Genomic DNA, 558,040 nt, shown 5'->3' with positions numbered 1-558,040 from the left:
TAGGTTTTCTGAGGACAGCTCCGCACTGTGTCTGAAGGAGTCTGTGTGTACTCTTTTATAAATAGTGGACTGGAAGACTGCTTGTCCTCACATGAAGTCAAATGTTGACTATAGACAACCTAATTTCTGTTTTTGTCTTTTACCAGCCATGACAGGCCATGAAGAAAGGCACTTATATTTGGTAGTTGGTAGTGGGGGGGGTCCTCCCCTTTTCTGAGGAGAAGGGGAGGAGTAGGAAGAAGAAGGGGGAAAGTGAAACTTGGAGGAGAGGAGGGAGGGGGCTGTGATATGGATGTAAACAAAATAATTAATGAGAAAAAATGAAAAAAACTCTTAGTCAAGAATTTCCAGCCTGAGAGCAGACCTAACATTCCAGTGTAGCCAGGTCAGTCTCCTGGCCTAGAGAGAAATGTGAGCTCCCCTTAAACCATGCTAATGAAATAGGTAGAATAATTAATTCTTTATGCTTGGGCTTAGCTCTGGCTTACTGAGCCAACTATTACTAATCATCTATTCCCTCACTATTTCAGTTTCTTACTGAAACTACTGGATGCTAAGAGCTTCTCTCTACTCCTATGGACTTTCACACTTTATCCTGAAGTAGGATATATCCTGACCTGTTCATTCAATCTTATTCGTGAACAGCAAGGCTGTTTCTCTGGCTGTGCTTTTGTGTACACACACACACACACACAAAGTAATGGGGTACTTTGTTTTTAGCCTGGGGTGTGTGTGGCTGCCCATTGAGGCTTTGCCCAGTGCTCTCTGGGGTACAAAGCTATCTCCCCATATCCACAGGCTACCTTCTTCTGTGAGTTACTCTCTCAAGTCTTTTTGTTTCATGGTTCTTCTGGGCTGGGTCAGGATAGGAGCATGGACGGTGACCCTGAATGTCTCATAGTTACTGAGCTTGAGCTATCAGGGATGCCAGGTGGGAGCGGCCATGGAGACCTCCTCGTGGATACTGCACTCAAAGGTGGGTCAGCACTGAGTTAGCAGACCTGTGGGCATTTCTGCAGGAGCTTCACTTAGAGAGACTGAGGGCCCTGAGGTCAACCAACAGACTTGGGGGCAACCGTGGGACCAGTCTATTCAGCTCAATGTAACGAGTTAGGGGTGCTTGTGGGATAAAGCAAACGGGGGGTGGCCAGGTTTCCTGTCGCCTAGTTTGTGTCCTGAGCCTTCCTCCCTGTAAATCATATCAGCACAGAGCTGGCCAGTGCTCTCATGGCCAACATTACCGGCAAAGGCAGAGGTCCTTCACATCCCTTCTCGCTCAACTTGATGCACATTAAATGGCAGCATACTATTCACTATTCACCTTTCTCCAGAGCTTGCTGTTCCAGACAACTCTTCCTTCTAGTCTAGGAGGGGGAGTGGTCTGGTATCAGAATGCGTTCCTGAGAGTTTAGAGCCCTCTCTCATTTTCCCACTAGACTTCCGACTCCCTTTAGCCTCACTGGTAGTCAGCCTAGTATAAAAGTCCCTCCCATACCTCTGTCTTCCTGAGCCTGCCTTGGGGAGTGCCCTGGCTCCTCACCAAGCCTGTCCCCTCGGAAGTGGGGAACAAAGGAGGGACAAGCCTGGCCATGGGTGCCCGGTGTTAGGAGAAGAAGGGATGGGCCTGGGAATGATGTGGATTGGGGAATTGAGGAGCTAAATGTAGGACCTAAGATGCCACATGCCTCAGGCCGATGCTGCTGTGGGTGCCAGTCATCCTGGCACAGGGCCACATGCGGAGACCCCAGATGCTCTCTTTCCCCTCTAGAAGCACCTCACCTGTGCTCTCTGCTGCCTGGCAGCTGTCTGTGCAGCCCTTACGCTTGGGCTAAGAGAGCGGCTTTGTTCTGCCCATGGGCGTGGCATTGTCCCAGAGGAGAGCTTTGCCTCATGAAAGGATTTTCACTTTCAGAAATGAATTGGTCTTTGCAGCCTGTTGGGTGTGAGGGGAGAGGCCGTGGAGCGAGCCAGGTGTCAGCTGTACAGGGTGGGGGTGGGGAAATGTCCTGCTGGAAGTGCTGGGGCAGAGTTGGAAGCATGGAGTTGGAAGTCCGGTGTGTGGTGGGTTAGGAGTTCGGAAACTGTATGCCTGTACTTGGGTCTCGTGTGTGTGTGTGTGTGTGTGTGTGTGTGTGTGTGTGTGTACAGGACCAGGAGAAATGGTCACACTGTCTTCCCAGATCAGGGGGGAGAGGAGGGTGTGACACCAGCCTGTGCGTGTGAACTAGGAACAGAGAAAGCAGCCAGTAACAGGCCAGCCCAATTGTGGGGCTTTATTCTTATTGCCATTTCGTGTAGCTGTACCAGTCATCCTCTTCTGTTAGCAGGCACCCGGAGATTCCACTGCCCTCTACCTTTATTGAAACAAACCAAGACAGAAATTGGTGGAGGAGGTAGTTTTATTTTCCGGGCTTGGGAAAATAGAGTAGAGACTATAGGCAGCGCTGAAAAGTTTTGCCTATTTTTGAAGATAGTGTAGTCTCAGGGGTTCCTAGGGGGAAGTGGGTAGAAAATTCCTTTACCTGAAAAAAGTTCTTTGTTTGATTTCCCTTGAAGGGCTGAAACTTGTTCTGACTCTTTCAAGTTTTTCACTCTCCAGAGATGTCTTGCAGTCCTATTAACATGCTAATTGGAAAGGAAAGATATTCCTCAGGAAATTAGGACATCAAGTGTGAAGGATTAGTTTGCAGATGAATAACCAACCCTGATAGGTGATTGGAAGGGGGCAGTGTTTACTTTGCATATCTAAGCTCAGCTAAGGGAAGCTATTGCTTTCTGATAATGCATTTCTCCTTTATAAATTTATTTTTGTTTTTCTCTATAGTTTTTAATCTGTTCTGTTAGAGTAGTTGAAAAAAAAAAGGAAAAGAAAAGACATGACTGCTCTTCTGTATGGTGGAGGAGAAAGTTTGTTAGAGATATGTGGGAGAGCATAGCCAGAGGCATGTGCCCCAGACACATCTGGGAGAGTCCAGAGTGGTCGTGACCGTGAGCCACCTGAAGAGAAGGGGGAGGGGAATGAGAGGTGAGGGAGCAGAACGAGGTGCAGCAGCCAAGACGGCGAAAGTACAAAAAGGGATGGGTAACCAAAATGTCTGGATCATATAGGGAAGAGTCTCTAGGGGAAGGGCAGCCCAGCCTCTGGGTATGCCAATCATACCTGGTAACAGGTAGGGACTAAGGGATGCTGGGAGGACCTGACAGGTAAGCTTTGATATGCTAAATAGGCACCTCAGCTGTTTGTCCCAGGTTTGAAACTTAACAAGCATAGGTATACCTGAGCCCCTGTACATACATGTGGCCTGTTTCTCTAAATAGAAGCTTCACCCCAGGCAGACAAAAGCAGAGACATTTTGTTTGTTTGTTTGTTTCTTTCTTCCTTCCAGAAGGGTTTCTCTGTGTTGAATGGACTCTCTTGGATTAGGGTTAGGGTTAGACTGGCCTCAAACTCAGAGATCCACTTGCCTCTGCCTCCGAACTGATGGGATTAAAGGTATGTGCCACCACCACCTGGCTGCAGGGTGGCTTTTTTTTGTGCACAGGTTCTGGACTGTCCACAGTCTCTATTCAGCCAGAACTCAGCTGCCCAGGAAGAGGCTGGGTCCCTTGCATTTCTGACACTGTGCAAATGGACCAAGCCTTGTGAGCTCAGGGCTAGGGGAGCTGAGCTAATTGGATAGGAGCTTCTGCTGGTCCCTGGTGTTATAATAATGAGTATCCACATAACATATCTGCTCTAAGGAGATTTATTTGGGGGAAGGAGGTGGGGAGAGGCGTTAGAATTTGAGTGAGTCTTAAGGGCAAAGAGAGAGGGAAACAGACAGACAGACAGACAGACAGAGACGGAGACACAGAGAGAGGCAGAGAGAAAGACAGAAAGACTGAGAGAAACCGAGACAGAGAGACAAGAGACAGTTTGCTGGGGTGGCAGGTGTGCCCTTATATCCCACGCACCTGGTGCAGGTCATGACATACGACCTTGCCAGGCTCCTGAAAACCCCTGAGGGCAGGCCAGTTGAATTGCCTGCACACCAACACTTGGGTCCTGGGCTGTTCATCAATTCATAGGAATAAAGCTGTAAACAGTTGATGGCTGGATGGAGTATGGAGACAGATAGGAACAGATTTATTTGGCACTGTCTGTTAAGAATTTCCTATGCATAGAGATTAAGAGCTCTTGGGGAACTCTGGGAGGAGAGGCTTCCTGTTGGGGCTTCAGGCCACAAGTTCTATGGGGCAGGAGTCTTTGAAGGATCCTTTCTTAGGGATTGAGAGGGTCAGGGAGACCAGAAGCTGGGGTGACATCAGTCCTGAGTCAGGAGACTGTGGACAGCTTCAAGTACAACAAGGAGGAGGCAAGGGTCTCAGGCCCCCTGGGTGGGTGGACCCTGAGTCTCTCTCTGGTCTCCAGTTCCCCTCAATCAAAGCTAGGGAGTGAAGCTGTTGATTGTCTGCTCCCCACCCCACCCCCGCGTGTGCTTGTGTAGGGGGCCCTGCTCTGGGAGCCTGGCTGTTAAGTTTCCAGTGTGACTTAGCGCTAACTGCAAGGAGTGTATTGTTCCCCTCCCCCCCACCTCAGCGTGTATCCGCCCTGCTAGGATTGTTTAATGCAATTAACCTAAATGCTTACAGTCATCCCACCCTCTCGCCTAAAGAGGCTCAGAGAGGAGAGAGGGGAGGGATGAGCACGGCAAATGAAGGGGGCAACCTTCCAGCCGGGGTATCACCTTCCCACCCCGGCCCAGAGCCAAGATAGATGCCAGGGAACGGTCGCCACCTTGGGTCAGAGGCTGGTGGCTCTTCTCATCTTTGCCTAGCCCCTATTTTCCACGGCTTCACCTTTTTGCTGAGGGGTGGTCACTGCACTCAGCCTTCGGGAATGCCCCTGGAGATCTTTATGCACACTCAAGGCTAGTCAGCATAGCTGGTGCAGAGTCAGGTAGAGAGCTGTATCCTATTTCCAGCTGGGGCAGCTGTGGACAGTGCTGGCAAGGTGGTCAAAGAATGACTCCGTGTCTTCAAGCTTCTGGCCTCACTTAGAGCGTGCGTGTGGGCATCCAGGTGAGTACTGTTAGAAATAAATTCAGAGCCTCAAAGAAAGAGATTACTGCTTCAAAGTGCCTGGACAGAGCAGAAATTTATTCTTGATCAAAAGGGTGTGCTTGGAGGACTGGACACACTAAGACAGGAAGTGTGCACCTGGTTTTTATTCTAACCCAGGGGGTGACTGTCATCTACCTCCCCCCGTTAAGGGCCTGGGCTAGGACCACACAGTCTTAATTGATTGGCTCTTCTTCAAGAATTGGCACATTGGAAGCTAAGGTAGGGAAAGGGGTCACTAAGGGGAAGAGTCATTGCTCCTGGCCATCAAAGCCACAGGGGGGCTTTGTGTAAAAAAAGGTTTTTAGTGTGTGTGTGTGTATGTGTGTGTGTGTGGGGGGGTGGTTGAAAGATTTGCATAAAAATCTTACAAGGTGGACGATATAAGATTTGAATTCTTTGTCCTAAACACAAGTTTAGTTTGATAGAAAAGGCTCATGTTTAACATTTCTTACAAATTTCTCCTCTTATTTTTAAACATTTTTTTTTTCAAAATCATTGAGATTTTGGCTCTCTTTTTCTGTCCTATCCTGGAGTAAGAAACTGAAATAGTGAGGGAATAGCTGATTAGTAATAGTTGGCTCAGTAAGCCAGAGCTAAGCCCAAGTATAAAGAATTAATTATTCTACCTATTTCATTAGCATGATTTAAGGGGAGCTCACCTTTCTCTCTTGGCCAAGAGACTGACCTGGCTACACTGGAATGTTAGGTCTGCACCTAGGCCAGAAATTCTATTCTCTTGATCAAGAAGTTTTGTTTTTTTTTTTAAATCTTTTTTCATTAATTAATTAATTTATTTGTTTTACATCCTGATCACAGCCTCCCCTCCCCCTCCAGTTCTTACCCTCTCCCCCTCTTTCCTCTTTCCTTCTCCTCAGAAAAGGGGAGCCCCCCCCCACTACCAACCTGCCCCAACACATCAAGTCGAATCAGGACTAAGCACATCCTCTTCCATGGAGGCCAGACAAGGCAGCCCAGCTAGGGAAAAGTAATCCAAAGGCAAGAAACTTTGTCCATGTTAGAGACAGTCCCCTGCTCCAACTGAAGACCATAAGAAGACCAAGCTGCCCATCAGCTACATATGTATAGGGGGCCTAGGTCCAGTCCATGCATGCTCTTTGGTTGGTGCTTCAGTCTCTGTGAGCTCCCATGGGCCTAGGTTAGTTGACTCTGTTGGTCATCTTATGGAGTTCTTGTCCTTCCCTGGTCTCTTTATCTTCCTTGCCCAACTCTTCCATAAGATTCCCTGAGCTCTGCCTAATGTTTGGCTGTGGGTCTCAGCATCTGTTTCAGTCTGCTGCTGGGTAGAGCCTCTCAGAGGACAGTTATGCTAGGCTCCTGTCTGCAAGCATAGCAGAGAACCATTAATAGTGTCATGGGTTGGTTCTCTCCCATGGGGTGGGTCTCAAGTAGGTCCAGTCATTGGTTGGCCATTCCCTCAATCTCTGTTTCATCTTTATCCCTACACATTTTGTAGGCAGGATAAGTATTACGTTGAAGATTTTGTGGGTGGGTTGGTGTCCCCTCCTCCACTGGAAATTCTGACTGGCTATAGGATGTGGCCCCTTCCACTCTCCATATCCCCTGCTGCTAGGAGTCTCAACTAGTCACCCTCATATCCTCCCAGGAACCTACCCCATCTTAGGTCTCCAACAGAGGAATCTCTAATGGCCTAGAAACACTTAAAGAAATGTTGAGTGTTCATAGTCATCAGGGAAATGCAAGTCAAAGCAACTCTGAGATTCCATCTTACCTGTCAGAATGGCTAAGAGCAAAAACTCAGGCAAGGATGTGGAACAAGGAAAACTCTCTTTGCTGGTGGGAGTGCAAATTTGTACAACCACTTTGGAAATCAATCTGATGCTTTCTACCTCAAGACTCAGCTATAACACCCCTGGGCATATACCCAGAAGAGGCTCCATCTACCACAAGGACATTTGCTCAACTATGCTCGTAGCAGCTTTATTTGTAACAAAGAAACTGGAAACAACCCAGATGTCCCTCACCCGAAGAACAGATAAAGAAAATATGGTACATTTACACGATGGAATACTACTCAGCTATCAAAAACAAGGGAGTCATGAAATTTGCAGGTAAATGGATAATGCTAGAAAATATCATCCTAAAAGAGGTAACCCAGAAAGACACACATGGTATGTACTCACTTATAAGTAGATATTATCCATATAGTGCAGGATAACCATACTATAATCCACAGACCCAAAGAAGCTAAGTAACAAGGAGGGCCCAAGGGAGGGTGTTTGAATCTCACTCAGAAGGGGAAATAGAATAGACATCAGAAGTGGGTGGAAAGGGAAATGGGTGGAAGAGTGGGTAGGAAGGGGAACGATGGTGGGGGTCAGGTGTGGGGACAGTGGGGATGGGAGGTGAGAGGGCAGGGTGAGAGAAGGGAAACAGATGGGGGGGCATCTCTAAGTTTTTTTTTTTTTTTTTCTTAATAGGCTTTCATTGCTACTTTAACAGTCTGAAGCACGTAGAACCAACCGTCAGGAAACCAGGCTTCTCTTCCTCAGCCAGCTGATCATAGGTCACACCCCATGAGGATGTCGGTGCACTCTTGGCAGCAGACGGCATAGTAATGGGAGTAGATACCATGGGCATTTGCACAAGATCTTTATGTAACTTTCTTGTGCCTTTAGAGCTGCTCAGACATGATTGTAGGCTTACTTTTTTTTTTTTTTAACCAAACCTGCTTTATTTAGGGTTCTTAAACACCTTTACCACCCTTTCAACTACCCACCTTAAGTAGGTGATTAGTAGGGAAAAGGTCTGTAGACCTCTTTTGTGTACTTCCTGCTGATTAGGGTTGACGGGTCTTTAGGGGATTACCAAACTTAGTCCTCAGGATGCCAGCAGTCTAGTCCAAAGGCCAACACCAAACAGCAATATGAAGTCAGTGAAAGCCGCAAGACTCTGTTGGATTGCCCCAAGAAGTTCTCTGGACGTTTCTCTCTGCAAAGTCAAGTGTCAAAGCACAAAGGTCAGCACAGCTGTGTTGATCCAAAAAGTGATGTCTCACTGTATGTATGCCTCATAATCTTCTTTCCTCAGTTCTCAGTTCTCAGCTGGCCAAAGTCATGCCTCTTGCATGAGAGAGCTCACAGCAAAACATCACGTGCCCTCTCACAAGCCAACCTCCAACAAAACATCACATGCCCAGTTTGCAGCAAAACATCACATGACAAAATTGAGTCTTCAAGGAAACCAGAAACTTCCACTTCAATGATCATATATATGCCACTTCTATTTGATAATAAATCGATGCTGTCTACATCCTACTTTATGACTTGGTGGGTCCGATCCCACCCAGCTCATGATGGGCAGTTCAGGTGGCATGATAACTTGATGACCCATTGTCAAACATTCACTTTCCACTAAAGGCCTAATAACAGGCCAAGAGCCGGCTTTCAAAGGAAGAACAGGTGTCTGCAGATGGTGGTAGAGCCTTGTTCCAAAGGTCTCTTCTGTGATTCACCTAGAGGAGCCTGCCAAAGGCTCTAAACAGCATCCCTATCTGCCACTGACACCTTAAATACCACTGGATCACATGGTCCAAGTGGTAGAGCAGCCTACACAGTAGCCTGGACCTGTTGAAGAGCCTTCTTCTGTTCCATGCCCTACACAAAGCTAGCAGCTTTCTGAGTCACTTGGTATATGGTGTCAGAGTAACACTCCCAAGTGAGGAATGTGCTGTCCTCAGAATCCAAATAGGTCCACTAAATGTTGTGCTTCTTTCTTGATGGTAGGAGGGACCAGGTGCAATGATTTATCTTTCACCATTGAAGGACTATCTCTGCATGCCCCACACCACTGGATTCCTAAGAATTTCACTGAGGTAGGAAACACTTGAATTGTATTTATTTTCCTTCCTCTGATGCACATTTATGTTATCAGTGAGTCCAAAGTGGTTGCTACCTCCTGCTCATTTGGCCCAATCAGTATAACGTCATCCATATAGTGCACCAGTGTGATATTTTGTGGAATAGACTGATGATCAAGATCTCTTCTAAGTTATGACACTGGGCTGGAGGAGTTAATATATTCTTGAGGTAAAACTATAAACATATACTGATGGCCTTGCCAACTGAAAGCAAATCACTTCTAGAGGTTCTGATGGACAGGTACTAAGATAAAGGCATTTGCAAGATCAATAGCTGAAAGACATGTACCCAGAGATGTGTTAATCTTCCCAAGCAAGGACACCACATCTGGTACAGCAGCTGCCATTGGAGTCACTACCTGACCGAGTTTTCAACTGTCAACTGTCAACTGTCCTTCTCCATGGTCCATCTGTCTTCTGCACCGGCCAGATAGGGAAGTTAAAGGGAGACGTGGTGGGAATCACCCCTGCATCTTGCAAGTCCTTGATGGTAGCATGAATTTCTGCAAATCCTCCGGGGATGTGATACGGTTTTTGATGAACTGTTTTCCTGGGCAGAGACAGCTCTAAAGGCTTCCATTTAGTCTTTCCAAACACAATAGCTCTCACTCCACAGGTCAGGGAAGCAATATGAGAATTCTGCCAACTGGGACTGCCCCTAGGACTGAGGAACTAACTACAGGATGAGCTTGGGGACCCACAGAATGTCCCGTGTGTTGTTACACTTCAGCCAAAACTCCATCAATCACCTGGCCTCCACAACACTTTAACTGGAGGTCCACGACGTTTCTTGGGATCTCCTGGAATCAGTGTCAGTTCAGAACCAGTATCCAATAGACCCCAGAAAGTCTGATTGTTCCCTTTCCCCCAGTGTATAGTTACCCTTGTAAGAGGCTCTAAGTCCCTCTGAGAGAAGGACTGGAGAAAGGCTAATAGTATTTATTGGCATTTTAGGTATTTTATTAAGGTCCTTCCTCAGGAGAACCTGGCTGTCATTTCATTCAAAGGGTTCTGGGTCTGCAAACTGCCTCAAGTCTGGAAACTGGTTCATGGGCCAAGATCCTATTTTGCTACAATCCAATGGAGCCTCTCATGTGTTAGAGAATTTTTTTCTGCCTACACATATATCAAACAAAAAATGCAGTAAGCTTCCTATCTATTTCATGCCCAGAAACACCATCATTGGGTTAGCCAGACCTTAGGGCTGGAGCCACTGCTGCTCAGCTGGATGAATTAATTGCAGTGGCTTCAGGCGTGCCCCAAGGTAACAGGGGCCAGGTGGCAGTACTGAATCACGAGAGGCAAGGTAATCACAATGGGCAGCACAGACACAGCAATGTCCGTAATGGCCTGACCCATAACGGTCAGCACAGGCAAAGTGAATTTTATGGTGGCGTGCCTCGTATGGACCTTTGGTACTGGCAATCTCTCAGGGAGTGGAGGTGTGAGTTTATCTTCTGAGGCCCGTGGAGAGACAAATTCCTCAAGTGAGATAACCCCTGAGAATCTGAGGGTCAAAGTTCTCAGCTTTAATAGCATCCTTCCACACATCCCTACCCCACGTTACAGGATCCCATTCTTTACCAATTAATCTCTTACTTTAATCTCTGACGCCCTCTGAGGCTGGGACTTGACTTTTTCCTGTAATTCAGCCAACCTTACAATGAGTGCTTCAGTTTGATATTCTGCAGCTTGAGCTCTGTGGCTGCTGGAGAGAAGAGTCTCTTCCAGGACACACTTAGAAACCTTTAGACTGTATGTGTGCACATGGAGCTGTTCAGTTTTTATTGCTAACTTTATTGTTGTCCTCCACCATATTCTGAGATGTTAGAAGTTTGTATATTTATCACAAAGCTCATTGTTTTCCTTTGTCAGTTTGTCCAGAGATACTAGGGTCAACCAACCAGCACCATCATTTCCCTTATTTTTCCACAAATTGTCAAAAGTTTTATATGCAGAGTCACCACTGTCTCTCACCATTGGTGAATCAGGATAATTAAATGCATTGTCTCCTTAAGTTTGTAAAATAGTTCACATCATGGGCTTTCAGTACTCTCTGAGCTCCCAGGAGAAGCTTCAGTAACTGTAGGTGTTGGCAAATTAAAAAGCCTGTTCCATATTCTTAAGAAATTCACCCTTATACTTCTGTTGCTCTAGAACCACTCTGGTACCAAAATCTGGATTAGTCAGAGTTTTCTAAACAAAACAAAACAAAACAAAACAAAAAACAAAAACAAACTTACAGAATAAATGAAAATATATGCAGTTCATTAGAATTATATATAATATATTACCTATTATATAATATACAGGAATAATAACATATTCATATATATGTGAATCATTAGGATGTCTCACAGGCTGTGGTCCAGCTAGTTTAACAATGCCTATCTACCAATGAAAAGTCCAGGAATCCAGTAGTTGTTCAGTCCACAGAGCTGGATGTCTCAGGTGATCTTCAGTATGTGCTGAAATCCCAAGGCCAGCGAAGGAATGGACTTGCTAGTGAGAACAAAAGCAAGAAGGTAAAGAAAGAGCGAGCTTCCTTCTTCCATGTCCCTTATATAGACTGCCATCAGACAGTGTGGTCCAGATTAAAGGTGTATCTTTCCCCCTCGAAAGATCTGGGTTACTGGGCAATGGTGGCGTATGCCTTTAATCCTAGCACTCAGAAGGCAGAGGCGTGATCTCTGAATTTGAGGCCAGCATGGTCTACTACATAGCGAGTTCCAGAACAGTCAGAGCTATACAGAAAATAAAAGAAAGAAAAAACTTGCCATTTACATTTTAGTTAATTCTAGATGTAATCAAGTTGACAAACAAGAATAGCCATCACACCACTCATCTGTTCATCCACACTTCCATCCATCCATCCAAATATCTATCTATCTATCTATCTATCTATCTATCTATCTATCTATCTATCTATCATCTCTCTCTCATCATATCCACCACCTGCTCATCACACCTTCCTACCATTTACCATCTATCCATCTACTCATTGGTGTTTATTTCATGCCTTTAAATTAAATTCAACATGAAACTACACCAAAGCATTCATTTCAAAAATTAATTATTAAAATTAAATTTTATGTGTTTGAGTATCTTGCTATAACATGTATGTGTGCTACAAGCATGCTTGATGTCTGTAGAAGTCAGAAGAGGGTGCCAGATCTATTGGAATTGGAGTTAATGGCCTGCCGTAAGCTGCCATTTGGCTGCTGAGAACTGAATCTTGAGGTCTTCTGCAAGAGGCAAGTGCACCCCCCGCCCCGGCATTATAAGGGGCAAGTGTTCTTAACTACTGAGCCACTGTTCCAGATTTAATTTTAATGTTTTGATTATGTGTATATATGTGTTTGTGTATAGATTTGTGCACATGAGTGCAGTGTCCATTAAGGCCAAAAAAAAAAAAAAAAAAAAAAAGACATTGGATCCTCTGGAATTGTAATTCAGGCAGTTCTGAGCCACTTAACATGGGTGCTGGGAACTGAACACTGGTCCTCTGCAAAAACAGTCCTAGCCCTGAAATGCTGGGCCACCTTTCCATCCCTAATCAATTTTTAAAAATTAAATAAAAATTCTTTGAAATTTTTATATTATGTATTTCCCCCCTTTCCCAACTCCTCCCAGATCCACTTCCCCTTTCACCCAACTTCCTGTCCTCATTTATTTTTTTTAAACCCATTGGGCCTAATTTGTTCTAATCATAAACTCTTGGGTGTGTGACTATCCACAGTCTACCTAACAGGAGCTACACCCTTAAAGAAAATGGACTCTCCCTCTCCTAGCAGCTATCAGTTGCTCATAGCTCCTCAGGAAGAGACCGACATTTGTCAGGTAGAAGGTAATCTCACCTCCCCTTCTATGTGTTGGGATTTTGTCTGGCTGGAGCTTATGCAGGTCTTGTGCATGCTGTCACAATTCCTGTGCATTCATATATACAACTACCCTGTAGTATTCATAAAGTACTGAGTTATTGTAGTCATCAACCAACCACCTCTGGGTCTTATAGTCTTCCCCGTTTTCTGAAATGGTCCCCAAGCCTTCGGAGGAAGGGGGCACAATATAGCCCATTTAGGGCTGAGCATTCCATGTTAATCTCTTCACCTTGACCAGTGAGGGTCTCTGTGTTAATTTCCATCTATGACAAAAAGAAGCTTCTCGGATGAGGTTTTGAGAGATGCAGTAATCTATTGGTATAACAATAAGCCATTATAAATAGGGAACACATTACAGATTGCATGTTTTCCTTGTGTTGTGTAACAGCTTCTTCGGAGATCGAAACATTCCATCCTTCTAGAAGCTTCTTAAACAGGAAGTTAAACAACTCAAAGTAGCTTCAGGAAGTCCCTGAAACTGACCAGATTTACTAGGCTTCTTGCTGCCAGAGTAAGCAATAAAAGCTGAGTGGAGAGCCCAACACAGTATGGCACAGTGTTGCACACCTGTGATCCCAGCGCTAGAGGAGGGCAGAGGCAGGTGGATCTCTGAGTTCGAGGCCAGCCTGGTCTACAAAGTGAGTATAGGACAGCCGAAGCTACACGGAGAAACTCTGTCTCAAAAAACCAAAAACCGAAAACCCAAACCCAAACCAAACCAAAACAAAACGAAAAAAGCTGAAAGGAAAGGAAGCCAAGCTGCAAAGAAGAGTCTCAGACGAGACAAGCTGCAAAGAAGACTCTGATACCGTTAGACAGCTGCTGGAAGAAGCAGATCCCACCCAGGTACCGGGAAAGGACACTCCCAACCAGTTGAGCTGCCTGCAGCTGCATTGTGTTGCATGTTCCCGGATGGAGCATGTGAGCTGTCACCTGTACCGGGGTGGGCTTTGGTGATGCAGTTGTCTTTGAATCATTTCTGCTCCTATAAGTAACTACAATAAAATTCACTGGTTCACCAAATTGGTCTTTGGTGGTAACTGTACTTTGGTCTGACATGGGTTCCATATTTGGGGTGAGTAGATGTGTGCGTTGTGATTTCTAGGAAAAGTTTCGTCATACAACACATTGGTATCTTCTCCGTATCACTCCAGTTTTAATCACATTCAGCATGATGTGATCTTATCAGAATATACAAAAACAAATGCCAAATTCCCAAACCCTTGACTTTAGTTCCTTGCTTGAATGTTTCCTATCCTCTTTGTTAGAAATTCAGTGGACCAGATGACAGGAGGGAGGTGCATGCCAACGAGGGGGCTTGGCTACAGCCAACAAACGGGGCACGGACAGTACGGATGTGGTATGCAGAAGGGCTTGACCCTCATCATTCTGAAATCATGGTCAGGAGCCTTATTAAACTTTCAGATGTTCTTATTGGGCGTTTGGCAGAAGGTGACCTGCTCAGAAGAACAGAGAAACAGTTCAATAGAGGCCTATGTGGAGACAAGTAAAAGCATCTATGCCTACTGTAGACAGGCCTAGGGTCATAGACCTGGGCAGGAGGAGTCCTAACAGCAGAGATGAGTACTACTGGAGACCAGTTGAACTTAGCAGTATATATAGGGGCTATATCTGTGGGATAAGGTGACCTGATGTTTATCTGATGCTGCAGTTAGCACCTGGTTTATCTCGATGACGAACTTCCTTCTAAGATTCTCATTTTGGCAACATGCTGGGTGCCTGTGCTATGTGACTCTGCTCCCAATGCTGCCTAAAAGGCCAGAAGCTGCCCTATGTGTCTAGGTCAAAGTGCAAACTACCTTCCAAGTCCCAAACCCAGCAAGCTGAGTGAGGTCAGACCAGCATACAGAAATCCTGGTTCACCTTTCTAGCCTAGTTCCAATTTTCCTGAAGTGAGGCCATTTTTCCCTGTTTATAACACAACAGCATTGCATTTTCCTGGTTGGTTTTCTTGGCCTCAGTTGAAATCTTGGAAGTAGAGAAAGTATGTTTGTTCCATCACCTTTCTTAATGGGATACGTCCTATAAAATCTATTAAAGTCTTAATGAAATCTTTGCTTGGAGCAGCTCCTGAATGAACTTAGAATCAGAATTTAAATTAAAATGTTGTTTTCCAGCCTGGAAACTCTGCCTAGGAATAAATTAAAGGGTAACTTGCTTCTCATTCCCACCTTTCTTAGGCTCTATGAGCACCGTGCCTGGAGACCCTCCAACATGGTGTTGGTGTGTTTGCCTTGAATCGTGGCTGGGTCTAGGACCTGGGCAGATGAGGAGTCATGGCTGCCTCCTGACTCCTGACACTGTCCCTACCCAGGACACTACAAAAGGTGCTTGGCAGAAGGGAGAAAGATGTCCTTGTGCTTATAAAGTTAGTTTTATGGGAATCAGAAAATACTGCAAGAGGAAAAAGGAAGACGAGATGGATGTGGGTAGAGGACCGTCAGTTGGTTGTAGTGAAGTGACACTGAACTGAGAATAGGAAGAAAAGTGGAGGCAATGGGGGAGAGGCTTGGCTTGGGAAAAGCCGAGCTTCCTCTTATTTTCTAGTCAGTTGAGCCCTGTCCTTGGGGCTTCACATATAACAGTTATCTATGGTTAAAAGCAGACTGAAGGGGGTGCTGGAGAGATGGCTCAGTGGTTGAGTACTGTCTGTCCTTCCAAAGGACCCAGGTTCAATTCCCAGCACTCACATGGCAGTTAACAACTGTCTGTAACTCCAGTTTTAAGGGATCTGACACCCTCACACCAATGCACATAAAGTGGAATTAAGTAAGTTATTAAAAAAACACACACACACATACACACACAAAACAACAGACTGAAGGAGCTGGGTTTAGTGATGCACGTTTGTAATTCTAGTTATTTGAGAAATGGAGGCAGAAAAACTGAAAGTACAGAGTGAACTTAAAGTGAGTGAAGAACTTGGTGAGACTGTCTCAGAATAAGAAATAAAAAGAAGGTTGGAGGTGGAACTCAGTTGTAGAGGACTTACCTAGCATGCATAAGACTCCAGGTTCAAACAAAACCCAACAACAACAACAAACCCAAACAAACAAAACAAAACAAAAAAACCTAGCCTGGCCAGCCCGGCCCTTCTCCCCCTTTTCCTCTGCCTTGCTTAAAACCATTAACTTGCTTTCTTAAAGCTAGCCACCAAGGTCTATTCCTTTATTTGGCTACTTCCTCCTGCTGAGGCTGACTACAAAGGTCCAGCCATCAAAGTATTGAAGTCCAGCAATCAAAAGACCCCTTTGGCTCATGTAATTAACACGCCCAATTAAAATTAAACACTTCACCCTAACACAGGGTTTCCCCTTATACCGTTGCAAACTGCTATTTTTCTGTGTGTCATGTCTGTCTCCTCTCTATCTAGAGGCAATCCTTTGTCCCCCAGGACAAATACCCCTCCTCCCTTTCCCTTGCTCCCTTCCCCTTTTCCCTCATCCTCTATCTCCTGTCTTTGTTTCTTTTTCCCTGCCTTCTGTCCCTCTGGGGCAAATAAATCTCCTTTGTGCTGAGAATTTGGTTTCAGGCATCCTGAGCTGATACTTTTCCTTTTAATCCCCAAGTCCACAAAACAAAAACATAAAAGGCATAAAGACTTGTGCCGTTTGAGTTTGTACTCTCTACTTGGTTAATGACTTTTTTTTTTTATCATAGCAATTGAAAAGTAAAAATAAACACAAGCTATGGCAATGTGGTGACCATTTCAAGCTCTGAAACTTTTGGGTTGAATACCCAGTATTAGGAGACAGAATATGCTTAGGATGACAAAAAATGGGGCCACTTTAGGTTTGAGCAGTTGAATTACAAAATTGAATCCATGACAGTGAGACTGTAGGATTGCTTTAGAATTGCAGATGTGTCCAGCTTAAAGCCCACAGGCCATATGCAATTGAGGATTGCTATATATGTGACTCAACATAAAACTTTAAACTTACTTAAAACATTATGTAATTTTTTGGTGATTTTCCTTTATAACTTGTGTGTTTTCAAGGGTGAATTGTGCAGATGACAATATTGTATTGTAATGCAAACGTTTGGATGTGTGTCTTCTAAAATGACCACACTGTCACAGATGGGCTTTTATACAGGTGGCTGGTGTCTTAGTTAGGGTTTCTACCGCTGTGAAGAGACACCATGACCATGACAACTCTTATAAAGAAAAACATGTAGTTGGGTCTTACTTACAGTTTCAGAGGGTTAGTCTAGTATCCTCATGGCAGGAAGCATGTGGCATTCAGGTAGACGTGGTGCTGGAGAAGGAACTGAGAGTTCTACATCTGGATCAACAGGCAGCAGGAAGAGAAAGTTATACTAGGTCTGGCTTGAGCACCTTGGACCTCAAAGTCCACCCTGCAGTGACATACTTCCTCCAACAAGGCTACACCTCTTAATAGTTCAATTCCCTATGAGCCTCTGGGAGCCATTTTCTCTCAAACCACCTCAGTTGGGAAGGATGTTTGGAAAAACGTTCAAAACCATGATTTGGAAGAACAGTGGTTACAAAAATGAATGAATGCAAGGGCTGGGGAGGGGCTCAGCAGTTAAGAGCGCTTGCTGCTTTTGCAGAGGACCCAGGTTTGATTCCTAGCACCCACATGGTGGCTAATAATTGCCTGTAACCCCAGTTTCAGAGTTCTGATGCCCTTCAACGGCTGCTGCTTGCACAGGGTGAACTCACAAAAATAAGTTTAAAAAAACTTTAAAAAAAACAAATTACTAGAATATGTGTGTATTCATGTTTAAAAAGTGGACCTCAGTGTCCATCAGGAAAGCAGAAGTGTGGTTTAATCGTGACATTCTAGAGCTCTATTAGGGTTTGTAGGAGTGGGATGGTGGCTCCTGGCTCCAGCTCCTGAGTAAAACAACACAGTCTGACCTGGGGCCAAGTGGGTCCAGAGGAGTCAAAGGAGCATTTCTGTGAATCCTCAGCCCAGGAGGGAACAGGCATCTGGCAACACCAGAGGCACACCTGTTTGGGTAAGGCATCAGAAGCCATATGTGATCCAAGAGCATCCAGAGCCTCAGTCCAGGCTTCAAGGCTTTGTTACTGGGTCAGGGCAGGGCTGGTGATCTAAAGACAAGGGACACAGAAAAAGATACTGAATCATGTATCAGAGATGTTTCTTAAGCAACTTCAGAGACTGCACAGTCATAGAAAATCATTTCCTCTGGCTCAACCAGTTCACAATAAACACAGCTAAACTTTTATTTATGGAACAGCTGCTAATTGCACTGCAAACATTTTTCATCAAGCAATTGCTGTTTACTAGTTTGCCAATCAGCTCATTATCCAGCTACCTCTCCCTTTCCTGCTTCCCTGCTGTTTTGATTCCCCTGCAGCTGTCCTCCAGGCTTAGCCCAGGATGCCCTGCTGGGCTCTCCTGACCATGGCTGTCTTCTGGCTCTCAAGCCTTACAGCCCCGGATTTCCTTGCCTCTGGACCTAAGCTTTTCTTTAATTGCTTTTCATTGTAGGTCTTTATAAGCATGGCCACTGTGCCTCAAGATCTGAATTAGAGGTATGTGTCAATCCAGATCAAAAGTGTGTGTCATACCACCTCAAGATCCAAATCAAAAGCCTGTGTCTTCCAGTCTCAAGATATGGATCAGCTGTCTTCCATTTCAAGATTATAGTTCGTTCCAGATATAGCCAAGTTGGAAACCGAGAATAGCCATCACAATCCACCCCTTGTCAACTTGACACCAATAGTTTCTTCTTATGTCCAAGTGAAAACAATAGCCAGGTCATAATAATACCTACCATAATGTAACTATCCCTTGTACCACCGCAACTTGTAAATTTAGGACAGATGGCAGTGTTGCTTGGGGAACATCCTTTTCACAATATGGAACCTTAGCTGGCTGGGATCTTGTCCTAAGGTCACCATTTCCTTAATTCCATTTAATATCTTTAATCTGTTTATCTCCTTGAACACACACAGGATTTACCTCCACTCCAGTTCTTGGTGCCCTTTTAATGCTTGAACCATACATTCTGTATTTTTCCTTTCTCAGCTATCTATGTTTGATTAAAATACTCTTCATGGGGCCTAGAGAGATATCTCAGAGGTTAAGAACACTGGCTGCTCTTCCAGAGGTCTTGAGTTCAACTCCCAGCAACCACATGGTGGCTCACAACCATAAATAATGAGATCTGGTGCCTTCTTCTGGCATGCAGGTGTACATGCAGACAGAACATTATATACATAATAAATAAATAAATAAATCTTAAAAAAAAAACACTCTTCATAAGAGTGAACCACAGGACAGAGTCTATACTGGGCTGTTTTGAGATTTTCTTTGCCAATTAAATTAATCGAAATCTCTTCACCTTAGCCCGAGGTAGACTCTTCAGACATGGGCAAAAAGCAGCCATATTCTTCACCAAAATATCACAAGAACAATCTCTAGGCAACATACTAAAATTCTCCTCTGAAACCTCTTGAGCCAGGTCTCCACATCGCCACAGTTCAAATCTCCCTCAGCGCCGCTGTCTTCCATACTTCTACTAGGACGGCCCATTCAGCCCTACTTAAAGCTTTCCACTACTTTCCTAATCCGAAGTCCCAAATCCACATTTCTCCAAACAAAAGCATGACAGGGTTTATCATAGCAATAGCCCAGCCCTGGTAGGAACTTCTGTATTAGTTTGGGTTAGTTTGGGTTTTATTGCTATGAAGAGACACCATGACCAAAGCAACTGTTATTTGTTTGTTTGTTTGTTTGTTTGAGACAGGGTTTCTCTGTGTAACAGAGCTCTGGCTGTCCTGAATGCACTTTGTAACCCAGGCTGCCCTTGAACTCACCGAGATCCTCTCTCATGCCTCTGCTTCCTGGGTGCTGGGATTAAAGGTGTGTACCACCTGCCTAGCTCAAAGGCAACTCTTTTTTTTTTTCTTTTAATAATTTATTTAACTTTATTCTTTTTGTGCATTGGTGTGAAGGTGTCAGAATTCGTGGAAATGGAGTTACAGACAGTTGTGAGCTGCCATGTGGCTGCTGGGAATTGAACCCGGGTCCTGTGGAAGAGCAGACAGTGCTCTGAACCACTGAGCCATGTCCCCAGCCCCTCAAAGGCAACTCTTATGAAGAAAAACATTGAATTGGGGCTGGCTTACAGTTTCAGAGGTTTAGTTCATTATCATCATGGTGGGAAGCATGGCAGCATCCAGGCAGACATGGCGCTGAAGAAGGAGCTGAAAGTTCTACAGCTTGATCCACAGGTAGCAAGGAGGAGACTGTGTCTCATCTTGAGCATTTAAGACTTCAAAGCCCCACCTCTACAGTGACACACCTCCTCCAACAAGGCCACACCTCCTAATAGTGCCACTCCCTATGGCCAAGCATTCCAACACATGACTCTATGAGGGCTGTACCTATTCAAACCACCACAGGTTCTATTGTGCAGTTTAGGGAGAGCACCCAAAGACAGGGTCCTGGGACTAGGAGAGTTGGGAGGGATCAAGGATGTGTTCCAGCTTCCACCTGGGGCTTGGACTTAGACCAACTCAGAGAAAGAAGCTAGGGGTGGGTGTTGGCTATAAGTCCTCGTGAGAGCACCAGCTACAAGTTTGGAATGCTGAATACTGCATAGCCTAAACCTTGGTTCTGTGGCCTCCAGGCACCCTAGCTAATCCTGGCATATAGTACTGTGACAATCTGTTCTTCTGACCATGCCTGAGGAAGTATGATCAGATTCATCCTCTGCTGCCCACCCTCAGGCCCTGAGCCAGCTCTTGCACTGCACCATCTCCAGCATGAAGGTGAGACATGGCCCTTGCAGGGCTGGAGACCCTGGTCTCTCCATGAGTACCCCTTAGGTTGTTCCATAGGAAAGGTTCCTGGTAGTTTCTCACATAGGTGCTAGGGCAGCTACACAGCTGATTTTGTAGAGAAGCTCTTTGTGAGGGACTTTGTCTTCTGGACAGCCCTTCTTCACGCCCCTAGACTCTTAAAGATCTGTTTTCTGAGTCTCTTTGGGAACACGTCTAACAAATGACGTCTCCTTCATTTATGAGAATCTCAGTGGTCCTTTGAACATTCTTCCTTCTGGTATAGTCCACAGTTGTCTGAGGTCATGAGAGAAGCACTAGAGGAGTTTCTGTTTAGCCATTTATTTGATCCCATGATGGACAGATGATTTCTTAGTGCAGTGATGAAAGACCATGACCAAAAAGCAACTTGGGAATGAAAGAGTTTATTTGGCTTACATATTCAGAGTCACAGTCCATTGAGGGAAGCCAAGACAGGAACTCAAACCAGGCAGGAACCTGGAGAATGGAGCTAGTGCGGAGGCCATGAAGACTGCTGCTCACTGGCTGGCTCCTTGTGGCTTGATCACCCTGCTTTCTTTTTTCCATTTTTTTTATTCTTTTCTCATAAAATACATCTTGAATGAAGTTTCCTCTTCCTCCACTTCTCCCAGTTCCCCTTAACTTTTCCTCTTCCCCAGATCCACTTCTCTTACATTTCCCTTCAGAAAAGAGCAGGCCTCCCAGAGATATCAGCTGAACACAGCAAAACAAGTTACTATAAGACTAAGCACAAACTCTCGTATCACGGCTGTGGGAGGCAGCCCAATAAGAGGAAAAGGATCCTAAGAGCAGGGGAAAGAACCAGAGACATCTCCCCTCCCACTGTTAGGAGTCCCACCAAACCGCCAAGCCATCAGCCATAACGTACATGCAGTGGACCTAGCACAGATCCATGCAAGCTTCACGATTGCTGCTTCAATCTCTGTGAGCCCCCACGAACCTTTCTTAGTTGACTCTGTGGGCCGTCTTTTCCTGGTGTCCTCAATCCCTCTGCTTCCTACAATTCTTCTTCCCCCTCTGTTGTGGGGTTTCCTGAGCTCTGAGGGGAGGGACCCAGTGGAAAGCTCCAGTCTGGGCTCTTTCTCCTCCTAATGTTTGGCTATGGGTCTCTGCATCTGCTCCCATCAACTGCCAGAGGCAGCCCCTCTGACGATGACTCCATTCTGCTTTCTTATACATCCCAGGACCACCAGACCAGGGATGGCATCATTCACAATGGACTTGTCCCCTCTCCATTAATCACCAATTAAGATAATGCACTCCAGATCTGCCTACAGCCCTGTCTCATGGAGAGATTTTCTCAATTGAGGTTCCCTCCTCTTGGATGGCTCTGGCTTGTGTCAGGTTGACATATAACTAGATAACACAGATGGTGATACGGTGACTTACACAATTCTAACTATGAACAGGGTCATCAGAAGAGCTAGAAAGAGCTTGCCAAGGGGAAGCTTAATAGACCAACACTGTGAGGAGATGGTTAGAAGGATTGGGGGGGGGGGAAGGTGTCCTGGATGTGGTGGAGGTCAGGGAGAAAAGGGACAAATCTAGGGCCTTTTTGTTCTGAAGTAAGTTGGCCTGATTGGAGGATGAACTAGTCCCCACTGTGGGATGGCTGCACAGAAGCCTGAGTATCAGTGGGAGCATCTGGGATGTGGTGGCTTTGCAGGGAGTCTTAAAGGGATCTATGCTCTTATCCCTGCCAAACAGCATGAATCAGTCTCAGGGTTACCCCACTGATTTGGTGCTAGGGAAAACAGTGAGTGATCTCCTGACATAGGGGTACTTACATGGTTTAGTTCAAAGCAGTTTAAAACACCCCTATCAAGAGAGGTCACATCCAAGATCTGGGTAATGCCTCATGCTGGGGACAGTTAATCAAGCCTTATTCCTGGCCTTCTTGGGGCTGGAGGCCTCCTGGTCAGCCTCATTGGGGACCTCTTCATTCTCCTAGCTTTATGCTGGCTCTGATAAGGGCTTCTGCACACCTGTGCCAGCACAGTTGCTTTATGTGCAGAAGAAAGGTAGAAAGCCATCACACAGAGGCAGGAGTTTGGATCATTATTTGCAAAACAGCATCAGAACCTGGAGCTGCGAGACAGTATGAAGCACAAAGGGCACCCATCCAAGGATGGCCTGAAAAGGCTCTTGAAGGAAGGGTGCTTGAATTGAGATAACAAAGTAAGGGTTGTGGCTCAGGCCATCATATGCAAAGGCCCGTGGGAGCAAATGCTCCCCAGCACCCTAGTCTAGGGGCAGGATTTGTCTACTTTTGTTTGTTTGTTTTTGTTTTTTTAAGACAGGACTTCTCTGTGTAGCTCTGGCTGTCCTGGAACTCACTCTGTAGACCAGGCTGGCCTCTAACTCAGAGATCCACCTGCCTAGTGCTGGGATTAAAGGCGTGCACCAGAACCTTCTAGCTTAGGATTTGCCTGCTTTAAGGAAGCCCTCATGGCAGGAGGAAAGGAATTTACAGTATTATGATAGTTCCAGGCTTGAGAAGAAGGTGATCAGCAGGTTTGGTGGGGTCCACTGTGGTTGCTGATGGGTAGGTGTGTTCTCAGTTACAAGCCCTTTGGTCAGGGCTTGCCTAAGAGGCTCAGCCTGTTTATCCACAGGTGAAGGGATGATGTATACACTGTAATATATATATATATATCATACATTTGCACACATTCCCATCAACAACCCTGTCTCTGCAGGTGAGAATGGGTTGGGGTTAGTCTGGTGACTCCTGTCTTTCTCTCCATCTGTGGGTTCCTGCTGTGAAGCTGTGAAACCAAGCGGACAAGGACATATTCTCTGGAGGCAGAAGTCCTGGGGTCCAATTATGATTCTTCTCTGGCCTCAGCTACTGGTCATTGGCTTGGGTTTAGCTCCAGTTTGTAGGAGAAATGAGGAGATAGCAATACCCTGCGTATATGGCGAGGGGTAGCTGCTGCGTGGTGATTTCTGGTCTCCTTTTCGTTGGTGTAATAAAACACTCTGACCAAAAGCAACTTAGGAAAGGATTTGTTTGTTTTATACTTCGAAGTCACATTCCACCACTGAAGGAAGTCAAGCAGGAGCTTGACACAGAGACCATGGAGGGAGGAAAGCTTCGTGCTGACTCACTTGCAGGCTTGTGCCTAGCTAGGTTTCCTTTGGAGTCCTGACAACATTCCCAAATGATGCCACCTACAGTGTGCTAGAACTGCCAACATCAGTTACAACCAAGACCATCTCTCAAAGACGTGCCCACCTGATAAAGACAATTACTCAATTGAGGCCTTTATCAGGCGAATCTAGACTGTGCCAAGTTGACAGTTAATGCTAACTAGGACAATGTCCACGTGGTACTATTCCTACAAGACCTGGTATGGTAGAGCTATTCCCAATTTTCTGAGAAAGCACCAGATTGATTTGCAAAGTGGTTGTACAAGTTTGCACTCCCACCAGCAGTAGAGGAGGGTCCCCTTTCTCCACATCCTGACCAGCACGTGTTGTCACTTAAGTTTTTGCTCTTAGCCATTCTGATGGGTGAAAGATGGAATCTCAGGGTCGTTTACATTTGCATTTCTCTGATGACGAATGACACTGAGAATTTCTTTAAGTGTTTTTCAGCCATTCGAGATTCCTCCACTGAGAATTATCTGTTTAGCTCTGTACCCCAATTTTAATTTGATTATTTGGTTTGTTGGTGTTTAATTTCTTGAGTTATTTATATATTTTGGATATTAGCTCTTTGTCAGATATAGGGTTGGTGAAAATCTTTTCCTCATGTGTAGGCTGCCATTTTGTTCTGTTGTCAGTGTCCTTTGCCTTACAGAAGCTTTTCAGTTTCTTGAGGTCCCATTTATTAATTGTTAATCTTAGAGCCTAAGCTGTTGGAGTTCTGTTTAGGAAGTTGTCTCCTGTGCTAATGAGTTCAAGGCTAAACTTTCTCTTCTAAAAGATTTAATATTTCTGGTTTTATGCTTAGATCTTTGATCCACTTGGATGTGAGTTTTGTGCAGGGTGATAAATATGGATGTATTTGTATTTTTCTTTTTGGGAGCTTTGAAGGTCTTTAACAGAACTATTTATTAATTTTTTTCTTTTAAGATTTAAAAAAAATTTCATTTTGCTTACTTTACATCTCAATGGTGCCCCCTCCCTCCACTGTTTCCAAGCTCCCATTTCCTCCTTCCCCCTTCCCTTCTCTTTTTCCCCCCAGAAAAAGGAAGCTCCCCTGCATCAACCTTCCCCAGCAAATCAAGTCACATCAGGACTGAGCATATCTTCATCCCCTGAGGCCAGGCCAGGCAGCCCTGCTGGGGGAAGTGATCCAAAACCAGGCAATAGAGTACATGGCAGAAACAGCCCCCACCCCCACTCACCAGGCACCCCATATAAACCTCAAACCACCCGGTGGCCACATGTGTGCAAGGGGCCTAGATTTATTTGTATTTTTCTACATGTGGACATCCAGTTAGACCATTTGATGATGATGCATTCTATTTTTTGCATGATTTTGGTTTCTTTGTAAAAAAAAATCAAGTGTCTGTAGGTATGTGGGTTTATTTCTTAGGTTCAATTCTCTTGCTCAACGAGTCTGTTTCTATGCTGGTACCATGCCAGTTTTATTACTATTGCTCTGTAGTACAGCTTAAATTCAGGGATGGAAATACCTCCAGAAGTTCTTTTCTTGTATAGGATTGTTTTAGCTATTCTGTTTTTGTTTGTTTGTTTGTTTGTTTCCATATGAAATTGAGAATTGTTCTTTCAAGATCCGTGAAGAATTGTGTTGGTATTTTCATGAGAATTGCATTGAATCTATAGATTGCTTTTGGTGAGATGGTCATTTTTACTATGTTAATTCTACTGACCATTAGCATGGGAGACCTTTCCAGCTTCTAATACCTTCTTCAAGTTCTTTTTTTTTTTCAGAGGTGAAGTTCTTGTCATACAGGTCTTTCACTTGCTTGGTTAGAGTTACACCAAGATACTTTATATTATTTGTGGCTATTGTGAAGATGTAGTTTCCTTAATTTCTTTCTCAGCCCATATTGTGTTTGTTTACAGGAGGGCTACTGATTTTTTTGAGTTAATTTTGTATCCTGACACTTTGCTGAAGGTGTTTATCAGTTGTAGGAGTTCTCTGGTAGAATTTGGGGGGTCACTTATGTATATTATCATATCATCTACAAATAGGGATACTTTAACTTCTTCCTTTCCAATGTGTATCCCCTTGATCTTCTTTAGTTGTCTTATTGCTCTAGCTAGAACTTTAAGTACTATATTGAAGAGATATGAAGAGAGTGGGCAACCTTGTCTTGTCCCTGATTTTAGTGGAATTGCTTTGAGTTTCTCTCCATTTAATTTGATGATGGTTATCAGCTTGCTGTATATTGCCTTTATTTTGCTTAGGCATGAGCCTTGTACTCCTGATCTCTCCAAGGCTTTTACCATGAAGAGGTGTTGGATTTTGTCAAAGGCTTTTTCTGCAGCTAATAAGATGATCATGTGTTTTTGTTTTTTTTTTTTTTCTTTCAGTTTGTTTATATTGTGGATTACATTGATGGATTTTCGTATGTTAAACCATCCCTGCATCCTTGGGATGAAGCCTACTTGATCATGGTGGATGATGTATTTGAAGTGTACTTGGATTTGCGAGTATTCAAGAAGACCAACAGAGCTAACTAACCTGGGCCCGGGAAAGCGTGAGGAGATGGAAACACCTACCAAGGACCATGCCCCTACTGGACCTAGGCCCCTTTCACTTATGTACCTGATGGGAAGCTTGGTCTTCATGTGGGTCTCCTAGTAAGGGGAGTGGGGGCTGTTTCTAACAAGGACTCTGTTGCTTGCTTTTTGATCACTTCCCCCTGGTGGGCTGCTTTGCCAGGCCACTGAGGGAGAGGATGTGCTCAGTCCTGATGTGACTTGATGTGCTGGGGTAAGTTGGTGGGGAAGGGGCTTCCCTTTTCTGAGGGGAAGGGGAGACAGAATAGAGAGAAGAGGGAGGGAGAGAGGGACTGGGAGGAGAGGAGGAAGGGAGCTACAATTGGGATATATAGTGAATGAATGAATTAATGTATAAATAAATACCTGGTATGTATGTGGGATTTGGGAATGGGATGGAGACACTCAGTGGTGTGTGAGTGTGTGTGTGTGTGTGTGTTAGACTTTTTTTTTTTTTTACTATGACAAAATAACAGTTAAAAACAACTTAAAAGAGGAAAGGTTTATTTTGGATCGTGGTTTTATATGTTTCAGCTCATAGCTGGCTGGTTCCAGTTCTCGTGGGCCTGGCATTGAGCTCAGTTTTCATGATGGAGAGCATATGTTGAACAAAGCGGCTCACGTTATGGTAGATAGGAAGGGGCCAGGGACATGGCATGCTTTTACAGGCATGCCTACAACTAGGCACCACATAGTTCCACCACAATCCCATAATCTCTTCAGATTTTGAATTTATCAATAAATTAATTTTGCTGATGAAGGCAGAACCCTCAAGATCCCACTTCCCCCAAAGCCAGGGTATTAAGGACCCAGCTTTCGGTGTACGAGACCTGAGGGGGCACATGTGAGCCCAACAGCATGTGTCATGGGTCATTCTCTGAGGCTGGCAGTGTTGGGCTCAGGCTCATGTAGGTTTTGAGCTCACCATCCATTGCTGTCCTTCCTTCTTATAACTAGGGATCTGGAAGAGGAACCAAGACCCTGCATATACCAGTAGATGGACAAGGCAGGACACTACAGAATCTGTTGATGGGAAACGCCCAGTAGGTCTTTACACCAGGGAAGGCTGATGCAGTTGGTAGAGAACCTCTAGACCCAGACTGTGTAAAAGCCTCTGTGGGCTACCTCTGAGGGGGCTGTGCAGAGACAGGCAGTGGGTGAAGGTCAGGAGACTATCACCCGGCTATCCTAATATTCATCAACAGACCATGGTGTCTACTGTGGTTTTATTAACCTGGCAGCTGTCTAATGGGTATCCAGCTGTACACAGCTTAAATGTCAAGTGAGCTTTGTGAAGCAGATTTACCACTCCCGTTTCATGGATCAGAAAGACCCTGATTTTAGTATTCAGATCCTGGGTGAAACCTCCCAGTGCCCCTCACAGCCAGCTAGAGACCTTCTTTCAGCAACTCCTCCCAGTCTGTTCTTCCGGGGCTGGGGTGGCCTTGCTTGGTCAACTTTCCCTCTAGACTCAAAGAGGCCCAGTGTGTTGGGGGTGTGAGTGGTGGGTAGACATTATTCAGGGCTCTGGGTGTATGAGTGGTATGGTCAGGTAGTGAGGGTCATGCAGGATCCTTGGCTTGAGGCTCCTAATGAACCACATTCCAACATGGCTCCTTCAGGTAGCTTCCGGCATATCTAATGTATGCACTCATTAAGCTCAGCTTCCTGAAGCAAGCTCAGGGCTCTGGTGTGTGTGTGTGTGTGTGTGTGTGTGTGTGTGTGTGTGTGTGTATCTATTTCCTCTGGGTTGGACATTACCATCTTGAACCAGAGCAGTTGAGACCACCCACAGGAGACCCTCATAAGAATCATAAACCATAACCCTAACCCTTACCCTAGAACAACCCTAACCCTAGCACAAACCCTAACTTTAACACACAACCCTAACACAATCCTAACCCTAACCCTAGTACAACCTTAACCCCAACCCTAACTTTAAAACACATCCCTAACAGTAACCCTAGCCATAACCCTAACCCTAACACGACCTTAACACTAACCCAAACCCTAGCACAACTATAACCCTAAACCTAATCCTAAATGATGTAGCTGCCCTGTAAGGTGCATGAGGATTTCCTGGTCCTGCCTTTGTGTCACTCTGTAAACTATAGAGTTTATTGTAAGCAATCCCCATAAACTCATCGATTCCCCGGGCTGGACTTGTCTGGAGTCATTTCTTTGGTCTGTTAGTAACCCCTGTTTGGGGTGAATAAATGTTTCTTTGTTTCCCCAGGAAAACAAATGACATGTCTATATGTATATGTGCGTGATATGTGTGTTTACCATGTATGTGCATGTACATATACCACATATGTGTTGATATGGTGTATATACACATGCACATATTTATGTATCTATATGTATGCAAGTATATATATGTCTATCTATGTATGAGCATGTAGTATGCATGTGTGGTGATTTGAATAATAATGACCCCCATCCACAGGACTTGTGCTCTCTGCCCCTTCACCCCTCACCCCCTGAGGCATTCAGGAGAGAGTCAGTGAGCTGGCCCTGCCCTTTGCCAGCTGCAGCACTTGAAGAGTGGGCCTTGCCCCTCTCCTGGGCAGCACAGGAGAGCTGACGCTGGTGGAGGGGGCATGGGTGAGCTGGCTCAAGGACATGAGAGCCGGAGAGCTGACCGTGCCTCCTGCCTTTGGCAGCATCGGGTGGCCTAGCTGGAGCAGTGCAGTGCTGGAGAGCTCTGCCTGGTGATGTGGACAAGGATGAGCCGGTGGGCTGACCAGCTCGGCTACCACCCAGGCCCAGATTCAAGGCTTTGAGTTGACCCGTCCTAAAATCTACACCAAAGCTGATCCAAAGCTGCAGGAGCTCCGAGACACGGGGCAACAACAGGAGAGCTGGGAGGAGTCCCAGGGAGGATCCAGGATTGATGGTGTCAGAGACCTCGAACCACTTGCAGTGAGCACTCACAAGTGAAGATGTGTGGACAGAGCAGGATGCTGTGGGGCACACTGGGACACACTACAGCTTCCGCAGTGAGATGTTTTCCGTGCTTTGTTTTGTTTATTTATTTTTTTGGTTTGTGAGGTTTTGTTTTGGCGGGGGGTGGAGGGAGGGAGATGAGTGGGACTGGAGTGCACGGTGTGAGACTCACAAAGAATCAGTAAAAAGTTAGGGGTAAACAAGAACGACCCCCATATACTCATATATTTCAATGCTTAGTCACCAGGGAGTGGCCTCAAAGGCTCTATGTAGCTGAGGATGAACTTGAACTTCTGATCCTTCGGCTTCTGCATCTCTCGTTCTTGGATTGCTAGTGTGCACCACCGTACCCAGTTTTATGGGATACCCAGCTGAGAACCAAATCCAAGAGTTTGTGCTTCTGAGGCCAGTACTTTACCAACTGAGCTACACCCTAGCCTATCCCTTGCCCTGGCCAGCTTGATTGCCCTTGTATCTTAGCCTGTGACTGTCAAGATCTTAGACTTCAGGGGTTCTTCAGGTACTCCTCTGCTCTATGCGTTCATTTGTCCTGACTTCTGTGGGGCTCACTCTTTGCTAACAAGCACACTTAGCTAGCCCAGCTTGCCATGGCAACCACCCACAGCTTGCTTGCTCTCTGTCCGGCTGCCTGGCTGCTTTATCTCTGAGGCCATCTGTTCTGGCAACACAATTCCAAAGCCACTTAAACAGAGCCTGGAGCAGGGCAGCTCTAAGCTCACATGAGTGTGCGTGCATGAGCACATGCCCAGAGAGGCAGTGTGACCCCCGAAGAGTGGAAGGAAGGTAATGTCAGTGGGGATCCCTGCAGCTGCTCACTTTTCTTGCTGCTCTTGAGCAGATTTCCGATAAGTCCTTATGGATGTGTGTGTCAGGCTGCATGTCTGTCTGCTTCAAAACGTCACCCCTCTTTCTCCATCTTTATAGTTTTCCCTGTCCGTGAGGATCCGTGAGTCCACTTAGTTTTGACCTTTGTCCCCAGGTCTTTTTCTGCCCTTCCTTCCTTGGTTCATGTCATCTGTTTATTCATCACCCTTGCAGCCATGGCTGTGAATTTGGTTCTTGTCTCTGTTCATCTCTCATCTTTCCAGCAATGTCAGTTGCTCTTTGCTGTTTATTCTCTTCATGTCCTGGTAAGGCAGACCTTAAGGCACTGCTTTTGGGACAAGGAGTAGGGGGCTGTCTCTTATGCTCCGTAGTCTGATTTTGAGCATATCTGTCTCTTTCTCCCAGCCTCCGTGTGGTTAGTCATGGGGACTTAAGAGCACTGTGTTTGCCTTCCTTGGGTCTGCTCATACCCAGGGTCAAGTCTTCTTAGCACACACCTAGCCTCCTTGCTCTGAGCCTAAATGGACAGTCCACTGCCCCGTCCCCTGCCCTCTCTCTGGGTTTAGTTAATATCCCTCTCTTCCCCTGTGGGTAAGCACAGTATCCTAGGCCAGCACGCTCCCTCTCAGCCACTTGGGTGTCTGAAACCAGCTGACATGGATACCTTGTTGAGCTCCTTCTACCTGCATGTCACTCTGAGTTACATTACACCCTACTCTAGCTTGGCACATGGGATGGAGGCAGGAAGGAATTCTCCCTCTGGAACGGATTCCAATCCTTCCTGATGTTTGATTGAAATAGTTCATGCTACAGGGAAATGCTTCCTCCCTTACTGTGGCATCAAGTATGGCTTCTCTGTCCTCCCTTCCGGCAGTGCTTCCTATTGGTTAGCCTTGGGCCTGGGCTGCTATAAAATCTGCTGTTGGCTGTTTGTAGGCCTAAGACCCTGAATTTGGGTTCCTTGAAAGCTTGAGGCCTACTGACTGGGATCTCCACTAAGTGGCCTCTGCACTGCAGACCAATATGCTCAGAGCCCTGGCTGGGAGCCCCTCAGTTGAGCTTCCTTGCCTCTGTCAGTCCTGCAGGATAGCTTTCCCCAGGCTCTCTATCCTGCCTGCCTCAGAGCAGCAGGCTAGCTGACTTGTGGATGGAGTCCTGGCTCTGGAAGTCTGAGACTTTAGGCAGATCAAGCTGAGACTTAGGCATGGCAGACGTCTTGGCTCCTATGCCATGGCTATGTAGAGGATCTGGGAGTCCTTAGGTTCTGGATCATGATGACGAGCCCAGGCAACAGGGCAGAGGGACTATGGAGTTTACGCTAGGGATACCTAATTAGAGACCCTTAGAACACTTTTAGAGCTTAGGATGGTCCAGCAAAGACAGTGTGTGGTCCTGCATGCTGGTCAGACCCAGCTATTTATTATAGGTGATGGCACAGACCTCCCTTTTGGTCAGCTGCAGGTCCTACCTATGGTTGAGAGCCCAGGGAAGGCCAGTGTTGCAGCTGGCCAGAATCCAGAGTAAAGTTGGGTTCTGGCTGCTGTCAACAGCCAGAGCTGTGTTTTAAACATAGGGCTGTGACCTGGACAAACCAGCACTCCTAAACTCTGTCCGGCGTACATGCTGTCTAGTGGGATCTGACATGATGTTGGCAAGTAACTCTTGCCTTCAGCAGCCAGCTGCAGTTGATCAAGAACCCCCTAAGACACTCAACTTTCAGAGTTAGGGCTGATTTGTCTTGCCAGTTCAAAACTCGACCCAGTTTTCAGCCTGGGGTCTATGAAAGGAGGCAGCACTCCAGAAGCATCTCCTCAATGTCTATAACTTCGGGGTGGGTGTTCCAGTCAGGTGGAACAAATGGGGCTCAGTAACTCAGGCATGGGGGATCATGGTGCAGGAGGGGCTGCTGGGTTAGGGAATCTTGAAGGTGGGAAGGGGGAAAGGGGACAGTGGCTATTTGCAATGGAACAGTTTTGGCCCTGTATTGTTCCTGGGCCTTCCTTTGATTCATAAGCAAACTGAACCACAGAGACATTGATAACCTGTTCGAGGTCACTTTATCTAAGAAGATATACAACCATAGTTAGGGACAGGCAAAATAAGGAGGTCTGACTGCCCACCACGGTACCTGTCCCCACTTTCTCCTCTCACAGTTTCACTTCTGCTCCAGTTCCCTCTGACCAACAGCTGCTCCTGTTTCTTATTGCCTCCCCATTTTACTTTCTCTGTCCATTCCCTGTTCCCCATACCCTTAACTCCACTTCCCCTTTTTTCCACTTCTTATTGCTCCCCCATTTTACCTAACCTCTCAATTTTCTGTCTTCTCCCTTGCCCTACTCTCCTGTATCCCAGTTTTTCACCTGCCCCTGCTGTTTCCAACCCTCGTGTTTTCTCTTGCCTAACATAGCCATTACCTCAATTTTCTTCCTTTTCTCTCTACTCACTTCGTCCCCATTTCTTCCTTGATTCTGATTTCCTCCCTACCCTTTCTTTCTCCACGCTCTCTATCCTCCCCTGCCCCCACCTCTCCTCTTCTCTTTCATGGCACTTCAACAAGCTTCAGCACTTCTCGCTTACTCTGTGTTCTGAGCGACACAGCTTTAAACCTCTGTGACCAACGGGCATCGAGACATCCATAGAAAGCCATAGATTTCTGTCCTGTTCAGCCCATGGTACTACTCAAAAACCCTAGGATCCCATGTGGCCCCCCTTTTTAATTTTCGTGCTCTAGACACCCTGGCAGCCTGGCTCTTCCCCTAAAGCATCTGCCAACTTGTGTGAGATCATTACTTCTTGCCTCCCTGGACCGCTCCTGATTGTCCACGGCCTGCTCGTTTCCCCTCACTTTGAGGTCCCAGGGTGTGAGGGGCAGGCTCAGCGTTCACATGCCTTTTCCAGAGCTCTGAACAGCCCCCCTGCCTCTGTTATTATAGATACTGCCCCTAAATGGAAGTGACCAGATTGGTCTTAGCCATAAGCAGGATAGAAGAACTTAGGGCTATCACCCTGGTGTCTACCTGGATAGTTGCTTCCTCAGTATGGGGGAGCCTAGAGAGTACCTGTTGTGTCCAAGTTGATTATTCCAAAGGGCCTCAGTGATCTGTCCTGTACATAGGACTCATCCCTGAAAGGGTCTGTTTCTCCTCCTGCTTGCAGTTTTGTTACTACCAGGCTGCAGGGTTGATATAGTCTGACGGCTAATTCTAGCCACATCTTCTCCTTCACTGTTGGTCTATAGCATGGGGAGGGGCTATTTTTGCCTCTCTTACTCCCCTTCTCTGGCCGTGCAGGCGGGGCCCATTGTCTGGGCCTGAGGCCCATTGTGTGTGGAAGGGCGCCTCATTGGCAGGCAGCCGGCATCAATTTGTGATTATGTGTTCTCTGTCTTGATTGGCTGGTTGTGGTCTGTGCTCCCAGTGTCCTGGGACACAGAAGTTTGTGCAGCAACTTTTCCCAGCATGAAGTGACTTGTATCCAGGCTCCAGAGAAGAGGTTCATCCATCTGGCCAGGATGACACTGTGCGGGAGCTTCCTGGGTGCGTACCATCCCGTCCCTTGCACCCCTTCCCAGGCTGTTCATAGTTCTGCCAGGAGACCCTGCCAGTGCTCGGCGCTCTTTTCTGGGCAGCTGAGAAAGTGATAGACATGCACTCCTCTTGAATGCCAGCCAGGGACCCTGGGGACCTCCTGAGTCCTTCTCCGCAAAAGCGCCTACAGCACAGAACCCTGCCAAAGTCACACAGCTTACCTGTGGTCGGAAATGGGTGTACGGTGGGTAGTGGGCCTTCTTGTATCTTAGTTTCTCTTTCGGTCTGCTGGCTGGCCAAATGAGGGAGAGATATTAGCAGCCCCTGACCCAGGAGGCTGGGAAAGGAGTGGTGAACTGTGACTTTTCATGTCTTTGTGCGAGTGGGGGGACATCTATCTTGGTCTTCTTGTGCCCTCTCCTTCTGCTAGGTACATTCTAATCACATGTTGCCGAAGTGAGTGTGCATGTGTGTGTGAGAGTTTCATAAACCGGTTGCCAAATGTTTGAGAGTGTGAGACAAGCACACAAAGTCAGCTTGGAGTGTGGGTAAAGTGGCTCCTGGTTTTGTTTGCTCCATCTGCCAGGGCCTGCCTGGGGCAGCGCCCCCCAGCCCTCAGCTGCTCTATACAATATTAATGCTGACCATCTCGGCTGCGCACACAACGCCCTAATTGTCGCCGGCAGCATTAAGGCAGGCGCCCATCTGCGGGAAGCTTTCAGAAGGAAACAAGAAAACCTCACCCCCAGCTGGTCACTGGAGAAGGTGGTGCCAATTATAGATGCAGAAAGTTTAGAACAAAATTACTTGAAAGAGTTTTTATGAAGCAAATGAACTGACACTTGGAATGCCTGTGTGTGTGGATTTGCACAAGTAATTACACCTTATTTGAAATGATCCTACCAGTTAAGCAACAATTAAGTCTGCTCTCCCAGCGCACACAAAGCACTTTCCGAGTGAGCCGGCAGCAGTCACAGCTTAGCTTTTCAAATCTCTCCTTTTCCTCCCATGAGAAGTCTGTGGACCCACCAGCCCAACAGAAGTTGTTTACCTGTGGGTCTTCCCAAAACCTGCCTTCAGATTTTTGTGAAATAAAGGATCAGTGTGCTATTGGAAAAACAAAATGTTTTATGATTCTTAAAAATGCTGACAAAATTTTATCTCACGTAAGGCAAAAAAAAAAAAAAAAAGTTTTAGATGATACCTTGCCGTTGTCACAAGCCGGAGCCGTTTGAGATGGAAGTACACTTTTGGAATCGGAGTGCTGGCAACTGCGAACCTAGCGCTTGCTGAGGGCTTTGGAGCGTGGAGAACAAAGGCCAGCTCCGTGGGTTGGGGGAGGGGAGCGCTGTCCAGGGTGCTGATCAGCCTGCGGCGGTCCTCCGCTCTCGCTCAGCTCCTTTCAGGGTGGAAGGGAGGTGATCAAACCCAGGACTTGGCTGGAGAAATTCTCCACTCTGCTTCTTTTCTGGGACTCCTCGCTTTGCTCTCCCAACACTGTCAAAGATCTTGAACCTTTACTCCTCAAACCAACTTGAAAACCCTCTACGTCTTTAAGTTACCAGTTGGGCTGCCGGTCCTGGACTTTGCCTGGCTGCTGATTTGCCGTTTCCTTGCATATTCAAAGTGCAGCCCCAGGCAGCGTCTGGAGCATATTCTAGTCCACTGAGTTAAAACTCTTGAAGCCTATGGCTGCTCAAAGGGATAGGAGATGCTGACAAACTGAGGTTTGTGCAAAAACACTTTCCATTCCCTCAGAAAATAATGATGCCCCTCGAGGACTTTTTGCTGCACATACTGGCTTCTCCCTTTGTCTTCTCTGTTTTGTGTTATTTCTTAAGTTTGATTATCATGAATCTGAATAAAATGGGCTTCCTGGAGTCTTCAATCCTGCTGGCTAGTAAGGTTAATTCAGCACAGGCTCTCCCTTCCATCCCACCTTCTCCTTGGAACAATGGCACACAGGGCCATCCTGAGCCTGCATTCTGCCGATAAGACTTTAATAGAATTTCTGAATGCCAAAGGTTCGGGATATAAAATATCCAGCTCTGACAGCTTGTTCAGAGGAGATAGAGGTGGATTTTCAGGAGTGCTCTCAGCTGAATGTGTCCTTTTATGCTAATGGATACGAGTTCGCAAAAGAATAGGAAAATGGTGGGCAATCACTGTAGGAGTCTCAAATGTTCTCCCTGGGCTAATTAATATTTCATCTTGTTTGACCACTGCAGGCTTGCATCTGTTTCATTTTTGCTTGATCTAAACAAATGCCCTGTACGCATTTTATTTTACTTGTGTGTGTAAGAAATAGCATGCTTACTTGCTTGTTGGAGCGAAGAGTCTCCATTTATGTATACACATAGAGAGAACTGTGTGTTAGAAATAATTGTTCATGAAAGAGAGGCTTCTGCTAACATTCCCTAAGGTCCTTCACAAGCTGCTCTCCTTGAATAAGCTAACATACTTGCTCTATCTTACTCATATTTCTGGTGGCCCAAGCGCATTGTGATTCTCCACAACTTGCCAGGAAAAAATAATATATATATGTATTTATTAAAACCTGAAATAACCTTTGAGCTGTGCATGTTCTGTTTTCTAGCTGTGGCAGTGTTGTCTGCTCAGCATCTTATTCAGTTTTCGTTTTTTTTTTTTTTGTGTGTGTGTGTGTGTGTGTGTGTGTGTGTGTGTTTCTCAGTGAAGTTTCCAATTCTGATTTGTCAGTGTGAAGAAGAGTTTTGGGGGAACAAACAAGAGTACCCTGGGTTTCTCTTGAGCTTGTTCCCGTGTGAAGCGCTGTGAGTGTGAGAAAAACACGAGACTTGGCGGATTAGGAAGTCGACAGGCAGATTGCATTCCTAGGATGTGTGTTCCAGAGACTTCTCTTCTTGGTGTTTTGGGATAGCTCCTTGCAGACAGCAAATTTATGTTTTTAGGGTTAGGATAACAGTGTTTAAGGGTTTCTTAGTATGTTTTGGCAGACCTTTAGTACTAAAACATTAAAATAAAAATGGAAAGTGCAACAACAGAAAAAAATCTTTTCTGCTCTGCTCCTTTTGTGTATACTTTACTGCTTTAATCTTTGGTCTTAAGTATCATTCATGAAAAAAAATTCCACCTAAATTTCTGGTACTTCCATATGCAGATGAGCCCATAAAACACTCTTAGTTTATTTGAGAAATAAATTCTGCAATCTATTCTTTATGATGGGAGGTTGTATTCCTAACCACCAATAAATACTGTAAAGCACTTTCGCCAGAGCCATGCTAACCCAGGGCATCTGTCATTCCGGTCGCTGCTATTAGGAATTATTGGACTGAACCACTGGCAGAGAACGAAGAGGGGAGTGAGCATGGTTGGCATAATGCTTCTTGCTCTTTTGTGTGTTATACATTTGAGAAAACCCAACCATGCTCTATATTGATTGTAGATCTATTTAGGCAGACATGGACACATCCTATTGGTGAGGCTGAAAACAGTAAACAGGAAATCTACTGGTCTGGATCACCTCTCACCTTCAATTTGGCAGATCCATCTTTCTGATGTTATACTGTAAATTTATTTCACCTCAGAGAGTAAACAGATATATTGGAGCCCCAAGGGTTCATGGGTAGCGTATTTACAAAGGAGCCTCCTCCGCCAGCCCGTGCCACCGCTGCTAATGAGAGCGGTCATTAAGTAAATGAGACATCGCCTTTAGCTGGCTTAGGAGTTCGCACACTGAGGGGAGAAGATATTTAATTGAAACCCACACACAGGCTTCCCCACACGTGACTGCAGTGAGGGAGGCAGCTGCCTTCCCCTCCCCCGTTCTCCCCCCATACCCCCCCATGTAAATTTCATGATTGCTTTCCGTGATGTCATTTTGAAAGAGGACAGACAATAGCTGTGGGGAAAGGTAAGTCAATGTTATGTTCTTTTGCTGACAAAGGCAGATACCCAGGGCTTAGCTTTTCCCCTTGGACAGAGAGGGGAGGGCTAGAGCAGAGAGGATTTCTAAGAAGGCTCTCTGTGCAGAAAAAGCAGGTTGGGGGGGATGTCTTTTTAAACTGTTCTGAAGGACAAGGCTTTCTTCTCCTGTCTGCCTGGGCTCTGTGTTCCTCCTCTTTCTCTGCCCTTCCTGCATTTCTGAGATTCTCATGGGCATGTTGTGTGTTAGACAGAAAAGGCATTAGGGGAGGAGGATACTGTGGATCAAGACAAGAAACTTTATCTGTATTTCTGGAAAAGGAACACAGATATGCCTGGGCCATGGGACTCAGAAGCTCTGTGTCCAGGAAGGATGCTGACCCCATAAGCAGATCTATCTGAAGCAGGGACTTGGAGCTCGGCTGTTTCTTGTGGGATACATACCCCAGGTACCCAGCAGAGATGATCCTGGGAACATTTTGTCTTCCTGTCACAAACTTCCAAACTTCAGGAGCAATGCTCTGGTGTTGCTGTGTGCATGTGTCTACGAGATCCATGGGTAGCATTTGGTGTGGCCGTTCTTCTCCGTTCCTCCTTGTGTACATCTGTGGGGTGTGTGGTTGTTTGTGGTGCCAGTGTAACTGGATTTTTATTTTGCAAACCGGGAAGTTTGAGCTTTGAACACAGTGATGCCGTTGCACACCAAAGTGTGCTCTGGAGGACTTGGCTTTGTTCATGAGTTTTATATTCTTTGTGAACCAGGAAAATAAACAAGTGTAGGGAAGTTTTTGTGTCAGTGCTGTGCTCCTTTGAAACACGGAGGCTTTCTTGTCTCAGTATCTCCTTTGAATCAATGGGCATCATTGGCTGGTAGAGTTGGTTGTTTAATTTCTGAAATAAAGCTTCTGAGAAGTAGCTTGAGGATAAACATGTGTTTGGTCTTGAGGCATCAGACTGTGTAGCTGTAATAAAATGATGATGATGATGATGATGATAATAATAATAATAAAATAATAATAAAAATGACTTTGACAGTTTAAATTGTCCTTTTGGGAGAGGAAGAGGATTAATTTCATCTCAATGGCCTAAAAAAGAATCTTAGTACTGAAGATATCTCTGAGGCCACGTGAAAAAAACAGGAAGGTGTTGAGGCAAACTTGGGAGGGGTGCATCTAATTGGCACTATAGGGATGTGCTAGTTTCTCTGAGGTGATAACAGTGTGGGGTGTTGGGCCCTTACCTGGCAAACTGTGTGGGGCTCCCTTCAGCCCCAGGCTCTTTGCCGCTAGGACTCTTTCCCTTTGGTCTTTGTCTGTGATTATGACCTCAGTCCATATGGCTATGTTAACTAACAAGAAACAAAGGAGGGGAAAGCAAAATTACAGTCTTATGTACACTGGGATGCTGCTTTCACCTGAGACCTGGCCCTACCCCTTCCTAAGTTGTGTTCCTTGTACAGAAGAGGATAGTTGAGTCAGCTTACTTTCAGAAAGAAGCAGCTTCATGGAATCTTTTGTAGGAAAGATACCTGATTTCTAGATACTTTGGTGGTGTTGGACTTCAAGAAATTTGTTGATCCAGAGGGCTAAGCAATATTAACATTCAAGAGTTCAAGGATCTGTAAGCTTTTTCACTCTGAACCAACCTGCTTTTCCATGCCCTTTGGAGTATAGAGCCCAGATACAGTCCTGGGAGTTCCTCCAGCTTCTGTCTGAAGAACAGCTGAGGGTGTTGCCTGCGGGCCTCTAGGTAATCCCTTGATGTATAGATTCTGCATTATTGTCTTAAACTCTCAGGGGTTGCATGATGAAAGCCTGCCCTGAGAAGACCTTCCTCACTTTTGCAACTGCAAAGTTGTTCCGTGCTGGTATTGTAGACGCTTCTGTTTGAATACTTGTGAGTGTTCAGAGATGTTAGGAAGGATTGGCAGGTTGTGCTGGCATGAAGGTGCAGGCTTGATTGCTGTGAGCCACTGACTTACACCATGCTGGTCACAGGGTTGACCTGGTGTTGCCTGGATCTCTCAATGCCTTTATTTGGTCCTCCTTTGGTCCACCTCTGGCGTGGCCAGGCCCAGCAGTAGCTGGACTGTTTGGAATGCTGGTTTCCATGGCCCAGCCCTGGGTGAACACAATAGGTAAGGAGCCTGAAGACTGACAAAGTGCCTGCCAGGAGCCTATTAAGTCTCCAGTAGCTGCTCACTGGAAACAAGCACATTGTTAGGGATTGAGCCCTTTCTTGATAAACTCATGTGAAAAGGCACTTCTGCTTTGGAAAAATAGATTCCTCAAGGATAGAGCAATCCTACTGACTGGGCTGGAGGCAAAGGTGGGTCCAGGAGCAGTCAAAACACCTTGGTCAGCACTGGACCTGGAGCAGCATGAGATAGGGAATTGAGATGTGGCAGATGAGGCTGCTTTTGGTGGTCCTGGCTCATGGTTACTCTGAGCACTGGTATATTACTCAGGTATCTTGTGCTCTGCCATCCTTACTCTAGAAAACCAGTACTGTTTGTTGGCTTTTCTCCGTGGATTCCTGAGCAGATTTTTTTTTTCTTCTTCTTTGTAGCACTGAAAGCCTTCTTGTCTTAGGATTGCATTTCTGTTTTTCCTGTGAACTTATTCATGAGTAATCAAAAGTTCATTGGGTTACAGATGTAATTTTAACTGGAATTTTGTGGTCTGAGCTTATAGGAAAAAAATTTGGGGTGGACAGTATTAGAAAGTTTTTGAGGGGAAGATTGAGTTCAGTGGAAGAGCACTTGCCTAGCAAGCACCATGTCCTGGGTTTTGTGCCCAGCTCAGGGGCGAAGGGAAGCTAGGCGAGTGAAGGGCTCAGGGTGTGGCTCAATTGTCAGAATGCTTTCCTAGCTTGTATCAAGGCCTGGGTTTGATCCTCAGTACTGCATACAAAGGGTGGCATGCACTGTAATCCCAGCACTTGGGAACTAGAGACAGAAAGATCAGAAGTTCATGATCATCCTTGACTATATAGTAAATGTGAGTATGGGGCAGATGAAACTCCATTTCAGAAAAGAAAAATGCTGACTGTCTCTGAAAGGAAGAGAGTAGCTGCTGTTGCTGTGTCCCTGGCCTCTCTGCTTTCTGAAGACTCCACAGACTCTCCACTGCTTAGCTGAGAAAGTTCTAGAGTTCCAGATAGAAGGTGCTGTCACAGTAATTTCAGGTTCTTGCATATTCTGTGTTCTCCATAGGTGCCAAATTTCCCCAAATGACACTTAAAAACAAAAACAAAAACAAAACTGTGTGAGAGTCATTTTCACTTGAATTAAAATGTTTGATCTCGGGTTTCTGCCAAGCTAGAGTTCTTAGAACAGTGAAGTTTTAACTCGCCCCTCCTCTTGGTTAATGCCTTTAGGAGTGAGTGTGCTTTTCTTGTAAGAAGACCAGCTTCATTTATTGCTTAATCCTTTTTTCCATTTCAAAAAATTCAATGCTATTTTACTAAGAAGTAATGACTAGCTCAGAAAACGTTTCATCTTTTTATTATTATCTTTGAATGTTGCTTTCTGTGTGTGTGTGTTTTGCTTAGACCACATGCCTGTCTAATACGTAGAGGCCATAAGAGGGCATCAGATCATCTAGACCTGACGTCACAGACAGGTGTGAGCTGCCGTGTGGGTGCTGGGAACTAAACCCTGGTTTTCTTTAAGAGCAGCCAGTGCTCTCAGCTGCTGAGCAATCTCTCCAGCTCCTCAGTTTTGGCTTTCTGAGACATGGTCTCTCTCTGTAGCACTATCTGTCCTGGAAATTGCTATGCAGACCAGGCTAGCCTTGAACTCACCTAGATCTGCCTGCCTCTGTCTCCTACATGCTGGGATTAAAAGCATGCATCACCATGCCTGGCTCTGTAGACATTTTAATCTGCTCAGCCAGAACATCTGTTTGGCTCTGGATTAGGCCCACCTTTAGAAAGAAGAGAGTTTGTCAGATACAGCATTGGGCTTTTATGGCACCCCTGATCTTCTGAGAGCCTCTACCCAGTAGCTTGCCTCATCTTCAGGAATGTGGTTTTGTGTACAGCCAATGATGAGCTGAGTTTGGGTTGGTATAGATGTATCCACAGAGAATTGGGTCCACATGGGGCTGTGGCCTGGAGAGTGCAGGCAGACAGGTTTTTGGGGGGCTAGTGTGAATACACAGAGGCTGCCTAGGGTCACACTGAGCAAGATGGCTGGCTGGGCAAGGTGGGAATTGTGTCATATGATCCAGGCGAGGGGAGGAGAAGGAAGAGGTGAGGGAGGAGGAGGACTGGGGGAACTAAGTGGTCTGAGTTGTTGGCAGGTGGCCAATGTGCCTAGCTTCAACCTGGTGATATTTGGTACTATGTAGAGTGAGTATGAACCCAAGTTGGCATTGATCAAGAGTTAGAATTAGCTTTTCCTATGGAACTCCTGAAGTTTTTGGGAGCTGTGAGTTAAGGCAGGGGACTATGTTTTGGAGACCTGGTAGGCCCATGGCTCACCTCTCGTACTGGGCACCCTTCTAGCTGTCAGTCAGTCACTCAAGAACAAGATTTCTGGAAGGTATGACATGTTTTTGTTTTCTCCAAAGCTTCCTGTTGGCATCTGTAATGAGCACTGTGTATCCAGTTTGGAAAATTAGTGCCCACTTGCCCTAGCGTTAAGCCTGAAAATCTGCAGTGGGCTGTGGCTGAGTAGAGCGATGTCACTTTAGAGCATGGTGGTGAGGTTGTAGGCAGGATGCAGCTGCCTAGGCCTGTACCTCTTTAGCCAAATTTGAATTTGAGCAGGGCTCTTAGGATTAGAGGAACTGGGATGAGAGGAGGAAAATGGAACTGTTTTCAAAAAACTGTCACCTCTTAGATCTTCAATGCAGGAGAAAGAAGAGAGAGGCTGATTCTTTCTGAGCTAGACCGCTTGACCAGGACAGTGTCTGGTGTTTGTGGGTAAGAATTCCAGTCTAGATACAGCTACCTATTTGATCTTAGAGCTAGGCTGTCTGAGTAATTCCCAGAGTAGCATGTGTAGTTCTAAACTCAACATGCCTCCTCTGTCCTGAAGAGAAGAGCAGGGCTTATGTCCGGCCTCAGAGTTCACATAGCGAGTCATTTTGTGCTTGGTCTGGAAACGTGTTTCTAATCGTAACTCAGTGAGGTCAGAGGTTAGCCTTTGAGATCTACCACCTGCTTTCCTAACCTAGCCAGCTCTTCAGGGGTAGCTGCAGGAGCAGGACAGTCATTTCCCCTGCGGTTGTCCACAGCCTATGGCCTGGCCTGATAAAGGTGTCAGGAATGAGGAGCCCTACAGTGTCCCCGGACAGATTGATCTTGCCTGTTTCTTCCTCTGTTTCTTTGGCCCGTTTCCTGCTGCTGTCCTAAGTGGCTTTTGGGAGCCACTTCTTTATCAAATCTCCACCTTTACTGATCTGGGTGGGTTTTGCACAGTGATTGTTGTGGCTCCTAGAGCATCTTGAGTTCTCTCCTGCCCAGTGCAGGTCACGGCTGAGTGGAGAGCTCTACTGGGGACTGAGTGGGTCAAAGAGGTGTCTAGGCACTTCGTCGGGGCTGAGACCTGGCCATATGGCAGTGCCACTGTCACAGACAGTGTTATACTGCTGGGTAGGAGCAGGATAACAGTGTCTATCGGGGACACTGCTGCCCGGGTTGGACATCCTTCTTCTCTGCTGGCAGCCTCTAATGACAGTCCTGAAGAGCCAGTCCTGTGATTTGGCTTGAAAAGTCATTATTACTGAGGAGCAGTTTAGCTGTTGTTTTTGCAGCACTGGTAAGGTTAAAAGAAATAATGATAATAATATAAGAAAGACTCAGCCATAGTAACTGCCTGCAACATGCTATTTGCATTTTTAAGGAAACATTTCTTTGAGACAGCCTGGGTGAAAGGTCACTATTTGCATATAAATGAAAAAGAAAGTGTGTGATGTTGGAAGTTACATCTGTATTATTTTCTCAGCAGTGAGCTGCTGTTGGAGAGATTAGGGGACATGGCTTGCATTTGGCTTTTATTGAATAGAGAAAGTACTAGCGAGGCTGATTTAGAGGCAAAATAATGAGAGAAATGTGCAAAGCTATAGAATTTCCGACTCCCCTGACCCCACCTCCCTTCTCTTCTCTCATTTTCACCTAAACTCAGCAAAAGCAGGTCTGTCTGCTCCGCTCAGCAAGTATTCTACTCTTTGGAGTCCAGCCTTATTTAAAAAAAAAAAAAAAAAAAAAAAAAAAAGACAGGAAAGAAAAAGAGCAGAACGTGTCCCTGGCCCTGTTTGTTTCCTGCTAAAAGCTATTTTGTCCCTGGACCGTCCACTCCTATTCACCAAGGCTAGGGCCAGAAACATCTAAGGTTGGAAGGCTTGGGGAGGAAAGGGTTGCAGTTTGGGAGCCACAAGGACTGCAGAAGGGACAGCAAGGAGGCAAGGGTTCCAAAGAGTTCTGTGTGGGTGGAGGCAGCCATGCAACCCCAGGAAACCTTAGGTTTCTATCTTCCTCTTACACATTCAGGCTGCCAGACTCTCTGGTCTCGGGGTGATTTCTGGCTTTTTTTGTAGACTAGACGCAGAGTTCCAAGCAGCAATTCAAAAAAGACCAGAGGAGTTGGGCCTGTGCAGAAGTTCTGTGATTTGGAGGTCAATGTGTTGGGAGGCAAAGAGGGGCCTCCAACAGAGGGCACGCCCTTAAGAGGCTGGGCCTGAGACTCCCCTCCTGTCCTGCTTCAGTCTTACTTTTTTACAGAGAACTCTACTGATCACCGATAACTTAAATCATTTTTTCTTCTCCATGCTATTTAAATTTTTGTTTGTTTTTGAACCGATTTCAAACCCACAGAAGTGTTTCAAGTATAGAACAAAACCATTTCTTCTGAACCTCTTGAGAGTATGATGCTAGGGTCGCTGGCAGCCAGATCTTGAGGAGAAGATTCTTCTTGCCTCGGCTGGCTTTGTTTTCAGACCCTTGAGGGGTGTGCTGGATCCTGGTGTCTTACCTTGGTCAGTTTGAAATAGGAGTAACTTCCATGATATGTCTTTCATGATGGTGAGCCGTTTGAAGACACCTGGAAGAAAACCCTTCAATCTACATTTGTTTGACTTTGCCTGTGATTGAACTTAGGTTAGGTACATAGGAACACTGAAGCGAAATTCCTCTCTTTGCCTGACCCCAGTGTTCCTGTTCCTTGCTAACCTTACACTCATTCAGATGGGCCATTCCCCTGTGTCCCCAATGTCACTCTTTTCTTTCTGCAGTTAATTAGTATTTAGGAAGAAGCATTTAGATACTGTGGAGGCATCTTCTTCCCTTAGACTCTCAGTTTGTTAATTTTTATTGTTTTGTTTTTAAAGATTTATTTATTTATTCATTCATTCATTCATATGGTTGTTTTATCTGCATGTACATCTCCATCAGATCCTCTGGGACTACAGTTATGGACAGTTTTGAACCACTACTGTGTGAGGGCTGGGAATTGAACTCGACCTCTGGAAGAGCAGCCAGTGCTCTTAACCACTAATCCACCTCTTCAGCCATTTCTCCAGATCCCTCAGTTTGTTAATTTTTAAGGACATTTGTATTGTCTCCTGATCTAGTATTTTGACCAATGAATCATCAGCCTTACTTTGATATGCAGATCATTCCTTACTGGCCAGTGCTTGTTCCTTACCTCCCCACTATTTTCTTTGTTCTTTCTTCTTGCTCTATGCCCAGAGTATCGTGCTGGAGAATAGTGGCTAGCCTGTGGCCCCAGCGCTGGGTTCATTTTAGTAGCCCATGGTAAAATGTCAGGGTTAGGTTGTTATCCCAAAGGTCTTGTCTTCCTAGGACCCCAGAAGATAGTCCCCCCAAAGTCTACAGTGAGCAGTGGCTGGCTTTGTAGGCTTTACGTTAATTATACTTTTGTTTGGTTCTTCCTTCTTGCCTTTCTCGGCTTTGCCTTAAACCCAGAGAGTAGCAAGGAAAGAAAGATGAAGGAGTGAGTTAAAAGGTGGGAGGTTTTCAGCCTCTAGAGCCGCACAGCCTTGCTCCGCAGAACAATTACCTCGGCAACCGCAGGCTGCTGCTGTATCATCAGGCACGATTGTCCAACCTCCCGCTTAGATGCAGATTAACTACTGATGTACTCTGACACTGCTCTGGCATAAGTAGAAGAGCATCTGTAACTATCTGGGTCATGGGACGTCCTGCCTTGCAGAAGCAGCTGTCTCCATTGGCTCCTGTTGACTGCACGGAGCTACAGCCGTCCTTGGGCAAGGAACAGGATGGAGAGCCTTCACTTGCTTACCGTGACCCGTCCCACAGCACTTCTAATGGGATTATCTTTCCCCTGCATTCTTAGTCCAGCATTCCCTGGGTTATCATGGAGTAAGCTGAATCTGGACATAAGCACCCAGGTCGAGAATAGAAAAACCAAAGGTGGCATGCTGGGACTTTTTCACTGTACAACAGCCCCCGGAGGCAGCCCACAAATTGTTGGCATACCTTCAAGATCAGGAACTCACACACCTATGGGAGGAAGTTTCTCTTTTCTGGGCAGTTCCTATTGTCACAATGTTATTTTTAAAAAAATATTTATTCTTATTTTACATATATGCTTATATGTGTGTGCCTCATGTGTATGCCTGGTGCCTGCAGAGACCAAAAGATGATTTTGGATCCCCTTGGAAGAGGAGTTAAGGATAACTATGAGCTGCCATGTGGGCATTGAGAATGCAACCTAGGTCCTTTGCAAGAGATCAAGTGATCTTAACCACAGAACTATTGCTCCAGAACCCAGACTGTTACTTTTATTATTAGGTTTTTGGTGGGTTTTTTTTTGTTTTGGTTTGTTTTGGTTTGGTTTGGTTTTTTTGTTTTGTTTTGGTTTGTTTTTTAAGACAGGGTTTCTCCCTGTGTAGCCTTGGCTGTCTTGTACTCACTATGTAAATTAGGCTGGCCCCGAAATCATAGAGGTTCACTTGCTTGTGCCTGTAATGCTGGGATTACGGGCATGTGCCACCATGCCTGGCTCAGAAGATAATTTTTTGATGTAAACACCCACTTGATAATTCTCTTGAAGCAAATCTAGCATCTTCTCCCTAGGCAGCCTCATACTGAAAATTGAATCCTTACCCTGTTTTTTAGTTCACTTTGTAAGGTGCTGGCAGAGTTCTTTTTATCTCTTTTATTCTCAGGGCTCTGGGGCACATAAGGCCCTGTAAAGAGTGTCTTCATCTCTGGACCAGGTAGACAGCCAGTGTGTTTATGAGCCTCTCTCCTGCTGTGGGTCCTGCTGGGATTGTACATGTGTGTGCGAGTCCTGCATGGAGCACTTGTATACACCATTGCCTTTTTTAAAAAGTAGATTTATTGAAATATGTGTGTGTGTATGTATGTATGTATGTATGTATGTATTTTAAGGCAGGGTTTACCTGTGTAGCTCTGGCTGTCCTGTAACTCACTTTGTAGACAAGGCTAGGTTTCAAGTCAGAGATCTGCCTCCCTCTGCCTCCTGAGTACTGGGATTAAAGGCGTACACCACCACTGCCTGGCTTAGAATATAATTTTTATGTAACTTCAGTTCACTTATTAGACCTATTCAAGTGAGTAATATTAGCATATTTGTAGAGTTGTGCATCCATCACCACAGTATAATTTTAGAACACTTTTTATCCCAAAGAGAAACCCTTTACCATGAGCAGTCATTTCCATTTGCCCCTGTCCTCTTAGTCCCAGGCAACCATGGGCCTAAATTTTCTGAATCTATGGACTTGCCTATTCTAGACTTACAGTTTTTTGTATGTGGCTTCTTTTATTGATCATGTTTTGGAGATTTGTCTACATGTAGAATACTTGAGCCTACCATTCTTTTTTACTGACAAATGCCATGTGATTGCACTTTTCAGTATTTATTTCTCCTGGGTAGATACTGTCTTAGTCACTGTTCTATGGCTGTGAAGAAACCATGACCAAGGCAACTCTTACAAAAGAAAACATTTTTAATTGGGGGTTTGCTCACAGTCGTAGAAGTTAAGCCCAACATTATTTTGGCAAGGAGCATGAGGATATGCAGGCAGGCACTAGTACAGTAGCTGAGAGTTGCATCCTGCTCTGTGGGCAGAGAGGGAAAGCCTAGATCTGGCATGGGCTTTGGAAACCACCCCCAGTAACAATTTTCCTTCATCGAGGCTATACGTCTTAACCCTTCTAACCCTTTCAAATGGTGCCACTCCCTGGTAAATGTATGAGCCTGTAATACCCATTCTTACTCAAACCACCACAGATATCTAGGAATAGAATTGTTGTGTTAGGTAGTCACTGTATGTTACATCTTGAGAATTGGGGTTAGAGAGATGGCTCAGTGATTTAGAGCACTTTTTTGCTCTTGCAAAGGACCTGGGTTAGGTTTCCAGAACCCATGTGGTAACTCAAGCTTTAGGGGATCTGATGCCCTCTTCTGAACTCTGAACTCTGTGAGCACCAGGTGCGCAGATGCCACACAGACACACAAGTGAGCAAAGCGCCCATAGACATAAAATAAAAAACAAACCTTAAGACAAAACAAAACAAAAACACTTTGAGAAGTCCAAGAATGTTTTTCAAAGTGGCTGCCGTTTTACATTTCTATCAACAGTAATGAAGATCCCAGTTTCTACAGATTGGAACTCATGCTTGCCTGGTTTGAATTTGTTTAAACCAAGTGAGAGATTGAATGATATCCTCACAGTTGATTTGCATTTAACTCATGACTAGATGTTGAGGTCTTTTTATATGTATATTATCCATTTATATATTGTCTTTGGAGAAATGGCTTTTCAAGTTCCTTGATTTTTAAAGTGGTTCATTTGTCTTATTAAAGAGTTATAAGAGTTTTTTTTTTTTTTTTCAACAAAAACCTTTTATGGAATATGTGATTTGCAAGCATCTAAGGAGAATTTTATTGATGGTGTTATTTGAAGACAACTATTTCAAACTCTGATGAAAACTGTCTTGGTTAGGGTTTTTATTGTGATAAAAACACTATGACCAAAAGCAGCCTGGGAAGGAAAGGGGTTGTTTATCTTACAGCTTTCAGGTTACATCCCATCACCAAGAGAAGTCAGGGCAGAAACCCAAAGCATGAACCTGGAGGAAGGAACGGAAGCAAAGGCCATGAAAGAGTGCTGCTTACTGGCTTGCTCTCCATTGCTTGCTCAAGCTGCTCTCATTGTGGCATCATCCACAATGAGCCGGGCCCTTCTACATGAAACACTAATTAAGAAAATACTCTATAGGCTTGCCTACAGGCCAACATTTTTAGTTAGTTTGTTTGTTTTTGTTTTTGAGATAGAGCTTCTTTGTGTAGTCCTGACTGTCCTGGAACTCTCACTGTAAACCAAGATGTCCTTGAACTCAGAGATCTGCCTGCCTCTGGCTCCCAAGTGCTGGACTTGATGGTACGCTGACACTACCTGGCCCCTACAGGCCAGTCTTACGGAGGCACCTTCTCAATTGCAGTTCCCTCCTCTCAGATAACTCTACCTTGTGTCACCTTGACAAAAAACTGACCAGTACAAGGTCCAAGTCAATTTAAAAAAAACACGTGTATATTTTTATTTTATATGTACAGGTTTTGTTTTTGTTCCTGTTTTTGTTTTTTGTCTGCATGTGCTCTTGCAGCTGGTACATGCAATGCTTACAGAAGCCAGAAGAGGACACTGTCTGGAACTGAAATTACAGCTGGTTGTTAGCTGCCCTGTAGATGCTGGCAATGGAACCCAGGTGCTTTGCAAGAACAGCAAGTGATCTTGACCACTGAGTCATCTCTCCAGACCTATACCATTTTTTTGTTGTTTTGAGAGCTGGTTTTTCTATGTAGCCCAGAAAGGCCTTGAACTTGTTATCTTCCTGCCTCAGACTTCACACTGTTGGGATATAAGCATGTGCCACCACGCATGGTTTTGGTTTATGGCTAGTACTTTTGGTGTTGTATACAATAAATAAACTACTGCCTAATCCAAAGTCAAAAGGGTTTTCTTTTAGAGTTTCTAAAAATTTTAGTTTTGTAGATAGATCTGTGATATAGCGTGAGTTGCTTTTTTTTTTTTTTTTTTTCATTGTGTGAGGTCTATCTTCATTCTATTCTTTTGGATGCCAGTGGTTTTAGCACATTTGTTAAAAATATTATTCTTCCCACTAAATCATTCAAGGGCATTGTTGAATAAAATGGCACTGATAAAAATACAAAGTTTACTTTTGTATCTTTGTGTCTATCTCATTTAATTATCTACATGTCTTTTGTGGGGGGATACTATATTATCTTGGTAACTCTAGTCTTATGGTAATTTTTGAAACAGGAAAGTGTGAGTTCTTCATCTTTGTTCTGCAAAAATCTGTCTGTTTTTCCTGAATTGCATGTGAATTTCGTATTCTTTTTGTCAATTTTTACAAACAAACTATCAAAACCGAACATGCATAAAATACATCTGGAGAGATCATAAGCCATCCCAGCGACATCTAGAAAACTCTGGAGATCCAGAGGGGGGAGGGAATAGAAGAGGACTTCTGAAATCTGCCTGGGAGACCAGGAGAGGCTGGATGGGCATGAACACCGCATGTCCTTGGGGGTACCAGGGTGTGACAGGGAGAGGAGTGAGGTCCAGACCAACTGTGCTTTACAGAGTCTCCTGCTCCCGCCTGACAAGAGTGGAAAAAATGTTCAAAGCTTTAGAGGAACGGGTGGCACTGATATTCCTGGGATCTCTGAGCCAACAACCAGATGGACTGATGTACACAGCTGGGGGTCAAGTCCTCCAATAGGGGATGGAAGGGTCAAAGGGGCCTCCTTAGAGAAAGGGTTTCCTTAGTAGGTTCCTCCAGAGAATCAGTTGTGGTCCCTAGAGGCACAAGCTCCCCAGGTGGCTTGGCTTGAGCCAAGGTGATCCAGGAAAAATCAAACGGAAGTCTTGGGAAAAAAATCCATGGAAGTCTTATTTTTTATTAGGTTGTACAGTGGGGCACCAGGGTCCTGGACCTGAGACAGGTTCCAAGAGGTCAGATTTTATACTCTTCCTGAGAATGATGCTCCCAGGCCAGGGTCTATAAGACCACGGAGCAGAAAGATGTGGGTCCCATCATCTGAGGACAGCTGAGCTGTGTTTGTGTTCTGGCCTCCCAGCTTTTGTTGGAGGTCTGAGTCTTGTAACGGATGATTGCTTTCCCTGTGGCTCGGGCTGAGAAGACCCTGGTTACTTTGCTGAGTTTATTTCATTTTAGTTTTTGTTCCCCAGAGTCCTGAAACTGTGGATCAGGGACCTCTGTGGGACAAACACGGAGGAAGGTTCAAGGTCTTCAAGAGAGATTACAAAGAACACTCTACCCTGGCCACACGGTGCTGTTTCTGAACAGCATGTTCTCTGATACACAGAGGAATAGAATTCACATGAGCTCATCAGAGACCTGAGAATCCCCAAAATAGTCTCGCTTCATCAGAACCTCTTCCTCACTCAACTAACTCTTGATGGTGAAGATGGTGATGCGAAAGCATCGACACTGCTCTCAAGGATCACCATGGGCCCTTTCAAACGTTTCTCAACCTCCGAGTACTAATCCTCACTGTGTACAAAGGGGTTAAGTGTTAGAGATCAAGGAGACCTTAGGGTCAGGTCAGCGTGAACTATGGGCTACTTGCTGACACCACTGTGAATCTATGGAAATCATTACTGCTGGCCTCCACACTCCTGGGTAGGGCTCTCCTTGGATTGGTTGGTCCTACACGCTGCTGGGCTTAGTGTGTGGCTATGAGTTTTGTAGTGTCTAGACGGCAGTCCATAGGGCAGGACCTGACCATATTTAGGGCCTAGTGTAGAGTAAAGGAACCACAGCAGAACCTCACACTGCTGACTCCTTATGGCAACTCTTATTGTGGGAAGGAACTTCCCAGACAAAGGAAGTATAATTGTGTCATGTGGTTTCAGGATCTTTCATACAAAGTTCTGACATTGGCGTTAGCACTTTGCTGAACTGTGTGCTCTGTTTCTAGGGGATGTGAGGAAAGGCCTGTGTTTTGCTCTTATTCTGAAATGCTCATTTGCTTTGTTACTGCTGATAGACAAGAGCCACCTGTTAGGGAGTAGATGATTTTAAGCTCTTGGAGCTTTGCTATGCAGATGTGGTGTCTCAGGCTGAGTTAAAACAGTAGTCCTTGGGCTAAATGTGGTGGAGAATCACGAAGGACTGATTTCTAAGTTCTAAGAATGGCAAGGTTGTAGAAGTGTAGTGCACTGCTTATCTCTCCCCTCACAGAGCACTGGAGGTCCTTTTTCAGATAATTTGCAGGTCATGCCAAGAAACAGAAGAGACCTACAGGAGAAGCCTCAGGGCAGGCAGCTCCTGGAACATCTTTCACAATATAAAATCTAAATACTTCCCTGTAGTTGTCAGTGAGCCATGTCCCGTTTGTGTACGTCAGTATGTCACTACAGCAAATGCTTCTGATTGAGCCTCATGAACCAGCCAGTGACCAAGCTTCTATAGCATCTTTCCTGGGACAGATGTTCAGGATCAGAACCCTGAGGTTGGTCTGGTTGTCTCCTTAATGATGCAGCGGAGACCCGCATGATAACCCTCACATGCCAGTTCCCATAAAGAGTACCTAATGGCTGCCACAATTCTTGACTGTTCATTTATTAAACCTTCCAAGTGTGTATTCTTCCCAATGGTGTAAGGCTGCCTAGTCTCTTCTTCTGCAAAGGTTCCATTCTTGGACGCCTTATGTTGTTGGTGGCAGCTGCCTAGTGGTGTCCTAGTGGCCAAGTGCTAGGTTACAGTGCCTGCTACAAGGTTCAAGGATATATACACCTGCACTAAATCGTACCTGATACCCGCTCGGCGATGATGACCACTAATTTCCCTCCTTAAAGATGGGACCCAGAGGCCTTGAATTATGAGAAATGTCTTGAAACACACTCCTTTATGGTCAAATGAAGCCTGTCCTCAGCATTTTCATATAGGGAACCCACAGTTCAAAGAGAGGGAAGCGTGGTATATGTACATTTAGGATGTGCTAAGTCTTATAGACTCATTGTTCCCTTGAAGACTTTTTGTATGTTTGGCAGCTACATCTAATTCCTTCTTTATCTTGGCTCATGAAGAGACTCTGAGCCCTTTAAGAGGATGGAGATATTTTCAAGGAACAAGAAAACACTCTGGTAATGATATAGGGTTACTGGGGCCAGGAGTGGTAGAATTCTGGATGAAAACAGCTTTGGGGATGCACCTCACTAAAAATATGGGGTAATGGTGGGAAAGATAATGTTTATGATAACATGCCTTTAGCTAAATCTAAACACATTTCCAAGGAGAAGAAAGCAGAATGTAGAAATATTCATTTCCTGTTTTTATTGTTGGTTACTAATGACCTTCCTTTGAAACTCTGCAGCATAGAAAGCTGGTTGCCATGGAGACAGGGAATGACGTGCAGGGAATAGGTACACAATGAATTTCTTTGTCATGTCCAGCTGATGTATTCAGCCTCTGCTTAGATGTGTGAATTTATGCGAATTATGAGAATTAAATATTAACTGTAGGCATTGCCTTGGAGAGATGTCTACCAGGAGGAGAAAAGACAGTGAAAACAAGCAATGAGTGCTCGAGGGATGCAGGGCTCCTTGTGAGAGGCAGTGTTACAAGAGCTGATCAGGCCCCCTGGATGGACTTTCTCAGTCAGTGGGCTCTTGAGAAGTTGAATGACATAATACACATTTTAAAAAGCAAATGAGTTTGAGTTGCACTTTTTTGTTTTTGTGTTTTGTTTTGTTTTGTTTTGTTTTGTGACAGCCCTGGCTGTCCTGGACTCTCTTTATAGACCAGGCTGGCCTTTAATTCACAGAGATCTTTTTGTCTCTGCCTCCCAAGTGCAGGGATTAAAGGCATGTGTGCCTGTCGTAAATTGTACATTTATTTGGGATAATAAAAGATGCAGTTATGACTGAGCAATTATTCATTAATTGGTCATTTAATTTTCAAAATTCCTTAATGCCAGCTTTTTTCTTTCTTTTTTTTTTTGCCAGCTTTGATTTTTCAAGGTGGATCTTATATGATATACACTATTGCCCTTAGTTGGAATAGCCATGCTGATGGATGTCTATACCTTGTGACACATGTGCAAAGTAGCCATCAGAAATGAGACCATGGTCTAGAACCTCTGCTTCCAAAGAGTAACAGTTTCTTTTCTTTCCTTTTCTTTTCTTTTCTTTTCTTTTCTTTTCTTTTCTTTTCTTTTCTTTTCTTTTCTTTTCTTTTCTTTTCTCTTCTCTTCTCTTCTCTTCTCTTCTCTTCCTTCCTTCCTTCCTTCCTTCCTTCCTTCCTTTCTTTCTTTCTTTCTTTCTTTCTTTCTTCCTTTCTTTCTTCTTGGAACAACCATGAACAGTGAATTTGTTTGTCTTTCTTATAGATACCAGAGATTGTATAAATGCTGCATTTAAAAGTGTCCTGCAATTTTCTCTTAGTCTTCTTGGGTCTGCCTGGGTGATATTTGTCAGAGTTTCCTTTTCTGAACTTCTATTTTTTTAAACCCTCAGAAAATGAGTTCCGGGGCAAACTTCTAACCCAGAGGTGGACACAGGAAGACAAGATCAGCAGCTGCAGAACCGAGAGACATTTCCTGTATAGATACAACAAGGTAAGAGCTGGACCATGGGTTCTTCAGAGTCCAGATGGGGACCAGGGTCATCTTTCAATAGGCTCCCCAGCTTGTGTGTTCACACTTGGGCTCAGTTATGTATGCTGTCACCTGTTCTTCATTTATCAAAATTTATCAAAATTCCAGGCCCCCTGGATGGACTTTCTCAGTCAGTGGGCTCTTGAGAAGTTGAATGACATAATACACATTTTAAAAAGCAAATGAGTTGCACTTTTTTGTTTTTGTGTTTTGTTTTGTTTTGTTTTGTTTTGTTTTGTGACAGCCCTGGCTGTCCTGGACTCTCTTTATAGACCAGGCTGGCCTTTAATTCACAGAGATCTTTTTGTCTCTGCCTCCCAAGTGCAGGGATTAAAGGCATTTATCCTGTCTGACCTGGGTGGGCATAGTCTCCAGGGTCTGACAGTTAATTCTGATGCAGGAATCCATGTGGTGTGCTGATCTTTTATTTTTAAGCTTCATAAGTGTGTAAGATGATGCACCTTCCTCATGTCTGCCCAGAAAGTGTGATAGAGGAGACACAGGGTCCTTGCTTCCCAGGGATACTCCTGCTCTTGGGCATAGTGCCTATGACCCTGGTTTTGGCCACCAACCTTCTAATCCTACAACTACTGACTTTTTCTGCCTGAGACCAGCTCTCCAGAGCAGGTGACGTTAGAGCTGGGAGCCAAGGCCTCAGAGAGAAGCATGGTGCATCCATACCTAGAGGTCAGATGCTAACCTCTTTTAAAAATATTTTAGGCTTTCTTATTTAATGTTTATGAATGTTTTGCCTGTATGTATGTTTATGTGCCGTGTGTATGCCTGGTACTTGCAGAGAGGTCAGAAGAGGGTATTGGATCTTCTGGAACTGGAGTTACAGGTGTTTATAAGCCATAAAGTGAATGCTAGAAACTGAACCTAGGTCCTCTGCAAGAACAAGTGCTGTTAATCACTGAGCCATCATCTTGCTAAGCACTTTCACTCATTTTGGCTCTGTTATCAGTGTGCTGAAGACTATCAGCACAATGTCCTAAATATTATGGTTAAATATTATTTATCTCCATCACTGAATTTTTGACCTCTCTCTCCACCCTATCCAAGCCCAGAGAATTCCTCAAGAGACACAAGATGTCAGATCATGCAGCCATGAAAGTGGCCTGACCTACGTTGTGAGCAAAGTAGTTGGCTGTGGTTGCCTGGTGCCCTGTCAGAGTGGGACAGGAGGACTCTGGTTTCCCCAAAGCCCAGGCACAATATACTCAGAGGGTTCAAGCTACATGTGACTGTTCAGAATCCAGGTGCTGCTAATGAGCTTGGGCTGATACTTGGTCCCTCTTAGCAGCCCTAAAGGCTTCATAACTGTATCAACTGTAAGCCAATTTCCTTTACTTTGGACAGATCTCTGTGAGTTTAAGACCAGCCAAGTGAAACTACATAGTGAGTTCCAAGAAAGTCATTACATGGTAGGACTCAAAAAGAAAGAAAGAAACAAATAAGAGGAGGAACATGCTAGAAGAGGATGGAGACCGTGATGAGCTGATGGGCTAGCATTGAGGGTGGCGCAGGTGATATCTTCAGACAGAGGAGACTAAGAGAAGAAGCATGGGCTAGTGACCTAAGATGGCACATGAGGAAGATGAGGAACCAGCTTGGAGGACTGTGGAGTGGCCCACATAGTAAGACCAGTAGTGTGCTCACCTTCCGAATTTAGCACAGTTCAGGTAGTTGAATAGCTCAGGACCATGTAGGGCTGTCAGAGAAGGCCTGGGTTGGCATGCTAGGGGATACCATGTGTTGGAGTGTTAGGCACAGATAGTGATCCTTGAACCCCTTCGTGACCTGAAAGAATAAAACCTTTAGTCCCAAAGCACACACTACTTAGTGTACAACTAGTTATGAAACAAGGGTCTCTGGTAAGGACAATTAATTGAAACGAAACACCTTCAGAGAGAGTCACCTCTCTCTCTCTCTTCTAGCTGTCTGACTTGACATTGTTGGGTTATTACTCCGGAGTGATACAAACTCCATTTATAACTAGGTACACTTATAATCCTAGCCCTTGGAAGGATGAAGTAGGAGGACCAATAGTTCAAGTCCAGCTTGGCCTATATGGCAAAGCTGTCTCTCAAGGACAAAACAAAGAAAGAAATTCCTTTTATGAAGTTTGAGGCAGATATGGCTTCTTTACCAGGTAGCCTAATTGTGGTTATAATTTTTTATTTGGGGGTTGGAGTGAGCCAAGATCTCATGTTTAGAACTGTCAAAAAAAAAAAAAACAAAACCCTCTACCTGAGGCATTTATTGAATAATGCCCCATGGGTGGTGACATTTCTATACCACAGGAGGTGGCTGGTCTGCCTACTTGTAAGCAGATTGCATAATTGGTGGAAGGACCGTGTGGGTAATGTCAGATACACAGTGGGATATCCCCCAAAGGGGAACAGAACTGTCACTGCAAGGAACCAGGAAGTACTATGATGACTCCCAGTGGGATGCAGGGGCATGGCCACATGATTTAGTCACAGAGATTCAGATAATAGAAATGTAGAATGTATACTGGGCTTCTAAGGAAATTTTTGCATTTTTCTGCGGCTATGAGCTGACCTGGAGGCTTAGAACTCATACACAAAAGGGAGGGCAACCTTAATGTTGATCAGCAAATGGGATTGGGACTCTGAGGGTCCCCTATTGTAGTTTTTTATGAAGGAGAAAGTAAGTCCGGTGCTTGAAGGTTGCTCATGAATTCTAAGTGGAGTGCCCCCTTCCCCAAACCAGTGGTGGGCACGGACTTAGGGCCTGCACAGGTTAATACTACAGTCAGAACACAAGACGTATCCCTTTCGGCTGCCACAAGGAAAGCGAAAAACAAGGCAAACCCTTGTATTTCATTTTACTCTCAATGGAGTGAATAAGATTCTGCCACATGAAACAGGGCACAGCCAGTTTTTGCTACCCTTTTACGCCATACTCCAGCCCCTTTCTCTGGGCAGGGAAGAAGCAAACAGACATCCTCCCCGAGGCCTCCAGAGGAAGTGTGTTATACACAAACCTTAGTCTTCTATTAGGACACTGTAACTCACATGATCCCATGGATCTGAAATTATTCCTGAATCCATTCTGCTTTTTCAGCTTTTCTGGTTATTAGAGCGTATTTTTCCCTGAGATAGGGTCTCACTTGGCGGCCTGGAACTTGCTATGTAGACCAGACTAGCTTTGAACTCAGAGACTTGTCCGCTCCTGCCTCTCTTTAATCCTGCTGAGATTAAGGGTGTGTGTCACTACTCCTTGCTCTAGTACGTTGTAAGTAGAATAAAACATCAAAGCATCTCCTCCAGTGCAAGGCTAGAATTAATGGCCCATGTGTCAAGAGGCTCAGAATCTCCAACCAAGGCTGGGCAGTTGTCTGCTCAGCAACCTCCGACCAATACCTCCTCCACCAGCACCAGCTTCTAAGATAGTTTTGACTGCCCCACACACTCACTCTTTCCTCCGTCTGCTCTTTTTGCATGATATGTCCCGAGCAGCTCTCTGCAGGAGGCAGCGAATGACCTCACATTTGTGAAGGCAGGAGCTCTCCTCAGCACGAGAGAGGGACCTTTCAGGAAATGAGCTGGTTAAGAACAGAGAGATGTGGTCAGGGGGGATGGCAGGGGTCTGACCATTGAGTTTGAGTTGGCTATCTAAAGATGCTCTTGGCTTCTGGGGATAACTCAGCCCAATCCTGAGGTGCCTTGCATGGACATTCTCATGTATTCCCCCTGTCAGCTCACTGTTCCCAGCCTCCCTCAGGTTCTCAGGCTCTCAGGGCTCAGCGGTTTCTTTATCTTTGTGTGCACTCCTGAACAATTTCACTGCTTTTCTAGATGATGTGCAAACCTCCTAAGGTCGTCTGCATCTGGGGTCAAGTTTCATCACAGATTCTGCCCTCGGATAGTCCTTGGCCATCAATGCAGAAAGGCAAGATGTGGGTAGGAAATACTCCATCCTGGGGAGTGTGGGCAATTGGCTTCAGATGTCAAAACAATCGTCAACAAAAACTAAGTGGCTTAAGGAATTACTGGACCTCTAGAAAACTAAACTCATGATTATATTTCCTCTTTCCTCCCTTCTTCTTTTCTGAGATAAGACTCATTCTGTAACTCTGGATGGCCTGGAAATTGCTACATTGACCAGGCTGGCCTTGGACGCACAGAGCTCTGCCTGCTTCTCTCTCCCCAGGGCTGGGATCAAAGGTGTGTGCCACCATGCCTGCCCTCATGGTTTCTTCTTAAAGACCAGCTATTTGTTGTTCTGGCTGTGTTGAGTTCTGAGTTTATTCCTCAGACAACCAAAATAGAGAGAGGACTAGTCTGCAGGTTTGGAGGGTGCTTTTCATATTTTGGTACCTGACTTTGCTCAAGTTCAACCACAGGTAGCTCAGTTTGGCAATTGAGTATGAAAAGGGGCTAGTCACTATGTTTAAAAAGAGCCTGCATGCCTGGCCTTGATTTTACTAAAGCAACACAGAACAGTTCAAAGCAAAAAAACACCCTCCAGTGAGACTGTTTTTAAGAATAGTACTAAGGAATCAAGTTTGGCGCCTGGATGGAGACACAGTTCTCTCGGGCTAATGTAATAGCTATGGTTGAACACAAAGTGTTTGCATTTGGAAATTATTTCCTCCAATTCTCCTATACAAGGTAAAACTGATAAAATGTCAAAACTAAAGGTGTGCTGTATTGGCCATAGGAAATTGATGTTAGAGAAACAGAGCAAATGTTACTCTTGGGAAAGATCCTTGACCTCAGAGTGGAGCAAGATTATCTGTCTCAACAAATGGACCCTTTCACCCTCAAGGCAAGAGGCCGTTGAGTTATGTGTGCATTGGCAAAAACAGGTCCTGTTTGTGCTTGGAAGAAGTAAAAGGTTTAAAAATAATGATAAATCAAGGTAAAATTGAGAAGCACTTCACTGCCTTTGCATCAGTGAGTTGCCCCAAAGGCAGGGACCATCCCTGTATGGAGCAGGCAGGAAGTCTTGTGATCTGCCAGACAAATTAGTTGATGAGCCTGGCAGTGCTTGGCACAGTGCTTCCCTGAGCACGGTGGCCTAATGGCTATACCACCTCTCGGGAAGAGGTTTGTAGATACTCTGCAGTGTTTTGCACAGGAAAGCATGCAAATTGCTTAAATATTTTGCCAGATGCCTCTACAGCAGCTCCCACTGCCAGTGTCAAAAGCTCGAGAAAAATCACCCCTTGGCACTGAGCTCACAAGTCATCCAGATCCTATAAACATATTCTCATCATATTAAAAAAAACACTGTCTTCTTTACCACAACTTCGGGAATTTCACTCTTACATCAAAGCTGTGTTCGCTGAAGAGAACTTCTTGTACGTTGAATATTGGATACAAGTAAATTGCGCAGAGAAGGTGCTCAGGACAATGAATGCCACAGCTGTTAGCTTCATCAATGGGAGCTCACAGTTTGCAAGCAATGCCCATTACACATCCCTGTAACCCTCTCTATTCTCTGCCCTTTGAATAATTTATCCGCAGGAAATCCAAATTGCCAAGGCATACTTTAATCTAGCAGAATGCCTGCCAATTTCCTTGGGAAAATTGACACAAAAAGCTATAGATTACATTTCAGCTGAACACAGGCATGGGGCAATCAAATGCATTGTGTGCCCGGCCTCAGAAGCGTTGTGCGACCGACATTTGAAGACTCATAGATGTAATGACGTCCCTTTGACACCTGCTCCTCTCTTTACTTTAAATGTGAGCCATTGGTCCACGGGGAGCCTCTGCTTTAAAAATAGAAATTACAGCAATTGTCTCTGTTCTATGGGAAGGCTATAATAAACACGCGGCTTATAGCATTCTGCTCCACAGCCTGGAGCCGACAGGTTGCATACATTACCCTGTTTTTTTGATTTTTCTTCTTTAACAAATTACATAAATCACTGTACGCTTCATTGCTTCATGGGGAAAGTTCAGTTGTGAATTTCATCTGCCATTCGAGGAATTAATTCTGTTTTCTTTCTTTCCAGTTGATAAGGTAGAGGTTTGTCTCTTGCCTTTCTCTTCCTTTTGCAATGTGGCCCATTCTCTTGCTTTCTCTTTTGCCAAACCACTCACACGGAGCCTTGTTGTCCTGGAGGCATCCATGGTTTGGATTTGCCTCCTATCTTTCCTGCCTGTGGAAACAGGTGGTGAAGTCTGGCCCGGCCGCTCTTCTGCTTGGGTGCACACTTGCCTCTCCTAGCCCTGCTGCCCGGGAGAGGACCGTTTCCTACATCACAGAGTTTGCCAGTATTCGATCGGTTCCTTCAGATTTGCCATGGTTACACAAGATATGGATTCACCTGGGGACCTTCATCCTCAGGCATGCCCTACCTGTGGCTGTCACCTTTATCGTGCCTCTTCCCTGGTTTTCTCAAAAGACCATGTTGTGGGCAGCAGCCATACGGAGGCATCTCTGGGCGATTGAGGATTCTAATGGACTCGGCAGTTCTTTGTAGGCCAGAGGACATGGGGGCCAGTGTTGCTCGGGCTTCCAGTTTCTACCCATATGACACTAGTATATGAGGAACATTAAAACCCGTGTCGAGCAGAAAGGAAATGTCCATGGGAGCCAGGCCCTGGACTATGTAAAGCTGATCCAGCAACTTTTGTTGTTTGTTTGGTTGGTTGGTTTGTTTTTTTGAGACAGGGTTTTGCTGTGTAGACTCGGCTGTTCCAGACTCACTTTGTAGACCAGGCTGGGCTCAGACTCACAGAGATCCACCTGTCTCAGCCTCCCTGAGTGTTGGGATCACCGACATGTGACACTGAGTCTGGCTGCTGACTCAGTTCCGTCTCCAGCAGCTGAACCTGTGGTTAACAGCATGACCTGTACTTCGGCGCCTGACTGGTCAAATAAACAGTGGGTGTTATTCTTTGTGCCAGGAGCCCCCTGTATTATTGAACACCTATGTGCATGAGTCTGTGGCCTTCGTGAGCAGATAGGAACCTGGAGCAGTGTGGGTGGAACACTGTGAGTCACTGGGAGGAATGGGTGGGATAGCATTAAGTCTGGTGGTCTCTGCCCAGCGGATCCTCCAGCACTCTCCCCAGGCTGGTTTCTTCGGTCTCATTCTTGTCATTCACAGATAATCTTCTTGCCATCAACAAAACTGAAGTCAAAAGATGACCAGCTGTCCCTGATGGTTTCAGGCATCACAGGTGCTTGCCTTGGGTGCTTCTTAACACTGTGATTGTTTTTCCTTGCAGATGAGCTTAGAAAGTGATGACAAGAGAGCCCGCACACGATCCAAGACCCTCCGAGGTGAGTGCCAGCTCAGCCTGGCCTGGTCTCCATTCTTGGCAGCTGCCCTCTCTGAAACTGTTGATATCATGTAATGCTCAGCTTCCTGGTAGCCTTTGGTTCATACTAGGCACCTGGGACTTTAAGGACTCTTCAGAGCAGTATTTAAGGGTTTCCTGAAGTCCTTTTCAGCTTACCTAGATGTGCCTCAGGCAGAAATGTGAGAACAAGTACAATTTCACAGAGTGGGGAGAACAGAGTTTAGTCAGGAGGCTGCTTACTTTCGAAAGGAACGGTCCCTGGTCTTTGGCCACCCCTGGCCTTTGGCCGGTGGCCCCTTTCTTCCCAGAGATCACTGTTGGTGCTGCTGAGTATTTGAAGGCTGTTGGGTGGAGTTGAAAATGAGTAGAGAGGCGAGGGGCTAGGCCCTGTTCACTCTATTAAGACCGAGTCTTCCTTGCTTGGCCATTCCCACCCCCTACCCCAACTCTCTCGCTTGGAGCTTCCTGTTGGGCTTCACAGAGTACCTGATAGTTTTGAATATGTAAGAGCTGTCTATTCTGGTTGGACTCCTGCATGTCTTGTAGCTAGTGCCCATCATTGTGACCAGCCATGTTTCTGTTGGTCCTGGTCTTTGTCCAACTTGATATAATAGGTAATATTTCCTGCCAAAAGCTGTCATCTACCTCAATTACAGAGATAATACCCTGAGCCTCAGAGTGGAGAGACTAGCAGGACTTCCCTGAAAATGTGGGGTGTGTGTGTGTGTGTGTGTGTGTGTGTGTGTAGGAGTTCTAGTACAAGCACTTTGTTGAGGGGGCAGCTCTCTCTACTGACCTCAGGGAAAGTCTTTGTAGGTTAGCAAAGGGTGGGCATCTTGTCCTTGGAAAGATCTTAGCTGTTTTATTAGCTTTATACTTTTGGGGAAACATTCTTCTGAACGTCTAAGTCCTATGTGTGTGTTTCTGTTTCTCTCTTTATCTTACCCAGGACCCTCAGAGACCACAGGTACAGACCTCAGGTAAGAAAGTCTTCCTGCCTGCATGAGCACTGCTCACCCTCTTCTTGACTGTTACCTTGGAGTTGTTATAAACTTTTCCACAAACTCTGGTTTTCTCTGGAGAAACAGATTTTCTCTGCGCTGCATTTCACTGTCTACATCCAACTATACTCTTCCCCCGCTCCAGACCGTCCCCACCACAGGTGACCCTAACACTGTTCCCCACTAAAATCTCGACTGTCACCACGGTCCTCAAAACCACAACAAGATTGCATTTGGGGATTTTTGCAGACAGTGCCCTTCACTTATGTAGTGAAACGCTACCTATTTGCTGTCCACGGTGCCATGTGGGGATGGTCTATAGCACGCATGGCTCACGCTGGCTGACTGCACACAGGCTGGAGTGGAGCGTTTTTATTTGTTGAGACGGAGTCTCATTGTGTTGTCCTGGATGGCCTGGAGCTTGCTCTATAGAACACAATGGCCCCAAACTCACAGAGATCTGCCTGACTCTGCTCCCCAAATGCTGTTAGTAAGCGTGTGTGACACCATCTCTGCATAAGCTCTCATGTATGTCTCACTGGCACATGTTCTTTTTCTTCTCCAAGGGCCTGTTTCCCAGGACAGCATTGCTGTGCTTTGATAAGCAGACAAGACCTCTGTTTGGGTGGGGCTCATATTGTGGGGTGCCAGAATGGACTGTAACTCACAAAGGGCTTGCTGTTATGCTTTGGGAGAAGAATATTGTGTGTGTGCAATCATGATATTAGGTAAACTCATTTGAATGCAGCTCTGTGTGTGGGACTCTTCATGGATGATGGATTTATGCCCCCTTGGCTCAGAATTACTCAGCCTGCAGTACGCTCAGCCCTGGGCTACCCCATAGCTTAGGCAGAGCTCTTAAAATAACATTTGTTTTCTGGAAGGCTGAAGGATGGTTGTTATAAGATTATCTGAGGAGCTTGTACTGGAACAAGAAAGATACAGTGAGGCCAAGACTCTATAAATTTTCCTGTGTCCTGAATTTAACACTAGCCCCTGGGAGAAGAAATAGATTTAATGGTTTTCCTTCATCATCCTTGGAGAAACTGACATATATTCCAGTTTGTATTTTGGTGGAGTTCAACATCAATTACAGGACCTCGGAGAGTTTCTGCTGAAGCAGGAGCTGGGGGAGGACTGGGATCAGTATCTTAGAGACACATCAGTGGGCTGGTTAGGGTTGCCCTAAATGTACCTTGCAGCTCACCTTTCTTCATCTGGGGTCTTCCTCTTTGAGCCATAGGCAGCTCCTGTCCAGAGGACAGATGATTAAGAGATTCCTATCACCTACCGTTGGGGAAGGAAGTCAACCCCTTTAGAACATGGTACTCCAGCCTGGGATATGGACTCTCCCCCAAATCGGGGTCCTAGCTTGAGTTTGAACCCTTCAGAGCTAAATCCAAAATGCCTATTGAGAAGTGGCCAATGGCAAGCCCTTGGCACTTTAGCTGCTCCATCTCCTTGTGTCTCTGATCCTGGCTTCAGTTACATGGGATCCAAGACCAGACTGAGGTATTCAAGGACTCTGCTTCTGGGCGCTTATGAGCATACACAAACATCTATGTCTGCCTATGAACTCCTATAACTGTCTAAAAGCACATGTCGACACCCAGGACTTCATGAGCACACACGGCAACAAGTTAGAGGAAGAACCACTTTGGCCTTGGCTTTTCTCCTACTGCATAGAGGAGACTCAGGAAGCCTGAAGTCCTTGTCAGTCACTCACTTACGCCCAACCCTGGGAAGGCATTAGCAGGGGATAGTGCACATGAATCCTCAGTGTACTCTACGTACTCATATGTGCTCAAACTTGTAGAGATCTACCTGTCTCTGCCTCCTGAGTGCTGGGACTACAGGCATATCCAGCTTCTCACATGTTCTTTTGCTTAAAAAAACTTAAAAAGATGTAATATATATAATATGTATGTAATATATTATATGTATGTAATATATTACATCTTTTTAAATATATATATATATATATATGCACTCTAGCTGCATGTACACCTGCATGCCAGAAAAAGGCATTAGATCCCAGTATAGACTGGCCGTGAGCTACCATGTGGTTGCCGGGAACTGCACTCAGGACCTCTGGAAGAGCAGACGGTGCCCTTAACCACTGAGCCGTCTCTTCAACCCCTCACATGTTCTTATAAGCCGGTCTTCATGCTAGCGTGTACTCCTGGTGCTCTTGTGTGCTCACAGGTTAGCCTGGGAGGCTCCAGACCAACGTCTGCTCCAGTTACAGTATCTGGAGGCCCCGGCTGGATCTCGGGTCACTCTCCTTGATGTTTCCTGTTTCTGGGTCTAAGGAGTTTCCAGTTTCTAACCAGATGGCCTTGCTAGTTTCATGTACTTGGGCTCGGAGCTAGTGGTGCAGACTTGCCTGGCTGGGGACGTTTTCCGCACTTTTCTGAGTGGGGTAGCAGAGTTCCTTGGAACAAGTGACACGGGAACAGTGCCAGTGCCCCACAGGCCTTCATAGCAGCTGCTGCCTAATTGGCTGATTAACTAAATGATTAATTGACTAACTGGGACCTCAGCTTCAAAACCCAGCAACAAGGAACTGTTTATGAAAAGTCTCAAAGCTAGTTCTTGAGAGAGTGAAAGTGAATGTGAGTCTGGATTTTACGAAAGTCTGGCCAGGAGTAGAAATAATTTCCCATTTGGAAAAGAAATTTGATAAAATAGTTTTCCACTGTTTCCTCCTAGAAACTACCAAGGAGTATCTGGGCAGAGGTGGGGTGGCCCTTCTGTAGGTCTCAAGAGCCACTCCCTAACCTGCCTCTCTTTGAAGACTTTGAGGAGATGTGCTATATTTTAGGAGAGACAATACTGAGTCTACATCGAAACTCTGATCCATAATGCCAACTCTGTTAGGAATGGGTTCTTTGACTCTACTTTTTGGTCAGGTTTGGTTCCCCTACAATGGGCTGAGTTCTGACACGGCCTCACAGGTCCTCTTGCTGGTCTATGGTACTATGAATTAGGACAGCCTCTTGCACCCACAGAACTCCAAGCTGTAACAGACCCTCACCTCTCATAGCTCCTATAGCTAGCTGTTCTAGCCTGAGTATTCCTATGCAGGGGGGCTCTTGGCTGGGCTGTGTGGTCAGTGTTAGTGCTCATGTTTGAAAGTTTTCACTGGTTTGGTAATGTTAATGGCTAAAGGTGAGGGACTTTTGAGGGTCTCACACTCACCCCATGTACTTACCAGCCTGGAATGAGGCAGGGGCTGACCTCCTCAATGCATCCAACCGTTTTTACCAGGCAGGATGGGCATCCCTTGGTGCATTGCCCCCGCTGGCTTCCTTTCCTGTGCGGAAGTGGAGGCCTACACCAGGCTGTGGGTACTAAAGCAGGGTCTCTCCTACAAGCTGTGGTTCCTGCTTGGGCTACACAGATCCCTTCCTGATTGCAGCCCAAATCCTAATTCATAGAAAGGGGGGACAGACCATAGCCCTGGATGCTGGGGCATCACAGCACTGATGGTGAACATGGAGAAGTTCAATCTCTGTGCTCTGGACCTGGGTCAGACAAGCCATGAGCACCCTTTGGAGAGGGCACTGGCATCCCAAGCCCCCTGAAAGCCCAAGGGAAGGTGGTGGAATGCCTGCTGTAAGCCCATCCAGTAGATTAATCTTGTGTGGACAGATCTTCAGTTAATCACATGCATAAAGTTGTAACTGGTTAGTCCTTTTGTTTAAACGGGCTGAGTTATTTCACTGGTTTTTAGCAAACTGACAGTGTTTATCTTAAGATGAGCCATTTGGAGATCCTCTTTTGCTCTTCAGGGTGAGACCCAGGTTCTGATGCCCAAGGTAACCTCTTCCTGCTTTTCCCTCCAGCTGTCCTACCCCAGGATGTACTGGTTCAGGACATGTCCGGGGCAAGTACTCCAGACATAGAAGGTAAGAGGCCTGCCAATACCATCAAAGGCTCCCAGGAAGAAGGTTTGGGGCTCTCTTCCCAGATATGGATTCTTTTGTGGATTAAAAACTTTCTGTTTTGCCTGTGATTGCTGAGGCCAGGCTGACCTAACCCTTCTAAGCTCTAATGCCGTACCACTGGTCTGCGCTCCTGTAGTGCCTTCATGAAGGTGAGCCTGGCCAGGAGCGTGCCATGAGGGCTGGTAGATTACCTGTCTTTAGCATCTTTGCTTTTCCAGAGGGACTATTTTTGGTCTTAGATATAGCTGTATGGCAGAGTTTAAAGCAGGCCTGGTGCATATAGGAGAGACAGTGTAAGCTACAGCTGTCAGCGTAGTCATTTCCTGTGGTCAGCTAAGTTTCCCAGGGGTGGGTATAGGTGTGGAGATCTGAAGGTGGAGAAGGAAAGGGCCAGTATGGGAGGAAACAGGCTGAGATAAGCTTGGCGTACATGTGGGATGGTGGTTTGGTCTGAGGAATGGCTCAGAGAGTAGCAGTCTAGGATACTGGGGCCTGAGTTCTCATTCCATGGACTTGGACCACTATAATGCCATTTAGAACACAATCAGGAACTTTTAGACGTGTGTAATTAGATGTAAAAAATTTAAACGCATTAGCATTTGAGGCTTCCATCTGAGAACGGCTATAGAAGGAGGGACTCTTTAGCATGGCCTCCCGGGTGTCTCAGGGAGCTGGCCTGGCTCTTGGCATCATCCGTCCTCCATTTCAGCTTACAGAGTTGCCCTCTGGCCAAGAAGAGAAAACTGGAGGATGCTGAGGCTGAGCACCTGGTATCCAAGAGGAAGTCACACCCTCTGAGGCTGGCTCTGGATGAGGGCTACCGCATGGACAGTGATGGCAGTGAGGATGCCGAGGTGAAGGACGCCTCTGTTTCTGATGAATCAGAAGGAACTCTGGAGGAGGCTGAGGCTGAGATGTCAGGACAGGAGGAGATTCATCACCCCCAGACAGCTGAAGGTACTATGTTGCTCTTTCTCTTTTGAATAAAGGCTGCTTAGTGTGGCCCTGGAGAATTGCAGCCTGTGAGGGGGGTTGGGGGGAGCCCGGCTCAGTGCAGAAAGCTGCCTTGAGAACAAGGAATGTCTTGTCCTGACATGTGCAGCTTCCTGGAAAAGGGGCCTGCCTAGGATGGGGGCACCGGGTGAGGCATTGTAGTGTGTGTGAACACTGTGTGCAGGGGAGAGATGGGAAGGTGGATCAGTGCAGGGATCTTGCACTTTCAAAAGTTTGATTCTGAGGCATGTCTCCATGTGTGTGAGAAATAGACAGCTGATGTGCCTCTGCCTGTGAGAGGCTCTTAGACAGAGCCCGTCCTGCCTGTCCCCTGAGAGTTGACTGGGCTGGCTCTGCTCTGTTCTCAGACACCAAGGGTGGGTACTGAAGAAATACCCCACTTTAGGATGAATCAGGCCTCTGAAGGTGGGCTGCTCATAGAAGCCAAGAGAGGAAAGAAGGCAGGCAGCTGAGAGTCCAGTGGCTTCCTAACCTTCTGGCATCAGCTGACTTTGAACAGTGGAGATAGTTTTACCATATATTTGGAGCAGTCTACCCTGAGCCCTCACTGGTTTCCTTCTTGGGGCTCAAGTGAGCACATGGCCCATGGAATAAAGTGAGTTTGTATTCCATGTAGAAAAGACCCCCACTCCCCTGCTTCTTGGGCTACTATATGGCAGGGCTGGCTCCTACCATTGCTAAGAACACTTGGTTTGTGAGTTCCACGGGGCCAGCATACAATGAAAAGATCTGTTACTATGTTGAAAAGACTTAACTTCATGTCCTTTCAAAATACAAGAAGTTTTCAATTATGAAATGACTTTTCATCTGATTTTTTTCTTTAAGTTCCATTATATGAAATGCAGCTCTATCTGATTTGAGAAAATAAATGATGGAAGAGGAACATGAATTGAAAAATATCAAAAGTAATCAAGCAAAATTGATTCTCCATGGTTTTTGGATCCAAGCAGAAGGCTGACAGGATAGTTTATATTTCATTTCCCTGTTTTCTGGGCTACAGTGTTGAGGGTGGGCAGATGGGGCTTCGCGGAGGGATGGCTACTGTTGGGCAGAGACCTGGAAACATTCCCCCCATACTCTCTTCTAGCCCCCATGATGTTTTTCCTTCAATGCAGGAAAAGGCCTCATCAAACCCCATTTTGGATCCAACCCCACAATCAGCCCTTCTGGCTTCTCTAAGGGCAGCTACAACAGCTACCAGGGGATCATTGCAACGTCCCTCCTAAATCTGGGCCAAATTGCTGAAGAGACCCTTGTGCGGGAGGACTCAGTCTCAGTAGCTAAGCTGGGCTCTGCTGTCGTTCATCAGCTTCAAGATGAGGCTGCAATGAGGGCCACCAGTGATGAGGGTGAAAAGGACCTCTTTATACAGCCAGAGGACGTGGAGGAGGTCATTGAAGTCACCAGTGAACGTTCCCAGGAGCTATGCCCTACGTCTCTGGAAGATATGGTTAGTGAAGAGTCAAGTAAGCAGAAAGGTGTCCTAGGTGGTGAGGAGGAGGAGGGAGAAGATGATGATGAGGAAGAAGAAGAAGAGGAGGAAGAAGAGGAGGAGGGAGAGGAGGAAGAGGAAGAGGAGGATGAGGAAGAAGAGGAGGAGGAGGAGGAAGAAGAGGAAGAGGAGGAGGAAGAAGCAGCTCCAAATGTGCTCTTTGGGGAAGACACTTCTCGTACCTCTGCCCAGAAGGCTTCCCCTGAGTTCCGAGGCCCAGATCTATCCAGTCCCAAGCCTGAGTACTCAGTTATTGTGGAGGTTCGTTCTGATGATGACAAGGATGAGGATTCACACTCGCAGAAGTCAGCAGTCACAGATGAATCAGAGATGTATGACATGATGACCCGTGGGAACCTGGGCCTTCTGGAGCAGGCCATTGCCCTGAAGGCTGAGCAGGTGCAAGCTGTCTGTGAGCCTGGCTGCCCACCTGCTGAGCAGGGCCATGTGGGCCCAGGAGAGCCAGGGAAGGTGGCAAAGTCTCTGGACGTGGTGAGGAAGAGCTGCTACAGCAAAGGTAGGCTAAAGTAGCTTGCTCTGATCATCCACCCTGTTATCCCATTACCATGGACATCACCCTTACTAAGGGTACAGATGGAGGCTGGGGAGAAGCATGAATTCCAGGATGAGGCTGCAATAAGGGCCACCAGTGATGAGGGTGAAAAGGACCTCCATACAGCCAGAGGATGTGGAGGAGGTCATTGAAATCACCAGTGAACGTTCCCAGGAGCTGTAGCTTATAACCCTTATAGGATGGGGTGGGAGGAAAATTGAAAAGCATCCAAGGACAAATAACCTCAGAACTTGGGTCAAGTATTGAGGATGTGGACTCATACTGTTTCATGTAGGGTGATCAGAAGAGACACTTGTTGCTGAGATGTGTGAGAATGGGCTAGGCAGGAGAAAGAAAGAAAGATAACCCAACTAGTGTGTTACTTAGTCATAATCCTGTTGTGGATGTAAACATGGTTTTGTTTTGATCCCTGTTGGGGATGTGGGACTGATTCAGACTGTCCACATCAGCAAACTATTTGCCTGGTGCAGGCTCTGAGAGGGGTGCTTTGCCAGCTACAGAAAGTTCTGAGGACTATGAGAGGGAGTAAATGCCAGGGCCCAGCAAAAAGAAGGGGGCTCTGAGAAAGAAGGCTGCTGTTGCTTTCCCCCTGCAGCTCCTGATTGTTGTTGGATGAAAAGTTGGAGATATCCTGAAACAGGGACTGGACTTGCACTAAGGAACCAGATGACCCTAACCGCAGGAAGTAGCTAAAGGGAACTCCGTCCCCTCTCCCCACTCACCTCCTTTCCTCCCTGGTTATTGGAGTGTTGGAAGGGATTGGGTGTAGAAAGGAGGAAGAAACTAAACTAAAACACTGAGAAACTGAAGTAAAATAGGGTTTAAAAAGTAACGCTTAACAAGCAGCGCTCCACGTGGGGCCAGTTTTTCAAACGTTTCTTTACTTAGGGATTCCTTAAAGCTTATAGGTCCCTTCCAACCCCCCAACTTTAGGAAGGGGAAAAAGAAGGTGGAAAGGGAAAGGGGACGTATCCCTCTTTACTTCTTCCTGTTGGGTAGGGTCGTAGGATTTTTGGGGGGCAATGCAAATATCCGTTGTCAGGAAATGAAGGAGCCTAGCAAGCACAGCAAGCACCCCTCCTCCGGCTCCTCTAAGCCGCAGCCCCTTCTTCCTCTGGGCTATCATAGTTATACCCCCCTCAAAGTCCTCAGAATTCATCCAATTCCAGCTGGCCAAGAGCCCCTCTCAGAGCCCTCCCAAGGCAAATAGCCTGCTGCTATGAACAATCTGAATCAGTTCCATATTCCACACCCGGGATTAAAACAAACCATGTTCACACCCACGACATAATCCTGCCACCCTGGCCTAAATCTGTGACAGGGATTGTCTAGTGACAGAACCTGACGTTTGAGAACTTGAGCCTGCGAGAGCTGTTTTTGAGGCTGTAGTCAATCATCCTCAGGACTTTCTCTACTTCAAGCTGACTTGAGTCATCCCTTGTTCCTCTGGTGGTCACAGCCTGTTGCTAGCTTTACATTCTACTTGGATTTGTCGCTAAAGTCTGGATTTAGGGGCAGAATCACCTAGCTTCACTGAGTAGCTGATGTCTAGGAGAGGGTGGTCAGACTGGACGAGTGTAAGGGATTTGATCTGGATTGAGCAAATGGTATAGCCATAGTCATGGGCACCAAATTTATAGGGCAAGATGGCCGTGCGCTGCTGCAATCTGCTCACCTCAATTGTCTCCTTGGCTCAGAGCAGGTGCATACACCTTCTTCCCAGGAGAACCAATCTCAAAATGCCAGAAGGCCAGACCTTGGATAGGCCAGGTTTGAGTTTCCCTAAGTTTCCCTGGGCCTGATACCTCTACTCTAAGACCGGGGAGCTGTCCTAACTTCAGTCTCCTCTTCCCCTGTCCCAGGCAAAACTTGATTCTCTGGATCAAGCTCTGGGCCCTTCCACAACCTGCTTCCAGAAAGGGTTATCTGATATGAGAGAGAGAGAGAGAGAGAGAGAGAGAGAGAGAGAGAGAGAAAGAGGCAGAGACAGTGAGACAGAGTAAGACAGTGAGAAAAAGACAGAGAGACAGAGAGCAGGGGTGGGGTAACTTAGACATTGGAGTCAGGAACCAAGAAGGTAGGAACCATATATGTGGGAAGTACACTTGGGTCATGGAAAGACAGACTACAGTAAGAAAATTACAGGAGTGAGAACTCAGCAGGAATTTGGTGTATACACAAGGACACACTTTTTGAGAGTACTCATGCCTATGAGGTAAGATCAGGGGACAGATTGACTGGGAACATGTTTCCTGAGTGAAGTAGACTTGGAGGGTGGTTCTTGAGGGCGAGTCAGACTAGGATAACCGTTTTTGTTTTGTTTTTTGTTTTGTTTTGTTTTTATTTTTTTAAGACAGGGTTTCTCTGTGTAGCCTTGGCTGTCCTGGACTTGATTTATAGACCAGGCTGGTGTTGAACTCACAGCAACCCACCTGCCTCTGCCTCCCAGAGTGCTGGTATTACAGGCTTGTGCCACTTAGGATAACCATTTGAGGGGTCAGAATCGAGACAGTATTTCCAAGCTTAGGCCTTGAGGCCAATGGTACCAAGGTGCGTAGGTTAAAGGTGAGACAGATTTAGAATAGGTATGGGAGCTTGAGTTTGTCAGACTTTGGGTCCCTAGAAAAGATAAGGTTTTGGTAAGGCACTTGATATGCCTAGGTATTTGAAGAACTTTCACATTTGGATAACCATTAGGGGTTAGGTGCAATTCAGGGTTAGATGTCCAGGGCACTAGACAGAGCCTTTAGATTATGGGAACATATTGACATATGGAAGGACAGACAGCAGGACCCTTGGGGCCCAGGCAGGTATTGGGCACAAGGTTGAGTTCCTTAGGATATCACCATTTGCCTGGCTTGGTAGAAATCTGACTTCCTACACACTTGAACTTGGAGAGACTGAGCAGGCCTTTTTTTTTTTTCTTTCCAATGGATTTCTGGCTCTAGCATGGTCTATCAAAAATACGTTTCTCTGAGACATTATGAAGCTACCCTAGTTCCTTCTGATCTCCACACTTAGTAGCCAACACAGGCCTGTAGAGGTGAGGTTGGCAACTGACATTTGGAGTTTAAATTCCTGCTCAGAAATTTATTAGTGCTCCAGCTTCCTCACTTTGTCAAGTCTCAAGGATACCTTTTCTCAGGGATGTTGACACATACTTCACACAAAGGCTTGCACAGTGCCTGCACTCCAGCTACTGTCTGTCCTGCTGTATAGGGTGGAGGGACATTCCATGGGCTTTGGAGCAGCTTTTCTAGAGCTGCCTCACTGCCAGCCTCTGTCTTTTTTGGATCAGTAAAAGTGGAGACAGGAACTGTTCCTACCTCCCCCTTCCCAGTCTCCTGGCTTTGCATAATATGTCCTATGTGTTTTAGATCCTTCTAGGGTGGAGAAGCGTGAAATCAAGTGTCCGACACCTGGCTGTGATGGCACTGGCCATGTTACTGGCTTGTACCCTCATCACCGCAGCCTGTCTGGCTGTCCCCACAAGGATAGAATCCCTCCAGAGAGTGAGTAGCTCCATGCAGGGTTAGCCCAAAGACTGAAGTTCAAAGTTCTGTGGTGTAAGGCAGGAGACAGTTTGCCCAAGTGTCCACCTATAGATACCAGCCTGAGTCAGAAGACTAAGCAAATACAGACTGTGGGAGGGGATGTCTGTATTCACTGAGATGGGCAGGTGGAGGTCTTTGCACAGCTGCCTCTCTGTTCGAAAGCTTAGGATGTGGATGTCTGTCCTTACTCTTAGGCCAGAAGCAGAAATTATGAAAATTAAGTTTAGAGATGTGACCTAGAAATAAAGAAGAGTCTAGTTTCGTCTCTGGGAGGCAGGGTCCAAGTGGGAAGGACATACTGAGTTTCATTAGGCTCAGAGTGCCATGGCACTCTGCTTATACAGCTGCAGCCTTTATACAGGACTCCTGCACCTTCCTTGGGCTGTTCTCCATTATAGTCTTATCTGTTCTCATCATTTGTTCTCCCTGGTTCTCTTACAGTCTTGGCCATGCATGAAAATGTGCTGAAGTGCCCCACTCCTGGCTGCACGGGTCAAGGCCATGTGAACAGCAACCGCAATACCCACAGAAGGTAGTAAATTGAGCTGGGACATGGTAGGAAACGAGGACTGGGCCTGTAGTATGTGTCCCTGCCTGGGCCTTGAGCCCCTATCCAGGCTGGCTTCTGAACAGACATATAGCTCCCTGCTCTGTCAGGTGACAGCTGAGGGAGTGGCCATTCTCTGGTGTTGCTGCAAGAGCCATGCAAACTGAAAGGGGAATCATATGCAAAGACTGATACACCAGCGGTGAATGTGGGGACTTCGTGTCTCGTCCATTTTCAGAAAACCTGTGCATACAAGCGCTTTGTTTGTTTGCTTTCATTTTTTTTTTTGAGACAGGTTTCTCTGTATAGCCCTGGCTGTCCTGGAACTTGCTCTGTAGATCAGGCTGGCCTAGAACTCACAGAGATCCACCTGTCTCTGACTCCTGAGCACTGGATTAAAGGCGTGTGTTGCATGTCCAGCCTTGTATGCTAGCTCTTGCTCACAGGTGGAAGGAAAATCTTGGATATGAACAGGCATGCCTGAAGTTACTCTGCTGAGGAGGGTGCTTAGATCAGGTGGACATGGGATTCCAATATACTGTACAGATTTATTTGTTGGCTCATCTTCTTATCCAAAAGAAGATTGTATCCCACCAAGCATGTTTCAGGCTTGACAGGGTCTGTCTGGGCCTTAGTAGCCATGTGCTTAGTTGGGAGGAATACGGAGGCTTTAGAGGCTATTTTGGAGGAAAGGGGCTGGGTTCCCTAGAGATGCTGGCCCAGGAGCTGGTAGCTGAGCTCAGGACAGTAGACCCTGAAGGGCCAGTGTGCTTCAGGGGAAGTTCCAAGTTGGGGACTGAACGTAGCCTTTGGTTTCTCTGAGTCAGAACACGATGTAGACATGATTCTAGAATCCAGCCCAGGCACTGCAAAGGGGAGAGGAGGGAAAAGAGAAAGAAGAGGGCTGAGTTTGGCACCTTTCCATGTAGAATAATCCTTTGCTCACAGTTTGCAGAATTTTAGGATATATTTCATTTTCTATGAATTATTCCAAATAGAAACAGCCTGAGAAGTTTGTCCTCTGTGGGTTCAGGACAGAGCTGGAAGGACAATCTGCCTGTAGAAATGATGGGTGTGTCCCTGGGCCTGAGATTTAAAGCACCCAGAGCTCTTGTATCTGAATGATGTTGCTCCCAGTACCACACATTTGGCAACCTAGGGCAGACACGTCTTGGAGGAAAAGTCTCAGACGTCTTTCCTTTCCTTCCTCTAGTTTGTCTGGATGTCCCATTGCTGCTGCTGAAAAATTAGCCAAATCTCATGAGAAGCAGCAACTGCAGACAGGAGATCCTCCCAAAAATAACTCCAATTCAGATCGGATCCTCAGGTAGGTGAGATGAGCTAGAAAGCTGAAGGAACTACCTTCTAAATGTCCCACAGGGACTTCAGCGTTAGGGCTATGTGGTAGGCAAATGCCTCCAGGCACAAAGGCCATGCCTCTCACATGCAAACAGCCGCACATCCTTAGTGACAGATTGTTCTGCCTTTCTTTTTCCTAAGACATCCGATAAGGTCAGTGAAATTATTCAGGGTTAGTGCCTGGAGACAGCAGACTCCACCAGTTGAGAGCTTAACTCTACAGCGAGCACCCAGTTGTCTTACGTCTCCCCACCTCAGGGGGGATCCTATCCTATGGCAGAGGAAAGGAGAGCACGGGACCTGTTTCCCTGGCTGTGCATGTAAGCGTGTACATGCCTGCACACCCTTCTCATATGTACACCCACATGAGTGAGTTTACAAATGCGTTGCAATGCATGTGTGTGCATGCTATCATTGAGGGACCTTCTGACACAGCAACCAGAACAAATCTGCCTAGTGCCTCTCCATACGGGTAACCTTGGAAAGTGAGTGTTACAAACAAGGCCAGAAGCTTGGCGTCATGTCCAAGACACCCTTCCTGGATGGCCTGTCTTTAAAGATTTGTTTGAAGTCAACTATAATCCCGTGCTGGGGATGGAGGTTCCTTTGAGTCACTGCCTGAGAGTACACTGTCAGCTTTGGTCTTCTCTCGGAGGAGACACAGCTTTCCACTTCCCTGAGAGTATAGAACTCACAACTTCTCGACTCCTGTTCCATGTTTTTCTTCTCACATGCAATGTGGGAGACAGGACCATGTACTCAGCAAAGCCAGTCCCTGGCTGACATGGCACTCTTGCCTCCTTCCAGGACCCCTGACCACCGTCTTCCTTCTTGGCTGCTTTTCTTGGAAGTGCCACACCCCTGGTCATTCCCTGGCTTACTCCAAAGGGACCCTCAATACGCATGTTATCACAAAGCACAGCTTAGGGCTATAGGGACTTATTTTCTGCTCTGTGGAGTGTTTGTGTCCTGTTCGTGGGCACCTTGGACCTTGTGGGTCTCAGGTAGCATAGTTGTCCATCTTATTTGTTCTTCCTTCCAGCTTCTTGTGTGTTGCTAGCTCATCTTTTCACCAACGAGTGACACCAACGTAGAGGTCAAGTTAAGTTTCTCCTTGCTGGTATCAGATAGTCTTGCTCTTGCAACCTCACCAGAGTTGCTGAGCCATTGCCCAGCCTAGACTTTGTTCTACCATAGGGCCCATCCCACCACTGCTGTTATGTGATCTTCACAGAACCTTAAGAGTGGTCTCACAATGCCAGCCTGCTGGTGCTCTCCTCGGGCCACTTTCAAGTTTTTTGAGGCAAGCAGTTCTCAGAGGCCCTCACCATCATTTCCAAGTACCACCTATCACTGAAGTCACTGCTTATTCCAGACAGGAGCAAGGAGAGCTGGGGCATTTCCTGGAGTGCTCTCCCCTTTCCCATTTCCCCTCCACCTCTTAGCTTCCTGTCTGGAAACTCGCTGGTTGTGCAGTTGAGCTCTTGGAACTTGCTCTCTTACGTTTTGGAGGAAGGTCAAGCTTGCTGCTCTGGCATACATCTAGCCTGAGAACACACTATTATTTCTTTCAGGTTCTATTGTTTCCTTCTTACAGACAATTATTTGTACCGCTTATAGGCCTATCCCAGGGGCCCTTAATCCTGGGAGGTAGAATTCTGACCAAACATTAGGGACAGGGTTTTGGGTGTATGTGTACCTCCCTGGGTTTTCCTTATCACCTGGATGCATGAGATCTTTGCTTGGGCCATTGGAGGGTCGGGGAGAGGTAGCATGGGGTCTTTGGGTCCCAACCTCACAGGCTCTTCATCTCTGTCTCATACCCCAGGCCCATGTGCTTTGTGAAGCAGCTTGAGGTTCCTCCTTATGGGAGCTACCGACCTAGTGTGGCTCCCGCCACGCCCCGGGCCAACTTGGCCAAGGAGCTGGAGAAGTTCTCCAAAGTCACCTTTGACTACGCAAGTTTTGATGCTCAGGTTTTTGGCAAACGTATGCTTGCTCCAAAGATTCAGACCAGCGAAACCTCACCCAAAGCCTTCCAATGTAAGTTGGGGAGAACTGTTCAGTGCAGCTTCTCCTTGCACGTTGCTCCTGAGAGGGACAGTGGGAGAGGGATCCTCTTGGTAGCTAAGGAGGGACAAGGTGTGGGCCCGAGTTCTCACCCCACTTCAGCTGCCCCAGTAGGCCAGTCGTGAAGAAAACCATGGGTCTGTTTGGGGTGTATAGGTCCAGAGGCTTAAGAATCACTTCCCTGATGTGATACGCCCTGGGATGTCCACTTCTAGCATCACCTTTAAGGAGGGTCCAACAGGACAGAGTGGTGCCGTGGCAGGAAGCTTCTCGGTTTCCTGAATGTGGACCATCTTACTGGAAATTGCATTTTCTGGGACATTAGCAGCACATTTTAAGGGCTGTTATACTGACAAAAGTAATTCCTGGAAATGTTCTAGAATAATCATCCCCGCCCCCACCCCTCTTTGCCACTTACTGCACTTCTTTGCGGTTAGCCTTGGAAATACATGCAAGATGGAAAAGTCCCTAGCGCACTGGAGGGATCCAGAGCTCTCCCAGTTCATCTTGTCAGCGCCACAGATGGCAAGGACAAGTTTCCAACTTGTTAGGATTACAGTTCTTAGGGTCAGTAGCCCCTGGGATGAGTCTTTTTGGAAGTCCCGCAGACTCTGCTGGCCATTCTCAAATGTCTCCAAGCACACACACCTGCTTAGAAAGCTATGATGGCATTGCTGGGAAGGGGCTCAAAATGAATTTTGTGCTTTTCTGGGTCTTTCTGGAAATACCAGCGGTTTCTTCACAATATCACTTCTGAGAGGGATTTTTAAAGCTACAGCATAATCATTAGAAAAAAAATAGCATTATACCTTCGTTTATGGCATCCTATTTATAGTCGTGTTGCTTTATTTAGGAAGCCATAATTTTTGGGAACATAGAGTCAGCAAAAGCACAGCATATCTTTCGAAATGATGGGACAAATTTTTCTGTGTGTGTGTGTGTGTGTGTGTGTGTGTGTGTGTGTAGTGTTCCAAATATATATCCTATTTACAGAATTATTTAGCCTCTAAGTACTTGTTGATGGACAAGGTTTTTGTTGTTGTTGTTGTTGTTTGGTTTCATTTTATTTTTCTGTTGTTTGTGTGTTTGAAATTACCAAGTCTATTAGTGTATATTTCTAGAGTTTTCTTATTTCTGTCCAGATTTTGAACAGGTCAGAAATAAGCTGCCTCTTCATACTGAAGATAAGAGCAGGAGGAGGCGTGTATGATGACGCGGGAGTGCTGTGCCCTGACCCCTAGCTCTGTCCCCATTTGTCTGCTGCCTCTATCTAAGTCTACATTAGTCTGGGTCATTCCCTTTTAGCATCCAATTTTAACCAAAGCCACCTCCTCCGGGTGCAGCACCACCTCCCAGTGGTTTTTGTAACAGTGCTTTGTCTTCTTCGGCAGGCTTCGACTACTCTCACGATGCCGAGGCTGCGCACATGGCTGCCACAGCCATCCTGAACCTATCCACTCGATGCTGGGAGATGCCAGAGAACCTCAGCACAAAGCCACAGGGCCTCCCCAGCAAGGTGAACACACGCTCCTTTGGGGAGAGGAGAACGAGTAGAGTCTATACCAAGAAACTTGCAGTGAGGCCGTGGCTGGTGCCAAGAGCAACTGGGAACTGATTGGTGTTTATCTAAAAATATTTATGTTCTATTTATGTGCATCATGAGTGTGCAGGCGCTCAGAGCCAGAAGGCATCGGATACTCAGGAGCTGGAGATATAGGCTGTAGTGAGATGCTTCTTGATGTAGGTGCTGGGAACTGAACTTGAACCTGGTCTTCTGCAAGAGTAATGCACACTTTTAACCACTGGGACATCTCTCTAGCCTTTAGCTACTTTTTTTTTTTTTTTTTTTTTGCATTTTGACCCTCTAGTAAAGGCTCAGATAACCCAAAAGTGTAGAAAAGTGTAGATGAGGGATGACGAAAACAGTTGGTGTGCTGAGCAACACAAGGTTAAGTTCATATCCTGTTCCCATATGTTCCCCTGGAAGTTAGTAATGACTGACATGTCTTGGAGTCACAGATCTGTTCTCCCTAAAGCTTGCAGTGGCCTGAAGGGCCTGGCTTCCTAATCTGTAGAGGAGAGAGGGCTGTAGGGCTTCTTCATATGAGGTCAGGATGCAACACTGATTCTTTTCTTTCAGCAGGTCATTGTTTCCTTCTAGGAGAGTCAGTGTTCTGACCAGAAGATACGCTCAGGAAGGGGCTGGGTTTGCTAACCCACATTCCTTTTTATTTTATTATTATTATTATTATTATTATTTTGTTTTTCTCTGTGTAGCTTTGGATGTCCTGGATTTGCTTTGTAGACCAGGCTGGCCTCGAACTCACAGCAGTCTGCCTGCCTCTGCCTCTCAGAGTGCTGGGATTACAGGTGACTGCCACCACACCTGGCTTCTAACCCATATTCTTAACCTTCCCATTTGCAGGCTGTGGACATTGAGGTTGATGAAAATGGCACTCTGGACTTGAGTATGCATAAGCATCGCAAGCGGGAAAACACTTTTCCCAGCAGCAGCAGCTGCAGTAGCAGCCCCGGTGTCAAGTCTCCTGACGTCTCTCAGCGCCAGAGCAGTACCAGTGCCCCCAGCAGCTCCATGACCTCGCCCCAGTCCAGCCAGGCCTCCCGCCAGGATGAGTGGGACCGTCCCCTAGACTATACCAAACCTAGTCGGCTTCGAGAGGAAGAGCCTGAGGAGGTGGGTGCCAGGCCCTATGTTTAGCCTGAGTGTGTAGGCTCTCGGCTGCTTTCAGGGCTGCTGTGAACACTGTTTCCTTCTTAGATATCTTTCCCTTAAGAAGTCCATGTAGAGCCTTCAAGGCCTGTCTCATAAAATTCTTCATCTTCGGGGTATCTGAAACTCAGGTCACAGCCTCCAGCAAAGGTTTGTCCTGAGTTATCACACCCAGCCTTGTTCCATAGAGAGGGTGGGTCTTCTCACCTCAGCAGAATTTCGTGGCCAGCAACAATGTAGACTTTCCAAAAAGGAGAGGGATGTTTCCTATCTCCCGGGGATGATTTAGGAAAAAGCTTGTTTTCCTGCTTCAGCAAGGCCTTTCATCAATAGCTCCCCGGCTGCTTTGCTCCCCTCCCCCACCATATTTCATCAAACACAGTTGCTGTCCAGACAGTGGTTTGCTGCCTGGTTTCTTAGACCAGGGCAGTGAGGAACTCTTGGCACGGGCCTTGGGTATGGAAGTCTTTGGTGGACAATGGCCTGAGTCCCCAAGACAACGACTGATGGGGGAGAGGGGCGATAACTTGATGTGAGAGTCTGAGATGGAACATTCCCTTTCTTCTTATGCTGTATACCTAAGTGTAAAATGTGTGAATGTATCCAATCTACTTGGATGCTTCCTAAGAAACAGAGTCTGGACAGCCAGCATGAGACCAACAGTCTCCATCTTCTGGCAGGAATGTCTGGAGGGACCTGGGCTGTATACCTCTACACGGGGGGTGAGGTAGGCCAGCTCCACCCAAATTTACTTGCCTGTAAGTTATCCCCCCCCCTTCAAACCCTCACTCCATCCTTGGGTAAGACTCGGGATTACCCAGTTGTTAGAGGGATAGACTGGGCTCGTGGTCTAGGTAACATGGCATAGCTACCCCCTTGGGTCTCATTAGAGGAGTCCTGGGGGTAAGCCCATACAATAGGGAAGTGCATAGAGAACCACATCTCTCTGAATCTGTGGAAGCTGATTCCTTCTTGAACTAGGCAGGAGTGCTAGTAGAGGCAGGGGTGCCCTCTGTGAGGTGTCTTCACTGTTTTCTCTTGTTTTTGGGCCATGAGTTGGTGGATGTCTGGGACCCTTCCTTGCCTTTTCCTTAGCCCCAGTTCAGCTCTGGTCTTTTTATTCCATTCCCGCAGCATATCCTCTTACGACATCATTGTCTCTCGTGAGCGAGCTGCCATTTGTAGTGGGCTCTCCCAGAGGCCTCAAGGTCCTCCTGCCGAGGCCTGCCCTTATGTTCTTCATCTTCATGTAGACTTGGCCAATTGTCCCCCAAACCCTTCCTCTCCTCACCCTTCTTAGTCCTATTTCATCCCCCAGTGCTCTTAGATCTGGCCTTTCCCATCCCCCTCTCTCTCTGCCCTAGATTCCTTGCTCAGATCCTTCCATCAGTCCTGCCCAGCGGCTCACAAATTTTGACAGCAACCGTCATGATATCACGGGTGCTCTGAACACCTTTTGTCCAGGGCCTCTGCTTCCTGGCTTCACTGACCCTGAAGAATTCCATTAAGTGTGTCCTTCTGAGGACCTTTATCCAGTTGTTTAGGCAAACAAATCACTGTCCTAGAGCCTTGTTTAGTGACAAGAATCATAATAGCTTCTGCAGGCTTCCTAGAGCTTCTGAGTGGGCTGCAGCTTCACAGACTTTCTCTTACTTAAGGGCTGCATCTTTTCAGATGCGGTGTCTGAATAAGCCTGTTGAAACCCATAACAATTTGGTCCATTTCTGGAATGTAAAAGTGGCGTAACTTGTCTTGCCAGAAGCTGTTAGTCTAAAGCTGTAGGACTTCAATGGAAGAGCTGTTGCTCCCCGTGTCACACCCCTGAGGCAATGGGTACTAAGAAAATACCCCAAGGCCCAGGGTTCAGTTGGTGGTGTTTGTCGAGTGTCTGATCTGATCAAAGCATCCCGCCATGGACCAGGGGGTCTCAAGCTTATGTGTTATTCAGCTCAGCTTTGAGATACCTCAGCAACCTGCTGATCGTTGAGCCCTAAAGAATACTGTTCATTCCGTGGTAATTTGGTGAAGGTGAGCCAAGGATGAGTGTGCTGGCTTTCAGAGTGGTCTTCTGTCTTGGTGTAGCCAGGCCTTTCTCCCTCTTTCATAAAGTAAAACATCTTACTACTGACAGGTTCCCCCTTTGTTCCCCACTAGGCTGGACATCTGGCTTCCTTGCCAGTTGTTAAAACATTCCCTGGTATTTTTTTTTTCCTTCAGTCAGAGCCAGCAGCACACTCTTTTGCTTCCTCTGAAGCAGATGATCAGGAAGTGTCAGAAGAGAATTTTGAGGAGCGGAAGTACCCAGGAGAAGTCACCCTGACTAACTTTAAGCTGAAGTTTCTCTCCAAGGATATAAAGAAGGAGCTTCTCACGTAAGTAATGTCTTGGAAGGCTGGCCTCCCATGGATCTTGAGAAAGCAAGCCTGGTCCCAGAATTTAGCAACTACCTAGATCCAGGTAGTTCAGAGTGATGAGCTTTCTTTCAGCTCTGGGCACCAGCATGATCCTCTGAAAGCAATTAAGAACCAGGAAATTCCTCTGGTCCAGCCCACAATCCAGAACAGGACAGGGCAAGATGAGTATTGTAGTCATGGGCAGAGAGGTTCATAAACACCAGCTCTCAGCTATGGCAGCTGCCGGACCTCAGGGTGGAGCAGGCAGGGCCTTTCATCAACACCCACGGCCACATGTTCTCTAAAAGACTGTGAAGGGCTTTATGTAGCACCTTTTCCGCTGTTGATCTAATCCTCACCCATGCTCAGAGCTAATTTCATGGAGAATCTATGGATACTCCTTTCTTTATCCTGTATCCCACCAGTTTCTTCCTACCTGGGGACCAGGCCTTCCCAGGGTGGCTGGGTCTATGTTCTCATTCTCTGAGAAGGGAGGGGTACCCCATCTGTGTGTTCAGGAGCACACGTGTGTACGCCTAGCATGCACACTCAGTACTCATGCTTCAGAGGCATTCTCACTTCCTTTTCCTTCTTGAGTTAAGTTATATAGGAGAAATTTCCAGTCCCAGGGGTGAGAGCTGAGATCTGAGGATGGACACCTGCCCTTAGTTGTCTCGTTCTAGGGGAAGGCCTGCAGATGCGCATGGATCTCTGTTCTGATGCTCTTTTTCCTTTGTCCAGCTGTCCCACCCCCGGCTGTGACGGCAGTGGCCATATCACCGGGAACTATGCCTCTCATCGCAGGTTCGTGCCCTGCTCCTTTGCTCTGGCTTCAGTGCTGTGTGTGTGTGTGTGTGTGTGTGTGTGTGTGTGTGTGTATGAGAGGGTGGTTTCCTCATTTCCTCTGCTCCCTTCTATGGCTCATCCCATATCCCATCTCTTCTCTTTCAGCCTCTCTGGTTGCCCTCTTGCTGACAAGAGCCTCAGAAACCTCATGGCTGCCCACTCTGCTGACCTCAAGTATGTTTGCGCTCACTGACTGCCTATCTCTTAGGCAGCAACCTGGCTTTGCTCTCTCCTTTATGAGGCTCCTACCAAGTCAGCCTTCTCTCAGCTCCCACCCCAGGCTGGCTCTGCTTTCCTGGAGTGGGGAAGAGGAGCAGCGCTTGAAAGGGCTGACTCTGCTTGGCCAGGCTGTCCTTGCACCTGTGACTCCAGCTATGCGCAATCTGACCTCTGAGCCCCAGCCATCTCTTTGTTGGATCAGAGCTCCTGGATTGCTCCAGCTCTTTCCCAGCCACTCCCAAGGATTCTGACAGGGCTGCCGGGCCTGCTTTTCCTACTACCACTCTAGATACTGAGAAAAGCCGGAACTTGGCTGTGGCTTAGTGGCTACAGGCTACGGGGCTCTTGTCAAATGATCTATCTCTAACAATACCAGAGAATGTTCCTTGCTCCTCCTGCCTCCCATGTGCCTTGGCTGTTCTGTTTTCCCTGTTGTCTTTCCAGCCCTACTCAATGCTCTTGCCTTCTTTTTCCTGGCTCTCCCCCTGCTTCTGTGCCTCTCTGCCTTAACACATGGGCAGAGCAGGCTCTGTGGGCACCCCCAACTGTCAGTTTGCCTGACATTCCACAGAAGTGAGGAGCAAGCACCCAGAGGTTTCCAGGCATCTGTTTTCTTGGAGCTGAAGCTGGGGCCTCCATTGTCTCTGGCTTTCATCTTCTCAGTTGACCTGTGACATTATAACCTCCACAACCCTGAGCTGTGGTTACCTTGTTCAGGTGATCAGAGCTGAGACCTTGGAAGAAAGAGACACTATCATGTTGTTCAGGTCCTCACAGCAGGTCCAGGGCCCTCCCTTTCACAGCCCTTTGTGATAGCAGCTCTGAATCCAAGCCAAGACTCCATGGATCTGTTTTGGGACCAGACAAGTGCTGGGCACTTAGTGCCTTTTGGACAAGGAGCTGGAGTTCTGACAGCAGAAGGGACTTGAGCTGATTTATGCCAGGACAGAAATCCATGGGTTTTGTGGCTACTCTGTGTTCCCCTCTAACCAGCTCTATTCCTTCTGGCAGTGAATATCAGGTTCATACCTTGTACGCTCATATAATCACTCACTAACACTGTAGTCTCGCCCTGAAACTCAAAGTTGGAGAACTCAGTAGTATAGCCTCAGGTAACTGCCCCCTCACAACACCCCCCCCCTTTTTTTAATCAACTTTCTTGTATTCTCTCCTACCCTCACACCTATTTTTATGTCTAGTTCTGCTTCCTTTTCCAACTGTGATTAGGGTTCATAGGTTTCCAACTCAGAACCTAAAGAACTCTCTATTTCAGGATACAACTATGTAATTCTGTGGGCCAACAGACATTCGGGGCCAATTTGTCTGACCCAGTCAGGAGACAGCCTCTGGGAGGGTCTGCACTCTAAGCCAGTGAAAACAAAACAAACACAAACACAAACAAACAAACAACTGTAACACAAAACTTCTACAGACAGAGCAGAGGAAACTCTCCCTCTATGGCTGCATGTCTCAGAGTCCCTACTGCTCCCAAAGCTCTGCTTGTTCCAGGGCTCTTTCTGGGGCCATCACCTCATTGCTCCAGACTCCAGTGTGGTCTTGGGGGAAGGTGACCACGACTTCTTTTCCACATTTCCTGATACCCCAGTTGCTCCTGGGATTCTTGTTCTGTCTAGGTAGGCATCAGACCAGCCAAAGTAGTGCAAATGGAGTTCCTTTTGTGGCTTTCCTATGAATGGCGAAAAGCAGGCATGCTCCAGCATGTTCTCTGCTTTGAAGCAAGTTCCAGGGGCATTTACTCTCCTTCTGTGTATGATCAGGACTGCCTTAAGCTGTTCAGTTCACCATGGTGTGAGAGTCGTGGTGGTGTGAGTACATACTGCTCTGTACAGTGGAGGCATGCTAAGCCATATAAAGGGTGAGCAGCAGCTGGAGAGGTGGCTCAGAGTTTAAGAGCACTGGCTGCTCCTCCAAAGGTCCTGAGTTCAATTCCCAGTCAACCACATGGTGGCTCACAACCACCCAAGATGAGTTCTGGTGCCCTCTTCTGGCGAGCAGGTACACATGCAGGCAAAACACTGTATACATTAATAAATAAATCTTTTAAAAAGGGTGGACAGGACTTCTGCGGCACAGCGTGAGGTACAAAAGGAGATCTGAATTCTTCCTAAGGCAGGGCACTTAGAATCAGATGAAATCCAGGATGGAGACAGCTCTAATTCTTGTGGCTGCCGCCATAAGGAGTATATTGAAGGTACTATGTGGATACTGTCCTCTTTGAGTGTTCCTTTCAGGAAAGCCACCGAGTAACACTTCAGCAAGGAATACAGAATATTCTTGTTCTAGGCACAGGCTTGCTCTCTGGGAGCCACAGACCCTCCCAAGACTCACAGGTGCTATTGAGTATATCTGCGTCTCATCTCTGGTGCCAATAGCTCAGAAGCCTGGGTTGCCATGTGACCCCTGAGCTACCACCCTTTTCTGCACTGAATCTCTGCTGGCTGCTTCCTTGACATGAAGACAAGGAGCAGGAGCCCTGGGGCTCAGACTGAGCTTCTTCACACTGAAAAGAAGACACTATTTTCAGTTCCTTCTTGTATAGCCCCTGTACTTGGACTTCTGTACAGCGGGGCTACCATGGTGATAATGTAGCGCCCACATGAAGACTAGAGAAAGATTTGGTGGGTCAGCTACCTGAGAGACAGAGAAGTACCCAGTATATCACACTTTGAGGGACCTGAGGAGTCAGGGAAGATACCCCCCCCAAAATCCCTGGGGTGGAGGCAGAAAGAAAGTCACAAGAAATGATGACAGCTAGGCCATCCTCTAAGACAGCAGGCTCCTAGCTTTCGTTCTTCATATAAGAAGCACTCTATTCGAAAAGTCAGATGCTGCTTGTATACAGGAAAGCAGAGGCTCCCTAGGACCAGGGTGTCATGGGGTAGCACTGGTTTGGATAACCAACACCAAATGCTCACTGTAATTAGGAACAAGATGCAAAGCAGCAGATCTGAGGAGATGGGTCTACCCCCAGGTCAGGCAAATTCAGCCAACACCTCCTGTGGCTTTCCATTTGGGAGAAAATAACTGAAGAAAAGTCCATGTTCACAACATCAAAGTATAATTTCTACTACTGTATAGGCAGAAATTATATTCACGTATATAATGGATATAATGGACGTATTAAGCTTGATTTTTGTATTTTGTGCTTTTTATTTTACCCTTGTGGGGTCCATCTGCCCACAAAAGCCACTGGCTGAGTTCTGCTCTCAGGTCTGCAGTGTCCACACAGCAGGTGCTCACGGGCACCTCTGAGTTCTCATGATTAAACCTCACCTCAGGCTTAGATGTGTTCTGGAGAACCAGCATGACTGGAACTTAATAAAAAGCCAAGCTGGGAGCACACACTCTCTTTTTGCACACACCAGGCCGGACCCAGTGCCCCATTTTGGTGTCCAGTGTCAAGTTAGGCTCATTCATCTACTCTTCTCTTGGTTTTCTGGGTTTCCCTGGGAGTGGCCGGGATCAGTAATAAGTCCCTGATACGATCTTATTGAATAGCTGTTGCTGGCCATGGCAGGCTAAGGTATGTGGTGCCCCTTGGTAAAGAAGTGCTTGATGTGGGGTGGTTGTTTGAAGGACATAGGGCTTAAGATTATGATGGACTCATTTGAGAACTGAGTCCAAAGGGGCAAATGTCTTTCTGGCTCTGGTTTCATCCTGTGTTCCTCTGCAGGTGCCCCACACCTGGCTGTGATGGCTCTGGCCACATAACAGGGAACTATGCTTCACACAGAAGGTGAGTGGGTCTGAGGGTGGTGATGAGAGTTCTGACTTAGACAAAGCACTAATGTTCTCAATAAGATATTAAAGTTGCCAGCAACTAGAGCCCATTTGTATCTCTTTTGAATCGTTGGTACTTCCAGGCTCGAGGTATCCCTATGCAGTAAAATAAAAAGACAAAGTATCAGATTAGAGGCTCCTGGAGCTTTTTCCCACTTTTGATTGTTCTGTTGCCCTGTTTGAAGGCTCTGTGCGAGCCAACTCTGTTCCATCTGAAAGCCTAACTAATGAGTCAGCTGACCGATTGATCCTTTCTTCCCTCCTTCCCACCCCGACAGGGGGCCACAGAACTTGAGGGAGTAGCATGAGGCAGTGAGGGAGCTGCTGTTCTGGGACTGAGGTGGCATGTTTTCCTCTTTCAAAACCAGTTTGTCAGGCTGCCCACGTGCCAAGAAGAGTGGACTCAAGGTGGCGCCTACCAAGGATGACAAGGAGGACCCCGAGTTGATGAAGTATGTTGAGTCATTATGGCTCCTTCACTGTTTTGAAAAATTGAGGGGTTTTTTTTTTTTGTTTGTTTGTTTGTTTTTTAAATATAACTAAACAACAACACAAATAAAACAATGCCATTTAAAAACAAATTTGGAATCCCAGAGGTTGGAAGAGTAGAAGCAGGAGGATCATTGAGTTTAAGCCTGCCTGAGCTACTTAATGAGAGCCTGTCTCAAAAACAAAACGAAACAGCTTTAGACTGTTCTTTGCATCTGGCCACTAAATTGATTGATGACAATCTTTATTTTTACAGTAGTACTGGAACCTGGATATTGAACCCAGAGCACGTTCTCTGGGCTCAGGTCAGAGGTGTTTTGGTGGGGCTTTGAGATGCTAATTGATTGGTTAAATAAAACATTATGAGCTAAGTACCCCACTGCCCCAAAGTGGTTCTGGGATTCTCACGGGCCTTGTAGTCTGTGTTTTGTCTGGCAAGAAGGTTCAGGTGTGAAGTTTTGGAGGGTAGTTCATTAGGAAGATGTTATAGCTCTGAATATTATGTATCTGACCATAGCTAGTGAAGGGGGAGGGCCTGGAAGAGCTGAAAATGGAGACTGGACCCAATATGGGGAGCAGAGAGGATCTCCTTGTTCTTTATTTTTCTCTCCTTTACAAATTGTTTTCTTTTTCTGATTACCAGTTAGATACAGGTGTAAATTCCCTAGCATAACAATGGAGTGTCAGTCAATGAAGTAGACACACACAGCTAGCTAGCATTTTGGTCTTAGCTTGTTCATGTACACAGCTGAATGTATCCCAAGGTGCGGCCTATCAGATGTTAGGGTAATTTTTTTAAATGTAGTTTTTACAACCTGTGCACGTTGGGGCACGCCCTTAATCTCAGCACTCTTGAGGCAGAGACAGGCAGATCTTTATGATTTCAAGGCCAGCCTGACCTGGTCTGCATGGTAAACTTCAGGACAGCAAGGGCTATATGGACAGACGGATACATGTATAACTTTATCTTGACACTGAAGTCATCACACATAAAGGGCAAAGTCAGGGCTTTTATATTTGTGTTTATTCTTCGCTTAACTTTTAAAACACTATATAGCTGGATATTAAAAACAGTGGCAAGTAGTTTCTCATCTCTATATACTTCTCTACTATAATGGTGCTATCTTTTTTTACTTAGATAAAAGTCTACCATTCTACCAGATGCATTCGATCATTTCTCCCATTTCCTTCTTCTCAGGAAGAGGCTTGTTTTGCAAAGAGAGTTTATCCAGCAGAGAAGGATATTTTTCTGGAACTTGAAGATTAGCCATCCCTTTTCTTTTGGTTGACAATAAATTGGCATGTCTTCATCTGGAACACATTTGATATCTCTGTACTTGATAATTTGACCAGGATGAGAGGTGATAAATACAATTTGGTTGTTAGGAGTAGACACTGGCTTTTGGAAGGCACGCAATGCTTCAAGCGGCTATATGTTCTTACACATGAAAAAAAATCTCATTGAGTAAAAGCAGTGTTGTCCTTCTGACCTAAGATGATGACAATACCTCTTGGCTTTGGCTTGGTTCTCAGTTTCCCTCACCATAGAATATTATTTTCTGGCTACTTTTCAAGTCTTGTCAATATAATCCCTAAAATATCCTCTCAAACTACTCTCTTCCTGTTGCAGCTTTTTCATCTATCCTTAGGACTGATCTGTTTTCTGTGGCACTGCCTCTCAATGAACCCTGGAAGAGTTTTTGGAGCCATTTTTGTGCTTTCTGATAAATCCTTATTTGCATTCCAGTAACTCCTTTCTTACCACCTTGGCCTGAATGTCTTTTACAAATCGTTTTACAGCCTTCTTCTTCTTCTTCTTCTTCTTCTTCTTCTTCTTCTTCTTCTTCTTCTTCTTCTTCTTCTTCTTCTTCCCCTCCTCCTCCTCCTCCTCCTCTTCTTCTTCTTCACTTTCTCACCATTCTATAAATCTATAAGCTTGACGATTTTCTTTAAACTTTTCTCCATTTGGTATCAGGATGGCACTTCAAGGCCAGTTTCCTAGAATCCCTTTTTATTTTTTCTTGGGGAAATTGGGTTTGACCACCAAAATATCATAGCAAGGGGCTTCTTTCATCATTTGCTACAGCCAGTGCATGGGCTAGAATTTCATGGGGCAGAGGAAGAGACAGAAAAAAGCTCAAAGCAATGCACCATTGCCTCACTAGGAGTTCTAGAAAGTTCCCACATCCTTTGTGGATCTTAAGTGACACAAGTCCCTGAAGCAAAAAGACATGCTTGTATTTTTGGAAATGGCTACTTCCATCCCTCTGGGGCAAGGTAGGGGTGATATATCTTCTGAGGGCTTATGGGCAAACCTTTACCATCTGTGATGCAGTCAGTAGGTACTTGTATCGTTGTAAGATTATTCTTCTTACAGAGAGCTAGTTTCCTGCAACACTCTTTTGCAGGTGGGACATGCCATGTCACAGGCTCAAATAGGGATGACCCACTGACTAACTTACCCAGGACACAGGAGTTTCGGAGCTGATCCTTAGTAAAGTGGATAGGGCATTCCTCCAGCAGGTGAACAGAACAGATCTCTCTGCTTTTGGGCTTTGATCAAGACTTAGGCTACCGCTTGGGGCTGAGCTTTCGAGAAGCAGGCCTTCCCTGACTATGTTGTTTATTTAGACTATTTAGACCATTTATTTAGTCTAATGAAATCTATATAATTTTTATAAGAAAACCTGCAGTGGGTGCTAAATTAACAATGCAAAAACATGTGCTGGCTAAATCTTGGGTTGAAAAATTATTTTTCTCCTTAAGAATCCAGGAATTGGCCTGGGACCATGAACACACAAAGCCCTTGTCAAGCATGTCGGCAAAGACCCTGCTGGCTGTGATACTATTGGTGAATTATGCTACGTTTGTAAATAATTAGGGTCAAAACTGGTATTTTCAAATTAGCTGGGAAAAATAGTTTTCCTTTTTCTAAAGTACTGTCAACTTTGCTTTAACAACAATAACAACAACAAAAAAAAAACTTCTGCAAATGGAAGGAGACTGCAATCTTTAGATATCACACAGTACTGGCAATATGAATTTCCTAATGTCTTTATGGCAAGAATGGGGCACCTGGGAGTAGTTCCATTTTGTAGAACTTCCCCTTGCTCATAAAATATTTATAATTGGTCAGCATCTTTAAACCAGTACAGACTAAAGCAGGAACTTTAATGGCTATACCAAGTCCTGTGGAAGTATGGGATTTTGGTTAGCACAGGTGTGAACTGTAGTTGTGGGGTTGTGGTAGAATTACTGATTGAGACTAAGCCTTTGTCAGGACTTTGAGGTCTCAGACGGCAACAGAGGGTACAGTGCCGAGGTGTTGGTACTTCCCCTGTTCTATCCATGACTCTGGAGGCCCATATTGTCCCTGCCACTGGCAGCTACTCCTCTGTTCTCCATTCTCCTGGACCCATGTCTCATGTCACTGCACACATGGCTTCTGCGCCCCACTGCCATTCTGGGAAACATAAGCTCATTCAAGGAGCGCAGAAGCCTGTTGTCTCACGCCATAATCATGTCTCACTGTAATGTCAAAACTGCTGACTTTGAAGATTTGATGCCATTGTTAAGAGGAAGGACTCGCTCCTGAATACTGCTTATACATGCTGTTCCAGGGAATAGAAGTGACTCCTCTTTTCAAAGAGGTTAGGGGCTTTTCAAGTGGTTAGAAGAATCCGGCTGTCTGGAGTGACTGAAAAGCCTACTTCATCTGGCCATATGAGCTTGTGATATTGGGGACTCAGGAGGGGTCTCATCTCAACCCTCAGGTTGGCTGTCTTTGGCCTAGGTATCCCAGACTTCACAATGATGGGCATCCAGATTTGAGGAGCTAGATATTGAATGCGAGCTACCCAAATCCCCTGTGGGGTGCTCCCGGTGTGTCCCTGTTATAGGCTTCAGGCTGAGATCACCTTGTGGCCACTACATTGTCTGAGGCCTGTGTGGGCTGGAGGAGCAAGAAGGGAAGGAGAGAAAAGCAAGGGGCTGTTTCAGACAGAGGAAGCAGGACCTTGGCAAAGGTGGAGAGGAGACTGTCTCCAAGACTATCCTGGAAATGAGATGGGGACTACCTTGCTATTGTCATCTTGCTACTCGCCAGCTGGTCATTATGCCCTCTGCCCCAGGAGCAGGATACAGCAGGAGACTGCTTCTGGTCCTCTGTCTTCCTGAAAATGTCCTGCCCTGACTTCTTTGTACCCACAGAAAACTCTGTAAAGTATGGCGGCATTATCCTTGGGTCCTGTGTATTTGCCTGGTTCTTAGCGTAGAGTGAACATGTGATGAATGGTGACTTCGTTGAGTTGCATTTGTTGGGGGAGGATTGCAAATCTTCAGATTGAAGAACTTGTTCTGGGGCACGAGTGGGTGTGTCCGGTCCTAGCCAATTTTTCATACACCATGCCTGGGACATTTGTCTTCTGCATCTATATTACAGCCATAGTGCTTCTGTCTCTGTCTTCAAATACCTGGAATAAAGGAAGCATACTCCTGGCAAGCCTCCAGCAGGGTGATTATGGGTAGTCAAAGCCCAGACCCTCCTGTCTGAGCACTGTGTTCTCCAGACACCCCTGGGTATCATGTCATGATACGTCACAGCTCTGAAGCTGTAGGTTAACAGGCCTTCTTGCGCTGACTGGCCTGGGGTGCCCTCACCACCCTTCTGATTAGCAAACCCTGCTATGCAAGGACCAAGGAGAAAGGGAGAGGGACAGCATTCCCAATTGGAAAGCCAGCTACGAGATTTGACTAGCTTCTTGCCTCACTCAAAAGTACGAAGTACTTTGAGCTGGGTTTCTAGAGCCTGGCTTTGTAGGGTTCCTAGATCTTCCCGCCCAGGGCCCCTGTGATCACCTCAGTCTTTCACCTCAGTCTTTCTGTGTCTAGGTGCCCAGTTCCAGGCTGTGTGGGGCTTGGCCACATCAGCGGCAAATATGCCTCTCACAGGAGTGCTTCTGGTTGCCCGCTGGCTGCTCGGAGGCAGAAAGAGGGCGCTCTCAATGGTTCATCTTTCTCCTGGAAGTCGCTGAAGAATGAGGGCCCTACTTGCCCCACCCCAGGTTGTGATGGCTCTGGGCATGCCAATGGCAGTTTCCTCACCCACAGAAGGTACCTGACCCGCATGTCAACAATCAGGGACCTTTGGTCTGGGACAAAACTCCTGTTGGGGGGAGCAAGCTAGTACTTAGTGGGGATAACAATTCTGCAAGGGAAAGCAAGACCCAAGTAAGTAGCTCAAAGAGAGATGTCATGGAGGCTCTTGGTACCAGAGAGTCTTTGTTTTGCCTCAGCATGTGTTTGCCCTCATAAGTGTCCCTCTGTGCCCTGATGTTATGAGTGAGTATGTTATGTCATTATCCCGTTAAATATGGAGGCCATGTATGACCAGACTCCTGCCCCTGCCCATATTTCACTTTTCAGGAAAGGTTTGTTTCCTATACCTTGTGCCCTGCCTCTTACATTGGGCTTGATTTTTGAATTTTGGGCTGAGGCTCTCACTTGCTTTGCAAGGGGCCTGGTAACTAGCCCTCTTCTCGCCTAGGCTCACAGTACCTGCCATAGGGCTAGGTTGCCCTGCTTCACCAGATCCCTTGCCATGCTGTTCTAAGAAGCCATTGCTCTTGTAACTTCTGTTTGAAGTGGAAGCCAATACCTCTTCCTTTCTTTCTCCCCCTCCTTTTCTTTCTTTCTTCTTCTTTCTCGCCCTTATTCCTACCCACAAAGTTAGCACATCCATTCAACAACAACAACAACAAAATTAATTTACAGAGAGTCCACCCAGCATCAAGGAGCAGAGACAGAGCCCAGAACAAAGGGATAACCAGGCATTGCCGTCTAGAGTGTGTGTTGGGCAGAGTGAGTAGGGACTGATCGCACAAACAAATGAGAGTTAACTGAATCTGGTGAATAGAGAGCAGGGATCAGGGGAAACAGCAGAGTAGTGGGCAAATGGTGCTCTGGAGAAAGAGCCAGACGTTTTCCCTGAGGTGTGTGGAGGGAAAGCCCCCATGTAGCTGGAGCTGGGAAGGACCTGGCATACTTGTTAGGAAAGGAGGCAGAACTTTGTGAGCAAGTATCTATCCAATTGTCTCCGAGAGTGAGGGACTTAGTAGGGAACACAGGAAAAAATCGGGTCTCATTTGGGCAGCTGGGATGACCACAGGATATAGACCACAAAGGTAATGCCAATAACAGGAAAAAAAGACTGCAGGAGCCTGGGCCAGGTGGGCAGGCTATTTGAACTCTGTGCTTCCAACGTGCATTTTTACTTACCACTTTGACTTACAATGGGAATGAGATCATTGCACAAACATGAAGTAGTGTGTGATAATCCACATGCTTTTGTATGCTTTTCTGCTTGAATAGCTATAGTGGAGAAATCACCTGTGAATGCTGGTCCATCCATGTCCTGGAGGATCTCTCAGGTGGAGTTAGCTCTGAGGACCCTCTCTTAGAGTGCTTCAGAGGGCCAGCAGGGGGAGCACGCAGTTCTCAGCCTCTGCCCAGACTAATAACACCTGGAGGCAGCAATGCCCCGTTTCCTTTAGGACCTGTGACCAGCCATGCCTGTGCCAAACAGGGAAGGCTCTGAGGAGGTGCATGGCTGGGCCCCTTTCCTGGAGCACAGCCTTGCTCACCAGGCAGGGAAGCTGGGGTGAAGCAGTGCCCCCACAGGGAGGCCTGCAGGGTCATCTGAGTGAGAGGGGATGGAACTGATGTAGTCCCGGTGTGGGATCCCCGACCTGCCTATGCACTATGTCCTGAACTGGTCAGTGATGTGTAACTTCTGCTTCTAGTTTGTCTGGCTGTCCCAGAGCAACCTTTGCTGGAAAGAAAGGAAAACTCTCAGGGGATGAGATTCTCAGCCCAAAATTCAAGACAAGTGATGGTGAGGTTGCCCTTCTGGGATGCCCCTTCTTATCCTTCTCTCTGTGCTGTGGGAAGGGGATGGGGAAGCTGAGCTCCCTGAAAATGATCCGTGGTAGTTCTTGCCTTGATCTAGCTGTCCGATTAACCGTAATCCTGAAGTTCTCAATGCCTGGATTCAGAGCCCCTGACTTCACTTGATAGTCGTGTTGACTCTGACTTTGAACTTGGTGATTATATATGGATCAGAGTCTGATGGGAGGGCACCAAAAGCCTTGCCCATGAGTTTGTGAAGGCAAGGAGATTCTCTTTGAACATATCTCTCTTCGGTCATAGCAGTTAATGTCTCTGAAGAGATCTGTGCATCCTGCACAGGTCAAGGTAGGAGGAAAATAATACTGTTCTCAGTTTCCAAGACTTTCCAATATGCATGCCCAAGAGAGGCACTCTGGGCTTGGCAAGAGGCTCACCTCTGCATAAAGATCTTCCTTACCATCTCCAAAGCAGTTGAACAGAGCAGCAGCTGGTTCTTTCTTTCTTTTTTTCTTTCTTTCCTTCCTTCCTTCCTTCCTTCCTTCCTTCCTTCCTTCCTTCCCTTACTTTCTTCCTTTTTTTTTTCTGGCAGTGCTGGAGAACGATGAGGAGATCAAGCAGCTAAATCAGGAGATACGAGACTTGAACGAGTCCAATTCGGAGATGGAGGCTGCCATGGTGCAGCTGCAGTCTCAGGTGGGTGGCACCGCTCAGTTTGGCTCTTCCCGGCCACCCGGAGCCAGCCTGTGAATGCTGCTTCCATCAGTACCACTGGTATTGAACGAATGGAAGCAAAGCACAGAGCACAGAGCGCCCAGGGCTGGTTAGCTGCCCACTCACTGCATCGCCTGGGAGTCTTCTAGGCCCCTAACCTGGCTAGTGTTAGTCGTCCTCTTGGATTGCTCCACCTGCAAGAGCAGTTTGCTAGAGTTCTGGCCCTGCTAGTACTGGTTCTCCAATTCATGTTTCCAATCTCATTAGCAATGGCAGCTTATCTATTCTGTTTCTGCCTGGACCAGCACAGCGCCACCTAAAGGTCTTGCTTTCCTCAGTAAAATGTGGGTTAGGTTAGAACTGTTTCCTTTCCACTCCCTTGTTCAGGGCTTGCTCTTGGAGAAAAGCCTTTACTGTTGAGTATTGGTGAACAGGGCTGTTGCTTGGCAACAGGGCTACTGCTCTACCTTCTGTCTGCTAAGTGAATCTAGAGCAGAGCTGGTGTTATATGAGTGTCCCGTAATGGCTGGAGAGACAAAAGGATAGAAAATGAACATAGCGCTCATCAAGGGCAGAGAGGTCAAACAGGAAAGCAGCAGGCCCCTTCCTAGAGGCAACAATTTCATTCCACATGTCTTGATGATTTAGTTTCTTTGTAGGCTAATGCCATTTCAAGAACCTATGATATGTAGCACCAATCATGGAGTCAGGAAGAGATCGTACCATGTGTCCTATACCTGTTAATGTGTTATCCTCCAGAACCACTGGAAGTGACAACAGGAAAGACAGTCTTTTAGCTGGGACCATCACTGTTCTCTCTACCTGTGTCTCTGGATGAGACATGGTATAACCCAGGTCATCTATCAGGGTCCCCAGAGCCTCCATGCTGTGATCAGCACCTCTCATTTCTCAGTTTGCCAAACCCATATCTTAAAGCTTTATTTATTTTTTGCTAGATATTTCATTTTTGTTTTTAATTGAATACATACATTTGTATGTGTCTACGCACATTTGTGCATTGCTCATGGAAGCCCGAGGAGAACTTTGAATCCCCTGGAGCTGCAGTTACAAGAGATTGTGAACTGCATGGTATGGTTGCTGGGAACTGAACCTGGGTCCTATCTATGAGCAGCATGTGCTCTTGACTTTGGAGTCATCATTGTGTGTGTGTGTGCGCACGCATGTACACACATGTTTGCATAAGTGCCTATGGAGGCCAGAGATGTCAGATATCCCTGGAGCCAGTTACAGGCAGTTGTGAGTCACCCGGTATAGGTGCTGGGATCTAGACTTGGGTGCTCTGAAAGAGGAATAGCATTCTTTAACTACTTAGCCATCTCTCCAGCCTCAGAATTCTTTTTTTTTTTTTTTTTTTTTTTTAAGAATCTGGTGAGGTGGTACTCAGCTACTCAGGAGGGTGAGGCAGGAGTTCTGTGTGAGCTCATAAGTTTAAGGGTAGCCTGGGGGATACAGAGAGATGATATTACCTTTAAACTGCAAAACAAAGCCTATCTGTAAAAGACTGGTTGCTTTCTTTTACCAGTCTTAGCCATCGCCCCAAGGGCAGGTCTCTAGAGCCACTTTAGTCAGCACTGGTAGAGAGGCGCACTCAGCCCCTCCTGAAGCGTCTCACGGGACCTCTCACTGCCCTTGCTTCATGTCACACATCGTCTTCCCATGAGTTCAGTCTTTCACTTTTTGGAGAAATACAGTTAAGCCAGGGACTGTCCTTTGACACTAGGAACCTCAGAAACAGCATAATCCTATGTAGGCTTATTGTCAGAGTGTGGAAGATGGAGAAATTTATCTGTATTTGGTCTGGAGAAGATGTGCCTGGGGCCTTGGCATCCAGCTTGCTGGTCTTTTGTTGGAGTAAAAGCCTCAGAGGCAGGGGCAGCACAAGTTGAATGCAATTATTCCCATCCTACAGAAAGAAATAGAAGCCTGGCAAAGTAAGAGCGCAGCTGAAGTGTGCAGAGATTGAGCCCAGGGAGCCTTGGAGTCTGTGGTTTCACCCCATTCCCTAGTAGATACAAGGCAGAGAACAGCCTCAAAGACTTGACATAGCAGCTCCTACTTCCTTCAAGCAGAGGGTGCTTCCAGGGGATCTTCACCCTCTCCAGTCAGGGACCATCTCTTTCCCTGAGTGGGGTTTCCCACAGGGAGCCGGGCCGAGCCTCTTTCCCACTAGTAAGCTTTGTCATTTCCTAGAACATGGTGAGGGACGGCCAGTGCTTTCACAATAAGCCAGAGCCGAGACAAGCATCTTCCTGTCTCTGCCACAGATCTCTTCCATGGAGAAGAACCTGAAGAGCATTGAGGAGGAGAACAAGCTCATCGAGGAGCAGAATGAGGCCCTGTTCCTGGAACTGTCTGGGCTGAGCCAGGCCCTTATCCAAAGTCTTGCCAATATCCGCCTTCCACACATGGTAGGCAGCAAGTCACTTGTAGGTATTCCGGCTGAGCTGGAAGTTGCCCTAGGGACAGTTCCAGGGGTGGGAAAGTGAGTGGACCTCACTGCTGTTCATGAGTCTTGAGGGAAGGATCCTGTGGGAATAATCCCATGCCCTTGGTAGCATTCTCAGTGCTGTGGTGGGGTAGCCATTGGCTTTTGGATCTAGTCCTGAGTAGCTCATGAATTGGGGTATAATGGTGAATCTTGTTGCCGTGATTTTTTAGTTTTGGCAGGAGTGGCTGCTATTGCTGCCCTGTTGGCCTGGGGTTAAGGCTTCCCCACTAGTTTCTACTATATGGGGGTCTACCTGTAGTAGGGCCTGCTAATCTGGTTCTATTCTCTAGGAGCCAATATGTGAACAGAATTTTGACGCCTATGTGAACACCCTCACTGACATGTACTCCAATCAGGACTGCTACCAGAACCCGGAAAACAAAGGCCTTCTGGAAACGATCAAGCAAGCTGTGAGGGGCATTCAGGTCTAGGCTGCACTGCCCAGAGGAGTCCCTGCTCTGCTCCTCACAGTGGGGACCCCTGACTTATAGCTACTTCTAATTGGAAGCCTGGGTGCAGCCTTGGGCAGCTTACCCAAAGGGGAGCCTGGAAATCAGTGTCTCCTATCATGTCCCCATTAGGCCCAGGCATGAAGACCTCTCTGTGTGGGTGTCTGGGGACACTGAAGTATTACAAAGTGATTTATTTTTGTTTTCTGAAAGAAGTCTGAAGAGCAGCTCAAAGTCTCCGTGGAAGCTCATGGACAAGGTTCTCAGGGAAGTTTTGGAGTTTGCAGCCACAGTGTTCCATTGTCTGTCAAGGTTGGGAGGGCAGCCATGGACTTGATGGGTGTTAGTCTCAGCAGGAGGGCATGCCTAGGCTTCTGGCTATGCTCACTGAGGCCCATGTGGCAAGTATGTTTTGTGTTTTCATTTAATTCAACTTTGTGTTAAAGGTGCATTCTGCTTGAGAAGTGAATCTAGGGACGGGCCTCCCAAGATGGCAGTCTACACAGCTGACAAGCATCATAGAAAATCAGCTGAAGGTATTTTTCACTTGGAGGCCCTGAAAATCAGCCATTTGCTTGGGCAGCAGATGCCTGTAGGCTGTGCAGACCTGCTTCCTCCTGGCTCCAGTCTTTAAACTCCTGGCCTGGGCTCTAAGTCCAGGACCACTGGGCCAAGCCTCTGCTTTCTGTACCTCCACCCAGGTGCTAGACCCATCATTGTTATCTTTTCCTGTGCATCCAAGGTGACTGGGGTGAGGAGAGTGGTATCAGAGGTAAATTGTTAATGGGAGACCACCAAGATTTCACTTCTTTGTAGACTTATTTAAGATGTGAAAAGGGTCAATTTTAATTTAATGTGTTAAAAACACAATGTTCTTACCGTGTAAATAGAGTCCAAGTTAATTGTGACTGCAATTCCAAATTAGTATTTAAAAGTAGAAAAATTGCACTTCCTGGAAGACACTGAAAGTAGTTAGTTTATTCTGTAAATTATTTAATTTTGTCATGATGAGTATTTATATTCATACCCTCTTATGTTAATGTTTTCTATTTATTATTTTTATTTATTAATTTTATACTATTTCAACTAGACTACACACTAGGGCACCATAAGAGTTAAATAAGTTAAATCAAAACTAAAACATTTATTTGACTATAAGATAGGCCACAAAGAATCTTGATATAACTTCTAGTTATAATTTTGATGCAACCGAGTTATTTTTTATATATTTTGTTATTTATTCTCTTAATAATGGAATTTTTTAAAAAAAAGTATTTTGTAACTGAGGAATTTTGATAATTTGGGTTTTCTCCCCATTGGTCCATCAGAGAGAAAGGTGTTTTAGTTTTCTTTTCCCCTTTGGGTTCCTTTTGTCCGGCCAATAACAGCAAATGGAATTCTGTATTTATCATTATTTAAGTGTAGTGCAGATGCGTGTGCTCTGGCGTTTCTTGTGTTGCATTTGTGGAGGTTCTTATGGATGATTCATGTTGCTGTGAGGGAGTGCTGGCCATGGTCATTTCTAGGCAGTTGCCTGGACTCACTGGCCAAACTGCCCAGGATCTTGATACCCCAATACTGTGACCCTCTTTCCTCAGGAAACACGTTGGACCCACAGTACTTCGTGGTGTGTTTGGAGGGTGATTTCTAATAAAAGTCTCACTGTGCATAGGTGCTATGGTCTGTGAGGAGGCTGCTACTCTGCTCCTTGTGCTTCTGGGGAGTGCTGTGCGGGCTCTTCCATTAAATCTTTCTCCATTTAAAGTGTGGCTCAACCAACACTTCTGTTGGACCTGCCTTCCCCTAAGTGTGGTTCTTAAAGGTTGAAGTCACTGCACTCCGCTTTTCCCCATGTCCGAATCATGTCCCCCACCCCAGGAATTTTCTCTTCAAGTCAGGAAGAAACAGTTGTCCCACTTGGATTAGAGTTATGCAATATACCTGAGCTTCCATACTGTCTTTCTTAGCTATAAATGAATGAAAGCCCGAACATTCTGGAAAAAGGCAGAGCTAAGAACCGAGTTAGAAGGAAGAGGAAGAGAGAGCTCTCTGATGACCTCAGAGCCATTGGATCTAATTATGCCTGAAGGCAGTCTACTCTTAGACTTCCCATCTGTGAGGCAATGGATTCCTTTTATCTGCTTTAGCTCAAGCTCCTGGGCTTTTTTTTGCCTTTCCACTGTTAGACTTGAATGACAAATGGATTTCAAGTTTTCCCAAGTTTAGATTTGCATTCAAGGCAAGTCACATTCAACTTGACTTCCCTAGGAATGCTGCCTGAAGGCAGATTTTTTTGTTTATTTTTTTATTAATTACAGTTTATTCACTTTGTATTTCAACTGTAGCCCCCTTCCTCGTTCCCTTCCCTTCCCACTTCTCCACCCATGCCCCTCCCCCAATTCACTGATAGGGTTCGTCCTCCTCCCCTTCCATCTGATCCTAGTCTATCAGGTCTCAGCAGGAGTGGCTGCATTGTCTTCCTCTGTGGCCTGGTAGAACTGCACCCCCAACAGGGGGAAGTGATCAAAGAGTAGGCCACTGAATTCATATCAGAGACAGTCCCTGTTCCCCTTACTAGGGAACCCACTTCGACACTGAACTACCATGGGCTACATCTGAGCAGGGGTTCTAGGTTATCTCCACATATGGTCCTTGGTTGGAGTATCAGTCTCAGAAAAGATCTCTGTGCCCAGATTTTTTTTTCTCTGAGTTCTTTCTATATATAGACAGAACCCATCTTCCCTGAAAAATTCTTAGAAACTCTGGGCTTTATTCCCAGCTTCTGCTCCAGTAAGGCAAATCCCCGGGTGCTAGGGCCATACACCACGGGCCATGCAGAAGCTGCGTAACTATGATGAAGTGCTCCTGGGGATTTCCTTCGCCAAAGTTACAGCACAGATAGCAGTTAGTTGTCTGGGCTGCAACCCTTCCCATTGGCATAGGCACTATAACATGGGCCAGGGTGTTGGCTAGCAGAATGTCTCTTCTGCAAGCTGAGCTTATCCTAGGTCAAAAGAACTGGACACAGAGGTGAGGACTGTGATGGAGTAAAAGAGGAGAGGGTGTTTCCAAGGCCCCAATACGGCTGCCTGTGAGGTAAGTAGTTGAGACTAGGACTGTGGAAGAATGAGATACCATGGGAGGAAAGGCCCACATCTGCTCTCATGTAAGAACAGCAGCTTTAGTTTTGGTTCACTAGCCCTATTCCATTACTACCCACAGTCTTCTTCCTCTTGATTTTGAAGGGTTGTCTAGCCTGTCATACACCCTTGAAATACTGCATGTCAGGGACACTGCCCACCCCAGCCTCCAACCGAGAGCCTCTTTATAGTCACACACAACATGAACAAATGGTCCAGGAAACACAAATGGCTTACTTAAAGAGCTTCCAAAGAATCCCAAAGAGCTACAGTGCCAAGAATCACCAAGACGTGCGAAAGCAGTTTGTAAAGGGCAGGAACTCATCCTTAGCAGTTTTGTTAAGATCTGATGACACATCTATCTGCTTCTGTTCTTTGTGGAGATTTCAAATAGAAAACAGAACTAAGAACACAATATAGGTAGGAGAAAGTCTTCAGAGGTCACTGTTACAGCTGTAGTGGGTGTGTGTGTGGGGGTCACAGAGGATTTTAGAAGTAGGAGACTTATGGGCAATTAAGGAAAGAGCAGTACCTAGTCTCAGTTAGGCTGTAAATGGAGTCCCAGTCTGTCTGACGCACACCTAGCTTCTGCAGTGGCGCCAACCCAGGGCTGGCCAGGAACTGAGCAGCTGACAGCCATGACAGTATGATCAAATCTTCCTTTGGTCTTCCCTAAGATGGGTAGTTGCTAAGACTTCTAATGGAGGCCATATTTGGGATCTAGCTGATGGTCCTGTAGGGAGTTCTTAGAAAAGGAAATCCTGGGGAAGAGAACCCTTGCTTTTTAAAGAGATTCAAGTGTTTGGAGATTATATTGATCCTATATGACCTTTAGGAATTTTCCACCCCTGTTCTATTTCCAGGATACTAGGAGGACCTGGGAACATCATGTTGGGCCCACCAATCCTTAAAGTGTTCAGTTTTGGGGCACCACAATACCCATGGCTCCTGAGTGTTAAATCCACTGGGCTCGGCAGGCCTAAGCCTGGTCATGGCTCTATAGAGCAAGCAGTTCTTCCAGCCTCAGGAAGGTGAGGCCGTGGCTGTTTCCAAGGTGTTAGAATGATGTACAACCCCACAGTTGATAGTAGCATGAGAGGCTCAACACCGGGAAGATTTTGTCTCCTTGCTTTGAGGGGTTGGAGAGTCCACTAGACTGCTGGATGCTGGGAACAGAGTTGCCTTGAAGTCACAGCAGATGTATTCTAGAATTCATTTTGGTGAATCTATTCTCTCCATAGTGAAGCCTTTCCTCCCAGCTTGTAGATACTCTCTTACTCTTTCAAGAGAATAAAGTTCTAGTTTCTCTACGGGGGAGAATTGTTATCCAATTCTGGTTGCGACTTGAGAGTCTGCAACTTCTAAAAACATTTGCTGACATCATCTTTGTCTGAACACTTGTCCAGCACATGTCCAGCAGAACCTAGTACTGCCAGTCCTTGGGGGTGGGGGAGTATTTAAAGATTAAGTTGTGTTGGTTCCGAACTTCCTATACTGTGGCTAGAATTCAGTATTTTGTGTCTCCTGGGCCAATTGTCTCCCACTTAAGAGTTTTCTGGACTCTGAATATATTATTGCCTCCTCTCCCACCTCCCCCTCCCTGACAATTTATGCCTTAAAAGTTGCCATTGGAGAGGGGCTGAAAACAGGCACATGTAAACATCTGCATCCTCCCATGCCCCTTCAACTGGATTCTGTGCCCAGCAGGAGACCACACCCTATACAGATATTATCACATCAGCGTGGGATCAGCACTTCCACGACTGACTGGAGCCTCAGGCTTAGGAGAGACTTGCCCATTAACTAATTATAAGTGCCTCATGGGGGGCTGATAAAGCACAGGTGTGAAGGGGTTCTTAGCTAATTGTGGGCCTTATAATGAAGATGGGGTATATTTCCCAGGGGTTGCAATCTCTATGCTGTTCTCTTTGCTATGCCTAAAAAGGGGTAGATTGTGGACTTTCCAGTAAGAGCTTCAGATTAAGTTAGGTAAAGATAGCAGAACCCATAGGAGCCATTGTCCTTGTAGGTGTCTCAGCCAGTCCTAGGCTGCTGTCTTGACAGAGCAGTGCTCTAAGCTGTCCCTGCTGGATGCTTCTGAAGCCCCTTCCTCAACTGCTTTTCTCTCCAGGTCTGAAATATGCAGACAAGCCAGAGTGCTGATTTATCTGAAGCCTGGCCACTTTTCTTCCTGTGTTTTTTTTGTTTTGTTTTGTTTTCACACCAACACCCTAGTTGCCCTTTAGTGCTTAAGCTCCTTTGGGCTTTTCCCAGCCCACATTTGGGGACTTTTCCTTATCCCTGAGGCTGATGGATGTCTGCGATGAGTGGAGAACTCCACCCATCCCCCAAGGCTACCTATCTCAGCTCTGATACCTGCTGGGGCTCCACTTGGATAGTTCACATCCCTACTGGCTGCTCCAAGTCTAGACTTCCCTGGACTCAACAAGTCATCAGTTTCCATCAGCCTCTAACCCCCATTCATTAAATAAGATCCCATGGCCACACCAGAGCTGCCAAAATGGATCACTACTGTGTCTCCTTGAAACACCTACTCAGTAATATTGCTCTCTGGGTTGCCAACCATCGAATGGCCCCAAAGAGGGCAAGAGTACCGAAGGGAGGAAGAATGGATGGTTATTTTAGTCCTTTGGAAGGCAACATGCGTACTAGGGTATGGGCTGTGCTCTCTCCACGTTGTGAACGCAGAGTCTTCTGAACTCCAGGGGACCCTGCCTCTCTGTAACAGATTTGACAATCGGTCAAGGTGTCTATTTGTGCTGGTTTGGGCCTCTGAAGGCTGGCTACACCTTGTAACCTCACAAGCCAGTACTGGTCTCGAAGGATACACCCAGAACCTACAAAATTAGAGTAGGTTGCACAACTTCACTCCCTCTGGAGTCACCCCAGAGCACCCACTCACAACCACTAACATGCCTTGCAGTGGAGCAGGACATCAGCAGTCTTGGTTTCCTCATGGGAGTTAAGACAGAAGAGACTGAGCAAGACATTGCTGCCACAACCCCAGCACCTGCAAGCGAGTGTTCCTCATTGTACCTGTTCATCTCTGCTCCAGGAATGCCTTCTGCCAATTGGACACACTATTACTTGTTTTTTTCATACTCTGTCAAATATGTTTTTTTCTTATCTTTAGTTCTATCACAGCTCTTTATAGAAGTCCAAACAGAAGAAGACATTTGATAATGTTTAGGACTGAAGATGGTTAGGAGAGATAATGACCAAGCAGAAGTTCTGGAAAGTTCCATGTGAGACCCTCAACCCCTCAACCCCAAACCCCTGCTTTGGAATCCTTGACACTCCCTCAGGCACCAAACCTCAGCCCTGAGCAAGATGGAGAAATATAGACTGATAATCTGAACTGAGCCCTTTTTACCTGCACAGGCTCCTGCCATCTCTCAACTATTTGTGATATAGGCAGTGAGATTGTCCCATTTACAGATGGAAAAACTGAAGCCCCCCAAAACTTCTCTGAGTTGTATAGAGACTGGTTGTGTTGACAAAATTGGCCTACAGGCTTTTCACTCTAGGTCTGGTGCCTTAGATGATGCATAGTAATAGACTCTAGAGACCATTTCTTAAAGAGAAGGGGTGCTACCCAATCAGCTGGATCTTCACAGAGTAGTCAGACACAGTGGGTGTCCAAGAGGCCAGAGGTAAAGGGGCTACCAAGGTTCCCAGGTCAGTAGAGGAAGAAATAGAGATTATAGGGGCCTTTCTCCAGCTTCAGGAAAGCTGTGCACTATCTAGATACCCTTCAGGTGCTAAAGAAGTGGACAGGCTGATGGCATTGTTTCCTGGATCCAGATTACCACTGTGGGTAAACAGCACACAATACTAAGTGAACGGAGGGAGAGGGAGCTTCGGTACCATCCTTGGGTCACTGGAGATGTCTGGGTGGGTGCTGGAACAGGGTAGAGAAGGTGTACACAGTAACTCATCACACAAATGCTGGGCTGCCTGCGGGGAGCCAGCCTGACGCCGGCCTTTCGAGACTTGGCAGCTGGGTCTCTCTCTCTGTGCCTGACATCCCTGCCTGTCACAGTCAGTGGCCTCCAGTCACTCATCAGGTCTAACACTGAGAAGACATCCCCAGGCTTGTTTTACCTTCTCTGCCCTTGCCATCTATGCTAGCTACATGCTCGATTGGAATCCGCCTTGTTGTTGTGGTCACCCGTTATACATGATCACAGCTGCCGCAAGCCCGTATGTGTGGGCTTGAAATGGCCGCACAAGGCTCTTCTGTTTATACCTAAAGACCTGGTTGATACCCATCGGTGTCCACTGTGTGAACTCATCCACTGCCGCCACCTTCTGTTAACTGGGTTAGGCCTAACATCAGCTGCAGTTTTCTGGACGGCTTTTATTTCCAGGGTACCTCCTCTTGAGGTTTCCTCTCACAGTTCATAAGAGACAATGAGGAGTACTAGCAGGGACTGGTTCAGAAGAAGGGTATCCTGAGCTTCCAACAGTGAGACCTTGGATCCCACCTCCTAAAAGTGTCCCACCCCAACAGTCTTTGTAGATGGCCTTTGTAAGGACCCCCTGTCAGCAGGGTTTCAGATATGAACATATGGTCCTTATATAGGCCCAGATAAGGTCACACATAATTGATGCTTGCAGACATTTCCCAGGGCCTATAAGACTAATTCTTTTAAAAAATAGTTTTAAGACCAGAAATTAATTTGAAGACCCTTCCTTCCCAGCTAGTCCACACATTTATTTCTAGATCTGCATCTTCTTGTGGTAACTGTGTGGTGAATACCATAGAGTCTTTGATGCCTGTCTGAATACTGTTAATTTCTTCTAAAAAGCCTAAAATGAGGAAAAATGCCTTCCCTCTTCCCTTAAATATGACCTGTTTTAGTTGGGAGGTGGTGGCACACACCTTTAATCCCAGCACTCTGAAGACAGAGGCAGAAGGATCTCTGAATTCAAGGCCAGCCTGATCTACAGAGTGAGTTCCAGGATAGCCAAAGCTACACAGAGAAACCCTGTCTTGAAAAACAAAACAAAACAAAACAAAACGACCTATTTTGGCTTTTTCTTCCATTCAGCTGCACGATAGTCATGCCTCATGGCAGATTTTATATCTTGTCATTTTTCCAGTCCCAGCTGCCCAACACTGAGCCTCCCTAGTGAGGTTCTTTCTTAGGATTCTGCTACCCCCCCTCCAGGGTGGCACTGATAAAGCCAAACAGCATTCAGTGTGTGTGGGCAAGCAACCAGAGGTGAGAACCCTGAGCCTAAGGCAAAAGCATTCAGAGGAGACATCAGAAAGGTAGGCTAGGGAAGGGGCTGAGGACAGGGTGGGTGGTTGCCAGAGGAATGAAACTTTGAAACTGTACAGTCTGAAGTATATCAACTATTGGGTTTCCCATAATCAGCACTGAAACAGCCTCCCTATTACCAAGTCCTGAGCAGAGCAAAATCATTCAGACACAGAGTACCTCAAGAGCAGGGTTTCTGGTTGTGAAACTCACATTGGATCAAATTTTTTTTTTTTTTTTTTTTTACCAATGTTGTAATTGCCAAGGCAATGCTTGGCCATTGTAAAAACAACCACAACAGAGATAAATAAGGGAAGGAGTGGTACCCTAAGCTAGTGCTGAAATGCTAGAAAAGAACTGTCTGTCACATTTTACCCTGAGGCTTTTGTACCTGTCATTCTTTGGTGTACATCTCTAGTTCCATCTGGATCACTGGGTTGCATGCCTGAAAAAAAAACTTTATTATTTCACATTGTATAGGTCTGCTACTGAGTCCTCTCAGTCTTTAGATATCTGGAAATTTTCCAGTTAAAAAGTGCGGCACATTTTAAATTTGGGAGTTTAATATTTATAGAAAATTTCAGCTGAAAATAGTTTCATGGTTCTCCGCCTTCTGCCCAGACCCTCTTGTTCTTAATAGCTTATATGAGTATACATTGTTAAAATTGATATCAATGTATATTACTATGAACTAAAGTCAGTATGTTACCTTAGGGCTCATTCTTGAGGCTGAACATCATGTGTTTTTGTGGTGCTAGGCCCCTGCTCAAGTTAGGCAAGCATTCTCTGTACCATTGAGCTACATCCATAACCTCCTGGGTTTTGACAAATGTTAATTACATGTTTCTACTCTTATACTATCATACAGAACCATCCACTGTCCTAACAGTCTTTCTTGCTTTGCCATGTCTCTTGCAATCACCGAGCTTTTTAGTATTTCTGCAATTTTTGACTTTCCCACAGTACTATGCCATTGGGATTACAGGGTGTGTCACAGCTGTTCCACACGGGTTTCTTTCATTTAGCAGTGAGCACTTGGGAGCTGGAGAGACAGCTCAGCTGGCAAGATCGAAGACCTCAAGTTTAATTCTCCAGCACTCACATTGAGAAGAGGGTTCCTGGGGCTTGCTGGGTTAAACTCTAGGTTTAGTGAGAGACGCCTGTCTCAGAAAATAAGGTAGAGAGACACAAAGGAAGACATTAGACATTGATCTCCGCGTGTACATACACACATGTTCATATATGTGCCTATTTACATACACGTGCACACACAAGCACATATGCATGCAAACACCACACACACACACATATACAAATACACACAACAAATTTTTAAAAATAGGAATTAAGTGTGTGAAGTTGCTACATCTTTTTCATGCTTCAGAAGCTCACTTAAAAAAATCAGATTAAAACTGTGTTATGTGGATATACCAGTTATTTATCACTCACCTATTTAGTATTTTGGTTGCTTTCAATGTTTGATGATTACAAATGAAGCTGATATACTACGTGCTGATTTTTGTGTATAGCCGTAAATATCTAGGAACTCAAATGCTGACTTTTTTGAACAGTCTTCTGTGGGTTTGAATAGTCATAGGTAGCCCTAGCTAACTGTGAACTTATTACAGAGCCAAAGTATGGCCTTGCATTCCGGATCTTTCTTCCTCTACTACCCAGCGCTGCGATTACAGTTGTTTGCCCTCATGTCTTATAAGACTTTGTCTCGTTCAGTAAGAAACTGCCAAACTATTTTCCAAAGTGTCTTTACTCATGTTCATTCCCACCAGCAATGAAGGAGATGTATTGTTTCTCTATGTTTTCACCAGCATTTGGTGAATTATAAATTTTATCAATTTGGGCTATGCTAATAGGTGTGTCTTGATTGCTCATTGTTTTATAACTCTGCAATTAGCTAATGACAAATGATGATGAACATCTGTTCCATATGCTCATTCGTCATCTGTATATTTTCTTTGCTGAAGCGTCTGTTCATATTCTTTACCCATTTCCATTTGTGCTGTTTGTTTTCTTATTGTTGAGCTTTAAGGATTTTTTTTAAAATATGTGTTTTGAGAATATTGTTTTTCAGTCTGTTTCTTACCTCTTTATTCTTCTAACAGTATATTTTACATAGAAACGCCAGTTTTTAAAATATTTACTTTACTTTTAAGTGTGTGTGTGTGCATGCACCTGAGCACAGGTGCCTGTAGAGGCCAGATGCACCAGATCCCTGTGGAGGTGGTGTTGTAGGAGGACTTCGGTTCTGGGAATCAAATTTGGGTTACATCTGTCTCTATTATTTTTACATGTGGATGTGTAATTATTCCAGCATCTTCTGTTGAAAAGACCATCCTTCCACCATTGAATTGTGTTTGTTTTTTTTTTATCAAAGGTGAGTTATTTGATACCATTAATTTATCTCCCCCATATGACACTTGATTGCTGTAACTTTAATAGTCATGAAATCAGATGGTGTCAGATCTCTACTTTTGCTCTTTTCCATCATTACTGTGTTATCTATTTTGGGTCTTTCGCCTTTCTACACAAACTTTTAAAAATAGTATAATCATCTATTCTTCATTCATAACACAATCCACTGCAGGCTGAGTGACTCCCTTACAGATGTTGACTCAGGAACCCAGGCTCCTTCCATCTTGACGCTGCTTTCTTCAACATGTACCCTCCAAGCCGAGTAGAGGAGACGTGCAATCACAATGATACGGAACAGGTTTCTGCTTCGCAGTCAAAACTGGAAGAACAAAACTCACAACAGTCTTGACAGGTAGCCCTGTGATCTGTTTTGTAGGTTTCTCTGAAATGGTCAGGAGAACTGCTGAAGGACTGCAAGGTTCAAGTGTGCAGATAGCCATGCCCTGGCCCCGGGGTCTGGCAGGTAGCCTGTGTTGTAACTCCTGCAGACGTGGGCAACCAACCTATCACCCTTTTTCTTCATCTCCGCCTTTCCTGCTGTGGGGGCTGCGTCCTTTAGTGTCCATAAGCAGAGGGACCACCGTGTGCCCACTCCGAACCCTGCAGACAAAAAAACCTTTCTCTCGCTGACAAGCGAGCATCTTCTCATATCACTAGGCCAGGGACGTGTTCTGAGACCAAAAAGTGGCCACCGACGCAGGGACCCACTAAGGCACTCAGATCAGTGTGTGGAAAGGTACAGATCGCGGTCAGCGCCATTGCCCCTTTAAGAAATTCCCCAACCGCACATGCTCAGAGCCGCTGTAGCGCGCGCAGGCGCAAAAGAAGCAGCGGATGTTTACAGTGGCCGAGGTCGGTGCGAAGCGACAGAAGAGCCCGAAGAACTGCTGTCGGAGTCTAAGCCAGGGCTGCCGAGCGCCGAGGTAGAGCTGTCTCTGCCCCTTGGCCCTTTCCTCCGTATCCCTTTTCCAGCTCTGATTATCCGTTCCCAGCATCCGTGTCTCTTAGCATCTCCGAGAGTTTCGAGCACCAGCGCCTGCCCCCCCACCCCAGTCTCCTTGTCCAGCACCCTCCACACTACACCTTCCTCCAGCACCTCTCCTCCTGCGGGCCCCCTCCCCGCCCCCCGTCCCGAGCCTGTTGCGTACCCTGGGATCTGTTTGCTCTAGATCTACAGCCTATTTCTGATTTAAGTAGGACATATTTGCAATTAGCTTAAGGGCAAGTCGGACCTTGACAAGGCTTGAAACAAATTCCACCTTGGTTGGTTATTTGTAAGAAGGCAGATTATCCTGCAGAAGAGAAAGGAGTGATCCAGCTGGGGAAAGGACTGAAGTGGCTGGAGAGAACTTGGAGGGGCCTGGGCCCTTTGTTTGGTTTTTATTAGGCCTGTGGCTCTGCCATCAACCCAGTCATCTGAGTATCTGCCTCTCTGCTCTCTTGGGCCTGCACAGTTCTGTGTTCTTGTCATCGAAGATGTGGCTAAAGTGGGCTCCATTCCGCTGTTTGGCAGGGTTTCTTTCTAGGACGAGGTATTTAAGACGCTCAGCACTGATTACATGTACAGGGAATTGAAGTGGGCCCTCTGAGGTGGTAGGTTTTGGTCTCTTTCTTGGCCCTGGTTTTTCTCCATCCAACACTGAGACCTTGCTGGGGATAGTTGTGGGAAGAAACGAGTTTTTCTTGTCTTTTTTTTTTTTTTTTTTTTTTCAATTTCTGGTAGTCCCGAAGCTTTTCTATGCATAAAACAGTAGGAATTGGCAGAATGATGGTTTGGGGTCCATTTTCCCAGCAAGGCATCCCCTTAGGAAGTGGCATCCAGATTTGGCTGCGGGCCTGCCTGTGTGGTTTTTCCAAATGCAGTATAGATAGGAAACAGGGCCCCGTTAGTCCAGCTTCACTCGTGTTGTTGCTGTCCGCTCTGAGTCCTTGTGCACCACCACTGCTCAGTGTCTCCCCGTGCCCTCCTGTTCTGTTGGCCTCTGCTAATCACTGCTGAGTAGGAACTGTCAGAAGCGTTACAGCCGGCAGTGAGGTGTGGAGTGCAGTGTGGGAAGGACAGCCTCCTGAAGATGATTCTTTGCCTTTCTACTACATTGTGTTATTGTGCAGTGATACTATTTGTTTGGGGGAGGATGTTTTCAAGTGTGCTGTAGGGTTTTTTTTTTTTTAATATGGCCACTAATCATGTGTATCTCAGCAGCAAGCAGTGATGCTTCCATGCAAGGCAACATTAGATTGTCAGAGAAAGCTAATATCAAGGATCAGACTCTATCACTGTTCACCCGCTCCCCACCAATAGCACTAGATAGGGCCACCTTGGCGTTCTGTGTAGTCTAGAGAATGATCTGCAGTCTGGGGCATGATCTGTAATAGCCATCTGTGTTAAATGAGTGAGTTTATTAAGTACACATAGCCAGCAAAAGTGAAAGAACCAGGTGAGTAGTGGCAGCAGTAGTAGATAGCAAAGTATCATCAGATTGAGTACTCATATCTAGTAGGAATTTAGCCCCATTGAGAGAACAAACAAAACATAACAGCAGGAACCATCTGGGAAAGTCCCATTTGAGTCAGCCATTTGGAGTTCCTGATAGAGAGCCCTAGGTGAAGCTTCCAAGTTTAATATATATGAAGTTTAATATATATATAATTCATAATCAAGTTGGGCACTTACAGTCAGGTAGTACAAATAGACTGGAGAAGTTGAGGCAGACAGCTGGAGTTCCCAGTTGAACTTTCTCTCCATACATAAAATTTCCATGGCCGAATTTCTGGCTTCCTGTTCCTACGAAGGCATTTTTATATCATAAACAACACTTTTGTAAATGACTAACCTTTTAGCTATTCTCAATGACATAATGTTTTACTCTTGGGCTATTTTGATCTTCCTTTCTCCCCATCATAGAATTAGGTACCTACCCAGTCCCAGGAAAAGGTACCTTGGAAAACATTTGGAGGCCACTGCAAACAAACATACTGGAGTTGGTACAAGAGAGTCCTTGCTCTCATCATCCACTTTCAACAAACTGACAAAGCACATGACAGTTTACCAATAAAATGCACATTACACTTGATTATCAAAGTATTAACAAGAAATCAACAAAGAAATTTGTTCTTTTGTGAGCCTTTAACACCTGTATCCATGCGGTGCACAAAACAAAGCCTTTGGCTGGACAGTGCTGGGTTTCACCATAGTTCCTCTTGCTGTCTGTGACTGTGAAAAGTTTAGTAAACTAAGACCAGCTTTTTGCCTTTGTCTTCTGAGGTTTAATGTAGTGCTGACTGGTGGGTGGCAAATGTGAAAGATTATTTCTGGTTTTATTGAAATTCTGCTCTTTTAACATGGAGTAAGCTTTCACATGAGAAAAAAGTTCACTTAACATAAATATCTAGTACAAAGTGAAATCTATCTAACATATGGTGTCTGCTGAAGATTGTTAACTAGTGGAGCCAAGACAGTGACAGAATATATTCAGGGTGAAGAGGATGGCTTTCTTGTTTCAGGAGGATATGTGGTTTTTAAAGGGCTTTTCCTAAATTGGCCTGTAAGCATATAAATACATTATTCAACTGGTGTCCCAAATTTTAATATGGCTGTGTTAGATCAGTAGTGTAGCAGTAGAACTAAGTGGCTTATCCAAGATTAAGCCCAACCTTATTAGCACTACGGACTAGTTACAGCCGGGACAAGGGCTCTGAATTCGCTTTGAAAGTAGGTTAAATTAATAATTGAACCATAATTTGAAAAATTATTTTTTGGTCTACAGAGCAAGTTCCAGGACAGCCAGGGCTACAAGGAGAAACCCTGTCTCAAATACCCTTTCCCCCCAAAAAATATTTTTTTTTAAATTTTGAGTATGGATTATTCATCATAAAATGGAAAAGAAATTGCATCAAGACATAGTCGGGGTTTATTTGTTTGTTTGTTTGTTACCTGTTGTAAGATGCCAGAGTAGTAGTTGGTTTTCATTCCTAGGCATAGGTCACCTTCTGGTACTGGTTGTGTACGTGGGTGTGTATAGGGCCTGTCTTCAGTGTTCCAGGGAGAAGAGTGTAAGGAAAGAGAGGCCATAACAGCTTTGTTATTATTGTTTGAGACAGGTTTTTATATCGTCCATGCTGTGCTGGAACTCACTGAAGATGCCCTTACCCTCCTGAGCAGGAGCGCTTTTGATTCAGAAAAATCTACCATCGTTCTGTGGTTCGATAGTCTCTTCTTCAGCAGTTTATATCAGCATCACCATCTTGTAGGAATAAAGCTATTAGTTTGGAAGATTCACCTGAGGTCAGTGAAAAACTGGGGAAGATACTTTTCATTTGCTATGAAGAAAAAGACCTTCAGGGTAAAGAATATTCCCTGTTCACTGGATCAGGCCATATTGTTTTTTAGTCTTTGGTGCTTTCTTCACCGAGACAGGGAAGATAAGTGTACTTCTTAGAGAGCAAGGGGAGACTGTGTAGGGAAGTAGGCCACAAAGTCCTATGAAGTGGCCCCTTCTACGGCTAAACTTTGGCTTTGAAACGGATTTTGTTTGTTACAATAAGGTGTTTGTCACAATATGTCCTATTTGGGGAGAAAGTTTTGTGGATATTTTTACCTAAAAATTAAACATCAGAGTAACAAAATCAGTGGGTTGGATGGATTGCTTGTTGTGGGTGAGTTTATATGTGTGTTGAAATGTAGTGTTCCAGTTAACATTGGGATATCGTTTAAATTTGAACCTCTGATGGCTCAGCAGGTAAAGGTATCTGCAACTCAGCCTAAAGATCTTAGTTTGATCCCTAGGATCCTTCAGGCCCACTCCTGCAAACTATGACACTTATGGGGCTGGCATACATACTTCCCAAGTAAAATAATGTATTTTTTAATTGAATTTCAATTAAACATCAAATGGCTTATTACTTGCTGTTAGCTTAAAATTCTAGTGAAGCTTAGGTTGTTGTTTTTTTGTTTTTCCTAATTAAATTATGGTGTGTGTGGGCTCACATATGCCATTGTGTGCATGAGGAGATCGGAGGACAAGCCTATGGCATTGGTTACTCTCAATTTTATGTAGGTTCTGGGGAGTGAGCTCAGATCATGGGCTTTGTGTGGCAAGTGCTTCACCCACTGAACTATCCCTCTGGCCCTGTAGTCCCCGCCACCAGTACCAGCGTCTTTGGAGGGTGAAGTAGTTATTGACCAAAGATACTCCCATCTTTATTACATTCAGAACTCAGAATTTGGAAATAACATTTATTTAGAGCTTTTATTGTTTTACCCTTGCCCTTAATGTAAATAGTTATTAAAATTTTAATTGTAGTCTTGCTTGATTGTAATCTTGAACATGGGCGGTGCTGTGAGTGCCGGTGAGGACAACGATGAGCTCATTGATAATTTGAAGGAAGCCCAGTACATCCGGACGGACTTAGTAGAGCAGGCTTTCCGAGCTATTGACCGAGCAGATTATTATCTTGAAGAATTTAAAGAAAATGCATACAAAGATTTGGCGTGGAAACATGGAAACATTCATCTCTCAGCCCCGTGCATCTACTCGGAGGTGATGGAAGCTCTGGATCTGCAGCCTGGGCTCTCTTTTCTCAATTTGGGCAGTGGGACTGGCTACCTCAGCTCCATGGTGGGCCTCATTCTAGGTGAGTGTGGGTACAGAGCTTGTGTTCCGTCTTCCTTAGTACAGTGTGCTATAGATAGCAGATTTTGTAGGCTGTTTGCATGCCTGTTTGCTGCTGGAGATCATGGCCCTCCTATCAGTTGTCTGAGACAAGGTGGTGGGCGACTGGGTAATACCCACCTCTAGGCTCTGAGTTGAGTCGGTGGGTGGGGAGGGCTTTCCTTTGTCCCCTCCCATCTGTACTGCTACATTCTGCTGTGAATGATGGAAAACCGAAACGGTGTGTAAATATTGACCTTACGAGATTTCCTGATTTAATTGAATCACGCTTTTGCTCTTCTTTTCCACCGAGTGTCACTAAATTCCTTTGGTAGTTGAATTTCTTTGTAACAGTTTCTTTTTTGTTGTTGTTGTTGTTTGCCACTAAAAAAGTAATAAATTTATGTATTTTTAAGGACCTCTTAGAGATGGAAGTGATTTATTAGGTTATCACATTTAGAGCTGTTGAGGCTATTTTCTCTCTAAGTTGTAAGAATGAGTGTATGAATATGGCCATTTCTGATATTATTACCAGGGTTATGAGCTAAAGAGCTGTTGAATTCCTGCTTTGTGTAAAATGTTATAGTGAGTTCAGATGTTGCTTGCTTTTCTTCTTAATTGAAATGTTTTTCAATCTTAATTTGGTTGGCTAAGGCAATGGTTTTGACTAGGGAAATAGATAATAAAACTTCCTATATTAAAAATGCTATTGAGGAGCTGGAGAGATGGCTCAGTGGTTAAGAGCACTGTCTGCTCTTCCAGAAGTCCTGAGTTCAATTCTCAGCAACCACGTGGTAGCTCACAACCATCGGATCTATTACTGGGATCTGATGTCCCCTTCTGGCCTGCAGGTGTACATGCAGATAGAGCACTCATCTACATAAAATAAATATTTTTTAAAATGCCACTGAGGGGCTGGAGAGATGGCTCAGAGAATCCAGGTTCAATTTCCAGCACCCACAACTGTCTGTAACTCCAGTTCCAGGAGATCCAACACCTTCAGACATACATGCAGGCAAAATACCAATGCATGCAAAGTTAAATAAATATATTTTTAAATTCTATTGAAAAGAGACTAAGGGGGCCTGGAGAAATGGCTCAGAGGTTAAGAGCCCTGGCTGCTCTTCCAGAGGTCCTGAGTTCATTACCCAGCAACCACATTGTGGCTCCCAACCATCTATAATGAGATCTGGTGCCCTCTTCTGGCGAGCAGGTGTACATGCAGACAGAACATTGTATACATAATAAATAAATCTTGAAAGAAAAGAGCCTAAGGATGCAGCTGAGTGGGGGTGGCGCACGCCTTTAATCCCAGCACTCTGGCATCAGGGGCAGGCTGATCTCTGTAAGTTCGAGGCCAGCTTGGTGTACAGTTCTAGAACAGCCAAGGCTACACAGGGAAACCCTGTCTTGAAAAATCAAAAGAAAGAGCCTAAGAAGCTGAGGCGATAGCTCAGATGTGCAGATACTATACAGACATGAAAAACTTAGTCCAAACCCCCAGAATACATGTAAAAAGGCCAGGTGCAGCAATGTGTGTCTGTAATCTCATAGCTGGCAGAGATAGGCTTCTAGGAGCTTGCTTGGCTGACCAGTTTAGCTGAGTTGGTGACCTCAGGGTCCACTGGGACCCTGTTTCAAAAAGTAATGGGGAATGGAAGATACTGACTGACTTCTGCCATGAACACTCATGCATCTAGGCTACATGCGCGCACGCGCACACACACACACACACACACACACAGCTTAATGCCTAGGAAAAGAAAAAGCTTGGATACACTGTGGCACTTGATACTGCCAGCAGTGATAATCCATAAATCCTAATATAAGTTTCATTTCTAAATATAGGTTTCTTACATTTGTCAGTAAAAGCCACTACTCTTGGCTTTTTTTTTTTTCAACTTGCAAAGGATTCTTTAAATGTTTGAGAGCTTTTTCAGAAGCCCAGCCATCAAAATAAATACTGTGTTAATGAATGGAAACTATGCTACACACTGAAAGACTGCCTTGGATAGTTTAGAGACACGAATGTGCTGAGCCCTCAAAACCTTGTGAGTGTCTGTCATTATACACTGAAGAATTATCTGTGTGGTAGGAAAGAAAGTATAGAAAACAACTGAGCAAGGGTTCTCTCCCACACTCAGGTCCTTTCGGCGTGAACCACGGAGTGGAGCTCCATTCAGATGTGACTGAGTACGCAAAGCAGAAACTGGATGTCTTCATCAGAACAAGTGACAGTTTTGACAAGTACGCTCAGATGCTACCCATCGGGTCAAACAAAGTGTTTAACATGGTTGTTAGTTATAGCTATAGACAGTGTTATAGATAGAAAAAGCTAGTCTCTTAGTATGCGTTTGCCAGCATAGTTAAAGTGTGGTTGGATGATCCCAGGTTGTATGTGTGTCTAGCCTAGTTACTGTTTTAACATTCTCTGGTATTAATGGCTTTGTAGGTTTTTTTTTTTTTTCCTATTATTTTTTGGTTCTTTGTGGCAAGGTCTCTTCATGTAGCCCTGGCAGTCCTGGAATTCACTATGTAGACCTGGCTGGCCTCAAATTTATAGAGCTCCATTTGCCTCTCTCTTCTGAGTGCTGGGATTAAAGGCATGGACTACCACACCTGGCGGGCTTGTGTTTTATAAGTTATGATACTTGACATCAGTTGTTCACTAGTATAGTAGGAGAAGAGGAAAAAAAAAAACCAAAAAAAAAAACTTGTGTTGAGTTTTCATGCTCCAGTATAGAAAATGATGATCACCTAATTGTTTAAAATAATTGTAATGGGTTTTTTGAACAGTTTATGTAAGTAGCTCTTCATGTTTAAAATATGCCACTAAAGCTCTTAAAGAATGGACATTTAAGAGAATAAAAAGTTGTTGGGTTTTTTTGCTGTTGTTGTTTTGTTTTTTTGCCTGCAATGGTGGGCAGAAGCAGGCATATCTTTGTGAGTTTGAGCAGTTTGGTCTTCATAGCAGGTTCCCAGGCTAGCCAGTAGAGAGATCCTATCTAAAAAAAAAAAAAAAAGTGCTTTTTAAAAACTTCCTGTTGGGGCTGGCAAGATGATTCAGGAGGTAAAGGCACCCGTCGCCCAGGGTGATGACCTGAGTTTGATCTCTGGGACCCACTGGTGAAAAGAGACCTGACTCCTACAGTCGTTGTCTGGAGTCTTCACGCACGCTGTGGTAAAACCATTTGTATACACACACACAATGAATACAGAAATCAAAATCTAAGAAAATCCCCAGTTGCTGATGATTGTGAAAACCGTAAAAAAAAAAAAAAAAAAAAATAGCAGCTAGTGTTGCTTTATATTTGGATCCTATTGGAAGTTTCACTTTCATTCTGTTTTGTTTGTAATTTGTAAGGTTCTTTTATATAGTATAACTATTTGAAAGTTGTAGCTTTTAGCTCCTGGGTCTGCAAAGCGTTACATTGTTCTGTGGTTCTGTAGCTAAAACATAACCTATGATAAGCATAAATTTGTCTTCCGCACTTGTTGCGGTGGTCCACGGAGTCACAGAAAGCTTTTTCTCCTGCAGATTCGACTTCTGCGAACCTTCCTTTGTGACTGGCAATTGCCTGGAGATTGCCCCAGACTGCTGTCAGTATGATCGTGTGTACTGTGGGGCTGGTGTGCAGAAAGAACACGAAGAGTACATGAAGAACCTTCTCAAAGTTGGGGGGATCCTCGTCATGCCCTTAGAAGAGAAGGTCAGGTTCCCTACACCGCTGACCTGTGTACACTCTCTCCGAGTCACTTTGTGGGTGCTGCTCTTGCTTTTGCCATCCAACTAACCAAGGGCAGGTGTGGCTGTGCCGGAGTCCTCCGTACCCTCTGCACTATGTGTGACCCTTCCGTTACCCCCTTTCCCTCTGGCACTTGTTTTTCTTTCTGTTTACTTCTTTCCTCCTCCCTACTTTTTCTCCCTCACCCCCACACCCTTTTTTTCGGTCTTGTTAGTATACTTACTCAATACTTTGATAAAAAGCATTTTACAAATTCCTCCCTTTTCAAAAATTTTCTTGTATAGACTGGCTTGTAACTTACAGTGCTTAAGAGAGTTCATGAATGTAATTTTTTATTATTTTTTATAGTAATTACAGTTTATTCACTTTGCATCCCAGCTGTAGCCCCCTCCATGACTGTAATTTTAAGTCATTTAATTTTGAGTCAATCATTTTGGTATTTACAAGTTGCATCTAGTTGATATATGTCTTAGGCGTGTGTGTCTATGTATGGGTGTTCATGTGTGGGTGGGGTGGGTGCACGTGTCTTCCAGTGTGCATGTAGATGTGTGCACGTGCAGGCCAGAGAACTGACATCCGGTGTCTCTTTTGATTGTTTTCCGCCATATGCGTTGAGGCGTGGTCTCTCACTTGAACCCAGAGTTCACCGGGTCAGCTAGTGCAGCTAGCTTGCTCTGGGGCTCCCCTGTCCCGTCTGAGTGTTGTGGCTCTACGTGGACCAGACCACCTGCCTGTTGTTTGAGTTCTGGGGAGTGGAACTCTGGTCCTCGTGTTTGCATGGCAAGCACATTACCAACTGGACCATCTTCCTCGTCCTTCCGGTTTTTTAATCTTTTGGTTTTCTTTTTCATATTTTCTTTGCAACATATTTTCTTTGTTCAGGGGACTAGGTTTTTGGTCTCATAGTGTTTTCTACACTCTGGATTTTGCAGTCCATAGCTCTCAGTGGTGGTGGATTGCATGTTCTTCTGTGCTTTGTATTTTTTACCTATATTTGTAATTAGATCTCGAGGCTTGGTAGAGTTTACCTTTGTCATATTTTGATGGAGAAGAACAAAAGAACATAAGCCACGTATTAAAATAGACCTTTATCTTCAGTATACAAAGGACTGATTATAAGACCACTTTCTTTCCACTCATGATAATAAAATATGCCTCAGATCCTTCTATAATATCACGTAGCATGTTAGTGGCATATTACCTACAAGTACTTTATAATACCTCTAGATTACTTGTAATACCTGATAGTGTATCAGTGCTATGTAAATAGGTTTTTTTACTGTGTTGCTTAGGGAGTAATGACGAGCAGAAAATCCGTACATGTTTAGTGCTGCACAGTTAACTTTCTGCGCATTTTTCTATACAGTTGCTTGGATCTAGCGTACGAGCTCCACTTAAGTATATAGACACGAGCAGCATTTCTGTGTACTCCTTTCTGTAGAATGGCTGTAGCCTAATCCAGTGTTTTATTAAGAACTAAAGAATAATACACTTCAATTCTGTATTTTTTTAAACTTAGGTCCTGGTTAACTTTGATAAAGAGAAAACCACTTATTAGCGATTTGATTCTCCTAAAGTATACTTTATACTTCAGGGATAAATTTTGGTTATCAGTGTTTGCTTATTAGTTTTCTAAGTAATGTCTTTTTTGTCAAAGGGGGGTAATTAATAAGGCTTTGGTTTTTTTTTTTATTTCCACTACAATATTTTGACTGAGATCATTTTAGCTCTAGATCAATTTGAAGAGGGTAGGGTTTCTCATACTATTTCCATTTACTCCTCCAGTTTATGAAATACAGGTTTATAGTTTTATTTAAGGTCTCACATATCATTTAGGTATTATATTTGAATATTTGATGTTCATTGTTAGTTAGAAGCTCTCCCTTAAAAAAAAAGTCTGACTGATAAAGAGATGGCTCAGCAGTTGCATGCATAGTGTTCTTACAGAGGACTTGAGTTCAGGCAGCTCACAAAGGTCTGTAATTCCAGATTTAGGGGCTCTGATGGCCTCCGCTGGCCTCTGAGAGCACTGTCACTCACCTGTGCACGCACGTTTACACCCACACTGGTGTACAGATAAATTAAAAAATAAATCACAAAAAGTTTCCAAAGTGTTTTTTCTGTTATCTCTGAATATGATTAATATTTAGTAATTGTTCTGCTTAATCCTTTTAGAGAATCTTAGTTTTGGATGATTTTCTGGGTTAGGTGTTTTTGGAAAAGATAATCGTATAATCGTATCAGTTCTGTGACCTATTAAGGCCATTTGTAGACTGTCCTAGTCACATTGAACACACAGAGGCTGTGTTGTTTAATTGGATTCTTTGGTATTAATCCTATAACGTAAAGTGCTTTGATGACCTACACTGCTGTGTATCAGCCAGCATATCTCACTGGAACCCTGAAGTGCTGTCAGTGAGAGTAAGGATGATTGCCGAGGTCTCTAAAATGACACATTTATGTGGAATAGTCACAGCCACAAGGTTGTAGTATCTGGCATTTGGGCCTCTCCTGCTCCCTAGATGGTGCAAGTGCAGGTGCCTTGACCCTCAGAGGTTTTGTGCCTCAGATGCCATTGAAGCTGCACTCTTGATAGCGAGCACAGAATTCAGGGAAAATGGCTGAGGTGCTGTAGCTCATCTTTGGTTGTGTATCTTTGGTTAGCTTTGCTGTGGGCAGGGCCTCTCCAGCTTAACTCCAGCCACTGTTTTGAAGAACCCTAGAACGTTATTTGGTATGACTCTCATTTTCCTCATCTCATTTTTTTTTGTTTTGTTTTTTGTTTTTTTGTTTGTTGAGTCCTTTAACTGACTTACCATTTGTATTTCTTGTAAAGGGAAGGTAGCTCAAGGAGCTTGAGTATGTTCAGGTTAAGCATTTGCATAATAATATTCATGTTAGTTGTAAGTCATATCACATTAGGTGGTACATGGACGGGCTATTTCATATTTAGATTGATGTATAGAAGCAATTATACTTAAATATAAGTTACCCAGCATCCAACATTGTTTTGTCTTTGAGATAGCTGACCAAGATAACACGCACAGGCCCTTCTGCTTGGGAAACAAAAAAGATTCTGGCTGTTTCCTTCGCCCCTCTGGTCCAGCCCTGCCGTTCGGAGTCAGGACAGTCCAGACTTGTCCAGCTACGTGAGTATAAACATCCTGCCTGTCCTTTTATCTCTGATTAAAATTAGAATAGAAATGTACAAGAAACCTTTTGATGTTAAAGAGTGTTAACCTCCCCCATTGCATCTTCAAATTACACAAGCTATTTTAGATATTTAGATATTTTAGCCCATCTTAGATGATTTTAATCTTCTTTTAAATCTATAAAGTGTTGTTCCTGGTCATGCTTTGAAAGTAAAGGATTCACAAAAAAAAAAAGGAACTAATTTGGGGAATCCCGGGCAGTTTGCCCTGCCTGCTGGGAATGTGTAGTGGGACCTGAACACAGTCCGCTCTTCCTCACGTAGCCTATCTCTTGCTTCTTTAAGCAAATGCTGGTGAGCAGTTTGTTCTGCTGTGTGGCTGGGAAATTTTGTGTAGCCTCACATGGTTTAATCTTTGGGTTTACATCTCCAAGATACAGACTCTGCTAATGGAACTAATGTAGGGGTGACATTCATCCTGGTGTTGTATATTTTAAACAGCTCTCACAGAAATAGAATTCCAAAGTGATGAAGATTTAGGATTTCTAAATGAAGACTACTCATCACACTTTCTGGGCACTTTTGGAAACATTTGGAAAATGTATGTTTTTATGTGTGTGTGAGAGAAAGATAGAGAATGCATCTGAATGTGAGTTAGTATACCTAGTTTTGACACATAAATCATACATTTTGGTGAAATTTTTCCAAAAACACGCTTCAATTTGTGGATACTCATTGAACAAATTGTCCTACTTTGCATGTCGTGTGATATAGACAAGGCCTTGAAGTTTGGTAAGTAGCAACAGTGAAACACACAAAAGAGCTTAGAATGAGCAGGGAAGATACGAAGAGGGTAATGTTCTGTTGTGCTTGGTTATGCTCAGGGTGAGAAGGAACTCCCTAGAGAGAAGAGAGGAGGAGTAGAATCAGGGCAAAGTTAGGGACACACACTCCATGGTGTCGTCATTGTGGTCTATGTTGGAGAAACTGACTGGTATATAGGGTGTTTTTGTTTTGTTTTGTTTTTCAAGACAGGGTTTTGTAGGACTCAATTTGTAGATCAGGCTGGTCTTGAACTCACAGAGATCTGTCTGCCTCTGTCTCCCTAAGGGCTGGGATTACAAGCGTGTGCCAACACACCCGATTTGTAGGTTGGGTTTTCATTCGTTGAGGTCTTGAGATGTTATTGAAGATGCTGCATGTCTGTGTTGGTATAATCCTGTCAGTCATTTGGAGGGTCAATTTGTCAGACTGGTGCTCTGAAATTTTGTTCTTTAAACAAATATGGCTCCTGATAAGGAATGCACCATCCTCTGGCACAATGTCTGGGTTTGGAAGACAAGAATTCACGAGAGCATTTGGAAGACTTTGAAGATCTGATTAAAAATGAATGTTTCTGCATGAAGGCTTGTCAAGCCTGGGTAGGAACCCTGGCCATGTGTTGCCTCCTGAAATGCTCACTGTTAATGTTGAGTGATAAATATTTGTGTGCTTTGGTTAGAATTACTAAAGTGATCAGTTGAGTATGGTATTTGCAGCTTCTATCTTCCCAGATCTTCCTAGATCACTGAAGTTGATGAGACCAAGCGAAGAAGAGAAACCATTTAGCAAAGCCAGCACACAGTGATACCACGCAGCTTGGACATGCACTGCCTGGAGCAGCCTCCTGAGTGGCATGCATGCAGGTTGGAGTCAGAAGTCAGGCAGGAAATTGATGGGGTTTTCCCCGTCAGGCAAGAAACAAAGATTGAGACAACACCAGACAGGAAGGGTTCCGGGACACATGACCTTTCTAAGGAAGAACAGGAGAGCCCAAGGTATTGCTGCGGAGTCTGGGGTTGGCTTTGACTTACTGGGACTAAATTTCAGCTTGGGGAACTAGTTTATATTATTTACATTTACAGAATAGATGTTAAACAAGGATCAGCAGTCATACTGAGCATTTGGGAGTGTCACAAAGCCTAAGGAAGGAAGTCAGAGAAGGGCTGTGAGCCTGGCCATAGTGAACTGAATCAGTTATTCCTGGTACCTCTCAGAGAAAGCTGGACAGGTCACAGCTGATACTTGGGAGCCCAATGGTCAGTGATGGACTGTTTTAGCATCTTGGGGAAACAGCTGGATTGCAGAGGTTCTGGAACTAAACTTTCTTAAATTGAAATTGGTGAGAGCAGGATATACTACAGGTCATTTGCTGTTGAAATACATGGCCTTAACTCCTCAGTAGAATGGCAGGATCGTCCTGGAGAGAGAGTACAGCCCCATGTTCTCAAGGACGGAAGACAAGAGAGAATGGTTGGGACCTCAAAAAGAGGGAGGAGGTGCTGTTTGTCTACAGAATTGCATTCCTTCAGGACAAAGGATATTGGTGGGTTCTAGGCAAGGATTATGATTTTGATAACAAATGTTGTAGATAACATGAGAACCTCTCTATAGGGTGGCCTCTTGTTTATAGAAGGTTATGTGTACTGGAGGAAAAAAGTGATTTATATTTTCTGTTTAATGTATTTAAACTCATATAAAACTATTAAAGTAGATAAAAGGATGTTAGAAATGTAGATTACTGGGGCTGGAGAGATGGCTCAGTGGTTAAGAGTACTGTCTGCTCTTCCAAAGGACCCAGGTTCAATTCCCAGCACCCACATGGCAGCTCACAACTGTCTATGCCCCCAATTCCAAGGGATCTGACACCTTCACACTAACGCACATAAAATAAAAATAAATTTAAAAAATGTTTAAAAAAAAAAAAAGAAATGTAGATTACTGGGGCTGGAAAAATGGCTCAGCGTTTAAGAGCCATTTCTTAACCATGCGCTTCCAGAGGACCCGGGTTCAATTCCCAGCACCCACATGGCAGCTCACAAGTGTCAGTAACTTTTGTTCCAGGGGATGTTGTGACCCCCTCACACATGCAGGCAAAACACCAATGTATACAAATAAATTTATATAAAAATGTAGGTTACTGTATTTTGAGTAGAGGCTCAAAATATCATTATATCATTGAGAAGAATAAGTAGAGTTACAAACTATGTAGCAAGAACAAACCCTAAGTTCAAGTTTTACCTCTGACTGATTGGCTAGACAGTATTTCTTTCCTTTTCAGGGTTAGAAACTAGAGTATTTGCAAATGCCTTTTGAGAAACACCTGTGGTGCCGAGTAGCCCACTGGTTCCTATTTGGTTAGAATGCTTCCCTCTTTTGAAGCCCTTCCAGCAAGTTAGGTGTGGTTCTGCCCTGCCCACACCCACAGCCTGTGCCCCTGCCCACAGCCCCACCAGCCGTGCGAAGCCTGCAGGACCTGGCCCGGCTTGCTATCCGCGGCAGCATCAAGAGGGCTATGCGCCAGGACGCCACCAGAGGAGGTGGTGTGAAGAGCACACCTATGTTCAAAAGAAGGAGAGTCCGGCGCAGGCGGATGGAGACCATTGTCTTCTTGGACAAAGAGGTTTTTGCCAGTCGAATTTCCAACCCCTCCGATGACACCAGCTGTGAGGACGCAGAGGAGGATCGAAGGGAAGTGGCCGAGAGGACCTTCCGGGAGGCCAAGCCTGAGCCCCCGGTAAACTTCCTTCGTCAGAGGGTGTTGCGCCTCCCATTGCCTGACCCCCTGAAGGACTACCTGCTGTATTACAGGGAAAAGTGAGCCGTGGGAGAGTGGGATCGGGGTCCCCAGAGGAAACTGCTGGCCAGCTACACGTGTCTTTTCCCTTTCTTGGTCCCTCTCTATCCTCTAAAACTTTTCATGCAATGGTGTGATTTATTTAAAGCACAATCCAACAAGAAACTGCATAGAATTATTTTCCTTGGGGGTGGGGTGGGGTGGGGCGGGGCGGGGCGTGCATCTTGTTGGTTCTACTGTAACTTGAGCTTGTTGGGAACCGCGCGATCTGCTCCTTCTGCGGGCAGACTTAAACACTGAGGCCTGAACTCGATTGCATTGTGTCCTGTGTGAAGCAAGGGGCGAGTCTGTAAGGGTCTAACATCTTGTGTGAACCCACCACCACCCAGCTGGAATTTTACGGCTGATTCTATTGCTGGCACTGAGTTCTTCTGACTTTTCTCATTTTCTAGGTCGGAAAATGTTGAAAATCCTTATTTTAATCAAACTAATCAGATCCCATGTGAAGTGGCAACTGTAATTATTAAAAGAAAATGAAATGCAGGAGGGAAGAATAAAGATGCCAGATGTCTTTCTGGAATTTCCAAAGACTTCCAAGCAGTTGGTCCCCCACCCCCGTTAACAAATGTGTGCGTGACAAGCTTTCCTTGAACCGTAGGAATGATTCCTGGGTCATTGAACTGCAAAGACCAGAACAGTTTTCTAAGGTGTTTCCCTGCGACCTCTCAGGGCAGGTGGAGAGACCGCAGGTGTTACAGACAGCCCAAGCCTCCCGACTTCAGTTTGCGGTCTTCCTTTGATCATAGGAGAGTACCAGTTCCTAGATTTTTATCTTTTATAGTTCTGGAGAAAAACTTGTTAGTTTTGTAAATTTTCTTAAGAACAGATATATGTATTTTACTAGCTCCATTGCATTAGAGCAATTTAACTCAGTGACTTGTGAAATCCATTATCTCCAGGCCATTGGCGTTGAGAACTATCAAGTTTAAAAAAGTAAAAAAATTAAAAAAGCAATCTTTTTGGCTGTCAGAGGGCAGGACTTGAAGTTTCATTGCTGATCCAAAAAGCTGGCTCGTAAAAAAAAAAAAAAGTTTTTTTAGCCCAAAGAAAAGAATAGTGTAAATTGTTAATAATAAACCCAAGTTAGAGTGTTAATTTAGGATTCAGTACTGAGATTTTATGATTTGCTTTTAGCTTAGCCTTATGTGGCTTTCAGGGAGAAGTTTGATAGTTCTGTGATTTCTCTAAGCTTAAATGGGTATTTTGGTTCCTTTTTTTTTTTTTTTTTTAAGTTAGTTGAATCATTTTTACCACACAGTATAGTCTGCATGTATAGTTGGGAAAACATATAATGCCCTACATTATAAATATAATGTACACTTAACATTACTTTAAATATAAGCTATTTAAAGAAAGTTTATAGTTGTTTTTCCTTGCCTTTTAACTCCAATTTTAGCTTCTTTTCTTTCAGAGAGAAATGCATGCTCTAACTTGACTTGCAAATGTTTGTAGTTTGCAGATATTTGTTGATGTTGACTCTAATTGTTAGCTAGACTTTTATGTTACCTGAAAATTTGGGGACATAAAATTAAATAAATGATATCTGTAAACTCTGTATATTAGGTGACTTGACTGAATTTTTTCCTGTGATTGAATATGGGCTACAGTTTGAAAAGCCACATTTGCCTTTATGCTGGATTTTAAAAAAATAATAAAATGCGTATGACATTTTCCCTTTATATGTTAAACTTTTCTTAGCATTTTGTATTTGTATATTATCATTTTGTGATTTTAAACCATAATTCAGTTAAATATAGTTGTAACAAGTGAGAAATGATTGGCCTTTATATTATAAAACCAGGGGAAAATTGGAATTTTCTCATGAGTAAACACTTTGCTGCCAGAAATTCAGTATATATTGGTGTTATATACAATAATACACCACATTGTTTTCAGGCTAATAAATCTTAATTTATTCAAATGTTTGTCTTCAGAATCTATATTGTAAACAACATTGACAACTGCTGTGTTTTAAGGAGTGGGTGTTTTAAATGTGTTGTAATGTAAGAATCAAAGGTGTACATAAAAATAGACTTGCCAATGTGGAACTTAAAGCTGAAAATCCAAGAAATTAGAAACATTACTTTTTTTTTAATGAGGTGAAACATGGGTGAATACAACTCAATAAAAAGTGTGAAGACATTTTATTCTCAGCATTGCTTCTGTGTCAAGTATGGGATTTTTAAAATTAATTTTATTTATATATTATTTATTACAATTTATTCACTTTGTATGCCGCTGTAGCCCCCTCCCTCATCTCCTCCCAGTCCCGCCCACCTTTCCTCTTCCCCCTCTGTGCCCTTTTCCTGGTCCCCTGATAGGGGAGGACCTCCTCCTCTTCTATCCCTAGTTTATCAGGGCTCATCTTCCTCTGTAGCCTGGCAAGACTGCACCCCTCCCCCCAGGGGGAGGTGATCAAAGAGCTGGCCACTGAGTTCATGTCAGAGACAGCCCCTGTACCTAGGGAACCCACTTGGAAACTGAGCAGCCAGTGGGCTGCATGGTCCTTGGTTGGAGTATCAGTCTCTGCAGGACCCCCTGGGCCCAGGTATTTTGGCTCTGTTGTTCTCCTTGTGGAGTTCCTGTACTCTCCAGGTCTTTCTATCTCCATTTTCTTCCATAAGGATTCCGGCATTCTACCCAAAGTTTGGCTATGAGTCTCAGTATCTCCTTCGATACCCTAGTGGGTAGAGTCTTTCAGAGGTCCTCTGTGGAAGGCTCCTGTCCTGTTCCTTGTCTTTTCCAACTTCAAATGGGAAAAGATCTTCACTAACCCTACATCTGACAGAGGGCTAATATCCAGAATATATAAAGAACCCAATAAGTTAAACACCAACTAACCAAGTAATCCAATTAAAAGATGGGTACAGAGCTAAACAATTTTCAACAGATGAATATTGAATGGCAGAGAAACACAGAAATGTTCAACATCTTCAGTCATTCAGGAAGTGAAATCAGAACAACCCTGAGATTTCACCTCACACCCATCAGAATGTCTAAGATAAAAAAACTCAAGGGATGATGCATGCTGGAGAGGATGTGGAGAAAGGGGACCCCTCCTCTATTGCTGGTGGGAATGTAAGCTTATACAACCGCTTTGGAAATCAATCTGGCTCTTTCTCAGAAAATTAGGAATAGTGCTACCTCAAGATCCAACTAGGCATATACCCAAAAGATGCCCCACTATTTTAATAAGGACATTTGCTCAACTATCTTCATAGCAGCTTTATTTGTTATAGCCACAATTTGGAAACAATCTAGATGTCCCTCAACGGAGGAATGGATACAGAAGGTGTGGTACATTTACACAATGGAATACTACTCAGCAATTAAAAACAAGGAAATAATGAAATTTGTAGGTAAATGGTGGGAACTAGAAAAGATCAACTTGAGTGAGGTAACCCAGAAGCAGAAAGACACATATGATACATACTCACTTATAAGTGGATATTAGCCATATAATATAGGATACACATACTAAAATCTATAGTCCTAAAGAAGCTGAACACCAAGGAGGACCCTGAGTGCTTAATCCTCATTCAGAAGTATGGGAGTCTTGAGTCCATTCTTTTTTTACATTTTATAATGGGGTTGGAGAGATGGCTCATGCAGAGGACTCAGGCTCCATTCTCAGCACCCACATGGTAGCTCACAACCAACTCAACTTCCATGGGATCTGACTCCCTTTTCTGAATTTCTGTGAACACTGGGCACATGTGGTGACATACATGCCTGCAGGCAAAACACACATGCACATGAAATAAGTCTTTAACATTTTACTAATATCCCTCTTTTTCCTTATTAAATTTTCTTCTACCAAATATTGTATTGTTTAATCTATAATACTTGTGTAAGGTGGAAGTAATGTTACCCACTGTTCATAATAGTGTGGCTTGGAATAGACAGATTGAAAGTGACTTTGAAGAGCATCGTCATTTGCTCTTTTAACTCGCTCATATTTTGAGAATGTTAAAGAGAAAGCAATACGTTCAGTATGTGTTTAATTAGTATGGGTCTTATGTAGACTCATTCACATGTGAATGTTTAGCTATATATAAAAGCTGTATGCCAGCATTAAATATGAATTCTGATTGTAGAGACTTAACTGAAAACTGAGTGTGAGGAATTGGTGAACCAAATGGATTGAAGGGTCTGAGCTATTGACATAAGTAGGAAGGCAGTGAATGATGTCATGGAGCCAGGACGGATATGGAGCATCAAGAATCATTAGATCATCTGGGTAGGTGGCACACATCTACAGTCCCAGCACTTCTGTGGCGGAGACATTTGGATTGTGAGCTCCTGGCCAGTCTGGCCTACATAGTGAGATACTGTTTCAAAAAACAAGAAAAGCAATTATGGGAAGACAAAAAAATTCTTTTGCTCACTTATAGGTGTTATGAGTGTCCCCTGTTAGAAACACAGATGAATACATTTGTGTTTGTTTTGTTTGTTTGTTTGTTTGTTTTTCCAGAAAGGGTGTCACTGTTTTAGCCTTGATTGTCCTGGAACTCACCCTCTTCAAGGCTGGCCTTGAACTTACAAGATCCATTGGCCTTTGCTTCGATTAAAGGCACGAGCTACCACTGCTTAGCACATTTGTGTCTTTCAACAATGTTAGGACTTACTGAATAATAATAAATTTGAAAGGTTTGATAATTTCAGTGGGAGATTGAGACATATTCATTTATCATGGCTGGTCTTGCAGACAAAAAGAAACATCAAGGGTTTACAAAAAGCAGGTTCCTTTGATACTTTAAGGAGGCAACAATGTGATTAGAAAGAATCAGCAGGCTCCCTGAATGCCTGAAGGCACATCATTTCTGACTTTCATTTTTATTTTCTGGATAATCCTGTGGTGAACTTGTTGAAATTATATTCTGGCTAGTGGGATTATAGTTTGCATACTTTTCAAATGCCAGTTTTTGTTTTGCATTGTATGATTATTCCACACCCGCAAACATCCTAGTATTGGCATATCCAAACACACGTAGAAGTGAGCTCATCAGATGCTATCCCGAAGGTAGACTCTTCTGTGCCAGAACACGTTATCTCAAACTGGCTATCAAAATCCATCACCCATCAGATTGCCTTCCAAACAGTACATACTTCTAAGAGTCTCTGAACTAAGAGCCTCAGAGCTTATTTTCAATTAATTGACAAGAAACAATATTAAGGACCTTGAAATTTTCCAAACTGATGCAAAATCAGTTTACACTCTGACCACTCCAGAATTAAAAAAAAAAAAAACTTCAATGATTAATTTCATATCTTTTTATATGGATGATTGTTACTGTTACTTGATTCAGAGGAAATCTTAACTTACCATTGTGATTCTCTCAAAACATCCTAGCTGGCTAATGTCTGTCCACACATCCAAAAGAGATTTCTTCTCAGCCCCATTTTCACACTTCTATCAAGAATCCTTGCATGAGATAATGACAGGTCGCCCACCACCTGAACCGAGCTGTTTCTCAGCCCCTAGTAAAATGAACAACAGGAAGTCTTGTCTCTAGAGGGAGGAGTCCAGCTGGCACTAGAGCTTTGTTCTAGGACTGTGAGCTCACTGTCAAGCTGATGAACAACAGACCTAGTATTTGACTTCCAAACTTACCAGGCGCAAGCCAGGTACCCCCATGAATTCAGCAGAGCCTAGTTTTCCACATGGAGACTTGATCAGATCCCTAAATTCAATATATCACCAAGAATCCCTCAAAGAAACAGGCTCCATCTCTCCAGCTGGCCAGCTGAGACTTGAGCTGGGAGCTCCATGCTTCAGCCTCCTCGCCTGTAAATACTTGGGTACAAGGAGGCACACAAAGTGGCCAGGAAAACTGTGCAGGTACTGAGCACTGGCCTCCAGTATCTACATGTAGACCTTACTTGATGCTGCCCAGGCCGTGACTGTGTCTGAACCTCTACTGTCCAGCCGTGTATTAGGTCAGCTCTTCTGAACTGAGGTTAGAAGCCGGATGGTGGAACTTCTGGTGCCTGACAGCTCCCCACTCTGTTTTTGTGAAAAGCCACCAGGCCTATGTCAGAGTTTCCAACCTGTCCAAGAATCTGAGAGACATTGTTTGAGTGTCCTGGAGAATGTGACTTGGAGCCCTGTCTGGTGAATCATTATTCCTCGGCTCCAGTATGAATGAAAATCCAGATAATTTAGGAGGAGGCACGGAGACACTAATTACATTCAGATTTATATACTAACTTACATTCAGATTTATCTTCATTAAAATAATAAATTAGGGGGCTGGAGGGAGGCTCAGTAATTAAGAGCACTGTCTGCTTTTCCAGAGGATCCGGGTTGCATTTCCAGCACCTGCATGGCAGTTTGTAACTGTAACTCCAGTCCCAGGGTATCTGAGGCCCTTGTCTGGCCTCTGCAGGCACTACATGATGTGGTGCAGATATACATGCAGGCAAAATAAAACCTCAAAAATTTAATAGAGTAGTTGTAAAATTTACCCTTTTATTGTGTATATTTAAGACTGACTATATTTCATACACATTTAATAAAATGATTTTTACAGTTGCCTTCAGTGCGCTATGTCAGAAACATAGACATATTTGTGCCTTTACAATGTCAGAATTTAATTAACAATAAATTCACAAAATAATAGCAGTTTCAATAAAGGCAACTGTGAAATATTCCTGCTTTCTTTAGTAATCTTGGCTGGCATGAAAGTTTTTTTTTTCTTTCTTTCTTTCTAAGAACTTACTATCAACTCTCAAATTACACACTACATGCCACACAGTAAATCCACCTGTCTTAGTTAGTTTTCTATTGCTGTGATAAAACACCATGAACAAAAGCAACTTGGAGAGGAAAGGGTTTATTTGGCTTACGGGTCAGGGCAAGCCAATGAGGGAACCTGAAGCAGAAACAGAAGCCATAACACTAGAGGAATGTTTTTTACTGGCTTGCTCAAGACTTGCCCAGATTGATTGCTTGCTTGTTTTCTCCCTTCCTTTCTTTTTAATTTTGTTTTCAGATTTATTTATGTGTGTCTATGAGTGTTTGTACCCAGCAGGTATGCTTGGTGCCCACGGAGGTCAGAAGGCGGCATGGAATCCCCCGGAACTGGAGTTACGGACGTTTGTGAGCTACCAGGAGTACTGGGACTCGAATCCCTGTTCTCCGCGAGAACAAGTGCTCTTAATGGCTGAACCACATCTTCAGGCCCACCATCTTGCTTTCTTACACCACCCAGGACCACCAGTGTAGGTGTCACCGCCCCTAAGGGGCTGGGTCCTCTGTCAATTTGCATTCAATAAAATGCCCCATTCACTTCCTTACTGGTTAGTTTTATAGAGACTTTTTCCCAGTTGGGGTTCTTCTCTTCTGACAACTAAACTAGTTTGTGTATAGTTAACAAAAACAAACAAAAAAACTAGAACTCACCCCGCCTCCTCCCCATGCAGGTTAGAGAATGACTGCAGAGGCTTAGAGTCACGGAGTTTCAAAGAGGTCTGAGAAGCTAGAGCTGGGAAAGGTAAAGGCGTCTATAGGAATACGATGACGAGAACCAGCTGGAGGGCTGCGGAGAGTAGCTACTGGGATTGTTATCTATAGCGTCGAGTCTAGCTGTGTAAGTGGAAGACAGAACTGAAGCCAGGTGAAGAAACGGCCAGATGGAAGGATGGCAGGTCCAGAAAGAAAGCGATCCGTTCCTCAGGCAGACAGTGGGAGAGAGGTATACTAGCACTGGGGAACGAGCCAATCTAAGTCCCTGGGGCATTTGGTTACTCTCTGTCAGTCTCGGGTAGGAAGACTGCGGAGCAGCGAGACACTCTCCTGGAACAGGTCCAAGGGTCGAAGTGCGGCAGTATCCCCCGGTCCCCCAGTACCTCCCACGGACCACCAAGCCCTGGGCACTCCGGAGCCGCAAGCTACCAGCTTCCTCCGCCGTCTCTTCTTAGTGCCCTTCCGGGTAGCGAGACGTGTGCGCACGCGCAGGACTACGGTCCGCGGTGACCAATGGCAAGCGCGAGGCTGCCCGCCGCAGGGCCTGCTGGGAAAATGTTGCCCAAAGCCGGTCGCCAGCGACGCGGTGAGCCAGACGGGAAGGACCGAGTGGCGAAGCTGGAGCGATGTTGCTCTTCTGCCCCGGCTGCGGGAACGGGCTGATTGTGGAGGAGGGGCAGCGCTGCCATCGCTTCGCCTGCAACACCTGCCCGTACGTCCATAACATCACTCGCAAGGTGAGTGTGAGGCGGGGGCCTCCGCCGTCCGCGCGCGCAGGCCTTCCTGCCGGCGGTGTGCTTCTTGGGCTTTCGCGGAGGAGGCGCCCCACGTTCAGCCGTTGCTGCCCCAGCGGCGTCGAAGCCGTTCTGCTGGTCCCTACAGTGGCTTCCGCCTCTAGCGCCCCGTCGTCCGCTTTGCGACGCTGGAAAAAAAATTCCGAGAATTTTAGTTCATTACCTCCCCGCTGAGCCATACTCTTAAACCCACAGAACTCTTGTGCCATCCCCGGCGTGCCAGGCTCCGGTCCGCTTCTCACCTTCTCTGACTTCAAATCCTGTGTACTTCTGTAGCTCTTTTGCTCCCAGCCACTGTCGCCATTCTGGAGGATCTTCACCGTGCATGCAGTACTGTTAGGTCCTTCCTTTTGCCCGAGCCATTCTTCCCTGAATAACTACACACAAACACATTCATTCTCTATCATCTATCTGTCTGTCTGTCTGTCTATCTGTCATCTATGCCTCTCTTGTTTCCCTCTTCCTTTCCCGTTATCTCTCTTCCTCTCCTTTAAAAAAAAAAAAATTCCAGCCCTTGTGGCTGTTGGTGCATGCCCATAACTCCAGCACTTGGAGAGGCTACGGCAGGAGAATAAGTTCAAGGCCCACCTGCGCTGCACATACATCTAGTAATTAAATAAACGCAGAGACAAACCAAAACCCAGCTCTTCCAGTTTATCCTCATTCCTTTTATATTTTCATCGGGATTCGTTGTCTTTTAGTATTTTACCATTGTTGCCACTTCGTATGTGTGGTACTTGTGTTGGAACCCAGAGAGGTGCATTTCCAGCCCTTGGTGTTTTGTCTGCGCTTCGGTTCGGTTCTTGTTCCTCCTTGCGCCAGTGTCCCGAGTTCCGTGCAACCCCAGGCCTTGTTGACACCTCATTCTAAATGCTCGCACATTAGAGCAGTATGGTAGGAGTTTAGAGTCTGGGTTTACGGGTAAGATGAATTGTGACACCGTTTTGAAATTTGAGGTATACTTGATAAACTTAGGAGAGCAACCAAATGTGACGTGGGGAATGCTGGGATACCCCGCTAAATGGTGGTGGGCGGCTTCATTTGTCTTTCATGTTGGATTATTCGGTGTCTTAGAGGTATAAAAGAGTAGGTTTTACTCAGCTGTTTTTTCTTTATGTTCTGTCTTGGTGTTTCCTCCAGTCTCCAGAGGTCTCTGACACTGAACCTCTGTGCTGTTTCAGGGACATCCCAGTCACAAAACCCCTACATTGCAGTGGTTCATGCCGCTCTTTGAAGAAGATAAATTTTGTATTCATTTGTTCACTTACCCAGTAAGTGAAGGAGGAGGAGAGTTGTGGTTTGGTGGCTGGTGTGTAAAACTGTATGATTGCTCGGAGTCTGATGGCTTGTTTTTGTTAGGTAACGAACCGAAAGTATCCAAAGCTAAAAGAAGTGGATGATGTACTGGGTGGAGCAGCTGCCTGGGAGAATGTGGATTCTACTGCAGGTGGGCATTTTTCTGTAACAGCCAGTGACTCAGTCCTAGCTGTTATTACTTATATTTAATAATAATAAATTTACTATTTATTATAATGCAGCCCTGTTTATTATTAGGGCCAGTGAGATGGCTCAGCAGGTAAAAGCACTTGTGGCCAAACTTGTTAACCTAAGTTTGATTCTTGTAGCCCAGATAGTAGAAGGAGCGAGCTGACTCCTGAAAACTTTGTGTTCAGACTCTTCCCCCCCCACACACATAAGTGTAAAAGAACTTAAGAAAATATAAATAATAAAGTAATGACAAATAGCTTGTGTTTGCCAATGCAAGAAATATTTTGGTGATGCATTTTAGTTTAGTCACTCTTTAAGCTTTAAGCAAGGTATTAATATTTTTTCTTATTGTTTAATTTTATTTTTTTGAGACTGAGTTTCTCTTTGTTGCCCTTGGTGTCCTAGAACTGGCTCTGTAGATTATGCTGGCCTTACACTTAGAGATCCACCTATCTGCCTCCCACATGCTGGATTAAAGGTGTGTAACCACCACCTGGCTATATTAAAAAAATTCTTTCAAGGATTAAATATAATGAAAGGAAAATTACCATGCTGATACCTGCATGTTGTTTCATGTAGATTCTCAAGGTTAGATATAAATAAGTATAATTAAAAATAAATCTGGTATGTATTCTTTTTTTGAAGCAAATTTGGAATTCATTACAAAAGTTTCATTGATTTAAACGTGGTTGTTGAGATGGGGAGAGAGGTCCATGCTCTAGGGAATGCAGACTTCTCAGGAAGAGTTATGTTGTATTTTCAAATACCAATACTGAAAAAATGATCAGTTTTGGTCTTTTTTTTTTTTTAATTCTATATGGATTTAAAAAATTTATAATTGAGCTGGGTGTGGTGGTGCATACTTATAATCCCAGTACTAAAGTGAGTCCAAGACATCCAAGGCTACACAGAGAATCCCTGTCTCGGGGGGTGGGGGTCGGGATGGGGGCGGGGACTATAGCCAGGACGAAGACGATGGTTCTAGTTTATAATTCCATTGCTCTCAGGGTGGAGGCAGAAGGCTCGGTGCTTATCTGGGCTTTATGAGAAACTGTCTCAATCTGTCAACCGATAAACAGTTGTGGGGCTGAAGAGATGGCTTAGTGGTTAAGAGCACTGACTACTCTTCCAGAGGACCTGGGTTTCCTTTTCAGCACCCACATGGCACCTCAGACCTTCTTCTGTACTTCGCTAGTTTTAGGCAATCTAGTGTCCTCTATGGCATCCAAGGACACTATAACCATGGTGCACAGAGTGCCCGCAGGCAAAACATACATGTGGGGCCATTAAAAAGTAAATGTTAAGGGGAACAGGAACTATTCCTCTCTTCCCCCCCCCCCAAGGGAGGAACAATCTTGCTAGGCCACAGAGGAGGACATGGCAGCCAGTCCTGAAGATACCTGATAAGCTAGGGTCAGATGGAAGGGGAGGAGGACCTCCCTAGCAGTGGCCTTGGAAAGGGGCAGGGAGGAGATGAGGGAGGGAGGGTGGGATTGGGAGGGAATGAGGGAGGGGCCTACAGCTGGGATACAAAGTAAATAACCTGTTATTAATATAAATAAAAAGAAGTAAATGTTTTAAGTCTTGATTTATGTTTGATAGACTTAAATGTGATAATGGAACGATAGAAGACAGCCTTAAATATCACCTGTTTTAGAAGGAAGGTCACAGCACAATTAGCAGTCTTTCCCTCTATAGGGGAATATACAGATCTTCTGTGTTAGAAGTTAGCATTAGCTAGGTGTTGTAGTACTACTTGAGAGGTGGAGACTGGAAAATCAGGAGTTCAAGGTCATCTTAGCTACAAAGTGACTTTGAGGCCATCCTCAAGAACTTGTTTATAATGAGTAGAGGCTTAAAATCTTTGTTTTTGTTTTAATCTGTCTTTGAGATAGAATCTTGCTATGTAGCCCAGGCTGCCCGTGTAGCAAGCCTCTTGCTTCAGTCTCTCAAGTGCTAGATTATAGCTGTGTGTTACAGTCCGAAGAAACAGACTATAATAGATCCTTCCCATGCTATGCTTCTAGCCATTCTTCAACCAAATTTGTGAAGGTAAATGGGATCCAGGGAGGGAAGGGTTTAAAAAAAGCTTTAAGCCTTTACTCATTTTCAACTTTCAGGGCTTTTGTTGCTTTTATAAAGCAAGGTCTCTGGGCTGGAGAGATGGCTCAGAGGTTAAGAGCACTGCTTACTCTTTCAGAGGTCCTGAGTGTTCAATTCCCAGCCCCCGCATGGGGGCTCACAACCGTCTATGAGATCTGGTGCCCTCTTCTGGTATATATGTAATAAATAAACAAAATAAATCTAAAAAACAAACAAACAAACAAACAAAAAACCAGGTCTCGCTAGTCTCCTTATCATTGTTGTGCTGTGGGAAGGCTGTTGCTCTTGGCAAATTGAACACTAGCAAGGGAGTCTAGATTAGCACGGGAATGAGATGTTTACCCACACTTGAGTGTTTGTGTAATGTGGACAACTTTTTTCTCTTTGTCAGAGCCATGTCCAAAATGTGAACACCCTCGTGCCTACTTCATGCAGCTTCAGACCCGTTCTGCAGACGAGCCAATGACTACCTTCTATAAGTGCTGCAATGCTCAGTGTGGACATCGATGGAGGGACTGAGGGGAGGACTTGCCCAGCTGCAAGCATGAATTTGGTGTGCGGAAGGTCTCTGCTATATGATAGGAAGGTGGAGAACCAGGGTGAAGCATAGCACACCTGCAAGTCAGCAGATGAAGTCCTCAATGTGCAGGGTCCCTTGGGGACTTAGGAGATACACAGAAGATGCTCACTTGAATTCAAGTCCTGTTTGTTACTTTTTTTTTTCCCCTCAAGAAACGGTTTTTCTGTGTGGCCCTGGTTGTCCTGGAACTCACAGTATAGACCAGGCTGGTCTTGAACTAAGACCTGCTTCTGCTTCTGGATTGCTGGAATTAAAGATGTGTGTTGCCACCGTCAAGGATAGACTTGAACCTTCCAGTCTTCCTGCCTCCATCTCAAAACTAGGATTATAGGAATGTGAACCACGTTCATTTTATGTAGTGCTGAGGACTGAGCCCTGAGCCTCATGCATGCTGGATAAGTATTCTATCAACTGAGCTGTATCTTCAGCCCTTATTTTTATTTGTTCTCTCTAGAGAATTTTTTTTTCTGAGAATTGTTTAAAATATTTATAAAAACGCTGAAAAAAATCACTTGATGACATGATTCATCTTGTATTATTAATAATTAAACTGTTCTGTGAGTTGGATTTTCTGGATGATTTTGATAGGAGTTTAAAAGTAACCAGAAACATTTTCTATTTCCAGCAAGGGAGAAAGGTCCACAGTAGAGCCTGTGCCTAGCACTTGAACACCATTCAAAAATCTATTCCCACCTCAGTAAATTTAGAAAAGTTGCATATTTGTTGAAACCACTAATGAGATTAATCTGTAAGGTGGATATATTTATATGTGAGAAGTCCTGGTCCCTTCCGTGCAACTAGACAGTTGCATACATGATGAAGAATGTAGATTATAAGATTGATCTAAAATAGCCGTATCCTCCCATAAATATAGCATATCTGATGTTTTCGAAATCCTTTAATAGTGGCATGGATGAGTAATTCAAAAACCAAAGTTGACTTGGAAATCTTCAATCTATGGTTGCTCTCAAACCTTTGGAACTTTGTTGAGTAAATTCTTTGTTGAGAAGAGGTACACAGACTTCTTGAAATGAGGGTGTATTTGAGTATAAGAGCACTTGCCTAGCGTATGACAAGTTCTGGGCTCAATCCTTGGTACTGGATGGCAGAGGTGCAGGGGAAAGTGAGGGTGTTCACTGTAGGTTAGGGTTAGGACATGCTCACCTTGCTGGTGGAAGTAGACGTTGGTGCAGTAGTTTCTCAGAGCAATAGGGCAGTCTACCAGTGTTTTAAAATAACGGCCCAAGTATGGCACAGATGGAGGTCCGGCTTAGCCTGTCAGTAGCAGGAGTTGGAAGGAATGATGCAACTCCATGCTTCTGCCTGTCTCAGTGTGAGTTCTTGCAGTGAACTCAGTGAAGCTGGTATTTTGGACTAGGCCACAGAAAAGAATTTCAGGATAATTATGTATGAAGTAAGTCAAGTGCCTTAACAATAGCCATGTTTATGATTTAGGTGGCCTTTTAAGAGGATTGTTAAGTAGACCTCTACCCCCACCCTCTTTTTTTGTTTTTGTTAAATGAGATTATGGGGTGATTTCAGAGGTTGTGGGGTGGGGCTGGAAAGCTGTGTGACTGGAGGAGCCAGTCTAGAGCAAGAGTGACGTTGAGACAGGTTCAAACCCTGAAAACCTCATCCTGAGACAGGCAGGAGAAGGACTGCTTCCTCCCTGCTCTGGGCCTGCATGTCCCGATGCACATAGCTTTGCAACCTGCACTCTGCCACCCTTGAGGTAGGCACATATCCTGGCGGCCAGGTTACAGGTTAAACTTCCTCTCTCCTTATAAGGACATGTCCAGCAAGCACCTGGAGTTCCTCTTTGCAAATGATCATTCCCAGCATCTCAGCCAATGATGTATGCTCACCTTGAAAACCCCTACCCACTCCCCAAGGTTTATATAGCCCTTGTCCCCACCCCAGTGAAGAGAGCTGTTTCACTGAAAACTTTACAGAAAAGGCTGTTTCTCTAGCACTCATGCTGCCTGAGATCCTGACTAACCCACTAGCCCTGGCTAAGCTTTACTCCCTCCAGGCCAGCCCAGGGCACAACATGCCTGGATACTCCAAGGGAAAAAGCAGTGTTAGTGTTACTTTAAAAATTGTGTGTTGCAGTTTCTTTTTTATCCCATCGAACACCCAAATAATTGAGACTGGACTATTATAATTGTTTAATAAGCTTTACAGCACAAGAACTGAGCAGTATTAAGCTATTGTTAACCCTCCATGCTAGTCTGGCTTCCTCTTTGCCAAAATCCCTAAGATACTTCAATTTTATGGTTTTCTCTGCTCCAGTTGCCTTTTTCTCATGATGTCTTTTGGACCTCTGGCTGAAATCCCTTTTTCTTTATCTCCTCCTCCTGTGGCTGGCAGGAAGTCCAGCCCTATTTTCTCTTCTATTCAGACTTGGCTGTCAAGCCTCTTTATTGACTTATCAGGGAAGAACTGAGCAGTGTTTACACAACACTGAGACAGGAGAGTCTCAGAACGGGTTGCAACCAGGTATGGGGATCACAGAAATCAGCATTTGGATCTTTACACAGTACACAATAACATGCCTACACCTCTCCTGTTTTAGTCCAATAAAAGGCTCTTTCTCTTACATTAATACACTATATGCAGTAGTAACAACTATGAAAATTACTATGAAAAGTAAGATTTACATTTATGGCCAGTTGTGATAGCCCATGCCTCAAATCCCAGTGCTCAGGGAGGCAGAGACAGGTGGATCTCTGTGAGTTCGAGGCCAACCTGGTCTACAAAGTGAGTCTAGGACAGCCAAGGCTACACAGAGAAGTCCTGTATAGGGGAAAAAAAAAGATTTACACCTATGTATTTGGCACCCTTGGATAAAGTATTCTACTAACTTGGTGACTTTAAAGTTCTGTACCTAGATCAATTTCTGTCATCCTAAATGATTAGTTTTGAAACTGTTAACTATCTAGTCATCAACCCCATCAGACTTCTTTTTTTTTAAGCAACTTTATTTTTATTTTATGTGCATTGGTGTTTTGCCTATATATGTCTGTATGAGTGTCAGATTTACTCAAACAAATCTGTGGACAGTTAAGAGCTGCCATATGGGTGCTGGGAATTGAACCATTTCTCCAGACCCTAATTTATTATGTGTACAGTGTTCTGCCTGCATGTGCACCTGCATACCAGAAGAGGGCATCAGATCTCATCGATGGTGGTTGCTGGGAATTGAACTCAGGACCTCTGGAAGTGCAGCCAGTGCTCTTAACCTCTGAGTCATCCCTCCAACCCCACAGTTATTCTGAAATCCCTCTTCTATAGAAGACTGTCATGCGGTGAATGATGAGCGAAAGGTATAGGATTTAATAAATACTGTTCTCTATTATAGATTCAATATGTATTATACATTATAGTATACCTAGCAAATCAAGGTCAGCTGCAGTTCTAAATAAGACCCTGTTTCAAAGAAAACAAAATCGTATTTGTTAAAAGCCAGCTGACTACATTTTCATTTCCCTTTCATAATTAAACCTAATGTTAAATTTTGATTTATTTCTCTATTGTTCCCTATGGTGTGTTCTCTAATCATGTCCCAAGTTAAAGGTCAACTTGTTTCTTTGACTTGTTCTTCCTCTATAATCTTGAAATTTACACATCGTATATAGTTTCCCTTGCTCTTGGTATGTTCTGAGAGCTGGCTAGTTTACTAAATCACAAACTGCAGAAAATTCCACTTTTCTTATTTTTTGCTATGTGCCTCAGCCTTCAGCTTGAATAAAAAATGACAACCTCAGTTTTAGTTGGGGCCGATTCTCTCACCTACTTCATAGGAGATTGCCAAGTTTTGCAGTGGTTGTTTCCTGTTCTTGACACCACAGTATTCACCTTTTTAAAAATTTATTGGTCCATTTGAAATGTGTCATATTATGGAAGTGACTGTGTAGACCAGTGTGGCCTCAAAGTCATAGAGATGAATTTGTCTCCAAAGTGCTGGGGTTAATAAATAACATGTGCTACTGTGCTTGGCAATGTTCTTTTTTAAAAAATAGTTATATGGGCACTGATGGGAAACACCTGAAATGACTTTAAGAGGTATGTGTTGTTTCATTGTTCCCTTTTATTTATGTTATTTAGTTTTATTCTTCCTTTCCTGTGTGTGTGTGTGTGTGTGTGTGTGTGTGTGTGTGTGTGTGTGTTTACTACGTAGCACAGGCTTTCCTCAAACTCACAATTCTTCCTGTCTCTGTGTTCTGAGTGCTGGAATTGAAATGCACCATGCTCAGCTTGAACAATAAGTTTTATGATGCAAGTTCTCTCTCCCTCCCCCCTCTCCTTCTCTCTCTCTCTTTCTCTCTCTCTCTCTCGTTCTGTTATACAAAGTTTTACTTGTTATTTGTATGAGTGTTTTGCCTGTATGTGCATCTTTGTACCCAGTTCATGCCTGTTGGCCAGGAAGGCCAGGAGCTGATGTCAGAACCCCAGGAACTTTAGTTACCGATAATAGTGAGCTGCCTTATGTTCTAGGGATGAAGCCTGGGTGCGCTGGAAGAAACTTCAGTGTTCTTAGCTTCTGAGGTATTTCCCATCTGATAATGTTGATAACATCTTGATAATGTTTTCTGTCCAAGGCATTCTAGGTCACTTGGTGGTCAGACTTCTGTTGAGGGGGTTCCTGCAGGTATCAGACAGGGAAGCAAACCACACTAGGGATGAGAATGAAAACTGATGCATATTGACTTTACTCACCTGTATCATGAGGAATAAACTCTTGTGTTCTGTGTGGAAACATCACCTGTCAATAAAAATATGATGGGCAATAAGCTGAGGCAGGATTTGAAGACAGGACTTTTGGCAGGGAGAGAGGAACTCTGGGATAGAATCAGGCAGGAAAAGGATTCACCACCAGGACAGCCAGATGTATGAAGGGGAGAGGTGACCAGCCACAGAGCTGAACTTAGGTTAGTAGAAATGGGATAAGAAGTTATGAGTTAGGTGGAGAATAAGCCAAAGCTTAAGGTCTAGGCTTATTAATAAATAATAAGCTTCAGTTGTTTTTCAGGTACAGGGGCACAAGTGGAAAAGCCCACAGCTACAGGATCAGAACTGGGGGAGTCTAATATTAGGCAGTTCATTGCCAGCATATTTAAAACACAGTACTATTTGGGAAAAGATTACAGTCAACATTCAGTCCAATTCCAGGTGCACAATAAAGCTAAGGTGTGACTACATGGAAAGTCCCTTACAAAGTACATGTGACCATGAGGGTGGGCTCTATGGCTAAAAGACCTAGAATTTACTGTGGACTCTGACCAATAGCATAGAGGTCAACCAGCCAGATGGTACATATGACATCTCCCCTACAGATGGGTAATAGTCTAGGCAAAAAAGAGTCTGGGATAATCATTCTGGAAATTTTGGGTTAGGTCTTCCTCTATGGCAACATGGTAGGTGAGGTCTGCCTCCACATATAGCAGAGATCACATGGTCATTAACAAAATCCACACCCAGCTTTTTGGATCAGATGCAGGTATTTTATCTCCTTCATTGAGAAGCCCCTGTGAGTTTAACATCCCTTGTTTCCCTAGTGATCTGTGGGTGCAATGACCTTTGTGCACCCAGAATCCTGTTGCCTACTAAAGAGTGAAAATCTCCAAGTGGGAGAATTAGCCTCAGACAAGGATGAGCTCCCTAACCGATTATACAATACATTGTGGTCAGTCCTGAAACCATGTACACACAATAGAAATGGACTCAGCAAGTTTTACTCATATGTTTGAGTATATTTATTCATGCATGCTTAACAAGGAAGAAATTGGGAAGAATTTTGGAAGGGGTGGAGAGAAGACAGGAAGGGGGAAAGTGATATGATTTGTTTAAATTAAAATGTATAAAAATAAAATTTAAATTAGAAAGTGGCTAGGGGGATAGCTTAGTAGTTAAGAACAATGGGTGTTGTTACAGAAGACATAGGTTTCATCCCCAAAAACCACGTGGAAGCTAACCATTTCCTGTAACTCTAGTCACAGGCATCTGCCTTCTTCTGGCCTCTGTTGTTATTGTGCACAGATACATGCAGGCAAAACAAACACATATATCCTTTAATATATATTAAAAAATAAAGCTTAAAAATAGGATTCTATTTGGTGATGTTCCAGCCCTGATACAGACAGCAGTCAGGACAACTTAAAATGAACTCTCTGGTCTTGCAGGGAAGCAGCTGTGGCCTTGCTCTGAGCCAGCCTGCTCAGAGGCAAAAGCAGCCTTGTTCTGAGGTTAGAATGGCTCAGCAAAGCTGTTCCTCTAAGAACAGTGTCCACAGTGCTGACAGGTGACTTTTCCTTGTTGCTTTCTGAATTTGTGTTCTCTGTCCTTTGTATATGTGAGAATTATGGCATTGGTACATCTACCTGTTAGGTCACACATCATGATTAACAGGTAGCATTGGCTCCTGGGAACTCTACTTTCACGGTGTCATTTACTTGATTTTTTGGCTAAGACCTTGTAATACAAGATGGACATTCTGGTCATTTCTGTCCATCATTTTCATAATTTACATGTTTCTGCATGACTTTGAGCTAAGAATGCCCTTAAATATCTCTGCTTTTACACTGTGACCTTGTTCAGAAAAGGATTTAACTTAACATGCTTAGGAGTAGGCAGGCCTATATATGAACATGTCCAGACTCCCTAAGTAAAATGTCAATGTTTCCTTTGCTGAATAATCATTGCTTTGGAAATGATTCCCATGCTCTGTTTGCCTGACACAGGAAAAAAAAAATCTTTCTCAGCATTTCTGTCTTGGCCCTTGGGCTGGCTGTTCTTGGTATGGTTTTTCAAACTGACTACATCTGGAATTAACTAAAATCCAAAGAATTGGGTGCTGTGGAGTATTTTAATTATAGCTTTTGAAGTGGAGAAACCCTTCCTTAATCTGGATCTTTTGTGGTGCTAAGATCTACCTTTAATCTAGGCCCCAGTTTCTGGTGGCAGCCTACATATATAAAGGACATTGAAAATGATAGCTCCTTCTCTTCATCTGCTTGTCCTACCTTTGGCTAATAAGTCTTTTTTTTTTTTAGCTGGCATTAGAGCCTACTTCTTTGGAATTCAGGTATACACTGAAGACCAGCTAAAACATCCAGCCACATGGACTGGACCACTACTGGACGCTACAACGATCCACTGGTAGTCAGCCATTGTTGGACTGTTTGGACCACAGCCTGTGAGACACTGTAATAAATGCACTTTCTCTATACAGGAGAGATCCGTTCTTTCAGGTCTGAACCTTCACTAATACAGCTGTAGGATTTTTGGTTTGGGTTTTTGTTTGTTTTGTTTTGACTTTCCCACTGAGGAAGGTGTGTTGATTCACACACAGTGTTTGTCACCTGTGTCCGCTTTTCTCCTAGGGTTGTCTCATCCTACCAGGTGAAAGTAGCAGCAGTTTACCTGAACCCAGCATGAAGCAACGCAACAAAAACCCTACTTCCTAAAATGTCCCTTTAATTGTTAATATTCTGGGCACCCTTCCACTTCTGGGACAGATTGATAACTCCATTACAACTCTATTCCACCTTAATTCCCGGAGGAAGAAGGGAAGTGCCTCCTGAGCGCAGCGAGGGTAGCTCTGGCAAACTCAGAAGTCAGAAGTGTTGAGCGCAGGGTCACTGCCCACAGAGGGGAGGAGCAGGGGGCTGAGTAGCTGGAGCTGGGGTAATGGGGGCTCCCCAGGGCTGGGAGGAAAGACAAACGGGTAGGCTATTGGAGGACAGGCACAAGTGCTACCGGACTGCAAACATCCTGCAGCTCTTAAAAAGGTCTGGCCCTGGACTGGAAGCCTGGGACAGGAACCACTATGTTACGCCCACTCAGTACACTCTAACCCTAAGGGAGGTGCTCATGTCACTCATGTCACTGGCCAATCAGGGCCTCAAGGTAGACTAGCCGGTCAGACGAGGGGGCGGGTTCTTCCGGGTGTCTTGCTGCAGGTTCCGCTCAGTAGCTGAGCAACTTTGGAGTGGTTTTGCCTGTTGCGCTCTGAGCGCTGCGGCTGGATGCTGCGAGGGGGAGCTCAGGCAAGCCCCGAAGTCCCGGCATGGTGAGCCCACCACGGGGAGGAGCAGGCGGCTGAGTGGCGGGAGCTGGTGTGGTGGGTTGTTCCTGGGGCTGGGTGGTAAGCACGGCCAGATGCGCCCACCTGTAAGGTCACTCCCTGGACCAGGCGGTGGCCTCTGAATAACTTCACCATGGGGGCTGCATCTGCACAAAGCATTAGAAACGTCCTTGGCAAGTTCCTCTAGTATCTTGTTCAAGTTCTGCTCTTGGCACTTAACGTTTAGGTGTAAGGTCTATTTGGAGTTAATTTTGTGGAGGTTGATATGCTCCAGTCTCACGGACCCCAGAGACCACCAAGGAGCTGATTCCGATGCGAACGCAGTAGGGTCTTTATTACAAGCTTTGAGCGCAGGCCCACATGGTCACCGACGGAGTTCTCGAGTGTAGAGCCCCGAGCTCAGGGGTTACAGCAAGGTTCGGGGAGTTCCAGCTTGGCAGTTCTCTGATTGATTGACATTTAGCAACTCTAAGGTGTCCGGAGGGCCAAACTGTAATTGTTTACTCAACCTATTGTAAAAAACACCTGGGTGAACTCCAGGTATTCACTGATTAGTTGTTGCTAGGGGTGATGGTTAAATGTTAACCAGGTTATTCTTTAGGTGTATGGTCGTGTTTCTGGAACTGGTGACCTATGGCCTAGTTCTTTGGTGGGGGCGGCTCAGGCCTGGTCCTCTCAGTGTCTCAAGTGTTGGGTAGCACTCCAATATTAAGCTGTGATGTACAGAGTAGAATTGATGATGTAAAGGATTTATGAGTGCTTAGGAAATAGTGACACCTAGTAGAATTTAGCTGAGGGAGTCTGCCCCTAAAACAACCCACGGAGTAGTATGCTAGACAGGCCTGTCAGAGATTAGGATGCTGGGACACACATGCTTGCTCACCAGGTTTGTCCGGGACTTTTGGCTCCAAACCATAACAAAGGAGACAGCTCGGATTTACAAGCAGCCTCTAGGTCTATCCTCATATCAAAGAACAGGACTCTAACAACATGCTTTTTAAAGGGGCATTAAGGCCTGGTGTGCCATGAAGGTCCAGCCTTCTTCCTGAGAAAAGCATAGTTCTGCCACATGGGCAAGACCATACCGGCTTACAGCTCTTTGAAATGGAAAAACTCTGTTGTGTTTAGGGCTGGCGTGATCAAGCAAGGTTTTCCATTAGGTCCTCATATATGGAGAAGAAACATAACTCTTTCTCAAACCTAGGAATATGCTTGGTAGAGCCAGTAACGGCCTGGGAAGCTTTCCTGAGGGCCCCAGTGTGTTGAGACTAAAATAGAGCTCCTTCTCTAAAGCTGGGAATATGCTTGGGAGAGCTGGTAATGGTCCGGGTGCAGGGCCTTTGAGAAAACATTGCTTCAGATCCTCAGGACTCAACTCTTCCTACTAAATGGGATTGTGGTTATCAGTTCCAAGTCCACTGTAGGCTTGGTTAGTAATGTTCTTGAGATACCCTGTGTTCCTCTTGTGTAGCATTGCTTTATTAGACAACTCTTGAGTTTGACCATAAAGCCTGTTTCAACTTTTTAAAATAACTTTTGAGATTATAATTAAATCATTTCAACCTTATCATTTTTCCCTACTGGAACCCTGCATCAAATGGCTGAGGTGCCAAATTAACAAGTCAAAGCAAACCAGGTTCTCCCAGCATCCCTCAGTCCCTATCTGTTACAGGGTATGCCTGATAGACCCCACCCTCTAGCCCAGGGTTTGAGCTGCCCTTCCTGATATAACCCAACCATTTTGGTTACCTGATCTTTTTTTCCTATCATTTACCCTCTTGGCCTTTGGTCTGGCTTTCTCCTTTCCCCTTTCTCCTTTCTTTCATGGCTCAGGATCATGTCCACTCTGTAATACACAAGATGTCCCTGTGTCTGGCAGTGCTCTCCTTTTATCTACAATAAACTTTCTACTCCACCATATCTAGGTGTAGCTATGCCCTTTCCTTTTTATTTCTTTCTTTTTTTTTTTTTTTTCATTTACCTCCCATTTATCACTCTTTGCTTGCAAATTCATGGCCACCTTTTGCTTTAATTGTTGTTACTGCATGATTTGACTAAAGTTTGACCACAGGACTTCCCAGCTATGAGGTAGAGGATACTGTCCTGGACATTGGCTATGTAATGAAATGCACACAAAGGACCCTGTGCCTTGGAAGAGGAACAGGAAGTGCTCTGGGAGCCTGAAAAATTCTACTAAAATACAAATTTCTTAGACTAGGACTCTGCTGTCCCTAGGGTGGAAGAGAAGAGCTGGGAAAGCCTCAGCTGTCACAGTCATTGGATCTCTGATCCCTCAGTAGAGGGGCTGTGACTGTCCCGAGGCCCAGCTGGGTTGTCTTAAGTTAATGCAGGACGATGGGCAGGCCTAGCAATCACAAGCACCAGAGGGAGGAAGATTGCAGGTTTTTTCCAGGATTCTCCCCTGAAGCAGCTGTAGGGAGTTATGAGGAAGATCACAAGTGATGATGCTCTGCTCTTCAGACCAGGAGGAGCAGGTCTATGGAGCTATCAGAGTCTGATCTGCTTGGACTGACAGAGCCTGTGGGTGAGACTGTGGCTCTGTTGGTCCATGTGGTTGTTATGCCCAAGTCGAGTTCATTGCAAAACACATGAGGATCTTTGTTTGTTGGGACTGTCACAGACACAAAGTCATTGGTGAGAGACCCAGTCCAGCCCCAATCCAGCTGAGAGTCTCGAGCTATGGTTTTGGGGGATTTATAGGTCCCCCAGTGCACCCAAAGCAGGGGGATTCCAGCCTGGCAAGCTTTAGTGGTTAAAACAGAAAAGGGGAGGCTACATTTCAGAAACGATTTGCTGTTGGAATGTGCCAAAATCATAAACGGTTCTGTTCTTTTTTGTTCTCTCTTGTGGGTAGGGGGAATGACCCACCTTGGGTAGTCTGCACTATTTTCAGGAGCGAAGCTACAAGTTGGAACGAGTTGGGGGCCATCCGGGCTGTTTTCCTGGCAAAGATGTCTGTAATGAGCAGCCAAGTCAGCTCTTCCCTGCAGTTGGCAGGATGTGTCTAGAAGGCCTGATACGTTTTGAACTTTTTATTTAGCTCAGTAACCCCAAGAAACCTAATTTTTAATTCTCTGGTGATTTAGGCAGAGGCCCTTAGCCTCTTACCCTAACCTGAGTGTGAATTTCTCTGTGGCAAGGACAGAACTTTGCAGCCCTGGTAATGGAAAGCTGTGATGTTTATATCATTATCAAGTGTGCACACACAGACATAGCTTTTGGTGGGCAGTAGGAAGACATATTTGAAAATGAAGGTCTGGTTTCTAGAAATTTTGAACTGTTATGCCCAGATCGTAAGACACCCCCTCCCCCCAAGAGACCACCAGGAACAGGAGTCTGATGTAAACACACAAGGGTCTTATTCAAGCTCGAGCTTGGGCCATCAATCATCCCTGTCGCAGCCAGTCAGAAAGTGGGGCCCCAAGCCTTAGGAGGGCAGAGTTTTTAAAGGAAAAAAACCGCAGGTGGGGAATTTCAAGCCCTGGCGTTATAGGATTAGATAAGAGGGGGTAGATTGACCTTTAAGCTGATTGGTTCGGGCCATTTGGCCAAACCACAAAGGGAAAACAGGCTATTGAAAAGGAACATCTTGGGGGGTAGAGAGATGGCTCAGAGGTTAAGAGCACTGTCTGCTCTTCCAAAGGTTCTGAGTTCAATTCCCATCAACCACATCATGGCTCACAACCATCTATAATGAGATCTGATGCCCTCTTCTGGTGTGCAGTGACACACACACAGGCAGAATATTTAATTAAAAGAAAAGGAACATTTTGACCTGGGCAAGACCCAGAGCTGTGTGTGTACTTTTTGTTTCATTGGTTGGCTCCAGGTGCAGGGCCTAATTATTCTTGCCAAGTTCCTCCTGTGATTTTTTTGCTTGCCAATTTCCTCCTGTGGGTATTTTTACTTGCCAAGTTCCTGGTGGGGGAACTTGGGTCACCTAACAGACAGGGCCATTCAAAATGGTGCCTGTAAAACAAGATGGTGTTAGTTCTGCTCTTGCTCTCTCAGAACCTTGCATTCCACTTTCAGTTTTGTGTGACAAATTTATAAATAGTTTTGAAACTGGTAGAAAGGGGGTGATGGGGATCATTGTTCAGCAGTTGTTGATCAGAATCTTTTTACCTTTTCACTACCACCAGTCACAATGGCCTGATTCAGGGAAATTCAATTCCAGGGTAAAGGAGTTTCTGAGATGCAGAGATATCCTACGTGTGCATGGTGTTGGGTAGGTGGATAGGGCAGCTTCCACATCTTGTGCCATAATCTATGTAGCAAGAAGCCAACTTTAAATTAATCTTCAACATTGTTTTGTGTGTATGCTTCACATGTGGATTTGCTTGAAACCATAAGAGTGGCATGAAGGGCTGCAAAGCCATAGCCCACCTTTCTGATCACCTTCATTTATAGAGAGAGTTCTGGAGCATGGGACCTCTCTGTTTCAAAGAGAGATCAGTACTAGCTAGAGGGTCATTTTAAGGGTCACTCTGAGCTATTTTTGTAGGAGTTGTGAAATTGGTGCTTATTTAATTTCTATGTATGTGCAATCAAAGGTAACGGTCAAGTTCATATTTTTCCTGTGGTGTTTCCTTAGGTCTTTTGATGAAAACTTGAATATGCTTTTAGGCTCATGTTTTTGCTTTTGCTATCTCCTCATTCTTTCACCAATATTGTACACATTCTTGATTGTTGTAGTTTTGTAGTAAGTACAGAAGTCACACTGTGCCAACATGTGTACTATTTCTTCATAATCCTATTGAGAATTCTGGGTTCTTTCACATGGCACATAGTTTTGGAATCAGCTTTCCTGCTATAAATTGTTAGGAATTTCCTTTGTATTGTATTGAATTTATGTTGCAATAACCAACATTCTTTTTTTTTTGAAAATACATCATTTTAATATTTACTATAGTATAAAAGGGTAAAAGATTATTTTGCATAATCATTCATTTAGCAAACTACAGTAAGTGTATGAAATTGAAACTGGTATGAAATAAAGTACAAAGCCATAGAAAGAGAACTTCAGTATAGAGCTTAGTGACACAGAATACTTATGTTATGGTCACATAAAAGCTATCTCACTAATTGAGAAGACAAAAAGTGAAAATAAAACATGGTTGAGAATCGATCAATGAATCTGAATGTGACATGGGATTGTGTATTAGCATACAAAATAAACTGATAGCAGTAAGTTGGCATTTTCCACAGATTAAATTAAATTAAAACCATATTCCCTTGTTATAGTTGATATAAAATTGTACATCTTTCTGAGGGAGGGGGGAAGCCTTACCAGGCCACAGAAGATGACAATGCAGCCACTCCTGATGAGGTTTGATAGACTAAGATCAGAAGGAAGGAAAGGGGGACCTCCCCTATCAGTGGACTTGGGGAGGGGCATGCGTGAAGAAGGGGGAGGGAAGGTGGGATTAGGAGGGGAGGATTAAGAGGGGAGGAGGGAGGGGCTTATGGGGGATACAAAGTGAATAAAGTGTAACTAATAAAAGTTCAAAAAATTGTACATATTTAGTGTATGTATTCTGATGAATGTGGACATATTACCTATACCCATGCAGCCTCATTACCACAAACAACACACGTTGGAGGTTGGTCTGATGCTAATTACTGGCCCTCTGTGTAATATTGCCTAAGTCATTATACCTGATTGGCTAATTAAACAGCCTATACCTGGGCAGGGCAGAATGGGGTAGGTGGGGTTAAGGTTCCTGGGCTTTGGAGAATCCCACGAGGAATAACAGGAATAATGGAAGGAGAGACGGACAGGAAAAGTGGAAGGAGGACGCCAGGATCTCTTAGCCTGGAGAAAACACCATGTGGGCTGAGTAAGGACTCCGATAATGGTGTAAAAAGGCCCAGATGGAGAATATTAGCAAGTACCATGGGATTATGGGTGAAGGATAGTCCAGCTGAGGAGGACTAAGGTGGATAGCATTGCATGGGGCCTGGGAGATGAGGGTGAGGATATTGAGACAATGTAAGTGAAATATCTGCCTGGCCCAAGGTAAATAAGAAAATTATAAATCTAACAGATATCGGTGTCTTATTATTTGTGGTAGCTGGTTAAGTAATACCGCCGTGATAATCTTATGGCTGATAATAATAAACATTATATAGGCCAACAGCTTTCTAATTTACTACAACAAATACAGCAAACCCTGTTCTGTTGGTGTTATTTAAAAAATAAAATCTTATCTACGTTTCTTTTACCTCTTCTCCCTATCTACCCCAATCCTTTCCAACACCCCAACACCAGGAAGGAGAGAGAAAGAGGGTTAGTGGGAGAGGGCACAGTTCTTTCTTAGCTGCTTCCTGCTGGTCAGGGACATCCGATTCCTTGGAGCCAGTCCAGTCTCATTTCAGGAGGTATTCAGCTTCTTGTTTTACAGTAGCAGCTAGGAACAGCAAGGTCCCCCCCCCTGGGCCCTGGCATTTATTTTGTCTCCAGAGTCCTCAGATTCAAACTGTCTGCAGCTGGCAAAGAGCTCCTCTCAGAGCCCACAGGAGGCAAATAGTCTGCTGCTGTGGACCATCTGAATCAGTCCCACACCCCACACCTGGGACCAAAACAAAAACATGTTTATATCCACAACACTGTTTTCTACACATCCTTATTCTATCCATGTTTATCTGTTTGTACAGTATACAAGGGTCTCATAAAAATGACAGAATTGCCACGGATCACAGAAATCTCAGCATATTTTCCATGCACTTGAAATTAGTTTTAAGAAGTATCAGAATTCTCATGCTTGTTTCAGTTATATTTATGGTGTGCTCTAGGTATCAGGGTAACTGTAGCTTCATAAAGTGAATTAGGGTAATGTTCCTTCTGTTTCTATTTTGTAGAATATTTTGAACACTATTGGTGTTAACTCCTTTTTGAAAGTCTAGTTGAATTCTGCACTAAAACCATCTAGCCCTGTTTTTTTTTTAATTTTTAAAACAAGATTTATTTATTATTTATGCAGTATTCTGCATACATGTATATGTACACACCAGAAGATGGCACCAGATCTCATTACTGATGGTTATGAGCCACCATGTGGTTACTGGGAATTAAACTCAGGACCTTTGGAGGAACAGTCAGTGCTCTTAAACCACTGAGCCATCTCTCCAGTCCTTTTTGTTTATTTTTTTGCTTGTTTGTCGTTGTTTGTTTTTTGGAGTCTTTTAATGAATTACTCTATTTCACTAGGGGTCATAGGTCTATTTAAATTGTTTATCTGATCTTGATTTAACTTTGATAAGTGGTACCTGTCAAGAAAAATATCCATTTCTTTTAGATTTTCCAATTTGTTGCAGTACAGGTTTTTAAAGTATGTTCTTATTCTCAGGATTTCTTCATTTTCTGTTGTGTCCTTTTCATTTCTGATTTTTAATTTGCATATTCTTTCTTTGTCTTTTAGTTAGTTTGGATAGGGTTTGTTTCCTTTAGCTAATTTGGATAAGGGTTTGTCTCTTTTTGCAAAGAATCAACTCTGTGTTTTATTGATTTTTTTTTAATTGTTCTCTTTGTTTCTGTTTCATTGATTTTGGCCCTCAAGTCAATAGTTTCTTGCTGTCCATTCCTTTTAGGCATGCTTTCTTGTTTTTGTTCTGGAGTTTTCACGTGTTCTGTTAAGTTGTTAGTAGAGATTTCTCCGATTTTTTTTTCATGTGTGCACTTAGTGTTATCAACTGTCCTTTCGTCACCATTTCCATTGTGTCCCATAAGTTCTGATATGTTCTGTGTTCATTTTCATCGAATTCTAGAAAGTCCTTAATTTTTCGTTTATTTCTCTTGACCCAGTTTTCATTCAGTAGAGAGTTGTTCAGTTTCCATGAGTTTTTAGGCTTTCTATTGTTTCTGTTGTTGATGTATAGCTTAAATCTTTGGTGGTCCAATAAAATGCAGGGGTTATTTCAGTTTTCTTTTATCTGTTGAGACTTATGCTGTTGGAGCAGTTTTGGAGAAAGTTCCATGAGTTGCTGAAAAGAGGGTATATTTTGGGTTTGGGTGGAATGTTCTGTAAATATCAGTTGGGTTTATTTGGGTTTTAATATCAGTAGCTGGGGTATTTCTGTTTATTTTTTGTCTTAAGGGACCCTTTTGTTGGTAAGAGTGAAATAATTGCTGTCTTCTACTATCAGTGCATGAAGGTCAATGTGTTATGCCTAGTCCTCGAACCCTAAAAGACCAGGAATAAATAGACTCCGCTGTAAATACATGAGGTTTTATTATTATTATTATTATTATTATTATTACAAATTACAAGCTGTAGCTTGGGCTCACCCCACCACCACCACCACCATGGAAGTGGTGAGAGCCCAGAGCCCCATGCTCAGGTTAGCTGGGTGATTTAAACATTCAGGTCCCTCCCAGCATGCCCAAAGCAGGGGTGATTCCTGGCAAGCATCTATTGGTCAAAATGCAAAAGGGATGTTGTGCTTTGAATTGATTAGCTATAGGAAGGTCCCCAAACCTTTAATGATCTGGTGTCCCTCCCTAGGGGGATGGGCCAGTTTCCTAGCAGCTTTATCTCTAGTGGGCAGGAAAGAATGAAGTAAGACTAGTTCTTCCCCACAGGGTATTATGGCTGGACATATCTCCACCTAGCTAGCCTTAGTTCAGGCCTTTGCTTTAAACTTTAAAATAATAGCCACTGATTTTTAATCTTTTGGTCTCTCAAATGGTGATTTAAGCTGCAGAAGTGTTTCTTTTACAGTGGTGGCAGCTCTTATGTTTGGGGCAATAGATGTTAAGAATTGAAATGTTATCATGGTAGACATTTTTTATTTTTATTTTTATTTTTTGATGATTATGTAGTGTCATTCCGTGTCTCTTTTGATTATTATTGGTTTTTTGTTTGTTTGTTTTTTTTGAAGTCTATTTTGTTCGATAGTAAAATGGCTATACCAGCTGTTTCTTTGGTACATTTGCTTAGAATATCTTTTTTTTAATCCTTTACCTTGATGTAATGTCTATCCTTGATCTTAAACTCTATTTCTTGTATGCAGTAGAAGGATGTGTGTGCGTGTGTGTGTGTGTGTGTGCGCGCGCACACACACACGCGCACACACACACAGGCACCCTTCCCTTCCTTTGGTTGTACTGATAATGTTGGGTTATTTATTTCCTGTGTTTTCATGTGTAGTTAATCTCCTTGGGTTGTATTTTTCCTTCTAGCACCTTGTGTAGGGCTGTATTTGTAAACAGATACTGTTTAAATTTGAGATCCATTTTTTTAAATGTGTGCACTTAGTACTATCATCTATCTTCTTATCACCACTTTCATTGTGTCTCATAAATTTGGATATGTTGTGTATTCATTTTTTCATTGAATTCTATAAAGTCTTTGATTTCTTCCTTTGTTTCTATCTTGACCCATTTTTTCAACCAGTAGAGAGTTGTTCAGTTTCTGTGAGTTTTTAAGCTTTCTGTTGTTTCTTTGTTGGTCTGATAGGATTCAGGGGTTATTGCAGTTTTTGAGTGTGTCATCAGTTTTGGAGAAAGTACCATGAGGTGCTGACAAAAGGGTATAATGGAAGTTTTGGTTTCTTTAAAAACTCAGTTATTTTATGAAAATATGTTTTTGTTTTAATCCCAAGTGTGGGATTTTAATTTGGGCTTTAGTTTGTCCTCAGCTGATAATTGCCTCCTGTGGCGTGTGGTCTTTGCCAGCTGATAATGGCCTGCCTTGTTCAATGTGGAGATGGATATGGTCTAGGACTCTGAGGGATATAAATATGAGAGTCCAGAAAGAGAAGATGTAGCAGTTTGGAGAGCCCAGAGATGTATGGTGGGGCAGCTTGGAGGAGAAAAACAGAGGAGACTGCTTGGTGCTTTTGCTGTTGACGGAGATTGGTATAGCCCTGAAAAGAACCCATCAAGTGAAGTAAAGAGAAGCTGGGAGAAGTAAAGGGGTCTGCGGCCCCTCTTCCCACAAACCTTTCTTTTACCAAGGCATACAAGTGCAAGAAAAGGGTACATTCTTTTGTGTTTGGGTGGAATGCTCTGTAAATATCAGTTCGGTTCATTTGGTTTTTAATGTCAGTCAGCTGAAATGTTTCTTTGTTTAGTTTTTGTTTGTAGGACCTGTCCATTGGTGAGAGGATTATTGAAGTCTCCCACTATGCGTCAGGGTCAGTGTGTGATTTAAGTGGCAGAAGTGTTTCTTTTACAATGGTATGTGCTCTTATGTTAAGGAATAGATGTTAAGAATTGAAATGTTATCTTGGTGGACTTTTTTGATGAACATGTAGTCTCCTTCCCTATCTCTTTTGATTAATTTTTGTTTGAAGTCCATTTTGTTAGATATTAAAATGGCTACACCAGCTTTATTCTTAGGTCCATTTGCTTGAAATATCTTTTTCCAGCCCTTTACCATGAAGTAATGTCTATCCTTGGTTGAGCTGTGTTTCTTGTGTGCAGGAAGAGGATGGATTCTGTTTTAGCAGCCATTTTGTTATACTGTGTCATTTTATTGGTTACTTGAGGACACTGATATTGAGAGACAGCAATGAGTAGTGATTGATAATTCCTGGTATTTTGTTGTTTTGCTGATGCTGTGAGATTATTTGTTTCCTATGTTTTCATGAGTGCAGTTAAGCTCCTTGGGTCGAATATTCTAGCATCTTGTGTAGGGCTGTATTTGTAGATAGATACTATTTAAATTTGAATGGAATATTTTATGTTCTTCATTTATGGTGATTGAAAATTTTGGGGGTATAGTAATCTGAGCTAGCTAACATCTGTAGTTTCTTAGAGTCTGCAGCATATGTGTCCAAGCAACTTCTGGCTTTTAGCATCTGCATTGAGAGCACAGGTGTAATTCTAATTGGTCTGCCTTTATATGTTTCTTGTTTTGTTTTGTTTTTGTCTGTTTTTTCTTTTTTTTTTTTTTTTTCTGTTAAGGCTTTCCGTATTCTTTATTTGTTCTGTGTGTTAAGTGTTTTGCTTATTATGTGGCAAGTGAACTTTCTTTTCTAGTTCAGTCTATTTGGTATTTTGTATGCTTTACGTTGAAGGGATTTTCTTTTTTAGGTTACGAAAATTGTCTTTTATGACTTAGTGAAAATGTTTTCTGGGACTTTGATATGCTCTTTTTCTCTTTCCTCTATTCATATTATTCTAAAATTTGGTCTTTTCATAGCGCCCAGATTTCCTGGACATTTTGTGTCAGGAATTTTTAGATTTAATATTTTCTTTGTCCTGTGTATCCATTGCTTCCGTTCTGTGGGGTAAAAATAAATGTAAAGTTCATGATTTGTAAAGAAAAACAATACTAGGTAGTTTCACATGGCCGTCAAGTGAAACCGAGGCAGGAAATTTCAAGGATATATCACCATTAAAGAAAAGACCCTTGCTCTGAATTGGAAACCTAAGAAGGTGTCTTAAGGGTAACATTTCATCCTCTTAAGCCTTAAATTAATGGAAGGAGTAGGCAAAGTGAACTGCATACAGAACCTGCTGCAGCTATGGTCCAAGCATGGTATGATCCATCCCAATTTAGAAGCCAAACCTGACAGTATCATCCATATTGTGCAGGTTCTGGAAATGAGAAAGATGCAAAATTTAAGGTAATGAATTCTTTCTCTGTTGTTTTGTTATGCCCAGATCTTAGGGTTTCTGAAGACTATCAGGAGCCAGACTACCTATGCAAGGGCAAAGAGCTTTATTCAGGCTGAAGCTTGGTCTCTCCACCATCACCAACACAGTGGCTCAGAGAGACACAAGCAGCTGCATGGCAGGGTTTTTGTTAGAGTTTGAGCAAGAAATGGGAATTTCCAGCTTAGCAGTTACAGCATTTACATGATTGGATGACATTCACAAAGGGCAAGCTCGTTACAATGTGATTGGCTAACTAACATAACTAACATTGAGGGAACTATTTATAAGACCTCAAGAATGTTAGGTATTTTTTGTGCCGCGAATGTTCTACTACAAAGTCAGTGGGCTGCCCAGCACAAATGCCCCACCCTGAGATAAGATACCTTCCCATTCTTGTGATTTCCTCCAGGCTATTCCTTGGGTTGGGAATTTTATGGTCTTGTTCCTGGAATTGGTGACCTATGGCCTAGTTTCTAGGACTGATGACTTTTTTTGGGTGGTAGTGGGGAGGAAGGGGGGAGAGGCTAGGCAGGCCTGGTCCTCTCAGTTTCAGTTCAGCACTGTTTCAGCCATCTGTGTTTGTCAGAGTCAGAGACCCCATGAGGAAATTATGAGAGTTCATTGCATGAAGCTGTGAGTATGAAGCCTGAGTTGCCTTTTGAGACCACAAGATGTTGAGATACTTAAGCTATGAGAAGTTTGCCGTGGAGAGGTGCATATAGGGAGTGTAAGTAACCAAACTGAGAGGTGAAGAAGTTGCAGGGACAGGGACTGTTGGGATCTGTAAGCAGGCATCTCTCCAGCCAGCCCCAAGGACCTAACAAACCAGATATCAGGCATCTGTGAAGCCACCTGTGAGCCATCTGAATCCCCCTGCGCATGCTCTGGGTCACCTTTTAAGAGAACTTGCACCACCTCCAGGCTGTCTTTCTCTTTCCCTGTGCAGAGATGGTCTCTGTGACCCCCTCCCCTTTCCCTTAATAAACCTCCCACATGGAAACAATCACGCGGTGTGATTTGTGAACCCGCTGTGTAACTCTGCTGCACAAATCCTAACAGGGATGTTGTAGGTTATTAATATTTACTATTGATATATCTTTTAGTTAGGCTGCAGTTATTCCTAAACAGCTGTATAACCAAATCACCGCACAGAGACTAGGATCTAGAGACAATTAACCTAGAGACAATGCTGGGTAATGATTACTCCATCCTAAGCTTCCAAACCTGCATACTTTCTATCATGCAGATTTTACCCATTATACTTGCTTTTAGTCATACTTAAGGTTCAGTCCATCTCTCCACATGGTTCCAAGATCTCTCCTGGATTCTTTCTTCTCCCTTGCTTCCTTCTCCCACCTCCTTTCTCCCATTTCAGATCGGATGTTCCACCCTATCCTCCCCATTGCTCAGCATTGTGGTTGGTTGTTTTAATTGACAATTTATAGAACAAATGGTGACATGTTTACCCAAACTTGAGATAGGTGATGTTTAGAATAAGCATCACAATGCAATGTCTGGATTGAAACCAGATAGTAGGGTAGAAAAATCAGCATTTGAATGAACAAGGGTAAATTGTATACATTCCAAAAGAACATTATACCAACACAGGGACTTCTAAACCTTTTGAAACTGAAGCCCCATGTGTCTGAGAAACTACAGGATTTGTTGTTTGCCCTGCTGGGTTTCTTGCTTTGGTCCAATCTTCTCTCACTATGAACACATTCCTTTCTCTTGGAATGGGAAGGAGTATTCTGTGCCATTATTTGTTGGAAAGATATAACTTGTTTTCTGATTTTACAAGACATGGCAATTAAGAGATTTTCTTGAGGTTTGGAAGAGACTCTCGTTCCCCCCTCTGACAAGTTCCTTGAAGGCCCAACCATGGGGCTTCCTGAAACGTAGACTCTCTGATTTTTCTGGAATGGTCAGTGTAAAAACATTTTTCTTAGAGGGCTGCACATAGCCTACCCTGCTATAAAAACAACAGATCCAAGCCCCTTTTGTTTTACAACATTACTTCTGCCAGGGAATCAACATTTTTTTTCTAAATGGGTGATTGAGTTCTCAAAAGTTCTGAATATCTTTATCAATATCTGCCTTTAAGCTGTTATAATTCTGGCTTTGTACAGCCAGTGCTGCAATACCAGTTCTTGCTCCAGCTAAGCATGTCCCCAAGGTAATAGCTAATGTCAGGTCCCTTTTGATTTAGCATTTTAGCCTTTTAGGTAGGACAAAGGCAGATGAATTTTTCTTCTTCTGGGGCAGCAATATTGGGAACCCAGGAAGGCTGAAAGGCTAGTCAAAAGCTAGGCAACAGGGCACCATCTAACTAGCAATCCAGTTGAAGAGACACGGAGCCATCACATCAGCTGAAACGGTTTACTTCAGCTTTCAGCAAGTCCAGCTTTCAGCTTGCAATCCATAGTTGATCCCTGAATGGAGTCTGTCAGCCAGGTAAAAATCTGCTGAGACAAATTCAGACTAGAGACAAAAGTTAAAATTTGGCTAGTAAATGGGGAAAGTGAGGAATCCCAAGACTAAGGGAAAAACTTATCTGGGGTCCATTTGAGATATGCCAGATCCAAATCTTCTGACTTTTTTTGATTTTTTGAAAGTCATATGAATTTCAGTTTACAAAAGGAAGTATATTAATATCACCATTGTATTGAGAGCCATACTTTAGAAAAGCAGGTAACAAGTGTCTACAAGACAGTAGGAGTAGACTTATGCCATTAAGACCTAGTAAAAGCTATGACTTTGGGATATATATATATATATATATATATATTAGACAAAGATGTTTTTAGCATAATTAGAAGCATCTTTAAGGCTATCTCCAGAAGACAATCAAAGGAAAATTAAAATCTCAAGCTTTCGACTGGATAATGAGCAGTCAGTGCTCTATCAGCTTATCAGAACTCTATTGATCAGTGTCTCAACTCTGAACTTCTGAAATCTTATAACAACATAAGCATAACAATAGCATAGAGGGGAGGAGAAATCTGAAATATCTCCCAATTTTTAGTATGTTTTAAGTATTTTTATATCATTATAACTTGTATTCATATATCTTAAAACATCTTTTCAGCCTCATAAATATTTTACAATTTTCATTTATCAACTCGAAAATACCTATTTAGACCCTCCAATCTTTTATCAACTTTCTTAGACAGGCTTTCCTTCATAACTTTTATTTATCAACCTTGAAATCTTCCTAGATGCTCAAAGAATTTTTTAGATCTTTATAACTTAAACATTCATATCCTCAGACCTTACATAAACTTTATATCTTTCTATCCAGTTATTCATCATAAGACACAGGCTATTAACATGAAGCCTGTGAGCAAGGTAAACCTCTTTGCCTTTCTAGGAGATCTAGTACCTAGTAGTTCTAACTAGCTAATGAGTTGACCAATGAACTAACAGTGGATCTAATCATCTGCTCTTTAGCTGCAAAGCTATCATTAGCTTAGCTTAGCCATCAGTGTGGTCAGAGACCTGAGAAGGATAAATTATAAGCTAAATGAATATATGTATCAATCAAAATGACAGAGGGGACTAGTCAGTCTATCATTTAGGCAGTTATCCCTGGCTCCTGTGGTGTCATGGCATCATGAGTAGAGGCAGTCTGATCATCAGGCACAGAAGATTAGAGACTGTTTCTGTGGAAAAGAACATGAGAGATTGGCCTCACCTTGCCTTCAGCAATGTGAAACTGTGATTCCCCAGGTATCCACAGCTTTGTCCACAGTTTAGGCTGAGTCCTAGCAGTGGGCCAGTTGGGGCAGTTTTGCCCAGTGGTTAGCATACCACAATCCAGAGTTGAAGTCATCTGTTGTTGTGCCCAAATCTTTTTGAAGACCTTGGGGAGCTACTGCCAGGATTTTGGTACTCTCTGTCATAATAAAACCTACATATATTAGATGCCATATTCATCAGATCTCTGAGAAACTTGAGGGCCAGCATGTCTGAGTTAATCTTTGTCTGTCTTTAGTAATCTACTCTAAACTACAGCCTGTAAAACAGAATGTTATAATCATATTCCTTAGATAAGTGTTCTAGAACCACATCTATTTCAAGTAGGTCTATATAGGCAAACTTTGTAGTTACCCATTCTAGGCTTAACCTTGAAAACATAAATAAGAGACTAAGTAAAACTCAATCTTGTAACCAACTACAGTCATTAGCATAACTTTGAATATATTTCTGAAGTAAAACCAAAGCAAAACTTTTAATCATACAGTTTATAGAGGGCTGGCAAATCTTGCCGATTTTACCATATCATATTACTAAGACTGAATAGCAAAAGTTTAAAGGACAAAAGTTTTACTTAGCATTAAACAGAGAACTGAACATAGCTGGCAGCTCTCAGGAAAGGTGGCTTAAAACCATGGCTCCATCCTCTTTATTCCTGAACCAACATGGTGGCCAGCCATGTGTTGTTTCAGGCCGTGGAGGGCAATTCAAAAACATAGCCATTAGGTGTCACTGGTAGGAGTGCTGCTTCCACAGCATAGCACTGTGGAACTATACTGTTACAGTTTCCCGTAACCAAGTTCTAACATTGTAGTCAAGTGAATTTTAGAACCAACTATATAACAGAACAGTATAGAAATTTTAAAACCGTGCTTGGATTATTCTGGCCACACCTAACCTATAGGCCAGAAAGAAACAGCATTAATCCATTTATTTAGGAACTGGCAGCCAGGCATATATTTCATATAATGGTTAACAATGACTTGAACTGATCATCAGTCTAACTCTGGGCTAACATGGAGCTGCAGTCCTTTTTTTCCCCTTTTTAAGCAAACATTTTTCATTGAAGAATCACCAGCCTTTTTAATGAAGAAAACCAACCAGAGTTAATCTAATATGGTCAGAACTCAATATATTTTACAGTTCTTTTTCAAATCATATTTGCAGGTATGAGAAACCAAAGCAAATACAGTTTATATGCCCTCTGGCTTTCTATACATGCTCTGACCTTCCATAACATTCTATATACCTTCAGGTTAGGCTTTTCCTAACTCTGTTCCTCTGCTTTAACCAGACATTTTCATTTTAGACAAGCTATTTTTTTCTTTTTCTTCCCTTTATTATCTCAGTCTCTTGCTTCTCAGACAATATAAAAACTTCCATCAAAAATCCTCATTATTTTTTATTGTTATTCCATGGGTCTTTATCATCCTGCAATGATACATTGTAAAAACTCCAGTTTTCTTGATTGGCTCAAACAGTATGGCTTGGTGTCATTTGGTAAAATTAATAAAATAAATACCAAGGCCTTTTGACCTCCCCTAAAAGAGAAACTGTTCCAAGTTCTTTGTTAGACTGCTCAAGGTCATTATTTTAAAATATCTGATAATCTTTTAGATGTTTCATAGCCTTAAGTATTTAAACATTTTTTAAACCTGCTTTTGTAATATTAAAATAAAGTACCTTTTTAAGAATGAAGTCATAGAGCATAATCATAGTTTTTAGAAGTCAAAACCAAATTTTATCAGTGTTAGCAATTCAGTATCTCTAAAATCAATACCAAGTGTATTATTTTGATGTTATAAACTTTGGCTGCCAAGAAGAAAAGTTCTTGTATACAAACACATGGAGGTGCAGATGTAATGTCTCATACAAACAGTTTCGAACCTTGTTGGTTTTTTTTTTTTGTTTGTTTGTTTTTGTTTGTTTTTTTAATAAATCTGGTTTTTAAGACAGGACAGAAATTATGTAAAATCTAATCCCAATTTATATTACCTTTGGAGACTTGGTTTTTTTAGTGGGCTCAGCCATTTGTTGTTCAGAATGGTTCCAAGTTTTTTTTAAATAATTTATTTAACTTTATGTGCATTAGTGTGAAGGTGTCAGATCCCTTAGAATGGACATTACAGACAGTTGTGAGCTTTGATATGGGTGCTGGGAATTTTACTTGGACTCTTTGGAAGAGCAGACAGTGCTCTTATCCACTGAGGCATCTTTCCAGTTTACAAGTTTAAGATTTTTTTTGTTACAGATGTTATAGATTTTTAACATATCCAAAAACCAATAATCTATAACCAAGACATACATAATATAGTAAATTTATGTATTTAAAACATACAGATAAAACTTTTTTTTTCTTCTTTTAGCTTTAATTTCAAGGGAGGAACATCTTGCTACCTGTTGAATCCAATTCTCATGACCAGAGAGGCTTGTAGCTTGCTTCTGTGAGAAACTGCTTTTGCTCCTTTAAGAGTTGCTTGCCTGCACACTAGTCTCTCCTCAGGGTGGGCTGCATTTCCAAGCAACCCGACTCCAGGAAGACCAGTACCAGACCAGAGCCTCCCAGAAATGGGCAAGAGTTAAGTCTAGGGAATTAGAAGCAGTCTGTCCCATGTTTTACGTTGTCCCAGGCTCGTCCAAATAAATATAAACAGTCACCATAGACAGACAGACAGACAAACACAAAGCCAAACAACAGATTCCACCAGCCAAGTGGGTAGAAACCCAAAACCATTAAGCTGGCAACACTTTCTGTCTCCACAGGAGTGACCCACTTTCTTCTAGGCCCAGCAAACAGACTTCGGACCTGGTGTCCCACTCATGAAGCTCTCCGTCCTCACTTGTCAAACAGACTTGGGAAACAGCCGGCCTTGGGCTTCAGTCCTGTCCTCTGCTGGCCTTGGGTTTCAGTTCTGTCCTGGACTGATAGACTGCTGCTAGGGGAGAGAGGCCGATTAGCTCAGTCTGTGCTAACTCTAGGAGCAGGCCATCCAGGCCGGTTTCCTGGCAGCAGAACCTCTCGTGAGCAGTAAGGTCAGCTCTTCCCTGAAGTTGGTGGGATCCGCCTAGAAGCAACAATGTCAACTGGCCTGATATGTTTTAAACTTTTTAGCTCAGTACCTCCAAAACCTAGTTTTTAATTCTTTTGTCTCATACCTATTCAAAGGGCTTAGAAATGATGGTGGTAAACCTCATCATTCAGTTTCCTTCTAAAAATGACATGGTGATTCTATTAGAACTTCTGTGTCAGGAAGTAAGTGGAGGAAGCACCAGAATTATATGAATATGTTGTCAATGAGCTATACATTTACACCATTGTCAGTATCATTCATTCTGTTGTGCACATGTATGGTATATTTTAGGATACAGTGACCTATGATGATGTTTATGTGAACTTCACTCGGGAAGAGTGGGCTCTGCTGGATCCTTTCCAGAAGAGTCTCTACAAAGATGTGATGCTGGAAACCTACAGGAATCTCATGGCTATAGGTAAGACTGTGAATTTTCTTTCACATTCTAAAATAAGGGGCAATGTTTCTTTGTTAGTGATGCTCTTATGTAATTCTAATTGAAAATAAGGAACAATGAGGTAAACGAATCAGCCATGGTTCTACGATTCACTGAATCTAGTAACTTAAGATATTCCTAACTTGCAATAATATATCACATATTTTCTGGTACTGTATTTTAGGCTATAATTGGGAATACCACACTATTGAAGAACATTGTCAAAGACCTAGAAGACATATAAGGTAATTTTCATGTGTAAGCTGATACAGATATACCTCTAAATACATTTTAATGTTTTCTGGAAGTTTTAAAGAAAAACAACAGTGTAAAGGACTTCTGCTTTAAGCTTTATTGATGATTAATAAATTCTCACAAAAATGTATGCCTCAATGTCACGTATCTGATTTGTGTTTGGAAGGCATTCCGCTTAGAAAAAAGACAAGGAAACAAAACCTTTCTGTATATCACAAGTTGAATCATAGCCCCATTAGAGCTATGCTGTGGAACTGCCAATCTGTTTGGTCTCATACCACTTAGATATTGCAAAAGGTATACACATTGAATAGGTGATAAGTATATGTCTAAAACCTCTTTTTTCAGATTTATTTCACTTTATTTTTCTTGTATAAAAACCCTTATGTGGTAGCCACAGCTGGAGCCTGGGTCCTCTGAACAGAGACTCTGGTGTAGGTTTTCACAAGATGAGATGGCATCAAAGGTGGCCTTGGCAAAGTTGCCCAGGGTGGCAGTGCACCCCTTGATGTAGCAGTCATCAATACCAGCCATCATTAGTAGCTTCTTGAGCACAGGAGCAGAGATGATACCAGTGCCTCCGGGAGCAGGGATGAAACGCACCAAAACAGAGCCACAGCAGCCTATCACCTTGCATGGAACAGTGTGGGGCTTGCCAATCTTGTTGCTCTATTAGCCTCTCCACACAGAGATGATGGAAAGCTTAGCCCAGATGATGACTCCTTGAATGGCAGTGGCTACCTCCTTGGAACACTTAACACCAAGACTGTGACTATTGCAGTCCCCAGTAGTGACAAAAGCCTTGAACCTGGTCTGCTGGCCAGCCCGTGTCTGCTTCTGCACTGGCGTGAGTTTTAGAATTTCATCCTTTAGGGATGCACCCAGGCAAAAGTCGATAATCTCAGAATCCTTAATGGGCAGGGAGAACAGGTAGATCTCCTCCAAGGACTTTATCTTCATGTCCTTAACCAGGCAGCCCAGCTTGGTGACAGGGATCCAACTCCTTGTCTTTGGATTTACCTCCATGAGCCCCATGGCCTCAGCCACGCCCATGGCCTTGGCCACAGCGGGGGGTGGGGGGGAGACCTAAGGCTGAATCTTCCATGGAAGACTCCTAATCCTGGACCCCTGGTTTCTCCGGGCCCTTCCCCTGCACCTGCATCATCTGCCATTTGGTGTTTTCCCGAAAAAGAAGGGTCTAAAGCTGTTTAATAAGCAAATCATCCACAGTAAAACTGGAGATACTCACGTACTTGTAGTAACACTACTAAATTTAGTGTGATGGGCAGTTTATGGGAGTCAAGAATGTTGTTGTGGAGAAACCTTAATCCCGATACCACATGACTATAAGGAACAAAGTGTTGAAGTGTGTGAATGCAATGTGGAACCCTTTCATTTGTTATTCTTCTTTTAATAGGTATATCATATGTCACAATGGATACCAACCATGTGAGCATAGGGATATTGAAAGAAGCAATTTCTTTCCCAGAACAATTGAATATATGTAGTAGTCTTTTGAGTACTACCCATTTTGAGTAGACTTTTTGAATATGATACAAGTTTACAAAATTGGTTTTCCAACTTCATTGGGAACATCCACAAACTCACACTGCAAGAAATCCCTACGAGGACTAGGAATGTGGAAATTCTTCTGTTTGACCTGGTTCACTTTGCAAATGTAATATGATTCACACCATAGGGAAATTTATGAATGCAATCAGTGCAGTAACGCTTTCAATTCTTTTCAAATATGTGAAAAACCTTTTACAGAAAAGGGAAGTCATAATTGTGAGCCATGTAATAAATGCTCTTACCATCACAGGTATCTTCAAAGACACAAAAGAACTCATAATGAAGGGGGTAATCTTGAATGTAAACAAAGTGATAAAACCTTAAGATCTAGCTTTTCTTTACCATTATACCAAATTGTAAGATTAATTCATACAGATAAAAAGATTCATCAATGTAATAAATGTGGCAAAACTTTAACATGTGCCAATTATCTTTGCAGACATGAAAGAACACATACTGGAGAGAAACCTTATGAGTATAATCAATGTGGTAAAGCCTTTGCACTTCACAGTCATCTTCAAAGTTATGAAATAATTAATACTGGAGAAAAACGTAATAAAAATATTCAATATGGTAAAGCCTTTGCATATCACAGTAGTCTCCAAACACATAAAAGGGCACGTACTAGAGAAAAACCCTACAAATGTAATCAATGTGATAAAGCCTTTTCAAAAAACAGTTATCTCATGATACATCAAAGAACACATACTGGAGAGAAACCCTACAAATGTAATCAATGTGATAAAGCCTTTTCAAAAGACAGTTATCTCATGATACATCAAAGAACACATACTGGAGAGAAACCCTACAAATGTAATCAATGTGGTAAAGCCTTTTTGCTAGACACTTATCTCATAATACATCAAAGAACACATACTGGAGAGAAGCCCTACAAATGTAACCAATGTGGTAAAGCCTTTTCACAAGACAGTCATCTTGCAGTACATAAAAGAACACATACTGGAGAAAAACCTTATGAATGTAACCAATGTGGTAAAGCCTTTGCACGTCACAGTCATCTTCAAAGGCATGAAAGAATTCATACTGGAGAGAAACCTTATGAATGTAATCAATGTGGTAAAGCCTTTGCCCGTCATGGTCATCTTCAAAGGCATGAAAGAACACATACTGGAGAGAAACCCTATGAATGTAACCGATGTGGTAAAGCTTATGCAAGTTACAGTAGTCTCCAAATACATCAAAGAACACATACTGGAGAGAAACCCTTTGAATGTAACCAATGTGGTAAAGCCTTTGCACATTACAGCAGTCGCCAAACACATCAACGAACACATACTGGAGAGAAACCCTATGAATGTAACCAATGTGGTAAAGCCTATACCTCTCACAGAACTCTCCAAACACATCAAAGAACACATACTGGAGAAAAACCCTATGAATGTAATCGATGTGGTAAAGCCTTTACGTGTCAAAAAACTCTCCAAATACATCAAAGAACACATACTGGAGAGAAACCCTATGAATGTCAGCAATGTGGTAAAGCTTTTGCACATCACAATTGTCTCAAAATACATCAAAGAATACACTAGAAAGAAACCCTATGAATGTAACTAACGTGATAATGACTTTGCACATTCCAGTAGTCGCCTAATACATAAAAGAACACATACTAGCAAGAAACCCTATGAATGTAACCAATGTGATAGAGCCTTTGCACATCACAGTTATCTTCAAAAGCATGAAAGAATTCATACTGGAGAGAAACCCTATGAATGTCAGCAGTGTGGTAAAGACTTTGCACGTCACAGTAATTTCCAAATCCATCAAAGAACACATACTGGAGAGAAAAACGTTTGAATGTCAGCAATGTGGTAAAGACTATGCACATCACAGTAATCTCCAAATACATCAAAGAACACATACTGGAGAGAAAACATGGATGTCAGCAATGTGGTAAAGCTTTTACAAATCACAATTATCTCAAAGTATACCGAAGAATACATACTGGAGAGCAACCCTATTAATGTAATCAATATGGTAAAGCCTTTGCTTGTCACGGTCATCTTCAAAGGCATGAAAGAAATACTGGAGAGAAGCTCTATATGAGTATTTAATATGGTGAAGCCTTTGTACATTTCATCATCATGAAAGAATTCATACTGGAGAGAAACCTTATGAATGTGTTAAAATGGTGACAACTTTGCATATTTCTATAGTCTTAATCGTAATAAATTCATACTGGAGAGAAATTCTGTGAATGTAAAAAAGTGTGGTAAGGCCTTTGTGTCATAGGGTCCAACACAACTCAAATACCAGGTCAATGCAAATGAGAAGACTTTATTGTAATCAACTCATTGCTAATTGATGAGGGCCACAGAACATGCTTGAGAGATGAACTGTGACACTCACCTCTACCTCTTAGCCAGAATTTTACATTTTTTTTAGATTTATTATTTAGACAACATTCTACCTGCATACCAGATCTTACTATAGATGCTTGTGAGCCACCATGTGGTTGCTGGGAATTGAACTCAGGATGCTTGGAAGAACAGCGAGTGTTCTTAAGCTCTGAGCCATCTCTCTAGCCCCCATTACAGAACTTTTAAGTTTGAAAACCATAAACATCTGTGCTGTAACTTGTTACAGTTATATTTTTCCACTAAATCAGGATTTAGAAATAGGGCCTTTCCTTATGTAGTTGATTTATGTCAACTGATACAGAATGTAGGTTTTACAGTAAAACAATCATATCTATTTGTTCTTTTGTCATTAGGAACAACCATTATGTTTTGAGGAACAAAACATGAATAACACAAGCTATGGTTAAGTGTCACTTGTGGAGAGCCGAGACTCAGACGCCACTAGGTGGCGCTGACATCTCGCCCTCAAAACTGTAAACCTACAGGGCGCATGCGTAGATTGCGTAAGCACGCTAAGAATTGCGTAGGCACGCCGGGTAAGAGTGAGCAGCCAATCGGTATTGACATGTCACAAGCCCGCTAAGCATAATGGGCCCAAGTCATCAGGCGGGGTAAAAGTGAGCAGCCAGTCAGGGTATTCACACGTCACTCAGGTGCGACCCGGGCTTATATAAACAGCGCCACATCGGGGGCTCTCTCTCTCCTCTCCTTTCATCGTGTGACTAATAAAGGTTTTGTTGCAGAAGAATTCCTGTGGTCGCGTGCGTTTCTGCCGGCGAAACGCTCACGTGGCTCCCAACATCTGGTGCCGAAACTCGGGAACAGTGCTGGGTAAGGAGGGCCCCCGTTAGCGGGGAGGAATTCAGAACCGCAACATTAAGGTTTGTCCTGAAAGACATGTTCGATCTCGACTTATCCCGTTTCTCATTTCGGCTAGCAGAAGCCCTTATGGCCTTCTCTGCTGTGATAGCCGCCATAGCTTTCCTTTTTTTGGTCTCGTGCAAACTCAAGGGCTGCCTCAGGAGAAAAAGGAGTAGCAAAAGGTTAAGGATAGGGGGGATGCAAGACAGCATGCCAGAATCAGGACGTGAGACGAGGTTAGGGGCCCCAATGGATAGAGATAGGGACGTCTCTAAGAAAAAAGACCCTTCTGTGGACGTTAAAGCCACGGAAGAGAGAGGTCAGGGGAAGAACACCCTGGGATTTGAGCAGCTATATCCCTCTGGCAAAGAGGATTTGGAGGAGGAAGCAGCCTACTATGAGGAAAAACGATACCATCCGGATGAGCGGCCGTCACTATTATATCAAAAGCAAGGTAGTATGAGGAACAGGAAGGGCGTACTTTCTCAATCGGCCGCTCCCGTTGTCTCCAGTGCTCCCCCATCCTACACCGGGAGGCACTGTCCTGATTCCTTCTTTTCAACAGAAGATAGACACAAGATTTTTCAGACTTTTCCAGTATTTGAAGATGTGGAGGGAGGCCGTGTCCATGTGCCTGTAGATTACCCTCTAGTCAAGGAACTGGCAGAGTCAGTTAATAAGTACGGGGTGGATGCTAATTTCACAATTATGCAGCTTGAGAGGCTAGGCTCTACAGCAATGACCCCAAATGATTGGCAGACTGTAGTGAAAGCTGCCCTCCCTAATATGGGAGTATATTTGGAATGGAAAGCCCTATGGTATGATGCCTGTCAATCCCAAGCTAGGGCTAATGCCAATGCAGAAGACAATCAACGACGCTGGACATTTGAGCTACTAACAGGACAAGGTCCGCATGTCCAGCAACAGACAGATTATGATTGGGGAGCGTATGGCCAAATATCTGCTGCTGCCATTAAAGTATGGAAGGCCCTTTCAAAGAAGGGTGGGACCGAGGGCCATTTAACAAAAATTATCCAGGGTCCTCAGGAGTCATTCCCAGAATTTGTGGCCAGAATGATGGATGCAGCAGGCAGGATATTTGAAGACCCGGAAAGGGTCCGGCCAATGATAGAACAGCTGGTGTATGAAAATGCTTCACCAGAATGCAAGGCAGTCATTATCCCCAGAAGGAACAAAGGACTGACAGATTGGATAAAGGTTTGCCGAGGACTCGGAGGCCCGCTTACCAACACCGGGCTGGCGGCAGCTATATTACAGAGCAATAACCGCCCAAGTTCTGAAAACAATAAAGTTTGTTTTAATTGTGGCAAAATGGGTCATTTTAAGAGAGATTGTCATGTGTCTGTGCAAAAGAAAGTTCCTGGGCTTTGCCCTAAGTGTAAAAAAGGCAATCACTGGGCTAATGAATGCCGTTCAATTAGAGATATTCAGGGAAAGCTTATCCAGCATGAGAACCCCCCCTGATGAGAGGAATGAAAATATTCCAAAAAACGGATTTCAGGGCCCCAAGTCCCAGGGCCCCAGAAAAAATGGGACACAAACAGACAACAGGAGGGCTTATCCAGCTATAGAGCAACCAGAAGATCAGCAGGCCTAGACCTCCGTTCCACCTCCCAATTCTTATTAATGCCACACATGGGGGTGCAACCTGTCCCAGTGGAGTTTGAAGGTCCCCTGCCTGAAGGAAGTGTCGGTCTTATTCTGGGTCGCTCCTCTCTCACTTTAAAAGGACTTATGGTCCATCCTGGAATTTTAGATCAGGATTTTACGGGACAGCTCCAGGTGCTTTGTTCCTGCCCCCAAGGTATATTTTCTATTTCCCCTGGAGATAGGATTGCTCAATTAGTCTTCCTCCCAAGTCTTCATGACTGTTTCCCATCTACCGAAACACCAAGGGGCACAAGAGGACTCGGTTCCACAGGAACAGATTTTGCTCATTTGGTAGTTGATCTTAAGACCAGACCTACCTTACAATTACAGATAGAAGGAAAAGGTTTTACTGGTATTTTGGACACCGGGGCTGATAAAAGCATTATTTCTTCCACCTGGTGGCCTAAGGCGTGGCCTGTTACACAATCATCCCACTCCTTACAAGGGTTGGGATATGAGGCCAGCCCTGCAGTTAGTTCACGTTCTTTGAGGTGGCAAGCACCGGAAGGTCAAACAGGAAGTTTCATACCATATGTTCTTCCTCTCCCTGTCAATCTCTGGGGAAGAGATATTTTGCAGGATTTAGGATTAGCATTGACCAACGAATACTCTCAACAGGCAATTGATATAATAAAAAGGATGGGTTATAAGGAAGGAAGAGGCCTTGGAAAACAGGAACAAGGGAGATTGCACCCGATTTCACAGGAAAATAATACAGGGAAACAAGGCCTGGGTTTTCATTAACTGCCATTGAGGGTTCCATGCCCATATCTTGGCTCACAGAGGAAGCCGTATGGGTTCCTCAATGGCCCCTTTCCTCTGAAAAGCTAGAAGCCGCTACAAGGCTGGTTAAAGAACAGGTACAGCTTGGTCATTTGGAACCATCTACTTCCCCCTGGAATACACCCATTTTTGTTATAAAAAAGAAATCAGGAAAGTGGAGGCTTCTCCATGACCTGAGGGCTATTAATGCACAGATGCGATTATTTGGAACAGTGCAACGAGGCTTGCCTCTGCTTTCAGCCCTGCCTAAGCAATGGAGAATTATAATAATAGACATCAAGGATTGTTTTTTCTCCATTCCATTGTGCCCACGAGACAGAGATTTGCCTTTACCCTACCTGCTGTTAATTGCCATGAGCCAGACCAGAGATATCAGTGGACAGTCTTACCTCAAGGCATGGCTAATAGCCCCACCATGTGTCAATTGTATGTGCAGATGGCTCTTGAACCAGTTAGACAGCAATTTCCTTCCTTGTTGCTGATTCATTATATGGATGATATTCTCTTGTGCCATGAGGAGTTAGCCATCTTACAAGATGCGTATCCTTTGTTGCAAAAAGCCCTGCAACCGTGGGGATTGCATATTGCCACTGAAAAAGTCCAAATTTCAGAAGTGGGCTCCTTTCTAGGGACTGTTATTTATCGGAACAAATAGTTCCTCAAAAAATAAAAATTCGCAGGGATCATTTACATACCTTAAATGATTTTCAAAAATTATTAGGTGATATAAATTGGCTTAGGCCGTTTTTAAAAATCCCTTCTGCTGAATTAAAGCCCCTATTTGATATTTTGGAAGGGGATGTTCATATTTCTTCACCCAGAGCCTTAACACCGGCTGCAAGCCACGCCCTGCGAGTGGTAGAAAACGCTTTACAGGATGCCCAATTAAAACGTGTAGATGAAACTAAGGCCTTTGACCTGTGTGTCATTAAAACTAAACATTTACCAACTGCTGTATTATGGCAAGATGGGCCCTTAGTGTGGGTTCATCCCAATGCCTCTCCTACAAAAATTATTGAATGGTATCTGGATGCAGTCGCTCAACTCGCACTTCGTGGGTTAAAAACAGCCATTACATACTTTGGGAAGGAGCCAAAGTCTTTAATAGTGCCTTATACGGCTCACCAAGTTCAGGTATTAACTGCTACCTCTGATATTTGGGCGGTGCTGGTTACCTCTTTTAGTGGTTCAATTGATAATCATTATCCAAAACATCCTATTTTGCAATTTGCTTTAACTCAGGAGGTAGTCTTCCCGCATGTAACGTCCTAAAAGCCACTTCGGGATGGACTGGTAGTCTATACAGATGGGTCAAAAACAGAAATAGGAGCTTATGTGGTTAATAATAAAGTTATTTCTAAGCAATATCATGAGACCTCGCCTCAAATTGTGGAATGTTTAGTAGTGTTAGAAGTTTTGGAAAAATTTCCAGGTCCCTTAAATATTGTTTCTGATTCTAGTTATGTGGTAAATGCAACCAAAATCTTAGAGGCTGCTGGATTAATTAAAGCGTCTAGCAAGCTTGCAAAAATTTTTCAAAAGATTCAGTTTGCCTTAATTACCAGAAGATCCCCTGTTTTAATTACACACATCAGGGCTCATTCGGGTCTACCGGGGCCCATGTCCCGTGGAAATGACCTGGCAGATCGAGCCACAAAGATGATTGCATTTGCCCTCCTTTCAAATTTAGAATTGGCTAAGGAGTTTCATAAAAGATTTCATGTTACAGCTGAGACATTGCGTAATCGATTTAACATAACTAGAAAGGAAGCCAGAGATATTGTTACCCAATGTCAAAATTGCTGTCAGTTCTTACCTATGCCTCATGTTGGGATTAATCCCAGAGGAATCTGTCCACTACAAGTGTGGCAGATGGATGTTACCCACATTTCATTTTTTGGTAAACTTCAATATTTGCATGTTTCTGTTGATACTTGCTCTGGAGTCATGTTTGCTTCTCCCCTGACTGGAGAAAAGGCAGCCCATGTTATTCAACATTGCCTAGAGGCATGGAGTGCCTGGGGAAAGCCCAAAATTCTAAAAACTGACAATGGGCCAGCCTATACTTCTCAAAAATTTAAACAGTTTTGTCATCAGATGGAAATAACCCATCTGACAGGTCTCCCCTATAACCCCCAGAGTCAGGGCATCATTGAAGGTGCTCACCGCACCCTAAAATCCTATTTAATAAAACAAAGGGGAGGAGTCCAAGAGGCTCTGCCCTCAGTGCCACGAGTGATGGTTTCACTGGCACTCTTCACTCTCAATTTTTTAAATTTGGACAGTCAAGGCCATTCGGCTGCTGATCGCCACTGTTCAGGGCCTAACAGGCCCAAGGAAATGATTATATGGAAGAATGTCTTAACTGGACAGTGAAAAGGCCCGGATCCTATTTTAATAAGATCCAGGGGAGCTGTCTGTGTTTTTCCACAGGAAGAAAACAATCCATTCTGGGTACCGGAGCCCCTCACGTGAAAGCTCGTGACAGCTGAAGATGATCTTTCAACAGACACACCTGCTACTGCTTAAAGAATCAAGGACAGCGAGGAGGACCACTAATTCTACTCGAGTGGATTCATTGCCCACAGACTGGCTTTACCCTGGGTTTCTTCTGCCTTTTCTTACTTCAGATTGGGTGGGGGCGGAATGTTTGGTGTAGCATTGTGTTGTGGCTTAGTGTTTTTTACTCTGGTTGTTCTGCAAACTCAATACCCAAAACAAACGTGACTAGGTCACAATCGCGCAAGCACTAGCACCCTTGGAACAAGGATCATCTCCCAAAAATTTGGTTATCCATGTTAAAAAATTAAAACAGACTGTGACACTCAGTCGATGCACCTCAGGGGTTTCACCCATTGCACTGAGTCGATGAGTGATCCAGGTTAATGTTGCCTTTGCCTAAACGGTTATGGTACCTAGATAGGAGGGTGACAGCTCTTGCACTCCCTGGAATTTTATTCCATTGCACGGGAATGAGTGTCACCTCCTTTTTAAAATGTGGTACCTAGATAGGAGGGTGACAGCTCTTGCACTCCCTGGAATTTTATTCCATTGCACGGGAATGAGTGTCACCTCCTTTTTAAAATCTTCTCCCCTAGCCCCTGCACCCAGAGAACTCGTTTCCATTGCACCTGGTGGGGTAAGGGAGTAATCTAAAGCTCTTGATCGCTTACTCCCCAAAGAAGGAGTTTGCTTGATCGAGCTTAGGGCCCTCTTGTACCGTGCTTATAGGCTTTTAGGCAGTTTTCATTTATTTATAACGAAAAGGGAGATGTGGAGAGCCGAGACTCAGACGCCACTAGGTGGCGCTGACATCTCGCCCTCAAAACTGTAAACCTCCAGGGCGCATGCGTAGATTGCGTAAGCACGCTAAGAATTGCGTAGGCACGCCGGGTAAGAGTGAGCAGCCAATCAGGGTATTGACACGTCACAAGCCCGCTAAGCATAATGGGCCCAAGTCATCAGGCGGGGTAAAAGTGAGCAGCCAGTCAGGGTATTCACACGTCACTCAGGTGCGACCCGGGCTTATATAAACAGCGCCACATCCGGGGCTCTCTCTCCTCTCCTTTCATCGTGTGACTAATAAAGGTTTTGTTGCAGAAGAATTCCTGTGGTCGCGTGCGTTTCTGCCGGCGAAACACTCACGCAGCTCCCAACAGTCACTAAGTTTGGGGAACAGAAGCTGTGATTAGGAGCAGTCTTTATGTTTGGGAGAACAGATAAATGATGGAAGCTGGTCAGTTATTGGGAAGTCCCCAGCTCCTCTAGGATAAAAACCTGAACTTAGTTCCAACCTATGTTTAAATGGAGGCTATATTGGTTGGGTTTGTCTGTCAGCTTGACACAAGCCAGAGTCATCAGAACCTCAGTTGAGAAAATGCTTCCTTGAGATTCAGCTGTAAGGCATTTTCTCAATTAGTGACCAATGGGGAGGTCCCAGCCCATTGTGGGTGATGCCATCCCTGGGCTGGTGGTCCTGGTTCTATAAGAAAGCAAGCTGAGCAAGCCATGAGGAGCAAGCCAGTAAGTAGTATTCCTTCATGACCTTGCCTCCAGATTCCATCCCTACTTGAGTCCCTTTTCTGGCTTCCCCCACTGAGGGACTGTGATCTGGAAATGTAACCAGAATAAATCCTTTCTTTCAAACTTTTTTTGTGGTCATGGTGTTTCCTTGAACCAATAGAAACCCTAAGACAGAGGCTGATAACAAAAAGGCAGTACTTAAGTTTTTCTTTTTCACTTGTTCCCAACATTTGCATATCACAATCATTTTTTTAATACATAAAAGAACATACATTGGAGAGAAGCCCTATAAATGTAATCAATGTGACAGAGCCTTTTCATAACCGGTGCCTATGAATAATCAACTTGGTAAAGCCTTCGCGTGTAGCAGTAGTCTTCAAAACATGAGAGAAACAGTAGTCATATTGCAGAGAAACCATATAAATGTAGTCAGGGTGGCAAAGTTTTGCACTTCATACAAAAAACTTTAGTGTAATCAATCTGTTAAAGTCTTTGCATATCACAGTTGTCTTTGAGGACCTGAAAGAAATCATACTGAAGGGAATCTATGGCTATAAAGGAATTGGTAAGATCTTTAACCCACACACTTGCATTCAGTTACACAAGATTATTTATTATGGGGAAAAAAAATCTGACGTGTCAACAATCTTTTCAAGCATTATGATGTCCTTCCTTATTTTGTTTGCACTTGCAAACCTATATGGACAAAAGCCCTATAAATATAAACAAGGTAACCCTTTTAGAGTTCACAGTTTCCTTCAATTACATGAAATAACTTATCCAGGTGAAAAACTTTATGGGTGTGTATTAGTGCCTTTTCTGTTTCTGTGAGAGAATACAATATCTAAGGCAGCTTATAAAAGTTTAGTTTGGCTTATGGTTTGAGGGATATGGGATCACCATGAAAGTGACAGTGCAACAAGTGTCACAGATGGCAGCTAAAGCAGGTCTGAGAGCTCATATCCTCAACCAGCAGCATGAAACAGAAAGTAGAACTAGAACTGGTATGCAGATGCAAACTCTCAAGTCTACCACAAGTGACATTTTCTCCTGCAGTGCAGCATTTCCTAAATATTCCCAAATGATATTATCAACTGAGAAGGGTTGATTTTTCTGACTTGAAGCCTACATGCTTGCTTTGTGTTACCTGAACCAATTCATGATAAAGAAAAACTCTGTAGTATTGTAATCCTTTAGGTGCCTCAACACCTGAATTACAGGAATGAATGCTTACACAAAAGCAGTCATGAGTAAAAATTTGTTTAACAGTTTTTAAAAATTTTAATTATGTGATGTCAGTATATATATATATTTATGTATATGTGCATGCTGGTTCCCAGGAAGATTACAGACATTTAGATCTTCTTGTAGTGGGAATTACAGGAAGTTGTCAAAAACATGACCTTGGTCCTGGGAATGAGCTTGTTTTAACTGTTCAGCCATGTCTGTTATTTTAGATATTTTAAAGCCTTTATATATCATCTTGATGTCAGGAAATAGGAAAGGACTCATTCAAGAGAAAAGCCCTATTTATGTAAATGATTTGATAAAGACTTTAGATATCATAGTTGTCTTCGGGTTCATGGGTTCGGGTTATTTTATCATTTTTTTTTCATCACTGCCTTAAAGGAAGTAAATTATCATGTTCATTCAAATGTAATAGAGATCACCAATTGTGGTTGTGACTTATATTTTGAAACATTTGGAATAGGTATTGAAGTTTGCTGTATGTGTGGCAAATCTACTTACAGAAGTTAATTAGGCCATTCTTTCTGTGCCTTCTGTTCATCTAGTACATTTGGTGATAGGTATTTTTCTGTTTCAATGTATAGAATGGGGTCCCCATCATATCAGGCAGTATGTGATCATACTTTTCAATTAAGGGTGTCTGTGAAAGGGTGGTAGATGGTTGTTCCTGGTTTTGGTTTTTATACTTTCACAATTCCCTTGAGGTATTGTTTATTATCTAGCCTGGCTTGGGTGTCAGTAATTAGTCATGGTTACATTTGAACTCTGGATTCTTATGTGTGAGCCTCATGAGTACAAGTCCAAGGGTAGAAAATATACCCTTAATGTGTCCTATTTTGTCAATAATTTTAACAATGGTAATGTTAAAATGCTTAATAGAAGGGAATATAAGAAACATTAAATACCTCATATGTGTATCCAAAGTAGTATTTTCATCTGTCTGGTAGAAATGTATTGAAGTAGGATATTCAGCAACATAGTTTGATTGGTATGGATATGTATAATTTGTTTTCCATGCTTCTTCATGTTCCCATTAGTTGCCATTTGGCATGTCACCTTGAAGTATCACTTCTAAGTGAATTATCTAGAGATGCTAGGTAATGTGACAACAATGAGATTTAAGAAAGAAATCTCTCTCCCTACTCCTCCCGTGTATGTGTGTGTGTGTGTATGTGTGTGTGTATGTGTAATGTGATTATGGGTTTTTAGGCCATGACAGATATGTGGAGAGTGGAAGAAAACATTGTGGGGTTCACTTTGACTGTCTTTATATGGTGATCAAGGTCAGGTTGCCAGCTTTGTACACCAGAGACATTTCTCACTGAGCCATTTCACTGATGCTCAGAGAAGATTAGTTGAAACATTACATCAGTAAAATATTGTCTTTTTTTTTTCAGATTGTAAGCATTGTCATTTAAGAATGGAAGAAAACAGGACAATTTGCATAAAAAGTCTTATTTGCAAATGAAAATTTTATACTGCTAATTTTTTTTTTGGAATGTGTTAGTTTATTCACGACATTAAACATTTGTTCATAACACTTTCTCAGAACCACAAACGAATGCCAGAGAATCGTCACAGTGGATGAAGTTGGTTACTGCTAATCCTGATTACCTGATTTCAATCTCTGGGAGATCCACATTACTCCTACAAATTTTTCCCTTCTTTCTACACTTGGGCTTTGGCGTATGCACACTTACACACCAGCACATACATAAATAATTTTTAAACCCAAATAAGGGTCAGTGAGGTCACTTGAATCAAATGACTCCCTGTGTTTCATGTCTAGAAATCACATAGAAGTAGATAATACACAGCAATAATTTGTCCTCTCACTGCCACATACACACCATGGCACACAAACACATTCAAACACTTTTAAATGGGTAAAATTAACAAAGCAAAGAAATTAACACAATTATTGAGAACATATAAAATGATTTACCAGTTTCAATTATTATTGTAGAATTTCAGGAAGTATTACTGTTCATCAAAACAATGATGGTTCCTTTTAAATTTTATTTTATCCTTTCATTCTCTGATTCAAAGATAGGTCTTTTAAAAATATAACTCAGCTGGGCATAGAGGTGCATTCCTCTAGTCCCAGCACCTGGGAGATGGTGGATCTCTCTTAGTTTGAGGCCGGCTTGGTCTACATAGTGAGTTTTGAGACAGCCACAGGTATGTAAAGATATCCTGTCTCAAGAACATTCCAAAAAGGAAGAGTATATCTCAAATTATGGAAAATATCCTAATATAATCTGACTGGATTCTGACTGGTTTCAACAAAACCTTTTGCTATCTTTGCTCATATTGAGAGAATCGTGTTAACATTGAAAATAAACAATGTGAAGAGTCCATTCACAGAGGGATAGAAATCCACTGAGTCTTTCAACAGCCATCTAGCAGGGACTTCATCACCTTCAAGTAATAGGTGAGACAGGAGGAAAAAGCGTTATAACATTTGGAATCTGGAGAGTTAGTAGTACTGCTTCTCTGATATACCCAAGTTTGGTTCCTAGCACCAACATCAGATGGCTCAGAACTACCAGGTCCGGGACATCTGTGACATTCTTCTGGCTTCCTAGTGCCAGAAATGATGAAATACAAATGGTGAAAAGACACACACACACACACACGATTTCCTATTGTAAAGTTTTCTTCATGTATATGTTATTTTTTTATAATTAAAATTGATTTAATTTAGATGCATAGGTTTTGCCACTGTGTATATCAAGTACATTCCAGGTGTAAGTGGAGGCCAGAAGAGAGTACCTGATCCTCCGTGATTAGAGTTACAGACAGTTGTGAGCTGTCTCTTGGATACTGGGAATCAAAGCTTGGCTCTGTGAATGAGCATCCAGTGTTCTTGGGAGCTGAACCCTCTATTCAACCCCATGAACATGTCATCGATCTCAGGAAGGTATGAATGGTTAATCCTAAGTTCATATTTACCTCAGCCTGATGACCCAAAAGAAATATAAGATTGATAGCATCAGAAACTAACTTAGACTTAGTACTTAAAGAAGTTTCTCAACCCAAATCTCCACAAAATTAGGGAAGAGTTAAACAAAACAAAAAAAAAAAAAAAAAAAAAAAAAAAAAAAACAGAAAAAAAATGAACCAACAATACAAGTCTTTAAAAGGTGGATGACCACTTGACCAAATCTACAAGACAGTTTATCTCACCTGTAGTAAGTAGTCAGCATACGTCACGTATACCCGTTGGAGTTTATTGCTACTTTGTAAGGAGAGAAAAGGAACTTGCAGTCATGAAGACCAACTTGTCTGAATGAGACAATATTCTGCTTCCTTGATGCCTGTGAAGCATTCAGTTATGAGCCTTGAGTTGTGGTGACTCCAGATGAAACAGAGGTTGATGTCAGAAGAACCTGAGACTCAAATGGAAGTCACTCCAAGGTTTAGGAAATTGATTTAAACACTGCTTCTCAATTGTTCCCTGATAGACCAATAAAGCAGCTTACAGCCAATTACTGTGCAAGGGAGAGAATAGGGCTAGATTTCCTACCAGCCCAGGAATTAGAGGAGGAAGTGGGTCAGCCATGGGCAGATGTCCAGGAGGGACCAGGAGAGAGAGACTGACAAACAGAGACAGAGACAGAGAGCTCAGCAAAAAAAGCTACAGAGTGCAAATATTTCTGGATGCATGCTAGGAGGAATACAAATTAGTTTAGAGGGTTAAAAATAGAGCAATAACTGCTCAGTGAATCTTATTAAACAAATACAAAAGGCTCACTATTATTTTTTTAGATATCCAGGTTAAGAGAGAAACTGAGAAACAAACAGTTTTATAAAAATACTGTTAATATTTTGGTATACCAAGTGGGCCCAAACTTCTATAGAAAGTAAAACTACAGAGCAGTTTTTTAGTTATGTTTCATAAAAAGAGAGCAACCCCAATTTCTAAGGCTGGAACTCACAGCTTCCTGATTAGACAGACACCCTACCGCGCGCGCGCACACACACACACACACACACACACACAGCTGCAAGGACTCCCACTGGCTGTAGAAAACCAAAAGCCAAAACCAAACTCACAGAAACAGTTCTTTTAGGAAGCCCTTGGTAAGGGGGAAAAAAAAGAGGAGCTCTTTAACACAAGCAAGCTTCTCAAAGCCAGATTTTCCTAGTGAAGGCAGGAACCTAAATCCCTTTGAGAACAGGCTCTTGCTTGGCCTAACCAGAGGAGCAAACACTTGTGGACTGAATAAGTTCTCAGAGTGGGGGAGGGGTCAGGATCCATTAAAGGAGGCAGAAAAAAAAAAGTCTTTGGAAGCAGGAGCCAGATAAGCCTCAAGCATCTGAACTAGTAAGGTCTATAAGGGAAACTGGGTCTAAAAAAATAAAGTCCTTAGAGAGGTTTTGAGATTAAAGAAGATTATTTTCTATGTTGAAAAAGATGGGAAGACTCAATGACACAGTACTTCCCGATTCTATTTGAGTATGTTTCTCTTAGTGTACAAATAATTTTTTCAATGACAGTTCTAGTTTTGCATATCCCCTTTGGGAGAGATTAGAATGAGACAGACTTGGAGAAAGAAGAGACTGAGAAATTAGAGGTTAAATTAAAGGTCATAGAACAGAGGTTGGAGGACTCTGAATCAAAATAGGGAACCTTTTGAGAAATCCAATCTGGAACTTAAATAACACCAAAAGAGGTAGTTACAGATGAAGAAAATATACAAAGACTTGAAGAATTTGCTGAATGGCAGCCCATTGATATACTGGGTAGAAAAGCTTCAGCTATAGGTTGACAAGGTCAGACTGGATATTGTATGTGTATTGTGAAGGTTCAATTACTAGGTGAAGCTCTATATGCTAAAATAGGAATGCAGATCCTGTTTTGTATTTCTTTGGAATGAGGTCATTCAGTGCTCCATTAGGCAGAGTCTGAAGAACTGAAATATATGCACCATGCCATAGGTTCATATTTAGAATTCCAATAGGCCTTTGCCTTAAATTCTGGAAAGCATGATTCTCAGGTTACACATCTGTTAGAGATGGGTGACTGTCTTAGAAATACTTTTGCAGATTGGGGCTGATGGTGCTTCAGCATGTATATTCATTGGAATACAACATTTTTCAAACATTATGAAATGAAACTTGTTACAGATATAACTTATAATCCTATAGGTTATATAAGAAAAGATCTAATAATAACTTTCCAAAAGATGGTCATAAAACAGAAGGGGGCTATAATATCTCTAAAATAGGTTAAATAATAATTTATTGTTTTTAAATTTTAAAATGAAATTAAATTTTTTTTTACCTTCTAAAATACACTGCATTTTAGGAAAAAAGAAAAACACTCCTGAATTAGATCAGCATGTAAAGGTCCTAAATCCAAAAATGTAAGACAGGAAATGTGTTTATTGGGGAGGAGAATATGCTCTTGTCTCAATAGGAAACAAAAAGCTATGTATTCCATCCAGACTGTTGGAAATCAGATTTGACAGGGGGAGACTTCCTGAAGATCTTGACTACAGACAGAAGGAAAAAATTCGAGAAGACCGAACAGGACAGGTAACATAATTTTCTGATCCTTCCATATGGGAACAGCTCTGAGACTGACTGAGATATGAAAATGTCTTCAGCCAGGACTTCAGCTTTGCATAGCCAATCAATCTTTAGCTACAAAATCCTCAGGACTTTAAACAGAATAAATAAAAACTTACATTGCATTGTGGTTTCTTACCTGCTCAAACAGAGAGCAGAGAATCGTCTTTAATTGATGATTCATATGTATATTAAACAAAAATGTATAATACCTTTGAAAGTGAGTATTTTGTATAGCAAAGGACCAGACACCAAGAAAGACAAGTGTCCCAGATGATCCAACCTCACAGAAAGCCTCAATAATAATTTTTTAGTTTCCTCAAAAATTTGTATCCAGGACAATTTCAAAACAGCAATCTAGATAGACCAGCTACAGACTGTTCCAGTCAGGATCCAGTTAAGCTCTGAACTTTCTTCAACATTAAAAGACTGGACAGCAAAAATTACAGATAGCTTTTTAAGATTTGAGAGTGTGGTTCTCCGCCTGCCTGGGGGCTGTCTCCCAACAGCGCATGAAGTCAGGTGGGGCACAAGAAGAGAAGCATGCCTGGAATGGCAATCAACCACTGTACAGGAATCACACACATAGGAACTAGCAGGGAGCTATTCAACTTTAATTCCAGAGAACAAAGGCTATTTACCCCTTAGGGAATGGGTGGGGGCCTCCAAGGATAGGTATCCATAATTGGTTGGACTAGGTACTTCAAGGATGCCTGATTTGCATTGTACAGCAAGCTCCTATCATATGAGAGAAAACACAGTACCTAATTATCATATAGGTGTGGGCAGGGAAGAGCCAGCAAGAAGTTGTGTCAAAGGCCATATATCAAATGTGGGTAGGGCCATCTTTGTCCAGATGAAGTCAGGCAGAAAGCAAAAGGCCCTGCTGGAAAGAAGGAGTCCTGCACTTTAACACCTAGCTCAGAATGGCTATCCGGGCCAGAACTGCAATCTCAAACAGCAGGCTTCCTGCAACATCTCATCGTTTTATTTTTTAATAGAGAAGTGTCATCATGAGCATTAAGAAATCTATATTAGAGTGATGTAGGGTCTGGTAACATACCATGGCCTGATTGGTGGTGATTCCAGCAACAGTGGTCACCTGTTGCTGGAGTAACTGTGTAAGTCAAGGGGCAAACATCCAAATAAAATATAACACAGTTGGAGGGCTAATAAGGGGTAGGAGCCAGGGAAACAAGGGGTATTGAACCAACTTCATTTCATCTCCTGGTCGAGTTTGTTTCAAAAGTCTCTAGTTAGGTGTGTCTGGATGATCACAGCTGTTGTGGTCCAGGCAGATGCAAGAAGTATGGCAGGTCCAGGGATGAATGAACATCTCTCGTGTCTGTCTGGTTTGTGGTAGTTTTCTCTTCCTCATAGAGATAGATCTTTGGAATAATCACAAGCGAGGTCACACTGGCAGAGGGGTGTCTCAGCAGGATGGCATTTTCCCTTTACACTGTAGGAAGAAAAGAGGTAATGTGCAAGTTAAGCTCATAACAGTTTGACAGCATATCAGTGATCCATTGGTTTAGGCCTAGAAGAGAGTTAGAGGTGTTAGAATGGGTAATGAAGGGAAGGAAGTCAGTAATGTGTTGAATGTCATCATTCTTCCTTGGCATCAGCATCCCTGGGTGGGCACTGCAGTGAGCAGGAGGCAGGTATTTGAGAAATCTCAATCCTGGTCCTGAAAGGACCAGGCCTACCCACAGCCCCCCCAAAGTCATCAGCTCCAGGAACTAGGTCATAGGTCACCAATTCCAGGAACAAGACCATAAAATTCCCTACCCAAGGAATAGCCTGGAGGAAATCACAAGAATGGGAAGGTATCTTATCTCAAGGTGGGGCATCTGTGTTGGGCAGCCCACTGACCTTGTAGTAGAACATTCATGGCACAGAAAATACCTAACATTCTGTGGTCTATAGATAGCTCGCTCAATATTAGTTATTTTAGTTAGCCAATCACTTTGTAACAAGCTTGCCCTTTGTAAATGTCACCCAATTGTGTAACTGCTAAGCTGTAAATTCCTGGTCCTTGCTCAAACCCCAATAAAAAACCCTGCCATGCAGCTGCTTGTGTCTCTCCTCTCTGATCCACTGTGTTTGTGATGGTGGAGAGACCAAGCTTAAGCCTGGATAAAGCTCTTTGCTCTTGCATAGGTAGTCCGGCTCCTGGAAGTCTTTGGGGACTCTACGATCTGGGCACAACAGTCCAACATCCTTTATCATCATTTTTTCCACCTCCTTAAAGTATTTGAGGAATGAAACACCATGTTAATGATGTGACCTCTGTAAGAAGATTCTTTGTATGTTTTAATAACTATTTAGAAATTGACTGCATAAGGCAGGGAAGCATTATAAATCATGTCCTTGAAGTTAATACTGCTTTCATGAAGGAAATACAGCAGTTTGGAGATTGTGAAGAAACTGAGGATGGCAGGGGTGACTCCATTTTGTTTCTCAGACTCTGCTTAAGTTGACTGACCTTGGAGTGCCTTGACCCCCACCTTTGGGTTCCAAGAAGGGCCACATAGCCCTCCACCCCATCAGGTGTCATAAATACCACAAAATGTGTTAATGATGGGTCCTTGGTGTCAGGTGTCATAAATGGCACAGAATGTGTTAATGGGTCCTCCACTCCATCCAGCAGGCTGTTGTATAGATATCTTAGATATCTGATGGTTTAGTCAGGTTGCTTGGAACAATCTGCCTAAAGGAACCCCATCACCCAAAATTTTCCCTTCCCTGTAATTGCAAGGCTTGGAATTCCCTGATCACTGTTCTTCCCTTTAAAAACTTTGCCTCCCTGAGATTCAGGGCCTCACTTTCTAACCTGCTGTATCAGGGAAGATTGGTGGCCCGAGCTTAAGCTTGAATAAAGATCCTTGTTTGATTTGCAACGGACTCGACTCCTAGTGGTCTTTTGGGGTCTCTCCTATTGGGCACAATTGTTAACTAGTAGGATGCTTTCGATCTTATTTGTTTTTCCTGTAAAACAGTATTATGATGATTTAGCATGGGCTTTAGTTCCTGGTACAAGCTATGGAGAGATATTGAGGCATTATTGTTAAAGGCAGCCATAGAATGGCAGAGGAGAAGGCTTGACATGTTACTTTACTTAGAAAAGTTAGGAGGTTTGAAGGCAGCTGAGTCATTTTTTTGGTTAATTTTCCTTCCAAGGTCTAGTTTTTTGTTTTTTTTTTTTAATTATTACTGTTTAAAACATTTTGAATTAGACTGTGTTGTAATTTTAAAGGCTTGTGCTAGGGAGAAGGGCTGGTAAGAGGCAGTCACAATATCATTTGTCATAATGTTCATGTCTTAGTCTCTGACATGCTAGCCTGTGTTCTAGGGTCATTCCATCCCTGATAGAATTGTTAAAGAGCATTGCTTTTTCAGCAGGGTTTGTTATTTTTCTGTCCTGACTGGCTTGTATACTTAGTATAAAATCTATGAGGGTCTTGGTTGATTTTTGTTTTAAGGGGGCCAGTGGAAAGGCCTCTCCATGTCCTGAAGATAAAGCAGTTAAATGGTCCCAGGCCTGGAGTGCACATGATCAGACTTGGTCCAGGCAGCTGGCAGGGATTAAAGCCTGCTGAATTTTGTAGAGAAATTACCTTGGCCAAAGAGTTGGTTGTACAAAGAGCTGGGGAAAGAAGATTTGCATATATCTCTCCAGTCTTGGGGAGTTAAAAGGTTTTTTATTAAAACTTTGTAAAATAGATTTGATCCACGGAGCATGAATTTTATCCTCATGAACAGCTTGGCTTTGCTCTTTTAAATCTGTAGCTGGGAGAGGGTACCAGGCTAGGGGATGTTGCCTAGTTAAATGTAAATTAACAGGGAACGTTTTTTTGTAGGTGGAGGTCCCTGGGTTCCAGGCCATTAGGGCTAGGGTGACTGGAGATAATAGTTTTCCTGCTGAGAGTAAATGTTCCCAGTAACTCCGAGATTAAAGAGCTGTTGATCTCTGTGATTACAAAGCTGTTTTATGGCTGTGGATGGAGGAGCCATTGGCTGGTGCAGTGATGTGAGTGAGGAAGAGCTTATCTGAGTGCTTTGAAGGGTCTGAGTCTTATTTGGCAGGTTTTTGCTCTCTGAAGCCAATGGGGAGTCAGGGTCTTTGTTCTCTTAGCTAGTAAAGACTCATAAGTGGCTGGGGTGAGACTTGTAAAAGGTCTTGGGCTGGACAGTAACTCTTGTCTAAGTCAATTGCTTTTTCTAGGTCGGCTATTGGACAATTTCAAGGTCTTCCTCCTCATTTGAGTCTGGTCCAACGTAAGTCTTCCCGTGTTTTTTATTCTGATGGATCATTCTCAGGCTCGGGAGATTTTTCTATGCATTGCCTAATAGCTGCTATCACTGGGAGACAGAAACTAATAGCCTTCCTGGGCTCCTTTTTTTTTAACAAGCCAGATAAGCAACATGGGTCCAGAAATCTGTGTCTGAGATATCTGCTGAAAAGACCCAAGGTGCAAATTGAAGCACCTCCTTCCAGAATCCTCAGCCTTCCTTTTGGGAGATTTAAGCCCTCGAGGGGTCTGGCCACTTTTCTGTTTTGAGGGGTTATAAAGTATACTAACGTTCCAAAATTTACAGAGTCCACTGTGAAGGCAGTATGCTGAAGCAGCAGGAAAGGTGGTCATCATTATGGACAGCTCCCATGCCAGCGGCAGTAGGCTGAGGCAGGAACAGTCACCATGGACAGCTCCCACTGAGGCGCAATCACTTGCTATATACCTCCGTACTGAGCTTGACTATAAAAAGGGCGCCTTGCTTTGAATCGTGACTGCTTATGTCTCCTACTTCAGAGGAGACTGCAAGTTTGGCCTGGCCATAAAATAATTTTTTACCTTACCACATTTTGGTGGTTGCTCCCTGGTTATTGACACCACAATAATATTCACCTTTCCAAAAATTTTAGGTCCATTTGAGATGGGTTATACTTTGGAAGTGACTATATAGACCAGCATAGCCTCAAATTCATGGACATGAATTTGCCCCCAAAGTATGTGGATTAATAGCATATGTCACCATGCTTGCCAATATTAATTTTTGAAAACAATTGAATGGAAAATGTTGGCAAATACCTGAAATGACTTTAAGAGGTATCGTATTGTTCTAGTGCTCTCATGTCCCTTTTTATCTGTTATTTAATTTTGTTCTTCTGTGTGTGTGGTGGGGGGAGGTTGGAAGGGAAGTAAAGGTGTTTAAGAACTCTAAATAAGAGTTTATTAAGAACTCTAAATAAACTAAGTTTGGTGAAAAATCTAAGCCTACAAATGCCAGGGAAAAAAAATTTCTAGCCAGAGATAGGAAAAACAGATGAGAAAGCCCTCCCATCTTCAATGTCCTTTATATATGTAGGCTGCCACCAGAAACTGTGGCCTAGATTAAAGGTGGTTCTTATCACCTCAAAAGATCCAGATTAAAGAAGGGTTTTCTCAATTCATAGGCTATAATTAGGAAAAACCACCAAATCCAGAGAACCCAACTCTTTGGATTTTAGTTAATTCCAGATGTAGTTTGACTATCAAGAATAGCCATCACAACACCCAAGACAGAAGAGCTGAAAATGAATTTGTTTTCCTGTGTCAGGCAAACAGAGCATGGGAGTCATTTCCAAAGCAATGATTATATTCAGCAAAGGAAACATTGACATTTTACTTAGGGAGTCTGGATACATTCAAACACAGGCCTGCATACTCCTAAGCATGTTAAGTTAAATCCTCTTCTGAACAAGGTCACAGTGTAAAAGCAGAGATATTTAAGGGCATTCTTAGCTCAAAGTCATGCAGAAACATGTAGATTATGAAAATGATGGACAGAAATGACCAGAATGTCCATCTTGTATTACAAGGTCTTAGCCAAAAATCAAGTAAATGACACCGTGAAAGTAGAGTTCCCAGGAGCCAATGCTACCTGTTAATCATGATGTGTGACCTAACAGGTAGATGTACCAATGCCATAATTCTCACATATACAAAGGACAGAGAACACAAGTTCAGAAAGCAACAAGGAAAAGTCACCTGTCAGCACTGTGGACACTGTTCTTAGAGGAACAGCTTTGCTGAGCCCTTCTAACCTCAGAACAAGGCTGCTTTTGCCTCTGAGCAGGCTGGCTCAGAGCAAGGCCACAGCTGCTTCCCTGCAAGACCAGAGAGTTCATTTTAAGTTGTCCTGACTGCTGTCTGTATCAGGGCTGGGACATCACCGAATAGAATCCTATTTTTTTAGCTTTATTTTTATCTTATATATGTGTGTTTTTGCCTGCATGTGTCTGTGTGCATACCATCAGAGGCCAGAAGAAGGCAGGATATGCCTAGGACAGGAGTTACAGCAAATGTTGAGCTTCCATGTGGTGCCCATCCCAGGTCTGTGTTTCAGAGATACTTATTTCTTATGTCTGGGTTTATGTCTGGCTCTGAAAAAAACACATTTTTAAGAATCTACATTTAGAAGTTCAGGCCTGTCATTTTTGTGACCTAAGATCTTGTATGAACCAACTATTTAATCTCTTCCAGATTTCCTCATTATTTTGAAATTATTTCAGATTTTGTAATTTGAAACAAGAGTTTTTCTTGACATTCCTTTTTTTTTAGGGCCTTATTTTATTGCTTAGTTGGCCTAGAACTCATTGTATACATGAGGCTGGACTTAAACTCACGGAGATCTGCCCGACTCTGCCTCCTGAATTCCCAGATTCCTAACAGTAGAAGAAATAAGATTCTAGTTATATATAAGCAATAAGAATATATCATAATATGAGCTTGAAAGTTCCTATCTTGGAATACTTGAGAGTTGGAAGCCATTTTCTTTTTTCAGGAAAACACCACATAAAATACTTCTAAAAACATGTTATCAACACACTATTCCAGGACAGCTCTCAATTAACATCATAAGAAAAACATTCTTAATTTTTCTTTTATTGAAAATATTTTCCATATAATATATTCTGATTACAGTCCCACCCCCACTCCTCCCAGCTCTTCCCTACCTCTCCTCCCATCCAGATTCACCACCATTCTGTCTCTCACTAGCAAACAAACAGGCATCTAAGGGATATTAATAAAAATAAGGTAAAATAAAAATAAATAAGTTGGAATAAGACAAAACAAACAAAAGGAAGAGAGCTAAATAAAAGGCACAAGAAACATACATACGTAGACACAGAGACACACTCATTCTTACACTCAGGAATCCCATAAAAACACAAAACTAGAAGCCATAATATAAGAAAAATCTGTAGGGAAATAAATAAATAAGTTGTTGTTTTGTTTTGTTTTTGTTTTAAGCCCTGATACAACATCATGAGACGAGGAACCTCCAAATATGTCAATTTTTTTTCTTTCAGCTGGCCATCTAATGATGGGCATACAGTCTACCCTTAAAGAGTATTTTATTTCCCCAGTAAGATGTCTTTGGAGAAAACTAATTTTTCCTTTGCAAGTAGTTACCAACGGGAGACCGCTCTTAGGGATGGAGGCATGTGTTCACTTCACCTTTCAACTCTAGGAGCACATCTGGTGTAGACCATGCTGGCCATGTATAGCTGCTGCAGTCTCTGTGACTTTGTGTGTGTGTGGGTCCTGCTGTGTGTAGAAGGCCCTGTTTCGTTGCTGTCCTCTATCACCTCTAGCTTTTACACTCTTTCCATCTCCTTTCCACAGGGTTCCCTGAACCCTGGAGTGGGGGGATTCGAAGTATACACCCTTTAGGGCTGAGTGTTCTGAAATCTCTCACTCAGTATTGTCTGGCTGTGGGACTCTGTGTTTATTCCAATCTGCTATAGGAAGAAGCTTGTTGCGAGCCGCGTGATCATCTCGCCAGCAAGAACACACACGGACAACAGGATCCTTCTGCAGCAGGCTTTATTATATGAAAGGAGGAAGACGCCGAGCCCCGAAGTGGCGCTGTTTATATAAGCCCTGGTCGCACCTAAGTGACGTGTCATACCCTGATTGGCTGCTCACTCATCACCCCGTCTGACCGCCCAGGCTCGGGCAGTGGCTTGGCACGCTTTCGCAACTCGCACATACACTCTAGAGGTTCTTTACAGTTCTGAGGGCGGATGTCAGCGCCATTAGATGGTGTCTGAATCTCAGCTCTCCACAGCTTCTGTGATTACAGCTGAGCTAGACACAAACCTGAGTATAGAAGAATGTCATTTTATTGCTATGTTCCTTTTTTAGAACAGTAGTATTGTTATGCCAGGATCACAAGACCCTCAGAGACCACCAGGAGACGACTTGATGCAAAAGCAAGAGAGCTTTATTATGAGAGCAATTGAACTTGGGACCCAAGTCTCACTGATGCAGCAGTAGCGAAGTGGGACCCTGAGTGAACAGGGTTTTCAAAGGGAAAAACTGCAAGCAGGGGTTTCTATGACAGCAAGCAGGGGGGTTCATGCCTTGATGTTACGGGATTGGGTAAAAGTCATAGGGGTGAGGTGACCCTCTACCTGAGACACATAATCACAATTGCCATTCTAAACTACATCTGGAAAGTTGGGGAGAATTTTTCCAACTATTTCTCATTGATTGTTGCCAGGGAGAGTGTCTCTGTTTTCTACCAAGTATTTATTCTGCGATATTTCCTGGAGGCTGTTGCTAGGAGAGTTAACTTTGTTTTCTGCCAAGTGCACATTCTGTGATATTTCCTGGTACCTGAGTTCAGCTCCTGGTCAAGATGGCTTCTCATTTCAAAATGGAGTCACCCATGCTAACTTAAACTCTTCAGTATTTGGTTTTACCCCAAGGCCCCTGGGCTATCTATCTAGTCTCAGGTTCTTGGTCACCCAAGCCGTATTGAGTATGGATTCCATCTCATGGAGTGGGCCTTAAATCAAATCAGACATTGGTTGAAAGTTATTATGCCAGAAAATCCCCGCTGTTCTTGAAAAGACAACAAAGCACACACCCAAGAACCTGGTTCAAAACAGAATTATATATAGTTGTTCTGGGGATTATTTCAGCAGAATTGCTAGTCTCAACAGACAAAAGAAAAAATGAGTTTTCACATTTTGATCTGGTTCATGTGAGATTGGATTTCTAACTTAGAAGCTTGGAGGTCACTATTATCCAGTAATTAATAGTTACATGTGTGGCTCAAGAAGACACTACCATAAGAAAACAGAACGGAAGAGGTCTTTATCCATAGAAAACAGAGAACTTTAAGCATCTGTACAGAATATGAACAAGTCAAGTGTTTGCAACACTCAGACTTACAAAGCAGCCTAAGATAAACTTGGCCATGGAGACAGACTCCTAGGTAAATAAAGTTACATGGGAGTGAGAATTATATTCTTCCACTCATAAGCCTCACTATTTTCAGTCACACTGCTAAAAAATAAAGACACAGTACTGATATAATGATTAGCATTTAAAATTTAAAAATACTGAGGCATGTTATAAAAATTGGGGGCAGTGAGATGGCTTAGCAGATACAAATGCTTGCCCCCAAGCCTGATGACTTCAGTTTAATCTCCAGGACTAGCATGCTGGAAGCAAAAACCAACTCTTGCAAGATGTTCTGTGGCCTACACACACAAATAAACAAATGTAATTTAGAAAGAGGGCTGGAGAGATGAGATGGCTCAGAGTTAAAGTGCCAGCCCTTCCTGGTTCTCTTCCAGAGGACACTGTTCAGTTCCCAGCACCTACCAGATGTTTAACTAACACTAATTTCAGTTTCAGGGGATCTAACATCCACCACTAGATTCCACAGACACATGAACACACCTACACACACACACACACACACACACACACACACACACAATCATTATGAAGGAATGGCTGGAGAAATGGCTCAGAGGTTATAGTGCACTGACTGCTCTTCCAGAGGTCCATGAGTTCAATTCCCAGCAACCACATGGTGGCTCACAACCAGCTATTAACTGTATTCTCATGGCCTCTGATGCCTTCTTTTGTGATAATTATCTTTAAAGGTGCTAATCAGGGTTAACTATGGAAAGCTACACAAAATATTCCTTAAATGTCAGAATAAGTCCCTGAAATGGTCTTTTAAAAAAACAAAAACAAACAACAACAACAAAAGACACACACACAAAACAGTCATAGTGGCACACACTGTGAGATCCTAGCACTGGGAGGTAGAGGCAGAAGAGTCAAAGCCAGCTACAGCTACATATCCACTTTGAGGCCAGCCTAAGGTTCATGAGACCCTTCCTCCTCCCCCAACACACACACAAAAAACAACAATTTTTTACTCTACTATGTAAAATGTTATTATTGATGAGGTGTTCTTTATTCTTATAAAGGCAAAGCTCCAAATCTGGAATGTAACTTTGCATGTAACACTTTCCCTGGTGGAAAAGGATTCTTTTATTTATTTTCTACTTATTTATTTTTATTTATTTTTGATTTTTGAGGAACGGTCTCTCTATTATAGCCCTGGCTATCCTAGAATTCACTATGTAGACCAGGATAGCCTAAAATCCACAGAGATCCACCTGCCTCTGTCTTTAGAGAGCTGGAATTAAAAGTGAGCCACCAAGCCCAGCCTTCCTTGCTTATTAAATTTACAAGGAGTACAATTCTTCATGACAGGACCAACCACACTTGCTATGTTCATTATTCCTCATTCCCTCAACTGTTCTTTTCTCAGCCAAGATTTATGTACCCAGCTTCTGAAAGTTTTTGCAGCCTCATTACAAATATGAGTGTTCTCCCATAGAGACTGTCTGATTTCTCATTTGAGGTCTCTGGAACACCAGCTCCTGTGAAAGAACCTAACATTCACTTCATTACCAGGTATCCGCCTTGTGAGTTTTCTGTTGTATACAAAGACCTGAATTCCAACTAAAGGATTTCCCACATTCAGGGCATGTCCAGGGGTTTTGATCTGTATGAACTCTCTGGTGTTCACTGAGAGAGAACTTCTGAGTGAAAGCTTTCCCAAGTTCACTACAATTATGAGGCTTCTCTCCAGAATGTATTTTCTGGAGGAGTTGAAGGGATGCCTTCCTGGGATAAGCTTTCTCACACTCAGTGCATTCATATGGCTTCTCTGTTGAATGAGTTCTCTGCTGTGTAATTAACTGAGCTTTTCCACAGAAGGCTCACTTACATCAGCTACGTTCATAGGGTCTCTCTCCTGTGTGTGTTCTGTGTACAACAAGATATGACTTGCTGCTGAAAGATTTTCACACTCACTGCCACCATATGCTTTCTCCCCTGCACGAGCCTGCCAATGAGCAGTGAGCTGCTTCTTTTAGTCAAAGGCTTTGCCACCCTGACTGCACTGTTAAGGCTTTTTTTCCAGTGTAAACTCCCTGGTGTTCGAAGAGTTGTGTTTTCACATTGAAGGCTTTCCCACAATCACTGCATTGATAAGGTTTCTTCCCTGTGTGCCTTCTGAGATGAACAAGAAGGTAAGATTTACTCCTAAATGCCTTCCAACGTTCATTGCATTTGAGGTTTTACCCCTGTGTGAGTTCTCTGATGTACAACAAATGAGGACTTCAAACTAAATGCTTTCCCACATTCATAGGTTTTGCTCCTGCATGACTTCTCTGGTGTAAAATAAGCTGAGATTTCCAACTGTAGGCTTTCCACATTCACTGCAACAATGGGGCTTCCCTCCTGGGGGAACAATGAGCTCTGACCTTAAACAGAAAACTTTCCCACATTCGCTACATGAGTGGGGCTTTACTCCCATGTGAACTATCTGATGAGCATTAAGGTTTGTTTTGGCACTGAAGGCTCTTTCACGTTTTGTCTATTTGTATGCTCCCTCCCCTGTGTGAATTCTGAGATGTGAAACAAGCTGTGATTTACAACAAAAAGCTTTCCCACATTCATTACACACACTGTTTTTTTTTCCTAAGCTATGATGTCTTTGATGCTTAAAAAAAAAATGATTCCTCATAACTATAAAATCGATCAGGATTCCTTCTTAAGGCAATTTTGTTTGAACTCAAGTTTTGTACCACCTTTGTCCCAAATGTGTCACATTTATGGAGTCTCTGCCTTGAAGAAACATGGGTTCTGTTCATAAAAAGCTTTCCCAACACATTACAAGTATAGCTGCTCTGAACATTTCCATCTTGACTTTTCTGGTACCATTCTTTCCAGCCTTCCAGAAAGAAAACGAAACAAAACCGTTCCCGAATTCTGACACAGAACGAAAGATCTGAAGAAGCATGCAGGGGCTGAGGTGTATATAACTGATGGTTGGCTCATTTTGGATGCATGTAGGCCTAGATTAGACCACCAGTGCAACTGGGAGTCGGGGAGAATCTTGTCCCTTTAGTAAAGAAGTAGTCATAACCCTGCTTCAAAAGAAATATGAGCAAAGCATGGAGGGAATGGAAATACACCAAGCCAAACAAAAACAGTATCCTCCTGGTAATGAACTGGTCATGATGAAAATCAATTTTAAAAGAGTTCTTTTGTGTGTGTTAGGGAGGGGTGTTGAGACAGGATTTCTCTGTATAACCCTGGATGTCCTGGAACTCTCTGTAGACCAGGCTGGCCTTGAACCCACAGAGACCTATCTGCCTGTCTCTGCCTCCTAAGTGCTGGGTTTAAAAGCATGTGCCACTATCACTGCCTGGCTGTGAAAAGAGTTCTTAACAAACATACTTGCAAGGCAGGGGCAGGCAGATCTGTGAGTTCAAGGCCATCCTGGGCTATATATTGAGAACCTATCTCAAAAAACAATACTCCCTGCCCCCAAACAAAAGAACTTAAAAAAAAAAAAAAACTTGCTGGCAAGATGGTACAGTGAGTAAAGGGGCTTGCCACCCTAGTCTAGTAACCTACTTCAGTCCCCAGAATGTGTATGATGGAAGGAAAGAACTTCCACAAGTTGTCCTCTGACCTCTACACTCATGCAGTGGCACAATACAGCACTCCCCAACCCAGAAATATATATTTTTAAATACAATATAAATGTTTGCATTTGAATTTTACTGCCCCCAAATTTTATTTAGTTAAAGAGTGAACTACAGCATACAGAGTAAATACAAGACATTTAGAGCTAGTGACAATAAGACATCAAAAAGAATGAACTGAAGCTGGGAATGGTGGCACAAGCCTTTAATCCCAGTACTCGGGAGGCAGAGGTAGGCAGATTTATGAGTTCGAGGCCAGCCTGGTCTATAGGGAGAGTTCCAGGATAGCCAGAAAAAACCTGGGTTAGAAAAGCAAAGCAAAACAAAACAAACAACAAGAACAAAAAACCTGGGAGGTCAGATACACACATACCTAAAATAACAGCACTTAGGAGGAGTGGTAGGAAAATATGGAATTTGAACCCAGCATGTACTATACAGCACACACACACACACACACACACACACACACACACCAAATAAAAGAAAAGGAGAAAAGTAAGGGGAGAATGAGTAATCCACGAAAATTATTACTCCAAGCAGAGTTCCCAGCAGGTAGATATGCTTGGTATGGTTTGGGGTGGGGGGTGGGGGAGGTGCACAACCCACTGAACAAGCAAAATAAAGGCAGAAAACAAGCTACACTAGGCCAGAGCAAAAGTTTCTGCTTTAAAATGTGCTTGATTAGAGAGGGTCCTAATTACTTATTGTGCTTTTAAAAACATGAGCTTGGTTGCTATACAAAAAAATAAGTAAGAAAAGAATAGAGCTTGGCCTGATGTAACAGCCCTGCTATTATTCCAATGGCTACATGGAAGACTGAGCCAGAATTTCAACATCAAGGCCAGATTAGTACAACATGGTCTCAAAATAAAAGGAAAAGGGGATGAGGGTGTAGCTCAGGGATAGACTGCTGGCTCGGCAAGCACGAGGGCCTTTGTGTGATGCCCAGCACCACAGAATTAAATAAACAAGAACAGAGACACATTAGAAAGCTCTTGTAGTAACCCCACAGGAAACTGTTATTAGGCTCTACCTTGAGAGTTGAGGGCTCTAGAAATTTATCGGAAAAAGAACTGGGTGAAGTTGGTGTGGAGCTGAGAGAAGAAGGAAGCAGCAGTGGAAACTACAAAGTATTGCTGCTCTTCCAGAGAAATTCCCTGAAGGGAAATGAAAGGCTGGAGAGACAGGTTAGCAGTTAAAAGTGCATACTACTCTATCAGAGTACCAGAGTTAAGATCCTAGCACCTGGCGGGGTGCTGAGGTACAGACCTGTAATCCAGCTCTTGGGGAGGAAGAGGTGGGCGGATCCCTGCAAGTTTGCCAGCCATAGGTTCCATACCAGCCAGAGCTACGTTGTAAAAACCTGTCTCAAAAGGATAACAAAATTTATCATCCTTTTGACAATACCTGCCTTAGCATGCAAAAGCCAATAAATGAATAAACATTTTCAAAACAAGGGGAAAATGGGGAAGTGAGGTCCAAGAGTCTTTATAGAGTCAAGAGCTGGATGACCTTCCTTCACAAGAATTTCCTTCAGACCTGATAACAGAGTCTAAGTAAACAGACACGCATTTCTGGAGGCCCAGAACCTGGAGAGTGTCCAAGCCTAGGTGTGACTGAAGGGGTGAACGTGACCACCTACGATGTTCAATTAGCTTTATAAAAGTGACCCTACACAATTAAAATGAAAGTAGCATCACAGAGATGAACTCTTCTGGGAAGTGTTTCCTGAGAGTCAGCACAAGGAATCTGTGTTGCACACATGGCCAAGATTGTACTTGTGCCGGCAGCTGAACTTGGTAGTGTAAGAGTTATTCATGATTTGAAGGCATGAAGGGCTGAGCAGCTGGGGCTTGGCACTGTGTGGCAGGGCTGTAGTTCCTCAAGAGAGCCAAGAGAGGATATTAGTAAAACTGCAGTCCAGTTGCCGAAGACCCCAGCACTTTAGAGATACCAGTACCATGGTATCACAAAGAACACCAGAAGTAGTTGAGAAATCCAGAAGATCGTGAGTGAATTCCAAATAATTAGACATAAAGTTGTTTACACTTTTGGAGTTTGGTTTTGCTTTTTTCAGAATGTAAGTATGCCCTGGTTCTTTCCTCTTGAGCTTAAGAAAGTATTTAATTTATTTTGGATTTTACCAGAGCCCACAGCTGAGAGACTTTGAATTTTAGAGACTGAAATTTTAAATGTTTGAATTTTTAAAGGCTAGGGTATAAAAAAATTGGAATGTTTATATTGTAATGTTGCTGTTAATGTTGCTGTTAATCTCTGATAGGCTAAAGTATGCCTGCTGTTGGCAGAGCCCTGAGTCTGTTAACTTATTTGTGAATCTACAGAGGAATAAGAAATAAGGATATAAAATACAAAAACACTTAAGAGAGAAAACGGATGAGGCAAATGGCCCCACCCAACTTTATTGCCCTGATTACACTTCTTATACCCTGAGCAAAATCTCTCTGCCTCAGAGATGGAATTATCTCCTAGTCAAAAGATTTATCACAAAGACAGATAAAACTGTTACAGTGGGAGGGATTTTAGTGATTACATGTTTCAGTACTAAATTAAACATTTTTTTTTATCTAGTCTTACATTCCAATACATGAAATAAATTTAGAACAACAGTATTTTATCCATAAAATACTGACAAGGTATAAGGAATTACAACAAAACAGCGTGTATTTTTTATATAAGGTTTGTACTTAATGTTGACATTTCTTGGTAGTCCCATTATTTTCTGGGTTCATGGTTCAACTGGATGGAATATTGACTGTGTTGAGTGGTTATTTCTAGTATCTCATTCAGGACTATAGTGAACGAAAGCAACAAGTGGGGCAGAAATAAATGCAAAGTCTGTGGTTTGTAGAAGAAAATAGCACTGGGTAGTTTCAGATGGCAGTTAATGCTTAACTGAGGCAGGAATTTTCAAGGAGATTATTACAAGTAAAGAGAAGGCCCTTTTGCCCTGGATCAGAAGCCTAAGAAGGTGTCTTTAGGGGAACACTTCATTCTCTTAAGCCTTGATTAATGGAAGGAGTAGGCAAAGTGATTTCTACTACCAGGAAGGAACTTCATACAGAACCTGCTACAACTATGATCCAAGCATGATATGATCCATCCCAATTTAGAAGCTAAACTTGACAGTATCATCCATATTGTGCTGGTTCTGGAAACAAGGAAAATGCAAAATTTAAGACCATGGATTCTTTGTGGTTTCAGTTCAGTACTGTCCCAGCCATCTATTTTTGGCAGAGTCGGAGCCTTAGTGAGGAAACTGAGAGTCATTCCATGAAGCTATGAATATGAAACCTGAGTTGTATTTTGAGATCACAAGATGTTGAGATACCTAAGCTATGAGAAATTTCTATGGAGAGATGCAGATAAGGAGTGGGAGTAACCAAACTGAGAGATGTGGAAGTTGTAGGGTCATCTAAACCCTTTGAAACTGAAGCCCCATGTGTCTGAGACAGCTACAGGATTTGTTGTTTGCCCTGCTGGGTTTCTTGCCTTGGTCCACCCTTCCCTCACTCCGTACACTTTTTTTTTTTTTTTTTTTTTGCCTCTTGGAATGGGAAGGAGTATTCTGTGCCATTGTATACTGGAAAGATAGAACCTGTTTTCTGATTTTACAAGATGTGGCAATCAAGAAATTGTCTTCAGTGTCAGAAGAGACTTTGGACATTTGAACAGTGTAGAGGCTGTTGCAGACTGTTAGGATCATTGAGGTTGGACTAAATGCATTTTCATCATAGGATCACCATGGGGCTCCAGGGTCAGAATGTAGTGGATTGAATCAAAAAGCTCCCAGAGAGGATGATGTCTTTGAACACTTGTCTTTCCTTTGTGGCTTTCTTTGGAGAAGTTATGGAAGCTTTTGTAGGAGGAGCCTTTCTAGATTCCCTATTGGGGATGGGAGTTGAGTGTATAGACTCAACCCCTTTCCTGTTCTTTGTGTCTACTGTGTTGTGGTTGAAACTGACAGTCAGCCTCTCTCCTGCCCTCACCATTACAGACTCTATTACATAAGATACAGTAGAAGAAAACAATTGCTGCTCAATGTTAAGCTATTTTGCTAGCCTAATGTTGTTATAATGTTGTTTATTGTTCTTGTTTTTTAAGACAAAGTTTCTCTGTGTAGACCTGGCTGTCCTGAAAGTACTTACGTAGATCAAGCAGGCCTTGTACTTGGAGGTCCACCTGACTGTGGCTCCAGAGTGTTGGGATTAGATGTAGGCTAACATCCTACCCTTTTTTTGTTTTTGTAATATTGCCTGATAGGGCTGGAATGTAGGTTTTTGCATATGTCAAGCATATGCTGTTGTGCTGATCTTCATCTACACTTGAAGTTTGGAATTTTACATCTCAGAATGGCATGTATTCATGACCTTAATACTATCTGAATTTTTTGAATGAATATGAATATTTTGCCTGTATGCATAAATATGTATATAATGTGTCCCTGGTCTTCACAGTAGTCAGAAGATACCCTCAGAACTCCTGAACTTGGAATAATGGATAGCTGTGAGGCCCCATGTAAGTACTGGCAATTGAGCCCAGTTATTTGCAGGACCATCAAGAGCTCTTAACTGCTAAGCTGTCTTTCCTGCCCTATGTTGCTTATTTAAGATCAACATTTACATTGGTAAAATATTTTCATCTGTCCATTTGTAACTGTTTAAACCAATAGCAGTGGCAATGGGCTGTGTTGTTTAGGGAGCTCTGGGGATCCCTCTGACCAACAACCTGTAGGGAGGTATCTTTCCCCCAGAACTTGGATTTTTGTTTTAAGAATCTGGGCTTCTGAGATTGGCATTATCATGCAAATATGTTTTTATAAGTCCATAGGCTGCTCTCTTCACTTGGTTAAAAATTTCCTTTGCTGTACAGAAACTTTTAATGTCATGAGGTCCTACTTATCAATAACTAGCCTTATTTCCTGAGCAACTAGAGTCATATCCAGAAGGTCCTCAACTATATTTTAATGCATATTTTTTCAGAGATTCAGTTATATGTTGAGCTCTTTGATACATTCAGAGTTGATTTTTATAAAAATTTATTATTTTATATACTGCTATGCCTGCAGGCCAGAAGAAGGCAACAGATCTCATTATAGATGGTTTTGAGCCACCATGTGCTTGCTGGAAATTGGTCCATTGGAATAGAAGCCAGTGCTCACCTCTGAGGTATATCTCCAGCCCTTAGAGTTGTTTTTTGTTTAGGGTGACAAGCAAGGATCTAGTTTCATTGTTCACATAGTTTTTCATTGTTCTTCATGTAAACATCCTGTTTTTCCAGCACTATTTGTTGAAGAGCTTATCTTTTCTCCAAGTATTTTTGGCATTTTTGTTTAAAAAGTCATGCTGGCTATCACTGCTGGGATTTTCTATTCTGTTCATTGATCTACATGTCTGGTGTTTTATTGTTTGCTTTGTGTGTGTGGTGGTGTTATTTGTTTTCAGTATGTGTGTGTGTGAAAGAGTGACAGACAGACAGACAGACAGACAGACAGACAAAGCACATTTTTAGGTGTGTGAATGCCACTACAAACAAGCTGAAGGCAGAGAATAAAGTCCTTAAGTGTTGCTAGCCATAGTAAAAGTGGGCAATCTTTTTGCTGATTTTAGTGGAAATGCTTTGAGTTTTTCCTCATTTAGGATTCTGTATAGCCTTTATTGTGTTGAGATATGTTCCTCAAATCTGTGTCTTCAGGACTTTTGTCACAAAGGGATATTGGATTTTGTCAAAAGTCTCTTCTGAATTAATCTATTGTGATGATCATGTAATTTAAGTTTCAGAGTCCAGTTACATAATGCATTAACTATATCTATTTGTGCATTTTGAACCATACCTGTATCTCTGAAATGAAGCCAACTTGGTAATGATGATCTTTTCAATTTGGTTCACAAGTGTTTTGTTGATAATTTCTGCATCTATAGTCATCAAGGAGATTAATTTTGTAATTTTTTTCTTTATGTGTATGACCACCTGTGTGTGAGTTTGGGGACACATGTGACATGGAATTTATATGTAAAGGTCAGAGGATACCTTGGAAAAGTCCTAACTTACTTTGAAACAAGATCTCTTGTTCACTGTTATGTAAATCAGATCAGCTGGCCTATAAATTTCCAGCAAACCTCCTGCTAAAAGTATGGTATCTGTGCCTTTTTCTTTATAGTATTTACCAGAGTTTTATATTGTCTTTGTTCTGTAGCCTTCAAACTTCCATAATGTCCCTAGTCAGAGATTATTTTTTTACTTGGTGTTGAACTTAGGGCTTCCTGCTTGCTAGGCAACAAGTTTTATTTTAGCAGACAACTTCTGTGTTGACCAAACAGGAGTCTACTTTGTTTGTTTGTGGTGTTAGCCATCAAACACAGGGATTCAGACATGCTAATGAATACTACTACTGAAGTAAACATTGAGCTGAGTGTGTTCCCTCAAGCTGCTCTGCCATGTGGGCAATAGTATCCAGCAAACCAGTGGTGTTTGTCAGTGGCTACATGTTCAGTGATGTTCAGCCTATGGCAGGTCCCCATTGGAGCAAAACCTCAAGAGTTTTATATAGATACTTAATATCCTTTTGCTGTGTCCAGCAGATTTTTTTAAAAAAATTTCCTGTTTGTATGTGTTCTGTCTGCATGTATGTCCACACCACCATAGCCACTACAGAATACTCAATCTGTTAGTTCCAAAGTCCACTACAAAGTTATGGATATGGCTCCTTTTCCTAAGGTAACTAGCCAGCAACATGGTAGCAAATTGCCTTGGCAAGGGGGGCAATATTTTCTTCCTGGGATGACAGTGTGGGTATTGAGAAGCCTTCTCTGTATCAAATACTTCTACCCAAACTGTCATCTACAGACTCACTGATTCCACTATCATTCATTGTATTCTATACAGTGTTGTTTTTGATGAAGACATTCACACCAAATGAAGGGCACCCTGGGTCCATGCACATGGAACTCATGGTCTTTCTGTGCACACAACATCAATCTACTAGTCTGATTTGTATAACAGAACGATACAACTACAGTATCACGTATCAAATAGCAATAATTTGATTAATGTTGTTATCAGTGGTGGCTCTGAAAGATTGAAATGAAACTTTAAAATTTCTGTTGTGGAGACTTAGTGCTGTTTCTTTTCTATGTTTAGACTCATGAATACTGTTGTTTCTTTTCTATATTTAGACACACAAATACCACTGTATTACAAGTGCCTACAAATGTTCATTGCAGTATCATGCAATTCTCAGGTTGATAGCCTAGGAACAACAGACAACATATAGCTTAGTCAAATGTAGGGGAATTTTAATTTAGAACATGACTACCCTGGCAAGAGATCACATTCAAAGGCTTTCTAAATATAAGCATGCCTTTAACCCAGGAGAGAGAGGGAAGCTTGGTATAGAGCAAGTTTCCACTTAAAAACAAAACAAAACAAAACAAAACCTTAGGTCCTGTCATGGCTGGTACATGCCTTTAATCACAAAAAATGAAGGTGAAGTTAATTTGTAGAAGGAAGTACCCATGTTTGGAAGTGATGTCTAATTGAGTGGCAGAAAAAGAAAGTGACGATCAGAGAAGATTTGACAGAACAGGATATGCCCAACTCTCATGAGAAGAGAGGAAAGGGAAGCTACGTAAGGGACAATGCAGAGAGAGCGAGGAGGCAGTTTTTTTGTTTGTTTGTTTGTTTGTTTGTTTGAGACAGGGTTTCTCTGTGTAGCCTTGGCTGTCCTAGACTCACTTTGTAGACCATACTGGTCTTGATCTCACAGAGATCAGCTTGCCTCAGCCTCCTGAGTGCTGCCATGCCCATCCTGAGAGGAGGCAGTTTTACCAGGACAACATTAGAGAAGTTGCAGAGAGAGAACTCAGGTGAAGACTGAATGAGCTAAAGAATGAGAAGAGCAAGGAGATTAGAGCAGGTTGCTGGAGCTAGTTTGAGCAAGCAGAGCAATTCAGAGGCCCAGAGAAAAGCCACATCGAGTAAGTTAGCTGGGAGAGGAGTTTGAGCCAGAACAGCTGAGTTGAACCAGTCCGCCCAGAGCTCAGTAAGAATGAGAAAGGGTGAGTTTGCTAAGTAGTAAGTCTCAGAGGCTGAAAACATTCTAGGCCTATGTTAGATTGTACAGAGGCTAGAAGATTCCAGGACTAGGACTAGGTTAGCAGGCAGAGGCAATAATCCTTTGAGATTGTTGTGCCCGAATCGCAATACGGCAAAAGACCACCACCAGGAGTGAAGTCTGTTGCAAAACACATGAGGATCTTTTTATTACAAATCATTACAAGCTACAGCTCGGGCTCACACCCCCCACTGCTGAGGCAGTGAGAGCTGAGTCTCTGCTCAGGTTAGTTGGGTGATTTAAAGATCCTGGTCCTTCCCAAAGCTGGGGCGATTCCTGCCTGGCAAGCATCTATTGGTCGAAACGCAAAACGGATGTTGTACTTTGAATTGATTGGCTATAGGAAGGTCCCCAAACCAGTAATTATCTGGTGTCCCTCCCTAGGGGGATGGGCTAGTTACCTAGCAACTGTCTTGCTAGTAGGTGGGGAAAGAATGCCTTAAGGCGAGTTCTCATGCTCAGGACATTAATGGACATGTCCTCACCCAGCTAGTTCAGGCCTTAAACTTTAAAATAATAGCCATCAATTTTAATCTTTTGGTCTCTGAAGGCAACAAGTGAAGCAGGCCAATAAAAATTACTTTTACAGTTATGTAGTAGGCTCTACCATCCAGGTTTTTGTAAATATATGATCATCATCAATGACATCATTTAGTGAGGCATTTCTCTGAACACACTTATATTTAGGCTAGTAATGTCTAAAAATGTTGAATGCATGGAGTCTGTGCTGACTCCAATGTTCCTAGAGGTAGCTACTGCTATTTCTTCCATGTCCTTTCAAAGATATTTGATTAAATATTTGTAGATATAGAAAAAGCATTTTCACATATATTTACAACTATGTGTGTATATGTGTGTTTTTACAAAAATATCAATTAATATTTTTGTGAAGCTGTTCACCAGCAAAGACATCCCTCAGCAGTGCTAAAGTACCACTGTGTGGATTTGCCTTTCTGTCTTCAATGACTTTATTCTTCCCGGTCATTGTGTGTGCCAATGTTTCACATTTTTGTTTTTGTTGTTTTTCCAGACAGGGCTTCTCTGTATAACCTTACCTGTCCTGGACTCCTTTTGCAGACGAGGCCTCGAATTCACAGAGATCTGACTGTCTCTGCCTTCTTCAGTGCTGGTATTAAAGGCCATGCATGAGCCACGGAACGGGCTCAGCGTTTCGCTTTCACCTGGAGTCACAAACATGCATTCTTCTTTGGGATACAACTCAGGAATGACACAGGATTCTAAGAAACAGATCTTAACAGGGAAAGATATGCAAATCTGCCTTCAGAGACGACTTACCCATTTCTCTTCTAATTGACACCTTAGTTATGCTCCTTGCAAAGGGCTGGCCCAGTGTACCAAACTTCCGCATTTTGTAATCTGATGTGTGAAAATAACACCTTTTCTCGCTACAGTTTAAATGGCAAGCCGTACTGTATTACAAGCAAGGTTTTAAGGACCTTCGACTTTAGAAGTTACTCGCTTCTTTTTTTTTTTTTTTTTTTTTTTCCGCCTCAACATAACATGGCGCCCTCCACAGCTACTTCCGTGCTTTGCAGGCGAGTAAATAGGCCTGCCAGCACCAAAGATGGCAACGGGGTGCGCACACTGCAGTCTGCGCAGGACCGGATCGCCCTGCCCCGCCCCCTTTGGACAGCTGTTCCTGGCACCGCTCTAGCCGTCGCTCTCGGTGGGCACTACCGCCAGCCAATCACTGGGCGTACGGCCCTACATCTCCTCCCCCTCGCCTCCCGTGGATCAGCTGAGGGACCCGAGATGTCTGTTGACAGCGGCGGCGGCGGTGGCTGTGCGGCCGGTTTCGGGATCCGCGCAGGGAGGGTGGTAAGCTGGTGGGAGGGCGGGGTCCGGGCTAGGGAGGCGGCGGCAGGGTTACCGGCGCTGCCGAGTTTACGAAATAGTTCTTGAGCGGCGTTTCTGGGTCTCTGTAGATTTGAGTCCTATGGAGCTACACCGGGAAGAGCAGCTGCCACCGCAGGAACCTTGGGGGAGGCTCCTTCGTCTAGGCGCAGAGGAGGACGAACCGCAAATTCTTCTTTGGAAACGCCAGTGGACCATCGGAAGGAAGAGAGGTGCGGCAGCCAGAGTGGAGTGAGGACGAGGATAAGGGCTGGTGCACAGGGATAACGGATAGGGGCCCAAAGCGGGTCCCCAAGTGAGAACAGAGACTGAGGGCCTACAGCAGGATGGAAGACCTAGGCATCAGAGTGGACTTAGGTGGGGGAACCGATGGGGAACTTGAGGTGGGAAAAGTACAGGGCTGGTGGGACAGAAACTACCAGAATGGAAAGGCGGGTGGGTGCACCTTACTTTCCAGGTTTTGTCTATAAAATGGGCTTTCCAGGAAGATCTTCCTTATTTATTTGTTATTATTTTAGTTATTTATTTGTGCAGTCGGTCCTCTGGATGTTTAATGATGGATGTCGTTCAGTACTCATGACAACTTTATAAAGTAGATCCGTAAATATATCCTTCAAAATATGATCTTGTACTCATTACTGTACCCTTCTCTTTCTCAATGGAATGAAATTAGAAATCAGTAACAAAAGGAAAAGCTATGTAGAAATTAGATACTGCTATTAAACAATGATGGGTGAAAAAATAAACGGCAGGAAAAGTAGACAATGCTTTGAGACAAATGAGAACAAAAGGATATGCTGGAAGAATAGGACACTGCTACACCAGTGCTCAGAGGACAGTTTATAATGAGGGGGTTGCTATTTGAAAAAAATCTCAAAGTCTCAGGAACGAGAATATTTTATTTAATGAACCCAGGAAACAGAGTTTGAACAAAGTCATACACAGAGCCCAACATGTCTTGCTGGAGTCACTGGCATACCTTTCTATAACTTTGCATCTACCATTTTTTGCTAGGAGGATTGATGAAATCTTACATGAACAACTTGTAAGAACCCAAGCTTTGGGCCTGGGGAGAGTTTAGGTGGTAAAGTGCTTGAGGACCTGAGTTCAGACCCCTAGTACCTATGTAAAAAGCTGTGTGGTATGGCTATAATCCTACTTCCGGGGAAGCAGAAGCAGAAGAATCACTTAAGTTTTCTGGCCAACTCGTTTTCTAGAATTCTTTAGGTTTAGGTTCAGTGAGAGACCCTGTCTGAAAATACAAGTTGGAGAGGAAGATAGGTGCCTGACATCTGCCTCTGTAATGTATACACATACATTACAGACTCCATTATTGTAACATACGTATCAAGATGCTACATTGCATGTTAAAACAAGAAACAAAAATCTGCTTCCTAAAGGAAACCCCTTCAGTAATATCACTACCAATGTAAAGGTCATTTTACTAGTTTGTTGATAGTGAAAGCCTAGAACTAACTCCTGGAGGTTGTCCTGTTTTTTTCCTTCCTTTTTTCCTTTTCTGCTTTTGTTTGTTTTATGACAGAGATTCTCTGTGTAACAGCCCTGGCTGTCAGTTACTTCCTACTCAGGGAACTGGATAGAACTTTGGGACCTGGAGCATTTCTGTGAACCCAGCATCCATGGGACCTTAGCTGGACCAAACCTGTCTGTGTCACCTGCCTTTTCATGTACTCATCTTCCTGTAAGGTAGCTAAGTTGGATCCCCAGGAACTGGAGGAACAGACAGTTCTGAGCTGCTGTGGGGGTGCTGGGAACTGAACCTTGGACCTATGGAAGAGCAGCCAGTGCTCTTAACTGCCAAGCCATCTCTCCAGCCCCTAAGGGAGCTAAGTTATGCCTGCAGCTTTGGCTGGGTTCATTGAGCTACTGGCAAGGAATGACAAGGTCACAAGGTAGAATCTCAGTGACTGTCAGAGCAGAGTAGGCAGGAGGCTAATTCCATAAGCAGGGCCTTGGAACCTCTCATGACTGTCAACACTACCTCAAGACCTGAAGGACCTCTGCGACAAGGTTCTTGCTGCTTCGTTGGAACTCCAGATTTATCAACAGATGGATAGTACCCCTCTAGCTGCAGGTGATTTCTAAATATCAGAAGTGTCAGACCAGATCCTGTTTCTGAGTCCAAAGACCAACCTCAGTGAGATGATTTTGAACAACCTGGAGATACAGCTTTCAGGCTGAGAGGAAAAGCTGGTGTACTTGCAGAATCACAAAGCATCTGGTCAGGCCAGTAGGGACATGTATTCTACCCCAGGCATTGACCTATCCTGATGTTAAGAAAGACAAGACAATATGAGTTTGTAGCAAAGAAGAACTGAAAGAACAACTGATGCCCAATCAACTGAGTGGTCTGAGATCTGAGGTGGTCACCACGTGAAGTAACTCCACATGAGCAAGTTTGAGGTTACTAACTTACAGTATATCCTTCAGAATCTTGAAATATACTTTCTATTGTATCTTGACAAGAAAGCTTTCCTGGAAGGAATGCTAACAGAGACAGAAGTCCACTTTAGAGCTTAGTTGTAGAGCCAGATGGCACAAATCAAGACAATGGTCAGCTGCATCTAAGCCTATGTGGCTCCTGTGTATGCGGATATCCAGGAGTGCCAGTAACTTGTGGACATCAGATAGCGGCTGGAGCAGATAAAGCCTTCTATCTATGCAGCCTGGTTAAGGGCCAATATGCTATACAAACATTCATCTCCAAGTTCTCTGACTCATTAGGTGTATAGACTTGTTTTCTTATAGAGGGCTTCCCCTCATAGGAGATAATGGGAGGGATCCTGGCCTTCGCTCTTTCCTTTCCCTGCTAATAAAACCTGGTGGCTCAAGGAGGGGGAAGTATTGAGTCTTCTGACCCAACAACCCATACATAATAGTGACAATTTGGGAAATTTAGTTTTTTTAAAAAACAACACAGAAATATTATAAGAATGTGTTTTCATTTTAACCCTAAGTATGGGATATGGGCTGCTTCAGATTGTCCACAGCAGCTGACTGATTCTCCTGATGCTGTAGCAGAGGCATAATTTTGCCAGCACCAGATAGTTTCTGTGATTGTGTGACATTTTGGAATTCTGGGGGCTTTTCAGAGGTTATAGAAATGCTAGCACCCCTGAGAGGCAGGGTGGGTCATTGGTTGATTGCTGTTGGTTGCTGTTATCTGTGGCTTGTTAGATAGTTGTGTGCAAAGAAGAAACAACAACAAGAAGAAATTAAAGCTCAGTCTTAACTTACCTTAAGGAACTTGATGCCCCCGAATGAGCAGGAAACCATTTAATGATAATGTTGCCCCCTCTCCCCTCTGTTCTTTTTTCTCTCCTATCTAGTATTAGGGACCTAAAAGGGTGGGAGAAGAGGGTTGGAGAAGGTTGGAAGAATAAAGAACCCAGAAAGTTACCAAAGATAACTACAGTGTTGAAGTCAAAGCACAGGCCAAAACAGGATAAGATTGTGATTTCCTGTGGGACATTGTCTCCCCTTTGCTGTTTATGCGTCCTTCATGCCCCTTCCCTTATTTTGAAACAATATATAGCCCAGGCTAGCCCAGCATATTGGGTAACCTTAGCTTGTTGGGTACCTCAGTGCTGGGATTTTGGCCTAACTTGTTCTTACATGTAAAGAGAGGCTCTTTAGTGCTGCAGTCTGTCAGCACACATACTTCCATGGTTTAAAGAAAGCACTAAGTTTATTTTAGTATTTTCCACTTTACATTTGTATTTTCCACTTTCAGTTTTATATTTTCTTGTACATGCCCCTATGATACTTTGCTTAATCATATTTTCTGTGTCTGTCAATACTTCAGTTTTGTGATTTATGAAACCCAAATGTCCATAGAGAAACAACTTAAGAACTAATTTAAAATATTAAAAAGTTAGTTAAGTCCCTTTGTATTTTGTTTTGTTTTGTCTAGTGTTTTTACAATTCAGATAGTTATCTGTTGAGTTGTTTGTGCGATAAACTGTCATGAAGAAGCTGTTGATATGATGGATATTTTCCAGGTGACTGGGTTCGGGAAGGTATGGGACATATGCGCTGTCCCTTTACTTTAGGTTAACACTTCAGTATTTAAATGTATGTGGGCACAATTGGTCACGGACTGGAAAAGCAACATGTACTCACAGAAGCCACAGTAATGTCCAGTTTCATCTGTTTTAGGTTGTGACCTGTCTTTCCCCAGCAATAAACTGGTCTCTGGAGATCACTGTAAACTTATAGTAGATGAAAAATCTGGTCATGTGATACTGGAAGACACCAGGTGAGCTCTCTCTTTCCCTTTGTAAGTTAGGAAGCTGACAGTGCAGTTGCAGTGTGGTAACAAAGGTTTCTTCCTTTTCTGTAATGCTGCTCATGTTCTCTCAAAGCATCAAGAAGTATGTTCTACAGTTTTCAGCCATGGGATCCTGGGTGTGGTTTAGTTCCTGTGGCTCATTTTTCAATTAAATCAAATATGTCTCAAATGACTCAAAAATAATATTTAAAATATATTGATTTTTCTTTTATTGAATACAGGTTTTTTTGTTGTTTGTTTGATTTTTTTTTTTTTTTTTTTTTTTGTACAATACATCCTGATTACAGTTTTCTTCACCATCTACTTCTTTCAGTTCATCCTTATCTTCTTCCTTTCTGGATCCATCCCTATTCTGACTCATTAGAAAACAAACAGGCATCTAAATAATAATAAAACATAATGTAATAAAATAAAATACCAGCACTGGAGAGATGGCTCAGCGGATTAAAGCACTGTCTGCTCCTCCAGAGGTCCTGAGTTCGATTCCCAGCAGCCATATGGTGGCTCACAACCATCTGTACTAGAATCTGATGCCCTCTTCTGGAGTGCAGGCACACATGCATACGGAGTACTCATACAAAAAATAATAAACAATTTAAAAAACAAAGTATCAGGCAGCGGAGGCACATGCCTTCAATCCTAGCACTTGGGAGGCAGAGGCAGAAAAATCTCTGTAAGTTTGAGGCCAACCAAGTCTACAGATCAAAATCCATAATAGCCAAGGCTACACAGAGAAACCCTATCTAAAAAAAAAACAAAAAACAACAATAAAAGAAAAACAAAACACAAAAAACACGCGCACACACACATACACACACAAAACAAACAGAAGGAAGAGAGCCTAAGGAAAGACATAAGAAAAGCTTATAGACTTAGAGACACACTCATTCACATACTCGGGAATCCCATAAAAACACAAAACCATTAACCACAATATATATAGAAAGGGTATGTAGGATAAACATAAATAAATAAAACTGAAAAATAAAAATGAAAAAAAAAATTAAAAGCTGGAAAAAAAGCCCAGACATGACATGAGACAAGGAACCTTCAAAGATCCTGGAGGCTGAGCTGCCTTTGGCGTACATCTGAGTAGGGGATCTAGGTCCTAGCCAAGCATGGTCCTTGGTTGATTCATCTGTCTCTTTAGGACCCCCTAACACCAGATATTTTGGCTCTGTTGTTCTCCTTGTGGGGCTCCTGTTCCCTCCAGGTCTTTCTGTCTCCCCCTTGTTCCATAAGATTCCCTGTACTCTGCTCAAAGTTTGGCTATGAGTCTTAGCATTTGCTTCAGAGGCCCACTGTGGTAGGCTCCTGTTCCCTGTCTTCTCCTACTTCTGATGTCTGTCCTGTTTGCCTTTCCGAATGAGGGCAAAGCCTCTTCCCTAGGGTCTTTGTTATTGTTTAGCTCTTTAGGACTATAGATTTTAGTAGGTTTATCCTATATTATATGGCTAATATCTACTTATTAGTTAGTATATACCATGTGCTTCTGGGTTACCTCACTTAGGATGGATTTTTTTTCCCTACTATAACTGACTTGCAGTAGATCTTCAAATTCTGTATTTATGTCTGATTATCTATTGAAGGGAAACACTGCTTCAGAATGTGCTTGTTTTATATTTGGTACAAGCAGTAGGTAGCCTTCTGGTAGTATATTGAGTTGTATATCAACTACATAAGTTTTAGGGGTTTGTTTGTTTGTTTTTTGATACAATGTCATTATTCTGTGGAACTCAGAGGAACTCATGATCCCCCTGCTCCAAGTTTGAGTCTTGGGGTTTCAGGTGATTACATTTGTAGAGATTAGGCACCTAGGTGACAAGTTTTCAGGGATAGAAGCTGGGAAGAGGGTTTTCTAGGAAGAAGTCATGGTCTTTTTTCTGTTTTAGTAGATAGCAGATCAAATTCTTTAACTCTTAATGCTTTATAGAGAGTTCTACAGCCATCTTCCTGTGGCTGTGTAACAAGTTGTCATAACTTAATAGCTTAAGAGAATGTAGACTTACTTTTTGACAGTTGTATGGGTTCAAATTCCAACTTGGGTTTTAGTGGGCTGATTCCTCTGGATGCTCTTGGGATAATTCTCTTTCTTGTGAGAGGTACAGCCTCCTGGGGTAGGGGTGTGCTACAGGAGAAGCAGGTAGTCCAGGCAAAGGCATAAGGACTTGTGGGGTCAGTTCAGGTGATGAGTAGGGACCATAGCAGAGCATTTGGACTTCAGTCTGAGAGCAGGGTTCCATTTGTTGAGAAGGACTATGAACAATTGGAGGGTGGACAATTGGAGGATGCCTGGTTGTAGAATGCCAGTCAAGATTGGGTCAAGATTAAGTTCTGCATACTCTTTTATCAGTTTTACTGGGACATGGGTGTGCCTGTGTAGTTTTGTCCTGCCCTTGGTTGCTGTCGTACTTCAGTGGCAAAGCTGAGTATTTGGAGTGAGACTTGGTGACCACAGAATTTGAACCAATGCCAATTATGGAAAATGTTTGCCATTCCTTGACCTGAGAGAATTATTGTGCAAGTCTGAAATACAAATTCTTTCCAGTGCTGGATCTCAGGAATGAAGCTGCAGAGCCAAGGTCTGGTTCAGTTGTTGAATTTTTCTGTTCAGTGTCTTGAGCTCTTTGGCCATCATGTACTCATTTCCTGATTTTTCCAGTAGGTCTCCACCAAAAAGTTCTTCCCAATAGAATCCTTTCTGTCCCTACACTCTGGCCCTAGGACATGTACTGTGGCTCCTCATCTAGCAGTGTGATTATAATTGACTGTATCTTCTGAGCACAGGAGCAATGCCATCTTTAGTGAAGCCCAAAGTTTGTTTTGCTTTTGTTCTGAATGTATCTTTTGGGAAGATCAGGACTCACTAAGGAATTAATTGAATGGGGTCATGATTGTTGGAGAGAAAGGACAAAGCTATCAACTGCCTAGGAAAGAAGAAAATGATAGCACTGTGCTGCTTCAGGATCCACCCCAGGATCAGATGTCAGGATCTACCTTGAGGCATGCAAGAAAGAACCTGCATTGAAATAGAAGAGCTGTTAAAAGCATTCTGCTCTTGCAGATGACCCATGGTCAATTCTAAACCCACATGTCCATTCAAAAGCATCTGTAAGTTCAGTTTCAAGAGTGTCAATGTCCTCCTCTGGCCTCTGCAGGTACTGCATATGTACACATGTAAACCCACACCCACCCACACACCTACACATGCAAAATAATCATACAGATAAAATTTAAAAAAAATAGGGCAGGATCAAAAAATAATCTTTACAAAAAAGAAAAAAAGAAAACCAGTCTTTTAGATAATTGGGTTGTTAGTTTGCCGGTAAGTAGTTAGTAACAGGTAAGCTTTTTATCTAGAGCATTGTCAGGCTCTACTTGCGTATATAAATGGTTAAATAATTTGTTGTCCCCTCTGAGTATTTTCAAAATGGTAATGCTGAGCAGGTTTCTTAATGGTGGTAAAAAAAATGTTAATTCTATTAAGTTATTTTGAGTAGGGCAACTTACACTTTTGTTTTCTTTACAGCACAAATGGAACAGTAATCAACAAGATGCGACTGGTTAAGAAGCAGGCTTACCCTTTACAGAGTGGGGATATCATCTATTTGGTATACAGGAAGAATGAGCCAGAACACAGTAAGAGAGGAAAACTAACTGGTATAGATACTTTTCCCAGGTGTTGCACCAAGAAGCCGAGGCTAGAAAACCCCCTCAGAAAGAACATGTGTAAAAACAGACATTTCCATAGAAAGCAGCAATTATGGAGGTTCTTGGTGTAAGCCCTTGGATGGAATACTGACTCTTCAGGCAGGGCTTTTCTTTCAGAATGCCGTCAGGAGCTGCATATCGCACAATGGCAGCCAAGTGGGAGTAAATGGGTTGGGCTGGGCTTGCCTGGGCTGGGCTGGGCTGGGCTGAACAGTAGAATTGGAGTGTGGGAATAAAATCCAGATTGGGGCCCAGAAAACATTAGCAGTTCTGCTCTTGGCGACTTTACAAGAGGCAGCAAATCTTAGACTGGATCCAGCTCCATGTAGGGTGAGAAGAGCTGGGAGAATTTTTGAAGGTTATTCTGAAATACTTGAAGACCACCATAAAGTCATTCTTGACAAGGAAGAAAAAAGGGGGGCACTAATATTCCTTAAGTCCTCTTAAAGTAAAACCAGCTTCTTGTCACACAGAAGGATCTTACATCTTTTCCTTCTAGTGGCTTATAGTTATTAGTGAATTACTTTTTTTCCCTTGTCTCCTTCTGAGACCATTTTTCCCTTTTGTTGCTTGCTTATACTTAGGTTGGTAAATGTGGTTCACTTTTATTAGAATTACTTAAACTGTTGAATATTGTTACCAAATGGTAAATGAAGAAAATCAAAAGACAGGTTGTGATGTGGTCAAAGGATCATAAGCAATGTGGTCTTACTTTCCACTAAGGCCACCATTTCCTGATTTGTTTAATCTTCTTTTAGCTGTGGCATACCTCTATGAATCTCTAAAGGAAAAACAAAGCTTGACTCAAGAATTCTTTGGTAAGTGAACACATGACAAATGCTTGGATATTGTAAAGGACTTTTGAATCCTAGGAATGGCCCTTTAGCCCTCCCAAGTGTCTTTCTGAGTTCTGAGTATACTCCTTTAATTTTTGTGCCTGCAGAAGCCAATAAAGGAAATATGTTCCATGTGACCAAAGATTCCTCAGGTCGAAGGCAGCGTGATGACCGCCAGGTTCTACCATTGTCACCCATGGCTCAATCATGCTTAGAGGAACCACAGCCATCAACATCGACATCAGACCTCTTCCCCTTGGCCTCTACCTCTTCTTCGGAGCCAGAGCTGAGCTCTGCAGGGCAAAAGCATTCCTCTGGCTCTGGTGAGATGGGAATCACAATGACAGTTTTTTGTTCCTTGAGATACATTAAATCCATATTAGTAACTGTTCTGTAGTCATGTGTACTGACATTTCACTCTCAAGAGAAAGACTAAACATTAGGGACCATGGTAACAGTGTTTTTATAATTTCATGTAAGTACAATTCATCTGCTGTAAATATCCCTCAGTTAGAGTGTACACATTAGTGCTTTAGGCACATTCACAAAGTTAGATGGCTATCACTGTTAACTATAGAACACTCACCTAAAAGGAAACTCACGTATCCATGCATTTGCATGTTCTGAACCTTTTCTATTTACAGTCATACAGATGTGGTCTTATGACTGACTCCTTCATTTATCATAATGTTTTCAAGGTTTACCCAGAACAGTGTGTTGGTTAGAACTACTTTTACATGCCCTGCTCCTATGGCTTGTCCTTTTTTTCTTGTCTTCATTTGATCCCTGCAGCATATAAACATGCAAAGCAAACCTACTGTATTATTTTATTTGTATTCTATTTCATCTATCCATGTGCATAGTATGTAGTCTGAAAAGGCTCTATTAACGTTCGGATAATCAGATTTCCTCAAATGGGTAATACATTCGTATCTTCTGTAATTTTTTTAAAATAAAGAAGGTCTATATGTGTGCTGAAGTATTTTCATACTAACAAAATAATTATAGTTAATACTTAGTGTTTACCAGATGTGAGAAGGTATAAAAAGTATCTTTATATGTTCAGTCTCCATCTGGGACCTTTCGTAGAAGTGCCATTTTATATAATCTTTGTCATCAAATTAAAAGCTGAACATAAAAGGCTCTGAAGATCAGAAGATGAGTAGGTTAGAGCCAGGAGATGGCCTGGGAAGTTAGATTTTTGTTCTTTCTTCAGTAAATGAGTTATTTTGTTCCTGAAATAATTTCCCTACACCACCCTTGTTTTATATTTTAGATAGTATAAAGCAGTTTCTTCTTTTTTTTTCAAATACTAGTGCTTATCATTTGAATATTATATGTATTGTACTATATTATTATGAATAAAATAGAGGATAATGCAAACTTTCTTGACTTTTTAGCCAAGTTTATTCCAGTTGAATGTGACACTTAAGCTTTTGTCTGTTTAGGTCAGAACTCTGTTTTGCTGATATTCCCTTTACCATACTTCCCACTCCTGTCAGAAGTATGTCTGCTTCACACCTCTGTTGGAGTGCTTAGTATGTGATATACATTCTGTGATTGTAAGAATGTGCACTTGTACATCTTAGACCCAGGATTTAGGGATGATCCTATTATGGACCTCCCTGCATGTCTTTCCATGTGAATATGCTACTTGCCTTTAGCTTCATTAGCATAGTGATGGGCACTAGTGCATTTAAGGTCTGACTCATGGGTGAGTACTTGTGTAAGGCATGCATCATTCTTAAGGTGAGGCTTCTGATAACAAACTGCATTTGATAGAAATCAGTGACTCTTTCCTGGCTTTATCCTGAAGCAGATAAATCAGAACCTTTCTTATTTGTCCCCTTTCACAGGACCTGAGAATGCAGGCATCTCCCCCAAAAAATATAGTTCATTTTTGTTGCAAATGGTGAACTCTCTAGCCTTTCTTTAGTTCTCCAAGACTAAGAAGCATCCTTTTCTTGTTGGAAACACAAGACCATGAGGAATTGGAGCCTGTCCAAAAAAAGATGAAAGGAGGTTAGACTCTAGCTTTCTGTGCATCCTTTGCCCTCTTGTGCTCTGTGCTGTGGTGGAGTTTGCCTACAGTGGGTTTCCCGTTTTTGCAGAAGCATGTGGATCTGCCTCAGGTTTAGTAACAGCTTGCATTTTTCTGTATGAAAGTCTAGAATTCTTTCTGTTTGCGTAATTTAAATAGAACCATTCACTACTGGGCCATGCTATTCTGAAAAGTACATTTTCAATTACAAATGGTTGTCAAAGTCTTTTTTCTTTGATAGAATAGTAATTCACTAAAAAATGTTATCTTAAGCAGGATATGGTGACACATATAATCTATACTATGTGTCAGAACTTGGGAGATAGAAGCAGGAGGATCAGAGTTCAAGGACAGCTGGCTGTGGGAATAGTGTAATAAAAGAGCTCTAGAAATAATGTCCTGGGTAAAAAACTAGATTATCTGAACATTTGTGGTAAATTAAATTAATTGGCTTATGGAGGGATTGATAAGAATCACATTAATTAATACTAGGTGCAGTGGCACACGCTTGTAATCCCAGCATTCTGAGCGGCAGAGGCAGGTGGGTCTCTGAGTTCCAGGCCAGCTTGGTCTACGAGGTGAGTCCAGGACAGCCAAGGCTACACAGAGAAACTGTCTTGAAAAAGAAACAGACAAAGAATCACAACAATTACATAGGAAAAGTAAGTATAGGTCTGGTGATGTGGCTTTGCAGGTAAAGGCATTTGGTGTACAAGCTTAGCAACTTGAGTTCAATCTCTGGAACCCACCTACAGGTAAAAGTAGGAACTGACTCCACAGAGTTGTCCTCTGACCTCCACATGTATGCTATGATATATGTGCCACACACACACACACATAATAATAATAGTAATTCCTTTAAAAGAAAGGCACAGTGGTGCATACTTTCAGTTTCAGCACATGGGAGACAAAGACAGGTAGATCTCTTGAATTCAGGGCCAGCCTGATCTACATAGTGAGTTCTAGGACAGCCAGAGCTACATAGTGAGACCCTGACTTAGAAGAAAAATTGTTGATATGACATGAAATTTAACTTAAACTAAAGTGGGAAATTAGAGGCTGGAGAGATTGCTCAGTGATTAAGAGCCCTTACTCTTGCAGAGGACCTGAGTTTGGGCCCAGCACCCACGTGATGGCTTACAACCACCTGTAACTCCAGTTTTAGGGGACCTAATACCCAATTTGGTCTTTTGTAGGCACCAGGCACATATGTGGTACATACATGTAGGCATTTACACATATGTACAAAATAAAAATAAATCTTTTTAAAAATAAAAAGTTATATAAGGTAGAAACCTTAAAGTTGTTAGGCTGCTTGGCTTAGCAGTGAATACTTAACATATTCATAATGATGGCCTTAAAGTGTAGAGTAACCAATATTTGCTCAGTAATAGTAAGAGGACCTTAAAATTGATACATCAGTTGAGGATGTAACTCAGTGGTTGAGCCTAATGTGGAAGGCCCTAGATTTGATTCTAATCCTGCAAACAAAGCAAGTGAACTGCACACTGACAACTGTGCATACACTACATAGTGTCGTATGTCATTAATATTTACTGTTGATTCATCTTTTAGTGAAGCAACGGTTAGTCCTAAACCAGCTGTATACCCAAGTCACCACAGACAGACTAGGATTTATTTAATTAACCTGGAACACAATGCTGGGCAATAGTTACTCCATCCTAAACCTCCAAGCCCACATGATTTCCTACCATGCAGATTTTGCCCATTATACTTGCTTTGAGTCATCTTAGGTCTGGTCCATCTCTCCAGATGGTTCCAAGACCTCTCCTGTGGATTCTCAGCTCTCCTCCCTTTGCTTCCTCCTCTTCCTTCTGGACCAGGATGGTCCCACCCTATCCTCTCCATTGCTCAGCATTGGGGCTGGTTGTTTAATTGACAGTATAGAGAATAAATGGTGGCAAGTTTACACAAACTTGAGACAGGTGATGCTTAGAATAAGCATCAATGCAATGTCCACATTGATACCAGATAGTGGGGTAGAGAAATCAGCATTTGAATGAACAAGGGTAAATTGTATGCATTCCAAAAGAACATTACACCAACAATGTAGTAAAACAAAACAAAACAAAAAAACTGAATAATTTCCCCATATAAGGAAACTAGGTAAGGAAAGGCCAAGGTAAAGAATAACTGCATTTATTTCCCTTTATGTGACTTTTATAGTTGTATGATTTCTTCTTATTATTATTCTTTTCAGATGTGCTTTTGCTATGTATTGCTGGCTAACCTGTAACTTGTTATGTAGACCAGGCTAGCCTCAAACTCACTGAGATCTACCTGCTTCAGCTTCCCAAATGCTTTGACTAACTGTGTGCACCTCTGTGCTTGGCATTTTTTTAAATGGGTGTCTGCATATGGACATGTGTGTTGATACCTTTGGAGAACAGAGAGGGCATCTGGAGCTGGAGTTACAGGTGGTTATGAGCTGGAAACTGAACTCCGGTGCTTTGGAAGAGCAACAAGTTCTCTAGCCCTAAGCATTTCTTTAATTAAAAATAAAAATTGAGGACAGGTAAGATGGCTCAGTGAGTAAAGGTGCTTGCTGCCAAGCCTGAAGACCTCTGTTAATTCACCAGGACCTACATAGTGGAAGGAAAGAACCAGCTAAGACCTGCAAGTTGTCCTCAGACTTCCACCGTATCTGCAAGTCACTAAGCAAAATGTAATAAACCCAACATTTTATTTCATTGTTTATTTGTTTTGAGACATAGCTCTGGCTGTCCCGGAATTTCACTACATAGAGCAGGCTGGCCTCAGACTCACAGAGATCCACCTGCCTCTGCCTCCCAAGTGTATCATCATGCCCAGCCTATAAACCCAACTGTTATAGAGAAAGAAAATCCAAATGTTCCATTTTACCAATGAAGACTCAGGAGCCAGATGCTGGAGTGAAAACCTGCTAACTCAGAGAGGCAGAGAAAGCACCCAGCTGACCTTCTTACTCAGCTCATGTCCTGAAGGAAAAAGCCAAAGAGCCAAAAACCCAAGGGCAGAAGCTTGCTAGCTCAGCTGATGGCCCAGGGGGAAAAGGCCTATTAGCTCAGGAAGAAAAAGCCACAAGCTAAAGGCCAAAGAGCTCCTCCTTCTCCATGCTGTCTTAAATTCTCTTCTCCCAAAGTCCCTTCTTTCTCCTAAATCCTTGTCATCTGGTTACTTGCTCTGCCTCTTGACCTGGGGTTAATTTTATTAAATCCTGTGTACAGAAAGCTCTTGGATTAAAGGTGTGTATTAGGGCTGAACCACACCAATCAAGAAACAGGTTTTTACAGTTTTACAGTTTTTACAGGTTTTTACAATCTCAGGGTTCACATGAGATCAAATATCCTGCAACATCCAATTTTTAAAAATTGAGGCAGTATGGCATTGCATGCCTATAGTCACAGTCTTGGGGAAATGGAAGCAGGTAGATCAGATCTTTAAAGTAATCCTCAGCTACATAATGAGTTTGAGACTAATCGGGGCAGCCTGAGAAAATCTCCAAAAAACAATAGTAGTAGTAATTGTGGTTTGTGTGTGTGTGTAAATGCACCAGGAAAAAGAAGTTTTTGGTTTTTCCAGACAAGGTTTCTCTTTGTCACCTGGCACTCCTGGAACTCACTTTGTAGTCCAGGCTGACCTCTGCCTCCTGAATGCTGGGATTAAAGGCATTGCAACTGCCACCCAGTAAGAGGACATTTTATTATTTATTTGCTATAGGTCAGTCAGCCCTTTATTAAAAAGATGGAAAAGAATGTTTACAAAACACTGAGACAGGTGATGCTTCATAAAAATAACCGTACCAGGCCCAGCATTTGAAGCAAAGGAACATTTTAAAGCTGCAAGTACCACCTTACAGTTTTACTTCTATCTAGCACTTTGTACATGGGGTCATATTTTATTTGTTTAAACAAAAGTGACATTCACAAAAAATACTATAAAACTGATCCTCAATCTTTCTCCCTGTCCCACTTGTTACCTTTATGTCTTATGCATACATCCTGAGTATCTTTCTTTTTTTCCTTTTAGGTCAGCAACTATTTTAATAAACCAGAATTTAGGCACATAGGAACATGTGACTTATTTGGGACCTTCTTAAATATAGTCTTTATAGCCAGACATGGTGGCACATGCCTTGAATTCCAACACTCAGGAGGCTGAGGCAGCAGATGTCTGAGTTCTGAGGCTCTGTGGTCTTTACAGTGAGTTCCTGGACAGCCAGGACCCTGTCTGAAAAACAACAAGAAAAGTCTTTTCAAGTGGTTTGTTTTCTCTGCTGTTTGTGGACAATAGCAACGTGAGGATCTTCTGTAACTTCAAGTTCAGTGGTTGTGACTATTGGGACTTGTTTGTCTTACAGATGGGGAGCTTGACTTGGACCTCCAGTTATTGGTTGCAGACCAGCGTGGAAATGCCCAAACCTCACAAGAGTCCGGCAGAGTGGCCTCTGTGAAGCCAGACAAGATGGGGGAGACACTAACCTGCATCATCTGTCAAGACCTTCTGCATGACTGTGTGAGGTGTGCTACTTCATACCCTAGGGCAGCTTCTGCAGTACTGGCTCCCTTGGCAAGTGTGGGGACATGGCCATAAATAAAATAGACTTTGGTCCTCCTTGCCCTGGAATCTTCTCCGGTTTCTGTTTTACTTGTCAACCAGGAGAAAATCTTGAACCTAGAGACTGGGGCCATAGAATCCATGAGCTGAGCTCAGTCCTGGTTTTGCCTCACACAGGCCATGGGTAACCCAGGAGATGTGGTATTGCCTTGTAGAGGGATCATGTACATTGTACTGAGTTTTAAACATTTCCTGGCTAAAGACCTAACACTTACAATACAATGAAGTTCCCAGGATTACCTTTGGATGAAACTTCTTTTGGCTTTTGTTTGAAAACTTGGGAGGTTTATCCTACCCAATTTTCAGTCCCCAAACACTTGGTGTTTATGTGACTTGTGTTCCTGAAGTCATGATCTCCAATTTGTACCCCTTTAAAATATGTATAGTTCTGATTTTTTTTTTTTTTTAATCTTCTAACACTGAGCTTAAGTATTTTTAGGTTAGATGATGGAGTTCTCACAATTGGTTGCATTCCTGTTTGGGTAGGCCTGCTGCCAATTTTGTTTGAGTGTCATATTGGCAGATCTTGGAAGATTTTGTCAGTAAATGTATTCTTTATTCTTTCATGTTCTGCTAGCTTGCAGCCTTGCATGCATACGTTTTGTGCGGCTTGCTACTCTGGATGGATGTATCGTTCGTCTCTGTGCCCTACCTGCCGATGTCCAGTGGAGCGGATCTGCAAAAACCACATCCTGAACAACCTTGTGGAAGCATACCTTATCCAGCACCCAGGTCAGTTCCCCTAACTCTTACGTTTTAGGGGCCTGGGCTGCAAGCTCTACTCTGAGCTGTTTAGATCATCGCCTAGTCCTGTTTCCCTTGCCACTGAATGTTGCTGTGCCCCTTATATCTAGATAAGAGTCGCAGCAAAGAAGATGTGAAAAATATGGATGCAAAGAATAAAATCACTCAAGATATGCTGCAACCCAAAGTTAGGAGGTCTTTCTCTGATGAAGAGGGGAGTTCAGAGGACCTGCTAGAGCTATCAGATGTGGACAGTGAATCCTCAGACATCAGGTCAGACCTGTGCCTGGCTCAGCGTGGGTCCTGGGGATGAGAAGTACATTAAGAATGTGCTTACCTGTACTGTGGGGTGTACAGGTATAGGACTTCAGTAAGTCAGTTTCCTTCAGTAAGTCATTGTTTCTTCAAACTGGAGTATGGCCAGAACTGGATGGACTCTGAGCAACAGTGAATAAATTAAGAGCTTCAGATGGGATTTTTAATTAATTGATTAGTCAATTTTGAGACAAGGTCTCTCTCTGTGTACCCTTTGCTCTCTTGGAACTCACTGTGTAGACTAGGTTGGCCTTGACCTCACAGTGATCCACTGCCTCGGCCTGCTGAATGCTAGCATTAAAGGCCTGTGCCACCAATCCCAGTTTAGTTGTCCATCTTAATTGTCTGTCTATATTTGTAACCCTGGCCATCCTTGAACTCACAGATATGTGCTTATTTCTACCTCTTGAGTGGTGAAATTAAAGGCATACACCACCATTCAAATCTCTTCAGTGGGTTTTGAACCCCCCCCCCCTCAATAACCTTTATTTTCTTAGGCTCATCATTTGAGTCCTGATTCACTCGTTATGGCATATGTATAAAGAGTCATATGTATTGTTTTACCCACTTAAGCACATGTAATTCTTGTAGTTAGAGACTGTAAGTCCTCTGTTGTAAATAGTAGTGTTATAGTTTGTTAGAGTAGTATCAACGGAGAGGCATAATTCCCACGCTGAGAGGCAATAGCCCTTTGAGACCTAATTTCAGTTGCTGACACATTAGTTTCAGGTCTCCATTTTGGGCCTAGGCCATGATATTTAAAAAAAAAAAAAAATTCCCCTGGATTGCAAAAGGCTGGCCTGAGAAGCTTAGATCCTTGTCTTAAAATAAGAATATTTTTGAAGGTCTGGGAATGTAGTTCATTGGTGAAGTGTTTGCCTAGTATGTGAGAGTGCTCAGGTCACCCAATCTATCAGACTGTGAAAAAAAAAATCGAAATAAAAGTGTTGGGTGTGGCTGCTGACACCTATAATTCCAGCTCACTGAGACCCTCTTGCCTCAGTCTCAACAGTGCTGAGATTGCAGCTGTGCTCTGATTCTAAGAAGGAAGAACATACATTTATTGAGTGAACTAGCAGTACTTTCAGTGTAGTTTTCTCGCATGAGCCTGGGCTTTCTTGGCCTTGATGCCTATAAGCCCATGCTCTACTGAGTAGGGACTAAGTGGTCCAAGGTAGAGTGTGCTGAAGCGTGGAGTCTGAGGGATTGAAAGTAGTGAGCACAGAAGCAACTATCTTGCGGTGGATGCTATCCTCACTTTCAGACTTCTCTTCAAGGTGGTTATGGGTAGTGTCCTCCCAGTGATGGGAGCTGGGCAGGAAAGAAGGGTTAACTCCTCTCTTTACACATACTGAAGTAGTGCTGAAGATGAGCAGAGGTAGGGCAGAGGCCTTGAAGGGTAAAAGCCCAACAACTGGAGCCGGGAATAGATGGTAACCTAACAGTGATGTCTGCCTGGAGCCTGTTCCTGTGTGACTTGAGCTCTGCTTCTTCTTCTCACAGTCAGCCATATATTGTCTACAGACAGTGTCCTGAATACAGAAGGCAAGCAGTGCAGTCTCTTCCTTGCCCAATCCCAAGTAGCGAGCTGGGAGTTACACAGGCCCTTTGTGGGGAAGCACCATCGACATCTGCCAGCCTGCCAGCAGGTGAGACAGTGGTACCTAACCAGGAGCTCTTCCTTCCATTGTGTTACAGCCTATGATTTTTTGTTGTTGTTGTTGTTCCGGTTTCATTTTTCTGTTTGTTTGTTTGTTTTTGTTTTGGTTTTTGAAGACAGGGTTTCTGTATAGCCCTGGCTGTCCTGAACTTTGTAGACAGGCTGGCCTCTAACACACAGAGATCTGCCTGCCTGAGATCAAAGTCATGCACCACCACGCCCAGCTTGTCTTAGTCTCCTATGTTGTGGTTTCTCTATGATGTCTCTCCTGCCTTGTAGTCTCCTGCTTCAGCTATCCTCTTGCTTCTCATAGCCTCTTGCTTGGTAAGAAATTAGGGGAGCTCAGAAGAGATAGAGGGATCTCTGTGAATTTGAGGTTAATTTGGTCTTCATATTGAGTTCTGGTACAGCCAGGCCTAAACAGAGAGACCTTGTCTCTTGAGGGAAGGAAGCAAATCAATGAATGAATGAATGAATGAATAAACTGAATATTTATTTATTTGACATACCGAGTAATTAACAGTTCCAGGTTTTGACTTTGGTCTTTCTCCAGCCTGCCACTCCAGGGAGTTTGTTTTGTGAGGTTTGCCAAAGCCAAAATGATCATTCTGTATCTGTTACTCAAATTAGAGACTGGCTTTTTTTCTAGCAGTGTGCTGAATTCCCATAGGATGTCTTGTGTCTCCATCAGCCCTCTAAACAGCCTCCCATTATTTGTATGTTTCTAACTGAGAACATCAAAAGAAGGGCTGAGATATGGCTCAGTGAGAGAGGGCATGCTTAGCATTTACAAGGCATTGTGTTCCATGCCAACGTAAAAGGAAAACAGAGAAGATGAGAGAAAGGAAAAAAAGAGCCTTCTACTTGCATGTGGTATGCAGTTCTTAGCTCTGAGGATTGAAGCCTACCAGCTGGAGCTGGCAGCAGACAGCATAACAGTGTTTCCTGCCTGGGCCTGGCTGCTTTAGTTCTAGCTCTCTCTATCTGTTAGTGGTATTTTAAAAATTGTGCATGTTGCAGTTTTCTCTTAACCCTGCTAGCACCCAAGTAATTGAGACTGGACTATTATATTTGTGTAACAAGCTTTAAGACCCAACAACTGAGCAGTATTATTTTATTCTTAACCCTTTATGCTAGTCTGGCTTCTTCTTTGCCAAAATCCCTAAGATACTTGCATTTTATGGCTTTCTCTTCTCAGCTACTCTCTCCTATTGTCTCCTGGACCTTTTCCCATGGCTGAACCCTCTATGTTTTCTCTCTGTCTCCTCCTTCCCTGGCTGGTAGGAAGTCTAGCCCTATTCTCTCCCCTGTTCAGTCATCGGCTGTCAAGCCTCTTTACTGACATATCAGGGAACAATTGGGGAGCAGTGTTTACATAACATTGAGACAGGAGATTCTCAGAACAAGTTTTGCAACCAGATATGGGGTACAGAAATACACAGTGCACAACATTATGCCTACACCTCTCCTTAATACAGGCAACACTGTGGTCATTGCCAAATTGAAGATAGCTGCTACTTAGCCTGAGTGTTAGGTCTTCACTAATCTAGGGTTGTAATTAAGAGCCGCGTTCTTGACTACCCTATCAGAACACTGTTCCAGTTCTCTGGGTCACTCCTATAACTCATAGTTGGGACAAGGAAGCAGTGCTCAGCAGCCAGAGAGACACTTGATCACAGACCAGGATGGACTTTTTAGTCTTTTGAAACAGGATTTCAAATTTATAACTCAGGCTGGCCTAAAACTTAGTACACATCTCAGCCTAGCATTGAACTTGATCTTCAGGCCTCCTTGAATTGATCTCCCAAGAGTCAGCATTATAGATGTATATGCCTGTGCCTGACTTGAATAACCCTAGTCCATTTACTTTTCTTATTTTATATTTTATTTATATATGTATATATGTATGTATGTATGTATGCATGCATACATGCATGTCTGTTTATGTGTATTTTTGGTGATGGGGATTAAACCTGAGGCTTCTGAAATGCTAGACAGATACTCACTGAGCTATAACCAGCCTGAATTCCCATATTTCAAATGGCAGAATATAATTTGGCCACTTAGGAAGTAGTTTGAATTCCTCCCGGATCCTGGCCCTTCTCGTGTGTACTTCATAGTTGCCTCTCTAGATGTAAATTGTTTGTCTGCTGTACCTGGTATCTGGACATACTCTGACCTGAATATGTATGTGCTTCAGCAGCCCAGGAGTATATGTGCCCTCTTCAAGGAAGCCATGCCATATGCACCTGCTGCTTCCAACCTATGCCTGACCATAGAGCTGAACATGAACAGGATTCCTGTGTCGCCCCTCAACAGTGTAAGTATGTTACTCTGCCTGAGGTGACCCTTCCAACAGGAGGACATTCTTAAGCATCCCCCATGGCTTGATTTTCAAGTGAAACTGACTTATGTAGGATAAGAAACAGAGATACAATGTGTTTCCATCTGCATGTAATCATTTGATCCCATGTTTCTCCTGGAATCTGAATCTATATCCATTCTCTTAGCAGTACTATCCTCCTTATTTAATGTGTTATTTATAAATCTAATAGGTGAAATACCTTATTTTTAATTTAGACGTTTTATCATTAAAACAGGTCTTTGGATAGAGAGATAGCCGAGTGGCAGAATACTCGTTTAGCAAATACAAGCTCCTGGGTTTCAATCCCAGCATTGCAAAACATCAGAAACACACATGGAGCTCTTCATTTATTTGATGGCTGTTTGAATTTACTTTTGTTTAAAATGCTTGTTTGTGTCTATTACCTTTTTAAAATATTTCTCAGCTTGAGAGTTCCTTGAATATTATTGCTGATAGATGAAGAAAAGCATGAGCTTCTGTGTCCCTGCAGTACCTGAGCCAGTCTTCTCGATATCAAGGGCACAATGTCTGATACAGTACGAGCTGAGCTCTCACTGCAGCGACGCAGTGTGTTCTGTGTGTTCAGAGACTGCTTCTGGGGAGGTGGTGCGTCTAGCCTGGACTCCTGCAGCACAGAAGAAGAAACAGTAGCACGGCAGGGGTGTGCATCCTGGGATAGGCAGCTAGAAAGTCCCAGGCATACCAGGGTGACCTCTAGGCATGTTGAGAAGAATCCATGGAAGAGACCTGAAAACGCCTCACCTTATATCTGAGAAATATAGATCAGCAAGTGGCAGCTGAGGTTAGGTTCTTAAGATTTTGCAGGCAATCTTTGGCTAATTTTATAGACAATGCTTTTATAGACACAGGCATTTAATTACTCAGTCCTGTAAGATTTAATTACTCAGTCCTGTAAGATTTAATTACTCAGTCCTGTAAGAACTTCAGGGTTTATTTGGTATTATATTCTATGAAATTAACAATTTAAAAACAATATTCATGGTTGGTAGAAAAGCTCTCTGCAGACATGACTATGCAGTTATTGAAGTGTGCCACATATTCAGAGCTGGGAGACAATGAACCGGGGCCGTTTGGGTCCTGCAGTCAGAGGCCAAACTGTTTTGAAGATAACTCTTAATTATAGTTCTGTCACCTTTGATTTTAGATGTTACCTGACATATTGTCTCTACTCCCCAGTTCCTTGAAAACACCTCAGAAAGACTGTTTTCAAAGAGAGTTGAGCTCTTGCGTCTGGGGCTAAATATCCTCAAGTCTGAGCTTAGGCACAGTCTAGGTCCTAGTTGACCAACTCTCCTCAATCCACAGGTGCAGTGTGCCTGCAGCCCTTCTGCCATCTGTACTGGGGCTGCACTCGGACTGGCTGCTTTGGCTGCTTGGCTCCATTCTGTGGTAATGTCAGCTCTTCGGTTGCTTTCACTTTTGTGTGTTCTCTTGGTGAACTTGAGCAGGTGATGTTTGTTGTGACCTGCTGTGTTCAGAGAAAAAGGCTTCTCTGGGCCATCAAGTGATTAACTGCCTTTACTGCCTTTACTGCCGAGGTTTCTCACTTGGACAGTTTCAAACCCGTGTTGCTTCAAAAGCAAGAAGTAACAAAATTAGAGCAATACCACTTTCCTATACAGGAGAAATTACTTATTCACATAAACACACTACTTCTATAGTCCAAGTGCTCCAGAGGCTTAGACACTTGGATTATTTAAAGATAACAAGTCTGTGGTGTTGTGTAATGTAAGCTCTACACTCCGGGAGGGAGAAACAGGTGGATCTCTGGGAGTTCGAGGCCAGCCAGGACTATATAGTGAGATCCTGTCTCAAAAACAAAACAAAGAAAAAGTTCAAGGATAGTTTAGCCTCAGTGAAAGGAGCCCCCATTTCATTAGTGAGATGGAGATCAATTTTACCTGTTCTCTATTTAAGATTACATTCAATTTGAGTGTAGTGGTGTTTTAAGGGTGTGTGTCTCTGTGTGTGTTTGTGTGTCTGTCTGTATGTGTGTGTGTTTTAGTATAGGTGTGTATTTGAGTTTTTGTGTATGTGTGTAGATAGCAAAGGACAACATTGACTGTTGTCTACTGATTCCTGCCTTACATTTAAAGAATTACTCATTTGTTCTGTATGTGTACGAATGTGTGCACATATGTCATGACACATATGTAGTCAGAGGTGTTTATGGGAGTCGCTTCTCTCTTCCCACCACATGCATTCCAGGGATTGAACTCAGGTTGTCAAGACTTGGAGGCAAATGTTTTTACCTGTTGAGCCATCTCCTTGGCTCTCTACTTGAACATTTTTGTTTGTTTTTTTCAACGATACTTTTTAAATTTTTTCATGTAATATACATTGATCTTATTCTTTTTCCTCTCCTAACTCCCAGATCTCCCACCACCACCAGCACTTCAGATTAATTCTTTCTCTCTCAAAAACAACAAAACACACACACACAAAACCATGGAATCCGTTTTGAATTGACCATCTGTTCTTGAGCATGAGGCCAATAGTGTGATATCATTCCACTGAAGAAAACTGATTTTCCCTTTCCCAGCAGCTATCACTTGCAATTAGAGACGGGACTTTGTGTGTGTGTGTGTGTGTATGTGTGTGTGTGTGCGTGTGTGCGTGTGTGCGCGCGCGCACGCGTGTTTGCCTGTGTGCCTTTTTTGTGCTGGGAGTTTGTATGGCTTGAACTTGTTCAGATCTTGGGTTTACATGCTCGTGTGGCAGGCATTTTACTGACAAGCTTTCTAAGCTTGTTTGCTTTTTACGCTCTGTAATTGAAAGAGATTTGGTTATCCTGTCAGGGAAACAGTACTTTGATACTACATCATCCTTATAAAACAAATAACATTTCTCCTTCCTCCGACAGAACTCAATCTTGGTGACAAGTGCTTGGATGGAGTGTTGAACAATAACAACTGTGAGTCGGACATCCTGAAGGTATCACCTCCACATCTGTTCTGGGGGATCCAGTGAAAACCATGAAGCTTTCCTATAACTTTTGTGGTTTCTGTTAGGACACACAACCCACTGGGCAAGCAAAATAAAGGCAGAAAACAAGCTACACTAGGCCAGAGCAAAAAGTTTCTGCTTTAAAATGTGCTTGATTAGAGAGGGTCCTAAGTAGTTATTGTGTTTTTAAAAACATGAATTTTAAAGAAAAGAATAGAGCTTGGCCTAATGTAACAGGTCTGCTATTATTCCAATGGCTACATGGAAGACTGAGCCAGAATTTCAACATCAAGGCCAGATTAGTACAACATGGTCTCAAAATAAAAGGAAAAGGGGATGAGGGTGTAGTTCAGGGATAGACTGCTGGCTCGGCAAGCACGAGGGCCTTTGTGTGATGCCCAGCACCACAGAATTAAATAAACAAGAACAGAGACACATTAGAAAGCTCTTGTAGTAACCCCACAGGAAACTGTTATTAGGCTTTACCTTGAGAGTTGAGGGCTCTAGAAATTTATCGGAAAAAGAACTGAGTGAAGCTGGTGTGGAGCTGAGAGAAAAAGGAAGCAACAGTGGAAACTACAAAGTATTGCTGCTCTTCCAGAGAAATTCCCTCAAGGGAAATGAAAGGTTGTTATGGCTTTTACTGCATTTGAGAGCACAGTTAAACATCGAAATAATACCAATGAGAACAGTCAGAGCTGAGTTCAGTGCTCAGTGGGGTAGGTCAATAGCCTATGAAAGTATAAAATAACATCACAGAGGAGAACGTTTGGGAAACACAGCTCATCTATAAAACCAAACCAGTACTTTTATGCTGACAGTAATAGACAGAAACAAGGGATAAATTTAGGACAATCAAGCAAAAGGTCGAGGCATGGAAACTGTCCTTCAGTACACAATTGCTTTACAAAAGCAATGTGTTAGCCTTCGCAGCTTTCCTCTTGCCATGTTAATTTTCTCCAAATATGCTTATCCTCATCCCAATGGAGGGAAAGGTTATGGTTGTGCCTAAAGGTGAGGCCACCAAACTCAAGAATAAGTTAAAAACATGCACTATTCAATAATAATGATAAAAAATTTTAAATAGCTGGAAGAATTTTTATGGCCAAACAATCTTGTTTGGCCGATTTTTTATATTACTTGAAGTCTGCTAAATATGAAGGAGAACCCCAAGGCTGGGCTACCAGCAGCCTGTAATACTTCAACTCTCAATAATTTAAATTTTATAGCAAGGCTAGAGAGACAGATTAGCAGTTAAAAGTGTGTACTACTCTATCAGAGTACCAGAGTTAAGATCCTAGCACTGGCAGGGTCTGGTGGCATAGACCTGTAATCCTAGCACTCACAGAGGAAGAGGCAGGTGGATAACTGTGAGTTCAAGGCCATTCAAACATTTATATACATACATACATACACAAGAAAAAAATTTTTTTTTAATTTTTGAAAGAATGAAAAGCCAAAGTTCAGCGTCTAAAGCCATGACACTAACAAAGGACACTGTACCAAATTCAATGCAGAAAGAACTCCCCCATATTTTTCTAAAGGGTATATAACTAGTCAAAGATAATTGCTATCTTCTTCCTTTCTGCGAGAACTAGAACTTTCTCGTTCTAGTTTCATAGTTGCACATTGAATCACACACTGAAAATTCCAGTGCTCTAAGAGAAAGAGGTAGAAGTATCTCAGCCCAAGTCTACCTAAGAAGCTCCAAGCCAGCAAGGGCTACCTAGTGAGATCCTGTCTCAAAGGGCAAAAAATAAATTCTAGCTTCTTTTACAATACTATACCTATAGTTTAGATGGAACACATTTATCTCTTAACTATACTCACTCAGATGATGAGAGCTTCATCCATACCTGTCAGATGGGGCCACAAATATCCTAAGAGATCCTGGACTTCAATCTGAATTCTGGCCCAAATATGCAATGACTGGAGGGATGCTCACATTCAACAAGAGCATTTTGTACACATGCAGATGAAAAGAAGGCACTCTAAGCTTAATATCCAAAAGTAAGAAGTTAATAGTTTTCTGTCTACCCTAACACTATGTCCCCACCCACTGCACAGCATCCCTGAATAGATGAAGATATCTGTTCTCTTTGTTCATACAGTCTGGTCAGGGAGAGCAGAAGCTGTTCCTAGAAGCCGTTTGTTTCATGACTGGTTCTAACAGTAGTGTGTGATTTTTTTTTTTTTAATGCAAAATTGGGCATGATGGCACAGGTTTCTGATCTCAGCACTCAAAGGTAGAGATAGGAGAGCTGGAATTCTTGAGTATATGAGAACCAAAAGAAAGAGTTAGAAAAACAGAGACAGATGGCAGACGGACGGATGGCAGGAGACAAGAAGTAAGTGTGTGGGCAGACTTCTGGCTTCAGAAGAATCCGGACACCACTGAAAGGAAGCTTGTAAAAAGAAAAATGACTTGGGGCTGGAGAGATGGCTCAGTAGTTATGAATACTTGTTGCTCTTGCAGAGGACCTAGGTTCATTCCCAGCTCCTCCATGGCAGCTAGCAACTCTAACTCTACTACCAGGGGATCTGATTCCCTCTTCTGGTCTCTGAAGGTACTGCATGTACATAGTACAAGACATACATGTGAGCAGTATGGCACTGGATTATATAAGAAAACTAGCAAGCAGCAGTCTCCTATGGGTTCTGCTTTGAGTCCAGAATAACCTAGGACACAAACTTCTGGACCTACCTGTGAGGAATTATCTAGATTAGGTTGAGATAGAAAGATTGTAGATGGAACTAGTCTACAGTCTACAGGCCTGGACTGAATAAAAGGGAAAAAGTGAGTTGAGCTTTTTGAACACAAATACAATGTATGACCAGCTGCCTCAAGTTCTTGCCATCATGAAAGCCACCATGATGGACTATTCCCCCAAACTGTGACCTAGAACAAACTCTTTCTTTCTTAAGTTTCTTCTTCTCAGGTATTTTTGTCACAACAATAACACAAGTAATTAATACATTGGCTTTCTACAATATATAACTTCAAAATTAAAACACTGACAAAATTATAAGATTTAATCTCATTAAATAGTTAGGTGCATACATGATCTCTACCTTACCCTCTGGCCTCTTCTAGGTAAACTGATTCAGAGCCAAGAGGGAGTAATGAGATTATCACAGATAATACATAAAAGGAAGGTCACTTTGATTTAGCATGACACGAACAATAATCAGTTGCATTATATACTGCCCATCACAGAAGTGGCAATCTATCTGAATCCTAAAAAAACTGACTATTAAAAGGTTAGAAACTAGAAAACAGAGGACAGGATAGGAGCCTACCACAGAGCACCTTTGAAAGACTTTATCTAGCAGAGTATTGAAGCAGATGCTGAGATTCTAGCCAAGCTTTGGGCAGAGCGCAGGGAATCTTATGAAAGAAGGGGGAGATAGAGCTGGAGGGACAGGAGCTCCACAAGGAGACCAACCGAATCAAAAAATCTGGGCCCAGGAGTCTTTTCTGAGACTGATATTCCATCCAAGGACCATTCATGGAGATAACTTAGAACCCCTGCACAGATGCAGCCCATGGCAGCTTAGTCTCCAAGTGGGTACCCTAGAAAGGGGAACAGGGGCTGTCTCTGACATGAACTCAGTGGCCTGCTCTTTGATAACCTCCCCTTCAGGGGTGTGCAGCCTTACCAGGCCACAGAGGAAGACATTGCAGCCAGTCCTGATGAGACCTGATAGACTAGGATCAGGTGGAAGGGGAGGAGGTCCTCCCCTATCAGTGGTCTTGGAGAGGGCCATGGGAGGAGAAGAGGAAAGGAGAGCAGGATTGGGAGGGGATGAGTGAGGGGGCTACAGCTGTGATACAAAGTGAGTAAACTGTAATGAATTAAAAAATTAATTTTTTAAAAACGTTAGAAACTTGTTGAGAGGTTATAAGACTTGCCAGGCATGGTAGTGCACACCTTTGGAAGGCTGAGGCAGGCAAATTTCTGTGAGTTCAAGGCCAAACTAAGTCTATCAAGAAATGTCCACTCAAATATTTAAAAGGAATGAAAAGCCTGGCAGGTTGGTGCACATCTTCAATCCCGGCAGGGGCGGGCGGATCCCTGCGAGTTTGCCAGCCATAGGTACCATACCAGCCAGAGCTACGTTGTAAGACCCTGTCTTAAAAGGATAACAAAATTTATCATCGTGTTGACAATGTCTGCCTCAGGGCTCAGGACACAAAAGCCACTAAATGAATAAACATTTTCAAAACAAGGGGGAAATGTGGTAGTGAGGTCCTAAGAGTCTTTATATATAGTCAAAAGCTGGGTGACTTTCCTTCACAAGAATTTTCTTCAGACCTGTACCTGAAAACAGAGTCCAAGTAAACGGATGTGAGTTTCTGAAGGTCCAGAACCTGGAGAGTGTCCAAGTTCTAGGTGTGACTAAGGGGTGAACGAGACCACCTACTATGTTCAATCAGCTTTATAAAAGCGACCCTACTTACCGTACACGAAGCCGACAATAGTCTGGCAGTCCTGGGTTCGAGGCACGGCCTTTGTTCTCACAGCTACAGGAAAAACAAAACAAAAGAAAAGAAAAAACCACGAAATATGTGACAAAGAATTCTAGTCTCTCATTAACCCTGAAGAGCAGGGTCGCTGGCCAGCCAGGCTCCACTCAGCCTGTCCCGCACTGGGCCGGGATACAGGCACGTTGTGGACTGGCCATGCGTGGACTTGCCATGCCTGGACCCAGCAGCCAACCTGCACCAGTTTTCTCCTGACACTCCCGCCTCCCCTCCCATGACCCCTGAAGCTACATTCTGGAGAAGGGCAGCCGAGCACAAAGAAACACATCATTCTTTCACTGGACTGAAAGAAACCTTATTTTGCCCAATGTCCTCCTAAGAGACTAGCCCATAAAGGCTGAAGAAGAGCCAGCCTGTTTGTTCACTAAAGCCTTTAAATCCCAGCATTCGGGAAAGAGAAGTAAAAAAATTCTGTGAGTTTGATCAGACAGCAGGATTACCTAAGAGATCCTGACTCAAAAACACCAAAACAAACAAACAAACCATACACTGGAGACACCTCTCAGACCAGTAAAGAGACTGGCCACTACACTGAGCATTGATGTTATTATAATAGACAGTACAAGATGGCTCAGTGGTTAAGAGCACTGGCTGCTTCTCTGGAGGATTGGGATTCGGTTTCCAGTACCCACAGGACAGCTCACAATGTTTTCAACTCCCAGGAAAGCAGACAGGGAGGGGAGGAATGGGGGTCCATGCATGTGTGCAGAGATTTACTAGGTAACATACAGTTTTGGCTATCAGTGCATCAAATAACAACAGTAGCTACCATCATTAAAGGAAAAACCATTGTGGATTGAGAGGACCAGGCCTAAACTGCTCACCCCACCCCCCACAACACACACACAAAAAGTAATCAGTCCCAGGAACTAGGCCATAGGGAACAAGACCATAAAATCCCACCCAAGGAATAGCCTGGAGAAGACCACAAAAATGGGAAGGTATCTCAAATCAGGGTGGGGCATCTGTGCTGGGCAGCCTTAAATCTTGTAGTAGAACATTCTAGGCACAGGAATGCAGCACAACCACCACCTGGATGTAAGCCAGTGACCCTTGTAACTTCCCTGGCACCCACCAGTTTGGGCAGGATTGAAACAGTTTAGAGAGCCCCTCCCCAAACCCCTAATTAGCCCTAGCCAATCATCGATGCACTCATACCCTTGCTTTTGACCTGCACCAATCACAATTAAGACAACCTAACTGTCCCAGAAATTCCCCTAGTTGACCTTAAATAGAGCTCTCAGCTCACCTGGGGTTGCCATTCTGCCTGGATGGTGGCCCCAGCATGCTGGTCTTCTGCAGAATACATGCCTTTTGTTGCTTACATGCTACCTAAGTCTGGGGCTGTTCTTTCAGCGTCTTCTGGACCCTAACAGATGTGAAGAAAAGTAAACAAAAACAAATCACTAGTTAAAGACATGAACACTGTCCAAAACGAATCTAAGAATACTGGTAATGCAAGGGGGCACAATTTAAGAAGGTTTTCTGTCTCAAAACGTTTTCATCTTCCCCCTTAACTATTTCACCAAATGTGGATGTACAGAAGGAACTGTAGACAAAGCTTCTGAGAATTTCTGTTAGAAACATTGTTCTTAAAGTGGCCTAGGGACAATTTTTTTCCCAACTGCTTAAACAACAGACATTTATCAAAGTTCTGAAGGCAGAAGTGTCTCTAATAACTGTGATAGAGCAGTTTATTACTAGGCAAATAAGAGCATAGTACCATCAGGTTAGGGCTGGCTGTCACATCCCCACACTTTTGCCTCCTGAGTGCTGGAATTCAAAGGCATGTGCCACTATGCTCAGCTCTCAACAGCATTTTAACAATATTTATGATATGTCTGCGGAGAAGTGAGTTCCCCATCCATCTGTCTCACCTTGGTCAATCCATAAAATGATAGCATGGCTAGAAACCGGTAGGAAGTAATGCTAGGCTTGGCAGTACATGACAATAATCTCAGCCTTGGGAGACTGAGGAAGGAGGGTGATGCATTTGATGCCACAGACTACATAGTCTCTGTCTCAAAGACAAATAACAGTCAGGTGTTGTTGGTGTAATCTGTGCCCACACATATTGTATCAACTGTCTATGAATGTGTGTCACTGCCTTCTCAATTGTTAGTCGCTGTGTGGGCAGCGCCAGGTGCTGGCAGGATATGTGACATTGTCATTTTTACAGCCCACCACTCCTGCTTTCTATATGTAAATGTTTGTTGGCTCCTCTCCTGCCCAAAAAGGTGTAAACAAAGTGATCAATAATTCTCTGAGATTATCATGTTAAAAACCAAACTGTCCTGGGAGAGGTGGCATAGCCCTCAATCTGGCCAAATGGCAGCACTAACAGACAGATAGGGTGTAGCCTGCTGCTGATTGGTTCAGAGTGAGTAAACTGGGAAGCCTCTCCCACTATGCTAATAAGCCTTTTGTGTCAGGAAGGAGGAGTGGTTTTTGATGAATAAAGAGCTGAAAACCAAAGAGGCTAGGTGGCTGGAGAATCAGGTCTAGTCAGGTCTAGTTCAAGGGACTCACCCCAGCAAAAAAGGCTAACAGGCTTATACTATACAGATGTCTCCATGTCTTTATTACTAAGCCCCAAGTGGGACAGCCTCCCCCCACCCCCCAAGCCCCGACAATAAGATTTGTTGATGTGAGGATAGACTGGCAGATAGGGAGACAGTCAGCAGGGTGAGAACTGAGTTCTATCTCAGAATCAGAATCCATGTTATAGACAGGGAGAACCAACTCCACAAAATTGTCCTCTAACCAAACATGCACTGTGGCATGCTCCTCATTCACCTCATCATACATACGTGTACTAATAAACATGAGATTTTAATCATCTACTTCAAAAAAGACAGGATAGAAAGAAAGGGGAAATGATGGGGTCATGGGAATGGAAAGGAGCTCTTCAGCCTGGAGTCTGGTTGAGGTTCCTCTCACCAGCTGAATATCAAGAATTCCAACTCAACATTTACTAGAGTCCTTTCCCTATTTATAAATCTATGATATTCTGGTAATCTCACCAGAAACCTCATTTACAGTGAAAGACATGTCTTAAATTCCTTGTATAACACCAATGGCTCTCAGTTTTATCTTATCAGATTGTAATGCCATCCAAGGCCTCTCTACCTCTGGAGCCAATTTATAATCTCAGTAATTCTAGAAATGAACAGAGATAGAGGAAGGGAAGGTTCCTCTATCTCTCAGGTTGACATCCTGAGTTTGTTATTTTTAGTTGTATTTCTGTTTTTGTTTTCCTTAGTGATTCTGTTAAATTTACAAATTCTACTTTCATGTCTTAAAGTGTTTTTATTATTTCATCAACTTTATTTCCATGATCTTTATTAGTTATTTATTTATATCCTCTTTAAGGTTCTTGAACATGTTCATGATTCCTATTTTGAAGTCCTGGTCTTGTGATTCAGCTAAATTGATCTTATTGCATATTACAACAGGATTGTTAACATCTGTAGAAGGCATATTGTCTTGGCTATTCAATTTTGTGTTTTTGTGCTGGGGCCTAGGCATCTGGAGTTACGATGTTTGAAATGTTTCTAGATGTAAACATCTGGTCTTGTCTTTACTGAGTGTTCCGTTCTTCAGTTGGTGTGGCCCACTCTGGTTCTTAGCCAAGTGTGGTACCTGTGGGATTGCTAGTAGAGAGTGTTTCTATAGGTCAATGGCTGTCACAAAAGAATGGAGATGGGCCAGAAGGAAAGGCTAAAAAGGGCATCAGGAAATAACCGGGGAAACCCTTGGTCTGTACCAAGAGGTAGAGTATATGACAAAAGGAGAGATTCAATTCCCACCTTTGTTCTCTGACCTCTACATGTGTGCTATAGCACATGCATGCATGCATGCACATGTACATACACAGATAAATAAAGAATGTATCTTTAAAATCTTGTATACAATTACCACCAAGTCCTTAAAATGAGTGTCTAAGAGAATCCTGTATCTGTATTTCTTTTGCATCTTTCTTCATGAGTGTGAGTATCTCTTCCCTTCTCTTAATCATCATGCTTAAAATCCTTATTTAAAAATGTATTTTCACCAACTGTATTTTCACCAGTTGTGGACCCTGTGTATAAAACTATCAACTGCCCAGGCTATGCCCACTGATAAAATAGTAGAAAGCTTGTCACAGGAATAACTTCCTTGTTACTAGATTTTAGTCCTGCCCCAAGAGAGAGACTTCAGGCTGGTAGTGTAAACCTGCTCAAAAGTCTGTGGCTTGGGCCAGTGAAATGGTTCATCAGGTAAAGATGTTTACCATGCAAGCCTGATGATGTGAGCTTGATCCCTGGAACTCATGTAAAGGTAAAAGAAAACCAACTCCACAAGATTATCCTCTGGCCTCACACATGCTCTGTGTGTGTGTTCCCTCCATACATCATGAGCACACACGCTAATAATAATCATATAACAATGTACTGTCAAAGTCTAGCTTTGATGGGTCCAGGGGAGAAACTAAAGAAGGTGGATGGAGCATCAATGACGTGGGGGTCATTCAGACTAGTGACCAACATCTATCTTTCATCTGGGGTCAGTGTGCTAACATCTCTTTCTCATGTTCTATACCTAAATTCAAAACCCTTTTTAATTCAGATACTGCCAGAGGCAGCCGTAAGTATAGGGAAGAGGGGAGTGAGCTGAGGGTTCTTTCTCTAGTGACTCAGTTCTGGCTGTGCTATGAGGAAAACTTAAACTGACTACCTTGGTTTCCCTGTAGTCAGGGCTGTGAGAAGTGGCTTCTAGCTGCCCTTTGAGTCCCTTTAATCTAGAGAGTAGCTGGTGGGGAATAGGCCTCTTTGGGAAGATCTCTGATAGGCTAAAGTATGCCTGCTGTTGGCAGAGCCCTGAGTCTGTTAACTTATTTGTGAATCTACAGAGGAAAAAGAAATAAGGATATAAAATACAAAAACACTTAAGAGAGAAAACAGATGAGGCAAATGGCCCCACCCAACTTTATTACCCTGATTACACTTCTTATATACTTTTATATAAGTATATATATATACTTTTATATAAGTATATATAAGTATATATTGCCCTGACTACACTTCTTATATACACTTTTGCTCTCTTCTTTGCAGAGAGCAAAATCTCTCTGCCTCAGAGATAGAATTATCTCCTAGTCAAAAGATTTATCACAAAGACAGATAAAACTGTTACAATGGGAGGGATTTTAGTGATATCATGTTTCAGTACTAAATTAAACATTTTTTTTATCTAGTCTTACATTCCAATACATGAAATAAATTTAGAACAACAGTATTTTATCCATAAAATACTGACAAGGTATAGGAATTACAACAAAACAGTGTGTATTTTTTATATAAGGTTTGTACTTAATGTTGACATTTCTTGGTAGTCCCATTATTTTCTGGGTTCATGGTTCAACTTTTATATACTTAAGGTACATTCCAGGATTTGTAGTGCCATTTCTAGTGCAAAAGCTTACCTGAAGCCACAAATCTTCCTCAAGCCTGTCTCCTGGTGAGGCATCTGGAGGTCCACAAAAGTATTTATTGCAGCTGTCAATGTTCTATCAACTCTAACTTTTTAACTTCTAAAATTGTTTGAATCAAATCAGGAATTCCATTATTATCAGGAATTAATTCATCTGAACAGCAGTGCATCTTCATAAAGATCCTGTAGGAGGTTTGTTTAATCAGAGTGGGTAAATACCAAAGAGTGAGTGTTCGCACCATTTATCTATCTATCTATCTATCTATCTATCTATCTATCTATCTATCTATCTATCTATCTATTTATTTGAGAGATGAAACAGCACAGAAAAGAAGGAGTGTCAGATGCTGGAAGCAATGCTTGGGGTGCATCATGGTACAGACCTTGCAGATACCAGAGTACCGTGCATAAATCCCACATGCCTGAACTCCCCAATTCAATGGCTCTTTGCAATGTAAATGTTAAAAGCCTGTGGCTACAGGAGTTATAGGCCCTCCTAGGGAAGGTACGACTGATATTTGCTAAATAGACATAATGTGCCTGTCCTAGTTAGGGTTTCATTGCTGTGAAAAGACACCATGCCCATGGTAACTCTTATAAAGTGTGCTAGAGTTTGATCTACATGAAGCAAGTAAGGAACCACTGAATTTTAAGTTGGTGACAGAGACAAGAACAGAAACAGGGAGTCAAAGAGCCAAACTAACTCTGGTGTGCAGTGAGAGCTACTGTTGGGTTGGAGTGCTCCAGGGATAGAAACTGGGGACATTACCAAGTAGGGTGGGGGTCACGGGCTGTGCTAAGCTTTGCTTGATCAGTCCAGCCCTCCCTCAACACAGCAGTGTTTTTCTTATTTAAATAGTTGTCACTTGTCTTGCTCATGTGGCAGAGCTATGCTTTTCTCAAGAAGAAAACTGGGCCTCCATGGCACAGGCCTTAATGTTGGTTGTGACCCTGTAATGTCCCCTTGAGCAGCTTGTCAGAGGCCTGCTCTTTGATATGGGGATGGGCCTAGGCGGCTGGTTGTAAATAAGTGGTGTTGCCATAGTCATGGTTTGGAGCCAAATGTCTAGACAGTCCTACTGAAGAAACGTGTATTTTATCATCCTAATCTCTAACAGGCCTGGTTAGCATAGTACTTACCTTTGGAGAATTTTACTTACCTTTGGAGAGTCAACCCTCACTAGCTCAATTCTACTTTATCTGACTATCTCCTAAGCATTGGTAAATCCTTTATATCGCCAATGCTACTCTTCTACATCACAGCCTAATAGTAGAGTGCTACACAACACATGAGATGCTCTTTATAGCCTCCACAAAATTAACTCCAAATGGATTCTACACCTAAATGTTTAATGTGAAGTACAAGATTTCTAGAAGATAATAGGCCTCTCCAAGTTTGCTGCCTGCAGTCCACGGGGGCACCAAACGCACGTTGACCTTGACTACAAACATTTTTGTACACATGGTGCTCACAATGTTCTGTGCAGATGCAGCCCACTGAGGGAAGTTATTCAGAGGTCTGCAACAGGGTCCAGGAAGATATGAGGACTACATTAGACCCCTCAGAACAAAGATTCTGGCCTCCCATTTCATGCATCCTCAGGGAGGACTCACCACACCAGCTCCTGAGACTCACCATAGGCTCCTTCCCATCTGGAGAAGGCAGCCCCTCATTCACTCTACCTTGGCTCCTGAGCTAGCCCATGCGCCCATCACAGCTTCCTGCTGTGGCACTCACAGCACAATACACAAAACCACTAGTGCCTGCTTGGCTACAGAGCATCCTGTACCACATTCTGCACGACTTCTGATTGGCAGGTCACTTGGCTGGTGAGACCTGAGTGACAAGAGTACCTCCTTTAGGTTTACAGTGTCTCAACAGACACAGCACAGTAATTGGGTCCTGGCTCTGGCTTTCACCCAGACCCAGACCTTTTTCAGATCTGCAGAGATACGCATTTCAATAGCACTTGCCCCTTGCCTCCAATGGCTGACCTTACTATCTTCCTGTACTTTATAGGCATTTCCCGTTCTTCCTACTGAACACAAGGTGGCTGGCTTGCGCAGCACCTTACACATTGTGGAGTGGGGTGATTCCCTTGTCTCACAGGTAGAACGGTGCCCAGAATATTAACAATTAAAGAGATTTTTAGGACACACAAAAAAAGATGTTTATTCTGGCTTTATGCTGAGGTCAGGTGAACTGCAGGTATGTTTTACCTGGCTGTCACAGAGACTTCAGACAACCATGAGAGAAAAGCAGGAATCAGATCACAAACAAGATATGTCTTTCTCCCACTAGAAAGTTCAATGAAGACTCCACTGCTTTAGGAGTTTCCTTCCTGAATTCAAGCCAATCTCTTAAATGATGAATAATTATTTTAAAAAAATAGGTGTAGGGTATGTTGAATACTTGAAGAAAAACGGAGCAAGGAAGAATGCCTTTATGAGCACAACTGTGAGCCAGGACATCTTCCACAGTGGGCAGGTGAAAAACAACACAGCTTTATTAGTCAAGGTTCTCTACATGAACAGAACTGGTAGACTGAATCTCTATGTGTTTTGAATTTGTTAGAATGTCTCACAGGCTGTGGTTCAGCTATTTCAAACATGGCTATCTAAGAACAGAATGTTGAAGGATCTCGTAGTTGGGTGGTCCACGAGGCTGGATGTCCCAGCAGGTCTTCAGTAGACACCAGAGTTCCAAAGAACTAGGCTCTAAAGACAGTAAAGGAATGAAAACTTCCTAGCCACAGCTAGTGTAATTAGGCAGGCAGAGAGAGGCAGAGGCAGAGAGAGAGAGAGAGAGAGAGAGAGAGAGAGAGAGAGAGAACATCCTTTTCCAATATCCTTTATATATGTAGGCTGTCATCTGAAGCTGTTGCCCAGATTAAAAGTGAATATTATCACCTCAAATGACCCACATTAAAAAAGGGTCTTCCCATTTCAAAAGCTAAAATTAAGAAAAATCCCTTCCAGGTGTACCCATGGGGGAGGGGAGTTAATTAATTCCAGATGTAGTCTATTTGACTACAAGAATAGCCAACACAAAAGCCAAGACAGAGCTGAGAAAGATTTCTTATGTAGGAGGCAAAGATAACATGGGAACCATTTCAAAAGCAATGCTTTTCCTCCAAAAGGGAAAGTTACTATTTAGGGAGTATGGACAAGTTCATGTAGAGTTCTGCCTATTCTTAACCATGCCTAATTAACAAATGGACATCTGAACATGGTCACAATGTAAGGACATTTGGGGCCATTCTTAGCTAACAGTCATATGTGTGTGTGTGTGTGTGGATACATGTATATATGTGTATGTATGTGTATATATACATATATATATATGTATACACACACACACACACACACACACACACACATATATATATATACACATGTAATGGTGGAAAGAAATGCCTGTGGCATGTTCATCTTGTACCATAAGGTCTTGGCTGAAAATCAAGTAAATGATACTGTGAGAGTAGATTGCTTTTAGGACCAGTGCTACCTCAGAATCATAATGATTGATCTAAATGATAGGATGCAGGGGATTATTTCAACTTTTTTGTATCTGTTGCGACTTGCACTGTGATTGAGTATCATCAGTTTTGGAGACAGTTCCAAGAGCTGCTGAGAAGAGGGTATATTCTTTTGTGTTGGGTGGAATGTTCCGTAAATGTTAGTTGGGCTCATTTGGCTTTTAACATCAATTAGCTGGAGTATTTATCTGTTTAGTTTTTGTCCAGAGGACCTGTTTGTTGGTAGGAGTTGTAATGCCAGGATCACAGGACCCTCAGAGACCACCAAGAGATGACTCGATGCAATAGCAAGACAGCTTTATTACAAGAGTGATCAAACTCGGGACCCAAGTCTCTCTGACACAGGAGTAGAGAAGTAGTACCCCAAGCTCTGAGTGAGCAGTGTTTTTTAAAGGGAAAGACTGCAAGCAGGGGGTTTCCATGACAGCAAGCAGGGGGGCACATGTTTCTATGACAGCAAATTGGGGGGGCATATGCCTTGACATTACAGGATTAGGTAAAAGTTAGAGAGGTGAGGTGACCTTCTCTGAGGCACATCATCACAATTGCTATTCTTCTCAACTATATCTGAAACATTGGGGAGAATTTTCCCAGCTGATTCCCAACTGATTCTCATTGATTATTGCCACAGAAATTGTCTCTATTTTCTATGAAGTATTTATTCTGTGATATTTCATGTTGCTAGGAGAGTTAACTTTGTTTTCTGCCAAGTGTACATTCTGTGATATTTCCTGGTACCTGAATTCAGCTCCAGTCAAGATGGCTCCTTATTTCAAAATGGAGTTATACTCAGGCTAACTTAAACTCTTCAGAGTGAGCTATTGAAGTCTCCCCTATTAGTGCATGAGGGTCAATGGTGGTTTAAGGTGCAGAAGTGTTTCTTCTCAGGCAACGCTGGGTATTGATCAGGTCTCATGTAACAGAAAGCAGGGAAGGTCTGGAGGCATCCTAGCTAGTCTCATACCCAATGTTTTAATACTGAGGCACTGCTTCCCAGGGATCATTTATTTACTTCTGTATTTATTTAGGTTTTTGTTATTGTTAACCTGTGAAAAACTTTATTGGATGAAAAGTACTATGTGGGCTGGGCAGGTCACTCAGCAAATATATTTCTTGGGGTTGACCTGAGTTTAGATACCAACACTCAACCCAAGTTGGGAGGCTCATAACCGTGTTCTACTCCAGACCCAGGGGATTTAACACCCTCTTCTTTGTTAGGTCACTTGTACCTAACAAAAAGACATTCTCTTACACACACACACAAACGCATTAAAATGGGATAGACTTGTTTTCAAAAGTGGTTATGACTTATAAAACACTTACTGCAAAACAATCTATTTAGGTGTATAATACAAATACACTTTTTCTTTAAAAATCTGCTTTGTTGCTCTTTTTTTTTTTTTTTTCTAAGACAGGGATTCTCTGTGTAGTCTTGGCTGTCTTAGACCATAGATATCTGCCTACCTCTGCCTCCCTGAGTGCTGCGATTAAAGGATTGTGCTACCTTGCTGGGCACATTTGATTTTGTAAGTTTGTATTTCCTCACACTGGTGCAGGCTTATCATCCAATCATCAATCATAGAAAAAATGGTTTCTAAGTGATTCCAACAGACATCCTTTTCTTTATCAGAAGAAAATAAGATACATTTAGTAGTCAAAATAATTTTCTCCAATGATGAAACAGATGTATGCTTTAAGAAGATTTCTCCAATCATAATAGCTCTCCCCCAAACCATTTTCTATTGGCAAAGGAGAGAACCAGAGTGCACAGGGTGAGTGCTGGCCAGTGATTTCTTTGATTTTTATTATAATCCTATAGTTCTTGTTTAACACAGTGTTATATTTATAGGTCTGTATATGTCTACTGTAGTCAGTGGTACCACCTTGTGTGATTTTATTAAATGATAAAAGATAGAAGATATGATAAAGAGCTAGAAAGGGTGATTTTTTTCACCAGTATGTCTCAGATGCTGAAAACATACTAGGCCTGGATTAGCAGAGGCAGTAAGCCTCACAATTAAATGATAAATGATAAAATGATAGAGGATTTTTAATCCAGAAACATGGCTGTAAGGGATGACATCCAAAGACCTTCTAAGTCTGTGTGATTCCAGCTGGAATGCAGACACACCTTTAATCCCAGGAGACAGAGGCAAGCAGATCTCTTGAATTCAAGGCCAGCCTGGTACAGAGCAAGTTCCAAGTAGAGAAAAACTTAGGTCCAGGCTTGGTGGTACACGCCTTTAATCCCAGCATTTAGGAGACAGAGGCATGCAGATCTCTAAGTCCTGTTCAGTAAATTCTGGTTAATTTAGGGAAAGGAGGCAGTTTTACCATGAGAGTTTCATAGAGACTGGTTGAAGAGAGATCTTGCTAGACACAGGTGAAGACAGAAGGAGCCAGAGAACGAGAGGGAGCCAGAAGATTAGAACCAGATTACTAAGGTTAGTTTGAGGTCAAGCAGAACAATTCAGGAGATGCTGAGAGAAAAGACAGATTGAATCAGTCACCTAGGAGAGGAGTTTGAACCAAAACGGCTGAGTTATACTGGCCAGTAAGAATTCAGAAAGAGTCCTGCAGAGACTGATACCCCAACCAAGGACCATGCATGGAGAGGACCTAAAACTGCTGCTCATAGACTCATTCTGAAAGTAGGGTCCCTAGTAAGGGGAGCAGGGGTTGTCTCTGGCGTGGGCAGGCTCTCTGACCACCTCCTCCTGTAGGGTATACCCTTGCCAGGCCGCAGAAGAAGACAATGCAGCCAGTCTTGAGACCTGATAGGCCAGGGTCAGATAGAAGGAAATGAGGTCCTCCCCTATTAGTGGAATAGGGAAGGATCATAGGGATAGATGAGGGAGGGGCCACAGCCAAGATACAAATGAATAAATTGTAATAAATAATAATAATTAATTTAAAAATGCAAAAATTCAGAAAGAGCTAGAAAGGGTGAGTTTATTCAGCAATAAGTCTCAGATGCTGAAAACCTACTAGGCCTGGGTTAGCAAACAGGCAGTAAGCCTCACAGTACATCTGAAAATTTACTATATTGTGAGTTCATTGAGTTTTTGTTGGTTTGGGGAATTTCTATAGAGAAACAGTTTTAGTTTTCTTGATCTTAGAGACTCCCCTATCCTCATTTCTTGGCAAATCTGTGTTTTCCAGTTTTTGCTACTTAGTGAATGATATGGTTAACACACTGGTCTTAGGTTTTTAAAACTTTCTGATATATCATTGTCTCTGTGTCCTAATTAGCTTCTCAACATTTCAGACCCTAAAGTCATGTGAGGGAGCCTCAGTTGAAGTAGTGCCCCATCATAATGGCTGGTTGCTATGTCTGTGAGAGATTTTGTTGATTGCTGATTGCTGATTGAAGGCTCTTCTACTGAGGGTGGCAATATTGCTGTGTGGGCCTGGGCTGGATAAGAGAATGAGCTGAGCATGAGACAGTGAGCAAACAAGAGAGCAAGCCAAGAAATAATGTCTTTCCATGGTTTTTGCCTTCATTTTCTAGCTTGAGTTTCTATGCTAAGCATCCAAAATAATGGACTGTAATTTGACAGAACCATCCAAAAAACCCATTCACTACCTGAGATGCTTGTGGCTGGAGGATTTAATCACAGCATCAGAGAAGCAAGTTAGAACAAAAACAACAACAACAAATGGTACCCAAGAAGTGATTTGCTGCAGCACAGAACCTGGGAATGTTCTCTTTTGAAGTAATATGGAAAATATAATGTGGCAAAAGGCATAGAAAGCTATACACAGAGCTTAACTGGCTGTTCTTGAAGGAACTGCAAGGTCAGAGTGTTGAGAGTAATAAAGACTGAGGAAGTCCAGGTCATAGGATTTCAGTGGAAAATAGACTCCATGAAAAATTTAGCTAATGGTCATTTGTGTGATATTTTGGCCCCAAATCTTTCTTATTGTGTACATGCCCTGAGAAACTGAGTAAGGCAGAATTTAAAAATAATGGACTGATTTCCTAGATGGAATATTGACTGTGTTGAGTGGTTATTACCAGTGACTCATTCAGGACTACAGTGAAAGAAAGCAACAAGTGGGGCAGAAATAAATGCAAAGTCTATGGTCTGTAGAAAAAAAATAGCACTGGGTAGTTTCAGATGGCAGTTAATGCTTAACTGAGGCAGGAATTTTCAAGGAGATTATTACCAGTAGAGAGAAGGTCTTTTGCCCTGGATCAGAAGCCTAAGAAGGTGTCTTAAGGGGAACACTTCATCCTCTTAAGCCTTGAATTAATGGAAGGAGTAGGCAAAGTGATTTCTACTGCCAGGAAGGAACTTCATATAGAACCTGCCACAACTATGATCCAAGCATGATATGATCCATCCCAATTTAGAAGCTAAACTTGACAGTATCATCCATATTGTGCTGGTTCTGGAAACAAGGAAAATGCAAAATTTAAGACCATGGATTCTTTGTGGTTTCAGTTCAGTACTGTCCCAGCCATCTATTTTTGGCAGAGTCGGAGCCTTAGTGAGGAAACTGAGAGTCATTCCATGAAGCTATGAATATGAAACCTGAGTTGTATTTTGAGATCACAAGATGTTGAGATACCTAAGCTATGAGAAATTTCCATGGAGAGATGCAGATAAGGAGTGGGAGTAACCAAACTGAGAGATGTGGAAGTTGTAGGGTCATCTAAACCCTTTGAAACTAAAGCCCATGTGTCTGAGACAGCTACAGGATTTGTTGTTTGCCCTGCTGGGTTTCTTGCCTTGGTCCACCCTTCCCTCACTCCGTACACTTTTTTTTTTTTTTTTTTTTTTTTTTTTTTGCCTCTTGGAATGGGAAGGAGTATTCTGTGCCATTGTATACTGGAAAGATAGAACCTGTTTTCTGATTTTACAAGATGTGGCAATCAAGAAATTGTCTTCAGTGTCAGAAGAGACTTTGGACATTTGAACAGTGTAGAGGCTGTTGCAGACTGTTAGGATCATTGAGGTTGGACTAAATGCATTTTCATCATAGGATCACCATGGGGCTCCAGGGTCAGAATGTAGTGGATTGAATCAAAAAGCTCCCAGAGAGGATGATGTCTTTGAACACTTGTCTTTCCTTTGTGGCTTTCTTTGGGGAAGTTATGGAAGCTTTTATAGGAGGAGCCTTTCTAGATTCCCTATTGGGGATGGGAGTTGAGTGTATAGACTCAACCCCTTTCCTGTTCTTTGTGTCTACTGTGTTGTGGTTGAAACTGACAGTCAGCCTCTCTCCTGCCCTCACCATTACAGACTCTATTACATAAGATACAGTAGAAGGAAACAATTGCTGCTCAATGTTAAGCTATTTTGCTAGCCTAATGTTGTTATAATGTTAAGTTTATTGTTCTTGTTTTTTAAGACAAAGTTTCTCTGTGTAGACCTGGCTGTCCTGAAAGTACTTACGTAGATCAAGCAGGCCTTGTACTTGGAGGTCCACCTGACTGTGGCCCACCAGAGTGTTGGGATTAGATGTAGGCTAACATCCTACCTTTTTTTGTTTTTGTAATATTGGCTGATAGGGCTGGAATGTAGGTTTTTGCATATGTCAAGCATATGCTGTTGTGCTGATCTTCATCTACACTTGAAGTTTGGAATTTTACTTCTCAGAATGGCATGTATTCATGACCTTAATACTATCTGAATTTTTTGAATGAATATGAATATTTTGCCTGTATGCATAAATATGTATATAATGTGTCCCTGGTCTTCACAGTAGTCAGAAGATACCCTCAGAACTCCTGAACTTGGAATAATGGATAGCTGTGAGGCCCCATGTAAGTACTGGCAATTGAGCCCAGTTATTTGCAGGACCATCAAGAGCTCTTAACTGCTAAGCTGTCTTTCCTGCCCTATGTTGCTTATTTAAGATCAACATTTACATTGGTAAAATATTTTCATCTGTCCATTTGTAACTGTTTAAACATGCATTCTTTTTTTAGTAAAATCTTATTAATGTTAGAGTTTAAAATAAGGCACTTCAGGTTTCTGGAAGAGGAATACAGAACTGGGGTGAATATTTTATTCTTTGTAGGAACTTCAATAAAGACCTCTTGAGTAATTTCTATCTTTTTTTGTTTGGTTGGTTGATTTTTTTCAGGGGAGTCAGGGTCTTTTTATGTACCTCTTGCTTTCCTGGAACTCAGTGCACAGACCAGGCTGGCATCCAACTCAATGAGATACACTCGCCTCTGCCTCTGTGTCCTGAGTGCTGGGATTAAAGGTATGAGCCAATACAACTAGCTTGCCCATCTACTACTACTTCTTCTTCTTCTTCTTCTTCTTCTTCTTCTTCTTCTTCTTCTTCTTCTTCTTCTTCTTCTTTTCTTTTCGTGTGTGTGTGTTTAGTAATTGTTCATGAAGTTTCTCTTTATGTCTGTTAATTGAAATTTCTCTTGCAAGGCTATATCCTATTCAAAGGCTTAGAAATTATGGCGGTGAACCCCATTATTCGGTTTCCTTCTAAAATGACTTGGTGATTACATTAGAACTTCTGTGTCAGGAGATAAGTGGAGGAAGCACCAGAATTATATGTCAGTGAAAACTACATTTACAGTGTTGTCAGTATCATGCTTTCTGTTGTACCATGTATGGGATATTTTAGAATGCAATGACCTAGGATGATGTACATGTGAACTTCACTCGGGAAGAGTGGGCTCTGCTGGATCCTTCCCAGAAGAATCTAGACAAAGATGTGATGCTGGAAACCTACAAGAATCTCATGGCTATAGGTAAGACAGAATTTTTTTTCCTAATTTTTAAAATAAGAAGGCAAATGTTTCTTTGTTATTGATGCTCTTCTGTAATTCTAATTGAAGAATGAGGTGACTTAATCAGCCATGGTTCTAAGATTCACTGAATCTAGTAACTTAAATTTTGCCTAATTTGCAGTAATATATCATATATTTTCTGGTACTATATTTTGGGCTACAATTGGGAAAACCACACTATTGAAGAACATTGTCAGAGACATGGAAGGTAATCTTCATATGCAAGCTGATACAAATATGCCTCTGAATAAATTTCAGTGTGTCCTGAAGGTTTTAAAGAAAATCAACACTGTGAAAGAACACTGCTTTAAGTGTATCAATGATTGACAAATTCTCACAAAACCAAGTACCTCAATGTCAGGTATCTGATTTGTGTTTGCAGAGCATTCCTGTAAGAAAGAAGACAAGGAAAGAGTGCCTTAACAGATACCACCAGTTGAACCATAGTCCCATTAAAGCTGTAGAACTGCCAGTCTGTTTAGTCCACACCACTTAGATATTGCAAATGGTATACACATTGAATAGGTGATAAGTATATGTCCAAACCCTTCTAATAAGCAAATAGTCCACAGTAAAGCTGGTGATGCATATGTACTTGTAGTAAGATTGCTAAGTTTAGTGTGACGGGCAGTTTATGGGAGTCAAGAATGTTGTTGTGGAGAAACCTTAATCCCGACACCACATGTCTATGAGGAACAAAGTGTCAAATTGTGTGAATGCAGTGTGGAACCCTTTCATTTGTTGTTATTCTTTTAATAGGCATATCATATGTCACAATGGATACCAACCATGTGAGCCTAGGGATATTGAAAGAACAACGTACCTCTCTCTCTCCCAGAACAATTAGATGACATGTAGTAGTCCTCACTTTGAATAGACTTTCTGAATGTGATACAAGTTTACAATTAATTGGTTTTCCAACTTCATTGGGAACATCCACAAACTCACACTGCAGGAAATCCCTACGAGGACTAGGAGTGTGGAAATTCTTCTGTTTGACCTGGTTCACTTTGCAAATGTAGCATGACTCACACATTAGGAAAACTGATGAATGCAATTAGTGTGGTACAACCCTGAGTTCTTCCACTTCTTTTCACATATGTGAAAAACCTCCTATAGAAAAGGGAAGCTATAATTGTGAGCCATGTAATAAATGTTCTTACTATCACAGGTATCTTCAAAGACACAAAAGAAGTCATAATGAAGGGGAAAATCATGAATGTAAACAAGTTATAAAACCTTAAGATCTGGCTTTTCCTTACCATTAGTTAGACCAAACTGTAAGATTACTTCATACAGATAAAAAGATTCATCAGTGTAATGAATGTGGTAAAGCTTTTACATGTGCCAATTACCTTTGCAGGCGTGAAAGAAATCATACTGGAGAGAATACTCCAGTATACTCTCTGAGTATACTCTCTGTGGTAAAACCTTCACATATCACAGTGATCCTCAAAAGAATAAAAGAATTCATATTGGAGAGAAACCCTATGAAGGTATTCAATATGGTGAATCAGCCTTTGCAATTCACAGTGTTCTCTGAATACATAAAAGAACACACACGGAGAGAAACCCTACAAATGCAACCAATGTGGTAAAGCCTTTGCAATTCACTGTCATCTTCAAAGGCATGAAAGAATTCATACTGGAGAGAAACCCTATGAGTATATTCAGTGTAGTGAAGCCCTTGTACATTTCTATAGTCTTCACGATAATGAAAGAATTCATACTGGAAAGAAATTCTATGAATGTAAGGAATGGTTGGTAAGGCCTTTGTGTCATGGGGTCTACTGAGGTCCAATACAACTCAAACACCAGGTCAATATAAATGACAATTTATTGTAATCAAGCCACTACTGATTGATCAGGGCCACAGAACATACTTGGGAGATGAACTGCAACATACACACCTACACCCCTGAGCCAGAATGTTACAGAGCTTTTAAGGTTGAAAACCATAAACATCTGTGCCATGTTACAGCTACATTTTTTTTTTTTTTAGCAATCAGGATTTAGGGGTAGGGTCTTTCCTTATGTAGTTGATCTGTATCAATTGATACAGTATGTAGATTTTACAGTCTAACCACAAAGTTGGGATTGCATATTCATGACTAAAAACCATTAAGAAGGAAGATTCTAAAATGGCAGTGCTGTTGAAATATCTTTGTTCCCTTTCAGCCATTCTTTATTACATACAGTTTTTGAGGTCTCTTTCTTGGCAATACTTTTAAGCCATCAGAATTACCAAATGCTTGCATCTAGGTGAGTTAAAAGCCAAAATTATCCCAGCCAAAACAAAAGTATGGGAAAAGGTTTATTACCTGCAACAAGTAAGAAAAGCATAGGAGTAATTTCCAATGCTCCCATTGAACAGAGGAGTCTATTCAGGGAGCTCTCACATATTTTCACATAGAGATTGGCCTATTTCTAAACATGCTTGGTTTCTGGTCATGAAGCAAATGTTTAAACAAAATTATGGACACAAATTCCTGTGGATATCCTCCACTGATAGCATAAAATTAAATGAAGATATTTTGAAGGTAAATTATTCTAGGAGCCTGCCCTGTAGGTGCAGCTCTCATTTACTGTCTAACCATGAGGTCATCTTCAAAGAGTCCAGTAAACCATCTTTCTCTTCAGTTCACATCGCCAGCAGCATGCTTGAAAAGAAGAAAATTAAGCCAGAGTTGCTTCACACATGATGACATGAATAGTAAATTGACTTGAAGCAGACCACCAAAGAGGCCTGGTGCAGGCAGCACCATGCCCTGTTATTTCCTAAGTATCTGCCTTTAGATGACTGTGGTGGTATATTCCTATAATCCCAGAAGTTAGGCTGAGTCAAGACGATTCCCGTATATTACAGCAACCTGGAATAAATAATGAGTTCCAGGCTAGCCTGAGCTTATACTTTGAGATCCTGCCGGTGTACCTATTTGAATTATCAATAAAGAATGTTGCATCATCTTCATCTCTCATTCTCTTCATCTGGTTTAGGCACATCATTGAAAGGAACTAAGTTTCATTAGGCTGCACAGCAATTTTTTCCTTCCAGTCTAACCTAAATTTTTTAACTTAAAAAAAAATTGTTCAGTCTCCCAGTTAGTGGTGCTACATGCCTTTATACCCAGCACTTGAGAGGCAGAGGAAGGCAGATCTCTCTTATTTTAAGGCCAGCCTGGTCTACAGATCTACAGAGCGAGTTCCAGGAGAGCTGGCACTACACAGAGAAACCCTGTCTCAAAATAAATAAATAAAGTCCAGTCTGAATTTTGAGATCTTGATGAGGATTTCTGTCTGGACAACTGCAGTAGGTAACATTCACACACTGACCAGTCTAGGTAAGCTTCTGTATCAGAAGCCTTGCCCTTAAGGAATTAGAAAATTAAATATTTTGGTAAATAGGCATAATTATAATACATTGTTGAATATTATATGCAAAAATGTATGTATGTATGTATCTTGGTAATAATACTGCAGTGATCCATTTCCTATGTTTTTCACAATCAGGAGTCTCTCCTATATCTTTCCTTATTTTCAACAAAATGACAGGGGTGTCCATAGCAAATTTAATTAATAAATTTTATTTATTTTATGTCTTTCTACAATTTAGGAGGCAATGTAACTTTGATGACCATTTCAAAAGAATTACATTTAATTAAGTTACACCTAGAGTATGCTTTCTGTGCAAGTTTCAGCAGATACCATGCCTTAGATCAACTGACGTCAGTGCTTTGACGAATTATGAATTTCTGCAGTAATTGCTGTCCACTGAAGAAATGAGGCTTCTTTGATCACAGCCGAAAGCAGAGGCCATCTGTGGGCATTAATGCCAACATTTAGAAAGTACTTAGATGAGCACAGCCTGCCCTTTTAGCAAGAACGTAAGTGGTAGTTTACCCACTCTGGCTTATTACTCTCCTCATCCTCCTTTGGTCAGGTTCACAGTACCTAACATGAATTCCCTGTGGAGGGGCTCTCAAATTTAAATAGAAAGCAGTTGATTACCTCTCTAAGAGTTATGCCACCAGGGTTCACATCTTGCTTACCAGTTTAGTTGTGTAGCACTCAGGGTCCACAGCTGGGTAAGGCTGTTGATGCTTCTCCAGGAGTGGACTGCAGTATTAGTGCCTTCTGGTGCTATGAAAGCTACCTAGCAAGAGGAAGATCTAGTTCAGTTCCATGGCCTGCAGCCCAGGTGTGTGGCGTCTTCTGTAAGAGCATCTGACCATCAAGTGCTGGTGTGCGACCAATAGCAGTGGCAATGGGTTGTGATAAGGGAGCTCTGGGGATCCCTCTGACCAACAGGGAAGTATCTTTCCCCCAGAACTTGGATTTTTGTTTTAAGAATCTGGGCTTCTGAGATTGGTATTATCATGCAAATATGTTATTCCAAGTCCATAGGCTGCTCTCTTCACTTGGTTTAAAGTTTCCTTTGCTGTACAGAAACTTTTAATGTCATGAGGTCCTACTTATCAATTACTAGCCTTATTTTCTGAGCAACTAGAGTCATATCCTGAAGGTCCTTAACTATATTATATTTTAATGCATACTTTTTCAGAGATTCGGGTCTTATGTTGAGCTCTTTGAGACATTTAGAGTTGAATTTTTAAAAAAGATTTATTTATTATTTTATACAATGTTAGGCCTGCAGACCAGAAGGCACCAGATCTCATTATAGATGGTTGTGAGCCACCATGTGCTTGCTGGGAATTGAACTCAGGTCCATTGGAAGAGCAGCCAGTGCTCACCTCTCCAGCCCTTAGAGTTGTTTTTTGTTTAGGGTGACAAGCAAGGATCTAGTTTCATTGTTCACATAGTTTTTCATTGTTCTTCATGTAAACATCCTGTTTTTCCAGCACTATTTGTTGAAGAGCTTATCTTTTTTCCAAGTATTTTTGGCATTTTTGTTTAAAAAGTCATGGTGGCTATAGCTGCTGGGATTTTCTATTCTGTTGATTGATTTACATGTCTGGGGTTTTATTGTTTGCTTTGTGTGTGTGGTGGTGTTATTTGTTTTCAGTATGTGTGTGTGTGAAAGAGTGACAGACAGACAGACAGACAGACAGAGAGAGCACATTTTTAGGTGTGTGAATGCTACTACAAACAAGCTGAAGGCAGAGAATAAAGTCCTTAAGTGTTGCTAGCCATAGTAAAAGTGGGCAATCTTTTTGCTGATTTTAGTGGAAATGCTTTGAGTTTTTCCTCATTTAGGATTGTATATAGCCTTTATTGTGTTGAGATATGTTCCTCAAATCTGTGTCTTTAGGGCTTTTATCATGAGGGGATATTGCATTATGACAAAAGTCTCTTCTGAATGAATCTATTGTAATGATCACGTAATTTATGTTCCAGAGTGATGCATTAACTATATCTATTTGTGCATTTTGAACCATACCTGTATCTCTGAAATAAAGCCACCTTGGTAATAATGAATGATCTTTTTGATTTGGTTCACAAGTGTTTTGTTGATAATTTCTGCATCTATAGTCATCAAGGAGATTAATTTTGTAATTTTTTTCTTTATGTGTATGACCATCTGTGTGTGAGTTTGGGGACACATGTGACATGGAATTTATGTGTAAAGGTCAGAGGATACCTTGGAAAAGTCCTAACTTACTTTGAGACAGAGTCTCTTGTTCAGTGTTATGTAAATCAGATCAGCTGGCCTATAAACTTCCAGCAAATCTCCTGCTAAAAGTATGGTATTTGTGCTTTTTTCTTTATAGTATTTATCAGAGTTTTATATTGTCTTTGTTCTGTAGCCTTCAAACTTCCATAATGTCTCTAGTGAGAGTTTATTTTTTTACTTGGTGTTTTATGTAGGGCTTCCTGCTTGCTAGGCAACAAGTTTTATTTTAGCAGACAACTTCTGTGTTGACCAAACAGGAGTCTACTTTGTTTTTTTGTGGTGTTAGCCATCAAACACAGGGATTCAGACATGCTAATGAATACTACTACTGAAGTAAGCATTGAGCTGAGTGTGTTCCCTCAAGCTGCTCTGCCATGTGGGCAATAGTACCCAGCAAACCAGTGGTGTTTGTCAGTGTCCACATGGATGTGATGTTCAGCCTATGGCATGTCCCCATTGGAGCAAAACCTCAAGAGTTTTATATAGATACTTAATACCCTTTTGCTGTGTCCAGCAGATTTAAAAAAAAAATTTCCTGTTTGTATGTGTTCTGTCTGCATGTATGTCCACACCACCATAGCCACTACAGAATACTCGATCTGTTAGTTCCAAAGTCCACTACAAAGTTATGGATATGGCTCCTTTTCCTAAGGTAACTAGCCAGCAACATGGTAGCAAATTGCCTTGGCAAGGGGGGCAATATTTTCTTCCTGGGATGACAGTGTGGGTATTGAGAAGCCTTCTCTGTATCAAATACTTCTACCCAAACTGTCATCTACAGACTCACTGATTCCACTATCATTCATTGTATTCTATACAGTGTTGTTTTTGATGAAGACATTCACACCAAATGAAGGGCACCCTGGGTCCATGCACATGGAACTCATGGTCTTTCTGTGCACACAACATCAATCTACTAGTCTGATTTGTATAACAGAACGATACAACTACAGTATCACGTATCAAATAGCAATAATTTGATTAATGTTGTTATCAGTGGTGGCTCTGAAAGATTGAAATGAAACTTTAAAATTTCTGTTGTCGAGACTTAGTACCGTGTCTTTTCTATGTTTATACACACAAATACCATTGCATTACAAGTGCCTACAAATGTTCATTGCAGTATCATGCTATTCTCAGGTTGGTAGCCTAGGAACAACAGACAACATATAGCTTAGTTATATGGAGAGGAATTTTAATTTAGAACATAACTGCTCTGGCAAGAGATCACATTCAAAGGCCTTCTAGGTCTGTATGATCTGGCTAGAATACAAGCATGCCTTTAACCTAGGAGACAGAGGCAAGCAGATTTGAGTTCAAGGCCAGCCTGGTATAGCGCAAGCTTCCAGTTTAAACAAACAAACAAACAAACAAACAAAAAAGCTTAGGTCCTGCCATGGTACATGCCTTTAATCACAAAAAATGAAGGTGAAGTTAATTTGTAGAAGGAAGTACCCATGTTTGGAAGTGATGTCTAATTGAGTGGCAGAAAAAGAAAGTGACGATCAGAGATTTGACAGAACAGGATTTGCCCAACTCTCATGAGAAGAGAGGAAAGGGAAGCTACTTAAGGAGCAATGCAGAGAGAGAGAGGAGGCAGTTTTTCTTTTTCTTTTCTTTTTTTTTCTTTTCTTTTTTTTTTTTTTTTTTTTTGAGACAGGGTTTTTTGTGTAGCCTTGGCTGTCCTAGACTCACTTTGTAGACCAGGCTGGCCATGAACTCAGCCTCCTGAGGGCTGCCACTCCTGGCCTGAGAGGAGGCAGTTTTACCAGGACAACACTAGAGAGGTTGCAGAGAGAGAACTCAGGTGAAGACTGATTAAGCCAAAAAATGAGAAAGAGTAAGGAGATTAGAGCAGGTTGCTGGAGTTAGTTTGAAGCAAGCAGAGCAATTCAGAGGCCCAGAGAAAAGCCACATCGAGTAAGTTAGCTGGGAGAGGAGTTTGAGCCAGAACAGCTGAGTTGAACAGTCAGCCCAGAGCTCAGCAAGAACAAGGAAGGGTGAGTTTGCTAAGCAGTAAGTCTCAGAGGCTGAAAACATTCTAGGCCTATGTTAGATTGTACAGAGGCTAGAAGATTAGAACAGCTGAGTTGAACAGTCAGCCCAGAGCTCAGCAAGAACAAGGAAGGGTGAGTTTGCTAAGCAGTAAGTCTCAGAGGCTGAAAACATTCTAGGCCTATGTTAGATTGTACAGAGGCTAGAAGATTCGGGGACTAGGACTAGGTTAGCAGGCAGAGGCAATAATCCTCTGAGACAACAATTGCAGCAGGCAAATAAAAGTTATTTTTACAGTTATGTAGTAGGCTCTACCAGCCAGGCTTTTATAAATATATGATCCTCAACAATGACATCATATAGTGAGGCATTTCTCTGAACACACTTATATTTAGGCTAGTAATAGCTAAAAACGTTGAATGCATGGAGTCGGCTGACTCCAATGTCCCTAGAGCTATTTCTTCCATATCCTTTCACAGATATTTGATTACATATTTGTAGATATATGTAAAGAAGGATTTCCACATATATTTACAACTATGTCTGTGTATGTGTGTTTTTACAAAAATATCAAGTAATAGTTTTATAAAGCTGTTCACAAGCAAAGACATCCCTCAGCAGTGCTAAAATACCACTGTGTGGATTTGTCTCTCTGTCTTCAATGACTTTCTTATTCGCGGGCATTGTGTGTGCCAATGTTTCACTTTTTGGTTGTTTTTCGAGACAGGGCTTCTCTGTGTAACCTTACCTGTCCTGGACTCCTTTTGCAGACCAGGCTGGCCTCGAATTCACAGAGTCCTTCAGTGCTGGTATTATAGGCCATGCATGAGCCACGGAACCGGCTCAGCGTTTCGCTTTCACCTGGAGTCACAAACATGCATTCTTCTTTGGGATACAACTCAGGAATGACACAGGATTCTAAGAAACAGATCTTAACAGGGAAAGATATGCAAATCTGCCTTCAGAGACGACTTACCCATTTCTCTTCTACTTGACACCTTAGTTATGCTCCTTGCAAAGGGCTGGCCCAGTATACCAAACTTCCGCATTTTGTAATCTGATGTGTGAAAATAACACCTTTTCTCGCTACAGTTTAAATGGCAAACCGTACTGTATTACAAGCAAGGTTTTAAGGACCTTCGACTTTAGAAGTTACTCGCTTCTTTTTTTTTTTTTTTTTTTCCGCCTCAACATAACATGGCGCCCTCCACAGCTACTTCCGTGCTTTGCAGGCGAGTAAATAGGCCTGCCAGCACCAAAGATGGCAACGGGGTGCGCACACTGCAGTCTGCGCAGGACCGGATCGCCCTGCCCCGCCCCCTTTGGACAGCTGTTCCTGGCACCGCTCTAGCCGTCGCTCTCGGTGGGCACCACCGCCAGCCAATCACTGGGCGTACGGCCCTACATCTCCTCCCCCTCGCCTCCCGTGGATCAGCTGAGGGACCCGAGATGTCTGTTGACAGCGGCGGCGGCGGTGGCTGTGCGGCCGGTTTCGGGATCCGCGCAGGGAGGGTGGTAAGCTGGTGGGAGGGCGGGGTCCGGGCTAGGGAGGCGGCGGCAGGGTTACCGGCGCTGCCGAGTTTACGAAATAGTTCTTGAGCGGCGTTTCTGGGTCTCTGTAGATGTGAATCCTATGGAGCTACACGGGGAAGAGCAGCCGCCGCCGCAGGAACCCTGGGGGAGGCTCCTTCGTCTAGGCGCAGAGGAAGACGAACCGCAAATTCTTCTTTGGAAACGCCAGTGGACCATCGGAAGGAAGAGAGGTGCGGCAGCCAGAGTGGAGTGAGGACGAGGATAAGGGCTGGTGCACAGGGATAAAGGATAGGGGCCCAAAGCGGGTCCCCAAGTGAGAACAGAGACTGAGGGCCTACAGCAGGATGGAAGACCTAGGCATCAGAGTGGACTTAGGTGGGGGAACCGATGGGGAACTTGAGGTGGGAAAAGTACAGGGCTGGTGGGACAGAAACTACCAGAATGGAAAGGCGGGTGGGTGCACCTTGCTTTCCAGGTTTTGTCTATAAAATGGGCTTTCCAGGAAGATCTTCCTTATTTATTTGTTATTATTTTAGTTATTTATTTGTGCAGTCGGTCCTCTGGATGTTTAATGATGGATGTCGTTCAGTACTCATGACAACTTTATAAAGTAGATCCGTAAATATATCCTTCAAAATATGATCTTGTACTCATTACTGTACCCTTCTCTTTCTCAATGGAATGAAATTAGAAATCAGTAACAAAAGGAAAAGCTATGTAGAAATTAGATACTGCTATTAAACAATGATGGGTGAAAAAATAAACGGCAGGAAAAGTAGACAATGCTTTGAGACAAATGAGAACAAAAGGATATGCTGGAAGAATAGGACACTGCTACACCAGTGCTCAGAGGACAGTTTATAATGAGGGGGTTGCTATTTGAAAAAAATCTCAAAGTCTCAGGAACGAGAATATTTTATTTAATGAACCCAGGAAACAGAGTTTGAACAAAGTCATACACAGAGCCCAACATGTCTTGCTGGAGTCACTGGCATACCTTTCTATAACTTTGCATCTACCATTTTTTGCTAGGAGGATTGATGAAATCTTACATGAACAACTTGTAAGAAACCCAGCTTTGGGCCTGGGGAGAGTTTAGGTGGTAAAGTGCTTGAGGACCTGAGTTCAGACCCCTAGTACCTATGTAAAAAGCTGTGTGGTATGGCTATAATCCTACTTCCGGGGAAGCAGAAGCAGAAGAATCACTTAAGTTTTCTGGCCAACTCGTTTTCTAGAATTCTTTAGGTTTAGGTTCAGTGAGAGACCCTGTCTGAAAATACAAGTTGGAGAGGAAGATAGGTGCCTGACATCTGCCTCTACAAACATATGTATACACATACATTACAGACTCCATTATCGTAACATACGTATCAAGATGCTACATTGCATGTTAAAACAAGAAACAAAAATCTGCTTCCTAAAGGAAACCCCTTCAGTAATATCACTACCAATGTAAAGGTCATTTTACTAGTTTGTTGATAGTGAAAGCCTAGAACTAACTCCTGGAAGTTGTCCTGTTTTTTTCCTTCCTTTTTTCCTTTTCTGCTTTTGTTTGTTTTATGACAGAGATTCTCTGTGTAACAGCCCTGGCTGTCAGTTACTTCCTACTCAGGGAACTGGATAGAACTTTGGGACCTGGAGCATTTCTGTGAACCCAGCATCCATGGGACCTTAGCTGGACCAAACCTGTCTGTGTCACCTGCCTTTTCATGTACTCATCTTCCTGTAAGGTAGCTAAGTTGGATCCCCAGGAACTGGAGGAACAGACAGTTCTGAGCTGCTGTGGGGGTGCTGGGAACTGAACCTTGGACCTATGGAAGAGCAGCCAGTGCTCTTAACCGCCAAGCCATCTCTCCAGCCCCTAAGGGAGCTAAGTTATGCCTGCAGCTTTGGCTGGGTTCATTGAGCTACTGGCAAGGAATGACAAGGTCACAAGGTAGAATCTCAGTGACTGTCAGAGCAGAGTAGGCAGGAGGCTAATTCCATAAGCAGGGCCTTGGAACCTCTCATGACTGTCAACACTACCTCAAGACCTGAAGGACCTCTGCGACAAGGTTCTTGCTGCTTCGTTGGAACTCCAGATTTATCAACAGATGGATAGTACCCCTCTAGCTGCAGGTGATTTCTAAATATCAGAAGTATCAGACCAGATCCTGTTTCTGAGTCCAAAGACCAACCTCAGTGAGATGATTTTGAACAACCTGGAGATACAGCTTTCAGGCTGAGAGGAAAAGCTGGTGTACTTGCAGAATCACAAAGCATCTGGTCAGGCCAGTAGGGACATGTATTCTACCCCAGGCATTGACCTATCCTGATGTTAAGAAAGACAAGACAATATGAGTTTGTAGCAAAGAAGAACTGAAAGAACAACTGATGCCCAATCAACTGAGTGGTCTGAGATCTGAGGTGGTCACCACGTGAAGTAACTCCACATGAGCAAGTTTGAGGTTACTAACTTACAGTATATCCTTCAGAATCTTGAAATATACTTTCTATTGTATCTTGACAAGAAAGCTTTCCTGGAAGGAATGCTAACAGAGACAGAAGTCCACTTTAGAGCTTAGTTGTAGAGCCAGATGGCACAAATCAAGACAATGGTCAGCTGCATCTAAGCCTATGTGGCTCCTGTGTATGCGGATATCCAGGAGTGCCAGTAACTTGTGGACATCAGATAGCGGCTGGAGCAGATAAAGCCTTCTATCTATGCAGCCTGGTTAAGGGCCAATATGCTATACAAACATTCATCTCCAAGTTCTCTGACTCATTAGGTGTATAGACTTGTTTTCTTATAGAGGGCTTCCCCTCATAGGAGATAATGGGAGGGATCCTGGCCTTCGCTCTTTCCTTTCCCTGCTAATAAAACCTGGTGGCTCAAGGAGGGGGAAGTATTGAGTCTTCTGACCCAACAACCCATACATAATAGTGACAATTTGGGAAATTTAGTTTTTTTAAAAAACAACACAGAAATATTATAAGAATGTGTTTTCATTTTAACCCTAAGTATGGGATATGGGCTGCTTCAGATTGTCCACAGCAGCTGACTGATTCTCCTGATGCTGTAGCAGAGGCATAATTTTGCCAGCACCAGATAGTTTCTGTGATTGTGTGACATTTTGGAATTCTGGGGGCTTTTCAGAGGTTATAGAAATGCTAGCACCCCTGAGAGGCAGGGTGGGTCATTGGTTGATTGCTGTTGGTTGCTGTTATCTGTGGCTTGTTAGATAGTTGTGTGCAAAGAAGAAACAACAACAAGAAGAAATTAAAGCTCAGTCTTAACTTACCTTAAGGAACTTGATGCCCCCGAATGAGCAGGAAACCATTTAATGATAATGTTGCCCCCTCTCCCCTCTGTTCTTTTTTCTCTCCTATCTAGTATTAGGGACCTAAAAGGGTGGGAGAAGAGGGTTGGAGAAGGTTGGAAGAATAAAGAACCCAGAAAGTTACCAAAGATAACTACAGTGTTGAAGTCAAAGCACAGGCCAAAACAGGATAAGATTGTGATTTCCTGTGGGACATTGTCTCCCCTTTGCTGTTTATGCGTCCTTCATGCCCCTTCCCTTATTTTGAAACAATATATAGCCCAGGCTAGCCCAGCATATTGGGTAACCTTAGCTTGTTGGGTACCTCAGTGCTGGGATTTTGGCCTAACTTGTTCTTACATGTAAAGAGAGGCTCTTTAGTGCTGCAGTCTGTCAGCACACATACTTCCATGGTTTAAAGAAAGCACTAAGTTTATTTTAGTATTTTCCACTTTACATTTGTATTTTCCACTTTCAGTTTTATATTTTCTTGTACATGCCCCTATGATACTTTGCTTAATCATATTTTCTGTGTCTGTCAATACTTCAGTTTTGTGATTTATGAAACCCAAATGTCCATAGAGAAACAACTTAAGAACTAATTTAAAATATTAAAAAGTTAGTTAAGTCCCTTTGTATTTTGTTTTGTTTTGTCTAGTGTTTTTACAATTCAGATAGTTATCTGTTGAGTTGTTTGTGCGATAAACTGTCATGAAGAAGCTGTTGATATGATGGATATTTTCCAGGTGACTGGGTTCGGGAAGGTATGGGACATATGCGCTGTCCCTTTACTTTAGGTTAACACTTCAGTATTTAAATGTATGTGGGCACAATTGGTCACGGACTGGAAAAGCAACATGTACTCACAGAAGCCACAGTAATGTCCAGTTTCATCTGTTTTAGGTTGTGACCTGTCTTTCCCCAGCAATAAACTGGTCTCTGGAGATCACTGTAAACTTATAGTAGATGAAAAATCTGGTCATGTGATACTGGAAGACACCAGGTGAGCTCTCTCTTTCCCTTTGTAAGTTAGGAAGCTGACAGTGCAGTTGCAGTGTGGTAACAAAGGTTTCTTCCTTTTCTGTAATGCTGCTCATGTTCTCTCAAAGCATCAAGAAGTATGTTCTACAGTTTTCAGCCATGGGATCCTGGGTGTGGTTTAGTTCCTGTGGCTCATTTTTCAATTAAATCAAATATGTCTCAAATGACTCAAAAATAATATTTAAAATATATTGATTTTTCTTTTATTGAATACAGGTTTTTTTGTTGTTTGTTTGATTTTTTTTTTTTTTTTTTTTTTTTTTTTTTTTTTTTTTGTACAATACATCCTGATTACAGTTTTCTTCACCATCTACTTCTTTCAGTTCATCCTTATCTTCTTCCTTTCTGGATCCATCCCTATTCTGACTCATTAGAAAACAAACAGGCATCTAAATAATAATAAAACATAATGTAATAAAATAAAATACCAGCACTGGAGAGATGGCTCAGCGGATTAAAGCACTGTCTGCTCCTCCAGAGGTCCTGAGTTCGATTCCCAGCAGCCATATGGTGGCTCACAACCATCTGTACTAGAATCTGATGCCCTCTTCTGGAGTGCAGGCACACATGCATACGGAGTACTCATACAAAAAATAATAAACAATTTAAAAAACAAAGTATCAGGCAGCGGAGGCACATGCCTTCAATCCTAGCACTTGGGAGGCAGAGGCAGAAAAATCTCTGTAAGTTTGAGGCCAACCAAGTCTACAGATCAAAATCCATAATAGCCAAGGCTACACAGAGAAACCCTATCTAAAAAAAAAACAAAAAACAACAATAAAAGAAAAACAAAACACAAAAAACACGTGCACACACACATACACACACAAAACAAACAGAAGGAAGAGAGCCTAAGGAAAGACATAAGAAAAGCTTATAGACTTAGAGACACACTCATTCACATACTCGGGAATCCCATAAAAACACAAAACCATTAACCACAATATATATAGAAAGGGTATGTAGGATAAACATAAATAAATAAAACTGAAAAATAAAAATGAAAAAAAAAATTAAAAGCTGGAAAAAAAGCCCAGACATGACATGAGACAAGGAACCTTCAAAGATCCTGGAGGCTGAGCTGCCTTTGGCGTACATCTGAGTAGGGGATCTAGGTCCTAGCCAAGCATGGTCCTTGGTTGATTCATCTGTCTCTTTAGGACCCCCTAACACCAGATATTTTGGCTCTGTTGTTCTCCTTGTGGGGCTCCTGTTCCCTCCAGGTCTTTCTGTCTCCCCCTTGTTCCATAAGATTCCCTGTACTCTGCTCAAAGTTTGGCTATGAGTCTTAGCATTTGCTTCAGAGGCCCACTGTGGTAGGCTCCTGTTCCCTGTCTTCTCCTACTTCTGATGTCTGTCCTGTTTGCCTTTCCGAATGAGGGCAAAGCCTCTTCCCTAGGGTCTTTGTTATTGTTTAGCTCTTTAGGACTATAGATTTTAGTAGGTTTATCCTATATTATATGGCTAATATCTACTTATTAGTTAGTATATACCATGTGCTTCTGGGTTACCTCACTTAGGATGGATTTTTTTTCCCTACTATAACTGACTTGCAGTAGATCTTCAAATTCTGTATTTATGTCTGATTATCTATTGAAGGGAAACACTGCTTCAGAATGTGCTTGTTTTATATTTGGTACAAGCAGTAGGTAGCCTTCTGGTAGTATATTGAGTTGTATATCAACTACATAAGTTTTAGGGGTTTGTTTGTTTGTTTTTTGATACAATGTCATTATTCTGTGGAACTCAGAGGAACTCATGATCCCCCTGCTCCAAGTTTGAGTCTTGGGGTTTCAGGTGATTACATTTGTAGAGATTAGGCACCTAGGTGACAAGTTTTCAGGGATAGAAGCTGGGAAGAGGGTTTTCTAGGAAGAAGTCATGGTCTTTTTTCTGTTTTAGTAGATAGCAGATCAAATTCTTTAACTCTTAATGCTTTATAGAGAGTTCTACAGCCATCTTCCTGTGGCTGTGTAACAAGTTGTCATAACTTAATAGCTTAAGAGAATGTAGACTTACTTTTTGACAGTTGTATGGGTTCAAATTCCAACTTGGGTTTTAGTGGGCTGATTCCTCTGGATGCTCTTGGGATAATTCTCTTTCTTGTGAGAGGTACAGCCTCCTGGGGTAGGGGTGTGCTACAGGAGAAGCAGGTAGTCCAGGCAAAGGCATAAGGACTTGTGGGGTCAGTTCAGGTGATGAGTAGGGACCATAGCAGAGCATTTGGACTTCAGTCTGAGAGCAGGGTTCCATTTGTTGAGAAGGACTATGAACAATTGGAGGGTGGACAATTGGAGGATGCCTGGTTGTAGAATGCCAGTCAAGATTGGGTCAAGATTAAGTTCTGCATACTCTTTTATCAGTTTTACTGGGACATGGGTGTGCCTGTGTAGTTTTGTCCTGCCCTTGGTTGCTGTCGTACTTCAGTGGCAAAGCTGAGTATTTGGAGTGAGACTTGGTGACCACAGAATTTGAACCAATGCCAATTATGGAAAATGTTTGCCATTCCTTGACCTGAGAGAATTATTGTGCAAGTCTGAAATACAAATTCTTTCCAGTGCTGGATCTCAGGAATGAAGCTGCAGAGCCAAGGTCTGGTTCAGTTGTTGAATTTTTCTGTTCAGTGTCTTGAGCTCTTTGGCCATCATGTACTCATTTCCTGATTTTTCCAGTAGGTCTCCACCAAAAAGTTCTTCCCAATAGAATCCTTTCTGTCCCTACACTCTGGCCCTAGGACATGTACTGTGGCTCCTCATCTAGCAGTGTGATTATAATTGACTGTATCTTCTGAGCACAGGAGCAATGCCATCTTTAGTGAAGCCCAAAGTTTGTTTTGCTTTTGTTCTGAATGTATCTTTTGGGAAGATCAGGACTCACTAAGGAATTAATTGAATGGGGTCATGATTGTTGGAGAGAAAGGACAAAGCTATCAACTGCCTAGGAAAGAAGAAAATGATAGCACTGTGCTGCTTCAGGATCCACCCCAGGATCAGATGTCAGGATCTACCTTGAGGCATGCAAGAAAGAACCTGCATTGAAATAGAAGAGCTGTTAAAAGCATTCTGCTCTTGCAGATGACCCATGGTCAATTCTAAACCCACATGTCCATTCAAAAGCATCTGTAAGTTCAGTTTCAAGAGTGTCAATGTCCTCCTCTGGCCTCTGCAGGTACTGCATATGTACACATGTAAACCCACACCCACCCACACACCTACACATGCAAAATAATCATACAGATAAAATTTAAAAAAAATAGGGCAGGATCAAAAAATAATCTTTACAAAAAAGAAAAAAAGAAAACCAGTCTTTTAGATAATTGGGTTGTTAGTTTGCCGGTAAGTAGTTAGTAACAGGTAAGCTTTTTATCTAGAGCATTGTCAGGCTCTACTTGCGTATATAAATGGTTAAATAATTTGTTGTCCCCTCTGAGTATTTTCAAAATGGTAATGCTGAGCAGGTTTCTTAATGGTGGTAAAAAAAATGTTAATTCTATTAAGTTATTTTGAGTAGGGCAACTTACACTTTTGTTTTCTTTACAGCACAAATGGAACAGTAATCAACAAGATGCGACTGGTTAAGAAGCAGGCTTACCCTTTACAGAGTGGGGATATCATCTATTTGGTATACAGGAAGAATGAGCCAGAACACAGTAAGAGAGGAAAACTAACTGGTATAGATACTTTTCCCAGGTGTTGCACCAAGAAGCCGAGGCTAGAAAACCCCCTCAGAAAGAACATGTGTAAAAACAGACATTTCCATAGAAAGCAGCAATTATGGAGGTTCTTGGTGTAAGCCCTTGGATGGAATACTGACTCTTCAGGCAGGGCTTTTCTTCCAGAATGCCGTCAGGAGCTGCACATCGCACAATGGCAGCCAAGGGGGAGTAAATGGGTTGGGCTGGGCTTGCCTGGGCTGGGCTGGGCTGAACAGTAGAATTGGAGTGTGGGAATAAAATCCAGATTTGGGCCCAGAAACCATTAGCAGTTCTGCTCTTGGCGACTTTACAAGAGGCAGCAAATCTTAGACTGGATCCAGCTCCATGTAGGGTGAGGAGAGCTGGGAGAATTTTTGAAGGTTATTCTGAAATACTTGAAGACCACCATAAAGTCATTCTTGACAAGGAGGAAAAAAAGGGGGGCACTAATATTCCTTAAGTCCTCTTAAAGTAAAACCAGCTTCTTGTCACACAGAAGGATCTTACATCTTTTCCTTCTAGTGGCTTATAGTTATTAGTGAATTACTTTTTCACCCTTGTCTCCTTCTGAGACCATTTTTCCCTTTTGTTGCTTGCTTATACTTAGGTTGGTAAATGTGGTTCACTTTTATTAGAATTACTTAAACTGTTGAATATTGTTACCAAATGGTAAATGAAGAAAATCAAAAGACAGGTTGTGATGTGGTCAAAGGATCATAAGCAATGTGGTCTTACTTTCCACTAAGGCCACCATTTCCTGATTTGTTTAATCTTCTTTTAGCTGTGGCATACCTCTATGAATCTCTAAAGGAAAAACAAAACTTGACTCAAGAATCCTTTGGTAAGTGAGCACATGGCAAAGGCCTGGATGTTGTAAAGGACTTTTGAATCCTAGGAATGGCCCTTTACCCCTCCTAAGTGTTGTCTTTCTGAGTTCTAAGTGTACTCCTTTTATTTTTGTGCCTGCAGAAGCCAATAAAGGAAATATGTTCCATGTGACCAAAGATTCCTCAGGTCCAGGGAAGGGTGATGACCGCCAGGTTCCACCATTGTCACCCATGGCTCAAACATGTTTAGAGGAACCACAGCCATCAACATCGACATCAGACCTCTTCCCCTCAGCCTCTACCTCTTCTTCGGAGCCAGAGCTGACCTCTGCAGGGCAAAAGCATTCCTCTAGCTCTGGTGAGATGGGAATCACAATGACAGTTTTTTGTTCCTTGAGATACATTAAATCCATATTAGTAACTGTTCTGTAGTCATGTATACTGACATTTCACTCTCAAGAGAAAGACTAAACATTAGGGACCATGGTAACAGTGTTTTTATAATTTCATGTAAGTACAATTCATCTGCTGTAAATATCCCTCAGTTAGAGTGTACACATTAGTGCTTTAGGCACATTCACAAAGTTAGATGGCTATCACTGTTAACTATAGAACACTCACCTAAAAGGAAACTCACGTATCCATGCATTTGCATGTTCTGAACCTTTTCTATTTACAGTCATACAGATGTGGTCTTATGACTGACTCCTTCATTTATCATAATGTTTTCAAGGTTTACCCAGAACAGTGTGTTGGTTAGAACTACTTTTACATGCCCTGCTCCTATGGCTTGTCCTTTTTTTCTTGTCTTCATTTGATCCCTGCAGCATATAAACATGCAAAGCAAACCTACTGTATTATTTTATTTGTATTCTATTTCATCTATCCATGTGCATAGTATTTAGTCTGAAAAGGCTCTATTAACGTTCTGATAATCAGATTTCCTCAAATGGGTAATACATTCGTATCTTCTGTAATTTTTTTAAAATAAAGAAGGTCTATATGTGTGCTGAAGTATTTTCATACTAACAAAATAATTATAGTTAATACTTAGTACCTACCAGATGTGGGATGGTATAAAAAGTATCTTTATATGTTCAGTCTCCATCTGGGACCTTTCGTAGAAGTGCCATTTTATATAATCTTTGTCATCAAATTAAAAGCTGAACATAAAAGGCTCTGAAGATCAGAAGATGAGTAGGTTAGAGGCAGGAGATGGCCTGGGAAGTTAGATTTTTGTTCTTTCTTCAGTAAATGAGTTATTTTGTTCCTGAAATAATTTCCCTACACCACCCTTGTTTTATATTTTAGATAGAATAAAGCAGTTTCTTCTATTTTCAAATACTAGTGCTTATCATTTGAATATTATATGTATTGTACTATATTATTATGAATAAAATAGAGGATAATGCAAACTTTCTTGACTTTTTAGCCAAGTTTATTCCAGTTGAATGTGACACTTAAGCTTTTGTCTGTTTAGGTCAGAACTCTGTTTTGCTGATATTCCCTTTACCATACTTCCCACTCCTGTCAGAAGTATGTCTGCTTCACACCTCTGTTGGAGTGCTTAGTATGTGATATACATTCTGTGATTGTAAGAATGTGCACTTGTACATCTTAGACCCAGGATTTAGGGCTGATCCGATTATGGACCTCCCTGCATGTCTTTCCATGTGAATATGCTACTTGCCTTTAGCTTCATTAGCATAGTGATGGGCACTAGTGCATTTAAGGTCTGACTCATGGGTGAGTACTTGTGTAAGGCATGCATCATTCTTAAGGTGAGGCTTCTGATAACAAACTGCATTTGATAGAAATCAGTGACTCTTTCCTGGCTTTATCCTGAAGCAGATAAATCAGAACCTTTCTTATTTGTCCCCTTTCACAGGACCTGAGAATGCAGTCATCTCCCCCCAAAAATATAGTTCACTTCTTTCAAATGGTGAACTCTCTAGCCTTTCTCCAGTTCTCCAAGACAAAGAAGCATCCTTTTCTCTGTTGGAAACCTAAGACCATGAGGAATTGGAGCCTGTCCAAAAAAAGATGAAAGGAGGTTAGACTCTTGCTGTTCTGTGCATCCTTTGGTCTCTTGTGCTCTGTGCTATGGTGGAGTTTGCCTACAGTGGGTTTCCCGTTTTTGCAGAAGCATGTGGATCTAGTAACAGCTTGCATTTTTCTGTATGAAAGTCTAGAATTCTTTCTGTTTGCATAATCTATGTGTCAGAATTTGGGAGATAGAAGCAGGAGGATCAGAGTTCAAGGACAGCTGGCTGTGGGAATAATGTGATAAAAGAGCTCTAGAAATAATGTCCTGGGTAAAAAACTGGATTATCTGAACATTTGTGGTAAATTAAATTAATTGGCTTATGGAGGGATTGATAAGAATCACAATAATTAATACTAGGTGCAGTGGCACACGCTTGTAATCCCAGCACTCTGGGAGGCAGAGGCAGGTGGGTCTCTGAGTTCTAGGCCAACTTGGTCTAAAGGTGAGTCCAGGACAGCCAAGGCTACACAGAGAAACTGTGTCTTGAAAAAGAAACAGACAAAGAATCACAACAATTACATAGAAAATGTAAGTATAGGTCTGGTGATGTGGCTTAGCAGGTAAAGGAATTTGGTGTACAAGCCTAGCAACTTGAGTTCAATCTCTGGAACCCACCTACTGGTAAAAGTAGGAACTGACTCCACGGAGTTGTCCTCTGACCTCCACATGTATGCTATGATATATGTGCCACACACACACACACATAATAATAATAGTAATTCCTTTAAAAGAAAGACACAGTACTGCATACCTTCAGTTTCAGCACTTAAGAGACAAAGATAGGTAGATCTCTTGAATTCAGGGCCAGCCTGATCTACATAGTGAGTTCTAGGACAGCCAGAGCTACATAGTGAGACCCTGACTTGGAAGAAAAATTGTTGATATGACATGAAATTTAACTTAAACTAAAGTGGGAAATTAGAGGCTGGAGAGATTGCTCAGTGATTAAGAGCCCTTACTCTTGTAGAGGACCTGAGTTTGGGCCTAGCACCCACGTGATGGCTTACAACCACCTGTAACTCCAGTTTTAGGGGACCTAATACCCAATTTGGTCTTTGGTAGGCACCAGGCACATATGTGGTACATACATGTAGGCATTTACACATATGTACAAAATAAAAATAAATCTTTTTAAAAATAAAAAGTTATATAAGGTAGAAACCTTAAAGTTGTTAGGCTGCTTGGCTTAGCAGTGAATACTTAACATATTCATAATGATGGCCTTAAAGTGTAGAGTAACCAATATTTGCTCAGTAATAGTAAGAGGACCTTAAAATTGATACATCAGTTGAGGATGTAACTCAGTGGTTGAGCCTAATGTGGAAGGCCCTAGATTTGATTCTAATCCTGCAAACAAAGCAAGTGAACTGCACACTGACAACTGTGCATACACTACATAGTGTCGTATGTCATTAATATTTACTGTTGATTCATCTTTTAGTGAAGCAACGGTTAGTCCTAAACCAGCTGTATACCCAAGTCACCACAGACAGACTAGGATTTATTTAATTAACCTGGAACACAATGCTGGGCAATAGTTACTCCATCCTAAACCTCCAAGCCCACATGATTTCCTACCATGCAGATTTTGCCCATTATACTTGCTTTGAGTCATCTTAGGTCTGGTCCATCTCTCCAGATGGTTCCAAGACCTCTCCTGTGGATTCTCAGCTCTCCTCCCTTTGCTTCCTCCTCTTCCTTCTGGACCAGGATGGTCCCACCCTATCCTCTCCATTGCTCAGCATTGGGGCTGGTTGTTTAATTGACAGTATAGAGAATAAATGGTGGCAAGTTTACACAAACTTGAGACAGGTGATGCTTAGAATAAGCATCAATGCAATGTCCACATTGATACCAGATAGTGGGGTAGAGAAATCAGCATTTGAATGAACAAGGGTAAATTGTATGCATTCCAAAAGAACATTACACCAACAATGTAGTAAAACAAAACAAAACAAAAAAACTGAATAATTTCCCCATATAAGGAAACTAGGTAAGGAAAGGCCAAGGTAAAGAATAACTGCATTTATTTCCCTTTATGTGACTTTTATAGTTGTATGATTTCTTCTTATTATTATTCTTTTCAGATGTGCTTTTGCTATGTATTGCTGGCTAACCTGTAACTTGTTATGTAGACCAGGCTAGCCTCAAACTCACTGAGATCTACCTGCTTCAGCTTCCCAAATGCTTTGACTAACTGTGTGCACCTCTGTGCTTGGCATTTTTTTAAATGGGTGTCTGCATATGGACATGTGTGTTGATACCTTTGGAGAACAGAGAGGGCATCTGGAGCTGGAGTTACAGGTGGTTATGAGCTGGAAACTGAACTCCGGTGCTTTGGAAGAGCAACAAGTTCTCTAGCCCTAAGCATTTCTTTAATTAAAAATAAAAATTGAGGACAGGTAAGATGGCTCAGTGAGTAAAGGTGCTTGCTGCCAAGCCTGAAGACCTCTGTTAATTCACCAGGACCTACATAGTGGAAGGAAAGAACCAGCTAAGACCTGCAAGTTGTCCTCAGACTTCCACCGTATCTGCAAGTCACTAAGCAAAATGTAATAAACCCAACATTTTATTTCATTGTTTATTTGTTTTGAGACATAGCTCTGGCTGTCCCGGAATTTCACTACATAGAGCAGGCTGGCCTCAGACTCACAGAGATCCACCTGCCTCTGCCTCCCAAGTGTATCATCATGCCCAGCCTATAAACCCAACTGTTATAGAGAAAGAAAATCCAAATGTTCCATTTTACCAATGAAGACTCAGGAGCCAGATGCTGGAGTGAAAACCTGCTAACTCAGAGAGGCAGAGAAAGCACCCAGCTGACCTTCTTACTCAGCTCATGTCCTGAAGGAAAAAGCCAAAGAGCCAAAAACCCAAGGGCAGAAGCTTGCTAGCTCAGCTGATGGCCCAGGGGGAAAAGGCCTATTAGCTCAGGAAGAAAAAGCCACAAGCTAAAGGCCAAAGAGCTCCTCCTTCTCCATGCTGTCTTAAATTCTCTTCTCCCAAAGTCCCTTCTTTCTCCTAAATCCTTGTCATCTGGTTACTTGCTCTGCCTCTTGACCTGGGGTTAATTTTATTAAATCCTGTGTACAGAAAGCTCTTGGATTAAAGGTGTGTATTAGGGCTGAACCACACCAATCAAGAAACAGGTTTTTACAGTTTTACAGTTTTTACAGGTTTTTACAATCTCAGGGTTCACATGAGATCAAATATCCTGCAACATCCAATTTTTAAAAATTGAGGCAGTATGGCATTGCATGCCTATAGTCACAGTCTTGGGGAAATGGAAGCAGGTAGATCAGATCTTTAAAGTAATCCTCAGCTACATAATGAGTTTGAGACTAATCGGGGCAGCCTGAGAAAATCTCCAAAAAACAATAGTAGTAGTAATTGTGGTTTGTGTGTGTGTGTAAATGCACCAGGAAAAAGAAGTTTTTGGTTTTTCCAGACAAGGTTTCTCTTTGTCACCTGGCACTCCTGGAACTCACTTTGTAGTCCAGGCTGACCTCTGCCTCCTGAATGCTGGGATTAAAGGCATTGCAACTGCCACCCAGTAAGAGGACATTTTATTATTTATTTGCTATAGGTCAGTCAGCCCTTTATTAAAAAGATGGAAAAGAATGTTTACAAAACACTGAGACAGGTGATGCTTCATAAAAATAACCGTACCAGGCCCAGCATTTGAAGCAAAGGAACATTTTAAAGCTGCAAGTACCACCTTACAGTTTTACTTCTATCTAGCACTTTGTACATGGGGTCATATTTTATTTGTTTAAACAAAAGTGACATTCACAAAAAATACTATAAAACTGATCCTCAATCTTTCTCCCTGTCCCACTTGTTACCTTTATGTCTTATGCATACATCCTGAGTATCTTTCTTTTTTTCCTTTTAGGTCAGCAACTATTTTAATAAACCAGAATTTAGGCACATAGGAACATGTGACTTATTTGGGACCTTCTTAAATATAGTCTTTATAGCCAGACATGGTGGCACATGCCTTGAATTCCAACACTCAGGAGGCTGAGGCAGCAGATGTCTGAGTTCTGAGGCTCTGTGGTCTTTACAGTGAGTTCCTGGACAGCCAGGACCCTGTCTGAAAAACAACAAGAAAAGTCTTTTCAAGTGGTTTGTTTTCTCTGCTGTTTGTGGACAATAGCAACGTGAGGATCTTCTGTAACTTCAAGTTCAGTGGTTGTGACTATTGGGATTTGTCGTTTGTCTTACAGATGGGGAGCTTGACTTGGACCTCCAGTTATTGGTTGCAGACCAGCGTGGAAATGCCCAAACCTCACAAGAGGCCGGCAGAGTGGCCTCTGTGAAGCCAGACAAGATGGGGGAGACACTAACCTGCATCATCTGTCAAGACCTTCTGCATGACTGTGTGAGGTGTGCTGCTTCATACCCTAGGGCAGCTTCTGCAGTACTGGCTCCCTTGGCAAGTGTGGGGACATGGCCATAAATAAAATAGACTTTGGTCCTCCTTGCCCTGGAATCTTCTCCGGTTTCTGTTTTACTTGTCAACCAGGAGAAAATCTTGAACCTAGAGACTGGGGCCATAGAATCCATGAGCTGAGCTCAGTCCTGGTTTTGCCTCACACAGGCCATGGGTAACCCAGGAGACGTGGTGTTGCCTTGTAGAGGGATCATGTACATTGTACTGAGTTTTAAACATTTCCTGGCTAAAGACCTAACACTTATAATACAATGAAGTTCCCAGGATTACCTTTGGATGAAACTTCTTTTGGCTTTTGTTTGAAAACTTGGGAGGTTTATCCTACCCAATTTTCAGTCCCCAAACACTTGGTGTTTATGTGACTTGTATTCCTGAAGTCATGATCTCCTCTTTGTTCTCCCTGAAAATACATATAGCTCTGAATTTTTTTTAGGTTAGATGATAGAGTTCTCCACAATTGGCTTATGGTTGGATGCCCAGCTTGCATTCCTGTTTGGGTTGGCCTGCTGCCAATTTTGTTTGAGTGTCATATTGGCAGATCTTGGAAGATTTTGTCAGTAAATGTATTCTTTGTTCCTTTATGTACTGCTAGTTTGCAGCCTTGCATGCATACGTTTTGTGCGGCTTGCTACTCTGGATGGATGGATCGTTCGTCTCTGTGCCCTACCTGCCGATGTCCAGTGGAGCGGATCTGCAAAAACCACATCCTGAACAACCTTGTGGAAGCATACCTTATCCAGCACCCAGGTCAGTTCCCTTAACTCTTATGTTTTAGGGGCCTGGGCTGCAAGCTCTACTCTGAGCTGCTTAGATCATTGCCTAGTCCTGTTTCCCTTGCCACTGAATGTTGCTGTGCCCTTTGTATCTAGATAAGAGTCGCAGCAAAGAAGATGTGAAAAGTATGGATGCAAGGAATAAAATCACTCAAGATATGCTGCAACCCAAAGTTAGGAGGTCTTTCTCTGATGAAGAGGGGAGTTCAGAGGACCTGCTAGAGCTGTCAGATGTGGACAGTGAATCCTCAGACATCAGGTCAGACCTGTGCCTGGCTCAGCGTGGGTCCTGGGGATGAGAAGTACATTAAGAATGTGCTTACCTGTACTGTGGGGTGTACAGGTATAGGACTTCAGTAAGTCAGTTTCCTTCAGTAAGTCATTGTTTCTTCAAACTGGAGTATGGCCAGAACTGGATGGACTCTGAGCAACAGTGAATAAATTAAGAGCTTCAGATGGGATTTTTAATTAATTGATTAGTCAATTTTGAGACAAGGTCTCTCTCTGTGTACCCTTTGCTCTCTTGGAACTCACTGTGTAGACTAGGTTGGCCTTGACCTCACAGTGATCCACTGCCTCGGCCTGCTGAATACTAGCATTAAAGGCCTGTGCCACCAATCCCAGTTTAGTTGTCCGTCTTAATTGTCTGTCTATATTTGTAACCCTGGCCATCCTTGAACTCACAGATATGTGCTTATTTCTACCTCTTGAGTGGTGAAATTAAAGGCATACACCACCATTCAAATCTCTTCAGTGGGTTTTGAAACCCCCTCCCCTTCAATAACCTTTATTTTCTTAGGCTCCTCATTTGAGTCCTGATTCATTCGTTATGGCATATGTATAAAGAGTCATATGTATTGTTTTTCCCACTTAAGCACATGTAATTCTTGTAGTTAGAGACTGTAAGTCCTTTGCTGTAAATAGTAGTGTTATAGTTTGTTAGAGTAGTATCAACGGAGAGGCATAATCCCAAGGCTGAGAGGCGATAGCCCTTTGAGACCTAATTTCAGTTGCTGACACATTAGTTTCAGGTCTCCAATTTGGGCCTAGGCCATGATATTTAAAAAAAAAAAAAAATCCCCTGGCTTGCAGAGTTAATTTAAGGCTGGCCTGAGAAGCTTAGATCCTTGTCTTAAAATAAGAATATTTTTGAAGGTCTGGGAGTGTAGTTCATTGGTGAAGTGTTTGCCTAGCATGTGAGAGTGCTCAGGTCAATCAATCTATCAGACTGTGAAAACAAAACAAAAATCGAAATAAAAGTGTTGGGTGTGGCTGCTGACACCTATAATTCCAGCTCACTGAGACCCTCTTGCCTCAGTCTCAACAGTGCTGAGATTGCAGCTGTGCTCTGATTCTAAGAAGGAAGAACATACATTTATTGAGTGAACTATCAATACTTTCAGTGTAGTTTTCTCTCATGAGCCTGGGCTTTCTTGGCCTTGATGCCTATAAGCCCATGCTCTACTGAGTAGGGACTAAGTGGTCCAAGGTAGAGTGTGCTGAAGCGTGGAGTCTGAGGGATTGAAAGTAGTGAGCACAGAAGCAACTATCTTGCGGTGGATGCTATCCTCACTTTCAGACTTCTCTTCAAGGTGGTTATGGGTAGTGTCCTCCCAGTGATGGGAGCTGGGCAGGAAAGAAGGGTTAACTCCTCTCTTTACACATACTGAAGTAGTGCTGAAGATGAGCAGAGGTAGGGCAGAGGCCTTGAAGGGTAAAAGCCCAGCAACTGGAGCCGGGGATAGATGGTAACGTGACAGTGATGTCTGCCTGGAGCCTGTTCCTGTGTGACTTGAGCTCTGCTTCTTCTTTTCACAGTCAGCCATATATTGTCTGCAGACAGTGTCCTGAATACAGAAGGCAAGCAGTGCAGTCTCTTCCTTGCCCAATCTCAAGTAGCGAGCTGGGAGTTACACCGGCCCTTGGTGGGGAAGCACCATCGACATCTGCCAGCCTGCCAGCAGGTGAGACAGTGGTATCTAACCAGGAGCTCTTCCTTCCATTGTGTTACAGCCTATGATTTTTTTGTTGTTGTTGTTCCGGTTTCATTTTTCTGTTTGTTTGTTTGTTTTTGGTTTTTGAAGACAGGGTTTCTGTATAGCCCTGGCTGTCCTGAACTTTGTAGACAGGCTGGCCTCTAACACACAGAGATCTGCCTGCCTGAGATCAAAGTCATGCACCACCATGCCCAGCTTGTCTTAGTCTCCTATGTTGTGGTTTCTCTATGATGTCTCTCCTGCCTTGTAGTCTCCTGCTTCAGCTATCCTCTTGCTTCTCATAGCCTCTTGCTTGGTAAGAAATTAGGGGAGCTCGGAAGAGATAGAAGGATCTCTGTGAATTTGAGGTTAATTTGGTCTTCATATTGAGTTCTGGTACAGCCAGGCCTAAACAGAGAGACCTTGTCTCTTGAGGGAAGGAAGCAAATCAATAAATGATTGAATGAATGAGTGAATAAATTGAATATCTATTTATTTGACATACCAAGTCATTAACACTTCCAGGTTTCGACTTTGGTCTTTCTCCAGCCTGCCACTCCAGGGAGTTTGTTTTGTGAGGTTTGCCAAAGCCAAAATGATCATTTTGTATCTGTTATTCAAATTAGAGACTGGCTTTTTTTCTAACAGTGTGCTGAATTCCCATAGGATGTCTTGTGTCTCCATCAGCCCTCTGAACAGCCTCCTGTTATTTGTATGTTTCCAACTGAGAAAATCAAAAGAAGGGTTGAGATATGGCTCAGTGAGAGTGCGCATGCTTAGCATTTGCAAGGCATTGTGTTCCACACCAACATAAAAGGAAAACAGAGAAGATGAGAGAAAGGAAAAAAAGAGCCTGTGGCATGCAGTTCTTAGCTCTGAGGATTGAAGCCTACCAGCTGGAGCTGGCAGCAGACAGCATAACAGTGTTTCCTGCCTGGGCCTGGCTGCTTTAGTTCTAGCTCTCTCTATCTGTTAGTGGTATTTTAAAAATTGTGCATGTTGCAGTTTTCTCTTAACCCTGCTAGCACCCAAGTAATTGAGACTGGACTATTATATTTGTGTAACAAGCTTTAAGACCCAACAACTGAGCAGTATTATTTTATTCTTAACCCTTTATGCTAGTCTGGCTTCTTCTTTGCCAAAATCCCTAAGATACTTGCATTTTATGGCTTTCTCTTCTCAGCTACTCTCTCCTATTGTCTCCTGGACCTTTTCCCATGGCTGAACCCTCTACGTTTTCTCTCTGTCTCCTCCTTCCCTGGCTGGTAGGAAGTCTAGCCCTATTCTCTCCCCTGTTCAGTCATCGGCTGTCAAGCCTCTTTACTGACATATCAGGGAACAATTGGGGAGCAGTGTTTACATAACATTGAGACAGGAGATTCTCAGAACAAGTTTTGCAACCAGATATGGGGTACAGAAATACACAGTGCACAACATTATGCCTACACCTCTCCTTAATACAGGCAACACTGTGGTCATTGCCAAATTGAAGATAGCCTTAGGAGCCCTGACCCTTTAACTGCTACTTAGCCTGAGTGTTAGGTCTTCACTAACCTAGGGTTGTAATTAAGAGCTGCGTTCTTGACTACCCTATCAGAACACTGTTCCAGTTCTCTGGGTCACTCCTATAACTCATAGTTGGGACAAGGAAGCAGTGCTCAGCAGCCAGATAGACACTTGATCACAGACCAGGATGGACTTTTTAGTCTTTTGAAACAGGATTTCAAATTTATAACTCAGGCTGGCCTAAAACTTAGTACACATCTCAGCCTAGCATTGAACTTGATCTTCAGGCCTCCTTGAATTGATCTCCCAAGAGTCAGCATTATAGATGTATATGCCTGTGCCTGACTTGAATAACCCTAGTCCATTTACTTTTCTTATTTTATATTTTATTTATATATGTATATATGTATGTATGTATGTATGCATGCATGCATGCATGCATGCATGTCTGTTTACGCGTATTTTTGGTGATGGGGATTAAACCTGAGGCTTCTGAAATGCTAGACAGATACTCACTGAGCTATAACCAGCCTGAATTCCCATATTTCAAATGGCAGAATATAATTTGGCCACTTAGGAAGTAGTTTGAATTCCTCCCGGATCCTGGCCCTTCTCGTGTGTACTTCATAGTTGCCTCTCTAGATGTAAATTGTTTGTCTGCTGTACCTGGTATCTGGACATACTCTGACCTGAATATGTATGTGCTTCAGCAGCCCAGGAGTATATGTGCCCTCTTCAAGGAAGCCATGCCATATGCACCTGCTGCTTCCAACCTATGCCTGACCGTAGAGCTGAACGTGAGCAGGGATCCCGTGTTGCCCCTCAACAGTGTAAGTATGTTACTCTGCCTGAGGTGACCCTTCCAACAGGAGGACATTCTTAAGCATCCCCCATGGCTTGATTTTCAAGTGAAACTGACTTATGTAGGATAAGAAACAGAGATACAATGTGTTTCCATCTGCATGTAATCATTTGATCCCATGTTTCTCCTGGAATCTGAATCTATATCCATTCTCTTAGCAGTACTATCCTCCTTATTTAATGTGTTATTTATAAATCTAATAGGTGAAATACCTTATTTTTAATTTAGACGTTTTATCATTAAAACAGGTCTTTGGATAGAGAGATAGCCGAGTGGCAGAATACTCGTTTAGCAAATACAAGCTCCTGGGTTTCAATCCCAGCATTGCAAAACATCAGAAACACACATGGAACTCTTCATTTATTTAATGGCTGTTTGAATTTACTTTTGTTTAAAATGCTTGTTTGTGTCTATTACCTTTTTAAAATATTTCTCAGCTTGAGAGTTCCTTGAATATTATTGCTGATAGATGAAGAAAAGCATGAGCTTCTGTGTCCCTGCAGTACCTGAGCCAGTCTTCTCGATATCAAGGGCACAATGTCTGATACAGTACGAGCTGAGCTCTCACTGCAGCGACGCAGTGTGTTCTGTGTGTTCAGAGACTGCTTCTGGGGAGGTGGTGCGTCTAGCCTGGACTCCTGCAGCACAGAAGAAGAAACAGTAGCACGGCAGGGGTGTGCATCCTGGGATAGGCAGCTAGAAAGTCCCAGGCATACCAGGGTGACCTCTAGGCATGTTGAGAAGAATCCATGGAAGAGTCCTGAAAACGCCTCACCTTATATCTGAGAAATATAGATCAGCAAGTGGCAGCTGAGGTTAGGTTCTTAAGATTTTGCAGGCAATCTTTGGCTAATTTTATAGACAATGCTTATATAGACACAGGCATTTATAAAGTGATTGCAGTCTTTACAAAGATTTAATTACTCAGTCCTGTAAGAACTTCAGGGTTTATTTGGTATTATATTCTATGAAATTAACAATGTAAAAACAATATTCATGGTTGGTAGAAAAGCTCTCTGCAGACATGACTATGCAGTTATTAAAGTGTGCCACATATTCAGAGCTGGGAGACAATGAACCGGGGCCGTTTGGGTCCTGCGGTCAGAGGCCAAACTGTTTTGAAGATAACTCTTAATTATAGTTCTGTCACCTTTGATTTTAGATGTTACCTGACATATTGTCTCTACTCCCCAGTTCCTTGAAAACACCTCAGAAAGACTGTTTTCAAAGAGAGTTGAGCTCTTGCGTCTGGGGCTAAATATCCTCAAGTCTGAGCTTAGGCACAGTCTAGGTCCTAGTTGACCAACTCTCCTCAATCCACAGGTGCAGTGTGCCTGCAGCCCTTCTGCCATCTGTACTGGGGCTGCACTCGGACTGGCTGCTTTGGCTGCTTGGCTCCATTCTGTGGTAATGTCAGCTCTTCGGTTGCTTTCACTTTTGTGTGTTCTCTTGGTGAACTTGAGCAGGTGATGTTTGTTGTGACCTGCTGTGTTCAGAGAAAAAGGCTTCTCTGGGCCATCAAGTGATTAACTGCCTTTACTGCCTTTACTGCCGAGGTTTCTCACTTGGACAGTTTCAAACCCGTGTTGCTTCAAAAGCAAGAAGTAACAAAATTAGAGCAATACCACTTTCCTATACAGGAGAAATTACTTATTCACATAAACACACTACTTCTATAGTCCAAGTGCTCCAGAGGCTTAGACACTTGGATTATTTAAAGATATCAAGTCTGTGGTGTTGTGTAATGTAAGCTCTACACTCCGGGAGGGAGAAACAGGTGGATCTCTGGGAGTTCGAGGCCAGCCAGGACTATATAGTGAGATCCTGTCTCAAAAACAAAACAAAGAAAAAGTTCAAGGATAGTTTAGCCTCAGTGAAAGGAGCCCCCATTTCATTAGTGAGATGGAGATCAATTTTACCTGTTCTCTATTTAAGATTACATTCAATTTGAGTGTAGTGGTGTTTTAAGGGTGTGTGTCTCTGTGTGTGTTTGTGTGTCTGTCTGTATGTGTGTGTGTTTTAGTATAGGTGTGTATTTGAGTTTTTGTGTATGTGTGTAGATAGCAAAGGACAACATTGACTGTTGTCTACTGATTCCTGCCTTACATTTAAAGAATTACTCATTTGTTCTGTATGTGTATGAATGTGTGCACATATGTCATGACACATATGTAGTCAGAGGCGTTTATGGGAGTCGCTTCTCTCTTCCCACCACATGCATTCCAGGGATTGAACTCAGGTTGTCAAGACTTGGAGGCAAATGTTTTTACCTGTTGAGCCATCTCCTTGGCTCTCTACTTGAACATTTTTGTTTGTTTTTTTCAACGATACTTTTTAAATTTTTTCATGTAATATACATTGATCTTATTCTTTTTCCTCTCCTAACTCCCAGATCTCCCACCACCACCAGCACTTCAGATTAATTCTTTCTCTCTCAAAAACAACAAAACACACACACACAAAATCATGGAATCCGTTTTGAATTGACCATCTGTTCTTGAGCATGAGGCCAATAGTGTGATATCATTCCACTGAAGAAAACTGATTTTCCCTTTCCCAGCAGCTATCACTTGCAATTAGAGACGGGACTTTGTGTGTATGTGTGTGTGTGTGTGTGTGCGTGCACGCGTGTTTGCCTGTGTGCCTTTTTTGTGCTGGGAGTTTGTATGGCTTGAACTTGTTCAGTTCTTAGGCATGCTATTACGTCTTTGTGAGTTCATATGTGCATTATTTCTGTTGTGTCTGAAAAACACTTATTTTATAGTTTTCGTCCATTTTTGTGTTCTTGTAATCTCAGTGCCTCCTTGATCCCCTGAGCCTTGAGGGGAAGAAAATGACAAAAACATCCCATTTAGAGTTGAGTGATCTTTAAGTCTCTGAACTCTGCACATTGTCTGGTTGTAGGTCTCTATATTAATTACCATCTACTCCAGGAAGAAGCTTCTCTGAAGAGGGTTGAGCAATATACTGGTCTATGGGAATAGCACTAGGAATGATTTTGTTGCTATGTTCATGTAGTAGAATATTTTCTCTTAGTACCCATGACTTAAATAGTCCAGGTTTATTGGCCTCATTAACTGTCAGGTATGTGGTCCATCTCTTGGAGAGAGCCTTTTAAAGCTAATTTTAAAAAGTCATTGGTCATGTCCATTACATTTGTACCACTGTTACACCAGTGAGTATATCTTGCAGACAGGTCATTATTATAGCACACAGGTATATAGCTGGGTAAGACTGATGATTACTTTTTTCCTCTGGTAGCAATTTGAATGCTAGTAAAAGGAGTGAAGTGTCTAGTTGAGTACCAGCTTGATTTTTCCATGTTTGGTAGCATAAGCATGTGATTACTTCAGCAATAGCATCTTACCTCAGGTTGTGGAGAGTAACCAGTAGTATTGGCAATAACTGTAATGTCTGCGAGTACTCTATAGGACTCCTTTAGCCAACCGAAAAATATGTAACCCATTATTGGTACTCGAGTTTTATTTGGTAGTGTATGATGCCTAGTTGAGGCATAGACTCCCTCTTATTCCATCATCCTAATTTTAAGACAGTCTTTCAGTGAACCTAATGCTCACCAATTGGTTAGGACTGCTTGGGTCAGCAATCTCTAGGGATCTACTTGTCTCTTTCCTCCATCAATGTTGGTATTACAAACATGCTCTGCTACATTTGGCTTTCTTTCTTCTCTCTCTCTCTTTTTTTTTTAACATTTATGCTGGGGATTGAAACTTGGGTTTCTGTGCTCGTGTGGCAGGCATTTTACTGACAGTCTTCCTAAGCTTGTTTATTTTTTACACTCTGTAATGGAAAGAGATTTGGTTATCCTGTCAGGGAAACAATACTTTGATACTACATCATCCTTATAAAACAGATAACATTTCTCCTTCCTCCGACAGAACTCAATCTTGGTGACAAGTGCTTGGATGGAGTGTTGAACAATAACAACTATGAGTCGGACATCCTGAAGGTATCACCTCCACACCTGTTCTGGGGGATCCAGTGAAAACCATGAAGCTTTCTTATTACTTTTGTGTTTTCTGTTAGGACACACAATTTTTCTTTAGCATTTGCCTGCAAAAGTATACCATCAAAATCAGCAGCACACACTGTATTTTCTGACCAGTACAGTTAGTTCCACCATATTCTATATTCTATCTCAGGTTTTCCCTGTATTTCAAAATGAGATAATTCCTTTTTTGTTCATCATGCTAGCAAACCATTGGAATTGGTTAATACATGTTACAGAGAGGCTTTCTCAATTCTGGCTCTTTTCTCTGGCTCCTTTTTCTGAACATTCTTCTTCCCTTGTTTGAGGAAGCTAGCTCAGCTCTTAGAATAGTACCATGTTTAATTCTGTACTCTCTGTGCTCATGTTGAGAACTTTGCTTCCCTTTGAGCCTATTCATTTACCTGAACACATCACCGGACTTGCTTAGCTAACACTACTATACCCTACTTTTTTTTTTTTAAGATTTATTTATTATTTATACAATATTCTGCCTACATGTGTGCCTGCAGGGCAGAAGAGGTCACCCTATCTCATTATAGATGGTTTTGAGCCACCATGTAGTTTCTGGGAATTGAACTCAGGACTTCTGGAAGAGCAGCCAGTGGCCTTAACCTCTGAGCCATCTCTCCAGCCCTATACCCCACTTTCATGTACATGAAAATACCTTTTTGTAACAGCCTTGAACAGTGTCTGAATACAGAAAGCAAAGGCCTGACATTCAGCTATACTTTCACTCTTGGTGGGGAGGAGAGGGAGAGAGCTAGTGCAGAAGGGAGAAATTTAATAATACACAGAGACTAAAAGGAGAAGTCCTCATTAGAGTGTGATCCTGAAACCTCTAGCTTCTGTTCAAGGCTATTTGGCTCCTATTAGAAGTAATCCATAGCTTATGTAGGGCAGGCATTATCTAAGCAGATATTGGTAATTGTCACTTCTCGAGGGCATACGTCTGCCTTTTCAGAAAAGAAGGAAAGGGGGCTCCAGTAATCTGTTTACAAAAGTAGAAGTTGGCAGGTTTGGGATTTTATTGTTGTTGGTTTTTTTTTGTTTTTGTTTTGTTTTGTTTGAGACAGGGTTTATCTGTGTAGCCCTGGCTGTTCTGGGCCAAGCTGGCCTCAAACTCAAAGGAATCCATCTGCAGCTGCCTCCTGAGTACTAGAGGCCTGGCAGAAGTCGGCAGCATAGTGGTTTGATTTGAACTATGTTAGAAGCAAAACTATGACTAGCAGTCTGTTTTTCTATTTCTGTGTCCCTTTTGATAGTATTTAATGTTAAAGCTTGCTATTTTTATTCTGCAGTGTCTTATATGTTCTTGTGCTGTGAAGTGTTCCCTTGTTAGTGTAGTGATTCTCCTTCTAAACTGGAATTTCTTTTCACCCTTTTTCCCATCACAGAATTACCTGGCAACCAGGGGTCTGACATGGAAAAATATGTTGACAGAGAGTCTCCTGGCTCTACAGCGGGGTGTATTTCTACTGTCTGGTAAGCACTGGTTAGCTAGCTGTGAGTTTTTAAGGATGCCTTTGTTTCCTGTGAAGTGCTAAGCTCGTGGCAGGCCATACTTGGCAGTATTACCTGTCTTCTTTCCTACAGATTTATGACTTTGACTCTCACCCTTCCTAAGGATGAAGAGGAAGGTCTACACACTTACTCTTTTTGTTTTGCCAGAGTCTCACAATGTAGCCTAGGCTGGCCCTGAACTCCTGATCCTCCTGTCCTAACTAGTGCTGGGATGTCAGAGGTGAGCCATCATACCTGTCTAATCATTTCTGAGGTTTAAAAACTGTTTGAAACCTGTACGACATGTTCTATCTAGCACCCTTTCTTTGTGTTAGGGAAGATGGTAGCATGGGGAGTCCCCACCACTTTGTCACTTAGCCTGTCATCACTCGGCTGGATAAAGTAAGGTGTTGTGCTTTCTCCCAGAGGAGTACATAGTGTGAGAGGCTATTAGAAATTGTAACAAAGTTTCTTTTCCTAAGACTTAAATGTTTATTAAGAGAAATGTAAGCAGTTTGCTTAAAATCCCTTGAGTTCTTTCTCTCTAGTGGTCATGTTCTGGTGTGTCATGCCTGTTGTTGCAGTCCATCCAACCTCTATGAACACCTTTGATTTCTTAATTTTGTAATTGGAGTAGCTCACACAGAGAATATGAGTGACTTGCTGCTCTTCCAGCGGACCCAGACAAATTCTAGCACCCACCTGGTGGTCCACAACCCCTCCAGCTGCAGGGGATTTGGCATCCTCTACTGGTTTCCATGGGTATGCCCTCTAACTATAAATAAAATAAATACCTTAAAAAAAAAAAAGGCTGGGCATGGTGATGTACACCTTTAATCCCGGCACTCAAGAAGCAGGGACAGGAAGATCTCTGTGAGTTTGAAGCCAGCCTAGTCTACATAGCTAGGGCTTTGTAGAGAGACCTTGTCTCAAAAATCAAAAAAAGAAATCCAAGTGCTTTTTGGGAAGAACAAAGGTTAAAGTAAAAATCACTTGAAATCCCACACATAAACCACTGGCAGAATGACCTGGGGCAGTTCTCGGTTGCTCTGGGTCTTGTCCCCAATATTGGAAAGCATAATCAAAGAATAAAACAAATGTGGAAAAAAATGTTTTCATGTGCATCCATCCAAGCTCTTCAGAAAGGTCCCTATTTGTGGGTTACATTACAGATGGTACCCTATTGAACATCCTGTTTGTACTTAGCATGTATCACACACTCCCTTCTTTTTGGACAAGAAAAGTCCAGACATTGTTTTTGAGGTAGTGGAAACTGGAAGGGTTCTTGTGCATGCTAAGCAACTACTCTACTGTTGAACTAAATCCCCAGCCCTGCCTTGGTTTACTATTATTACATAGAGGGTTTTGGGAGGGAACTGGCTTAGAGAGAATGATTATGACCCTGACTAGGCTTGGACTTGCTGTATAACCAAGACTGACCTTGAACTTCTGATTTTCATTTGGTGAAGTACTGGCAGAAGCCAGCCTGTAATACTACCATTCCCATTTTTATGTAGTGCTAGGAATCAATACTCTATCCTACCGTTCCCAGTCTTATATACTACTAGGGGCTTTGTGCTCGCTAGCAGGCATTCTGCCACCTGGGCTGCATTGCCAGATCTATGTTGAGTTTTAATTTCATAACTTATTTAGTTACTTCATTAAGGGATATTTATTTTTTGTTTTTTACTATATTAATGCCACAGCTGTTGAGTATGCAGTGATATACACCTAAAAGTTGTCATTTTAGAATAAGTAACTGGGATTTTTATGACAGTGATACGCACAGCTGAGACTTTGCCACATGAACACGCTGGTCTTCCCAAGGTTGTGCAGGTTTCAGAGGATCCAGTGCCCTTAACCAGAGTCTTTGCAGGTACTTCACAAAAATGGTGCACAGCCATTCATGTAGGCAAACACTCATAAAATAAAAATAAATCTTTTTTTAAAAAAACCTGCTAAATTAGTATTTAGATTGATTTAAAGTTATTTTCCAAATGTCTAACCTGTTATCTCTACCTCACTTATAGGTTAGTGTGTGAGTTTCCTACTAGTTTGGTGCTTTCTTCAGCAGCATATATAATAAAATTGGAACGATACAAACAAGATTAGCATGGCTCCTGTACAAGGAGCTTACTACTTTGTAGTGTTTCTGTTTTTCTGTTGAGAATGACATTGCCTGAAACATGGCTGTGTCCAGATGTGGCTATGTTCCCCCAGATTACAGAATCACTGGAAATACTGTGCTGTGTTACTGCTGTGGTCTGCGTAGCTTCCGAGAGTTGACCTACCAGTATCGGCAGAACATTCCTGCTTCTGAGTTGCCAGGTAAGGACCCCACACACCAGTTCTGTCTGTATAGGCTTCTCTAATCAATTCTAACAGATACTTAGCAAAGCACTATACTCCATACTTAGCAGACGGAGCATGTAGGCAGAAGACAGGCACACCACATGGCTGAGGCTGCACTTGCTTTTCAGGCTGGGTCAAGACACATGGGTTTCTAGAGCAAAGCAATATAAAGATGTTAGAGATATCACTTAAGCAAGTTCATTTCCTTGACTTGATTTTCAGATAAATTTGGTTTTCCTTATCCAAAAATCTTGGAATAGTCGATGAAAACTGATCATAAAGAGAGATAAAATATAAACTAGCTGATAGCTTAGTGCTTTCTGTGCTGGCATGAAAACCTGATTTCAGTCCTCATGTTAAAAAACAAAACAAACAACAACAAAATGGCTCTAAGGGTCTTACAGAGGTCCCAGGTTCGGATCCCAGAACCTGTATGACAAGTTATATTGGTTGTAACTCCAGTTCCAGAGGATCTGGTGTCCTTTCGAAGCCTCTGTGGGCATTAAGCTCATACACAGTATACTATGAACATGCAGTCAAAACACTCATATACATAAAATAAATAAGTCTGTTTTAAAAACAAAGAAGGCGGCTGGATGGTGGTGGAACACACCTTTAATTATAGCACTGGGTAGTAGAGGCAGGTGAATCTCTGAGTTCGAAGCCAGCAAGTTCTCAGAAACAGCAGCAGCAGCAGCAGCAGCAGCAGCAGCAGCAGCAGCAGCCGGCCTAAGCCAGGTGTAGTAACTCATGTTTATAATTCCAAAATTAGGGTGGCATAGTCAGGCAGATTTTTGATTTGGCCAGGTAGCTTAGCCTAATTGGCAAGCCCCAGGCCACTGAAAGACCTTGTCTCAAAACAAACAAAAAAACAAAACAAAGCAAAAAATAATCACCGGATATTAGCTTTTGGTTTCTACACATACATTTGTACTCACACACATGCACCTATATGAACATACATGAACACCCACACACAGAGTGACTAAGATGCTGTGTGCTTAGAGAGCATTTCCCTGCATCTCCAGTTAAGTTCGGCATGAAAGGTGTGTGATACATCTAATGTAGACATGTACCTTCTTTTCCAGTGACTGTCACATCCCGTCCTGATTGCTACTGGGGCCGTAACTGTCGCACTCAGGTGAAGGCTCACCATGCAATGTGAGTGAAGCTGGGAGACATTTGGGTAACTGCAGGTCCTCCAGGCTTAGCACGTGGGAAGGCAACAGTAATAGTAAATTATGTGCTAAAAAGTGGCACTAATTTGGGGACTTGAGGTATACCTCATTAGTAGAGTACAAAGTTCTGGGTTCAGTTCCTAGAATCTGAGTTCAGGACTCGCATTGGGCAGTTAGTAACAAACTATTACTCTAGCATCAGAGGATCAGAGGTCAGTGGCATCTTCAGGAACCCACATGCAGGTATGCACACCTCCACACAGACACACAAAGAACTAAAAGTAATGAAAATAAATTTTAAGATAAAATAAAGGACACTTCACCACTCACTCATCTTTGTTCATGGTAGTATGGATGTGAGTAGTGAAGACAACTGGCACTTATTTTCTCCGTGCACACCTCCCATCTTACCCCTGGTTTGTGGAGAGGGCAAAGTGGCTGCTGTTCCCTCAGCATCTGTCTCCACCCTGCTCGATGAAGCATAGGCAATGGCACACACTAAAGAAGCACAGCTCTTATTCTATCCTATGATAAAGTACCCATTTTCACTTTTATTTTAAAATTTAAAAAGAATGAAAGAAGAGTACCTTTGGAGTTTAAAAAATTCTTAGGCTGGAGAGATGGCTCAGTGGTTAAGAGCACTTGCTGCTCTTCCAGACAGCTTGAGTTTGATTCCCAGCAGCCATGTTAAATAGCACACAGTCATCTGTAATTCCAGCTTCAGGGGATTTGACTCCTTCCTCTGGCTGCCCTGGTCACTTGTACACATATACTCATATAGACACATAAAAATACACATAAATTTCAAATAAAAAGCACAATCTTCTAAAAAGCATAAAAATTGTTGAGTGAGCTCATATACATGATTCTTACATGTTCTTATGTGGTGATTACAGTATACAGTTTCGCAGTTTGAGTGGTCTTTGATGTTTTCTCTCCCTGCAGGAAATTCAATCACATCTGTGAGCAGACAAGGTTCAAGAACTGAGTATTGGAGGAGACACATAAAACAGTTACAGAGCACAGGAGGCAATGACACTGTGTTTTTTAAAATACCACATACAAACACTTTAAGGGCATTTTTGACAGTTTCTCCTAAGCAGCACTGGGGTTTCTGGTCAGGCACTCTGGTGTGGCTTTTCCCTTTGTGAAGCTTTACCTTCAGTGAGACGTGTATGTGTGCATGTACATGCACGCACACACACACACACCATGTGCCCCAGTAACATGGGAGACCTACTGGCCACACTGACCTGTGGTCAGTGCAGGAGGATCAGAGACCTAGCTCTCTCCCACTAGGCAGCTCTCACCTCCTGTGTGGTGAGACAGTTGATGGTGCAGGTTTGTACTTGTTTGTTTTCTACCTTGAACCTTGACTAAGTTAAAATGGAAAAAGGGTCAGCTATGTGAGAAGCATTCTATGGAAGGAAAGAAAGCATAAGTTTACAGCCTCCAGGGATGTACAGGATATTCTGTCTGGAAAGACACAGCCTTTTGTATATTTTTTATTTTAATAAGTTTGGTGCTTATCATCTAATAAGATTTAAATATTAAAAACTAGCACAAATACTATAACTTATACTTTACAAATTGACTGAAATTGGGAATAGTCTGATATATGGAATAATGAGCATATATTTCTGTTTATTTAAAAAAAAAAAAAAGATCGAATGTCCAAAACTGCTAATCCTGAGGCGGATGTCTTGAGTATCCAGGTCCCTGACACAGGGCTGGCCAATGCCTCTTGTCTAGCAGGGTACAGCCTCTGCCCTTAGCCCTCCAGTCCCTGAGAGCAGCCCCCTGCTGAAACTCCAGATGGCTCCAGACTGATAGGGCCTCTGCTTTCCAAGCCCTGTCCTGGTACATTAGGTTTGCCATGTAATCTGGAACAATACTTGAAATTTTGTTTTTCAGGTTTTTTTAAGCTTTTTTTAAAAAAAATCTTTTATTGAAATCACCTGTTATGTTTGTTTGCAAACTGCTAACTTTTTGCTTCTCAGGAATACGATTTTCAACTGTTGTCTTGCTCTTGATATAGACTGAGAGGCAGCACTCTGTGTTTGTGGGAGAAAGTTCTCTCCTTTTTTTTATTCTAATAAATGAGCTGTGTTTGTTTCTCTTCTTGTGTTGTGTTCATATGCTCCATGTTAATGTAGACTAATTCTCCATTACACTAATTTTTCACTACTCATGGTTTCTATATGCCTGCTAGTCAATCTGGTGGCTCCACAAACAGATAATGTTAAGAGGTGAGCAAACAGGACTTGTTTGGGCTCCAGACCTTAACATCTTTGATCATGGCACAGGGCAGTATCTTTATTTTGTCAGACCTGGGCAGTGTGAATGTGTTATCTGAACCTCAAGCTCTGATACTTGGTATTCAATCTCTGCCCCTACACTCAGGATTCAGCATCTGGGTTTAATAGGACCTGTACTCAGGTCTGTAGGATCCTATTCCAGAGAGATATACCTGAGGCATCAAGCTCCTTGGGAATCACCTAATCCTCAATTCTTTACGGAAGCATGATGTCTAAGAGTTACTTCGGAGGGACTGAAGGGACTCCACAGAATTTCTGATGAACTCATGGTGGAGAGAACAATGCCTACATGCCTAGCATAAGGGAGCTTTTGGCCTTGCTGATCATTCTTGGGTATGATTGAACTGCTTATAGAGGCAGGCTTGTCGGGATCTTTATGGTGATCTAAACTTCATTTCTGTAGACTCTTTCACACCATCTATATTAGTTACTTTTCTTTTTGCTATGTGAAAAAAGGAAGGGCTTATTTTGGTTCCCAATTTGAAAGTCATTGTAGTGGGAAAGGCATGTTGGCGGGAGTGTGAAGCAGCTTGTCAAATTGAATCTGCAGTCAGAGAGAGAAAAATGAATGCTGGTGCTCAGCTTTCTCTTTGCATTTTGTTCATTTTGAGGACCCCACCCATGGGATGGTGCAGCCTACACTCAGGGTTGGTCTTTTCTCCTCATCTAAACCTCTGTGGAAACAACCTTACAGACACACCCAGAGTTGTGTTTCCTAGGTGACCTCAAACTCAGTTGCGTTGATAATAAAAGTTGAACCACTCCACCCAAAAAACCAACAATCTGGAGTTGTCAACAGCCCTATTGTGCCCTATAGAATCTGCAGACTTCCTCACAGGATTGCACAGACTTTTTTCAGTAGCTCTTGAGCCTAGCCTTGGAACACACCCAGAGTGGGGCCTCCAGATGTCCACTGGCCTCTGCTTCCTGGTACAGTAAGGGCACTCCATCTTCCTTGTAACCATGTCTGAAGTTGGGATCAGCTTGGCCCATATTCCTGCTGCTATCGGGAGAATAGTAGCTTTTTTCCTTTTGCTATCAGAAGAATCCTTCCTGCACTGTAGAGTTCCAAGCTCAAGCCAGAAGAAGGTCTTAGGGGTGACCAGGCTGACCCCAGGAAAATTTCACCGGGCCAGACTTCCAATTACAACTGAGAAAGTTGGTTTAAAACAAGGAGCTCCTATTCCCAAATATAAAGAGCTGAGTATATCTTCATGTTTATTCATCTTGATTACCTGATACTGTGGGGTGAGGATGGCCAGACCAAGATTCCATCAGGCTTCCCTACCTCTGAACTGGCTTTTGCCTCAAAGGCACTGCTAAACCACAGATGCAGATAGGAGTCCAGTATGGGTTTCTTCCAGTTGAGGGGAACCTGGTGACAGCCTATCCTGCATTGGTCTGGCAGCCTTAGAATGATGAGCCAGAGTGAGGCTCATAGCTATCAGAGGCTCAACTAGCAGACCCAGAAGCTCAGAAGTAGGAAACTGAAACTTAATTAAAAAAAAAAAAAAAAAAAAAAAAAAAAAACACAAAAGTCCAGATGGAGGAACCCAGACATTGTCCCTGAGTGTTCTCTGGTTTTGCCTTCTCTCTGCCTCCCCTCAATTTTTGGTATACACACAGTTAATATTCAGGTACTGTCAAGGCTGTATAAAGAAAGGGGCAAGGTCTCACCGAGAAAGGAGAACAGAGGCCCACAAAGTGGGAGAGACCAGCCTTACAGACTCACCAGATAGAATTAGCCACATGAAGTAAGTTCAGGTGATCTGTAGCAGGGCCACATCCTGAGCACTAGTACTGCTAAACAGACATCAGTTTAAACATGCATATGGAACTGCAAAAAAAAAAAAAATTGTATTAAAACCAAAGGGAATACACAGTTGGGACTTTAACACTTGTTAGCTACTTCACTTGATACTCTCTGAGCTCCCTTGGCTATGTACATCCTTGAGTGGATGGTGTGTTGCTTGTCTTTCTAACATCTCAGATTTTCTTAAAACTCCAGAGTAGATGCTTTCACACCACCCACACATGCCATGCAAGCCTGTTTTCATGGTCTTCAGCGTCTCAGAAAATATCATGACCTTGTGGCTTGGGCCAAAACCCAGGCATCATTCTTCATCTCTCTTGCAGAATACATGCCCGCCTATCTATCCATTTCTGACATCATCTCCTGTCCTATGTGTCTGTTGCCTGTTTCCCGCCAGGAAGTAAGTTTTTTGAAAGCGGCATTTTAGGCAGCATCTGTCAAAGTCCTTGGCACACGGGAGTCCTCGGTAGATATAGAATAAATTGTTTCACCAATAAGTGGCAGCTCCTCCCACTCACTAACTCCTGCTCATACCAGGTATCGATTTGTGAAGCCCCCCCCCCCACATGGACATAGAGCTGGAACCTTGTCAGTCTTTTTATTCACCTCAAGACGCTTTGCGTGCAGAACTGTGTGGTGCTCAATGTACTTAAATTTGTTCATGGACTGATGAACAGAAGCAAAAGGGAAATATCCAGACTATAGAATATTATTCAGCAATGAAAACAAGGCACTAAAACGTGTGCAACATGGATGCAACTCGAAAAAGACCTCAAAGCTATACAGTGTATGAATCCTATTTATATGAAATGGACAGGCAAGCACACTCCGAAACAGAACTTAGTGGTCACCAGGGGCTGAAAGAAGGGGTGAGGACAGACAGCTACTGCCATGAAAGTGCACTTATAGCTGGATTATAGAAATGCGTACACAACTACATGCTTGCTGAAATAATAATCAAATTGTACACACGAGCAAATTTTATAGCATATAAATTATACCTTAGTAAAGCTGTGGCAAGTTTTATTTGGGATTGGAAATGTAGCTTGGAGGTGGTGAGGTTGCTTGTCATGGTCAAGGTCTAGGACACAGTCTCCAGCGCTGGAAAAAAAATTATTACTATTTTTTTCCATGTGAATGTGTCATGAGTTCAATATATTATTTGTTTGCTTCTCCTTCCTCTTCCTGTCTCTTGACATACTAGAAATTGAACCCCAAGAGTTCTGAGCTACATTCCAAACATCTTTCCACTTTTTAAGACAAGTCCCACTTTATAGTCCAGTCATGCCTTGAGCTTGTGATACCCTGCCTCAGACTTCCTGTGCTAGGAATACAGTCGCGTGGCACAGCTGGCTTAACACAAACTAGGCTCCTGTACCTCCGTGTAGGCAGTGTCGGGTGGGAAAACCACGCCCCAGGGAGTGGCTACGTGGATCATCATACCCACCAGTTAGAAGGCCGCAAGCGGGCGGGAGGGTGGCGAGTCCTGGTTACGCCACTGCCGCCGGAAGCTCAAGGGTTTTTTTGTTTATTTGTTTTTCCGGTCTGATTTGGTCCTTTAGGCTGGAAGTTGTTTCTCTGAAGGGAAGGCCCACAAAATTTTAAGGCCACTTTCTGAAGGCTACCTCAGTTCTGCCCGAGTGAAATCCACACCAGTCCTAGTGGTGGCTAGTGGCCACACCGGACATTCTCTCTTCCGGAACGAAGGCCGCGCGGACAGTTTGTTTCCGGGGGGTTGCCTGAGACTGGTGCTCTGTTGCGCCCCGCCCCTTGTACGGCCACGTCCTACCGGAGCCGCAGGGTTGGGCCGCAACGGGTGAGGGTTGTGGGGCTAGTATTAAGGAGGGTCGGGGCCTTGTGGTGGAGGACGGTGGAGGGACTGCTGGGGCAACGCCGCGCTCGGACAGGCAAGCGTCAGCAAGGCGGATGCAGAGTCCGGGGAGGGTCACGCAGACTTTGGACCAGCGGCGGCCAGCTCAAGTCAGCTTTTCCTTTTACTCACACGGGCTGGAAACCTGCGTCGCAGCTCGTGTCAGTACCGGCTTGGTAAATGCAGGGGCTTCCTCTGCACCTCACGGGATGCGGTCTGCCCTGAGAGCCTGTGCTACTGCTGCTTGGTTGGGTCAGCGTTTTGAAGTCTGCTCCTTTTGCAGTTGATGACGAACGTGACATGGTGGCAAGTCGTTCAATACGTGGGGGAACTTACTGTTTCGGTTCTGGTGCTCAGAGGCGTTTCACGGTGCTGCTGAACGCGGACAGTGGAATCAGTGACCAGAGAGAGCTAGGTGAACAGCTCACCACCTTTCCACAGGCGCTTACTGAATGTGCATGGAAAGACAGGCCTTGTTTGTTAACAGGTCCCCGCGTACAGTAGAATTGTGGTTTCTGTCCTCTCACTTTACGGTGGAGGTATACTGACAACCAAAACAGTTGTTGAGAGGATTAGCTTTGTCCGGCCTGCGGAAGAGTTGGCTTGTCAAGGCAGACCTCCGTGACAGTAAGCTTCTGTGAAAAATTGTTGATAGGAATATCTCAAGAAGAGTGGTCAAGAAGTGTAGAGACCCTGTGGAGAGTCAGTTGTACTTCTGGGTGTATAATATAGTCAGATTAAAAGAAAAAAAAAAGGCACAGTATGTGAGGGATACAGACTTAAGTAGGAACCATATAAAAATGATCTCTAGTTTAGGTTAGAAGGTTTGTATTTTATTTTAAGTGGATTTTGTAAGGCATTTACAGTCTCGTGCCCTTTTAGAATCCTTTAGTAGCCCTTAGTTACAGTATAACTTGAATGGAAAGAAAAGAAAAAAGCTTTATGTGGTAGCACTTGTCTGTACTACCAGCTCTTGGGTAGCCAAGACAGGAAGACCATAACCAGCTTGGGGCCCAGGCTACATAGTAAGATTCTGTCTCAAAATCCAAAAGCAGATCAGAACGATGGCTCAGTGGTTAAACGTTATAAAGAGTCTGATAACCTGAGTTCTCGGGAAGCCCCATGGTGGAAGGAAAACCCCACTCTCAGGTTGTCTTCTCACCTTCACACATCTATGCGTATGAACACGGACACACTTTGGAAAATCCTGTCTCCTCCCTCCTCCCCAGAAAAGAAATGATGTTATTCAGATTTAAAAGTAGCTGGGTTTTGGCATATTTCTTTAAGTAGTATTATTTTCTCAAGTGAGACTATAACTTCAGTTTGGCTTTTACTTTCAGATTTGGACATCTGTTGAAAGGAGGAATAATTGCACCTGTTTATCAGAGGCATGACCAGATCCTATATCTTGCTGTAGTCAATCCTAGCAAAAATTTTGTATTCCTTTCTCTGTGTTTTTATTGATGAGGAAATAAGCTAAGAGTGGCTCAAAAATCTACCTAACAACAACCAAATGGAAGAATAGGAGTTGAGGCAAACATGTTTAATTCAAAACGTGTCACTTATGTCCTTGCTGTACCTAAGCCTGGTCTTCGGTTTTTACTTATATAGAGTGCTATTTGCTATTGCTCAATCATGTAGCATCAACCAGACATCTTCAGAAAGTCCTGTTTTATCTTTGGCTATGCTTCATGTCTAATTGATGATAACGTCAGTAATAGGGTAGCTATTGTTTGTGGACCATGTTCATGGACTGCTGGGCAAAGCTCGAATCTAGGTGAACTGCTAAAGTTAGGGTTGGATTCTCAGTGGTTGCTTTGTTCTGCCTTCTGGAAATGGGAGTGCATGTGGTTAAACATGAAACTGTAAGTTGAGTGAAGTGGCACATGACTCTAATCTTAGCAATCGGAAAGTGGAATCAGGAGAATGTATGAGTTGGAAATTAACTTGGGCTCTATATTGAGCCTTTGTCTTAGAAAAAAAAACAAAACAAAAACCCAAACCCAAAACAAATTAAGCTGGCTGAGATAGCTCAGTCAGTAAAGTGCTTGCTCTAGAACATGAGAAACTTGATTTTGAACCTTTTCTAAAGCCCATGTAAGAAAGCTAGGCATGATAGTATACACTGTAACTAGCACTGGGGAGGAGGTGGAAACAGGCAGATCCCTGGAGCTTCCTGGCTAGCCAGCATATTCTTATTGATGAATTCCAGGTCAGTGAAAGATTCTGTCTCAAAAAAACAAGATGAATGACACCTAAAGATGTGCGTATACATATGCATAAAAAGAACTAAATTGACCAAACATATGAAAAACAAAAAGATAACTATATGAAAATGACCTCTTTATTTGAAACAGTCACAAGTGTAATGTGTATTGCTAAAAACAGCTTTTTTTGTGCCTCCTGCTACCCCCACCCGAGCTGTCTCATCTTCCTTGGTGCCTGGAGATTTGCCCTTGTCAGCAGTCTGGGGTAATGAGACCCTGTATGCTTACCAAAATTCAAAGGAGACTGAGGTTAGACAGTAAATGCCAGTTTATTGCCCTTCAGGCAGGACTGCTCTCAGAAGCCCAACTCCTGGTACAGTCTAGAAATTCTGTCTGTAGATCCACTTCATGAGGAGCTAGCTGTTTGTGAGCAGGAGCCATCCAAGTGACTTAACCACACTCAGTTGTGATTGGCGTCCTCTGTTCTGGATGGCTGTACCATTCCATCCATCTCTGAAAGAAAGGACTGCTTAGGAGTCAGGTGTCTTGATCAACAAGGAAATTAAGAGGGGAATATGTGGTGGTCTCTAGCTTGTGACAGCCTGATGAACTTGTCACCAAATTTACATCATCTATGGAATTTGAATTTTCTTGGCTAATGTTTGTCTATGGACAGTCTAAGTTATGGACATTGTCACTGCTTCTGAGGTATATTATCTCTGGGACTCCTTGGCTGCCTTCCTTTTATATTTGTCCTATACTAGACCTATACTAGGCATTGGCTAAGTGAGTTCAGGCATAGGCTGAACTCACTTTATTATTGGTGGTTCCCTCAGTCACAGGTAATCATCAGTCACAGATGGAGTCAGAGGATAGTTGTCTGCAGTAATAGGTATCAGTATGCTAGCTCTACTTTTGAGTCAGCATCACGCCTTGTTAATGAGCACCATCCTCTCAGGCCTCTTACCTGTAATTTCTCAATGTGATTTTTTTTTTTTTTTTTGAGACAGGGTCTCAGCTTTGTAGCCCTGGCTGGCCTGGAACTCACTATGGAGACCAGGCTGGCCTCAGACTCTGAGATCCACCTGCCTCTGCCTCCTGAGTCCTGGGATAAAAACCGTGTGCTACCACACTAGGCTTCAGTATTTGTAAGCTCAGGATCATTGTCATGAAACATATTAAGCATAGAGCAGAAGTAATAATATGGAACTTACTCTGAAAAACATAGATACCAACATTCCTACATTATGTCTGGAAACTTATACTTAAATCTTACCTTTTGATAAGGAAATAAGTTAGTAATACCATCAACACACTTCAGAGTTCATGACTAATTGCCAGATACATGATGAAGTTATATCTTTTAAACTTAATCTACCACAGCCATTACTTACTATACGAAAAGGTGGATGGCCACTTCTTATGAGATGCTTTCTCTGCCCACTTGCTAAGTTAGATGCCTTTCTGTGTGTCCTCAGATCTCCCTTTAGGATCTCCCCATCTAGCATACTGTTACTCATCCTTTGCCAATTGCTTCATTAATTTTCACTCCTCTGGATATGAGTTGCATGGCTTACTGGAATAGAATTTACCCAGTAGGAGCTTTAGTTTTGGCATGGTCCTTCCACGTATTTTATGGGCACATAGGCCTGTCTGGTTCATAGGCTTTTGGCCACAAATGGCTATTTAAGTTCAGATCAAACTTAAATGAAATTTAAAGTTCATTTCCTCAGTTGCCACATGGCAGCTGCAACAGATTACAAGCTCTTTAAACAACAACAAAAAACCTTGGCGAATCATTTGTGGTAGAACTTCCTGTAACTGCTACTAGGAGAGCCCTTAGGAACGGGCTAAGGTGTGGCTGGTTTGATATTTTACCCTCAAAACATAGGATGTTGTAGGTACTCAAGGATTGTTTGTAGTGTGGAAACCTGTATTTGTTTTCTATAGAAGTTGGGAGCCTTGTAACTGTTACTTGAAATCTAACAAATTAAGTTTCATAATGCATTTTTCTTTTTCCTTCTATCAGGAATCATGGTATTACTTGGTTTGACTTCAAGGCATTTGTAAGCCATTAAACCTTACCCTGAATATGGAAAACAAACTAAGCTCCTTCCTATAAGCTCTGAGCTGTTGCTGATGGCAAAACCCAAATGTAATCCAGAGTTAGCTGTAGCTCCTCAGAGTCTTCTCAGTCCGAGCTGCCCTGACAATGGATGGTGCATCAGCCAAGCAGGGTGGCCTCTGGGAAAATGAGTCCAGCAGTGATATTTCGTCTTGCCCTGAAGCCTCACTGGAGACGCTGGACTCACTGGCATTACCGCCTGACCAAGAAGATAGAACTCAGTGTAAGTCATCAGGTCATCCTGTGCACTAGCATTTCACTCTGAAGAAGATGGGGTCAGAATCTTACAGATATTTTCATTTGGTGCTAATTTTAGATCAAGCACAGTCTGTAGTCAATAGAAGAGAAGGCTTCTGTAGATCTCCACTGGTGAATCATTGTTAATGCTTGAATTTTGCCTTTTTGGTTGTTTGGTTGTCGAAGTTTTAGTAACTGGAACTGATTAGTGGTCTAGGATAACTGAATCATGTTCTCTGTTGTCTGTGCATCAGCAATAACTTAGTTGATCCTATAGCCCAAGCAGTCACGAACTAGTGAGCAATATTAACTTTAAAAGGATAAATTATTATATACTGGTTCTCTAGCAGAAATTGCATTGTGGATCTTATGATAGTCAGGCAGTTAACATGCAGTGAGTGAGGCAGGTACTGGAATTCATGCCAGAGACGGGATTTTTGCACGGAACATCTTAGGTCTGCCACTTGGGAGATCTTAGATATCCCACTGTCATGGGTAGTTGTAGGAGTTAAAGGAAGTACTATGTATAACCACTTACATCTACCACTCAGTGAGACATAGAACCTATGCATTGGGTAGTTGTGAGGTTTACAAGAAGTGATATATATATATATATAATGTGTCAAAAGAGCTGGAATGTAACTGAGTAGTAGGACGCTTGCCTGGCATGTGTGAAGCCCTGAGGTAAGTCTACTGCCTAGAGAGCATCTAGTAAGTGGATGGAGCCATTTTTGTCTTCTCTTCCCCATGATGTTTATATTTAAGCTTGTGTTTGGAAACAAAGTCTTGGTACATACTGGATCCTATTGTTTTTAGATTTTGTTTAAGTGTGATGCTCAGAACTCATTCTATAGCATGCACATCAGAAAGTGGTGCTAACCACTGTAGCTTGTATCTGAAATGCAGAATCCCTGCACCCAATAAAGGGTAACGGTGTGGGACCACAATCCTGCACCTTTTAGTAAATGGTGCCCTTTCATGAAGCTGACAGTGGGGGACTATCTGTGTCCTACCACAATATCACACAATTGAGGAGTTCTGTGCTCTGCTTTCTACTTACATCTTCCTTTTTTTTTTTTTCCAAGGAGGAACATCAGTAACAGGACTTTATATTTGTAAATAACAATCCTGTTTTTACTTGGCTTGAACAGCAACAGAAGGGAATTTCCTGCATTCTCTGGATGTGTCTGGGTACCTAGTGATGTTGGTGCCTGTGAGATCTTAGGTCACTGAGCCTAGGAATGCCTCAGGATGGACCCCCCTCCCTCCCTCTTTATTGATCACTGGTTTACCCACCAGAGGAAGGCAGAAGAAAGTCTTACATTTGACTTAATTTTACGACATTTTTCTTTATCTTCTGAGAAAGAACTGTGTTTTAGTTCTTTATACAATAATGGCAGTGGAGGTTGGGTTTGGGCCATAAATGGAGTCCTTGTGGGTAAACTTGGGTTTTACATTTTTTAATGTTTTTGAGATAAGGTCTCTTGGAGGCCAGGCTTTCTTCAAACCTGCTGTATAGTTAAGGATGATTATAAACTCTTGATCTTCCTGCTTGTACCACCCAAATGCTGAGACTTAGGCATGAATAGCCACATCTCACTTGTGAAATTGGGTTTTTATAACACCTAACCTTTGCTCATCAAGCCAAAACAGTTTGGTTTCTGTTCACTTTAGCAGAATCAGTCTGATTAGATCATCTATCTCTTTGGAGAAGAACATATTCTGAATTTACCTTGAAACCAGTCCTTGAAAATGTGAGCTTGGACTCTGATTAACCCTGTTGTCACCTGCACATGTTAGAAAAAGTCCTGTGTTTTGAGCATCTGCTCCTCCTTCCCCCTAAGACTTTAAAGAAATAGACTTTCAACGTTTTTTGTTTTTTATTTTTCTTAAGTTGGAAGGAAACATGATTTAAATATCATAGCCATAGTGTGGAGAGTAAGGCCAATGTACAGGTGAAGACTTGAGGCTTTGCCCCAAGACAGATGTGGTGCCTGTTTCCAGAGAATCAGAAAACAGACATAAAATGTGGAAATGCTATGCTCACGGGATGTATATATATGGTATGTCTAAATGACCTAAAAATTTCAAAACCCTGTGTCTAACATACTTTCTCTCTCTCTTTCCAGATGCCAGTGTTGAGGTAAACAGAGCTTTTAGGGAAGAAGGAAGCCCAGATAGATCCAGCCAGGAAGCCCTCTGTCAGAATGGGCAGTTCTCAGACCTTCCGTTGTCTCTTGATCCCACAACAAGTCCAGTGGGACCTGATGCCTCTGCAGGTGTGGATGTTTTCCATGACAACCTAAGGAAGTCTCAGGGAACTAGTGCTGAGGGCAGTGTTAGAAAAGAAGCTTTGCAGTCTCTCAGACTCAGTCTTCCCATGCAAGAAACGCAACTGTGTAAGCATCCATTCCCTCTGGGCTATTTCCACCCCTTGCTATCAACATCTATTTGGAATCACTGACTGCTCCTGTGTGAGCAGTCCTGACTTACCTCCTACTTACCTTGCCCTTTCTTCTCTTTCTACTGAATGGGGGAGGCAGAGGGCTGCATCTTAACGATGTGGCTTCCCTTTTAAGAGTGCAAGTACATCGGGATGTTGGAACTTCCTGCCTTCTATTACTAGCAATGGTATCAGATTCCCTGTCAAAGACACCTCACATGTCATTCTTCATGGGTGGCCAGCAAACAGGCAGGGATTTTGTTTTAAGCTGGTAAGCCAGATTCTCATAAGATCCATTGCATGTTTACCTACATACCCAGATTTTTTAGCATTGACTTTAAAAGTGAAATTTATATGTCTGTAATTAGCTATGTGAAAGACTTGAAACAGGAGAATTGAAAATTGAGGTTGGCCTGAGCCACTTAGCATGGCCCCCCATAAACAAAACAAAAAGAATCTTAGGGACTAGAGAGATAGCTTAGCAATTAAGAACATTTACTGCTCTTGTAGAGGACCTAGGTTTGATTCCCAGCACCTACATAGAGCAGCTCAGTAACTCCAGCTGCAGAGGATCTGATGCCCTCTCCTCATATCTCTGGGTGTCTGCACTCACAATCTCTCTCATCTCACACACAATATGATTAAAAATAGAACTTTTTGTTGTTGTTGTTTTGGTTCTTGAGATGGTGGTTTCTCTGTGTAACAGCCCTGGCTGTCCTGGAACTCACCCTGTAGACCAGGCTGGCCTTGAACCCACAGAGATACCTGCTTCTGCCTCCCGAGTGCTTGGATTAAAGGTGTGTACCACCACTGCCAGGTGCACAGTTTTATTTTTATTTTTAAAAATAAAACTTTAAAAGGAAATTTTAAAATGGGATTCTGTTGTTCAAATAATGTTACATGATTAGAACACTTGGTTTTATCTTGTGGAACTGGTTCCCCATTACTCAGGTCAGCTTAGAATGTGTTGTCAATTCCCTGTTTCCTGATGCTTGCTTTTTTTTTCTTCTTCTTTTAATTTTTTTGTTTGTTTACTTTTTCAAGATAGGGTTTGTTCTGTGTAGCCCTGGCTGTCCTGGTACTCCCACTATAGACCAGGCTGGCCTCTGGGTCCCAAATGGTGGGTTTAAAGGTGTGTACCATCACTGCCCAGCTTTCTTTATGCATTCTGATCCTTGGCCATAGTAGGCAGTGTTACAGCTAGAATCTTGGGACGTGTGTCCTTGGGCCATTGACCTTGTTTCTTTGTGGATCAAGAGGGTCTTTAGTGTTGTCTCGAATAGTCATATTGCCAGTGACTGATGAGGACACTTTCCCCTCACATCTATCCAGTGTATAGATAATCTTTCATTTTTTGGTTTTAGTTTTGTGTTAGTTGTTTTGTTTGTTTTTGCCTTTTGTATGTGTGTTGTTTTGGAGGGTAGGGTGGGTTATTGGTTTTTGTTGTTGTTGGCTTTGTTTTTTGTTTTGTTTTTGAGAGTCGCTTTGTATCCCAGGCTGTTCTTAAATTTTCCTGTATAGGCAAGACAAGACCTAGAGTTTGTGATTTTCCAGCCTCGGTCTTTTAACTGTTGGGATTATAGGCTTTCACCCACTTTTTCTTTTTGTTGTTGTTTTGTTTTGAGGTAGGGTTTCACTATGTAATCCTAGCTGACCTAGAAATAGCTATGAAGACCAGAGTAGCCTCAAACTCACAGAGATCTGCCTGCCTTCAGCTTCTGAGTACCAAAACTGACCAACTTTTATTAGTTTTTGAGATGAGGTTTGTGTTCCCAAGCTAGCCTCTGCTTCCTAAACTCAGATGTCCCTTCAGCCGTACAAGTAGTTGAGACCACAGGCATATGTCACCATACCCAGTGCTTCATTGTTTTTAATACATGGCAATGATGTAATGATTCATTGTTTTATTTCAGTTGCCAGAGGACTTGAGCATCTTTTTATCTGTTGGACATTTGTACATCCTTTTTAAAATTGTCATTGTTGTGTTGGAATTATTTGCCTTTTTCTTCACTGGTATTATTTTGTCAGTGTTCGTGTGTGTGTGTGTGTGTGTGTGTGTGTTTAATTTCTGAAAGTTTTGCCAGCATTTAAGTTAAGAGATATCTTGTAGGCAGGGGAATAGCTCAGTAGCTCAGTAGGAAAAGATGCAAAGCCTGATGGCCCGAGTTTGATTCCCCAGAATCCATGTGAAAGTGGAAGGAGAGAACCAACGGACCAACTCTATGGAGTTGTCCTCTCACCTTCTCACTCATGCCATGACATGTACTTGCACATGCACATAGAGAATAAAAATAATTAATTTAATAAAGTTAGGGTATGATGAGATGGCTTACCTAGTAAAGGCAATCTTGACCTGAGTTCAATTTCCGGGGCACACATGAGGGAAAAAGAAATGACTTATACAGCTTGTCCCCTGACCTCACAAGCATGCCCTAGAACTTGTATGTTACTGCTTCTCCAGTAAATAAATAAGTAAATACAACTCTAAATTTTTGAAGTGTACTTAGAGATTGATCTTACCTCCCCTTTCTTGAGAATTCACAACTTTCTAGTCCAGATCTGCCCTTATTGTCATCCTGCCCTGTCTCAGCTCGTGTGGGGCTTTAGTGTTGTTTAAACCCAGATCTATTTGCTGATTTCTGACGTCTGTTCAATGGCCAGAATTCTTGAATTTGTTATGCAAATGACCAAACCATTAGAACTACAATAGCTGTGAAATGTAGACTGTTAACCACAGTGGTGAGTTCCTAATGAATTTGGTAGCAGCCCGTATTTTAGAGGTGTTTTTTGAAAGTCTCATGTATGTATGTATGTATGTATGTATGTATGTATGTATTCATTCTTCAGATTTTATGCCCGAAGAGGTAGTGTATATAAAAGACTGTTAAATTGTTGCATTTATCCTCTTTTTTGACCTCTTAGCCCTCTGCTGATATTTCATAGACACATCTGCTGGTAATAGGATTAAGCTACAAACTTAGATTTGCAACTGCAATAACTTTAAGTTACCCCCACAAAAAAAAAATGGGTTTTTAATATTTCAAATCAATCTTTGATTAAAAGTTTCCATTTGCATTTACTATCTGTGAGCATGAGTTCTGGATTTGAGCTCATTTGTCAGGAAACTGATATAGCCTACTCTTGGCCCTCAATGGCAGAGCCTTCTACATCTTCCCTCTATACTCAGTGATGCAGCAAGGCCAATCCTTTGTTTTTCTTATTAAATAGACGATGTCTGAGTAAATAAGATTTGACTTTTGAAAAGGATTTATTTAATTTTATGTGCATTAGTGTGAAGGTATGAGATCATTTGGAATTGGTTTTGAGCTGCTGCATGGGTGCTGGGAATTGAACCTGGGTCCTTTGAAGGAGCAGACAGTGCTCTTAACCACTGAGCCATCTCTCCAGCCCCATTCTCTTGGTTTTTACATGGTGTAAATTACTGAGATAATCTATGACTGTAACTTCATAAGAAAATATGTCTTGTGTTATGAAGAGAGGCCCATCATGGCATTATGTCACTTGTAAGCATAGTTCTTAACTCTATTCAGTGGCTATGGCTCTGTTTTCTCTCACTTCAATCTGGAAATTGTCATGGAATATAGGTGTCTATGTGTTGTTTGCAATCTAAAACATACTAGTGATTAAATCTAAAACAACCAATCTGTGATTACCAACTTGTTTTCTGTGCCCTGCTCCCCGTCAACCTTTCAATGGCCATTTCCCTTACAGGTTCCACTGCATCTTCGTTGCCCTTGGAAAAGGAGGAGCAGGTCCGACTGCAGGCCCAGAAGTGCCTGGAAGAGCAGCTGATACAGTATCGAGTGAAGCGCCATCGAGAGAGGGTGAGTCTCTTGGATTGGAGCCTGGGCTGTATCCTGTCTTCTCTATAAGTTTTGAGTTCTATAAGATAATGTCCTTGCTTACTTCTAGATTGTCCAGTCCACATCTGGGTTGTCCAGTTTCTTCATCTCTCACCCTTTCCCTTTGTGTTCTTTTCTAGAAGTTATTGCTCGTAATGTTTAACTGCTGCATTTGGGATGTTTGTCATCCCTGTGTCATCCCTGAGATTACATTAATTTGGTCGATTGACAGGATTGAAATTTTCCTATAAGAGAAAATTATGCTGCAGCTGGAGACATGGCTCAGTGGTTAAGAGCACTTGTTGCTCTTCTAGAGGACCTAGGTTTGATTCTCAGTCCTCACAAGATGGCTCACAGTTCTCTGTAACTCCAGGTCCAAGGCATCTGACAGCCTCTGCTTGCCTCCTAGGGCACCAGGCATGCACATGGTGCACAAGTATGCATACAGGCAAAATACTTACACATAAAATAAAAATAATTTTTCACTCTATCTTCCTTTTTTAATTTTTTTTTTATTTATTTGTATTTTATTGGTGGTTTGCCTGCATGTATGAGAGTGTCAGATCCCCTTGAACAGGAGTTAGGAGTTATAGGCAGTTAGGAGCTGCCATATGGATGCTAGGAACTAAACCCACACCTTCTGGAAGAGCAGCCAGTGTTCTTAACAGCTGAGCCATCTCTCCAGCCCCTAAAAAATAATCTTTGAAGAACGTTATGTTGACATACATCGCTTGAGTTTTTTCTTTATCCCAGATATTACTCAGGCCATTTTGGAATTTCTAGTTAGTATAATAATGTAAGAAATAGAAACACTGACAAACAGGAAAATTGGTGTCATTTGCAGGTTTATGATGCCTTAGAAGATTATGAGATATCAACTAAAAACCATTCTTAGGTCTGAATTGCTTTTAGGAAATTTTCTGTTTTGATATTCCAGTTCATTAATAGGAAAAATCAGTAATTAACCTGCTATGATCAGTTATAGAATCACTTGGAAAAGATAATCTGCAACAACAAAAATGATAGAATAGAATAGCTGGAAATTAAAATAATAAACAGTGTTTAAAGTGAAGTAAGCGTTCCACATGGCTGGGTGTTCCTAGTACCAAGATGGAGGCAGGGGGATCACAAGGTCTCTGTCAGCCTAGACCATGAGACCCGTGTATCAACATCCTTTTCATCCCACAAGAAAGGGTACCATATATCTTTGTTAAGTTATGTGTAAGCAAGCAAATAGGAATAAAGAGGCTCACGCTCTCTTGAATAATTACAAAAAGTAGACCTAATTCAACAGAACTTTAAAAAAAATTTTTTTTTTCTATATCTGAGAAACTAACCAGGACAGTTGCCAGGAAAATATTGCCAAAAAAGCTGGATGAAAAGAACTTGTGTTAGTTTAAAATGTCTAAAAGTTTTGGCCATCAAAAGCTATACTTCAGATGGTCAAGTCTGGTTACTCGATGCAACCTGGGTGGTGAGAGACTGAAGATCTGCTACACCCAGCATACGAAAGGCCTGGCAGACTGTTGCTGGAAGAGAGAATGTTCATTGCTGCATGCTTTCTGGATGAGAGTTTTAGAATACTGCTTGCTAATCTTAGTCATATTTTTATACTTTTGTTTGCTTCTCAGTCCAGTCAACCTGCAACAAAAATGAAACTTTTTAGTACACTTGATCCTGAGCTCATGTTAAATCCGGAAAACTTGCCAAGGGCCAGTACTGTAGCTGTGACAAAAGAATATTCATTCCTGCGCACCAGTGTCCCTCGGGGGCCCAAGGTAGGCAGCTTAGGGCTGCTGGCACACTCTAAGGAGAAGAAGACTTCCAAGTCAAGCAAGATTCGGTCTCTGGCTGACTATAGAACAGAAGATTCAAGTCACTCTGGTGGCCTTGGTTCCACTGCTGATGCTGTTACAAGTTCTCTGAAACAGAGTAGAAGCAGCACTTCAGTTGTGTCTGAGGTTAGCCCTTCATCTGAGACTGATAACCGTGTGGAAAATGCATCACTGACTGGGGACAGTGTGTCAGAGGCCGATGGAAATGAAAGTGACAGCTCCTCACACAGCAGCTTCTCTGCCCGAGGGGCCTGTAGTGGCCTGGGGAATGTGGGCATGCCAGGAGCAGCTTACATGGTAGATGGCCAGGAGATTTCTGCTGAGGCCCTGGGCCAATTTCCTTCTATTAAAGATGTACTACAGGCTGCAGCAGCCCAGCACCAAGATCAGCACCAGGAAGTCAATGGGGACGTGAGGAGCCGCAGAGACAGCATCTGCAGCAGGTAGGGCAGCGTCCTTGACTCTGGGCTCTCAGCTGCTGCTGTGCCATGTGTCTTGCTAATGCACCCCAATGTTTACATTAGCTTTTCTCCTACACACAGCTCGTCACTTTATAAGTGAGCTCTAAACCAGGTGTGTGCTATGAAAAGCATCTATCGTCTTGTAGACCTATCTCTTAAGACTTCCTGGGTGCTTATATGTTTCTTTTTCTAGAGCATGTTCTTCTATAAGAGGCATGAACCTCAGTTTCAGTTCACTTCTTAAGCTGTATATGCTAAGATCTGGGAGGAAGCTGCATGTTGGTGGTGCATACCCATGATCCAAGCACTTAGGAGGCTAAGGCAGGAGGATCATAAGTTTAGGGTCAGTGTGGACTACATAGGGAATTTCAGGTTATGGAGGACCTATATTTTTCCTGTATAAAAATAATTCTTTTTTAAAAAAGCAAAAACAAGCCAGGTGTGGTTGAGCATACCTGTAATCCCAGCACTCTGGGAGGCAGAGGCCGGCAGATCTCTGTGATTTCAAGGCCAGCCTGTCACAAACTGAGGCCAGGACAGAGAAACCCTGTCTCGGAAAAAACAAAAAACAAACAAACAAATAAATCAAGAGGGAGCAGAGGGTTGTGTAAAAATGGACAATATGTGAAGGATAAAGGAAGATTGACAGCTGTCGTGTTCTCATCTCCTGACTTTGTACTTCTGACCTCTAGTGTGTCCATGGAGAGCTCTTTTGCTGAACCACAGGATGAAATGTTGCAGGTTCTTAAAGATAAAAGGAGACTTGAAGGTCAGCTGGAGGCTTTGTCGTTAGAAGCCAGTCAGGTGAGAGGTGTTTGATTGTTGCCCATTGAGCCAGGTCTTTGAAAAGAATGTGTGGCTCCCGCTGCATGTAATTTTATAGAATAGCTGTGAGTGTAACTCGTCGGCCAAGTTGTTTGTGTTACTCATTTTGTCTGCTGCATGTGTTGGTCTCTTACAAAGTTGTGCTGTTTTAATTATAACTCTTTCTTTTCCTCTGTCTCCATCAGAATTAGCCAAAAGCATATCCTAAATATACCTGAGAGTATGTGACAGTCAATTTCTCCCAGTGGCTTTATGTTTCTCTATTAGAGTAAAAATTTCATTTTATCCCCATTATTACTTTTTGCAGTGGGTTCTGCATTTACTTTTAAATAAATAATTTTTCTCAGTTCTTAAAGATTAGGATATAAATATATATGTATGTATATGTACATATATATATATATATTTGAGTTTGTGTATATGCCAGGGGTAGATATATATGTGGCATGTATTTAGATGCTAGACAACTTGCAGGACTTGGTTCTTTCTACCAAATGGGTTTAGGGAGTCAAACCAAGTTCATCATGCTTGGAAGCAAGTGACTTTACCTGCTGAGTTATCATGCTAGACCGTGGTTTGTTTTGTCTGATGTTAATTTTACTATATCTTGTTTTCATTTGGGGGACGGGTGGAGCTGGAGAAACGGAGCAGTGGTTAAGAGCACTACTGCTCTTCCAAAGGACCCAAGGTTGGTTCACAGCATTCACAACAGGTGGCTCACAGCGACCAATAATTTCAGCTCCAGGAGACACAGCACATCCTCCTTTCTCCTATGTGTACACACAGAGAAGCATAAATAAGATAGTTTTTAAAAAATAACTCTTCATTCCTTAATTTTCAGTTTTTACTGTTTTATATGAAACTTACTTCAGTTATTGGTTTATTTATTTATTTTCAGATAGCTTCTCATGTAGCCCAAGCTGGCTTTGAACTTACTGTGGAACAAAAGATGAATTCTTGCTCCTCCTGCCTGTACCTCTCAATGGCTTGGACTAAAGGCCTATACCACCATGCCTGACTTTATTTATTTTCAATAACAGAGAATTAGATCTTTATCTATTAATAGTTTAAAGTGAGTCTGTTCAGGAGTTGTCAGCTATATGCTTTGTAAGGGAGCACATACATAGAGAGAGACAATAAGAGGCCTGACTTGAGGCTGTGAACACATATTACAGGAGGAGAACAATGGTTAAAGCCATGTGTGTGATGAGATGAAATTGCTTGCTAAGTACATGTGTCATGCTTAAAAATTATTTAGACACAAACCAGTTAGTTTAGTTATATGTAACACAATCTTCAAAGGTGATTTCAGAGATTTTAATTTTTGGTTGTACACAGTTTTCTGTACTAATTAAGAATGTAACTGTCTCCACATCCATTTATGCTTTCTGTGTATGCTCAGTCCTGAGGGTGGTCTAAGCATCTTTACATTGCTTCTTCACTTGTTTTTTTTTTTTCTAATGCTCTTATGAAGTGGGTTCTGGTAACCTCAGGATCTATATGGTTCTCTGGCAGTCTCCTGTAGATGCCAGTTATATTGGCTCTAAACCCCTCTTGATCTGGTGTACAGCTCAGGGTTAGAGCTTTTGCGTAGCATGCATAAGTCCCTAGGGTCAGTCCCCAGTACTGCAAATAAATAAAATCTTGTTAATTTATTTAGGTCACTTTGGTGTTTTTTTGTTCTGTTTGTGGAACATGTCTTCAAATTTTCTTTAGCATATCGAGCTTTAAGTTTCCATAGATACACTTAGGTAGATTTGGCATGAGTAGAATGTGCTGGTGGCTGGGGCTTGTCTTTGTTTTTCATTTGTTTTTTTAATTTTTTATTTATCAAACTCCCTTTTGTGGTATTAGGGATTGAATTTGGGCCCTATCGCATGCTAACCAAGCACCCTGCCACTAAACAACACTTGTAGCCCTCGCTTGCCTCGTGGCTGTTCTCTGTAGTTCCTGAGGCCTATTTGCTCTGTGATCTGTCCTGTTTCTGTAGTGACATTCTTGCATCTGTGTTATGGCTTTCTACAACAACTACATTCTCCAGCAAATGTTTTGGGCCTGTTTTCCTCAATGATATCAATCTGACTGCTTTTATCTGTCAGGTATCTGTCAACTTGTTTGATAATGGGAAGAGCTGACTGTCATGTTTAAGTGACTCATGTTTTGGGTAGAATGTTTTAGGTAAAACTCATTTTTCTCTGTCCCACTGATTGTGACTCTAATAGGTTTCAGCAGTCATGTCAAAACAGTGGTTGGGAGGGACTTATTTTTCTGAAAGCCATTATCGTTGTTTGGGGATATTTTCAGGCACTTCAAGAGAAGGCTGAGCTACAGGCCCAGCTAGCTGCCCTGAGCACAAGGCTGCAGGCACAGGTGGAACACAGCCACAGCAGCCAGCAGAAGCAGGACTCCCTTAGTTCTGAAGTGGACACTTTGAAGCAGTCTTGCTGGGATCTAGAGCGTGCCATGATTGACCTGCAGAACATGCTAGAAGCTAAAAATGCCAGCCTGGCATCCTCAAACAATGACCTCCAAGTGGCAGAGGAGCAGTATCAGAGACTGATGGCCAAAGTAGAGGAAATGCAGAAAAACATCCTGAGCAAGGACAACACAGGTAAGGTCTGCAGCCCAAATGCAATTTCTGGATCTAATAATTGATAGCATGTGGATGGAGCTTCGGGTTCATGTTAGCTTAACATTAATACAAAGAGTCTGTACATTGCTAAAGTAAATACAGTTTTGGCTGAACTCCTGAGACTCTATACTCTTGAGAGTCTATATTTGCATAAAGTAGGTAATATAATCTCAGAAATTGACATTAGACTTTTGACCACTAGAAGTAATCCTTTCTACTCTTCCTCCTAAATCCAGTGTTTTGGTTGAGCTGTATATTTATTCTACATTTTGTAGGTTGTCTTTTGCTACTTTGTGGTTTCTTCTTTTAACCACCCTTCTCCACCCCTTTTCTTCCAACCTTTCAACCCCCTAACACTAGATAGGATAGAGGGGAAAGGGGATACGTTATTCTTAGACTACTTCCTGCTGATGGGAAACATTGAGTTCCTTGGGGCAAGTTTGCTCTTCACCGTCAGGATATCTAATTTTTTTTTTTTTATTTGCATACAACTACTTAACAAATCAAGACCAACAAAAGCCAACAAACAGACAACCCTGCTTCTTGGGACCCTAGCATTTAAATACCCTCTGAAAAGTTCCCAGAATTCCAAACATCATACAATCGCAGAAACTGCAGCCAAAATCACACCCCTGATAGAGCATGAAGTAAATCATATCCAGTCAAATCAGATGCTGTGGGCAATCCTAAGCAGCCCCACATTCCCACACCTGGAATTAAAATGTAGTTTAATATCTGTGTTTTTAAAAGAAACCGAAACTCTCACTACAACATTTTTTCTTTCTAATTTCAAATTCTATCTAAAATACTTGAGAGCAATGCCTATACTATTGATTAGTGATTCTTTCTTTGTTGTATTGGTCTGTAGCTCTTAGAGGCTGACCTAGAGGTGATTCATAGAGATACCCTGCTTTCAGTCTTCACTTGAGCTAAATAAACCCTGGTACCAATGCACACTAAAAGGATACTATTTGAACATGAGTTGGGAGATTGAAGACCAAGGCCTCATGACACAGAAGAACATATGCTCTTGTTCAGTGCAGTGGAGGGTCATGTCTGCAGTCTTTGAGTGTCAGCTTGGGCTCTTGAGGCCATGATGACCGTGAGAGTAGTGATGAGCTGCTATCGCAGAAGTTCATTTCTAAAACTAGAACAAAGTCCACCCGCATTGAAACAGTCCCTTAGTTGCTAGTTTTCAGTCTTTGAGCATTTTATGGTACTTAGTTCCTTAGGGGGGAAAAATCCGAAAATTTCTAAATGGATGGATTTTGTTCCTTTCTCTCATTACTTTGGAATTGAAGCATTGCATAGAAGGGATTGTGAACTCTCTCAAACAATCTTTCTTACTCTTTTATTTCTTTTTGAGCCAGGGTCTCATGTAATTTAGACCGACCTTGAACGTGCTATGTAGCTGAGGATGACCTTGAACATTGGATCCTTTTTTCCTCCCATTTTCCAAATGTTAACCTAACAGTCTTGTGCCATAGTAACCTGGTTGTCATAGTCAGGGTTACTGTTGCTGTGATGAAACGCCATGCCCAAAGCAACTTGGGGAGAAAAGGCTTTATTAGGCTTATGCTTCCTCATCACTGTTCATAACTGAAGGAAGTTAAGACAGGAGCTCAGACAGGCAAGAACCTGGAGACAGGAGCTGATGCAGAGGTGGAGAAGTACTGTTCTCTGGCTTGTTCCATGGTTTGTTCAGTCTGGTTTCTTATACAACCCAAGACCACTATCCCAGGGGTGGCACTATTGTGAATGGGCTGGGCCTTCCCACATTAATCACTAATAAAGAGCATGTCCTACAAACTTGCCTATAACCTGATCCTTATGGAGGCATTTTCTTAGTTGAAGTTCTCTCCCCTCAGATGACTTTAGCTTGTGTCAAGTTGGCATAAAACTGTCCAGCATGATGGTCATATCTTTCTCTCTCCCTCTACCACCCAATTTCTCTCCTTCTTCCTCTTCCTCTCTCTCTCCTCTCTGTCTGTTTCATTTAAAATATTTAAACCAGGTTTAGTGGCACATAATTTTAGTCCCAGCTACCCTGAAAGCTACAACAAAGGAATCAAAAGTTTGTGGCCAGCCTGGACAATTAGCAAGTCCTTGTACCCACATAAAAATAAAGAAATGAAGCAAATGTCTTCAGAAGACAAGTTGTTTTCCTAAGCTCGGGATATAATTTAAAGTGTCTAATTTGGTTTGTATTGTGATTTATTTGTATTATTGGTGACTGACTTCTTGTCTGCCCTTCTTACTTTCTTTGTACCCTGCTCATGCTGAGTTGACCAGCATGGTGCTAGTGCTGTTTCTTTATGGCAAATTGATGTCTTTGGGTATTCAAAGATGAGAACCATGGTGACATGGCAGTTTCTGGGACACATGGTCGCTGTTTTGGTCATTGCAGATTCCATAACTGGAATTTCTTCCCAGCTTAAATTTATTTGTAATTCCATAATTACTCATGGCACTTTTATGATTGTTCATGGATATGGCCACGATATTAGCTAAATATTTGAGTTAGTTGATGTGTATTCTTCCAGACCTGTAAAAGAAGGCAATACTCAGATCTCTTGTTTACTACCAGTCTTTCCCTCAACTCAGGCTGTTAATATGTGTCCTTTTTGTATCTATTCAGTGCTACAGGTCTAATTTTGGGCTTTCTTGGTTGGTAATTTCACTGTTTAAAATGGCTCTAAATGCATATGCTCTGTGTATGAGGAGGCTCAGAATAATTTTGTGGAGAATACAGTGTGTTACAGAAACTTTGCTAAGGCATAGTAGCTGACTTACATACTGCTGCTGGCTATGCGCTTTATAGTCATTCATAATAATTAAGATAAAAGACAAGACCAGTGGTGCACACTTTGAATCCCAGCACTTGGGAAGTAGAGGCAGGCAGATCTCTGTGAGTTTGAGGCCAGTCTGGGCTACAGAGTGAGTTCCAGGACAGCCATGACTACACAGAGAAACCCTGTCTCAAACTAACAAACAAACCACAAATAAACAAATAAAAGACACGTAGATGAATGGTTAATAGATAATACATTAAAAAATTCAGTAGATGAATAGTTTTTAATAAATAATAAATCAATAAAAATAATAAATATTAAAAAATTAAAGACACAAAAAATTCAGTAGAGATTAACTAAGATGTATTTAAATAAAATCTCGGGTAAATGAACAGAAACTTTCATCAGTTAATAGAACTGTTGTGACTAGGGACTCATCAGAACCCCCTTTCTGAGAGCAATTGTTGTCTGTCCACCACTGCTGTTTTTGTGGTATCTTTATAGACCATGCCACTGTGCAAAACCAACATCAACTGTACTGCTTCTCTATACAAACTTCGACTTTAGGTCAAGTGACCACTCAGCTGTGGCTTTCCTGTCGGTGCTGGTTCATCTGAGTTGGCTGTGCTTGCTTACTTTCAGTGCATGACCTTCGGCAGCAGATGGCAGCTCTACAGAGCCAGCTCCAGCAAGTACAGCTGGAGCGTACAACACTGACCAGCAAACTACAAGCATCACAGGCTGAAATTACATCTCTGCAGAATGCCCGGCAGTGGTACCAACAGCAGCTTGCATTGGCCCAGGAGGCCAGGGTCAGGCTGCAGGGAGAGATGGCCCACATCCAGGTATAGTGCAGGAAACTCCCTTCAGGGCTACGGAACATGCTTTCCCCTGCATTACAAAGGTGTTTCTAAATTGGTTGTGATGGCATCCAAAACTCTAGGGGCTAAGACAAGAGGATCACATGTTCAAAGCTAACAGAAAGGTGGAAAAGGTGTTTATGGTTTTAGATATCATGGATATGTATTTGTTTAGTGTCTGCTGATTATTTCCACCTCTGCAAGAGCCTCTCATGCCTTCCCTTCAGCCAAAGGGTAAATCTTTCTTTGATCCCAGCCCTCAGGCCCACATGTCATGGACTTTGAGGCTCTCTCACCCTGTCTTCTGTGCTCTGAATCTCTTTCATGTGGTGTGCTTGTATGACAAAGAATTTGGCAGGTAGTCCTTCTCAGAGTTTGATATTTCTCTGGCTACTTGGCCTTAGCCTTTGATATTTCACTCCCTATGTGAACTGTTGCTTTCAGGTTCTGAAAGAAACATTTTCTTCTTTCCTATTTTGTTAGTAGAAGCTAAACAAGTTGGCCTTTGAATTTTCATGTGTGAGAGCATGTGTTGGTCTGTGTATCCTTTAGACATAAGTGACACTGATATATGTATGCTTTAGCATGAAGCCTATCAGTCAGCTTTGCTTAGGCAGCATGCCTTTGAAACATGCAAGAGAAATAGTTTCTGGAATGTATTTAACCCTGAAGGTAAAATACAATATAGTCAGGGCCTGACTAGCTATATTGATTGAAAATGCCAAAGAGCACTTTCAGTCATCCTTTTAGTAATTTAGCTTAGTCAGACATGGAAACACACATCTGTAATCCCAGCACTTAGGATGCAGAGGCAGAGGTAGGTGGCAGAGGTAGGTGGATCTCTGTGAGTTCTGAGGCCAACCTAGTCTACCAAGCAAGTTCCAAGACAGCAGGGCTACACAGAGAAACCCTGCCTTGAACAAACAAAAAAAGACAGAAACTGCTATGTTTTTTAGGTGTGGAATACTCAGAGAAGTTGGATTCATATGTAAGTCAGGGAAATTAGAAGATAAGAGTGATCAAGGAGACTGCTTTTTTTCTGTAACTAGGGTTCTTCAAGATGCTGCCTCTGTCCCTGACTACTGCTTTCTTTTCCTAGGAGCACTCAGTGGGGTGGAAGACGCAGGGTAGTCCTTTTCTTGTTGTTGTCTTTAAACGTAGCACCTGCTATACTTCCTCCACTGCTGTGTGCAGCTTCTCTAGCTCTGAGGCCCACTCTTCTGTCCTGTCCTGAATTTGTCAGTTCAGAAGCTTTGCTAGCGTTATACGTAAGGTGGGGGAGATCTTGCTGCAGACCTGTTGCACTTAAGTGTTTTTCATATTTTGCATCTCTCTGCTGCTGCTCACCTCTTGGGAACTTGTAATGCTGGCCTCTCTTTCTTGAAAACACTGTGAATTAAATTAGGCCCTGATTGTCTTTGGCACTGGTGGGGATTTGTTGGGATTTAGTTATTAGTTTATAGGTGTACCTTAAGTGGGAACTCCAGTGTAGATCATGTCTAAACTGCACATTCTCAGGTGTGAAGGCATGGTTTCTTGGTGGGCTCCCAGCCCCATACAGAACCCGCATGGCTCAAGTTCAAGGTAGGTTGGCAGAGGGTTGTGAAGGTGGAGCGGAAGCCCGAAGGGCAGGAGCTTTCCTTGCATTAGGGACATTTAGAAGGTCTGTCAGTAGCCATCCTTAAGAAAGAGAGAACCTCTTAGTGACTAGGGATCATCTGCCCCACACTTGATGCCTAATTTTAAGCTCCTTTTTACCTCCTGGGCTTTATTTATTTATTTATTTACTTACTTACTTACTTACTTTTGAAGGTTGGACAGATGACCCAAGCCGGCCTTTTGGAGCACCTGAAGCTTGAGAATGTGTCCCTATCACATCAACTAACAGAAACTCAGCATAGATCCATCAAGGAAAAAGAGCGTATAGCTGTTCAGCTCCAGAGCATTGAGGTGAGGATTGTGGTAACAATGGAGTGGTAATTTTTATCTGACTTTGGTTCTTGCTGGCAAGTGTAAAACACACACAGACATAATCAAAATAACAAAGTAAACATAAATATATCTTGTGAAAATGTATGCTTTTCTATAGTATGTAATATTTCAAAAAAATCTTTTGGGACTACAGAGATGGCTTAGTTGGTAAGAGCGCTTGCTGTGCAAGCATGAGGACATGAATACATAAAGCCAGACATGGCTGTGTGTGCCTGTAACCCCAGAATTTGTGGGGTTTGGGACGAGGATCTTGTGAACTTGCTGGCTAACTAGCCTAGACAAAAAGTCAAGCTTTTAATTCAGTGAGCAACATTGCTTCAAGGTAGTGTGATGGAGAGAAACAGAGATGGACACCCAATGTTTTCCTGAGGCCTGTACATATACAAGCATTTGTATGTGTTCCCACACATTTATGTGAATGTACCACAAAAACATATACTACACACACACACAAGCCCTTTGAGCAACATGCAGTGTTAGCTGTTCAGCATTTTGGCATTCTGCCTCTTGTCTGGCCTGTGTTTCCTTGGGACCTTGTCATTCTTCTCTAAACTCTTCCTTGGATCTGAGTTCCTACCAACGCATTGTTGCACTTTTGGGACAGCTAATCCTAGGGTATATGGGGAGAGAGGGCGATAAGTATGTTTGTATGTCAGACTGTATTTCCATGCCCAGTGATAATAGGGGATTTTATTTGTTTGCAAGCGTTCAGCCTGCTTTCAGTCCTCCAGTGCACAGTGCTCTTCCAAAGGCATTTTCATTATTGCCTGCTATCACTATAGAGCATCTCTAGATGATGATGGGAAATGTGTATTTTTCTTGGATCTAATTCCTACTCTTAACACCCTAAATCAGTAGTTCTCAACCTTCCTAATGCTTCATCCTTTAAATACAGTCCCTCATGTTGTGGTGACCCTCAACCATAAAATTAATTTTTTGCTACTTCATAACTGTAATTTTATGTTTTACCATTATGAATTGTGAAATAAATGTCTGACATGCTGTGTAGCTGATATGTGACCCCCAGGTTGAGAACTGCTACCATGAATGATTTTTTTTTTAATAATTTAATTTTATTTTATGTGCATCCGTGTGAAGGTGTCAGATCCCCTGGAACTGGAGTTATAGACAGTTGTGATCTGCCATGTGGGTGCTGGGAATTGAACCCAGGTCCTTTGGAAGAACAGACAGTGCTCTCCAGGCCCCCATAGATGATTTCTTAACCAATCTGAGACTTTCTTTTTGCTTTTCAAGACAGGCCTAGGTAACCCAGGCTATATTCAAACTCTCTATAGCTTAAGATAACCTTGAACTCTTATTGTCCTGCCTCTTATCTACCGAGTGTTATGATTTTATATATGTCCCACAATACCCATTTTAATGTGATATGGGGATCAAACCCAGAGCTTTGTGAGTGACAGACAGTCATTCTACTAACTGCATTATATTCCTATCCCCTTGCCCTAGTTTACTTTCTATAACTTGGATAGTATTACTTGTTTCATATTATTGATACAAAAAGCAAAAAAGCAACAAAACAAAAAACATGTAAAACATCTAGTCAAAGACTGGTAGGATGCTAAACTTGCTTGCTGTCAAGCTATTGACTTAAGTTCTATCCCTGCAACCCACATAGTGGAAGAAAAAACTGACTCCTGCAAGTTATTCTCTGAGCTCCATATTGGCACCGTGGCATGTATGTCTACACAGATGTGCTCACATTCATGTGTATGTGTGCACTTGTGAATGTGTGACCAATATCTGGTTTCATCCATATAGTCAAATTGTTAAGAAATGCCGTATTTAGGCAGGTGGTGGAGGTGCATGCCTTTAATCCCAATACTTGGAAGGCTGAGGCAGGCAGATCTTCAAAGCCAAGCTTTGATCTACAGAGTGACTTCCAGGACAGCTAGGCCTACAGAGAGAAACCCTGTCTCAAAAATACAACAACACAAAAAGGAATGCCATATTTGTCCATGATTCTTGTTGTTTTTGTTCTACTAAGTAGTGCCAAATAGAAGTCTTATTAGAGAGGTTATTTAATGTTCTATACTTGAAAAGGAGAAATAGGTTTCTGAGCTGTCCTCTCATGAGAAATGGTCAGGGAGAAGACTCATTCCATTCTTGGTTCCTTTCTAAAAAGGAGTGAGTGAGTGAGTAAGTGGGTGGGTGGGTGGGTGAATGAGTGAGTGAAATGGGGTCTCACAGCCCATGCTGGCCTGGATCTCACTGCATAACAAGGAAGACCTTGAACAACAGCAACTACTACTATACTTCTATTTTGAGACAGGGTCTCACTGTATAGTCCTGGCTGCTGTAGAATGTAGACCAGGCTGGTCTTTAAATCACAGAGATCTACCTCTGCCTCTGCCTCCACCTTCTCTGTCCCCCGTTCCTCTGCCACAAGTGCTGGGATTGCAGGTGTGTGCCTCCACCTGTAGTCTAATGCAGTACTTCCTGTATGCATGTTAGGCAAGCACTTTTTGTCTAAGTGATCTGTGGAAAGACAAGGAAAAAGCTTTGTCCCATACCTTCCATTCTCAGGATGAGATTTTAAATCTCAAATTTGAGATTTCCAGGGTTTGAACATGCTCCATTTTAGTAGTCCCATGCCTGAAGGCACGATCCATGAGACCCACAGTACTCCTCTTTCCACCTCAGCTTTTTAAGTAGCCAGGAGGGTCCTCTCTTGGGACAGGATCCTCTTGGGACAGTCTTGGTCAGCTGGGATAAGAGTCCTGAGTAGCCTTGCCTTGTCTCTACCTTGTGCAAGTCAATATGTACCAGTTACTGACTCTGAGACTTTCAGTTTTCAGTTCATAGACAGGATGGAGATGTGAATAGGGACTTCTTCCATAGTAGTGGATTTCTCTGTAAAGGGTGAGACTTGAAGTTTGTTATTGATGATCAAATTTTTCTGCTTTCTAAGAACTACTGTTTCTAGGGTTGGAGAGATGGCTCAGTAGTTAAGAGAAGTTACTGTTCTTTTAAAGGGCCCAGGTTGACTTTCTAGCACCCACATGTTGCTCACAACCATCTTAACTCCAGTTCCAGGAGTTCCAAAGCCCTCTTTTGGCCTCAGCAGGCACTAAGCATGCGTGTGGTACCCATACATTTATGCAGTCAAAACATTGATACACACGAGATAAATCTTTAAAAGAAACACTATTTTCTTTTTCAGGCTGACATGTTGGATCAGGAGGCAGCCTTTGCACAGATTCAAGAGGCAAAAACAATGGTCGAGGAGGACCTCCAAAGGAAGCTGGAAGAATTTGAAGGTGAACGGGAGCAGTTACAGAAAGCGGCAGATGCAGCATCATCTCTGGAGCAACAATTGGAACAGGCAAGTAATGCTGCTACCTGGACCGTACGCTCACAGAGATTTCTGTGGATATGGGCCTTACCTGGTATGCATGTCCACGTGCCATTCATACTTGGCCTGTGTGTGATCTCTGGTATCACACTATGTTGGTAGTTCAGGTTTGTTTTGGGTTATCTGTTGAATATATTTGTTCTGTTGCCAGCCTGACCACAAGTTTGCTTCTTCTATACTCTAAAATTTTACATAAAAAAAAAAATCCTTCAAGCCAGGTGTGGTGTTACACACCTTTAATCCCAGCACTCAGGGAGGCAGAAACAGGCGCATCATTGTGACTTTGAGGCCAGCCTGGTCTACAAAGCAAGTCTAGGACAGCCAAAGCTACAAAGAAAAACCCTGTCTTGACAAACCCCACTCCTCCACAAAAAAAAAGAAAAGACCCTTTATTGAATCCATAAAAATTACTTAAATTCTGAACATCAAAAATGGATAAGCTCTTGTACTAGGCAGCCTGTTAAGTTTATCACTTATTCCCAGGTGAAACTGACATTGTTCCAGCGAGACCAGCAGCTTGCAGCACTTCAGCAGGAACACCTAGATGTGATAAAGCAGCTCACATCAACACAAGAAGCTCTGCAGACGAAAGGGCAGTCCCTTGATGACCTGCACACACGTTATGATGAGCTACAAGCAAGGCTGGAAGAGCTGCAGAGAGAGGCTGACTCCAAGGAAGACACAATTCACTTCTTGGAGAATGAGAAGATTGTCTTGGAAGTGGCTCTGCACTCAGCCAGGAGTGATAAGGAAGAACTTGATAGAGGAGCACAGCGTTTGGAAGAAAATACTGAGGAGACAGCAGGGGTTTTGGAACAATTGAGACAAGACTTGGCTGTCAAGTCCAACCAGGTAACTTGATCTTAGCTGTCTTCTGAAGGACCATACATTAATTCTTTTTTGGGATGTGGTCTGTTGCAAATGTGAGTGATCAAGGGAAGAGTGTTCTTGAGGCCCCATTTCAGTTATTCAATCACTGAGTCAGTCATTCAATCACTCACTCCTTTTTTAAAAAGTGACCAAGTATGGAATGGGTCTTCTTTCTGACCATTTGTCACGGGAGGACAGACCAGAAACACATCTCTCCTTTTCTAGTATGTATGGAACATTAAATAACCTCTTTGATAAGACTTCTATTTGGCACTACTTAGCAAGAAACCAGTAGTTCTTGTTATACCCTTTTCTCTCCATTAGCCTCTGGGTGTGGAGGAACCAGATCCTAGGAAACGAAATGGGGAGGAGGGACTTTTAAATATATCTGCCCAAAAAACAACAGGTTTTACTAATGACGTTATGGCATTCAGCTAGAGGAGAAGTTGCAGTATACTTGGTTTTCCTTTTTTTTTCCACTACATGTGATTTGATGTGATAATGGTATTCAGACTGTGATAGATACCTCCTGATAGGTTCCTCCTGTTAACACAATGCCCTGGAATGTAAAAGCCCAGCTCAGCAAGCTAGCTACACATGGGAAGCACCAGTGTGCTAATAGTTAACACTGATATAAATTAACAGATCTATAAAAACTACATAGCAAAGAAAGATGCTCAGTAAGTGGAACTAGTGTTGGAATGATTCTGCCTGAATATCCTGTCCTGTAAGGACAAGGATAGGGATCCTGTTTTTCTTGGAGACATTAATTTAGGGGGAATTGTCAGAGTTCTCTGTTAGTGTGGTAAGAGGGACCTCAGCTGACACTGGAACGTCCATTATATGGACAGTATTTATCATGTTGAGATTTTACTATGCTGTATTATGATTTCCTTAAAGATGGAGCAGCATAGTGGAGTGAGGTTCTCCTGCATGTTGCTTGGAGCTCTGAAGTCTTATTTCCTGACATAAGGAGCATATAGGTAGCCTTACAGGGAAACCACTGTCTCTCAATCTCTGCCCTGCCCAGGTGCTAGCTGTCCCACCTGGCTGGTTAGAATGGGCATGTGGCCTCAAGGGTCTCTGAGAAAGTGCTGTCCAGATAAGTCTCTGGGGTTTACTGGCCTCAATTTCCTCTTTGCCTAGTTCATCCTCTTATTTCTTCTGTGGAATTGTGATGAGGCCTAGTGTGCAGGTGACATAGTGATCTCCTGGTGTGCAGGAGGTAATGGAAGATATGTCTAGAAGAGCCAAAGCCTTAGTCCCTTCTTAGGATTCCTGAAGAAGAATCTGAAAACAGTCTCCAGATTGTAGGAAAAATGGCTGCTGGTTTTCTTGCTGTGTCAAGTTACCACTAGATTTGTGTAGACCATGTTTTGGTCTTTTAGGAGGACTCATTTTAATATAGAAAACCTTACTACTCAGCAAGCTCTTCCCATATCTGAAGCATTGTATGCAAAATAACTGCTGTCAGGTGAGCCTGATTTCACTGCCACTTCAGAATATAATGGTTGAATGAATAATGTGCTGTGTCTGGTTATCGCTATCATTTATCATGGACATGTACCATGGCAGAGTGCTGTTTAAGAGTCTTGGTGGGGTGTCTTTGGTTTGTTCAAAAGCATTTTGTTATTGGGCTTGGGGTTCTACTTTCTGGTAGAACTCTTGCCTCGTATGCACCAGAGTTCAGTCCCCAGAATCTCTCTATCTTTCTTTCTCTCATACACAAAAACAAAACAACAGTAAGCTTTTTTTTTTTCTGTACCAGAGTAGCCCTTCACATACATCATGTATTCCTGAGTCCCTGGGGCTATTCATGTGCAGATCAGTCTGGGCCCTGAGATGGCAATTTCTACACGCTTCCAAATAGTATGGGTTAGCTGGTCTCTGGTATGCATTAAGTCACAAAGATGTGGGTTGTTGTAAGTTGAGCTTCAGTGGATCAGAACCTCATTCATTCCTTTATGTAGTGTCTGGATGCTTTTCTGCTGCAAGAACAGAGCTAAGAAGCTGTAGCAAACATGTGGTCCATAAAACTCTGGCTATTCCAGGAAAGGCTTATAACTATCTACTCTGGAGCATCCCCTACCTCATCTTTTCCTTCACTCCACTGCTCTTCACCTTGTCTTTGTACTTTTAAAGTGGCAAGGAGGGAGGATGCTGGTTATGTGTCCTGTCTAAGCAGCCTTTGGGCTATTAATATGTATCTGATTGAAAGCTACCTTCTGTGCTCTGGATGATGCTGGCTCTTTAGAAATGCCACTGGGCACAGACCTAGAACTGTCAGGCCACCCACCCTTCTGCAAATTTCTTCTGTAGGTGGAACACTTGCAGCAAGAGACAGCCACATTGCGAAAACAGATGCAGAAAGTAAAAGAGCAGTTTCTTCAACAGAAGGTAAGACATAAGAACACAAGTGTTGGACATATTGCTGAGTAGTCTATTTGTTTCAGTAGAACAAAATCAGAAAGATGGAAGCATCTAGGTCTTACTGATCCTTTTTAGAGGTATTGCATTTGTTCTAAGTTGTCTGTGCCCTCCTCCCAACCCCCTGTCAGTGAGGCAGGATGCCCTTTCTCCCCTGAAATAGGATCTATGATCTTCAAAGACTGAGTGTAATACCTACCATTATGGTGCCTTGTAAGGATACCCTGTAATCATCATTCCCAAGAGCTGTGTATACATTTTTGTCAGTGTGTGCTGGTTGTGTTTGCTGTATAAAATGTGTGAAAAGTTTACACTATAATCCAACATTAAAACAAATTTAGTTTGTACCCAATATGATATAATTTTTATATTGTGAAGCCTTTGTCTCCTGGTAGAGGAATGGCTATGATTCCTTACTTTGTACCAGCCATCAGTTGAATGTTTTGTTCTGAGAAAAGAAGATCCTCCAAAGCTTGTTTATAAGTAGTGTTTCAGTTTATTACTAAGATAAGCGAAGGACTAACTTTCAGAATCCAGGTACCCCAACCTCAGAGAGATTAATTCTTGAGAGATTATCCAGAAGATATAAGGATCCCTGAAGAATAATGGGATGCTTAATGCAGTATCGAGATTTTGGGAGCATAGTTTGTAGTCATATCATATGACAGAAATCCAGACATGCTATCATTATTGGTGTTTCTCAATGGGTACTGTCAGATTTCATAAAGTGTATTGTTTTGCGTAAAAAGTTGTACACTAGGGCTAGGGGTGTAGTTTAGTAGTGAAAGCACTTGCCTCTCATCCTCTAAGCCCTGGCTTCCACACCTAGTGTGTGGGTGAGAAGAGGGTTCTGCCTTGAATGGTTGGTAAACGTTTTCATAAGGCAGCCTTATTCCTTGGGTAAGGTGCTGACTGGCACTGCGTTTTGTCCTGAAGGTAATGGTAGAGGCCTACCGGCGAGACGCTACTTCCAAAGACCAACTCATCAGTGAGCTGAAAGCGACCAAAAAACGGCTGGACTCAGAGATGAAGGAACTGAGGCAGGAGCTAATCATGCTGCATGGAGAGAAGAAGACTGTGGAAGTAGAGCACTCACGGCTGCAGAAGGACATATCCCTGGTTCACCAGCAGATGGCAGATCTTGAGGGGCATCTTCAGTCAGTGCAGAAAGAACGAGATGAAATGGAGATTCACCTGCAGGTGGAATGCAATGGATAGGTTCTTTTGAGTTGTGAAGGTTCAGCTAAGGGTGGTGGGGGCTTTCTGTGTGCAGGGTGGAATGGGGAGCACCAGCCAAGAAAGGCTTTTGAAACAATCTAGAGACAGGGCCTTCCTGAAACTAATATCATATAAATCCAGGCTGTGATGCCACATGAAAGAAACCAAGAAGAGCAAGCACTTGGACATGCCATCATACCATAGGGTCTGTGGAGCTAGTGGTTGGCAGCAGACGAAAAGGAGAGAGTGCTCTGCAGATAGTCCGAGTTTAGGAGGGTGCAGGCACTGAGAGGATCATGAGGCTACCCGTGGTCTCTTGACAGCTGTACTGCCCCTGAGGCTAGTTGTTTTAATGAGTAGAGTGACTGGCTTGGTGATCAGACAAGGTAGGGATAAGGGATGAGCTAAGGGTAGAGATAGAGATCTCTCTCTCTCAAATAAGAAACACTTCCTGGATGAGAAGTTTGGAAAGGTGATATGTAGTATGCTAGAACCAAAAAAAAAAAAAAAAAAGTAGGCAAGTGGCCAATATGGTTTTATAAGGGTGGTATGTCTAGTGCTTACCCAACAGCACTTTGTACCTTTCATGAGGCATCAAGTAAGGCCTGAGCTAACCTGAACTATCTTTACTGCCAGGACATTAGCTTCAGAAAGGTATTTAATGGTCTGGACAGATGCCAGAAATTTTTTGTTGTTATTTTGTTTTCTTTTTATGTATATGGGTGTTTTGGTTGTGTGTATATCTGTGTACCATGAGCATGCCACCCATGGAAATCAAAAGAGGGTGTTGAATTGCTTAGAACTGGAATTACATATTACATATGATTATGAACTGCTATGTGGTTTCTGGGAATTGAAACTTGGGTCCTCTAGGAGAACAGCCAGTTCTCTTAATTGCGGAGCCATCTCTCCAACCCTCAGAAATGCTTTTGACCTCTATGAAGTGTTATTTATCAGTGACAAATATCTGGAATAGGTGGTTCTTTACTTACTGCACATTTTTTGTTCATTTTAAAGTCTTTGCAGTTTGACAAAGAGAAGATGATAGCCCTTACTGAGGCCAATGAGACACTAAAGAAACAAATAGAAGAGCTGCAGCAAGAGGCCAAGAAGTAAGTCTATAAGGAGCATACACTTACCTCTAAGGGGCACCAGTTCTGCTGAGGGAACAGCCTGTATTTTCCTTGATGTTGCTATGTCCATAACGTACTCTTACTGAATTTGAGCTCATGAAAAAGGTAGCTTGGAGCATGGATTCTAAAGTTCCATCCTGATTTCATTTTTTCTTACTTACTTATCTGAGTTTAGAAGTTAATTTGGAGGAAAAAAAAAAAAGTTAATTTGCTCAACCATCCTTTACAGAAGCGCCCCTTTCCCCCACAAGCTGGGGATGAAAGCCAGGATGTTGAGCACACTAAAATATCCTTCTCCTTTTATTTAATTTGACTTTTTATGCCACACACTGCTGTCAATAGTCTGTCATTCCTGTTCCATCACTAGGGTTGACACTGATATTTATTCGTCATACTGTAGTATGTGCGTGCACATATTACTCAGATACACATATGTACACATGGAAACATCCTCTTGGGCCATTTATTTATTTTAATTTTATGTTTTGAGACAGAATAGCACTGTGTAGCCCCACCTGTCCCGGAGTACATTGAGATCTAGCTACCTTTGTTCTTTTAGTTTTTTGAGACAGTATCTCTCTTTATAGCCTAGATTAATCTCACACTTGTGATATTCATGCTTCATTTTCTCAAATGCTGGGATTGCAGTGTGAGCTGTGACTCCCAACCTCTTGGGGCCTCTTTAATCCATGCTATATTCTGTGCTGCTTGTGTTTTATCAGCTAGTAATAATATCTTAATAAATCGGATAAGAGTTTATTTTTTACCTTCAGGAAAAATGTTGGGGATATCTTGGTTGGCGTGTTCTGTTTCTCTGCCTTCACAAGATCATTTTGTTTCGTTGAGAAAAGGATTCACTCTATAGCTGCAGCTTCCCTGTGTCCAGCACTGTCTCTCTTTTTTAAAAAAATATTTATTATGTATACAATGTTCTGTCTGCATGTACATCTGCATGCCAGAAGAAGACACCAGATGGTTGTGAGCCACCATGTGGTTGCTGGAAATTGAACTCAGGACCTCTGGAAGAGCAGCCAGTGCTCTTAACCTCTGAGCCATCCCTCCAGTCCTGCAGCTGTCTTCCTGCCTCAGCCTCTCAGATGCTAGGATTACAGGTGTACACCACCATACTCACCACAGAAGCACTTTTAAATTATGCAAAGAAGAGGGCAGGTCTTGATGATGGTGAATGTGACTTAGTGGATTCACATTGTTTTCCTGTCCCTCTAATGTGGATTACTGACAGATACCTCTTCTTCAGTAACCAAACCAGAGCAAGAACACACTTGCCCAAGTCCTCCTGAGGGCCAGCTAGGTTCTGGGGAGACAGAATGGGATTAAGCTGAAGTGGCCTCTCAAGAGCACTACCCTAATCCTGGTGTGGTGCCAGACACATCTCTTGAGTTTAAAACCAGCCTGATCTACAGAGCAAGTTCCAGGACAGCCAAGGCTACACAGAGAAACCCTGTCTCAAAAAACCAAAACAAACAAACAAAAAAGTCACTACCCAGCCCTGAAGGGTGAACTGACTGCAACATGTGCTCTTGGTGTTTCAGGCCAGGGAGCTGGTTGTTTACACTGGAGGTTAACTCAGGTTTCTCACTCATGTCTCAGGGCCATCACAGAACAGAAGCAGAAGATGAAGCGGCTGGGCTCAGATCTGACCAGTGCCCAGAAGGAAATGAAGACTAAGCACAAGGCTTATGAGAATGCTGTGAGCATTCTCAGCCGCCGCCTGCAGGAGGCGCTGGCTTCTAAGGAGGCCACAGATACAGAGCTGAGCCAGCTCAGAGCTCAGAACGCTGGTGGCAGCAGTGACCCTGTTCTACATGTAGGTAAACACATTTCTCCCTGTTGAAGTCCTTATGACACTTTTTTGGTTTTGGTTTTGGTTTTGGTTTTCGAGACAGAGTTTTTCTGTATAATAGCCCTCGCTGTCCTGGAACTTGCTTTGTAGACCAGGCTGGCCTTGAACTCACAAGTGCTGAAGCAGGATGATTAGGATTTTAAGGCTAATCTTGGCTGTATAGCAAATTCTAGGCCAGCATGAGCTACATGAGACCTATCTCAAATAAACAAAATAGCGCTTTCTGAGTTGGGTTTAGTGATGTAATCCCAACACTTGTGAGGCTGAGGGGAGAGGTTCACTAGTTCAAAGCCAGTGTTGTCTTCTAAGTAAGGAAGGCTGTGTTTCCAAAAGCAAAACAATAGGGCTGGCTAAATGGCTCATTGGGTAAAGGCCCCTTCCACCATGTCTGATGACTAGAGTTTGATCCCCAATCACATGGTGGAAGGAAAAGACCTGACTCCCACAAGTTGTCCCTTGAACTCTACCTGCATACAAGGGCACCTACACACATAAACACACAATAAATAAATAACATAATAAAAAATTAAAAACAACAAAATCTAGAATGTGGTCATGAGAGTTGAAGGAGGAAAGGACCAGTGACTAAAATAAACGTGATTCCCATTTTGGCTCTCAGGAGAAGATTCGGGCTCTGGAGGTAGAACTGCAGAATGTTGGCCAAAGCAAGATACTTTTGGAGAAGGAGTTACAGGAGGTGATCACAATGACTAGCCAGGAGCTGGAAGAGTCCCGGGAGAAGGTGCTAGAGCTGGAAGATGAGGTAATTCCTAAACACAGTGTTGCTGTCTGCTCAGCATTGCTCCTTGGCACTTGATCACCTTGTAATTGTTGGTAGACCAGATGGTTGCCAATACTCTAGGGAGGTAGTAGTTATTACTTTACAGTTACCAAATATCTACTGAGACTTACGTTCTGAGGCAGGTGTGTCTAGCCTATACCTTATGTGACACATGAGTCCCAAGATAGCTATGAATCCATACTAATAGATTTGTAGATAACAGATTTGACATATTTCAGTGTTTAAATGTTAGATAATTCTATTCTTTTCCCAGTTAGAATGCTTTGACTGTAAATAACAAACCCAAATTAAGTCTTGTCAAAAAACTGAAAACACAGAAACAGTTTATTGGCCCTATTCAGGCAGTGTTCACATAGTCACTAAGGGCCCTGTCACCAGCCCCTGGTCTACCCCAATGCCTACCATGCTGCTCCAGCAGGGTCTTTAGGAATTTTACATAACTTTTAGAGGTGTGTATTTTATTTAGTTTCTATCCTGTCCTCGCTTAGCCAAGGCCCTGAGCCATTTCTGGACTAGCTTCTCTGAAGTCTGTGAACCTAAAAGAGTAGCAGCCTCCCAGATAATGAGTCAGTTTGTGCTTTAGTATTAGCCCTTGTTGAAAATTGCTCACCTGTTTTAGCTGAGCCTATCTAGCAGAATATGAATTTTTTATGTGGGAAGGTGTTGCTTTTGACACAGGGTCCAGGATGGCCTTGAATTGATCCTCTTCCTCTGCCCCTGCCTCCCAAGTGCTGGGGTTGTGGGCGTGGACACCACACCTGCCCAGAGCATGAAATTTTACATGTACCAATATGTTTCAGCTTCAGGAATCCAGAGGCTTCAGAAAGAAGATAAAACGTCTTGAAGAGTCAAATAAGAAACTGGCTCTGGAGTTAGAACATGAGCGAGGGAAGCTTACCGGCCTCGGACAGTCTAATGCAGCTTTGCGGGAGCACAACAGCATTCTGGAGACTGCACTAGCCAAGAGAGAAGCTGACCTGGTGCAGCTGAATCTTCAGGTGCTGAGACCTATCTGCCAGAAGCAGCATGAGAGTCATGTGGATCATATTTGTTGTCATTATCTTACCATACTGGGTCGTAGCCACTTTCAGGGGACCACCACACCTGGCTCAGTGTCTCAGAGGAACCTGGCCATTGCACAAACCTGGATCCCCAGCTGTAAGAGCCTGTAGTCATCGTACCAAGTTCATTAGTTCCTTTTGCATAGTAGGCTCCTGGTGGGACAGGTCAGATTGTTCTCTGGTTCTAGACAGGAACATGTGCAAAAGACACTTGCCTGAGGTCATGACAAGATTTAGATCTGGAATTTGAACTTCAGTTTAGCATCTTACTGTAGATTCTATTCATAGCTCGTAAGGTTCTACAGAGCTTTGGAGGTAGCTGAACACTTCAGAAAAAGTTTCAGAATTAGTTTCGATTAGGGCCACTGAGGATGCACCTTCACTAACAGCCTCTCGCAGTATCTCTCCTCAGCTGCTCTACATGATTCCTTTATGCCTTCAAAACTAGTGCCACCTTGGTGACTCTTATGCTGCCAAGTTTGGCTGCCAGCATGAGATACAACGTTGGCCAGTTCTGGAACACAGCTTTTCTGTGCTTTCAGGAAACACTTCCCAGATTTCACCTCAGTGATGCTGGACTTCTCTCAATTACTGCTACTTTCTTAGCTCCTGCTAACCAGCATCAGTTGTTGCAGGAATGCAAAGGTTTCACTTCGATGGTGCTGGTAATCGTAATTGCAGCTGACTCTTCAGCCTCAGTTGACCAGAACGACAGAATCTTAATTCAAAATATTAAACAGCCCTGGTAGAAGTTTCCTCTGGAACTTCACAAGCCAGACCTTCATCTCTGCACTGCTCTCAACATTCTTGCCTTCCAAGCTCCTAAAGAACATCCTACTGAGCTCTTAATGAACTCAATGGTTCTTCAGGCCCTGAATTCCAAAGTCCTTTCACAATCTTCCCCAAAACATGGTCAGGTCTGTCATAGCAGTACTCCACTACTGTATTAGTTAGGGTTTGTATTGCTGTGATGAAACACCATGACCAAAAAGCAAGTTGTTAAGAAAAAGGTTTATTCAGCTTTCACATTGCTGTTCATCACCAAAGGAAGTTGGGACCGAAACTTAAACAGGGCAGGAACCTAGAGGCAGGAGTTGATGCAGAAGCCATGGATGAGTGCTGGTTACTCAGTCTGGCTTCTCAATCTGCTTTCATTTAGAGCCCAGGACCACCGACCCAGGGTGGCACCACCTATAATGGGCTGGGCCCGCCCCCATTGATCACTAATTGAGAAAATGCCTTACAGCTAAATCTCATGGAGCCATTTCCTCAACTGAGGTTCCTTTCTGACAACTCTAGCTTGTATCAAATTGACACAAAAACAGCCAGTACAGCATATCACACACAAGCCTTAAAATATGTAGTTAAAATTTTAAGAGTTTATTAAGAGTTATTTTAGAAGAGTTTAGTTAGTTTACGTTTTGCTCTAGTTTCTATCACTCCTGTTGGTGCTGGGCTGTCTTGTAAACATCTCTTATGACACATTTGCATCTTTCTTTTGGGTTTCAGCTGTGTTCAAGAACACAGCCATGTGACACACTCCTGTGAGCTCAGACTCCTGCATTTATTTATTTAGTTATTTATTTGTTAGGCAGGGATCATGCATCTGGGCTGCCTTTAAGTTCACTAGATTGCTGAGGATGATGACTTTAGCTTTTAATCCTTCTACTTTGAGTCCTGGGATTATAGCCGTGCCTGTTGTTTTGTTTTATGTTATGTATATGTGCTAGGAACCAAATCCAGGGCTTTATACCTGCTGGGCACGCAATCTACCAACTGAGATACATTCCCAGCCCAGAGAGGGGTTTCTCACCTTCCCTATCTTATTTCCTTTCCTGTGATGTCATCATTACGTACGCAATCCTACTTGGCTCCACATGATGGCTGACTGTAGAGAATTTCAAATTGTATTGCGGGTTGTATAGGAGCTTGGAATTGATATTGTTCCTTATTCATCCTTTAATAATGTGATATAGGTGCAAGCAGTTTTACAGCGCAAAGAGGAGGAGGATCGCCAGATGAAGCAACTTGTCCAAGCCTTACAAGTCTCATTAGAGAAAGAAAAGATGGAAGTAAACAGCCTAAAGGAACAGGTATGTGTACAGGAACAGGAACAGCTGTATGTGCACAGATGTTCATCATGAGTGTGTACTTGTATGTGGAGGAGGCCTAAGGCTAGTATTAGGAATCTTCCTTGATGGATCTTCCACCTTATCCTTTGAGGCAAAGTCTCTTAATCAGATCTGGAATTTGCTGATGGCTAGTGTCCCTGGGGATCCTGCCTTCTAATGCTGTCCTTTCAGATGGCCCACCATGCCCACTTGGTATTTATGTGGATTCTGGGAATATGAACTCTGATCTTCTTGCTTTCATGGCAAATACTTTAAACACTGATGCATCTCCCTAGCCTATAAGACATTGATAATGTGCTTTAAAACCTTCAGAAGGAAAAAATTTTGGGAGGTGTTTGGTTTTGGTTTTGTCCTCTTTTAGACAAAGTCTCTCTATATAGCCTTGGCTGGCCTGGAACTTGCAATGTAGACATGCTGACTTCAAGCATACGTAGATCTGCCCCTCAAGTGCTGGTATTAAAGGTGTGCATGATGGTACCCAGCTGAGGAATATTTTAAGAAGTGTGTGTGTGTGTGTGTGTGTTAATTTTAATAGTTTTTAAAGCAGTCTTTTTTTTCCCTTTTATTGAAATGTTTTTATACAATCTCTTCTGATCATGCTTTTCCCTATGCCAGCTCCTTCTACCCCTCTACTTACCCAACTCTATATCCTTTCTTACTCTAAAAAACAGGCAAGCAAGAGAATTAAAAAAACAAAACAAAACAAAAAACAACAAAACAAAACACCAGAAACACATAAAACAAAACCAGAAACCATAGTATACAAACAAAAAAATAAAATAAAATAAACCACAAAAAGACAAAAAAAAATCCACAAAATAATACAAGTCTGCAAAAAATACCATTGAGTTTGTTTTGTGTTGGCCAACTACTCCTGAGCATATGGTTAATATATCTAGTGAGATTCTATTGAATAAAACTAATTTTTTCTTTGTAAGTGGTGTCAGTGGCAGAAAGTTTCTGGTTAGGGGTGGGAGTCCCTGTGCACTTACCCTGTCATTGCCTTGACCCTGTCTGTCTGCCTTAAACCTGTACAAACCCTGTGTATGCTGCCATAGGCTCTGTGCATTCATGTGCACTTTAATCCTATTGTATTTGGAAGACATCATCTGTCCTCGCTGGTTCTCCACTCTTTTCTGAATATCTATCTCCCTGAGCCCTGAAGGGGGAGGTTTGATGAAGATACCTGATTTTGGACTGGGTATTCCAAAATTTCTCACTCTGTACATTGTCCTGTTATGGATCTCTGTGTTGAATCTCATCTTGAAAGTAGTCATTTTAAAATGGAAACAACTTGACCAAAAAACCTGTGACACAAAAAACCTGTGACACAATTCTAAGGCCCATTGAAATGAAAGTATAGAGCACATTAAATAACTAATAGGACTCTGTTGATACCTTTTTTTCTTTTTCACAGTGAACCCTAGGCCCCTAAATTGCTAGGCAAGAATGCTACCACTCAGGCGCATACGAGCGAGCTGTAGTTTCTCTAACTAGTATTTCTAAGTTATTAGAAAAGAAAATGGAATTTTTTTATGCATTCAAGAATTAGCTTGAAAATCTTGGGAGAATCTGTTGTTGACTTTGAAAATCAGCAAATGATCAGAGGAGGCCAGTTACATCATAAATAGAATTAAATCATTATTATAATTAGGTGGAAATATAAGAATTAGTAATAGCCAGCTGTGCTGGCACACACCTTTAATCCCAGCGCTCAGGAGGCAGAGGCAGGAGGATCTCTGTGAGGCCAGCCTGATCTACAAAGCAAGTTGGAGGACATCCATGGCTGTTACACAGGAAAACCCTGTCTTGAAAAACAAAAAGAATTAGGAATAAACTTAATTAGCAATAAACAGGTATAGTTGAGGAATTTAAAACCTTTTTAAACTAAGAAAACTGTGAATGAATTTTTTCATTCAGCAGTGTGTCAGCTATGTGTCACTAGTACACTGTGCTGAGCGTAGAGCCAGAACCTTCATCTTTATCTGTAAGTTGGTCTTGAAAGAAAAATACACAAGAACAAACCAGTTCTGCTTGGGTTTGGTACTTTGGTACTTGTTACTTGTGGCATTTATCCTGATACAACTTGTGTGTTAGTAAAGTCAACTTCTTCACTTTCTTCTAGATGGCTGCTGCCAGGGTAGAAGCTGGACATAACCGCCGCCACTTTAAGGCAGCTACATTGGAGCTGAGTGAGGTGAAGAAGGAACTGCAGGCCAAGGAACACCTGGTACAGGCATTGCAGGCTGAGGTGGATGAGCTCCAGTGAGTACCCAATGCTTGCACAAGGATACCCCAAGGCTGGCCATGGTCACCTTGATGACTATTTTCCATACAGCACATCATAGCTATTGGGGTTTCCTCTTATCTTTAATTTATTTTTAATCTCACAGCAAGGATCATCTGTCTTTTTCTAAGGTGCCAAATACTTTAGGGACAATCAAAGGAATAGAATTATCTGACTTCTCTCTCAAGAAACCTGATTTCAACCTTAACCCAGCTCTTCCTTGACTTCTTTCTGGAATAGAAAGAACCCCATTTGGGAGCACTCAATCCAAGATTATCCTGGCTATTCAGAGATTCTTTGTAGTTTCACATTAATACAGCATCAACTCAGGCATGTGGAAAGGGACAGGGTAAACTGGGGGTATACACACCTCTAGAGCAGACCAGAGGTCTGTTTCTTGTGCTATGGAACAGTCTGATAGCATCCTAATCTGAATTTTGTGAATTGAGTTGGTCTCCCAGAGTACAAAGGGCTTTGCAGGGTTAGTGGAAATGTAGAGCACTGGAAATACTCTATACTGTCTATAGCCAATGTTAAAGGGTCTCACCACAGACAGCCTTGGAGAACAAACTGAGAGAATTTTGTCATTTTATTTTTAACCTGTTTGTCTGTTTAAATGCCAGGATTCAGGAGGGGAAGCATTCCCAAGAAATAACACAATTCCAGACTGAGCTGGCAGAAGCTAGAACCCAGCTCCAGCTCCTGCAGAAGAAGCTGGATGAGCAGATGAACCAGCAACCCACAGGAAGCCAGGAGGTGAGCTAGGCCCCTGTTTCTCTATCTGCTCAGATAGAAATTTTTCTACCTATCTATCTAAAATTTTTTAATGTAATACTGAAAGATGAGTAGAGATTCCTTAGAACTGATTTTAAAATTGACTTACTTATGTGCCTTGTTCTTTTAGATGGAAAATCTCAAATGGGAATTGGATCAGAAGGAACGTGAAATTCAGTCCCTAAAGCAGCAGCTTGACTTGACAGAGCAACAGGGCAAGAAAGAACTAGAGGGTACACAACAAACACTGCAGGTTGGTCCTGTCCCTACCCCAGGGCCATGGATCTGGATAGAAGGGGTGCAGTCCCTACCAGGCCGAGTGTTACACATATAACAACAGTTCTCATTGAGTTGGGTCATCCTCTGGGTTCCCAACCCCACCCCAGTGATCTGAAGACATTGCCCCCAATTTAGAATAATACTTAGAATGGTTACCTGGTTTAGGTTACTCTGCTCAATGGAGGAGAAACTGAGAAAAACCCAAGCACTATCCCTTTGTTAAGCTGTGTGAATTGTATCTACCAGGAACATCTGTTTTTAGGTCTAGTGAGTAGGGTCCATATGCAATGTATGCTTAGTTTATGATTTACTTCTCCATGAAGACTCAAATGACTACTCTTTACTACTTAGGGAAAGGACCAGAAACATAACTTGGTAATATTCCTCATTTGTTTTAAAAAGAAAAGAAAAGAAAAAAAAGTCAAGTCATTAGATTGGTTTATACTATTTCTTAGGAATGGTTTAACTTATTCTAATAGCAGACTTTGGAATTTAAAGATTCTTGGGGTTTACTGTAGCCATGCAGATATTGCTGTTTGGAAAAGTCTCTATGCTAAGTGTCGGGTGCTAGAGTGATGCTCAACAGTTAAGAGCACTTACTGCTCTTGCAAAGGACCTGTGTTTGGTTCCCAGCACTCATACAGAAGCTCACAACTTCCTACAATTGCAGCTCTAGGAGAGCCCCACCCTCTTATGGCCTCTGGGGGCTCTTGCATGTTTGTGTTATACATAAACACAAATAAGCACACACACATAAATCAGTGAATCTCAAAATAATACTAAGGGTTGGACCTGCAGAGATGATGGTTCAGCAATTCAAAGCTCATGCTATTATTCCAGAGGACTCAAGTTCAGTTTCCAGCACCACATTGGGCACCTCACAACTAAAAGTAACTCCAGCTTTAGAAAACTCAGCTCTCTCCTCTGGCCTCCACAGGCACCTGCACTTATTTGCGGCACATACCCACACACAAACACAGATATAGGTAATTAAATATAGGATAATTTACTTTTAAGTTCTGGGTTTGATTTCAGTGAATTTGTCAATGCCTAGGTAAGTATTATAGAGGAAACTGCTGAGATGAAAACAACTTATCCTAGCAAAAAATATGTTCCCAAAACTGACATACAAATTAACATCTCAAAGTGTTTTTTAAGGGGCTGGAGAGGTGGCTCAGAGGTTAAGAACACTGGCCAGAGGACCTGAGTTCAATTCCCAGCAACCACTTGGTGGCTCCCAATGATCTGTAATGAGATCTGATGCCCTCTTCTGGCTTGTGGTCAGAACATTGTATGCATAATAAGCACATCTTTAAAGTGTGTTTTAAGATGTTTGGTTTTTTAGATAGGTTTTTATGTTGCTCTTATGACCTCAGACTTGCTATGTAGCTAAAACTGGCCTTGAACTCTTAACCCTTCTGCCTCCTGAGCCTCGTCAGGATTATAGGTATGTTCTGCTCACTACACCAGGTATTTAGGATCTTTTAGCTTAAAAAAAAATCTGATCATTTCCTTAGACTATCAAGTCTGAGTTGGAAATGGTACAGGAAGATCTGTCTGAGACCCAGAAGGATAAGTTTATGCTTCAAGCTAAAGTGTCTGAACTGAAGAACAGCATGAAGACTCTGCTGCAGCAGAACCAACAGCTCAAGCTGGATCTCCGCCGTGGTGCAGCCAAGGTAGGATTTAGGTTGCATCCCTTACAAGTTGACTGTCTATCTCATTTAGATTTGTTCGGGCAGGATATTGTCAGGTTTTCTAGTCATTCACAGATCAGCAAATATATTTAACTAACATTGAAACTCTCCTGTACACAAAGACCATAGAGAAGTCTGCTTGGACAGTGAGTCAAAACACTTTTTTTGGTACCTTTTTCAAGAGAACATTTCTCCTCTTGAACACATATCATCTTGCTGTGCTGTCATTGTGGGACACAGTGGCTTCAGGATGGGCTCAGGTGGGAGTCTCATGCTAATATCTTCCCTGATTGAAGATTCAAATACTTCGCAGTTTTTTAGGAAAGCTCAAAGTATAGGTTTATGTCATAGGAAACTCCCACAAGAGAGCTCTAATGCAGTGGTTAGTTATTTCTCCTGTAAGCACAAGTTAAGCAACTATGTGCATTAGGATTACTGGACTGGCTGGTATTTCTTAACCTACTTACTGTCAAACTGTCTTCATAAACCTGGCAATTCAGTCTTCTCAGAGGGGGGAAATAGGGGAGGTCAGTTGTCTCGGTGGAGAATGAGGCGGCTATAGAGGGGCTAATGATGTGCTTTTATAAACAGAAGAAAGAGCCAAAAGGTGAGTCCAACACCTCCAGTCCTGCAACACCCATCAAGATACCAGACTGTCCTGTCCCAGCCTCATTGCTAGAGGAGCTGCTGAGGCCCCCACCCGCTGTGAGCAAGGAGCCCCTCAAGAATCTCAACAGCTGTTTGCAGCAACTCAAGTATGATCTGTTTTCTATGCTCCATTTTGTTCTGCCTTTAGACATGACATGTTTTTCCTGGGGGAATTTCTTCTGTTGTTTTTAGAGTACCTATATCTTTGAAGCTCTTCTGAAATAAAAGCTTTTTACTGACAGAGCTTCTGGGGTCCATGTTGTAAGGTGAAAATAGCTAAGTAGACTATCTTGGAAGGCCCTTAAAAGGTCAGGTGTTACACCTATCCCCTGTAGACTAAGCCTCCTAGCTTAACACAGAAGAGAACAGCATCATGGACTATTTATAGCACATAGGACCCTGATAGGCAGGTGACCTTGTGACAGTGGCCTCAGGTGACAGCTTCTAGATAGCAACTTGATTAGCATTAGGCCTTCAGGTCTGTGTTTTTCTCACATTCCTAATGGAAGTACCTCTCAGAAAACAGAAACCTATGCCAGATTGTTTGCTGGCTTCTGCCCAAAGTGAGAAAAACTGTCAGGGGCTTTTGCCTTCTTTGACTCTAGCTGATTTTGCTGGTCTGTGATACATTTATTGGTCTTTGAGGGAACCACATATGGTGGTTAGCCCATTGCATCCATGGTAGCTTGTTAAAGGGAGCTATGGCTAGTGGTTCTGTCTGGTCCTTGTATGATTTAGGGTTTCTTCTTCTGCCTTCTCTTGTCTCCCCAGGCAGGAAATGGACAGTCTACAGCGCCAGATGGAGGAGCATGCCATCACTGTGCATGAGTCCCTGACCTCATGGGCTCAGGTGGAAGCTGCTCCAGCAGAGCATGCTCATCCCAGGGGAGACACAAAACCACATAGTCAAAACAATGTTTCCAGAGAAGAGCTGGGCCAATGACTACTGTTGTCCTCATCACCAAGTATTTGTGGCTGCTGAAGGAATACTCTTGTCAATATTATTTATTTGATCTTGATCGAGTGCTCTGGTTGTTTTTGTTTTGTTTTGTTTTTGAAAATTAAGATTCAAATTTCATTTTACTTTTTTATCAAGGATTAAAATAACTGAATGAGCTGGGAGGTAGGTGATGGCACACTCCTATAATCCCAGCACCTGAGAGGCAGAGGCAGGCAGATCTCTGAGTTCAAGGACAGCCAGGCTACACAGAAAGACCCTGTCTCAATAAAATAACTGAATGAGTCAAAGATTAAAGAAATAGTCATTTTAAACCACAACTAGCTTTTCCCACGAAATGACCAAATCTTAAAAACAGAGTTTGGATTGCTGGTGAAATCTGAATCTACTTAAACAGGTACTTGCAGAAGGAAGGATCTTCTGTGTGGCTGTAGACACACATAGAGTGTTGACAGTAACTTGTTCTTATCTGGAACTATGCAGAGTGAGCTCAGTGGGCATCAGCACCTAGAGGTCTCTACTGTTGCATTCACTAAGACCTTTACTTTCCTACAGAAATGAATTTTGATTTGCACCTTTTGCTTTTTATTTCATTTGTTTTTCAAACTATCCTACCTATATACAATGTATATATAAATATTGAAAGTCTTTTGAAAGCATATACCTATATTATTTAAGGACCTACTGTCTTACTGTTGCCTTTTGAAAATTTGCTACTGGGAAACAGTATACATGTAGCTTTAGGGATGTCACTTTTTTTTTAATGTATTTTAAGAAATATAACTTATTTTCTATGCACCCTAAAACCAAATATTCTTGCACAGAAAGTTGTTTTAATTTTAGTCTTTTTATTTCTGAGGGTCTTTTCTGCCAGCATCTCCAAGAATAACACTGACCACTTAGGCTTTAGGCCTTATGTGGTTCTGCTCACTTTGGCTTACAAATAGGCAGAGCCACTGAGGCCTTGTAGGGGATGAGAGGACCTCCAAAGTCTCCTCATACTGACCTGGCATTTATAGAGCACAGGAAGAGGAAAAGAGAGGAGAAGAGGCAGCTTGGCCTGTGTGGGTTATAGGATGCATACCATAACTGCATCCCAAAGATGGTATTTATGGAGCACTCTGAATGTCTGGTGGTCATCAGGAGCTACCCTGGCAGCACAGGAAGTCAGAGTGACACCTGGAAGAAGGTGGGCAGCTGTGGTCTTCTGAGACAAGGAGAGTTAAGAGACAAAAGTCTTGTTTAAAGTCAGCACTAAGTATGTGATTTGTTGCAACCTGCTTCCCAAATCATATACTAATACTTTATATACTGACTAGTTAGAAGAGTTGAAGTCTTTAATCTTTGTGAATGCTTATGAACAAAATTTAAAATAAAGTGGGTTTTGTTACTCATGATTGTAGTCCCAGCACTTGAGAGGTAGAATCAGGAGGAGAATCAGTTCAAGACCAATTTTCAGTTATGTAGCAAGTTTGAAACAAGGCTGGATTACATGAACCCATGACCTTAAAAGTCAGAACAGCTGGAACAACAGCAAAAATGTTGTTAGAAGGGAGAGAGAAAGACCTGAAGAAGAAAACTCTGAGCATCCATGATCAGCCAGTTGGTGTCTTTTAGTGGGTTTTTTGGTCTATTTTGTGGAGAATCAGTATGAAGTTTTTTGTTGTTTTTCAATATAAAGTTTTTAATCTGTGTTCTCTTGTAATACCCTATTAGGTTAACTGATATGGTTAAAGTAGAACTATCCACAATGATGCCTGGTGTTTGAAAACTATTCCCTAGGAAGTATTGAACTTTTACAATGTGTATATCATTTGTACAAAGTTAATCTTAAAAAAAAAATACTTGAAAACTTCATTATAAATATACCCTTTTTTATCACTAAATTAGAAAAGGATGTTAATTTACATTCTTATTTTGTATTTTTAATTTCAAAACCAAGAACTAGCACTTGGGTTGGACTTACTCTGCCACAGAACTGCTTTCTCCTATGCGGAGAGTGAGTTGTGTTGTCTTAGGAAAGGATAAGCTCATTCTGAACTTATTGAAGTGAAGGTTTGTTTCACGTCTTAACCCATTTCTTCAGTTGATTTGTTTCCCACGTCCATGTACACCCTCAGAAACGGCACTTCCTCGAAACTTTGTAGTCTACCTTGCAGGTCCTTGACTAGGTTCCTTTAGGTTCCATGAAAGGCCTGTCATGTCTTGACTTCATTCTCTACCTATCTTTGTGTACCAGTGTGTCTTTTCTCATATTTGTGATTCAGAGGACTTTTAGAATGGAGCTGGCATTCTCTTAGGGTTTCTTAAGTCATCTTGAAGTTGAATTTTTAAGTTTCCTTTGAACTAAGGTATTGGTTTATCAGTTTGTTTTTTTTTTTTTTGTTTTTTTTTTTTTTTTTTTTAATGTGCATTGGTGTGAGGATTTCAAATCCCTTAGATTTGGAGTTACAAACAGTTGTGAGCTGCCATGTGGGTGCTGGGAATTGAACCTGGGTCCTTTGGAAGGGCAGACAGTGTTCTTAACCACTGAGCCATCTCTCCAGCCCGTTTTTCTCTTTTTGGTTTGGCTTTTTCCCTCCTAGTTCCAATGTCTTCACTTTACTTCACCTCCTAGAGCTGATTCTTGGGCGACTACAGCTTGAATTACTGTTGCCTCAGTAGCCAAACCTGGGAATTTTAGGTTTACTCATGAAAAACTGCAGGCAGGTCTGGAAGGTTGCTTTGTCAGGCAGTCTTACCATTGTATAACATTGCACATTATCATATATGCTGTATCAGGCCCTGCACCTGACACCTTCGCTTGTCTACTTTATGATATGACTTTTTTTCTATGTTCAAAAAATTACTACCAGGAGCTTTACATCGTTTCTATGGCACACATTAGATTGATGCCACGATCTTTGATTTTTACACCATTGTAGCAGGCAATGATTTTGAGAAGATGTGAGATGGACTTTACTTGGGCTTGGGGTACAGAGAACAATACCTGCCCTCTCAAAAGGTAGTCTTAGTTTATGTAGCAGAAAGCGTGTTAAATTCGTCTTCCATTTCAAAACATGACTTTTACCAATATATGAATACTGTAAAAGCAATAGGCTTATGGGGTCATGATGATACATATTTTCATGTTATCTTGAAACAAAAAATTGACAGGTGAAGATTCTGAGTGAAAGGAACCATCATATTTGAAAAGGAAATGTCTTGGAGCCTTTCAAGGACCTCAGTGATAAGAATAATGTTACGGTGTGAGATAGACCCTTAGTGTACTTTTTTAAAACTCTTTTGTTTACATTTCTTATATCTCTTTCTCCCTACTCCACCCCAATCCCTTCCAACATCCCAACACCAGGTAGGAGAGAGAAAGGGTTAGTGGGAGAGGGGGCACAGTTCTCTTAGCTGCTTTCTGCTGTTTAGGGCCATCAGGTTCCTTGGAGCCAGTCCAATCCTCTGTTCAGGAAATCTCCAACTTCTTGCCTCATCGCATCAACAGCTACCAGGAGTTGCAGGGGGAAGCAGCAGCAGCCTTGTTCTTTCTCAGAGCTCCCTCAACACTCTCTGGGCTCTGGCCTTTATTCCCTCTCCAGAGTCCTCAGATTTAAACTATCTGCAGCTGGTAAAGAGCGCAGAGCCTCTTTGCCTGCATGAGGCAAAGAGTTTACTGCTGTGGACTATCTGAATCAGTTCCACATCCCACACCTGGATTAAAACAAAACATGTTTATATCCACAAAAGACCCTAATGATAAGAATAATGCTGTGGTATGAGATATCCTGAGTCTCATCCTAACATGCTCAGTGGTTTGGATTTCAAGCCAAATCTGTTCTGTTGTGGTCTTAGGTTCTGACAGGATCCTTGGATTGATGTCCAGTTTAAAGGATCCAAAATTTCAGTGGTCTTTGAGTTTCACATTTCTATAAAAAATTTCCTCACCAGAAAGTCAATCTTCATGTTGGGGCTTTTCCAGGAAAACTGTCATCACAGGCAACAAACTGTAACTTAGAAAAGCATGTTGACCTTTTTGTTATTGTTTTGCCTTTTTTTAATATATGCGTGCTTGGGAATTCCTTACATTTTATGCAATAAACTATTTTTGGTAAAGGTTTTCATAATTCATTGGGGAGGGCTTCATTTTCAGTAGTGCTTTGTCATATTTGGGAGTAGCTTTTTTTTTATTTATTTTATGTATATGGGTAATTTATTTGCATATGTGCCTGCAGGCCACAAGAGGGCTTCAGATCGTGTTACATGAGGTTGTGAGTCACCATGTGGTTGCTGGGAATTGAGCTCCCTACCTCTGGAAAAGCCAGTGTTCCTAACCACTGAGCCATCTCTCCAGCCCCTTGGAGTAGCTTTTTAGCTCATGTTGTTTCACACCATTTCAGTTATCTATCTGTCTATATCAAATCAGGGTTTCTCTGTGTAGCCTTGGCTGTCATGAACTCACTTTGTAGACCAGGCTGGCCTAGAACTCACGGAGATACACTTGCCTCTGCCTCTCTGAGTGCTGGGATCAAAGGCGTTTGTCACCACGCCTGGCTGATTCACACCATTTAAAAAGATAATTATGTCCTACTGAAGTTTGAGGAAGATTAACACAAGATTCTCTCCTTGTGTTAAACCAGCAGAAGTAGCACATTAACCATTTCTCTTCATTGGCCTGCATCCACCATCACCATGAAGCAGCAGCAGACATGCAGAAATGTGTGCAGAGAGCAGAGGATGTTGGGAGCCTGTCTGCTCAGTGCTCTTGAGCTGACTAGTCTCTGCTGGGTTAATTGTCATATCTCAAGGAATTTCTTCTCTTTTTTTAATTCTTTTTTTAATTTATTTTTGATCAGTCCTATTTCAGCTAAATACTAATAAGCCACACAGTTTAAATCAAGTTTGAGAAAGGAGAAGGATTTGGGAAACTCAGTATTTAAATCACTGCGGTGCTCAGAAACCTGATAGCTTATGCAGTTTTAGGAAGTGTGTTAGGAGAGAACTATAAAATTGTTTATTTAACACCCCCACCACTCATGATAGGTGTCTTAATTTTGGTTTCTTTTGCTGTGAAGAGACACCATAATCACAGTAATGTATGTGTGTAAGTATAAATGGAAATTAGACAAAAGCCTAGAAAAAATAAGTCAGCTCTCAACACTAAACACAAAAGTAAATTCAACACAAAATAAAATTGTGAAACTTTTTTCATTTTTTAGTAATTTTTATTTTTTAATATTAATTACAGTTTACTTACTTTTTTCTTTTTTTTTTTGTTTGTTTGTTTGTTTTCCTAGACAGGGTTTCTCTGTGTAGCTCTGGCTGTCCTGGAACTCACAGAGCTCTTCTTGCCTCTGCCTCCAGAGTGCTGGGATTAAAGGCATGCACCACCACTGCCACTCTTACAAAAGAAAACATTTAATTGAGGCTGGCTTACAATTCAGAGGTTTAGTCCATTATCGTCATGGTGGCAGACAGACAGACATGGTGCTGGAGAGGTAACTGAGAGGTGTGCATCTGAATAAGCTGGAAGCAGAATGACACTGGCTTACGCATCTTAAACCTCAAAGCCCACCCCTTGTGACACTTTTTCTCCAACAAGGCCACAGCTATAATAATGCCATTTCCTGTGAGTCTGGGGGCCATTTTCATTCAAACCATCATCACAAGGGAGAGTTCCCAAGCCTAAGTATGAAAGAATTCTTAGAATCTGTGCCATTATCTCTGTTCTGTCCAGTTCACGAACCCCAAAAGACCAGGAATAACTAGACTCTGGTGTAAATACATGAGGTTCTTTTTATTGTAAATTACAAGCTGCAGCTTGGGCCCGCCCGAAGCGGTGGGAGCCTAGGGCGTTGTGCCCAGGTTAGTTGGGTGATATATAGATTCCGGTTCCCCCCAGCATGCCCAAGGCAGGGGCAATTCCTGCCTGGCAAGCATCTATTGGTCAAAATGCTACATTTTGAATTGATTGGCTATAGGAAGGTCCCCAGACCATAATGACCTGGTGTCCCTCCCTAGGGAATGGGCCAGTTTCCTAGCAACTGTTACCTCTAGTGGGTGGGGAAAGAATGCAGTAAGGCAGTCCTTCCCCTCAGGGCATTACTAGGCTTCTCCACCCACCTACTTCAGGTCTTAATAATAGCTGCTAATTTTTAATCTTTTTGGTCTCTAAATCTCCATCCCCATCGCTATTTCAATGGCATAAACCTGGCTCCCAAAACAAACTGGTAACCTGTTGCTGAAGTTCCTTTCTGGGGAGATGTAAACAATTTAAGTTCATTCTGGGAAGTCAATGAGTTTATTTGAGTTCTTCATAGAACACAGGTGGGAGGGTACTCATAGGAAAGTGGGTGCGCCTGGAAAGCCTCTACCCGGCAAGGAGGGCCTCCCAGTGCAGCACAGATAGAGCACTCCTCCCCTAGTCTTTTCTACCCTCTATACTCTAACCTCCTCAAATACAACAGATGGTAGCAGCGAGGTATTCTGGTGAGGTTCTCATGAGGGGATATAGTCAGGAAACCCAGCTGAGATAACCCTTTTACAAGGGGCACAGCTTAACTCCCAAAAATAGTGGTAGACTGACTCAAGACAGTCACACATTCCACCTTCGCAGGCCTTTTGTGTTCTTCCATAGTTGAACTACAGTTAAAGTTGAAGATGGCACCTACTAGGCTGCAGTTGTAGCAGCCCAGATTAAGAAGCACTTACTCTTCCCTGCAGTCAGCAGCTCCTTAGGATGGAGGAGTTCTCTGGGTAGCACCATGGATACATATCTTTTATTCCCCCTTGAGGTTGGTATCTGCAGGAGATGATTTGTAGATTTATACATAATCTGGGTCAGGTTCTTACCTTCATAGTAAAATAGTCGTGTGTCTTCTGTATGAGCATCCTAGGGTAGAGGAACTCTGGAGGGGCAGACCTGACTTACACACCTCACACGAAGTTTTCTGAGCATTAAATAAGCATCTCCATATGCATCCCACTACCCTTTGTCTACTTTTGTATAACTTTATGTAAAATTAAAGGGATAAAAAAAAGATTTATTTATGTCTACAGTGTTTTGTGTGCATGTGTGCCTGTAGGCCAGAAGGCACTAGATCGGCATTTGAATACAGTGCACAGAGCCATCCCCCAGGAACTCCACTGTCTCCACCAGGAAAATCACAGTGCTTACTCAACATTTAAATGTCTCATCAATCTGAAAATAAGTCCAGAATTCCTTGCCAGCCTTTTATTGGCCTCACTACAACCCACAGCTTAGGATTCTTGATCTGCTGCTTTTCCCAGCCTGGTTGTATGAACTAGCTTGTCTCAGGCTCCCGGTTGTTGCCGTTTCCAGTTCTCTCTAAATTCTCTGCTATGGGCTGAGACCAACTGTATATATCTTAACATATGGCTGGATCTCTGAAAGTTTAGTACATTTCTGGTAAGTCTTTGGTTTTTGAAACAGGGTGGCCTTGAACTCAAGCTCCTCCAACACAATAATGAAGCAAAAGAAAAAACATGAAAAGTTGCTCTCCACTGCCCTAGGGCATATTCCTGGGCCTGTTTCTTGAAGGAATTAACACTACTTTACCCATCTGCCTCAGTCTAAAATTAATTTTTTGTGGGTTTTTGTTGTTTTGTTTTTTTGAGATAGGGTTTCTCTATGTAGGCCTGGCTGCCCTTGAACTTGCTCTGTAGACCAGGGTGGCCTCGAACGCAAGAGATCCACTTGTTTCTGCCTCCTGAGTGCTACGATTACGGATGTGCACCACCATGCTTGACTAAATTAAAAATGATAGGTATTCTCCGCCTATGAAATGAGCCAATTCAAGTCAAATAAGATTATGTAAATGCAAGTTTATTGGGGACATTTCTTGGGTGGGTTCTCCAGTCCCCAGGTACAGGGCAGGCAATGTCACCATGCAGAGGGAAACATAAGGAGGGGCAAAGAGAAAGTGCGTTCCAAGATTTGGGAGGTGATGGATGCAGAAATAGAGGGTACCAAAATGTTTGGATTATATAGCGAAGAGCCTCTGGGGGAGAGGAAGCCCCACCCCTGGGCTGGAAAGTTTAGGGTAGAGGTTGGGGTATGCTAGCCATGCCCTATATCAGGTAGGGACTGAGGGATGCTGGGAGAACCTAGAGGCCAGTGCTCTTAACCTGAGCCATCTCTCCAGCACCCAAGAACTGTTCCTATCATCAAGTCCTCATTAGCACAAAGGCAGGATATACATTTGAACAGAACAGGCATCCCACCAACTCTCCACTCTGCCTTCTCTGAACAAGCAGCCTGGCCCCTTCTTTTTGAAGACTGCTCAAAGTACATTTGAGAAGCTTCACACCATCAAGGGCTTCCATAGTTTTTGGAGCCCTCGTGATCTGTAGTTACAAGTGAAATTACGGTGACACATGCTTGTAACCTCGGCATTCTGCAGGTTCAAGCGGGAAGATCTCCAGCACGAGACGAGTTTGTGGTATACAGCAAAGACTCAAAAAGAAGAGGGCTTCAAAAAATTACAATTAGCAGCCGGACATGGTGGCACACCGCTTTAATCCCAGTGCTGGGCGTCGTTCGAGTTATCCTTCAGAATGGCACGGACATTTTACCTGGAGTGGCCGTCGTTTTCCCAGAGAAACAGCTCCCTATGCAACAGGGGGCAGCGCTACAGAGCACGGTTTCTGGACTTGGCCGCCGTATCCACCCCCAGCCCTTGGCAGTCAAGCACTCGGCCCCTGCTTCTCTGGCCTCGAGATGGCACACAGTCTGGGTGGCCCAGGGGCCAGATCTCGCTCTCCAGCGCCCAGACCAGCGGCAAAGAACCAACTCGGGGCGGAGCACGCATCCAGCGCGCCGAGCGCGACTCAGGACCCTGCCCTGCTGCCCGCGCCACTGCCGGGCTGCGTCTCTCTTGAATCAGGACCCCGGCTGCCTCCGAAGCCGCCTGAAGCGTTCCGGCCTGATCGTTGGGAGACGGGAGACGCCGGGGTGCGGCACGTAGCCCGGCCCCTCTCCCCCTGGCAGGCTGCGCCTCCTGTAACCCCGCGGCCTGACGGAAGCTTGAGGTGGGCGCGGCTCCGGCAGCGAGGCGAGCGGCCTAGTGGGGGCCTGAGGCGAGCCCGGCGCGGGCTCTAACAGCGGCGGCCGCGCTCTAGGCCTCGGCGCTGGCGGCGGCGATGCTGTGGCAGCGGTTGGCTGTGGTCGAGTGGGCGGCGCTTGCCTGGGAGCTTTTGGGCGCCTCGGTGCTGCTCATCGCCGTGCGCTGGCTGGTCCGGCGGCTGGAGAAGCGACCGCGGAACCTGGACCGTTGCGCGACACTCTCCTCTCCGTCCGCCCCGTCTGAAGCTGTGACCACTCAGCCAGGTGAGGCAGCGTCCGTCAGTGGGAGGGAAGCCTCGCTCTGCCCACCCTGTGGACACTGTAGGACCCTGCCGCAGCCGGAGTCCACTGGCCGGAATCCGAGCGTTCCTGCGACTGTGGAGGAGATGGAGAGAGCCAGCTGCCGGGGCGCAGCGGAGGCTGGCAGGGGAAGGGCTTTCGGAGCCGGGGAGCAGCTCCGAGGGCTGCGAGAAGGGTGAACAGGAGACTAGGAACACTCGCCGAAGCCAGAGCTGAAGAGAGGGAAGTTGGTTCTGGCGGTGGTTTGGGTGTGAAGCTTAATGAAGTTAAGTTAGATAGGATGAGACAGTGAAGTTAAATGTGACTCCCGATTTAGGGACAGAGAAAATGGAGGGATGTGGTTCTCGTTTATTGCTTTCGGCTAAACTGTCCTATCTGGGTGAGGAGAGATGTGGTGGTGGTTTCACCACTTTAAGGTCGAGGTGACTGTTGGGCAGCAGCCTGGAGTGAAATCGTGTCACATTTGCTTCTGGCTCTGCCACTACTGCTGTGGTACTTCTCAGTTTTGGGCAGGTCATTCACCTACAATTTTTCAGCCTCGCCATTAGCAGGATACGAATAATAATAACCTTTGCTATGGGTTTTTTTTTTTTTTTTGAAAGTAATAAACTCAGTGTTGGAAACTGAGCCCTACTACCTACTGTCATCATCCGTGCTGCTGTGGTGATGCACGTCTCAGTTCTGGGGAAGGGTCCGGGAGATGAAACTGGGAGTGTTCAGTAGAGTTCGTGGATACTGTTAGGACCAAATTAAATAATGACGATGATGCGCACAGCAGATTTTATATGAAAGAGGTTTATTAGATGGAGATGAAGATAGAGGGAGAAGGAGAGAATGAGACATGGTAGGGGAAAGAGGGAAGGGATGCCCGGTTGATCCTTTTAAGGAGCAACGGAACCACGCCTGCCAGGTGTGGCTACCTGGCCGGCGACATATGACATCATCAGTTGCTAGGCAACCCGGAAGCAGGCTGCCAAAATATTAACAGATACACTGTAAGGTTGAGTTTTTTGTAGGATCTTGTAGTCCTTTTGGTTGTTTTAGAAACTCCTAATACGAACCCACACCTTTGTTCTTCGTTCTTTTCTGTTGGAGGTTGGTCTGATGCCTGTTACTACCCCTTAAGATCTGGCTACACCTATCTTTGTTTTCTAAACCTGCCGAAGACATATCTGATTGGTTGATTAAGCAGCCTATACCTGGGCAGGGCAGAATGATGTAGTCTAGGCTAAGGTTCTCAGGCTTTGGAGGACAGAGAGAATCACAGGAAAGAGGAGAACGGGAAGAGTGGAAAAAGGGATGCCACAGTGGGTTAGCTTGGAGAAGGGACTTCAATGATGGCTTGAAAAGGCCCAGATGAATAAAAGCAAGTATTTATAAGATTATAAATTGTTGGTGTAATGTTCTTTTGAAATGTATACACTCTTCCCTTATTCATTGAAATGCTGATTTCTCTCCCCCACTCTCTGGTTTCAATCCGGACATTGCATTGTGATACTTTTTCTAAGCATCACCTGTCTCAACTTTGTGTAAACATGCCAAAATAAAGCAACTAGCCACAATGTTGAGCAAGGGAAAGGAAGCAGGAAGAGAGGGAAGAGCCAGAGGACAGGAAGGTGGGAGGCAGAGGTTGGGAGAACTGAGGCAGGAGAGAGATCTTGGAAGTATGTGGAGAGATGGACTGGACCTAATATATCACTAAAAGCAAGTATAATGTGGGAAATCTACATGTAAGGAAATGATGAGGGCTTGGAGGTTTGGGATGGACTAACTATTGCCCAGCATTGTTTTCTAGGTTAATTAAATAAATCCCAGTCTCTGTGTGGTGATTTGGGTATACAGCTGTTTAAGATTAACAGCAACTTTACCAGAAGATATATCAATAGTAAATATTGTCACAACAATTATGAATGGAAGATAGGATGGATAAGGAGGGTGTCATTGGATGGGGTTGGGAGATAGATGGTGAGACAGCGTAGGTAGGAATATCTGCCCGGCCCAAGGTTAATAAGGCAGTTATAAAATCTGACAGGTGTCTGTTATATTATTTGTGATAGCAGGTTAGATAACACTGCCGTGATAATCTTAGGGCTGATAATAATAAACATTAGATAGCCCAACACCTTTTTTATATTTACTACAACTCTTCTCAGCCCTCCATCTTCCTGGACTATAATCCCATGCTTACCAGGTATGTGTTCATTCTGTGTTCTTCAGAAGCCATGTTTCACTGACACCCCTTCCTCTTAAGTCTAGTTCTTAGTGGAAGGTAAATAGTAATCCCCCAATTATTTTAGAAGGAAGATGAAATTTTAAACTATTGACTGCACCTTATCTTAGGGGTAACTGAAGCTTCATTTGCTACTTAGAACTTAAACACAATTTCATTATTTATTTATTTACTGCTGGGGATAAAACACAAGGCATGGCACATCTGGGCAAGTGTTCTACCACTGAAGTACATCTCAACCCTTCCTTAGTAACCATTGGTTTTTTCATTTTTTTGCTGAAGAAATGGGTTTGGGAAGGTCAGGGTCATGCTGGTTATTTATGTGGCTGTGGAGAGAGGACATGTATCCGTCATGGCAGTAGGTCTAACATCACATCTTTGGGTTTTACGTTCTCTTGCCCCCTTAAGAAAGTGGCACCTAGCCTAGTCTTACTGCAACTTGATATGCCATGGCTGGTTGATATGGGTGAGGTATAGGGGAAGAGGGGAACTGGTAGGAGAGGAGGAGGAGATGTAAAATAAACAAGCATATATTTGAATCACAAAAAGTGGCACCTAAAGAATAACACCTGAGGCTCTTCTCTGACTTCTGCATACATACACATACACCTGTAGTTGCATTTATAGGAACACACAAAACAATAAGGGCATCTTTAATAAGTACAGTGCCCACTAATCCATTTAGTCCGTGAACACTGTACCAAAAACTTGAGAAGATCACAGTGAAAATCACCCAGACACTGAAGTAGAGCAATGCATGTGGCTAGTAGGATATAGAGCCAAAATACCAGTGTTTGCAGCATCTTGTTTAACTAAAAATTTCTTTTCAGTTTTTGGTTTTTTAATTTTGAAATCATATTAGGTGTATAAAGGATTATTAAAAACTATTCAGAACAGTTTAACCCATGTACAAAGATATTCTACATTCAATCTAAAGTGAGGTGTTAATGCATAACCTTTTAGGTTAACTAAGATTTAAATAATACTGATGTCCCCAGAAATTGACAAATGCTGAGAAGATGGCTCTTCTACATTATTGGTGGGCCTATAGACACCCTAAAGTAGTCTAGAAGTGTCTCAAGGAAGTTAAGCCTGTCCTGTACCCATAAGCTTTTATGTGGTAGAATATTTGATCCCATTGTGAACCCCAAAGTTGTGAACTGTAAAACCCTGTTTGTTTGGCTTGGTTGAGCTCAAACACACACCTTTAATCCAAGAATTTTCTGTTTATTGTAAACAGTTAACTATGGTGTGGTTCACCCAGCCATAGCACACAATTTAATCCAAGAGCTCTGTGTATATGGACCTAAGTTAAAAGGGTAGCTTTAGAATAAGAATACAGATTGTATTTAAGGTAGGATCCTATGAGGAAACTGAGCACTCCCTTAAGCATGTGCTTAACTGCTGAGCTGCAGGCCTGTTGTTCAAGTTGATTTTTGCTTTCTTCAACTTAGGTGAAATGACAATGGATGCCATGTTGGCTCGATTGAAACTCCTGAATCCAGATGACCTTAGAAAAGAAGTAATGAAAGCTGGATTGAAATGTGGACCCATTACATCAACAACAAGATTTATTTTTGAGAAGAAATTAGCTCTGGCTTTACTAGAGCAAGGTGGATTGCTTACTTCCTCCCTTCCCAACCACAGTGAGGTGACTGCAAGGCATCCTGCATCTGTGGAAGGGAAACAAACTCAGCAGTCTGGCATTTCTGAAGACAAAGATTTTGGCTACAGTGTGGGCTTGAACCCTCCAGAAGAGGAAGCTGTAACATCTAATGCCCACCCAGTACCTTTCAGTGCCTCTGCCAAGAATGACAACCACAAGGCCGGAGTGACAGCTGCTAAAGAGCCACTTCTGTACTATGGAGTATGTCCAGTATATGAGGATGGCCTTGTGAGAAATGGTAATGTGCTGTGTAGTATCTCCTCACCCAAACTGGGAAACTATTATCTTATCACCCAAGATTAATTATACCTTCTGCTTTTTTTTTTTTAATCTAAGGAATACTTTTTTTAAAGATTTATTTATTTATGCATATGAGCACTTTATTTGCATGTATGCCTGCATGACAGAAGAGAGCATCAGATCCCCCATTATAGGTGGTTGTGAGCCACCGTGTGGTTGCTGAGAATTGAACTCAAGACCTCTGGAAGAGTAGACAGTGCTCTTAACCACTGAGCCATCTATCTCTCCAGCCCATACTTTTTCTTTTAGTTACTAGGAAAACTGGATTCTGTCAGGTGTGACTTGCAGATGATTGGCTCACTTCCATTTGTTATAAACTGCTGATTAATCATCTTTCTTCTCCCTCTTAAATTTATTACAACCTGAACAGCTTTTACGTCAATAAATGTAACTGTACTAATGAGTGTAAGTTTTGGGCTAGAGATCAGTTTTAGTGGGTAGAGCATTTACCTAGCATTCATGGAGCCCTGTGTTCAATCCCCAGTGCCATATAAACCTGATATGGTAACATATAACTATTACCTAGCACTTGTGTGAATGCTAGCCTGGAATATATGAAATCCTCTCATTAAAAAAAGAATAAAAGGAAAAATGTAATTCTATTTCATTTTAGTCATATACTGTGTGCTTAGGCCTGGATCTTGCTATATGGCCTAGGATGGCTTCAAATCTCAACCCCTCTGACTTTTCCTTATGACTATTGGAATAATAGGTATACGCCATTATATCTGATCCAACAATTTTAATTTTTAATTATTTTTATTTAGCTCTTTAATCCATTTAAAATTCATTCTTTTTTTGTTGCTTGTTTGGTTGGTTTTGATTTTTTGAGACAGGGTTTCTCTATATAGCCTTGGCTGTCCTGGACTTACCCTGTAGACCAGGCTGGCCTCGAACTCACAGAGATCCACCTGCCTCTTCCTTCCCGAGTGCTGGGATTACAGATTTGCCCCACCACACCTGGCTTTAAAATTGATTTTTAATAAGTACCTTGAGATATGAAATTAACATAGAGTATATATGATATCATTTCTTATATAAACACACATGTAAAATGAACTTTTATTCTCCTCTTGTAATTGTTGTCTCAGAGGCTTACTGCCTAGGCCTAATTCTGGAAACTTCTAGCCTCCGTACAATCTAACCTAGGCCTAGAATATTTTCAGCCTCTGAGACTTACTGCTTAATAACCTCACCCTTTCTCGTTCTTACTAAGCTCTGGGCTGCTGGTTCAACTCAGTTGTTCTGGCTCAAACTTTCTCCCAACTAACTTATTCAATCTGTCTTTTCTCTCTGAATTGCTCTAGTTGGTCTCAAACTAACTCCAACACTCTTTTCTAATCTTCTGGCTCATTCAGTCTTTACCTGAGTTCTCTGCCTACAACCTGTCTCTCTATTACTGTCCCCATAAAACTGACTTCCCCCCCATTGCCCCTTAAGTAGCTTCCCTTTCCTCTGTCTTCTCCTGAGTTGGGTGTATCCTATTCTGTCAAATCTTTCTCTGATTCGTCACTGTTTCTGCCACTCAGTTAGACATTTTCAAACATGGGTGCTTCCTTCTACAAACTAACTTTACCTTCATTGTTTGGGGTTAAAAGCATGTGCCACCATGCCTGGCCCCAAGCTTTTCTTTACCTGAAACTTGCTTTCTCTATACCAGGCTAGCTTTGAACTCAGATCTTCTTGCCTTTGTCTCCTTGACTGAAGGTATGTTTATTCCAGCTGGATCATACAGACCTAGAAGGTCTTCAAATGTGATCTCTTGCCAGAGCAGCCATGTTCTGAATTAAAAGTCGTCCACATACATACATTATCAAGTGTGATTTTTTTTCTTTTTTCTTTTTTTTTTTTTTTTTGGAGAGCCAAAAAAAAAAATGCCATTAAGATAAAAAATGGCAAGTGAGTGGAGTGATGGCTCAGTGGTTAAGAGCACTTGATTATCTTCTTGCATATCCCAGCTCATATATTAGATGGTTCATAAATTACCTATAACCCCAGCTCCAGGGGATCTGATCCTCTTTAGGCCTCCAAGGGTACTCACACATACATTACATGCATACAGTCATAAAAACATATACATACATACTTTTTTATCCAAAAAAATATTTTTATAAAAGATTGAAAATCTGAACTATGAACATGAGGGTGAAACCAAGAAACTTGTTAACAAATTTAAATTGACTGCTGAACTCTGGGTACAATTAACACAGGGTTCAACCTATTCACCTTTTAATTTCCCCTGTTACTTTCATACTTAGAAAAGATTCATGTTTATGAAGATAAAAAGGAAGCATTACAAGCCGTCAAATTGATCAAAGGGTCCCGGTTTAAAGCTTTTCCAACAAGAGAAGATGCTGAGAAATTTGCTAGAGGAATATGTGATTATTTCCCTTCTCCCAACAAAACTGTCTCCTCACTGTCTCCCGTGAAAGCAGTGCCACTCTTGAGTAGTGATGGACTGAAAGGTAAGCCAGGCTGTACTTGTCTTGTTGTTACTGTCAGTTACCCTACTGTCCTCTTTTCTGATGTATGGCTCCTTGATTTCTTTATCTGGGAGATAAATCTGGTATAGGAAGAGGCAGAGAACTGAAGTGCCTACAATGGAACAACCAAAGAGAAAGGAACTTGAGGCTACCCTAGGAAGGTTTGAGGACATAAGGAAAAACTCTTTTATTTGTGTTTCTTATATCTTTTTCTCCCTACTCCATCCCAGTCCCTTCCAACACCCCAACACCAGATAGGAGAAAGAAAGGGTTAATGGGAGAGGGGTACAGTTCTTTCTTAGCTGCTTCCTGATGGCTGGGTTCCTTGGAGCCAGTCTAATCCTTGTTTCAGGAGATCTACATCTTCTTGTCTCACAACAGCAACCAGAAGCAGCAAGGGGGGAAGCAGGAGAAGCATTGTTCTTTTCTACCATCTCTTTTCTGGGCTCTGGCATTTATTCTCGCTCCAGAGTCCTCAGATTTAAACTATGTGCAGTTGGCAAAGAGCTCCTCTCAGAGCTCACATGAATAGTCTGCTGTTGTGGACCATCTGAATCAGTCCCACATCCCACACCTGGGACCAAAACAAAACTTGTTTATAGCCAGAATCAGTACTGCAAGAATCAGTCTCTCTGTGGCAGCCAGAAATCTGTCTACATCCTATTTGTGTCTCAGAACCAGAGGTCAGTTTGGAGACACTTGACTAGATTCACATCCCTTTTCCCTACAATTGTTTGAGGTGGACCAAAGGCCTTCATTTGAGGGCCTGTCACCTATACTTCTCTTACACAGGTCTCTCTTTCAGCTTGGGAAAGTACTCCTGCAGGAAGTGGTTTTAAGAAGCTATCAGGTTTTGATTAAACCTTAAAAACTGTATGTGGAACTCTTTCTCTAAGGGAGTATTGCAGTTGGGTTTTTAAAGACAAGGTATCAATCATGTTAATCCAGGATGGCCTTGAATTTATAGTCCTCCTATCTTAACATCCTAGTAATGGATTATAGGTATGCACAACCATACTCAACTTCTTCAAATTACACTAAATGGCTAGGCATGGTAGTGCATGCCCTAATGCCAGCACTCAAGAGGTACATGTAGATGGATCTCTGTAAGTTTGAGGCCAGCGTGGGCTACATGGTGAAGTACCCAAAATGAGGTCTTAATTTCGATCTTCAACCATCTGATTGGATTCAGCACTGCCTTAGTATTATCATGTGCTTTGTACCATTGTCATTTCTTACCTATCACTCCCAAGACCTGCTGATCTCTATAGCGAGGCTTCAGCCTTCACCCCAGTGGACTAAGTGAAAAGAAAATGTTTGTGAGATTAAGTGTCTTCAATTCTGTCTCTTGATAGCAGATGGTCTGTGTCTGGCTGAATCAGAAACAGTAAACAAAGAACGAGCAAACAGTTATAAAAGCCCCCGTACACAGGACCTCACTGCCACGCTGCGGAAAGCTGTTGAGAAAGGGGATGGACGCATGTTTTCTGATCTTATCTGGAGTAATCCCCGGTATCTAATTGGTTCTGGGGACAACCCAACCATTGTACAAGTAAGTATGCTTCCAACATCATATCTGGTCACTTTAATTCTTAACCAGTGACAGTATTTTAACAAACATGAAGCTCAGCAAAATGGTCTTCTTTCAGGAAGGATGTAGGTACAATGTCATGCATGTTGCTGCCAAAGAGAATCAGGCTTTTGTGTGCCAGCTGACGTTAGAGACTCTGGAGAATCCTGAATTTATGCGTCTGATGTACCCAGATGATAACCAGGATATGCTGCAGAAGCGCATCCTTTACATTGTTGACCTTTATCTGAATACTCCTGACAAAGTGGTAAGCATTCCTCATTAGTTTGTCTGATAAAAGTTTGGGTTCCTGATATGTGGGAGTATTTTTTTGTTTTTCTTTGCTACAGCAATATGCAAGGCTTGTGGAATAGCAGGAAGACAAGAATGTTTATTGATTTAGAGAGAAAGATGGTTTTGGTGATGTTACATAAAAAAACTTTTCTTGGGGAGATGCAACACACATGTTGGAAACTCCAGATGGGGAATCATGACAGACCAAAGTGCAGATACCACTAACCTCTAACTTAGTGAAAAAAAACAATGGGTTTTATTGTGGTTACTCATAGCATTATGGATGAGGGATTACTTAAAGGAGCAGAAATAAATGACTCAAAGGTAGTTGGATCACCAAGGCCCACCCTGGTATGGGTAACAGCTTATAAAGAGCTGGGAAACATGGTACACACTACACAGCCTGCAAACAGCTCAGCAGATTAGAGAGTGTCTGTTCCGGGTGCCTCAGTTGGTCTAAACCTCTTCCAGGCAGCTGATCCATCTTAATGTTCTGTTGCTGTGAAAAGACAGCATGACCACAGCAACTCTTATAACAGGCAGCATTTAATTGGGGTTTGCTTTCAGTTCAAAGGTTTAGTTCATTGTTAGCATGGTGGGAAGCATGGTGGCATGCAGGCAGGCCTGGTGCTGGAGAGTAGCTGAGAGTTCTACATCTGGGTCTGCAGGCAGAAGGAAGAGGAGAAAGACACGGGGGCTAGCTTGAGTTATTTTCGAATCCCAAAGCCCACCCCCAGTGATATACTTCCTCCAACAAGGCCAGACCTCCTCTGACTACACTTCAAGTCTGTGAGCCTTTGTGGGCCATTCTTACTCAAACAATCATATTCCACTCCCTGGCCATAATGCAAAAAATTCATTTACCCCAACTTCAGAAATCCCCATAGTCTCTAACAGTCTTAACACTGTTTAAAAGTCCAAAATTCAAAGTTAGCTCTCCAGCAGTTTCACTGACTCACAGGTAGAGGTCAGTGAAATCGCCATGCAAGGGAGACAGAAAATTGGGTAGGGGTGCTTGCACAGAGAAAAGAGAGAGCTACCAAAAATGACTGGGTTATATAGTGAAGAGCCTCTGGGAGAGAGGAAGCACCACCCCTGGGCTGGAAAGTTTAGGGTAGAGGGTAGGGTATGCTAACCATGCCCTGAAACAGGTAGGGACTGAGGGATACTTGGTGAACCTGGGGGCTAGGTCCCCTTTGGCTAAATGGGTACCTGAGCTGCTTGTTCCAGGTCTGAATCCCAATACTCATGGCAATCTCTCAACTGTAATCACCTGTAAAGTAAAAGCAGATCACATACTTCCAACATATAAAGACATAATATACATTACCATTCTAAAAGGGAAGGATAGGAACATAGTGAGGAAATATTGGACTGAAATAAGACCAGAGAAACAGTAGGGCAAACTCCAAACTCTGGCTCTCGTGCCTGATATCAAAGTGTTCTTCAGAAATCCAGCTCGATTCAACTTTGTTGACTGCAGCACACTTCTCTCTGTTGGGCTGGTTCCACACCTGGTCTGTAGCTTTCCTTGGCAGGTATCCCATGGCTCTGGCATCTCCAACATCTTGGGGTCTCCAAGGCATTCCAGGCTTCACCTTCACAAAATGGCCTCTCTGGGCCTCAATGCGGGGACACCCCTGACACATGCCTGGCCTCAGCAGCTTAGCAGTAGAGGAAGATTCCACAATCACTTTCTTGTATCCTTGATTCTAAAGCCAGAACCATGTAGCCAAAGTTGCCAAGTTCTTCTTCTTGCTGGGACTGGAACATGGCTCCCTTGTTCATATACATTTCCACCAGTGTGAAAGGAACTTTTATTCACTTTCTTCAGTTGTTGTCTGGGAGGCTTACTGCCTCTGTCTGCTAACCTAGGCCTAGTCCTAGAAGCTTCAAATCTCCATACAGTCTAACTTGGGCCTAGAATGTTTTCAGCCCTGAGACCTACTGCTTTCTTGTTCTTGTTCTTTCTGAACTCATAGTTGGCTGAATCAACTCAGCTGTTGTGGCTCAAACTTCTCTCCCAGCTGACTTATTCAGTCTGGCTTTTCTCTCAGCTCTGCTTGGCCTCAAACTAACTCCAGCAATCTCCTCTGATCTCCCAGTGGCTTCTCATTCTCTGTCTGGCTCATTCGGTCTTCACCTGAGTCCTCTCTCTGCATCCTGTCTCTCTATTACTGTCCCCATAAAACTGCCTCCTCCTCTCTCTGCATTGCCCCTTAAGTAGCTTCACTTTCCCTTGTAGGCGTAAAACTATTTTATTTAGTTTCTTATGCCTTTTTCTACCTTTTCCACCCCAATCCCTTCCAACACCCCAACACCGGGTAGGAGATAAAAAAAGGTTAGTGGGGAGAAGGGACATAGTTTTTCTTAGCTACTTCCTGCTGGTCAGGGTTCTCGGGTTTCTTGGGGCAAGTCCAATCCTAGTTTCAGGAGATCCCTAACCTCGCCTCACACTACATCAACTGTAACCAGGAGCACCAGTTGGATGTTCTTCAGCTCAGTTCTGGTGATACCAAGTGAGCTCCTACAGAATCAAGGCTTAGTCACAAAAGATTAGCCTCACCTTAAATATTAGCCATATGCCCAATTTGTCCTGTTTATGCTTTGACATCTGAAATGTTGGGTTTATAGGCAAGCTCCACCATGCCCAGCTGACTTGCTCACTTTTAGAGCATTGGTTCCATGACTGTATATTGGGTCACAAATTATTAAGGTTGACTGCATACCTTTGATTGTAAGTGCCTCCTTGGACCTGGCACTTAACACCAAAGAAAGAGTGACAGATGTTGGTGTGCCAGGCTCAGGGCCTGGCAAACAATGACTATATGCTAGCATGCCAAATACTTTTGCCAAGTATAAAAGCAATATCTTTGTTTTTGAAGCCTTTTTCTTTGGGGGTGTTTTGTTTTGTTTTGTTTTTTGAGATAGTCTTTTTTTTCAATTATTTTTATTTTATGTACAATAGTGCTTTGCCTGCATGCATGTCTGTATGAGGGTATCAAATCCCCAGGAACAGGAGTTACAAACAGTTGTAAGCTGCCATATGGGTGCTGGGAATTGAACCTGGGTCCTCTGGAAGAGCAGCAGTACTCTTAAACCACTGAGCTGTGTCTCCAGCCTTTGAGATAGGGTCTTATGTAACCCAAGCTGGCCTCAGACTTACTATGTAGCTAAGATTGACTTTGAATTCCTGGTCCTTCTGCCTTCACTTACCAAGTGTTATCACACAGGTCTGTGGCTTTTTTACTTTTTGTTTAAAAAACAAATTTTATTGCTAGATATGGTTTGAGATAGTCTCAAACTTTAATTCCAGCGCTCAGGTGGCAGAAGCTGACATGATCTCAGTTTAAGGCCAGCCTGGTCTACATAAGGAGTTCCAAGCTACCTAGGGCTACATAGTGCAAACTGGGTTCAAAACAATTTTTTTTTTTTTTTTTTTTGAGACAGGGTTTCCTCTATGTAGCCCTGGCTGTCCTGGAAACTCAGTCTATAGACGGGGCTGGCCTTGAACTCACAGTAATCCACCTGCCTCTGCCTCACTGAGTGCTGCGATTAAGGGTTGCGCTACTACGCCTGGCTCAAAACACATTATTTTTATTACATATTTATTTATTTAGTGTGTGTGCTGGGGTAACACAGGACACAGTTCTCTTTTTCCACCCTGGGATTGAAATCAGGTTATCAGGCTTGATGGCCAACATGGTGGTTTTCTTTTAAATCAGTGGTTCTCAACCTGTGGGTCACAACTCCTTTGGGGGTTGGATGACCCTTTCACAGGGATTGCCTAAGACCATTAGAAAACATATTTGTATTATGATTCATAACTGTAGCAAAATTACAGTTACGAAGTAGCAACAAAAGTAATTTTATGGTTGGGGTCACCACATGAAGAACTGTATTAAAGGGTCATAGGCTTAGGAAGGCTGAAAACCACTGTTTTAAATAACATACTTTTACTGTAGAACATCCATGTTAATAATTTGAGTAAGCAATTGTGCTTCTTCTACACCTTTCCTAGGGCTTTGATACACCATTGCATTTTGCTTGTAAATTTGGAAATGTGGATGTAGTCAATGTGCTTTCTTCACACCCTTTGATTGTGAAAAACCCAAAGAATAAGTATGGTAAAACACCTGAAGATGTAAGTAACTTCTAAATTGTAACTACTATCTTATGTTAGAAATTAAAATATACAGATTTGCGTTCTGTGACTGTAGCTGGTGAAATCATAAGTAACTGAGTTTTGTTAGATTTGTGAGGCACATTTAGAATGCTGACTGCCGAGCATGATGTACTCTGTAAAAACATGTATTTTTAGAGCCAGGAGGGAAAGAGCTAACCTAGTCTTGCTGATTTTATTTTTCTGAAACTGGCCGTCAGCATTAGCCAACCAAGTTCAAAGAAAAAGAAATGGGTAGTCTTGATGATGGGTGGTGATGAATGATGGTTATAGTGGTAGTAACGGTGATGATTATAATGCTGAAAGCAGCTGATATGTTCAGCTCATTATATAGCAGATAGGGGAGCTAGCCTACATACATACTATTGCATTCAAGCTTAGTGAAGCAAGCCTTTTTGTATGCTTTAGCTGAAGAACAAAATGGGCTATAGTGCATATTGTACCTATGACATAAAGACAGACCTGGATCTAATAAGAACCAAAGTGCTGGAGCTGGAGAGATGGCTCAGTGGTTAAGAGCTGGCTGTTCTGCCAGAGGACCTGGGTTAAATCCTCAGCACCCACATGGCAGCTCTCAACTGTCTGTAACTCCAGCTCCAGGGCATCTGACGCCTTCACATACTTTCAGGCAGAACACCAATGTACATAAAATAAAAATAAATAATAAATTTAAAAAAAAAAAGAAAGTGCCAACTTAAGGATCAGGCATTATATACTGCTAGCTAACTTAGATCTACTACCTTTGAAAATTCAGTCTAAAGGACACTTTTTTTGGTGGGGGTGTCTTCCCTAGGCTCAGGCCCCTTTCTTAGCTGTTACTACATTTAATAACACTGCATAGACCAGTTGGTAGAAAACATGCCTGACATGCACAAGGCCCTTGGTACTGGGGAGTGGAGGGATGAAATAAAAAAGAAAACATAAAATTTTACTACAGAGAAATACAGTTTTATCTGTATATTTATAAAATGATTTTTGATAGCCAGCCTAAAACTCATGACTGTTGTGTCTGTATATATGCAATGAACAGCACCTAGTGTCTCAAATGTCAGTAAGCCTTCTAAAACTGAGCCCACAATTTTAGTTTCTTTTATAAGGTGGTAATTTATGGGGATTTTTGTTATTGGTTTGTTCTGTTTTTATTTGAAAGTAATTGCTTTTCTGTTGTTTCTAACATTTTATTACTATTGTAATTACCCAGGAGCACAGAAAGTTGATTCCAGTAGCTACAAAAATTAAAAAAAAATCTGTATTCTATATGAAATAATAGTTCTTTTGAGCCCATATGCCCAACTGCAAAAATTTATATAGAGAGGGTATACTTTCAGACTGTAAAACTCCTTCAGCTGAAAAACTCAATATATTCATGTTTTCATACTTGACATTAAGGTTTTTTTTTTCCTTGCAAAAAATGGAAAACTAAAGTTGTGTGAGGAAAATAAAATTTACCATATTGCTAGTCTGTTTTCTTGCCTTGTTCCAGTGAGCTTTTAGAGTGAGTCATTTTCTAGAATAAGCTGTGCTGCTGAGCACAGGTTTTCTTTTTTGTTTGTTGTTTATTTACTTATTTATTTTTATGTGTGGGGGTGTGTGTTGCCTGTGCACCACATGCATGCCTTGTGCCTGTTGAGGCTAGAAGAGGGGGTCAGATTCCCTGAAACTGGAATTACAGAGAGTGGTAAACTGCCGTGTCAATGTTGAAATTTAAACCCAAGTCCTCTGAAAGTTCATCTAGTGCTCTTAACCGCTGAAACATCTCTCTAGTTCCCTAGCACATTTTTCTGAGTGTGCATTTTGTAAAATCTTTAGCATTAACCTAATCCTAGGGCTGGACAGATAAGCTCAGTGGTTAAGAACACTTGGTAGTACCAAGGTGGAGCACACGACTTTAATCCCAGCACTTGGGAGACTGCAGCAAGTGGATCTCTGAGTTTGAGGACAGCCAGAGCTACACAGAGAAAACCCTGTCTTACAAAAGATTGGAGTTCTATTCCCAACACCCAAGTTGGATGATTCATAGCTGCCTACAATCCCAGCTCCAGGGGAACCAACACCCTCTTCTGACCTCTGAGGTATCTACATTTACCCCACACATGTGCAAAACATATAGCCATACATATAACAATACGATTTTTAAAAATACTATCCAGTTTTACTAGATTTAAATTTATAGAAGATTTTGTTTAATAGTAAATGTAATATAGTAATACTTAGAATGCTCACTTGGTCTGTTTTGTTTAAATAGGTAATTTGTGAAAGAAGCAAAAGCAAATCTGTAGAGCTGAAAGAAAGGATTAGAGAATACTTAATGGGTGAGTTGTGTACTCAGTGCCTGGCATGAAAGGCCCTTTGCAAGAGACCCCTGGATAAGAGTGTGAGCGGACCTGCGGCAGCACAGCAGAGGTTTATCGCTTTCCCAGGTTCTGAAAAAAACTGTGCTAAGAACTCCCCTCGAAGTTCATAAAATTGTGCTATGAACTTAAATTATCCATTATTTTTCCTGAATACTACACCTCCTTTCCTGATTTCATACTACCCATTCTTCTAATTTTAGAGTGTCTTTTACTTGATTGCTGTTCAGGGACTTACTCCATCTCTGAGGCCAGTTTCCTGATAACCTCCTACTAGAGAGGGCTAAAGCCCCAGAGCGCCTTGTTTGATTGGTTATTTGGCTTTTGTTTTTTGGTTAGTTTCCAAGATGTTGTATTTTGGGTCTGCCTTCCTCTTTTGCCCCTCTGAGGCTGTCTAGCTCAGCTTAGTCTTTCAAAACTAGGACCCCATAAGAGGCATTATCCTGCTGGATTGTGGAGATATGTTCTTTCATACTCATTCTCTCTCCTTCATTCCATTTCTTCCTCTCTTATTCCCTCCTCTATTCCATCTCCTCCCCACTTTCCCCTATAACCCTGTTTCTTTTCCTCTCTCCATCTGTTATAAAGTATTCACCAGAGAAAACTACTCTGAGATATGTTTAAGCCAAAACAAAGTATTAGCCTGCCAGCAACTTCACTGGGTGTTCAGGATTCCAATGTAGCCCCAAGTCTTTCTCAGGATGAGCTTTTAAGCATTAAAAACATATCTTTGGTTGATAGATTTCAGTTAGCCAGTACAGTTAGCCTGAAGAAGAACTACAGAAGCCAAAAATCAAGGTTAGTATATTAGAGACTTCCCCAGCACTATGGAATTGGATGGATTGGGCTTTGTTTTCATATTGGTAGGTGGTGCTATCTATGTTCTGAGTTTTATGGCCTGACTGGTACTTCCATCAGTTGTGCTGAGGTCTGGGAGCCTGTTATACTTCTCTTCTTTGCTTTCTTCTGGTCTGTGGGTTTCAGCTATGGAGAAATGGTTAGTCTCAGAAGGGACTTTCCTACAGTGTTGTTTTCAGTGCATCTCAGAAGATGCATTAGTACTTTTCCCTCTGTCTCTACACAGTTTGTTTCTGCTGAGTAAAATTGGAGTTCTCTGGCCTCTGTTTTGCCTTCTTTTCCTTCTAAGCTGAATATACTCATGGCCATGGTCTGGCACAGTGTCTCTGGGTATTTTCTCAAGTCAGATATTTTGTAGAAATGGGTACTAACTTCCAATCTAAGATTATCTGGTTTCTTAATTATACTCTAATCTCTTCCAGTTCTTTCTGCTAATGCACCCATGAATCCCAGTGTGTGGTGGAGGTGGCAGAGATGTCTCTTGGGCTATCTGGCATTTGTTGGACACTCCAGTTATATTACAGAACACAATTAAACTAAACTGCCTGAAATACCTTAATATGCAATTGGTTACTTTGTGGTGGAACTTTTATTTGTGCTCATATTACTTGATCACTGCTAAGATCTGGTCACCTAGCTTTTTTCTGGGGTACACACAGTATTTCTGCATCCATGTTCCTTGTTGAAACTCAGCCTTGTGGAGTTTTGCACACTTCCCTGTTTCCTGCTGAGAGTCATTAAAACTCAGGCAAGAGCTTCAATGTTCATCTTGCGGCAGCTTTCACATTCTAGACTTAATGCTTCAGGGAGCATATTGCAGAACTGACTACATTGCTGCATGCTGCTCTGTCATCCAGAAGAAACCCAAACTTGCATAGATAGAGGGAGAAAACACACAACATTTCGAGGAAATGAATAGGATAAAAAAGCTAGACACAAGACCACTGAGGACATGAATCTAGCTTTGTTGACACAGTGTTGTGTTGTTCTCCAAAGTGCTGGGGATTGAACTCAGGGCCTCGAGCATCATGCCAGATACCTCTACTTCTAATATATTTCACAGCCCTTTATATATAAACTTTAACATCTTTCAGTAGTAAAGTATATTCCTGGAACATTTTAGTATACAAAGCCCTAGGTTCCATCCTCACTGTGTGCACATGCTCTCACTGTGTGTGTGTCTGTCTGTCTCTCTTTCTCCAAAATTTTAAAGGACTTGAATATTCAAAAGAAAACTAAACAGTATTTTATGAATACGTAGGTTTTACCTGACTTTGGTTGTATACTTTCCAAAAGACAGCCATTATTTCAAAATCCGTGAAATGATGAAATGGGGAGGGGATAGAAATCTGTCATTTACAAAAATCTCATAGGTATGTATATCAGTCACGGTCTCAGATACTGAAATGTTAAATACATTTTTCTGGTTGATTTCTTTGTTTTGAGACAGGGTCACACTATATAGTCCTGGCTGACCTAGAACTCTCTGTAGACCAGGCTGGCCTCAAACTCAGAGAAAATGGCCTGCCTCTGCCTCCAGAGTGCTGGGATTAAAGGCATGCACTACCATGCCCAACCATTATTTCTATTTTAAAAAAATTTTTTTTGTACATGCATAAATGTTTTATGTGCATATATGTATGTGCATGTGATGTGCATACATACAATTGAGGGTGTGTGTGTGTTTATGTGTGTGTGAAAGAATGTGTAAGAAAGAGTATGTAAGAAAGAAAATATGTGTGTGTGTTTGTGTGTATAAGAGAGATGATGGGGGTCTTTGGATTACACTAGGAGAAATAAAAAGGTAGTTTGGCTCCAGAACTTTTAACAAAAAGTAGGATTGCCTAGAAGTAGTAACAGATTGGACATGATGCCTTCTAGATTTTAAGTTTTGGTAAAATAACATTGGTAAACCATTGAACAAAACAGGAAATTGCAAATTAAGTAGAGGCAATATGGGATAGCTCTGAATCTTATTGACTTGTTTGGTCATAGTTCATCTCTTTACAAACATACTATTGACAGCTCATGTAGATGTAAAGACTTCAATACCATAAGTATGCATCTTTATTAGTAATTGCAAAGCCTTGCCAGTGTGTCATTGTCTCCATTGTGCAAACAAGGCTCAGGGGAAAAAACTTCTTTAGTAAAGAATAGAGATGAGGCTCACTTGGTTGCTGGCACAACTGAGGGACCAATTGCTTGCTATCTTCTGTCACTGTTTTCGTTGATGTTCTCCCAGACTCTGACTCAGACCAGATAAGTAGAAGCCTGTACTGACATTTATATCCTCTCCAGGTCACTACTATGTGCCACTTCTGAGAGCAGAAGACACTTCTTCTCCTGTCATTGGGGAGCTATGGTCCTCAGACAAAAGAGCTGAAGCCTCTAATGCTGACCACTGTCGAAGCAGCCCCAGAGATCCTGTGATGACACTGAGAGCTTTTGTGGGACCTCTGAGTCCATCCAAGGTGAGAGGCCAGTCAGGAGGTCCTGGCTCTCCTGACTATGTCTACATTTTAGGGTTCGGTGCTCCAACTTGTTCTCATGGAAGCTTAAGGTAATCATTATCTGAGACCACCTCTGATGAAGTAGTAATGAGGCCTTGAGGTGTTTGTTTTGTTGTTGATGTGGCCAGGGAAGGTGTATTGGAAGCCCAGACCTCCTAGCACTGTAATGTTTTCCTGGGCAAGGAATGTTTCCTTTTTGTTCCCTACCAGTCCATTGTGATTTAGACAGCTCCATATTTGCAAATTCAAATTCCAGACTGAGCTTCCAATACTTTAAACTCCTATACCTTCCCTCATGTTCCTGAGTTCCTGTCAGTTCCTGTCTCTTTTTGAGGCCACAGCTCTACTCACACACAAGGTAATCAGGAAGTTTATAATGATGGAGTTGCTAGGTTACAGATTCTACATGCTTTTATGCCAGATTTATAATTGACAGCTTTCAGCAATGAAATATCTCACTGATGATCTTAATAAGCTGGTCATGGTTGCACATGCTGTTAATTTCAACTTCTTATAGGCTGAGACAAGAATATCACAATTTGAAAGCCAGCTTGGGCTATATACATAGTGAGATCTTATCACAAAACAACTTTCTAAATAATTTCCAAGAGTGGAAATGTTGGGGCTGGAGAGATGGCTCAGAGGTAAAGGCTACTCTTCCAGGGGTCCTGCAATTACCAGCACCCACATGGTGGCTCATGACCATCTATAATGAGATCTGGTGCCCTCTTCTGGGCAGTAGGCACATATGTAGGTAGAATACTTGTATACATTAAACAAAAAAATGGAAATGTTTCCAAAATGATGTGATAAATTGGGATCAAATGAGCTGCATTATGTGCCTCGTTAGCATAGTAGGTGATACATCAGTCTGATAAATGAGCTACATTAAGCATAAATTTTTAGAAAGGATTATTCATGAGAGATCAGCATCAGCTTTTCTTTCGTATGTAAGGGAAAATGGGAGCAGGTAGACAATACCTGTTGTCCTTAGGTTGAGGCCTCATACTTGGGCCATCCTGGGCCAGATCTGACCCCCAATGTGAGCCAGTAAAGAAAGGCAGCTCTCCCTTATATCACTTTTCTTGAAGAGTTATAAACAAAGATCTACCTAGGAAAAATCACACAACCAACTCTACTTTCCCCAGATCCCATGAGGTCTCTTGGCTATATGTAAAAATGACTGTAGAATCTGTAAGATGATAGAAATCCATTGAATCTGTGGTGCTGGTGGGTTCTAAGTTTTAGGTGAGCTACATGAAACAGCCTATCTTGAAACTTTCTTGCAGGCAGAAGATTTTCGAAAGCTCTGGAAAACTCCACCTCGAAAAAAAGCAGGCTTCTTCCACAGCATCAGAAAGTCTGACCCAGAACGAGGCATTGAGAGAGTGGGAAGGTATTCATAGGACCATGACCAACACAGCCACTGAGCAAAGTGTGCTGTGTGGTTGTGGGTGGATGATTAAAAAAATATTAGTTATGTATGGTAAAATGTAACAGCTCCCAGAAGGAATTACTGGAAGCTTTTAGAGCCTTTTTTCAATGTACCCAGTTTGAACCTGCCATAGACCTCTGAAGTTTTATGTACGTAACCAAAGCATGTATTAGGAGATTTTGTGTTGTGACTCTGGGAGGCAACTAGCATATATCATTTTTGTAATTAAAACAAAACCAAAATAAAACAAACTAGTAAATTTTAGAGTACACTGGAAAAAAGCTGTGAGATCCAAGATCCTCTGTGAAGTTTGTATGATTATACACTGAGCTTTTTCCATGAGTGAGAGTCACTTACTAAGTTATAGGGTAACTCCTGAAAGGACACTGCAGTCTTTTTTTTTTTTTGACACTGCAGTCTTAACCATTAGGGGAGCACTAGAAAATGTCCCAATTTTGGAGTAAAGTAAAATTACAGTTTTGGCACTTCAAAGATTAAGTGCTATTTTCTGTGTAGTCAGGTTTTTGGGTATTTTATTTATTTTTCTGTTTTCTCAACTGGTTAATTGTGTTTTATTTCTTACAGGGAGCTAGCTCATGAGCTGGGTTATCCCTGGGTTGAATACTGGGAATTTCTGGGATGTTTTGTTGATCTGTCTTCCCAGGAAGGCTTGCAAAGACTAGAAGAGTACCTTGTCCAGCAGGAAATAAGCAAAAAGGCTCAACAAGAACTAGGAAAAAATGAAGGCTGCCTTCAGAACAGAGCCTTGAGTTTTGGTAAGCAAATGTAGGTCTGAGGTGTCTGTAGGTTTCTCTTTTCTTTCTTTATGTGTTTTTACTATAAAAACAGTTCTTTTCTCAAGCTGATGTTAGAAAAGGTATATATAGTTGTGTTAAACAAAACCAAGACATCACAGCAAACTGTGTGTCTGAACACCCATGTGTATATCCAAGTATATGAATCGTGTTATACACATGGAATAGTATATAAGAACTCAGAATCACAAGTGTGTTAAATGAAAACTGTGGTATCCTGGCAAGCGGTCTGGTGCTTTTGGCTTTATTCCTGACCTATAGATACTTTATACTTGAACATAACTGTGTAATGTCAGAAAAACAGGACAAGAAACACAGGTTTCAGAATACTGGGTACTGTATTTTATCAGCCATTTGTGGTATAGAGTACCTTGAGTAAAAAGCAAGTTAACTGAAGAAAAGGTTAATTCTGAATACAAAAAAAAAAAACATAAAATAGGCCACAACTCACCAACACCATTAAAGAAGGTAAAATTAGTTTGTGTTATAACTCAGTGGTACAACATGTACTTACCATGAGCAAAGCCATAGGTTCAGTCCCAGTACTGGAAGAGTGTGTGTGTTGCGGGACGGGGTGTATTAAAGTTTTTAATGTAATAAGAAAAAGGGCAAAAATATTCCTAAAGTGAAATGGGAAAAGAAAAACATTCCTTTTGTCTTTCGAGACAGGGTTTATCTGTGTAGACTTGACTATCCTGGCCTCCATTTATAGGCCAGGCTGGCCTTGAACTCAAGAGATCCGCCTTTCTCTGCCTCCCCAACTACAGTGATTAAAGGTGTGTGCCACCATGAGTAGATTGAGAAAACAGTCTTTAAAGGAAGTAAAAACATGTATCTCAGCGGGAATGGTGGCTCCTGCCTGTAATCCCAGCACTTTGGGAGGCAGAAGCAGGTGAATTCTGTGAGTTCGAGGCCAGCCTGATCTACAGAGTGATTCCAGGACAGAGAAACCCTGTCTCAAAAAACAAACAAAAATAATGTAAAGAGTAAGATTATTCTTTAGAGAGTGAATGGTGTAAACAGTTATAATGAAAAATGTAAAAGAATGCAAATAGTTAATGGGGAAGAAAACTGTATCTTAAATATATTTATATAATATTAATTTTCCAAATATTAAGGTGATTATAGCATTAGAGTTGCATTTCACTTGAAAGTTTTCCAGATGTTTTACAATTAGCATATATCATTTTTGTAATTAAAAAAAAAAAAAAACTAAAATGAAACAAACTAGTAAATTTTAGAATACACTGGAAAAGAGCTGAGACAAGAGCCTTCACTATATCCTCCCCCTTCTGCTTCTGTTCTTCCAAAATAGAACACTATCCTCCCTGGAGAAGTGGCTTAGGTTTACTATTGGTCTAGCACCACTTTACCCTTACCTCAGAAAAGCTGTCATCGAATCAGAAATAATACTGAAGTGTTAAAGTGAATGAAACTATGGATAGTGAATTTTAGCTGAGTATATCAGTACCTGTAATGTTAACATTTGAGAGGTAGAGAAAGGATCAGAAGTTTTAAAGTCAAGTAGAAACTTTATAATAATTAGAGCTTTGGGTCCCCCAAGATAGACGTTAACATAAATGTAATTTAAAACTTTCTAAATTAAAATTGAACTATTGACCTATATTTACTTTGCAAATTAAATTTCCTGGAACAATGTGGAGAAGGAGGGGAAATATGACATACACGATTAAAAAAAGAAACAAACTGGTTCCTTGAGATGGCATACCAGATAGAGGCAGTTGCCAAAGAAGCCTGGTGACCCATACTATATACATGTACATATACATACATAATACTAAATAAAAGTCTAAGAAGTCTAAGAAACAACCTTGAATATGGAGAATAATGCTTGAATGAGGGCTGTGCACATGGACCATCGAAAAAGCTGCACCGGGCTGGGAGTCAGTGCCAGAATGTATCTCTTTATACTCTGAACCTATGGTTTCATGAGACTGTAAGCACCGAGTTAATGTTAAAGAGTCCCATGCATACAACTACAGTGTTACTCTCAAGTGGTTTGTGTATTTCATTTGCAGAGTAGAGACATGAAGCAGTTTTCATGGGCTTCTACATAGTCTTTCTAGAGCCTTTTCAAGCCAGCTTGTGGGAAACTGGCCACAGGGCCCTTTTCTTAAAACCTAACCTGTTTTGAAGTAGTCATTTCGTGCTTGAGTTGTACGGTTTATGTTGCTTGAAGGCTCCTTCCAGTTCCATCCTGCACATTAACATGCTGCTTGTTTCCCTCACAGGCAGTGGAAAGAAGTACAGCAATTCCATCTCTGTGGGAGCATTTCTAGATGGAGATGACAACATTAGCTTGGAAGAGATTAAAAACCAGCAAAATACAGTTCCGAGTCAGAGTCAGCCCACAATTGATAAATCCCAACCCTCTGAATGTGGTTCCTTTTCCTTGGGACACAAGGTGGACCCTGGAGAAGCCTCAGGTGGATCTTGCCCCCATAACAGCAAAAATGGGTTTTGTAAACCTCTGAACAACAGGACCACAGGTGGAAGGGAACTAGAGGCCAGCAGTGGAGAGGAGACCCTTCCTGTTTCTAGTCTGACTCTAGAGTTTGATAAAATGAATTTGTACAGTCTAGGAGAAAGCCTTTTTGAGACACCAAATAAAAATAGGAAACTACAGGATGAGATACTGGCTTCAAGAAAGGATGTGGTAGGAAGTGACTTGCTGGCATCTCCTCCTGCGGTAGCGAGACTTGAAAATAACCAAGTCAGGACCAACAGTGAGGTATCAGAGGCAATGGCTGAAATGTCTTTGGGCCCCAGCAGTCCCCAACTTGGGATTCAGGCTGGTCTGGAACCTGTGTTCTCATCTACCAAGGGAGATTCCACCAAGAGGCTCTTCCTTTCTGGGTAAGTTAAAGATCCTTGTAGTACTGTAATGAGTGTGTAGTTTTGAAAATCCTTGAGGTCTTCTATATGGACTGTGCTAATCCAGTGTCAATAATGGTGTACCAGCAGAATGATTTAATCCATCCCATAACTGGTCTTTAAACTCTCCTACAGTACTTACTTGGCCAACCCTGGCCCTGCATACCACGTTGCCCTTTCCAGCCTAAGCTTTCTGAAACACAGGTGGTTTGGTGGTTTATATGCTCAGCCCAGATTCTTCTTTTCTTTTTGTTTGTTTGTTTAGGTTTTTTGAGGCAGGGTTTCTCTGTGTAGCCTTGGCAGTCCTGGTCTTGCTTTGTAGACCAGGCTAGCCTCAGACTCACCGAGATCTGCCTCTGCACCCAGAGTGCTGGGATCACCATGCGAGTGCCACCATGCCCAGCTCACTTATTTTATTTTGTGCATGTAAGCCTTCCAACATGCATACTAAGAGCCAAACTCCAGTCCTCTGTAAGACCAGCAAGGACCCTTTAGCTGCTAGATTGGTTCTTGAGTTAAAACATACAATAAGACCTTAAAAGTCTTTGTTTTTATTTAGTGTTTCTGCTTTTTCTTACATCTTTTCTGTTCTGCATTCTAGAGAGGAGCCATCAAAACTAGATCGAGATGTTTTAGCAGCTCTGGAGTATGCGAATATTGACCCTGATCTGTACCCAGCTGTCCACAGGTGGAAAAGAACTGTCCTGTGCTACTCACCCTCAGACAGACAGAGGTACTGTCAGAACATTATAGAGTGCAGAGACTGACAGGGTTATCACGCATAGGTGACTTTCTCATAGTCAGAAAGCTAAACTGTGCAGTTCCCCATTGCAAGCCTGGCCTGTGTTCCGTGTAGTTGTCATCACAATGGCAGGTATCTAGTGAGTGGAAAAGTAGGCCAGGCTTGCTCCTTGCACACTCTACCAGGGCTGGCAGTATAGCTGGAGCAACATGGGTGTTGTATGTAAAGTCTTTAGATTTGTGATATAGATTTGTGACACCTATCTGTAAAATAGGTGTCATGCCTATGTATCTGTTCTGTTCTTAAATCTACGCTCTACAGATATGCCTTTCTGTGGTAACAAATCTCTCTTTGGTTTTTGTAGTTGGCCAAGTCCTGCACTGAAAGGGAAGTTCACAACTGAGCTGTTGGATCTTGGTTGCTGCTCAGGACGATGCAGTCCAGCTGGTTGCAGCCCCAGTAAGCTTAGCCACACCACTTCCTCCTCTGGCCTGCACAGCCCCGGACGCTACAGTCCAGCACATGGGAGCCACTTTCAAAGGGTGGCACACGTGGCCCGACTTGCAGCTCTGTAGAGCCAGCCAGTATACTCACTCCTGGGGTTCATTTACTTCTTTGTTTTTAAAAGAAGGGTAATATGTTTATTGGTAAAAATTCCATGAAAGAATGTATTCTTAATCCTCACTTTGAGGGTACCAGAATTTTAGAAAATACAATGTTCTGAATATAATTTCAATGTCTGCTATTTTGGAAAAAGTTAATGAAAGCAAACTCAGTTACAAGTTGTTTGAAAATTGCGGCTGTAGTAATGATTCACACTTTTCAAATGGAAAAGTCTAGTTTTGGAATGGAACAAAGATGCAAAGGCAGTTGATAGGCAAGTGAGGCATTGCTCTAATTGGGCATTAGCAGCAGCTCTGTAATGCCTGCATGCACACCCACTGTTCCTGTAACACATATACTGTGTGTTGTCTCTTTCTTTTGGGAGTAGAGGGGGGCAGCTTTCTAATATGCAATGGCAAAAATGTGTTACTTCATCCTAACTGTTCCAACAGTGAGAAAGCAGGTGGTAGAGAAGCAAATGGGCCTTGGCTATCTCAGACTTCAATAACAATGCTCATAACACTGCCAGAAAATTTGAAGGGGGAAAAAAAAACTTAGAGGGATGGCAAAGTTAAAGCCATTGGGAATCATGCCAGTAATTGAAAACTCACCAGCAGTAACAAACAAACAAAAACATATTTTTCAGTATTTCCACGTGCTTTTACCTAGTTGTTGGTATAATGATAAGTAATCTGAAAGTTGTTCTGTAGTCTTAAATTTTATCCTGAGACTTCACTGAGCATGGTTACATGATGTGCGTATCTCATTTTAGAATTCATTTAAAGAGCATTACAGTAGAACTTGAGATTTTTAGTTCATTTCAGTTGCTTACGATGTTTACTTTCGCCTACCCCTTGGCGCTAGCCTCAAAAGATGTATACAAAGAGGTACGAAAACGTCTTGAGGTACCCAAGATAAAACTACCTGGCTGAAAGTGGGACCTGGATAACCACTGCTTGCACAAAGCCAGTAGTGTTCTATGGACACTTGTAGTGCTTAATCCCAATGAAAAACTATATGCCACTGATTTTGCCAACTTCGGTGCCTTTTGTGAGTCATTTTTAATTTTCCTAAATATAGATTTTTGAGATTTCACAATTGTAAATGGGTGCTAGATTCTCTTTTGTTCATTAAAATTTTGGTCACGCGTGGTGGCACAGCCTTTAATCCTAGCACTTAGGAGGCAGGAGCAGGGGGATTCGTGAGTTTGAGGTCAGCCTGGTCTACACAGTGAGCCCTTTGCCAGCCAGAACTACATAGACCTGTCTCAAAAAGCCAAAATAATAATAAGATAAAAATCCTGAGTTCAAATGTTTAGGGCTTAAGCTTATTTTAATGCGATAAAAAATAGGTCAGAAATATTAAAATTGAGAACTTTGGATTCAAAGTTTATTATCTGGAGTGTTTCATTCCGTGTGTAAGCAGATGAGATCAAAGTACAAGACAGCCAATATAGTGACCTAAAATCAATTCCAAAGAGATTATCTTTGTTCTCAAAAGAAACCAAAATCCATTCATTATATTCAGCTGTGATCTTGTTTTCTCTAAAGTCTTACCATTTTTGTCCTGTGTTTTTGTTGTTTTGTGGGTTTTTTTTTTCAGGGGGGGTATCCATATGCAAATTAAAAAATCAAAGCACTAGCTTTGCCCTAGCTTCAAACTTTTCTTGTTTTTTTTTTATCTTATTTTTTAATGACATTTAAGGAAACTTTTGGGAGTCAGTTCTTATACCATGTAGGTCTCAGGGATCCAACTCAGGTCATCGGACTTGACAATTTTACCTACTGAGCCATCTTGCTAGCTCATTTTAAACTTTAAGCCATCTTTGGACTATTTTTCCACTAGTTATGAAGGGTATGATACCTGTTAGTAACACCTGGTGATTCTATGTCATAAACACTATTTAATAAATCATTTCTACACAGTGCTTTCAGAAAGATCACTTAATTGTTATCTGGACAGAATTATCTTTTAGTAAAACTGTAAGCAGTATTCATGGTAAAATATATTAATTTGAGGATAATATTTGATGTTTGTGAGATATTTTTTTAAATTTATCATGTATACAGTGTTCTGCCGGCATGTACAATTGCTCACCAGAAGAGGGCACCAGATCTCCTAGATGGTTGTGAGCCGCAATGTGGTTGCTGGGAATTGAACTCGGACCTTTGGAAGAATAGCCAGTGCTCTTACTATGATGGGACAACAAGTAAACTGTGTTAGAATAAGCCAGAATCCAACAAGTAAACTTACCCAGTTTACTTATTCAACTGTGTTAGAATAAGCCAGAATCCAACAAGTAAACTTATCCAGTTGGATAAGTTGGATTCTGGCTTATTCTAACACAGTTGATATCATTTGATTATATGGCAATGTAACACCTCTTTTTTTTTTAATTAACAACCATTAGTTGTTAATGTGTGGTAGGGGTGTATAAGGCATCCTTACTACAGTGGTATGGTATAGATGAACTTCGTAACTGAGAGAACAAAAGTCCCCAGTATTCATTTCTAGAAAACAGTGCACAGTGTTGATGAAAATAAGTGCTTGCTGCACTGTGGCAGGAGCCAACACCAGATGCTATTGACCAGTTGATCTTTACCACTTTCAGAGGAAATGAATGGTTAGGACTTTTGTCTTCCTGAGTTGGACTTTGCTTGCTGGGCAGTTGACACACACTTGCTATGTCAAGACCCTGTCATTTTCTGGCTTTAAAAATATATTAGCATTTTTCACTTGTCTCATAAAAAAAAAATCATTGGAATAGAATAGAACATAATAGTCAAGAAGAATCTATACCACCTAACGGCATACCATTCTTACCACTTTCATTCAGATTCCCTCAAGCTACACAAGTATATAATGTTTGTTTTGGCAAGACTTAACAATACTGTTACCAGGGTTTCAGAAGTCTTTACACACTGGATATGGTTTAAATATCCAGCACCACAAAACAAAACATTTTCCATCACAATGTTACTGGGCCTCTAAGAGACCCTGGCCAGATGCCTCCCTAATATGGTAAGCACTCACTTCTGCCCAAGTATTTACAGCATGTGTAGGCATAGACCATAAGAAAACTAACGCTGGGCATGGTGACACATGCCTGTAATCCCACCACTCTGGGAGGCAGAGGCAGGCCAATTACTGTGGGCTCAACGCTAGCCTGGTCTTTGGCCAAGGTTACACAGAGAGAAGCCCTGTCTCAAGAAAAGAAAAGAAAAGAAAAGAAAAGAAAAGAAAAGAAAAGAAAAGAAACTAAAAATTGCAAGGAGTTTCATATTTAAGAAAACAGGTTATGCCCAGAACTTACTTAGCTCTTAAACTGAGCCAAATGCTCCATTCTGGTCATAACTTTGAAAAACGGTTGGCTTCAAATCTAACAATTAGTATGGTTATTTTGGGACTTGTGTTATATTTCATTCTAGTATTTTCCTATGAGGCAAATTAGATATGTCTGCATGTACAACTGCATGCCTGAAGAGGGCACCAGATCTCATTATAGATGGTTGGGAGCCACCATTTGGTTGCTAGGAACTGAACTCAGGACCTCTGGAAGAGCAGTCAGTGCTCTTAACCTCTCGGCCATCTCTCCAACAGTATAATTTTAAAATCAGAAAATGATTAGATTTTGACATAGCATTGTGTATATCAACAGCCTGGCAAGAAAGGTCTAACCCAGGAGCATTTGAAACCTATTGGATCAATTTTGATATAACAAGTGTGGAACATTTTTTTTTTTGAAATCTTATCACTGGTATCCTGACCAACCAAACTTCTGCAGGCCCTGCTCTAGCTTCTTGTCCCTATTGTTCTTATGGCATTATATCTTATGTCATTCTCAGCTGCCACTATGTGACTTTTTTAACTGGTAATGGAATCTGAAGGGATAGGAGAACTGACTAGGGGATCAAGCTGTCAGCCTGCAAGATCATTGCTGTTACAAGTGATTACTATGCCTTGTAGATGACCATTAGCCCCCAAGAAAGATAATTCATTTCACATACAAGGAACTGGCTTCACCCCAAAGCTAAAGCTTGTTCCTAAAATACTGCCATTCGATAGGGGGCTGCCATGGAGGCTGTACCATGTGGGGATTCCCTAACCCCTAACCCTGAGCAAGTCACTATGTCCTGTGAAATGCTTTTACCTTCCCATCAGGTCAGATGAGGAACCTTGAGCTGTGTTTAGAAGCTGACAGCCTACCCTGCCTGCTTCAACTATTTCTAGAAAATTATCTCCACCTTGCAAGCTTACTGTTGGACAGGAAGCAATGTGTCCTTCTGGCTTGTAGGAGGTAGTCTTCCAAGCAGGATAGCTGGGATCAAGCCTGGGATAGAAAACACTGACAAAGGGCTTCTAATTATCCTTTTTCTTCTTAAAAGAAACAAACAAATAACAAAAAAGTAAAACTTTATTACATACTTATTTCCAAAAAGGACAGAGAGATGGGTCAGATATTCCAAATCATTGTACTGATTACAGGAAATGCTCACAACCACTGCATAGAAACTGTACTGTAGTTTTGTTTGGTTTTTGGCCAGGTGTGGTAGTGTATATGTGCAATCTCAACATGCACAGCCTGAGAAGGGTCTCAAGCTTGAGGCCAGCCTAGGCAACAGTTAAGATTCTGTCTCAAAAAACAAAAAAAAACACACATATACACAAATCAGTTTTTTCATAAGTTATCAGAATATCTGGAGTAAACACATCATTTCTAAATAATCTACAAGCCCAAAGGTTAACAATAGCCAGTAACAACCTAAGATGAAGCTGTCGGTCTGGAATATTTTTCTCAGTCTTTCTACATAGCTCAGGCTGGCTAGAAACTCATGATCCTGCCTTTGCCTCCCACATGCTAGTAAGCATATGCCGCCTCCTCTGGTCAGTCAGTGGGGGCTGTTTCATTACCTCCAAAGAACCTCTCACATGGCTGTCACCTACTTGCCATATACAGGCCACAGCCTTTTTGTGGCCTGTATATGCCACTTCTTTCATGGCATATATCTACCTTATAGGAAGTCAGTCCTTTTGTCCTTCAATTCATTTAGCTGCAATAGACACAGGAGCTCTTAACTGAGCTGACAAGTTGGTTTTCAAAGCAAGAACCACATGAGGAAAATCTTTGATAAATATTTCAGCAACAAAAATTCCTAGATTGGAGTATATGAAATTATCAGTTGTAAACAACCACCATACTACCTGACAGGTTTTGTGCCAGAGGTTATGGGTTGTTCAGTCAATCTGCTGTAACCACCTGATACAGCACAGCCAGTCTTCTGTCTGAGAAAGTTCCTGTCACACCTCATAGGGCTGTGCTAGTGTAGTAATGCTAAAGTAGAAAGCTTTCAAAAGGCCATCTAGCCCATACGTTGCCTTCTTCAGCCTGGGCCAGAAATAAGCACCCAAATGTGACATTTGAGATATCTTCTTCCTGGAGACAACATGAAGCCACAGCACAGCCTGGACAGGGAAGACAAGGAAGGGAAGGCTGCAACCAGGCCACCAGCAGAGGAGAGGGTGCAGTTTTACAGGCAGCCTCAGGACCGCGTAATCTTGTCTGGGGGCATGAACCCTGTGTCCCCAAGGGTCCTGAGTGCAACACGACCGTTGGGTCGGATCACCAGGTGGGTGATACTTCCGTTGTTGAGGGACAGGCGGAGCCAACCTTCCGGGGGAAACTGCAGTGCTCTGGGGAGAGAAAGATAATGCTGGCAGAAAGCTCAGGCTGGTACAGAGCTGCTTTGCTCAGGGGCAGAAGCTGAGGTCAGGCAAGGCTGACAGCCTTTTGGAGTAGATAAATTTAACTGAGGTGCTCCTGTCTTCAGAGAAAGGATACATAGGGGGAAGGTCTCAATAGTCCTCGAAGTAAGGGATCCAACATGTAGAGACAAGGCCTCAACTAAGTCAGAAATGTTCTCAGGGCTAGTAATATCAAGACATTTACTGTCTTCCACTATAACAAGAAGCATCAAAATTTTTGCTATATGTATATCTGACAAGATGTGGCTGGTCTACCAGAATAGAGGTATAAATCATGACTTCTGCAGTATTTCCATGCACTTGTGCGAGCTCATTCTTACTTTCACTCTCCCTGGTTTTGTTTTGTTCTGTTTTTGAGTCAGGGTTTCTCTGTGTAGTCTTGGCTGTCTTGGAACTCACTCTGTGGACCAGGCTAGCTTTGAACTCAGAGATCTGCCTGCCACTACCTCTGCCTCCCCAGTGCTGGGCTTCCATACTATTTAAGAGCACAGAATTGGGGCTAGAGAAATTGATCAACTAACTTGCTGCTCTTCTAAAGGACCAGAGTTCAATTCTCAGCACTTATGTTGGGCAGCTCACAACCTCTCATACCTCCAGCTCCAGGGAATCCTTTTTTTCTGGCCCCTGAGAGCTCCTACATGATACATACACGAGTATTAACTGAACAGTTGGTGTCTCATTGTCTAATAATTGACTGTATTTTATCCTCAGAAACTGGCCCAAGTTAAAAGTTCTGCCACTTAGCTTACCAACACCTGTGACATTTCCTGCTGCTAGGTTTATCAGTTTTAACGCGTAAATACCGTAAAAGCCTTGTGATAGGTCCTGGCGAATATTGAAAAGGAAACATATTTGCTTCCCACACACACTTTTTTCTTTTTTTAAGTTTTTATGTGGCTCAGACTGGCTCAAATTCACTAAATAGTAATAACATGACTTTGAATTTCTGCTCCTCCTGCCTCTACCTCCTGAGTGCTGGGATGACAGGCATGCATGCACTGCTATGCTGTGCTGCTGGAGGCAAGCCCAAGTCTTTGCATAGGCCTGGCAAGCGCTCTACCAGAGGCGCATCTCCAATCTGTTGGAACAGGACACTGTTGTGGACTGCTTCTTAGAAAAACTTTTGGATCCTCAGGGGGCTCCACAGCTATTCACATAAACAGGTTTCATTTGTTATTTTATTGGATAAAATAAATAATGTGCATCCTCTGGCTCAACTCGAAGTTGCTATATAGAAGAGGCTGGCCTAGAACTCACAGAAATCCACCTGCCTCTGCCTTCTAAGTGCTGAGATTAAAGTATGTGCCAGTACACCCAGATCATAAATGGGTGTTACTTTATATAAGATACCACTTTATTTTGTTTTGTTGAGATAGGGTCTCACAATATAACCCTAATTAGCCTGGAACTCAGATCTATCTGCCTCTGCTTCCTAAATGCTGAGATTTAAGGTATATGCCACCACATCTGCCATAAAGTATATTTTTAAAGAATAAAGTGAGCCTATGAGATGGCTCAGTTGGGTTTGTAAAGGCCCTTTGCTATGCAAGCCTAGCAACTGGAGTTCAATCCCAGGAATCCACATAAAGTTAAAATGAGAGAAGTGACTCCACAAAATTGTCCTTGCCCTCCACACAAGCTCTATGGCACACATAATACCTATTTTTTAAAATGAAATAAAATCTTTGTTCCTTGGTACTGAGGATCAAACCCAGGCTCCTGTACATGCCAGACAGGCTATTTATCACTAAGCCACATCCCAGCCCAAGATGACTATGTGGGCTCAGTTCTACCCTTCACAACCCCAGATGCTCACTCCTGAATAGGACTAAAAACTACCTGCCTTTCCTCACAGAGAAAGTATTCTTCCCAAGCTCATAATTACTTTTTTCTGCATTTTCAACAGTCATCAGAGACTATTATAGAATACAAGATAATGAGGTACAAAATAAACAGGGCATTTCCTGGATTGTTCACATGTTAAGAGGAATGCATGGGGTGGATCGTGACAAGCAGTTGGAACATCATCATTTTAGAAGCACTTGCTCTTATTGGAGAACATGAACTCTACTACCAGTTCTCAGTAATATGGAGCTCCAGGAGCCCAGTAGGGATTCCCAGCTCCCCAACAACCTTGTATTTTCTTGAGACTGATGCTCGCCTAACTGACTATGAGGTCCCCTAGTTATCCCGGGGCCTCTGAGGGGAACATCCATCATGGCATGGGTGACAGTCTAAGAACAGAAAACAAGCTATTACGCTGGCACCCATGGAAAAGTGGCTAAAACAAGGATATACAAGGAAACAGCATGAGCCTGGAACATTCTATCGTAAAGAAAAATCCAAAACACAAAGCAGATTGAGCAACAAACCAGGAATCACAAGTCATGATGTACAACATGTCCAATCACATGTACAGGACTAGCAGATAAGTATCATGTCTCCCGAGATGCCCATACTGTTCACAAACACACAAACATGGAGAAAGAATGTGCTTTATAGAAGTACTGGTACCAACAGGATGACAGAAAGAAAATCTCAGAGTAGGTCCAGTGTTGACTGCTACAGCAGCATAGACCAACAGGCAGTTGGAACAAGTATGTGAAAAACAGGACTTTGGCCAGATGGTGGTGGCAGTGGTGCACGCCTTTAATCCCCAGCACTTAGGAGGCAAAGGTAGGTGATCTCTTGAGTTTAAAGCCAGCCTGGTCTAACAAGTGAGTTCCAGGACAGGCAGGGTTACACAGAGAAACCCTGTCTAGAAAACACAAACAAACAAAAACACAGGACTTTGAGTGGTCCTTAGACATTCACCAGTATAAGGTAATGGAGACCAGAACACAGCTTGTTGAGCATATACACTGTCATGGCCAGTTTCACTGGGGACCTATCACTGATACAGCAGAGGAAGGCAGACAGAAAAATATTCTATAGACAACTGATGAGATTTCACCAGTATTTATCCTCTGAGTCAAGACCAAGGAAGCTCCCTGGGCTGAAGAAACCAAGGCCAGGAAGGATGGTGGCAGAGAAACTGGGTGCTGACACAGTGAACTAGACATAGGAGTTTTTGATAGCACTTACCTGCAAACAATATAGCGGATGACATTGGCATGGCATATGAAGATCTCATAGCTGTCCTCCTCCTGCTTGGCATCAGCTCGGTGGATATAGTTCCTGAAGGCAGCTTCAATCCGGGCTCCATCTTCATAGTACTGCTAGGAACAGAGCAAGGAGTTGTCAGTGTGCAAGCAGACAAGGCTGAGGGCAACCCTTGCCCTAATCCAGTGGCACAAAGGATGGCATTTTTACCACAGCCTCTGGCTTCCAGTGAGAGACAGGTGGATCCGGTTCAATGGGGGCACCTTCGCGTAATAAGTCTGTGCTGACTCTGGAGACACCTGGAAGAGAGTAGACTTTTTCAGCAATGTATCCTAGAGTGAATCTACACTCTCAGCATGGTAAACAACCGGCACTCACCTGGCAGGTGCTTACTGATGATGTCTGTGGTCTCCACTGCACGGGTCATAGAGGAATGGACAATTTTATTAAACTTTAATCCCAGGCTTGCAAGTCGGATCCCTGTGAGTTCAGCCTGTTCTCGACCTTGAAGGAAAAATACCTGCGAATGTCATCCCAGGACCTTCCACTTACTGCAGAAACAGCAAGATGCCATCAAGCACTACTGAAGATGTTATCCTCATAGGCTTAACCAGAGTGGGGCCTCAGGGAACAAAAAAACAACCAGTTGTCCTCAACCCCATGGAAAAAATGCACCTGATTCAATTAGCAATGAGTAAAACTTGCCAGCAGTGAAATGTGGACCCTTTGCTATTCCTATTTTTACTCAACTATATTGAAAGTCAAGTTACAATGTAACATAGCTCATTGGTAGAATTGTCTAACATTCAAGACCCTAGGTTCAGTTCCTGGGACTCATAGGAAAGACAACAAAATCAAGTCTCAGTATCACAGTGGCCCACTGCCTTGTGACAATAGACACAACATGACAACATACAGAAAAAGAGAAAAACTGAACTGGGCCTGATGGTGCAGACTTATAATCCCAGCACTCAGAAGGCTAGGCAGGAAGAGTGCCACGAGTTCAAGGCCTGCCTCATAAAACACAAACTACAAACTGATTATCAGAGGACACAAGGAGACACTGGTATTAAATATAGATGCTTTTCCTCAAATGTAATTTAGCTAAAAACATTCCAAAAAAATCATTTTTCTTTTGTTTTGAAAACAATTTCTGCTTGATATGGTAACCTGCATCACCACAGTGGTGACCTGATTTCTTGCTTGTGCCCAGGGGTCAAAAGCAACAAAGCAATCTGCTGAAGAATAATCCTGGGGACATATTACCATCAAACTTTTGAATGTGTATACATGGAAAATATGCCATCCAAGTAAGAAATTGTTTAAAATGTAAAGGCATACTACCATGTATTCATGTTCCCACCTACCTGGGAAGCACAGCAGGGGGGATCATGAATTCAGACCTGCCTAGACTACATAATGAGACTCTGTCTCCATTATCACCATGCTGACAGGGGGTGGAGGGAGGAGAAGAAGGAATAAGAAAAGGGAGAAGGCCTAAATCCCAGGTTCAGCTGATAACTTCACCACCAATCAAGGAGTCATACCTAATGGGGTCAGAGTGCGGTCCTTTTCCAGGGAGCCATCCACATGGTACTGGGAATGCCGGATGAGGAATATATGCCTTGTAGCCTTTGCCTTATAGTGGTCCATCCTGGATGCCAGCTCTTCTTCTCCAGATTCCACGTTCCTTTTCCTCAGGTTAATGAGAGATACTGGCTCTCGCCTATTTGTGAAAGTATGTCTCGTCTTATGACCGCTTGTCTAAGACACCTTTCAGTTCTTGGGAAAAGGCCAGGGGGAAAGCCAAGTCTAGAGAGGCTAACCTCATTGAGCATACCTTCACTCTTCACACAAGGGCCGGGCCTACTCTGAGTGACACAAAAGTGGGCATGACAGATAGGTGAAGCGTGAGGTTCGTGCTCTTGGTGAAGATGGACTGAGGAGATGGTTCAGGGGTTAATGTTATAACAAGCAGGAAGCCTGGAGTTCAGAAGCCACATAAATACTGGGTAGGCACAGTGATCCACCTAAAATTCCAGTCTCAGAAGGTGGAGACAGGATTCCCAGAAGATGCTATCTAGTGGCAAGTCCTGGGCTTGACTGAGAGACAGTGCCTTAAAGGATAATCTAGGAGCTTGATCAAGGAAGAATCTCTTGATCTACCTCAGTCTTTTACACAGACCCACAAACGTGATCTCACACACATGCACATGAGAAGGAAAAAAGAAGAAACTGTCAATAGCATGTAACCAGGCGACAGGATAGGTTGTGAGAATGAGTAGCTGCACTGCAGCAGAGCCTAGAATTGTGCTGTTGGTACGAATCCACTAGTTATGGGGCTGTTTCATTCATATTTATTTTGTTGGTTATGAGACAGGGTCTCTCAGTGTAGCTCAGGCTGAGGTCACAGCAATCCTACTTCAGCCTCCCAAGTACCAAGATTGTAAGCACATACCAACATCCCCAACTTAAATTAAAAATACTAGACATGGGCCTTTAGCTGTATTTTCTCATAGTACAAATTTGTGCTTGTGGGAACATGGGATGCTGAAGTGGAAGGATCACAAAAGGCCAGTTTGAATAATAAAATCAAAATATACTTAAGTCTTTTGTAGCTGAGGAGTCCTCAATTATATATTCAAGCAGATGAATATCAAAAATATTCAAAAAATATGCATCTGTACTAAATCAGGTCTTTTTATGTAATTTTACCTCAAGCTATATAACAACTACTTAAGCAATTTTATTGTATTAAGTATAATAGTCTAGGGATATATGAGGATAAGTTACATGTCTAGGTTCAGTACTATACTCTCCTGAACAACAACAGAGTTTGGTATGTTCAGAGATCCTGGAACCAATCCCCAGGATACAGAAGGCTTACTATAGTTAAGTTAAAATTGAATAAAAATAGAGCTTTTTTCCTAAATCACACTAAACACATTTGAAAAGTTCAGCAGTCACTGGAGTAGTGACCATCACAATGGTTGAGTGCAGTTAGCGGCCTGGATGTAGGAGCTGAAGAAACTGAAGCTACAGTTAAATGGACAGGAACAGGGCAAGCCAAACCTGCCAAAATTACCACGGTGGAAGAGGGAGGTTTGCAGAATGTGGCGGTAGCTCAAGCATTATCTGAACAGGCTAGCCTGGACGTTAATCCCATACAGGACCAAGCCAAAGTCTTGTTGCACAAGCAGGAATGTGTGGGGCTTGACCAAACAAAATTTGGAGACTACTGTCAGAGAGGAAGGCACACCAGAAAGAAACCAAGTTGATATGCCCTCTTCCTAGTCTCTTCCTGTAGTAGTTTATCCATCCTTCCCCACCTAACAAAGATCCTGTCACTGTACAGGTCCATCCACACATTTAGACATGGCACGCAAATATGAAAATAAGCAAAAACCAGGTAACCTAATTCTTTTTGCTCTTTTTGAGACACTGTGTTTCTATATAAGCTCAGGCTGTCCTAGAATTCAGAGATCTGCCTGCCTCCGACTCCCAGTGCCAGGATTAAAAATGTGCAACATTATACCCTGCTTCCATGGGTAACCTAACCCTTAGTTCTACTTGAAGCACCAGGTTCTCTGACCTCTATAGGAATAGCATGCATAATGCCAGTTTTCCATAGACTGCAGCAGGAGAATTTGTGAGGCCAACTTGGGCTATGTATCAAGACCCTGACTATAAGTAAAATTCCTTTAGCATTTCAGATCCTCAGAGGATAATGGTCCTGGGACACAAACCTTCGGGTGGACCGTCTTTAAACAAGGACTCTCCAGGAAACTGGTCCGGCCAAGCACAGGTACCCTCGGAGGGAGGGATGGTTCAGCACGGAGACCCTTGGAAGACAAGCCAGCCTGGTGCGGGGACTCTCAAAGGGCCGACTGCCCTGGTTCACACAAACTCAAGAACCCCTACCACACACCGTCCTCTTCAGGGCACCGTTATCAGCCACACCTCGATGAATGTAAGAAAACAGGCCAGAGCCCCACCCTCCCGTCCCCGCACCTGTCCCAGTTGGAGTCCCAGACGCCGGGCCCGGGACGCGGGGCGCCAGTCCAGGCCTGCGGCTCGGTCGCGCGCGTGTCTGCATCCCCGCCGCCTCGCGGCTTTCCCACCGCTACTGCCGAGAAGAGAACAGCAGCTGAGCCACCCGCCAGCCCGCAGGCCGCCAGCTGAAGCGCCTGCCGGAAAGCCATGCCTCAAATCGCGCGGCCAGACAGCAGGCCGCCAGGGACACGCTTCCGTACGTGCCCGCTTCCGGCTGGAGGAAGTTCCGCCCCTTTCCCAAGACTGAACAGGAAATGCGGCCTGGGGTGCCACCTGCCGGTAGTCTCAGGGTGGCAGATGCACACGCCCTCCGCTTGGTGGGTGTGAGTCCCCAGGGGATCAAAATCTGGCACTGCGTTTGGGCGAACTGAAAAACCTCCGACTTGGTTCTTGCTCTAGACCTAGAGTTTTTGTGTTTTCTTTTGTAATCCTTAAATTTATGCATACTGTTCAACTAGCAGCATTCACCTCCAGAATTTTTTCCGTTTTTTTTTTCCTGAACTTTCTGCATTCAACTATCAATTCTCCATTCCACACACCTACCATCCTGCCTCCAAGTTTTACTGCCCTAATTGTTACCTATCAGCTGACCAAGTCCTTCTGAGTAGAAGGAGTCCAACTACTCCTCCAGTGCTGGCAGTTTTGAACTGTTGACCCAAGGCGTAGGGCCTAGACTAGCAGGTCCAGAGACTTACTTGAGTTTATGGCCTTGGGCTTTAACTATCATCAGGCCCAGAAGGTGGCTGCTATTATAATTTTCAACTGTGAGCAGTAGTGAGCAGCAGCAGGCATTTGGTAATATTACTGCTTTTGAATGAACCTGCAACCTCAGGGATTCTCACGCCTTTGGCCTTTAACGCTGGCTACTACTACAGCTCTTTTTCTTTGGGGAGGGGAGGGTGGAAGGAGGGGTTGAGACAGGGTTTCTCTGTATAGGTTTCTCTGTGGGTTTCTTTGACCGTCCTGGACTCACTTTGTAGACCAGGCCGGCCTGGAACTCACAGAGACCCATCTCTCTGCCTCTGCCTCTGCCTCTGCCTCCTGAATGATGGGAGTAAAGCCCATGCCAGCAAGCCTGGATTATGTGGCTATTCTGAGCATTAAATTTTTAAAGAAATAAATTTACTGCTTCATTTCAAAAAATTATTAGTGCACTTCTTTAGTTTACATGTCACTGCAAAGTAGGGGGGGGCAATGGCATAATGGAGACACTAAGCAGGGAGGTATGTGTTGAATTGTGGTACCATGTAACAGTGCAGTTTTAAAGACCATTTATGTGTTTATATATAAATATTGGTAGAAACCGGGCTTGGTGGCCTACACCTGTAATCTCAGCACTCAGGGAGACAGAGGCAGGCAGATCTCTGTGAGCTCAAAGCCAGCCTGGTCTACAAAGCCAGTCCAGGACAGCCAAGGCTACACAGAGAAACCCTGTCTCAGAAAGATAGATAGATAGATAGATAGATAGATAGATAGATAGATAGATAGATAAAAATATTGGTAGACTGGGTACACAGCTCAGTTGGTAGGGTGCTTGTTTAGCTCAAACAAAGCCCTGGGTCCATCCTCAGTATTGCATAAATCAGGTGTAGTGGGGCAAACCTATAATCTCAACAATTGAGAAGTGGAAGTGGGAGATCACAAGTTCAAGGTCATCCTTGGAGTTCAAGACCAGCCTGGAATGCATAAGACCCTGTTTCTAAAAAAGAGGAGTGGATGGGCTGGAGAGCTGGTTAATAGCACTGGCTGCTCTTCCAGTGCACTCAAGTTTAATTCCCAGTCCCTGTGTGTGCCTCCAGTTCCAGGAGGTCCAACGCCCTCTTCTGGCCTCTAAGGGCAGTGCATACTCATGGTTCACAGACATAAATTCAAGCATACATTAATACACATAAAACAAAAATAAGTAAAATATTTTAAAATATATTAAAGGAAATATTGGTCAAAGTATCCAGAGCTAAGTTTGAGGAAAAGGTTATTTTCTTACCTACCAAAACTATTCCCAGTTCATTTAACTACTTGTAAGTACAATGATAAGTGTCTAAATGGAGGAAACAGTATTCTCTGACCTCCTCTATATGTAGTTGTGCCAATAAATACGTATGAAATAAGTTAAGTTATGTAGGCTGTGATGTGCCAGAAATAGGAAATCATACTGCTTTAAAGCAAAGAGGCTGGGCAGGTGAGATATGCTTGTAATATCCAGGACTTTAGAGGAAAAGGCAGGTCATGATGGAGCATGATGGTACACTCCTTCAATCCCCAGGCTCTGGAGCCAAAGGCAGGTGGATCTCTGGGAATTCAATGCCACCCTAACCTACACAGCAAGCTCCAGGCCAGGCAGGATTATATGTAAAAACTTTACATAAAAATTAAAATTTAAATATAAAACTTTACAAAAATCTCAGGTCACTGTTAACTACATGAGTTCAAGTGCAGCCAGGTAGCCCTGTCTACAACAAACAAACAAACACACAACAACAACAAAACCTGTATCTACCTCAGTGACCTCACCATACTGGACTAGCAGACATTTTGAGGCCACATGTTAAGGTGGGAAAGCATGCTGATGCTTTCAAACCCACCAATGAAAAAACAAAAATAGACCTATTAGACAGAGACTACACCTGAACACCAGAATTAGGTTCCCCATTTGTAAAGTGCAAAGAACAATGGTACAAAATTGTTATAGGATCAAGTGATGTTAACTCATGAAGGATTCAGAAGACTACTGGCACAGAAATCCCCCAGCAAATGTTATCATGGCTGATCTCTAGAACTGATGAGGGGGAAGGGAGTTAAATTTTTCTTTTTTTTCTTCCTTTTTTTATGTACGTTGGTGTTTTGCCTGCATGTATGTCTGTATGAGGGTGTCAGATCCCCTGGAACAGGAGTTACAGACACTCGTTAGTTGCCATGTGGGTGCTGGCAATTGAACCTGGGTCCTCTGAAAGAGCAGCCAGTGCTCTCAACCACTGGCTCTCCAGCCCCAGTAAAACCTTCTTGGAAACATCCTCATAGACACACCCAGAGGTATATTTCCATGGTGATTCTAAATCGCATCAAGCTGATGATCTAGATTAATCAACATGCAGTTATTATGCTGGGTAAGTAGTCCTAAAAGAATAATATCAACAAATCCTATGAGGTATGTAGGCTCACATTTAAGACATTATACAGATGGTAATTATTGGGCTGGAAAGAATGAGAAGAATGGGGAGCTGGTGTTTAATAGGAACAGTCCTACTTTAAAATGAAAAACACGTAGAAATGGATGCTGGTAATGCTTGCACAGAGCCATGATTGTACTTAATGCTGCAGAACTGTACATTTAAATGGTGTTTTATACACTTTGGCACAATACAAAAGAATTTAAAGAGATCTGGCCATGCATTTCTTTCCAAGCAACAATAACTGTTTTGAGAAATCACAACCATCACAGAAGCAGCTGAATCACTGTTTATTAACCTTTACCTAGTTTACAGTGACAACTAAGATTATCTCCTCTGAGTCTGGTGCTGTCTCTCTGAAGCACAAGATTCTGACACTAACCATTTCCTCCCTCTGTAATTTTAAGGTATTTTGAATTACATAATTTAGTCAGATGATGTCCTGAATGATGAATTCTTCTCTCCTGCTGATGGGTGGATTCCCCCAGACCTCATCCACGGTATATCTGACATCACTTCCCCAGAGAGGCCAGGTAGGCACACCAGAACAGAGCTGCTATGTTGGCAACGAGCACCCGGAACTGCCAAAAGAACAATCATCAGGCCAGGGTGAGTGGGAATCCTGACCACACCCCTTACACATCAGTCACCCCCAATGAAACTCATCCCTTCAGCTGTTTGATCTATCTTACCTTCCCACTACTGAAGGTCCTGAGCCTTTACTGTGGAATGAATGAGGTTAGGGCCCGGCAGAGGTAGGGGTACAAACCATGCTCTCCTAACAATGCTCTGTGAATGGCCTCAGCCTAGCCCACCACCGCCCCAGTGTCTGATCTAAACATCTGGACTTAACCCACCTTCAGTTAATTGCTGTCTGCTAAGCAGACAACTCTGTGACAGTAACAATCTGGCTGCCTTGTTAATTATGAGTCTTTGGCACTGGAACATGAAATAGAGCATAATGATACTTGTGCAGCTTCCTTGTCCCTCAAGCATTCCTTTGCAACTATCTAAAATTAAAACCTTAAGCCTAACCTCACATCCCTACTTGAAAGCAGTTTTCTGGCCTCTTCATTCCTTGACCCACCAATCTCTCTGTATCTTTCCTCTATATGCTTTAGGGTTGAAAGTCTGTCATCCCTGTCTCCTTAGCACTCTTTGAGTGTAGTTTCCAGTACTGTGAGCAAAACCATCCCAGGCCCAGCCAGGCAGTGGCACGCCTTTAATTCCAGCACTTGGGAGGCAGTGGCAGGTGGATCTCTTTGAGTTTGAGACCAGCCTGGTCTATAAATCAAGTCCAGGACAGTCAGGGCTTGATACACTGAGAAACCCAGTCTTGGAAAACAAGAAAACAAAAACAAAACAAACAAACAAGCAAACAAAAAATTGTCCCAGGCCTATAACTAAGAGAGTTTTGTTTTTACCCGGAAGTTTTCTTTACTTTTTTCCAAACACTTAACCCCCTTTTCCTGCTCAGACCCAGAGGGGAGAGGTCAAGCAGTCTTGACCATTCATGTCAGCTTTCTGCAGTCACACAGAAAGGACTCCTACAGAAGCACCATTCTGCACTCATCCAGGGGAACCTCATTCTCTCCCGCTCCTAAGGTAGCCTAGGGGGCATGAATGCCCATACATCCCAGAAGCAGCCATATATGTATATAATATAGTTTTGATTTTTGGTTTTTTAAGACATGGCTTTCCTGTGTAGCCCTGGCTGTCCTGGAACTCACTTTGTAGACCAGGCTGGCAAAAAACTCACAGAGATCTGCCTGTCTCTGCCTCCCAAGTGCTGGGATTAAAGGTGTGTGCCATCATACCCAGCTTCATAACATAGTTTTGTAAACATGACATTATTTCTCTGACCTCAAGACCTCTCTATCACTCTGGCTTCCTGACCATTTCATCCTATCTTCTGACTTCCCAGGAACAGTTTCTAGACTTGTGATTTGTCCTCCCTCCCTTCTTAAACTGGCCTGAAATTCCTGGTCCTCCTGCCTCTGCCTCCAGAGTAATGGATTATGGTAACTGACTTGCCTGGCTTGAGTTGTAATTTGTCTGCTTCCTACTCACTCTTTAATCAAAACAATCTGGATTTAGCTCCTAATCCATCCCAGTATGGCTCTTATGAGGTCTCTGACAAGGTTACTTCAAAATGGCCACCTGTTGGGTTTTTTTGGAGGGAGGTGTCGCTTTAATTTCCTACTATTTCTGCTAAGGTTGACCAGCCCTTTGTTATATCTTAAATGTTTGTTGGTTTTCTCCTACTTTGTTTCTCCTACTTTATTCTATGTGATGTATGTATGTATATATGAATGTGGGTGGTCTCTGTGTGTGCTTGTTAAGTAATACATATAATGTGGTGGTCTGTGTGTAGACTGTAGTCTACATGGTATGTATGTTTATAGTACATATGCTGTATGTGTGTGGACACTGGCCAAGCTCTCTCTTCTAACCAATGGGAGTCCTATGCTGACCCTACTCTGTTCCTCCTTCTTCAATGGACCCTAGTCTGTGAGCTCCCTATAGGAAAGATGCTTAACAGAGCACAGAAAAGGGTTAAGTTCCTGGAATAGACTAAGGTTGCTGCCCAAGAGAAGCCTGTTTGGAAGAATGGCCCAGGCTGACAACTTGGGTGTCAAGGTTCCCACCTTTTCTTTCTTCAGTGTGTATAGACCTAGCTCCTGGGTTTGGAACTAGGCAGAGGTATTTAGTTAATACTTAGGTACCAATTCTTGGAAGAACCCTGCTGGTTCCCTGGGAAAAACCAGAGCTAGAGCCAGAGGAAGCATGCCTTGGAGAAGGAAAAATCTGCATCTTTGATGGCCCTTCTCCCTTAAGGTTCAGCAGGATCCTGCCACCCACTGTATAGACTTACTGGGACTTTGAGCCCTTCCAGTTGCAGAAAGGTCTTAGGGAAACATAGGGGATGGGCCTGGCACAAGGACAGCTAGTACTTAGCAACCTGAGGCAGTACACAAGTTATAACATCTATAGAACACTGAACCAAAAGATACAGACCACTCTCCTTTGCTCTCCACTGCTCAAAGCCAACAAGTTCACTCATCCTTCCGCAGGCAGTTTCCACAGCGGTACCTCTGTGCCTACAAGCACTGCAATTCTCCCAGTTACCTCCCAGAGGCTTTCTCTTTGACCAGGCAGCCCCTGAAGACCCTGCTCCGAGCCAGGGTCTTCCCTACTTACCTGTTCCACTGTATTTGTTGCCCTGTATCTGACTGCTCAGCTGCAGCTCCTCAGCCCAAGCAACCCAGATTGTTTCAGTTACTACAAAGCACTAGGATGAACAGCTGCTTGGGGTCCCCGTGGAGTTCTGCAGCTATGAATGTAAAGCTCACAGACAATGATCAGAGATGGACCAGACCTCCCAAAGACAGGTGAAAACATGGCTTGAGAGTTTGTTAGAAAAAAAAAATAATAATAATAACAAAGACTTTCAGTGGATACAAGGCAAGCCTCACCTGCAGGGGCACATAGTTGATGTTAATGAACTGCAGGGGTGTCCACATCCTCCAGTTCATTTGCAGTGCAGGCCAGAAGCCACTCCGCATCTTGGCAACAAAGACACTGACATCTTTCCCCTGCAGGGAAGGTAAGGGTAGCTGTGAGCAGTCCCTCCATCCATAGCAACTTTAATGGGGTACCTTGACCTTGAAAACAAATTGTAAAACCAGTAGTATATTTTAAAACACATCTGCACTTACTACCCTGCAGCTAAAAGGAGCCAACTATCCAGGTGGAAAATCTTCAGTGACAACACCTCAGCGGCATGTTGCCTCTCACACTGGGTGGTGGCCGTCTCCATCAGCTCCTTACAGCAATCTGATGATGACTTGTGGTGTGGCCAGACTAAGGGCTCAGTTCTCAATGTTTCCACATTAACTGCCAAAGATGATTAATTTTCCTGTCAGAACTTAACAATTTTTAAGAGACAACCCCACTATATATTATCTGGAAAAATAAACGTATTAAGAGAGACCACACTGAAAAAGAATAGAAACACCTGCCTCAACACAGTTATTTAAAAAAAAAAATACTGTAAAATTTTGGTAATTAAGATAATCTGTAAACAGTTGGGTAGAGTGGCCCACACCTGCAGTTCCAGCACTCTGGGAGGCAGAGGCAGGTGGATCTCTGTGAGTTTGAGGCCAGCCTGGTCTACAAAGTGAGTCCAGGACAGCTAAGGGTACACAGAGAAACCCTGTCTCAAAAAACAAAAACAAAAACAAAACAAAAAAACCCAAACCAACAACAACAAAATATCTGTAAGCAATAGTCAAAAATGAAAGTAATACAAAAACCAAAACAACATCCAATAAAAGTGAAAATCCAGAAAAAGAACTAAATAATTGGGTCTAAATAATTGCTTGTATGTATGGTAATAAGAACATGATAGTTATTTTGAAACACTAATTTCAGTAAGTAGGAGACAATATGTGAAATAAGTGGAAAGTGGAGACAGAAGTCTACTTTCACCTGTAAACAAAAATAAAACTCAAAAGACAGAAGAGGAAAGTATAAATTATTTTTCTTAGAATCTTAACAAGATGTATCAAACAGGGGCTAGAGTACTGACAGCCAGGCCACCTGGCTTTCCCTAAGGCCCTGAAATATGGAGAAGGAACCAGGAATAAGCTCAACAGAACCAGTGATGGCTTGGGGCCAGGGCCTTGGGGGTAGCTGTGGCTCTAGATCTGAGGAAACCAACTCCTGAAGGGCTGTGGTTTTCAGTATCAAAGCTGCTATGTGCTCTGGTTGTGACACTGTCCCATCCCACCCCACACCCCTGAAACCCGTATACAAGATGCTGTACTTCTTAATAAACTTACGTGCATGAACCATCAGTTCATGAAGGACTTCCTGGTCCCAATGTTCCTATATTTCGCATCCCCATTTCTCCCCCTTGGGACCCTGTTTCTGAAGAACAACCTTCTGGTCCAGGTCCCTGAAGAGATGGCCCAGCGGTTAAGAGCACTGGCTCTCAGCCATGTTCTTGGCAGCTTTATTTGTAATTGCCAGAATCTGGAAACAACCCAGATGTCCCTCAGTTGAGGAATGGATACAGAAATTGTGGTACATTTACACAATGGAATACTACTCAGCAATTAAAAACAAGGAAATCATGAAATTTGCAGGAAAGTGGTGGGAACTAGAAAAGATCATCCTGAGTGAGGTATCCCAGAGGCAGAAAGACACATATGGTATATACTCACTTATAAGTGGATATTAGACTTATAAGATAAACATACCAAAATCTGTACACCTAAAGAAGCTAAGCAAGAAGGAGGACCCTGGGTAAGAAGCTCAATCCTCATTCAGAAAGACAAATGGGATAGACATCAGAAGTGGGAGAAAACAGGGGACAGGACAGGAGCCTACCACAGAAAGTCTACCTAGCAGGTATCAAAGCAGATACTGAGACTCATAACCAAATTTTGAGCAGAGTGCAGGGAATCTTATGAAAGAAGGCAGAGATAGAAAGAACTGGAGGGGACAGAAATTCCACAAAGAGACCAACAGAGCCAAAAAATCTGGGCCCAGGAGTCTTTTCTGAGAGTGATACTCCAACCAAGGACCATTCATGGAGATAACCTAGAACCCCTGCACAGATGTAGCCCATGGCAACTCAGTCTCCAAGTGGGTTCCCTAATAAAGGGCCCAGGGGCTGTCTCTGACATGAATTCAGTGACTAGCTCTTTGACCACCTCCCCCTAAGGGGGAAACAGCCTTACCAGGCCACAGAGGAAGACAATGCAGTCAGTCCTGATGAGATCTGATAGGCTAGGGTCAGATGGAAGGGGAGGAGGACCTCTCCTATCAGTGGACTGTGGGAGGGGCATGGGAGGAAAAGAAGGAGGGAAGGCGGGCTTAGAAGGGGACCAAGGAGGAGGCTACAACTGGGATACAAAGTGAATATATTGTAATAAATAATAAATAAATAAATAAATAAATAGCACTGGCCCTCTCTCAGAGAACCCCAGTTTGATTCCCAGGACCCGTATGGAGGCTCACAGGTGTCTATAATTCCAGTTCCAGAGGATCCAATGCCTTCTTCTGGCTTTCATGGGCACCAAGCAAGCCTGTGCTACACAGACATACATGCAGGCAAAACACCAATACACATAAAATACGAACAAAAACTCAAAGACTGAAAAAGAAAAAAGATGTACCACACAATCACTAGAAAGCTTATGTTTATATTATCTTTCTATCAGAAAATGCAAAGGGAAAAGAGTATCAGAGCTGAATATAAAGTTTTAAAACTTCTGTGGAAACATACACAGACATACACAGGCGTGTGTGTGTGTGACATTCAAGTTTTATTTATACAAGTTTACATGCTACCTTTATATGGATATTTATGGAACTTTATGTGAAAGTTTGAAACACCTAAAAAAATAGTAAACTTATTTGCTACTTTTATTTATGTAAAAGGACTATTATTCTTAATATATCCAAATACACAAGTCAGTATAAGAAAAAAAATGGCACGATGGTACACATCTGTAATCTCAGCACTTGGGAGGTAGATTGGGAGTTTAAGGTCATCCTTGGCTACATACCAAGTTCAAGGCCAGTCTGGGCTACATGAAATCCTGTCTCAAAAAATACCCTTTCCACAAAAAAAAAAAAAAGAAAAAGAAAAACATTGATATAAAAGAAGCAAAGTTCATGGGATACACAGCATTTGACATATAGTGTCTGACTTATAAATAATGGTATACAAATTAAAATACTTTTCACCTGGTACTAACAAACTCCTTGTGAAGGGTTTTGCAACATGACACAACCTTAAGGTTTTTGTAGCACAGATCTTTTCTATACTTAATTAATTTATTTATTTTTAAAAGATTTAATACGTATACATTGTTCTGCCTGCATGTACACTTTCATGCCAGAAGAGGACACCAGATCTCACTATAGATGGTTGTGAGCCACCATGTGGTTTCTGGGAATTGAACTCAGGACCTTTGAAAGAGCAATCGGTGCTCTTAACCTCTGAGCTATCTCTCCAACTCCTATTTATTGATTTATTTTTATTAATTTCAGTTTATTCACTTTGTATCCCAGCACAGATCTCGTTGGCAAAGCCTATAGTCATCCCTTCTCAGAATAATGTTAGTTCACGTTTTATATTTTTATTGATTTAGGTTCTGGAGACAGGATCTCACCTTACAGTCCAGGACTACCTTGAACTTGTAGCAATCCTCCTTTCTCAGCCTCTCGAGTATGACAGTTACAGGCATAAGCCACCAAGCTTGGCTTAGAATCATTTTGGTATATAAAACACACAGTGAAAAAACTATACTAAAAGTTATCAAACTACTTAAAAACCAACTCTATGATAGAGTAGTATATGCCTCTTCAACAACAGAACTGGTGATAAGACTGAAGGACAGTTCCACAATATAATCAACAACTGCCACATGGATTATGAGGCTTATGACCTCTACTGGGGACAAACAGGCACTTTTAACACTCCTGTGGTCTGTTTCCTAGTTTCACAAGGAAAAATGCAAACCATGAAAATGGACAATTAAGAGCTTGCAAGATGTTTCAGCAGGTAATGGTAGTTGCTGTTAAACCTGATGACCTGAGTTCAATCCCTGAGACCACATAGTAGAAGGAAAAAACCAACTCCTATGGGCAACTCTGATCTCTACACACATTCTGCAGTACACGTTTGCAGATACATATACACACAGAACCATGGAAACACTATTTACTGGACGTGACAGCATTACTGTACATATGAATTCAAAGCAACTTTGACTATAAGTCCCAAACAAGATCAAGCCAGAAAAATCCCTGTTTAGATAGGGGACAGGTTCATACAGCTCTCCCCTAGAAGAAATACAGAAAATTAACAACTTCTGGGAAGCAAAGTCAGTTTTTTCAGAGATGCAGCCCTGAGAGGCCTATACCCTTGCACATACAGACAGCAGCACTAAGTGAACTCAGGTTTAAAAAAAGAAAACATGAATTTGGGAAAGAAAAGTAATGTGGGGATAGGGGCAGACACATTAGATGCATGTATGAGATTCGAAAGAAAGGAAGGAAGGAAAGAAGGAAGGAAGGAAGGAGGGAGGGAGGAAGGGAGGGAGGGAGGGAGGGAGGGAGGGAGGGAGGGAGGGAGGGAGGGAGAGGAAGGGAGAGAATGAAAGTTGAGAGCAGTAAAAGTTTAGACCTTGAGGCCCACCCTAGGAAGCAAGGCAGCCAATGCACTTTTAACTAGAGACCCAGCAAGCTCCAGGACAAACACCCACCTCCAGAAAGTTCATGATGAGGAAGAACAGCAGCAGAAAGGCTGGGGCAAAGAGCAGGCGGTCCAGCAGAAGCCTCTTGACTCTGGCCCAGGGGACCTCAGGAGGGACCCAGGATTCCATGCAGAGGTAAAGGTAGTGACTCAATGGACCTGTGACGAAGAACCTGGAGTACCACAGGGCTGTGAGTTGCACTGTGGTTCTTCCTACACCTCACACCAACACTCACTTCAGGTCCTACACCCTCTTCTCTTCCCCAGAAGTACTTACTGACCACACAAATTTGTTTTTGTTTTGCGAGATAGGGTTTCTCTATGTAGCCTTGGCTGTCCTGGAATTTGCTCTGTAGACCAGGCTGGCCAGATCAACTTCCTCTACCTCTGCCAGGATTAAAGGTATGTGCCGCCACCACCCAGCTTACCACACAAATTTGTATAGATCTAGAAAAAATTTTTTTCAGGCAGTCATTTTGTCTGAAAACACTTAAGTCACCTCTGCCAGTTCTTTTACTCGGTCACCTGGGACAGCCATAATGATGGCCCTGGCTAAACTGTGTTTATCTGAACTATCTGAACTCCTCTGTGTTTCACGCCCGCCGCTAAGCTATTCCACATCTGTGCCCTCGTGCCTTACCAGGCTCTGATAAACAAACAGGCATACCTCAGCTCCGAGAGATTTTCATTAGGCTCTTGGGGAAAACTGGCCAGAGAAAACCTGGGACTACCCTCTGACTTCTCTAAACTGCCGATCTCTAGTCCAGACTTGGATCACTCCCAGGTGAACCAAGTCCAGCAGAACTGAGTTTCATAAAGCACAGTAATACAGGGAGGGTCAGGAAGCAGGGTCTTTCAGTTCCAACAACCAAAAGTCTGTAAGCAGGGTTTTCAATTGGATTTTTCCTGTGCCACTGTGCAACAGGGCAAACCGAAGTCTTTGGGAGGCCAAAACCATTTGAGAGGGGTTAGGGTACCTTAGTTGATCTTGTTACTTGTTAAAGTAAGGGGGACATGGCTTTATAAACATTATATTGAACGACCCAAATTATTATTCTTGGAAGCTTTTGTGAAGTTAGGACTGAATCTAAGTTGGTAGAGTACTTTCCAAGCATGCAAAAAACCCTAGGTTTGATTCCTAGCACGCTAAAAACAAAAACAACCAAACAAAAACAGATGTGTGGTACATACCTATAATCCCAGCACTCAGGAGGCAGAGGCAATCAGGTCAGAGTTCAAGGCTATAGAAGGCAGTCTCAGTTTTTCTCTTTCATTTACACACACACACACACACACACACACACACACGAGGAAGTCTTTTGTTTTGGCTTGAGACCGGGTCTCACTATGTAGCCCTGGCTGTCCTGGAACTCACTATGTAGACCAGGCTGGCCTCAAACAGAGATCCATCTGCCTCTTCCTCCTGAGTGCTGGGATTAAAGACATGTGCCACTACACCTGGCTCGCTGATACTTCTTCTTCTTTTTTTTTTTTTAATTTTAAGATTTATTTATTTACTATTTATATGGCATTCTGCCTGAACACCAGAGGAGGGCACCAGATGTCACTGTAGATGTTTGTGAGCTGCCCTGTGGTTGCTGGGAGTTGAACTCAGGACCTTTGGAAGAACAGCCAATGTTCTTTACCTCTGAGCCATCTCTCCAGCCCTCTCTGATGCTTCTTAAAGAATTTGTTTTTGTTTTTTCATTTTTTTTTTATTTATTTTGTGTTCTTTGTGCATGGATGTTTTGCTTGCAGGTATGTCTGTACACCATGCATGTATCCGGAGCTTTATGAGGTCAGAGAGATCTTCAGATCTCCTGGAAATGGAGTTACAGATAGTTGTGAACTGATATATGGGAGCTGAGAATCAAACCTGGGGTTCTCTATAAAAGCTGTCAGTGTTCTTAACAGCTGAGCCAGCCATCTCTCCAGCCTCAGAATTAGGTTTTCAAACCAAAGTATTCCAAAGTCTTAATGCTAGCAGCCAGCTGTGCTGAACCTGGTCTGCAGAGGGGAGGCAGCTCTCTGTGGCACTTACCCATACACTAAATATCTGAGAAGCCCACTGACATCTAGACTTCGAGAGTCTTTTTTCTGCTTCTTCTCAATCGTCTGGGCCAGAAGGTTTCCAAGGGCTGACAAAATGCCACTGTGGAAGAAGAGGCAATCAGAAAATGAGCAGCAGACACAAGGGCACGCCTTGCCTGCATGGCAATAGCAGGGCTGCTGTAAGATCTTGCTATGGAGATCGAGGGGTGAGTCCTTATTAAAGCAGCTTGCTTAGGCAAAGCTCTTGAAGACAGAGACACTATGACCTAAAGCCAAAACCACCAGGGAGTACGATGAGAGTTCAAACTGCTGGACTGCATGCCTTCCGACATCCCCTTAGCTGCTCCAGTGAAGGCCCGGGTGCCAAAGGCAATAGCAGGAATCTTCATGAGGAGACTCAGAAGTTGACTGTGGTCTGTGATCTATATTCATGCTGATACTTGTATGTGATATTATACTGTAGTTTAAAAAAAAAACATTTGAAATGGAGCAGAAGTCACCAGGATTTTTCTTTATTTTTGTTTTGTTTTGTTGGGGGGGGGTTGGGGGAGGCTTCAAAAAAACAGTCAGAAAACTTGCTAGACAGGTTATAAAAGAGCTGTAACACACTTCTATAGTATTTGTGTGTAAATTTACACTCCTGAAGTAAAATTCCCAGAAAGAAGACAGGGCCAGTTGCTTCTTAAGAAGGTTGGGTCTTGTCTTAGTGTCTTTTTATGCAACTGAAGAGAACAAGGGTTTATCTCAGCTCACAGCGAAAGGTTACAGACCATCACTGCAGGGCAGTCAAGGCAACAGGAAGTTGAAGCATCTGGTCACAGCACAGCCACAGTCAAGAAGCAAAGAGAAGTGTATGTTGCTCAGCTAGCTCCTTCTCCACTTACAGTCAAAGATCCCAACCAGGAACGGTTCCACCCAAATGGGCAGATCTTCCCAGCTGAATTAAGGTAATCAAGATAGTCCCCTACAGGCATGCTTAAAGGTCCATCTCCCTGGCAATTCTAAATTCTATCAAGTTGACAACTAAGCATTAACCACGACAGGTCTATAAACTGTCTTCTAAAAACTATAAAATCCCAACATTTTAATATGTATTGTAAGGACGACCTTGGCCTGACCTTTGGTCACCTCTTCCCATCTACTCTCTCTTTTCTCCACCCACAGAGTCCTCTTCACCCCTCCAACATGCCCTGCATTCCTCCCTCAGAACTTTTGTACTTACTGTGCCCTGTGGACTATTGCTTCTCTTCTCTGTGGTTTTGATCAAAGTCAACAACACAGGGAGAAATTTCCCTAACTGCTCTGGATTACATATTTACCTGCCTTTTTTGTTTGTTTGTTTTCTTGTTTGTTTATGTAGTTCTTCTCAGCTCCCTGAGAGAAAAGGCTATGCCCCTAATTTGACCACAGCGATATGCCCAGCACACGGGAAGCACTCTGTTTATACTTACATAAGGCTAATAGAGAGCAAGCCTACAAAATTCGCTAATAAAAAGTCACAGAAACAGGGATATGTCATTAAGAAATAGAACGATGTAGATCAAAAGGCAGAGCTCACCAGCAACAGTGATGATCAGAGTTGAAATGTGTCCCTGTTCTCCACAGCATTCAGATTGCAAGGGCTAATGCTTGAGACCCAATACACAAACAATATTTACTGCCTAAGCAGAACTGGGCTCACCTTAAAGCAGGAATCTGCCTTTGGCACCCACATTCCTCCACAGCAATGGTTCACAGCCTTCTTAATGCTGTGACCCTTTAATACAGTTTCTAATGTTGTGTTGACCCCCAACCATAACATTATTTTCATTGCTACTTCTAAACTCTAATTTTGCTATTGTTATGAATCGCAGTGTAAATGTCTGATGGGATATCCAGGATATCTGATATGCGATCCAGGGTTCCCGACCCAGGTAGAGCACCGCTGTTGCACCCACCTGCTGACTGCTTTGGTGAGCACGGGGTAGAGTTTTAGGAACAGCAAGTATTGGACGAGCGCTCGCTTCGGAAGCGACCCAAGCTCGGATTCCGCCCGCAGCCTTGACGCGGCAGGTGCCATCGCGGTCCCAGCTCTGAGTCGCCCCGGGCGCCCACTCAACAGCTAGCTGGTCGGACACCTAGCCCATGACACCAGGCACAGGGCCGGGGCAACCTGACATTTCCTGCCCTACCACAGTCTTTAGCCCGCCGGGCCAGGCGGCCGTGCGCTCTCCAGAAGCCACAGCATTTGCTCCCGGTCCCTGAGACCCACCCTCCGCGCTCTGCAGAGGATTGGAGAGCCGAGGGGCGGGGCGGGGCGGGGCCTGTGCCAAGTCCGCCTGCCGCCTGGGCGCCACGCCTTCTTATTGGCCGGAGCTCTGGTCTCGCGAGAGTAGGTGAGAGCGCGCCAAATTCTCTCCAGAGCCTGAGGAAACTTGGGAACGGGGCGCGATGGTCCTCAGGAACAGTGGACGGAGGCAAGCCGAGCCGGGCGCGGATGGCGAAGGCAGCCGGTGAGAGCCGATGTCCTGCTGAGAAGGCGCCGGCGGTAGCTGCGACCGGAGCAAGCTTGGGCGGGAGGAGTAGAGCGGCAGGCCCGGCGCGCGGTGCGGTGGATGGGGCGGGCTTCCATCTTCACCTTGTGTATTTCTGAAGTTGTATCAAGATGCTAACTCACTCCGTACCCCAGCCTGCTTCTCTAGACACATTTATGCCTGTTGTGTGACTTTACTAGGGGAGAATGTCTATTCTCATCAAACAAGAAGGGAACCGGCGAACCTAAGAAAGATTTCTGTCTAGTCCAGCTTGGCGAAGTAAATCAGTTTATTGGGCTTAAAGAAGCATCGTGGGCACTTGCACCGCCAAAAGCCCCAATTCTTAGGCATCAGCAAGGGATATTGGAGTACAGTGACAAAAGAGGCTGATGTGTATATTCATATATTGAGATTAATAACTGCCTACTGGCAGAAACAGTTGGATGTGTTGTAAGAGAAATACATCAGAGTGCGAGCACTAACTGAGCGGAAGCCCTTTCAGAGCTGAGTAGTGACAGTGTTTCCCTTTCATATGTGAAGCCCTGGGTTTGCTGTACAACACCTGCATAGCAGTTCTTCAGTGACAGGTTCCTGAGAGAGTGATGACCAAGGGACGAGAAGATAGAGAAGAAAGTGCAGGATCAGGAGATCTCATACAGGCTGATGGCTCATGCAAGCAGGTTTATTAAGAAGTACAACATCTTTTAAAATTTTTATTTTATGTGCATAAGTATTTGCTTGTAGGTAAGACTCTGTATCACCCGTGTGCCTGGTGCCCATGGAGGCCAAAAGGAAAAAAAAAAAAGGCATCAGATCTCCTGGAACTTTAATTACAGATGATTTTGAGCTACTGTGTAAGTGCTGAGGATCAAACCTGGGTCCACTGAAAGACCAATGGTCTTAACCACTGAGCCTTCTATCCTATTCAGCCTTCTATCCTATTCTGCCTTCTATCCTATTCTGTCATTTCTTCAAGCTGTAAAAGGAACTTTTATTTGCCTTTTTCAGTTGGTGTCTGGGAGGCTTACTGCCTCCTGTTAACCTAGGCCTAGTCCTAGAAGCTTCTAGCCTCTGTACAATCAACCCTTGGCCTAGAACATTTTCAGCCTCTGAGACTTACTTATTTTTTTAAATTTTTTATTTAACTTTTATTAATTACACTTTATTCATTTTGTATCCCCCCATAAGCCCCTCCCTCGTCCCGTCCCGGTCCCACCCTCCCCCAAGACTTATTTATTTTAATTTATTTTTATTTTATGTGCATTAGTGTGAATGTGTCAGATCCCTTGGAATTGGGATTACAGACATTTGTGAGCTGCCATGTGGGTGCTAGGAATTGAACCGGGTCCGTTGGAAGAGCAGACCATGCTCTTAGCCACTGAGCCATCTCTCCAGTCCTGAGAATGTGTGTGTGTGTGTGTGTGTGTGTGTGTGTGTAATTTATTTTATTTTATGTGCATCAGCGTGAAGATGTCAGATCCCTTGGAGATAGTTGTGAGCTGCCATGTGGGTGCTGGGACTTGAACCCCGGTCCTTTGGAAGAGCAGACAGTGCTCTTAACCACTGAGCCTTCTCTCCAGCCCAAAACTTACTTCTTAGTAAGATCACCCTTTGTTGTTCTTTCTGATTCTGGGATGGCTAGTTCAACTTAGCTTTTCTGGCTCAAACTCCTCTCCCAGCGTGGCCTCAAACTAACTCCAACAATCTTTTCTAATCTCCTGGCTCCTTCTCATTCTCTGGCTTGTTCCATCTTCACCTGTGTTCTTTCTCGGCAACCTGTCTCTCTACTCTGTCTTAGTAAAAGTGCCTCTTCTCTCTCTCTCTCTCATTATCCCCTAAGCAGCTTCCCTTTCCTCTCTCTTCTCTTGAGTTGGGTGTATCCTATTCTGTCAAGTCTTTCTATGATTCTGCCACTGTTTCTGCCACTCAATTAGACATCACTTTCAAACATGGGTGCTTCCTTCTAAAACTAACTTTATCTTCATTTTTTGGGATTAAAGGCATGTGCCACCACAGTGGGACCTAAGCTTTTCTTGACCTGAAACTTGCTCTATGCCAGGCTGGCTTTGAACTCAGATTTGCTTGCCTGTCTCCTAGATCATACAGAACCTCACATATGACAAACACATACTCTACCACTAAGCCATATAACCAACCGAGCACATGCCCTTATTCATTCAACTTTGCCATGTATTTGATGTATCCCTAGAGCAGGTGGAAAGCTGTCGTTGCAATAAATGAACAAATAATAATAATAGCTTTTAGAAACTTTATTAATCTTTGAGAATTTGGTTCTATTTGAACACCCACCCTACTCTTCTCCTCAATTCTTGCCAGATATACCCCTCTGCAGCTTGGCGATCTCATTGTTTTTTTGTTTGTTTGTTTTGTTTTGTTTTGTTTTGAGATCTCATTCTTTTAAAATAACCTGTATTCCTAGATGTGGGGACAAGTAATAGCTTTTAGCTTATACTTGTGCTACATGCCCTGTATGCCCACTTAATCGGTGCATCAGTCCTGTGAGGTAAGCATGTCTCCTTGAGGCTGTCAGTAGTGGTAAAGAGAATGAGCTCTGGACGTAACTGTGTCCTTTTTCATTGAATGAGGAAGTGGATGGTCCTCATGATGGGTGCTGTCATGAAAATGAACTGAGAATGCATGCTCAGAGTGCTTTGACACTGAGGTAGTATGTAAGCAGTTGTCTTTGTTTTTAGGTTTCTGTACTATGGCTGAGTAAAAAGTAAGGTACACAGCTTAGAGGAGCCCATACTACGAGGAGATAGGGGTCTGAGTAAACAGTTTTCTAGTTTACTTTACAAACTCACTCACTGGAGTGACTTGGGGAGGGTTCTGTGCTTCAAAACTAGTAATACCTCAAAAGTAACACTTCATTCAGCCCTGGTTTTGAAAAAGATCTGGGTGCAGACTAAAGCTATTTTTCTCTGGCAAAGTCAGTTTGTGTTTTTAATTAGAGGTAAATCCAAGCAACATGTGGTAGTGCACACCTGTAATTCCAGTACTTTGGAGGCAAGGGCAAGAAGATCAAGGCCAGTCTGAGACTATCAGAAAGAAGCAAGGAGAGCCAGGGGTGGTGGTTCACACCTGTAAACCCACTACTTGGGAAGTGAGTTTTTATTTCCCTGGCATAAAGCTCAGCAGCGCAACTTTGGGCTTTTTGCAGTTTTAGTAACCCAAGAAGCAGTAGCATCCTGACATTACTGGTGTTTTTGTTAGTGTTCCGGTGATAAAATCAATAGTTTGGGGTGGGAGGTTGCCTTTGCTGTGTTTTTCCTAGAAATGCTATTTCTTTTTCATTCAGCCTTCTGTCAGTCTTGATGTTTTTTCAGGAATGCACATGCCATGCCATATCAGAAACACATAGACACCAAGTGTGGCGGCACACACCATTAATCCCAGCATTTGGGAAACAGGCAGATGGATTGCTGTGCTTTGGAGGCCAGCCTAGTCTACATAGTGAGACCCTGTCTCAAAAACAAAACTAAATGAAAGAACAAAAACACATAGATGAAAGTTAAGGTTCTGAGTGGTAAAACCTGATTGTCTTCTTTTACTTAGGGATGATGGTCCCTCTTCCTCAGTCTCAGCACTCAAGCGTCTGGAACGGAGCCAGTGGACAGATAAGATGGATTTACGGTTTGGTTTTGAGAGGCTGAAAGAGCCTGGAGAAAGGACTGGCTGGCTCATCAACATGCACCCAGTATGTACCTGAATACTGCTCAGCCTTTGCTTCTAAGGGATGACTGCACCTCTCCCTGTAAACATCAACCTTTGTCTAATGGATGCGTGATAGGGAGAAGGAAGCCATTGTCTGAAAAATCTGGTTATTGGAGGTGCTTCACCTCTCCTGATTAACATGGAGGTCACAAATGGCCACCATGGGAAGACCAAGATAAATCTGTCAGCTCTCAGCAGAATGCTTTCAAGAATCATTGAAGAAAATGCAGAAAAATCCCCACTGGGGAACTGTGTATAATGCAGTTCTTTTGGTTTGTTTTGGTTTGGTTTTTCGAGACAGGGTTTCTCTGTACTGTGGCTCTTGGACTCACTTTGTATACCAGGTTGGCCTTGAACTCACAGAGATCCGCCTGCTTCCCAAGTGCTGGGATTACAGGTGTAGCCCACCAAGCCTAGCTAAACTTTTAATTTGTTTTGTAATGTACATTGGTGTTCTACGGGCATGTATGTCTATGTGAGAGTGTCAGGTCACCTAGAATTGGAATTATAGACAGTCGTGAACTACCATGTGGGTGTTGGGAATTGAACGCAGGTCATTTAGAAGAGCAGCCAGTGCTCGTAACACTGAGTCATCTCTCTAGCCCTGTAAAGCAGTTCTTAGGAAGGAGGCTGGTGGTGTTTGTATAGGGGCAAAATAAAGGGCTAGGTATAAGGATTTTGTCTTTACAGTACTCAGTTCTAAAAGATTAGCTTGGAAAGAGCGGTTAGGCTAGGCAGAGGATAATATGCTCATATCCAGTGGTTTTTCTACAGACTGAAATTTTAGATGAAGACAAACGTTTAGTCAGTGCAGTGGATTACTACTTCATTCAAGAGGACGGAAGCAGATTTAAGGTAAGCCTCTGGCCCCAAAAAACAAAACCTACCCATGACGAGTAAGTTGTCTAAAGTAAGGGTGTTCATTCATTGCATCAAGGAGGAAATGAGGGGCTGTAGTGTGCAGTTGTAACTCATCAAGAACATGCCCCTGTGAATTTCATCGGTCACATTTAAGATAGCCTGAGGGAAGGTAGTTTAAGAGGTTGAACAGTATTGTTTCTTGGGTTCTTGCCCCTGAGAGATAGGCAGATCCAAATTTCATGTATGCAGTATCTTTGTTTTGTTTTTCAGGGCAGGGTTTCTTTGTGTAGCCTTGGCTGTCCTTGAACTCACTCTGTAGAACAGGCTACCCTCAAACTCACAGAAAACCGTCTGCCTGCCTCTTCTTCCTTAGTTCTGGGGTTAAAGGCATGCCCACTCTGACACCCCGGCCACCCAGCTCATGTATCTTTAAAGAGCTGTCAAAGGGGCTAGAGAGATGACCTAGTATTTAAGAGCACAGATTCAATTCCCAGCACTTACAAGGCTGTCTATAACAACTGTCTGTAACTCCAGTTCCAGGGAATCCAATAATACCTTCTTCTGTTGTCTGTGGACATCAGGCAGGTACTTGGTATAGAGACATACATGCACACAAAACACCCATACACATAAAATGAAAATAAATAAATGTTAGAATAAAACTATCACGTCCAAGATACCTTGTATCCAGGTTGCTCACAGGTTGCCACTCTGAAATATTTTTTTCCCTTTCTCTCCCTTTTTTCTTTCTTGTCATAAACTTTTGGTGATTTTTATAGGTGGCCTTGCCCTATAAGCCATATTTCTACATTGCAGCCAGAAAGGTATGTCTGTGCTTGGTAGGAACTGGTCGAATGATCTGTTCCTTGTTTTACCAGGTGGGTTTCAAAACTCTAGGGGGTAAATACAAAGATAGATCTTACTAATGGAAAACACATTAATTCTGATCCTTATCTAGGGTTGTGATCGAGAAGTTTCATCATTTCTATCCAAGAAGTTTCAGGGTAAAATTGCGAAGTTAGAAAATGTTCCCAAAGAAGATCTGGACTTGGTAAGTATCCCCAGACCTTCCAGGAGTAGATGAGGCTGATGTCCATATTGTCTGTAGCAGACATTATTGGATAAGGCAGAAAGTTGGGTCATTTAATGGGTAGTCGGACAGCCTGAAGATGAGGGATGATAGTTACTCCCAAAGCTATCTTTAAGGAACTCTAGTGGTATTGCGCATGCAAAAGTAAGGTAGGTGCTTTGACTTGTGTTTACCTAACAGTCTTTTCCCTCCTGTTTCTCATTAACTCATCAGCTTGTCCTTTTACTTTATAGCCAAATCACTTGGTAGGCTTGAAGCGGAGTTACATCAAGCTGTCCTTCCACACTGTGGAGGACCTTGTCAAAGTGAGAAAGGAGATCTCCCCTGCTGTGAAGAAGAACAGAGAGCAAGACCATGCCAGTGATGAGTATACAGCAATGCTCTCCAGGTAACTTTCCTTCTCCTGAGCCAGTCACGTCAGAATAGCAAGCTCATTGGAGGCAGGAGCTCTTCAGAGAGACTCCCTTAATGTTTGACTATGTGTAAACATTTTAGATATTCTTCCTGTTAAATAAATACTGGCTTCCTAACGTTGTATTCTCATTTTTGCTATAGTTCCTCTTACATAGAAGATAGGTTTAATCTGTTTGTTAATTTGTTTGTTTTGAGACAGGGTTTCTCTATGTAGTCTTGGCTGTCCTGGACTTACTTTGTAGACAAGGCTGGCCTCAAACTCGCAGAGATCTGCCTGCTTCTCTCTCCCAGAGTGCTGGGACTAGGCGTGCACCACTGCGCCTGGCTCAGTTTACAAATATTATCAAGTGTTTTGTTTTATAGATGCCGTCTCCAGAGAATCTGGAGTGAATAGAGAAATTTAAGTTCAGAACACCAAGTACTATTATTAAATGTTTAGGTATATTTATAATAGGAAATCGAGGTAAGACCAAAACAGGTCATAGGTAATTAAGTTTATATAATTTCAAAAACACTGATTATAACCTTTTGATAAAGAATCAATTTTAGAGCCAGGTGTAGTAGCACATGACTTTAATCCCACCACTCAAGAGACAGAGGCAGATGAATCTCAGAATTTGAAGCCAGCAGGGCTATGTAGAGAGACCCTGTTTCAAAAGTTAGAGATCACTGGTTTTTAATCTTCAGAACCCACATCAAGCTAATGTGTATGTAATCCCAATGTATCTATGGTGAGATCAGAGACAGAAACATGAAAACTCCTAGAAGCTCACAAGCCAGCTAGCTTGGTGTATACAGCAACAAAACAACAAAAATAAACCTTATCTCAAGAAGCAAGACAAGGACCAACACCGAATGTTGGCCTCTTGTTTTCCACATGTGCACTTTAGCATACATATACACCCAAAGTAAAAAGAAGAAAAGTCAAAATAAGACCCACTCCCCTCAGAAAATCAGTTTGAGGCTTTGGACATTTCTGTCTATCCCCCAACTCTAATCATCTCTATTTTAGGGCATATTTTAAGATGTAGTTAGTAACTGAGTCTATAGGGACCTTTGAGCTGTCTTTGATGACTGCCATTTTCTCTTTCTCTCTTTTTAATTTAGATTATTTTATTTTCTAGGTATGAATGTTTTGCCTGCATGTATGTACGTATGTATGCATGTCAGGCCTCACAAAAGGAGTTGCATCTCCAGAACTGTAGTTACAGATGGTTGTGAGCTGCCGTGTGTGTGCTGGGAATCAAACTCAGGTTTCATACAAGAGCAACAAGTGCTCTAAACTGCTGAGCTGTCTCCCAGCCCCCATTTTTTTCTCTTAAGAAGCCATTTAATTTTAAACTTAGAGTGATGGAATATATTTTAACTTAAAGTAAGTATGTATGTGTTTTACTTAGGATTGAACCAAGAGCCTTGTGCATACCACTGAGCTTTTTCCTCTGTCCCTTCTTTCCTTTAGTTGGTTGGTTGGTTGGTTGGAGTCAAAGTCTCACACTATAACTTAGTTTGACTTGGGACTCACTATGTAAACCAGGCTGGCCTTATATTAAAAGTTATCTGGGAGGGGAGGAGGTAGGGGCTTATCGGGGGATACAAAGTGAATAAAGTGTAATTAAAAAAAAAAAAGAAAAGAAAGAAAAAAAAGCTATCCTGCCTTAGCTTCCCAGTTGTTAGGCTACTGAGTGGCTATTCCGGTGAAATACTATCTTTCTACTTGAATATAAGACTTTTGTAGAAATAGTTGACATTAGCTGGTCACTTCACTAAACGTTAAGCTTTGTGCTGTATGATATCTCATTAACACTTCACTTCTATAGGATAATCTAGTTACTATCATCCTCATTTTCTTAATAAAGAAAGGGATGTTCTGCAAACACAGGCTACATTTGTTAACACTGCAGCTGTCCACAGTCTCTTTGGTGCCAACTCTGATTTCTCCAGCCTTGCATGGAGCAACCTGCTGGTAGGCACTCCCCCAGTACCGAGTGGATCATAATTGAGTTAGTGGCTTTCTGTGCTTGCTTACCAGTATTCTTCAAGGAGGCAATGTAATTACTGACGAGGAAGAAAGCTCTAAGAAAATAGCTGACCAACTGGACAACATAGTGGACATGCGGGAGTATGATGTCCCTTACCACATCCGTCTCTCCATTGACCTCAAAATCCATGTGGTAAGGGGAAGTGGCTGTTGCTTGAGTTAAGTTCCTAAGAGCCAGGAGATGCTATGGATAAATCTGCACAGAAATTGATTTTTCTGAAGCCAGCAAGATGTCTTGGTGGGCAAAGGCTGTGAAGTCTAATTACCTGAGTTTGATCCCAGGACCCACATGATAGAAGGAGAGAACCAACTCTTGCAAGTTATTCACTGAATTCACAGTACCTAGACACACACTAAGTAAATATGATATAATATAAAGCTTGTGTTAAAGAAATAGACATTTCTGGGGGGTGGAAAGATGGCTCAGTGGTTAAGAGCACCACCTGCTCTTTCAAAGGACCCGGGTTTAATTCCCAGCACCCATGTGGCAGCTCTAAACTGACTGTAAGGCCAGTTCCAAGGGATCTGACACCTTCACACTAATGCACATAAAATAAAAGTTAAATAGATTTTAAAAACTAAAAAAAAAAAAGAAAAGAAATAGACATTTCTGGATAGAGAACTCTATGCTTTGTTATTCTTCAGGCTCATTGGTACAATGTTAGATTTCGAGGAAATGCTTTTCCCGTGGAAATTGCCCGACGAGATGATCTTGTTGAACGACCTGTAAGTTTTTACATTTCCTAAGTCTGAAACTAATTAGGGAGTAGATTTCTTTTTCATCAGTCTTTAACCTAAAAGCATATTGTTTTTACTTGGGTGTTAAGCACAAACATCAGTATTTGAACTAGACCAGATTTGATGAGAGTTAGATTTGTAAGTAAAAGTATTAGTTCATGTTTCACTTTTAATCCTTAGGAAAATCTTTGTCTTTGGTTTTCTAGTTTCCAAGGTGAAATGTTAGCTCCAACACAGTCATTTGTTAGTGCTGTCCTAAAGTTCAAGGGAGACAGACATGTTAAGGAGCTTTGGGACTGAAATGGTGTGCCAGTAGCTTTATTGCTTATGTATTTTCATTTTCATACCCTCAAAAAAACCTCACTATGGGGTTTTGTTATTATTTTGGGATATGTATGGTTATTTTGTTTATAGTGCTGGTAATTGAACCCATGCTGAATCTGGGTGTCCAAAGGATGTATCCAGACCTGAATTCATGATATATTTTGTCTTTCTAGGACCCTGTGGTTTTGGCATTTGACATTGAGACAACCAAACTGCCTCTCAAATTTCCTGATGCTGAGACAGACCAGATTATGATGATTTCCTATATGATTGATGGCCAGGTGAACAGAATCTCTTTTGGGGAAACTTAAAATGCTTTTGTGGAGTTCTGTTACTTTTTTTGAGGCAGGGTCTCACTATGTGGCTCAGCTTGGCATCATACTCTTGGTGGTCCTCCTGCCTCAGACTTCAGAGTTCTGGAATTACAGGCAGGTAGTACTATGCCCAGATCACCTTTATGTTGTTATGGAGCTCTTTGAACTTAGTTTCTTGAGAAGCTTGTGGGTGGGCTGAAGTCTCTGTCTCAGCTTTTCTGTGGCTGACTTGCAGTGTCTGCTCATGAACTTTACCAGGGCTACCTCATCACTAACAGGGAGATTGTTTCAGAAGATATTGAAGATTTTGAGTTCACCCCTAAGCCAGAATATGAAGGTCCCTTTTGTGTCTTCAATGAACCTGATGAGGTAAAGAAACTTTCTATAGAAACTGCCTGGTGTTTGTTATAAGATTTGAAAAGGCAAACTTGGGCTCACGTGCTTGTTACTCAGTGAGCTTCCTCTTCCATGGCCAGGCTAGAGTCGGTCCTGGGCATTGGGCTGACATGAGACTGCTGCTTCTGAGTGCTTGGAGAAGTACTTGCAAGTTGCAGAAAGCAGAGAGAAAAGGTCACACTGACTTCTGTGGTTTGTTGAACTCAGGTCCATCTGATCCAGAGATGGTTTGAGCATATCCAGGAGACCAAACCTACCATTATGGTCACCTACAATGGGGATTTTTTTGACTGGTGAGTCCAACTTCTTGTTGTGGATAACTGTTAGGAAGGGGTGGGAGAGGAGCAGCTCTGCCTGGTGGTATCAGTGTTTTTCTCATTTTCACAGAGAAGTGCATGTGATCACTGTCCACTTCACTCCAGTGTCTCCTGAGAACAGTCTGCCTATGTTCAAGAAGGATCAAAGGAAGAATTACAGACCTGTTTACCCCCATTGCTTGTCTCTTTTGTTATTAGGCCATTTGTGGAGGCTAGGGCAGCAATTCATGGCCTGAGCATGTACCAGGAGATAGGCTTCCAGAAGGATAGCCAGGGGGAATATAAGGCGCCACAATGCATTCACATGGACTGCCTCAGGTATGTATATACCACATAGTAGGCAGCTCGACACTGTGACCCATCAGTGATATATGAGGGTTTCTTGTACAGACCATTGACATATCTATTGTGAGAGGTGATTTGCCTCCAAGAAACAGCTTTGGGTCACAAGGATTTGTTGTCTGCTTATTTCTAGTCTTCCATTTAGTCAACAAGAATGGAAATAGCCTGCAGGGTAGACAAGCCAGGCTAAAAAGAAACAGGTAGAACAAGATTCTGATACTTACATAGATGAGGTCAGAGTGAAGGACCAGGCTGGTCCCACAGGTTATATAGAGTCGAAATGAGCTCAGTATGCTCATGCTGACTAAAAGCAAGTAGGTATCAGAGGTACTGAAGTGGTGTTTGTAGCATAGATTCATGTAGGCAGGAAGACATGTGAATACACAAATGGAAAGAGCAAGCTGAAGAGGATGGCATCTAAACTAGGCAAAGAGATGAGTTCCATCAGCCACCATAATTTAAAGTCTGCTGTCTGCTTTACTGATATTTCAGCCTTTGGGTTAGAGGGGGGCCGAGAGGTTAGGACTGCTTCATATAGTAGCAGGTGGCAGCTTGACCAAAGGCAGTGGGTGAAGAAAGACCTACACTCAAGTTTGCTAATGTGGGCTGGGCCTTTAGGGATTGTGGGGTGCTTAGGTCTCTGTGCTTAGTTGACTTGAGATGGTAAAGAGTCATTTTAAGGTAAGAGGATTCTGTTGCAGTCAGGCTGGTGTAGAAGCCTTTGTGCACATGGAGGAGACCAAGATTAGATGGTGTCACCTACAGCCATAGGCTTGGTTGAGACTTGCATTATAAATCAGGAGCTCATTCTAAGTCTTAATAGGTGGTGAACTATAAAGGTTAGAAGTGTAATGAGAGGCAAAGGCTTGAAAATCTGCAAGGGAAGGGGCTATGGAGAATTTGTTGAGAGAGTATCCAGCTGCTAGTACAGAGGTCGTGGGAGACAGAGACTAGATATGGCCACTGGACAGTGTAGTCCTGGGGAAGGGATTGGTCACAGGCTAGATGGACTTTGGAAGCAGAAGTAGGAAGGGGAGATAGGTTCTATGTTGAGGGGTCCCTGTGGGGATGTTGTCTTCATGTGTAGAGGCCAGAGGTCAGTGTCAGGTGTCTTTCTCCATTGCTTTCTACTTTATATTTTGAGATACAGGGCCTATCAGTGAACTTGGAACTTGCGCCTTTTCCTAGACTGGCTCATCACTGAGGATCCAGGATCCTCAGGATGACTCCAGGATCCACTTGTCTCCCCTCCTTTGGCAGTGGAGTTACAGACTCAAACCAACAAGCCTAGCTTTTACATGGGTGCTGCAGTTCTTAACACTTGTATGGCGGGGCACTTTACACACTAGCCATCTTCTGAGCCTTAGAAGGTGTCTTCTACAGAGGAAGAAGCTCTCTTTTGAGAGAGCTCATACTGAAAAGACAATGTAACAGGAAAGAGCCAGGTAGTTTATGAAATAATGTTTGAAAGGCCTAAGGGATTTTTACTGTATTGCCTTTTCATTTCTCCACAATAAGAGGCAGAGTTCTTTGCTAAAAGTGGAGGGTGAGGAAAGGGGTACAAAGGATTCCCTGATATTTACATGTACTTTGCCAGTGCATCTGAGATTCAAGTGGGGGTTTTATGAGGAATCTTGGTTCCTTGAATGTCTCCAAACCCTACATTTTTATGTGTTGTGTCTGGTTTTGTCATCCTTTCTGTAACCATCATCTCTTGAATTTGTCCTCTTGCCAGGTGGGTGAAGAGGGACAGCTACCTTCCTGTGGGCAGTCATAATCTCAAGGCAGCTGCCAAGGCCAAACTTGGCTATGACCCTGTAGAGCTGGACCCTGAGGACATGTGCCGTATGGCCACTGAGCAGCCCCAGGCACGTAAGCCCATTTGCTCTTCTATCTGAAGTCATAGATACTGTGACCTGGAGAGGCTAGGTTACCTGGGATGTGGGTGCTAGCTTTTCCTATGTGGCACATTCCAGCTCAGCCTTCCCTCTCCCTGAACTTTACATACTGTGTTTCATGAATTTTGTTTTGTTTGGGGGGGGGGAGCGTTTTTTGTTTGGACCCTTCGTTTTTAATGGTCTTGCTCTCATTTTCTCCCCAGACTTTGGCTACTTACTCAGTGTCAGATGCTGTTGCCACTTACTACCTGTACATGAAGTACGTCCATCCTTTCATTTTTGCCCTGTGTACTATTATTCCTATGGAACCTGATGAGGTTAGTGGCACTGATGAGGTGGGATGGTCCTGGAAACTGATAGTGAACTCTTGTGTGTGGCTTCATGTGGCTTTACTGAATCTTTCTGTAGTCTGGGGCCTCAGGAAGCAGGGGCTTCTGATACTGGCTACAAATTTTTCCTTTCACATGGCAGTCAAAATTAGATGCCTTTCTGGTGGTCGTGGACTCTGCTTAGGAGTCAGGACTTTTGACAGAGATTTGGGGTAGGCATGTACAACTAGATGCTGCATCTTCCCCGCAGGTGCTGCGGAAGGGCTCTGGAACATTGTGTGAAGCCTTGCTGATGGTGCAAGCTTTCCATGCCAACATTATCTTCCCCAATAAGCAAGAGCAGGAGTTCAACAAGCTGACAGATGATGGCCACGTGCTGGATGCTGAGACCTACGTGGGGGGTCATGTGGAAGCACTAGAGTCTGGTGTCTTCCGAAGTGATATCCCCTGCCGGTTTAGGATGGTATGCCTCCTTCCTAAGTCTTCTGGGGTTCTGCTTTTTTCCACTCTTGTCCTATTGTGAAACCCAAAAAGCCATGGCCACTTCTGTCAGGGTTAATTTCTCTGGCTCAATACCACTCCGACCCCCAACCCTTTATATAGGATGCACCTCCAGCTGAGTGTGGTGCATACACCTGTAATCCCAGCACTCAGGGAGACAGAGGCAGGTGGATCACTGTGAGTTCAGGACAGCTAAGGCTACACAGAGAAACCCTGTCTTGAAAAACCAAAAAAAAAAAGCATCCAGTCAGTTATGCCAGTGATTCTCTGCCACACCCTGCCAGAGAATGTGTCACACTAGCAGCAGATTGAAAGATCTATCTGACCTGTGCCCTTTCGTGTCTTATCCTAGAATCCCGCAGCCTTTGATTTCCTGCTGCAACGAGTTGAAAAGACTATGCGCCATGCTATTGAAGAAGAGGAGAAGGTGCCTGTGGAACAAGCGACCAACTTTCAAGAGGTAGCCATCTAGGAAGCAGGGAATTGGACTATATTTGGCTCTGCTCTTTTTTTTACATCCCTAACGCATCTCAGGCTCTTGATGTGGTTTTGTCATACTATCTTTGGACCTGCTGTTCTATCTTCAGTACCTTATTGTATCTCGTTCTTTAGCTGGGGTGGGTGGGATATGGAACTTGTTTTTGTTGTTTTGTTGTTGTTTTTTTTCCTTTTTTGTTTTTCAAGACATGGTTTCTCTTTGTATCCCTGGCTGTCCTAGAACTCACTCTAGACCTAGACCAAGCTGACCTCAAACTCAAATATCCATCTGCCTCTGCCTCCTGAGTGCTAAGATTAAAGGTGTGCACCACCATCACCACCCAGTGTACCTAGTTCTTATGTTGGACACCAACATTCTTTTGTTTTCCCCTTCTCTATAGGTGTGTGAGCAGATTAAAGCCAAGCTCACCTCCCTAAAAGATGTTCCTAACAGAATTGAATGCCCTCTAATCTACCATCTAGATGTGGGGGCCATGTATCCTAACATAATCCTTACAAACCGCCTGCAGGTAAGATTTACTTCCCAAATCATAATTCTCTCTCTTTGCAGACCCAAGTTGTGTTCTGACCCTCCCCTCCTTTTATAGCCTTCTGCCATAGTGGATGAGGCCACCTGTGCTGCCTGTGACTTCAATAAGCCTGGAGCAAATTGTCAGAGGAAGATGGCCTGGCAATGGAGGGGAGAATTCAGTGAGTGTCAGGCCATAAAGGGTGCTCAGCAGAGCAGGACAGACCTAGATTCTGATCTTGATATCTGTCCCATCACTTCCTTTCCAGTGCCAGCCAGTCGCAGTGAATACCATCGAATCCAGCATCAGCTGGAGTCAGAGAAGTTCCCCTCTTTGTTCCCAGAGGGGCCAGCACGGGCCTTTCACGAGCTGTCCCGTGAGGAACAAGCTAAATACGAGAAGCGGAGGCTGGCAGGTGAGCAAGGCCACAGCTTGAAAAATAGTGGCCCCTTTGATCAGAGGTATGGGCACATTGCAGCTCTAGGGCAATTATATTCTTTCTGTGAGGATTCCTTTTCTTATTTCTTCTTTACAAAGTTCAGGAAATAACCTTTTGTCACAGTATTGGTATCAAGTTGACAGTCCTCAGGTACTGTTGTTCTCTTTTACAGTGATGATTATTAGCTGTATGTCTGGGTTTTTCATTCATTTATGTTACCTTAGGAAACTGAACTCCTTTAGCATCCCTGTGTCCCAGGTTGCTCTTTTGTTATCAGCTACCATTCCAACACTCTGAACTGTCTTAGATTATTGCCGGAAAGCCTATAAGAAGATCCATATGACCAAGGTAGAAGAACGACTAACCACCATCTGCCAGCGGGAAAACTCATTTTATGTGGACACAGTGCGGGCCTTCAGAGACAGGCGCTATGAATTCAAAGGGCTGCACAAGGTGGGTCAAAATAGACTGGTTTCTGAAGTGAGAGGGTCTTGGTTTGGCTCTGTGGCAACATCTTGGTCTGTAGCCAAAGTATGTGGGTTGGGATGCTGTGGGCTGCCATTATGCCTTTGACTAATAAATGCACAGTGGTTTATAAACTTAAAGAATTAATGACCAGAAAGGATGCAAATTGTTTATCGTGGCCTGAGCCCTTAGAACCATGCTGAGTAATTGTTTCAGAAATAATTATGTACAGCTGTACCTGCAAAAGGCACTAGCTGAGCTGATAAAGTCTGACTAAACTAGATATGCCCATGAGTTGACTGCTTTTCCAATAAAGCAAGTAAGTAGTCCTTACAGACTCTAAGGCCAACATGCATACTGGATTTGATCCTGTGGTTTGCTAACCTCTGATTTAAAGGAATTAAGGAAATTATTTTTTCTTTCCTTTCTCTTTAAAATTTTACTATTATATGTGTATGGGTGTTTTGCCTGAATGCATGTTTATACACCGCTGTGTGCTTGGTACCTGTAGAGATCAGAAGAAGGTATCTGGTCCCCTGGTGAGAAATGTGTGAACCACCATGTAAGTGCTGGGAATTAAACCTGGGTGTTATGAAAGAGCAGCCCGTGCTGTTAACCACTAAACCGTTTCTATCCAGCCCCAGGAGGAATGTTTTCATGTTCATAGTTCATCTCTTGGTGTAAAACTTATCTCTTTGTACAAGAGGTTAAATGGTTTCTTCTATTTTATAAGATTATTGCTTTTACCAGAAGCCACTAAAAAGTAAAAGCTTTTGTTCTGAGAGCCCTTCCCTTGATGCTAGTTTTGGTGAGATCCCTGCTGTGTTGGCCCTTGTTCTCTGCGCTGTTCGGATGCACAGTCCTCATCACTCTCATCACTATTCTCCTTTTATAGTGGTGAGATATACATATGAAGTTTAACATTTGTATGTGTACAGTCAAGTGGCATTTGTTAATGCACCTGTCACTACTCTCTTCAAAGCTCTTTATCTTCCCTATTATTCAGACTTTCATTGCTGTGACCAAGTACTTAACATCACTTAAGAGTTATTTTGTCTCATAGTTTCATAGATCTCAGCCCATAGTTGTCTGACTTTGTTTTATTTTGTTGTTGTTTTGTTTTTGAGACAAGGTTTCTTTATGTAGCCTTGGCTGTCCTAGAACTAGCTCCGTAGATGAAGCTAGGCCCAGATTCACAGAGATCCACCTGCCTCTGCCTCGGGAGTGCTGGGATTAAAGGCCACCACCTCCTGGCTGGCTTTGTTTCTGAATCAAGATGAGAAACTTGATGGTAGGCATGGGAGATAGATGGCACATGGAATGAAGGAGATGTGCTAAGGTATTGACAGGTGGCAGTCGAAAAAGGGAGTGGTCTTCATTTTTCAAGTTCTCTGGATTTAAAAGTTCTTTTGTTTTTTGGTGTTTTTTTTATTTTTGTTTTATTTTCTGTGTTTGAATGTTTTGCTTACATGTATGTATGTGTGTATACCTGATACCCATGGAGAACAGAAGAGGATAGCAGATCCACTAGAACTAGAGTTACACACAGTTGTAAGCTGTCATGTGGGTGCTGGGAAACGAACTCTGGTCCTCTGTAAGACCCACAGAGTCATCTCTCTAGCCCCATATTTGAAAGTTTTTAATGTTGAAAATTTAGGCTCTTGACCTTTGTGGACTGGAATTTGAGATGCTGTGAGGTACTTAGGCACCCGGTGTACTTGCAGGTGTGGAAGAAGAAGCTCTCAGCAGCTGTGGAGGCCGGTGATGCATCGGAGGTGAAGCGCTGCAAAAACATGGAGATCCTTTATGATTCACTGCAGTTGGCTCACAAGTGCATCCTGAATTCCTTCTATGGCTATGTTATGCGCAAAGGGTATGGGCCACATGCCATAAATGAACAGGGAGGGAATGAGCAAGCTGAAATGACCAAAAAGCAAGAAGCTGAGGGTGTCTTCAGGTTTTGATGGAGCAAGCAGATGAATGGGAATGCTCTTTGTGCTCATAAAATGGTGGTACAGGCTTGACTGGGACTGGGCCCATGAGAGTAGGGTTCCCATTGGCTCAAGGGTCTAGGTGTTGAGAAAGATGCTTTCCATTGTACACCTTAAGCACAGTGGGCTGGAGATAAGATTTGGTCATTTTGACTTTTTTGTATTGCTGTATCATCATTGCAATAGGAAGGGCTTTTAAGTGTTGTTTAATAGCATCAGTTTACTTAAGGGGTGGGCAAAGGAATGACCAATAAAGGACATAGAACATGACTGATGAGCTGAGGTCTCACAGGCAAGGTGGAGATTTCTAGGAAGAGAGAAGACATGGTTTGAGGGGTATGGCCAGTAGGACCTGGGCTCTCTTCCTTGGACAAAGCTGGCTGGGGCCTCAGGGGAAACAGATCAATAGAATGAATGTTCAGGAATTTAGAGGAAAAGAGTGTAAACCTGTAGCTCCATAGAAAATGAAAGACAACTGACTGGAGTTGATTTTGAGGAGGTCATATGTGTTTGTGTTTCTGTATTGGGTTTTTAAAAGATGTGGATATGGGTGTGGGCATGCACATGCTACTAGTGTTCATATAGAGGTCAGAGGACAACTTTGTAGAGTCAGTTCTCTCTTACCATAAGAGTACATTGTATCTAACTCAGGTCATAAAGCTTGGTAGCAAGTGTATCTACCCACTGAGCCAGTTTACCAGCCCTATTTGTTGATTTTTAATGAGAGTGGATGTGCTAAATGCTGCTGGGTCAGAATGAAGAGGGGGAGGATTGGATAGCTCCATTGATTGGTAAGGCTTCTTGAGCCTGAATCTGAGAGTCCAAGGTTCAGTTCCCTGCTACCTTTCAAGGCAGCCCCTGGCTAAGACTGTGGCCAAAAAGAGAAGAAAAGAGAACACTGAGAAAAAGAAAATGAAACACAATGAAAAGGGAACAGGGAAGAGGTCTAAGCCCAGATGGCAGATTGAGCCGGCAGGAGGCTGAGAACAGGTATCCAGGTATAGGTTTAGAGTTTCTGGAAATAGGTAGGTGAGGGTAGGGCTTGGGAAGAGCTATGACAAGAATGAAAAAGGCACGGGATGGAGTAGAGTGGGATTGAGGTCTTGCTGGCACTGAAATTGTGAACTGATATGTGACAAGCATGTTAACCCTTTTTGAGCCACACTGGCTACCCTAAACTAGAGATAGAAGTACCCTTAGAACAAAGCCAAATTGCACCTTTCTCTGTCTTGCTTCCAATATGTTTGGCTACTTCATCTCTCCTGGGGATATCTTCCCTCCTTTGATTCCCTGTGGAGGGAGCCTTCTGTCAGTCCTGCTCACCATAGACTGTGGTTGTCCTTTTAGAGCTCGCTGGTATTCCATGGAGATGGCTGGTATTGTTTGCTTCACAGGAGCCAACATCATCACCCAAGCAAGAGAGCTGATTGAGCAAATTGGGTGAGTGTGGCCTGGTGTTGGCTGCAGGGCTTGCACCACAGGGGTGCAGGAGGAGCAGTAATAGAAGATCGTAAAAACTGGGAAACCAGAACTGGGTTTGATATTGTCATATTTGAGGTATTCAACACCTGGCTTTTAAGGACTTGGGACCATGGCCCTGTGTCTATGAACTTCACTCCTTTCTTTGAAGGAGGCCCTTAGAATTGGACACAGATGGAATATGGTGCGTCCTACCCAATAGCTTTCCTGAAAATTTTGTCGTCAAGACAACCAATGTGAAGAAACCCAAACTGACCATCTCCTATCCTGGTGCCATGTTGAATATCATGGTCAAGGTGAGTGGGTTTGCAGCAAGAAAGCACAATCTGACCTCTGGCCTGTCCCCAGTGCAGATATTTGGAAAGATCTTAGCTGGTGATGTTTTCGATCCTCTACAAAACTACCCATCAGTGACGTTCTTTTTCCCAATTTCCTCAGCTGTTATGGTCAGTAATCCTAACCAAACTGATGAGTTTCTGGTTCCCATCTATAATGGGATCTGATACTCTCTTCTGTCATGCAGGCATACATGCAAATAGAGCACTTGTGTATAAAAGTAGAGAACAGTTAATTGAGGCAGGTGTCCAGTGTCAACCTGGCCTTCATATGCACACATACAAACATATACCACACACAAACAGTGCAGAATAACTTGTTTATGCCTTTCTGACTGCTTCCCCTAATGTTAACATCTACCTAAAATATATGGTTATCAAAATGAAAAAATGCATGTTGACATAACCTGTAACTAAATTACATATTATTTAGAGTGCCCATACTGTGTCCTCTTTAGCCTAGACAGTACATGGAACTTTGCTAGTCTGGAATTTTTTTTTTTTTTTCTGCTGTCAATTTGGAGGTCTCATTATAAGACTGTTATTTGGGTTTCATTGGAGAAATATCATGAGGGTGGTGCCCGATCACTTCCTCATCTTGGGGAACATTGGCTCTGTTGCCAGGTTGTCCACATCAGCCAGGCATCTCCATAGGGAGGTTCCCCAACTCCCTGTTCACATGCTGTTCTTTGCTCAGTAATCACACCCAAGGATGACTGTTCTCCTTTAAGGAATTAGTATCAAAGAGCATCTGGGCATATGCTAGAGCCACCACAGTTAGTAACAAGTGTGAAGGCATGTTTTAAAATGCTCCTTAAACTTTATAACTCCTGGCTTTTACATGTGTCAGGAGTGTCACCTGTACAACTGTAGGTTTCCTGTGCTGGTGTTTATTCATGAGAGTTTGCTGTTTATCCCATTCCTTCTGTTTGCTCATTGGAGTTCTATAAGGGATAGTCATTATCCTTCTCTCTCATTTATATTCTCCTGCTTGTTTATTGCCTGATTTACAGCATCATGGATTTATGGGCATCATTCATACTTAGGATGATAATCCAGTATGATCCTCATGTCTTTTCTTGCCGAGTTTGTTCCTAGCTGGCTACAAGGACACACACTGTTTCCCTTTTTGGATCCTGTGTTTGGAGCATTTTCTTACTTGGTGCTGTACTCCAGCTTTAACTTGTATTTTCCCTGTCTTGGCCCTAGAGTGAAGCATTTCTTTAAGGAGCTTTTCTCCTCCATGGAAACCCTGATGACTCTTGATGTGTTTTTGTACTATCTTTTTGCCTTTTCCAGAAGGCTACATATATAGAAACATATAACATGCAACTCAGACCTTGTAAATTACAGTTGAGACTTGGTATGTTGCTGTGTATGTCAGAACCTTTTGCTTTCCTGCTACCAGTTGTATCCTTTGTATGGTAGAGCTTGTTTGCTGACCAACCAATCCCTGAGGAGAAAAAGTGGTTCCTGGGTATGAGCTCTTAGGAGTGAGGTTGCCTTTCTTGTTATTGGTTCTTAGGAAGGCTTTACCAACCATCAGTACCAAGAACTAGCAGAGCCTTCCTCTCTCACCTATGTCACCCGCTCTGAGAACAGCATCTTTTTTGAAGTAGATGGACCATACCTTGCTATGATCCTTCCAGCCTCCAAGGAAGAAGGCAAGAAGCTGAAGAAAAGGTAGGAATCTCAGAGTCTTATGTTTTGTAAAAGAAATGCAGTAGATGGATAAAACTTAAAAACTTAGAAAACATGGACCTGGAGCCATAATGAGAACACTTGGATGAGGTTTTGCCTTGCTGTTTGTTTTATTTTCTCAGTTGGGAGGAGGAATTGGATGCTGATGTGCTAGCCTTCTTTTATTCTGGTTCTGTGAGCAATGGCCCTTTAACACATTCCAGTTTGCTAAAGCGTTAATGTAAGGGGTGGAGGATGCTGCTTGCTGCCTCAAAAGTGACAAGAGTGTTGAGCAGTGAAGAAGGAAGGTGGGGGGAGACAGAAAGTACCCAGAACCCTTAAGTTTGTTTCTCTGTTATGCCTCCCTTGCTTTTCAGATATGCTGTATTCAATGAAGATGGTTCCTTGGCTGAACTGAAAGGTTTTGAGGTGAAACGCCGAGGGGAGTTACAGCTGATTAAAATCTTCCAGTCCTCAGTATTTGAGGCTTTCCTCAAGGGCAGCACACTGGAGGAGGTGTATGGCTCTGTGGCCAAGGTGGCTGACTACTGGCTTGATGTGCTCTATAGCAAGGTAAGGCTACACCTGCCTCTGCAGCTGGCTCTCAGGAGTGAGCATCTCTCAAGGAACTGGACTTGCATACTAGCCTCTTGAGAACCAGGTAACAGGTGAACCTGGGTCACTTTACTAAACCTTAGCTTTGTAGAGTGCCAGCATGGTAATAAAAGGAGTCATTGGAGGAAAACTTAACAATTATGAAATCAATTTTTTTGAAGTTTTTGGGATTTTTTGTTTTAGTTTTTATTTGTTTTATGTGCGTATATATGTGTGTTTGTGTGTGGAGTATGTGTGCATCTGCTGTCCTCAGAGGTCAGAAAACAGCATCGGATCCCCTGGAAGTAAAAGTACAAGGCAGTTGCAAGCTGCTATGTAGAACCAAACCCAGGTCCTCATAAGAGCAACAAGTGCTCTTAATTGTAATGTTGAGCTGTCTCTCCAGCCCCCTTCTTAAAAACTCTCAAAAAAGTTTTATTTTCCTTCCACCATGTGGGTGCTGGGAATTGGACTAGCAAGCCTTCAGACTGGTGGCAAATACCTTTACCTACTGAACCATCTTGCTGGCCCTGATTTTTTTTAAAGTCTTAATGTTCACATAATTTTGGTTTTTTTGAGATAAGAATCTCACTGTATAGCCCTGGCTGTCGTGGAATCTGGTATATAGACCAGGCCAGCCTTGAACTCATAGAGATCCATCTGTCTCTTCCTCCTAAGTGCTGGGATTAAAAGTGTGTACCACCACACCCAGCTGCACATTTTTGTAATTTATCTCCAACATTACAAAAGAAAGAAAAGGAGGGAATGCAAAGCAATACTACCATGCCTTTAGTTTTGTCTTGGAATGCTTGACTATTTCTGTATTGTGTGTTATGAGCCACTTATCAGTCCATCTGTTTGCACATTTCCATCTATGAGGAAGTTTCAGAATCCCATTGTTCCAGCCAGTGTCACATGAACCTCAATCCATTTGGACAGATGTCACCTTATCTTCTGTCTTGGGTATAATTATTCTCCACACAGTATGGCTTTGGCACTTATTGCTCATGCATATTTCTTAATAGTTTGTGCATGACTTAAGATAAAAAGTAGAGTTTTATTTGCCTTTTGTTTTTCAAATGACATTTATTTTGAGGGAGGGGACGCGGCGACAAAGTGTGCATGTAGAAGTCAGAGGACAGCTTGTAGAAGATGGTTCTCATCTTACATCATATGGGTCCTAGTCCTGGAGGATTAAATTCAGGTTATCAGGAGCTGGAGAGATGACTCAGTGGTTAAGAGGACCATGGATTGAGTCCTGGCACCCATGTGGTAGCTCAGAATTGTCTATAATTTTAGTTTCAAGGAACTTGACGTCCTCTTCTGACCGCCATGGTCACAAGACACACAAATGATACACAGACATGCATTCAGACAAAGTACTTATACACAAATTTTAAATGAAAAACAAACAAACAAACAAAAAAAAAACCCAACAACTCAGGTTGTCAATCTTGGCAGGAGGCACTTTTACTCACTGAATCATCTTGCCACTGCCCTATCCCCCACACACTTTTAATACAGTGCTAGGGCTCTAACCAAGGGTACTAGGGTCTTTTTTTTTTTTTTTAATGACATTACCGATTAGAAATCCAAAGCCTTCTTTCAACTTTTCAGAGCAGAAATATATAGGTATAATCCCACAGAATCGAAGTTAATAAGGCCTGCATCTTTCTGGCATCTATTGTTTCTTTCTCTAGGCTGCTAACATGCCTGATTCTGAATTGTTTGAGCTGATTTCTGAGAACCGCTCCATGTCTCGGAAGTTAGAAGATTATGGGGAGCAGAAGTCTACATCCATCAGCACAGCAAAGCGCCTAGCTGAGTTTCTGGGAGACCAAATGGTCAAGGATGCTGGACTGAGCTGTCGCTATATCATCTCCCGAAAGCCAGAGGGGTCTCCTGTCACTGAGAGGTAAAAGCCTCTTTATTTTTTTTTTTTTTAAGATTTATTTATTATTTATACAACATTCTGCCTGTACACCAGATCTTACTATAGATGGTTCTGAGCCACCATGTGGTTGCTGGGAATTGAACTCAGGACCTTTGGAAGAGCAGCAAGTGTTCTTAACCTCTGAGCCATCTCTCCAGCCCCTAAAAGCCTCTTTAAAGAGTTGAACAGATGGGTACATACCTGTAAACCTGGTATGCAGAAGCCTAGGGCCAGAAAATTTTGAGTGTTGGACAAACCTGGGCAACTTAAGAGACTATCCCAAAGGAGGGAAAAAGTATAATGATGTATATTTGTAAGTCCAGTATTTGGAAAATTAAAGGGTTCATGAATTCAGTGTTAGCCTGGACTGTATAATGAGTTTGAGGCCAAGACAGGCTGGGTTACATAGTCATTCTGTAGCTTTAAGCACACACAGACACTCACACAACACTACCTTTGCAAATCCTCATCTGTAGTGGAGCCTCTGGATCCTCATAATAGAGATTCCATAGGAAGACTGTGGACCTGGTAGCTGTTGAAAGAAGGACTACCTGATATGGTAGTAAATGCCTTTAAATCTCAGCACTTGGAAGGTAGAGACAGTTGACTACCTGTGAGTTCAAGGCCAGCCTGAGCTACATAAGAAGTTCCAAACCAGCTAGTGCTACTGGTGTGACCTAGTCTCAGAAAGAAACAGAAAAGCTTGCCTCTGTCTCATGCAGGTCAGGTCATAGCAAGGCCTTCTGGGACCCAGGTGGGACCCTGGAAAAGGAATGCTGAGTCTGGAGAACTTTGGTTTGAAGGGAGTCAGCTTCTCTTTGATGGACATAGATCTGAGTATCTTGGAAGGGCGGAGCCTGGCTACAAATACAGAGACAGCTTGATGGCGAGAGGGCTCTGTGATGAGCCATGTAGTAGTGCTCTAGCATGTAAGAGGCTGCTCTACCTGCCTGCAGCATCACCTCTCAGTCACCTTCACAGATGAGAAGAAAACACCTTTCCACTACTAGGGCATATCAGATGCAACAGTAACAGGCTCAATTAGATCAGCTTTCTCTTTCCTACCATCAGACTATGAATTAAACAGGAAATGTCTTGTGGTTGGTGCACAGTAAAGAAAGGGTTCATCACACTTTGCAGAACCACACTTTGCAGTGGCCCCACAGGAATCTTGAAAACCAGTAATAGAAGCAGGATAAGTCTGTGGTTCCTTTAAAGGAAATGAAGACCAGTGTGGCCTTTACAGTGTCCCCAAGGCACTTCCTAACATAACTTTGATTCTCTTATGGAAAGGTGTATCTGACCTGCATGCCTAGAAACTAGGCAGCTTATGATTTTATGACCAATAGAATAGGTAGACAAGGGCATGAGACTTCTTAACCCCAGTCAACAGGGGCTGCAAAGTTGGACATTTATCCTCTTCCTACCTAGGTGGCCTCCTAGAAGCTGAGAGGGCATGTATATAAGGAGGACTCACCAAGAGTACCTACTGCCCCTTTGTGGGGGAGGTCACTCATCTGTCTACACAAGTGACCAAGCCCAGGTGAGACCATATAGGCTATATCAGCATCAAGGATTGTCACCTCAGCCCACTGAATGTTAGATGGTTTATTACACAGCAACAAGTGCATGGTAAATATTGATACCCACCTTCCTATAGAGTCCTATAGGCAAGGGAAAAAGCAGACGTTTTTGTAAGGAAAAATTGCCAGTGTCAAGACAAGAAATTTTGTCTAAAGCCAATTTGACAGACTCATATAGAGAGTAAAATAATAGATTTCATACATCAGTTATAAAGGACCCTCAGATATGATCAGACAATCCACAAGTGAAGAATTGATGGCAAGTTTGGGAAGATAAACAGGCTCCCAGAAATCACGACAAGGCTTACCTTAACAGCATCTCTTCAGTTCAGAAGAATGCTGACACCAGTTGTTGGTGTACAGGTAGACTAGCACTTAACCAGGCAGCTGGGAGTGTGACACCAGGAGAGTCTAGGAGTAGAGGGTATCTAGCACTCATATTTTGTGTGTGTAGAGGAGCGGGGCATATGTGTTCCACAGTGCACATGTGGAGGTCAGAAGATGTAGCAGTGAGTTCTACTGTGTGAGTCCCAGGTATTGAATGTAGGTTGTCTGATTTGGCAATAAACATCTTTACTTGCTGAGTATCTTGCCAATCCTTGTTTGATTTTTAGACTGAGTCTCATGTAATGCAGGCTGGTCTCAAACTACATGTAGCTCACCTTGATCTCCTAATCTCCTAATCCTCTTGCCTGCATCTTCCAAGTTCTGGGACTAAGGTTCGAGCTGTCATATTTGGTTTATATGGAACTAGGGTTCAAACTCAGGGTTCATGTTAGGCAAGGATCATACCAGTTGAGCTGCATCTTCAGTTCCCTCTTGGCACTTGTGAGCACATGTCTCACATAGCTTTACGTGCTCATGTAAAGCTTTATTATGTTTAGTACCTGGTTTGAAAATAGCATCCTGCTTTTTAGGTAATGGTGGCACACACCTTTAATCCCAGTACTTGGAAGTCAGAAGCAGGTGGATCTCTTGAGTTCAAGGCCAACTTGGTCTACAAAATGAGATTCAGAACAACCAGGGCTACACAGAGAAACCCTGTCTTGAAAAACCAGAAAGTTTAAAAAAAAGAAAAAAAGCATCCTCCAGAAGTAGATGGTGATACACTCTGCAGGAACCAAGTGTGGAGGTGCATGTGTGTAATCTCAAGCTGCTGGAGAGGCCTGCCTAGAAAATTTATCAACACTGCGTCTCCAAATGGAAATAAAGAGCTGGGAGTGTTAAATATATAGCTTATTTGTGAAACCCTGAATTCAATCCTAACGCCATAAAAATGAAGTGATCTTATATGTAGATTAATTGTAGAGCACTTACCTAATATGAACAGAGCCCTGGATTCATTCTTCTACACTGCCAAAAGAAATGAAGATATGCTGTGTAGGAGTTAAGTGTTGAACTGGAGCACAGGCAACCATGGAGGAGCTTCAGACAATATTCTGCCAAAACTGCCATGTAGGAGCCACATGTGCACACATGTCATCTTAGCAAGATGGCTAATGCAAGAGGCTGAGGCAGGCCAATCTGGACTACATAGCAAGTTCCAGGTCAGTTTATATCACATCAGGAGACCATGCCTCAAAAATAATAACAATAATAATAATTGGCTACATCACACACACACACACACAAAAGTAATGAGTACCAGTATAAGGGTTGTGTTAACATCTTTTTAAGGAGGGAACAGGATGGAGCTGCAGCATTCCTCTTTGTTGTCTTTCACAGGAAATGACATTTTAGAGCATTGCAGCCTGATAGCTAAGTGCATGTATGAGCGTTTGCTGTGTTCTAAGTTTATATAATATTTTATAGTAAAAAACATTTTATTTTGTGGCAACTAAAAGTTGCCAGCTGCTTTATTAGTAATGTGAAAACCAACTCATTCCTTAAAAAAGTATGCCATCTCCGTATTTTACCCGGTGAATAATGTTTTAGAAATGTCTTCTTGTGCACATGTAAGAATGGTTATAAACAGCCCTGAACTGTGTCTATATACTAAAAACAGAGCAAGCAACTAACAGGGTGATGTGCAATCAACTTCAGCCCTTTTCTTATCCAACTATTTATAGTAATAAGGGATTTAATTATGACATTTTCATATATATATATATGACATACTTTGATCATATTAACTTGCCATTGCCCCTTTTGTCCCTTACTTTTGTCCGTTTAGTTACTTTATATTGCTAAGTCACCATGACCAAAACAACTTAAAAATGAAAGTGTTTGGGGCTGTAGAGATGGCTCAGTGGTTAAGAGCACTGTCTACTCTTCCAAAGAACCTGGGTTCAATTCTTAGCACCCACATGGCAGCTCACAGCTGTCTACAACTCCAGTTCTATGGATTCTGAGATCAATGCACAGAGAATAAGATTAAATAAATTCTTAAAAAAAAAAAAAGAAAGAAAGATAATTTAAAAAAAAAAAGAAAGTGTTTAATTTGGGCTTGCTGTTTCAGGATAGAGTCCATGATGGCAGAGCAAAGGGTGGCAGCAGGAACATCTGAGACCTTACATCTTAATTCCCAAGTAGGAGCAGAGAGAGAGAGAATTTAATGATTTTTTTATTATGTACACAATGTTCTGCCTGCAGGTGTGCCTGCAAACCAGAAGAGGGCACCAGATCTCGTTATAGATAGTTACGAGCCACCATATGGTTGCTGGGAATTGAAATCAAGACCAGAAGAGCAGCCAGTGCTGCTTAACCTCTGAGCCATCTCTCCAGCTTCTATAAAAAGTCTTTTGAAACCTAAAAGCCCACCCCCACCAAGGCCATACCTCATAATCTTTCCCAAATGTTACAACAGGGGCCCAGGTATTCAAATATGATCCTATGGGGGCCATTCTCATTCAAACCACCAGGAGTCCCCAACTCCTGTTCTTTTCCCAAATAGGCTCCTTTGTACTTTAATGTCTTCTTTTTAACTCTAGATGCTGCATGTGAGAAAAAACATGCATATTTATCTTTCTGTATCATTTCTCTTAACATAATCTTCAGTTCTATTTTCCTGTAAAGAATATAATTTCATTTTTTATGACTGAGTCAAAACAATTAGTGGGATGAAAATATAGTTAGCTCCATTGTATATGTATGCCTATGCCATATTTTCTTTATCCATTCCTGTGTTTCTACTCCCCCTTTTTTTCCCCTTCTCCTTTTTATTCTATTTTGTATTTCTGAGGATGGAATCCAGAGTCTTAAATAGAATAAGCAAGTCCTCTACCAGTGAACCACATCCCTAGCCCCAACCTAAGTGTTTTAATATGATAAAGTATTACTTAATTGTTGAATGTTATAAACATTATATATAAGATTTAAGTATAGGGGCTGGAGAGATGGCTCAGTGGTTAAGAGCACTGTCTGCTCTTCCAAAGGACCCGGGTTCAATTCCCAGCACCCACATGGCAGCTCACAACTGTCTGTACTGCCAATTCCAAGGGATCTGACACCTTAACACATTAAATTAAATTAAGTTAATTTTAAAAAATGTAAGTATATACAGTCTTTATACCATGTACATTTGATAAAAGTTATAGTGGGATTTACATTGTTTATGGTTCTGTTTGTTTTTCTAACCTAGAGCCATTCCACTTGCAATTTTCCAAGCAGAACCTACAGTGAGGAAGCATTTTCTCCGGAAATGGCTAAAGAGTTCATCACTTCAAGACTTTGATATTCGGACAGTGAGTGCCAGTTATTTGTGTGTGTGTGTGTGTGTGTGTGTGTGTGTGTGTGTGTGTGTGTGTGTGTGTGTAAGAGAGAGAGTGAGGGCGAGAGACACGGCACACATGTGGAAATCAGAGGATAATTAACAGGAACTGGCTCTTTTCTGTCATGTGGGTACTAGATATCTAACTCGGGTAATGAGACAAATATGAGCCATATTTCCACCTGCTAGTCTTTATTTTTTTGTTTTGTTCTGTTCTGTTTTTTGTACTATTAAAGGTTTAGGTGGGAAAAAAAAAGCTGTTCAGAATGTCCCTGACTTGGGCATTATCTGACTCAATTAGAACTTTACTTATCACTTCTTCTTTTCTGATATGTGATAGAGAAACAACACTGTAGGGCAGAGGTTCTCAACCTGTGGGTTGCAACCCCTTAGGCGTTGGGTGAGCCTTTCACAGGGATCACCTAAAACAGAAAGCACAGATATTTACATTGTGATTCATTACAGCAAAACTAAAGTTATGAAGTAGAAATAAAAATAATTTCATGGTTGGAGTCAGCAACATAAAAAACTGTATTAAAGGGTCACAGCATTAGGAAGGTTGAGAACCATTGCTCTAGGACATCAGGAAGCTAATGCTAGGGAAACCCTCTTTGATGGAGTAAGACTGAGGTACTGTCTTAACCATCTACTATTTTTTGATCCTATAGTCTCATTAAGCTCTCTGCCAAGTTTATACCTCTAGAATGATCACAGTTTCTAGAAAATGAAGTGAGACACAAGCATTTAGTGGTCCTTGGCATGTAACAATGTAGACAACTGCTCTTTCTCATATTTTGTGCATGTAGATTCTGGACTGGGACTACTACATAGAGCGGCTGGGGAGTGCCATCCAGAAAATCATCACCATCCCCGCAGCTCTGCAGCAGGTGAGACAAAAGCAGGGATACCCCTCTGCACCACAAAGACCAGTATACCCACGTAAGACTTTCTTCCTGGTCATCCTCACTTAGGTGAAGAACCCAGTTCCACGTGTCAAACATCCAGACTGGCTGCACAAAAAACTACTAGAGAAGAATGATGTCTACAAGCAGAAGAAGATCAGTGAGCTCTTTGTCCTTGAAGGAAAGAGACAGGTAATACACAGGACACAGGGTACTGAGGTATGCAAGCTGCTATCCATTAATTTTATTTGTTTTGTTTTGAGACAGGGTCTCTCTATATAGCCTTGATATCATAAAACTCTCTCTCTGTAGACTAGGCTGGCCTCAAACTCCTTTATACACTACTCTGCCTGACCCATAATTTCCTGATGTTACCTCTAACGAGACGTTTTTATCTTAAAAAGTGCATTGTGGTACTATACTAATTAATGCCATTCAGTGTCATTTTGTATAACAGGAAGCAGATTGTGAGTCATCAAGTGACTATGGAGAACTCCTTTATATATAAATATTGAGGTATGCAAATTAAACATAGTGACCTGACCTGGATCACTACTGTAGACTTCAGTTTTCTCAACAGAATGAAAATATTTTCTGGAGACACATTGAATACTGCCCAATGAAAAGTTTAGGTAAAAAGCTGGACATGCTCATCTGTTAAGAGCCATCCCTGCTCTTCACAGAACACAAGTTCTGTTCCCAGCACCCATATCCGGGGGCTTACACCTGCCTGAAACTCCAGCCCCAGGGAATTCAAGAAGCTTTTCTCACTTCTGCAGATCCCTGCATACACATGGCATACACTTACACAGACACATACACAAAAATAAAAAGTAATCTTTGAAAGAAAAAAAAAGTGTAACTAAAATTAGAGGTGGAAAAATAATTTTTAAAAAGATTTTGTGTGTATGGGTATTTCACCTTCATATATGTCTGAGATACTTACATGCCTAGTACACACAGAGGCAAAAAGAGGATGTTGGATTCCCTGAAACTAGAGTTAACAGGCGGTCGTGAGCCAACATGTATGTGCTGGTAATTGAACCCACGTCCTCTGGAAAGGCAGCTCCTAACTGCTGATCCATCAACCTCAAGAAAAATTCAAGTGTTGAAAATTGGAAGTGTATCCAGTTATGATGTCTCATATTTATAATCCTGGGAGTTGAGAGGCAGAGACAGGATGGATATGAGTTCAAGGCCAAGCTGGAGCACAATATGATACACTCTATCTCAAAACAAAAGTAAAAGTGAGCTATAAGCCAGAATGATAAAGACTCACTAATAACCTAAAATAGATTGTGTGTTTGTATTCATGTGTGTTTGTGTGTAGCCCTGGGTGTACTGGAACTCACACTGTAGACCAAGCTGGCCTCAAACTCACATTTGCCTGCCTCTGCCTCCCAAGTGCTGGGATTAAAGTTGTATGCCACCATGCCTGTTTTATTTTAAATTTTTGAGGCAAGGTCTTAGACCTAGCTACTCTTTAACCCTCTGTGTAGCAGAGGCTGGCCTTAAATTCCAACCTCCTTACCCCAGTTTCCTGAGATTATAAGCATTTAACTATATGCTCATTTTAGACTTTAAAACTTTAGTGTTATAGTAAATTAAAAAATGGTCTGTGTTATATATTGTTTATTATTGTTTGCCCTAAGATTATCACAGTGGTATTATTTAACCCTCTATTACTTAGTAATACGACACAGACACCTGTTAGATTTTGTAATTACCTTATTTATCTTGGGTTGGGCAGGTATTTTCACTATACTGTCTCAATATCCTTGCCATCCATCTCCCAGCCCCCATCCAATGCCATCCACCTTAATCCTCATCTGGACTACCTTCCATACATATTCCCAAGGTACTTGCTTGTATTCTTCATTTGGGCCTTTTCACGCCATTATTGGAGTTCTTTCTCTCGGCCAACGTGGTTCCATGGTCATCCTGCTTCCTCCTCTCTTCTGGCTCCCATGATTCTGTCTTGAACACAAAAACCCAGAACCTTAGGCACGCCTACCCCATTCTGCCCTACTCAGGTATAGGCTGTCTAATCAACCAATCAGGTATGACTTAAGAAGGTTTACAAAACAAGGATAGGTGTAACCAGATCTTGAAAGCCAGTAGCAAGCATCAGACTAACCTCCAGCACGTTAGCAATGTGACATTTGCAAGAAATGTACCTAAAAAATTTATATGCTAAGTAAATGTTAGCCAAAAGAAGCTGATGAGTTAGCGCAGGACAAGAGTGTTTGTGGCGGGCTGGAGAGATGGCTCAGAGGTTAAGAGCATGATCTGCTCTTCCAAAGGTCCTGAGTTCCAATTCCCAACAACCACATGGTGGTTCACAATTCTATGTAATGAGATCTGGTGTCCTCTTCTGGTGTGCAGGCATACTTAATAAATAAATAAATAAATCTGCATCTTCTGTCTATCTGTTATATGAGTCTGAATCAGTGCCAGCCTAAATTCTATCTTAAGAATTTGTTTCGTTCCTGTGTCTGTCTGTTGGTCTCTGTGAGTCTATGTGTGAATGGTATCTATGTATCTGTCCCCAACAAAGGGCTTTTTGCCATATTTATTAAACAGCATAGAAAGCATCACACAGGGGACTCACAACTGCCTGTAATTCCAGTCCAAAGGGATCTAATGCCCTCTCTGGCTTCTGAGGGCACTGCACTAAAAATAAATCCTTTTTTTTTTTTTTTTTTTTTTTTTTTTTAGTTATGGTAGGTCTGTTAATAACCCTTTCGGAAGATAAGCTGTGTTAGAATTCTGTAATATAATTTACCAGATTGGTATTCTGAATTATAAGGCTTGGTTGTATCATTCCAGATTGTGATGGCCCAGACTTCAGAAAACAGTATGAGTCTCTGCACTCCAGATATCGAGGACTTTGGACTCACAAAGCCACACCACTCTACAGTCCCAGTTGCCACTAAGAGGAAGCGAATCTGGGAGAGCCAAGAGGCATCTCAGGATATTGCACTAACTGTGCCCTGGCAAGAGGTCTTGGGGCAGCCTCCCTCCCTTGGAACCACCCAGGTAAGAAGAACTCAGGGAAAGTTGCTATGGCCCTCTGTCTCCTAGAGGTCTGCTACATAGTACAGGGATCCTAACAAATCCTGGCCCTGAAACAACTTGGTTGTAGAAATGCCTGAGTGTTAGAGAGCTGCTGAAGCTTAGGAATAAAAAGCAGGCTGTTGGAGAAAAGTGTTGATAGTCAGTGTGTGTTAGCAATTGTGTATTGCCATCTGTCCTAGGAAGAGTGGTTGGTCTGGATCCGATTCCACAAAAAAAAGTGGCAGTTACAGGCCCAACAGCGCCTGGCCCGCAGGAAGAAGCAGCGTCTAGAGTCAGCAGATGATGTGCCAAGGCATGGGGCTATCCGAGAGGGACCTGCCACAGGGCTGGGGAGCTTTTTGCGACGGACTGCCCGCAGCCTTCTGGACCTTCCATGGCAGATTGTACAGGTATGGGCTTTCATCCATGGGGAAGACATGATGCTGAAAGAAGTCTTGCAGGTGTCTAGAGGAAGGAGTGTGTAACCAGTCCTGCAGTATAGGATGAAAGATAAAAACCTTCAGCTTCCTACCCATCACAGGGGCCCTGCACATAGCAGGAAGTGGCAAGGCTGGAGGCTACTTAGGAGATGACCTGTTCACGGGTGTCAGTATGTTCTGTGATTATGTACTGTGTATTCTTCATTTTCTCTCAGATCAGTGAGACCAGCCAGGCTGGTCTGTTCCGGTTATGGGCCATCATTGGCAGTGACTTGCACTGTATCAAGCTGAGCATCCCACGAGTGTTCTATGTGAACCAGCGGGTAGCCAAAGCAGAGGATGGGCCTTCATATCGCAAGGTAGGGAAGCCACTAGTATTGCTTGTCACCTCTGAGGTGTCTTCTCATGATGGACACCACATAAAGAATTGGTCAGGAGCATGAACTTTGAAGATCCAAGAAGCTGGTGAACTATGTGGCATTGTCTCCATTTCCCAAATGCCTTATTGATACTGGGATTTTGTGAAGAGTTACTTGAAACTGTGTCATTAAATGTTCAGGAACAGGGGCTGCGGTTCTCCATCAGCCAAGACTACACAGAGAAACCCTGTCTCAAAAACCAACAACAAAAAGTTTCTGTGAACCTGGAAATATATCATTGTTTAATATCTTATAATCAGTTACAGCCTACATTCTCTGATGTACATAAAAACATAGGTGTGGTTTACAGTTGACTTCCGACAGTTTCGAAAATATATCTACCTGAACCCTCTCACCATCCAGGTAGACATTACCATCTCCCCAGAGCATACTTGCCCATCTCTCCATATTGCTAGTGTGTGAGGTCCACATTTCTATAACTATAGATGCATTTGACCTGCTAGAGCCTCACGTCAAAGTACCATTCCATACATGCTATAATTTTCTTTCTGAGCTCATGGTATTTGATATTGGTGTTGTTTGTATTAGTGGAGATGTATTAAGATAAGAACTACATATGCATTGTGTACGTAGAAGGTCTTTGTCAGCAACGTCAAAAAAACTGTAGGATGAGCTGGGAGTTTCCCTCTTTCCTTCTTTCCATTTCCTACCTCTCCATTTTCCAGTTAGCTATTGAGAAAACAACTATCACTAGTTTGGTATTTATTTTTTCCAGGCTTTGTTTTGTTTATTTAAATATAACATAATACTGCATAGGTAGTGGTAGCCAGGGTTTCATGATCTTCAAGATACAAAACATTTCTGTCATCTTTAACTCACTGTGCTCTGGTTTCTTTTCACCCCTTCCTTCGACACTGACCGTTGTTCCTATAGCATTACCTTTTTAGAATGCCCTTTTATGAAATCTTACTGTACTCTGAAATTTGAGTCTGGCTACTTTCATGTAGGGTAACTCATTAGGATTTGCCGGAGGGAAAGCCAGGAAACTGGCTGCTGAGTAGTGTTCTATGAGCTCTCTTGGTCCCTTACCTCCTTTTTTTTTTTTTTTTTTTTTTTTTTTTATTTTATTCTGAGGCCTCATGCCACTGCTTCATGCATGAGTTTAGTAGGAAAGAAAGTAGATGGTGGCTACTTGATTGTAAAAATATTTTTCTCTGCTTTAGGGGTTTTGTTTGTTTTCTGACTGAATAAGTTTGATGATTTTTTATCTTCACATTTACTGACAATTTTCTATTGTCTTCATTCTTTTACTGAACTCAGATACTATGGTAGGTTTTGGTTTGGGGGCTTTTGTTATCTGTGTGTGTGTGTGTGTGTGTGTGTGTGTGTGTGTGTGTGTGTGTGTATGTACCTGTGGGCAGGTGGCAAAGGTCAACCTTGGTTTCTCTGTGGGTTTTAGATACCTACAACTTCCATTTAATACTGAGAGATCTGAGAAAAAAATAATTGGGAGTCCATCCTCCAGACAAGTGTTGATGATGCCTCAGTTAGAAAACATTTATGATTTTCCAGAAGCCTTGGGTTGCTGTTTTACATTATTCCTTAGCCTTTTAGTTGTATTTTTTAGAGCAGGTGAACTGACCATCTTAGGTCCTAAAAGCCGTAAGAGTTGGTCAGTGGTCCACTGTGTAGGCTGTGGTAGGCTTATCACCACATTGTCACCAGGTGAATCGGGCTCTTCCTCGTTCCAACATCGTCTACAATCTCTATGAATATTCAGTACCAGAGGACATGTACCAAGAACACATCAACGAGATCAACACTGAGTTGTCAGCACCAGACATTGAGGGCGTGTATGAGACTCAGGTGATTGTCTCCCTGACCACTGACCACTTGGGTGAAGATGAAGCTGGATGAAAAGATTCTCCACAGGGAACCGGGCAGCGGGCAGTGGTGGACAGCTAGGTTAGATGGTGATGGGTTGGGAAAGCCCCATAGGAAAGTGGCTCTCAGCAACATGTCTGCCTAAGATGGCCTCTTCTGGGTGAAGATAGGCTGTGCTGGGGTATGTGGCCACAGATTAAGCTGTGGTGCTAGAGTCTTCCATTTGAACCAACATACTACCTATTCTCCCAGGTCCCATTGTTATTTCGGGCCCTTGTGCAACTGGGCTGTGTGTGTGTGGTCAACAAACAGCTGGTGAGGCACCTCTCAGGCTGGGAAGCTGAAACCTTTTCCCTCGAGCACCTAGAAATGCGTTCTCTGGCCCAGTTCAGCTACTTGGAACCAGGTATGGCCTCACTAGCAGCCCCATCATCTGTCCTGCCTCTTCTGCATCTTGGGCAACCGGCTTACTTTCTTCCACAGGGAGTATCCGCCATATCTACCTGTACCACCACTCACAGGGCCACAAGGCACTCTTTGGGGTCTTTATCCCGTCACAGCGAAGAGCATCTGTGTTTGTGTTGGATACTGTGAGTGCTTGGGCATTTGAGAATATGTGGGTCAGGCAGGATATGGGGAAGAAAGACACTCCTCTTGCCATTCAGCTAGAAGTGGAAAGGCATGACTACCCAGCTTCACACACAGACATACAGGAAGCCTAACAGTTGGTATTTGCCTAGGTGCGCAGCAACCAAATGCCAAGCCTCAGTGCTCTGTACTCAGCAGAACATAGCCTGCTGCTGGAGAAGGTAGACCCCAAGCTCCTGCCTCCCCCAAAACATACCTTTGAAGTTCGTGCTGAAACTAACCTGAAGACCATCTGCAGAGCCATTCAACGCTTCCTGCTTGCCTACAAAGTAAGAGAAGTTGGGGTCCAATGGTGGGAGTCTCCCATCCCAAGGTGTTGTCCACTGAGCCCCTTCTGCCTTCTGCTAACCCCAGGAAGAACGCCGTGGGCCCACACTCATCGCTGTCCAGTCCAGCTGGGAGCTGTGTAAACTGGCCAGTGAGATTCCTGTCTTAGAGGAGTTCCCACTAGTTCCTGTTCGAGTAGCTGACAAGATCAGCTATGGAATCCTAGACTGGCAGCGTCATGGAGCTCGCCGAATGATCCGGCACTACCTCAACTTAGACACTTGCCTTTCACAGGCCTTTGAGATGAGCAGGTGAGGAATTAGTTGTAGCTCAGTAGTAGAAGTTAGCTAGAAAGTACATTTCCCAGTACCACACACACAAGAAGAGAAATAAGCAAGTGAAGCCATGGGCTGGCTGCCTACAGTATGGCCCTCTGAGTGGTCCCTAAATGATGCTCGTATACTTGGGACTGAACCTTTACCCTGTACAGGTACTTCCACATCCCTGTTGGGAACCTGCCAGAAGACATCTCCACCTTTGGCTCTGACCTCTTTTTTGCACGCCACCTCCAACGCCATAACCACCTGCTTTGGCTGTCACCTACCTCTCGGCCTGACCTGGGGGGGAAGGAAGCTGATGACAACCGCCTTGTCATGGAGTTTGATGACCGAGCCACTGTGGAGATCAATAATTCTGGCTGTTATTCCACTGGTGAGTGAGAGAAGGGAAAGATGGGCACTTCTGCCCCACCATTTAATGATTCCTTCTCAGCACATGGGGCTCAGTGCTCAACCATGTAGAATAAGCTGAAAGGCAAGTCTTAATGACTATAATCCCAGCACTTGGGGAGGCAGAAGGCAGGCAGATCTCTGTGAGTTCAAGGCCAGCCTGGTCTACAAAGTGAGTCCAGGATAGCAAAGCTACACAGAGAAATATGCTGTCTCGAAAAAGAAAAAGAGGGAGGGAGGGAGGAAGGAAGGAAGGAAGGAAGGAAGGAAGGAAGGAAGGAAGGAAGGAAGGAAGGAAAGGAAGGAAGGAAGGAAGGAAATGGGTACCAGCAAGTTATATGTTGGTCATAGGTCATTTGCCATGCCTGACCTTGCTAGGCAGCGCTGACTGTATTAGTGGCAATGACTTGGGCTGGCCTCATGCTGGCCTAGGATACATGGTCAATCTGTGTTTCTCCACAGTGTGTGTGGAGCTGGACATTCAAAATCTGGCAGTCAACACCATCCTGCAGTCCCACCATGTTAATGACATGGAGGGGGCTGGCAGCATGGGCATCAGCTTCGATGTGATCCAGCAGGCCTCCCTAGAGGACATGGTTACAGGCAATCAAGCTGCCAGTGCCCCAGCCAGCTACGATGAGACAGCCCTCTGCTCTAGCACCTTCAGGTATCTGCTACCATCATGTAATGTGTTATCTTCCTAGACAAGGCAACAGGGAGAAGGTAACCTCCACTTTAGAATGCTAAAGCCAGAGTCAGCAATATATATATTTTACATATATATTTATATTTTACAGGGTCTCTGTATAGCTCTGGATGGCCTGAAACTCACTTTGTAGACTAGACTGGCGTCAAATTCATAGAGAGCCACATACCTCTGCCTTTCAGGTGCTGGAATTATAGACGTGCACCACACAATCATCTTTTTTTAATATTTAATTTTTTTCTACTGATTAGGTTATTTATTTACTTCCTGTCCCTCCTCTCCTCCCAGTTCCTCCTTTTCACCTTAACTCCCGCCATCCACCCCTTTTCCCCTTCTCTTCAGAAAAGGGGAGGCCCCCATTGATACTACTTTTTTTTTTTTTCCTTAGGGTTCAGACTTTATTGGTTCAACCAGAAATAGGAAAAGCAACGTAACTATTATTCCGGGGGTGTCATCTACAGACGTGAAAGCCACCTTTCGAAACTTGATATTACTTTTATACTTTTAATTATGTATATGTATGTGTGCATGTGAGTATAGGTGCCCACAAAGGCCAGAGGAGTCAGATACTAGAACTAGAGTTACAGGACATTGTAACCTGGTGTTGGCAATTGGATTCCAGTCCTGTGGAAGAGCAGTAATGCTCTTAACCACTATGTCAGCCTTAGAGTCAGCATTCTTCAGATGTCCTTTCTTGAGTCTTCCATAATACAATCAAGGGTCCCCATGTCCCTGCCTAGTTAACTAGTAGGTACTACAAGTGGTACAATCTGACCTTTCTGGGGCCAGAGGCTATTCTCACAAAGAACTTCTTGATAAATAATTGCTTTCAGTATAATTAAAGGTGTATATGCAAGAAATTCCCAGGGCACCCAGCCTAGTGAGTCATAGTAGCCAGTATCATCTGTCAGAGATACGGTCAGCCCTAGCTCTTGGTGATGGGACAGTATGTACTATAAAGTGTTTCCTTTGTGCCAGAAACACAGAACACTTTTATTTTGCCTATTTCCATGGCTCTGTAAAGTGGTGCTAGAAACAGCAAAACCAAGGTCAGAGGAGCTGAAGTTATGATATGTTACTGTGGCTATGTATGAGGTAGATCTCATGTCTGTGATTCTAGAACCCATTTCAGCTTTGTTGCCTCCAAATGAAGGAAGAAAGGAATTTGCTGAAGTAAGAACTAGACTAGGAGGACTGGTTGCTGAAAGCAGAGTTGTGACTGAAAAAGTATTTCAACCCTGAGCAGCAGGTGAGGATCAGACCCAGATGGCAGAGACCACCAGTTGATGGGCATTTGTACAGGAAACCATAAAAGTGACATCAACATCATGTCTCTGATGCTCTGTCTCTTTCACGATTCAAGTCCAGTCTATTCCACCTGAACATTGCATTGTCTCCAGGAACCTCCCCTGTGTCTCATTGGCGTCAAGAAAACTCAGCTTGGGCTAGTCCCTGGCTCTTACATGAAAGGCACATAATTAACTCTGACTTTTCATTCAGCTCTTCTAACGGTGAAACCTTGTCTCAAAACAAAACAAAAAACCTGCTATTGCAGAGGACATGAGTTTAGCTCCAGAACCCATGTTGAGTAGTTCACAACCACCTGTAAATCTAGCTCCAAGGTATCAGACACCATCTGGCTTCTGTGGGCACCTACACTCACTGTGCAAACCCTCCCAGCTGCATGTAAGTTTTAAAAACTTAAAAATAAGTCTTGGGGCTGAAGAGATGGCTCAGAGGTTAAGAACACTGTCTGCTCTTCCAGAGGTCCTGATTGTAATTCCCAGCAACCACGTGGTGGCTCACAATCAATCTATAATGAGATCTGGTGCCCTCTTCTGGTGTGCAGGTGTACATGCAAACAGAACGTTGTATGCATAATCTTTTTTTAAAAAAATGTCTTAAGGACAAAAGCCTATCATGTCCAGTTGTGGTGAGCAAGCAATTGAGGGAGTTATGTGGAAGAAGGTGATAAGGAGGTAAAGCTCACAAGTTACAGGGTCAAGGAATGAAATGCACACAATGGCAATTAGGGATTATGAGAGGGGACAGTGATGGTGTGGATCATTCTCTTTGTCATCTTTCAGGATCCTAAAGAGCATGGTGGTTGGCTGGGTAAAGGAAATCACACAGTACCACAACATCTATGCTGACAACCAGGTAATGCACTTCTACCGTTGGCTCCAGTCGCCACACTCCCTGCTCCATGACCCAGCCTTGCACCGGACACTGCACAATATGATGAAGAAGCTATTCTTGCAGTGAGTGTTTTACCCTGGGCTGGGCTGTGGGCTGATGGGCATAAGCCAGTGCCTTTGAGATGTATAAAGCCCAGGGCAGGCTTAGCTGCTGTTGTGGCAGAGGCAGGCGGATTTCTGAGGTCAAGGCCAGCCTGGTCTACAGAACAAATTGCAGGACAGCCAAAGCTACCCAAAGAAATCCTGTCTCAAAAAGCCCAAACAAAACAAAAACCTGAGTGAAGTTCCCCATGGGGTCCTGGTATGCAATGGTTGCAGACAGCAGCCTCCTTTGCAGTATATACAGCCTGTTGCCTCTGTGGGTTGTCTTCCGGGACCTTGGAGACAATTCTTTGGCTGTTATTCAAATTTCTGATCTCAATGCTGTCCCCAGTCTAGGATCTGAACAGGTATTCGTGGTACCTTTGAGAAGCCCCAGAGCACAGTGGCCAGGCAGGGTTCACATTGGCCAGGTCATCATGTCCATTCATACCAAACTACAGGAAAAGGAACATGTGATTGAGGCTCTTTGTAGAGCCACGTTCAAGTTCCCTGACCACCAGAAGAGCCTCCTCTCAAAGACGTGGGCCTTCACCAAGTTTAATGCAAATGAATTTGATGACATGGTCACTGAGAAGTAGCTCATTCTTGGTGGCTATAAAGTCAAACATACCCTAGTCATGGTCCCCTGGACAAGTGGCACATTCAGGAAGCTGAGAAAGATGCCAAGTCCAGGACTAGCCTGGGCTACATAGGGATTTTTTTTTCCAATGTATTTTTTAAATATAGGAGTGCTCTATCTGCATGTAGGTATCTACATGCTAGAGGAGGACATCAGATCCCTTATAGATGGTATGAGCCACCATGTGGTTGCTGGGAATGGAACTCAGGATCTCTGGAAGAGCAGCCAGTGTTCTTAACCTCTGAGCCATCTCACCAGCCCCACAAGGATTTCTTGGTCAGCCTGGGCTATGAAGTAAAACCATCTCAAAATAAACAAACAAAAAAACCTAAGTGAGTTCTGTATGTAAAGGAGCCATGTTTCTGTAATAAGAGCCTACAATTTTTTCTTTTTTAATTATCTATTGCCTTTGTGCTATTTTTCTGCCATGCCGGACTCCAATCTAAAAGCAGGGGAGAGATCTTGCTCTATTATTGTAGATGCACCTGTAAGTCACAGCTACTCAGGAGGCTGAGGCATGAGGATTGCCTGACTCCTAGAGTTCAAGGTCAGGCCTAGTAGTAGAGTCAGACCTCATCTGGTTTTGTTATGTATTTTAATATGTATGAGTGTTTTGCCCTTGGTGTATCTGCACCATTTGTGTGCCTGTTTCCCAAAGAGGCCAGAAAAGGGTAATAGATCCCCAGAATTGGGATTATAGATGGTTGTGAGTGTCTATATAGGTTCTGGTAATCACAGCTGAGTCCTCTGGAAGACTAACCAATGCTCTTAACCATTTAAGCCATCTATCCAACCCCCAAAGTTCATTTTAAAAGACAGAAATTTCTTCTTTATTGCTTTTGGGTCCTGAGTCTGCTCTTTTTGCTCATTCTAAGTATAGTCAGTATGCTTCTTGTTTCAGTATCACCATGGTCTTCATGGTTTCTCTTTGTATTCTCGGACTTCATTTTACACCAAGGCATCTCCTCCGTTAATTATAAACTTACTCTACAGGCTTATTGCTGAATTCAAGCGCCTGGGGTCATCAGTCATCTATGCCAACTTCAATCGCATCATCCTCTGTACAAAGAAGCGCCGGATAGAAGATGCCCTTGCCTATATGGAATATATTACCAACAGGTTAGTGGAGGGGCCATCCCGGTGGTGCAGCTGCCATGGACACAGCAGGGGTAAGCACAGCAGCATGAAAAGAGTGGCTACCCTTACGGTTTCCCTATGAAAAAGCGTGTTGTTCACATCTGAAATAAACTTCACAGATCTGGGCATGGGCACATGGGAGTATTCTGCTTGCAGGCAGTCAGTCATACAGAGCTCTCAATTGCAGGACCCCATGTTGTACTTTGGCTTCAGGCAGTGATCCCTGCCTGAATGAATCATATTCCCAAGTCTATTTGGGCCCAGAGGCTCCACTGTAAATAAGATGAAGTCCTGAGGGTTTGGTTTGTTTTTGTTTGTGTGTGTGTATGTGTTTGAGAAGGGGGGAGATGAATGTGTGTGTACATGTATGTACATGTGTACACCTGTGTATGTGGTGCCCAGAGCAAAAGAAGGTATCAGTCAGAGCCCTTGAAGCTAGACAGAGTTAAAGAACTTCGTGACCCACACAAACTGAACTCCAGTTCTGATAGAGCAATAACGTTCTTAACAGCAAACACTTAAATGTTTATTAAAATAAATAAACAAATCTTAAAAAAAAAAAAAAAAAGCCAGGCAGTGGTGACGCACGCCTTTGATCCCAGCACTTGGGAGGCAGAGGCAAGTGGATCTCTGAGTTTGAGGTCATCTTGGTCTACATAATGAATTAGAGGGCAGCCAGGACTATACAAAGAAACCCTGTCTTGAAAAACAAAAAAAAAGAAAGAGTAGTCTGTTTAGAACCTTCTCCCTCCCTCGTATGTAGCAACGGTGAGATTAGTGATAGAGGCCAACTTAGCTAGCAGTGGTATGATGAAGAAAATGATGCTTGAAAACAGGAAGCAGTGCTGTCAATGACATGTCTAAGGTAGAGATAGTGGACCCTGGGCTTGCCCTGGCTTCTTGGTCACCTTCATTCCCAGGGCAGCTATTTCCAGGCAGTTTCTTCAGTATTCTAGAAAGATTGAGGGATTGGATCCAAGTGAAGTTCACTTGTAAGTAAAAGGATGAATACATAGCTACAGAGGAAAAGAAGGGAAGGGAAGAACAAGGAAAACTGCTGTATCACTTTAATAGTTTCTCTCTGGCTTCTTGTAGCATCCATTCTAAAGAGATCTTCCATTCTCTGACAATCTCTTTCTCTCGATGCTGGGAATTCCTTCTCTGGATGGATCCATCCAACTATGGTGGAATCAAAGGAAAAGTTCCACCCAGTATTTACTGTGGACAGGTAAGATAGCTGGGTATGGTTCCACGTATGTATATGTAGGGCCATGTGCACCCCTGTGGCAGGTACTGCTTTCCTGAGGCTTCTCGTCAATTGGAAGAAGCGAAGAGCTGACTCCACCCAGTTCATCAGCTTATAGGAAATGTTGAGAGCACAGTGTTAGCCCTAGTGGGGGCAAAGAGCTTTCAATGAGGCAGAAACTGGCCAAAATCATGGAAAAGAGAGGGGTAGGCTTAGCCGTGGAAACACTGACAAAGCCAGGTATAGCAAGAGAGCAAGACACCCTGGGAGTTAAAACAGCTCAGGCACATGGGTGCCTGGGCAATAGTTTCAGGTGCTCACATTGCCCACTTTTTGCACAGGATAGGGGTCAACATTAGTGGAAATGGAAATTCTGGCATTAATAAACCACAAGGGGTCCGGTTGCCCAGAGTTGGCTCAGAGGTTAAGAGCATTGGTTGCTCTTCCAGAGGTCCTGAGTTCAATTCCCAACAACCACATGGTGTCTCACAACCATCTATAATGAGGGCTGGTGCCCTCTTCTGGCATAAAGGCAGAACACTGTATACATAATAAATAAATCTTTAAAAAGTAAAAATAAGCCGGTTGTGGTGGCGCACACCAGTAGGATTTGCTGAAGGAGGCAGAGGCAGGAAGATCATGAGTTCGAGGGCAGCCTGACCTACACGGTTTTGGAAAAGAAAAATAAAAATAAACCACAAGGGGAATAAAGCAGGCAGTGTCAGTTTAGGGGAGGGATGCCAGTGCAAAGCTATGAAAAAGCAGGGTCCAGGAGCTAGCAGGTATGAGCCATACCTGGATGAATGAAGGTTGCAACCAAGAGCCATGTGAAGGAGGAGGTGTGGCATTGGTGAAAGGGAGACAGGTGACCGCCTTATGCTAAAGTAGTACCCAAGGAGTAGGCTGAGACAACAGACCTTTGTTCTCCATGTAGTCCTCACAGAAGGCTAGAAGGAGAAGCACTGGAAAGCAGGAAGATGAGAAGCTGTGGTCTCAAAAGTCAGAGAAGCTGGGGGACATGGTCAAGGAAGGCTTCCTTAGGCGTCATGGCTCAAAGGTCAGGACAGTAGCAGTTCTAATTGGAGTTGAGATTAGGAGATAGACTTTACTGAGGGAAAAAAGGAAATGTGTCCATCAGGATAATGGCATAGTGTTAGTGTCAACTTTTCCTGTAAACTAATATAGAAGTTAAATTCACCGTGGTAGGAAACACAAGCATACAGTCAAGTTGAGCCTGTGGGAAAATTGTCACCAACACAAGAAGAGATTCTACTTTGTGAGATGGATTCTGACTGTGTGGCTTGAGCTGGCCTTGAATTCCTCATCTCCAGTGGCTCTCGGCCTTGGCATCCTGAGTATGGAGCCACAGATTCAAAGCATCACTCCCAGCTAAAGAAGAAATCCAGAGGAAGAAGCTGGTCACTGGGAAGTTGTGGTTAATTAGCCACAACTCCTATTGGGAGAGGAAGTTGGTTAATTTTAAAGTGTAAACGAAAACCACAGTTCCCAGTCAACCTAGTAAGTTAGACGTGCTCCATGGAGCATTGGTCTTGCAATATGAGCGTCCAGAAGACACAAGCTGAAGGAGTCCTGGCTCCCACGTCCTTTTACTGTATGTTGTTGCCATGGTGGATGTTGTGTTATTGTGTTGCAGCAAGGCTCCCAGGCAAGGGAAGAAACTGAGGATGAGGAAGACATGGAAAAGGATGAGGAGGAAGAGGATCTGGAGGAATCTGAGGTTGAGGACTTACTAGAGAACAATTGGAACATTCTGCAGTTCTTGCCACAGGCAGCCTCTTGCCAAAGCTACTTCCTCATGATTGTTTCAGGTGAGTCAAGCTAACACTGGACAACCAACTGAGTTACTAAAAGTAGTTCTGGTTCCTTGTGTGGAGAGGAAAATTGGAAAGTCCAGCTTAGTGGGGCTGCTGCTTTCTTTACTTGTTCCAGCATAGGGACCTGAGGACAAATAATAGAAGGGCTCTCTGTCTTTTCTCTAAGCCTCCTGAGCAGCTGCCCCTAAGGGTATCCCAAAAGTGTTTTCCCAGTTCTATTTCTCGTAGGTTCATGGCTAACATACCTGGGAATATGTGCATGTACACACAGTAATGAGGCTAGCCTCTGGGGCTTCACTAACTAGGAAACTCTTATACCTGAAAGTATTTGTAGACCTGGCTATCATGTTCGGTATGCAGGTAAGCATAAAAATTAGACTTTTATAATTCAGTGCCATTCATTACAACAGGAAAACTAATGATAAGCATAGTCATTAAAATGACAGTGATAGAACTTCTTATACACCTCACAGGTTTGTACCAACAGGTGCTTTCATTTGTGATTGCTTATGTCTTTCCAAGTTGTCTCAAGAAATATTCCAGGTTAGCTGGGTGGTGGTGGTGGTGGTGGTGGTGCATGCCTTTACTCCCAGCACTCGTGAGGCAAAGGCAGGTGAATCTCTGAGTTCAAGACAGCGTGGTCTATAGAGTGAGTTCCAGGACACCCAACAGAAAAACCCTGTTTTGGAAAACCTAAGAAAAAGGTAGAAAGGAAATATATTCCAGGCATGTGGGCTCAGGTTTTAGGGTACTGTCAGCATTTGCTGTTAAAGATCTGTTTTCACACACTATCATTGTCTATCCTCGTTGTCCTATGTATTCACTATTCTAAGGATGAATTCAAGACAAGGTTTCTCTGTGTAGGTCTGGCTGTCCTGGAGTTTGCTCAGTAGACCAGGCTGGCCTCAAACTTAAAGCCTACCTCTGCCTCTCTTTGCCTCCACCTCTGCTGCCTCTAGAGTGCTAGGATTAGACGTGCCACCACACCACCTGTTGCAAGGTCCCTTCTTGAGTCCAATTCTCTATTTGAATTTGGACTTATCCAAGGCCAGCAGATAAGTTATCGCTAAAAGTGACATTTCAGATGAGTATGTCTGACCATCTAGGCAGCCATGGGCTCCTTCAAATTCTGGAGTATTTTCCAGCATATCACTGACTCTCAGGTCCTCCTGTGACCTATGTCTGCCTCTCTCTGCAGCATACATCGTGGCTGTATACCATAGCATGAAGGATGAGTTGAGACACAGTGCCCCAGGCAGTACCCCTGTGAAGAGGAAAGGGGCCAGCCAGTTCTCCCAGGAGGCTGAAGGGGCAGCTGGAGCCCTTCCTGGTGAGCAGTCCCTGGTCACAGAAGGATACTGCTAATTGCCATAGCCTGATCTGTGTGCCTCAGATGATACGGGCAACTGGGTAGGAGATACCCAGTGCCAATTGAATCTGTTCTTTAGCACTCTCTTTTTCCCAGGGATGATCAGTTTCTCTCAAGATTATGTGGCAAATGAGCTCACTCAGAGCTTCTTCACCATTACTCAGAAAATTCAGAAGAAAGTCACAGGTTCTCGGAACTCCACTGAGCCCTCAGAAATGTTCCCTGTCCTCCCTGGTTCACATTTGCTGCTCAATAATCCTGCTCTGGAGTTCATCAAATATGTGTGCAAGGTGAGGGCCATGTATAAGTCCTTCAATCATTCCATCAGAACTTGCTGCGTTCCTATCAAATGCAACCCACTGTTGAGGCATTTGAGCTTCGGTATCACATGGGAAGCTTTACTCTGGTACATCCTAAGCCTGGCGGTAAACCATAACAGGCTGGGCATTTTAGAAATGTGCTACCATGAGGCACTCTGAGGGACCTGGACCTAGGCACAGAGGCTCTAGAGTAGGAGCAGATGCTGGAAAAGTTACAACAGGTAGACGTGAAAGGAGTTCATGGATCCCCTGCCACTAGTGGGCTTGATGAGTCAGACAGACCTCTGAGACCAAATGAGGTGACAGAGCTTGTTTTCTGGGAAAGGCAGGCCAGTATGCTGAGATGATATTACCAGTGACCATGTCAGGTCATTACTCAAAGCACTTATTGTCCATTGTGCTATCTGAGCTTCCCAGTGCTTCACTCTGAGGCTGAACACTGAATATCAGGTGACCACACCCTAGGGTTTAACATAGTGAGCTGGGAATGTTTTGCTTTTTGTTTTTTTTTTTTTTTTTCTCCACAAATACACTTTGAACAGCAACTGACCCACCTTTGGCAGAAAACAAGCTGGGATGAACTGCACTTGGGATCTGTGGTCCATTTTTAGTCCGTCTTCACAATGTAAGCACAAGTTTCCAGGGTGTCCAGTTCTAAAGCCCTTTTCCATTGAATGTTTACACCCTTTCAAAGCTTAATTGGGCTAGGCATGGTGGCTCACACCTACAGTCCAGCTCTAGGGAAGGCTCAGGCAAGCAGGAAGATCACAGTTTGACGACAGCCTGTATCTTCAGAGGCTATCAAGTAAGACTGTCTTTTAAAAATAATAACCAAAATAATAATAATAATAACAAAAAAAAAGCTTAATTATCTGTGCTTCTTTATTCTTGGAGTCTGTATTGTTTGTATATTGATGGGTTGTTCATGTGCTAGTACTTCGTAGAGGGTTTTTGTGTCCATCTCATAGTAGTTAACAGCCTGTGTCTTTGTCTGGCTTTAGTATTGGGATGATGCTGACCTAGGACAAGTTAGGATGTCCGCCCTCTTTGGTTTCTAGAAGGTTTTGTGTAGAATCAATGTTGTTTCCTATTTTAAATGTTTGATGTATTCATCAGGGAAGTTCTACTCACTAGAGTTGCCACTGTAAAGAACCAGCTCTTCCTGGGGCTTCCGGGTGGGAAGAAGGGTTAAGATGATGCGGGGACATGAACTAAAAAGAGGTTTTTGGTCCAGGCAGAGCGGCCTAAGAGCTACTTCATGATGGGCTGTGGTCCCCATAGGTACTGTCTCTGGATACAAACATCACAAATGAGGTGGATAAGCTGAACAGAGACCTACTTCGCCTGGTAGGTGTGGGTGAATTCTCTGAGGAGGCCCAGTTCAGAGACCCCTGCCACTCCTACGTGCTCCCTGAGGTGATCTGCCACAGCTGCAATTTCTGCCGAGACCTGGACCTATGTAAACATTCCTCTTTCTCTCAGGTGAGCTCAGCTGATGATCAGAACCTCTAAATGTAGAGTGGTTGGAATACATAGTTCAACCTGTAGTCTCCAACCTGAGTATATACTGCCTCAGTGACTCGTTCATGAATTAAAAACAGGCCACCCATAAGCCACTCTACTGCAGCATGCTAGAAAAGGTCTGGTCAGCACAAATGAAAGGCTCAGGCTGTGTGGAATGCAGCCAAGAGCAGTGATGGTTACCTTTGCTTTAGCACTCCTCTCTGACATTTCCCCTTTACACCAGCCCTCTGTGCTATTGCCCAGGTGGGCCATGGCTACCACTTACACTGACTTCTCAGCCTTCCTCCCCACTCTCCCAGGATGGGGCCATCCTGCCTCAGTGGCTCTGCTCCAATTGTCAGTCCCCCTACGATTCAGCTGCCATTGAATCAGCCTTGGTGGAAGCCCTGCAGAGGAAGTTGATGGCCTTTACACTTCAGGACCTGGTGAGCTTCCCAGACCACCCTGGAGTTTCCAAACACTACCAGCACTTCAGGATTTCAGGGAGGCCAAGATCATTCTTGGGTCCTGAGTCTTGTCTCCAAGGAACTTCCCAGGAATCAGTCCTCATCCATGCACCTAGCATACTCATTCTGTCACCATCTACTGGTGCCTTCTGGGAGCACTTTCGTCCATCCAGTGGAGGGAGATAGGCAATAGTCAGTAAAAAGTGTCAGTGGTAGAGTGCAAGATGAGAGCAGAGAAAGCTTCAGCAGTAGTTTATGAGTGCCTGAGCAAAGTCCTTGGGTATATCCCTGGGCAACTATTAGGACAGAGCCTTGTGAGACATGGGATACTCCCAGGCCTTAGTAGATCAGATTGGAGATACCCATAGCAAGGTGGGCATCTTGGGAAAGGAGCTGGCAAGATTTGAATAAATCTTGAATTTCATCAATGTGCTTAGTCCTGACGTGACTGCAGCAGGGAAATAAACTTGCCAGTAGTTCCATGGAGGTATCCTTCCTCAACTAGGCTGAAAAGCTGCTGATAGGATCCAGAATGTTGACAGTTTGAGCCAAGATCAATATTGCTTCTTCCTTGTTTCAGGTATGCCTGAAATGCCATGGTATGAAAGAGACCCATATGCCTGTGTACTGCAGCTGTGCAGGGGACTTTGTTCTCACCATCCACACTGAGGTGGGCCATTCTCACAGACACACTCTAGGTCATCTGTCCCTTCTGTCTTGAGTCACTGTGTCTCTTTGTTCCTACAGGTCTTCATGGAACAGATTAGAATCTTCCAGAACATTGCCAAGCACTACAGCATGTCATACCTCCAGGAGACCATAGAATGGCTGCTACAGACAAGCCCTTTATCAAACTGTTAGCAAGCCTGGGCTGAAGACACCTTGGTATCCCAACCTTAATGCCTGTTCTAAATGGATGAACCACTGACCACCTGGCTTTTCCAAACTCATGACCACAGGCTGGGAAGAACAGAGAGAATGCTTCAGGGAGCTTCAAGGTGACATCAACAAGCAGGAACAGAGAATGGCTCTGTCCTCAGTAGTTAGCTGCTAAATAAAACATGTTTTTGAAGCTTCTGCTTCCTCCTTCCATACAAGTTGTTCTGCCTCCTGTTTGAACATGAGATAGGTTCTAAGATGAGGTTGGGGAATGTAGACAGAAGAGATACAGAAGCCAGTGCAAAACCCTGATCATGCCAGTCTTGCTTAGTTTTTAGACAAATGGTCCTTTCCCTCAGCTTCTTGAGAGTAGAATTTGGGCTGCTTTCTGGGAAATCCAGGTCCTAAACATGTTGAGACCCAGGGTTTTTGCTTCAGAGAAAAGTCTGAAGAGAGTTATCTGTCACCCAGTGTCTTTTATTTTTATTTTTTAGATTTATTTGTTTTATTATGTATATAATATTTTGCCTGTATGTACACCTGAACGCCAAAAGAGGGCACCAGATCTCATAGATGGTTATGAGCCATCATGTGGTTGCTGGGAATTGAACTCAGAAACTCAGGAAGAATTTCTCCAGCCCCCCCCCTTTTTTTCCCACCCAGTGTCTTAAGTGAAACATGGAGTTCTCTGTCCAGAGCTGGGCTGAGACAAGCCTGAAAGGTAGAACATCCCTGACCTGCCTAGTCTATATAAAATAACCCACTCTATCCACCTCTGTCTACCAGGACTGTATATAGCAAGGATCTCTTAAGCCTGAGGCCCACAAGCAAAGGATTTTTAAGTGTCATTTAATCATGGACTTTAATGCCCTGTGTAAGACTTAGATTTTAGAAAAATGCCTTCTCACATGTAAGATTTTAGGCTTCGCTGTTGAAAGAACAAGGAAAAATGAAAGAGTGCCAATGTGAGGGTTCAGGGAGGTATGTTGAGGGCTGGTACTTGGTCACCACTTTCCTCAGGACATCAGAGACCCAGAGCACTGAAGCTGCCATCCTCTTAAAGGGGCAACTTAATCTCCAGCCTTTTAATATGATGCTCTTCAGCACTTCGAGTGGTGGAATAAGTAGCCGTTCTCACCTCCTCCTGGGTACTGGCACTGACCCTTCTGCTAGGGGAGCAGAACCACCTTTCACTGGTCTCGGGAAGTAGTGGAACCCCTGCACTCACTGAGCTAAATGCGGCCCTTGTCTACTGCCTCTCTCTGGCCCAGGCTAGTTTACCAGGGCAGCAGCCAAGTAAATCACTGAATTTCAACGCATGAGTATTTTGCCCACGTGTATGTGTATGCACCATGTGTGTGCCTGGTACCCACAGAGGTCAGAAGAGATGGATCCCCCTGGAACTCAAGTTACAGATGGTCAGCCACCATGTGGGTGTTGGGAACCAAATTCCGATCCTCTGAAAGACCTGCGAGTACTCGTAACTACTTAATCACTTCTCCCTATAGTTTCCACTTCTTAGTTTTACTATTTTGTATTTGTATAGGGAGCTTCGGTCTCTGAAAGGGAAGTTTAATGTCTATCCCTCAGGCACTTGTCTGAACCTTGATGAGCTCAGGCTGTCTGCAGGGAGAAACCCAATACCTGCTTGATCCTCCCTGCTTGGAATGTGGATTGAGCTGGCAGTGCTGGGACGTGCTGAATGGAGATCAAATCAAATTAGAGATAATGGGGAAGGAGGGAGCTGGTTAACTTAGCTTCCTGGATTTCTGGGCCCAAGAGGCATTGGCTGTCTCCCAGCAGAGCTGGTGGACAGTGGCAGCACAGGCTAAGTCACTGCAGCCACAGATAGCACTCATCCTGGGTTCCCTCAGAGGTCAGTTGTCTAAAACTAGAGCTGGACATCTAAACCAGACATGGAGGAAGTTAAACATTTTGTGGCCTATGGAGGCCATGACTAAAAAAGGGAAGGCTCTGCGGTTATCAAGAGCTAGTGTTTTTCCAAGCATCCTATAAATACTTGGTGTGACAACTAGGGGCACACACAAGCATGCCATCGTGAGGCAATGTGGGCAGAAACTGAAGGGTCTCCTTCCTAATTCTTTGGCCACTGCCCCTTGGTGTACTGGTCTGAGCTAGGATACTTTCTGGTGGCACATACTCAACAGAGAACCAAGATCCAGGCTCCCAACAGTCTGCCTGGCCAGGATCACTCCACTAAGAGCAAAGATGCAGTAACTAGTTCCCCTGGGAAGGGGACTGACTCTCCTGCCTTATATTCCTGAGCACATGGCTACTCTCAAAGAATTGAGGCCACAATTGAGGCTCATCGCTGTTTTATTGGACTCAGCATGCTGTGGCTTCTAAAGCAGGGCTTAAATGATACAACAAGACCACTTAGCTCTGATTTGGGGTCCCAGAAGGCTGTGTGAGCGTACAAGAGGGGGGATCCTATGAGGAATTCAGTTGGGAAAGGAGATGGCAGGAATCCACGTATCCCCATAAGCCTTAGGGAAAAGAAGAATGTAAGCATAGGCTAGAGCAAGGCGCTTGTCCTCTTGCACAGGTGTGTCTTGCTTCCCAGTCACATGGACAAGCTTGATTACTGAAGAGTGCAGATCTTCCCTAGGGCTGCCAAAGCAGCTGAAGCTGTCTCTGCCCTCCCAGATCCACATCTGTAACTTAGGATGAGATCAGAGTTGGGCCAAACCTTTGGGGTCCGTGGGTTTGGAGTCCTGTTGGGAAGGCTCAGGGACAGGAGGCCTTTGCCCCATATGCTGGTCAAGAGTGTCCACCATCTGCTCAGTTGGAGCAAGGCCGAGGAGACTGGAGAGCCAGTGGTAGCTCTGCCCCTTCTCCCAAAGTTGGACGTCTACCTGCTCGAGGGCTGGTTGGCCGATCCTGGGAGTAGTGACTAGGTGGGGGAGGGACCTGGCCCAAGACAAGGGCAAGGGTCACAGGCCATCTACTTGAGGGATGCTTTGGAGTACACACCTTGTCGAACTTCTTATGGCTGTAGAGCTTGTCTTGGTTCATGAATGTTAACAGAATCCAGTCACACAGAAAGGAGCCCTGAAGTCAGCAGATACCACTGGGTAAGGGCATATCAGACACTCCCACCCCCTCCTACACCCCCAAGTGATTTCTTACCACCCCGATGGAGGTCAGAGCAGTGGCCAGATTGATGATGGTGGGGATGAGACTGAATTTCCCTGCCTGTAGGAAACAAGCTTGCATTTAGTTAGACATTCAGCACAGGCTGCTTGTGGCAGAAGTGGAGCCTGAGGGTGGGGTGCAGAAAGAGACATGGAGCTAGCTCAGGTCTAGGTGGAACCCTTCAGCTGTGTGTACCTGTCCATGTACGATAACATCGATTCGAATCCCATAGGCTTTGATGAGAGTTCGAGTGACGGTGGTGCTATTTATCTTGTAATACTTGGCAAACCTAGGGTTGGGTGAAGCAAAGCAGTGTCCAAGCTGTCAGACTGAGGACTGTGGTGTTTGTACAAACTCATCTTCCTCTCTTTAGGACCCCTATAGTCAAAGCAGACACTACTGTCTATGTTATGGGCCCAGACATTAGGAGAACAAGGTACCTGAAGTTGTACCCCGCAGAGGCGGGGTTATGCTTGGGGTCGAGCCTCCGGAAAGAGTATTTGGGGTTGCACTTTGATTCAGACAGGTCCAGGTCACAGTTCCAGTTGATGATAACTCCAATGACACCACCCTGCAGAAAAGTGAACCAGGGAGGGTTGAGAAGCATAGAGCAGAAAAACTTCAAGGGGTAGGATTCAGCTCAGAACCAAAGGTCCAAGGAACAAGCGAATGTCTGGCTTTGAAAGCGTAGTGTGGTACTAGCACCAGCCATGGGACCAGGTGTCAATAATTGAGTAGGTGCATGCAAGGACCGTGATCACATTTCTCCCCTCTGCCTAAACACAGCCAAAACTGGCCACGACAGAGAAGTACATCTAGTTGCAGTGAAACCTTTCTTAGGTAGCAGATACTGGCACAAGCTTCACTGTCCCCACCCCAGCCTCTCTCTGTGTCTGTCTGTCTCTCTCTCTCTCTCTCACACACACACACACACACGCACACACACATACACACCTTGTGTGCCAGTTCTGTGAAGTTCTCCCCTGCCTGTTCTACGATGAAGCCCAGCTTGAAGATGGGACAGTACGGGTCAGAGTCCTGATCAAATGTGCAATGCTTCAGGTAGCCATTCTTCAGGCTTGCGATGTTGCCCCTAAGGAGTAGCAGAGGACACAAGGCCTGTCTAAAAAACCGGATCCCGGCACAAGCCTACAGACTGGCCAGGCACTATATTTGATCTTACTCTGCCCCTCAGACTTACTTGGAGAACTTGAACTTGGGGTAGTGGATGCTGTTCTTGATGAGGATGGTGAAATTTGGGGCCATTTTACCCAGAAAATGGCTGCAGAGGTACAGAGAGGGGTTTAGTCTTTCTTCCCCCAAAGCCCAGGGGTGGGGGCGGGGATTAGGGGAGAAAAGACGACGGAAAGAAGAAAGGAGACTGGCAATGGGGTCTGTGGGTCCTGCATACTTGTCAGACGTTCCATCCTCCACCGGGCACCAGGCTGACACCTCACAGGTCTTGAAGTTCCCATGGTAATAGGGCACACAGTTCCCTGTCCGAATCCCTGCAGGGCAGACACTGGTTAACCTGCCGAGGTCAGTGCTAACCCCACCTTTCCCGCTGTCCCTGGTGGACACTGACCATTGCCTTTCATGTTCGGGTGCCCCGCCACGCAGTCGTCATCTGAATGGCAGGAGGAACTGTTAACCCTTAGGCTCTAGAGTGGAGACTGTAGGTCAGAGGGTAGACGGCAACAGGCCCAGGTGTGCCCAGACCACCCTTGACCCACCTCACCTCTGGGCAGGTTCCCAGGGTCTGGGAAGGGGTGACCTCGATCCTGGTGATGATGCTGACCACACTGCCCCCCTGGGTGCAGAAATAAAGGCGCGGTGGGCTGGTCAGCTCACTCAGACTAGTCACACCGCAGAGGAATACCGGGCCTGGGGCAGGAAGCGCCGCACCTCCGGGGGCCTGACGTATTCCTCCACGTCCCACACTTTGTCTTCCGACATGGTGATCCCCTTGACTTTGGTGATGATGGAGCTCTCCGGACCGGTCTCGCTCTCCTGGTAGCTTTTCTGCACGAGGAATACGTACCTGTGGGACAGGGCGGTGCCGGCTCCGGAGGCAACTCTGGAGAGACCAGGACACCCCTCTCCTGGTGCCCTTATGGGCGCCCGCGCATGCCCCCAGCTGAGGATCCCCTTCCGCCCGATTGCCCACAGAGCCCCGGCCCGCGCACCACACGAAGTAAATCAGAATGAGCAGCTGCACCGTGCGGTGAAAGAATCCCAGGGGCCGGTTCCGCACCACGATCACTTTGGGCGTCTCGTAGTCCCAGAATGAGGACCAGCAGCTCCGGGCCCAGCGCTGGACCATGGCCGCCCCCGGGGAAAGCCGGGGCTGTGCAGCGGCCATGGCCCAAAGAGCTCGGTCCACCAGAGCGGCAGGGGCGCCTCACACCCTCAGCTCTCCTGAGCAGGCTGGGGGTGTGGCCTCGCTCCCCGCCCATTGTGACAGTGGTAGTCTAGTCCCTTTTCAAAGCTGATGGACTTGTAAATACAGGTCTCCCCGAAGGCTGCAGGTACGGCCGGCTCAGAGCGCAGCCTGGTGGTTGGTGGGTCTCAGCGCCGGCTTGGTAACAGGGAGGGCGGAGAGGCCAGGCCGGGCTGGGGTGGGCACCCAGAGAGCACTGGGAGATGCTCCACATTGGGAGAGTGCTGCCCTTCTCTTGTCTGCTCCACACTCGAGGCTCAGGACAGGACCCCCGCGGCCGACTCACCGTACCCCAGGTTCCTCACCACAGACGCACAAGGGCGCAAAGCTCCAACCCTCATTCCTGCGCGGAACTGCCCGGCATGGCGGTGTAAATTCCATTTTCCACTCCACTCTTGCAAACCAAAATTGTTTCCTGGAACCTGATTAGGTCTCTCCTGCGCCCAGGATATTTGAAGCAAATACCGAACATCTTGGTAGGTCACAGAGAGATGATTTTAAGCTGTCTTTTTTTATGGAAATAAGATGCATTCAGCATATAAACAGTCCAGCGAGTGTAGTCCATACTGAATGTTGTGCGGTTCCCTTCGCTGGACAACAACAACAACAGAACAAACAAAACCCCACGTTCTCCCCCCCCAAAATGAAGCCCCTCCCCATGAAGCAGCTGTTCCTGTTCCCTCTCCTAAGCTCTGCGTCACAGTAGTCGTCATGTCTCCATAGGTTTTTCTGTGAAATACAACTTACACCTGGCTTAATCGTGTCTCCAATATCCACCCACATACTGTTGGGGAAACGTGCATATTTGAACTATTTGATTAAACCTGACCAGTGCCTAGGTAGCAAAGGCAATCAAATATAGAAAAAAAACAAAACAAAACAAAACAAAAAACAACTGAACGCATAATTTTAGAGAATATTTTGTAACAAAAGGTTGGGTCTTAGCCCATCTCAGACTGCAGATTGCCCAGATCCCTTCCAGACAGGACCTCCCACCTGAAATCACCAAAATGATGATTATATCCCTCCTGTTTTCCACCAAGGCCCTCCACTGATCTTGGTGCCATGATTTGTGAGTCCTCCTTTCTTAGCTAAACCCTGATTTAATTTGACTAAGCCTGAGCATGGTGATGCAAAAAAAACGTAATCTCACCACTTGGAAGTCTGAGACAGGAGAATTAATTGTAAGTACCTGACCCTAAAGAGGTAACAGGGAGTTCTGGAGCTATACCTCAGGATAGCTCAAGGGTGGGGCACTTGCCTAATGTTTGTGAGCCCTTGGGTTCAGTCCCCATCCTCCACCCCGCCTCCACACAAAAGCAAAAATCTCAAGTGGATGAACAGCCCACACATGGCAGAAGCACTGATTAAATGAGAACAAACTGAGACTATTATTCAGAGGTGGAGTAAGCACCGGACATGAGCACCCGACAGTATAAAGTGGAGTGGGGAAAGGGAGACTCCAGGTGCTTAAGGAATTGTTGTCCTGGGAAGGGGTGGGTGGCCCACAATGGGCCAGTGTCCTACGCTGGCTGTGTTTGGCTCTTAATGGTTAGTCCTGACTTGGAACAGAAGCAAAAGGCAGGGAAACGGTGGTGGTAGGCAAGTCCAAGCTTAGAGGTCCTATGCTGAGGGCGGGACAGGAAGCAGGAAGCAGAGAGTGAAGTTACAGCTCAGAGACTAGAGGGCTGTTTCCTTGGCTAATTTGTAAACCTCTACTTAAACTGTGCTAGAAACTGCAGTTTGGCTGGTCTCACAGAGGAGCAAGAGGATCTGAAGCAAGGAGGTAGGGCCACTGGGTATTCAGCAGTCCCCAAAACCACCTTTTTACTCCCTGGAATAAGTCATATTTGCCTGTCCTGGTACTTGACAAGGGAACAGGAAACAGTATAGTTTCTGGGTCTACCTATTGGCTGCAGTCATCCCTTTTCCCTCAAAACAGTGAAAAGTTAATTGTGAAACAGCTTCTTCTGGGACAATGCAGGCCTAAAAACCCTGTTTCGTATAATACGAATAATATAATATGGAGTAGGCATAGCCTTATCTCAAGAGTCACCACAAAGCCCTCCAACCCGCCAACAGAGCATATTTTCTCATCAAACAGTGGCTGTCTAGGCCCTGACACCACTCTACCGTCTGTCTCCATGGAGTTGGCGACTCCAGGGCGTTCATGTAAATGGACTACAACATTATTTGGCCTCTGTAACTAGCTGACTTATTTAACATGGTGTCCTCAAGGCCTTCCTATGTTGTGGTATGTATGTAAAGACCACATTCATTTTTCCTTTTATCAGTAGTCCTGTGTGATTAGCGTGGTGAACCCTGGTGAATTATGTCCTTTTACACCAGGCTTCTCATGGGAGGTAACAGAAGGGTTGAAACAAAAATCTCTTCCTTGTTTCAAGCACAAAAAAAAGAACATAGTGAATTTGAAATTCAAAAGTGTTCAGGTTGTGGCTCAGTTTATAACATAAGAAGCCTATTAGGCTGCACGGAAAGAACACTTGCCGAATTTGTACAATAGCTGTGGCCCTGCTCTGCTACCTTGACTGGGGAAATGCTCCGTGTGCCAAATACCTAGTGGCAAGGGGCATCTGGGACCCTTGATTTGCTATGAAGGAAACAGGAGTAGACTCCGGTCCTTTCCACCTTTCTACAACTGCTTCACTTGAAGCACTCAAAGCAGGATTCTATCTGGAGCTTGGACTAAGATCACAGCCAGCAGTCAGCCCCGTTCCTGTGGCTGGCAGACTCGACAGCAGGCAGTGACTGGGAACAGGAGAAGGCGGGGGCCAGGGGTCAGCATGGGGATGTGGAGGTGTCTGCCATTCCTAACGAGAAGTACAAATGGTCTTGAATTGGGAGAGTAAATGAAAACCATGGGCGCTGGGGCTGGAGACTGGCTCAGCAGATAAGAGCATGGTGGTTCACAATCATCCATAACTCCAGTTCTAGGAGATCCCAGGCTCTCTCTGTATCAGGCATGAATGCAGTACACATGCACACATATAAAAGCAAAAATGAAAAAAAAAATCTTTAAAAAACAAAACATAGAAGCCGAGATCTGATGGAGGATCAACCTTCTGGAGTAGATGGTGGAAGGCTATGGTTGGTTCCTCCTGGATTCCTCAGACTGTGGTCACAGCTCTGTGTTTTGTTGTTGCTGTTTATTTGTATGTATTTGTGTGTGTGTGTGTGTGTGTGTGTTTTCATGTGTATGCATGCCTGCGGAAGCCAGAGAACAACCCTGTATGTATCTTCTGCTGCTTTAAATACAGTCATTAGCCTAGCACTCATCAGTTAAGCTGCTCTGGCTGGCCAACAGCCGCCAACGACCCTCCCCAGTGCTGGCATCACAAATGCCTACAACTGCACCTGGCTTTATTTCTATCTAATTATTTTAAATATGTGTGTGTGTGTTTTAATTACATGTGTACCATGTATATGCCTGTTGTCTGCAGAGGGCAGAGTGGGCATGAAGTAACAGTGTAGCTGAAGTAACAGATGGTTGTGAACCATCATGTGGGTGCTGGGAAATGAACTCATGTCTTCTAAAAGAGCAGCAAGTGCTCTTAACCGCTGAGCTGTAGCTCCAACACCCCTTTTTTATTAAATTTTATTTGGTGTGCATACATGTGGAGCAGCTTGTGTGGACATCGGAGGACAACGTGTGGGAATCGGTTTTCTCTTCCCACCATTTGGGTCCTGGGGATCAAACTCAGATCTTAAGACTTGTATAGACAAGAGCCTATACCTGCTGAGCCATCTCACTATCCCCACATCTGGCTTTTTTTTTTTTTATATGAATCTAGGGATTTAATTCAGGTCCTTGTGATTGCAATACAAGCACTTGACTGATAGAGCTGTCCTCATAGCACTGTTGTTTTTTCAAAATGTTTATTTTATTTTTGATTGTGTATATGTGACTGTGTCTGTGCGTATGTTTATATGAATACGGGTATCCAAAAGGCCCAGAAGAACTGCCTAATGTGGGTGCTGGGAACCAAACTTGGGTCCTATGCAAAAGGAAGAATTACTCTTTACTGTTGAGCTATCTCTCCAGCCCCACAGGTCTGTTTTTACCCACAGGCTGGACCTGTATGTTTTGTTTCTCGGTACCAAATATGAAACATTGTGGAATCAGACAGTAGTTACTCTGTGAACCCTAACAAGATAAAGCCAGGAGGTTGTGATGGCAGCCATTTCAGAAGCCTCTGCCAGGACCCCCAGCTGAACCATTGAGGAAAGTTAATTGTGTTGTCAAAGATGTAGCTCCAGAGCTGAGAAATGGTGGTGCTCTTTAATCCCAGTATTGGGCAGGCAATCATATCTCTGGGTTCAAGGCTAGCCTGGTCTACATAGTGAATTCCAGGCTAGCCAGAGCTGCACAGTGAGAACCTGTCTCAACCAACCAACCAACCAAACAACAAGTTATTGTTTCAGGGAGGCAGGGGAGAAAAAAATAATTGTTTCAACATGTCTAATATAATACTCCTCAATTTTGTCTTTAAAAACTTCCACAGATGGCTGGAAAGGTAACTCAACAGAAGTATCTGTGAGCACTTAGGATCCCTGTAACCCATATAGTGGAAAGAGAGAACTGACTTCACAAAAATTATCCTTTTACCTCCACATACTTAATTTAAAAAAATCAATGAAATAAATTTCCAAGCCCTTGAACCTCCAGGGATAAATCCACAGTTTACTTGGACACATGTATTCCTGGTGCAATGCTGTCCATTCCAAAAAAGTGCCAGTGTTTTTTGGAGGGTCTTTGAGGTTTTTGTTTTTTGTTTTTGAGATAGAGTAGCACTATGTAGCCATGGCTGTCCTGGATCTCCCTATGTAGACCAGGCTAGCCTCGAAGTCACAGAGATCCATCTGCCTCTGCCTCCTGAGTGCTAGGATTAAAGGTATGTGCCTCCATGTATGGCCCATCTTTGAGTACTTTTGACAGGGGTCTACCACTAAAATGATAAGACCTCAGGATGCTGATTATAAGCCACAGCTGTAAGACTGAACAGTAGAAAAGCCACCCCCACCCCCACCCCCACCCCACCTCGAGTTTCTGGAAGGAACTGCTGATACCTTGATTGCATATGAACTTCTGGATCCAGAACTGTCAGAGAATAAATTCCTGTTATTCCAAGCCAAAAAATGAAAAGCCTTCCTTGGGGTCCAATAGGAAGATACTTGGTAACCTCATATCAAAAGAGAACCTTGAAGCTAGGCCCTGTGGCGCACACCTTTAGTTCCAGCACTCAGGTAGGCAGAGGCAGGGGATCTCTGTGAGTTTGAGGACAGCCTGGTCTACATAGAGAGTCTCTGTTTCAATGCCCACTCCCAAAAAGAGAGAACCTTAAATAAACAAGGCAGAGTTTATTGGAGCAAAAAGTGACTTAGGGTTGGGTAGCATGCAGAACCATGAAGGCTGATGATTGGGGGGCAGGTGATGCAAGGCTCACAAATAAGAACAGGTGCACTTGACCTGCTGGGCATTTTTTTTCTTTTTAGGAGAAGCATTTCAAACTTCTGTCACACACAAAACAAAGTGATGCGCTCTTTCAAAAGTGGATTTTACAAGAGGAAATGGTCAGTCCTTTAGTAAGCCTTTCTTTCACTGGGTCTTTTTTTTTTCTTCCTTTTTTTTCTTTCTCCTTCATCTCCTTTTTCTTTCTTTTTTTTTTCCTCCTCCTTTTTCTTTTCTTTTTTTTTTTTCCTCCTCCTCTTTCTTTTTTAATGTGGATCAAAATAGGACTTGGCCTTCAGACTGTGATGCTCTCTTCCAAAACCAATGAAGCAGACTCTTGAAGAAAGTGTTCCAGTGCAGTGATCTGTGACTTATTGTAGAGACCTGTATCTCTGACATGATGGAACCCAGAACTCATGTGTTCTGCTGACTGATGAGGAAACTCTTTGCTGAGATGCCTTCACTGGTTGACTTCATTCTCAGGGAGTTAGTTGGTGGGCAGAAAGGTGATTTTCAGATATCCTTAGGGTAAAGTAGATTTTATACAATTCACACAGCAGGTGCTCAGTAAAAATGCCAAGCTTGGTGGCATGGAACAGAGTGCTAGAGGAAACCAGTGTCCCTATGCTTCCTCCACCCTCTCCTCCTGCTTCCCACTGTCTCCAGTCTCTCTTCCTGTCCCCAATTTAGGAATCAACAATAGTGGAGAGAATGCCTCTGGGCCAGCCTAATTGTGCTGGGAAAATTCCCAGTAGTCTCTCCTTCTGATGCTCCAATCTGTGCCTGTTCCTAGGCTCAGGTCTGCCATTCTGTAGTCCCAGCACCCCCATCAAAGCCAATCCAGAACAAGCAGCATAATGGGGGATGCTAGCTAAAGTACCATATCTGAGCTTCATAGCTTCAACCTTTCCTTCCAGCAGGATTTCTTGCTTGTGCTTCCAAACAGTCTGGGAAGTCACACACACACACACACACACACACACACACACACACACACACACAGAGAGAGAGAGAGAGAGAGAGAGAGAGAGAGAGAGCTAACTCTACTTTGCAACACAGAGATTTCCCATGAAGAACAGAAGAAAACAAACAAGACATCACTGGAAATCTTCTGAAAACCAGAAGCTCAGGTGGAGCATGAATCAGGAACTTGTGTTCTAGTTTGCCCTCAGCTTCTATGACAAAATAGCAACTGAAATCAACCTGGAAACAAAGGGTTTATTTGGTTTACACTTCCACATCACAGTCCATCACTGAGGGAAGTCAGGGCAGGAATTTAAGCAGGAACCTAGAGGCAGGAGCTTAAGCAGAGATCACAAAAGGAGGGTTCTTACTGGCTTGCTCTTCCTTCCCCAACTCATACTCAGGACCACCACGCCAGGGCTGGCACTTCCCACATCAATTGTCAATCAAGACAATACCCAATAGACATGCGTGAAGGCCGAACTGATGGTGGCAATTCCTCAGTCGGGCTCCTTCTTGCCGAGAGTCTCTGATTTGTATCAAATTGACAAAAACTAACCAACACACCCAGCTTCACAAGAGAGAGGCCCTCAATGTTCCTGGAAGCCGAGGTTGTAGATTGGAGGCCAGATAGTGTTGTGTCCTGTCCTGGGCCCCAAGGCTGGCTATGTGTAGTCACCTTAGCCCCCAAGGCTGGCATACCTGGAGAAGATGAAGTAAAAACTGCTGTCTGTAAGATTTTAGAATATGTGTAAAGGTGGGAGGCAGTCCGGGTAAGATGGGGATTGGGCTGAGGGTCAGTTTAGGGGTGACAGAGCATGAGGAACAACTTTAAGCACTCGCTTGTTGGAGTATACGGGCTGTGCTTGGTCACATCAGGGCTTTGGGGCTTCTGCACTGCTGCTCTGTAATGTTTGGAGAGCCTTTTCTGTGTTGGAGTCAGAGGTCCAAGGACCCTCCCAACAGCTCTGAGCCACAGAACATGAAGCATGGGGAAGGCTGGCTCCAGCTCCACAACGGGGTTTCCTCTGGCATGGAAGGTGTTCTGGATCTACATAGGTGCTGTCTATGCTGAGATCAAGATCCAGGGAACTAAACAGAACATGGTTTGCTGTGGCACTCGTCCTTTGAGAATGTAGCCTGAGAGAGAAATGGAACCCAGTTTGGCCCTTCCATAAGCAGCCACCCACCAAACACTCAAAAGGGCTGAGACAGACACCATGCTGGCATGGTATATGGGACCAGGAACCTGGTTGCTCACAAACACTGTTTAAGGGGGCCCTCTCTGGCCTGGGCACAAGGTGAGAACCTCAGGGAGGCTCTTCCTGAATGTTCAAAGTATAACATTGCAAGTAAGCAGACTGGAGGTATTTGCTCTTCTCCAGTTAGATTGTAATGAGGGTAAAATCATTCCATTCTGCCCACATCATTAGGAAGATAGGAAAGATGTTCTCAGGCATGTCCCATGAGTACACCATGCTTGGTAAACTCAGAGCAGCCTCTGGCATGAGAACAGCCCTCTCATAGATAGCAGTGATAACTCCACGAGTACTAAAAACTGGCCCTGAAGACTCAGAGGTGAAGAGGAAAGTGCTGCTTGTGGACAGAGAGCAGGGCTGCCACAGGTTACACCTCTCAAGGCCTACAGTAGCCGATGTGAGAGGGGCAGGGAAGGGGAGAAGATATGTCCCAAAGTCCCAAAATTCTGTACTCAGACTCTGCCAGAACACCTGGTAACCTTTGCACTTAACAGTTCCCTACTTACGCCAAACACACAGGGTCAGACTTGGGCGAGGCCAAGTCCTTTAACTGCTGCTTGAGAGGAATAGACAGTGTTCTTAGAAAGGAACCCAGGCCATCCACGGCATGCCATTCAAGGTTTAGGGCACACCAAAATAAAAACACACAAAGGAACAGGGATCATGGCCCACGACAAGAAAGGGCTAAGCAGGAACAGTTCAGGAGAGACTTCTGTAGCAGATGCTTGTACCCGAGGACGGAGCTATGATGCTCCCGGCAACTGTGTGAAGGCAAAAAAGGGACTGAGGTCGCACTCTTCTGTTTTTACACCCTTTGTTTGGCCTCTCTCCTTCCTGGTTTTGCTTGTCACAGATAGTCTGATCCATTTGGAACTGGCTTCCGTGGGAGGAAGGCGTGTTTAAGAGTCCAGGGTCAAGCTGGAGACGCAGCCTCATCGGTAAAGTGAGGTACAAGCATGAGGACCTGAGTTCCGTCCCTAGAACACGTATAAAAACGCTCAGTGTGGGTAGTATAGTACTGGCTAGTTCCAGCACTTGGAAGGCAGAGGCAGGCAGATCTCTGAGGTTGAGGCCAGCCTGGTCTACAGAGCAAGTTTAGGACAGTCAGGGCTACACAGAAAGACCCTGTCTCAAAAAAAAAAAAAAAAAAAAAAAAAAAAGGAAAAAAGAAAAAGCCCAGTTTGATTATCGTTCTCAGTGCTGGGCAGACAGAGACACCCAAGTTTCAGTCAGACATCCTGTCTCAAGAAACAAATTTGATCATGTCCTGAGAACCAAGGTTGATCTTTGCCGTATGCCACAGGTGTACACACACTAAACAAACAAAATCTTTAAAGACAAAGTCAGGCTTCCATTCAGTGTTAAAAGAAAGTGAGCTGGCCGGGTGGTGGTAGCGCTCGAACACACCTTTAAACCTAGTGCTGGAAAGGCAGAGGCAGGCAGACCTCTGTAAATCCTGGTTTACAGAGTGAGTTCCAGGACAGCCAGGGCTACACAGAGAAACCCTGTCTCAAAACCAAACAAAAAGGAAGCGAGCTATCAAATCAGGAAAAGACGCAGAGGATCCTTCACCTAAATGAAAGAAACCATTCTGAAAAGCCACAGGCTGCGGTTCCAGCTTGAGCCTTCTGGAAAAAGCTGAACTACATAAACAGAAAGAGAAAAACCAGCAATTGCCTTGGTGGGCAGAGGAGAGGATAAGAGGATCAGCAATTCTGTGTGGTCTGACAGTGGGCAGTGGACATAGCATTCTATTATTCGTCCACATCTGAAACATGTGTCTGCCCAGTGTAAACCTTGAATTTGGGCAATTAGTGCGTGTGTTCCTATATGTTCATTGGGGAAAACACCCCATCCCCCACTAGTATGACATATTACTAAAGAGAAAAAGAGGAAGAAAGTAAGAACTAATAATCTATTTTCATCACAATTTGGGGGAGGATTCATTATTTATTTATTTATTTATTTATTTATTTATTTATTTATTTGAGACAGGCTTTCACTGTGTAGCCTTGACTGTCCTGGATTCGCTTTGTAGACCAGGCTGGTCTCGAACTCACAGAGATCTGCCTGCCTCTGCCTCCCAGCACTCAGGTGTGTACTACCACACTCAGCTGGGAGTTATATTTATTTGTTTTTATTCTATGTACACACGCCAGCATCCAAGTGTGTGCACCATATGTGTGCCGGTACCCACGAAGGTCAAGAAAGACTGTTGGATTCCCTGGAACTAAATTTACAAATGGTTGTGAGCTACCTCGTGGGTGCTGGGAATTTAACCTGGGTCCTCTACAAGAACAACAAGCACGTTTAATCACGAAGCCATTTATGGAGCCCCTTATTTATTTGTTTGTCTGTTTAGTTAGAGGCAGAGTCTCACTATGTAACTCTGGTTGGTCTGGAACTCACAGAGATCCTCCCTAGTGGTGGAACTAAAGATGTGTGGCATACAATTTCGTTTGTTTGTTTTTGAGAAAGAGTCTCCCATAGTCCAAGCTGGCCTCAGAGTTACTGTATGGCTAAAAAATAATCCTGATCATCATGCCTCTACTTCTCAATACTGGGAATGTAGTCGTGCCATGATTATGCCCTGCTGGGGATCAAACTCAGGGTGTTGTATATGCTAGGCGATCAGTCCCAGGCATTAACGTGCATTTTTCCCCCCTGTAAACCCAAATCTGCTCGTAAAAATAAAGATCATTCTTTTAAAAAGCCCTTTTATAAGAGAAAGTACTGGGGAGGGAAGGGGATATTTTGCTGTATGCTAAGGGCAGGGTCTACTTCATGAAACCTTGGTAGGCCCAACGTGTGATGTCCGTCACGGCGTGGACAACGCTGCTGCTGCTGCTCTGGGCTGTGCCCATGTTCCAGAGTAGGAAGACAAAGGTGACTTCAGCCTACAAGGTGAGCTCAGGATGTGCCCTCTCACTGCGCGCCTAAGGCAGGGTAGAGAAGCCAGGGCCTCAATGGAGCAGAGGTGACAGGGGCCTGGATCATCTGGGCAGGCCCAGGTCCAGTGAGGAGGGCCTTGAGGACACAGACCGTGTACAATGATGGAGGATCTGTATCCCGCTGATGCCCCTAACCCTCACAGTGAAGCCCCGAGGAGATAGCAGGTTGGGATAACGTTGCAGAAGGCTGGATACGAGGACTCTCTTAGGGTCTCCCATGACTCCCTTCTGTGCAATGTGACATCCCCAGTTGACTGCACACACCCAAATCACCCAGTGCGATGTCCTGCTGATCTGGGATTCCCCTCTCCACTGCCTTCTCTCCTGTGTGCCTCGTGTGTCTCTCCACTCACCTCCAGCTGCAGTCTATTTCACAGTTACCCTTTCACCCACAGCCAATATGCTGGCTGTTTTTTTTTTTTTTTTAAAGGAAGACAAAAGACTCCCTGGGCGGAAATCCCCCATTTTCCTTTTCTAGTTCCTGGTCAGCTGTGTGGCCCTGGAAAAACCATTATCTCTGGCATCACAGGTGGTGAGCCAGACCGTGCAGGATTTGTCTGTGGTCCTTTCTGCCCATGCCCTATTGCTCTGCTACTTGTCTTCATCCCAGCTGACCTTTGAACCTGGCTTACAACAGATACTTCTCTCTCTCTCTTTCTTTTTCTTTTTTGGCCCCCCACCCCCACCCCCAGGCTTTCTCTGTAGCCCTGGATTTCCTGGAACTCACTCTGTAGTGAGATCCACCTGCCTCTGTTGGGATTAGGGATTAGAGGCATGCACCATCACCACCAGGCTCAGATACTCTTCCACTCTCTTCCCCATTCCTCGTCTTTCCTGTAAGGCCTTCTACCTTTGCTCCTCTCTGTCTTCCCCCTTTCCCAGGTCAGACTACAGGTCTTGAGTTGAAGACAGGTTAATACAAGGACGCCAGAGTGGGTGGAGGCAGTGCCTCCTGGGAACTGGGTTTGCAGAACCGCCCTGGAGCGGGTAAACAGAATCCGTCTGTTTCAGGGGATCGGAGAGCGGTGTAAACAGAGTTCTGAGTGTCAGAGCGATTGCTGTGTCACCAACAGCATGGACCCACAGAAATTCTGCACCCCCCAGACCATGTTCTTGCAATGTGTGCCCTGGAAGAAGGTGACTGGGGTCCTCAGTGACACCCCGGGAGGGAAAGAAACCAGCAGGGGACACTTTCTGGCCCCACTTCTACCTTCTTTTGGATGAGCTAGAGGAAGGGGGTTCTGGGAAGGGAGAGAGAGGGGGGTCCCCAGGAGTGGTAGAAGGAAAGGGGTCTCTGACAGCAGAGAGTGCTGGTTCCTTGCTCCCTCACAGCCGAATGGGCACCCCTGTGAAGAGCACCCAGAATGCCAAAACAACTGCTGCGTCAGGACTGGCTACAGCTCAGACAGGTTCTGCTCAGCAAAGTCTATCTTCTTGCAGTGTGTGTCTTGGCGCAAGGTGAGCAAGGGAGCAGGTGAAGGCCACCCCATGGGGCGGGGTCCCTGGTGAGAGGAGGGGACGAGGGGCCTTCCTGGGGCTAGATGACATCTGACCATCTTTCCAGCCAGAGGGAGACGTATGCCAAACCCACTCAGAGTGCTGGAGCCTGTGCTGCCTCCCACTGAGAGAGACCAGCCCTTCCCACTGTACAAAGCGAACTGGGCTCCTAGCTCTCTGCCTGCCAGTGGTGAGTGGCCCACCTTAACCCCCACCTACTGAAACTGCTGTGGTGGGGGTTGGAGATGGGGAGTAGGGGGTAGAGGTTGTGCGTGAAACCAAATCCCACCAACAGAGGGCGCAGTTAGTGTTCATATGCAGTTGATAAAGCAGAGGAGAAAGCTGAAGCAGACTGTGGGTCTCCTGAACCAGGCACTGAGTCCCCTGGGTATGAAGGTGCAGGACACCATGATAAAGGCCTGTTGATCATACATGGAGGGACCAGAAACTTGCAAGCCAGGAAGCTGGTATTGAAGCTACCAGGAGCTAGAGCAGACTCTTTAGCCCTATCGGAATGTGTGTCTGTGTGTGTGTGTGTGTGTGTGTGTGTCTGTCTGTCTGTCTGTCTGTGGTGTTTACCAAGTAAAGGGACCATTACAGCTGCCAGGCAGAAAGGGTCTCCCAACTTCTCTCCTTCCCATCTCCTTTACTTTCTGCTGGCCCTTAGTAGGACCAGAGGACAAAAGTTCACAGAACAAGGGCCATGGAGAATGGGGGCTTGTGGGCATCAGAGCCTGGCTGTGTGCATGGGCAGTGTAAGCCATGGGTGCTGTGTGGGGTTAAGTACATATTTTGTTGTTAGACATCATGACATCACGTGGTGTGCTCCTACGGTTAGGAATATATGGCCCTGCCAGGAGAGCCCAGCCTGTGAGGTTTGCTCTAGCTTGCCTTGTCCCACTTGGGACAACTGACCTCCAGGACCAGTTTGAGTGAGGGAAGGAGTCAGGCAGTCCCATCCATAGTGGCTGAGCCCTGGGCGAGGGTGCTGTGGTTAGTGGTTAGAGTCAGGCACATCTGATGTCTCTCTCTCTCTCTCATTTTTGCTTTTAGTGAACGAACATGGATTTGTGCAATGCAGGACTACAGCTGGATGGACCTCAGAGAGCAGAAAGTGCTTCGCTCACATCCACACTGTTCCCTTATTAGGCTTCTGAAGCTCGACAGGAATTAGAGCTTGTCGTTGATATGAACTCCCGCAGCATGAAGCATCTGAGGACAAATCATAGGATTGCCACTCAAATAAAAACTACTGATTGATGCGGAAGAACCTTGTCCAGTCCGTGTTTTGTTTTCCCTAATAATGAAAGCATGAAAATCTCTAAAACCCTGAAGATGCATCTGGATCTGCTCAGCTCTGGAACGGTGCTGGCTCTGCGGAGTCAGGCTGGTGCAGATCATTCAGGGTGGCCACTACACCAGCCCCACCAGCCCCACCAGCCCCACCAGCCCGCAGCCGTCTCCATGACAACGCTGTGGTCACGTGTTTTGTCGCTGGAGATAAGTATAAGTTGGCAATCCTAAAGGAAAAGTCTGCCCGGACCAAATCGCCTACATAATATATCACAAGCTAGTCCAGGCGCCAGGGGCCGGGGAAGGTCACACTGGACTTCCCACAGCAGCAGACCTGTTTCCTTGTAGGCTGCTTTTCTTTGGCGGCCTCTCCAGGGTTAGCTGCTAAGGTCTCCCTTGTCCTCCAACTTTGACCCAGGTTCACCTTTGTGGCCCACACCGGCCCATGCTGAGCTGCTTCTGTGTCCATTAACCTCCACTTTGTCTTCCTCTCTTCTTGATGAGCCCTATCTATGGAAAAGGGTCCTTCAGTTCCGTTTGGTTTCTGAGTCCAACACCTACTTTATATTTTCCCAGACTTCTCATGCCCAATGCCAGGGAACTCTGCCATGCTTCGCTTTGGCTGCTGGGTATTTCAGGGAAAATACCCCAGTTTCTGTTCTTCCTGAACTGTCTGTTCATAAGTGTCCTGTGACCATCTCTGACGCTCCCTGCTCACCGCTGAGGCACCTCCTGTCGGGGTGATAATATGAATAAGGCTGTGGTTGAGATCACCAGAGGGTGTGAGATGTTGGTGTTCTTCTTTCAGAAAAGGAATCAAGGGCAGGATGTGGCCCAGCCTGGTCTGTACAAAGCTGTAAGCTCAAACCCCAGCACCACAAAAGAAGACTTTTGGTTAACTAGCTTAATACTAAAGTTGTGTGTGTGTTGTTTTGTTTTTGAGACAAGGTTTCTCTGTGTAGCCCTGGAAGTCCTGGAACTCACTCTGTAGACCAGGCTGGCTTCAAACATGGAGATCTGCCTGAGTGCTGGGATTAAAGTTGTATACCACCAGCACCTGGCGATACTAAAATATTTATTACATCAACTATATGAGAATTCTAAATGTGTGAGTTCAAAATGGTAATATGCAATTTTTAATAACTGATGACATTCCTAGGACATTTTATTTCCAACACTTTGGCTTTGCCATCATCTTTAATTATACTTACAAAATAGCATTTTTTGGGCCAACAAAGATGGCTCAGTGAGTAAAGGCACTTTCTGCCAAGGCTAATAACTTACTAAGTTTTATCCCTGGGATCCACAGAGTACCATCTGCTCTCTCTCTCTCTCTCTCTCTCTCTCTCTCTCTCTCTCTCTCTCTCTCACACACACACACAGAGGAGGGGGAAAGGCATGCCTTCCTCCTAATTAAATAAATGCAGACTAAATAAAATAGCATTTTGTGATGTTTTCTGAGAGAAAAGAAAAGCAGCTGAGTCTCTCCACTGAAGACTGAGGTAACCTCACTCCCCAATGGATGTTTCTCAAAATATATAACTGGGGACTCAGTGGTTAACATTGCTTATACAACCATAAGAACTCTGTGATGACTATTCTTTTTAAAAATGATTTTCTTAAATATATATAAAAATTTATGTGCATTCCTGTTTTGCCTGCATGTAGGTGTAAGAGTGTCAGATCTTAGGGTTACAGAGAGTTGTAAGCTGCCATGTGGGTGTTGGGAATTGAACCCAGGTCCATTCTAGAAGAGCAGTCAGTGCTCATATACTCTCTCCAGCCTCCATGATTGATGACTATTCTTGGGTGTTAACTTGATTACATCTGGAATCAATTAAAACCCAAATGACTAGGCACACCTGTGAGAGATTTCTCTCTCTCTCTCAGTTTTTTCAAGATAGGGTTTGTGTGTATAGCAAGCAGCCCTGGCCCTGGCTGTCCTGGAACAAGCTCCGTAGACCAGGCTGACCTTGGATTCAAAGAGACCCCCCTGCTCCTGCCTCCCCTCCCAAGTGCTGGAGTTAAAGGTGAGCACCATCATGCCCAGCTGAGAGATAGTTTTCTTCATTGAATCATTTGAGGAGGGAAGACCCAGTTCTAATCCAGATCTTTGAGGTGGGAGGATCCACCTTTAATCTGGATCACACCTTCTGCTGGCCACCTGTAAAAAGGACGTGAAAGAAGGAAGCCTTCTCTCTCTTTGCCTGCTTGCTCTCGCTCTTAATGGCAAGTCCATTCCTTTCACTGGCATTAGAGCCTACTGCTACGGGCATAAACTGGCCAGCTGAGGCATCCAGCCTTGTGGACTGAACAATTACTGGATTCTTGGACCTTCTTTTGGGAGACGCATTTGTTGAACTAGTTGGACCACAGCCTGTAAGCCACTCTAACACATCTTGTGTGTGTCTGTCTGTGTGTGTGCGTCTGTGTGAAAGAGCCAGGTGAAGGCTGGTGTATTTCTGTAACCCCAATGCTGTGGGGAGCAGAGACTGGATCACTAGGCCTTGCTGGCTGCCAGCATAGCCAAAATACATAAATAGGAAATGACAGGAGAGGACACTCAAAAGCCAGCTTTGGATACATGAGACCCTTCTCAAGACAACAAACCTGTGCCCCAGAGATAAATGTTAGGAAAAAATGCAGGCTTTGCTGGGAATGCCAGCAACCCAAATGGGAAGCCAACTGTATATAGCCTTAATCATTTCCCAGGTCTTTATGGATTTTCACATAACAATAGGTCAGGGACAGTACGCAGAAGAGTCTGTCAACAGGCTAGGGTTCTGGTGCTGACTGCGGGCAGAAATCATCTGAGGATGGAGTCCTTTTTAGGGCAGGACAGCCTAACTGTGCGTCAGTTTTATGGTTAATGCCTGGTTTTGTAAATTAGGTTTTTTGTGGGTTTTTTTATTTTTTTTTTAAAGCAAGGTCACAGGGCATACAGTGCCTGAGAGTGAAAAAGACACAGGAGGAAAGCAAGATGGTGTTTTCTTTAGAAATTACCTATAGTGAATGCTAGCCATTTCAGGACCTTGTGCTGTTTCAAAGAAGGCCACCAGATGGCGATATGACCTTGGCAGAGCAGAAATACATCGGCAGGAAAGAGCCTGGGCAGGAGTGTAACCTGATTTAGAGACAATAAAACATAGGAAACGGTAGAGCAGACTCCTCCTGTACCCAGACTTCTCTGTGAAGACTTGCTCTGTAACACTTGTTTTTCCTGCTGAATAGCTTCAGCTTAAGCCAATCGGATTGCAAAACAAACACAAGCTCTTCAGAACCCCAGGCTGGAAGCCTCTGAAAACAAAGTCGCCACAGGCATTGACTATCTAGAGTCAGAGGTCATGGTGAAGGTTGGCTGGGGAGGTGATTCCCAGAGCTATCGAGACAGAAGCCTGGTCTAAGGAAAGGAGATACATCAGGCTGGGTGTGCTGATCCCTGGAGAGCCTGTCCAGAGCAATTACAGCTCAGAAGTGCTTTATGGCTTTAATAATGTGGTGGGAAACAGGGGGTGGCTGCTGCTTAGAGCATGTTTTATTCATGTCAGGAAAGACTGACTTCTATAGTTATCATCCCAGACCTCAGCTTAGCGGGGCCACTGGCTTGTTCTCTGGGGTCACTGCTGGCGCCCACGCTGCAAGAAGGCAGGGCTGCTACAGGAAGAGGGCTCTGTCTTGGTGGCAACCAAAGGTCCCTCTTGCTAGAAGTTTAGAGTTTGCTGTGAAGGTGGAACTGGGGATGAAAAATCTATGTATTGACTTAGATGAGTGAGGAAACGCCCCAGGCAGCCATGAACTGCACAAACAGTGAAAAAGAGCGTGCGAGTTTACCAGGTACAATGAGGCAGAGGGCTGGAGGCAAGAGCTGCTGAAGGGCAGCAGGTACTCAGCCTTGATAGCCTGTTATAGGTGAGGGGAGCCGGTGGTCCAGTCCAGAGGCCCATCAGACTTGGGGAGTCAGCTGGAGGAGTGTGGACAAAGCTCACGCCTCCATGTCCAAGAGGGCAGTTTTCTACCCCAGCATCAGCTGCTTCATATAGACTGCAGTTTCCGTCAGGGTTCTCTTTCCTCTTCTGCTGCCCACTGCATCCACCATAAGGTCTGTCCCCTCCCAGGGACATCTCATGTTGTCCTACTCCAGCCCGTGGCTCCTTTGTCTTCACAGGAGCTGGTGCCTGAGAGCTGCTGAGGTCGGTGGCTGGAGGCCGGCTGTGGGCAGGTCACATGGCACAGGCAGCTGTGGAGGCCGATGGCCAGTTCTGTTTCCATGTTTCTCCTGCTGTACTCTTTGTCCCAGGTCGTGGTGACAGGATGTGTTGTGTCCTCATTGCAACAACCCTCACTGGACCCAGATTCTCAAAGGGATGCCCAACAGCAGGAGGTGTCATGAATCATGCCTATCCAGGACCATCACCCTCAAAGGTAACACTCTTCTCCAGGCAGGAATGTCCTCCTTGGCCAACACAACACTAAGAAGGTGCCAGTACCAGGTAAGGACCCCTGAGGATCTTGCGTGAGCTTGGAGCCGTTCCTCCCTTGCCCAGGGCTTAAGGCACTGTGTCCCTCGGCTGTCAATTCAGGACTCATCCACGTGAACCCCTTAGACAATGGGTGGTCTTAGTTGAAGGACACCCTTGACCTTCTGTCCATCCCTAATGGTGAGTCCCGTGGCTTCCTGAAGTGGTTCTGCAAGGCCCCGGCAGTCCTGTGGCATTTAAACAGGGCCCTATGAGTGGCCTCCAATTCCACCCCAGCCAGGTCTGGCAGAAGATGTAAAAAACAAAGTCCTTAAAAAAATAAAAAAGCCAGCTGTCACTGTGTAGCCCTGGCTGTCCTGGAACATGCTATGTATGCTATGTGCTCATAGAATTCCACCTTCCTCTGCCTCTGCTGGGGATAAAGGTATGTGTGAGCACATCTGGCAACAAAGTATCTTCTTGATGCCCAGATATTCGAATCGCTCTAATGATGCAGATGAGGAAGGCAGATGAATCTTTGTGAGTTTGAGGCCAGCCTGGTCTACACAGAGAGGCCCAGTCTCAAAAAACCAAAAACAAAAGATAAGGAGGGGGAGGTAAAGCCTATTTAATCCAGGGTGCCCTGGGAGGAGGCAGATGGCTGAAAGACCCATGTACATCATGACTGTCATGGGAGCAGGGAACCTTCCCCTCTGCTCCCCATCCATAGCATCACTGTGCGCATGGTGCCTTCACTCCGGGGGTTGAGGGGCTGTGTGGTTGTAGGCCACTAAGACCCATGATCACTGCAGCCATAACTCTCTTCAAGAGCCCTCCAAGGTCTGACATTTCCTCACAGAAGGAGGGTCACTGATCTCCAATTCTAGGTGCTCCCTCTTGCACCTGATGGTCACCTGTATGTTACTCTGCCCTAGCTGAACACGGCCTAGTGTTTCAGGGAAGTGCTGGAGTAAAAAGGCTGGGGGGACTACAGGGCAAGGCCTACGTAGCTCTAAGTTGTTCTGGGTTCTCGTTCTTGTTGGGTTGAGATTTTCTGGTGGTTTTGCAGCTGCTTTCAGGGTCACCCGTGTTCTGTAAGCCCCGAACACTCACTGGTTCCCCAAGTTTGGCTTTGGTGGAATACTACTTTGGTTTGCCATTGGTGTCCTATCGCCCAGGCCTGCCACTCCGCCTGATTAAAACTCCACTTCCAAACCCAGGCCGGACACGGTGACAACCACACCAAGTCCGGTGTTTGGGCATGTCCTGAGCTTCATCTGTATGGGCGGGTGGCACTCCCCTGCGCAAAGGCGGAAGGAGACTGCTGGCCATTCTACGTTTTCCTTTACTGGACGAAGGGTTAACCTAATCTGTGTGGCGCTAAACAGTCAGGGTCAAATCCAGCCCCATGTGGTAACATGTTCCTGTGAACCGCGAGACAAGGGCAGGCTCTGTGCAGGAAGCAGCAAACTCTGCAACTATGGGCTGCCGTGGCCAGTGTGGTTAGGCTCCATGGGTCACCTGGGGATGAGTTCCATGCAGACAGGGAGGGGTGCTGCAGAAGTGCCAGGAAAGCACAGCCCTAAGGGAAACCAAGGGAGAGGTAAGCAGCAGGGGCTAATGCCAACCACGCATTGTCTCAGGATGTCCCCGAGGTACTCGGAAGCCCATCATTGCCCAGGAGGAATGCAGGCAGGGAGTTACCTGCCTCAGAGCCACACAAGACACGGGACCAGATTTCATCCAAATCAAGGCTGTATTTATCTCTCTGTGTTGATTGACATGAAACCCGACTTTAACCAGAGTCTACAGTGGAAACATTGGGCTGGAAGGAACTGAACACGGCAGAGAGTGGTGCTGAATGTTGACTCAGCACAAAAGCGGGTCAGGGAACCAAAAAGGACAAGCTGACAACACATGGAAAAGCTTGAGAGGGCATGAATGGGAAACCAAAGCCAGAGGAGGGATGAGAGGCTTAGTGGTGGTGGTGGGGAGGTGATACCCAGACAGATGAAGAGAACTAACCTTTTTCTTGTAACCAACTTTAGACCGGAGCTTGCAGGACACAGCTCCGGAGAACAATGCACTAACATATTAGCACGTGGGTGCGGTTTGTCACTGCGACTGGAGCCAGCCAGCCCCGAAGCCCACTGTGAGTCTAAGCAGACCCCAAAAGTGTGGCTCTCAGGGAGGTCCACCCACTCTGACAGAAGCTCAGATACCTTCTCCCCCTAGACATCCTGTCCTGCCTCCGAGGCTTGCATAGTTGAAGGATAGCTGCTGCAGTTAAACTGCTGAGTGTGTCCACAACCGACAGCCCGAGTGGGGTTTTGTGACCACACACACAAATAACCAGAGGGGTTTTAGAGACTTTAAAGACTGACTGTCCAGGTTAAGAATTTAATAAGTTTTATAATTATATCAACAGAGTATTTACATTTTTTTCCTAAAAAACAAACCAAAGAAATCCTCTTACACCTATGCATAATAGAATAAGGCAGAAAACCCAAAGTTTTGTACATTATTATTAATATTATTTTAATATATATCTGTAACTTCGGTTCTAAGTACCAAGGGAAGGCCAGAGCCGGGCCTGAGTGCGGAGCCTCACAGTGCGCTGGACAGAAAGACCATTTCTTTCCATAAATAACAAACCCTGGGGCTCAAATGGGATCTGAGAAGTGAAACTGCAAATCCCAACTAAAAATTCTTTTTTTTTCTTTTTTTGGTTCTTTAAAATGTCGTTAGAGCATAAAATTAAGAAAAATACAAAACCATTAAAAATGTTTGTCACTTGTGTGTGGGGAAAGGTACAAAGCTAAATTTTTCCCAGTGACCTAATCGCAAGCTCGGAAAATGAAGTCACCCCCAGAAAAAGCGAAAAGTCCTCCACTATGCAGGCTGCAGCGTGGTGTGGGCCGCGCTGCTCCGGGACTCGGGGAACTGTGCTCAGGTGCCAGGAATTTAAGTGAGTCAGTTCGTTCGGCCGGGACTACCGCGCCTCCACCTCGGGCGGGTTGCACGCCGGCGAGTAGTCGCGCGCCTCGCCAGGCCCGAGCGCCAGCGGCGTGGTCCTGGGGCGCGCCGGTGGCGTGGGGACCCCGCCGGCGGCCACCAGGGGCGGAGGCGCGCCGAGCGCGGCGGCTGCCGGCGGGGTCCGGGCCAGGAGCGCGCCGTGCAGCGCGCCGGAGGCCAGGCGCGGGTAGTGCATGGCCGGCAGCAGGGCAGCGTCCGAGTCGGGCCCGCGGGGGCGCTCCAGCTCCTCCCGGCGCACCTCCCGCAAGCGCTCGGGGCTGTAGGCGTGGGGCTCGCGGTCCCGGTAGGTGCGCTCGCAGAGTTCGAAGGGAGCGGGGCCGGCGGCGGGCAGCGGGGCAGGGAAGGGGCGGCGCGGCAGTTCCAAGCCCCGGTAGGTGTCGCACGGCGGATCCCACACGAGGCCCGAGGCGCCCAGGCCCAGGTTTGCGGCTGTGGAGTGCACGCCGACGCTGGTGAGTTCCGGCGTCTCGTCTTCCCTGCGTTCCTCCTTGACCTTTACGTCGCCCTGGGGCCGCTCAGGCGTCTGCTTCCCGGTCTCCCGACCTAGCAGGCCGGCCAGTCGCAGGCAGTCGCCCAGGGCTGCCTTGCAGTAGGGCGATGGAGGTCGCGCAGCTAGCTTGGCGCTGTCCTCTTTGCCGGGTGAGTGGCTCTCCTTGACGCGAGTCTCGGCCTCACGCTCTGCGAGGACCCCAGGACGGCCCAGCTCTCCGGGGCCCCGCGGCAGGAGGTTGCTGATGGGATGGCCCACTGGTGCTGCAGCAGAGCCGTGGCTCAAGAGGCGCGTCTTCTCCAGGACGTCCCTGGGAACAACAGGATAAAGCCATCAGCTACAGCAGCTGTCAAGTTCTTGTGACCTCAAGTTTCCTGCTGTGTGGAGCCTCTTTGAACCCAGGGTTCCTGGGCTTAGCCAGTGTTAGAAGCACCCTAGCTGTGAGCCCGCTGGTGACAGCTGGTTATTGGCTGGGTACTGCCCTGGGTGGACGCAGCAGGGCGAACTACCGGGGGGAGGGGTCCTCCCACATGGAGTGGGCAGTAAAGAAGCGCGGCTGCCCCCACTCTGGAATTCCCTGCTCAAAACCTAAGCAAGCACCGCCAACCTGAAAGTACAGGCCTCTAGTCCAGCTAAGGAAGAGGCTGAGACAGAACTTAGTCAAAGCTAGCCTGGGCAACTTACTCTGGGGCCCTTGAGGCACCTGTGGCAGGGATCCACTGTCATCACCCAGCCAGGAGAGGGCCCTGAAAACAGCCCTCCTCGCCCACCCTTTTCTGGCAGGGTCCCCAGCTGTGCCTGCAAGCCGGCTCTTCTCCCACATTGGCTCTTGGCATGAGGAAGTCAGGAGCGGCTCAGGACTTCTCACCTGAGTCTGTCACAAGGACCAACTGCTCTTGCTACACATCAAACGATGCTGATCCATGGGCATGGGGGCAGAAGAGAGCCCCAGGGCCTGACCAGGGCCCTCAGCACCCTAGAGGGTCGTGCCTGCTGCAGGACCTGCATGGATCAGACTAGATTTTGCCCCCAGTGGCCCTTCCACCTTCAGTGTCCTCAGTGATGGCAGTGGGCTGCAGCACAGGTATAGGCCTGAGGCCACCCTAAGTTCTGGTACTGGTGATCTATCTACGCCTTCACCTCATACACAGAGCGGCGCACCTGCTTTACACCCCGTAAGCGCTTTTCAACCATTACCTTAGTGGTATTAGGATCTGAAGACAGAGCCAGGCATGTATACTACTGCCCCAGGAGGATTTGGGGCCCCGTAGTCTCTTCCTCTCACCCCTTGCCCATCTTCCTGACACCTACCTCATCCAGAGCGTGGCTGCCCACCTGGCTTCCTCCCTGAAACCTCTGGGTCCCTGCAGCCTTTATCCTCATATGCAGTGCAAGCGCCATTCTGAGGGTTTATTGGTGTGTTACATAAACTCAGTTTGAGTGTTTCTGATCTGCCCTCATTTCTCTGTCTACTGACCTCTAGAGCAGAGGCCTTTGCCATTCCTCACACTAATACATCCAATATCCACACAATAAAGATCCCAGGTTCAAGCGCCCTCAACTGATACCCCAGGTCCTTCTGAACCCTGTCTTTGGCTTTGTGTGCCAGGTCACTGTACTTGGGGTGTCTGTCCTGGCCCCCAGTCACTTGTCCTCAGTCACTCTCTGGTTGTAGGTGACCACTGATTACCAGCAGTGCGCTTCGCACTTGCCTTGCCTAAAATGGGAGGCAAGGTTTCCATTCCTGCCATAAGGTAACTGTGAAGATGTTAATAAGCCTGTTCACTGAGCTCTGGATCAAACATAAATTGGCTTTCAAAGTCTCACATACTCGGAAAACTTCATAAGGCATCAGTTCTATAAGTCTCTTTTCTACCTGCACTCCTTCCATTCCCTTTATTTCTCCATGTCTGCATTTCAGGTTTTACCAGCTCAAACTGTTTTGTTTTCAGAGACCGTTTTCTCTGTGTAGATCTGGCTGTCCTGGAACTCACTATGTAGACCTGGCTGGTCTCCAATTAACAGAGATCTCCCTTCCTCTGCCTCCCCAGTACTGGGATTAAAAGCCTGTGCCACCATTCCCAGCCCATCAAACCTTATCCCCTAAATTCTCTCAGATGTTAATTTGATGAGCCGCTCTCCTAACAAGCTTTCTTCTATTCTGCCTCTCTACGCCGAAGGGGTGAACTGTAAAGCACGGATCTCTTTGTTGGAAAAGGTCCAATGAAGATCTGGGACCTCTTCCCTCCAGAGGGATCCCATAAAGGCTGTCCAGATTTAAAAGTTAGTTCTGGTCCATAAGGTTGCTGACAGTTTTAAACCATCCCAGGCATGCCACAAAAGAATTTTATCTGTTTTGGTGCCAAACAGGAACTGTTGGTCCCCTCCCTCCATCCTGAACAGGGCTGTTAAGATTCCTTAGGGAGACTGATGTTACTCTCCACCTGGAGACAAACATTGGTTTTGTTTTGTGGTTTTGGTTTTTCAAGACAGGCTTTCTCTCTGTGTAGCCTTGGCTATCTGGGACTCACTTTGTAGACTAGACTGACCTTGAACTTACAGAGATCGGATTGCCTCTGCCTCCCAGTGCTGGGATCAAAGGCATGCACCACCACACCAGGCCTAAGCTGTCTTCTTAAAGGGTGTAATGATGCACATTTGACCTGAGGGACGGTGGATCCTGCAGGGATTTGTGCCCTGGTGGGGGATGGGCTCACTTTACCATGGAGCTGAGCTCACCTTGAACAGAAATGTGGTTTGCTGCCATCTTAACTGGTGACCTCATTTAAGATGGAAGCAACCATATGACTTGGCCACCACCTTTGCTAATGATGTCATGAAGCAGGACAATGCCATGTGACCTTGCCAGCATCTTGGTGAATGTAACCACATGGCATCAACAAAAATAGCAACTCCAACAAAACTCCTTGGTATTAATGAGTCCTATGAAGATCAATGCACCCCTTTTATGATAAACTACAGAGGTAACTGATGAACCAGCCTGCCTCCATCTTGAGCTTGCAAGCCATCTTATAAAGACAAGCTAGGTTCATTTCTGTTTCTGATTAAATCTCTGTTGCTCAAAGATTGGGCTATGACCCACCTGTAACCTTAACTACAAATGGTTCTGTACTGTCTGTTCCAGGAAATGGAACCATCTTGCAGTCCTACCTTTGCTTCAGAGGGTTGTCAATGGCCACCTGCTGTCATGCTCTGCTCCTGAAATCTGCCTATTTTAGCAGCCAAACCACCCATTTGGAAACTACTTCTGAGCTATAAAGCCTTATCTTGCCTATGTCCAATGCTGACCTTGCGAACCCCACTTTAGGGGGAGGCTGCCTGTGTGTACCAATGAAAAAAAGGCTTGCTTTTTTCATTGGAAAAATGATGATTATTTGGGTCAGTTGTCTTTCTTACATCTTTGGGATTAACATCAGATGTTGCAGTCAACAAAGCTGGAAGGAGTTTGAGTTCTGAAAATTGATTTGACAACAGGCATGGAGATGCAGAATTTGGAATCCACCCTGCTGGTTTTTGTCTTGCTTTAGTTCAGTAGTTCTTCACTAGGAGCCCCCCACACCCCCTTTGGAAAGATAATATATATTCAGTGCCACTATATGTGATCTGTTTTTTTTTTTTTTAACACGGTGTTTTCGAGTTCCTTCTGAGATTTTGGACTTCGAAGTAGTCCCGAGACCGAAAGTCTATGGAAACTTGTTAAGTCGGATTGAATGCATTTTTGCATTATGATATGGCTGCAAGCCTGCAGGATGGGGCTGGAAATATGGTTGTTTGAATGAAAACCCATAGGCTCATAGGTGTGGCCTTGCTGGAGGAAGCTCATCACCGGGGATAAGCTTTGAGGTTTCAAAACCTAGTCTTGTATACCAGCCTTCCCACCCAACCCCCTTTTTACACCAAGACCGCGCTCGCTGCCACGATGACAATGGACTGACCCTCTGAAACTGTGAGCAAGCCGACAATTACATGCTTTCTTTTATAAGAGCTCCTGTGCCTGGAATCTCCAGGTCTGTCTGGTTTCCTCTGAGGAAAAAATGCTCCTTTCTCCCCTTCGATACTCTTTTGTTCCACGTGTATCTGCTTTTGCTTCTGCCTGATCTAATGATGTATTTGCTAAGGATCTCTATGTTAAGTTTCCCTTTCACAAAGAGGGTTATATAAAAAAACAATCCCAACAAACAGTAAGATTCACAATTTGGATTTATTAAAATATACCTTATATGTGATTATTAATACACAGCCTGCCTACATGGTTCTGGTTTGTCTTTTAATATCATGTACTTAGTGCCAAAATGACTCACAGGTTAAGTGCTCATGTAAGCTAAAGTTGTTAAACCTGACCCAACTTCATTATGTTCATAGTAAAACTAAAATTTTAAGAATCAAAATAATGATAAAAGACAAAAAATATATTTAATCAATGTGACCACATAGGTAAAACAAGCAGAGATGCTCAATGGCCATAAATACTTCCCAGGGACAAATAACATGCATTTCTAAATTTAAGATCTGCTTTTAAGGAAAACACACAGTGAAGATACCTCCTTAATCCTTGTCTCAGTTCTGATTCTATAGCATGGTCCCATTGCTTGATATAAATAACTTTAAGAGATGATCAGGCCGGGCGTGGTGACGCATGCCTGTAATCCCAGCACTCTGGGGAGCAGAGACAGGCAGATCCCTGTAAGTTTGAGGCCAGCCTGGTCTACAAAGTGAGTGTAGACAGGGAGCTCGGAGCCACACTATTCTTCAAGAGAACCAGACTTTAATTTCCAGCACTGGCATCAGGTAGCTCACAGCCAATCACCTGCGACTCCAGCTGCAGGGGACCTGCCACCTCTAGCCTCTAAGGGTGCCCACACTCACATGCACCCACACAGACACATCCACACATATTCTTAAAAACAACAAAAATCACCCAAAAATTATCAACAAGAAATGCTTCAGGACTGTCTCTGACATGAACTCTCTGGCTGGCTCTTTGATCACCTCCCCTAGGGTCAGATGGAAGGGGAGGAGGACCTCCCCAATCAGTGGACTTGGAGAGGGGCATGGCAAGAGAAGAGGGAAGGAGGGTGGGATTGGGAGGGGATGAGGGAGGGGGCTACAGTTGGGATACAAAGCGAATAAACTTGCAATTAATATAAAAATTAAAATTAAAAAAAGAAAGAAATGCTTCAAGAGATGACTTCTACTCCAGGGTGCATTTTCCTGTTGGACAACTGCCCTCCCTTTAGAGAGGAGTAACTATGTCTATGCTGTTAAATATGTTCTGTATATGAATGACTGCATATAAAATGCCAACATATAAAGGATATTTTTTACCACTACTACCTCTTTAAAACAAATGGTCAGGCCTTTGATCCCTGCACTTAGGAGGCAGGTAGATCTCTGAGTTTGAGGCCAGCCTGGTCTATGTAGAGTTTCAGGGCAGCCAAAACTACAACGAGAAATCCTGTCTTGAAAAAAAACAAAACAAAACAAAATCCAAAATAACCAATTCCTTCCCTCACCTTAGTATCTATCTCTTAGAATACAGGGTTTCTGTCCTGTTGCCATCTTCATGCCTTTGCTGTGCTGGCCTATGACAGTCATAGTGGGACTTGTACTTCACAAGTCCTTCACAGAAAGAAGTGAGAAACAGGCCATCTGTGGTAGTTCAAATAAGAATGGCTCCCATAGGCTCATATGTTTGAATGCTTGGTCCCCAGTTGGTGGAGCTATTTGGGAAGGGTGAGCAGGTGTGGCCTTGTAGGAGGAGGTATGTCACAGGAGGTGGCCTTTGGGGTTTCAAAGCCCACACCAGGCCCAGTCTTGGACTCTCTGCTTGCTACTTGCTGATCAGGTGTAGTTCTCAGCTACTGCTCCAGCACCATGCCTACCTGCTGCCACGCTCCCGGCTAAAATAACAGACTAAACCCCTGAACAGTTTAGCAAGCCCTCAAATGTTTTCTTTTATAAGTTGTCTTGGTGCTTCAGCACAGCAATAGAATAGTACCACCCCAGCCAATTTTATGTAGACAAAGGATGGGGGATCCATCTATGTGCCTATTTAAAAAAAAAAAAGCCTCATACATACTGAGTGAAGATCTTTTAGGGTGATTGCTTCTGGGTCCCCACACTCCCGTCAGCAAGCCCAATAAACTCATTAGTTTTCCGGGGTGAACTTTGATGACATTGAAGTTTAGTTTGTCATTAGGAACTTATAAGGAAGGGATAGACATTGCTCAGTCTCCCCCCTTCTCCAGGGAAAAAATTCTCATAACAGATAGGAAATTTATTTGTTAATGCTATTATGTCTCATAATATTAAGAAAAAAACGTTAGCAGGATATAAGGATGAAAATTGTTTTATTATTATATATAAAGGCCAAGATGTCTGATGTTTCCAGAATGGAAAAGCCAACTAGAGAGCTTCTGTAAGTTATGAAGGTCTGAGTAAGGTATTTAAGGTATAGAGAGGATGACATTTAGAGATAAAATATATGATATTAAAGTTTCTAAGGTCAAAGATCAACAATTACAAAGAGTAATTAAAAAGTATGTCTAATCAGATAATTGAAAATGTCTGACTTTGTGAAGCACAGTGGTGCATGCCTGTAATGCCAGCACTCAGGGAGGCAGAGGCAGGTAGATCTCTGTGAGTTCGAGGCCAGCCTGGTCTACAAAGTGAGTCCAGGACAGCCAAGGCTACACAAGGAAACCCTGTCTTAAAAAAAAAAAAACCCAAACAAAAACAAACAAACAAAAAAATAAATAAAAATAAAAACAAAGGTGTAAGTGATCTTCTGGGTATTCAATAACCGTATTTGGAGGCATATACTAATTCAGCCAGAGGGGCTGAAAGGAAGAATATTCCTCCCTCCTTGTCCTTCAAGGTCAGCTAGGTCCTAGGGTTCTTATGGAACATCCCTTGAAATGTTCTGTAACCATAGGGAGTCCCCTTCTTTTTTGTTCAGGGAGGCCATCTGGTATACTCTAACCAGAGTCCAGTCTGCAAAGAGGAGCAACACAGAGGAAAGATTTCCTCCGTACTTCTGAGTGAAACAATGGTGAAGCAAGGCCTTTGACCCATCTTCACACGATGGACGAACCAGTGAAAGAAAGACTAGAGGACTCTGAGGTCCCTCCCCTGCCCAAATGACCCCGAGGACTGGACCCTCAATTGGCCCTCACAGTACAAAAACAAAAATTAATTCTGGCTACCTGTATGGTCTTAAACGCCCAGCAGGAAAGTACGGCCAGAATTAAAACAATCAGTGTGTTTCTTTCAGTTATGGGATTGCAGTCCTCAGAGATTATACTTAACCACATGAAATGTTACCTGGAGAACTATTTCTTACTAACAGCTCTCTTCCTGATATAGATACCACACAGATACAGGACAAGACCTTACTTAAGTGTGGCAGTGTCTAGCCATAGCTAAGAAAAACAGGCCTATTATGGTGACAATTTTAGAATTCTGGTTTCTTTTTCTTTTTTTAAAGATTTATTTATTTATTATGTATACAATGCTCTCCCTGCATCTTGTTATAGATGGTTGTGAGCCACCATGCGGTTGCTGGGAGTTGAACTCAGGACCTCTGGAAGAGCAGTAAGTGCTCTTAACCTCTGAGCCATCTCTCCAGTGCCCCTTCTGGTTTCTTCAAAAACAGAGAAATGTTATTGTTTTAATCCCAGGTGTGGGGATATGGACTGTCCAAAGCAGCTACAAATTGCCTCATGCTGTAGCAGAGGCGTATCTTTGCCAGCTGAAGATTTGTGTGACGTCTGGAATTCTGGGAACTTTTCAGCCCCGAGAGGTGGGGTTGGTGGATGTTGGTCATTCAGGGGGGTTGTTTGCAGATTTGTTAGCGGTCATGCTCAAATAAGAAACAAGAAGAAAGAAATCAGATTCAGGGATCTTTCTGTCTCCTATCCAGTGATGGTGATGGGGGGCAGGGGGGAGAGGCGATAAACAGTGGAAAAAACAATCCACAAAGTAGCAAAGACCAGTTACAGCTTATCTTCTTAATTACTGAGGTCAAACCTAAAATGTGTATTTACTGCCAACTATAAAACACTGAGCTGTGATGTGTCTTTCTGTACACTAGCTACCTGATTAAAGGAGGCTGTCAGATACTCTTGTCATCCGACCTAAAGGTTCGGGAAATTATTCACAATACCCAGTGGTGCCTTTGGGACACTGCTAGACAATCCTATAAAAGGGACCCAATAAATTGTCAATTGTTACTGACTTTAATTAACCTCTCCTACAAACTCTCCAAGTGCTTGTTCCTTAAGCAGGAATCTGAGTCTGGTGCAGTAGGCAGCTGATTACACAGATAGCCTCCCACAGGGCTCTGGTACACGATTCAGACTAAACAAAACCCACGTTAACATTTTTCCTCATTAACCTTGTCTCTTAATGTTCCCCACAAAGGTTGTAATAAAGATCTGATGGCCGATTCTGAACTTATGCTGGCCAATGACAAATGTCTAAAGCTCTTCCACAAAACTAGTGGCCTCACGTCTTTTAATTGACTACAGTGACAAAAAGCACCAGTCTTGCTAACACCTAAAGCCTGCCAAGAGTTCTTTAGATGGTTTTCTTGCCTGCTCTCTCCCTCTAACAACGGCAAAACTTCCCAACCATTTTAACTATACTCTGAGCGAGAATCATGCAGTCCTAACAGCCTCATTCTTTTTTATGTTACAGATGCTGCCTCCCTCACAGAACACATTCCAAGGATGCATGCTGTCACCAAATGGATGTCTTACATCACCTATTTAGGTTTCATTGTTGGCCCTTGGATTGACCCTTCTCCGAGGCACTTGTAACTGCTTTTACATTGCTCCTGTTGCCAGCTATGAAGCAGCTATGTGGTCTGTGGCCCCAAGCAGTCAGATAACCTCTAAAAAGGGACTAATGGGCCAGCCAACACATCCTTCTCGCTTTTCTGGACATTTTTCCTTTAAGAACTCAGAACTAAAAGGCTGGACTGAGGGCTTTTTTTCACATGAATTAACTTCCCTGTCTGGCCAGCTCTCATAAACCTTAAAGAAATTTCAGATCAACACAGACTAGATTCTTAGGTAGCCAAAATTAAAGGGGGTATGTTGTTCACCACATGTTATTGCGGTCTGGGATGAAGGATTAATGACCTGAAAGTCTCAGGTGAGCCGAGAAACTCCAGACAGGTAGGTTGACATACTGAGAACGCCTGCAGGCAGTTAGAAGCGGGGAAGCTCCTGACAACCTTTGCTGATATTTACAGCTGTGAAACTGAAAGGGCACAGATCTGTAGATTTTATCTTCCACCCTAACGTTGCCTTTTCTGCCCCATAACACTTCCAAGCCCCCCTCACCTGGGTGCAGTCTCCACTTCCAGTCTGCTTCTATAGAGGTAAGTCTCCCCTTTCATTTTCATGTCAGAGCTTTGGTCCATCCTGATCTAACAGACTGGACGGGTGAGAAACCAAAGTGGGTAGGGAGGTCTCAGGGCCAGATGAACTCACCGCTCCTGCTCTTCCTGGCCCTTGTCAGGCTCTCGGTCGTGGTTGGTCAGGGCTGAGAGGCGCTCCGTATCCACTGGTTTGGGCCACGGGGGTGGGGTGGGAAAGGAAGGTGGCACTCGGTGCAGTCGGTTCCAGGCATCATGGGGGCTGGGCAGGCCGAGCAAAGCTGTGCCCTCCTTGGGTGCAAAGATGCTGCCCCCTGGTGCTAAAGTGGGAGATGAAGACAGAGGGCCAGGAGTGTGAGCTGGGCAAGATGCCCCTCAACACCGCATCGCCCAATTCTAAGAGGCTGTGAGAAGCCTTAGCCTAGAGGGAGGGTCAGGGTGCAGGACAGACAGGAGGGTGAGGGGCTGTAGAATGGATGTGGCCAGTCACTCACTCAGTGCATGGCTGCCCAAGCCTCCAAAAGCGTGGTTGCCCAGGCTCCCCAGGCCTCCAAAAGTGCTGGATCTGCTGAAGGGGTCTGCAGGGGTGAGGAGAGGGCAAGAAGGGATCAGGAATCTATATAAGTCTTCTACCGTGCCCCAGACCGATAGGATGGCATAGGAACTTTTAGTCTGGGCAGGTGCCACCCGTACTGATCTGAAAGGTTGTGGGACCTCCTTCCCACCCACTCACACCTCTCTAGCCTCAGAGTCTGTGGAAGATAGCACCCAGGCTTCTGGGCCACCTACCTGTCAAATGACCAGTGGGCAGGAAGCTGCCATGAGGAGCTGAGGGTCCAAATGGGTTGGCAGTTGGATGAGTGGCACCTGGGTGGATGGTAGCCAGTTTGACAGAGCCACCAGACCTGGGACCTCCTTCCTCTAGTGGTGGGTCGCAGGTGGGGCACCCGAGTTTACTCTGGGAGCCTCTATCCCAGTCTCTACTCTCTACATTACTGTGCAGGTATACATTTAGATCATGAGGCTGGAGTTCAGATTGTTCCTCACGTCTTGGGGTCCCAAGATGGGCAGGGGCAGTGGTAGAGCTCCCCCAGAGGAAAAAGCCAAGATGTGAACAAAAACAGAGAAGGAAGGCCCAGGTAAGTGAACCATAAAGGGACTGATCCCCAAGCTAGTTACCCCAGGGTTTAAAACTGGAGTGAAAAATGACCCTGCCTACACAACGGAGGCAGGTGGTCTTTGATCCAGTCATCCATGGATGTCCCAGAACACAGGGCTCAGGCCACACGGGTCATCTTGGTACCTGTCTTGGCATCTCCAACAACCAAACCCCGGGGCCCCCAGAATCAAGTGTGGAGGGCAGCAGTGGGCACTGTTGAAGAGGCTGACTAGGAGAGCAGCACTACTCTCTGTCAGGAGCCCATTATGCACAGGGCAGGAGGCGGGGCACACATTCTAAGAGGTGGCGACTCCCCACTGTGGATGGATACGGGTGGACTTAGCACTCTAGGGATCAGAGCTTTTGGTCTGAGGCTCTAACAAGAAAATCAACCCATCTTTTCACATGGACATAGAGATCAGCCCACTCAAAGCGATAGAAATCCACTTTATCAAGGCCAAAGGTACAGTATGGAAGATGAGCAGAATTTTAAGTGTTGGGGGAGAGGCTGAACTCTAACCCTAAGCTCCCAACTCAGCTAGAAAATGGACAACAAAGAAATAAAGGCCAAGGAAGTACAGACACCAGAGAGATCTTTGCAAAATTTTAATGAAGCAGGCCATTCTCTGGCAAAGATTAGTGAAGGGAAAGAGATGCAGGGATAGGCAATGAGTTACGTCAGTCTCTGAAAAGAGACAGAGCCAACGATTAGTTACTGTCACTTAGAGGGTTTCCACAGTGTTCCACAGGGCATTAAGGGTTAAGTGCCCCTGCATTGCTTAGGAGAACGTGTGGTTCAAAACAGTAACATACACCAGAAAGGAGTGATTGTTCTTCCTGTTTACTCTCAACTCAACCCCCCAGTAAAGATATCCAACGTCTGGTGGACACTAGGAAGGTTTAAGAAGCCGGAGAAGTTGGGAAATGAGGAGAAGGCAGTGGTCATCAAGATAGGGACTGAAGGATGGAGGAGAGGCCAGCTGCTGAACATGATAACCTGGCAGGGCACTAAGGGCATGTCCTCAGGCTCAGGCCAGGCTGTAAGCCTTCAGGAACACCTCTGCTTTAAAAGTCTACACCTGAGGTGGTCACAGTACAGAGGCCACCAGGATGCCAAAGCCAGAGATGGGGAAAAGCCACCACACTGTGAGGCCAGTTCTGGGTGGCTAGCCAGCTCTGCCATCCTAACATATTAAAAAAGGTGAAAACATACTTGCCCTCATCCACCTACAAGTGGGCACCTAGTGGGAGGAGGATGAAGAAGATTAGGGTGGCTGGAGATCTGAGGTGACAGCCCTGAGACCTGTGTGTGGAGGAAAAGGGATCTTGCAGAGGGAAAGACATACAGCAGTCGTGTGTGTCCGAGTGTACATGTGTGCTTGCACACAAGGTGCAACAGCATTCTCAGAGAGGCTCTAGACTTGTCTCTGCCAGTATCTGGGTTCAGATTTTGAGTCTGGGGAAGTTCCTTCTGTGCTCTTAACTGAAATGTAGCACACACTTTGTCTAGACTTCATTCAGGTAGCTTCATGCTGGGTCTCTCTTTCCTGGGATTTGGATATGTCAGATAGGTAGCCCCAAGAAACCCCGGGCATCAAGGGGCTTCCGGGGCTGAGAGTACACAACTGAGACTGCCATGGGCCTAGGAAGTGGGACAGAGAGTGTTGTGAACAGTCTCCTGCATGTGGGAACAAACCAGATACTGTCCTGGGCGTGCAGAGCTAAAGAAGATGCGGTCCCAAGGATGAGGGGTGCCAGGATGAGGAGGGGCCAGGCCACCAAGCATCAGGAAATGTGAGACAGAGGCCTAGGTGATACTCAGAGGTCACGGCCTTGAGTAACTAGCACCAGGGTTCCAGGATACAAGGGCTGGGAAGTTGGGGACCTGGGCTGGGACCAGCAGTACAAAGAACACTGCAAGGGCCCTGGGAAAGCCTCTCACTTCCCATACTGGACAAGACAGATGTTTTGGCCCCGCCCACATCCTCGATCCCAGCTACCCTTGGTCTCACCTGTGCTGGAGAAGAGGGGCCGGGCCAGGTCCTGTGGGTAGTGGAACCCAGAGAACATGCCTGGGGCGGGGGGCCGGCTGAACAGGTCCAGCTTTGTACCAACCTCCAGCTTGTGGGGGTCCAGCTGCATCTGCAGGGGGACAGAGTATGTGCCAGGGCTGTGTACAGGGGCTCCGCTATTGCCCCAGGTAGAGCCTGGACTGTACAGGGACCACACTGGAGGTGCCTCCTTAGGGGCTGCCGATGCTCTGGCAGGTAAGGGGAAGGAACAGCAGTTGTAGTGGGCTTCATCTGGGACATATAGAATGCACGGAGTCACAACGACACACTCCACTTTTGTACCACAACTTTCAATCAGTGTAGTCTTTATAACATAGCATATCTGCACATTTCATTTCACAGAAAATATCCTCATTTAGATTTCACGAAGTTCAGCTGGAAAAGCATATCCACAGGCGTAAGATGTTCCATGTGTGCTTGTTTTCCAATGATGCAAGACAGGTTAACCCTACAGCAAGGAGGTGGCTCAGGAGGTCATGCCTCCTGCCACCAGGCTTGAGGACCCACATGGTAGAGAGCCAGCTCCTTCAAGTTGTCCTCTGACCCCCACATGCATGCCACGGCACACATGTACTGGGGGTGCAGGTGCACAGATGCACACACATACACACAAATATACAAATGAAATCCCAAAACCATGACTTTATTGAAATTACGCAGACCTGAGATGCCTGTTCTCCTTTGTGCTGGCTATTCCTTGAAGGATAGAGCTCTGTGGCCAGAGGCTGAACTGAGTGTGGCTCTAGGGACCACAAGGGCACAATTACTGTCCTCTACCCTTAGCTGTATGACCTGCCCTGATACACCTTGTTATGGCCAGCATTTGGGGCTCACATTCCTCCCACTGCCTAAAGCACGTTACTCTCATCTCCTGCACCGTGTATGTCTCCGTGTGTTTGTGTGTGTGTGGTGTGTTTGCACATCACTGTGTTGGAGTGCTCGGTGGTGGATAGTACCGGCAAGTGCGAGGCAGGTAGAGCCTGTATGTTTGTGGCTGCCTATCCAACCAGGATCCTAAGTTACCTCAGCTCAGTGAGAACCAAGCCCTCATTTCCCAAGATATTACCAGGGATCACTCAGGAGTCACTGCAGTCCTGGAAATCTACACTGTAAGCACCCACCCACCTCCACCTAAGTGTGTGCACTGGAATATTAACAGCGCTCTCTCGCGCATCCCTTTCTGTTAACTTCTTTAAGGCCTTCTAGGAGATTGACAACTACACACAAAGCTGCCGTGCATCATGGGTCACGCCTGTACTGCAGACTGTCCTGACTTGCCGTGAAGACACTCTCCCACTCCCAGCTCCACCAATCACCTGCTTACGGGACACCTGTGCACATGCAAGTGGCCCTTATCCCTGCTCTGCACTGTCTTCCCAACCCAGGCTCTTCCATCAGTGCTCCTAACTGCAACCTTGGAGCTGGCCAGAGCCTCTCATCACACACCCTAGAGTCCTCCCAAATGGCCCCAACAGGGAGGCCCTGACAGTGCACCCGCCTGGCCCGGCCTCACCTTCATCTTCTGCTGCTGGTGGTAGATCTGCCAGGCGATCTGCACGTGTACCGCACACCACTTCCCTGGTTTCTGTGGCAGGACCGGGATGTGCTCAGAGAGCCCAGCGCCTCTTCCCAGGCCTCACCTTCCCCAGATTCCTACCATCAGGACCACCCCGAGGCCACCCAGGAGAGAACCGGAGTCCTTCCCAGCCACAGCCCTGGGTGTGCTTCCAATTCCTCTTCCCAGCATGCACTCACTCACCCTGACTGCTGTCCGGTAAGGATCAGACACCTGTGGTGAACAGGAGAAATGATCATGTCCAGGCTCTATGGGAACACGGGGTTGGGAGAGACAGCACGGGTAACTGCTGGCACCTACCCCAGGGGCTTTCTGCAGGAAAGTGTGAACTGCACTGGCCCGGCCCGTTATCTCGACTGAGTTTGAAGTCTGAAGGTACAGGCAGAGAGGGAGAGAGAGCATGAGTGACCCATGTGCTGAGGAAGGAGGAAGCAGGCCTCAGGAGGCCCAAGTTCGGGGCTGGACTGTGCCTTGGCCTGCTGGTGGGGCCGTGGATACTATTACCGCAGTCCCATTCACAGGACCACCCCCTCTTCAGTCCGAAGGACTTGCCAAGGCAGGAAGACTGGCTCATGACCTCACCGAGGAGAATGAATTGCCCCACTGTGAGAGGCACCTACACACCAGGGCTAACACAGTACTTAGGGGAGGGAGCAAGCCCAGTCCCTAGCCCTGGAGACTTGGGGAGCTGCTGAATGGTAGGCTTATGAGACAGGGCCACATTCTCTGTTTGGAGGGAGAGGCCATGGAAACTCTCCTGCTCAGCTCCTGGCTTTTCCACTCCTTCCCTCCTGGGCAACGTGATGAGTTTAGATGCCATGTCAGTTGGTCAACTCCTGCACTGCTCAGTAGCAGGCTTTCTGATTGCAAACAGGCCCCAACCAGCAGGGGCCACTTACACTAAGGCCCAACTGCAAAAAGAATTGGAGCTACTTTGTAGCACTGCCCCATGCCACAGACCCACCCACCTGCCAAGAGCAGCTGAAAAGCGCCCTGAAGGGACCCAAAGGGGTGCTCAAGCAGGGTGGGCAGCCCAGGGCCTGTGGGAGGGAAGGGCAGGAAGAGCTGCAAGAGAGGCAGAGTTCTGGGCTGTGGGCCCCACAGGGTGGAGGGGCCTTGAACACTGCTTCTACCTCCCTTAGCATCCAGAAGGAGGCACAGACAAATCTTTAGCTTCCCCGTACCCCAAGCAGGCAGTAATCTGGGCCTGAGCATAGGGACTCACGTTGGAATGTCGGAAGTAGGGGCTGTCCAGCTTGGGCGAGAACTTGTCAAACTGCAAGGGAAGAAGGCAAAGGTAAGACTTCCTATACAGGCCTAATGCCCTCCAGTGGCCCAGAACCCACCCACAGCTGGGCTGGCAGTGACCAGGATGGCTACTGCTGTCTGAAGCAGGTGGCCTGGTGTGTCACCTGGCTCCCTGAGAGCACTGCCCTGGCCCTGTGGGGCCTGGGCTCCTGGGTCAAAGAGGTTTGCGTGTACCAAGCTGAGGCTCTGGGTAGGGCGGCAGGCATGAAGCCCTGGCTGGGCAGGTAAAATGGGAGAGCTATGAAAACCCCAGGCTGCTTACAGAGAGAGAAAGTGCTGCACACGACAGGGTGGACATGGACAAAGGGACACACAAGAAGACTGCAATGGCCTGGTCCTTGTACACTAGCCCTGTCTAGGCTCAAGAACTGCTGTCAAGCTAAGACCCAGCACTGGTCCTGGCCCAGGCCCTGGCAAAAAGAGACCAGGGGTGGGAGACCGGCTTCAGGCTCACAGTCCAGTACCCAGCATGGCAGTGGAGTAGGGTCTACACACACGAGCAGGAGACGGCAGGCCACCTGCTCAAGGCCTGTGTGCATGGGAGTGAGTGAATGTCTGTGTGAGAAGTCTGTCCCACCCAGCCCGCCCAGCCAGCAGCCAGCACTCTGGCCTACGCACCGGCGAGGGTGCGGTGGGCAGCATGAGCGGCGTCGGGGGCAGCCCCGAGAAGGGGGCGAATGTGTGTTGGTGCTGGTGTGTGTGCTGGTGTGTGTGCTGGTGTGTGTGCTGATGCGTGTGCTGGTGGAACTCGGCCCGCAGCAGAGCTCCCGGGCCCAGGGAGGCGCCAGGCCGCTCCGCGTTCTGCACCAGAAACCGCGTGTTCAGCTCTTGCCTGAGCAGTTCGTGATCTACAAGAGAAAAAGAGAGAGAGACGGAGAGGCACGTCGGCCGTGGGCTCCCAGCGGGGCGAGGCGGATAGTCACCTGGCACTCCCGGGGTCGGCAGGCCAAGCCGTGGTGGCCACTCGCTACGTGTGGGCCCAGGGGTGGAGGTAAGAGAGGAGCCTGTGACCAAGTACCAATCAGAATCCCCGAATGAGGCTGGCAATACATGATTGGCTGGTTGAATGAGATCAACAGGCTGGCATCTAGAGGCAAGGAGAGAAGTCTGTGAGCCCTGTCCAGTGTGTGGCCCACAGCCTCATGTTCCTAGGTCAGGGCTGGGACATGTACTGGTCCCCAGCCGGACTTCCTTTTTCCCTGCTTGATGGTTGGCTGACTCAGCTCAAAAATCCTTCAAAGATTTAAATTTAGTGACGGTTCCGGCCAGAGTTAAGAGGGACCTGAGCCCCACTCCGGGTCTTCTGGAGTTTGGGAACGGCAAAGGCAGAGGAAGACAATGCAGGAGCTGCCTGCCTGAGCAGGGTTCTTACGAGCATGACCTGTGAGTCCTCTAAGACCCAACGGCCGGGGAAGGTCCAGCCCATGAGCCTCCCAGGATCTTCACCTCTTCCTCCTGCTCCAGGGCCCCATAAAGGTTGAGCATGCACCCCTGGGTAGAACACCTACCGGCGGGGTGTCCTGGGATGACCAGGCTGCTGGCGGGTAACGCCGGGGGCGGGGGCAGTGTTGGGGGGGCAGCGAACATTGCCGCGGTGTGGTGCTGGTGCTGCGCCTGGGACCTGAGCGCCAGGTGTGAGGTAGACAGGTGGGGGCCAGGGCCGTGTGGTGACAGTGTCACGTGCTTTGCCAGGCCCAGAGGGGTGCCGCTGACCGTGCTGCTGCTCCTGCTGCAGGACACAGGGCTGAGTGGCATCCTTTCTCTCAGAACCTGGATGTCCCATAGCCACACTCCCTTTCCAAGGCCAGCGGCACCTCCCTCAGCCCTGAGGTGGGAAGGAAGCCACAGCCCCACCCCAGGACATGGCCTTACCCACTCCCCACCTGAGGCTGTGCAGGTGCAGGCTGTTGGGCACCGTCTGGCCAGGGCCAGGGCCAGGGCCCACGAAGGCGCCCAAGGACAGAGGCACGTGTGTCGAGAGTGAGCCGCGATGCTGCGGGGTAAGCTGTGGCTGTGGGACGTGGTGAGGTACGATGGGGGCTTCCCTCTTCACCAGAGGGCTGGCCCCAGCTCCTGGTGGAGGTCCTGAGGGCGCCGGTGTTGTGGCAGGCAGGAAAGACTCCGTGCTGAGCTCGCTGCTGCGCTCCAGGCCCGACACCTTGGGCACTGCCCCCGTCTTGGCCTCTGACTTCTCACCTACCCCAGAGCCTGCAGAGAAAAGGGCGGGTGTACAGTTGGGGCTGGCCCTATGTGCCACTGCTTTTGGCACAGTGCTAAGGGTCCTGCAATGACCCCGACATCTAATGGGAAGCATGAACAGAGGCACGTCCTGCTCATTACCTGAGGTCACACAGGTGAGCCAGCCTCCTCCCTGGTGCCTAGCCCCAGGTGCTCTTTATAACTCCAAATTCTAGGCCCCAAAGTAAAGAAGGCTAGGGTATAAGACTATTATAACCCCATTTTTGAAGTTGCTGTGAGGTCCCCCACCTTCCTCATTTTTATTTTGTGTGTGTTGAGTGTTCTGGCTGCATGCATGCCTGGTCCTGTGGAGGCCACAAGCAGACATCCGATCACCTAGAACTAGAGTTGCAGGTGGCTGGGGGCCACCATGTGGGTGCCGAGAATCTAACCCTGGTCCTCTGGAAGAGCAATCAATGCTCTTAGCCATCTCTCCAGCGTGCTTTTCTTTTAAACTAGCTATTCTAGTTTTTAAATTACACGTTTTCAAGGTGTCCTTTGTAAGTGCAAGTGTGTGAAGAAAGTGGAGGAGCTGGAGTTACAGGCATTTGGGAGCTGCCGACATGGGTGTTGGAACCTGAACTCCAGCCCTCTGATAGAGCAGTACAATTTCTTAACCACTGAGCCATTTCTCCAGCCCCCCTTCCTCCCTCTCTCTTCAGACAGTGTCTCTATGTCGCCCTGGCTGTCCCGGAACTTGCTCTGTAGACCAGGCTGGCCTCAAACTCAAATGGATCTTCCTGCATCTGCCTCCCAACTGCTAGAGCTAAAGGAATGTGACATGTCCAGCTCCCTTATAGTTTTTCTTCACATTGTATGTACGAGCCCGTGAGTGCACATGCCATGGTTCACATGTGGAGCTCAGAGGGCTCTAACAGGTGGAGTCTGGGTGTCAAATTCAGGGCCATTCAAGATGGACTTGGCAGTGTACACACTCGGCAGCACCTTAACCACAGAGCCACCTCACTAGCCCTTGCTTTCAGTGTTATAGATGAGTCTTCACCAAGTAGGCAAGTGCTTTACTGCTGAGCTATCTCTCCAGCCCTCTTTGACTTTTTATTTTCGGACAGGGCTGCTTAAGTCACCCAGGATGGTCTTGAACTCAATTGTGTGGCCCACAATGGCCTCAAATTTTAATCCTCCTCTTCCACAGCCTAGCTGCACAGACAGGCCTGGGCTACCAGGCCCAGCTCTCATGACCCTATTTTGTAGACAAGACCAAGGTTCTACAAGAACATGCCCAGGGGTTGACATCTGCCCCATCTCTACTTAACCCCTCGGCTTGAGCATGCATTAACATACATTCATGCAGGCACACACGCGTGCACTGATGCCCACCCACCTCTTTCTGGTGCCTGCAGTGATCAGCAGAAGCTGTCCCCTGCACTAAGACTACTTCCTCTGACCCACTGTTTCTTGACCACCATCCTCAATGAGATAAACAGACGCCCCCAAGGCTCCCACCGCCCTTGATTCTCTACGACCTGAGACCTAGGAGCTGGGCTGGGGACATACTCACCTTTGTCGGGTGCCGGGGTAAAGAGCTTCTCAGAGCCCACAGATGCCTGAGGAGAGAGAAGAGGCTGACAGGCTGGAGGTGAGTGACTCTTACCCACCTCCCTAGCAGAACCCAATCCCTGGTGTACTATACATTTCTGAGGGAAGGTACGCTTAGTCCGGGACTACCATGTTTACAACGTTCACATGGCAAGATGTCTCTCTACTTAGGGCAATGTGCTCCCTCAAAATGGGACATACATGATGGCCTTGTGGTGGAATGAACTGAGAATGCCAGCAGCTTAGCAGGCAGCCTATCTCTGTGCTTGGGGCTCTGCTGGGTCTCAGCCACAGGCTAAAGGAAGAGAAAAGAGGAGTCCTTATTGCATATCCCTCCTGCCCAGCCCAGGGCACACTATCAACACCTAGAGTTAGAGAGGGACCACCTATTCAGGGATGTTCAACATTTTGACATTGTGGCGTGGCACTGTCATCTACAAATGCACTGGACTGCACGCAAAGCTATCTTGGGATCCAGTCAGTTGTGAGCCACAGCTGGTTCTACTAGGTAGCAGGTGGGAGATGCTGCCCGTTTACACGCTGTGGTATAGCACCATTCTCAACGCCTGGGACTGGCCAAGCCAGGGCTTGTGTGATCCAAGTATCTGAATACTGTGAGGGGATCTGCTGTTCTCTTTGTCCCACTTCTCCTAGAGAATCATTTGTGAGGTTTGGACCGAGCAGTCATTCACAGCTTTGCATGTAATCAGGATGAGAACTCTATGAAAGTGAGTGGAGGGCCCATACTCGGAAGAACTTTGCAGTTTGAAAACTCTTGGTAAAGTGTTTCCTGAGATCCTGAGATCTTTCTGTCCTCTCAGATCCCTTCCTGAATATGGACTGAGTATGAAAGACAGATCAGAAGAACGGACTTGAGGTAAAACAAAAACAAATACAAAAACAAAAACCAACCTCATCCAAGGAAGCCACACATGGAGGACACTTAATCCCCCACAGTGTAGCTCTCCTATCTAAACCGTCAGAAAGCTTGGGCTGTTGAGCCCTTACCGTCCACAGTGCCTTTACTACCTGGCGTGGAGCTGGGTAGAGATGGGTCTCTAGAATGCCAGGCCCCGGCACAACTGTCCATGGCGTGAGGATACCCCAGTGTCTATCAATAGGCAAAGGGATGGACATACTATCCAGTCCGGCCTACCTCAACCAGAAAGAACTGTGGACAGAGTCCATAAGATGAACCTCAATTGCTCAGAGATTACATGCTGTAAGATACCATTTGCACAATCAGGGAGTGAAAGGCAGCCAGAGGGTGCTGTCAGAAAGCATCAAATTAGCTTGTTTAGGTACATTTTACTGCACATAAACTACAATCCTGAAGGCAACCAAAAGATGTAGTGTTGAAGCTTGAGCAGGCCTGGGTAAGGTGGGGCAGTATTCAGGAGGCGCCCAACTGTGGGACAGCAGAGACTAGATCTGTATCCTGTCAAGATAACCCCAAACAGACCTCAGATGGGAATGTTAAGAAAGACTGACTAGTACAAAGCCATCATGGGTATGAAAACTGGGCCTTTCCTACCCCACACCTTAGGAGCTCATGCTATAGAAGAGGCAACCAACATCCGTTCCTTGTACTCAAGGGCTCTAGCGAAGACCAGGGCTTAAATTAAACCACTCCTGGACTTCACTGATCATGAACATGCTTACATAGGGATCCTTTTCTTTCTTTCTGACTAGGAAACCTAAGAAAAGATCCCAGAACTTTGGAGCTAGCAAGAGATGATTCAGTGTTTAAGAGCACTAGCTGTTCTTCCAGAAGCCTGGAGTTCAATTCCCAGCACCCACATGATGGCTCACAACCATCTGTAATTCCAGTCCCAGGGGATTTTCTGGCCTTTCTTTGCATGTGTTGCACATACTATGAAGACAAAATACCTATACACATATTAATTAATTGGGTTTTCTTATTTGCTTGTTTGTGACAGGGTTTCATTTTGTAGTTCTGGCTGGCCTGGAATTCACTGTGTAGAACAGGTTGGCCTGTAACTCAGAGCTATATAGCTGCCTTGTCTATCTCCTGGGCGTGCACTACCACTCCTATCTTTTTCTTTCTTTTTTTTCTAGTTAAGGGTGAGGGGCAGAACCCACAGGGGACTAGACAGAGAGGAAGGGATCAGTGAGGCAGGGCCCTACCCAAGGGCTTCTCTGACCGCTCAACTTTGCTTTCTCCTGGTGACAGGCTCCTGTTTTCCATGCTGGAGTACGTACTACAAATTAGGTGACTGTCGTGCTTTGGAGCACATAGCAGGCCACCCCACCAGACTGTCCGGGGTCCTGATCTTATACTTCCAATCTTAGCAGTAAGCTGTGAACTTCTGCAGTCTTTGGGCCTCTGTGCTGTGTCACACGCCTGGTCTGTACCCACTGGTATTCCCAGTTCCCTGGAGGTGGAGGGGTCCTGGCAAGGGTGGGTCGGAAGAGAGGCTACAACCCAACCTGCAGCTCCCAGTGTGGCACCCAGTGTGCTGGTTTTCAGTCTCTGGAAGTAGAGCAGGGTTGCTTCAGACGCACATCAGCGCACAGCCCACGCCTGATCAGAGGTCTTAACGATTAATGCTGGTGAGGCCTAGGATCCCACAAATCACCTAAGTGCACCTCTGTGCATTTCAGGCCTTTTGCCCCATGCCACACTTTGTAGCTGGGACTTTCCTAACCCTGACCTCCTCTGCTCTTTCTACAACTACCACCTCAAGCTAGTTTGGTAGAGAAGAGGGCAGGACAAGACAAGGTTTCTAAAGGTCAGTACCATTTCCCTTCCTAACCCTGCTGTGAAGTGCTGGGAGGAATGACCACTGTAAGCTCTGTCCTGTACAGGGCTCAGCATCACAAGGACCAGTGGGTGGGTCGGTGGAATAGGCAAAGTCAGGGACCTGCTGGGCCGGCAAAGAGAGCCTTAAGGAGTTTGAGTCAGCCGTTACTTACCCACTGCTGTCTGCAGACAGAACACCAGGGTCCTGGAGATTGCTGGACCCCTGACCATGCATTGTCCTATTGCCCTGCTCTGTCTGCCAAGACACCCAGGGTCCCCCAAAAAATAGTAATCACCCCATCAGAGCTTGATCATCAGTTCCTGTACTCAAGGACCATTTGGGCTATCTTAGCTTTTTACAAAGTTCTTTACCAAAAAAAAAAAAAAAAAAAATCAGAGCAAGAAGCACCCAGCTGAGAAAATTTTAGGCTCACCCCAGACCAGAGCCCATATGTCTCTATAGACTTCTGTAGAATCCCTGAACTCCTCCTATTCCATTCTTCTGCACACAGGCTGTCATGGTCCCCACTAATCTCTCTTGTTGTCTCATGAGGCCTCTCTGGAGTCCAGTCTGACAGTATCTGTCCTGCTGCTGCTGATTACCTATAGCCTTCGATGCAGCAGCCCTGAGAACCCCAAATAGTGCCCTGCTACATAACCAGCTCCACAAGGCACAAGGGGATGGCACTTGGCCTCACTCTGAGAAAGCTGTCCTAGGTTCTTCACTGTCAGCCCTGTTAAAAGGCCTTCTAGGTGTTACCAAGCCCTTACCATAATGTCTACAAGCCCATCTTGGGCCTCTGCTCTGCATTCAGTCTCCAAGTGAGCTTGGGGCCCAGGCTACCACCTATAAGCCAGAAAGGAAGAACCCCGACCTCCCAGGCAGGGGAATGAAATAAGCTACCAAGATCAAGATCTGCAATCCCACATCCAACCCAAAATGAAACTTCCAAACCCCAGGATTTAAGACTTTGTTTCTTGGCACAAATGGCAAGCAGTAAGTGAAAGAACTTGAGTTTAGGTGGGGATGGGGAGGAGAGGTAACCCCTGCTCTGCCTGTCTCTAATTGAGACCTAATGACTCAAGGTGCCTCTTAGGAATATTCTGTCCTAGTTGTTGATCCTCAATCTGCCAGGGGTCCCAGTAGGGAACTCTTCTCTCCAAGAGTGGATGTGAAACCCAAACATTTTTGTGGACTCAGATCTACTCCCAGACTCCAGGAGAGCCAAAGAGAGTGAGTAGGATTGACGTGGGAAGCAGAGTGGGGAAAAGCAGGGGTGGCATACCCTCCCTATCACAGGACAGTGTCTGTGGCCACGGTCAGTTCCCTCTATCCACAGGCAAATCTGCTCAGGAACACCATGGGTGCAGGCAGGAGTCCTAGTGCTCTGTAGGGTTTTGGGACACATGGCCAGGCTGGTTATCTCCATTCAGAAACGCTCTGACCCAGAAGACCCCAGTTTCCAGGACCTCTAGGGGAAAAAGTGGTGTGATGGCAGAAGTGTGAGCCACCTTCCTAGGCAAACACAGAAATGTCCCTTCAGCCTTGTCCTTTCAGCCACTCAAGAGCTGACGAGCTAGGCCAAGACGGGTGGATGTCTCACAGAGGTTGTCAGACCTGTTAGTAACTTTCTGGGTATTATCTACAGAGATGTGACTCAGGCATGCAGTCCTCCTCCAATCTTGTGGAGCCACAGTGCAAAGGAAAAGAATACGGTCACTTCATATCAAGATGCATGTGGGAAATCCCTAGGTTGCAGGCTTGTGGATCCACGAAAAAGGCAGATTTGGCAGGAAGACACTGCTAAACCTCCGAGGGGCATCATTCTGGCCAGGGGCTAGGGTCTCCGCGTGCTTTGTTTGAGACTATTGGACCCTAGGGGCAGCCCTCGGATCAGACGGTAAAGCGCAGCCTCCGCCGCACTCCGCCCCAGACAAAGAACTCAACTTCAGGCAGGTGAGGTGAGCTAGGCACCATGCACCCGGTGGCGGACTGCGCAAGGGGGCGCAGACAAAGGCGCGCGCCCCCACCGCGCCCTGCCTGCCTGCACCGCGCGCCCGACGGGCCCAGGACCCTCACCAGACAACACCCTGCCGCTTGCCACCACGTGCGCCCCGGGTGCAGCTGCGGAAACACAGGGACTCTGAGCGACCTGCTCAGGCGGTGGGTGCGTGAGCGGGGTTCCCAGGGTCGTCTTCTTGCCCTTTCCTCCACCAGGTCGGTCCTCCCCCACTCGCCATGCCCAAAGTCCCGTTCTGCTCTTTGGAGCCCACAACCAACACTGACCTCACGGCACCCAGATCCTGCGCGCTTCTTTGCGTTCGTCGATGGTCTCAGCCCTAGGCGCTGCACGGCCGTGGGTGGCAGAGAAATTTCCGCGGGCCTGCCATCCAGGTAGCCCGTTTCTGCATGCCCCGCTCAGCCGAAACTTGGGCCGGGGGGCGCGCAGCGAATGCAAGCTCCCGCGCCTTCTCTGAGCGCTGCGGGCGCTCTGGGCGCAGCGGCCAGGCGCCGTCGGGCGGGCGGGGTGGTAGTGGCGCGGGCGGGCGGGGCGCTGTGTGGGCGGCGCATGGGCAGGCCCAAGTAATCCAGCCCTGAGGCGTGGATCTGGCTTCGACATGGCTGTCTGATCTGACCTGGTACCCCAGGCTCATCTCGCAGCGACCACAAAAACAAAAACAAAACTAACAAAAAAGACGCCTGTGGGCTCGACTCCAGGAACATCGATCATCGCCAGAACAAGTTACAGACAACTGCTACGCCACTTACATCAGCGGAAAACAGTCAGCAAGAAGCGAGACCACTGGCAAGTCCAGGAGCTGGGGCATGAACGGCTGACAGCAATAGCAAAAGTGTTCACCAACCTGGTTGTTTTGTGTGTGTGTCCCCCTCCCCGTGAATCCAAGCGATTGTCACGCTGGAAAGGGCTGCCCTGCCAGGGCTACCCGTGCGCCCCAGTTACTTTACAGAAAACTGGAGATGTAAAGCATCTGCTTGTTCATTTCGTGTTGTTTTTGTGAGGCAGGGGAGCTGACCTGAGTCCACAAGGAAGCCGAGAATGCCAGCCTGCCTGCCACACGAACCTTAGCATAATAAGCCCTTCAAGGCCCGTATGCACACAAATGAAAAACAGAATTCAGAGCAATTCCATGCAACGACCCTTTAAATTCAGGGACCCACAAAGCTTGGGGTGGAAGAAGGGACCCACTTGAGCTTCAGAGTACTGGCACAGGATGGGCATCCAGAACTCAGTTATTCCTAAGACTGTGGGAGACAGCTCCAGGGTGTGCATTAGAGATAGAATGACAGGCTATTCAAATGAATACACACAAATGCAGCACTTGAAAATCCAGAGATAAACAGAGACCTGTCAGAAGTGGCAGCCTCAAACAGTATCTTCAGCCCTTTCATTTTGTTTAAGTTATTTACCAAATAAAGGTCTTCTCCTTCTCCTTATGAAGAAAAAACAAACAAACAAAAACAACAGCAAGATCACCACCAAATACTGTTATTTCCTCCCACAGAACAAAAACCACTGTGCTAGTAGATGCCTAAGAGCCACAGGCTCCTGAGTCTCAATCACCAACGAGACAGACGGGGAGGAAGATGGACAGCCTTTTCAAACAACTGGACTTTGGCAGAACCTAACATGGTCAAGGGTCTGTCTCTAGGGGCCAGGGATCAGTAGGCCAAGTTCCTCCTGGGATGGGAGTGGGGCTGGGCTCTGCTGGAAGAGGTCAAGGACCTGGGAGATATGCAAGCAACACAGGCTGCAGGAGGATGCTAGACCTGAAGGGTCATGACAGAACATGGTCTCCTGGAGTGAACCCATAAACGAACCATGGTGAGGCCCATACAAGGGCAGCGGGGAACGTGTTGGGGAGGGAATACATGGTCTCTTGCTGGTTCTACCTCTTTCTGGATGCCCAGGGCCAGACCATGCAGCTATGGCCTGCTTCTGGGATGTTACTCTATACTGAGTGGCTGACTTGGCTGGCTGGCCCTTTGGACTCTGGGCCACAGTTGGCCCTCCAGTGCTCAGGGGAGGCCAGTGATGGACTGTCTCATCCACCCACCCCTGCCTGGGATAGTTTCTTCCGAGCACCACTGCCATAAGAGTTGTTATGTCTTGGTTTTCAATTGAGTTTGTAGCGCGGTAGTCTGAGTGTTACACACTTAGTCTGGAAAGGTTTACTGTCCTGATGCTGTCTACAAAAAGGAGCTACAGACAGAAAGGCCCGGAGGTATGACAATGATGCATCTCATCCCTTAGGTGGAGGCCAGGGAGGAAAATAACATTCCTGGCCATAATTTGGGGCCCAGGAGCTAATGGAATGGGAGAACATAGGAAATGAAATGAGTAACTGCTGTTGGAGAAACTTGGGGTCTATGAGAGGGTAAGACCCCTGAACTAATGTTCCCTTCTAGGGGCCATGTCTACTCATACATCTAAACTACAGAGAAGTTGTCATCCTATAGCAATCATGATTGTCATTTCTTGTCAATCCTGAAGCTACCTTGGGCAGACAAGCCCTTGAAGAAGGATTAATTCAACCAACGAGCTTAAAACTCGCAGCCAGAAGACAATGCCTGACCCCGTCCGTAGCCTCCCACCTTCTTCTGGAAGTAAAATTAGACTTTTAGAACCTGGGGCGGGCCCTGTCTGATTTTGTTTAGGAAGGAAAGTAGCTGTGATATGAGAGGTTTAATGAGGTTAGAAATTGAGAAGGAAGTGGACTGGGAATAGATTATCATGGGAAATAAAGGCAGCCACCAGAGATAATAACATTGATATCAAATATCAGGCTTCTAAACCAAATATCTATAATCCATTGGAGCTTATTGGGGGCATGTTTATTCAAAACCCATGGTTGAACAACTGACATTATAACTTTATCCATCATCATTCTGTGTCTCTAGGGGAAGATGTTGTCACTGAGGGACTCCATTGGAAGTTGGGAGCATGTGGGGTCCTTTTGGTTATGCCACTCTGGCAGCTCTGGGGTACCCCAACCTCCACTTGACTATAGCTAGTAACTGGGCCTCCCTGAAGGCCTAGCACTGTACTAGGATCACACACCAGGGAAGAGCTTCTCCCCTTTGGCTGTGACCCTGAGGAGATGAGTCATCGGAAGGTGAGTCTGAGGCCACAGGGTAAAATCTGAGGTGTGGCTACCTAACAGTGGCATCCTCCAGCAGAGGCATGGGCAAGTGTGGTGGTTTGGGGATCTGGAGATCTGCTGGTTCTGCCCTGGAGATCTGACATGAACATCTGAGCCAACACGACAGAAAATCAGGGTGGTGGTGAAGGGCAGGAGAGTTATGTTCACCAGTATGTCAAGTGCCAAAAAGTGCTGCTTAAAAATGTCCATTAATGAGTGACTCTGACACCACTTGGCAGCTGTGGCCTGTAGGCCACGGTTTCAGAATTACCATGACAGAGACATTAAGGACTTGTGCCCTCATTAGAGGATGGTGAGAGACACAGAAGAGGCAGCCACACCGCAGAGATACCCTGAAGCTGGCAGGACCTGGGCAAGGGAGGTACAAGGTTGGGGCCTGCAGCATCTTGACTTTGGGCTGCTGGGTTCCAGTGTGGGGAGTACATCAGTCAGGGCTCAGCACGGGGCCAGTGTTTAGACCAGCCATACAGTACTGCTTTGTTAGGAAAACACAGTATGTGCCTCCTACCAAAAGTGAGTCACTTGCTTCTTTGAAAGAGCTGAATACAGTTGCATGTTTGCTAGCAGTTGCTAAATATTAGCAATAGGAAAGCTGCCCTTCATAGCCAGCCTGTTCTAAGCCATTGTCAGTGCAGCTCTCTTGCCTCACAGCTATGCCAAGGGGATAGCCTGATTATTTGTGTTTTTTTCAGGCAAGGAAACAGGCTTAAAGAGTCCCTGGCAGCCTGAGGTCCTTGTGGCCTGTGGTCACCTCTGATGGGGGCTGAAGGCAAAAACCAGTTTGTGTACGGTCTGGTTCCTGGTGGGGTAGAGGTAAGTACAGAAAAGAAAACCACTGCAGAATGTTTAGCTTCTGACTCTGGCTGCCCCTGTGAAAAAAGCTGAAGAATCAGAACCCACAGTTAAACTGCATTCAAATGACCATGTATAAGCTACAAGAGCATGCCTCTCGCCTTTTCTGTCCTACTTGGGTTTGCCCTGACAATTTTTCTTTTTTAAGACAGGATACCACTATGCAGCCCAAGTTGGCCTACAGTTCTACTGCCTCAGCCACACAAACACTGAGATTACATGTGTAGCCAGGCGTTGGTGGCACATGCCTTTAATCCCTGCACTTGGGAGGTGGCAGCAGAGGCAGATGGATGTCTGAGTTTGGGGCCAGGGTGAGTTCCAGGACAGCCAAGGCTACAAAGAGAAACACTGTCTCAAAAAACCAAAAACCAAACCAAACCGTCCAAACAACATCGATAAAACCATGGCTGGCTTCACCCTGTCACTTTCTGATACCCACTCCTGCCAGCACCACTCACCTCTCTGGTGTGGAACCTAGCAGAGGCCTGTGACAGGTCAGATTCTAAAGATGTGCCAGAGTATGTGTTCACTGTCGCTCACAAGGGGAAGCAAGGTGCCTCCTCGTATCATCAAGTAAGGATGTGTAAGCATGCATATGTACACATCTGTAGGGAAGTCCTACCACCCAGGAACCGCTCCTCCCTCACTGATCCCCTACCCTCCCCCCAAAAAAAACCAGCAGGGCACTTCCCAAAGCTGATGATAATCAACAAGAGAACTCAGCAGGCGCCCAGGCACAAGGTCACTGCCTGTAGCTGTGGGCTCTGAGCCCATTCCAGATATTTTTCCCATCATGGATTTCTGTAATGCATCAGATGCTATTCTTAGTGCCCCATACATAAGGCCATCGCCTTCAGGACAACACTGGCTTAGCTCCAGCGACCAGCTCTATATAACCCACGGCCGAGGCTTGAGGTCTTATTATCTGGCTCTGAAGCGTCTGCTCAATTCCTTTCTGCCACGTACCCTGGAGATCCTCAGTGGTGGTTTTCCATGCACAGAAGGGAAGTGGATCCTGCCTAGGCCACCACAAGATAATAGGACCCACCTGGAGGGGTAAGGGGCTACTCAGCCTGGCAACCATCTCCACAGCTCTGAAAGGAAAGGACACACAGCTGCCATTCGTAGGGGCATCCATCAGGTGCAGCTCTCTCTTCTTTGACCTGTCCAAACTGGGGCACTCAATGGCCTCATCCAGGAGCCAGACAGCCAACTCTACACATGAATGGTGGTATTCCTAAGCCAAAGCCTCCTGATATGTGTAGGAGGTACACAGTGGAGTTCTTGTGTTTCAGAAATTGTGCCTGGGCCTCTCTCAGGACACCCTCACTCAACACTGGCTCTGTTGCTGAGCTCTGAGGTGGGGATCAGGTACCCAGAACAGAAATGCCCACATTCCCTTTCTGTACACTTCTTGCCATCTGCCACCTACTACCCGGGTCCTTGACATTCCTGACCTCCCTGCTCATCATATTTCCCTACTCACAACAGGAAGTTCCTGCCCTAAGAGGCTTTGCCTGCTAACGAAGCTGGTGAGCAAGAGATATCTTGGGGTTGTCTGGCTCCCAGGAAGTATCTGCATCTGCACCTTTAGACCCCATGTTTCCTGCCCAGTGGGTTTCTGAATATTAAGTCCAACAGGTGACCATAAAGAAGAAAACAGGGTGCCAGGAAGCCTACCAGGCCTGGAACCCAGAGGTGACCAACTCAGAGACCAATCACCAGAGTCCTTGGACATTGTGCTGTTTTGTTTTGTTTTTTAAATTACTGGTGTAGGAGGGCCTAGCCAGTACAAGTTGTGTCATCCCTGGGAAGAAGGTACTGAGTTGTATAAGAAAGCAGGCTGAGCAAGCCATGGGGCGCAAGCCAGCAAACAGCACCCTTCATGGCATCTGCCTTAGTTTCTGCCTCTAGATTCCTACCCGAGTTCCTGCCTTGGCTTCCTATGATAATGGATAGATTACAACCTCTAAGCTAAATAAACCATTTCCTCCTCAAACTGCCTTTGGTGTTTTATCACAGCAATAGATAACAGACACCTAAGACATGCACAGGAGGTTAGCAGGCAGCAGGCTTCTGTCACTTCAGAAGGTACGTCACACAAGGAGGGAAACAAGTCTCCACTACTGTGCCTGACCTGTGCTGTCCCTCACAAGATGACACACACATGTGGGGTCTACTTACCCCTGGAAGGGCCTTCTTGGTAGCCAGAGTATAAGGCACATCTCCTAGTGGACATCTACAGATGGGCTGCTAGTTCATCAGTCCCAGGGGCTGGCTAGCCATAGGGCTGAGGCAACATGCAGGAGGGAGGAGTCCTGGCCAGATGGCTGGCCGCTGGGGCCACTTGGGCAGAACTGGCAGCCAGCCGGGATCTAATGGGATGCCTAATGAGGCCCGACACAATTTTTCACCCATATTTTTCCAATAAAAGAAGCAGTTAGACACCAGCCACAGCACTGAGGCGGAGCCATCTATCTGCCGACTCCTGGGCCTGCAGCTAGCACTCCCCACACCGTCAGCTGCCACAGCAGAGTACAGCCCTGGTAGGTGGATGTGCATAGCTGTCCAGTGAAGGGCTGGAAGGGCTGGCAGAGCTGGTGGGCTGCTGAGCTGCAGGGGACAGAGAGGGAGACGTCTATGTGAAAGAATTTGCTCAGAGTGTCTGCATCTTGACTTGCATCAGAACTCCAGGCTCGTCTCTAGGGGAGAGACACAGTACTAAGCTCAGATGCTGCCAGATTTAGAAGAAAGATACTCAGAGTACAGAAGGACCATCCTACCTAGGTGAATTGTCCGGTCTCTGCTTCCTGCTCCTGCAGGGCTAAGCCTGTTTGAAGCTCCTATACAAGAAACTCATTGGAGTTTTCTTTTCTTCTGTCTTTCTCTCTTTTTAACAGGGTCTCTCTCTATAACCTTGGATGTCCTGGAACTCACTATGTAGGTCAGAATGGGCTCAAACTCACAGAGATCTGCCTGCCTCTGCCTTATGGAGGGTCTAGCCATCACTCAGCAGTGACCCTGTTCACTGCTTTCAGGCCAACAGGTACTGAGGAATGTGAGACAGTAGCTGTGAAGATGAAAGTACAAGTTCCAGGATCCCCCATGAATAAGGGCTGTTGAAAGCATAACCCTGCCAAGTTCCTTGCCGTGCTGAAAAGGCAGGGATTTTCACCTCAGAAACAGGGTGGTGCTTTGGTCATAACTTGCTCCTCAGTAGGGAAGAGGGCCTTGGGAAAGCTGTGCCCAAGATAGAGACAGGATCTAGCCTGAAGAGGAAATCATAAGGTCTGGACTCTCTGACTCCCAGCTCACAAACTCAGGATCCCAGCATCCAGGAAGGCAGCATCTTTGTTGTGCATAGCTGTCCAGTGAAGGGCTGAGAAGTCTGGGCCATGATCTATACCTGTGGTATTGGGGTACTTGGGGATAGATTACCAGGCAGTACAGGCATGTAGCTAACTCAGGGATGGTAGCCTCAGGAGTGACAAAGAAATGACAATCATGATTGCTAAAGGATAATGACTCTTTTCTATAGAAGGCACCAGGACAGTAAACCTGTGTAGCCATCACACAGAGATCCCAGATGCTCATGAAAAGAGAAGTCTGAGTTAATAGCGTGTGACCTATCCCAAAGACCCATTGCCTCCTAAAAAAAGAATCCCCACAGCAGCAAGTCACTAACCCTGCTGGCTGGGTCCCTTGTATCTGCCAGTTCAGACTCCATGAAGACCATCACCACAGGGACACAACAGAGACACTATGGAGTGGGACAGATGTTACTCTGGCTATGCTTGAGACCCTGGCTCCTTCCTCTTGTTGAGCGGGAGCTGACAGAAGCTGTGCTCACCCACTCTCCCTGGTAGCTACATCTCCATAGAGCCCCGCTCAGGCCCTCCAGTGTAGACCTCTCTGAAGAGCCCACACTGCTGCTCTGGGATCCTACCCAACAGGCCTAGAAATAGCCTTGGGACACAACAGTGACTAGCAGACCAGATGTCTCTGGCTGCTGAGAGTAGTTAAGGGAAATATGGGGACCAGCTGGTCATCCTGGCCACCTTCCCTCAGCTGGGTAATGGAGTTACTTTCTCTAGAAGACAGAGGGAAGAATAGGAGTTTGAAACCCCTTTCCATGTCCCTTCCAGCCCATATGCTCTGAGAAGCTTTGGGCTACAGAGATAGCATCTTCCTAAAGTTACCTTTATATTAGAAGTGGTACCAAGGAAGGGACTTGCAGGCCAGCACTTCTCCAGGTACTTGTTTGAATGTCAATGTATATACAAGGTTCTATCCGTGAAGGAGGCAGCAGCTCCAGGCAGTGAGGGGCACAACCCCAACTTTCCCACAAGTGTCCCACCCTTAGCCCCAGTGGCACCTTCTGGACATACTGATCTCCAGAACTTTTTTCCCTGACAGGTTCTAGTAAAGGGACCTGTAAGAAGATACTGCATTGCAGAGGGACACAGTGGAGGCTGGACAGGGACTTGAAACCAGGTGGTACAGGCATGTAGCTAACAGAGACAGAATGGCCTGGACCTGAGGCCAGTTGAGCTGAGCCTGCCCAGGCCCACTCTGGCAAGAGGCAAGACACGGCTCCATGGAGTCCTACACTGCAGGTTTTGCCCAGATAAAGTACCCATGACGAGATACCAAACACTCAGTGCACCTTGAAGACCCACAAAACATACAAAACCCTTTTCACAAAAATTTGCCTCACTAGGGTAGGCATGGAGGTGCACACCTTTAATCCCAGAACTTTGGGAGGTAGAAGCAGGTGGATCACTCTGAGTTCGAGGCCAGCCTGGCCTACAAAGGGAGTCCAGGCAGGGCTACACAGAGAAACTCTTATCTTGAAAAACCAAACCAAACCAAACCAAACCAAACCAAACCAAACCAAACCAACCAAAAACTTGCCTCAAACCAAGTCCAAGTCTAACTTCTGTCCCCCTCCCATGCCTGGCGTCTAAGACATACCTTCTCCCTCTGTGTCTTCTCCTCCACATTTGGGGTTGCCATAGCCAAGCCAGGCTACTGGGACCCCAGTCCTCTTGGCTAGGATTTTATTTGCTCAGAGGCCAAAGCCAGTAAGCATAAGACAGGACCCTGCACCTGGTTGCCCAGCCCACTTGCTAAGTGTGACTTCAGCCGAGTTCCCTCCCTCCTGTCCTTGATTCCTTGGCCATCTGTGACAAAGTGCTACCTGGAGGGCTCAAGGGCCCTGGGGACCTGAGAAGTTGTGGTGGTAGCAAGTGACCCTAACACTAAGCACGGAGCAGCACAACCCTGGACTAATGGGGACATTTTGTTTTGGACAGGGGAAGGTAACAATCACCAACAGCTTCCACACCACCTCCCAGGGGTGCCTGCAGCTGTTCAGCAAAGCCCTGCTGTCCTCCTTGAGGCCAGCCAGGGGCTACAGTACTCTCCATCAGGGCTTCAACAATGGCGGCCTATCTGAGGTCTACCTTTGGGATGCCTGTCAGGGCAGGCACACCTAGCCAGGGAGAAGCTCCCTATGGTGTCTGTCTAATAGGGAGAACCCCCAGATGCTGCCTCTTCCTAGCTTTCAGGGCCTGCCCTGCTCCAGTGAGGGTTGGTGAAGTGGACAGGTAGATCACCCCAGGTCAGTCCACAGGGGAGGTGGGGGGAAGCCAGGCTCACCTTGTCATCCACGCCACTCTCACTGTCGCACTGTGGGTCAGAGAGAGAGAAAGAAGTAGGTCAGTGCCTTTCATACTACCAGGTTACAAGGCTACAGGGTACAAGTGGGTATTCCTAGCCACATCTCAGCTGGGAGAGACAATGGAAAGAAACAGGGACAGATGGAAGGCATAATGGGGCTGGCTTGCCTCAGGGTAGATAGGCTCCAATCCTGTAGGACTAGGACCGACCCTGTAGCTTCCAAATGACCTCTGATGCTGGGAAAGGTGCAGGGAGCTTTATCCAGTCCAGATGAACTCAACTACCTGCTGGTATAATGTTCTTGTGGAATATATACAATTTACCCGACTAAAAAGCAAGGATAAGGTAGGAAATCTGAATGGGAGGAAGCTATGCGGCTTGGAGGTTTAGGATGGAGTAACTATTGCCCAGCATTGTGCTCTAGGTTAATTAAATAAATCCTAGTCTTTGTGTGTGGCTATTTGGGTATAGAGCTGGTTTAGGAATAACCTCTGTTTGACTGAAATATAAATCAATAATAGATATTAATAATCAACAACAGCTACCCCTCGAACCTCTATGGGCCTCACCTCATCTTGTGAGGAGAGCCCAGGTTGGAGGAGGCCCCCACCATACAAGAGACTCTCACTGCCAGGCAGCAGCCACAACAGCTTTTCGTCTGCACCCAGGAGATGGTTAGTACCCAAGTGGCAGTGAACCAGTAGACAGTGGCCTAGCTACACAGCTGAGAGCTCATGTTCCTGTTCCTGGTCTGAAATGCCAGCATCCCAGCCAGCTGCTCTGGCCTTGACAAGTTCCTTCCTTGACCTCTCAGTGCATCAAGCCATGCTTCTGTAAAGCAGGGACAACAGTTTCTCTTGGTGGGAGTGGAGCAAAGGATACTGGCCTTCAGTTTGGACCTGCCTGGGAGGCTCAGGGTAGAACTGAATGACTCAGATGACTCATTTGTGGAAGACCCATTTGTGAGTACAACTGGTTAACTCAAGGAAGCAAATCTTTGCTTCCCATTTTCAGTAAGCAGATTTGAAAAGGACACACTGCTAGAGAACAATGCAGTTTCCTCTAAAATAAAAAGGGAAAAAACTTGCTAGCAACTGCAATTATGATATGTTCACATCAAATAAATTATATTGCTGAAAATAAATCTCCCCAAGACACATGAGATGGAGACTGGGCTACAGTCAGACGCGTGTGGTGCTGGCTTTATAAGTTGTACTCAACATGATTAATACAGATCATCAAATTATATTGCCTTCCACTGACCTAGCCGAAGGCCATAATGTCCTCAATGACAAGTTCAGAGTTAGATAAAATGTGTCTACCAGCCGCTCCTTGCAACTGAAGCTCTATTCTATCTCAAGGACAACTTGCCAGGCATCTGGGATGGACACTGGGGGTTTCCTGAGGCTGGTGGACTTCACATCTGCAGCTCATGGACCCCTCCACTCAGACATGTGTGGGTCATGACCTGGGTGGGCAGGCACCAAGGCTGCCATGGGCACACCATGTGTAAGTATCATCTTTTAGGCAGTGGTTCTCAACCTTCCTAATGCTTCGACCCCTTTATACAATTCCGTACGTAGCAGTGGTATTTCATTGCTACTTCATAGCTGTAATTTTGCTACTGTTGTGAGTCATAAGGCAAGTATCTCCTGTGCAGGGTATCTGGTATGCAACTACCAAACGGACAGTGACCCACAGGTTGAGAACCACTGTCTTACAGAAAGAAGACATTTGTGGGTCTTCAGTGTGCACATAGCCAGGCCCCTCCCAAGATCCCCTAGTGATAAGCACAGCTTCGCTGGCTGGTTTCGCCTGGGCTCTTAGCATAGGGCTCAGCAAAAACTAGTCCTGGACTCTTCAAAGCCCTGGCACCCCCTCCCACTGTGAGGACCTGATTATGGGTGGAGGAGGGATGACCAAATAGAGCTCATGAGACCTTCAAGGAAGTAGGAAAAGAGACCATGGATCTGAGCAGAGCCTGACCACACCAGGACATTCTAGCACCCCTGGAACATGCCAGTGCAAAAGGCATGAGTAACCCCCCCCCCCCAGGTAGCCTTCTGCCAGCTCACCGAGACGGATGTGTGCAGGTAGCGGTAGCTTGAAGCCTGGGGATACACGGGAATTGACAGCCGCTCTCTCTCATTCCTGGGTTTCCAGGGCCCATGATCAGGCACTTTACCATCAAACCTTGTTAAACGGTCAGTGCAGCAGGGTCTGAACCCTATGTAGCACATCTGTCACTGCGGCAGCCTGGAGATGGCTGGATCACCTCCAGTCCTACCCTCTGCTGTTTCTTCAGCCCCAGGGCCCACCTTATATTATGGCCAGGAGAGCAATTCACAGACTTAGATTGGTCACAGTCTGCCCCATGGCTTTTAGGGCTGAGGCTAGACCATCAAAGCTTAACAGTGGAACCTGGGAAAGGGCGGCTTATGGTGTCTAGCACCAAGTGAAGAGAACCCACCAGCGGGTACAGGAGGGCCCTCCCAGGTCCTATAAGTGTCAGACAGTGCTATATCATCAGCAGTATGCAGACAGGACCACAAACAGATTCGAGTGGTTAAGTCCTACTGATTTAACATTTAACTGCAGTGGAGTAAGAACTGAGTGAGGCAATTCATCAGGGCAAGGTGGGAAAAAGAGACACATCCATCTTAAAAGTGGCCTGAGCAAGGTTTAGGGGCTGACACAGGGCTCAGTGGCCCTGGAGAGCCTGGTCCTGTTGTTAGCATGGACAGGCCTCTAGTGTAAGGAGAAAGAATGTCTATACCCAGGGCCCAAGGCATGAGCTCTAAAAATATCTGCTCTAATGCTATGTTACCAGCTACTGTGCCCCAATTTACCTCTCTGTGCCTCAGTTTATGCTGCCCGTAAAACAGGCACTTAGGCATTGCGAGTACGGCTCACTTAGGTATTGTGACCTAGAATATATACACACGTAACACTAGGAGAGTGCTGGGTACCTAGCACAAGACATGGTAATGTAGAGTAATGACACCACAATCAACACTGTCACTTCTCCCATCCCCATCACCAGGCTAATGGTTAATCTTGTGAACTTGACAGGATATGGAGTCATCTAGAAGACATACCTCCAAGCATGTCTCTGAGGGCATTTCAAAAACAGTTTTCACCAAGATGGAAAGACTCACCCTCAATACAGGTGGCAGCATCCCATTGTCTGGGGTCCTAGACTAAGAAAAAAGGAAAAACTGAGCTAAACACTAGTATTCCTCTCTTCACTTCGTGAGTGTATATATGTAAAATAGGTGACCCCCATTTCTGCTTCCATGCTTTCCCCATGTTGGACTATATCCTCTAACTGTAAGCTCAAATAAACTCTTCTGTGATATGCTTGTCAAGAATGTTGCCGTAACAACAACAACAAACAACAAAATAACTTAAAAAAAAAAAAGTGGGAGCATTGCTGTGATACACCCAACCATACATGGTTCATAGTCCTTTGGAACTGGTTTATGGGAAGAGTGTAGAAAAATCTGAAGCTGTAGGCTAGAGAAGCCACCGAATGGTATAAACAGATCTTAATGGCCATTGTGGTGGGAGTCTGGAAGACTAGAATGTCAAAAAATATAAACACTGGAAGCTTGGCTAGGTTTCAGAGAGGAACAGGCCTCTACCAGGAACTAGGTGAGCAATCATTTGTAATATTTTGGCAAAGAGTTTGGTTGCATTTGGCCAATGTCCTGAGAATTCAGTGAGACTGATTTAAAACATCACAAGAAGAAGTCATTTGGCATAGAAAATTTCAAGACAGCACAGCATTCAAGCTGTGGCATGGCTACTGCTCACTGCCCTTACTCAGGTCTGCAGTGACAGACAGCAGCAGGTGGAGTGGAAAGATAGGGAAATGTACAGTTTGGTTAGGAAAGGCATTTGAACCTATTAAAGTTGCAGGCAGAGAAGGCATAGAGAAAGCAGCTGTAATTTTTTTTTAAGATACTAGTGTCATTAAGGAGGAGACTTTTTTTTTTTTTTTTTTTGGTTTTTTGAGACAGAGTTTCTCTGTGTACTCCTGGCTGTCCTGTACTCTCTTTGTAGACCAGGCTGGCCTCAAACTCACAGAGATCCACCTGCCTTTGCCTCCCCAACTGCTGGGATTACAGGTGTGTGCCACTGCACCTGGCTAGGAGAAACTTTCTTAAGGAGGACATGGTGAAGCCAGTAAATTACTTGCCACAAAATTATAAATCCGTAAGTTTGAGTTAAAAGCCAAGTGTGATGACATGTGCTTGTGTAAGCACTGGGGATGTGGAGGAACCAGCCTAATCAATGACCCTTGGAGAGACCATGTGTCAAAGAACAAAGTAGCCAGGTATGCTGTCACACACCTTTAACCCCAGCACTTGGGAAGAGCAGGAGGATCTCTATGAGTTCCAGGCCAGCCTGGTATACACAGCAAGTTCTAGGACAGCCAGAGCTGTCTCAAAAACAAACAGACAAACAAAAAGAATCCAAGGTAGATAACTCCTGAGATATGAAAACCAAAGTTGAACTCTAGTCTCTATACACATGTGTACACATACATGTACAAAGTATGTGCACACACACACACACACACACACACACACACACACACGCCAAACTTTTCCAGGCATGTGGCACATGCTTTTAATCCCAACATTCTGGAGGTGGAGACAGGCAGATCTCTCTGAGATCAGGGTCAGCCTGGTCTATATTGAAAGACCCTGAATTAGAGAGGAAAAAAAGAAAGAAAACTCCTACTATGCTCTGGGACAATAGGAAAGGTGTTGAATACAAGCCTACCCTTTCAAAGCTCTAACCTGTGAAAATGCAAATTTATCTCAACAGGGAAGCCTGAACTAAGAATGTCCCTAAAGAGTTTTCCTTATTAAAAGACACATTATCTACTAAAAAAAGGTTTTCTCAGAAGCCATTACTGTTGAACTGGAAAAAAGGATATTGCAGAACTGCCCACATTGGTGCTGGTTTTACAAGCATGCAAATACAAGAAATATGTGGTCATGGAGGCTTTCATCAAAACTCTAGAATCTGCTGATAGGCAATGTGTAGCAAGACTGGATTCCCTGCAAGAGAGGAGGCAGGCCTCCATGGATTCCCACAGGTCACCATACCTGGGCCAACGCAGGGCTGCAGAAGCCTCAGGCAGTACCAAATGCAGGCTGGATTTCTGCCCGGTTACCATGCAAGGGCTGGGCAGCTGCTGTGAAATACTACCTCAGGACTGTTGGGACAAGGAGGCCTGGCCCCTCCCGTTCAGCTTAAAGATACTCTCAATGGCATCGCCACCTGCACAGGCCCACGGAGACGAAACTAGACAGGGTAAAGGAATCAGGAATATCAGAAGAGGCGGGTTTAATGGCCATGGTATGCACTAGAAAGTCTCGGGACATTCTATTGAGCCTGGCCCAAGAATGGGGTAGCTACAGGGATGTTGGGGACCCAAGGTGCCACTGGCTGTGTACAGGTGTTCACTGGCTTCTGCTGACACAGACCTTGTATATTCCATGTGTGTGACAACCTAATGGTGGGCATGGGCCCTCGGATGTGTGCACATGTATTTTAGCATGCCTGCCATGTGCCGGAGTGTCCTGGAGTATTTGCTGAAGCCAGATCTCACACACAATTCTTGGTACCCTGTTTCTCTCCTCAGCTCTTCCCTGGATTCTGTGATGGTAGGCAAGTGCCATGTGCTCAGGCTCCTCTGTCCTGGGCCTCCAACACTTGAACTCCAGCTTTCATAAAGGCTTGGTGGGAAAGGGAGAGAGGACTACATGGCCCCAGCCTAAGAGAGGCCTTGCCCCTGCAGGTATGGAGTAGGAAGAGGCTCACCTCCATGCATGTTCTAATTAGCAATCCAGTTAAAGTAAGGAGCCATGAGCCAATGTGCAGTACCCTTATGGGACTAAGGATGGGTAATGAGGAGGTCACGTGTTGAGCTCAATACTGAAAAGTTCTGATGACCAGATTGGGATCAATGATGTGGAATCATGTTGATATCACTGTTCACTCTTATGCTCTGAGAGTAAGTCAGTGAAACTCTTCCTCCCGTCCTCACCCGGATGCAGTGGGTTTGGCAAGCCAGTGTATCTACCCCATGCGCCAGGTCACCAACTGGGTCCTCCCCATGGCTGCCTGGTATCCTTAGAGACCAGGCACCCTGCAACTGGCTCATAAACCTTCCCACTTTGCTCTTGAAGCCCTTGAAGCTGAAGAATGTTTGAGGACAGTTCAGACTGTGGGTGCTAGGATGTGAGGAAGGAATTGTGGCCACAAACTCTATGCTCACTTGTCTATTTCGGAGGAGAATTGAAGGCTTAGAGCTTTGGTAAAGGGTCTGCCTGCTATGCTAAGTCAGTCAGTAGAGGCTGAGAGCTTAGTTTAGGGCCCAGGCCCAGGTCCCAGATTCTATCTAGTAGAAATATATATAAACCTGGTCACAGTTAGTTAGGGTGAAGCCAGGCAAGGCAATTCAAGCACTGCCATCCAGTTCCCACATGCTAAAGCCCTGATGATGGCCAATAAGAGAGCAGGAGGGGCCAGGCAGAACAACCCTGCCCAAATCTGATATCCCTGTGCTCCAGACTATAGATACCTCCTTACAGTGACTGCAACAGAAGGCCTTGTGAAGCACACAACAGACGCAGCCTCGGAGGGAAGGGCAGAGTCATCAGAGACTGAGCATGTAGTACAGAAGGAAGGAGCAGAGGCAGGGAAGGGAAAAGCCCTGGGGAGGCCTCAGAGAGAGACGGCTGGAGAGGGCGGGGCTGAGAGTTGACCATGACTGAGAACCAGTGATAATATTGGGTATGATGGAGCTGAGGATCAGGGTGGCTCTGCTGGACCCAGGCTGATGTGGTGTACTTTGAGGTGGACCAACAGGACTTGACAGAATAGATGTGGACCTGTGAAGGACATGACACAGTAGGGCCCAGCAGCTACGCATAGGGAAAAGACTATATACTAGTCTCTGTGTCTACATACAGTCAACTTCTGAGATGGGGTTGTCCGGGATAGGACTTGATGGACAGAGCCATCAGGACTTCTGTCCCTGGTTAGCATCTCCAGTCTTGGAGGCTGGAGAGATGGCTCAGTAGTTAAGAGCATTGTCCAGAGGTCCTGAGTTCAATTCCCAGCAACCACATGGTGGCTCAGAACAATCTATAATGTGATCTGGTGCCCTCTTCTGGCATGCAGTTGTGCATGAAGACAGATCACTCATACATTAAATACATAAAATCTTAAAAAAGGAAAGAAAGAGAGAGAAAGGAAGGAAGGAAGGAAGGAAGGAAGGAAGGAAGGAAGGAAGGAAGGAAGGAGAAAGAAAGAAAGAAAGAAAGAAAGAAAGAAAGAAAGAAAGAAAGAAAGAAAGAAAAGAAAGAAAAAGAATCTATAGGCTACCTAAACCCATTTTACCCTCTTTTTCTTGCTGGGTCTCTGGCAAGCACTGGTACAAACCAGATGGGAGCCACATGCCTCTTTCAGATCCTATCACATACCTGGTTACTAATGGGGAGACCGAGGCCCAGATGGGTGGGGCCGATCCCCAGGCACAACTAGGGGTGGCTAAGTCCTAGATTTAGTTTGGACCCTCTGCCTAGTCAACCCTCTGCTTGAGGCCATCATATCTAATTATGTAGTATTTGAAAACTCTTTCTGTCTACTCAGCTAATTCTCTTTTTGAGTGTTTTGGCTTTAAAGCCAAACAAAGCACTAATTACACAATTAACAGTCAATTAAGTTAAAGAAGCCTAATAAGCCATATGGGCAAAGCTACTGTGGGACCAGTAGACCATTCATGCAGCTATGAGTGTGCACCCCAAGCTCCTGCTTGTCTCCTCCGCAGCCTGAGCCTTCAGTACAGGAGAGCTATGGGGACAATGGCCACCCACACTGGCATCCTGCCTCCTGACAAACCTTAAGGCGCAGCCTTCAGGCAGCCTGTTCAGGAGCGTTGGCCATTAGTTGGCTTGTCAGTGGGACATGGAGCAGTGTCTGTGAGGGAAAGCCTGGGAAGAGGACTGTCCAACTGTCCAACTGAACCTAGAAAGGACATGGTAACTTTTACCCTGCCTCAGCCCTATCCCTGGACTAGAGATGCAGAGCAAATGGTCCCTTCTCTAACCAGGTTCAGCATTGTAAACCCTTTCCTTGGCTCCAGTTCACTTGGCAAATGCTCATGGCCCTGGTGGCTCAGCAACAACATCATTGTCCTCCTCATTAAGACAATTCTAACTTGAGGTCAGTCTAAAAAGGTAAATAAACCAGAGTATGATGCCCTAAGTACCAGACCATTGTCTATAGGTGAGCGTGGATCTGGGGAGTGCGGGGCAGGGGAATGTGTGCATTCTAGAAAGGATAATTGCCCAACACCTTCCATAATTCTGGAATGTTCCAACAATTTTCGTAGAGCTAAAAAACTGCTTAAGCTCAATTTATGCTTGAATCTAACTCTATTGTGAAAAGTATTACTAGTTTTCTCAGATGTGTTTACACAACAGCAAGGAAAATGCAGACAATATTCTCTTTGGGTCACCATCTGGGAAAGCATAGAACACTGTGCCTACAACTGCATCACAGACACTCCTCATCTGTCCGCTCCACAGGATCATATGTCTGGCACACATGCTGGGTCTGCCTGGCATTCACCACAAAAGGGATTCTGTGTAATTTCCTTGGAGCCTCCTTCCTGTTTTCCATTCATTTTTCAAGGGTTTATTCTCATTGTAACTGTGTTGTTGGTTTCATGATCTTTGTATTCACAGCCTCTGGTCCTAACCCTCCCTGACACTGCTCAAGTACAGGCCTGGTCCAGACAGAGCTGCTCTGGGTGTTTCCTGTATCTTCCCCATTTCTTCTACACAAGCTGTGTGTTCCCCACCTCACTTACCAGCTCCCCCTCCCAGCAGCCCAAGCTAGGCTGGGAAAATTAACAAGCCTGTGACCAGGGAGGAATATAAGATGACCAGGCCCAGCACACAGATGGCCTTTCTCGGAGAGTCCACTGTACTAATATATTCTTGTGTTGCCAGACTCAGCGCTAACTACCCCATGAATTATTTATCAACAGACTCTTAAGGAGAGCCCCTGTTAACATTAATCCCCAACCTTGGTGTCAAAGCAGCTTGGCTTGTTCTCAAAAATTGAATTTTGGCTTTGACAGACACTATGCTCTGACCTGGCAAGGTCACCAATGCTACCTCCGTTTTCTTCCTGGCAGCCAGCTGTGGCTTCTGAGACAGTGGGGTCATCTCCAGCTTTCCATCATGGCTGGACAGGAGTCTTTTAGCACAGGCCGCTGGAGGTGTGCAGGGTGTGAAAAGCTGGGGCAAGCAATCCAGGAATCAAGCTGACCTGAACACTGGAAAGCTGGGAGAAGTGGAGCTGTTTCACTTCTTCCGGCAAAGCCCACTGGCTCAGGCACATATGTTAGGGGGAATCAGAGCTATCGATAAGAACCGACCCCTAGGAAGGCGGCAGGTAGGGCATAGGGTTGTTAGGGAAGCCCCTGGGGAAGATGGCACCCTTAGAGAATGACTGGTGTTACCTGGGCCTAGGCTGAGTTAGCTACAACCTGGCTCTAGTCCCCAGCAGCCTGGAGATACCGGACTCCCCACTGGGCAGACCCTGAGAAGGCCGGAGGCGCCGTGGAGGACCCTAACCAGGACCAGGTGAGCAGACACAGCCACGATGGCCTCTGGCCCAGCCTGTGTTCCCGTTCACTGCCACCTGAGGGCACAAGTCACTTGATGGTTGAGCTACGTAAATCATGAGACAGAAACAGTGACAGAATCGCAAACCACTCTGAGTAGAGGCTTGAGGTAGTCTCTGCAGTCATATCTATAGGAGTGAAATGGGGACAGGTAAGGACCATGCCCACTGTCCCTATCCAGACATGACCTTCAAGGGGACCACTACTTTCCTATGCAGTATTCATAAGGGGGACTTGTGTGTCTGTTTCTGAATCTGTAACTTGAGCTACGTCTCTTTCAATTGCCACTCTGAAATAAAATAACATGGAGGAACTTTTTAGAGGTGACTGTGAACGCTGTGGGAGAAGAGAAGTCCTCAGGAATGCTCTGGCTCATGATGCACCCACATCACCCTCAGGCAGAGACACATACCCACATGTCCTATGTAACGTCCCAGCCCTGGCCTATGGCCCCAGGCTGGACGGCCATCTCCCAGATCCTACACGACTTGCCTGTGCACTGCTGCCTATGCGGATAGTAACTCCAAGCTCATCGGGGAGGCCTCTCCAGAGGTGACCCAACTGCAGGTGTGTCTGAGTCACTGAAACAGTCCTCACCTGATACCATGCCCTCATTCCTGGGAGTCTCATCTCCTTTACCATCTAATCCAATGTAGGCAGATGAGGACAGGTGTGCTGCCCCATAATCCCTACTCTGGGCTCCTCATCTAGCAACACCCACCTCCTTCCAGTTCCCTGAATACACCAAAATACCCAACTGCTTGCCACTTCTCCCCCGAGCCCAAATCTGATCACTGGGGTGGCCATCTCTCCAGCACAACCCCTTCCAAGCAGTTACTGTGCGGTCAATAGCCTGTCTTTGCCCTCTGAACTGGTCACTATATCTCCAGTCTCCCCCTGGGAAGGAGCCATAAGAGCACAACAAGCTGTGCCCAGGCTGTGGCCCTCAGACTCATAGTCATTCTGAGAGGCTGATGAATGGGAGGTGTGAGTTCAGCCTCTACTCTAGTTTTAAAGACTCCTGTGCTGAGGTCAGGAGGAGCAGGTACTCCCTCCCCATCCCAGCTCCAGGGACAGGCTGACAAGTTTTATTGCTTCTGTTCAAATTATGATCCCTTGGAAGTGGCCCTAGAAACAACACAATGGATGTCATAAGCCTGCCTCCTGAATACAGAGTCTACGCTGAAGGGCTGCAAGGCTGAGGCAGATACGCAGCTCTGGCCAGGATAGAGGCACTGGTGGCAGCCCTGAAGGAGGCTCATTTTTGTCACTGGAAGGCACAAGGTAGAACAGGTCAAGTCAGAATGGCTGTGTCCCCTGAGGACTTCAGGAAGGGATGACAGCTCCCCGCTCCCCCCAAATATGTACTGCTAGCCCCGGCAATATGTACTGCTAGTCCCGACTGTGTGGCACATGCCTACCTCAGAGCACCCCTACGTTGTTCCCTTTTTGATGCCTCAGCCACCAGACCAAATGCTGGACCTAGCTTTAAGCATAGGTAAGCCCTGCTTCTGGGGAAGTAGGCAGTGTGACCCTGGGCCCAGAGATCCAAGTCTATCCTCCTTCCAAGGCTGCAGCCCTGACTACTCAGATGCCACTGTCTGGCTCTGGGGTGCTTGAGCATAAGCTAGGGATTCAGTAACACGCACAGATATTCCGGAGGCAGGCAATTCCCTGTTTTTTGGGAGGTAGATGCATTAGGCCATTGTACAGATGAGCAAATCAGAGTACCCAGACCCATCCCCAGAACCAGAAGGAAAATGGCAGGACCAGCTGTGGAGGCCAGCAACTCAAAAGCATTGGCACACCAACCTAAGAAAGGCCTCATCACTAGGTCCAGGACAAAAAAGAGTGTCCACATGATAAAGAGTACCCTTCCACAAGACACTGCTGCCCACTTGGGACTCTGATGGCTACCTCAGGCTGGACCAACCTTGGTAGAGAGCTGGGCTGTGAGGAGCCAGGCTGGGTCTAGAGCTCAGCATCTACAGGACAAAGCAGGTTCCCCTGGCCTGGAAGGGAAGAACAGCCTCCACTTCTCCATGCAAGGACCCAGGGTAGATTAGCGACACAGTGACAATGGAGACTCTCCTCAGCAAAGAGCTGGGGGTAGTAACAATGCCCATGATGTAAAGTGAGGGTACAAAGTGCCTAGAGCTCTGGATGGACTGGGCTCCAAACCAGGTGGCCCATGTATAACTTCACCAGGTAAGGGTGCCTATGTCAAAACTGAGCACCTTAGCCACACAGGATGGGTACAAGGACTGGTAGCGGCCTGCCGTGTAGCCTGGAAAAGACCTGTCACCCTTTCCATGGACTGCAGCCCTTCCTTTGATTGTTCCCGTAATCAGGCAGGGTTCCCACAACCTTGGCGTCTATAGAGACTGGCATCTTGGCTGAAGGTTGAGGTGATACCTCAAGTAGAGGCCAATGCCCAGGGAGCATGTTGTCTTAAAATCTTCAGAACCAGCATTCTTCGAGTAGTGAGCAATGTTCCAGTTTACACCCAGACTCTGGGGATCCTTCAAGATGTAAGGGAATCCCAGGCTCACCAGAGCTTAGCACCTGGGACAGATCCTGCATGCTATTGGCCCTGAACACTGCAGACATTCAGTGTGGGTCCAGGCCTGGTGTGGTCTCTGTGTGAGAGGTAGGGTCCCTGTTATCATAATATCCACCACACAAACCATGAGGAATAGACCTGAGCATCTATTCATAGAAGCACTGAGCACCAGCCTCTGTCTGAACACATACAGATGACACTGTCCTGGCCTCACAGATGCTGGAGGCCCAGAAGCTGGGAAGGAGCTATGGGTATTCTTCAGAATCCTATGTGAGCTCCTGATGTGTGGACTAATTTCACACACGCTTCAACATCACCCTCAGGGTTAGGTGTCAGGCAGCCACGTTACTTAACCGTGTGAGGGGCTTCTGATACGTGAGCGTCAGTCACTCTGTCTGTCAAGATTGCACAATGTTCCCATGAGGACTGCCTGGCATTAGGACCTCCCATGAGGACCTGCCCTGGCATTTAAGTCACACCGGACACCACAGCCCTTCCAGCATTCTCCTGTACATTTCCCTATATGAAATGTAGGGGGCAGTGAGAAATGCACCGCAGGTTCAGCAGCCCTCAGTGACTCCTTAGTGTGAGGGTACTGCTGGGATGTACTGAGAAGGGAGTAGCTCACTGAGATAATAGTGGTTCACAATCCAACAATTTAAAGTTGTTGCTTTGAGGGACCGGAGGGATTGCTAAGCAGTTAAGAGCAGCACTTCCAGTTTTTGCAAAGAGAGGTTCTGGGTTTTGTCCACAACACCTACAAGGGGTGGCTCAGAGCCACTTACAACTCCAACTCCATGGGATCCAAAGCCCTCTTCTGGCCTCCAAAGGCACCTAGAAGCACATGGTACACATTAACTCACACAGGCACACACACATGCACACACACGTGCACACACACACATGCATACATACACATGTCCGCGCACACACACAAAATAAAGATAAATTTTAAAAAGTTCTGAAATTGCTGAAAGGCAATCATAATAATCAGCTAATTATACCCTGTGCAAGGTGCCAAGGGGACTTTTCTGGCACATTCTGCTTGCTGATGGGATTCTGAGCTTTCTGTACCTGACCTGGAGGCCTGCCCTCCCACGAAAGCACTCTCAGCCTACTCTAACTATCAATGGGGAAGAAGACAGTGCTACTTTCCCCTCATCACATCCTGTTCTCCCATCTGCCCTCAATGACCCTCTTATGCTGCATCCCAGCCAAAGCTTCCCTGGGCTCCACTGCCCAGGAGCCTGATCTCCACAGTACCTTCATTAGCCTGTGGATCCTCACGCATATTGCAGAGTAAACACGCCTACCCCTGCCACACAATGTAAGCAAGACTAACCTACCTGGCCCTTCTGCTTCTCCTCTCACTTACCAACCATAACCAGGCCTCCACACAGTCAATATTCAGAAGGTTCTGGAAGTACTCATACCTAACAGGTGTGCAGGTTGCCTAAGACCAGAAGCAGGAATCCAGCTGAGTTGATGGGACCTGTGTGATGGAAACTGGGGGCTTATCGAGCTGATGAGGTGAGAGTAGCTAGGGCAGCCATGCATTTGTCACTACTGTTGTCTGCAGGACCCTGAGCTGTGTGCTACTGTGACTCAGACACAGGAGATGCTCACTGATCTCTTACTGGAGGAGGAAGGGTTAAACAAAATGAATGACTCCTTTCTCTTATCCCTAGCTGGGCCCTTACAATGAATGAGAAAGATGGAAGGGCAATAGGAAGGCTATCTGAGGCCTACCAGGGCTCCTGATGGTGCTTCAGGCACCACGGTGGAGGGTCTAGGCAGGACACTCAGGCAACAGCTCCTTTCTAACAGCAGCCAATGGTTCTTAGGGAACTTTGGCCAAACTGCCATGTGGAAGACCAAGGGTTGTGTGTGTTTGGGGAACGGAAGGAGATGAAAGTCTCGGACCCAGCAAACTCTCTCTGAAGCCAGAGCCTGGCGGGTATGTTCTGTAGCCTCTTTGGGCCTTGAGACCTCATCTAGGGAGCGAGGGTAATATCAAATATTCAACTCCACCTTACAGGCTAGCTAGGTCTCCCGTCCACATCACACTTGTAGTGTGATGGTCAGTTCAGCTCCACTCTGGCTACTGCCACCTCCTCTGCCCTTGTCCTGGACGAAGTCTACACTTGCTGGGCATGGGTACTTCTAGAACATTCTTAGTACTGGCTGCAGGGAGGTCAACTGGTGCTCTTTATGAACAGAAATTGTTCTCATTTCTTTTTCATAAAAGAAACCTCTAAGCCCTGTTTTGCTGGGGACACAACATACCCTTGGTTGTGAGCAACCGAATTAAGAAAATCACTTTCTGACCAATTTTATGGCTCTAACAAACATTTGATGGCAAACTGGGAAGGCGATGCCCAACTTCCAGGATAATCACTATTAAGTTATAAGCAATAACTGGGAATTTTTCTGGGGATAAATCTTAGCAAAACTAATCTACTTTAAAACACATAGTTTGCAGGGCTAGAGAGATAGATGGCTCAGAGGTTAAGAGCACTGACTGCTCTTCCATAGGTCCTGAGTTCAATTCCCAGCAACCACATGGTGGCAACAACCATCTATAGCGAGATCTGGTGCCCTCTCAGGCATGTAAATAAATAAGTAAAACATAGTTTGCAGGCTAGGGATGTGGTTTAGTGCAGTAATATTTGCCTAGTTCAACTTCTAGTACTACAATTCATTAAAAAAAAAAAAAATGAAGTAGCCAGGTGCAGTGGCTCACACCTGTAATCCCAGCACTCGGTAAAGCAGAGGCAGGTCTCTGCGAGTTCAAGGCCAGCCTGGTCTACAAAACGAGTCCGGGACAGCCAAGGCTACACAGAGAAACTCTGTCTTGAAAAACAAAACAAAACAAAACAAATGAAGTCTGAAGCCAGGCATGGTGGAGCATGCCTTTAACCCTGGCACTAGGGAGGCAGGTGAGTTTCTGTAAACAATTTATGGACAGTGATGGCTTCATAGAGAGACCTTATCTCAAAACAGAACACCCTACACAGCTAGGTTGGAGGTACAGACTGATGTTGATGCTGTGGGGCAACAGCAAAGGACATATTAGAGTGTGCACGGAGGGGGGTGGGGCGTACATACATACCCACACCAGTGCTGCAAAGCCAGAGGTGCACACAAATGCATCGAGCTCTCAGATCCCTGAGAAGCCAGAGGGGCACATGAGTAATGTCTACAGATATGCAGGAATGCATAAGCCACAGACTATAAAGACAGGCCAAGAAAAAAACAAGAGATACAGTACCCTACTACACACAAAAGTCGGAGAGAGACATGTGATCTACATAACACATATATCGCCCACATCTGCAGACACATGCAACAGACATCCAGACATACACACCTGCTGAGAAGACTGGGCATTGTCTCTTGCTGTCTGCCTGCAGCTCAGCTCCCACCTGAACCCACAGGACAAATGAACATGAGGTCCCTGGTGGAGATAGCTTGCAGGCATCAGAGCTCACAAGGGCACTCTGGAACAGGAATTTCTACACGAGAGGACCCTAGAGTCAAGTCTAATAGACCTACATATGCTAGGGCCTACGCTGTGCAGGCCTAGGCTCTATGTGCAGGCACCAAGGTCCTCCTGGGTCTATTACTCAGATGAGAATCCTACATACTACAGGCCAGTTGGTTCCTTTCCTGCCACCATCTGTCACTCCTATGCAGCTGCCACTGGGGGCTAAGCTACAAGCATCTGGCAAGTTAATTGTAGGCCTTTTAAGAAAACAGAAAAGCAAGGTCCTGGGGAAAAAGCTTGTATGATGATTGTGGACTTGGAAGCACAAAAATGGTCTGGTAGCTCAGAGCAGTGGTGCCCCAGATATTTCAAGGGTCTCAGGTCTATCTGCCAGAGATCAGTTATCTAACTTGGATTAGCTGTAGAACCTCTGGTCAATACTTCTGTGTCACACAGGGCCACAGCATCAGGAGTACCCTCCAAGATGTAGCCTTCTTTCTACCCATGGTGTGCTTCAGACATCTGGAAATTCAGATGACAGATAGGGGGCTAACTCCAGTTCTGGTTGCCCTAACCCCCACAGTTCTAAGTACTGCCAGCAGGTTTTACTGGAGTCCTCTACAAGGCAGGCTTTGGTCTGAGTTCTTAGCAGCTTATTCCCCAGTGTTCAACAGATTCTCAAGAGCATCAGGACATTGTTCAGGGGAAGGTGACAGAGAAAGCCTGTCCATCATACCAGGGGCATCACAATCATTTTCAAGGGCTGCTGTTTTCAGTGCTCAGGTGTGAACAAGGCAGCCCAAGGCCACATCCTGTAAAGAAGGGTACAAGGCCCCCTATGAAAGGTCCCTGCAGGAATCACACCTCCAAGATGTCAATAGCCCCTAGGATCAAAGGCTCATATACTGGACTTTTTCAGCCAAACCCAGGATGAAAGTGGAACAAGGTCTGATGACCTACACCTGGGGTGGATAATGGACGAGGTGGGGTTAGTGGAGTGAGAAGTGCAGATGGAGAGAGAAGACACCAGCCGTCACCCCCACCCCCACCCCCACCTAAGGCAGGTAGTCCCACCCTTGCTCTGGCCTCTGAAAGGTCTACTGAGCCTGAGTTGCTAACCCACCCAATCCCTTCCCTGCTTTCCTTCCAGTGTCCAGGAATCCCAGGGTACATACCAGGGTTGAGGGAGCTGCTCCAATAGCCACCACTGGGTTATTAATGGGTTAATTACATACCCCATAAAAAGCCACTGTGATTTACAGAGTGAACCAAGCAGGCCCTAACTGGCAGTAAATTAGGGCTGCAGGGATGAGGCAGGTGGAGTCCCAGCCCCAGCCCGCCAGTGAGCCAAAGCGGCTATAAATCTGCAGAAACGGCTTTTATGAAGCTCTGGGTTTTATGATATCATTAATGTTTCTCCTGATACTTAAGGAAAATGAAGTAAGTCATGAGGAGGTGCAGGAGCTGCTCTGGTCGGTGCCAGGGCCACCCCACAAACTTAGGCAGATGAGGGAACTGCCTGCACTTGAGGTCCTGCTCCTGGAGGACCTCAGCAGGCAGGTGTCAAGCCCCCAGCTGACCTGAGTCTGCCCGCCCCCCACACGGATGTTTGTAGCATAAGCTTGCTGAATGCCATCCTGCCCCAATGAGGCTCTCCATGGGTTACAAGGCCACCATTTGAGCATACATTCATCTCCCCAGGCTCTCCACACACAGTAGCTTCTGGACCTCTAAGCCCAAGCCCAAGCTCCTCTAGCAGGTAGATGGGGCTGAGGGCTGGAATATGGCTGCTCACAACACAGGCATCTTTGATACCAAAGATCCTTGGTCGCTAGAGAGACCCCGGAGGCAGCAGCCTGCACCTGCAGAGACCCATCTCAGGTTCCTGGCCAAAGTCCAGAAGACTGTCTTATGTGTGTCCCTGAGCATCAAGCTCCCTATGAATCTCAGCTCATGGGCATGTCCACCCTGTACCTGCCCAATAGCTGCTGAGGTCAGAACCAACCAGGATTCTGAAGGGAAAGATTGCAGGGTGGTAAGGGCCCCTAGGTACTGGAGCTGTGGGGCAGCTATGGCTGAGGGATGGCCCTGATGCAAGGACAAAGACAGCAAAGGAGGGGGCATTGGAGACTTACTGAGTAGCCTCTCCCGGAAACCGCCTGTGCCGAGCTCTGTGGGAAAAAGTAGGAAGACAGTCAGTGACAGGCTAGGCTACAGCCAACTGCCCTAGCAGACAGGCCAACAGACCGTAGAGGCAGTAAGGCCTCAGTGGAGAGAGGAGCTCAAGGCTGACAGGAGAGGACAGGGAGCCGCCTTTGAAGCCAGTCTCCCTTCTAATTTAGCCAGGCCAGCAGATACTGCACCAGCTTTGGTGGCCCCACAGAGATGCCCTTAGCCTATCCACAGCTCTTTTGGACTAGGATGCTAAAGCTATTCCCCAAAGTGCAGCAGGAAGACCCTTGCTGACCGTCTCACCACTTCTGCGTGGGGTCCACAGTAAGGCCCTTCTAGAGGAGAGTGATAGCATGGGGCCTACAGGCCAGGTGGCTTGAAGGTTAGCCAAAATCATGATGAAGGCTGGCGTGAGGGCTTAGGGACAGCTCAAGCTGCCAAGGATCCTACAGCACCAGAGATGGGCCAATTACCAGGTTTGATCACGTGTGCGTGCACACACAACAGAAGCTGTGGCAGGAAGGGATGCAAGGAGAAGCTGAGCTACTGCAGAGTGCATAGTGGGGGCTGGGTGGCAGGAGGAACTTCGTGATGACTTATGACAGTAAGATGGGGAAACAGAGCCAGCAAAGAGAAATGGAAGCCAGTAAGCCCATCTGCAATCTTCCCTTCCTTCAGAGCAGTTCCTGATATCCATTCCTACAGACTACTGACAGGGCTAGGCCTAGGGTCATTGCCTAGAAGGTAGAGCCCACCCAATCCTACCCTGGGGTGGGACCCACCTGGCAGCCACAGGCAGCTGATGGGATGGGGGTGGGGCATAATTGGTGAGTTTTCAGCTTCATGTTGAGCTGTGTTCAGAATGCAGCTTCATTCATCCTGGGCCGCAATTAGAGTGCTAACTAGGGCAGCCCTGCGGCCCCAGACAATTACCAGCCTATTTTCCCATCTTGCGGCAACAAGATCAGGAGCCTGGCAATTATGCCTCCCTCGGCGGCAGCAGGCTGCACCCTGCACCCCCAATCCCCTATTTAAATGATAATGAGACAAGACTCATTCAATTTAGTCCTTCAAAAAATGTACTACCCTGAGGCCATTTCAGAAGCTGGACAGGGTTGGTGTCAGCGGCTATCTCCTGCGCCACCAATCCCACAGGTAGCCCCTCCACCTCTACCTGAGTCCTTGAGTCCCTGTGCCTCATTTTTGGCTGAGGAGGGCTGCCCTGGCTATGACCATTAGGCCAGCCCTGTGACAGGCTCTACCTGTCAGCTTTGTGGCTGACCATACTAGAGACCTAGTAGTACCCAGGATGGTCTCTCAGGGACACTGATGTATCCCCAATTCAGATCACTGCATGTGCACCCCTACCCAGCACCACCAGCTCCAGGTACCTCAGGACCCATGCCAAGATGTGCAGCTGTCCACCCTGCCTCGGCCAAGGTGAGCTCCTGGTGTTTCGGACATGGCATGCATCTATGGATTTAGACACATTTGTGGGGTAATTTCTACCCAGGCATCACTGCAGATGCTATCTGCCCTAGGGCATGAGAGTGTCCACCTTGGGGTTCTAGAGCCAGTTCTCGGGCTAATACACTGTGCACGATGAGATACTTAATATTCTGTATGGGCTCTTGCTGGCTCCTAACTGCTGTGCTTCATTTAAACCCCTCCTACTGGTGAGATCCGAATTTGTGAAAAACTATGCTTTGAAGAAGGAAGACAAACTGCTAATTGCTCATGAGCAGCCTCCATGTAAACTGCCAGGCCTGGTCAGAGCCATGGGATACCCGCAGGAGGCCACCGGGATGTCAGTGATGGGTACTCACATCACTCAGCTGGTCCCGGGAGCTGCTACGATGAGAGCTGGAAGCTTCCAGGACACTGTCGTCATCGCTGTTCCGGTCACCCCCTCTGGCCATGGCGACCTTCATCTGGGGACAGGGTGAAAAAAAGTCTCAGACCAAACAAGCACTGACCAAGAAGACTTTCTGACCAGGGTCATGCTCTCTCCACAAATAAGCCACTGGAACTAGGCTCATTCCAGGGCTAGATATACCAAATGAGGCGGGGGGATATTTCCCCTTGACATGATGATACCTCTGTTGGGGGAGAAAGCAGGAAGAACAGAGAGAAGCAAGGCCAGGAAACCCACCTGGCTAACTGCTTGCAAAGTCAACACCAGACAGGACAACAAATGCCCTAAGAAGCCACACCCATCACTGGCTGTGCCCTTGATTTTTGCAGTCACTGACTTTGAAGCTACCCCAGAGTACTGAGATACTACAAACCAGGCCTGGTCTCCCTACCCACAGCCTGGCCTCTTCCTGCTGAGGCTATGCCTGGGCTGGGCTGCCCTTCCCTACCTCATCAAGACATTAGAGCCATGCACACACAGTGCCTCCTTCAGAAAGCACAACAGCTCCTTAGGTATGTGACACTGAGCTACTTCTTGGCTCCTAGATGCCTCAGTTTGCCATTTGCAGGATGGAGCTGATACATTGCTATAGACACATGCAAACATCCCAGGGGCTAGCTGACACTGGCTATCCGTTAGTGTTTTACACACTCTGAGATCATTGGCTGTTTGGAACAGCCCTTAGGACAACCTACTTCACTCTCAACTTACAGAGAGAAAACACGCCCAGGCAAGGCTGGAACCAGACTTTGAACAAAGTGACAGCACTGGCATTAGGTATCAGTGCCAGCAGGAACACCCACCTACACAGCATCCTGGGTCTACTTGTAGAGGCCACCTTCTGGTCCCAGACATGAACACAGACGTTCAGGCTTGATGACCTCATACTTCCACAGTGCGGGTCTATGGCCTGTTTAATGGGGACCATTTCCACATCTTGTAATGGATGAGCTTGGTTTCCTCGTGAACAAACTGGGTGCCGTATTTGGCCAGCACTGGACACCAAGGGTCTATATGAATGTACATGAACATCATCCTGCTTCTACCTCTTTTACCTCCCCCGATCTCACATTCCAGAGCCACTGGTATGGGTTTTGTCAAAGTCCTCAGAATCCAGCTAGCCATTTCACCATAAACATGTACCAGCCCTAGATCCAGTTTAAGGCCGGGTACTGGCTTGAGCCCCCATATCTGCCAACTTCTCCCCAGCCGTAGACTTCCAGGATACCGCACCCTCTCGGAGTACCAAGAGGACACTGACTGTGCATGTTCAGATGGCTAAATGGGGGTCCCTCACCCAGGCAAATGTGTAAGGCTCCAGTGGAGTGAAGACAGGGTTTAGGCAGAGTGCAGATGAACTAGGCTAGCTTGAGGAACTGAAGGTGATCATGGTCACTACCTGAACTAACCCCACAGGGACTTTTCCATTTCTGGACTCATTGAGACTCTACTGGTAACTGTCACCAGGTTGACTGCCATGGGTGCTGTCTCTCTTCTGAGACACAGTGGACAAAGATCCCCTGCCAAAGTTGGACTATGAGGGCGCAGGCCTGCTGTCTGTTTGACACATGTATACAGAAGCCATCTTTTGTTTAAGCCAGACACTGGAGTGAGTGCTGACTCCATGATGGAACCCTGTAGGTAGAGTGGGCTGGTGTCTGTTATCCTTTCTCAAGTAGCTGTCTTTAGGTTGAAAACCCCATTTCCTGTAGTTTTATAGAGCCAACAAGTCCTGTATTCTAGAAACCACCACTGCAATCACAGACACATGGGACAGCTGCCACCCACTTCCGTAACCAAGTGGATCCAAAACAGCCTAACCTACTTGCCCTTTGGTTTCTCCTGCTTCTTCTTACTTGCTCTGAGAAAGTTTCCTATTAGCTATGACAGAGGCTAGGAGATATCATACTTCCATCCTCAGGACTGTATGGAAGGATGAGATCAGGATACCTGGATCTGTGTGTCTGCCTGGAGCTAGAAGGTGACCTGTTTGCACCAGGGGGCAGGAGAGAGTACCTGTACTTCTAGCCACCTTTGGACCTTGTCAACCAGCTATCAGTCCGTACGCTTATCTACTCCTCCAGCCAAGTAACCAGCTGTCCACCAGCTAAGCAAGCATCCATCCGTTTATCCACCCATCCAACTATTGAGCTTATCAGCCATCTAGCCAACCAGTGAGCCAGCATTTCCCGAGCTCTTGTGCACTGTGTCTAGACAATGGACATGCAGACACACACCCCACCATTCATGGGGCCTTCAGAACCACAAGGCTCTCAATAAATGTAAGAAAAAAAAAAAAAAAACAGGGCCTGAAAGTTAGCAGCACGTGCTAAGGAAGCAAACTGCAGAGAAGTGGGAGGACCTCCAGAAAGGGCTGTGTCATGCCACAAGGCAGGCGGGCAACGTCTCACCCGTTCTGTGACATAACCACTGTGGTGGACAGGGCTGGGCTCCAGACGTGGAACAGAGGTCGAGGCTGGTCCAATCATTTAGTTTGCTCCTGCAAAATGTCTGAGTGACTATAGCCTGCAGGCCCCCGGTGCAACCTTAGCAGCCTAGACTCTCTATAGGGAATGGCTGCAAGTTAAGCCTCAGGGAGGAACCACAGGTACTGTACCTACACACACAGCTCCCTTACATAGCCACAGGCAGGTACTTCTGAGCAGTTGTTCTCTTGGGCCTGGATGTGGAACAGGATCTCCCCAAACATGAAGTCTATGCGACTGCACATCCACCCCAGGTTGGCACAGCCACACTCAGTCTCTGTCTCTTTCTTATGGTCCATTGTGGGTTTCTGAGGTCACCTCTATGAACACAGTTCTTTTACTAGTCTTGGAGGCTGCCCATGTTGACTGAGCCTCATGTCTGGTCTCTCATCCAGCCTGAAGTAGGGACTGAATTTATACATGACTTTGTGTATATATGTATATGAGTATCCAAGGAGTGGTCTCCCTGGCCTAGAGGGTTTGACGGTTTAGAAGTCTTCTTTTTATGTTTATCTGTATTGTGTATAGGTGTTTTGCCTGCAGATATGTCTGGGTAGCATGTCCATGCAGTACCCACAGAGACCAGAACTGGAATTACAGATGTTTGTGAACAACCATCTTGGTACGGGGAATTGAATCCAAGTCCTCTGGAAGAGCAACCACCGAGCCACCTCTTGTACCCCAGGTTTTCATTGTTCTTGACCATGTACTTGCTGGACAGCAGCATGAGCCCAAGGCACCTCTGCACAGCACCTGAGGGTTCACAAGCCTGGGCCACTAGCAGCTCCAAGAAGCAGGTTTACAAGCCAAACTGGCAGCCTTGGAGCTAAAACTTTTATGGGCCCTCAGTCTTAGTGGGATTCAGCCCTCGGCTCTGCGCTGTGCAGGTCTATGGGGAAGTTGCAAAAAGAAAGAAGGCTCCCAGCTAAGGGGACAGGAGAAGTCCAGGAAGTGACGTGAGGGAAGGTGGGAAAATGATTAGGGATCCAGACAGACAGGGCTCACAAGACCTCAAAGAAAGGCCAATATTGTCCTATTGGGTTCCCAAGCTTACAATGCTGATTAGTGCCCTCTCTGTACTGATACTGCAGCCTAGCACAGGCCAGGTTCCATAAAATGGGTTAGGGCAGCTTTGAGCCAGGCTGCTTCCCACCACCCAGCAGTCTCTTCCAGCACGTACTTACTCCCTACTTCCTGGTGTAAGCAAGCCTGAGGAGGACATGGGACATAAAACTACAATAAGCTGACAGGAACTTGTACCTGGACCTACTTAATGTCATTTCTGTGCACATGCTACCAACTGGGCAGGCAGAGAAAGAGAGGCACAGTGCAGTGCATGAACTTCTGCAGGTACCACATGTGACAAGCGAGAGCTTGAATGCTGGGAGTATACTCCTTGGGCACCAGTGCTTGCCAGATGCTGGAATACACACAGGGCAGACAGAGGGGCAGGGTGGAAACTCACTCTTAATTAGCAGGACCAAAGCAAAGCCAGTGTTGTGTGGTAAACCAGCTTTATGGGAGGGACAGGCCCCCCAAGAATGCCTGCCAATTTCCACAGAGTAAATGCTCACACCAAGGTCTGGCTTAAGCTACTAACAGTTTAACAGCTTGTGAATTTCCTGACTGCTAAGCAATCAGCTTTGCCAGCTGGCATTCCTCTAAACAGGGCAACCAGACTAACAGGCTGGGGAGAGGGCTCCAGTAGTCAAGAAATGGTGGCTCTAGCAATGAGGTGGCTCCTTCCCCCTTCTCAGCTCCAGGCTGCACATGGAAGTGACTGATTCCAGGACTGGTGGCAGGAAACATGTGGTTTACTCTGGTACTCAGATACACTGAGGTTTGGGGCACAGAGCTAGCCTATCCAGGGTTGGGCCCTGAGCTATCTGTTGCCGAGATGAAGGGCACAGAAGTATCCCTTCTCACTTGCTGAAGTTAGAAAGTCTACCAGGACTCAGACCCAGAGAGCACACATGGACACATGTCACCATGTTGTCCCAGGTTGTCCACGAAACATGTATACCACCCAGTGTACACACCTCACCTGCTCCCCAGATACCTTCATGCACAGAGGCCCACTGGACCTCAGAATCCCATTATTCAGGCTGAGCCACATAAGACGGTAGGAACATCAACCCTGAGTAAGTGCTGGGCATGACCTGGATGGTGTGCATGAAAGTCTGATGAGTCACACACAAGCTGGCATATTTCCAGGGAGACATTCCCACCACCTCAAACTGTTTCCTACTCAGGCAATGCTTACCTTGTGGTCTCCTACAGTCCACCTAACCTCTGCATTTGCAAGATGAGGACAGCAGTGGGACAGTTCACTTCCTGGATTGAGGATGAGGAGTAAGGCTGCCTGGCTGCTTTCTCCTGTAAGCCCTGGGAAATCCTTGCAAGGGGCAGCAGCTCCCTCAGGCATCCCAGATGCAGGATAGGCCAGAGAGGGGGAAGAGTGGTGAGGCTCCCCATCTCCCAATGTGAAGAGCCAATGGAAGACACTCCTGGAGCACTGCCATCCTATACACACAGTACGTCCTGTATACACAGCACGTCAAATTCACACCATGCCCTGTATGTATGGTACTTCCTGAATGTCACAGGTACATCTTGAACACATGGTATTCCATGTGCATAATACATCCTGTGGGTACAGGGCATCCTATACGCACAATATGCCATATGTGGACCATGTGTCCTGCACAAACACTGCATTCCACGTGTGTTGTACCCATGCTCTGGCCCTCCAGCAACCACTCTATGCCCACTCTTCTTAGGGGAATGACCCCTTTTCCCATATCCTCAGGTCACTACTATAGACAGTGGTCATCTAAAGGACTTTAGAGGCTCCCCAGAGATAGCACATCTTGGGTTCAACCTTGGTACTGGCCAAAGTTACCGAATTAACTGATGCCCTCCTGAAGTGAGCTGTGCCAGGAACCCACAGCCACGGCAACCCTGATTCACTGGATCTCAGTGCTGCAACCAGACTTTAGCAGAGCAAGACCACGCTGAAAGAGACTGAGCTGTGACTATCTCTGTTACTCTCCGCAACCCAACCCATAGGCCCCTACTCACTGTCAGGCCTGACCCCTGGCTTCCCATGTCTTCTGAGACCCTAGAACGGGCATTGGCACAGCAAAGGACCTTAGCCAGCACAGCAATGAAACTTACCTTTTTTGTTTTGCTGTACCAGGCCTAATGGCCCCCTACTCCTAACCACAGTACCCACACTTCCCCTCCATAGGTACCTAGCTGTGCACTCTATACAGTCCTCTCTCTTCAGAACTGAGCTTTCGTATCACCTGACCAGGAGGGGGACCATGCCAGATCTACCTGGCCAAGACACTCCCTGTTTCTTTCACCATCATACTTAGCACCAAGATGTCACTGTTTGCCACTGTCCCCAGTGGAGGGTGAGGCGACGGCTCAGTGGTTAAGGGCATATATTCCTCTCCCAGGTGACCCAAGTTCAGTTTCCAAGTGGTTCACAATGGTCCCCTACTTTGCTCTAGTGACTGGCATAGCTCCAAGTCCGTATGCTTTTGCTGAGCGATCATTTTCTCATAACACAAGCCCAGATAGGGAAAGAAAGCACACCCCATCTCTGCCTCAAAGAACAGTCTCATCTGATGAGGAGATGGTGGACAGCCCAGAGAAGGGTCACAGATGCCAAGGGAAGAGAATACTCATGCCAAAGCTTCAGGCTTGCAAGGCAGACCATGTCTCCTGGTGAAGGTAACCTGACTTTCCAACTATACCAACAAGACTGGGTATAATACCTAGATGGGGAGAAATGGCCCTGTAACCAATCTGGAGTTCACATGGAACATACGGGCGTCCACTACACACTCTGGCACTGAAGTTCAGTTGTATCAGACAGAGCCCAGGAAGGAGAAGCACTCTCATGGTTGTAATTAACATCAGGGCTCCAACTGGGAAATTCCTTCTCAGTGAGCCTCTATGTCAGCAAAGCTTCATCTTCATCTCCCCTGGGATCAGCTGGATTAACAAAAGCCTGTCTGCTATTTCTAGAACCTATCAGTTCTCTGTGTTGGTGGGTGGTACAAGGCTCCTCCATTTCCCTGTAGATCCCCGTGAAAGCGAGACAGGACCACGCTGTGCCTAAGATCTGGAGCATCCCTCAAGGCCCGTGTGCTAAAGACGGCAGCCTCTAGAACTGCTGGACTGAGGCAACAAGCAGCCTTCCTCCACAGCTCCTGTCTCCAGGCTCTTCCTCAATGATGGGCTGTCCTGAAGTGTAGGCCTCTTACATTTACTAGAAAGCCTTTTCCCTATAGCTGCCATCACTGGCTATGTAAGATCCTGTAAGTCTGAGTCCTGCTAGCTCCTCCCACTCCCAAAACATTATCTGTATCCTCAGGCCTTTGTGCTAGATTTCTAACAGTCAGTACAGAAAAAGAGAAAACACACATACCCCCCCTCCCCCAGCAGGGTTTCTCTGTGGAGCTCTTGCTTTCCTGGAACTTGCTCTGTAGACCAGGCTGGCCTCAACTTACAGAGATCCGCATGTTTCTGCCTTTTGAGCGCAGTGCTGGGGTGAAAGGCATGTGCCAGCACCACTCGGCTTCTGTGATATTTAAGACAGGTCTAAGTATTAAGGCTGGCCTCAAACTCATAATCCTTCCTTCGTCTCCCAAATGCTAGGATCATAAGTGTGCGTTCCTAGTCCATTACTGATTAGTTTCAGACTTATTTCATGTTAAAATAATAACACTTTACATAAGTAAACTTAAATGGTATCTGGTTTATTTTTGGTGTGGCTTAGAAGACATTTCAAATCCTTGTGGCTCACATGTTATGGTGGAAGTAACTGTGAGTTCAGGCTCTACCCACACCTATCCCCATCTACTTCTCCTGTAGTGGGACTGAAAACCTAGTTCCTATAGACTTTCCCCTCATCTCTGCCAACTGTGGGGAAATCCACCTGTCACTTCAGCTTTAAGCTGAGGAGGGCCATACTCTGTGCCTTATGCACCAGGAATCTGGGCCCATCTAAGAGGCATCCACAGTGATCCCAGGTCAGGCCATACTACCTGCCACACCCAGGACAGGAGACACGGCACCTCCTTTCACCTGATAAGCTGCTCCAAGGCCCTGAGACCTTGTCCTCTTCTCTCTGGTCTGGCCTTACTTCCTTGGCCAGGGTATAGGTTGTTTCCTCTTCCATATGACCCTCCTCTCTAAGATTGCTGGGGTTTGGGCCCTGCAGGCTTATCAGCTGGAGCTTTGGCTAGAAGGGGATCCAGGAGGCAAGTCAGCAAGCTAGAACTAGTGTCTGAATGAAACCTGGTGATCAGGCTGAGGAGGCTGGCAACTTCATTTCACAGGCTGTTTTCCTAACATGGAGGGCAGGATGGAATAGGTAACAAGCATATGCCTTGCCAGACATACCTTTGCAGTATGCAAGGCAGGGTGAGTCAAGTACACACATGCACACACACACAAGCATGCATACACTTGCAAATGTCTTGGGAAGGTGATGTTTAAGGTAGACTATGCTTGTATTCTTCCCTCCTAGTCTGCCCCAAATCACATTCTGACTCAGCCATGGTAAAACCCAAGGGTCATTCTAGTTCCAGGCCTACAACAGGGGCCATCTGGCCTCCCAGGAAACATAAAACTACTCACAAGATTCACCTTCCTGTTACAGACTCAGTAGGGACCCCACTGGCTTCTTCAGACTCCCTTCCCCTCCTCTGCTATGCTATCTTGCCCATGGCTAAGGAGGGCTACACTGAAGCTGATACAGAGTATGAGAGAACCTAGCAACAGTAGGAGGATGCTACAGTCACTCATATGATGGTACCTCTCCCAAGCCCCATTTCCAAAAGATCTTGTGGACTCACGTCATCCCAATGAGAGCCCACTGCCCCCTACAGTTGTCAGGACCCAACCTTCCTTCCAGGGCAGCTCTGGGCAAGCTAACCTGAGAGCTCACATTCCCAGCTACCTGTCCTGGCAGGCCCACACATCTGTGTCCTTTGGTCAGACAAGTAAAACAGCAACACTAGAATCTGACAAATTCAGAGAAACCTGGGCCTCCAGCTGTTCAGAGCCACCACAGGTCAGCTATGTAAAATTGCCTAGTTCCTCAAGACAGGTTGCAAAGCATAGCCCATATATGTGACCCAGCCAGCAAGGTCCTGGGGATACCACTTTCCCCATGTTGGCTGTGGTCCTTATATGTGTGTGTTTGTGTGTGCAGGCATACACATGTCACAGCTACAGAGCCTGTGTGGAGGTCTGAAAAAAGCTTAAGAATCTGTTCTCTTCTGCCACCTTGTGGCATCTGGGGATTAGGGCCTGTGCATAAGCACCCCTCGACCTGCTAAGCTATCCTCTAGCCCACTAGGTTCTAGTAGCTTTCCTTAGCAAGCAAGTACCCACAGTGCCAAGTCCTAGTTCCCAGGCCTAGAAACCCAGCTGGCTATGGCAGCTTCAAGAGTGGCCTGGTATGACAAACTCCTTCAGGTACAACTGGTCTTCCAGCCCCAGAACAGGCAGGGCAGTAGAGGACTTTACAATGCACCTCTGGCCTCAAACATAAGGACCTGTGTGGGTGCCGCAACCAGTGTGGGTGTGATGCCTCACCAAGAAAAGGATTTCCTTAACCCTTGTAGGTCCAGGGCAGTAACTGAGGCCCTAGGTTCCTCGGACTACCCCCATGTACACCAACCACCCTCAAAAGACTGGCATGGATAGGTCTGGTGTGGAAGGATATGAATCCCGCCCTCATGAACTCCACATGAAGCTGGGCGTGGTGGTACACACCTGTAATCCCAGCACTCAGGGAGGTAGATCTCTGAGAGTTCAAGGCCAGCCTGGTCTACAAAGTGAGTTCAGAACAGCCAAGGCTACACAGAGAAACCCTGTGTTGAAACTCCAAAAAAAGAGCTTTACCTTTTAATAACTTAACACCTCCCTCAAACTTCTACTGCTCAAACCTGGGCCAGAGCCAGGACAGCACCTCCCAGACCCACAAGACAGAATGTGACTTCCACATCTCCATCTCCTACTTAACTAATTAGAAAACCAAATCTAGATACACAAAACCACTCAGTGGAAAAAATCATGGGACACAGATCATCCATTTAAATTAAAAAACACTAGTACTGTTAGAAAAATGGCATGGCACTTTTTATTTTTATAATCAGAAAAAATAAGACCCAAACTCTCAGTTCAGAGGCTGTAGGTGAGCATCAAGAAAGGGGCCTGTCTAGGGTAAACAGGACTAAGGAGAACAGGTACCAGGCATGGCTAGGGGCCCACTTGGCCCAGAAAACCCCAGGTGGCCAGCACAGAAGTTCCAAACTAGGGTCCTCTCTGCTCTGGTCACCTCCCCTTCATGGGCTCAATTTAGCCACGTGGACTCCAGTGTGAGGCTGCCCTGAGATGGGACTGGGGCAGGGTAAACACTCCTGATCACAGGTGGTGGCTGTGGGACAGATGCAGGCCCAAAGATGGCTCTGCAGTAATAGGTGTCAAAATCAGCTGTGGACACTGTTATAATAGGGATAGAGAGTACAGAGAGGCGCTTCCAACTGCTCCATAGTACCTCTAGGGTGGAGGAAGAGCCCTGACAGGTGGGGAAGCAGCCCCCACCCCTTCACATCTCTCATGAGGCTGGGGATCTTCAAGTCGACGCTGGCATCATCCCACGGCCAAGAAAAACTGTGACCTAAAACCTGGCCAACCAAATCCACAGTGTGGCCCTGAGTCCCCTAAGCCGTTCTGCTCAGGGTAAAGAATACTAAGGGTGGGAGAGGGGGTGAACAGGAGAGTTGAGGCCTAGGCTGGCACTCCACCACACATGCCCATCACATACAGGCATACATGTACACACCACTCACACCTGCACACATGCATGAAGACCCAGAAATACAAACAGTGTTGGCAAGTACAGACACCAAAAGATGCTGAGGGATCCAAACAGGCTCCAAATCCTTAGGGCGGCTGTATAACCTGTCCCATGAGTTGTCCATCACAAAGCAGCACATATGAGGGGAACAGTAATTCCAAGAAGCCTGATCCCCATGGAGGGGTTAATGGCATCACATGGAGTTCATCTCTCCCTCTGCTGTGGCCAAGCAGTCTGGGAAAGCATCTGAGGCCTACAGAGTGAAGGTTCTCACTAGTGCAGTCCAACTGTTGCATAACAAAGTCACCCAGAAGTTATCTACAAGTCTCAGGCTCCAGGACTCACAGATGGTGCTTGGCGAGCCACCCCTGGGGCAGAGTGTCGAGTCCACTGTGACCTCAGGGGCCTGAAGGGATGACCCATTATCAAAGGCCTGGGATGATGAGCTGGCACCAGATCCAGCAAGGACTGCCGCCTCGGCTGACAAAGCGGCCTCAGAAGACGCCGGGGGGCCAGGCCTGGCTGCCCCATGAGTGTAGGGCGATCGGGCAGTAGAAGTAATGGCTGGGGTTTGCGAGGTTGGTCTGGGCCCAGAAGTGACCGCAGGGGCTTCTTTGGGCCCATGAGGGGCTGTGTGGGTAGGTGGGGTTGCTCTGGGCTAAGACGTGGGCACTTCTGTTGTTGTGACTGTCTAGGGCTCAGCAGGGCAGGATTGGGAAGATTAGTTTGTTCTGGGCCTTCAACTAACTGCTGAGGCTGCTTGGGGCCCACTGGTGGCTGTTGGGAGCAGCTAGGCTGGCCCAGGAAGGGCCTATGGGGCTGGCTCTGCTGACGTGGGGCCAAGAGTGCCCACTGGGGACAGCAGCACTGGCCTGAAAATGAAAAGCAGCTGGTGGGACGATGGCATGGTTGCAAGGTGAGAATTCGAGGGGGCTGGCAGTACTGTCCTGAGGCAGCCCTATAGAGCCGAGCACAGGGACACAGCCATGACTGCAAAGGTTGGCAACGGTGCCATATGGTCAGTAGAGACCGGCAGAGGTGACACAAGGTCAACAGGGACCGAAGTGGGCGGTAGTGATGCCATGGAGTCTGGATGGACCGTAGGCGCTGTCTGGAGCCTGGAAGCACCAAGACTGGCCTGCGGGGCTGAGCCAGGCGTGAGCGCTGGGTCTGGCTGAGCTGATCTGGGGCCGGAAGCAGATGCTGGGACCGGTGGTGCTGGCCAGGGCCCAGAAATGGGCGCCGGGGCTGGCAGGGCTGTCTCAAGCCTAGAAGTGATCGATGGGGCCAAGCACGCTGACCCAGGGGTGGCCGCTGGGGCTGGCAGGGCTGCCCTGGGGCTGGGGGGGGCCCCTGGGGTTGGCTGGGCTGGCTGGACTGGCTGGGCTGGTGCTGCTGCTGATGCTGGGCCGGGCCGTTCTGTTGGCAGGGGCTGGCTGGGAGCGGCCCCCCTTCTGGGGAGCACACCTGCATGGAAGAAAGAGTATGTGTCCACCTGGGCAGGTGTGCCCGCGGACCCCCCATCCTGCCCAGGCCCAAGACATGCTATTCCCTCTCCAGAGCCCAATTCCCAAGGGAGCTCACAGCAGAGCCTTAACTGTTGAGAAAAACCCCTTTCTATGAAAAGAGGGCACAGGGTTAGGGTCCCCAGGAGAAATGGAGCTGCAACGCTGAGCCATGACTCAGGACAGACCCATGCTCAGGCAGCCCAGCCCAGCTTCCACCTGCTCTGACAGACCTCATCTGGGCAGAAACACTCCTTTTTCTTGGTTTCTCCTCTCACTCCTGGACCACCAACCTGAAGCCTTTGGCTGAACATTCCCCTCTCTTAGCAGGAGCATGGTATGGTCCCCACATCCATTTACAGAGACCCTCTAGATGTCTCCAGACACCTAGTCGGCGGAACCTGATGGACGCAGTGGGCAACGGGGCTGGCCTATCAGCTTGGCACTGTCACCCATCCTGGCCAGCACATACCCCTGTACTCCTGGGGAGAAGCAATAGCACTGGCCAGGAAGGCTTTTCCAGCTGGGCAGACAGAAGGTCCCTGTACCCCTGTGACCAGCCTGGCTCCTACCTGTCTACCCCAAGCCCCAAGCCCAGCAACGAAGGAGGCATTGCCAGGCAGGCCAGACACCATAAGGTGGAGTTCAGGCACATGTATGGTCCTGGTTCAGATCCCAACCACTGCAGAGGTCTTAAATAGGGGAGGGTACAGGGTGCTCACCTGTTGGGAGGGCTGCAACGGGACCTTCCTAGTCCCTTCATCACATGTGGGCTCCGTATCCTGCCCTGGACTGCCCACCTCCAGGGGCTGCCTGTTCTCATTCAGCTCAGCAGATGGGCAGTTTTCTGACTCTCGGGGCTTCTTGATGAGGCGCTGATCCCATTTCTCCTTCCGCTCGTGTGGCTTCAGAGCCATATCCTTCTGCAGAGGAAGAAGGAAATGCCTGTGAACCTATGGGAACACCCTAGGAAAATAGAGCAGGCTCTCAGGCTATGGTGACTCCTCAGGAGAAGGAGCCTCTACCTTGGGAAAGCCATGTCTGAGGGGGAACGGACAGGTGATGGGTGGATGATGGAGGAGACCCCAAGTTCCCAATGACCATAGGATCTTTAAAAAATGTGTGTGTGTGTGTGTGTGTGTGCTAATTTATTCATTTACTGCATATACAGATCTCATTCTAGATGGTTCTGAGCCACTGTGTGGCTGCTGGGACTTGAACTCAGGACCTCTGGAAAAGCAGCCAGTGCTCTCAACTTCTAAGCCATCTCTCTGGGACCCAGCCCTGTATTATAGGATCTTTATGTAGAGCATACCTGGGAACTCTCTGAGGTGACATATTGGCCTGGGGCTAAGGATACCTGTAATTCTCATAGGTGATACACATAAGTGACCCCTGGCAACATGCTACATAGAATAGGAAATGCCCCAGGTGACAAATTCCTTATAGTTCTTCCCAGAAGACAAACTTCATTCCCAGGTGACTGAAGAGAGCCTTGTCAATTATCCTTCATGCCATCAGACTTCAAGGTCATTAGTCATCTGGCCTGTCTGTGATCATCTGTATCTTCATGTTCTGGGCCCCCCACTTCTGCAGCAATGACCAAAACTTATCAGCAATGGTGCCCCAGGTGGGGTAAACACTCATATGCACGTTAGGCTCTCCCAAAAGCAGTGATCAGAGAATAGGCCTACAGAAAAGCAAAACTTCCCAGAAAATATAAAATCCATATGAACACTACAGGAAGCCAAGGGAGGGTCAGCACAAAGCCATTCTATCCTCACAAGGACTCAGAGGCAGAGCCACTATACCGCCTCCTCCCAGAGACATAAGATTTATGTTTCCTGCCTTGCTTTGCCTTTCTGTCTCAGATAGGTCAGAGCTGAGTATAAGGACCTTCTGCAGTACACAGAAGTACTTTTCAGGTCCTGATTCCTCATTGTCCCCACACTGCAGACTGTCTAGTCACCTGCCACAAGGGCCCTGGGCTCTATCAGACTGTCCTGCTCCTAAGGGCTAAGATGCAGAAAAGCAAAGAGCTACAGAACTCTGATGTTACAGCTGAGAGGTAGCTGCTTTCAGGGTGTGTCAGACGCCAAGTCTAAACAAACTGAGGTCAACTTTAATAATGGACACTAAGCAATGACAGTATGACCAGGACACCAATGGTCACTGGAAGAGGCAAGCCTTGACTTCCCCAAAAGCTGAAAGACAGAAGGGAAGAGGAAATAGTAAGACAGGGATGCTGACAGCCAGGACCCTGCCATGGGTTTGAATTGACTTTCTTCTTCTCCATCTATTTGACACTTTGCTTTTAAAAAAGGTAAAAGACATCACTGACTCCTCCCATTCTGCTGGTCACATTCTGGCCTCATAGGGAGCACAGAACTGTTTTATTGGGCATCTGACCCCCTTAGCCTATGGATGGGCTGGTGAGTGACAGCAGCCACCCTCTACCCCATGAGGAGAAACCTTCAAGTTTCCCTTCATAAATAAACCTTGTGTGTACACTTGCCTGACAGAACAAAACTGACTCAAGGGATACGAGCAGGGCTGTCACCAAACCTCAATTCTGAAACTCTTGGTGTGTAAACCAACTTTCACCCAGCATATTAGGAGAACACAGAAAATGCTCTGGTGCAGGCCTGTAATCCCAGCACTCAGGGAGGCAGAAGCAGGCAGATTGATGTGAGTTTGAGTCCAGCCTGGTCTACAAAGTCTGGACAGCCAAGGGGCTACAGGGAGAAAGCCTGCTTTGGAAAAAAAAAAAAAAAAGGGGAAAAAAGAAAGTTCTCAAGAGGCTGGGCGTGGTGACACATGCCTTTAATGCTGGCATTCAGGAGGCAGATCTCCGAGTTCCAGATGGATCTTTATGAGTTCAAGGCCACCCAACCTATCTATAGAGCTAGTTCCAGGACAGGCAAGACTGCAAAGAGAAACCCTGTCTCAAAACAAAACAGAAGTACCCAAGTACCATCTGGCCTATCCAGGGAATAAAGGGTCATTCAGAATGGTCTGTCTGGCCATTCTGGAGCTTGAACCTGGCCACAGCACTGCCCAGTAGAACCGGTCTCTAACATCCCTGACTTTAGACCACCAGTGAGGGAAGGGGCCTCACTAACCTATACTTATATCACCAAGGGGATATGTCATACAACAAACAGAGCAGCCTTTAACAGTGTCCCACAGTTTCTGCTCTACAATCTACCTCCCTCTGCTGGGAAAGCACTGAACCTCAAGTGAGGTTGTGTAGCCACAAGCCAAGGAAAGTGTTGGCTACCAACAAAGGTGTCAGGACACTAAGGAAAGTCTCAAAACACTCATGGATTGCAGAAGAGAAACTTCATTCATGACCCAGTGCAGGACCTGCCTTAGACATTCTGTTAGACACTCAGTGGATCTACATATAACCAGTATGGAGTACCTTAAAACCAAATACAAACACCAGAGGCTCAGAAAAACCACTAAGACATCTGGGCTCTGGTGCCCTAGAGCCTTGTGCAACCAATCCCTACCCCAACACCCTGGTGAAGGCATGCTCCTATCTGAGGCTTCTGGCAGAAGCCAAAAACTGGGAGCCCAAGGGGCCATTCTGCCAGGGCCTATAGCTACAAGATGGAGTAGATAGCAGATCTGACTACAGTATACATCCGTGTTAGCTACCAACACTCTAGCCTACACAAAAGGCCCTGCTATGGCAGGCTTCAAACCTCTGTTCCCTTTCTCAGAAAGAATACCAAAGCTGAGTGCCTACTGAAGGAAACTGCCCATTCAATTTTCTTTCTTTCTGGTTTTGAGGCAGGGTTTCTCTGTGTAGCTCAGGCTGTCCTAGAACTCACTATATAGACCAAGCTGGCCTCAAACTCAGATCTGCCTGTTTCCCTCCAGGGTGCTGAAATTAAATGTGCGTACCACCACTGCCCAGCATTTTCCTTCTATTCAATTTCCTAACGGCGACTTAAAATGACTGTTCGCACCAAGTGCTACTATGCAACACCAGTAATATTTCTAATTGCACTGCAGTAAACAAATGATACAAGGAGTCTTGCTTCTTTCAGGATCCAAGCACTTACCTCCATCATGACCTCCTGAGGCTCAACCCCATCCCTCTAGTTAGGAAGGTACCTATCAACAAGTCCAAGGCCGTCCCCTTTGGCAAAACATGAAGGCGTAGCCTAGGAATAGTCTGTTTGAAGGCATGATTGAAGACTTCCCAAGTCATGCGACAATACTGACTCTGGAAGGCTAAGTCTGGAGCCCAAGAACCTTCATTCAGGCAACCACTATTCCAGCATTCAAGGCTCCTTTCTGACCAACTACTTAAAAAATCCCAGTAGCCCTAGCCAGGTGTGGTGGCACACGCCTTTAATCCCAAAAGCAGACAGACCTTTGAAGCCAGCCTGATCTGTAGAGCAAGTTCCAGAACAGCCAGGGCTACATAAAGAAACCCTGTCTCAAAACAAGCAAACAAACAGTGCTGGAGTGATGGTTCAGAGGTTAAGAGCACTGGTTGTTCTTTCAGAGAACCTGGGTTCAATTCCCAGCACCCACAGGGCAGATCACAACTGTCTGTAACTCCAATTCTAAGGGAATCCTACACCCATGTAAAGACATACATGCAGGAAAAACACCAATGCACACGAAATAAAAAGAAGCCAGGTGTGGTGGTGCAAGGCCTGTAACCCCCAACTCGGGGGGGGGGGGGGTGGAGGCAGGTGGATCTCTGTGAGTTCAAGGACAGCCTGGTCTACAAAGTGAGTCCAGAACAGCCAAGGCTACATAGATGCCTGTCTTGAAAAATCAAAACAAACAAATAAATAAAAAGAAATTCCCAGCAACCCACCTCATACTTCTCATGCTGAACCTACCTGTTTACAGTCTGCTCCCAGGTTCAAGGTCTCCACCTAGACAGGACTCCATGAACCACTAGATCCTCTGACCCCTAGGGGTAGCACCAATTGCCATGGCATCTAATATCCTCTCGAGCTGGGAATAGGGCTCTCCCACCCAGATCTTCCTCTCTTCAGCTCACATCCCTCCCAACTGTCTTCTGAGTTTCACAGCCTCACTAATAGTTCCTTCCTGCCAGCTCCAATTTGTTGAAAGGCCATGTTCCATTCAAACAGACTACAGCCTTGTTTTCTAATCTCATGGGTTTGTTTGTTTGGGGGCGGGAACATGTTTTTTCTGAGCTGCTGCTGGGATTGAGTTTAGGACAAGGCCAATAAGGGAGATGGCCTAGGTTGCAGTTTGCCAGGAAGGAGGGAGCATGCAGGAGGGACCTCTGGTATCTCCATTCCAACTCCATGGCCCGCTTGGAGCCACTCTTTTGTGAGGACATACGTTCTGAACACATTCCCACAGCCATAAAAACAAGAAATTAGATCATCTAAATTTGAGTGAAGACAGTGAAAAGGGTGGAACAAGATGAACAAGGTGGTCTCAGAGCAGAAACAAGCTTCAATTGGTATGGCTAAGCCAAGAAAGAAGGGGAGGTCTGGGGCTTTATGGCAGAACCAAGGCCCCTGCACATGGCTGATGCCTGCTCTAGGATAACCTATGAGTAGTGGCTGTCAAGTCCCTCTGCCCCAGACAGAATAGACTGGACCCTCAGTCCTCTCCCACGAGGTCAGTACTTCTAGCGACAGTCTAACCTCAGCCACTCTCCCTAGCCTATCCTCTTTAGCCAGAGAGCAAGGCAATCCATCTGTTCACAATACCACTTTCTCCTGGAGGTCCTGGGAAAACACACCTCATGTCTGATTTCTGCCACTTTCCAGGCCCCTCCAAGCTTCAGCACAGCTGCTGCTCAGCTGTCTTCCAGGGTGTCCCCCAAAGCCTCTTCTATAGCACAGTGGGCAGCTGAAGCCAGCCTGGATATTTCTGATGCCACAAGCCTGGTTCATGAAAGGATCTGGGTGGGGGAGGAGCAATGGGCAAGTGTCCAAACTGAGCCTGCTCCTCCTCTCTGCGTTGGAGACCACGGCAAATGGCCCAATTCTGAATAGAGGGTCAACAAGGACCTAAGCACGTTCACCACATGACTCTCATCCTGGTGTCCAGTGGGTAGCAGATAGAACAAGCATATGTAGCCTCACTACCTTTCCTGCAGATAAGGAACCAAGGCCCAGAGCAGGAAGCAGGTTTTTCCAAGCAGTTTACAGACTTCCCTGCTATGCCTGGCTGGCAAGGCAGAGAGGGCCTCTTCCTGGGAGCTAGGAGGAAGTAGCTGCGCTGCTGGGAAATGTGTAGAAGCCCTGAGACAGTCTCACCAGTACTCCCGTAACCCAAGAACAGAATGTGGGGTTTTATTCCTGGCTGACAGGAAGCCCCTGGGTTTGGAGCCTTGAGAAGCTGGTATACACACAACTCTGCTTGACCAATCCCTATCTCAGATGGAGGAAGAAGCTGGGGATGCTTAAGACACCCTTCCACCACCTCACCTCATCAGAAGCTACTCACTCCTCCCTAGGCAGTCATGTGTCCCTTCCCTGTCTGGGTCTGGTGATTCAGTCCCCAGTTCTAAGTGTATTGGCAACATGAAATGAGGGAAGGGCAGGTCATAGGGTCAAGGGGCAATCCAACCCCTATAGTATGAGCAGTACCCAAAGAGCCAGGGTCTGAGAGGGCAGTGTGGCCAGAGCAGATAAGAAGTATCCCTGTGAGATCTCTGTCTTTAACAGAAGAACCTGGGCCTTTTGAAGATGAGGAAGCTGCCAGGATGGAGAACAAACTGTAGGGAGTGGTAAGGACCACACTAAAATGCAAATAGCTAGACATGAAAGCCAGGAGTCACCTGGTCAGAGGCCAAGGCAAGTGCTACTACCAATGTAGAACAAAGCAGGCCCAGAGGGAGCTGGCCACCCTCTAGGAATCTATGCTGAATCTCAGTGGCTCACTAGCAGTATACAGTCAGGAAATGCCTTACTCTGTCATGTGTGCCTCGGTTTCTCCATAAGGATGAGAACAGTGCAGCCTCTTTAGAGGCTTCCAGCACACAAAATCCCCCATCCAACCACACCTGCACCCTGGAGACAGTGCAATACGGACTTGTTTCTACCATTAAGCAACAGGCAGCGGTGGGTTAAGACCAGGGCTCTGAGGAACAACAGCTATAGCACAGAAACTTTGACACGCGCTCTCATACTCCTTACAGCCACCAGAGGGACCGGCTGGTACAGCATAGGCAGGCGCCACCAGAGAAGCCTAAGGGACAAGCAGCTATTCCTCCTGAGGCAGCTGCTTTAAGTCAGAATCAGAGCTGGTCTGCCAAGCCGTACCACAAAACCAGGCTTCTACCAGGAGTCACCCCAATACACAACTGATGCATAACACATGCTGAAACTGGCAAGACATTTGTCTGGGCTAAGCTCTGCACACAGCACAAAAGGCCACAAACCCTGCAGCTCTCCATCCCAGCTTTCAATAAAAACGACACAGAACAGTTCATGTGCTGAGGAACACTGGTACCTACCTGGTACACTTCTTTTTTCAAGTACTCAGGTAGAGCATGGCACTAGAACACTATGCGAGTCCCCAAAACACTCATCTCACACTGGTTTAAGAAGCTACCCTGTGGTCCAGTGGTGGCAGACACCTGTAATCCCAGCGCTCGGGAGGCAGAGGCAGGTGGATCTCTGAGTTCAAAGCCAGCCTGGTCTACAAAGCTGAGTCCAGGACAGCCAAGGCTACACAGAGAAACTGTCAGGGATTGGGGGAAGCCACCCTGGATACTTTGGGAACCTCCCTGCCCCAGCCTCCATACATTCCTTAGCTTGCCAACTTGAAATGGACACTTTCTATGCTGTCACGTAATGACCAAACCTCCCTAAAAAGCCACTAGCACTTTCTCCTCTCCCAGCTATACTTGGCTGCTTTCCTTCAAGAGGAAGCCCACCATTCTGTGCCTTTTTCTCCATGGCCCCCAGACTTCAACAACACCCCTCTGAATGCCCTCCTGACACTGACACTCACTGATGATAGATCTGATAGGTGACCTTTGGGGCTGGCTCAGATAGGAAATAGGATAGTCTCACCCCACTGGCTTGGTTAGCCTGGGTCACCCCAACACGCAGGCTATGCCTGCCTGCTTATGTGCTGTGAGACAGACCTAGAGCCAGAGACCTGAGGAAGTGTGGTGGGATGCCAAGGCCTCATTGGTTATATATCAGCCCTGCACGCAAGAACAAAACGACCCCTTCCTAACCTGCAGTGCAGAGGGTTGAGTCCTAGCAAAGAGTGGCATCACCCTCCCTCTCACTTCTCTGGAATCTTGCCAATCTGAGTCTGTAAAGGTATCAAAATTGTTATGCTCTTCTTGCGAGGTCAACTCCATATACCCATGGGCTTAGCCTCCATAGTCTGGGCTGCCTTCTGTTTTGCTTAGCGTAGAGAGAAATCAGCTCCCTGGCACAGGTAACACTGTACACCTCTGGAAGATGAGCAGAAGAGAAAACTCCAGCGGCTAAATTCCACATGCATGGCTGCAAAGAAGGTCTCTGGGGCTCACAGGCTGGTATGTGGGAGCCAGCACTGATTTTAGTACTGACTAGTTTCATATCCTCTACTCTACCCTAGACACAGCCTTCATCACATCCCTCCTACACCCATCCCTAAGATATCACAAAGACTGGAGGCTACAACCACACCGAAGCACATGTTGGGAGTAGAAGTTCTAGCCCACCTAGCAGCAGTTGGGGACCCAAAGAGCTGATTCAAGCATGGATCATCTTGGTAGGAACAGATAGTTTATGGAAAGGAACAAGGAAGGTATCCAGTGACTGTGGAGTCTGGATGGAGAGGTGCTAAGGGGAGAATAGAGGAGGCAGCTTGGGTCACAGGTTCATGAGTGGACTAGGGCTCCTCCCAGACTACCCGACTCTGTAACCAGGCTGAAGTGCCCAGGGCTTCAGCAGATAGGTACTGCTGCCATGTATGCCTCCAGGTCTTGGTCACCTCCTGAAAAGGCTTCCTGACTCAAAAACCAGGCCCCACCTCCAACCATACTGACCAACTGGTCACCAGTTAACATGGGACCTGAGAATTTTGTTTAGGGAAAAAAAAAAAAAAAGTAATTATTCCAGAGTACAGAAAAAGAGAAAATCCCAATCCAAACAGAGCTGGCAGAAAAAGAAAGCCTCAAAACAACCCTACCAGGAACACAGTGTCAAGCTCATAGCAAAACCTAGAATGGACTCTACCCATATATGCAACTCTTTCTCTGGGGTTCCTGAGACACCCACAATAGCTAACAACTGAAATGCTGCTACTGGATCCCAAGAACAAAACCCAGGCTCTGTCAGCAAGGCCCAGGATAAGAACCAAAATTAGAGGAACTTCACCCACAAGGAAAAAAAATGATGTTAGAGGAATCCCATCAATCCATGGTGTTGGCAATACTAAGAAATGCAAGGTGACAAACTGGTAGCACAGAAAATTAAGGGTTACAAACAAAAGCAAAACAACTAGAATCAAGTGCTAGAGGACCCAATAAGAACTTAAGAGCACTGCCAAGGAACAAATGGGAGCAGCTTTGGGAAAAGGGCTTTCTCACTAAAGCAAAACAAGAATTTGGAGGGGAAAAAAGTATAACAAACAAACATAAGGCCTTGTCTGGAGCCAACAGCTTCTTAGCCTGCCTTGCCATGGCACTGGACAAGCTGCCCAAGGTACACTGTGCCCTCACATGGGCCCAGGGGCCGAAGATAGCCTTACTTTCACATGCTGTGTCCATTCATTCATCACCCCACCAGCACCCCAGCATCCACAGCTATAGGAGCCACCTCCACCATGCCCTGTTGCTGACAGTCCCTTAAGCACAGCTCTGTAGACACAGTGTATAGTTTTATGGACATATTTTATGAATTATAAGTCACATGTATTGACCAGAGAACGCACCACAGCACACAGCATTTGGGGAATTTTTCTTTCCACCTTTGTCCCCTTTGTCACCTTTGTGTTTCCGTGCACAGGGGTGAGGAACAATAATCCTCCCTCCCTAGGCAGACAGTATAGCTCTACCTAGCTGTCTCCACTGTGACGTGCCCTCCTCAACTCCGTGCAGGTGATATCAGTTTTACAGTTTTCTCCTCTGGGAATTAATTACCCTCCTCCTTTTATAGATGGCATAGCTATGCGTATAGCCAGCTGCATCTCCACTGCGAGGAAGAACCTCCCACACACTATAGATGGCACATATGTACCCAGTGGTGTCTTCTGTGAAGAACAATATCCTTCCCTGTGTAGATAGCACAGCTCTCAATAGCCACTGTAAGGAGCTCTATGTGCAAGCGACATAGCTGTTACTTGCTTGTGAGTATACACTACCTCCCTTCATATGCAGGGGCACATTTGTTCCTAGCTATTTCCCCAGACAGAGTTGCTAAAAAACAGCAGACACCCATGGAATGTGGCATTGGAGCTAAAGCAACATGACACCCAACTTTTTTTTTTTTTTTTTTTTTTTTGAGACAGGGTTTCTGTGCAGCCCAGGCTGTCCTGGAACCAGCTCTGTAGACCAAGCTGGCCTTGAACTTGGAGAGAGAGAGATATATCCACCTGCCTCTGCCTCCCGGGTGCTGGGATTAAAGGTGTATACTACCACGGCCTGGCATTCACCTATCTTCTTAAAGTCCTTGACTTTCCAATCAATCACACTCAATCAACTTGCTGCTTAAAACAAATTAACAAAATCACATGACATGAAACCACAGGTGGCTTCTGCTTGGAAACTGTAGTAAAAAACGCTCTCTGGGTGCTGGTCAGCTTCCAGCTCCACGGGTCTGACCCTGTGCCCCAGAGTCTCAGCCTGAAGAGATATCGTGTTTGTCTGCCCTGGGGCTGGACGAAGGGTTCAGCATGCCTCTTAGAAATCCAGGTACCAGCACAACTTGTTCAGTGACCTGAGGCACTTTTGTTGGGTGGAGGGGATGCTTCTGGGACTACAGCAGTTCCTCACCCTTTCACTGCTGGGTGCAAGGACTCAGTCCCCTGTCGCCTTTGTCAGTACACCAAGAGAACTGTCACAAGGACAAGATCTACTTTTGGCCAGGAAGTGGTGGTATATGTCTTTAATCCCAGTACTCAGGGAGGCAGAGGCAGGTGGGTCACTGTGAGACCAGAGTGAGTTCTGGACAGCCAAGTCTACACACAGAAGCTGTCTGGAAAAAAGATCTACTTTTCCTATAGATTCGGAAGGATCCCCTGTCCTTCACTCAACCTGATAAGAGAACCCAGCCTGCATGCCCTCAGTTCCAACATGAAACTCTTAATCTGAATCCGTGGAGCAGTAAGTGACACCCTGCACCCTCTAGCCAGCAACCACTACCATATCATTTGGGGAAGTACCTACTGTCCCTACAGACAAAAAGGAGTCAAGGGCTACACTCCCTCCAAGGAAAAAGGGAGATGTGCAGAGATCTGAGGCTGCCCTGGCACAGGTACCCTACACAGGCATCCTCGGACAAGGTAATGGGACATTCTTCCGTACATCTCAGGTCATTCACATCTGAGCTGCTTTGGGGACTTATGCAAGCTTCTCTGACACTCAAATCAGGTCATGACATGTAGAGACCCTAAAGTCACTGTTGAGACAAGCTCTCCCCCTGGGCTGGAGTCCTACTGATCCTGAGAATCTAGCTGGCCATCTCCCCCAACTGGTGAGGCTGCAGAGTAGTTGTGGGACCAGCAGGACACACCAGGCAGTGCAGACTCCAGTCTGGCTGTGCCTCAGATTTCTCATCTGTAGAGTGGGAGTGGCCAAACCTGCTTGAAGGGTCATTAAATGAATTTGGATCTCTAAAGACAACTGGCAGAATGAACTAGTTATCACCATGACAGGATGGGATTATTAATTACTTGATCTCAGGGAGAAAACCACAGCTTACCAGTAAGTGAGACCCTGCAAAACTCTTCTAAGAAAACACGAGAGGTAGACATTATGGGCTTAGTTGGTGAGCCTATAAAAGTCAACCCTGTATATGTGGCCTAAAAGAGGTGGGGAAATACACACTGGTGGCAAATACAACGGGAGCCAACACAAGCAAACCACTTAGATATAAATGGGTTGTGGTCTCAGGACAGTGTGATATGACCTTAAGGCGGTGGCTCTGGACTTTCTTTACAATCATTCACTCCTCACTATGCTGAATATTGGTTGTTTTGTTCTGGGTATTAGGAACCCATAGGCACAATCCTTTCATTGACAAGTTGGAGGGGCAGAAACTCAGGGAAAGCAACTCAGTCTCCACAGTGTGGGAGAAGGTGAGACCAAAAGGTATGAGGAAGGACGTGGGTTAAGAAATATTCCTGCTTCAGATGAGATCTTAACTGACAGCTGGGCTAAGCTGTTACAGCACCAAACAGTTCACAGGCAGACAGAGCACTTAAGGTGATGCTGAAAAGCCCGAGACCCAAAAGAGGCCCAAAGAGAAATGGGGAAAAGGCCAAACTAATGCGCGGCTCTTTTGAGTTCTTTCTGGACTGGGAGCAGACACAGGTGTGGCAAGGTGGGAGGTGAGAGTACAGGTCTGGAACACGTGGCACCATGCCTGCAACGTAGGGGCTTCAGCAGTGTCTGGCTATTTCATTATCACTACGGCAGAAAACCCCAAGCCATCCTGTCTTAGCACATCAGCACTGGCCACAGTACAACTGCACTCCACAAAATCATCTCAGGTCAGGATCCCTGGCTTGGGCCCAGAACTCATGTCATGTTCCCCAGAAGAGCAGGGCCCTATATTCATTCACAGGTGTCTAGAACAAACCCATCCCAGGGCGACTCACAGTGGCCATCAGATCTGACCCTCGGCTCTACAGACCAGACTGACCCCAGAATCAGTGAACTTGGGGGGAGGGGGACTCTCTTTAATTGCGCAACGACCAACTCCCCTTTCTCAAAGGTTTGCCTAAGACTGGGGAATCGCAGATCAGTCAGGGTAAGAGTGATTCCTGGGACCACAGCCTAGCAGATGAGATGTGGTTCCCAAAACTGCTCACCTAGATGGAGATCTCTGCATTCCTAGGCGCTAATAGGGCCTTTGAAGGATCTGCTGGTGCCCTGAAGGCCTGACCAGTATTTCAAACCACTTGAGTTGCAGAGACACAGTGGCTACTCACTCGCCCACCCACTCGCTGGTTGGCCATCTTGCTTACAGTGTCTCACTTCCTTCTCTGCTAATCTGAGTTCAGGTAACACTTTGCCCAGCAAATACTGTGCATGACAACCCAGTCAGTCAGGTAGTATTTTTAGGCATAATACCTATGCCTACACAATAAATAATCAATCACCAAGAAGGGTTTGCCAGCCGACCCCCTGTCCCCTCCAAACAGGAAGAATCCCAAGTGTCCAGCTCATCGTCGCTGCCTCCCGACCCTCAACACTGTCCAATTCCCACAGCCGGTCGTGGACGCAGCGATAACTTGGCAACAAGTAACAACTGCTGCAAAGCCCGCTTGGGCAGCGTGGCTTAGGTCCTCCCACACACCCCTCACTCCGGATTCTCGTCCTGGCAAGGTGCAGCGCGGGCCCCAGGGGCGTACGGATCGGTTTCCTTGTTCCCCGGTCCGGCCTTCTAGCCCACCTACCTCCAGGGCCTCCAGGGTGCTGAAGCTGGCTATAGCGAAGCCATCAATAACCTCCTCCTCCTGAGAACTGGACTCGCGGCGACGGCGCCGCGGGGGGCGCGCAGCGCGCAGGGACGTAGGGCGCTGAGGCGGCGCGCCTGGGAGTCCCGCGTTCTCCTTGCCAGGACTGGGCTCCGGCTCGTCACCCGACGACGGGCTCTGCGCGCGGGCGTCCCGGGCGGCTTCTCGACGCCGGCCACGGTCTCGCTGCGCGCGCGAACGTCGGCTCGGCCGGACCTTGGCCTCCATGGCGGCGCCGCGGCGATGACCTTGGCGCCCCGCGCCGCCTGCTACACCGCGCCGCCGGGCTGCGAGAGCGCCGCGCGGGCTCGGGGCCGGGGCGGGCTCGGGGCCGGAGCGGGCATGCCGGGCGCGGGCTCTCAGCACCGGACACCGCGCGGCCTGGGACCCCGGGTCCGGCGCATCGGAGGGCAGCTGGGGCTCGGCAGCCCTAAACCAGGGGCTCAGAGACACAGCCCATGGCCACCGGCGGGTAGCGTCAGCGGGCGGCCGAGGGTGGCGGAGCTTCTGAGCACCGAGAGCGTGAGGCAGACACAGTAGTGGCAGCGGCCGGAGCGGATAACAACTGACGCACTTCCGCCGGGCCGGAGTCAGAGGAAGCGGGTGCAGCTGGGGGAGGCTGACCCGCCGACTCCGCCCCACCCTGGCCCCGCCCTGACCCCGCCTTTCCGGACTCGACGGCTCGGCGCTGAGCTGCCCCTAGCCCTTTCACATGAAGCCCCGCCCCCGGGAGGGGGGGCTTTCTCTTTGCCCCGCCCCCGCAACAGGCCACACCCGTTTGCGCACTCCTCTTTAGAATCCCGCCCCTCCCTGTCAGACCACGCCCCTTTCTACCCGGTTCCACCTCTCTAGTCTAAGCTCGCTCTGGTCCTTAAACCCCGCCCTTGCTTACCGGTCCTGCTCACCTGTGCAGGGCGGTGTGCCTAGTCCTGGTCAGATCCTGACCCCTTCATTGACTACGCCTACTCGGCAACAAGCGCTCACTTACAAGCAGTGCCCGGCCACCTGCGGTGAGTTTGTGGAGGTCAGAGCCTCCCCTTCCGCCCTTCACGTGGCAGGTGATGGGTCTATGCGCCCACAGCAGCTTCCGGTAAACTGAGTGGAAGCACCTGAGCGAGA

General features: G+C 44.3%; 14 protein-coding genes and 2 non-coding genes across 61 annotated transcripts; 12 read left to right on the top strand and 4 right to left on the bottom strand.

Moving 5' to 3' along the window:
* Positions 1-33,628: 33,628 nt before the first annotated feature.
* Myt1 (myelin transcription factor 1) lies at positions 33,629-99,881 on the top strand. Of its 5 annotated transcripts, none has more exons than XM_060382659.1 (23): positions 33,629-33,753; positions 54,171-54,271; positions 61,525-61,579; positions 62,549-62,579; positions 66,449-66,511; positions 67,260-67,507; positions 68,680-69,573; positions 73,008-73,142; positions 73,626-73,716; positions 74,945-75,058; positions 76,919-77,133; positions 78,552-78,676; positions 79,586-79,855; positions 82,109-82,263; positions 83,026-83,088; positions 83,236-83,304; positions 87,044-87,106; positions 87,519-87,602; positions 92,530-92,751; positions 94,440-94,531; positions 95,135-95,238; positions 97,542-97,685; positions 98,056-99,881. In XM_060382659.1, the coding sequence occupies exons 1-23, from the start codon at positions 33,729-33,731 to the stop codon at positions 98,194-98,196; spliced, it is 3,504 nt and encodes a 1,167-aa protein (XP_060238642.1). In that variant the 5' UTR covers positions 33,629-33,728; the 3' UTR covers positions 98,197-99,881. The 5 variants fall into 5 exon arrangements, with proteins under 5 accessions (XP_060238642.1, XP_060238644.1, XP_060238645.1 ...); XM_021646535.2 differs by lacking the exon at positions 33,629-33,753 and adding an exon at positions 37,297-37,636; XM_060382660.1 differs by lacking the exon at positions 33,629-33,753 and adding an exon at positions 37,835-38,096.
* Positions 99,882-109,883: 10,002 nt separating this feature from the next.
* Pcmtd2 (protein-L-isoaspartate (D-aspartate) O-methyltransferase domain containing 2) lies at positions 109,884-127,438 on the top strand. 3 transcript variants are annotated; one of them, XR_009591542.1, is made up of 8 exons: positions 109,894-109,995; positions 113,174-113,357; positions 114,376-114,706; positions 116,868-116,970; positions 118,262-118,433; positions 121,495-121,618; positions 123,159-123,437; positions 124,887-125,024. XR_009591542.1 is itself a non-coding variant. In XM_021646544.2 (7 exons), the coding sequence occupies exons 3-7, from the start codon at positions 114,400-114,402 to the stop codon at positions 125,258-125,260; spliced, it is 1,080 nt and encodes a 359-aa protein (XP_021502219.1). In that variant the 5' UTR covers positions 109,894-109,995; positions 113,174-113,357; positions 114,376-114,399; the 3' UTR covers positions 125,261-127,438. The 3 variants fall into 3 exon arrangements, 2 of the variants coding, with proteins under 2 accessions (XP_021502224.1, XP_021502219.1); XM_021646544.2 differs by lacking the exon at positions 123,159-123,437 and having other exon boundaries at positions 124,887-127,438; XM_021646549.2 differs by lacking the exons at positions 113,174-113,357; positions 123,159-123,437 and having other exon boundaries at positions 109,884-109,995; positions 124,887-127,438.
* A 5,862-nt stretch (positions 127,439-133,300) lies between these two features.
* Positions 133,301-138,296, top strand: Polr3k (RNA polymerase III subunit K). The gene is made up of 3 exons (XM_021646566.2): positions 133,301-133,501; positions 134,918-135,005; positions 137,541-138,296. Exons 1-3 carry the CDS (start codon positions 133,391-133,393, stop codon positions 137,666-137,668), a joined length of 327 nt encoding a protein of 108 aa, XP_021502241.1. The 5' UTR covers positions 133,301-133,390; the 3' UTR covers positions 137,669-138,296.
* A 7,370-nt stretch (positions 138,297-145,666) lies between these two features.
* On the top strand, positions 145,667-175,832 carry LOC110554165 (zinc finger protein 431-like). Its single transcript, XM_060382652.1, has 5 exons — positions 145,667-145,800; positions 164,560-164,686; positions 164,889-164,949; positions 166,971-169,743; positions 174,661-175,832. The coding sequence occupies exons 1-4, from the start codon at positions 145,798-145,800 to the stop codon at positions 168,079-168,081; spliced, it is 1,302 nt and encodes a 433-aa protein (XP_060238635.1). The 5' UTR covers positions 145,667-145,797; the 3' UTR covers positions 168,082-169,743; positions 174,661-175,832.
* A 29,920-nt stretch (positions 175,833-205,752) lies between these two features.
* LOC110541432 (E3 ubiquitin-protein ligase CHFR-like) lies at positions 205,753-249,131 on the top strand. 3 transcript variants are annotated; one of them, XM_021628183.2, is made up of 13 exons: positions 205,753-205,907; positions 206,015-206,155; positions 210,123-210,222; positions 213,785-213,894; positions 214,725-214,784; positions 214,910-215,125; positions 221,204-221,363; positions 222,038-222,192; positions 222,315-222,477; positions 224,023-224,168; positions 226,380-226,499; positions 227,871-227,954; positions 229,429-249,131. In XM_021628183.2, exons 2-13 carry the CDS (start codon positions 206,026-206,028, stop codon positions 229,533-229,535), a joined length of 1,551 nt encoding a protein of 516 aa, XP_021483858.2. In that variant the 5' UTR covers positions 205,753-205,907; positions 206,015-206,025; the 3' UTR covers positions 229,536-249,131. The 3 variants fall into 3 exon arrangements, with proteins under 3 accessions (XP_021483858.2, XP_021483860.2, XP_021483859.2); XM_021628185.2 differs by lacking the exon at positions 222,315-222,477 and having other exon boundaries at positions 226,383-226,499; XM_021628184.2 differs by lacking the exon at positions 222,315-222,477.
* Positions 249,132-258,821: 9,690 nt separating this feature from the next.
* On the top strand, positions 258,822-290,636 carry Chfr (checkpoint with forkhead and ring finger domains). Its single transcript, XM_060382657.1, is given in 18 exon segments — positions 258,822-258,976; positions 259,084-259,224; positions 263,197-263,296; positions 266,874-266,983; positions 267,810-267,869; positions 267,998-268,213; positions 269,744-269,908; positions 274,132-274,291; positions 274,951-275,105; positions 275,228-275,390; positions 276,950-277,095; positions 279,324-279,443; positions 280,799-280,882; positions 283,375-283,445; positions 284,882-284,969; positions 287,208-287,315; positions 288,428-288,500; positions 289,463-290,636. Coding segments are annotated over 17 exon segments (1,992 nt in total). The 5' UTR covers positions 258,822-258,976; positions 259,084-259,094; the 3' UTR covers positions 289,506-290,636.
* Positions 287,046-287,148, top strand: LOC132653922 (U6 spliceosomal RNA). The gene has a single exon (XR_009591743.1). It is a non-coding gene; the product is annotated as a U6 spliceosomal RNA (small nuclear RNA).
* A 3,548-nt stretch (positions 290,637-294,184) lies between the features above and the next one.
* Positions 294,185-342,414, top strand: Golga3 (golgin A3). Of its 6 annotated transcripts, none has more exons than XM_021644908.2 (25): positions 294,471-294,679; positions 294,802-294,933; positions 298,755-299,073; positions 301,217-301,486; positions 305,263-305,375; positions 307,025-307,671; positions 308,382-308,493; positions 310,819-311,125; positions 314,581-314,783; positions 316,611-316,748; positions 319,972-320,133; positions 320,647-321,015; positions 323,353-323,430; positions 324,397-324,660; positions 325,696-325,790; positions 327,423-327,639; positions 328,295-328,438; positions 329,278-329,475; positions 331,515-331,631; positions 333,796-333,935; positions 334,581-334,713; positions 334,862-334,984; positions 336,528-336,689; positions 337,299-337,462; positions 338,127-342,414. In XM_021644908.2, exons 3-25 carry the CDS (start codon positions 298,938-298,940, stop codon positions 338,296-338,298), a joined length of 4,464 nt encoding a protein of 1,487 aa, XP_021500583.1. In that variant the 5' UTR covers positions 294,471-294,679; positions 294,802-294,933; positions 298,755-298,937; the 3' UTR covers positions 338,299-342,414. The 6 variants fall into 6 exon arrangements, with proteins under 6 accessions (XP_021500581.1, XP_021500583.1, XP_021500582.1 ...); XM_021644907.2 differs by having other exon boundaries at positions 294,471-294,694; XM_021644906.2 differs by lacking the exons at positions 294,471-294,679; positions 294,802-294,933 and adding an exon at positions 294,185-294,464.
* A 4,803-nt stretch (positions 342,415-347,217) lies between these two features.
* Ankle2 (ankyrin repeat and LEM domain containing 2) lies at positions 347,218-372,745 on the top strand. 4 transcript variants are annotated; one of them, XM_021644948.2, is made up of 13 exons: positions 347,218-347,647; positions 351,368-351,817; positions 354,138-354,344; positions 355,721-355,914; positions 356,012-356,200; positions 360,248-360,370; positions 362,655-362,721; positions 365,917-366,089; positions 367,418-367,524; positions 368,149-368,339; positions 370,631-371,255; positions 371,875-372,006; positions 372,380-372,745. In XM_021644948.2, exons 1-13 carry the CDS (start codon positions 347,461-347,463, stop codon positions 372,588-372,590), a joined length of 2,856 nt encoding a protein of 951 aa, XP_021500623.1. In that variant the 5' UTR covers positions 347,218-347,460; the 3' UTR covers positions 372,591-372,745. The 4 variants fall into 4 exon arrangements, with proteins under 4 accessions (XP_021500623.1, XP_021500620.1, XP_021500624.1 ...); XM_021644945.2 differs by having other exon boundaries at positions 355,718-355,914; XM_021644949.2 differs by lacking the exon at positions 354,138-354,344.
* Pgam5 (PGAM family member 5, mitochondrial serine/threonine protein phosphatase) lies at positions 356,460-385,768 on the bottom strand. Of its 4 annotated transcripts, XR_009591543.1 has the most exons (8): positions 385,495-385,768; positions 383,031-383,209; positions 381,862-381,987; positions 381,694-381,782; positions 381,466-381,599; positions 370,525-370,674; positions 357,439-357,499; positions 356,460-356,888 (listed from the first exon to the last, which is right to left on the bottom strand). XR_009591543.1 is itself a non-coding variant. In XM_021644954.2 (6 exons), exons 1-6 carry the CDS (start codon positions 385,683-385,685, stop codon positions 378,000-378,002), a joined length of 801 nt encoding a protein of 266 aa, XP_021500629.1. In that variant the 5' UTR covers positions 385,686-385,767; the 3' UTR covers positions 377,015-377,999. The 4 variants fall into 4 exon arrangements, 3 of the variants coding, with proteins under 3 accessions (XP_021500629.1, XP_021500625.1, XP_021500626.1); XM_021644954.2 differs by lacking the exons at positions 356,460-356,888; positions 357,439-357,499; positions 370,525-370,674 and adding an exon at positions 377,015-378,081 and having other exon boundaries at positions 385,495-385,767; XM_021644950.2 differs by lacking the exons at positions 356,460-356,888; positions 357,439-357,499; positions 370,525-370,674 and adding an exon at positions 377,015-378,309 and having other exon boundaries at positions 385,495-385,765.
* Positions 385,769-388,974: 3,206 nt separating this feature from the next.
* Pxmp2 (peroxisomal membrane protein 2) lies at positions 388,975-401,241 on the bottom strand. The gene is made up of 5 exons (XM_021644940.2): positions 400,965-401,241; positions 399,017-399,127; positions 396,986-397,148; positions 392,180-392,299; positions 388,975-389,284 (listed from the first exon to the last, which is right to left on the bottom strand). The coding sequence occupies exons 1-5, from the start codon at positions 401,084-401,086 to the stop codon at positions 389,216-389,218; spliced, it is 585 nt and encodes a 194-aa protein (XP_021500615.1). The 5' UTR covers positions 401,087-401,241; the 3' UTR covers positions 388,975-389,215.
* Positions 401,242-401,403: 162 nt separating this feature from the next.
* On the top strand, positions 401,404-450,957 carry Pole (DNA polymerase epsilon, catalytic subunit). The gene is made up of 49 exons (XM_021644938.2): positions 401,404-401,519; positions 405,117-405,258; positions 406,050-406,130; positions 406,916-406,960; positions 407,095-407,187; positions 407,460-407,614; positions 409,670-409,811; positions 410,324-410,404; positions 410,914-411,021; positions 411,313-411,423; positions 411,658-411,743; positions 411,966-412,085; positions 413,845-413,977; positions 414,211-414,324; positions 414,587-414,799; positions 415,190-415,297; positions 415,716-415,844; positions 415,923-416,025; positions 416,113-416,259; positions 416,591-416,736; positions 418,473-418,621; positions 420,087-420,179; positions 420,370-420,514; positions 422,079-422,236; positions 422,611-422,806; positions 424,528-424,742; positions 429,924-430,026; positions 430,859-430,939; positions 431,024-431,146; positions 433,784-433,993; positions 434,212-434,421; positions 434,667-434,810; positions 436,557-436,697; positions 436,968-437,121; positions 437,199-437,305; positions 437,456-437,632; positions 437,718-437,941; positions 438,121-438,341; positions 438,821-439,025; positions 441,152-441,325; positions 442,977-443,102; positions 444,216-444,348; positions 446,021-446,195; positions 447,400-447,531; positions 447,667-447,860; positions 449,172-449,372; positions 449,714-449,839; positions 450,441-450,530; positions 450,608-450,957. The coding sequence occupies exons 1-49, from the start codon at positions 401,458-401,460 to the stop codon at positions 450,719-450,721; spliced, it is 6,840 nt and encodes a 2,279-aa protein (XP_021500613.1). The 5' UTR covers positions 401,404-401,457; the 3' UTR covers positions 450,722-450,957.
* Positions 441,522-441,652, top strand: LOC132653829 (small nucleolar RNA SNORA70). The gene has a single exon (XR_009591672.1). It is a non-coding gene; the product is annotated as a small nucleolar RNA SNORA70 (small nucleolar RNA).
* Positions 450,958-453,066: 2,109 nt separating the features above from the next.
* P2rx2 (purinergic receptor P2X 2) lies at positions 453,067-456,961 on the bottom strand. 9 transcript variants are annotated; one of them, XM_060382648.1, is made up of 12 exons: positions 456,082-456,961; positions 455,801-455,917; positions 455,634-455,705; positions 455,481-455,556; positions 455,307-455,403; positions 455,097-455,177; positions 454,850-454,988; positions 454,336-454,466; positions 454,091-454,184; positions 453,890-453,955; positions 453,734-453,811; positions 453,067-453,420 (listed from the first exon to the last, which is right to left on the bottom strand). In XM_060382648.1, the coding sequence occupies exons 1-12, from the start codon at positions 456,349-456,351 to the stop codon at positions 453,202-453,204; spliced, it is 1,440 nt and encodes a 479-aa protein (XP_060238631.1). In that variant the 5' UTR covers positions 456,352-456,961; the 3' UTR covers positions 453,067-453,201. The 9 variants fall into 9 exon arrangements, 8 of the variants coding, with proteins under 8 accessions (XP_060238631.1, XP_060238633.1, XP_060238630.1 ...); XM_060382650.1 differs by having other exon boundaries at positions 455,801-455,936; positions 456,082-456,353; XM_021644943.2 differs by having other exon boundaries at positions 453,280-453,537; positions 455,801-455,936; positions 456,082-456,354.
* Positions 456,962-466,838: 9,877 nt separating this feature from the next.
* Positions 466,839-474,158, top strand: Lrcol1 (leucine rich colipase like 1). Its single transcript, XM_021644912.1, has 5 exons — positions 466,839-466,931; positions 467,990-468,115; positions 468,311-468,436; positions 468,543-468,665; positions 474,066-474,158. The coding sequence occupies exons 1-5, from the start codon at positions 466,839-466,841 to the stop codon at positions 474,156-474,158; spliced, it is 561 nt and encodes a 186-aa protein (XP_021500587.1).
* A 1,804-nt stretch (positions 474,159-475,962) lies between these two features.
* Positions 475,963-557,577, bottom strand: Fbrsl1 (fibrosin like 1). Of its 19 annotated transcripts, none has more exons than XM_021644913.2 (20): positions 556,862-557,540; positions 544,000-544,200; positions 531,313-531,417; positions 529,450-529,485; positions 514,705-514,746; positions 511,526-511,555; positions 497,027-497,072; positions 495,153-495,477; positions 494,778-494,995; positions 494,288-494,356; positions 493,888-494,117; positions 493,187-493,237; positions 492,262-492,330; positions 492,145-492,174; positions 491,899-491,970; positions 490,326-490,455; positions 487,944-488,021; positions 487,649-487,732; positions 487,270-487,474; positions 475,963-478,061 (listed from the first exon to the last, which is right to left on the bottom strand). In XM_021644913.2, exons 1-20 carry the CDS (start codon positions 557,147-557,149, stop codon positions 477,218-477,220), a joined length of 3,153 nt encoding a protein of 1,050 aa, XP_021500588.1. In that variant the 5' UTR covers positions 557,150-557,540; the 3' UTR covers positions 475,963-477,217. The 19 variants fall into 19 exon arrangements, with proteins under 19 accessions (XP_021500588.1, XP_021500598.1, XP_021500593.1 ...); XM_021644923.2 differs by having other exon boundaries at positions 494,778-494,998; positions 556,862-557,537; XM_021644918.2 differs by lacking the exon at positions 487,944-488,021 and having other exon boundaries at positions 494,778-494,998.
* Between the last annotated feature and the right edge of the window lie 463 nt (positions 557,578-558,040).

The sequence above is a fragment of the Meriones unguiculatus genome, chromosome 4 (assembly GCF_030254825.1).
Source record: "Meriones unguiculatus strain TT.TT164.6M chromosome 4, Bangor_MerUng_6.1, whole genome shotgun sequence".
Classification (NCBI taxonomy): Eukaryota; Metazoa; Chordata; class Mammalia; order Rodentia; family Muridae; genus Meriones; species Meriones unguiculatus.
This window is presented reverse-complemented; position numbering and strand designations above follow the sequence as displayed.

Coding starts and splice junctions, on each gene's coding strand:
- Myt1 (XM_060382659.1), top strand. CDS start 33,729: ATGACACTGTGCGGGAGCTTCCTGG. Junction 54,272..61,524: donor TCCTGTATAGATACAACAAG/GTAAGAGCTGGA, acceptor TTTTCCTTGCAG/ATGAGCTTAGAAAGTGATGA. Junction 83,089..83,235: donor AACTATGCCTCTCATCGCAG/GTTCGTGCCCTG, acceptor CTTCTCTTTCAG/CCTCTCTGGTTGCCCTCTTG.
- Pcmtd2 (XM_021646549.2), top strand. CDS start 114,400: ATGGGCGGTGCTGTGAGTGCCGGTGAGGACAACGATGAGCTCATTGAT. Junction 116,971..118,261: donor ACAAGTGACAGTTTTGACAA/GTACGCTCAGAT, acceptor TTTCTCCTGCAG/ATTCGACTTCTGCGAACCTT. Junction 121,619..124,886: donor GTCCAGACTTGTCCAGCTAC/GTGAGTATAAAC, acceptor CCCTGCCCACAG/CCCCACCAGCCGTGCGAAGC.
- Polr3k (XM_021646566.2), top strand. CDS start 133,391: ATGTTGCTCTTCTGCCCCGGCTGCGGGAACGGGCTGATTGTGGAGGAG. Junction 133,502..134,917: donor TCCATAACATCACTCGCAAG/GTGAGTGTGAGG, acceptor TGTTTTTGTTAG/GTAACGAACCGAAAGTATCC. Junction 135,006..137,540: donor GAATGTGGATTCTACTGCAG/GTGGGCATTTTT, acceptor TCTCTTTGTCAG/AGCCATGTCCAAAATGTGAA.
- LOC110554165 (XM_060382652.1), top strand. Junction 164,687..164,888: donor CAGGAATCTCATGGCTATAG/GTAAGACTGTGA, acceptor ACTGTATTTTAG/GCTATAATTGGGAATACCAC. Junction 164,950..166,970: donor AGACCTAGAAGACATATAAG/GTAATTTTCATG, acceptor TTATCTTTGCAG/ACATGAAAGAACACATACTG.
- LOC110541432 (XM_021628183.2), top strand. CDS start 206,026: ATGGAGCTACACCGGGAAGAGCAGCTGCCACCGCAGGAACCTTGGGGG. Junction 210,223..213,784: donor GTGATACTGGAAGACACCAG/GTGAGCTCTCTC, acceptor TTTTCTTTACAG/CACAAATGGAACAGTAATCA. Junction 215,126..221,203: donor AAAGCATTCCTCTGGCTCTG/GTGAGATGGGAA, acceptor TTTGTCTTACAG/ATGGGGAGCTTGACTTGGAC.
- Golga3 (XM_021644906.2), top strand. CDS start 298,938: ATGGATGGTGCATCAGCCAAGCAGGGTGGCCTCTGGGAAAATGAGTCC. Junction 305,376..307,024: donor TGAAGCGCCATCGAGAGAGG/GTGAGTCTCTTG, acceptor TTTGCTTCTCAG/TCCAGTCAACCTGCAACAAA. Junction 314,784..316,610: donor GAGAGATGGCCCACATCCAG/GTATAGTGCAGG, acceptor TTACTTTTGAAG/GTTGGACAGATGACCCAAGC.
- Ankle2 (XM_021644945.2), top strand. CDS start 347,461: ATGCTGTGGCAGCGGTTGGCTGTGGTCGAGTGGGCGGCGCTTGCCTGG. Junction 347,648..351,367: donor AGCTGTGACCACTCAGCCAG/GTGAGGCAGCGT, acceptor TCTTCAACTTAG/GTGAAATGACAATGGATGCC. Junction 367,525..368,148: donor GGCATTGAGAGAGTGGGAAG/GTATTCATAGGA, acceptor TATTTCTTACAG/GGAGCTAGCTCATGAGCTGG.
- Pgam5 (XM_021644950.2), bottom strand. CDS start 385,685: ATGGCTTTCCGGCAGGCGCTTCAGCTGGCGGCCTGCGGGCTGGCGGGT. Junction 383,210..385,494: donor TGGGACTCCAACTGGGACAG/GTGCGGGGACGG, acceptor TTTCACAAATAG/GCGAGAGCCAGTATCTCTCA. Junction 381,988..383,030: donor CCGCACTCTGACCCCATTAG/GTATGACTCCTT, acceptor TTTTCCTTCAAG/GTCGAGAACAGGCTGAACTC.
- Pxmp2 (XM_021644940.2), bottom strand. CDS start 401,086: ATGGCACCTGCCGCGTCAAGGCTGCGGGCGGAATCCGAGCTTGGGTCG. Junction 399,128..400,964: donor CTCACCAAAGCAGTCAGCAG/GTGGGTGCAACA, acceptor CTTCTTCCACAG/TGGCATTTTGTCAGCCCTTG. Junction 397,149..399,016: donor CTCAGATATTTAGTGTATGG/GTAAGTGCCACA, acceptor GTGGTACTCCAG/GTTCTTCGTCACAGGTCCAT.
- Pole (XM_021644938.2), top strand. CDS start 401,458: ATGGTCCTCAGGAACAGTGGACGGAGGCAAGCCGAGCCGGGCGCGGAT. Junction 413,978..414,210: donor TGGCCACTGAGCAGCCCCAG/GCACGTAAGCCC, acceptor TTTTCTCCCCAG/ACTTTGGCTACTTACTCAGT. Junction 430,940..431,023: donor TCCCCGCAGCTCTGCAGCAG/GTGAGACAAAAG, acceptor ATCCTCACTTAG/GTGAAGAACCCAGTTCCACG.
- P2rx2 (XM_060382645.1), bottom strand. CDS start 456,257: ATGGCCGCTGCACAGCCCCGGCTTTCCCCGGGGGCGGCCATGGTCCAG. Junction 454,989..455,096: donor CCCAAGTTCAAGTTCTCCAA/GTAAGTCTGAGG, acceptor GCTACTCCTTAG/GGGCAACATCGCAAGCCTGA. Junction 453,421..453,733: donor GCCATAAGAAGTTCGACAAG/GTGTGTACTCCA, acceptor TCTCATCCTAAG/TTACAGATGTGGATCTGGGA.
- Lrcol1 (XM_021644912.1), top strand. CDS start 466,839: ATGTCCGTCACGGCGTGGACAACGCTGCTGCTGCTGCTCTGGGCTGTG. Junction 466,932..467,989: donor AGGTGACTTCAGCCTACAAG/GTGAGCTCAGGA, acceptor CGTCTGTTTCAG/GGGATCGGAGAGCGGTGTAA. Junction 468,437..468,542: donor AGTGTGTGTCTTGGCGCAAG/GTGAGCAAGGGA, acceptor CCATCTTTCCAG/CCAGAGGGAGACGTATGCCA.
- Fbrsl1 (XM_021644923.2), bottom strand. CDS start 557,149: ATGGAGGCCAAGGTCCGGCCGAGCCGACGTTCGCGCGCGCAGCGAGAC. Junction 487,475..487,648: donor CTTGGGCAGCCATGCACTGA/GTGAGTGACTGG, acceptor CTCCCACTTTAG/CACCAGGGGGCAGCATCTTT. Junction 478,062..487,269: donor GGCCAGGAAGAGCAGGAGCG/GTGAGTTCATCT, acceptor TGTTGTTCCCAG/GGACGTCCTGGAGAAGACGC.